At 35.4% G+C, this 576,716-nt stretch overlaps 1 long non-coding RNA gene and 1 pseudogene across 2 annotated transcripts; one reads left to right on the top strand and one right to left on the bottom strand.

Moving 5' to 3' along the window:
* The first annotated feature begins 50,922 nt into the window (after positions 1–50,922).
* Positions 50,923–58,215, top strand: LOC309636684 (protein kish-A pseudogene; annotated as a pseudogene). Its single transcript has one exon. The product of its transcript is annotated as a protein kish-A pseudogene (transcript).
* A 256,834-nt stretch (positions 58,216–315,049) lies between these two features.
* Positions 315,050–556,947, bottom strand: LOC309636733. The gene is made up of 2 exons (XR_014250187.1): positions 556,557–556,947; positions 315,050–315,246 (listed from the first exon to the last, which is right to left on the bottom strand). It is a non-coding gene; the product is annotated as an uncharacterized lncRNA (long non-coding RNA).
* Positions 556,948–576,716: the final 19,769 nt, after the last annotated feature.

The raw sequence follows: 576,716 nt of genomic DNA, 5'->3' as shown, positions 1-576,716 counted from the left end.
CTGGTTTGCACAAAATAGGACATCCTCTCCACTTGATTATTAAAATATGTTTTTGCTGAGGTAACACTTTTCTGAATAGTCACATGGGACACAAACATCTTCATATTTTTTGCCCATTCAGAGAGGTCTATCTACATACATCTTCCCCAGACTTCCATATCACCAATTTTCTAATCATATTCCTTCCAAGTCCCTGACCATTGAGCAAAATCATAGATCATAGCCTATAAATCGATATACACTCATGCATCTGGCCACTTCTTTCAAGCAAAATGAACAACTAGTTACATTGCTCAAGACTCTACCAACTGGGAGGAATTCCTTCTACCACTGTCCTTCAGGGATGTTCCAGAAAGGGACTGTAGTGCTACAGTTGTCCATTTATGGGTGGTGCTTATGTGTCATAAAGAACCATCTGCAAGGTCTGTAATCCAGGCCAAAAGTTTCTCTTCCTTAGTAACCTGCTCATAGGGAATCCCCATAGGTACAGGCTGGAATAGAGAAAATAATGTAGCAGTAATGAGGACCATGGACATTTGGGCCACTTCCGTATGTAGCTTATTTGTGCCTTCAGGGCCTGCTTGAGTTTGATCTTGCATATACCACTTCCATTTGATGATGTATTACTTCTCAACACACACAAATGTATGATTTGATGGGTCATATGACACCCAGTTCATAATAGGTGTCCCAGATTGCATGGTAATTTGGTGGCCCATGGTTGAGGATGCAGTCTCTACTAAGGCCCAAGAGCAAGGCAAAAGGTGTTTCTTAAAGAGACTAGTTATTCACAGAGGATGCCAGGGCTTGGCTCAAAATTCTTAAGAGTTTGTGTTGTAATTTATCTATAGGGGACTGCCAAAGGCCACAAACAATCTGCATCTGACGCCAACACTTCAAACATCATTGGATCTACTGGATCGTTATAGACCAAGTGACAGAGCACCTGGCATGGCGGCCTAGATCTGTTTCAGAGAATTTTCCTGCTGACCTGACTCAAAACCAGCATCTTTTCAGTTCACTAGGTAAGTGGGCCAGAGTAACATACTCAAGTAAGGAATATTCTACCTCTAAAATGCAAATTGGCTAACTAGGCATTGTGCTTCTCTTTTGGTTGCAGGAGGGGCCAGGTGCAACCATGTATCCTCTAATGTCTTTTAATATCCTTAAATATCTCAACTTGTCTCACACCACTGGACCCTATGACACAAATGTCTTACCAATAAATTAGAGTAGTTGCTACTTGTTGCTCACTAGGTCCAATCAGCATAATGTTATCAATGTAATGCACCAGTGCAATATCTTATGAAAGGAAAAGGCAGTCAAGATCCCTGCAAAATTATGACATGGGGTTGGAGCATTGATATAGCCCTGAGGTAGGACCATTAAGGTAAATTTCTGTCCTTGCCAGCTGAAAGTGCACTGCTTATGATAGCCTTTACTAATAGATATCAAGAAAAAAATCAATTTCTAGATCACTAGCTACCCATGAGGTAGCAGGAGATGTGTTAATTTGTTCAAGCAGTAAAATTACATCAGGAACAGGAGCTGCAACTAGAGTCACCATCTGGTTAAGTTTATGCTAATCTATCATCTTTCTTCAAGATCTATCTGCTTTCAGCACAGGTCAAATAGGTGAGTTGAATGGGGATGTGGTGGCAATCACCACCCCTGGATCCTTGATGGTGACACTAATCTCTGCAATCCTTCCAGGAATGTGATATTTTATTTGATTTTTTATTTTCCTAGTTAGAGACAGTTCTAGTGGCTTCCACTTTCCCTTTCCCACCATAATGGACCTCAATCCACAAGTCAAGGAACAAATGTTTGCATTTTGCCAGTTGCTGAGTGTGCCTATTTCAATTAACGCATTCTGGAACTGGGAATATAACAACAGGATGGCTTTGGGTAGTCACTTGGACCTACTGTGAGTTGTACTTGAACTTATAGTTCATAAGTCCCAACTCTGATTGATAGACTACAATGGTGCTTTGGGTCTCCTCAAACAGGGGTAAATGGGCAGCTTCTACCAGCAAAAAAGATTGAATAGAAATTAGGAGTTCAATATTTCCTGCTAATCAGAATCTGCCCATATGACCCCATTCCAATTTTCAATATCTCACTTCTTACAAATCATTTACCTCATTTAATAGCATACATGCTGTAAGATGGGAATTCAACTTGCATTGTAATTCAGACATTCATGGAATAACCGCCTGAGTTTGTTTTTCAGAAATCTCAGCTCCATGGCTATGAGAAATGAAGGTTTCTTTCAGGTTAGACATAGAAATTTTCAGGTCATTTTTGTGGAGCTAGAGCTGGTAATTTGAAGCTCTGAGTTCATCCTTTTTTTTTTTTTCCACTTACTTTTTCTGGCACTACTAGGATCAGCCAGTCAACCTCATTTTACTAGCTAATTTGACAAAAATGTTCTAAGTTATCAAATACAGGGTTACCCAGAAACTTACATTTTATAAGTATTTGATTAGGAGTATCCAATGGTGAGATTTTCATACTTGTGCCACATTGTCCACGATATATCAATGCCCTCTTTTACCATTGGAAATAGACTGATTAGTTTCTTTAAATATAATTATATTAGAGAACCAATTCCAGAAACCCCAGAACCAATTCAAAAAACATCGTTATGATTCTGTTCCTCTAGAATTACTCTTAGTACCAAGGTCTGTATTACACTCTAATCCAAAGGAAGAGATTGGATAAAGCAACAAATAAACATACATAAAACCATAATGCTACTATATATGCTATGATGAAACACATGCTTTAGATTCAAAGACACAAATAAGTTAAATATGAAAGATGTATCATGTAAACAGCAAGAAAAATGAGCTGTAGTTGATCCACAGATATCAGACAAAATAGACTTTGAGAAAAAATTTGTTACTTAGACAAAGACAATCAGTGGTTTTAATAAGGATTAAAGGGTAAATCTATAATGAAGACAAAACAGTGAAAAATATACATTCGCCAAACAACAGAGTCCCATAATATGAGAAACGAAGTGGCAGAATTGAGGAGATAAATAAAAAATTAAACATTAATAATCATAATACCACACTTTCAATAATAAAAACAACAAAACAGCAGATTAACAAGGAAGGGGGAGACATGAACAATGCTATAATCGTATAGATTATATTAAGACAAAAAAGACTCAATAAAATTGGAAGGATTAAAATTATACCAAGTATGTTCTCTGAAGATAGTATAATTTATTTAGATATCAATAAAGGAAGGAGATTTAGGAAATCCAAAAATATATGGAAATTATACAACATACTTATAAAGAACCAAGAAGTAAAAGAAGAAATCAAAATGACAGTTAGAAAATTATTTGAGATTAATAAAAACAAAACCAAAACATACCAAAACTCATGAATGCAGTGAAAGTAGTGTTCAGAATGAAATTGATAGCTTTACATGCCTATGTTAAAAAAGAAGATCTTATATCAATATCCTAAACTTCTCCATTAAGAACTAGATAAAAGAGTAAATTAAACCAAGTAGAAGAAAGAGAATAACAAATATTAGAGAACAAATATCTAATGAAGAGAATAGAAAGCAATTGAAAAATTAAATAAAACCAAAATTTGATTCATTGGAAAAATGAACAAAATTGGCAAAACTTTAGCTAGACCAACTAAGCACAAAAGAGAGGACTCAATTTTCTCAAATCAGAAACATGAGATGATATCACTACCAACCTTATTGGAATAAAATCATTGTCATCATCACCATCATCTTTTACATATTCTTCCAGAAAGTAGAGATAGGGAGGACATTTCCCAAATAATTATAGGAAGTATGCATTCTCCGATGCCAAAACAAAGATATCACAAGAAAAGAAAATTATGTATAAATATCTCTTATGAATATAGATGTGAAAATTCCCAACTAAATACTAGAAAATCAAATCCAATAACATGTAAAAGGAATAATATGTTGTGACCAATCAAATCCAATAACATGTAAAAGGAATAATAATAAGTGGGAATGATCCCTAGAAGGGAAGATTGAAATATCAATTAATGCATTATACTATATCAATAGAATAAAAGACAAAAACGTGATCATCTAAATAGATATAAAAAAGGCATTTGACAAAATTCAATACCCTTTTATGATAAAAATATGCACCAAACTGGAAATAGATGGGAGCTTTCACAACCTAATAAAGAGCTTCTACATAAAAACCAACAGCCATCATCACACTTAGTGATGGAAGACTGAATACTTTCTCCCTCATGTAAGGAACAAGACAAAGATGTCTTTGTACTACAGTTTCTAGACAGGATGATTAGGTATTAAAAAGAAATAAAACTCATGAGAATTGGAAAAAAATGAAACTATCTCCATATGTACATGATATAACCCTTTATATAGAAAATCCTAAGGAATACACACACACACACAAAAAAACTATTAGACTGATAAACATGCAATGAACTTGCAGGATAAAAGATCAGTATATACACTTAAATATATTGCTATACAATATTAATGAGTAGTCTTTTCCTGAGGTCTGGAGGAGGGGTGTGCAAACTACAGGCCCTATGGACTAAATCTAATCAGCTCCTTGTATTTGTGAATAAAGTTTTATTGGAACAGAGTCATGCCCATTAATTTATCAATACATATCGTCTATGGCTTTTTTTCCTGCCACAGTAACAGAGTTGAGTAATTGTGACAGAGATTTTATGGTCTTCAAAGCCTAAAAACTGTGACTATATAAACTTCTACAGTAATTGCTTGCTAACCCTTGCTGGGTCTAGAGTCCAGTCTATTTTTCCCTCAACAGATGACTGATTTGAAACAGTCAGCTCTCATTACTTGTCATGTGACATTAGGTTATTGTACAAAAATATTAAATTCTCATCCAAGTTTGGGACTTAATGACTGTTTTTTTTAAAGCAAATCTAAATTATTACTGCAACAGTTCTCATAAAGCACTTATTAATTCCATTTTAATTCATTTAATTCATTGAATGGCTTGTATATGGCATCAAATATATTATTATTATTGATGTTAAAGGATTTACATTTCAATGGAAGAGACAGAAGAGTAAAACAGTAATATGTGTCATAGTAAATATATTCATAAGGAGGGTATGGGATTGCAGGGGAAGAATATATAAATTGAGTCCAGAGCATGGGTCAGGAGTAAAGGAGACCTGTTAGAGATATAAGAATGAACTAAAACTTGAAAGAAGAATAGAAATTATAACAAAATAAATGTTTATGCCAGATTGCAAGTGAGGCTGTACTGAAGGCAGAGAATGATTGTGATAGAGAGACAAATTAGGAGACTATAGCCAGAGTTCAACTTCTAAGGAATAATGGAGATAATGGGAGTGTTGGGTTAGGTGAAAAAAAATATAAAGAGATAAAATGGATAAGACCTGGTGATGATTATAAACTGGACATGGAGTGGGGAGGAGATCATGATAACTCAAGCTCTGGTTTTGACAGTCTGGTAAGTGGAAGATGATTAAGTTCACATAGATTGCATAGATGCGAAGTGAAAAACAAGCTTGCAGGAACTGGGGAGATGTTGGTCAAAGGGTGCAAACTTGCAGTTAGAAGACAAATTTTCTAATGCTAATGCACAGAATTGTGATTATAGTTAACAATATTGTATTTTTTAAAAAAGACAAAAACGAGTGTGTAGAAAAAGAGCTCATTTTCTCACCCTTATTACAGGAATGCAGAAAAAGTTGAGTACACTTCTAAGTGAAATTGATGTTTTATGCTTTGATTCACTCATTTGTTCAAAACATACAATGTACCATACACTACCAGATCTTGGAGCAGATAAATAGAATGGAAACAGGAAGACTGTTTTGGCAAAGAGAAACCAAGCAAGTAATTACAATAAATTGTGATAAATCTTTCATTGTTATGTAAAAAATCAACAACACTGTCCTTATTGGTAACATCCAGAGTGCATAGTGTCCTCCTCCTACTCAGAACTTTTATTTGTCAAGTTTTGCAGAATCTTTGATTCCCAGACAGAGCAGAAAACCATCAATTTCTTGTCACTTAACAAGAGGAGAATTCAAAGTGTCTGCCGGTAAGAACAATAGTTATTGTTTTAACAGAGAAGTTTCCATAGCTTCCAAGCCCACCCAAAACTATGCCTGGAAACCAAGAGCTCTGGAGAAATCACAGAAAAATTGTTTATCTTAAGATGCTTTGAGGCATAAACCAAATATGTTCATTCTCAAACTGCCAGTAAGACGGCGCTGAAAACCTTGATTTCAAAATTTAGTAAACACTTTAACAAGAACTCATGGATTCTTTGTGCTTGCTTGTAGTAACCATTATGGTTGGACGCACTATTTCTATAAATACTCTCTCATATTACAACTTCAATATCTATCAAGGGCTGTAAATAACGACTTTAAGTGGGCAATGACAATGGCCTCTCCAGTTTACTGAGGATAAAACATGAAGTATCATTTACTGCATTAAAATATATATGGGCTTATAGACAAAGGCCAACGGATGTGTTAGAAGGAAACAGGTGTTATAGAACTTTCATTCTCTACCTTTTAAATGCAGACTATTTAAAAGACTTCTGTGAACTGAAATTGGTAAGATATCTGATACAAATGGGTCTCAAGAGCGATCTTGAGCTATCATTTCCAAAGAATGACAAGCTTTTACAATTGCTTTTTTCTTTTTTAATAGATCTTTATTGGAGTATAACTACTTCACAGTACTGTGTTAGCCTCTGTCACACAACAAAGTGAATCAGCCGCATGCACACATACATCCCCATATCCCCTCCCTCTTGAGCTTCCCTCCCACCCTCCCTATCCCACCCCTCTAGGTGGTCGCAAAGAACCAAGCTGATCTCCCTGTGCTGTGCGGCTGCTTCCCATTAGCTAACTACTTCACATTTGGTAGTGTATATATGTCGATGCTACTCTCATTTTGCCCCAGCTTCTCCCTCCCCACCGTGTCCTCAAATCTATTCTTTATGTCTACATCTTTATTCCTGCTCTGCCACTAGGTTCATCGGTACCATTTTTTTTTTTTTTTTTTTAGTTTCCATATATATGTGTTAGCATACCAAGATCTTTTTTGACCCACCTCCTAGAGTAACGAAAATAAAAACAAAAATAAACAAATGGGACCTAATTAAACTTTAAAGCTTTTGCACAACAAAGGAAACCATAAACAAGATGAAAAGACAATTCTCGGAATGGGAGAAAATATTTGCAAATGAAACAACAGACAAAGGATTAATCTCCCAAAATATACAAACAGCTCATGGAGCTCAATATCATAAAAACAAACAATCCAATTAAAAAATGGGCAGAAGACCTAAATAGACATTTCACCAAAGAAGACATACAGATAACCAAGAGGCACGTGAAAAGATGCTCAACATCACTAATTATTAGAGAAATGCAAATCAAAGCTACAATGAGGTATCACCTCACACAGGTCAGAATGGCCATTATCAAAAAATCTAGAAACAATAAATGCTGGAAAGGGTGTGGTGAAACAGGAACCCTCTTGCACTGTTGGTGGGAATGTGAATTGATACAGTCACTATGGAGAATAGTATGGAGGTTCCTTAAAAAACTAAAAAAAGACCTACCATATGACCCAGCAATCCCACTACTGGGCATATACCCTGAGAAAACCATAAATCAAAAAGAGACATGTACCACAATGTTCATTGCAACATTATTTACAATAGCCAGGACATGGAAGCAACCTAAGTGTCCATCGACAGATGAATGGATAAAGAAGATGTGGCACATATATATAATGGAATATTACTCAGTCATAAAAATAAATGAAATTGAGTTATTTGTAGTGAGGTGGATGGACTTAGAGTCTGTCATACAGAGTGAAGTAAGCCAGAAAGAGAAATACAATTGCTTTTGATGAAGACAATACCCTCCCTTAATATGAATATTTTTTTGAAAAGTGTTTTCTATACCATTTTGACATTTCTCTGAAATAGGGAAGGGGGGACAGCAGCCGGCTGATGATTAAAATTTTAGACTGACGCCTCCTCTGGCAGTTAGTTATAGACTTCCTATCAAGCCTTTGATGTTGGGATAGAAAGAAATTAGAAAACCAGTAAACCTAAGGTTAGCCCAAGACAACATGAATTACAGGCTGTCTTAGTTAATGTGCACATCCTCATACACCTTGGAAGTCTAGTTAATAACCCTGGGTCAGGAAGAGAACTATCCTTGGCTCTATAGAGACCATTTATGTTCATTCCAACTTATTAATGTTGAAATAATGATCAGACAAAAATCTGCTACAGTGAATGGCCTCAAGAACTGTGTAGAAGACATAGGTATACTCTAGAGGGTGCCAACTGAGAAAGCAAAATTACATTTGTAACATAAATCTTAAATATAATGAAAAAAACTATCAAAGAAGTACTAAACACAGAACACATCTTGACATGAGCACACTGTCATGCAGCATGTATAATAAGATTATGTTCATATATAACATATGTTAAGCTATTTCCACAGTTACCAGCATAATTCAAATGAAAAATGTATAATACCTCATTAGCCATAGTCAAAAGAAATTCAGAATCCCTAAGAGACTCTACGATATTATTATACATTTTTATTAAAAGTCTTGCTTTAAATTTCAGAATGTATGGGTTTCTAAAATATAGAGAACATATCTTTAATAAAAACATTGGATATAATTAATGTCTTGTTGACTTAAAGGGGATATACCTTGAGATTATGGGGTGAATTGGTAGAAGGTGGGAAAGTTTCTGCATAACCCGAACGCCATGCCATCTGACTATGTACCTATTTAAAACTACCGGTAGGGCAGCCCAGCCTAGTTAAGCTCCCAAAAATTTAGGTAGTGAGGTCTGGGAAAACAGATCATATCATGACTTTATTACATAATTTTGTCTTTTTAAAGAACCTACTTGGTAGAATAGCATTCCCATGGACAGAAGTCCTTTTTCTTTCCTTGGTGAGCAGCAGTAGAAGAGGGAGAGGCTAACTGGAGAAATGTGGATCCCATCACCACTTGTAAGGAGAATGGAAATCTTGAGGCTTCTTATTTTTAGGAAATGTTTGCAGAGCTGATCATATCAACAAAATCTTTTAATTTCCTGGCACTATGCAAATATAATATCCCTTATTTAATTAGAGTCTTCTATAGAAAACACAGAGCCAAGTTAAAAATAGGAGAAAATAGAAATTAAGAGAGAGTCTTAACATTCCCAGTGAAATGTAAATAATGCTAATAATGTTACTAATAACAACACCAGGTTATTTTGTAGATTTTCTCTATACCTCTACGTTTGATGACTATTGTTAATGAATAGAATAAATATGACTATAATTCATATATATGTGATAAATAAGAGTTCAACCTCTGTATTAATATATTGCTGTTCTATATATATTATATGAAACATTGTTATTGAAGTAATTATTAATCATTTCTTCAATCAAAAATTTTAAGGCCTTACTATAATTCATGGCATATTCATGTGGCGTTGAGTTAAAGTCATTATTTAAATGCTTTTAGTTAAACACAAAAACCTGTATGCAAAAGTTAATATCAGCTTTATTTATAATTGTGCACACCTGAAAACAAGCCAATATCAATCAACTGCTGCACGGATAAACAAACTATGGTGTAACCATGCAATGGAAAACTACTCAGTAATAAAAATGAATAAGCTACTGAAACATGAAACAGTATGGACGAATGTTAAAAAGTTTTTGCTAAATGAAACATACCAGACATAATAGGCTACATATTGCATGATCCCATTTATTTGACATTCTGGAAAATGTAAAACTATGGGTGCAAATATCTATCAATACGTACTAGGTACTAGGAGTTAGAGGTGAAGATTGACTACAAAGGGGAACAGAGAAAATTGGGGTCTCTGTTACAGAACTACATAAATTTGTCAAAATTCATAGAACTATACATCTAAAAATGACTAAATGTTATTATATATAAAATATATCTAAGTAAAACTGGATTTACAAAAAGTGGTCTTTTAGAAGTTAAGACACATATCTGTTTACTTGCTTTAAATATGCAACAAACAGATTGAAGTTTCATGAATGCACTTGGCAATGATAATGATAATGACGTTAATGATGCTGATGCTGATATTAATGATGATTAACATCCTTAAAGGCACATTGGGAATAAAAAGGGGGAGGAGAGTCTCAATGACAAGTAGACCAAAGTTTATTTTTTCTTACCTGAATACATTGTCTTCTAATTTCAGGGGCTTTGATTTAGCTAAAATTCAGCCGTGATATAGGCTTGAGTACAATACATCTTTCTTTTGTATAGTTTCACAGAATTTACATTGGGACACTGGAGGAGGATAGATATGAATGGTTCCTTTCTCATTGACTGCTCTGATGCATTGACTCTTTTATCATGCCCACTTTCATTTTTGCTCCTAGCAATATCTACTTTCAGCTGGTTCAAAATAAGTAGTGGGAAATCAAAATGTCTTAATCAGCTATAAAGAAAAACAGATGAAGAAATTGATCAGTGTATAGTCATGGGTTTGAAAAAAGCATCCCAGATTTTTTTTTTTAACATTCAATTTTTTGTATACTTGGGCATTTAGATGTTCTTCTGGGAATTTTACAGGAGCATTCCTCCCTCAAATAGTTTGTCATCCTCCTGACTCAAATTGTGATGAGCTGGCATTTAAAAAATATTAGTGGTAATATTTACAACATAAATATTATTTATAAACATCTAATCCTTTTTTAAATGTGGTTTCAGAGCTAGATGTTTGTAAATGTTATTGTATTTACAGCATTTCTTTTTCCATTTGAAAGCTCCACTATTTTATTTATTAGGCTCATTAGATTATATTTACATACACTTTGGACTTCTAGCATTTAAATGCTGTAATACTATCTCTGTTTATGTGATGGCAAAGTAATTACATTTAAATAATTATCTGTGGTACCCTGACCATAAAATACACTTAATATTATTGTTTATCAAACTGAAATTATAAAAATGTAAAGTTCAGAGAAAGAGGATGAAGTCTCACAAAATAGAACAAGAGAGCAGATAGTTTTTGAAGGAAGTTACACCATCAGGAGAAAGCATTTAGATTTGAGAAGGGAGTAGGACAGTTAAATCTATGGGCTAAGGAAGATGGTTCTTTCCCACTTCTAGAATGAAAATTGTCTAAGATAGATATCTTAAAACCATATCTTAAAAATGCAAAAAAATAAACAAGGATTTACTGTACAGCACAGGAAACTATATTCAATATCTCGTAACAAACTATAATGGAAAAGAATCAAAAAAAGAATATAGATATATACATATGTATATGAATAACCAAATTACTTTGCTGTACACCTGAAACTAACACAGTATGGTAAGTCAACTATACTTCAGTTTTGAAAATGCAAAAAACAAGGCCTAGAGGAGTCAAGAAGTATGTCAAAGGTCTCAGAATGTACAGGTTTTTCACTAAAGAAGGGTGCCTTTTACATCTATTCATGAATAATATGCCTTCAAATGTTGTTCTCAATGAATTGACTAGAAACAATACAGAAGAAACTAAAACATCAAGAAGATAGATCTGCATCCAAATGCATAAACACTTACCTGCCCACTTTTACAAACATGAACAGAACACCTGCTATGTGCAAGATGCCCCATTCACCCTGTATTCTTAATTAGGTTAAAATCAATACCCTTTATAGCACAATACCATTTAAAATAAAATTTCTGCTGTTCACCAGAGATCCATTGAATAAGAAGTTCCCAGAGACTGAGTCAGTATATTTGAACATTTTACCAATCTCTCTACCAGTTCACCAAAATATAAAAATAAACACATAGACACTCACACATTTGACAATAGTTAACAAGCTGATGGTTGATCATCACTGACTTACACAGATTTATAGGTAAATACTAGTTTTGAAAAATTTGAGATATATGTGGTAAAAATGATTTTAAAAAAGTGCTCTAAGCAAGTGCTTCAGGCCATTTACCACGTACTTTTCATTAACTGACTAGTAATATGATTTATAGGTCACCTTCCTTTAGCCTTTCATTCCTTTTATTTAGCCACGATAGGCTCAGTCTTTTAAACCTTGCTTTTTTGATCTACACATCTGCTTATTTGATAGTAAGGTCAGACCACCTACTTCTCATAAAAGCCATCAAAAACCTTAGCAAATTGACTTAAGACAGATAAAAATCAGTGATCTGGGGATAAAAAACATTATTCTTTTATATAAAATACCAAAGTCGTAAGCCTTCAGCCTTTTTCCCTTCTGTTATTTAAAAGGACATGCTGATATATTCCAGCTGAAAACTTTTAAAAACTCTTCCTTTTCGTCTTATGCTCTGAGAACGATCTGCAAATTCCATACCACATTTATGTTGGCCTTGTAAATGCCAAAATATTTCTTAGAGATACAATCATTTGGCACTGAAGTTCTGCAGATAATTCCTTGGAAGAAACTTAAACAAGATATTTATCTGAACACATTTAAAATTACCTTTTTAGGAATTTTGTTCCACTCGGGGGGCAGAGTTCCACTTTGAGGGTTTTTTCTCTTTTTTAATGATGTGAGAATTTGAAAAAAGGAAAATAAATAGAAATTGATAGAATCTAAACTCTCATTCTAGAACATATATCTGTACAGATAACCAAGTACTAGAGAATGATACTATGTGGCCTGTTATCCCAAACAAAAAGCACTAAATCATTTAACTCATATGAGCCTTATATCAGGCAGATAGGCCATATAATTCTGATATTATAACAAATATAACAAATAACATAAAATTTCAGTGGCTTAAAAATAACAGGCATTAATGTTTCATACACACTAGCTGTCCAATGAAGGTCTGCAAGCAAGCTCTGCCTTCGTAGTCACTCAAGGATCCAGAGTGATGGGGCTCCCAGACTGATGACTGGAGCACAAAGTGGGGAATGTATACTGTGCAATGGCTCTTAAAACTCCTAGAAACATAGGACACACATCTCTTCTGCTCACATTTAATTGGCCAAAGTACACTGCATGATCATATCTAACTCTAAAGGGAGTGAAGAAGGGCCATCCTGCCATATGCTTGAAGAAGGTGAACAGGAAATATGTACTGAGCCATAAGACCATCACAGGCCCAGGACTATACCTTTCAAGAATTTGGAGAATGGCATCACATGATTACAGGATCTGATCGTGGCACAGAGACCTGTTAAGTGACACAACCGCCTAGGGAACTGCTGAATCACTGCAGAGAAGCACATGCAACTACCTAAGTCATCTGTGAAAGGGAGGCTAGGCAGAGAGATGACCCTACACGCAAAGCCGATAGATTAAGTATGAAGGGGCAGTTGGAGAAAGCTTCAAGACCGAGGATGAAAGGTGGGATTTGGAGCACTTTCTCTGCAAATTCATGGTCAAATACAGAGAATGTTTAGGGTGTTTTGGAGGATGAATAAATATATAAGGCCTCAGTACATTGAAACAAAGCAGACAATGACTAAATATGAATTCTCTATCCTTCTATCTTTTCTATGTAAGAATTCTTACTGATAAAAATACATATGGCCAAATATGAGCAAGTCACAGTTAGAAATGATCCTCAAAAAAAGTGGGTGTGAGAAGATTTTTATTTTCTTCCTTTTGTAATGGAGCAGGACCCTATGAGGTCTCCCCAACAGGCCTTTCCCCATGTCCTCTGCTTTAGCTCCTCTCTGCAGTACCTAGATAACAGTATTTGATACACATTTCCTGAGTTGTTTTATAGATGTGAAAACCCGCCTCCAAATGGAAGATGTTAACTACTTGATGACAGTTAAGCACATCGCCCCAGGCCTCCTGGAGCCTAAGGACTGATAATGTTAACCCCTGTGACACCGCCCTGTTCCCTCACCATCAGCCAATCAGAGAAATGTGCAAGAGCTGATCACTTACCCTGTGACACCCCTCCCTCACCTGGCTTTTAAAAGTGCTTTGCCGAAACCCTTCCGGGAGCTTGGGACTTTTTAGGGCATGAGCCACCCATCTCCTTGCATGGCCCTGCAATAAACCTTTCTCTGCTCCAAACCCCAACATTTCAATTCGGTTCATTTGGCCTCGTCGGACACACGAACTTGTGCTAACTTGCGCTAACACCTAGTCAGCAGGAAAGTGTATTTGATGCCCTATGACATCAAAGTTGATACGTAGGCAAATTGAATTAATTTAAATATCACAATTTTCACATTTTAGAGATGTTGGGTGGGGGGGGGGAAGCATTTTCCTTTCTCTTCTGTATTTAAAAACTAATTATTAAACTACAGACATTTTCTGACTCCACTCCAGGTTAAAGAAGCTGATTGACGGAACTCAAGGATTCTAGAGTACCAGAGGTTAAGCATGAAGGTCAGGAGCCTGTTTCAGACTGGAGGTTCACAGTCTGACTCAGGCTCTACTTACCAGGGCTCAGAGAAAATGAGAGATGCCCTAATGGGTTTACTGGCTCCTACTGAGATCAAAGGCAGTGGGTAACTTGGACAGATTTTCTTCTCTGTCTTTCCCAGTCCTCTTGCTCTTCAGGTGATTCATCTGAACTCATAATCAAGGATTCTTGGGGCCTGAGTGAACTTTGTCGCAGCTCTGAAGGGGAGAAAAAATCCTCTACTTAAAGGGAAAATAGTTATTCTCAAAACGACATTCAATATTCATATTCTATTAGCAACCTTGCCCAGGTTCTATGTATTCTATAATCTAGTAATGTATCTACTTGACATGTATAAAAGACATCTATGCTGTATCATCCTCTTTCCTCTGAGAAACATTTATAAAACTGCAAAAATGCCTTCCCCCATCATGTCTAAGAGAATGCTAGAAGTTGCAGGTAGAAGTAAATTATTGTATTATCTAGTCATTCTCTTGGTGAAAAAAAAAAAAAAAATTCAGCCCCTTTTTAAAAAATCTCAACTCCCTCTAGTACAGCACTGGCTTCATTTGAATGAGATTGGGATTCTGCCACTACTACTTATTGCTATATTCCAAAGTCTTCCCTTTGCTCAGGGTTTTCTTCTCTGAATTGAAGTCAGCACTTCAAGACCTACAGAAAGTAAATGCATCTGCTCTCCAAGGTTTTCTCACTTTGCAGGCAGAAGTTATATGGGTTATTTAATTCCCATTTCTATGCCTACAAAAATACACTACCATCTTCTACTTGCTCCACAGTGGGAATATATCTGATTTATCTTTTGCTTTTTACAGTAAACAGGAAGGCTTCAAGCCAAGTCTTTCATTCTGGAAACTGATTATCTTTTATTGGAGGAGAATTCTTTTTGTTAATGCTATTCTAAAACTCCCACTCCTTGAATACTGGCTTAACTGCTGACCAGGTTGAGTAATAATATAAAGTGGTCACCATAGTGGTTAGTGCCTTAATGAAAAAGAATCAGTGGGTTGCATTTCAGATCAGCAAATCAGGTCAGAAAAAAAGTAACCTTTCCTTTCTGTAGGCTTCTGTCATTTTAGTTTGGGTCCTGTCTAAAATCTTTGCAACAGTCTGAAAGATTATACTGTCAAGCATGGAAGAATCTATCCATAGCTTTCTCCTATAAGACTCACTTATAGACTCATAGAATCCCAGTGAAGCAAGAGGGCTCAACAATTTATTATGTCTACTATTATTGCTTCCAACAAAATATGTATTGAAACCTAGATGGTTAACTTTTTTCCCTAAGATATTATGGTGTGGTTTGTTTCAGATGGCTAGCTCTTTTTGCTTGGTGCTAATGAATCAAGTGTTACAAGTTTAAATCTCATGTGAGTCAGTTAAGTTTGCTTGCCCCTAGAGTTCCAGACAGTGTGCATTAAATAGGAATGTAAATAACCCACCACTTGTGGACAAATAACCAAAAGTACATGCTTTTCTCATGGAAGGTTAATAACTTTATTTATATGCACAAATGGAATCATTAAAACATGTTGAAATTGTTTATAAATAGATGGTCTCAACCCTTCTGACAGCCTGTACATAGTTCAACCCTCTTAAAGCAAGGCATTTTATTTTCTATAATCTTAGAGCTGGAACTCATTTTAAGAGGTCTTTGGATCTGGCTCCCTGCTTTCCAACAGGTGAATTTGGATTCTATTTCTTGTTTAGCTCATGTTCCTTTTGAAGATGGAGAACAGCTAGTAGACATTTTCTTAGTAATTCCCTTTAATATTTCCAAAGACAATAATATGCAATTTTTAGAATTCCAACCACATATTGTTTAGTGTGCAATTTTTAGAATTCCAACCACATATTGTTTAGTGTGTTTTGTTTATCTTTATTTTTTGCCCTGATTTTATAGAAATTCATTAAAATAGACATTAAATTTTTCTCCCTGAACTTGGTCTATAATGACCCCATGGAGGTGCATGAAGCCAACTCTGGAGAAAGTGACTCTTCAAAACATGCTCATTATTGAAGTAATATTCTTACAAAGAACGATGCTCCAGGGCATTCAATCGCTTATATCCCATTATATGCTTTTTTGAGGATTAAGAATAGCATCCTTAATAATCTCAACATTTCTTAATGGACCTCGAATCATTTGATAATACAATTGTCATGTATCTGCTGCAAAGACTTCTCCACCAAGAATCATCATTGCCCCAGTATAATGGGAATAATTTGCCAAATTGGAAACAATAGAATGTGGTGGCACACACCCCTTTGAAAACTGAGATTGTACATGGCACAGCTGTACTCAATTTAAAGGCTCTCATAGCTTAAAACAATTTGCCTTAACATTTTATTTCTTGAGTCTCAGCTGAGCATTATTTACAGAATAATCAACTCAAACTGAAAAAAAAAAAAGTCCTAATCTGCAACATGGATAATTTTGAGAAGTGGCATTACAGCAATATTAAAAAGAAACCTAAACAGCCTGAAAATAAAACATCAGTAGGAAACATTTTAAATGAGATGACATAAAAAGTAAAGAATGGTCCATCTGAGTGCTAGAAAACACTGAGCAAATCTTACTTAAAAGCAAGAAGTGACCATTGTTATAGGCCAAAACTATGTGAAAATGAACTTTCGGCAGGGAAATAGGAGAGAGATAAAAACAATGGAAGAAACATCGTTCACACAAGAGCAAAGCCCAAAATCCTGTGGTTCTTTCTTTTACTTCCAGAGTTAGAGAGCATCCACTTCAGAGTTGTTCCAGTAAGGGTGACAAATTCTCCTGCAGCTACTTTGAAAGATAGATTTGCTAAATTCGCCTTGGTTCACGGGCAGAAATGGATCATATATACCTCACAAGATAATGTGGGCTTCATTGAAATGCATTTGTTTTCAGCCAGGTAGTGGAGCAACATGTGTCTATCTATTCCTCTGTTTGCATAATGGATGCAAATTCAGCCAGAGCCATACATTTTATTACTTTTGTTGAGAGTTTGGTGATAAATGTTTAGATGTTTTAAAAAACAAACATTCTAAGACTGTTCCCATTACTGACATCAGTGATTCCTTAACACTTCTTCTAATGATATCTAATTAAAATTAGGTCATCTGACAAGTTAGAAAATACTAACTAAATGAAATTGAATCTGTGAAATCATCTTCTTTGCAGATAAATCATGGACCAAGATGTCCACTAGGTAAATGGGAGCAGTTAGGGAGAGACACTATCTTTGCCTTCTTTTTTTCTTTTTTAACTTTTTCAGTAAATCTTTTTGTGCTTCCTTTGTAGAAGAAGTAGCATTTCTTCATGTTCTCAGCACTTTCATGGATTTGAATTGCTCAAGTCATTTACCTAAAAAATACATTTATTTTAATAAAATTTGCAAAACTAGTATAACGAGTTCCCCTTTGTCAAATTTTTATTTACTCTTAGGTTGAATTAAATGTTATCTTTTAAATAAAACTTTCACTGACAATTAATGACTCCAGATAGAGTCCTTTGGACTCTCAATAATTTCATAATCATTTTAAACCATAGCAGTGATCATATTGCATCATAATTATTTACAGAGTCCATGAGATATTTGAGGACAAGATAGAATTATTTAGTTATCAGTATAATCCTGGCTTTTACCACAACGCATACATGGGCACTCAATAAATGCATGTTGTCGTGGATTGAATAAATGAATGAAAATTTTACCTCAGTATTGCTGAGCTAGCCCACCAATTATTTCTAGATCCTGAATATGAAACTTCTAACATTAACCACTGTCATATGAACAAGACAGATATATTTGCTTTGCTCTCTAGCCTTTTATTTTGAACTATATGCCTTGACCTATTGCCTTAAAGATGCACATCAGAAACAAGGAGTATAGATATCTACTCCTTGTTTACATGTGCATATGTGTGTATGTGCACACATATATGCGTGTGTATGTATATATACACACGCATATATGTACATTAGGTATAGTGAGGCTGTGCAAATCAATGCTGATACTACATTTACAGCAGATTACTCCAAATATATGTCATTTATGACTTTTAAGAGAGAAGCTGTAGGTTAAGCCTATCTATGTAAGTATCTTCATCTGTAAAATGGGAATAATAATATTACCTCACAGGGTTATTGTTCTATATAACTTTGGCTTTGAGCTCTACATTTTAGATAGCACTAGACTTCATAAATACACATAAATAACATTACTAAAAAACACATAGGTGTCTCAGGAATTCAGGATCTTGTGCTCAGTTCTGGCACAACATATCTCATAAGCCAAAATATCTATTCTCATACTCAACAGCATCTAGACTTCAGGAAAACATTTTTACCAAACCCTTACTCTGTATCTTTGAAAGGAAAGGCAAATATGTACAAATAGTTTGAAAACATATGATAACATTACTGCTGATATGAAGAAAGTCTGCTGAGTGAAGGGAGGATTTGAGCAATGGAAGTTTTTAGATAAAATAAAAAAAATAAGCAACTTGATAAAGATTTTCAGAAAGCAATAATGAAGTAGATTCTTACATATTTATGTGATAATTGTGTGAAATTGTATTGAGTGCAAGAAAATGATTTTTGAGGTAGACATATCTTTTGAATTACATATGTTTTGTTACACATTAAAATCAGGCTTCTGTCTTCCTGTCTAGTTTCTTCTTCAGCAATTCTTGTCAACAGAACACCAGACATATATTGAAACTATTAATTTCAATCATGTTCACCATTTGATGAGATGTAATATATAAAAATCATAGCATTACTTTAAAAATTACAATATTAAGGCATACATTTCAAGGTACAGAATAGAATATATTTTATTTAATAAGTTGTTGGCTTGATTTATAACTTTTAAATATTTTAACACAGGTTGTGTTGCCTCCATTTATATTATTGCACCAGGATCTATAAATATCAGTCATGGGTCTACCCCTAATAACAGTTGCAATAGGCTGTTACTTAACATTAATTCATTTCATGCCTAACTGATATCATTTAAGATACACAGCACATCGTCCACTTTTTTTGTGTAATGCATCAAGTCCACTTAAGGCCAATAGTTCTTCTGAAAGTCTGAAAGCCAGCACATAACAACAGTAGTATGATGCCATGCCCAAGACCAAAGGAACGGGCTGCTTGTCATGACTTTGTTACAGATAGAGAGCAGTGTTTAGAGCAGCATTTATTGTTGTGCCAAATGTATGAGTTGAATTTGACTCATTTTCTCATGACGTAGGACACTGATAGAAAATAGCTCAGATATTATAGGGGGTGACCAAGAAAGAGGTTAACTAGCTTGCTCCTAACCCAAGACTCATTATTTCTCACATGGACTATAAAGTCATCTTTGTAAATTTCCTCCCTGTCTTTAGTCTTGTTCTCCACAAATCTAACCTTAATGTGATAGAGTCCTTAGACAGAGTAAGTTAGGGGGAACACATTAGAAACTGTGTCAGAGAAGCTGTTTCTGAGGAAGTGACATCATTTTGCTGAACTTGGCATGATCAGAAGATTCCTAGCAGAAGGAACAGCAATAACATGTGCTAGCAGTTAGGAAAGGGCTTGACCATATTCAGAGACCATGAAAATGACCATGTTGAACAAGGTGGAAGAGTGGAACAGAGTATTTTCAAATGATAGATAGAGACCACATCACTAGTGTCTCTTTCTAGGTCATGATACACGATGCATGATCTACACCATTCTGATTTCCTATGTAAAACCTTTCAAATCCTCCCCATCACATAAATAATAAAATCCAATCCCTTTAGCATTGTTTACAAAGTCCTCCATAATCATGCTTCTGTCTTCCTATCTAGTTTCTTCTTCAGTAATTCCCTGTCTTTTCTGTAACATTCCTCAAACATAGATCTGGTTGTGATTCTTTGGATACAACATGCTTTTCTTATACATACCTATATTCCATGGCTTCTGTATTCTCTTCTTCAATGGGAAATATTACTCTGCTTATATCTTCGAAAGCTAAATTATACATATATAAATAAATGCACACATGGACTTAGTGAATGAATGTCATTTCATTTGATTCTCAAAAACAATTCAATAACTGAGGAAATAGAAACCTATAGGCAAAAGTAATTTGCCTACAGGTGGATCCCACAACTAAGGTGTAGTTGAGCTAAGACTTAAATTCAAGGTCTTTAAGGAAAAATCCACTCCTCTTTCTACTACATGAAATAGTTTCCCTCCTATTTCTCATGATAAATGAATAAAATCCTTGCTAAGCATATTATGCTCTATAAATTAATCAGATTGACTAACTGAAGAACCAGGGATCACATTTCTTAATTCTGGAAAAAACTCCAAACTTGCAGCTTCAATATTCTGCAGGTTCAAAAGCATTAATTTGCTCAGACTACTGTGATTTTTGAGATCCAATTGAGTTCTAATGCTTAATTTGCAATGCTAATTTAACTTTTTCAAAATCTGATAGTTATAGATTCTAAAATAGGTCAAAAATTACAAGAAATTCATACTGTGAGCTAATAACCCTAGAGCAAAGTTCCCATTAGAACATAGTGATTGCAGTTAGGAATTTTTCTCAAAGGGTATAAAACTTCTGGTTTTATATCACTTTCAACAGACTAAGTAGCAACTAGGCAGATAATTAGAGCTTATTCTTTGCATTTAAATTGAGTCCCAAAAGTTTAGGTGTTGTATTATTTTATAAGCCAAAAGTTATAATGATGTCTTATACTTTAAAGGAGTTTCAAAGTTTAGAAAGTACTTTCTTTTGTATTATTTTATCTTCATGACAATCCTGTGTACTTGGCGGGGGGGATATTATTATCACCCACCATTCTACACGTGCTAAAACAAACTCAGAAGGGCTACATATCACTCAGTGCCACTCAGCAGATGACCTTACTTGGCCCCATTTTGGAATCTGAAATCTATTTAAGTTTGTAGCCTGTTGTGTATAGAGAGGGAATATTTTCAATGACAAACTCTAATAGTACAGAATTTGAGAGTAGTTGCATTATTCAATGAAAAGAGAAAAGAAACATTTATTGCTCTGTAATTCCAGTTTTCAAACTTCTTTCAACCGTGAGATAGTCATAAGACCATAATAAGACAAGATAACAAAGGCTTCTTTAGAATATAGAAGTTGAATACAAAGGCTTCTTTAGAATATAGAAGTTGAAAATAACTCAAAAAAACATTGTATAACTTATTTTGGCAATATAAAAATAGAGTGAAACTTTATCTCAATCAAAATTCTTTTTCTTTTCTTTTTTTTTTTTTTGAGAAATAATAATCAGTGGTGAAGACCTCTACTTAATTCTCTAGCTTGCCAATTTTGGTATCTTCTCACAGACTACAGGTATTTCCTTAAAACAAAAGAAAATGTTTATTTCTTACTCTGTTCAAGAAATATGTTCAATACTGTAGGTATAAAAACATGAATAGGATACCATCTGACTCCCCATAAGAACTTGAAAACTATCACAGGACCCGTGTATACACAAATGATGCAATATCTTTTCTATAAGTGGCAATGTACCTAGAAAAAATCAAAATTTCTCTAGATTTTAGGTTTTTAATGAGAACAGATCATACACAGTTGAAGTGGAGTTCTGAGACCCTTGGAAAAGCAGACATCTCCCTGTACAACTGAAGACAGATTGCCCTCAGGAAGAAGAGATGACCCTTAAGCATGAACTTGTATCCTCAACTGGATGATTCCATGAAGCTGGCCTAAGGAGAAAGAAAACAACAAAGATTTCAAGTAGATGGAGCCTACTTCTGTCAACTGAGTGGGGTGGGGGTGGGGTGAATTAAGGAGTAGATCCTTTGGAGGAAAGCAAAAGAACAACTGTAAATACAGCCTAAGAAACCCCAGTCAAGGGAATAAAAAGACAATAAAGTGTACTTGGCACTTCAATGTCAGTAACTCAGGTAGAAAAAGGAGGTGAAAAGAGCTCACAAAAGTCTTCAGAACTTGAGGTTGTGATGTATGAAGACAAAGACTATGTACTTCACTGCTATTGCCAGGGGGTGAGGGCAGGGAGTGTTGCAGGTGGGGATGTTGGTGACCACTTTAGAAGAAAATCTTCTAAAAGTATTTTATATGCCAGAACTGGTTGAAAGCTAAAGGAAAGAAGAGTTTTTATTGTGCTTGTCATCGAGTGAGATCATACAAGGGCTCAGGGATCCTCAAACCCTGGTACTGGTCCGTGGCCTGTCAGGAACCAGGCCGCACAGCAGGAGGTGAGTAGCAGGTGAGTGAGTGAAGCTTTGTCTGCCACTCCCCATCGCTCCCCATCATTTGCATTACCATCTGAACGATGCCCACCCCCCACACCTCATCAGAGGAAAATTGTCTTCTACAAAACTGGCCCTTGGTGCCAAAAAGGTTGGGGACCACTGCAAGGGCTAACAGAAGGTAAAAGCAAATAAGAGATCTGTGCAAAACTGTGTTCCCTCTCTCACCTATTGATCAGGTGAGTAAAGTGAATGAGGCAATTGACTATGCATTTCAATATGTGTGTGTGATGCAGCTAGTGAATTGGGATAAGAAAGCCTTATTGTCTTCAGGCCCCTGACATCCTCAAGTGTCCCTGAACTATAGGATCTTGTGATCAGTGACATACAGTGGGATCTAGATTCTCTACTAAGTAGAAGAAGAGGCTCAGATCTAGACTGAAATGGCAGATCTTCCAATAGCTCTACTTTTTTAGAAAGTGCTTAAAGGAAAGACGTGCCAGGCTTTCATTGACCATCAATGTTTGCCCTGTTAGCAGACAAGGCCTCTCTGGAAAAATGTCACTCATCTTATGCTTCATCTTTTATGGAGCATTTACTATGTAAAAGTCAGTATACTTAACACTATATATATCTTCCCATTTAAACTCTAGTTATGATACCAACTCTGTAAGGTATTATATGATCTCTATTTTGAGGTCCAAACATTTAAAAGCAAGTTGATATAGCTAATTATTAGTCACAGTAAAATTCAAGGTCTATTCTTTCTGGTCCCAAAGTTTATACTCTTGGTTACTACTCTAGGCTGACTTCATGAAGTCCACATAAATACACTGCATGTTTCCCTTGTGCTGAATCACAGGCAAATCATTTAACATTTGTATATTTCTTATACACGTCCCCTACCAACCTTCCGTAACCTAGATCCCAGAGAGTGAAAGGGAGGAAGGTAGATAAGCAGAGACCAGAGCACCAAGCTGAGAGATAAAGAGAGAAGGTGGCAGGGGACAGTGGGGAGATGGATTCACAGATAAAGTTGCTATGATGTCAATGCTATAGTGGTGGTCAACTGGGCAGATTGTCTAACCCAGTACTCTCAAGGAAAGACTGGGATTCTTTCCACCATTATTTCAGATTTTTTCTGTCTTTATTTGGTGTCTTCTCTGAATTATATCCTGAGCCCCCAGAGGCATTTTGCTATGATGGAAAAGAAAAAAAAGAGAGAGAAAGAAGAGGTGGGGGGAAAGAGGAAGAGAAGGAAGAAAACAGGGATAATATATCTTCTAAATTAATTAATATTATGACAAATATACAGGTTAATGGTTTTGATACAATCACTAGGAATACCATACCATTTATTATACATCTGTAATCCAATCTTTACTGTTAGATTTAAACCAAGGAAGCAGCAAATTCTGATAGAAATCATCCCAACTGACTCTCCCTATATCCAATAAGAAAAAGAAGCTTAAAGCAAATACGAGTATTTATTTCTCTGCTTTGCCTAACTTGCTTAAGCTTTTACAGAAAGATTTTAAATGTTCCACTTCATGGATATGATTGAAATAACAGGAAGCCTACAAAGATATATTGAACTGAGACTAATACCTTTTCCAATGTCTTGGAAAGATATAGAACAAAAGTAGAACTTGCAAGTTCCCTTTGTGGTAGATAATTTTTCCTTGCTGAGTTTATCTGAAACAAAAAATCTATATCGTTCTTTGGACTGTTCCATTCACTGATTTTTGGCAACCACTTAGAAAACCAGATTTTATAGCCACATAGTACAAAGAAGAGTAAAATTTGATAATTACTTAGCAAATTTGACCAATATGGGTATGTTTATACAAAGCTAAACTCTGTGCTGGGAAGGAAAGGTCTCAAACCACAAAAAGCAGCAGAGTGAAGTCATTACAGTGAATAGAGAACTGATTTTATAGTCACAGATTCTAGATCAATTCCCCTTTATGACTGGTTATGTAACATAGAGTGAGTTGCTCGATTGTCCTAAGTTTCAGCCTTCTCAAATGTACAGTGGAAATAAAACTAACATGTACAGATACCATGAATATTAAAATTACATGTACATGTCTAAAATAGCTGTTATTCAATCAACGGTAGCTTGTTTTAACATTGCTATTATTATGATGTCAAGCATTCATATGTAGATTTGTCAATTAATCAAATGCACCCTTCAAAAACTGAACTGAGAATTATGTGAAGATATTGCATTATGTAGAATGTCATAGGATTTTTCTATTTTTATATAGTTAAGCTAAATATATAATAATGACAGACTTGTTAAACTCTGGGGAGTCAATTTAAAATGAGTTTCAGATACATATCTATTCAAATTTATGAAGGGCTATATAAGAATCTGTTCATAGTGGTTATTACATGAGAGAAAAATAAAGATAGTGTCAAGTTGGGCACTTTTACTTTTCATCTTAGAACTTTAGTGTCATTTGAAATTTTCACGTTGAACACTGCATAAATGTACCTGCATGTGTGTTTGTGTGTGTGTGTACAGTGTATATAACTTAACAAACATTAGCACTGTTAATTCCTGGGTGAGTGGTACTACAAATGTTTACATATATTTTTTACCTGTATTTTCTGTAAAGCCTGATATTTAGGAGTAGAAATTGTGGAATTAGACACATCTGGATTTGAACTGTTTTGCTCCCGTCTTAGCTCCATGATCTTGGGCTCACTGTAAACTTTTCTGATTCTCAGTTTTTTGTCTCCAAAATGGTTAGTAATAATTTCCATCTAATGGAAAGATAGTGCAAATCAAATGAGGTGATATTAAGAGACACCAAGCACTATTTGTTGCTGGTGCATAATTAATGTTGAATAAAGAGTGGGCATTATTATTTCCATAATGGTCATGTATTAGTTTTATGAGATGAACAAAAAATATAAACACTTTATTTTGAAAGATAAATTATTACACAATATTTAAGAAAGCCAATAGAAACCGTCACCATTCCTTTCATTTATATGTACTCAGAATGATACTCTACCAATTGGCTCACCCACCTTGCAGGAAAGAATTATTTTTCTGAAACTTGACAGCACCTTATCTGAGATGCTCTCATTCGATATTGGGTTTTAGTTATTTTTGTACATTTATTTTACTTTCCCCCTTCACCGCCCCCCATCCAGTTCCTGGAAAGCTACCAGAGGATATGGTGAAGGACAAGTTATTGATTTCTTTTGATCCATGAAGAGACTGAGCTTCGGAGAACTATATTTATGCACTCAGGATTGTCTAGCCATTATGTGTCAAAATCTGGACTAAATTGCAGGTTTCCTGAAGCTAAATTAATTAGGTCTTAACTACTTCAGAATGTCTCTATAAAACAAGTTCTCCTTCTTGTTCTGATGTCTCATAATGAACTTTATAACTCCCTTTTGGCTTTTACCTTGCATTTCAGATACCTTGGTAGAAGTCTTATAGAATTTCATTACTTTTATTTAGAGTGGTTATTTAACCAATTTTCTGGGTCCTCTAGTAAAGTATTTATATTCAGGTTATAAATAGAGTAAGGGTAGCCAGCAGAGTAGACAAGAGAGGTAATAAAAGGGATAGCATTGCTTTACCCAATTGGCAGTTGGTCATTCATTCATTATAAGAACCACAAGACTGTTAGAAAATTTGAGGATGAGAGCCCTTAGAGATAATTTAATCCAAGTTTTTACTTTTGAGTCAACAGAAATTCAAAATGGTAAATGACATGAAAAATTCACATAATAATGACATGAAAAAGTCACATAATAATTAGAAAAGTTTCAGCAAGAATGAATCCATTGAGCTAGAATATGGGCCTATAGGTTTTGGTGTTTTTTTTGTTTTTAATTATAAGCATAGGTCATAGAAGATACAGTTAACAATAGGGAACCAATCATGAAAATATAGGCCTGGTCAATATTTTAAACTATTATCCCTGCATGCTTGTTTCAGATTGAAAATACAAAAGCTAAATAATTGAAACACACTTAAAAGACATTATTAAGACTTAGGATAAAATACCTGTCCTTATAAAAGGATAACATAGCAGAGTGAAAAAACTACTGATCTGACTCTGCACTTACAAACTCTGAATTCAACCAGTCAATTAAAATTTCCTTAGCCTCAGTTTCCTTTTCTTTAATATGCAGCTGATAATGAAAATGACATTGAGAATTATGGGAGACAATTTATCATTATAAAATAGTAAACAGATGGAGTCATATCAATTCATACTCATATGTATCAAGGAGATAATATGAAATATTAAGAAGTGGATGCCATTTCATACCAGGAACCCAGGAAGTCTCACTGAATAGGTGACTTTTGAATTGAGATCTGAAGGAAATACAGGAAAAAATTTGAGGCTGCAGGTTACACAGCTAGACTTAGAAGAGGCTTTATTTGGCTGTAATACCTACTAGACTAAACTACCTAGATATTGTAAAGAATCAGATGCATTCCATGTATTTTCTTAAACATCCAAATGGCAATTCTTTATTTAAATTTTAGTTTCAAAGTTATTTCTTTCTGGATAGGCAATGAAAAATAGTAAGCTGTTGCTATATCAAAATACCTATACTATCTGAATTGTGTAAGACCATAATTTAATTATGAACATATTAAATATTAAGATCCTTCCATGATCAAAAAAAACAGAGTTAAACTTAATAGGTGTCATTGAAATGAAGAAAGAATATTCACCCTTTCTTCAAAAATTCTAGTACCTTAGTATTATTCTTTTTTTTTTTTTTAAACATCTTTCTTGAAGTATAATTGCCTTACAATGGTGTGTTAGCTTCTGCTTTATAACAAAGTGAATCAGTTATACACATACAATATGTTCCCATATCTCTTCCCTCTTGCATCTCCCTGCCTCCCACCCTCCCCATCCCACCCCTCTAGGTGGTCACAAAGCACCGAGCTGATCTCCCTGTGCTATGTGGCTGCTTCCCACTAGTTATCTATTTTACATTTGGTAGTGTATATATGTCCATGACACTCTCTTACCCTGTCACATCTCACCCCACCCCCTCCCCATATCCTCAAGTCCATTCTCTAGTAGGTCTGTGTCTTTATTCCCGTCTTGCCACTAGGTTCTTCATGGCTTTTTTTTTTTTTTCCTTAGATTCCGTATATATGTGTTAGCATACTGTATTTGTTTTTCTCTTTCTGACTTACTTCACTCTGTATGACAGACTCTAACTCCATCCACCTCATTACAAATACCTCCATTTCATTTCTTTTTATGGCTGAGTAATATTCCATTGTATATATGTGCCACATCTTCTTTATCCATTCATCTGTCGATGGACATTTAGGTTGCTTCCATGTCCTGGCTATTGTAAATAGAGCTGCAATGAACATTTTGGTACATGACTCTTTTTGACCTATGGTTTTCTCAGGGTATATGCCCAGTATTGGGATTGCTGGGTCGTATGGTAGTTCTATTTGTAGTTTTTTAAGGAACCTCCATACTGTTCTCCATAGTGGCTGTATCAATTTACATTCCCACCAACAGTGCAAGAGTGTTCCCTTTCCTCCACACCCTCTCCAGCATTTATTGTTTCTAGATTTTTTGATGATGGCCATTCTGACCGGTGTGAGATGATATCTCATTGTAGTTTTGATTTGCATTTCTCTAATGATTAATGATGTTGAGCATTCTTTCATGTGTCTGTAGGCCATCTGTATATCTTCTTTGGAGAAATGTCTATTTAGGTCTTCTGCCCATTTTTGGATTGGGTTGTTCGTTTTTTTGTTATTGAGCTGCATGAGCTGCTTGTAAATCTTGGAGATTAATCCTTTGTCAGTTGCTTCATTTGCAAACATTTTCTCCCATTCTGATGGTTGTCTTTTGGTCTTGTTTATGGTTTCCTTTGCTGTGCAAAAGCTTTTAAGTTTCATTAGGTCCCATTTGTTTATTTGTGTTCTTATTTCCATTTCTCTGGGAGCTGGGTCAAAAAGAATCTTGCTGTGATGTATGTCATAGAGTGTTCTGCCTATGTTTTCCGCTAAGAGTTTGATAGTGTCTGCCCTTACACTTAGGTCTTTAATCCATTTTGAGTTTATTTTTGTGCATGGTGTCAGGGAGTGTTCTAATTTCATACTTTTACATGTACCTGTCCAATTTTCCCAGCACCACTTATTGAAGAGGCTGTCTTTTCTCCACTGTATATGCTTGCCTCCTTTATCAAAGATAAGGTGACCATATGTGTGTGGGTTTATCTCTGGGCTTTCTATCCTGTTCCATTGATCTATATTTCTGTTTTTGTGCCAGTACCAAACTGTCTTGATTACTGAAGCTTTGTAATATAGTCTGAAGTCAGGGAGCCTGATTCCCCCAGCTCCATTTTTCGTTCTCAAGATTGCTTTGGCTATTCGGGGTCTTTTGTGTTTCCATACAAATTGTGAAATTTTTTGTTCTAGTTCTGTGAAAAATGCCAGTGGTAGTTTGATAGGGATTGCATTGAATCTGTAGATTGCTTTGGGTAGTAGAGTCATTTTCACAATGTTGATTCTTCCAATCCAGGAACATGGTACATCTCTCCATCTATTTGTATCATCTTTAATTTCTTTCATCAGTGTCTTATAATTTTCTGCATACAGGTCTTTTGTCTCCTTAGGTAGGTTTATTCCTAGATATTTTATTCTTTTTGTTGCAATGGTAAACGGGAGTGTTTTCTTAATTTCACTTTCAGATTTTTCATCATTAGTGTATAGGAATGCAGGAGATTTCTGTGCATTAATTTTGTATCCTGCTACTTTACCAAATTCATTGATTAACTCTAGGAGTTTTCTGGTAGCATCTTTAGGATTCACTATGTATAGTATCATGTCATCTGCAAATAGTGACAGCTTTACTTCTTCTTTTCCGATTTGGATTCCTTTTATTTCTTTGTCTTCTCTGATTGCTGTGGCTAACACTTCCAAAACTATGTTGAATAATAGTGGTGAGAGTGGGCAACCTTGTCTTGTTCCTGATCTTAGTGGAAATGGTTTCAGTTTTTCACCATTGAGGACAATGTTGGCTGTGGGTTTGTCATATATGGCCTTTATTATGTTGAGGAAAGTTCCCTCTATGCCTACTTTCTCCAGGGCTTTTATCATAAATGGGTGTTGAATTTTGTCGAAAGCTTTCTCTGCATCTATTGAGATGATCATATGGTTTTTCTCCTTCAATTTGTTAATATGGTGTATCACATTGATTGATTTGCGTATATGGAAGAATCCTTGCATTCCTGGGATAAACCCCACTTGATCTTGGTGTATGATCCTTTTAATGTGCTGTTGGATTCTGTTTGCTAGTATTTTGTTGAGGATTTTTGCATCTATGTTCATCAGTGATATTGGCTTGTAGTTTTCTTTCTTTGTGACATCTTAGTCTGGTTTTGGTATCAGGGTGATGGTGGCCTCGTAGAATGAGTTTGGGTGTGTTCCTCCCTCTGCAATATTTTGGAAGAGTTTGAGAAGGATAGGTGTTAGCTCTTCTCTAAATGTTTGATAGAATTCACCTGTGAAGCCATCTGGTCCTGGGCTTTTGTTTGTTGGAAGATTTTTAATCACAGTTTCAATTTCAGTGCTTGTGATTGTCTGTTCATATTTTCTATTTCTTCCTGGTTCAGTCTCGGCAGTTTGTGCATTTCTAAGAATCTGTCCATTTCTTCCAGGTTGTCCATTTTATTGGCATAGAGTTGCTTGTAGTAATCTCTCATGATCTTTTGTATTTCAGCAGTGTCAGTGGTTACTTCTCCTTTTTCATTTCTAATTCTATTGATTTGAGTCTTCTCCCTTTTTCTCTTGATGAGTCTGGCTAATGGTTTATCAATTTTGTTTATCTTCTCAAAGAACCAGCTTTTAGTTTCATTGATTTTTGCTATTGTTTCCTTCATTTCTTTTTCATTTATTTCTGACCTGATCTTTATAATTTCTTTCCTTCTGCTGGCTTTGGGGTTTTTTTGTTCTTCTTTCTCTAATTGCTTTAGGTGCAAGGTTAGGTTGTTTATTCGAGATGTTTCCTGTTTCTTGAGGTAGGCTTGTATTGCTATAAACTTCCCTTTTAGCACTGCTTTTGCTGCGTCCCATAGGTTTTGGGTCGTCGTATCTCCATTGTCATTTGTTTCTAGGTATTTTTTGATTTCCCCTTTGATTTCTTCAGTGATCACTTCGTTATTAAGCAGTGTATTGTGTAGCCTCCATGTGTTTGTATTTTTTACAGATATTTTCCTGTAATTGATATCTAGTCTCATAGCGTTGTGGTCGGAAAAGATACTTGATATGATTTCAATTTTCTTAAATTTACCAAGGCTTGATTTGTGACCCAAGATATGATCTATCCTGGAGAATGTTCCATGAGCACTTGAGAAAAATGTGTATTCTGTTGTTTTTGGGTGGAATGTCCTATAAATATCAATTAAGTCCATCTTGTTTAATGTATCATTTAAAGCTTGTGTTTCCTTATTTATTTTCATTTTGGATGATCTGTCCATTGGTGAAAGTGGGGTGTTAAAGTCCCCTACTATGATTGTGTTGCTGTCGATTTCCCCTTTTATGGCTGTTAGTATTTGCCTTATGTATTGAGGTGCTCCTATGTTGGGTGCATAAATATTTACAATTGTTATACCTTCCTCTTGGATCGACCCCTTGATCATTATATAGTGTCCTTCTTTGTCTCTTGTAATAGTCTTTATTTTAAAGTCTATTTTGTCTGATATGAGAATTGCTACTCCAGCTTTCTTTTGATTTCCATTTGCATGGAATATCTTATTCCATCCCCTCACTTTCAGTCTATATGTGTCTCTAGGTCTGAAGTGGGTCTCTTGTAGACAGCATATATATGGGTCTTGTTTTTGTATCCATTCAGCCAGCCTGTGTCTTTTGGTGGGAGCATTTAATCCATTTACATTCAAGGTAATTATCGATATGTATGTTCCTATTCCCATTTTCTTAAATGTTTTGGGTTTGTTATTGTAGGTGTTTTCCTTCTCTTGTGTTTCTTGCCTAGAGAAGTTCCCTTAGCATTTGTTGTAAAGCTGGTTTGGTGGTGCTGAACTCTCTCAGCTTTTGCTTGTCTGTAAAGGTTTTAATTTCTCCATCACATCTGAATGAGATCCTTGCTGGGTAGAGTAATCTTGGTTGTAGCTTTTTCTCCTTCATCACTTTAAGTATATACTGCCAGTCCCTTCTGGCTTGCAGAGTTTCTGCTGAAAGATCAGATGTTAACCTTATGGGGATTCCCTTGTGTGTTATTTGCTGTTTTTCCCTTGCTGCCTTTAATATGTTTTCCTTATATTTAATTTTTGACAGTTTGATTAATATGTGTCTTGGCGTGTTTCTCCTTGGGTTTATCCTGTATGGGACTCTCTGTGCTTCCAGGACTTGATTAACTATTTCCTTTCCCATATTAGGGAAGTTTTCAACTATAATCTCTTCAAATATTTTCTCAGTCCCTTTCTTTTTCTCTTCGTCCTCTGGGACCCCTATAATTCGAATGTTGGTGCATTTAATGTTGTCCCAGAGGTCTCTGAGACTGTCCTCAGTTCTTTTCATTCTTTTTTCTTTATCCTGCTCTGCAGTAGTTATTTCCACCATTTTATCTTCCAGGTCACTTATCCTTTCTTCTGCCTTAGTTATTCTGCTATTGATCCCATCTAGAGTATTTTTAATTTCATTTATTGTGTTTTTCATCATTGCTTGGTTCCTCTTTAGTTCTTCTATGTCCTTGTTAAATGTTTCTTGCATTTTGTCTATTCTATTTCCAAGATTTTGGATCATCCTTACTATCATTATTCTGAATTCTTTTTCAGGTAGACTACCTATTTCCTCTTCATTTGTTAAATCTGGTGTGTTTTGACCCTGCTCCTTCATCTGCTGTGTGTTTTTCTGTCATCTCATTTTGCTTATCTTACTGTGTTTGGGGTCTCCTTTTCACAGGCTGCAGGTTCGTAGTTCCTGTTGTTTTTGGTATCTGTCCCCAGTGGCTAAGGTTGGTTCAGTGGGTTGTGTAGGCTTCCTGGTGGAGGGAACTAGTGCCTGAGTTCTGGTGGGTGAGGCTGGATCTTGTCTTTCTGGTGGGCACATCCACGTCTGGTGGTGTATTTTGGGGTGTCTGTGGCCTTATTATGATTTTAGGCAGCCTCTCTGCTAATGGATGGGGCTGTGTTCCTGTCTTGCTAGTTGTTTGGCATAGGGTGTCCAGCACTGTAGCTTGCTGGTCGTTGAGTGAAGCTGGGTCTTGATGTTGAGATGGAGATCTCTGAGAGATTTTCACCGTTTGGTATTACGTGGAGCTGGGACGTCTCTTGTGGACCAGTGTCCTGAAGTTGGCTCTCCCACCTCAGAGGCACAGCCCTGATGCCTGGCTGGAGCACCAAGAGCCTTTCGTCCACACAGCTCAGAGTAAAAGGGAGAAAAAATAGAAAGAAAGAAAGAAAGAGGCTATAATATAGTGAAGTAAAATAAAGCTATTATAAAGCAGAGCTATACAGGCAAAATTTCACCCAGAAGCATATACATATACACTCACAAAAAAAAGGAAAAGGGAAAAATTAATATATCCTGCTCCGAAAGTCCACCTCCTGAATTTGGGATGATTCGTTGTCTATTCAGGTATTCAACAGATGCAGGCACATCAAGTTGTTCGTGGAGTTTTAATCCGCTGCTTCTGAGGCTGCTGGGAGAGATTTCCCTTTCTCTTCTCTGTTCGCACAGCTCCTGGGGATCAGCTTTGGATTTGGACCCGCCTCTGCGTGTAGGTCACCTGAGGGCGTCTGTTCCCCGCCCAGACAGGACGAGGTTAAAGGAGCAGCTGCTTCTCGGGGGCTCTGGCTCACCCAGGCCGCGGGGCGGGAGCGGTATGGAGGAGGCGGGGCGCGCCTGCAGCGTCAGAGGCCGGCGTGACGTAGCACCAGCCTGAGGTGCACAGTGCGTTCTCCCGGGGAAGTTGTCCCCGGATCACGGGAGCCTGGCGGTGGCGGGCTGTACCGGCTCCCGGGAGGGGCGGTGTGAAGAGTGACCTGTGCTCACACACAGGCTTTTTGGAGGCGGCAGCAGCAGCCCCAGCGTCTCACGCCCGTCTCTGGGGTCCGTGCTGATCGCTGCAGCTCGCGCCCGTCTGTGGAGCTTGTTTAGGCGGCGCTCTGAATCCCCTCTCCCTGCGTGCCGTGAAACAAAGAGGCAAGAAAAAGTCTCTTGCCTCTTCGGCAGCTGCAGACTTTTTCCTGGACTCCCTACCAGCCAGCTGTGGTGCGCCAATCCCTTCAGGCTGTGTTCACGCAGCCAACCCCAGTGCTCTCCCTGCGATCCGACCGAAGCTGAGCCTCAGCTCCCAGCCCCGCCCGCCCCGGCGGGTGAGCAGACAAGCCTCTCGGGCTGGTGAGTGTTGCTCGTTGCCGAGCCTCTGTGCGGGAGTCTCTCCGTTTTTCCCTCCACACCCCTGTGGCTGCGCTCTCTTCCGTGGCTCCGAAGCTTCCCCCCTCTGCCACCCGCAGTCTCTGCCCGCGAAGGGGCTTCCTAGTGCGTGGAAATCTTTCCTCCTTCACAGCTCCCTCCCACTGGTGCAGGTGCCGTCCCTATTCTTTTGTCTCTGTTATTTCTTTTTTCTTTTGCCCTACCCAAGTACGTGGGGAGTTTCTTGCCTGTTTAGAGGTCAGACGTTTTCTGTCAGCGCTCAGTGGGTGTTCTGTAGGAGCAGTTCCACGTGTAGATGTATTTCTACTGTATCTGTGGGAAGGAAGGTGATCTCCACGTCTTACTCTTCCGCCATCTTCTCTCCTCTCACAGTATTATTCTTTTTAGAAAAAAAAAATTATTGATAATGATTCTAAGTAGAAGACAGTCTTCATGCCTCACCCACATATACCCCCTGAGATTTATTTTTCTTGCTTCAAAAGTTCCAATGATCCTCTATTGCCTCTAAAATAAAGTTGAACTTACTTTCAATGGCATAAACACCTAACCAAAATAAACCAAACATTATCACCAACTATGTAAGTTTCCCCAAACTACTTTCCAATAATCATACATATTATCTAAGGAAAAATCTTGGAAATACACATCTCAGACCTTTTACAAATGTAATTACCTTTCTTCCCATTACAACCATAAATTTTTATTTTTCACATGTAATTGAATCTGAAGTTTGTGAAACTTCAGTTTTACTCACTCTTTCATGAAGCTAGGTAAATATTTCCTAGAGAAGTCTCTCCGTGTCTGAACTTACACTTTATGTTTAGCTATATGTGGCTGTATAAACATGTTTAAATTAAATTATAAATTCATCCCTATAGTAACACTCGTCACATTTTATTTCCTCAGTGGGCGCATGTGGATAATTGCTACAATATTGGACATCCAGGTCAAGACGTTGGTAGTTAGGAGAGTGAAATCTTGGCTTTTAGAGGTCAATGGAATAGAAGATTTGAATTTTAGAAAATAATGGTGTCAAGTGGGAACAATAGCCTCTTTCTCATAATTGAGTGGCTGTCCTTTAAAAGAAAGATCTAACTTGGTCTCCATATCCCCAAAGTTCAAAGTAAGGGAATAAATGAAAATTATTAAGAAAATGGATTTGAGCTTCATATGAAAAACAATTTGCTCTCAAACCATAAAAGGTGGAAGATTTCTTCAGGAGCATAAAATGGATGGGTATGTAGTAGAAATGCTTACAGGAGATTTCAGCCCAAGAAGAATGGTTGGGTTATGTGACTCTAAGGGCTCATCCTGCTATTAATGTTGTTAATATCACAAATTGTCAGTGAAAGGCAGAGTGTTTGCTTAAATTCCCCAGAGAAAGAAATTATCTGTGAACTAAGCCCCAGCTCAGTACTAATGAACTAGAATTTATGGGAGAAATATCTGATAATCTCTGTATTTAATGCACACTCAAGAGTTCTAATATCCAGAAGGAGACTGGGAAACTTTGAGGTAAATGATACCAAAACGATAAGTATCCAGTTCTATCAATGAAGCAGACCAAAGGGGACAGCGCTATTTGGAAAAGGTTTTGTGTAATAGGAATACCTACAGCTGCATTTGGAAAAATAAGCAAAAGTTGAAAAGATGGAAAAGAGGGGAAATGCATTTCAGGAGTCTTGAGCTCAGGAATGACTATGGCAAATTCAGGGACCAGTGAAAGACAGCATTGCCATTTTTTTTTTTAACATCTTTATTGGAGTATAATTGCTTTACAATGGTGTGTTAGTTTCTGCTGTAAAACAAAGTGAATCAGCTATACATATACATACATCCTCATATCTCCTCCCTCCTGCATCTCCCTCCCACCCTCTCTATCCCACCCCTCGCATTGCCATCTTTGATTGCCATTTTTGACACCTTGATTTTAACCCAGTAACACCTGTTTCAGACTTTTAACTTCTAGAGCTATAATAGAATAAATTTGTGTAGATTTAAGCCACCACATTGGTGACAATTTGTTATAGCAATAGTAGGAAATCAATGCAGTAGTAGTAGTAAGAGGCAAGTAAATAAACCCATAAGAAAAGAGAGGTGTAAAAAAGCCACATAGTGCAATAAATTAAAATACATAGAATTCTTAGTAAGCAGTTATAAATTTTGAGTCATAGTAGTTTAGGTTTCAGAGAATAGGTGATGATTTATCTGGCTCCTGAAGAATGTCTCTGAGTTTGTAGATTAAACAGCAGAAAAGTCATCTTAGGTAAAAGAAAGAGCATCTGAAAATTGGCAATGGTGTAAGAGAAAACCATAGTGTCAAAAAAAGAAGAAAAGGGGCTTCCCTGGTGGTGCAGTGGTTGAGAATCTGCCTGCCAATGCAGCAGTCACGGGTTCGAGCACTGGTCTGGGAAGATCCCACATGCCGCGGAGCAACTAGGCCCGTGAGCCACAATTACTGAGCCTGCGTGTCTGGAGCCTGTGCTCCACAACAAGAGAGGCCGCAATAGTGAGAGGCCCGCGCACCGCAATGAAGAGTGGCCCCCGCTTGCCACAACTAGAGAAAGCCCTCGCACAGAAACGAAGACCCAACACAGCCATAAATAAATAAATAAATAAATAGGTAAAAAAAAAAATGCAGAATCTCAGGCCCAGTCCCAAACCAACTGATTCAGATTCTTCTTTAAAAAAAAAAAAGAAGAAGAAGAAGAAAATTTAGCGTAAAATTCACAGTAAGATAAGGTCGGGTATGGTGAGTAAAGAGAAGGAATATCACATTCCTCAACTGCAGGGGGAGCACTTACCTGTAGCCTAAGTGAATGTCTGTACACTGCACAACCTACAGAGACCACAAGGTGTGTGTGGCCCACTAGTGGGGCACTGAGGATGCTGTGGTAAACAGGATAGTGAAGATTTGTGCCAGGCTGAGAAAGGCACGGAATGCTATTATAAATAATGTGGATCTATCCCATACTCAGTAGGGTTCTTACTACAAGTTAATTTTTGGAAAAGAAGTGTCATTAACAGATCTAAATTTAGAAAGATAACACAGATAGTAGTACGAGGTGTATACTGGAAAGTTCTGAGTAAAAGTCCAAGCTATAATTTTATATGATAATACACATCCAAACCAACCTAATTAAATAATTTCGGTGCACATGGGGAGTACCATTGAGAGTTTTCAAGCCCCAATCCATGTTTTTTGAGCTTAGTTACTGGGTGGTATAAACCTCTTCAGGTCCTAGTTACCTGAAACATTAAGGTGGTAAATGTGACCATTTTCATATCTGAAAACACTTCTTTGGGTGTGATTTTTGTTGTTTCAGATATGTTTTGATTCATATTGGAATAATGCATCATCAAAATGAAACCAACAACTGTTTTGCTATGATTTTTATTGATATTTTGTACTCAGAGTATAGGTCATATCAAACTGTCAAATGCTTCACTGATTCTTTATTCTTTCCTTTAATTTACAGTTTAAATTTTTGACCTGCATTGGAATAGCTGCTAGTTACCTGCTGGGAGGTGGCATGATTCATGGATTAAGTACCACCTGATGTCTCAGGGCTTCAAAGATTTGCTTTGGCCCAGATCACTTAATTCTTCATCTTTTTCTCTTGATGTTAAAAATAAAAACAGAAGTACTAACCTTTGTACCCTTACAGAAATATTCAACACTCTGACAAATATGTAGTGAAAGAAAGAGGAATGTTCCAGCTTAATTGGATTTAATGTCATTTTACGTTATGTAACCATGAGAATTTTAAAGAAGGAAAGTATTAATTTTTAACTGGAAAAGCTAAAGAACAAAAAGGAAAAACATAGAGGACAATGTAGTTTATAATTTGATATTTACCTCCATGCAGTGGCAGTTTCCTATAATATAAAAAAAGAAATAAAGATGATGCCAAAATATATATTAAAATCCCCATGTTCTGCAAGAGCCTGAAAATACTTTTCCATTCTATTTAATATTCATCTGACACTTACTATAATATAGTGTACAATCATAACATAACTAACTCTTCAAAAATAAGTATATTGGTTGAGCTTCAAGATGGCGGAAGAGTAAGACATGGAGATCACCTTCCTCCCCACAAATACATTGGAAATACATCTACATGTGGAACAACTCCTACAGAACGCCTACTGAACGCTGGCAGAAGACCTCAGACCTCCCAAAAGGCAAGAAACTCCCCATGTACATGGGTAGGGCAAAATAAAAAACAGAGACAAAAGAATAGGGATGGGACATGAACAAGTGGGAGGGAGCTGTGAAGGAGAAAAAGTTTCCACACACTAGGAAGCCCTTTCTCGGGCAGAGACTGCGGGTGGCAGAGGGGGTAAGCTTCAGAGCCACAGAGGAGAGCGCAGCAACAGGGGTGCAGCGAGCAAAGTGGAGAGATTCCCGCACAGAGGATCGGTGCCAACCAGCCCTCACCAGCCCGAGAGGCTTGTCTGCTCACCCGCCGGGGCGGGCAGGGGCTGGGAGCTGAGACTCGGGCTTCGGAGGTTGGATCCCAGGGAGAGGACTGGGGTTGGCTGCGTGAACAAAGCCTGAAGGGGGCTAGTGCACCACGGCTAGCCAGGAGGGAGTCCGGGAAAAGGTCTGGAACTGCCGAAGAGGCAAGAGACTTTTTCTTGCCTCTTTGTTTCCTGATGCGCGAGGAGAAGAGATTAAGAACGCAGCTTAAAGGAGCTCCAGAGACGGGTGCAAGCCGCAGCTATCAGCGCGGACCTCAGAGACGGGCATGGGGTGCTAAACCTGCTGCTGCAGCCACCAAGAAGCCTGTGTGCAAGCACAGGTCACTCTCCACATCTCCCCTCCCGGGGACCTGTGCGGCCTGCCACTGCCAGGGTCCCGTGATCCAGGGACAACTTTCCCGGGAGAACACACGGCGCACCTCAAGCCAGTGAAACGTCACACTGGCCTCTGCAGCTGCAGGCTCACCCCGTATCCGTACCCCTCCCTCCCCTGGCCTGAGTGAGCCAGACTCCCCCGAATCAGCTGCTCCTTTAACCCTATCCTGTCTGAGCAAAGAACAGATGTCCTCAGGTGACCTACATGCAGAGGTGGGGCCAAATCCAAAAGTGAATCCCAGGAGCTGTGCAAACAAAGAGAAAGGGAAATCTCTCCCAGCAGCCTCAGCAGCAGCGGATTAAATCTCCACACTCAACTTGATGTACCCTGCACCTGTGGAATACCTGAGTACACAACGAATCATCCCAAATTGAGGAGGTGGACTTTGGGAGCAATGATATATATATATATATATATTTTTTTTCCCTTTTTCTCTTTTTGTGAGTGTGTATGCATATGCTTCTCTGTGTGATTTTGTCTGTATAGCTTTGCTTTTACCATATGTCTTAGGGTTCTATCTATATTTGTTTTTAAAATTTTTTTCATATAGTTTTCAGCGCTTCTTATCATTGGTGAATTTGTTTTTTGGTTTGGTTGTTCTCTACTTTCTTTCTTTTTTCTTAAATTACTTTAAAATTCTTTTTTTAATAATTATTTTTTGTTTTTTATTTTAATAACATTTTTATTTATTTTATTTTATCTTATTTTAATTATATTTTTCTTTCTTTCTTTTTATCTTTTCTCCTTTTCATTCTGAGCCGTGTGGATGACAGTCTCTTGGTGCTCCAGCCAAGCATCAGGGCTGTGCCACTGAGGTGGGAGAGCCAAGTTCAGCACATTGGTCCACCAGAGACCTCCCAGATCCACATAATATCAAGCAGTGAAAATCTCCCAGAGATCTCCATCTCAGCGCCAAGACCCAGAGCCACTCAACGACCAGCAAGTTACAGTGCTTGACACCCTATGCCAAACAACTAGCAAGACAAGAACACAAACCCACCCATTAGCAGAGAGGCTACATAAAATCATAATAAGGTCACAGACACCCCAAAACACACCACCAGACCTGGACCTGCTCACCAGAAAGACAAGATACAGCCTCATCCACCAGAACACAGGCACTAGTCCCCTCCACCAGGAAGCGTACACAACCCACTGAACCAACCATAACCACTGGGAGCAGACACCAAAAACAATGGGAATTATGAACATGCAGCCTGTGAAAAGGAGAACACAAACACAGTAATTAAGCAAAATGAGAAGACAAAGAAACACACAGCAGATGAAGGAGCAAGGCAAAAACCCACCAGACCTAACAAATGAAGAGGAAATAGGCAGTCTACTTGAAAAAGAATTCAGAATAATGACAGTAAAGATGATCCAAAATCTTGGAAATAGATTGGAGAAAATACAGGAGACGTTTAACAAGGACCTAGAAGAACTAAAGAGCAAATAAACAATCATGAACAACACAATAAATGAATTAAAAATTCTCTAGAAGGGATCAATAGCAGAATAACTGAGGCAGAAGGACAGATAAGTGACCTGGAAGATAAAATAGTGGAAATAACTACTGCAGAGCAGAATAAAGAAAAAAGAATGAAAAGAATTGAGGACAGTCTCAGAGACCTCTGGGACAACATTAAATGCACCAACATTCGAATTATAGGGGTCCCAGAGGACGAAGAGAAAAAGAAAGGGACTGAGAAAATATTTGAAGAGATTATAGTTGAAAACTTCCCTAATATGAGAAAGGAAATAGTTAATCAAGTCCAGGAAGCACAGAGAGTCCCATACAGGATAAATCCAAGGAGAAACACGCCAAGACACATATTAATCAAACTATCAAAAATTGAATACAAAGAAAAAATTTTAAAAGCAGAAAGGAAAAAACAACAAATAACATACAAGGGAATCCCCATAAGGTTAACAGCTGATTTTTCAGCAGAAACTCTGCAAGCCAGAAGGGAGTGGCAGGACATATTTAAAGTGATGAAGGAGAAAAACCTACAACAAGATTACTCTACCCAGCAAGGATCTCAATCAGATTTGATAGAGAAATTAAAATATTTACAGACAAGCAAAAGCTAAGAGAATTCAACACCACCAAACCAGCTTACAACAAATGCTAAAGGAACTTTCCTAGGCAGGAAACACAAGAGAAGGAAAAGACCTACAATAATAAACACAAAACAATTAAGAAAATGGTAATAGGAACATATATATCGATAATTACCTTAAACGTAAATGGATTAAATGCTCCCACCAAAAGACATAGACTGGCTGAATGGATACAAAAACAAGACCCATATATATGCTGTCTACAAGAGACCCAATTCAAACCTAGGAACACATACAGACTGAAAGAGAAGAGATGGAAAATGATATTCCATGCAAAAGGAAATCAGAAGAAAGCTGGTGTAGCAATTCTCATACCAGACAAAATAGACTATAAAACAAAGACTATTACAAGAGACAAAGAAGGACACTACTTTCCAAGGACACACACTGTCGAATCTGAATGTGGTCCTTGTTGGGTAATCTTGGTTGTAGATTTTTTCTCTTTCATCACTTTAAATATGTCCTGCCACTCCCTTCTGGCTTGCAGAATTTCTGCTGATATCTCAGCTGTTATCCTTATGCAGATTCCCTTGTATGTTTTTTGTTGTTTTTCCCTTGCTGCTTTTAATATTTTTTTCTTTGTATTCAATTTTTGATAGTTTGATTAATATGTGTCTTGGCATGTTTCTCCTTGGATTTATCCTGTATAGGACTCTCTGCAGTTCCTAGACTTGATTAACTATTTCCTTTCTCATCTTAAGGAAGTTTTCAACTATAATCTCTTCAAATATTTTCTCAGTCCCTTTCTTTTTCTCTTCGTCCTCTGGGACCCCTATAATTCGAATGTTGGTGAATTTAATGTTGTCCCAGAGGTCTCTTAGACTGTCCTCAATTCTTTTCATTCTTTTTTCTTTATTCTGCTCTGCAGTAGTTGTAGCCACTCTTTTATCTTCCAGGTCACTTATTCGTTTTTCTGCCTCAGTTATTCTGCTGTTGGCTCCTTCTAGTGTGTTTTTAATTTCATTTATTGTGTTGTTCAACATTGTTTGTTTGCTCTTTAGTTCTTCTAGGTCCTTGTTAAATGTTTCTTGTATTTTCTCCATTCTATTCCCACTATTTTGCATCATCTTTACTATCATTACTCTGAATTCTTTTTCAGGTAGACTGCCTATTTCCTCTGCATTTGTTTGGTCTGGTGGGTTTTTGCCTTGCTCCTTCATCTGCTGTGTGTTTTTTTGTCTTCTCATTTTGCTTAACTTACTGTGTTTGGGGTCTTCTTTTCGCAGGCTGCATGTTCTTAGTTCCCGTTGTTTTTGGTGTCTGCCCTCCGTGGCTAAGATTATGCAGTGGGTTATGCAGGCTTCCTGGTGGAGGGGACTAGTGCCTGTGTTCTGGTGGATGAGGCTGGTTGTCTTTCTGGTGGGCTAGTCCATGTCCAGTGGTGTGTTTTGGGGTGTCTGTGACCTTATTGTGATTTTACGCAGCCTCTCTATTAATGGGTGTGGTTGTGTTCCTGTCTTGCTAGTTATTTGGCAAAGGGTGTCCAGCACTGTAGCTTGCTGGTCGTTGAGTGGAGCTGGGTCTTGGTGTTGAGATGGAGATCTCTGGGAGATTTTCATCATTTGATATTATGTGGAGCTGGGAAGTCTCCTGTGGACCAATGTCCTGAACTCGGCTCTCTCATCTCAGAGGCACAGGCCTGACACCTGGCCATAGCACCGAGACCCTGTCATCCACATGGCTCAGAATAAATGTTAGAAAAAAGAAAGAAAGAAAGAAAGAAAAAATAAAAGAAAACAGAAAAGTTATTAAAATAAACAATAATTATTAAAAATTAAAAAAATATTTTTACGTAATAAAAAAAAGAAAGAAAGAGAGAGCAACCAACCAAACAAACAAAAAAACAAATCCACCAATGATAAGAAGTGCTAAAAACTATACTAAGAAAAAAACCCAAAATAACTGGCAGACAGAACCCTAGGACATATGGTAAAAGCAAAGTTATATAGACATAATCACACACAGAAGCATACACATACACACTCACAAAAAGAGAAAAAGGAAAAATATATATATATCGTTGCTACCAAAGTCCCCTGCCTCAATTTGGGATGATTCGTTGTCTATTCAGGTATTCCACAGATGCAGGTACATCAAGTTGATTTTGGAGATTTAATCTGCTGCTTCTGAGGCTGCTGGGAGAGATTTCCCTTTCTCTTCTTTGTTCATACAGCTCCTGGAGTTCAGCTTTGGTTTTGGCCCCGCCTCTGCGTGAAGGTCGCCTGAGGGCATCTGTTCTTCGCTCAGACAGGACGGGGTTAAAGCAGCAGCTGATTAGGGGGCTCTGGCTCACTCAGGCCCATGGGAGGGAGAGGTGCGGAATGGGCGGCGAGCCTGTGGCATCAGAGGCTGGCATGACATTGCACCAGCCTGAGGCGCGCCGTGCATTCTCCTGGGGAGGTGGTCCCTCTATCACAGGACCCTGGCAGTGACTGGCTGCACAGGCTCCCAGAGGAGGTGTGGATAGTGACCTGTGCTTGCACACAGGCTTCTTGGTGGCTATAGCAGCAGCCTTAGCGTCTCATGCCCGTCTCTGGGGTCCAAGCAGATAGCCATGGCTCGTGCCCGTCCTTTGAGCTCGTTTAGGCAGCGCTCTTAATCCCCTCTTCTTGCACATCACGGAACAAAGAGACAAGAAAAAGTCTCTTGGCTCTTCGGCAGTTCCAGACCTGTTCCCGGACACACTCCCCACTAGCTGTGGTGCACTAGCCCGCTTCAGGCTGTGCTCACACAGCCAAACCCAGTCCTCTCCCTGCGGTCTGAACTCTGGAGCCAGAGCCTCAGCTCTCAGCCTCCACCCGCCCCAGCAGATGAGCAGACAATCCTCTCGGGCTGGTGAGTGCTGGTCGGCACCGATCCTCCATGCGGGAATGTCTCTGCTTTGCCCTCCGCACCCCTGTTGCTGTGCTTTCCTCCGGGGCTCCGAAGCTTCCCCCCTCCGCCACCCACAGTCTCTGCCCGTGAATGCGCTTCCTAGTGTGTGGAAACCTTTCCTCCTTCACAGCTCCCTCCCACTGGCGCAGGTCCTGTCCCTACTCTTTTGTCTCTGTTTTTTCTTTTTTCTTTTGCCCTACCCAGGTATTTGGAGAGTTTCTTGCCTTTTGGGAGGTCTGAGGTCTTCTGCCAGCGTTCAGTAAGTGTTCTGTAGGAGTTGTTCTACATGTAGATGTATTTCTGATATATTTGTGGGGAGGAAAGTGATCTCCACTTCTTACTCTTCCGCCATCTTGAAGCTTCTCTCCTTAATTGGCCAATTTTTAACCAAGATTTTTTGTTTGCTTACTTATTCATTAGTTGATTGATTTCAAGTGTTTTTATTTATTTGAATTTATACTTTTACTGAATCATTGGTCCATAGATTTATACTTTTTGGAAATTTAAGTTGTTTTATAACAAGATTATATTTTATAAAAGTTTCAAGAAGAATTAATAAACTCTTATCACCATATATAGCTCAGTTGATACTCTCAACTGTAACCTAACATATAAGTTTAGCTACCACCATAGTTTAGAAAAGTTATCAAAAAAAAGCTTCAAACTTATATATTTTATAAGTTTGTGTGTTAGATCTATGGCCCCATGTAAATATAAAAATGCTATGTAGACAAATATATAAATTGCATAAGTTTCTATGTGGTATATACACACATCTTTTATATACATATAGATGTATATGTATATGTCTTCTGTTGTCCTGTAGAGTCTTCTACAAAAACTGTGGTTTTATTTCCCTTTTTGTTTGCTGTAATCTTTCTTTTATGTATATACATATTATGTTATGTGATACATACAATTTCACTAAAACTACATCTTATTTTTTTATGTTGGTCCCCATTATCTAATGTTCTTTATATTTCTATACATCTTTTTTGCCTTAAAATAAAGCTCAAATTTGAATGAATATTATACAGGAAGATTTTTAGAGATGGTTTTTATGCAGTTTGTGTTGCGTGACACCATTTTTGAGTGTCACACTTGCTCCCTACCCCACAGATATCGCCTCAAGAGACAATTAAGACCATATTGCTTTTTGATGTACTTTAGTGTACCTTGTTTCTTTGGAATATGTAACAATAATGATATAGGTTATAAGATGAGGACACAGGATTCAGCTTGTTCCCTTCAAAGTCATCTCTCCCAAGAGAGTGTGAATTTTAAGAGAGCAAGAACCTCATCTGCTTTGTCCATAAGGCAGATCTTGTCTCTAGCTCTGTGCCTGACACATAATAGATACTTAATAAATATTAAATGAATAAAGTGAGGCCAAATTGTTTTTGAAAGCTAGATAACTCAGCTTTTAATCCTTCAGTGGGTCATTGTGATGATCAGGATGGTATTTAACTCCTTAGTTTAGCATCTAGAGTGTTCATACTTCCTACTCATTTTAGGATGAAGCCCAAATCATTTTCATTATATAGACTTTAAGGTCTTTGCATAGTCTGACCCTTACATGCTACTTCATGTCATATGTTTCTACTTTCCTCCTTGATCCCTAGGCATTAATTACCTACCAACCTCCAGTTCCTTAAATATTTCATTCTTCCTCCAAACATAGAACCTTTGCAAATACTTTGTCTTCTGCAATCAAACACCCTGCCTCCATTCCCTCTACTCTCTTAATTTCTCTTAATCTTTTCTATGTCAGCTGAAATTTAACTTCCTCAGAGACTCGTTTCCTGATAATCCATGTTAGGTTTTGTTTCCCTGTTATACTATTAGTCCATCGACACACTGATTATAGTTTGCAAATGTGTGTTTGAATTGATATTCGAATAATGTCTAGAACATAAACCTCCTTTAGACAGAGTCTGTGTCCAAATATTTACTCATATTGTATCCCAGGAATAGAGCACAATGACTCATTGATGGTTAATACATATTTGTTAAATAAATAGGTGAATAAGTGGGTGCTTGCTTAATTATCTGCTTCCATCTGTAGTTTTTCCCACATATATCGTTTCTTTATCCATAACAAATTGGGTTCACCAAGCAGGTCATTTTATTTCACACCTGGGCTTAGAATGGTATTTACTATTCTAATATAATGGTCTCTGCCATCTCAAGCCCACACACCTTTCATTTCAGTTATATTTTTGTGAGTATTATATAATTTAGACATCAGAACATTGTTTCTTGACTAAAAAGGCAGAATTTACTTAAGGCAGAATTTGTAGCATTCCCAAAATGTGAATCTTCAAGGATTAGCTCTTAGGGTTTTCCTTACTATTTCACAAAACTCTAGATTCTCTGTTGAAGATAGATTTCATAATTATTTATCTTGTGAATTTGAAGGTTTTGTCAGTCAATCAATGTAATAACTCCATTTTTGTCCCTCGGGTCAATTATCTCCACATTGATCACAGTGATTCATGTAAACATGTTATTTTTCTCTTTCTGATTATTTCCCATTATACAAAACAAATTCCAAACCTCTTGGTACAGCATTTTGGCGCTACATTGTATAGCCTTTGAAAAATATGCAAGTCTTATTGCTTGCTAATTTATCACTTACAACATTTATCAAATGCGTTTATATAGCAAATATTGGAGAAACTGCTATGGCTCAGAAAGTGTTCTAACAGTCTAGGTAGAGCAGTGAATAAAATAGACAAAAAACTCTATGCTTATGCAACTTACATACTAGTTGGGAGTGAGGGGCAAAAAAGGAGGGAAATATATAACATGCTAGAAGATAGCAAGTAATTTATTTATTTATTTATTTATTTATTTATTTAAAACTTCTATGGCACATCGTGCACATTCCAGACACTTTTAACATTTAATTCTTATAAACACTTATCACATTTAATTCTCTAGACAACTTTATGGTTAAACATTTTTTTTTAATCAATTTTTTTTTTTAATTACACTATACTAGGTGTGCTTTATTTATTTATTTATGGCTGTGTTGGATCTTCGTTTCTGTGCGAGGGCTTTCTCTAGTTGTGGCAAGCGGGGGCCACTGTTCATCACGGTGCGTGGGCCTCTCACTATCGCGGCCTCTTTTGTTGCGGAGCACAGGCTCCAGACGCGCAGGCTCAGTAATTGTGGCTCACGGGCCCATTTGCTCCGTGGCATGTGGGATCCTCCCAGACCAGGGCTCGAACCCGTGTTCCCTGCATTGGCAGGCAGACTCTCAACCACTGCGCCACCAGGGAAGCCCGATAGCAAGTAATTTAGAAAAAAATAAAATAAAACAAGGGAGAGAGAGAGAATAAGTACCAGAAGTACCAGCAAGTTTGCTGTGGTCAAGAAAGAGCTCTCTGAAACAATGGAACAAAGACCTGAATGAAGTAAGATCTCCAGTTTTTCAGCTGACTAACTTATAATGATCCTTTAAGAATCAGCTCTTTTATCTTTGGCTAGAGTAAGACACAAATGAATGACACACACCTTGTTCCTTTCATGACAACTTTGGGTTTGGTTTCCCATCTATGTGTTTCTATAGCATTCTGTGTTTATAACTCTCATATCACACACTTGGTAAAATAAAAATATTTCTGTATATGTCTGACAGCCTTCATCTACTAAAATGTTAATCTCTCAAGGAAAGAGACCATTAAAAATTTAACTTTATATACGGCGCTTAGCAAAGATGCTCAGTAAATATTTATTGAATTGATTTGAAAATCAACTGGACTGAGATTTTTATAAACTAATCCATAATTATATTATTATAGTGAAATCAGTCTTCTCTTGGCCTTAGTTTCTCATTTGAAAAATGAGAGATATTGTAAGTCTTATGGACGTTCAGAAGGAAAAAGTGGTAAAATTCTGCCATTAAATAAAATGATGCTATTATCTAGGATGACCCCCAAATTGCCTTTATGAAAAGTAAAACCTCTCAGAGGAAATCACTAGATAGTTTCTTCATATTATGTTTTCTTTTTTATTGAATACGAAATTGGTTGTATTTCCAGTTCGGTGAGCCCAGCAGCAGTACAAAATGAGTCAGCTAGCTTGAATTTTACTCACCAAACCTAAAGATGTTGATGGTTTATTTATTTATTAAAAATTCATACCCTTGGAGTCCTGCTTTCGGTACAGCTGACTAGTTCCTATCAGACCTATCCCTTTACCAGATAACAACTATAAAATCTGGCAGGGAATAGGCAACCACCTAAATTCTGTGAAGTGTGAACAAAAGCGAGCTGATCAATAAGGGAGTTGACACATAGAAAAAGGGAATAGGAAGGGTGAAATATCAGTTCCTATGTCTTTTAGCCTGAGGGTAACCTGCAATCAAAGCTACTCTGGCCATGAAACTTCAATCCCAAAAGTTCAGGGCAACAAATGTTGCAGAAAAGAGAGAGGAGAATCCCCAGAAAGGAAGTACCCAGAAAGGATAGCACCAAATTCTTTGTATAAACTTTTTGAGTCTCTGCCCCCTGTGCTAGTCCTATGAGCAGTCTTCAGCTAAAGACAAAATTACCGAAGCAGGTAAAAGCAAATAAGTCCACTCCCGGATATGTCATAATCAAGCTGGTGAAAACAAAGCTGAAAGGAAAACCTTGAAATAGGCCATATAAGGATGAGATAGTTCCACATAGGGGGAATAATTTTTGAATGAATGCAGACTTTATCAAAAATATATAGTCCAGAAAGCATTGGAAAACATCATTAAAGTCTTGGAAGGGATTTATTATCAAACCATAGTTTCAGACAAAGCAAATATATCCATTGACACTGAAAATGGAATAGATTAATTTTTATATAAAATGCAATGGAGAATTCATTTCCATTGGATCACCACTATAGGAAATTCTGAAGGAAGTTCTTCAGGCTGGAAATGAGGAGAATCAAAAATGGTAAATGTTTAGTAATTATTTTTTCTTTCTTATTTCTTTAAACTACATAGGATTGTTTGAAACAAAAAGGATTGTGTTTTCTTTTCTTGTTTAGAATGTATGTTAGTATAATAGAATCTAGTATTGTAAAAAGAATGAGAACAGTTGATGAAGGTCTATGTTAATTAAAGGTTAACACATATTTAATTAATACAATATTAACTACAAAGTGACTATGAAAAGTTAGGGATGAAAGAGATCACCTCAGATCTGACAGACACTGAGAGAATAAAACAATGATACTGTGGATAATTTTATGCCAATAAATTTGACAATTAAGATAAAATGCATAGGTGATATAAACATTTATGGTAGCATAAGATGTCCCTCACAACAAAAATTTGACATCCATCCATGGACAAAAGTGTTTTTTGAGGAAGCTGTGGGTACAACATCATACACCAAGGGGCCAGGAAGGAATCTGGGCCACCCATGCATTGGGAAACTGGCAGCCAGACTTTGGTCCTGGATGTGGACCCTGCAGTGGTTCATGAACCAGCTCCAGCTTCTCTTGAACACAGCACAGGAGCCCCTGGAAAACAGTGACACAGACAATTGCCCACAGATGAGAGCCTTTGTAGAAGTCCAGGTTTCTAGAGGAAAAGTTCCAGCAGACCATTTGAGGAAAACAAAAAATGAGTTTGGATGCTTTGGAGATAGTAAGAGGAACCGTTTAACTTTACATGCCTCACACCTCCTCCAAGAGGACACAGCTTAGGGTCAAGAGAGGTATTCCTCATCCTGTGACTTCTTCCTCAGAACAAAGAGAAAATGTGTGAGTGGGTTGGCTTCCCCATCTATACAAGGTGCTGCCAAAGGGGCTCATTTTTCTCACCCCAATCCAGAATATCGAATCATGAGCTACATGACACAAGGGCAGGTGTATGCCTAGAAGATCTGAGAAGGCCTCGGAATCCTTACCAGTGCTATAGGAAGTATTTCTCTCCTGAGGTCAGTCAGTAAAGACTGGAGGAGGCGGCTGATATTTCAAATATAATCAGCAATGCAACACTTCAAAAACATGAAATAAAATCAAGGAAATATGACACCAAAGAATCAAAATTTACCAATAACTAACTTCATAGAGTTAGAGATGTGCATTTTACCAGATAAACAATTCAAAATAACTATTTGAAGAAAACTCAATGAACTACAACACACACACACACACACACACACACACACACACACACACAGAGAAAGATAATTCAGTGAGATCAGAAAAACTACACATGATCAATATAAGTTTACCAGAAGTATAGAAATCATTTAAAAACTCAAATGGATATTCTGGAGCTGAAGAAACAATGAATGAAATGAAAACTGCCATAGAGATCATCAACAGCAGACTTGATCAAGCAGAAGACAGAATCAGTGAGACTGAAGGTAGGAACGTGAAATTACTCTCCTTGGAGTGGACAAAGAAAAAACAAGAAAAAAGAGTGAGGAAAGCTTACATGATCCATAAGATAACATCAAAAGAACCAATTTGTAAATTATTAGAGTTTCAGAAGGAGAAGAGAAGAAAAAAAGGGAGAAGGGAGCAGAGAATTTATTTAAAGAAATAATGACTGAGAAGTTCCCAAATTTGGGGAGAGATTTAGATAATAAATTTCATGAAGCTCACAGATCACCAAAGAAAGTCAATTTAAAGATATCCTTTTCGGGCTTCCCTGGTGGCGCAGTGGTTGAGAATCTGCCTGTCAATGCAGGGGACACGGGTTCGAGCCCTGGTCTGGGAAGATCCCACATGCCACGGAGCAACTAGGCCCGTGAGCCACAATTACTGAGCCTGCGCGTCTGGAGCCTGCGCTCCACAACAAGAGAGGCCGCAATAATGAGAGGCCCACGCACCGCGATGAAGAGTGGTCCCCACTTGCCGCAACTAGAGAAAGCCCTCGCACAGAAACGAAGACCCAACACAGCCATAAATAAAAAAATAAATAAATAAATAATTTAAAAAAAAAAAGATATCCTTTTCAAGATATATCATAATAAAACTGTAAACGTTGTGGAGGTGATATAAGACAACTAACTACCATGCACTTTTGGCAAAGCATAACATGGAGCAACCACTTTGGCTAAGGGCTGTTTTGTTGTTGCTTTCTTTGTTTTTTTCTTAAATAAACTTGAACATACATCTACCAGATGACTCAGGAAACCTATATATTTGTCCAGGAGTATTGAAAAATATGTTTACAAAAATATTTGTACAAGAATTTTCATAAAAAGCTTTACTCATAAAAGCCAAAACTAGAACCAGCCCAAGTATCTATTAATAGGAAAATGACTTAAACTGTCGTATATTTGTGTACTGGAAATCTAATCAGCAATAAAAAGGTACAAACCACTGATACATGCGGAAATAAGAATAAATCTCAAGTATTCAGCTGTCTTTAAGTTACCTTATCAAAATAGGCATACTCTACTATTCCATTTTTATGAAATTTTAGCAAAGGAAAGCTAAATTTTGGTGGGGAAAAATCAGAAATCTGATTATCTCCAGCTCTGCAGAGGAGAGGGGAAGGGAGCTCTGATTTACTTTGAAGTATTTGTCTATTTCCATGGTATAAATACTACCACCATGCCCAATTTCACTTTTAACCTTCATACTCCCTGTGTTCTAATTGAATCAGGTAATTTGCTTAGGCTCTCCCTAACCTTGAGTCTTTTGGCCGTTTCATTTTCCTTACCTGTTCACAAACCATCTCTGCTAGTCAATGTTTATTGATCATCTACCATGTACTACTTTCAATGTCAGTCAACTGGAATGTCTCCCTCTGAGAAAAGTCACAAAAGGTAATGCTTCATTAATGTTTTTATCAAGTTGGATAAAGTAACCAGGTTCTTCTATGTCCTACCTTGCACCTTCATGTACCACTATTCTTAGGCAATTTTGTATTAGTTATAGGTCAAGCTTTTTCTTTCCAAAACATCCACAATCCCCTGAAAGTTGGTTCTATGATTCTGAGGTAAAAACAACCTATTCTTTTTTTCTTATTTGAGTCAACCACAGAAGGCACTCAAAACATGTTAGTTGATTTGAATTAGTTTAAATTAAAAAATACATATGGAACATATGTTGTGTGCAGGGTTAGATACAAGGTCTGCAAGGAAGTTTGCACTATGTCGGCACTGAAGCTTATAATGAAGTACAGGGGAAAGGGAATTCTAAAAATAATTTAAAATATAAGGTAGCATATGCTTTGCTCCAAATGAATGGTATAAACCATAAGTACTAAAGACTTATGATGGCCAGGATTTGAAACATCTGTGATTGATTTTTTTTTTACAACTTTGACCTAACTCAACTGGACTGAAAAAAATGTTTTTTTCTAATTCAGAACAGCTGTCTATAGTTAAGTCACATAGTAAGAATGCCCTGGACTCAGTGATGAAACCATATTAAAATAACACTTGCAGACCGCGGAAGGAGCAGACCGCGGAAGGAGCGAGAAAGGCAAGCCGGACCTGCATGCCTCTTCCGCCCCTGCACGCCTCTTTCGCCCTGGGCCCAGAAGGGAGATGTGGCCGGGGCTTCGCCAGTCTCACTAGGTCTGCCATTTTCAATTTTCAGAGTCTGTTGACTGTAATCTTGTTGCTTCTATGTACCTGTGCTTATATCCTGTCCTTGGCACTCAGCCTCCTGGACAGAAACAAAACTGGGCTGTTGGGTATATTTTGGAAGTGTGTCAGAACTGGTGAACGGAACAGTCCTTATGTTGCAATATGCTGTATTGTGGTGGCCTTCAGCATCCTCTTCATACAGTAGCTTGGAAAAATGCCAGAATTCAGTTGCCATCAGATTTAAATATGAAAAAAATAAAGGACTTATCTGCAGAAAATAATGGAAGGAATGGTTAACCCTTTTATCTCTGAACATTGAATGAGATAAATTTTCAGCTGCTGTTCTCTATTTTAGTTATTGGACCAATGTTCTATATAAATAATTAGGATGTAACCATTTAATACTCAGAGTTTAAATATGTCTGTAACAATCAACCTCAGTACTGTCACTACAATATTACATTCTGCATATGTCATTCTGTTGTGTCAGATACCAGTTTTTAGTGAGGTATCTTTAAGGCACATAGGAGAAAACAAAATTGGTAAATTATTTAAGTTCCTTTCACTGTGATTTGGAAACGATAAATCTTTATAGAATGAGACTTTTTTTGGACTAGCTTTTTTATTGAAAAAGAAAAAAAGTTCAATTCGTGTTGGTAAGGGTTGCATTCATATTTAATAATGCTTGCTTTTCCTCTGGCCACATCATTTTGAGCATTAACCAGAGTACCTCTACTCTTAGCAAACTGTAGTTTACTACAGGTGTTTAAACTATTTAAAACAAGACTATGCAGTTCTTAAGGAGGAAGATAAATGAGAAGTGACTTAAGAGTGCTATTGAGAAAATGTTCCTATTTAACATAAAAGAATTCAGAATAAAAATAAACAAATAAAAATAAAATAACACTTGCAAGAATTGTTTTTCATCATTTTTCACAATAAGAAGCAGTTTATGCAGAAGTGTGTGGAAGAAGAGAGATACGAGGGAGGAAAAAGAGAAAACAAGGAAGAGAGTGATGAAGAGGGAACATTGACATGAAATCTAACATCCTTTAGAAGCTTGATAGGATTATAATTCTGTGATAGAATAGTAACCTAGTGCTTTGGAATACTGTCTCAATTCAAAGACAATAAGAAAAATTTCCTGTTGCTGAAAGTATATGAAAAACCAAAAATAAAACAAAGTGAAAAACACTCATCCTAGATTTGACCCCAGAAATGTAGGGAAATATTTTGCTACAAGTTTCTATGGGTAATTTTATAATCATTTAAATATTTCAACATTTGAAAATTAGAAAACCAGGAGATTTTAGAATATGATGCTTTTTCTAGTGAATGATTATAGTAACACTAGATATACAATTTATTCATGGAAAAAAGGATTCAAAAAATTTTTTAAATTCTGAAGTTATAAGAGGGAAGCGATTCTCATATTTTTCACAAGTACTATTTTGTGTAAAAACAGTCAGATCAAAGTTATAAAGCCAGAGATCCAATCTTTCTGGCCCTCAAATTTTAAAAAATCAAGTTTATATATTGATGACTTTTAGTTTTTGTATATATATATATATATATATATATATATGTCCTATAAGAAACAGCAGGATGTGGATGGCAGTGTTGGCCTTGGCAGCATGTAGATCTTGTTCAAAATAATCCTCTATCACCTCTTAGCTTCTTTTCACCTTCATTTCCTTATCTATAAATTCTTTTACTATGGGTTAAATATACACATGTCAAATGTCATGTGTATTTAATAACAGCAATTATGAATAACAAGGTGTCAATGCCTTTTCATTTTGGCATGAAGTCACAACCCAATCTCCTCTTCCAAGCTTTCATTTAACTTCCATATTAACTAAATTTTAAGTTAATTTATATTGAGAATATATGATCTGAAGACCAATAGAATACACCTCTAAATAATGGACACAAAATAGAATGATTCCTTTATATATCTTCTTATGATGACTATAGTATTGCTTTGTAATGATTTGGTTATCTAAAAATTAACTCTTATCCTAGTTAACTAAAGAATATATATATATATATATATATATATATATATATATATATGAAAACATATTTATGACAACATATAGATATATACATATATATCTGATGACATGCAATATTATCCCAGCTTTGCCAAAGTACCAGAGGAATATTGTTCTTTAAGAAATAAGAAGATTTCCATTTGTCTTTTTTCAGTTCTCCCTGATTGAAAATTACCTCCTCACCAATCTACAACACTAACTGCATTAAGACTTGCAAATTAAAATTTTGTTTATTTTGTCCTCACCATATCTGAATAACTTTTACAGACAAATTTATTTTAAACTATGAATTGCATTCTTTTAATATCATACATTTTTACCATTAGCAGGTATATATGGATATCTGTAAAATACAGAAGTATGTTAGCTAATTGAAGGACAGTCTAGCATATTTTTTTAGTATTATCAAGCACTATCAAAAAAATTTTATTAAGCTTTGGCACTGGTTACTTTTAAACAGGTTACTGAAATACTGAGCTATTGGAAAAATGGACTGCAATTATTCTCCCCACTTTTAGTACCCTCTACCTTGAAGAAATTATTTCACAAATATCCAAAAACACTTTGATAGTTAGTTAGAAAAGCAAATGTGTATATGGAAAAGAAAGAGGTAGTAAGTTATAAATATACTAAAAATTGCATTTCCCAACAATTAGAAACTAAAGCCTATAAATAAATAACCAAATAAAGAAACAGAAAGTTTAACCACATCAGCTGACTTTTGCTCAATATCTCAAGTACTGAAAATAAATCTTTATCTGATAAATTTTCCACTGAGCTATTGCATAGCATCTTAGAGAATTAACTTCTCAGAAAAAAAGTGAGCTATCCATTTCGAAACCAAGTTTAGTTTGGTCTAGGTATTTTTGCTTTTGGTTTTAATACTTAGAAAAGTACAAGATTAGTATAATTGTGATCAAACTATTTTTATTCCAAAGAACTTCACAAAAGCTGTGAAATCTTAAGTTTAACCTTCAGGTTGACTGATTATGTAAAGTCAGGAGTCCCCATGAAGAAAATCATGGAGAGCTCCTGACCTTTCCTGTATATCTGACAACTCAGGAACACTTGATTCTCCAAAATACATTAGAAAAGAATGAATATAAAGGTTTCACACTCCTAAAGGTAAGATTGCTAATTAAGTTCTCAATTTGAGATAAGGAGATTACTTCCTACTGGGATGATAAGGTCATTTCCTACTGAGTGAAATCTCCTGTAGAATAAACAGGTGAATATAACTGATTCCAAGGTATTTTGGTAACATGATATTTCTATAAAAAAAGATTTTATCAACCCTATTTAATTGCTATTTCAACTCTTTTTTTGTTCAAGAATCTTAAAAATCACCATCTAAATTTTTTAAAAAGTCAAAATGCTTAGTTTTCTCAGGATGTTGGATTTGTCATGATAAAGCACACACGTGTTTTGCATTAGAACCCTGTCACTGCGTTACAGCTGGGGTAGATTTTGTGTAGACAAAGTTAAGGATTACTGGTTCACCTTAAGCTGTATTAAGTTTCCTCTTTTTCTCTAGACAAGGTTTCTCTTCCAAGATAGGATTTAGAGAAGGTAGGATTATGGTTTTCTAGGCTCTGGGATTAGCAGCTAACACAAGAAGAAACAGATGATTTTGCACAAAGTATAAAATGCAGTATTCCTGGGGATGAATATACTTGTGGAGAATTACATGAATATTTGGTGCTGACTTGTTGAGCTCTTAGAAAGCTGAATTTATGGTCTTAGCACAAGAGTCTTGTGCTAAGAGTCTTGTGTCTATACTCTGTCTTAATGCATTCCAAATAAGAAAATAAATATTGGGGGAGGAAGCATTTTAGGAGCTGATTACGATGTAACATGTATATGATGTACAATGTGGTAAAAAACACATTGAGTACAAAAAGGTGAAGAAAGGCAGAGCAAACACTTTTCCCCTTGTGACTCATCTATAATCAATGATCAGGTATATGCCAATTTCTTGACAAAATTATAAAGCAAAAATTAACCCTCTATGTTTCAAATATTTATTAGGTCCAGGATAAATAAGCTTGGTATAGCATTTACTCTAAAAGTTCTTTTCTGCATGAATTTGCGGATGTGATTTTCATTCCAAACCTTTGATCTATCATGTGTACTCTAGGAATAATGACTACCTGATAGGGCTGTTGTAAGAGTTAAATTAAAAACTATAAATAAAAAAGTTAGCCTACGCCAGTCTATAGTAGGCTGCAAATAAATTCTGCCCCTGCCTCCATTATCTTGATTATGTCTGTGAACACAAATGCATATAGAATGATTCTCCTCATGTATAGAGATGTTAGAATTTGGGGGAGGGTGGAATTGGTTAATAGGTGTTTTTAAATATTACATAAACTTTATAAATTTAGAAAATGTTAAAAAGAGAAAAATACCTAAAGTTAAGTTGAACTCCTTCTTAGCTGCTGTGAAAATACACAGAAAATACAACAATTCTGAAGAAGGCTAGGTGCCCACTCTCCTCAACTCTTGCAGGCTATATAAGATTGGAAAGGAAAATCATATTATATGTTTCTTAAAAAAAAGAGCACAGGGACTTCTGGTTCCACCTCAACATGTAAAGAGCTTGGATGTTGTCACTCCCATTTTTATGACAAGAAAAAGCTGGAGACAATGAAAGTCAACAGATTTTGCTGGAGTCATCAGATAACTTAAGTAATACTATAAAGCACCACTCAAAACTCTGGAGACACAGGCTAATAGAGTCACAACTGAGCTCTGCTTATTTGGAAGAGAAGCTGTGGAAGCCAGGAACTGGTAGTAACACTTAAAAGGTAATTTGGATGGGTTGCTGGGGGCTCATTGTAGACTAGGTTAAGGATGAGAAACTCCTGGGGGTTGCAATCTTAGGGGGTGCCCACATTTTCATGGGCTTTATCTCAAAAACACCCACCAGGTTCTCACGGTCAAAAGTCTAGAAAGATCCACTCCTGATTCTAGCAAGGGGAGGAAAAAAGTAACCATTTTGAAATATGCCCTGAGTGTTGGTTATTACAAAGGCCTACTCTCAGTGGAAGACTTTATGACAGCCTTTTCCCACCTGGGGAAAGTGCATTTCTTCAACTTTTTTTTTTTTTTGCATCTTTATACAGAGTGTTATTAGAAGGGCTCTTGCCATGTAGCTTCCTCTTCTGGGCAACAGAAGTCAAAGCCCCGTCTGTTTCTTGACGAATGTTGTCAGTTTCAATGTCAATATTAGTAGTAGGGATACTGGTTACACTTCCTATGTCATGGCTGTCGCCTTCTGAGTGCATGTCTTGTTTTTTATTCGTTTTCAGCATGTTGAGGTTCAGTTTGTGTGTGTTTCATTTTCATTTTTTTCCCCACAGCCACCATATTCTCAGAACTGTGCCATGTCATAAAACATGGGGACTATGGGTCTTCGGTTAAGAATAGTGGGCAATGGGGATTGAGGGACGAGGAAGCTGGGATACTCACTGAGCACCACAGGATATGGAAAATATCCTCTATCTCAATCAATAGAATCCTCTATTGATTCTTCTATATCTTTCCTGCTGCAACTAAGGGGAAGATGGTGAGCTAAAAAAACAAACAAAACACCTGTGGATTTCACAGCTCAGGATATGGGTTCATTAAATGACTAAGATTTAATCATTAAATTACAGAATGCTTTTCCTCCCCTACAACTTACCAACACACCAATAGGACTCCAGTATATCAGTATATTACAACTGAAATATCTGAAAGACAGACTCTATCTGAGGAGGATTTCTTAGAGAAGCCCAAAGGCAACAAGAGAGAACAAAACAGAACACTAGAGGAATTGTAAGCCTCTGGAAATTAGCCATGGCAAACATTAAACACAAACCAACTCCTTACTGGATTAAAAGATATTTATAATAAAGGCCTTTTTACCTCAGTTCCTATTATCTAATATAGCATATCCACCTTTCAATGAGAAGTCAGTTACAGAAAGCTAGGTGGAAATCCCAAAATATTAGAGATTAAATAATACACTTGTAAGTAACACATTGTCCAATATAAAAGTCTCAAGAAAAAATATAAATGATTTGAAACTGAATGAAAATGAATATATAATTTTCAATGTTTGTGAGCTATAGTGAAATAAGAGCTTAGAGGGCCATTTTCTACTAGTTAATGCATGTAATAGAAAAGGGGAAAGATCTAAAAGTCAATAATTTAAGTTTTAATATTAGAAAACTAGAAGAGCAAATTAAATCCAAAGTAAGCAGAGGCAAAGCAATAATAAAAATTCAGGAAAAAATCAATGGAATTGAAAAGTAGGAATTCTATGGACAAAAACAAAACAAAACAGAAAACTGGTTCTTTGAAAAAAATAATAAATTGATAAAACTCTATAGTCAATCTAACCAAGAAAAAAGAGAGGTATCACAAATTACCAATATCATACATGAAAAAAGGGGGTAATCAAGGCCTCAAAACCATGACCAAAAATCTCTGTGTAATCTCTTAAGCCCAACCGTAGGCACTTATGAAAAGGCTTAGCTGGCAGGTCTCATGGTGGAAACGTGCCCTTACCACACAGAATTGGTGTACTGCCAGTGCATTGCAGTCTTAGAAGGGAATTGCAGTCTCAGAAGGGAATTGTAGTCAAGGACTCAGACTGCCCTGGCTGTCGTGCTCTAATGTGTATTTGTGTCCTAGTTCAAGTGCTTCAATTCAGAGGTCACATTTACAAAGGCCTTCAGGTGAGGACTTTCTCAGGTATGTCTACTGAAATGCACTCCCCCCACCCGGCTGCCATTATGGGGAACTAGACTTGAAGACATTCTTCCTTCTTCACTCTGACTCAGTATTCAGTACCTTTTTCATTCTAAGCCTCCCCCCTGCCCCTCTCTCCCAGTCCCCTTGGCCCATAAAACTACAGGAGACTTTTTTAGGTGCTCCATTGACATCGAGGCAATTCCCACATGTGCATTGATCCACCTGATCCTTACCTAGCACCATTCCAAGGGGAAAATTGGAAGGGGGAATAGGGAAGAGTTGGTGCTTTCTTGGGTTTGACCTCTTTTTAAAAAAAAAAAAATATTGTAGTATAGTTGGTTTGCAATTTTGAGTTAGTTTCAGGTGTCCAGCAAAGTGATTCAGTTATACATACACATATATCCACTCTTTTTAAGATTATTTTCTCATATAGGCCATTACAGAGTATTGAGTAGAGTTCCCTGTTGTATACAGTTGGTCCTTATTAGTTATCTATTTTATAATAGTAGTGTATACATGTCAATCCCAATCTTCCAATTTATCCCTCCCCCCTTTACCCCTGGTAACCATAAGATTGTTTTCTATATCTGTAACTCTATTTCTGTTTTGTAGATAAGTTCATTTGTACCCCTTTTTAAGATTCCACATATAAGGGATATCATACAATAACCTCTTGCCTAAACTATCACAGTCAGTGACTAAAGGCTTGACTTTTACTTTCTTTTTTGGCTTGTTGTCTTAACTGAGCACTCTGACCCTTGACAGATCAGCTTTTCCGAGCCCAGCTCAGTTCCTGACAGTCACAGCTAGTGAAAACATGAACATTAAAAGGGTAATAAAGGCATGCTATGAAGCACTCTATGTCCACAAATTTGATAACTTAGGTGAAATGGACCAATTCCTAGAGGACAAAATCTACTAAAACTCACCAAGGAGAAATAATCTGAATAGGCGTAATTTTTTTAAAGATATTGACTAATTAGTAACCTTCCATAAAAGAAAATACTGGTGGTTTCACTGGTGAATTCCACCACACATTTAAGTAAGATATGATACCAATTCTCCTCAATCTTTTCCAGAAAATATAGGCACAGGAGACATTTCCTACTTCATTTTCTGAAGCAAGGTTTACCCAAATATTAAAGCCAGATAAACGCATTGTATATGGAAAATCTACAGACTAAAACCATTAAAGACATTACAAGAAAAGAAAGCTATAAACCAATAAATCTTATGAATGCAGACTCAAAAATCCTCTGCAAAATATTAGCAAATAGAAGTCAGCAGTGTACACTTGAGATGATGTGATGAGGATAGCGCTTTACATCTGTGGTCTTCCTCTTCAAAAGTCACAACAGCAGTATGATGAGAAAAACATCCGCTAAATCCTGACTTAGTGATCTGCTACCAACTATATGACCACTATTCCTCAAAACCATCAGAGTTACCAAAACCAAAGCAAATCTGAGTAACTGTCACATCCAAAAGAAACCTAAAGTTTCAAGGCTTCTTACGGTCTACCTTCTTAAGTCCCAAAATTTCACTTCCACCACATTTTACTGGTCAAGCCACTCATTAAGGCCAGTCCAGATTCAAAAGGAAAGCCATTAAAAACTTTTGCTCTGTGAAAGACCCTTTTAAGAATTTGAAGTGACAAGTTACTTACTGGGGGAAAATATTTACAAACTACATAACTGACAACAGACTAGTATCTAGATACATAAAGAACTCTCACAACTCATTAGTTAAAAAAAATTCAATTAGAAAACAATTAAGAGGCATAAATCTTTTTGTGGTTACCAGAGGTGGGGTGGGGGAGGGGGAATTGAATGAAGGCATTCAAAGGGTGCTACAAACTTCCAGGTATAAGATAAATAAGAACTAAAGATATAATGTACAACATAAAAATATAATTAACACTGCTGGATGTTTTATATGAAAGGTGTTGAGTAAATCCTGAGTTCTCATTACAAGGAAAAATATTTCTTTTCTATTTCTTTAATTTTGTATCTATATGAGGATGGATGTTCACTAAACTTATTGTGATAATCATGTCATGATGTATGTAAGTGAAAACATTATGCTGTATACCAAACTTGTACAGTGCTGTCAATTATATCTCAATAAAATTGCAAGAAAACAAAAAGAAAACATAAATCAAAGAAGCTACACAGATGACAAGTAAGCATATAAAAAGACATTCAACATTATTAGCCATTAGGGAAACACAAATTAAAACCATAATGAGATATCACTACAACACCTACTAGAATGACTAGATCAAAAAATGGTGACACCACCCACATGATGACAAGGATGCAGAGGAATCGGATCATTCATACATCACTGGTGGGAATGTAAAATGGAACAGTCACTCTGGAAACATTTTGGCAGTTTCTTTAAAAACTAAACATCCAAGTACCAAATGATCCGAAATTGCACCCCTTGGCATTTATCACAGAGAAGTGAAAAGTTAGGTTCACACAAAATCTGCACATGAATATTTGCAGAGCTTCATTCATAATAGCCAAAACCTGGAAACCACATAGACATCCTGCAACAGGTGAATGGTTAAATAAATTGTGGTGCATATGTATGATGGAATACTACTTAGTAATAAAAAGAAAAAGAAACAAATTATTAAGACCTGTAACAACTTGGATGAATCTCTAGAGAATTACACTGAATAAATAAAAGCCAATCCATAAATCTTACATCCCGTTTCTATGAAATTCTTGAGATGACAAGTAGGCATGGTTGTAAAATGGAAACATGAGAGATCCCTATAGGGATGCCAATATTCTGTATTTTTACTGTGTCAGTGTCAGTGCCCTGGATGTGCTATTTTAGTATAGTTTTGCAGGTTGTTGCCACTGGGTGAAACTGGGTAAAGAGTGTATGGGCTCTCTCTGTATTTTTTCTTTTTTCCCTAGCTTTGCTGAGATATAATTAACAAATAAAAACTGTACATTCTAAAGTGTACAATGTAATGATTTGATATACCTATATATTGTGAAATGATTACCACAAAGTTAAATAACACATCTGTCACCTCATATAGCTACTGTGTGTGTGTGTTTGTATGTGTGTGTGTTTGTGGTGAGAACACTTAAGATCTACTCTCAGTAAATTTCAAGTACACAATACAGTATTATTTATAGTTATTATGCTGCACATTAGATCCCCAGAACTTATACATCTTATAGCTGCCTATAAATTTACAATGATCTGGATTCAACACGGTTTCTAAACTAAAGGTTATTAGCAACCAATAGAACTTATTACTTATTTCCTGAATCCCATAGCCTTATTGTTCCTTCTCCTCACTTTCAGTGATAGACCACTCAAGACCCTTCTTTCTCTACAAGCATGTAGATGGCACTGATGGTTTATTGGTGGTTGTAGGTGCCTCTCTGCCTTCCAGAGCAGGTTGATGAAGAATGTTCTGAAACACATTTTTCCAATATCTGATGGGTAAAATGAATGCTGAAATACCTGACACAATTTCCATTCCACCCTGTACTTCTCCAAAGACAGCTGACCGGGAACCAAGAATTGCTTCCTGATCCAAGGGCAGCTATTCTTTTGCATGGCCTACAGTCCAGGATGAGAATTTTGCATGGAAAAAAATAATCTGGTAAATCTAATTCTGATTCTAAACACTCTGCATTGGGAAACATACAGAAAATGATGTATTTAACAATTGGTACTGAAAATATAAGGTCATGATTCAGAGAAATGTCCCTTGTGTAGCACATTTCAAATACTTATTAGTGCTTCAATAACAGAATACAACTCATTTAACATGATACTTTAGTCTCTGCCAAGACTCCTCCCTTGTCTCCCTCCACTCTTTTCTATGTCACCGGCCATCTTTAATTTCTTTGAATATGCCCAATTAATTCCTGTTTCTGGAACTTTGCAAATTCTGCCACTTTAATGGTTTCCTTGGTGGACCAAGACCTCTTGAGTATCACTTCATACTACTCTGGGCGACGTCTCTCATTCCAGCCCTAGATTCGAGGAATAGATGCACGAAGACTTAACACCCTTCAAGATGATAGTGATGCAACTCAACTTGCATCATTCACTTTCTGCCCTGGGCTTTTCCAATATGGTGGTGTGGGAAACAGGCAGGTGGGAACCTGCTTGGCATACACACAAGTACAACTAGGAAGTGATGGTAGTTAAAAATATCTGAGTAAACCCTTGGCAAATGGGGAAAGGAAGCTGATGAATCAATGGGTCTTCCTATGATATCTGAGATGGAATATTATAAAAGGTATCCTATACACTTCTCAGAAGTTTCTAGCAAAATTGAGCCTAAATGTTCATGGCAGAGACCAATTTCTCCTTCTTTTATGATTCTCCCTGGTCTTTCAAAACTCTTGATCCTTGCAATAATCTCCCACAATCTCCAGTTTTGAGAAGAACCCAAATTAATGCAATTAAGTAACTCTTACTGTTGCTTTCAATCTCAGCTTAAAGGTAAATTTCATCAGAGAAACCATTCTGACCTCTTCCTCAAAATTCAAACCAAAATTTTCCATAGGAGTCTTTCACAGTATACCCTTTACTTTACAGCTGAGGCATTTATCTAAAATTTTAATGGCACTTTATTTTTAAAATATTTGTTGGATTATGATATCCATGAGGGCAAAAAACATGCCCATTTGTCTATTGTATCCCCAACCTTACGTTATCTTACATGCATATAGGACTCAATACATATACACAATGAATAAATAAGCTATATACAAGCAGAAAATATGACAGAATGGAAATTATAGCAGAAGCTATTTATACCTGAAAAATTCAAAAATAATCTACAATGTTCTCAAAATAAAAAGTTTAATTGAAAAAAAGTAAATTTTATAAAAGGTTAAAAAGCACAGGACATATTTTATAAAGCAATACAAAACAATTATGTTCAAGAATTTTATTTTAGAAATATTGAAAGTGGCAAGGAAGTATAAAATATCTGAAACAAGAAACCTAAATTGTGAAAGATGATTCATACCCATATTCCTTTGTGTGTGAACATGAATGAATAGTTACAGCTAAATGAGAAATCCAAAGTAGGAGGACATTTACTGTGTTAACTTTATTAACACAAGATAGAGCCAAGTCCTAAGATGCCTAAACACAAATATGAAATAACAATAAATAAAGAAATACTAAGGAAAGTCTTGAAATTAATGAGGGAATAAAGAAATCAATAAAGGAGAAAATATACAGTGATGCATGTCAATTATTTCTCGGACAGTTGGAAAAAAGAGTATGAAAGATTTAAAAACAAATTAAATGAGAAAATAGGTACTGGTAAACTGCAGTATTGTATTAGAAATAAAAAAGTGGTGAGGTATTTATTTATATAGAGTGTAGATTAAAACAAAAAAGATAAGAAAAATTGGAGCATGTTCCCAAGTAAATTAATGTTCAGTGTTCCCAAAGGATTGTGTTTATATGTAACCTAAAAGCAAATATCACAGAAATTTTAAAAAATCCAATATGGATGAAAAATGATTTGTAAAAAGTAATCAAGTATATGAGCAGCTCAGATATGAAGTATAAAATATTGGTAATGCAGAATTGCAAGAAAGAGACAAAGGGCACAGTGGTGAGAGCAGAGTGCAAGGGAAAGCCAAAGTGAGAAATGAATGAAAAATATCGCAGGAGGTCAAAATATTATAGAAAATGTGTTTCAAGCATAAAAAGGACCAGAGGTCACTCTGAAGAAGCCTACAGAGTAAAAATGATAAGAATAAATTATCGACCAATGAAATAGATATTGCTAAAATGTTAAATTAATTCCTTGCTTCCTTGTCTCAGTTTTCACAGAGAAAATAAGGGACAAATGCTAAGAACAGACATTAATTTCCCTTGGGAGTGAAAAGAAATATTACAGGAAATTGTGATCATGCCAGAACAGGTAATCAAAAGTAATGGTTGAAACCACACACATAAATAATATAAAAAAATTCAATAGTCAATAGCCAGATATGTCTCACTCTTTTTATTGGGGAAATCCTGAAGAAAAAAGTAACAAAAAAAGCAAGAGGAAAAATGAAGGATAGAGTTCCTCTGCAGTCAGCCTTTTTCTAAAACCTAGTATTTAAGGGATACAACCTACCTATTTTTTTTTAATAGGAAAGATAAGAGATCAGTATAAGAAGCTACTTTCTCTTCTGAAACCCTCAATTCTACTCACATATCAAATCAGTCACAAGCAGTTATGTAACTATTTATTACGCTACTTACAAATACATACCCCTGAATTTGGCATTATGCATTCGGGGAAGGTTGCAGGGGTTGTCGGGGGTGGTGGGGAGACGTGGCCAAGTATTTAATTCTAAACAAGTAAATATACGTTTATTACATGGTAAATGAAATAAATAGGATCTTTCTTTCAAAAGTATAAAATAGCAAAGTAAGAAAAGATTAAAATTGTTTATTTACTGCCTTTAAATACAGTTGTACAAAACGAGGACATATGCATGACTTCACTTAAGGCAGAAGTCTTATACCCAGAAGTAATTTTGAAGCCAAGAGAAGACGGATGTGATGGTAGAGTATGAGGATAAAATGTAACCTGGATGCTGGGATTTGTAATGAGAGATGAACATTTCTCTCCATATCAAAACACAGAAATAAGTAATATTTGTATTCAATTATATAAGAAATTTATCTCTGTACCCCACGGATATCTGGGTTCAAGATCGATTCAAGATAATTTTATATTTTAATTCATTCATTAACTCACTCACTACCTCACTCAACGAATAAATATATGGCCCACTGTGTATAATCAACTTGCCAGTCTAGTGGACACAAAGACAAATAAGTAACAATCTCTATCTTTAAAAAGTTTATGCTTTTGGAGGGATTCATACTTGAAAGAAATATGGAACAATTGGTTATAGGTGGTATGATAGAGTCCTTTATGGGATGTGTGAGATACAAATGGGACATTTCCAATTTTCTTTAGAGCAAGGAGAGCATTGGGAAAGAGGTTATAAGGTGGTATCAACTAATTTAAATTTATAAGAAGAAAAAGAGCTCTGTAGTTGGGGATAGAGCTGGTGGTGATTTGTAAAGAATATTCCAAGCAGTGTGAGAATTATGGATAAAGCATATGGAGGTACGAATCAGCATGGTGCCTTCCAAGAACTGAAAGTATGTCAAATTAAGTAGAAGAAGCAGAGAAGATGTGACAAGGGGACTGAGAAGTGAATGACAGGGATAATCCTAGAGGGAGTCTTTTTTTCTCCTCACTTTCACTTATCTATTGCTTTGTAATTTGATGCTAAAAATAAAAATAATGAATATTTTGTAATTATTTGTCCTTCATGAAAAATATACCATGCTATATTTATCCCAGAGGGCACTCTGTGGTAAAAGCAAGAATTTCTGATATGATTCCTGTTTTACTAAAACCGATTATTGTTTAGTAATATAGCAATAATCCAGTCTGTAATTTTTCAATAAGTAGTCATATTAGTTAATGTAACCACCTTAAAGATACACTGTTTTTGAGATGAATAGAAAGGTAATAATTATTTTCTTTCTTAAACATCTTTTTCAGAGAAAAGACTAAATAATGCATTCAGGGTCAATACTGAAGAAGAATTTTAGAAATAAAGGAGCTAACACTTAGGACATCTAGGATACAGTAAGTGTTTAGCAAAGTACATCATACTTTTCAACATTATATTCGGTATCTGAATATTTATGATTATGCAAAAATAGTTAGGCAACCCAAAAGGATATCCAGAACACCTGGAAATTAATACATTGGAATGAAACTAAAACATCAAAGAAAAAAAGAAAGAACAAATGAAAGAAAGAGAGAGAGAAAGAGGAAAAGAAAAAGAAAGAGGTTTTTTAGTTGCTAATGTTCACACTTTCATTATTAAAGGCCCTAAATATTCAAGAAACTTTTGAATGAAATGTCCAAGAAGCTGTTGAATGAAATGACAAGTTCATGTAAGCCTTTAAAAAAATCAGCAAATTGATAAATGTAGCTACACTGAAAAGAAAAGGGAGGAGATATAAATAATGAATATCAGGAAAGAGACAGTGTATTACATCACTAAAGATTCTATTGACCTTAAAGTGTAATAAAGAAATGTTATGAACAATTTTATGCCCATAAATTCATCAACTGGGATGAAATGGACAAATCCCTTAAAAGACACAAAATTCCAAAGCTCATTTAAGAAGACATTTATAACTTGGACAGTTATACATCTACTAAAGTAATGGACTCCTTAGTGAACTTTCTCCAACAAAGAAACTTAGTAGCTCAAGCGGTGTGCTTCTGCCAAATTCTACCGAATACTTAAGGACCAGATACCACTAACTACATGCAAAACTTCTTAGGAGACACCATAGGAGAGAACACTCTCTAACTTATCTTACAAGGCTACCATTATCCTGATACAGAAGATACTACAGAACAAACCTGTTACAAGAAAAAGAGATATAGACCAATATCATTCACTGATATGGACACAAAAATCCCCATTAAAGTATTTGCAAATCCAATCCAGTAATAAATTAAAAGGATAATACACTACATCCAAGAGGGGATAGGGGTAGTTATCCAAGCAATGCAGGGCTGGTTAAACATTTTATTTCTTTATTTATTATTTAACATTTTTATTGGAGTATAATTGCTTTACAATGGTGTGTTAGTTTCTGCTGTATAACAAAGTGAATCAGCTATACATATACATATATCTCCATATCTCTTCCCTCTTGCGTCTCCCTCCCTCCCACCCTCCCTATCCCACCCCTTTAGATGGTCACAAAGCAAAGAGCTGATCTCCCTGTGCTATGCAGCTGCTTCCCACTAGCTATCGATTTTACATTTGGTAGTGTATATATATATCCAACCAGTCAGTGTAACTTACCATATCAACAGACTAAAGAGGAAAAAGCACATGACCATCTAAAATACATAGAAAAAGGATTTGACAAAATATAACATCCATTCATGATGAAAACTCAGAGCAAACTAAGAATAGAGGGGAACTTCCTAATCCTAATAAAGAATGTCTACCCCAAAATTACATTGTTAGTATTATATTTGATGGTTTAAAAACTGCTAGCTTTCCTTTTAAAATTGGGAATAAGGAAAAGTTGTGCACTCTAACAGTTCTGTCTAATATCATAGTAGATGTCCTAGCCCGTTCAAAAAGACAATAAAAATGAATAGATTTATATAGACTGGAGTGGAAGTAATTATATGACTTCATTGTCTACATAGATTTTCCCAAAGAGTCTATAAAAATGAAAGTTAATAGAACTAAAAAGTGAATTTAGCGAGAATGCAGGATACAATATCAACATACAAAAATCAATCATATTTTATATGTACTCTATGGGCAATTGGAAATCATTTTTCAAAGTAAAATTTGAAATAGCACCAAAACCATGGGATGCATATACATCCTCAAAAATATATGCAAGTTTGTATGCAGTAAATAAATAAATAAAATAAATAAATAAATAAATAAAATATTATTGAGAGAAAAACTTAAGAGAAGGTATACAAATGCAGATTCAATACTCCAGTAATCAAGGTCTATACATTCAGCAAAATTCCAACCCAAATTCCAGCAGGGTTTTTGGTAGACATGGAAAAGCTACTTTTAAAAGCTATGTAGGATTCAAAGGAATAAGAATAGCCAAAGCATTTTGGAATAAGAACAAAGTTGCAAGATTTTTATTACCTGATTTGAACACTTATTATAAAGCTATAGCAATCAAGAAACTGTTGTGTCAGTGAAAGAATAGGCCCATAGATCAATAAAACAGAATAGACAGCCCAGAAATAGACTCCCCCACAAAATATCATCAAATAATTTTCAGTAAAATTGTCAAGGTAATTAATGAAAAATGGTAGTCTTTTCAACAAATGATAATGGAAAAAAATGAAAAACCATATGCAAAAAATATATATTAATGCTTACCTTGTGCCATATACAAAAATTAACTAAAAGTGAATTGAAATTATATGCAAGTATCCAGAAAAAAATATAGAAGGAAATATGTCCTTTGGTAAGGCAAATATTTTTTAATAGGACATGATAAAGTACAAATCATAAAAGAAAAACTATAGTGTACTTCATCAAAATTAAAAAATTCTCCTTGTGCAAATACACTATTAAGAAAATTAAAACACAACTATATACTGGGAGAAGATATTTGCAAAACACATATCTAATAAAGAAATCATTTAGAACACGTAAAGCCTTTCAAAACTCAATAATAAGGAAACAAACTACTAACAAAAAAATGGGCAAAGATCTGAGGAGATATTTTTCTAGAGATTTATGGATGACAAACATATAAAATGACACTCCACATCATCAGTCATTAGGGAAATGCAAATGAAAATCACAATGAGTATTGCACAGCTATAATGTGAGATATAACTAAACACCTGTCAATGTCAAGAGCTGGTGAGAATATAGAGCAATTGAATCTCTCATATATTGCTAGCGATAATGCAAAATGATACAGCTACTTTGGAAATTATGTAGGCAATTTCTTATAAAGTTACCATATGATCCAGAAATACCACTTCTAGATGTTTATTCAAGATAAGTGAAAACATAGGTCCACACAAAATCCTGTCCACAAACATTTATAGCAGATTATATTATAGAAATTAAATTCATAATCTCCAAAAACTCAAAAAGATTAAAATGTCTACAATTGGTGAGTAGATAGAATATGGTGCATTATACAATGAAATTCTACTCAGCGATACAGCAACACGGATGAATCACAAAGATGCTAAAGGAAAGAAATCATATTATAATGGCTACATTCTTGATTGTTCCATTTATATGGTATTCAGAAAAAGGCAAAATTAAGCGACAAAAACCAGATCAGTGGTTGCCAAGGCTGCTGCTGGGGAGAAAGGAATGATTATGATTATAAAGAGACATGAAGGAGCTTTCACAGCGATAGAAATGTTCTTTGCCTTAATTGTAGTAGTGTTCATTTGACTGTGTGTTAGAGTATGTAGAACTGTACATCTAAAAAGAAGGGAGAAATATATGGTTTTAAAATTATAACAACCAGATTTTGTTAAAAAGATAAATGCTCAGTAAATATTGTAGAAGAGAGATTACTGGCAATACTGGGGCCTGAGAGCAGACTAGTTAGCCTGTTTTTAAATACCAGCCAAGCTATTTGTTTTATAGTAGTTAATTATGAGGCTGCAAAGTTCCAACTGTTATTTTTGAAACTACTTTCTAAATGGGGCTTATAATTCTGTAAAACTATAAAATCAAGTCAAAAGTTACAAGACCAAAATCTGAAGCAATGTGTCAGTTCCCAGCTTCAGGAAAATGATGGTCACAACAATTCCTTTCACTTTTACTAGAACACTTTGTTATAGTCTTGGGAACATTCACCTCCCGTAGCAAACACTTCAGGCTCCAGCCTGTCAGCAGTTATGTGTAAGTGCCTCACTGCTTTTCACCAGTGTATTGAACAAAGTGTGGTTGTGAAAAGTTGTATACGACTATAAAATTTTGAATTGAAGAATCTATAAAGTCAAAATGATAAAAAAAAAAAAACCCAATCATCTATGGATCTCAACATTGCCTTCCAATAGAGACACTCCCCATAGCAATGGTAGAGTGATTAATCAAAGATAGTCATGCAATAGCAAATGCCATAGGACAAGAAGCAACTTGTTTATGGATATCTTGAATGTCACATAATGAAATATTAGCTTTAGGTTAATTGATTAGATTTCAAATGCAAAACACCATGGGAAAGATAAATAATTAGTTTAAATTCACACTTACATGTAAGTTACTTGTCATATATTTTTTCCTGAGAACATGCTTTAAGATAGAATGACTGTAAAGCACAAATCTATTGGGAGTTGCTAAGGAATCTGGTCATGATGAAGGTATCAGTCTCAGCTACTAGGATCTTAAACTTTTCTAATGATACCCTACTCATTTTAATATTGTGCCTAGAAAATCCTCTTAAAAAATAACATACAATTATGAATTGATACCTTAGTAAATGACAGGAAAAATATACACATTAAAAATTATCAGGGCTTCCCTGGTGGCGCAGTGGTTGGGAATCTGCCTGCCAATGCAGGGGACACGGGTTCCAGCCCTGGTCTGGGAGGATCCCACATGCCACGGAGCAACTAAGCCCGTGAGCCACAACTACTGAGCCTGCGCGTCTGGAGCCTGTGCTCTGCAATGGGAGAGGCCGTGACAGTGAGAGGCCCGCGCACCGCGATGAAGAGTGGCCCCCGCTCGCCACAACTGGAGAAAGCCTTCACACAGAAACGAAGACCCAACACAGCCAAAAATAAATAAATTAATTAATTAATTTAAAAAAAATTATCAGACTTAATTGGACTTCTTGACTTTACTCTCCCCCTCCATTAGATCTTATTCATTCCCTCTCCAGTTAGCGCTATTAAATCCAGATTGAATTATGATGCTTCATACATAATCCCCTACAGATCTATAGCAAACTCTGTAACAGAATGCAAAATTCTTCATAAATAGATATCAACTTAATTTCCCAGATGTGTTTCACACTTTTAGCCCCTTCCACTTTGCTTTCCATCCCTCAACCACCCAGATTGGTCCATATCTCGTTGCCATGTTTCATTGCATACCTGGGCATTATTTACTTGCTTATGCATCCATAAGACAGCACGCACAGAGTCTTCTTCTGGAATGCATATCTCCCTTTTTTTCGGAAGTGAAACCAATGCCTACGTAAGCCACCGTTCAAAAGTTGCCTTCTGGGTGAAAACTTTTATACACCATTTGGGCTTAAATTTCTGCTTTTGCTACCTTAATTCTTTGTTCATAATTCTGTTGTAATTCCTGTGACATTTTCATGCAGTTAATGATTTATGTTTCCTCCTCCTCGTTCACCAACAACACTTATATTTGCTCAGCTAAGGGGAGAATCTATGCCACATGAATCTTTTAAATTTACTATCTAACATTGTGCAAGGAACATGGTAGATGCTAAATACATTATTATTACATAAATGAAACTGAACAAACCATGTGTTGTGAGCACTTAGAGTAAATCTATTTTCTTTTTTTTTTTAAACATCTTTATTGGAGTATAATTGCTTTACAATGATGTGTTAGTTTCTGCTGTATAACAGAGTGAATCAGCTATATGTATACATATGTCCCCATATCCCCTCCCGCTTGTGCCTCCCTCCCACTCTCCTTATCCCACCCCTATAGGTGGACACAAATCATCGAGCTGATCTCCCTGTGCTATGTGGCTTCTCCCACTAGCTATTTTACATTTGGTAGTGTATATATGTCAGTGCCACGCTCTCACTTCATCCCAGCTTACACTTCCCCCTTTCCATGTCCTAAAGTCCATTCTCTACATCTGTGTCTTTATTCCTGTCTTACCCCAAGGTCCTTCAGAACCTTTTTTTTTTTTTTTTTTAGATTCCATATATATGTGTTAGCATACAGAATTTATTTTTCTCTTTCCGACTTACTTCACTCTGTATGACAAACTCAAGGTCCATCCGCCTCACTACAAATAACTCAATTTCGTTTCTTTTTATGGCTGAGTAATTCCATTGTGCCACATCTTCTTTATCCATTCATCTGTCGATGGACACTTAGGTTGCATCCATGTCCTGGCTATTGTAAATAGTGCTGCAGTGAACACTGTGGTACATGTCTCTTTTTGATTTATGGTTTTCTCAGGGTATATGCCCAGTAGTGGGATTCCTGGGTCATATGATAGTTCTATTTTTAGTTTTTTAAGGAACCTCCATACTGTTCTGCAGAGTGGCTATATCAAATTACATTCCCACCTACAGTGCAAGAGGGTTCCCTTTTCTCCACACCCTCTCCAGCATTTATTGTTTGTAGATTTTTTAATGATGACCATTCTGACCGGCGTGAGGTGATACCTCATTGTAGTTTTGATTTGCATTTCTCTAATGATTAGTGGTATTGAGCATCCTTTCATGTGCTTGTTGGCAATCTGTATATCTTATTTGGAGAAATGTCTATTTAGGTCTTCTGCCCATTTCTGATTAGGCTGTTTGTTTTTTTGACATTGAGCTGCATGAACTGCTTGTATATTTTGGAGATTAATCTTTGTCAGTTGCTTCATTTGCAAATATATTCTGAAGGTTGTCTTTTCATCTTATTTATGGTTTCCTTTGCTGTGCAAAAGCTTTTAAGTTTCATTAGGTCCCATTTGTTTATTTTTGTTTTTATTTCCATTTCTCTAGGAGGTGCGTCAAAGACGTTCTTGTTGTGATTTATGTCATAGAGTGTTCTCCCTATGTTTTCCTCTAAGAGTTTGATAGTGTCTGGCCTTACATTTAGGTCTTTAATCCATTTTGAGTTTACTTTTGTTTATGGTGTTAGGAAGTGTTCTAATTTCATTATTTTACATGTAGCTGTCAAGTTTTCCCAGCACCACTTATTGAAGAGGCTGTCTTTCCTCCATTGTGTATTCTTGCCTCCTTTATCAAAGATAAGGTGACCATATGTGTGTGTGTTTATCTCTGGGCTTTCTATCCTGTTCCATTGACCTACATTTCTGTTTTCATGCCAGTACCACACTGCCTTGATTACTGTAGCTTCGTAGCATAGTCTGAAGTTAGGGAGGCTAATTCCTCCAGCTCCATTTTTATTTCTCAAGATTTCTTTGGCTATTCGGGGTCTTTTTGTTTCCATACAAATTGTGAAATTTTTTGTTCTAGTTCTGTGAAAAATGCCGTTGGTACTTTGGTAGGGATTGCACTGAATCTGTAGATTGCTTTGGGTAGTATAGCCGTTTTCGCAATGTTGACTCTTCCAACCCAAGAACATGGTATATCTCTCTATCTGTTTGTACCATCTTTAATTTCTTTCAACAGTGTCTTATAGTTTTCTGCATGCACGTCTTTTGTCTCCTGAGGTAGGTTTATTCGTAGATATTTTACTGTTTTTGTTGCAGTCGTAAATGTGATTGTTTCCTTAATTTCTCTTTCAGATTTTTCATCATTAGTGCATAGGAATGCAAGAGATTTCTGTGCATTAATTTTGTATCCTGAAATTTACCAACTTCATTGATTAACTCTAGTAGTTTTCTGGTAGTATCTTTAGGATTCTCTATGTGTAGTATCATATCATCTGAAAACAATGACAGCTTTATTTCTTCTTTTTGTGATTTGTATTGCTTTTATCTCTTTTTCTTCTCTGATTGTTGTGGCTAAAACTTCCAAAGCTATTTTGAATAATAGAGGTGAGAGTGGGCATCCTTGTCTTGTTCCTGATTTTAGTGGAAATGGTTTCAGTTTTTCACCATTGAGGATGATGTTGGCTGTGTGTTTGTCATATATGGCCTTTATTATGTTGAGGTAAGTTCTCTCTATGCCTAATTTCTGGAGAGTTTTTATTATAAATAGGTGTTGAACTTTGTCGAAAGTTTTTTCTGTATCTATTGAGACGATCATATGATTTTTATGATTCAGTTTGTTAAGATGGTGTATCACATTGATTGATTTGCATATACTGAAGAATCCTTGCATTCTTGTGATAAACACCACTTGATCATGTTGTATGATCCTTGTAATGTGCTGTTGGATTCTGTTTGTTAGTATTTTGTTCGGGATTTTTGCATCTATGTTCATCAGCAATATTGGCCTGTAGTTTTCATTTTTTGTGACATCTTGTCTGATTTTGGTATCAGCGTGATGGGGGCCTTGTAGTATGAGTTTGGGAGTGTTCCTCCCTCTGCTATATTTTGGAAGAGTTTGAGAAGGGTAGGTGTTAGCTCTTCTCTAAATGTTTGATAGATTTTGCCTGTGAATTCATCTGGTCCTGGGCTTTTGTTTGTTGGAAGATTTTTAATTACAGTTTCAATTTCAGTGCATGTGATTGGTCTGTTTATATTTTCTATTTCTTCTTTGTTCAGTCTCGGAAGGTTGTGCTTTTCTAACAATTTTTCCATTTCTCCTAGGTTATCTATTTTGTTCACATGTACATGCTTGTAGTAATCTCTCATGATTCTTTGTATTTCTGCAGTGTCAGTTGTTACTTTACCTTTTTGATTCCTAATTCTGTTGATTTGAGTCTTCTCCTTTTTTTTCTTGGGGAGTCTGGCTAGTGTTTATCAATCTTGTTTATCTTCTCAAAGAAACAGCTTTTAGTTTTACTGATCTCTGCTCTTGTTTCCTTGATTTCTTTTTCATTTATTTCTGATCTGATCTTTATGATTTCTTTCCTTCTGCTAACTTTGGGGTTTTTTTGTTCTTCTTTCTCTAATTACGTTAGGTGTAAGGTTAGGTTGTTTATTTGAGATGTTTCTTGTCCCTTGTTTCTTGAGGATTGTATTGCTACAAATTTCCCTCTTAGAACTGCTTTTGCTGCATCCCATAGGTTTGGGTCATCATGTTTTCATTGTCATTTGTTTCTAGGTATTTTTGATTTCCTCTTTGATTTCTTCAGTGATCTCTTATTTATTTGGTAGTGTATTGTTTAACCTACGTGTGTTTGTATTTTTTACAGTTTTTTTCCTGTAATAGATATCTCATAGCATTTTGGTCAGAAGAGATACTTGATAGGATTTCAAGTTTCTTAAATTTACCAGTGCTTGATTTGTGATCCAAGATATGATCTATCCTGGAGAATGTTCCCTGAGCATTTGAGAAGAAAGTGTGTTCTCTTGTTTTTGGATGGAATGTACTATGAATATCAATGAAGTCCATCTTGCTTAATGTGTCAGTTAAACCTTGTGTTCTTTTATTTATTTTCATTTTGGATGATTTGTCCATTGGTGAAAGTGGGGTATTAAAGTCCCCTACTATGATTGTGTTACTGTCAATTTCCCCTTTTATGGCTGTTAGCATTTGCCTTGTGTATTGAAGTGCTCCTATGTTTGGTGCATAAATATTTACAATTGTTATATCTTCTTCTTGGATTGATCCCTTAAACAGTATGCAGTATCCTTGTTTGTGTCTTGTAATAGTTTTTATTTTAAAGTCTCTTTTGTCTAATATTAAAATTGCTATTCCAGCTCTTTTGATTTCCATTTGCATGGAATATCATTTTCCATCCCTTATTTTGAGTCTGTACGTGTCCCTAGGTCTGAAGTGATTCTGTTATAGACAGCATATAAGCAGGGCTCATTTTTTATCCATTCAGCCAGTCTATGTCTTTTGGTTGGAGCATTTAATCCATTTACATTTAAGTTAATTACCAATATATTTATTCCTATTACCATTTTCTTAATTGTTTTGGGTTTGTTTTTGTAAGTCTTTTCCTACTAGCATTTGTTGTAAATCTGGTTAGGTGGTGCTAAATTCTCTTAACTTTTGCTTTTCTGTAAAGGTTTTAATTTCTCCTTTGAATCTGAACGAGATCCTTGCCGGGGAGAGTAATGTTGGTTGTAGGTTTTTGCCTTTCATCACTTTAGATATGTCCTGCCATTCCCTTCTGGCTTGCAGAGTTTCTGCTAAAAGATCAGCTGTTAACCTTATGGGGATTTCCTTGTATGATATTTGTTGTTTTTCCCTGGTTGCTTTTAATATGTTTTCTTTGCATTTAGTTTTTGATAGTTTGATTAATATGTGTCTTGGCATGTTTCTCCTTGGATTTATCCTGTATGGAACTCTGTGTTTCCTGGACTTTACTGAATATTTCCGTTCCAATGTTAGGTAAATTTTCAACTATAATCTCTCCAAATATTTTATCAGACCCTTTATTTTTGTCTTCTTCTTCTGGGACCCCTATAATTTGAATGTTGGTGTGTTTAATTTTGTCCCAGAAGTTTCTGAGACTGTCCTCAATTGTTTTAATTCTTTCCTCTTTATTTTGTTCTCTGGTAGTTATTTCCACTATTTTATCTTCTAGGTCACTTATCTGTTCTTCTGCCTCAGTTATTCTGCTATTGATTCCTTCTAGAGAATTTTAAATTTAATTTATTGTGTTTTTTGTCATTGTTTGTTTGCTCCTTAGTTCTTCTAGGTCCTTGTTAAAAGTTTCTCATATTTCCTCCATTCTATTTCCAGGATTTTGGATCAGCTTTACTATCATTACTCTGTATGGTTTTTCAGGTAAACTGCCTATTTCCTCTTCATTTGTTTTGTCTGGTGGGTTTTTAGCTTGCTCCTTCATCTGCTGTCTGTTTCTCTGTCTCCTCATTTTGCTTCATTTACTTTGTTTGGCGTTTCCTTTTTGAAGGCTGCAGGTTCCTAGTTCCCGTTGTTTTTGTTGTCTGCCCCAGTAGGTGAGGTTGTTTCAGTGGGTTGTGTAGGCTTTCTGGTGGATGGTACTGGTGCCTGTGTTCTGGTGGGTGGGGCTGGATATTGTCTTTCTGGTGGGCAGGGCTGCATCCAGTGGTGTGTTTAGGTGTGTCTGTGAACTTATTATGATTTTAGGCACTTTCTCTGCTAATGGGTGGGGTTGTGTTCCTGTCTTGCTAGTTATTTGTCATGGGGCGTCCAGCACTGGAGCATGCTGACAGTTAGGTGGAGCTGGGTCTTAGTGTTGAGATGGAGATCTATCTGAGAGGTCTTGCCCATTGATATTACATGGGGCTGGGAGGTTTGTGTTGGTCCAATGTCCTGAACTCGGCTCTACCACCTCAGAGGCTCAGGCCTGACACCTGGCCAGAGCACAAAGACCCTGTCAGCCATATGGCTCAGAAGAAAAGGGAGAAAAAAGAAAGAAAAATAAATAAATAAAAAATACAATAAGTGAAATAAAATAAAATAATTAAAATTAAAAAATTTTTAATTATTAAAATAAAAAAGTAATAAAAAAAGGAGAGCAACAAAACCAATAAACATATCAACCAATGATAACAAGTACTAAAACCTATACTAAGGTGAACATAAATATCAGAAATAATTTAGTTGCAGACAGCAAACCCCAAGTCTACAGTTGTTCCCAAAATCCACCACCTCAATTTTGGGATGATTCATTGTCTATTCAGGTATTCCACAGATGCAGGATACCCCAAGTTGACTGTGGGGATTTAATCTGCTGCTCCTGAGGCTGCATGGAGAAATTTCCCTTTCTCTTCTTTGTTTGCACAGCTTCTGGGGTCAGCTTCGGTTTTGGCTCTACCTCTGTGTGTAGGTAGCCCTCAGGCATCTGTTCCCTCCCAGACATTACAGGGTTAAAGCAGCCGCTGATTAGGGGACTCTGGCCCACTCATGCTGCAGCGAGGGAAGGGTATGGTAGTTACAATTGGAATGCAGAGTGAGCCTGCGGCAGCAGAGTCTGGCATGACATTGCAACAACCTGAGGTGCGCCGTGTTTTCTCCCAGGGAAGTTGTCCCTGGATCACGTGACCCTGGCAGTGGAGTGCTGCACAGGCCCCCTAGGTGCTGGTGGTGGTGGGGGGTGTGTATGGTGACCTGTGCTTGCACACAGGTTTCTTGGTGCTTGCAACGGCAGCGTTAGTGTTACTTGCCCATCTCTGGTGTCCGAGCTGATAGCCACAGCTCGCTCCCAACTCTGGAGCTCACTTAGGTGGTGCTCTGCCTTCTGTGGGCAGACAGGGAAAGATTCCCCTCTCCTCACACACCCTGAAACAATGGTCTCTTGCCTCTTAGGCAGTTCCGGACGTTTTCCTGGAATCTCTCCCAGCTAGCTGTGGCGCACTAGCCCCCTTCAGGCTGTGTTCATCCAACCAACACCAGTCCTCTCCCTGGGATCTGAACTCCGAAGCCCAAGCCTCAGTTCCCAACCCCCACCTACCCAGGTGGGTGAACAGACAAGCTTCTCAGGCTGGTGAATGCTGGCCAGCACTGATCTTCTGTGCGGGAATCTCTCTGCTTTGCTCTCTGCACCCCTGTTGCTGTGCTCTCCTCTGTGGCTCTGAAGCTTCTCCCACCCACCCCCTGTCTCCACCAGTGAAGGAGCTTCCTAGTGTGTGGAAACTTTCCTCCTTCACAGCTCCCTCCCAGAGGTGCAGGGCCAACCTTATTCTTTTGTCTCTGTTGTTTCTTTTTTCTTTTGCCCTATCCAGGTACTTGGGGAGTTTTTTGCCTTTTGGGAAGTCTGAGGTCTTCTGCCAGCGTTCAGTAGGTGTTCTGTAGGAGTTGTTCCACATGTAGATGTATTTCTGATGTATTTGTGGGGAGGAAGGTGATCTCCATGTCTTACTCCTCTGCCATCTTGAATGTCTACCTGAATCTATTTTGAAATGGCAAGTAAGACTACATTTGGGGTCATTAGTCACTACTATGTACTATTAACTGGAAGCTCCTCTGTACAAAAGATGTGACAGTTATAACTTATCTAGCATTAACTGTTCATTAGATAACAGCATTAGATCAGCTGTTCAGTTTGTATGTAACACTAAAACCAAGAAGAATAACTTTATCATCAATTTTTAGTTCTAGACTTCATGCTTCCTGAGAGCAGACACCAAAACCTATTCATATTTGTATTCTCATCACTTAGTGGTTCTTGCTGATAATAGACACAATTAAATGTTTTCATATTTTAAGTTAAACTAAATGTAAATTGAACCCTTATTTTTAAGTAATAGTTTCTAAAGCTGAGTCAGTGTAGACTTGAATGAATTCAAAGCCCATATTCTTACATGCTTTTCTAGTCCTAAGAGTATTCATATAATTGTTGATTTAATTTTTCTTAAAAAAAAGACAAAGCAAAGTGATAATATACTATAATATGTATAGATCATTCATATGCATTATGTATTAATTGACCAGAAAACAAGAAAATATTCTACTGGCAATTATAGCTTCTAATCTTGCATTACAAGGAAAATTATGACAATGAATAAACCCAGATAAAGTGAAGACAGCACAAATGATAGATAATTTGATATAAACTTTCTGAAATTATTCAACCAATAAAACTGACAAACTTTAGCAAGATAAACATTTAAATTATACTAGAAGTTGTCAGAGTATAATTTTTAAAACTAAAATCACCATTCTCATACAAATATAAATATGTACTTGTCAAAAACGTTATTTGATTTCATTAATTAATGAGGCAACAAGCAAGTTACCACTGGAACATAGGAGAATACGAAGGACAGGAACATGTATAGGAATTCAGGAATACTAAAAATAATTTACTTACTAGATTCAAAATTGGTTGTTATCCGCAGGGCAATAATTAAATACATGGGACAGTATTTGATTATTGTCCATGGGACAGTTTGTATTTCTATGAATGAACATCATTTTTTGTATTATCAGTTTTCTGTAACTTTCAATGTTGTAATGTAGCACAAAGTCAATGATAAGTGGAGATAATCTGAAAGAATATGCTAGACAGAACACAGAGGAATCTTTTTTGTCACTTAAAAATCATTCACATATTTCCTTAATAAAAAGATCTATAAAGCCATTGTAAGTAATCCTACATTTTTTATCACACACATTTGTTTTATGATTAAATAATGTATGTAAATTCCTGAAAGACCACATATTACATGGCCAAATACACATTGATGTAGATTTCAGGGACACTCAATTTAAGAAGGTTTCAGAACATTCAGTTTAAGACAAATTTTTGAGAGCTTTAGAAAATGTTCCAAATTCTATGCGTTAATTGTGTTTTAAAAAATTGGAATATTTTACATTCGATGTGAAAACATTATGTGTAGAATTCTTGACAATTTGAAATCAATTTTTAAGAATTTTAAATTAGAAAACATATCTTTACTGTTACTCAGGAAAAAAGCAATTATTACTTTCATGGGATCCTACAATCTAATATTTGAGAAGTTCTTGTAAGTGCAGTTAACGTTTTTTGCAACATATGTTGACAGGTGGCCTCCCTGTATGTGCTTAGAAATGTTTTCCTTGCCGTGTTTAAAAATAGAGTTCGAAAGGAAGTGGTTCAAGATAATTAATTTGTTATGAAAAAAGTTTCATATCTTAAATATGAACAGTTAACATATTTCCATCAATCTCAAGAGGAAAAAATCATGCCTGCCATAAAAGGAAAATGTAAGATTTGCCAAGAAGAATTGAAGAGTACTGATGTAATAGTTTGGGAAAAAGGGCCACTGAGTTGGAGAGCATGATTAAAAGAACCGTGGTGCTTGTATGGAAACCAGCCCAGCAGCCCAGCAGCTGCACATCTTGGACAATCTGTTGCTGATTATTAGTGATGGGAAGCCAGGTATAATCATTGGTGCACATTGTTATGAATGCATGTATCAAAATTCCAACAGCTTTTGTATAATTTGACACAAAGTAGGCTATGGCTTTCTGAAACCACTCTTGATACTCATTAGAATTCAAAGAATTATGTAGCAATAAATTAAGGCTACATTTATACACATTATCTCTTGTTAAAAGACACAGCCATATAATGCCCAGGGAGGACTTTTGAAAAGATTTTCCAACATTTAGGAATTGGCTATTATTATACTATATATAGAATAGAGTATCTTATTAAGCTGGAATAAAAACTGATAAAATGTATGGGTAGAGTTAGAAAAAATTGATACACAGGGATGGAGATGGAAGGCTAAGGAATCTCTTGAAATCAGTTAAGGAGGAGGATTTCAACACTAATACCTGAGGTTCACACATATAACAACATATTGGATAGTCGTAACCCTTACAAAAGTCAGATTGTATGGATGGCTGACAATGCTTAGAGTAATGAAAGAAAGAAACAGAGAAAAAGCATATTTTTGGGGGGGAGGGAACAACAGAGTGGATGGCCTTAGAATCCAGCCAAACACACCATTTGTTATAGTACATACAGGTACTCTGTATACACTGTAGGAAAGAGAAAAAGCACACGATATAAATTAAGAAGCACCTCACTACATTTTGTATCAGGATCACACTGAACAATTCTGCCATAGGACTCCTGATACCAATGTGTACACAGAGAGAAAAAAGAATACTGTCACAAATTATGACTGGCCAAAGTCGAGGCTGTGGGAAAGTCTAACTATACTTGAGCAAGCATCAGGTCTGGGAAACATCTTTCCCAAAATTGGAGGTGGCCGTGTAAGAGTTGCAGCACACTTGCCAGTAAGGAGGGAGTAGTAAAAAGAACAAAGTTCTATCTTGGAAGTATCCTGAGGTAGCAGTACTGACTAGAGTTGGAGCAGAAGTAATGGAACTCATCTTAGAGGAAAGAGCTTTTACTCTTTTGTGTTCCAAGCAACCAAAACTGTGAGTTAATGGCTATTCAGCCCCAATCTCCTCTTGGAAATAAAACAGTAGGTATACCTTTATTATCAGAAGTAAATCAGAAGAGATTTCTATTGATGTGGAAACCAAATTTCATAAGTCTGTAGGAGAACAATGACCAGAAACAAATTGAAAACTAGGTTAAAACACCCCTTGGAGATTCCAGAAGTACATGGAGGAAGGTAAATCTTCAAGAAACAAGATTTCTTAAATGAGTGGCAAGAGCATGAAACTACTAAGATTTATAAAGTTTAATATATATTTTTAAAATTCCCTCCATACAAAATATCTTGTTTGCTTACATGGGAAAGTTTTTCTAATTTTTGCCATGAAATTGAGGAAAGACTCAATAAAATTTATATTGCCTTTTCTCAATGCTTAAAAAACGATGTTATTTTCGAGGGAGAGAGTGAGGATGTTGAAACTGCAGGAACCACTGTGTGGCTGACAGGGTCTTGGTGCTCTGGTCGGGGGTCAGGCCTGTGTCTCACAGATGGGAGAGCCGAGTTCAGGACATTGGACCACCAGGGACCTCCCGACTCCACCTAATATTAAATGGCAAAATCTCTTCCAGAGACCTCCATCTCAATGCTAAGACCCAGCTCCACTCAACGACCAGCAAGCTACAGTGCTGGACACCCTATGCCAAACAACTAGCAAGACAGGAACACAAACCCACCCATCAGCATAGAGGCTGCCTACAATCATAATAAGGTCACAGACACCCCCAAACACACCAACAGACATGGTCCTGCCCACAAGAAAGACAAGATCCAGCCTCATCCACCAGAACACGGCACCAGTACCCTCAACCAGGAAACCTACACAATCCACTGAACCAACCTTACCCACTGGGGGCAGACACCAAAAACAACGGGAGTATGAACCTGCAGTCTGCAAAAAGGAGACCACAAACACAGTAAGTGAAGCAAAATGATAACACAGAGAAACACACAGCAGATGAAGGAGCAAAGTAAAAACCCATCAGACCAAAAAAATGAGGAGGAAATAGGCAGTCTACCCGAAAAAGAATTTAGAGTAATGATAGTAAAGATGATGTAAAGTCTTGGAAATAGAATGCAGAAAATACAAGAAATGCTTAACAAGGACCTAGAAGAACTAAAGAGCAAACGAACAATTATGACCAACAAAATAAACAAAATTAAAAATTCTCTAGAAGAAATCAATAGCAGAATAACTGAGGCAGAAGAACAGATAAGTGACCTGGAAGATAAAAGAGTGGAAATAACTACTGTAGAGCAGAATAAAGAAAAAGAATGAAAAGAATTGAGGACAGTCTCAGAGACCTCTGGGACAATATTAAACACACCAACATTCGAATTATAGGGGTCCCAGAAGAAGAAGAGAAAAAGAAAGGGACTGAGAAAATATTTGAAGAGATTAGAGTTGAAAAATTCCCTAATATGGGAAAGGAAAAAGTCAGTCAAGTCCAGGAAGCCCAAAGAGTTCCATACAGGATAAATCCAAGGAAAAACATGCCAAGACACATATTAATCAAACTATCAAAAATTAAATACAAAGAAAAAATATTAAAAGCAGTAAGGGAAAAACAACAAATAACATACAAGGGAATCCCTATAAGGTTAACAGCTGATTTTTCAGCAGAAACTCTGCAAGCCAGAAGGGAATGGCAGGACATATCTAAAGTGATGAAAGGGAAAAACCTACAGACAAGATTACTCTACCCAGCAGGCTTTCATTCAGATTCAACAGCAAAATTAAAATCTTTACAAACAAGCAGAAGCTAAGATGATTCAGCACCACAAAACCGAAACCACCTTTACAACAAATGCTAAAGGAACTTCTCTAGGCAGGAGACACAAGAGAAGGAAAAGACCTACAATAACAAACCCAAAACAATTAAGAAAATGGTAATAGGAACATACATATCAATAATTACCTTACATGTAAATGGATTAAATGCTTCAACCCAAAGACATAGACTGGCTGAATGGACATTAAAACAAGACCCTTATATATACTGCCTACAAGAGACCCACTTCAGACCTAGGGACACATACAGACTGAAAGTGAGGGGATGGAAAAAGATATTCCATGCAAATGGAAATCAAAAGACAGCTGGCACCGCAATTCTCATATCAGACACAATAGACTTTAAAATAAAGACTATTACAAGAGAAAAAAAAGGACACTACATCATGATCAAGGGATCAATCCAAAAAGAAGATAAAACAATTGTAAATATTTATGCACTTAACATAGGAGTACCACAATACATAAGGCAAATGCAAACAGCCATAAAAGGGGAAATCAACAGTAACATGATCATATTAGCAGACCTTAACACCCCATTTTCACCAATGGAAATACCATCCAAAATGAAAATAAATAAGGAAACACAAGCTTTAAATGATACATTAAACAAGATGGACTTAACTGATATTTATAGGACATTCCATTCAAAAACAACACAATGCACATTCTTTTCAAGTGCTCATGGAATATTCTCCAGGATAGATCATATCTTGGGTCACAAATCAAGCCTCAGTAAATTTAAGAAAATTGAACTTGTATCAAGTATCTTTTCTGAAAACAATACTATGAGACTAGAAATCAATTACAGGAAAAAAAAAAACTGTGAGAAATACAAACACACGGAGGCTAAAAAATACACTACTAAATAACCAAGAGATTACTGAAGAAATCAAAGGGGAAATCAAAAAATACCTAGAAACAAATGACAATGAAATCACGATGACCCAAAACCCATGGGATGCAGCAAAAGCAGTTCTAAGAGGGAAATTTATAGCAATACAATCCTACCTCAAGAGACAAAAAACATTTCAAATAAACCACCTAAACTTACACCTCAAGCAATTAGAGAAAGAAGGACAAAAAAACCCCAAAGTTAGCAGAAGGAAAGAAATCATAAAGATCGGATCAGAAATAACTGAAAAAGAAATGAAGGAGACAATAGCAAAGATCAGTAAAACTAAAAGCTACGTCTTTGAGAAGATAAACAAATTGATAAACCATTAGCCAGACACATCAAGGGAAAAAGGGAGAAGATTCAAATCAATAGAATTAGAACTGAAAAAGGGGAAGTAACAACTGACACTGCAGAAATACAAAGGATCATGAGAGATTACTACAAGCAACTATATGCCAATAAATTGGACAACCTGGAAGAAATGGACAAATTCTTAGAAAAGCAAAACCTTCTGAGACTGACCCAGGAAGATAGAAAGTATAAACAGACCAATCACAAGCACTGAAATTAAGTCTGTGATTTAAAATCTTCCAACAAACAAATGCCAAGGACCAGATGGCTTCACAGGCAAGTTCTATCAAACATTTAGAGAAGAGCTAACACCTATCATTCTCAAACTCTTCCAAAATATAGCAGAGGGAGGAATACTCCCACACTCATTCTATGCAGCCACCATCATCCTGATACCAAAACCAGACAAAGATGTCACAAGAAAGAAAGCTACAGGCCAATATCACTGATGAACATAGATGCCAAAATTCTCAACAAAATACTAGCAAACAGAATCCAACAGCACATTAAAAGGATCATACACCATGATCAAGTGGGGTTTATCCCACAAATGCAAGGAGTCTTCAATATATGCAAATCAATCAACATGATACACCATATTAACAAATTGAAGGAGAAAAGCCATATGATCATCTCAACGGATGCAGAAAAAGCTTTCAACAAAGTTCAACACCCATTTATGATAAAAAACCTCCAGAAAGTAGGCATAGAGGGAAGTTATCTCAACATAATAAAGGCCATATATGAAAAACCCACAGCCAACATCATTCTCAATGTGAAACACTGAAACCATTTCCACTAAGATCCAGAGCAAGACAAGGTTGTTCACTCTCACCACTATTATTCAACATAGTTTTGGAAGTTTTAGCCACAGCAATCAGAGAAGAAAAAGAAATAAAAGGAATCCAAATTGGAAAAGAAGAAGTAAAGCTGTCAGTATTTGCAGATGATATGATACTATACATAGAGAATCCTAAAGATGCTATTAGAAAACTACTGGAGCCAATCAATGAATTTGCTAAAGTAGCAGGATACAAAATTAATGCACAGAAATCTCTTGCATTCCTATATAATAATGATGAAAAATCTGAAAGAGAAATTAAGGAAACACTCCCATATACCATTGCAACAAAAAGAATAAAATAACTAGGAATAAACCTATCTAAAGAGACAAAAGTCCTGTATGCAGAAAACTATAAGACATTGATGAAAGAAATTAAAGATGAAACAAACAGATGGAGAGATATACCATGTTCTTGGAGTGGAAGAATCCACATTGTGAAAATGACTCTACTACTAAACACAATCTACATATTCAATGCAATACGTATCAATTTACCAATGGCGTTTTTCAGAGAACTAGAACAAAATATTTCACAATTTGTATGGAAACACAAAAGTCCCCGAACAGCAAAAGCAACATGGTGAAAGGAAAATGGAGCTGGAGGAACCAGCCTCCTTGACTTCAGACTACACTACAAAGCTACAGTAATCAAGACAGTATGGTACTGGCACAAAAACAGAAATATAGATCCATGGAACAGGATAGGAAGCCCAGAGATAAACCCAAGCAAATATGGTCACCTTATCTTTGATAAAGGAGGCAAGAATATGCAATGGAGAAAAGACAGCCCCTTCAGTAAGTGGTGTTGGGAAAACTGGACAGCTACATGTAAAAGTATGAAATTAGAACACTCCCTAACACCATACACAAAAATAAACTCAAAATCAGTTAAAGACCTAAATGTAAGGCCAGATACTATCAAACCCTTAGAGGAAAACATAGGCAGAACACTCTATGGCATAAATCACAGCAAAATCCTTTTTCCCCACCTCCTAGAGAAATGGAAGGAAAAACAAAAATAAACAAGTGGGACCTAATGAAACTTAAAAGCTTTTGCACAGCGAAGGAAAACATAAACAAGACCAAAAGACCACCCTCAGAATGGGAGAAAATAATAGCAAATGAAGCAACTGACAAAGGATTAATCTCCAAAACATACAAGCAACTCATGCAGCTCAATATCAAAAAACAAACAACCCAATCCAAAAATGGGCAGAAGACCTAAATAGACATTTCTCGAAAGAAGTTATGCAGATTGCCAACAAACACATGAAAGGATGCTCAACATCACTAATCATTAGAGAAATGGAAATCAAAACTACAATGAGATATCACCTCACACCAGTCAGAATGGCCATCATCAAATAATCTACAAGCAATAAATGTTGGATAGGGTGTGGAGAAAAGGGAACCCTCTTGCACTGTTGGTGGGAATGTAATTTGATACAGCCACTAAGGAAAACAGTACAGAGTTTCCTTAAAATCTAAAAGTAGAACTACCATATCACCCAGCATCCCACTACTGGGCATATACCCTGAGAAAACCATAATTCAAACAAGGCGTGCACCACAATGTTCATTACAGCTCTATTTACAATAGACAGGACATGGAAGCAACCTAAGTGTCCATCAACAGTTTAATGGATAAAGAAGATGTGGCACATATATACAATGGAATATTACTCAGCCATAAAAAGAAACAAAATTAAGTTATTTGTAGTGAGGTGCATGGACCTAGATTCTGTCATACAGAGTGAAGTAAATCAGAAAGAGAAAAACAAATACGGTATGTTCGCACATATATATGGAATCTTAAAAAAAAAAAAAATAGTTCTGAAGAACCAAGGGGCAGGACAGGAATAAAGACGCAGACATAGAGAATGAACTTGAAGACATGGGGAGTGGGAAGGGTAAGCTGGGACTAAGTGAGAGAGTGGCATGGACATATATACACTACCAAATGTAAAATCAGTACCTAGTGGGAATCAGCCACGTAGCACAGGGAGATCCGCTCAGTGCTTTGTGACCACCTAGAGGGGTTGCATAGGGAAGGTGGGAAGGAGATGCAAGAGCAAGGAAATATGGGGATATATGTATATGTATAGCTGGTTCACTTTGTTATAAAGCAGAAACTAACACACCACTGTAATGCAATTATACTCCAATAAAGATGTTAAAAAAAAAAAGGAAAGATACAAGCACCCCATTGTTCATTGCAGCACTATTTACAATAGCCAAGACGTGGAAACAACCTAAATGTCCATCGACAGAGGAATGGATAAAGAAGATGTGGTACATATATACAATGGAATATTACTCAGCCGTACAAGAATGAAATAATGTCTTTTACAGAAACATGGATGCAACTAGAGATTATCATACTAAGTGAAGTAAGTCAGAAAGAGAAAGACAAATACCAAATGTTATCACTTACATGTGAAATCTAAAATATGACACAAATGAACTTATCTACAAAACAATAACAGACTCACAGACATAGAGATCAGACTTGTGATTGCCAAGGAGGTGGGGGTTGGGGGAGAGATCGATTGGGAGTTTGGGATTAGCAGATGCAAACTATTATATATAGAATGGATAAACAACAAGGTCCTACTGTGAAGTACAGGGAACTATATTCAATATCCTGTGATAAACCATAATGTAAAATAATATGAAAAAGAATGTATATATATATATATATATATATATATATATATATATATATATATATAACTGAATCACTTTGCTGTACAGTCGAAATTAACACAAGATTATAAATCAACTATACTTCAATAAAATAAATTTTAAAAAATGTTTAATATAGATTTGTCTTGACTTATAGTCTCCTGAAAAATGTGAGATTCAGAGTATGTCTTAGTCACCTACTTTTGAACATTTCAAAGAAAAACTATAGCTAAAATTCCAATCCAGCAATTATTTTTGCCAAAATCTAAACCTCTCAAGACTAAGCTGTCCATTCCTTGAATGGACAAATAAATGACTTACATTAGATAATGTAAGTGCACTCAGCTGCTCAATCAATAATAAATCCAAAGTGCCCACTGAATGCAATGCTACAGTAAAAGAGAATATTTAAATATTAGAACACTTATTTAGCATAACATATGGGGAAGGAAGTCACAGTATTTTATCAAAGGATGGGGCATTAATTGATAGTGGTTTGCCATCTTGCTGTAAGAAAATAGCAACTTGGAAAATATTTGGAAAAAAAAAAAACTTTTACAGGCACTGGGCAACAATCATCACAGAACTTTTATTCCTGAGAGAAGAGAAAAAAATGGAATGAACACTACAAATGCTTTGTTTTAGGCCATGATTCACTTTCTTGAGTGTGTTACAAGGAGGAGAAACACAAGAAGAGTACAGGGATCTTCCTGACTGCAGACACAAATTGCAGTTGGGGGAAGTTGACAATGCTGGAATTTAGAGGACAAAATATTGGAATGGAGAGACTACAGAGACAGATCATGGGCAATCTGCATAAAGGATGAGTCAGTCACATACTAAATTGTGCTGGTTTAGGGTAAAACACCAAGACACTGTAAAAAGAACTACTATTGAAATATTGCTGAGCAATTCAAAGAGCTCACAAAGGTTTGAAAATTGCTCAAGTCTAACCAGTTTAAATGGAGAAACATTGCACATCCCAAAAATCCAGTAGCGGTTTTATAGTGGTATGAACTTAGTGACAGGGCTCAATTTGATAAAATAAAGGCTATTGGAGAGCTGACCTAACAAACTAAAAAATGAGCCACAAAAACATTCAAGCTAATCTGCAAGTAATAAACTGCCCCAATAAAATTCAATACTCTTCAAATGAAGGCAGCAAAATTCAGACTTTTAAAAATATAACTTTGACAATGTCTAAAATTCATAAATTTTACTATGTATAGGGGAAAAAAAGCAATAAAATGTGAGCTATAAATGGAAGGAATTCACATCAAAAGAAGGATATCCAGAAATGTCAGAGCTATTGGATTTAGAGGCAGAATCTTAAAAAAAAGGAAAAAGAAAAAACCTATGATAAAAGTGATAATGGATTTAAAGTAAAATACAAACCTAATGAGGAAATTGAAGATATAGAAAGGAAATAAATGAAACTCCAAGAACTGAAAAATTAAATATCCAAAGTGAAAAAAATACACTGGGAATGGCTTGTTAGAAAAGTGGATACTGAAGAAGTGAATACCAATGACCTCCAAGATATAGCAACAACTAAGCATATATAAACAAGCAACAGCAACAACAAAAATAAAACTCTAAACAGAGGAAGGAAGAGGAAGGGCAGAAGAAAACAGAATAAATGAACAGAGCTTCGTTTACAAGTAGTACAATATCAAGTGGTATAACATATGTGTAGTTAGATTTCCAGAAAGGAAGAAACTGAAAAATATTTAAAGAAATAATCACTATTTTGTTCTCAAATTTGTTTAAAAAATTATAAACTCACAGAACCAGAAAGCTCCGCAAATTCCAGCAATGGTAAAGAGAAAGAAAACCATATGGAGCAAAATATGGTTTATAATCAAGTAGATAAAATTTATTAAAGAGAGAAAATCATTAAAGAAGTTAGAGAAAAACAAGACATTACATCTTTACATACAGGAATACAAAGTTAAGAATTATCTCACATGTCTTGACAAAAACTATGTAAACCGTAAGATCGTGAAATGGCATCTCACAATAGTATGGGGATTAGTTCCGCTAAGTGGATCAGGAAAGACAGTGGACTTATCCTAGAAGACCTGTACATATTGTTATGGAGAAAACATGTCACTTTCTACAAATAAAATGACAAATATACACAGACATGTACACCTGTATAGACAGGAGGGGAGTGTATATCATGGAAATAAAAATAAAATTTCCCATGCTTAATCCTGACTACAGCAAAATAAAGTCAAGGTGTGTCAAAGTACATGACTTTCTCAAAGGAAGGGTGCCTCTGAGTCTTCTTTCAGTTCTTATTATTCAATTTTGTACCTTAAGAAGATACAAAAGAAATTAGAGCTGGAAAAAGGTACAGTATTACATGTTCATTCCATGGAGTTTATCATTCAAGGAGGTAGGCCTTTCTACTAGGAAACCAACGTGTCTGTTTTTGAAGAAAATATCAAACGTTGCCTAAATATGCATCAGACCTCAGGCTAGGTGCACAGGATAAAGGGATAAAGGCACATCCCTCCTTCTTTTTGCCATACTTAAACTGTTGGATTCCTAGAAGGCAAATTTAATAATTCAATAATCATTTTAAGCACCTACTATATTCCAGGCAGCGTTGTAGGCATTTGAACAGGGCTATCACGAACAGTTATGCAGGCCATACCCTGCACAAGGGCAGTTCATCAAGATGGCAAATTGTAGCTGAAATCCCTGGTGTGAGTTTCATCAACTGGGAAAAAGAGGCGTATTCTTTTATTATTCTTACATCCTCAGTGTATCTATTTCAAATTTACTTTTGTCTTGGGAGTGTCACTTTTTGAAATTCACATAAAGACATCAAATATGCCAGTAATGACCTTGTTCATTATGGGCCAATTGGTGTTTGAATCCATTGTAAATATTGTTTTGACACTAAGTAGATGATTCTCTCTTTTAGTTTTGTTTACAAAGCCTGGAAACCTAGCAGTGCATATATTTTCAAAGAGGGTTTGTAACAGAGAGCTCATCTAACAGCATTAATTTGATTAACACAGAATTGTTCAAGAGAAGTTTATTTTTCCCCACTCTACATCCCAGAGCAATAATCAGTTAAGAAACCCCCCAAAGGGTATTTACAAATTTCAAAATTTAAAGACTTTTAAAAACTCAGGTCTATATGCAGCAATAGGCGGAATTTTATAAGAATTCCTAAGCCTCACTATGCAAAGGGAATGCTACATAGAATCCTATATGGAAAAAAATATATACATGTATACATTGCAATTTGGTAATTAGTGAGGACTTAATGCTGCCTGAGGTATTATAAGAAGGAAATACCTGTAAGAATAATAAAAGAACATGCCTCTTCTTTCCAGTTGACAAAACTCACACCAGGGATTTCAGCTACAATTTGCCATCTTGATGAACTGCCCTTGTGCAGGGCATGGCCTGCATAACTGTTCGTGATGGCCCTGTTCAAATGCCTACCACGCTGCCTGGAATATAGTAGGTGCTTAAAATGATTATTGAGTTATTAAATTTGCCTTCTAAGAATCCAACAGTTTAAGTACGGCAAAAAGAAGGACCATCTCTGTCCTACTATGTTCAAGGGAATTGCATTAGAACTACCATCCAGAGATCAGGGGGCTGCAGCTGCTTTCGCCGTGTGCTTCATGGTTGCCTTTTAGACCCATAAAGCTAGGAATGAAAACATGGAACATTAAGTCTAGGTGCCTCAATTGTCTCTAGACTACTTCATAAACCTTCTTATTGGCAGAGATAGCTACTGGAAACCGGCTTCCACCTTGCCTCCCTGTTGCCTTCCAGATTTCATGTCAGTGCCTCCAATTGGTGGATCTGATTCACATCCAGAAACAAAGTCATAAAACAGTCTGGGAAACAGTGTTTTGTTTTGTTTTTTAATCTTTCCAATTACAAAGGAGGTGCAATGCTGATGGTAAGAGCCAATCTACAGTAGTCTACCACATTTAGTATCCTGTATCAGGTTAGTTGAGGAGCAGTGTATAAAACAAACAAGGCTGCAAAAGAGGTTCTGATATATGTCTAATCAATGTTGCTAAATGAGTAGTTTTGACTTAGCTTGTGTCTCCTTCTATATTCATTCTCATATTCTTTTTATGAAACACAATTTGGATATAGGCTGTAATCAGCTGACTGCTTCTTGATCAGGACTGTCATTACTAACCACATTCTTCATTTGTCTATAGTATTATTTTGTCTAGCCCCAAATTTACTTTTATATTTATTAATAGATTTCTGCAGTAGGCTTTTGTTACCTTCAATCTGTTCCACATGAGACTGTCTATTCTTTGGACAGAGGCAACACTGTGATCCTAACCACCTATGAAGTCTTCCTTTTCATGAGCTTCTACAGTAAGATTACATGTTCTGCTTTTGGTGACTGGGCGTGGAGAAGAACAAGAATGGGCCTCCTAGAAAGGTTTGCCTCGAAAAACTCCCTAAGGATACCCAAATGGAGGCTTACCTTATTTAATTTTGATCCAACTTACCACAAAATTCTTACTTTGCAGGTTTAATCTCCTAGAAATATAAAACACATACATTTAAAAATATTTCCTGTTAAAATATAACCCATATTTTCTCACTGAATCCTTTGAAAAAGGAGTATTCTGATGAAACAGAGTATTACTAGATTAAACAGACCTAATATCCATAATGATGGAATTCTGAGAGAACCTGCTAAGAAGTACATTGCTAGATGGAAGAATGAAAAGCACTGGATTCAGAGGTGAGTCGGGTCTAGGGCTTACCTGGAGGATGGCTTTCCTTTTGTTCTCATCAGAGGTTAATAACTTCAAGGGCTCTCTGTTCAGGCAAATAATTATACATCTCTCTGGGTGAGGCTCCGTAATAATTTTATGCATTCATTCCATCGGAGCACTACTTCTGCATTGTTTAGGGCAACCCTTCAAGTAGCAATATAAAGATTAAAAATGAAATGAAAGAACTCAGAATTTGAGAAATATATTTAGTGGGTAGTACTGTCCAACATTTTAAATATTTCTGAATACCCACAATACAGGAAACTATACTGTTAATCTCCTTCCCCTTATAAAACCTATTCTTTTCAATTTAGTTTTCTATAAGACAATTGCTATTTCATATTTAGTTCTAAGAGTTTATGCTGATAGGGAAGAATAAAGAGACAGGAATTTTATTCCATGAACTGATTTCAAAGGCAGCCTAATTTTTTCCTGCATAATTTTAAAAGTTGGGACTATTCCTCAGCTAGCCAATGTGAGCGGGGTATGTGACTTGCAATTTTTATCCTTTTCTCTCTTTTTTTTTTCCCTTCCAGTATATCATCAAAGTTGTTTGTTGCCATTTTCCAACATCTAGACATCATGGTTCTGTGGAAATAGCTTTCAGAAACAACAGAATTTTTTTTTCAATCAAACTACCTATGTTAAATTATATTTCTCACCCATTTCCACAGCTACAATGCTGAATCAGGTGGGGAGGTAGTTTCTGTATTATGAAAAATGTTCCTCTCATTTCATCACTGTCACTCAGAAAAATCCTGTGGATACAAGATAGCTTCATAAAGAGAACTATACTCTTAGTCTGAAAAGTTCTCCAACAATTCAATGAAGTTAAAAAATATTGTTCTTTAGAATATAAGCTACATTGATGAGCTGAAAAGTGTTCAGTAAGCTAGACTATCAGGAATTTTTCTAGAAATAATTATTTACAAAGAAAATTAGGGCTACTTGTGTTTTGTTTACAATTGCAATGGAAGTGAGAAATTGTCATGTAGAACCTGCTCTTGGGTTTGCCTTATATGTTTAGATCCTCAAAATCTTAAGTAGTCCCAGGGAAATTACTTGTTTTAGATAAATTATTCAAATTTCCAATTGTCTTAATTATGCCATTTATTGCAAAGGAAAAGAAAAGAAAAAGAAGAAAAAAAAATCTGCTAGAGAGTTGAATCCAGAATCATGCATTGCACAACCTTTTATTCTCTTTTAATCTAGAACCTTCTTTAGCATTTCCTTGTCTTTCATGACTTTGACATATGTTTTTGAAAAAAACATTTTTGTACCATTTTATATTTGCAAAAGTTACAAAGATAGGATAGAGATTTCTCATATAAGCTGTACTCAATTTTCTTTGCTCAGATCTTACATAAGTATGACACATTTGTCACAGCTAGTAAACCAATATTAATACATTATGATTACCTAGAAGTCCGTACTTTATTAAGGTATCCTTAATTTTTATTTAATGTCCTTTTTTCCATCCCAGGACACCTTACAAGATAAAATGTTACATTTAGTCATAGTGTCTCCTTAAACTTCTCTAAATTATGACAGTTTTTCAGACTTACCGTATTTGTAATGATCTTGATAGCTTTGAAGATAATGGTCAGGTATTTTGCAGAGTCCTTCATTTTGAGTTTATCTTATTTTTTCTGATTACATTGGGGTTGTTTTATTTTATTTTATTTTTTGAGAAAGAACATGAGGTAAAGTACCATTACTACATAATATCAAGGGTACATATTACCAACCTGAATTATCAGTGCTAATGTTAACCTTGATCACGTGGCTGAGATAGTGTTTGCCAGATCTCTCCACTATAAAAGTGTAAAACTGTAAAGTTATTTCCAACACACACACACACACACACACACACACACTTCCCATGTGATACTTTTTGGAAAGAAGTCACTATGCACTGCCCAAACTTAAGGAGTAGAAAGTTATATTCCACCTCCTTGAGGAAACAGTATTTACATACATTATTTGGAGTTCTGCTATGGGGAGATTTGTCTATCCCTCCCCATTATTCATTTATATATTTATCTATTCAATAATTTATTTTTATCAGTATGACCTTATGAATATGTATTTTTACTTTAGGTTATTATCCACTGCTACATTATTCTTTCTGTTGCTCAAATGTTTCCACCTTTGGCTATTGGGAGCTTTTGCTTGGCTCTTGTGTTCCTCTGATATACCTTTATCATTATGAATTTGGGGTTTTTTAGCACTTCCTTGCTTTCTGGCAGTAAAAGAAACTCCAGACTTATCTTGAACATTTCCTGGTCCATCACTAGAATCAACCATTTCTCCAAGGAGCCCTGTTTTTGCTGCTGTTGTTGTTTTTTGTTTGTGTGTTTTTATTGAAAGTGGTGAACCTTGATACTTTTGAAGAGTTAGGCTACTTGTTTGGTAGAATAACGCTTAATTTGGTGATTATGCATTTTTGGCCAGAGCACCAACCACCGAAGTGATGTTGTGTTCTTCTCAAGGCATCATATCAGAAGGCACATGATGTGGTCTGTTCTATTACTGTTCATGTTAACTCTGATCACTTGGTTAAGTTAGCCTGTGCCAGATTTCTCCATTAAGAGTCATTACTGGGGGAGACAGTTTGAGATCATGTAAATATTCTATCTCTCATCAAACTTTTATCCCCTAATTTTAATATTTACTGATGATCCTTGCCCGAATGTATTATTACTATGTAAGCTGACTAATTGTGATTTTATAATTCCATTATTACTTCTACATTTATTAGTTGGCTAGTTGACATTTGAGTATTTTAAAAAGTTATCCCCATTTATTAATCTATTTGCATATATCAGCATAGACTCATGACCTTTTGTTCTATTCAATGGGTTATAATCATTGGCATCATTATATATGTGTGTTAAAACTGTCTTAGCTAATGAAAGTCCCTTCAATCTAGCATCTCTGTCCTTTTGACATTTCCTCCACATTCTTTGAGCATGATATTTTCCTTATGGCACAACAAGAAGTTCCAGCTTCATCTTGTATTTTTCTACTTTACCCCTGGAATCATCCTTTCTTCAAGGAGCCCTGGTTACTTTTAGTGGAGAATGGTGTAGAGAAAACAAGATCTGGGCAGCAGGTGTGTTCATTGTTGCTACGATGTCTTGTTTCTAGGCTCCTTCAAAAGATGTAGAATATACAATCTATCTATATAGAATTGCCTTTCTTTGTACAGTCAGATGCCAATTAGCCAATAATAAACATAGAACAAATGATAGGATTAGAAAATCACCATTTTTTCAACCGCATAGTAATAATTGATTCAAGCAAGGAACAACAGTGGAAGTTAAAATTAGGGGATAACATTTTGATGGCAAAAAGGATACATACATGTATATACACACATATGTACTATGTAAGATACTGTATGCTCTGAATATGTGTATTTATATTTTAAATACCCACCTATTTATACTGAAAATCATGAAATCATATTAATTGTTTCAGCTTCATTTCGGTATCACAGGATTTATTGTAACTTTTGTCTCCACATTTGTTCCTTTTTTCTCCAACTAGAAACATGATTCCTTTATCCACAGTATATTTGTTTAGTTACTCAGTCCTAGAATATACAGAGAGTGTTTCAGAAAATTTAACCCATTGAGAAATTTAAAACATTAGGAAAAACAAACTTGTTAACTAAGTTCCCCACAGCTACCATGCATGTAACAGGAAGTTTCGTAGCTAAATACTGTGTTTGAATGCTACATAGTTTTTTATTTATTTTTTTAATTTCCTTCAGTGTAGTTACATTATTCATGTGAAATATAGTTAGGATCATTCATTTCTGTTTATATTCCAAGTTTAAATGTTTCCTTGTTAATTTTAATGTTTGTTTTATGTCCAGATCTTTTTGAAAATCATGCTTATACTTATCATGTAATTTGAGTTTTGAATGCTATTTTTAATCTAGCTTATAATTGCTATCATAGAGTCAAAAACTTTAAAATTGACTACAATTAGCTGATTGTGCCAAATCTCAGGGAAAAAAGGAAGAAATGAGTAATAGTTATAGCAAACACCTCAATAGCAAGTTCAAGTTGAATTAGAAATGAGATGTGTCCTACATATTTACTTGCTACAATGACTAAGATTTTTCTTGTTTCATGGAGAAATGTTTAAAGAAAGAATTGGAATTTCAGCTCTTAATTTAGATTTCCTCTAAGTTGCATATTTTAAAAATTGTTAGAATATAAAAATGCTAATTTTATATCTGGAAAATGCAGAGTAATACTTTGCTTTGCATAATTTCAAGTTTCAGGTGTAAGGTTTTGTAGAGATTCAATAGAAAAAATTATTACTGCCTTCTTAAAATTTAAAATTATCTTCCATTCAAGAAAAGAAATATTTTATTGACCAAAATAATTAAAGCTTATGCTCATTAATATATTTCCTTCCCAAATCCAGAATCCTGGATTCAGAATTACATACACTATTTTCCCCCTCAAGCTTTAATTTTAAAAGAAAAATAATCTGTCCTATCTTTCCACTGAGAAAATAATATGAAGCCTTGACATAAATTGAAGACTGTAGGATTGAAGTTAGATATAGTAGAAAATTTAATCAACTCCTAGAGAAAACTTCAATATCATCCAGTCAATTGTTTTCATTTTAGAGATAAGGAAAACAAGGCTTGGAGAGTTTACATGGCTTAAAATACTAGATACATAAGAATAAATCTATTGCTTAAACACCATTATACCAACTTCCTATGTAGTGCTTGGGCCACTGCTCTGTGCATTTATTGACATATTTTTAAACATTTAAAGGAAGCACTGGAGGAGTTTAAGGAGTCCACTTATCTTGAAGTCACCACAATGAAACAACACACACACACAGAAACGTTTTTAACAGGATTCACTTTAAAGACAGAAGAATGAGATGGGATACCTCAAGAGGGCAAAGATATATTTCATATTACCTTTTTATTTCTCCTTAGGATTGAACATAATGTAAAGTATAAACTAGAGTCTTACTACCTTTTTATGAGGGGATGATTACAACAAAGTATTAAAATAGGTTACATTTACTTATATATAATTAATGGACCAACACTTGTTTTTACAAAATGTGAGCAGAGATTGGGGAACGAAATGGCTTTCCTTTATCTTTCAAATTCTTATAAATTTTATTTGCTTTTATTCATGGTAACAGAACAAAAAGAACTATGGCCAATCAATACCACTGACTTTATGTACTTTTGGAAACCTACTATGTTCCTGAGCATTACAGACATGTTTCTCCTCTGGGAAGTTGTGGGGGGTACGTGTCACTCAGCATCCCATTGCTTTCACCTCTACCATGATAATGAGCACCACACCCATCAGGAAATGTGCCAATTCTTGTAGCCTTGGCATGATGAAAGACCTGGTATTTGTTTAGACAAGTAAACATTGGGTTTACTTGTCTAAACCTAAGACTGAAGAGAGCAAGGGCTTGCTGCTTTCAACTCTGTATCTCAACACTCAGCTGTACAGGCAGACCAACAGTCAAAGAGTGCCCAAGAACATTTATGAAGTGAATAAATACAGAAAGGCTTTAGACAAAAGCAGTAACGCAGCTTCACTTTTATTTAGCAAGTTTGAAATTAATGCCTCTTTTGTTCTATACTCTTAGTGGTTCTTGAAAGCATTTTTACTTGTATCATAGTCTTTTTAAAAAATTGCTTTTTCTGAAGTATAGTTGATTTAAAATATTGTGTTGAGAAGAGAACTTCAAGATGGTGGAAGAATAAGACGTGGAGATCACCTTCCTCCCAACAAATACATTAGAAATACATCTGCATGTGAAACAACTCCTACAGAACACCTACCAAACGCTGACAGAAGACCTCAGACTTCCCAAAAGGCAAGAAACGCCTCACATACCTGGGTAGAGCAAAAGAAAAAAGAAAAAACAGACACAAAAGAATAAGGACAGGACCTGCACCTTGGGGAGGGAGCTGTGAAGGAGGAAAAGTTTCCACACACTAGGAAGCCCCTTCACTGGCGGAGATGGGGGGTTGCGAGGGGAAGCTTCAGAGCCATGGAGGAGAGCGCAGCAGTAAGGTTGAAGAGAACAAAGTGGAGAGATTCCCGTACAGAGGATTGGGTGCCAACCGGCACGCACCAGTCCAAAAGGCTTGTCTGCTCAGCCACCAGGGCGGGCAGGGTCTGGTAGCTGAGGCTCTGGCTTTGGAGTTCAGACTGAGAGAGAGGACTGGGGTTAGGGAGTCCGGGAAAAAGTCTGGAGCTGCCTAAGAGGCAAGAGACCATTGTTTCAGGGTGTGTGAGGAGAGGGGATTCAGAGCACCATCTAAACAAGCTCCACAGCCGGGTGCGAGCCACGGCTATCAGCACGGACAACAGAGACAGGCATGAAATGCTAAGGCTACTGCTGCAGCCACCAAGAAGCCTGTGTGCAAGCACAGGTCACTAGCCACACCTACCCTCCCAGGAGACTGTGAAGCCCGCCACTGCCAGTGTCCTGTGATCCAAGGACAACTTCCCCGGGAGAACACACGGTATACCTCAGGCTGTTGCAACATCATGCTGGCCTCTGCCGCCGCAGGCTCACTCCGCATTCCATACCCCTGCCTCCCCCCGGCCTGAGTGAGCCAGAGCCCTCTAATCAGCTGCTACTTTAACCCCATCCTGTCTGAGTGAAGAAAAACGTCCTCTGGTGACCTACAGACAGAGGCAGGGCCAAATCCAAAGCTGAACCCCAAGATCTGTATGAACAAAAAAGAGAAAGGGAAATCTCCCCCAGCAGCCTCAGGAGCAGAGGATTAAAACTCCACAATCAACTTGATGTACCTGCATCTGTAGAATACCTGAATAGACAACGAATCACCTCAAAATTGAGGCGGTGGACGTTGAGAGCAACAATATATATTTTTATTTCCTTTTTCTCTTTTTGTGAGCATGTATGTGTATGCTTCTTTGTGTGACTTTGTCTGTTTAGCTTTGCTTTTACCATTTGTCCTAGGGTTCTGTCTGTCTGGTTTTTTTCGCTTTTTTTTTTTTTTTGTATAGTTTTTAGTGCTTGTTATAATTGGTGGATTTGGTTTTGGCTTTGGTTTCTCTCTTCTTACTTTCTTTTCCTTTTCTTTTTTTATTACTTTTAAACTTTTTTATTTTTAATAATTACTTTTTATTTTAATAACTTTATTTTTTCTTTCTTTCTTTCTTTCATTTTCTCTCCCTTTCCTTCTGAGCCATGTAGCTGACAGGGTCTTCGGTGCTCCTGCCAGGTATCAGGCCTGTGTCTCTGAAGTGGGAGAGCTGAGTTCAGGGCATTGGTCCACCAGAGACCTCGCAGCTCCATGTAATAACAAGCAGCAAAAGCTCTCCCAGAGATCTCCCTCTCAACACTAAGACCCAGCTCCACTCAACGACCAGCAAGCTACAGTATTGGACACCCTATATCAAATAACTAGCAAGACAGGAGCACAACCCCATTCATTAGCAGAGAGGCTGCCTAAAATCATAATAAGGTCACAGACACCCCAAAACACACCACCAGACATGGACAAGCCCAACAGAAAGACAAGACCCAGCCTCATCCACCAGAAAACAGGCAACAGTACCCTCAACAAGGAAGCCTACATAACCCACTGAAACAAACTTAGATACTGGGGGCACATACCAAAAACAGCAGGAGCTACGAACCTGCAGCCTGCGAAAAGGAGATCCCAAACATAGTAAGTTAAGCAAAATGAGAAGACAGAGAAACAAACAGCAGATGGAGGAAGAACATAAAAACTGGTAAAAAGCCACCAGACCAAACAAATGAAGAGGAAATAGGCAGTCTACCTGAAAAACAATACAGAGTAATAACAGTAAGGATAATCCAAAATCTTGGAAATAGACTTGAGAAAATACAAGAAACGTTTAACAAGGACCTAAAAGAACTAAAGAGCAAACGAACAATCATGAACAACATAATAAATGAAATTAAAACTTCTCTAGAAGGAAACAATAGCAGAATAACTGAGGCAGAAGAACGGGTAAGTGACCTGGAAGATAAAATAGTGGAAATAACTACCAGAGAGCAAAATAAAGAGAAAGAATAAAAAGAATTGAGCACAGTCTCAGAGACATCTGGGACAACTTTAAATGCACCAACAGTCGAATTATAGGGGTCCCAGAAGAAGAAGAGAAAAAGAAGGGGACTGAAAAAATATTTGAAGAGATTATAGTTGAAAACTTCCCTAATATGGGAAAGGAAATGGTCAAACAAGTCCAGTAAGCACAGAGAGTCCCATACAGGATAATTCCAAGGAGAAACACACCAAGACATATATTAATAAAACTATTAAAAATTGAATACAAAGAAAAATTATTAAGAGCAGCAAGGGAAAAGCAACAAATAACATACAAGGGAATCCTAATAAGGTTAACAGCTGATCTTTCAGCAGAAACTCTGCAAGCCTGAGGGAATGGCAGGATATATTTAAAGTGATGAAAGGGAAAAACCTACAACCAAGATTACCGTAGCCAGCAAGGATCTCATTCAGATTCAAAGGAGAAATTAAAATCTTTACAGACAAGCAAAAGCTAAGAGAATTCAGCACCAAGAAACCAGCTTTACAACAATTGCTAAAGGAACTTCTCTAGGCAGGAAACACAAGAGAAGGAAAAGACCCACAACAACAAACTCCAAACAATTAAGAACATGGTAATAAGAACATACATATCAATAATTACCTGAAATGTAAATGGATTAAATGCTCCAACCTAAAGGCATAGACTGACTGAATGGATATAAAAACAAGACCCTTATCTATGCTGTCTACAAGAGACCAACTTCAGACCTAGGGACACATACAGACTGAACGTGAGGGCAAGGAAAAAGATATTCCATGCAAATGGAAATCAAAAGAAAGCTGGAGTAGCAATTCTCATACCAGACAAAATAGACTATAAAACAAAGACTATTACAAGAGACAAATAAGAACACTACCTATTGATCAAGGGATAAATCCAAGAAGAAGATATAAGAATTTGTAAATATTTACGCACCCAACATAGGAGCACCTCAATACATAAGGCTAACACTAACAGCCATAAAAGGGGAAATCAACAGTAACACAATCATAGTAGGGGACTTTAACACCCCACTTTCACCAATGGACAGATCATCCAAAATGAAAATAAATAAGGAAACACAAGCTTTAAATGATACATTAAACAAGATGGACTTAATTGATATTTATAGGACATTCCATCCACAAACAACAGAATACACATTCTTCTCAAGTGTTCATGGAACATTCTCCAGGATAGATCATATCTTGGGTCACAAATCAATCCTTGGAAAGTTGAAGAAAATTGAAATCATATCAAGTATCTTTTCTGACCACAATGATATGAGACTAAATATCAATTACAGGAAAAAATCTGTAAAAAATAGAAACACATGGAGGATAAACAATACACTATTTAAAAACCAAGAGATCACTGAAGAAATCAAAGAGGAAATCAAAAAAAACCTAGAAACAAATGACAATGAAAACACGATGACCCAAAACGTATGGGATGCAGCAGAAGCAGTTCTAAGAGGGAAGTTTATAGCAATACAATCCTACCTTAAGAAACAAGAAACATCTCAAATAAACAACCTAACCTTACACCTAAAGAAATTAGAGAAAGAAGAAGAAAAAAACCCCAAAGTTAGCAGAAGGAAAGAAATCATAAAGTTCAGATCAGAAATAAATGAAAAAGAAATGAAGGAAACCATAGCCAAGATCAATAAATCTAAAAGCTGGTTCTTTGAGAAGATAAACAAAATTGATAAACCATTAGCCAGACTCATCAAGAAAAAAAGGGAGAAGACTCAAATCAATAAAATTAGAGGGATTCCCTGGTGGTGCAGTGGTTGTGAATCTGCCTGCTAATGCAGGGGACATGGGTTCGAGCCCTGGTTTGGGAAGATCCCACATGCCGCGGAGCAACTGGGCCCGTGAGCCACAATTACTGAGCCTGCGCGTCTGGAGCCTGTGCTCCAAAACAAGACAGGCTGCGATAATGAGAGGCCCGTGCACTGCGATGAAGTGTGGCCCCCACTTGCCGCAACTAGAGAAAGCCCTCGCACAGAAACGAAGACCCAACACAGCCATAAATAAATAAATAAATAAATAAATAAATAGAAATGAAAAGGGAGAAGTACCAACTGACACTGCAGAAATACAAAGGATCATGAGAGATTACTACAATAATGACAATAAAATGGACAACGTGGAAGAAATGGACAAATTCGTAGAAATGCACGATGTTCTGAGACTGAACCAGAAAGAAATAGAAAATATGAACATACCAATCACAAACACTGAAATTGAAACCGTGGTTAAAAATCTTCCAACAAACAAAACCCCAGGACCAGATGGCTTCACAGGTGAATTCTATCAAACATTTAGAGAAGAGCTAACACCTATCCTTCTCAAACTCTTCCAAAATATAGCACAGGGGGAACACTCCCAAACTCATTCTACAAGGCCACCATCACCCTGATACCAAACCAGACAAGGATGTCACAAAGAAAGAAAACTGCAGGCCAGTATCACTGATGAACATAGATGCAAAAATCCTCAACAAAATACTAGCAAACAGGATCCAACAGCACATTAAAAGGATAATACACCATGATCAAGTGGGATTTATCCCAGGGATGCAAGGATTCTTCAATATACACAAATCAAACAATGTGATACACCATATTAACAAATTGAAGGAGAAAAACCATATGATAATCTCAATAGATGCAGAGAAAGCTTTTGACAAAATTCAACACCATTTTATGATAAAAACCCTCCATAAAGTAGGCATAGAGGGAACCTTCCTCAACATAATAAAGGCCATATATGGCAAACCCACAGCTAACATCATCCTCAATGGTGAAAAACTGAAACCATTTCCACTAATATCAGGAACAAGACAAGGTTGCCCACTCTCACCACTATTATTCAACATAGTTTTGGAAGTTTTAGCCACAGCAGAGAAGAAAAAGAAATAAAAAGAATCCAAATCAGAAAAGAAGAAGTAAAGCTGTCACTGTTTGCAAATGACATGATACTATACATAGAGAATCCTAAAGATGCTACCAGAAAACTACTAGAGCTAATCAATGAATTTTGGTAAAGTAGAATGATACAAAAATAATGCACAGAAATCACTTGCATTCCTATACACTAAGGATGAAAAATCTGAAAGTGAAATTAAGAAAACACTCCTATTTACCATTGCAACAAAAAGAATAAAATATGTAGGAATAAACCTACCTAAGGAGACAAAAGACCTGTATGCAGAAAATTATAAGACACTGATGAAAGAAATTAAAGATGATACAAACAGATGGAGAGATATACCATGTCCTTCAATTGGAAGATCAACATTGTGAAAATAACTAAACTACCCAAAGCAATCTACAGTTTCAATGCAATCCCTATCAAACTACCACTGGGATTCTCCACAGAACTAGAACAAAAAATATCACAATCTGTATGGAAACACAAAAGACCCCGAATAGCCAAAGCAATCTGAGAAAGAAAAAAGGAGCTAGAGGAATCAGGCTCCCTGACTTCAGACTATACTACAAAGCTATAGTAATCAAGAGAGTATGGTACTGCCACAAAAACAGAAATATAGATCAATGGAACAGGATAGATAGCCCAGAGATAAACCCATGCACATATGGTCACCTAATTTTTGATAAACAATGCAAGAATGTACAATGGAGAAAAGACAGCCTCTGCAATAAGTGCTGCTGGGAAAACTGGACAGCTACATGTAACAGAATGAAATTAGAACACTCCCTAACACCATACACAAAAATAAACTCAAAATGGATTAAAGACCTAAATGTTAGGCCAGACACTATCAAACTTTAAAAGGAAAACATAGGCAGAACACTCTATGACATAAATCACAGCAAGATCCTTTTTGACCCACCTCCTAGAGAAATGGAAAGAAAAACCAAAATAAATAAATGGGACCTAATGAAACTTAAAAGCTTTCACACAGCAAAGGAAACCATAAACAAGACTAAAAGAGAACCCTTAGAATGTGAAAAAATATTTGCAAATGAAGCAACTGACAAAGGATTAATCTCTGAAATTTACAAGCAGCTCATGCAGCTCAATATCAAAAAAAACAAACAACCCAATCCAAAAATGGGCAGAAGACCTAGACATTTCTCCAAAGAAGATATACAGATTGCCAACAAACACATGAAAGAATGCTCAACATCACTAATCATTAGCGAAATGCAAATGAAAACTACAATGAGTTATCACCTCACACCAGTCAGAATGGCCATATCATCAAAAAATCTACAAACAATAAATGCTGGAGAGGGTGTGGAGAAAACGGAACCCTCTTGCACTGTCGTTGGGAATGTAAATTGATACAGCCACTATGGAGAACAGTCTGGAGGTTCCTTAAAAAACTAAAAATAGAAGTACCATATGACCCAGCAATCCCAGTACTAGGCATACACCGTGAGAAAACCATAATTCAAAATAGTCATGTACCACAATATTCATTGCAGCTCTATTTACAATAGCCAGGACATGGAAATAACCTAAGTGTCCATCGCCAGATGAATGGATAAAGAAGATGTGGTACATATATACAGTGGAATACAGCCATAAAAAGAAATGAAATTGAGTTATTTGTATTGAGGCGGATGGACCTAGAATCTGTCATATGGAGTGAAGTAAGTCAGAAAGAGTAAAATAAATTTCGTATGCTAACACATATATATGGAATCTGAAAAAAAAAAATGGTTGTGAAGAACCTAGGGGCAAGACAGGAATAAAGATGCAGACGTAAAGAATGGGCTTGAGGACACAGGGAGGGGGAAGGGCAAGCTGGGACGAAGTGAGAGAGTGGCATGGACATATATAGACTACCAAATGTAAAATAGATAGCTAGTGAGAAGCAGCCGCATAGCACAGGGAGATCAGCTCGATGCTTTGTGACCACCTAGAGGGGTGGGATAGGGAGGGTGGGAGGGAGATGCAAAAGGGAGGAGATATGGGTATATATGTATATTTATAGCTGATTCACTTTGTTATAAAGCAGAAACTAACACACCATTGTAAAACAATTTTACTTCAATAAAGATGTTAAAAATAAAAAATAAAATAATAAAAACATCATCACCAAAGAAATAATTTAAAAAATAAAATATTGTGTTAATTTGTGTTGTACAGCAAAGTGATTCAGTTGTGTGTGTGTGTATATATGTATATATATATATATATATATATATATATATATATATATAATTTTTCTTGTTCTTTTCCTTTATGTTTTTTCACAGGATATTAAATATAGTTCCCTGTGCTATACAGTAGGACTTTCTTTATCCATTCTATATATATTTGCATCTGCTTATCCCAAATTCCCAATCTATCCCTCCCCCAACCCCCACCCTCTTGGCAAACACAAGTCTGTTTTCTATGTCTGTTTTTTAGATAAGTTCATTTGTGTCATATTTTAGATTCCACATACAAATATCATATGTTATTTGTCTTTCTCTTTCTGACTTACTTCACTTAGTATGATAATCTCTAGGTCCACCCATGTTGCTGCAAATGGCATTTTTAAATTCTTTTTTGTAGTTGTTAGTATTGCATTGTATATATGCCACATCTTTTTTTTTTTTTTTTTTTTTTAAACTTTGGTATTTCGCCCAATAGTCCTCTGTTCGCACATTCATCACTGAATGGACTTCTAGACTGAATTCTTTTTTTTTTTTTTTAGTTTTTAAATTATCTATTTATTTATTTATGGCTGTGTTGGGTCTTCGTTTCTGTGTGAGGACTTTCTCTAGTTGTGGCAAGTGGGGGCCACTCTTCATCGCGGTGCGCGGGCCTCTCATTATCGCGGCCTCTTTTGTTGCGGAGCACAGGCTCCAGACGCGCAGGCTCAGTAATTGTGGCTCACAGGCCTAGTTGCTCCGCGGCATGTGGGATCCTCCCAGACCAGGCCTCGAACCCGTGTCCCCTGCATTGGCAGGCAGATTCTCAACCACTGCGCCACCAGGGAAGCCCCTGCCACATCTTTTTTATCCATTCATCTGTCGATGAACATTTGGTTTGTTCCCATGTCTTGGCTATGGTGCATAGTGCTGCTATGAACATAGGGGTGAATGTATCTTTTTGAGTTATAGTTTTGTCTGGATATATGCCAGAAATGGGATTGCTGGATCATACGACAACTCTTTTAGTTTTTTGAGAAGGTTCCATACTGTTTTCCATAGTGGCTGTGCCTCTCAGAATCTTAATATGATCATTTTCCTTATCATACCCCTACTCACTTCAGAATTCTGATTCTCTAGTTTTCCTTTAAAAACTAACTTGATCCTTAACAGATAATTCATTATTGCCTAATCTTCCCATGCCTCCATTTCATCATCTGTAAAATAGTGTTGCTGTAAAAATAAATTAAAATATATACATAGGTAACTTTTTCAGCCTAGCATCCACAATATTGTCAGAGCTTATTAAATTGTGTCTTTCTTCTATCTCCCTACCTATCCTGTGGACATTTATATAGAGAGCACACTGCTTTAATGTTCAGTCCTAAATATTCAGTTGTGAGGAAGGGAAGGCTCCTGAGATCTTCTAGATAGAATGTATTGACAAGTGTGTAAAATATCAAACCAAGGAGGAAATAAGGTCAATACTACATTCATCTTTACAAAAGAAGGAGAAAATGATAACTTTGGAAATTACAGACTTACCAACTTAGCTTTGCTCTGAGAAACTATAGCAAACTGCACAATTTGTAGGAAATGTAACAGGACCTCTGAGAGAATACTAGGATGTTGTTAGTTTAAATGAAGATTCAAAAGTAAGATCCATGAAGAAATTCCAGTTATTATTTTAATGATCCTGGGAGTTTATGTTGCTTGGTCCATTGTAACAGCTTAATAAATATTATAAAGAAAGGAGAGAGGGAACGAGAATAATAGGTGGAAGGATGTCAACAAGGGAGAGAAAAAAGGCCAGTAGGCAGGAAGGAAGAATGGAGATTCTATGACATGGCTTAGCAAGCTTTTAACTATAAGAAATAATGGTTATTTAAGTCACAGTCAAAGCCAGGGGAATGCAACAAGGGAAGAAGCAGCAATTTATTGAATATTTCTTATCAACCACTACTCCAAGTATGAACTCACTCAATGTTACCCATTTAGGCTTCGTGCCATATCAATAGAACATCACTGCTGCAACCAAAGACATTTGAGGAGAAATTTAAATCTTTATGGCAGTTTCTGAAGAAAAAAAATATAATATTTTTACCATTACACTGCAGAACTCAGAAATACATACTCCTTCTCTTGTCTTCGATGTAGCTTGCAAACACAACAGCTAATCAAAAACACTCACCCTAAATCCCAGATCCCTTCAACTTGCTCACAAACTCAGTCCACATAGACAGTTTCTTTTTCTTCTCGATCAGTCTTTATTATACAAGCCAACTTGGCTTCCTTGTGGGATTATTTCATTAAAGCCTGGATTTCCCCCATCTGTCAGCTCAACAACAGGAATCCCTTCAAAATACATAAAAAATCCATTTATCTAATTTATGTGTTAACTTGTTTCTTTTGTATCTCCTGGATATGATGAATACCCCAATAGAGTATTCATCTTTTCCCTGCTTTATCTCCAAAGTATAGCACATTGTCTACTGTGATTCAAAAGATATTTGTCAAATGAAAAACTCAGTTATCCTCTCTACCTTATTTCTTTGGTTTCTACAGCAGGAAAGAAGGAAATGAGGATTCTGGGACACACCTAGAAATGAAAATTCTTTTTCTTGGAAGAGGTTCTATGACAGAAAGAAGTAAAGGCAAGGCCCCAAGAAAACTGTAAACATCTCTTTTATCAAAGAAATATATAAATAGGTATTGATTAAATTAATGTTTTCTAATTAGTGATTAGCACTGTCTATATCTCAGCACCCTTGGGAGGTTATAATAGTTTATGAGAGTCAAGATATGCACATGTCACATTTTCTTATAAACATGAAAAAATTATAAATGAAAGAGCAATTTGAGTTACTAGATTTCACAAGACAGTTTGTGTCAATGACAAATGAGCTATACACTCACCAAAGGCTAGGGATGCTCACAGGTGGAGATTATTATAGGCTAGAGCAGTCAGCGAAGCCAAATGGGGCAAGTGATTATTATCACTATTTCATGCCAAACTCTACTCTGATGATGTTACTGAAAATATTTTATATCTGTAGCATGTTATTTAAAGCACTCTCTCCTATCACCATTGTTCTCTATATCATATGCGAACCGATACTTGTATTTAAAGCTAATGACTGATAATAATAATAATGAAACATATGCAAGCTCAATTCATTTATTCATCATTTAACAATTGGGAAGTTACAATATACAAGCCACTGTTCAAATACTTATTTCAAAGCAACAATGAAAATAGAAATAGCCCCTATCCTCATGAAGATCACGTTCCATTGGGTGAGATATTTCACGCAAAAAAGTAAAAAAAAAAAAAAAAAACACACACACACATGAGATCATGACTTCTTACACTGTTTTATGTAGGAAATAAACTGGTTAACAAGAAACAGAGTACTTTGGCATAGTTACTTTAGCAACACTAATGTGTGATACCACTCTTAAAAGAATTACATTGGTTGATATCTGAAAATGAGGATGGATTAGCCTTAGGAGCTGCTATGGGAGGAAATTTCTTAGTAAAAGAAGGACAGATACAAACTCCTGGATATAGAAAAAGGCTTAGTTTCCTAAGCGAAGGAAAAGAAGCTGACATGGTCAGAGAGAAATGATCCAGTTTTAAAATGTTATAAGTCCAGAGAAGTAAAGAGAAACTGGATCACAATGGGGCTTTGTAAGTCATGGGGAAAATATTAGTTTTTATTCAAAGAACAAGGTAATGCAGTTGTAGAATTTTGTGTCTAAATGAAACAGAAGTAGCATAGTATGATTAGTGCTTTTGAAGATCATCCGGGCTGCTGGAGAATAGACTCTAGTAAGGACAGAAGGGAAACAGGGAACATAGTTAGGAGATAACTGATTGTAAGAGACCAGACAGGAGATGATAGTTACCTGGGCTAAGGTGGGACATTGGAGAGAAAGCACTAGTGATGGCTTACAACTCTCAGGGCTCACCTATGGTCAACTTGACCCAATAAGTTTGGTTGCTACACAATGAGATGGGGGAGAGTGTATCAAGAGGAAAAACCACCATGTCCGCTATAGCATAAATAAAAATATTTTCACACGAAGGAAAGGAAAAAGTGTAAGTTACTCCAAAACACAAAACAATGATTATTAGTGGAAGGTAGAGGGATTTTGAATCAATATTAGTAAATAGGAATTTATTATGAATTCTGAACATTCAACCACATAATGGCCTGCTTTATAAAGTAGGAACACCTATCAGTATCTTATCAGATACTAGTGTTCAATGAAGCACAGTTATAGAGAGTAACAATAATTCTGAGGTACACTAAACAATTGGGTTTGATTTCCTTTCCAAATCTAAGATGCTGTAAAGACAATGTGGAATGTCAATAGTTTTCCACCACAAATGCAGTCATTCTGCATGTCTGTGAAACCAGGCAGTAAAGAAACTTTAGACATTTAATTAATAGTTGTCTAGATATTTCTTTTACATACCAGACAATATAGTCTTTGTTAATAATTTATTGAATATGGAGTATGATTTTCACTTATTTTCTTCTCATCAGTTAAGTCTATCAGTTAAGTCTACCATGTACTTGGTATTGGGGAAATTTCTGCTATTGAGTCTTAAGGAGTTAGTTGTTGCCACAAATTCTGTACAGGAAGTACATTTGTAAGTTTCTTTCAGATTACGTCTCACCTGAATATACAAAATCTCTTTGCCAATAGTCAAGATTGATGATCTAGGTTAGAAGACACTGAATTCATACCATTCCTCCCACTCTACTCTGTTTAATGACCTTAGACTACATAATCCCTGTCCTGTCTTTCAAGTTCATGTCAATGATTACAGAGAGTGTAGAGGAAATATCAGAAATCCAGTACTACAAAATCACCTCATGATTCTTGTCTCCCCGCAAGTGAGCCATTATAGTCATTTTAAAATAAAAGAACATTTCATTGTTTTATCACGAGGCCATGTACTTACCATACATCCGTGACATTCTGCCGATGTTCTAGAGTAATTAAACCAGAGATGTGAAGCTAAGCCTCATCACAAATTATAATTAACATGTACTCAGTGCATTAAAGATTCCATTCATTTTTTCAGGTGTTCAGACATCAAACCTGTAAAGCAATAAGGGTCTATTTTGCAATTTTTGAGGACACAAAAAATAATGAATTTTCCGTGGGCCAAAGAAGAGTTCCATTTCCCCCAAAAGAAACTCTTGTGCTCCCAAAAGGTGATTGCTGCCTGAATCTAATACAAACTATAAATACAATATTAGGTATGGAATATGAATATTTATCAATGAGAAAAAATCAAAACAATTTTTAAAATTAAAAGATTGACAAATACCACAGTGATCACAAAATATAGAATGGTACCATGATATTTTCAGTAATCACTGCTTGACACACTTCTCTAATACTTTTTTTCTGATTTTTTTTTCTGCTTATTATTTGATCACTTGTCCATATGGCAAAGATTTCAAAGTTTCTCAGGAGTCAATTGAAAGATCATTCACTCTTTCCTTTAGCATTTTGGCCACAGTGACTTACTGATATTTAGATGTTTATTTGCCAAGGCAGAAAGGAAATACTTTGTCTCTTAGCATCTCAGAAGTCTAGTAGGAGGTAGGCATCATGAAGTTGGCAAAAAGGGGAATAAGAATGGACATGTCACATGGTTTAAATTTACAAAAAAAAAAAAAACTGTACACACAAACACACAGTGGACAAAATCACATACATTATGACAACTTAGCCTCACAGGCTGGAAGGAATTACTATTTTCTTTATTTCATAAATCAGGAAACTGCAGCTTAGAAATGTCAATTTGCCAAAATTCTCAAGACTACTACGTGGTGAATTTTGTCTATGTTTCCTGACTAAAATTCTCATGCTCATCCACTATACCATTCTGTTGCTTCTTGATGTGAGATAATTAAAAGGAAGGGGAGGGACATTTATTTGGAAAGGAATGGAATGAAGCACCCCATTTTTCATATTCAAATATTTATCTTTCTTTAGCTCTCACAGCTTATACTTTTGTGCAGCAATGAGGGTAAGACATTCCCTTCATGACATTACTGGGCCATGCATGTCCTCTTCTGTAGGCAAGAACTGATAATTCCTGTACTATTTTGGCTACTGTTAGTCCTTTTTCTCATATTCCGTCATTTGGATTTTTCCTGCAGTGACTTTTATCTTTGACAGAAAGAACAAGCATATATTCTGCATTCTCAAAAGACCCAGAGCCACATTCCTGGGGAATTTGGAGTTTCCCAAAAGGATCACTTTGATAGAAATGTAGCCCATTTAAAATACCTCTTTCATGTTTACTAATTGGCCACAGCCAGGGCTGTGCTAAATAACAACCACATTGCTTGAATACAAAAAAAAAAAAAAAAGAAATCCATTTTCTCTTGTCCCTATGCACATGAGTTAAATGTCTAATAAACCCACAGAGGAGGAAAATAATTTTTCAAAGAAGTAAACTCTAAAACTGTTTGTGTACTTTTAGATAATTATAAATATATCATTTCTCAAATCATTGTCTTTACCTAATCCTGTTTTCTTAAAATACTTCTGGGGTTTGTGAAGAAAAACTTTGAAGTCTCCTTTACAAAATGCTTACATGTTCTATTTTATTATGTTTTAACCTTTCTCATTTTCTGATATACTCTTGCATTCATAATCGGTATTTTCTACAGCAATATCATTTAAAGCAGAAATTCTCTCTAGGGAATTATCTTCACTGACTACGGAAGAGTCTCAACTATTATGTAAATTAGTTTTCTATCAGTATTGAATAGCCCTAAAAAATCTGAATGTTTTAGAACTACTGAAATTTTGAGAATTATGTAAGTAAGGGGAAAATGGTTTAAGGAAAAGCATAGTTGTTATTTAAATCAATATAGTGTACCACGAGTGCAAGTTCAAAAAATTAAAACTTGGCAAAAAAAATGATAAAAAATATCACATGGGCAGATGGAAGAAAAGGTTACTTGCCATTAAATATTTTATTCTATTGGCAATAAATGGCCATGGAACCTTGCTGAGTAAAGGGGTTACCCTGTCAAAACTGTTATGTAGGAATTCAGTTGGAAGGACGTTGTAGCAAGATAAGAACTGGGAGGGAATTTGGGAAACCAGCATGAAGCTTACATGTGATACGATGAAGACAAAAAACTTAACCAGATGAAATGAAACATGTATCTGCTCTCAGTTTCCTCAGGTTCTTAAATCAATAAATTTATGTCTTTCACTAACATTTGGGTAATATTATACCATTGTTTCTTCAATTATTTTTTAAACCCCATTCTGTCTCTTCTCATATTCTGAGGTACAAATTACACATATATGAGACCTTTGATTTGATATTGTCACATAGGTTTTGAGTCTAGGTTTCTTTATTTTTGATCTGTCTTGAAGCACATTGATTCATTCCTCTGCCATATTTATTATGTTGTTAGTCCCACCCATTAAAAATTTTATTGTAGATACTGTTTAGTTGCAGAATTTTAATTTTGTTATTTTTAATAATTACTATTTATCTATTGAAGTTTCTTATTTTCTCATACACTGAAAGCACATTTTGCTTTATAACAATGATGATGGTTATTTTGGTTGCTTAAAAATACTTGCAGCTAATTCCAACATCTGGGTCATCTCAGGTCACAGTTTCCTTATTCTTCATATTGAGTAATTTGGATTGAGTATTTTGGCTGCTTAAAAATACTCGCAGCTAATTCCAACATCTGGGTCACCTCAGGTCACATTTTCCTTATTCTTCATATTGAGTAATTTGGATTGAGTATTTTGGCTGCTTAAAAATACTTGCAGCTAATTCCGACATCTGGGTCACCTCAGGTCACATTTTCCTTATTCTTCATATTGAGTAACTGTATTCTTCATATTGAGTAATTTGGATTGTACATTGTGTATGTCACATAATGAAAATTCTAGATTCTTTTATATTCTACCAGAGTCTGATTTTTTTGTCATTTGTTTGGCATGAAATCAAGTTGTTTGAACTCAAATTATAAGCTCTTACTTGGATAGCTGCTCAAATCTCAGTTCATTTCTTTTACTCTCATCTGGGCTGCAGTTTGTCTATCTCATGCATACATAATTTATGGCAATCCTAAAATGTGGAAAGCCTATGTAAACCTTAGGATAAGAGATAGAGTGATGCTCCCTTCTCTCTCACTTTCTAGCTTGGGTATTCCAAGTTCTGAAGACTTCAGTTTTTCCATCAGGAATTTAAGAGTCCCATACAGTTCTGACTATGGTTTGCCAAAAAAAAAAACAAATTCAAGAAACATTGCTTGCCTCATTTCTCTTCTAAGTCAACTCCTCTTTGAATAAGCCTGCTTTTATTCACACTTCATACCTTCAGAAAAAAAAAAAAAAAAAATATATATATATATATATATGTATATGTATTTACATTTCTTCAGCAAAAGAGCGGAATTGTTATAATTTTATTTGGTCTTCTTGATGATCTATAGTGATTTTATTAGCTATGTGGAGATGTTAGGATTTAGGTGACTACCATTACCTCAGGCTCTTGGAATTCTGAAGACAGATGCTTGTTTTCCCACCAATAACACTAGATTGCAGCCAAACATGTCTGTGTGTTTGCTGCTTGGCTACCAAAATCATGCTGACATTTTGTACTCTCTATGTTGCATAAGCAATCTGAAATAATCCTGATTCCCTTAATTCAGAAGAAAAATATAACGTAAATAACATGGCTTTTATTAACACACCTGGTTTGGAAAACTGACACTAGTGCTGACTGGCTATACTTTCCCAGTCACATGAACTTTCTAAGCTTTATTCCTCACAATTATGAAGTAGGAGCAGTCATACTTTTCTCATAAAAATATATAATGCCTGTACAATAGTATTGGATATATGAACTACCTTCTCCTTAATTATATATATATAATGAAACTGAATTTCAAGGTCACCCATTAGGCTGAAAGCTAATTCCTAATCCCATATGATCCTTTTCAGAGTTTCGAGCTCTGTTTTAAAATATTTAGATTTTTTTCAATTCTGGAAAGAACCAACACTTTTAATTTTAACAGTATTTGACATACTATTATGATTTGTAAGTTAAAAAATTCTGTGATTCTCAATGACAACATTAGTAAAGGTCAAATCATGTCTCAGTGTTGTGGGAATAGTAATTAAATTTAATGCCTATAAAGTGTCTGGTATATTACTGGTATATAACAATGTTAGCTTACTTTCTTGAATTTTGTATAAGTCCTTATAAACACTTGCAAAGTATTTTTCATTGCCCTGCACTTCACTGGATATTTATTTTAACTGTGTTGTCATTAATATCATGTGATTCTCCAACCAGCGTTGTATATACTACACTATATTCTATTTGTCTGTAAGGCCCAAATATTTCCCAATTTTGTGAGCGACTGGGTTCTGCAGCAAATAGGTGAGCAACGCCCTGGGATTTTTTCTCGTACAGATATTCTCTTCTCGCTCTGCCAGATAAAGCGTGTAACAGTGCTATAACAACATACTCAAATTTGACCTGACCCTGCTTAAAACCAGCATATACAAATATGTCCTCCCTCTGGCAGAGTAGTGTCTATTAAAAGCAGAGACAAGAATGGCTGAGGCATATCTCTTTCTGTGTTCTGTAAACAGGAGACAGGTATAGCTTTCGAAAGATTTAAATGTATCCCCAGGGGCAATCTTCTTCGAGGTAAAAGTTGTGTTTTCTTAACTTCCTTAAAAGTTTTCTCATTTGCCCTGCCATCTAAGGAACAATTTACATTGAGGTCAGGTTGATGCTGTGAGACAGGTCACAGAGTGATCTGAGATTTTCATTTCGAGGTGCTCCTCGGATTTAAACTCTAAGCGTTACAGTCAGAGCTTCGGATATAATCTACTGTGTTTTCATTTGAGAGTACTTTTTAAAAAAATACAAAGACCTTATATTTCTTTTCCTTATTTTAAAAGAAGACAATTTCAAATGTAGATATTAGCTTTCTTCTATAAGCAGAAAACCTTCACATTTAAACTACCAGTTTGAAAATAACAGTCTTCTGTATTTTACTGAATTCAAATATTCAGTGTAAGAATATTTAATCCCCAAACATAGCTGGGCCACTTTTAAGCACTGTTATAACATAACTTTGAATATGCCAAAGATAAAACCAATCAAGCTGAATAATGATGGTAGTGGTGATGATGTTGGTAGAGAAGACACATGATGACTTAATCCAGCGCCTACTGAGAGCATATGGAGAGATACTGAGAAATTCAGGCTTTTCCTTAAGAAACAAATTTAAAATATACATACAAATGGCTGTGAGGTATATAAAACACAATCATTTAATTACATAATACAGAAAAGTCTGAAGTTGAAACAGAAATTTTCAGAAGGTAGACAGCATGCAAAGAAATGGAGAAAGCAGGATTGTATAATTAGATATCTTTGTGTTCAGAAGCAACCCTAACTATGTGTAGCTCTTTGCAAATTTAAGTAAGGAGATGATTTCTCTGAGGATAATGTGACTCAAGAAAAAGAGGAGGAAAAAGAAAAGGAGGAGGAGGGGGAGGAGAAGGAGAAGGAGAAGAAGAAGGAGGAGGGGAGGGAGAGAGGGAACAGGAGAAGAGGAAGGAGAAGGGGAAGAAGAAGGAGAAAAAAAACAGTCCTTAACTTGAATGGTTGTTTTGAAATATCTTTTACATGAAGGTTCATGGCATAATATCTAGTACATAGAGATTAAGCAATATTTGCCACTGTGTGTGGGTTAAGGAAACTGTACAGAGAAGATGGCATATGAACTAAACTTTGTACCGTGAATAGGATTTTGTCAGGAGGATTGAAATGGAAGAAGTCTTATTCAGGCTTCAGAGGCGATATTAGGCCTCCAGGGTGACCTTGCCTGGACTACGTGCCTGCTTGTGAGCTGCCGCCAGCAAGTCTGGCGGCACTTAAGATGAAGAAGGGAGTGGATCGTGGAATTTCTTGAGCCTCGGGGGACCTGGTCAGTTCCCGGGTGTCTAAAATTTCTTACGATACACAAATTGCGATAAACAGCATTGTTGAAGAAACCCAGAGCTGCATATTTGCATGCAAATTGATGATATCAGTTAGCGACCTGCTATTATAAGTGGGATTCCCCTAAACTGCAATTTGAAGTCTCACCCGCGGAGTGGATGCACTGCCTGGGACCTTTCCCAATTGGGACTCCAGATGGCTGTTTTCAGGAATTCCCAGGGCTGTTTGAGTCTGGATGTAGGTGTTGATCCAATTTGGTGATGTACATGCTTTTACTTTTCTTTCCCTTTTCATTTCTATTTCTTTCTTTTTAATTATTTTCTATTAAAGTTAAGTTTAAATTGTCTATTTGTGTGACGAGTGGTGTCTTTTTGTTAACTAATCCTTCGAACCTAAAATGAAAGTAAAACTTTCTGCAAAACAGATTTATACATGTAAAAATAGAAGAAGGTGCTATAAGTAGACAGAAACAAGATAGTCAATGTTATAAAAAGGGTAAAGAAGTGAGCAATTTTATTGTACCATTTCATGAAAAGATTGGTGATGTGTTAAATCTGCAAAGGCATATTGAGGCATAAGGGTTTATAACTTGACAATGAGGCTAAGGGTTATAAAACATGTTTTATATTAAAAAAGTGGTGATACAAAAATCTTCAACAAAATATTAGTAAATGAAATTCAACAATACCTTAAAAAAATCATATACCATGATCAAGTGAGACTTAGTTCAGGGGTTCAGGGATGGTTCAATATCCACATATCAATCAACATGATCCATCACATTAACAAAATATATAATAAATTACATGATAATTTCAGATGCAGAAAAAGCATTTGACAAAACCCAATATCCATTTATGAGAAAAGCGTTCAACAAAGTGTGTATAGAGGGAATATATGTCAACATAATAAAGGTTGTATATGACAAACCCACAGCTAACATCATTCTCAATGGAAAAAAGCTGAAAGATTTTCCTCTAAGATCAGGAACAAGACAAGGATGCTCACCCTTGCCACTTTTATTCAAAATAGTATTGGAAGTCCTAGCCATGGCAATCAGACATGAGAAAGAAATAAAAGGCATCAAAATTGGAAAGTAAGAAGAAAACTGTCACTATTTGCAGACATCATACTATATACAGCAAACTGTAAAAACTCCACCAAAAGTGATTAGAACTGATAAATGAATTCAGTAAAGCTTCAGGATACAAAATTAATATACAGAAACCTGTTGCATTTCTATATACTAATAGCAAACTATCAGTTAGAGAAATTAAGAAAACAGTCCCATTTAACATTGCATCAAAATGAATAAAATGATAAATTTAACCAAAGAGGTAAAAAGACCTGTACTGTGAAAGTTATAAGATACTGATGAAAAAAATTAAAGACAACACAAATAAATGGAAAGATATACTATGCACATAGATTGGAAGAATTAATATTGTTAAATTTTCCATACTACCCAAAACAATCTACATATTCAATTCCATCCCTATCAAAATAGCTATGGCATTTTTTTCCCACAAAACTAAAGTGTATAATCCTAAAATTTATATGGAACCACAAAAGACCTTGGATATCTGAAGCAACCTTGAGAAAGAAGAACAAAGCTAGAGGTATCATGCTTCTGGAAATCAAGCTACATTACAAATCTATAGTAATCAAAACTGTATGGTACTAGCACAAAAACAGGCTCATAGATCAATGGAACGGAATAGAGAGCCCAGAATAAAACACAGGCTTATATGGTCAATGTATCTATGACAAAGGACACAATGGGGAGAAGACATTCTCTTCAATAAATGGTGTTAAGAAAACTGGACAGCTACATGCAAAAGAATGAAACTAGATCACTTTCTTCCACCACACACAAAAATACAGAAAAACACATCTCCAACATCTACCATCTACCCCAATTTATCAAGTAGGCTATGAGCCACACCCATCTGCATCTAGTGTTTATAACTTTCCATCTGATTTCAGAGAATCTTCCTTCCACCACCTCACAATAACTCACTGTGACAATTCTAATGTCTCAAGTATTTTTCAAGTTAAAGTACCATATTTATTGTTGTATATATTTTTAAGCACTTAACATACGTAAAATTTTGCTATTGTTTTTCCCCTATATTTTTATATATCACTGATGATGTTTTACAGTGTTTTTCTCCTAAACCCATTTTCCTCACAGCCCTTTGGTTTTACTGAGTGATTTTGCACAGAAGAGAGATTTTTAGAAATAAATATGTTGTTTTATAGCTTAAAAGCCTTTATAAGAAAGATTTTATTTTCACCAAATTTTTCTGTATATTTAATGCAATTCTAATTAAAATATCAGTAGGGTTTGTGTGCACATGATTGTGTGTGTGTGTGCATGTGTGTGTGTGTGTAAATGGGCAAGCTGTTATAAATTTATATAAAAATGCAAAGTTTCAATGCCATGTTGAAAAAGAAAAAGTGGGAAGGCCACTGTGCCTGGTATCAAGAATTCTTATAAACCCAAAGAAATTATTTTCTAGAGATAGACAAAAAGGCCAATATATCAGAATACAGGATCAAAAAATTAACCCACACATATATCAATATTTGACATAGGAGAGATATGCTTTTTTTAGATGAATGGGAAAGAATAGGATTTTCAATAAGTGATGATAGAAAATTAAATATCCATTTGGGATAAAATAAAATTTAACCTTTACCTTACACTATATAGAAAAGTGATTCCTTGATGATGAAAGATTGAAATGTTAAGGACAAATACATGAAGTTTTTAGGATAACTTAGTAAAATATCATTATATTGTCAGATATGGAATATATTCTTAAAAAATATGGAAAGTACTAACCGTATTTATGCAGTGCATTCAACTACACTTACATTAAGAACTTTTGCTCATTAAAAAAACTATACATAGAGTAAGAAAAGAGCATATAGTAAGAGGTATGATTTGGAATGCCTATAATTGACAAAAAAATTAGTCACCAGAAGAACTTTTACAAATCAATAATTTAGAGACAAACAACCCATTAGAAAAATGTGAGAAACCTTTAAACAGATATTTCACCCAAAGTTATATTCATAACTGATATTAATAAGAACTCAAGTTTTTCAGTAATCAAGGAAAGACCAACTGAAACAACAATGAAATATCATTCCATCACTAATTTATTGGAAAAATTAAGAATCTGATCAGTTCCAATTATTGGAGAGGTTTATAATTTTATTTATTTATTTATTTATTTATTTGGCAGCACAGCACTACATGTGGGATCTTGGTTCCCTGACCTGGGATTGAATCTGTGCCCCCTGCATTGGAAGTGCAGAGTTTTAACCACTGGACCTCCAGGGAAGTCCCTGGAGAGGTTTTTAAGTGATGGGACCTCTCATACATGACTGTTTGGAAATTAACTTGTTACAACCACTTTTATGTACAATTTTTCATTACCTAGAAAATTTGAAGTTATTTACACTTTCAACACAACATTTCAATTAACAACAATATAGCCAGAGACTAGTAATAAAGGGGGGCTATGTACAATAATTAAAAAATATATTATTATAAAGTTAATATATCTGTAATTATGATGTTAGTACGTGGATAGCCACATCTATGCAACTGAATGGGAAGTCCTGAGATAGGCTAAAGTATATTACCAAATTAGTGTATGACAAAGATAATAAAACAGATAATTTGGTAAGACCCGTATTCTTTAATAAAATGTTTGTACAACTTGGAAACTGTCTGAAAAATGTGAAAATAGAGTAATTAATTTTAAAATACATACATTCATAATGGAACATATATTGAAACTTAGCAGGTAATCTATAACAGTATTAGAAAATAATGCTATAGAGTAACTGAATGATCTCAAGTTGAGGATGGTCTGTTTAATGTGACATGACATGTGTTCTCAAAACAGCACATTGGAAGATTTGTAATTTGAGTTCATAATAATGAAAAAAGACATGATAAAAGGCAACTTTAAAAATCCAAACACAAACAAACACGGGAAAAAACTGCAATTCCTTACATAGAAAAGCAGATATATGTACCCATATGTGAGCAAATATCCATTAAAATATTCATAAAAAATGAAATAACAAAAAGACAGGAAAAATATATAAAGATAATTAACAAAAAAATAAATTTAAAGGGCCCTTAAACAATTGGAAAGATGATCAACCTTTCTCATAATAAAAGAAATCTAAATTTTAAACAATGACAAACTTTTTCTTAACTTATCTAATTTATTAAACAGTTCTTGAAACATTGTGAGGGTCATGTTAGGAAAAAGGTACTCTCATGAATTTCTCATGGGAATATAAACTGGTACAAAACCTATAAAGGGAGATTTGACAACATTTATAAGTTACAAATGCATTCACTCTTTGAATTACCAATTCCAGTTATAGATATTTGTCCTTTAGTGGTAATCACATGTGTGAAATGACAATAGAATATTGTTGTAAAATAAAAAATTGGGAAACAATGAAAGTGTCCATCAATAGGAAGCTGCTTAAATAATTTATGGTATAGTCATAATGTACAGTTGTACAGCTGTAAAAACAAATGTATACGCCCATATGGGACAACCTTCAAATTGTATTTTAAGTGAATTTTAAGTGAATAAACAAAAGTGAGGAACGGTGAATTTAACACCCAGTAGTTTTTTTTTTTTAATAAAAATGAGATGTGTGTGTGTGTGTGTGTGTGTGTGTGTGTGTGTGTATCAAGAGAGAGAAGGAGAGATAATATGTGAGAAATTATTCTCTGAGTGGCTGATCCCTGCAGTGAGGAGAATTTTCACAATGTATTTTCTCATGCTTTCTGAATTCTTTAAACAAGTGAGTGTTTTGTTTATTAAATAACTAAATGATGTGTTTATCAAATGCATAAAGAAAATGTAAAAGAAGAAAGAAGAAGGAATGAAAGAGAGAAGTAACCTAGGGAGGGTGCTATTCATAACCTGTAAAGTTCACTGGGGGAGATCTAAAACTAGATCCCCTACAGAGAGAGCAAGGAGAGACAGAAGAAAGAGGCAGATCACTACAGACTGGTAGGTGGCCAATTTAATAAGCAAGGGAACTTACATGAAGCTTGTCTTGGGTGGCCTTAAGATGAGTAGATATCTGTACAAGCTCCCCAGAATCTTATATAGAGGCATTAACAAAGTTCAGTCACATATTCAGTCTTGATGGTTTCAACAACACATTGCTCTCTTAAGACTGTGTCCTTAAGTAGTTCCTAGTTCGAGAACAGTGGGCAGGAGTACATTTCAAAGACAGGGAGTGGGTGAAGAGTCTCTGATTGCCTGGGTCCAGCTGTGGTCATGTCTTTTAGATAAACTCTTTCAAGAGAGGGAAGAAAGGAGGGAGGAAGAAAGTCATGCATTTATAACATCAATCCTGTATTAGACAACGCCATGGCTGAAGCTAAATATTTACTCAGATTAACATAATATGACTTCGACTATCAATTTGGATATATATAAATGATAGAAGGTTTAAAGAATTTCATCTTGCATTTGTAAAGCCAAACCCCAGTCATTGTTTTGTAAACAGCTTTTTGGTTTACAAAACACTTGCATATTTGCTTATCTTTTCAAGTAGTTACTGTTTTCTTCTACTTTTAACATGATTAATTAGAACCTCAAAACTTTCAAGTGACACACTATGAAGCACAGAATTTAGTTATTAAATCAGTCTTCTGAGTTTACATCACATGCTGATTACAAATTACCCTATTATCCTAAATATAAAAACCCATGTCTTCTTTTTTTTTTTTTAACATCTTTATTGGAGAATAATTGCTTTACAATGTTCTGTTAGCTGCTACTGTATAAAAACACGAATCAGCTATATGTATAGATATATCCCCATATCCCCTCCCTCTTGCATTTCCCTCCTAAACTCCCTATCCCACCCCTCTAGGTGGTCACAAAGCACCAAGCTGATCACCCTGTGTGATGCAGGTGCTTCCCACTAGCTATTTTACATTTGGTAGTGTATATATGTCAATGCTACTGTCTCACTTCGTCTCACCTTACCCTGCCCTTCCCGGTATCTTCAACTTCATACTCTACGTCTGCATCTTTATTCCTGTCCTGCCCCTAGGTTCTTCAGAACCATTTTCTTTTTATTTTTTTTTTGGATTCCATATATATGTGTTAGCATATGGTATTTGTTTTTCTCTTTCTGACTTACTTCACTCGGTAAGACAGACTCTAAGTCCACCCACCTCACTACAAATAACTCAATTTCTTTTCTTTGTATGACTGAGTAATATTCCATTGTATATATGTGTCACATCTTCTTTAGGCATTAATCTGTCAATGGACACTTAGGTTACATCCATGTCCTGGCTATTGTAAATAGTGCTGCAATGAATATTGTGGTACGTGACACTTTTTGAATGATGGTTTTCTCAGGGTATATGCTCAGCAGTGGAATTGCTGGGTCATATGGTATTCTAATTTTAGTTTTTTAAGGAACTTTCATACTGTTCTCCCTAGTGGCTTTATAAGTTTACATTCCCACCAACAGTGCAAGAGTGTTCCCTTTACTCCACACCCTCTCCAGCATTTATTGTTTGTAGATTTTTCGATGATGGCCATTCTGACCAGCATGAGATGATACCTCATTGTAGTTTTGTTTTGCATTTCTCTAATGATTAGTGATGTTGAGCATTCTTTCATGTGCTTGTTGGCAATCTGTATATCTTCTTTGGAGAAATGTCTATTTAGAACTTCTGCCCAATTTTGGATTGGGGTGTTTGTTTTTTTGGTATTGAGCTGCATGAGCTGCTTGTAAATTTCAGAGATTAATCCTTTGTCAGTTGCTTTGTTTGCAAATATTTTCTCGCATTCTGAAGGTTGTCTTTTCATCTTGTTTATGGTTTCCTTCGCTGTGAAAAAGTTTTAAGTTTCATTAGGTCCCATTTGTTTATTTTTGTTTATTTCCATTACTCTAGGAGGTGGGTCAAAATGGATCTTGCTGTGATTTATGTCATAAAGTTTTCTGCCTATGTTTTCCTCTAAGAGTTTTATAGTATCTGGCCTTACATTTAGGTCTTTAATCCATTTTGAGTTTATTTTTGTGTATGGTATTAGGGAGTGTTCTAAATTCATTCTTTTACATGTAGCTGTCCAGTTTTCCCAGCATCACTTATTGAAGAGGCTGTCTTTTCTCCATTGTATATTCTTGCATCCTTTATCAAAAATAAGGTGACCATATGTGCCTGGGTTTATCTCTGGGCTTTCTATCCTGTTCCATTGACCTATATTTCTGTTTTTGTGAAAGTATCATACTGTCTTGATTACTGTAGCTCTCTAGCATAGTCTGATGTCTTGGAGCATGGTTCCTCCAGCTCCGTTTTTCTTTCTCAATATTGCTTTGCCTTTCGGGGTCTTTTGTATTTCCATACAAATTGTGGATTTTTTTGTTCTGGTTCTGTGAAAAATGTCATTGGTAGTTTGATAGGGATTGCATTGAATCTGTAGATTGCTTTGGGTATTATAGTCACTTTCACAATGTTGATTCTTCCAACCCAAGAACATCGTATATCTCTCTGTCTGTTTGTGTCATCTTTAATTTTTTTCATCAGTGTCTTATAGTTTTCTGCATACAGGTCTTTTCTCTTCTTAGGTAAGTTTATTCCTAAGTATTTTATTCTTTTTGTTGCAATGGTAAATGGGAATGTTTCCTTAATTTCTCTTTCAGATTTTTCATCATTTGTTTATAAGAATGCAAAAGATTGCTCTTTATTAATTTTGTATCCTGCTACTTTACCAACTTCATCCCTTGCTGCTTTTAATATTTTTTCTTTGTATTTAATTTTTGATAGGTTGTTTAATATATGTCTTGGTGTGTTTCTCCTTGGATTTATCCTTATGGGACTCTCTGCACTTCCTGGAATTGACTGACTATTTCCCTTCCCGTCTTAGTGAATTTTTCAACTATAATCTCTTCAAATATTTTCTCATTCTTCTTCTTTTTCTCTTCTTCTTCTGGGACCCCTGTATTTCGAATGTTGGTGTGTTTACTGGTGTCCCAGAGGTCTCTGAGACTGTCCTCAATTCTTTTCATTCTTTCTTTTATTCTCCTTTGTGATAGTTTTTTCCACTATTTTATCTTCCAGGTCACTTATCCGTTCTTCTGCCTCAGTTATTCTGCTATTGATTCCTTCTAGAGAATTTTTAATTTCATTTATTGTGTATTTCATCATTGTTTGTTTGCTCTTTAGTTCTTCTAGGTCCTTTTTAAATGTTCCTTGTATTTTCTTAAGTCTATTTCCAAGATTTTGGATCATCTTTACTATCATTACTCTGAATTCTTTTTCAGGTAGACTGCCTATTTCCTCTTCATTTGTTTGTTCTGGTGGGTTTTTACCTTGCTCCTTCATCTGCTACATAGTTCTCTGTCTTCTCATTTGCTTAACTTACTGTGTTTTGGGTGTCCTTTTCTCATGCTGCATGTTCGTATTTCCTGTTGTTTTTGGTGTTTGCCCCCAGTGGCTAAGGTTAGTTCAGTGGGTTGTGTAGGCTTCCTGGTGAAGGGGACTTGTGCCTGTGTTCTGCTGGATGAGGCTGGATCTTGTCTTTCTGGTGGGCAGGACCATGTCTGGAGGTATGTTTTGAGGTGCCTGTGAACTTATTATGGTTTTAGGCAGCCTGTCTGCTAATGCATAGGTTTGTGTTCCTGTCTCGCTAGTTGTTTGGCATGGCGTGCCCTGCACTGTGTCTTGCTGGTCGTTGAGCGGAGCTGGGTCTTAGCTTTGAAACGGAGATCTCTGGGAAAGCTCTCACTGATTGATATTATGTAGGGTTGGGAGGTCTCTGGTGGTCCAGTGTCCTGAACTCTGCTTTCCCACCTCAGAGGCTCAGCCCTGACACCTGGCCCAAGAACCAAGACCCTGTCAGACACGCGGCTTGCTGTGTAGGAACTTAAACGTGGCTCACCAACGTTGCAGATCCTGAATTGCAACTCAGCTGATCCTGAATAAATCCATCTTTGCTGGAGAAATATCTGTTAGTCTATCTTAGGTCAACACAAGTTGGTGGCTGTAATCCAGGGAAGATGGAAAGGAATTGGTCTTTGATAAGAGGGGCACTATTTTCTCACCCAGGGGTCTTACCAGTGATAGCCACAGCCTATGCTTCCCCTGGTGCATTCAAGGGTCTTCCCTTTCAAGCTACTGTGGTCTTGCTCAGTTGCATGCTTAGGTGTCATAGTCAACCCTTGCCTTCTTTATCTCTCCCCAAACTCCCAAGCTGTAATAATTTGAAGCAAATGTTAGGTTCTATCACTGAGTTAGGGAGTGAATAGGGAAAGAATACATGAAGGAAAGGACAAGTGTTAATTCAGGGGATTCCAAGAGTGAAAAATTTTAAATCGCAAATTGTTAAATGTAGGAATAAATTTAACTTAAAAGTAAGTCTTTGGGGAGTGGTGCAACCTTTCTAGAGGTCAACTAAGCCACTTCAAGTCTTAAAATATATGAACACATGCATCCAACCATTTTACTTTTAGAGATTTTTTCCAAGAAAATAATGGAACAAATGCACAAAAATGCATGTACGATTATATTTAATACACATATGTTACCAAATAAACTGCAAGATTATTTTAATTGAACAGGTTTAAAATAGATTCACTACCAAAATAAAATGTGTAAAGGGAAAAAATAGTTTTTTCCTTCTTTCTTCTAAGCTAAACTTCCTTTCACATTCATTAAAATACCCATCAAGGTCTCCACCAAGTATATCTCTGGTTGGACTTCTTCAAAATGGGAGAGAGCTCCACATAAGTGGTCACTTAGTCTTTTAGTCTCTCAAAGTTTAATACATTTGAACATCAGTGTTTATTCAGAGCCGGGTGCAAAGCTCCCTTGGTAGCCCAAAGATTTAATTAGAATCAGTCACTGTATTTGAAAGCATCATGACTTTCTTTTTTGAGCCTTTTTGAGATCTAAGTGTCCCTGGCCCTGCTTTCAAGCTCAGTGCCTAAAGACCTCACTATCAATTAAAGGATTCTCACTCCAAACCCACTAGAGCCCTATATTGTGTTCCTGAAACATACATCTAAGTAGATTCCTAAGACTTACAGATTTAGTGTTCTAAAATAGCCACTCTTTCTAGCAGAATCCTTTCCCCTCTGTCTCCACAGTAAATTGGAAAAAAAATCCTCCTGATACTCAGAGTTATCAGAAACCTTAAAAAGAAAACCAACATTTTGGTGCAATATAGAATGTCCTGTAATTGTGATTCAAGCCTCTATGCTTCTAAGATCTTTGTCATTATGCTCTGTGTTTCTTATATTCCCTCTCTATCCTCTGTTCATAAATACAATTTTTCTAAAGTAAAATTTCATATATTGTTTGGTGTCAGTACCCAGCAATGAAGACTACTGTTGGAGAGTAAATATAGAAGCAGTTATAATGTTTATTCCTAAAGCAAGAACAAAACAAGAACAAAATGTCAAATTCATGGTTGCAGGTTACATACATTTACATATTTTTAAATGCCCCATAAAATATGTATTAAGATAAAGCTAACTAATAATTTTTGTTCTCGTTTTTATTGTTATATGGTAGTCCAATTGGGGGTTCTTTCATGCCTATGTCACATGGGACTTTCAGATATAATAACAAACTCAACAGATTGTTAATTGAGGACTCAACTCAATAACTACAAGGAGCAATAACATGTGCAGAAAATTTTTAAAAAGCAGTTTCTGTTCTTGGGAATTGTGAGATGACTGAGCTCATTTGCTTCCATCTTTAGCATGTCTTACCTTGACAAATTACACTGGGACCAACAGGCACTATGTGATCAATGGGATCGAAATGAGTGACATTCAATCACATCTTGCATTATTATATGCACATTTTAATAAGATGAATGATGGCCTTGCAGCACAAGCAAGACACAAGAAATCATTTTTTCCCCACAAATCATCAATTTCTTGAAAAGACGGGGCATACTAAGGAGCTGAAGTACCAACTCTTTGCTCTACTTTGCCTACATAGAAGAGCCATTTCACCTAGCCTGTGACACAAAGGGGTGCCTTTAATCTTACCAACATTAAGTCCCACTGACAGAAGAAGGCAAACTAATGGAGAAGAAAGCCCTTTTTCTCATAAATTTTTCAGTAACCTGAACCAAAGTGAGAATATCATTGATATTTTTAATATTTATATAATTATTGGGTAGTTTTGAGTCCAAAAACCTATGGAACAGTTTCTCAATTGTAGATAGATCTATATCTATGTCTATATCTATATCTATATCTATGTCTATATTTATACCTCTATATATAGATATTGAGAGAGAGAGGAGAGAGAGAGAAGGAAAGAGTTTTCACCATGTTTTACTTGGAAATAAAGAAATTTATGTCACGTTTTTAATGTTATATTTCTCTCATAATTAGTTAATATTTGACCTAAAAGACTTACTCAGAATTTAAACAATTACATAAGAATTTCAACTTCTAAACATTGCTTTAATTTTCTTTCCTCAGAGCAGATACACATCAATAACCAAAATGCCCTTGTTTCTTTTCTTCATTCCTCAGAGTCACACAATGTGTCAATCATATAATGTTGTTTTCAGTTTGCTAAATTTTATAATGAAAGGAATTCATTTTTCCTGTGTAAAGAGTATTACAATGGAGTAACTGGGATTAAATATTTTATGACTTTCATCAGCTTGTGGTGACAAAATTTCTCATTCCATATTTTTAGTTACTTAAAACCCTTAGTATTAAAGCCATATATTTTACCTGTAAGGAATCAGTCTCTTTCCCCAGTTGCTCTGTTGGGATTTTGAAACCAAGTCTAACAAATAAAAGCATGAAATAAAATTCTATTAATTAGAGAGAAATCAGTATGAAAAGACTGGAATTTATAAATGGGCAAGATGTGTGATCAAATTTATAGACAATGAAAATTGGCTGCAGATCTTGAGGAAACTAGTCCAGAGCTTAGTGTTCATGCCATTTTTGTTTTTATTTTTATATTTTCAAGTCCATTTCTCAAATTCTTATTTTGAAAGGCAAGGTCCTCTCACATGAATTAAACTTCAGGACTTTTGCATTTTACAATTTCATAAGTTTTTTTAATTTTTTATCTACAGAAAGATTACACTGGACACTATCATCACCTGGTGATTTGATGCTATTTATGCTTCTTACACAGATTAATTTAGTTACAGCCACCATTTGCTTCTGAAAGCAGGAGCTTCTAGTTTAGCCTGTCATTGAACTAATCCATTAAGATTTGAAAATGAGTATGCTTTTGGAAGGATACTAGTGCCACTAAGAATAGCCAAAAAGAAAATAGTTTATGTAAAATATCAGGATTAAAAAATAGTTAAATATAATTAGCACAATTTTAAACAAGATTAGTGTCAATTCACAACCCAGGATTAGGAAAAAACTACTTTGACTAAGAAAGCCTTAATCTGAGCCCAGCCCTAAAGAGATGAAGCTAAATGGATATAGTTTCTAAATTTGTCAAGTTTCTATCAATGCATATATAAATGAAAATTGAAAACTTGAGTCGAGTCCCCAAACTTTATATTATCAACTCTAAAGCCAGCATAAAATATAACAGAAGAAATATAGTATTTAGTTAAAAATTTGGGCTCTAGAGGTGAGTCCTTGAGGTTTATATCCTGGTTATACTACTTACTAAATATACATGAACTGGAGAACATAATCTAAATTCATTTTGGCCAGGTTTCCTCATTTTTTAAAATGGATTGTATCAATCGGGTTCTTAGTTGCACACAGCACAGCTCACTCTAGCTAACTAAAGCAGGAAGGTATTTATTAAAGCAGCGTTTAGAAACCTTTTTCTCCTTGAGCCTAAGAGTAAATATTTTAGACTTGTGAGCCAGATAGTCTCTATTAAAAACACTCAAGACTGACATTTTAACAAAAATAGCCATAGACAATATATAAATAAATAGGTGTGCCTATGTTCCAATAAATCTTTATTTACAAAAACAGGCATTGCCAACATCTGTCTTCAGAAGACACTGTACAACTCACAGAATCTTGAAGATTTCAGAGGTATAGATGCAGAACCAGAGGCATGACGCCAGTTTTAGTGGCAAAAACCACTGAATCACACTTTTCACAGGCACGGCCGCTGCTCACAGAAACCACAGCTTGCAGCATCGGACACGGATCACAGACAGGACAATATTACTAGAACCCCATCACTATTATGTGATCTAGTTATTGTGCTCTACCTCTTTGCCAGAAAAAATAGATTCAACTGAACACTTCCTTATTTATATTATTCTCTTCTGTGAGTGCATCTAATGGAGGAAAGTGGGTCATATGATGTAAAGGAGGCTGGGAAAGTAAATTTTTGGCTTCTACCTTGGGAAATCATAACTCACAATGGAGAAATTACCAAAATTCAGGAATGGTGCTTCAAATATACTATGGCCACAAAATGGTAAAGATCTATTATATAGATAGGTATGGAAAGAATATATATCACATAGTATTGTTGTGATAATTAAACATAATATAGAAATATTTCAAAACAATATATGGCATTCTTTGATTTCAAACTGAAGAATTCCTGTAGTATTTCTTGTAAGACAGGTCTAGTGGTAATGAACTCCCTAAGCTTCTGTTTGTCTGGGGAAGTTTTTATCTCTTCTTCATTTTTGAAGGAAAGTTTTTCCAAGCATAGTATTCTTCATTAGGCATTTTTTGGTTTTTTGTTTGTTTGTTTTTGCAGCAATTTGAATGTATCACCGTACTTTTTTCTTGGCTGCAAGGTTTCTGCTGAAAAGTCCACTAATAGTCTTATGGGGGTTCCTTTGTATGTGACAATTTATTTTTCCCTTGCTACTTTCAAAATTCTATCTTTGTCTTTGACTTTTAGGGAAGAGAAATGAGAGTTGCCATCAGCTTAAGTAGACTGTTATAAATATAAGATATTTTATGAAATTCCCAAGGTAACCACACACACATAAAATACCTATAGATGGTACACAAAAGAAACAAGGGAACCAATACAAAAAGCTCAACAAAACACAAAGGAAGACATTAAGAGAGGAAAAGACAAACACAAGAACTATAAGACTAACAGAGAACAATTAACAAAATGACAATAACAAACCATTCCCTATCAATAGTTACTTTACTTTAAATGTGAATGGTTTGAACTCCCCAATCAAAAGACATAGAGTGGCTGAGTGAATTTAAAAAAATAAACACAATGATATACTTTCTGTAAAATGTCACTTTAGGTTTAAGCATACACATAGGCTGAAAGAAAAGGGCTGTTAAATATTCCATGTAAATAACCAAGAGAAAGGAGGAGTCGTTATACTTATATCAGGAAAAATAAACTTTAAATCAAAAACTTTCACAAGAGATAAAGAAGGACATTATATAATGATAAAAAGGTCAACCCACCTGGAAGATATAATAATTATAAATATATACGCAGCCAACATTAGACACCTAAATATATAAAGCAAACATTATAAGAACTGAAGGGAGAACAATAATGGTAGGGTACTTCAATAACCAACTTTAAATAGTGGGAAGGACATCTGGACAGAAATTCAATAAGTTAACAGAGAACTTGAACAGCATTATATACAAATGGACATAAAGAACATATACAGAACATTTCTCCCAACAGCAGCATATACATTTTTCTCAAGTGCACACAGATCTTTCCCCAGACTAGATCATATGTTACATCACAAAACAAGTTGTAACAAAATCAAGAAGATGAAATCATACCAAGTAACTTTTCCAACCACAATGGAATGAAACCAGAACTTGATAGAAGAAGGAAAAGTGGAAAACTCACAAACATGTGGAAATCAAACAATACACACTTGAACAACTGTTGAGTCAAAGAAGAAATAAAAAAGGAAATTAGAAAATACATTGAGACAAATGAAAATGAGAACACAACATACTAAAACTTATGGAGTGTAATAAAAGTAGTACTAAGAGAGAAGTTCATAGCAATAAATCCTTACATTATAAAAGAAAAGCTCAAATAAGCGGCCTATGTTTACATCTCCAGGAGCTAAAAAGAGATGAACAAACTAAGCATAAAAATAAAACAACAAAGATTAAAATAGAAATATATGTAATAGAAAATAGAGAACAATAGAAAATATAACTGAGTCATTTTTTTGAAAATATTAACAAAATTGACAAATCATCAGTTAAACTAAGAAAAAAATAGAGAAGACTCAAATAAAATTATATACTAAAGAAGAGACATTACACTGATGCCACAGAAATAAAAAGGATTACAAGAGGCTACGATGAACAATTGTATACCAGCACACTGCATAATCTAGAAGAAATAGATAAATTCATAGAAGCATACAACCTAACAAGACTAAATTATGGAGAAATAGAAAGACTGAACAGACCTATAACTTCTATGGAGATTGAATCCTTAATAAAAAATTTCCCAACCAAGAAAACCTCAGGACGAGATGACTTCACTTGTGAATTCTACCAAATATTTAAAGAAGAATTAACACCAATCCTTCCTGAACACTTGCAAAAAATTGAAAAGAAAGAAACAGTTCCAAACTATTTTTATGAGGCCAGTATTATTATCCTGATACTAAAGCAAAGATATCACAAGAAGAGAAAGAGACAAGCCAATAGCCTGATGAATATATATATATATATATATATATATATATATATATACACACACTATATATATATATATATATATATATATATATATATATATATATATACACACACATATGCAAAAATCCTCAACAAACTAGCAAACTGAATCCAACAGAATATAAAAAGGATCATACATCATGACTAAATGGGATTTATGCCTGAAATGCAAGGCTGGTCTAACATATGAAAATTAACTAATATGATACAACACATTAACAGAATAAAGGATAAAAAGCATATAAGCATCTCAATAGATGAAGAAAAAGCATTTTAAATAATTCAACATCCTTTCATGATAAAACTCTCAACAAACTAAGAAGTGAAAGAATGTACCTGAACACAATAAAGGTCATGTATAAAAAGGCCACAGCAAATGTTATACTTAATTGTGAAAAAATTAAAATTTTCCCTCTAAGATCAGGAACAAGGAGGCTCACTCTTGCTGATTCTATTCAACAGATTATTGAAAGTCCTAGCAAGAAAAATTAGGCAAGAAAAAGAAATAAAATTTATCCACGTCAAAAAGAGAAAAGTAAATTTGTTCTTGTTTGCAGACAATAGGATTTAATGCATAGAGAACAGTAAAGACACCATTAAAAAAAAAAGGAATAAAAACGCTGTTAGAACTAATAGATGAGTTCAGTAAAGGTGCAGAATACAAAATTAAATACAAAAGTTAGTTTTGTTTATATACACCTTGAACTATTTGAAAAGGAAATTGGGAAAACAAATTCTATTTACAATAGCACCAAAAATAATAAAATATTCTGAAATAAATTTAGCTAAGGAAGTGGAAGACTGTATGCTGAAAATTATAAAACATTGATGAAGACTGGACACTATAAAACTCTTAGAGGAAGACATAGGAAGAACATGCTTTGACATAAATCACAGCAAGATCTTTTTTGACCCACCTCCTAGAGTAATGGAAATAAGAACAAAAATAAACAAATGAGACCTAATTAAACTTAAAAGCTTTTGCACAACAAAGGAAACCATAAACAAGATGAAAAGACAACCTTCAGAATGAGAGAAAATATTTGCAAATGAAGCAACAGACAAGGGATTAATCTCCAAAGTATAAACAGCTCATGTAGGTCAATATCAAAAAAACAAAAAACCCAATCAAAAAATGAGTGGAAAACCTAAATAGACATTTCTCCAAAGAAGACATACAGATGGCCAAGAGTCATATGTAAAGATGCTCAACATCACTAATTATTAGAGAAATGCAGTCAAAACTACAGTGAGGTCTCACCTCACACCAGTTAGAATGGGCATCATCAGAAAATCTACAAATAATAAATGCTGGAGAGGGTGTGGAAAAAAGGGAACCCTCTTGCCCTGTTGGTGAGAATGTAAATTGATACAGCCACTATGGAGAACAGTATGGAGGTTCCTTAAAAAATTAAAAATAGAATTACGATATGACCCAGAAATCCCACTACTGGGCATATACCCTGAGAAAACCATAATTCAAAAGGACATATGCATCCCAATGTTCATTGCAACACTATTTACAATAGCCAGGTCATGGAAGCAACCTAAGTGTCCATCAACAGATGAATGGGTAAAGAAAATGTGGTATATATATACATTGGAATATTATTCAGCCATAAAAAGAACAAAATTTGGTCATTTGTAGAGAGATGGATATACCTAGAGACTGTCATACAGAGTGAAGTAAGCCAGGAAGAGAAAAACAAATATTGTATATTAACTCATGTATGTGGAATCCAGAAAAATGGTACAGATGAGCAGCTTTGCAAGGCAGAAATAGAGACACAGATGTAGAGAACAAACATATGGACACCAAAGGGGGAAGGGGGAGGGTGGGATGAATTGGGAGATTGGGATTGACATATATACATTAATATGTATAAAATAGATAATAATGAGAACCTGCTGTACAGCATAGGGAACTCCACTTCACTGTACAGTAGAAACTAACACAATATTGAAAACAACTATACCCGCCCCCCAGTAATAAAGATAAATTGATGAAAGAAATTAAAGATACAAACAAATGGAAAGACATACTGTGTTCATGGATAGAAAATTTAATATTGTCAAATTGTCCATACTACCCAATGTGATCTACAGATTCAATGCAATCCCTAACCAAATCCTTATAGCATTTTTTACAGAAATAGAAAAAATAACATGCAATTTATGTGGAGCCACAAAAGACCAGGAAGAGACAAATCAATCCTGAGAAAGAACAAAGCTGGAAGCATCACACTTCCTGATTTCAAAATATATTACAAAGTTTCAGTAATCAAAGCAGTGTAGCACTATATAAAGGTAGACATATAGGCCAATGGTACAGATTAGAGGGTCCAAAAATAAAAACCATACATATGTGGTCAGCTAATCTTTGACAAGGGCACCAAGAATACACGATGGAGAAAGGATTGTTTCTTCAATACATGGTCCTGGGAAAATTGGATATCCATGTGCAAGAAAATGAAACTGGACCCCCTATCTTACAACACTTACAAAAATTAGCTTGAAATGGATTAACAATTTAAATGTAAGACCTGAAACCATAAGAAGGCATAAGGAAAAATTTCCTTGACATAGTTCTCAACAGTTATTTTTTGGATGTGACACCAAAAACACAGGCAACAAAAGCAAAAATAGACAAGTGAGACTACATTGCTCTACTACATTATACCTGTAGTCAACAACTTAAAAAACAATAATTAAAAGAGTACATCTCATGTTGTGCTGTTACTATAATAAAATAATATTTGAAAAATAAAACAAGGCCTGGCACTTGGTGCTCACTAATTGTTAGATATTAACACCTAGAATTTAAAAAATGTTAAGGTTCAATTTTTTCTTTTAAATATTAGCAAAACACAACCAACATTTCATAGCATCATTTTTTGTAAAAGTGAAATAAAGTCAATCAGATCTTCAATATGAATGCAGGCTGGACCAAGTATAATGCGTTCTGAGAAAATGACTGCTCTCCACATCTCCTTCCCCCAACTCATGTACAGTTTTCTCTAGTCCACATATCTGCAGTAAAGATAGATGAAAAGATTAGACATTTGAAAATTTAAAGACATTTAAAGACAATTGAAAACCATGTGAAAAATCTTTATTTATTGTTAAATACTTTGCTTTCCTGTCTTGCCCTACTCCACAACTCAGTTACAGACGATGTACACTCAGAACATTCTTTCATCAAATCAAAAGGAATCAACAAACAAATAATAGAAGTTTTGTTGGGAGAGCTAATGCTCTGTGTATTTCAACCTGTATCTTGGTATTAAATTTTCTGTATCTCTTTTTCCCTGGCTTACGTTGCACAACTTTTTTTTTTTTTTCATCTTTATTGGAGTATAATTGCTTTACAATGGTGTGTTAGTTTCTGCTGTATAACAAAGTAAATCAGCTATATATAAATATATATCCCCATATCTCTTCCCTCTTGCATCTCCCTCCCACCCTCCCTATTGCACCCCTCTAGGTGGTCACAAAACACCAAGCTGATCTCCCTGTGCTATGTGGCTGCTTCCCACTAGCTATCTAATTCACATTTGGTAGTGTATATATGTCCATGCCACTCTCTCACTTCGTCCCAGCTTACCCTTCCCCTTCCCCGTGTCCTCAAGTCCATTCTCTACATTTGCGTCTTTATTCCTGTCCTGCCCCTAGGTTCTTTAGAACCACTTTTTTTTTTTTTTTTTTTTTTCAGATTCCATATACATGTGTTAACATATGGTATTTGTTTTTCTCTTCACCACCTTTTTTTGATTTGGAATGTGTTACTAGGTTTGATCAGTTTTCTTACTCTACTTTATTTCTGTGATCAAAATCCTCCAAAGAATTTTCGCCTCACTCAAAGTAAAATACAGTGCCCTGGAAATGATCAATAGGGTTTTACATGGTTATCTGGCCAGGTTGCCTCTCAGGTTTCATCTCCTACAACTCCAGCTGGATCACTCCACTGTAGCCGCATGGGTCTCCTCACCCTTCCTCCAGCCTCCAAGACACCTCTACCTCAGGCCACTTTACACTTTCACCTTTTTTTTTTTTTTTAATTATTCATTTATTTATGGCTGTGTTGGGTCTTCGTTTCTGTGCGAGGGCTTTCTCTAGTTATGGCGAGCGGGGGCCACTCTTCATCACGGTGCGCGGGCCTCTCATTGTCGCGGCCTCTCTTGTTGCGGAGCACAGGCTCCAGATGCGCAAGCTCAGTAATTGTGGCTCACGGGCCCAGTTGCTCCACGGCATGTGGGATCTTCCCAGACCAGGGCTCAAACCCGTGTACCCTGCACTGGCAGGCAGATTCTCAACCACTGCGCCACCAGGGAAGCCCCACACTTTCACCTTCTTTTTCTGAGATGCTCTTTGCATATGGCTCCATCATTTCCTCACAGATTTATTTAAATGTCACTTCCTTATACTTCTCATACTCTAATCCCCTTTCCTTTTTTAAAAAAAAAAATTAATTCTTAAACTCTAATCATCACTTTAATTTCTCTACCCTCTCCCTAAATAAAATGAAAGCTCTACAAAGCTAGAGGGTTTTGCTTAGTTCATTTTCTCTTGCATACCCTAGAAATGTGTCTGGCAATAGTAGAGTCTCAAAAACTATTTTTGTAGGTATCAAAAATATTCATCATATGCACAGGCCACGATGTTAAAATGTGGTAGCAATTCATTTTGCGTCTATCAGTAGAAATTTAGCAAAATCATGATATTTTTACTTCCTTAACCTTATTTTCAAGTCCACTTAAATTAATAAGCAATCTATTGAAGTAAGCAAGAGATGGCCTCCTTCGTATAAAAATCTTTGCACATTACACACAGGTAAAATTAAGTTCCTTAGAATGTCAGTCCAAGATTGTTTTCCAAAATGCCATTTAGTTCCATCCACTTGCACATTTGTCAAAAAACACTTGAGAGCAATATTCAAAAATATATTAAAGACTCCCCCTGATTACCCTTCTTGTATTTCTCACATATGAACACACAGACAGGAAGAAAACATTTTCCTTTCAATCACGGAAAACAGTACAATATTCTCTGAATATGTTCATTTGTTTCGACCTCCTTTGAAGAGAACATATCACTTTCAACGTCATAGAAAAGATTCTTTAGGGAAGGACAGGCTGGAGGAGGGGGCAGGAAGGATGCAACTGAGTTTGTCTGCCGAGAGGAAAAAGAAAACAGAAAGAGTAATGAGAGTAAAAGGGTGCTTGCTGATCACAGCTTTCAACAGCTTCATTTCAAAACCTTTAGGGGAAGACTGATGATCGGATTTCCAAACACTTAGGGGGAACCAACAGAACTACCTCTTGAGTAGAAACATCATGTTATTTTTATTGATTATTTATTTTTTGCTCTTTATTTTTGTGAAAACCATTTTCTCCCAACTGTAAATTTCAATGTGAAAGTCTTGGAAATTTCTGTCACAACACTTCTTTTGATATAAATGACACAACCAGGGTATGACCCAGTAATTTCTATCACATATTAGCCTCTGTGATTCCAAATGATTTGATTTTCCCTAAGCAGTAAATTTAAACGTTTTTAAAATTTAAATGCTGTTTGAAAGAAATAAAGTAACTTCAAATCTATTTTCACTTTTCCTAAAACAAGTTCAGACGAATTTCTGTACCCCAAAATGACAGACAGGCAATGTGAATTTCTCACTGTATGTTCAGAAGTAATTGCAACAAAGACTATATGGAGCCCAAAGTGGCAATTAAGATATGCAAAAGAGAGTCATACCTTGATTTTCATTTCCTGGTAAATTAAAGGGCCTGCCCATGCAGGCACACAGCATTGTATTATCACTGCAAGCACTCACAATCTTATCTCATTTAGTTTGTCTACTGCTCTGTTTACATTCTTATTCCTTTGGGCATCACAATCATGAGCTCTGATTTCTCTGAAACTCTGACGATAGATCTTAAAATTCTATTCCTTAATTTCCTCCTCTGACACCCTCTTCAAAACCCATGAACACTTTATCTAGAAAAGCTTTTATATGCGCATTCATCTTCAACTCCATCTTTCAAAATTGTTAAAAATTTTTGCTGACTAATTCTCTCCCTACTACAATATATTTACCTCTCTTCCACAAGTATTACTTTATAAACACTGTTTAAAATGAAAATACATGTTTGTTTATTTATTTATTTATTTATTTTTGGCTGTGTTGGGTCTTTGTTTCTGTGTGAGGGCTTCCTCTAGTTGTGGCAAGCGGGGGCCACTCTTCATCGTGGTGCGTGGGCCTCTCACTATCGCGGCCTCTCCTGTTGCAGAGCACAGGCTCCAGACGCGCAGGCTCAGTAGTTGTGGCTCACGGGCCTAGTTGCTCCGCGGCATGCGGGATTCTCCCAGACCAGGGCTTGAACCCATGTCCCCTGCATTGGCAGGCAGATTCTCAACCACTGCGCCACCAGGGAAGCCCCAAAATACATGTTTTTATGTAAGTACTTTTATTTCAAAATTAGAGGAATCAAAAGGACACTGAACACAAAACTAGAAAACCTGGGTTTGAAGCCCAATTTTCCATCTACTGAGAGATTGGACTTAATTTTCAAAACTCTCTGAATTTCATCCTACCCATCTGAAACCTGGAAATGATAATAACTGTCCTCCCTGTGTGATTAGAATTCAATCAGCACCAAATGAGAAGTATGCAATAGTGGTAGTACATGTGGACAAGAGTGGGAAAGAATCCCCTCTTATGTCATTATATGAAATGAAGCTATTGAAATGATGGATTATTTTCATGTATATTTGTAAATTTTAAAATTAAAATTACATACACACACACACACACATTTCTCTATCCATCATCTATCTGTATTTTTTAAGAGAGAATAATTGTCAAGTATTTTCCCAGACGCGCTTAATCAACACATCTTCATTTGCCAAGTCTTATTTCCAAAATTTTGGGATTGATTAGTCAATACATGATGGCATGGAAGCCAAAGCAGTCACTCTAGTGGATGTTTTAGAAATCTACTGTGCCTCAAAGTAAGACCTTGAAACCCTGGGCTGAGGGGCATCTGGGATATGACCTATAGAATTCTCTCAAGCCATACATGTCCAGTTTCTCCTGTGTAAGTTAAATCTAATAAGAAATCTGGCAGCTGTATTTCCAACCTGCAAAAAATGTTTCAAAATGAGATCTATGACATAGTGCTTTACTGGTTATGACAAGTAACACATTTACTGCTCTAACTGAAATGGCAACTGAGAATACACAATGATTAAAAATATATAGGCCAGCCTTATGGAAAAGATAACTACGCTTAATAATTTGGGCAGAAAAAAACCCTAATATTGAGAAGATTAGGGTATATGTGTGTTTGTTTTTGTTTTTTGGCTGTGCCACGTGGCTTCTGGAATCTTAATTCCCCAACCAGGGATCAAACCCTGGCCCTTGGCAGTGAAAGCACCGAGTTCTAACCACTGGACCATCAGGAAATTCCTAATATATATGTGCATTTTAATGTTTGTACTTTGTCTCTGCAGAGTACTGAGGCACTGACTCTGATCAGCTTACTAATATGAAATGCATTTTCTCCAGCCCCTGTGATAGTGTTATTTCTGCAGCTTTTGGTCTTTTCTAAAGTCTGTACTGACACTACATGACTGTATCCAAATGTTTTCGTCACTATGAGAACATTGGGTTTTATGCATAGAGATATAACAAGGTTTTCCATGGGAGGGGGAAGTGAGGAAATAGAGCTGTATATTAAGAGTTAAACTGTAAAATCCAATGCTGAATAGCTCACAGCAGATGTGCAAGATGACTTTCAAGGGACAGAATATTTCCCAGGCATAAAAAGATTCACTAACACATCTAACACAAATTTAAAGAAAAAAATGCATAATAAAAAGATTATTGGAAACAGAATAAAAAGGGAGGCATGGTCCATGCCTGCATACAATTTGTGTCTAGGAGAGAAGCCACCTTAGTTAAAGGTCTTTAACTCTAATGATCCCACCACTCCATCCATCCCCATTGTGAGATTGCACAGGGTCATATTTAATACAGGCTAGGCATTGTCCTAAATATTTCACATACTGCATCATACATGAGATAAGTTACTATTATCACTCTCATTTTACTAATGAGCATACTAAGATTTAGAGAAGTTAAATAATTTGTCTAGGACTTCACAGCTAGTAATTGCTCAAGCTGAGATTTGATGGCTGATTTAGAGAGCCTTTGCAGTATACTATATTATTTAAATTTTGTCCAGTGCCACTTAATTTTCATTCAGTCTTCTTGCTCTCCTTCCATGTTCATAAAATGATTTTGTGGATAATTCTTGGCCTTTTAACATCTTTATTCTAGACATAAGTATTCCAGGTTTTGTTTTGGTTTTGTATCTAGTATAAATTAAGAGTGGCATTCTCATTTGATATATCAATCACATAGGCATGGTTACTAGGTGGCTTCTAGGGACAGATGGGTTTGTTCTCAGTAGGGTTCTAAAAACCAGACAACCAGATGAAACTAGGTTTTTAGGCCTGCATATTTACCAAATATGATCTAATCATTTAATTGGGTCAAGTGGTTTTTCAAGAGAGGAAAACTAAGTATAAAATTAAACTAAGAAATGAGTTAATTGCTCAGATTTGAGTCAGAAAGAAAGGATAAAGAGAAATATAGAGGGCTAACTCAACACAGCATGTAAGAAAAACTTATCTGGAGACTGAAGACTAACCAGTATAGGTCTTTCGTGTGACATACTCATTTTGAATTTTTGTTTTGTTCATGCTATCTATCTCTGTAATATAAAGGACAACGTTTTGGTTGGTTCTCATTGAAATCCTATTAATTGACTTTACCCCTAAAATATAACAGCATGCTAGTAAGAGATAGGAAACTAGTAACTATTAAAGCCTTAAAGGTAACCCTGCAGACTCACAGCAGAACCAAATTGATTAGGAAGCATAATTTTCATTCCTGTTACTATGTCCTGGGATGTTTGGTGTGAGAGACAAGAAAAAGCCTCTGAGGAAAGAGATGGAAGAGTCTTTCTATGTCTCTCAGCCAAGAAATAGATCCATTTTTCTGCTTTAGGCCATGAATGTATATATATCAACTCTCACTAGAACAGCAAGCCAGTTTAGGCTCTAACCAGTATATTCACAAGAATTCTCAAGCATTTTCCTTTCAGTTCTTGAATCTTACATTTTAGTAGATTAGCAATTAGAAACAAAAGGAAAAGCACTGTGAACAACAAAAATAAACTCTACGAGTAATATAAACTTGGAAAACAGCATCTTAACACTTTTGGGATTGAACGCTGGACAGTTACAGGGAGATGGTGAGCTAGAAATGGTTAGAATTGGTTTGATATCAGGAAGGAAAATAGAAAGGGGGCATTTACTCTCCACTGGATGGAAATAAGATCACTGGGTAATGCTCTCACAATTAACAGAAAAATATGCTCTTCTTACATTATCATGATAGACTACATTATTCATTATGGTAATCAGGTTATTATGATGGGTTTGGGGAATAATGGACTAAGAGGGGAACTCTTTTATACTACTGTGAAGTGTGTTGGTGTTTGAGGGGGGGCAGGGAGGAATCTATATATTAAACAAGAGCTGATTTGTGTGACCTGCTGGGGATATCACATCACCTACACAAATGGCATACAGTCAATAGAGCACCACAACATTAAACACTGTATAACAATGAACCGTGGCATCAAAAGATATTTTAAGTTCCAATTCTGCTACTAATATGACATATGGCTTTGCATAAGTAACTACATCATATTTTTTCCATGTGGAAAATATTACACTTCATAACAATGCATAAGTGTAGAAGAAACAAATGTCTCTTTCAGAAGCCATTATGGTAGGTACTGCAGGGAACTCCAAAGAAAAAACACCCACAAAACGAAGGAACAAAAATGATCTTAATTCTACAACTTTACAATTATGAAAACTCTGCTGGTAGAAGATGTTTTTAGAGGGATATATGTGTGTGTTCATGTGTATATGTAGATGTATATATACATGCAGGGGGCCCTAAAGCAGTGCATTTAGAATGGATAATGTGAAAGATAAAGGACAAAAATTTTAGAAATCACTTGAGAAGATTTTATCTGTGTATTTACTCATTTTAGAAGAGGTTCAGTAATGTATATTTGTTTCTATTGTTATTATTATATAGTAGTAGCATTAGTATTTTCAAGAAAGTAGAGTGAGCAAGCAGTTTAGAATGCAGCTGTATTCAGTTTAAAAGGTAGAACACTTCTGGTTTTTACATATAACAGATGACCTAAAGCTTCATTTTTAATAGTGTGTTCACACCTGTCTTTTCCGCATGCATAGGTTAGGCCCTACTGTAAGTGCAGTACCAAACTGCAAGGCATATAACAGAAATTTTCAAAATGTAATAGGTACTGTGATATAGTTTCCACTTGCAAATAGGCTCTTTTGAAAAGTAACCAAGGCATGAACAACCCTGTTGTCTTAAGGTGTAATCCACATGAGTTAAAAGAAGGATGAATAGAGCCCACTGCTTTATTACATTCCGCTAGATACCTTTAAACATGATGAAAGGCTTTTACACACCATGAGTTCAAGCCTCAGTCAGTTTTCTGTTGAAAGAGTAATTTATTTTTGATTATTCACTTACTAAAACAAATGCATTTGAAACACAGAGGAGACATGGATCAGCTCTCTGCAGTATCAGTGGAATGGATATTTACCAGACATTCTGATCTTAAAAAAAATCCATATTTCTTTGTTCTGAGCATGATAAGGGAAAGTTGATGCCAATTTTTCCAGCTGAAATCAGCAAGTAGCAGCTTAGATGAGAAACTAGCAAGTTACTTTTCAAATTTAAAAGTAAGCCAACAGCGCAGAGCCCTATAACCCAGACAGTTGTTTATCTTTAGACACATTTTACACTTATCCTGGTATATGATTTCTGTCAGACTCTAAGCCTAATGGTCAGGTACATCACATATCTGAAAATGCATGTGGAAAACGGTTTTTAAAATGATTACCATGTCTTTTAATAGGATTAAAGCTGCAGAGAAGCAAGCCAAGTAAATGGAAGCTTCCAGCCTGGGCAAGTAGGTCTTACTCAATGGGATCAGTAGAGAAATTTATAATGCTACTGAGATTAATTTGGAGAAGTGTCCTGCTTCTCCCCCTTTACTTCCAGTATTTACATTATAAGATAGTTCTTCTTTATTAAGGAGACAACTTCTTACAGAAAAGACCTACAAAGGTGAATCTTGCCATACAGTCCTACTTTATCTTACTGTTTGATTTTAGTCTTGTTTCTCAATGCTCTACATCTCAGAATTTTCATATTAAGAACTCTGTCTCAGGTTGGTTGTGAGAATTAGCTGATAGAATGTAGATGAATCACCTGGGACAATATGGCACCAAATAGGTGCTCATTCAATGTTGGCTTCTGCCGTCCACTTGCACCTCTATACTTTGAAATTTCCGGAAGGCACCACAATCTTTCTACTGTGGTCTTCCTAGGGGGAGAAGCATATAGTTTCTTGCCTTATATATTCATCACCATTTATGGATTTATTATTTTCTGTTCGATCCATGCAAGCAGGTGCCGATAAAACACTTTTTGAGAAAGCATATGGAATATATATAAATATAACACTTGGATCCAGTTCTGAGGTTTTGTTCCTGCAGGGTTTCAGAAGGTAAGTGAAAAACATACTCTCTTGAGTCAAACAGAGTCTTTGAGAAGAAGAGAATCTGTAAGAACATTCTAGGAGAAAACTTGAGCTACAGCATCTGAACCCAAATAGAGAAAAACAGGGGGAAATACAACTCTCCTACTTAAAGATGTTTGAAATCTATTCCTTGTGTTTAAAGAATTCACAGTTGGAAACAGACTAGAATAGTGATTGCCGGGGCTTGGGGGTGAGGGAAATGGAAAGATGTTGGTCAAAGGTACAAACTTCCCTATCTTAAGATAAATAAGTTCTGAAGATCTAATATACAGCATGGTGACTATAGTTAGCAATATTGTATTATATACTTGAAAGTAGTCTAAGAGAATACATCTTAAATATTCTCATCACACCCATACCAAAAATGGTAATTATGTGATGGGATGGAGGTGTTAGCTAACTTTATAATATATATTCAATACATACATATATCAAATCATCACCTTGCACGCTTTGAACTTACACAATGTTATATGTCAACTATATCTCCACAAAGCCATTAAAAATAATTCAGAATTCATAGTTGGATTAGTCCTTGTGAAATTATCCAAATTAAAAATACTTAATTTGTCAATGAGATGTCCAGGCATTTTGTGAGATGCAAAACTTACTAAAACTCTTTATAATATATCTGCCTGCAATATTGCTTTACCAAATACTGTGGATGCTTGTAAATTCCTGGATGGTTGGGTAAAATACCTGGACACAATGTGTGAGGATTGGGAAAAGAAGAGACAATCTTGATACCTAACATATGGAATTAATGAGTCCAACTGGAATTCCTTATAATGCCACCATGTCCATCTTAATTTTTATAGTCCCTGTATAAGTAGATTTTATTATTACCTCTTTTAAGGGATGAGGCTCTTGAGGCTCTGATAATTTAAGTATTTCTTTCCAGTTTTAATGAGAAATAATTGACATACTGTATAAGTTTATAAGTTTAAGACATAAGTTTGAAGTATACAGCATGATGGTTTGAGTTACATATATTGTTAAATAATTACCATAATAGGTTTAGTTAACATCCATCATCTCATATAGTTACAATAAAGAGAAAAGAAAAATATTCTCCTTGTGATGAAAACTCTTAGTATCTACTCTCTTAATTTTCCTATGCATCATGCAGCAGTGTTATCTATAGTCATCATGCTATACGTTACATTACATCCCTAGTACTTATTTACCTTATAACTGGAAGCTTGTGCCTTTTGGCCACCTTCCTCTGAATTTCACTATTTTTAATCAGGTCACATGCATAGGTGGAAGAAGCTTGGCATCAAAATAATTTTCCATTATTTAGTGTTCTTTGAACTTAATCCATAAACAAAAAGTTAAATATTTTTAAAAGTTAACTTTATCTCTCAGTGTCTTCTGTGATAACTCCATTATCAACTGCATGTTCACAAGGAATCTTATAATTCCTCACGCATGAGAGAAAGAGACTAAAGCTATCCTCTGAGGTCTAACCATAGTTTGACTATGGAAGATCTGGGCTGTACTTTTATACCATGCATAGAAGAAAAGGTGAGAAAGGATAAATGTATCCTGCTGTTGAAAGCTAGACTCAGGAGACTTTGCATTCCTTTTACCAACTGTTATAGCCAAACACACATTTTCTTATATTTTATTCCTATACATGATTCTTTTTTCTGTTTTTATTGTCTTCCATTTTCTATTAAAGGAACTTCTATTCATTCTTATTTAGTAGTGACTAAAATGACATCATCTGGATGGAGTCTTCCCTGTTTCTACCAGACTGTTATTAGGAAAAAAAGTCCTGCTTTGTTACACTAATATTTTACAATATTTTTATTATAGTACTTTGTATGTTGTAATCTAGTTGCTAGTGTGTTTTATATCTGCTTTTCTACTTTAGTCAATCAACTTGACAAATAATTCTGCAACACATAATACAATTTATAATTTTATTAATATGGCAAAACGATCATAATATATTATGTAAAACATACATAATTTAGATAGGGAACAGTCTAAAAAGTACCACAAAACTATTTATAATTGTAACCACTGAGTAACTGAGTAGTAGGATTTGGGGTGGTATTTTTCGTTTTGCTTATCTGTTTTCCTAATTTTTCAACACTGGTTATATTACTTGCATCTTGAAAGTGAGAGAAATTACTCTTTACCAATTATATAAAAGATGAACAACCATATAATTTATGATGACCAGCTGTTCTCCATCTCTATGGAAGACTGAATTGAAAGAAAGCAAGGAGGAAAGAAAGCAAATAAGAAAGTAAGAAAGAAAGAAAGGAAGGAAACTCAGAAGGAATTTAAATAATATATAAGGAAGACTTTTCTGACAGTGAAAACTGTTAAGTACTCTACGAGATTACTAATGGAATGAAGAAATATTTATTAAGGCCTTATAAAACTGGCCTGGAGTAATTTTCAAATTGGCATGTGTGCAGACAGGGCGATGCTTAGGTTGGCTTTTAAAGGTCCTTTGCAGTGCTTTGCTTTTATAGTATGATGGATTTTGTAGGAATAACACCTATTTCTCATGTGACACTAAGTGACTCATTCAAGACTTTCCAGAAGCCAAAAAGCCCTATCTCCAGTTCTCTACTGACATGTAGTTTTTATTTTCTAAATCTCCAAGTGGAAAACAGATTTCTTAAATATAGGCACTGGGATTTTAGCAATCCCTTAAAGCTCTTATGTTTTGAATTCCCAACTCAGATCAAATTCATTTTATGCTCTTCTAAATACATATCATCTCTGAGAAGCAATTTTTCCTCTTTAAAATCTAACCTTTCCTCTTCCTGTGTTCCATTTTGATTTCCCCTACTGGCAAGTTCAGTTTTAGCGATGATCTTTTAGCCCCTGGTTTCTCATTAACTTAGATGATGACAGTGAATATGCTGTCACTTATGGCAGAGAAAATTGAGAAGATGAGTAATTAGATGGTCTGGAAAATTTCCTATCTCAAATTTACTTCACTCTATCCATATTGTTTGTTATTCTTCCTTTGATTAAGTATTATCCAAGATTGAATTGTTCATACTATTCTCCCCAATTTAATTAACGTTGCCTTGATTGATTAACGTACAATTTCATTTTTTCCATCATATAATTTCCCATCTAAGAAAACACATGTCAAAAGCCTTAAGAGGCCTTATTCTTCCATGGCTCAATCATAACATTTTTTTGTTAACTACTTTTGTTTTTTCAGAATCACTTGAATGTAAAATACATGGAAGAAAACAATTTTTAAAATAGGGTAAACATGACATCTGTTTAGAAAAAAAATGTTTTGAATCTCTTCTCTAAGTTTAACCAAATTTAGAGTAGGTACATCACTATCTTTATTCCCTTGGTATTTTCTATCATTAAAAAAACAAACAAACAAAAAAATGCTTTGCCTTTTTTCAAGGTGAGATAGAAAAAGACACAGAGGGATTATTTTCTTGAAAGTTAATCCAGAAATCACAGTTTTAATGGAATTTACTCATTCATTCATCACAGTCTTTATGATTTTAAGAACTAATGTATCTGGCGTTAGATACATCATCATACTTTTATCATATCTAATTATTTTCCAAATTCACAGGCTTATGCAGGAAATCACTTGACCAAACTAGCAGTCATCAGAGCACTGGCATTTCTTGAATAAAAAGTATAGAAAACGTGCCAGGCACTGTGCTAGGCAATAAAGATACAGCAGTGAAAAATACAATCAAGGAGGTATGAATGAGGTATACCAAAGAAGGAATAAGAAACCGTAATAGAATGTGATAAAACTGGGGTACAATAAGACTCTGTGGAACATCTAAGAGAGAGGGAAAATGTATATTTGGGGAATGTCCTTAGAGGAAATAAAAGTATACTGAGACCTGGAAAATGAGCAACAGCAAATAATGCAAAAAAAAGGCAAAGGGGTGGGGGCAGGAGAGTGAAACTCCACAGACAGTGCAAAAGTGTGTGAAGGAAGACTGCAGGTGGTTGTGTGTGAGTGTGTGATGTTGATCGCTGGACCAACATCATTGGCATCACCTGGAAATAACGTGTTAGATATGCACATTCTCCAGCCCCATCTCAGATCAAATGAATCAGAAACCCTCGAATGGAGCCTGGCAATCTGTGTTTTAACAAGCACTCCCTGTGACTGTTACGCCAGCTGAAGTGTGAGAAGCACTATGTACAAGGAACTCAAATTAAATTAGCAAGATTGTACAGAATGCTCAAAAGTAGCTAAAGATTAGCCTTGCAAAATGAGAGATAAGAACCGGAAAGTATAAAATGGATAACTAGTAAGAATCTGATATATAAAAAAAAATAAATTTAAAAAAATTAAAAAAAAAAAAAGAACCTGAAAAATCATGACCTTATCTCATGAAGACAATGGTGACCACAGAAAATATATAAGGAGGAGAGTGACAGCCATGCAGTCACATCACTTCCTTTGAGGAGCTTTCCCTGACGTACCTTATCTAAAGCAGCCCATTGGCCACTGTTTGTTCACACCACAAGTTTATTCGTGTCATAGCACTCATACCTTCCTTATACTTTCTCATTTGTCTATTTTTGTTTGTTTAGGTCTGTCTTCTTTCACTGAAATGTAAGGTTCTTGGGGGCAAAGCCATTGCCTGTCTTGTTCTATATTGAATTTCCAAAGCTTAGAACATTGCTTAGTATATAGTAAACATTCATTAAATGTTTGTTGAATGAATAAATCAATGTATAAGTTACTAGGGATGAAGAGGTGAGAAAGAAAGACCCAGGTCCTGATCTCATGGAGCTTACTTTCTGGTTTACAGTATTATATTTGCATTTAGATAGCATTTAGATTGCTGTAGGGTGACTGGGAGAAAAGCTGAAGACAGGAAAACTAATTTGGATGCTGTTGCTGCCATCAGTGTCAGAGGTAACAGTGACCTCTAATAGAGAAATGCCATTGGGGATGGAAAGGAATAGATAAACTTAAAATACAGTTAGGAGATAGAATCAGGAGTCTTCTGTGATTGATAAAATATAAGAGAAAGGAGTCAAGGTATGGAGGATTGGATTCTGGCTTAAGCCACTGAAAGACAGAAACTGTTTTGTGGAGAGATGGAACAGAGGGGAAGAGGCAAGCAGGTTACAAATATTATAGGGGGCACACTTATATTAAATATTTATTGCAAATCTAGGTGGGTGTATTTCCATTTGGTAATAAAATACAGCACAAAATTAAGAGCTTGTTGGTGAAGTTGCATGTAATAATCAACACAAATTCCTTAACAGACAAATAGATAAACTGAACACTGAAAACATTAAATTCAGGTTACTCAGTGACTTCATTCACTAACAAAAAGACATTGGGTTCCCAAGAATCTTGTAGTTGTGTCTCTTTTACATAGGAAACTATGGGATAACTAGGAAATTTTTGTCACTATATTTAAGAATAATTGCCTCCATGTACATGAGAGGTATGTGAAGAAGAATTGGGAGATTTTGCCAAGTACCCTATTGTCTAAGTTTAGATATTACTAAACTATATTCCTCGGCTTGAATATCCTGCCTCAAAACCCGTAACAAATGGGTTTTTGTTACAGTGAGAGCCTTAAAAAGCAGAAAGTCAAGGCAGAGGAAACAGATTGATACTATTATGATTGTGGTTTTACAATCCCTTATTTTCACATAATAGTTTACAATTTTGAAAACATTTTCACATTAGTCTGACTTTTTTTAAGGCTTCCAGTACCTCTGGAGGTCATTAGGATTTATCTCCATCTGAACAGATGAGGGATATGAGATTCTTTGAGATTTTATGGTCTTCCTGAATTCACATCTTTAGAAAGTGAAAGAGACAACGCTTACCCAATGTTTCTGCCAACAAGGTCAGAATTCATTTCAAGGCAAAGTTAAACCGAAAAAAGTAACATTAAATGTAACAATATGCGTATATACAAAGATGTGCATTCCCAGTGAAACTAGATGGTTATCTGAAATCATACACTGAAAGAGTTGTGCTGCAAGGTAGCTGTGGTTGAAAGGTTTCACAGAAGTGCTTCTAAGAAGGACACTACTGAGACAGTACTCAGAGTGGAAGAATTTTTCTTTGCCAGCTACTGAGCGATAGTGGGACACCATTATCCTACCAGAGTAGCCAGTAGAAGCTGCTAACTTGAAAATCTGAAGCAAAGTTAATGCCAGTAGAAAATGCCATTTCTGAAAGCTGACAGGGACAGGTCAGTTGCTGGAAATGATTATTAAAGGAGTCATTACAAGCTGGAGAGGCTGAGGAAAACTGTTGGAAAACCCCATCTATGGCAGTAGGCACCAATGAGAACAGATAAGAGTTGCAGGCAAATTTTCTTTTTCTTTTTCTTTCTTTTCTAATTTTCTTCCATCCCTGCCTTATTCACCATGCCAGTAAAGTGTCAGTTTTAAACAGAAAAGAATCATCCTCTCTGTTTCTCAGGGTGAGAGTGGAGTTCATCGGTCTATTGTTAAGTCTATCATGAAGAAGTGTGTAACAATTACCCACAGTGTTATGAGGGATGTTCAAGGACCTTTATTTTCAGCAGAGGGACCCTGGAAATTCAGAACCCAGGGCATCAGGAAACAGAGCCTTACAGCACATAGGCCCTCAAAATATATTTTGCAAGCCCGAAGACCTTAAATTCTGTTTCCTTAAGTAATAAATGAAGGGATACTTTAGACCGGGTTTATTTTCAAATATTTTGAAAAGCATTAAAGTTTCTCTAAGTGCCCCAGGAGTCAACTTCCAGGTATGTATTGAGGCCAGTGCACACAGGTCCAAGCCTGCCCCTTCCTCTTAGCTCAGCTCTTCTGTATCCATATGCGGATTCTGCATATGAATTTGAAGTGTATTTCCTGTGGCTATTATAAAATTTGAAAATATCTAGACTAGGTCACCTCTAACTCGAAAATCTGCCTTCACTAGCACAAACGTTATTCTGCTCTCTGGCTCTGTGTCCAAAATGTTCCAATTTCAGAATTCTGGTACATTCTTCTGTATTTTATCCCTTCCTCTCTTCACAACTCCCCCACTCTTTCCTTCTCTCTTTTCCCAGCCCCCAGACTTTCCCAGAGCCTGTAAATTCTATCATGATTTCTTGATTTTGCATTTGCTTGGCATTTGTCTGCCGTTCCAAAATCGACCTCAGGTTTGTAGGGAAGGCTCCAGCTGGAAAAATAAGCTTCCTGCTCTTGTCCGTCCTGTTTCTAATCTGCTGCTGTTGTAAGAAAGTCCCTTCAGGGATTTCTTTACTTCCTATTGCTTTGCCTTTTTTGCTATAAACCTCACAAATATTAATCTCTCCTGGTCCCCCTTTTCCCTTAATGCCTAACTTTTTTTTTTTTTTTTTTTTTTTTAGTCTAAAATGCCTGCCAGTACTTTTCACACTTCATCATGTCTCCAAGAATACTGGCCCTAGGTCAAAGCCAGAGGCTGCAACTTGACAAACTATGTTGCAAGGTGGTTTTTCCTCCACACTGTCTGCAGCTGTCATTTTCTCTCAAGTCCCCAAACTGCAAACTAGCCAGAGTCTGCATGGGATCATGGGATTTTGTAATTCTGATTTATTAGACAAAGAAAAAGAAAGTTTTAGCTTTTTTCCCCCTCCATATCTAGGAAAATAATTAACCTATAAATCTATATTCTTTACTGGTTTCCTTTGATGGGATTCTGATTCACAGAATCAGAAATCACAATAGAGAAGAGAAATTGAAAAATCTCTATCCTGGAGGAAAATGATTTACAAATAATACTTTGGCTATAAGAATTGTATATTGTCCTTTAAAAGAAAACTTACCTGCTCTACCAATATTGTTTGATATTTAAATTTCCCTTTGGGTGAGTGTGGTAACTGTAGTGGCTCAGGACAGAGAGAAGTATGGCCTCTCTTTATTTCAAGAAAAAGCAATCTAAATTCCCTTTAGCTTATTTTCAGTTAAAAAGACATTAAAAGCACAATTTTCTATATTCTAGACACTGTGTTCTCATAGCATACAATTTGGAATCAATGTTGAGACCACTGATATTTAGGGATTGGGTTTTTTTTTTTTACAAATGTATGTGGAATAAACTTTAGACATTGCTGGATTTAGACTATAATTGGCATTCTACTTCCTTTATGAGTAAAGATAGAAATGCTGTTTCGTTTAAAGTCTGAAACAGTCAATCCATTTAGGATTTAGAATAACCACTTAGGTTATACTAAATGTTATTCTAAGTGTTTCGTTTTTCTGGAATTTTGCCATAATCAGTCATTCTAAAAACAAGTTTGCCATAAGTTTTGACAAGGGGACTTGAGTTTTACATATTCTTATCTCAGAAATGCTGAAAGTTTAAAAATATTTGTTTAGTTACTACTATATGCTAAGACATGTACTAGGTACCTGGAATGCAATAGAAAACAATATAGACATCATTGTATACTCATAAATTACTAAGATAATAAATGAATAATTACAAAAAAGTGCTCTAAGTTAAATTTTTGGGATTTTATAGAGTATGGAAAAGTAAATACTTCTATATTTTGAAAGACGATCTAGACCATATCTAAAAGTGAAAATATATCTAAGTCTTCAAATTCAAAAAGACTATATATAACGTCTAGTCCTAAAGACATGTATAAAACATGAACAATTAATACTTTCTAACCTATTATTTTTGCTTTCATGTGGCCAGCTTTTAGGATAAAACAATTAATGAAAGTGAGGTAAGAGATAGATGGCACCAGGCTGAACAGCTGCATCCAGTCTCCTGCTGACACTTCAAGATAAGATACAAGCAGGGACATCAGGTACTGATTGGGTGGAAGACAAATTGACCACAATTTCCTCATTCTTGTGATCAAGGGGATTTCCCAGCCCAGCACATGCACAGAGAAGGTCCTTATTCTAGGGAGAGGCCAACAAAGGGAGGAAACACAAGTCAATAATATGTCCTGCCAACCTCCCAGAAGCCTTCATGCTGGAATCCATCTTGGATGAGAGATGTGTACGCACACCAGGAAGGACCCTGAGTCAAGCCAAATATGGGCGCAAGCAAGCTGATTGGCCAGAGACAACCTGGAAGACTGCCTCCACTTAAGCAATCCAAGCCACCCCTACTGGGTGCAGCTCACTCCAAGTTCACACATGTGCTCTTCTACACGTACTTTGTTTCTAATAAACCCTTTATCTGTTTCACAATCTTAGTCTCTTTGCTGAATTCTTTCTTCAAAGAAGATAAGGACCGAGGTCCTGCTTCCAGCTGCTGCATCCCCGAATTCAGAAGACTCCTGTAAAATAAAAATCAGTCAAAAATTTCATACTGCTCCCCATTTCAACTGATACATAGAGGAAATATGTATAACCTTCAGTGAAAACCATATAGTCAGAGGAAATTTACATGAAAATTGTGTGCACAGAAATGGATGGTTAGACAGATAGATAGATAAATAGATAGATAGATAAAATGCTAATGGACCGAAGAAAATGCACTCAATGTGATTTGTGTACTGAAAGTACATTCTGTAGCTGTATAGATGGACTTAAGACTCCAAAACTAAAGTTTGAGTCCTTGGCTCTGTCTTATAAGGTGAGTGATGATAAACCTATCAACATCTCTTGGTTTAAACTTTCTCATCAGCATAGTGGAGATAATACTGATATCTACCTCAGAATGTTGCTCTAAAGATTAAATGTGAATGTATATATGAGAGGGATGTTTAAACTATAAACTGCAATAAAATTATTGTTGATGCTTTTATCTTCATCATATAATCAGATTGCCACAGAATCCCATGATCTTAAAATTATCCAACTGGCAGTGAGACTATTACAAGACCACAGCAAATGGACAAGGACCCTTATGTTACTACCCTTCGTCTCTCATAACTCTCATCAGGCTAATTGATTATCATCTCCATCAACCACTACTTTCTGAGAGTAGGTGACATAACTCTCCAGCCCACTGTAGGAATTTGGAATCTCATAACCAAGCTCAGGCTTGGAAAAAAACTGTAATCATTTCATAAATGTATAATGAATCCATGAATCATGTATCTCTATGTCCATCCACTACTCTGAGGAACATTGATTAGACAGACAATTGGTTCTTATTGTTAGACTCTTTTTTTTTTTTTTAAATTTTTATTTATTTATTTATGGCTGTGTCAGGTCTTCGTTTCTGTGCGAGGGCTTTCTCTAGTTGCGGCAAGTGGGGGGCACTCTTCATCGCGGTGCGTGGGCCTCTCATTATCGCGGCCTCTCTTGTTGCGGAGCACGGACTCCAGACGCGCAGGCTCAGTAGTTGTGGCTCACGGGCCCAGTTGCTCCGCGGCATGTGGGATCTTCCCAGACCAGGGCTCGAACCGGTGTCCCCTGCATTGGCAGGCAGATTCTCAACCACTGCGCCACCAGGGAAGCCCTAGACTCTTTTTAAGGAGGGGGAGGAGAAAGTTGTATTATAAAACTGTCCAAAGTGTTCTAAATATAAAGCAGAGTGGTTTGGAAATTGAAAGAAAGGCTGAAACACTATCAAGTTAACCCGCTGTGTCTAAGCTTGTCTAGGACACTGCTGAGATCACACCTGGTTGTAAGATCTAAGTAAGAAAAATTAAAAAAAAAAAAAAAACAACCAAAAGACAGCCTCTGGTTTCATAAGTCTGAAAACAGGAGAGATATCTGCAGGCAGATATATATACATGTATAATTTTTACAACATCATATTTGGAAAGACTGGATTTCACTGTATATCTAACCCAATACTTTACTTTCCTGAGCTTCTTAGTCGTGATAAACATTGGATGCTTACCAAGCTTTGTTACCATTCTACAAATTTGGAAGTTCACTTGATCCGTATCATATAACAATATTTAATATTTCATATACCTAAAATACTGACATGAACGTAAGATTTTCAGACTTGTAAAAAGTACAACAGTTCAGACACTGAGCTATCAGATAGTATGCTTAGGGTTGACATCAGAACCATCTTCCAGGAAGGTGATGAAGCCTCATATGGGCAGTATAATCTTGTGACACAAATTGAGATTTGTTGACATATGCTTCGTAATGTCTTTTCTTTTCTGTCACAATTCTCAGGTTAACTCCGTACCAGATAACGGGGCACAGAATAAAATATAAGTGTTTCCTTAAAACATTTTCTCTTACATAGTAGAAGTTAGGTCTGTGGCTTATAATGCTGTCATTAGAGAAGAAATAACTATTGAGCAGGAAATGCCAGCATGTACATGCACTACAATGTACACGCACAGATACACATGTAGATTGGTGACGAGAACAGTTTAATTGATATGGCAATAAAGAGTACACTATGAAAGATTAACAAAGAAAATTAAAGTAAAAGAGACACATGAAAAGGAAAATATACTGCTGTATCCACTGAGGATTTCAAGTCAGAAAAAAAAAAAGCAAATCACAGAATTTTGAAAGGATGAAACTTCAGAATGTGTGAAAATCAACTTTATAAGATGACTTTAATATCTAAAGCTAATTCATCAATTAGGTGTTAAGCTTTATAAAAGAAGAAATCAAACATCTCTCATTCAAAAAAATAATATTTTCTTCTACAGGGATAGATTACCTTATTCAACTGTATATTTCATTGAACACTTATTTTGTCTTAGTATGGTTCTAAAGGATACAACAATAAATAAAGCTAAAGTTCTAAAATGGGAAATAAAGCCCTAAACAAGTGAGCCATGGAATTAATTTTTTTAAAATTTCAAATAAACATAAAATCTTTGAAATAAAATGGGGTGCTGTTATGGAGTAACTGGGTTGGAAGTTGGAAACTTATTACAAGGGGAACAGAGAAGGTCCCTGAGGAAGTGACATTTGACTTGAGATCTGAATGACCAGAAGGAAGCAGCAATGAAAATGTCTGAGAGAAGGGCCAAGGTAAAAGCAAGACCAAAGACCCTGAAGCAAAATAAGTTGACATGCTTGAGGAAGACCAAAAGGACCAATGTTGATGAAGTACAGAGAACAGATAAATGGCCCCTTGTGACATTAAAGAAGTTAGGAGAGACTAGATCTCATAGGAGCTGAGTAGACCCTGGTAGAGGGTTTAGTTTAGTTTTGTTTTTTTTTTCTAATCCACCATAAACACATTAGAGAGTTTTAGGCCAATGCCATGTCCTAATAGATACCTTAAATAAGATCATTTTAGCTACTGGAATGTACAATGGAGAAGAGGGAGGGGTGTTAGGAGGCCTGTTGGTGAAGAGAATAATTAGTCATCTGGATCAGAGACACTAATGATATGAACAAGGGTAGTAAGATACAAATGGAGGGAAGTGAGTAAATGAAAAACATATTTGACAGGCCAGCTGCTGAAGGGAAGGGGCTTGAAGAAAAGAGAAACTAAGGATCATTTCCTGGTTTGGGCTGAGCACATGAGTGGATGTTTGTGGGATTTGCTGACATGAGGACTATGTGGAGGAAAAGAGGGGCTGTAAAGAGTTCTGTTTGAGATATGTTAACTAAAAGACTATCTGCTTCAAAATAGATCATATGAAAAAAGTGTAAGAAAAACAAATCTTAAAGGAGATATTTATGAGGTAAGAACAGGGACTCATTCATCAAATCTTTTTTGAAAAAAATGTGATAATTCTCTATATAACATTCATTTTAAGAAGATTTCTGTTTAGATACAGATATACAACTAAAATCTACATGAATGGGGAAAATTATCTCAAATGTAGCTTTCTTAAAAATGTAATGAGTTATTTCTAAGTCATCTTCTACTACTATACCTTCTACTTCTATGACAACCAGGCAATTTAAAATAATATATTAGCAGAATCAAGTGCAATCCTTTACTTTTTTGAGAATGGCAACAGGCATATTTTTAGAGCTTAGTAGCTATTTGGTATGCAAAGAATTTCTCATCAATGGCAATCTAAGTATATATTTTAGATTTAAGAATAATAGAAAGATTTCCTAAAATACAAACTGTTCTGGGCATAAAATTTTCATATTTAATATATTGAGCAAAGTTTTATGAAGAGCAGCTCATAAATATTTTTAGATGACTTCTCTATATTTGCACTGAGTGCTTTTTATGATATTTTCACATTCAATGATTCAACTTCAATAACACACTTGATGTTAAATGGTTGCATGAAAATGATGCATTTTAACATAACCTCATTCTACACACTTGAATTTGTCAAGTGTATTTTCCTTTATTAAAGTATTTTTCTTTCTGATTATATCCTCATGGGAAAATGTTAAAGAAATGCCTTTCTATCAATTGGATAATTTTGTATTTTTGAATCTGAAATCACAGGATTGTTTTTAACTCTTCTTTCCTTCTGGAAATACATATGCCTAAATCTCACTCAGCCCACAATGACACATAGTTTCACCTGCATACAAAAGTCCCTGAAAGAAATCAGGAGTGAAGGTGATAGTTTGATTCCTCCACTGATTTTAGTACATTTCATTAAGTGTAATAGAAATCCCATGTTCCAGCGGTTGCACAAATTCACATTATAAAGGAAATACAAAGTAGCTTTTTTTGTATAAGAGAATCCACCTGGCTTAATGATCTTTACAAAATGGTGCCATATGTGAGTACACGTGACTCACACTGCATGACTTGACTTTCCAATGCATTTTTCCTGGAAAGAAATTAGGACCCTGAATAAGCAGTTGTATTGGAAAGTTATATAAAACGATATTTAATGAATTTAAACGTTAGAGTTATTTTCAATGCTATTTTATTTTGAGTTTATCTTGGGAATGTAAATAATGATGTGAATGAACCAGAACTCTCTACATTTGAAAGAGTGTGTCCTTACTTGATGAGTGGCAAATAGTTTTTCAAGATCCAGAAAATAATAAATTTTATTATAACCTCTGCAAAGTTAACTAATTCGTTTTCTCTCATGGAGATTTTATATTTAGCTAACATTTTTTTCCCTGACACATAGACAATATACTGTATGCATATGTGTGTATTACTATATAGTAGTTGTTGATATGTCGTTAATAATAAAAACATCAGACATACTGCAAGTTAGAAAGTAAGAAAAGTTTCAAAAAGCAATCAATGTTACTATTTTAACTTAATCCTTTCCGGTTGTTTCCTTAATACAAGAGGCCTAAATCTGCTCTTGTTTAACTCACCTCTTACCAAATTCACATTTTTACAGCACACAACTACCACACAATGAGTGATCAGAATTTATGTGTTCATTAAATTTCAAGTATAATTGAAAGCAATTATTAGCAAGCAGATAAAAATTAACTTGCTATGCTGATTTTAGAAATATTTTCTCATTATTAAGTTAAATCACCTCATACGTTGAACATTTTAAAAAATAAGCAAAGTAAGACAATATGGAAAATTTAAGTAAAATTAACACACAGAAATAATCACTGTTAACAATTTAATAGTTAAATCTAATTTTAATCAAAATTAGATCAAACTATAAATTCTGCTTTGTAACATACCGTATTTGTAATAGTTATTGTAAACAATTGTCCGTGTTATTAAACATTAACCTATAATAAATTGATTGACTATATTCTATCCCATTTTATGCAAGAGTAAACCTTTAAATAATACTCTAATGTTAGATATGTAGACTGTTTCTATTTTTCAGTCTTTAGGCTTTGCTGCAATGAATAGCCTTATATCTACATCCCCGCCCACATTCATGATTTTTTCTCATGATTAATCTTAAAATGTGTCCATGGGTTGTCAAATACTTAAGACTTTTGAAACATATTATCAAATTGCCCTTTGGAAAGTTTGTACCAATTTACAGTCCTGCCAGCATTATGTGAAAGCACCTATTTTTATGGTATTGCATTTAATAAATTAAAAACAATCGAACAAACTAGAAAATAGACTAAAGTTCAGTCAAAATGTATCAAGTTCTCTTCTGTCAAATTGACGTGTATTTGTAACTTCAAAGAAACGCAGCTCATCATTTTCTCTTGTGTTTATGAAATTAAACTGTGACCTTTGAATAATGAACATATATGCAAGTAAAATTCTACTTATTTATTTGAATTTGGTTGCCTATAGAATATAGTTTTGTGGTGGATTCCATGCTTTCAGTTTTCTATTGCAGCAGGAGGTATCAGCTATTATCCTTAGCTTGGGGAAATCAATTTCTACTCTCTAGGGAATAATGCTTTATAATACTGTACATTTGTGGTCATTCATGTTTTGTTAGATTATTCTGATTCTGTTTCTTAAAGATCCACAGTAGGAAAGCTTGCCAAGTTTAGCAATATACTGGCTTTCAGCCTGAAGTATAATGTAACATTAATATAAACTCAACTACTTCTGATTTAACAATTTTAAGATAATGTCTGTCTTTATGTCCATTTGCTGAGAAAGCTTAGAATTTAGCAATTAGAGAACCAAAGAGTTTCTTCTTCCATAGATGTTGTGGCTAGAATAACTTACATTCAACAAAACATGGAGTTGGAAATAATTCTCTGGGTCATCTACTCCAGTTTCTGGACCAATAAAGGCATTTTGTTTTTAAAGTGAAACAACCCATTTTACTCTTAGGTAGCACAGTTAGACACTTCTTCCTCACATTGTACCTAAATTTGCTTCCTTTTTGCAATCCAACCATTAGATCATTTTATTTTCTCTTTCACATCACAGGATTCAAGATATTTGAAAATGCCTGTTATATCCTCTTCGGTCTTTCTTTTAAGACATATTATCTTCATTTCTTTGTATTCCTTCTCACATGACATGTTTCCTCAGTTCTTTTACTAGATAACCTTCCTGTGCAAACATCGTATTAGCTCACTGAGGCCTCATCAATAGAGGTATAGTGATGAGATAATAAGAGATCTGGACGCATTGTGTTTATGTTGAGTGGACGCTGTCTGGGGTGCTGTCGTCAAGCCTGAACACAGCATTTCAAACTAGACTGTATCTAGCAGAGCATTACCTGCAATAATCTTTTATAATTGGCAATGAAGATAATATATTCCTTTCCATCACTTTCCCATAACAAAACTTCAGTGAGGATAGGGCAATTGCATCTTTCTCTTTTTACTGTTGTAATCTCAACACCCTTAACAGTGCCTGTTATATATTAATTAGCTAACAAACATATTTTGAATTAACTAATTAATCAGTCAATGATGGACAGTTTGAACAGATTTTTTTAAAGATAAACCTTTAAGATAAGAAGATTTTACATTTTTCTGGACTAAAGGTGAAGAAGAATTCAACTACGCTCTTGACTATAGGAAAACAAAGGAAGGGCAGATTTTAGAAATAACTAAGAATAACAAGACTGATAGATATAGTGAGGCAGTGGCATGTAGAAAGAGTCCTATATTGAATGAGAGGATTCTACAGCATGAAGTAAAATCCTATGTGTGGTAAAGTGGTGATATGTTGAAAAGAAGGTAATATGTCTAATTGTGTATGTACATATTCAGTATTAAAATGTATATAGTTATCTAAGGAGAGTCAAACAAATATTTAGATTTATAAATTTGAAACTCAGAAAGAAGTCATAGCTAAATAGTATTTGGAATTTTTCACTTATAGATATCATTAAAATCATAAAAGTGATTAAGATTTTCCAGTAAGGAAATGTGAGCCAAAAGATCATAGAGTAAGGAGAAGTATCCCTGTGCACTTAGGAAGAGATGGAAGGAGAAGAACTTAAAAAAGAAATGTGAGAAATTATGATTAGCAAAATATTGCTCAGCAAAATATTGCTCTTAAGGTCAAGGGAGACAAGTATTTAACTGTTAACTGTTAAATATTTAGTAGTTAACTGTTAAATAAAAGCCATATGGCTGAAAAGTTATCTATAGAATACCCACTTTACTGATATGATAAAATAGAAAAACAAAACAACCACATATTTTGTCTCAACCTTTCCTGGGTTTAGAATCAATCCTGATTTCTGGCGACAATTTTCTTTTTCTTTTTTTTTTTCGATGGAGACAGATTGGAGGCTGGGGGACAGACACACAGGCATAGTGGAAGGGTAGAGAGGGGCCTTTTAATACTTGTTTTATCCCATAACCCTTACATGACCTTCAAGTTGTAGGTAATCTAATCATGATAGATATATTATAGGAATATTTTATTATATAAAACAGTATCATAGTAATCCTGATGACTGTATATAGAGATGTAATTCTTGCACCTTTCCAATCTTGTAATTTTATGTAAATCTTATGGTCGTTAAAGAGTAGCCTTTGCCATTTGCTTTGCTTCCTTGTCACCTCTGACTTGGACCAGCTGTTTAAACCCTGGCATTTTCTGTTTGGTGACTTGTTTATTTGAGGGCTCGGAGTCAGTAGTTTCTCTCTAGCTTTGGCCTTATTGAAGGAAACCTTTCAGATCCACCAATGAAATTAACATCTCTACCCAAAGATTTTTAGATCAAGTGAAAACAAAACAAACAAAATAAAACAAACTTTGCCACTCTAACTGAAAATAGAGGAAACAAATGCTTTCTCTACTCTTTCTTCTTAATATCCAAATCTTATCATATAGCTTTTGAGACAGGACACATGAGAAAAATCTGAAGCACTTAATATATTTTTAGTGTGAACGCTTTAAATAGACACGTGTGTTAAGGGGCAAGTAGGGAACATTTTCTTTAGAATTCAAATGCCAGGGACCAATTTCAGGTTTCATGATAACCCCAGAAATGCTCTGATTGACATTAATTACTGGTACGGGGCAGCAGGTGAGTGGTAGCAGCTGGGTTAAAGCTTTGACTGAGCTGCAGAGTCCAATCTATTATCCAGTGATAACAGATAAACCCTTTCAAAGAACAAATTGACCCTTGCCCTGATGCTATCTCATGGCCTGATTCATTCCTTGAAGATTCCTGTTGCTGGAGTCATTATGAGTGACATATTACAGTCCAGGTCAAGAGGCTTTTGTCAAATAATTCTCTTGGAAATGACTTAGGAGTTCTAATATTCCCAAGTCACATGTAAGCAGTTCATTTAGTATTATATCAGATCTTTCAGTTCCCTTTCCTTGGCCGATGATTATCATTATGTTTAACTTTAATGGATATTTTAAATAATAATGATATCTAGTGTTCTTTTAAAAAGTCTTCCAGAGAGTTCCTTTCTCCGCCACTTTTGTCTCACTCTAACACATTATGGATTATTACCTGGATTTCTCGTCTCTCTGCTGCCATGGCTGGAGCACAGGTCTGGATTATTACCTGGAATACTCTACACTGACATTGTTCCAGCACAAACATGGATTATTACCACTGCTTCCTTCAGATCTCCTCTCCAGTCTATCCTACCTGTCATTTCTGTCTACCCACCTTAAGGTACAGATTCCATGGTAGCACTCCCTTAATAAGAATTCCCAGTGTCACATAGTCCTTAGCATTGTGATTCATACACAGTAGATATTCAAATACTTTTAGGTTCATTTACTAATGATTAATTAATGATTTAAATACATGGAAAGATTTAAATATATTGCAATATTAAATTAGTCCAAGTCTTTTTCAGCTGATTTCAGGATATTACAGATTCAATTTAACCATTTCAAGAAGTATTAAATATTATCTAATTTCCTGACACAGTGCAAACTTTTTCACCACCTCACTGCCAAATGATTGACCAGTTTCAGGGAAAATACATAGAACAGAAAGAGTCTAAACTTCTACCCACATACTCTTTCCCTAAAACTAGACAATGTGCATTTTTTATGTTTTCTGTTGCTCAGCACCGTATTAAATGTTTTCCTCAGAATTTGAAAATCTAGCCAAATGCCTATTACAAAGAGCCAAATAGCTAAGGTCCATCAAAGGAAAATTAGCTTTTGCAAACCTCATAGTATAAAAAAATTAAAATCATGCATTGCTTCCTGCTTTGTAGAAAACTAAAGAGGAGTTTCTCATCCACAGGAAAAATTAATATTGTGATAGAGACACAGAAGAGGAACTTATTGACAGACATATAAATATGAAAAAGTAGATGTGAGTTTGATAAATAATTTTATTTCTGCTCTATAAAGCTATCAAATAAATATATACTTATATTAATATTTGAAAACTATCAAGATATTCACTACTTCTCTACATTCCTTGAATATCTTTGAGTTCTTGCTACAACACAGTGTTACCCTAATTTATGCTCTGTGAGCTATAAATGGGGAAGAGAGAGAACTGAGCAGTGCCTAGATGCCTGGCTGTGTGCTTTACATGATTCTATATTTTAATTCTTATGAAACTCTATCGATATGGGCTACTATTATTATCACCTTCTTGTTACATATAAGGAAACAGCCTTTAGCTTGGTAGATTACTATTGGCTACACAGCTAATAAGTGACGAAGCTAAGAAGTAGACCTGTGAAATTGTAATTGGGGGTCTAGGGTCTGTGCTTCATTAATTAATTACTCAGCTATACTACTTATTTATCCTAAGGAATCAAGCCTGATTGGCTAAATTAATCTAACAGTGAAGGAGGTCACAGGTGCTGCTTTGAGTAATAATATTAATTTGGTTTGGACATTTTGACTTCAAGATTTCAATGTGTATCAAACTAGGTTTGCCAATTCAATAAATAAAAATACAGAAGTCCAGTTTAATTTGAATTTCAGATAAATATTGACTATTTTAGGATGACTATGTCCCATGCAATATTTGGTACATATTCATATTTAAAAAATATTAACAAGGTGCCCTATATTTTACTTAGAAATTCTACATCAAAATGAATATGTCTCATAAGTAGTTGGACATGAGCTCCAATGACTTGGGAAGAATTAGGATTAGAAATATAAAGTTGGGAGTCATCAATAGTTTTAAATTTTACTTGTGTATAGAGCTCCTGCTGCTGCCAGGACCTGTGTTAGATGCTGTAGAAAGGTGAGAGTTGAAATACATGAATAGATAAAATCCATTTATCAAAACATACAATCAAAGCAAGAAAGCAGTCAGAGAAACACTGATTTTTGAAAAACATTTTTATGGGATGAGACATGGCCACAGAGTCAGATGAAGAAGGAAAGATGTAAGGCTCAAAGGATAACTGAGTTGATGTAAAATCCAGGGAGCATATCGGTAAAAGCCAAATGCCTCAAAATATTAATGAGGATGAGGCCCAAGAGAAGGTCATTACATTTGGAGTTTATCTATCATGATAGACTGCTGCCTGAAGACAGTAACTCACTGTACAACTGTGACCAAATTATTCCAAGAACATTAAGCACATTTCTTTTATGTCCTGTATCTGACTATAGGCGGACACCTACAGAAAGTCAAGGACACAGATCAAGAGATTTAGAAACAATTATCTTACCAGAAAATATTTAAAGTAAGATTTTTTTCTTTGTTTTTTAATACAAAAAGACAAACATTATGAAAAACTAGTAAAAGTTAAAGAATGCATATTGACTATGAAGCGAAGAAACCTAACATTTATCTGTACTGGTGTTCTATTGCTACATTGCAAATTTTCACAAATAAAACCACTCCCTTTTATCATCTCATAGTTTCTATAGGTCACAAGTCCTATATGGCTCAGCTGAGTTCTCTGCCCAGAGTCTCACACTGAAGGACTCTCACACCTGGGCTCTTTTACAGAAGATCTGGAGAAAAAATCCAATTCTGAGCCCACTCAGATTGTGGCTTAATTCAATTCCTTGTGTTTATAGACTGTAGTCCTCATTTCCTGGCTATTGGCCAGAAGCTGTTCTCATTCCCTAAAGAACACTAGCTAGTCCTTGCCAAGGATCTTTTCAGAAAATTGTAGCTGATAATGTTGAATTGTCAGTTGAATCCCCTTCATGCTTCAACTCCCTTTGATTTTTCTCTTCTGCTACCAGCTAAAGAAAACTCTAAGGTCAAGTGACTTGGGACTTTATTTACATCTGCAAAGTCCTTCACAACAGTACCTAGATCAACATTTTTTGACTAACCAGGACATGGGATCTGGGGGACTGCAGGGTTCTTCAGAATTTGCTTATCACATTATCCATCAAGTTAAATTATCCAGAATTAAAAGATGACCTGCAACTGAAAGTGAAGGGCTGTTAAGCACTGTGTTAGGCACCTGAAAATTGTTATTTTCTGTAATTCTTACAATATCTCTAAGGGATAATTATCATTATTTTCAGATAAAGAAAATCTGGCTCAAAATGATTACATAATTTATCCACATCATACAGCTTTTCAGGTCACTCTGTCCGCCCAAATCTTTGACAGTTCCATAAGACTACACATTCACAAAAATTCCAGTAGTTTTGAAATCACTTTCAAATTTCTAATTCTGAACCATGAGTAATAATGATATGAGAGGTAAACTATAGTCAAACTCAATTTCAACATTCTTTTCTTCTTTACACAGGAGTAACACCAGATAATAATAATAATACTGGGTACCTATTGTGGTAATTTTGACTTTAACATCTCTATCTACAAGTCGAATATTAATTCCATGAAGACAGGGTATTTGTCTAATAAAACAGCCAGGTTAGACTCAATTGGAAGCTTCAAGGTGGGTTTTGGTAATATTTGTTGGGAAAACGGAGAGGCTTTACCCTCTCTTTAGAAAAGTCATGGTGTTGTCATGAGAAACTTAAAAAAAACCCCAGAAACTGTATATTAATGGATCAGGTATATTATTAAGATATTCCAATATTCTTGTATCCTGAGAATTTCACCTTATATGCAGTAGTGGCTGATATGGCTCAGCAAGTAATATCTGGTTACAACCTACTCAAGACATCCTTCAACCACAAAGAATGGAACAAGATTATGTAAAGTGTCCACTTATACATAGTCTATAATTTAAATTAGAGAAGTCAGGGAATGGTTGAAAAAGTAATCATTACTGTTTGGAGTTATAAATTTTATAGGATTGATTTTCACGTAAGTTCAGATATTTATAAATATGCTTTATTTTCAAGAGATGGCTTTACCATTTTAATAAAATCCACAAAAACTATTATCTGTAATATAGATGAGCTAGTTGTTAACTAAACTATTACAAAGTCATTATTTGCCTCAAGAATAGAGTAAAAAAGAAAGACACATTAAGAATCCCAACCTCCATTCTATGTTGACAAATGTAAAATAGTAATCATTGTTATCATTAATATAATAGCTAACGATTACTGGTTGCGTAGGATGTACCAGACTCAAGACTGAAAATTGTGTGTGTGTGTATCCTATAAACCTCATGTCTACTGTAAGAGATCCGTGTGGTTAACATTCCCATTTTACAGCTGATAGAAATGAAGCTAAGAACATTTAAGTAACTTGCTCAAGTGACATAGCTAGTAAATAGTGGAATTAATTTCAAACCCACATTTGATTTCTGTTAAGAAACGTTTAGTATTCCATCCTTTGCATAGCAGATGGTGCCCTTTCACAATTATTGTTTTTAGCAATATTTACAGCTCAGAGAAGAGAGTTTGAAGAAACATACATATAATGTACTCAAATTATTTAGAGATGGGTATATTTCTGCATTTCTCTATTTTGTTTACTGCTCATATAAGACATTATGTACTGATTTTAAAGTATTGAAAGTAAGTCTGCTGCATAATATTAGTCTACTAGTAGCATAAATAAGGAAAGTTGTTCAGTGAATTAGTATAAATAAATCAGAGATGTGTAAACAGTAGGCAATATTCTTCATAGACTATTATATGTAACATTAATAATAGAATACTTATTGTTTACAAAGATGAATATACTTATTCACTATTTAACTTGCCTCAGCAAACATTTATTGAACTCTTTCATGTGTTAGGCTATGTCAAGATATTCTAACATCAGTGGAACTAAATATCTCTTAGGAGGTCAGAAATGTCCATAAATTACTTTGAATACTGGGCAAAAGTAAAACAGATCACTGAAGAAGGAGCAATGATTTCCAATTGAGTTTATTGGGGAAGGCATAACAAAGATGATGGTATATCAGCTGGATCTTGAAGGATTTCAACAGTTGATAAAGAACATTCCAGGCAGAGGGAAAAGTCCACACAAAGACACGGAAGTAAGTTAATTTCAGGATGTTCATAGAATAATAAATGGTTTAGTTTCCTTTTTTTTTTGTATGAAAGTCTGAGACAGATGATAAAGCTAAAAGAATCAGATGGGACAAAACTGAAGATAGCCTCAAATATTAGAATTTGACCTTTTTGTATGTTCATCTATATAATGGGAATAAAATAAACCTTTCTCCAGTAGGAAAATTAGGTGATCAGATGAATGTTTCACAAAGTTAAATTCAGACATTATGTGGAAAACAGATTGAAGAAAAATTGAATATAAGAAGATTAGGCAGGAGGGGTTGAAAAGTATCTTTTATTATTCATGTGATCCACACAGCTATTAGTTTTCCACTTACAGATGAGGAGATAGAGGCTCAGACAATTTAAGGTACATAACCAAAATTGGGTGAGATCAAACCCGTTAGAACCCATATTTCCTGACTTCTAGTTCTGCTTTCTAATTACACTGATATTACTTTCTCCTCAAATACTCATTTTGAGCAATTTCAAACAGTTGTTTGGTGTCTGGACAACTTAACAGCTGTGTTAGAATTATGGATATGAGGTGGTTATGCTATTACTTTAAGGATCCAAAGATGCTCAGATTCTGTCCTGCCACATACAACTTCTCCACATGAGTTTCCTCAAATAGGGAGTTATTGGCAAGGATGTATGGTCAAATGAGAATAAAATTATTGCTTTATTTTTATTTGTTATTGTTTATTATTGTTGTTATTTTATTATTTCCTTTTCTTCTTCATCTCCGAAATATAGTGGTTTCCAGATTTGTTCAGGTAGCAGAGTACCTAGAGGAATAATGTACCACTAATAGAATATTATGACACATATTAAACTTAAACCTATCTTAACTCTCAAATAAGAGAGTACATTGTTGGGCTTAATCTAATACATTCATAAGCCAGATTCTAGTGTAGATAAACAGTAGCATGTGCCAAATTTTTAACAAAAATGTATTACTGGGAACACAGTGTCACTGAACTTTTTAAAACTTAATATTTGGTAAATATGGGACATGACCATTAATTATTGGATTGGTGTAACAAAACTACTTAGTTCTCTCCTGAAAACCAGTGTCCCACCAGAACATACTGTGAGAGACTTTGTTGTAATACTCTATAGGAGAAAGGAAGAAGTGTGTTACCTAGAATTACCGTCTGAATTTTTTCATAGGTCATGACTTTATCATTTTAATTTCTGAGTTTATGCCATAAACAGTAATCTCCTAAAGATCATTCGTGTGTCACCGTGTTAGTTTAGAAAATAGAAGCATATAACACTTGACTAGATAGTGGCAAAGAGAAACTGACCTGTGAAATCTCATCCTAGAGCTATTGCCCTCAATCAAAAATAGCTTAGGCTAAGTGATTCTTAAATGCACTGAAACTTGTTGGGCATTTCCCTTTACATTGCAAAATCTCTCACCCCACTTGAGTTGCATTCAAGCAGAGTCAAAGGAAAAATTGACGTTTTCAACTCAAAATCATTGAAATCAGTTGAGAAATGCATCTACTGGTCTATCTTACCTTGCCATTGCATTGTCACTAACCAGTCTTATGTACCTCACAATCATAGGAATGATTTTGTGACTATTTCACACTGGGATGTTTTCTGAAATTTCAGGCTCCACTTCAACATTTCTTATGATGAACATTTACCAATATCCCCAAACCAGGAAACATTGCTTTACTAGGACCGAATCAAAGAGTTTCTAGATCTAGAAATTACCTGATAAAGATACTTAGAATTGGAAATTTAAACACAATAGTTCCCCTATTTCCATTATAAAAATGTTATACCCAAACTAAGAGTTCTTATATTTTCCTTAAGAAACAGTGACCTCTTCGTTTCACTTACAAAATACCTGCCTACTTCAGAAGCATGATAGGAATATAGCCTAAAATAGAGGATTTGGAGATGCAACTGCTTCATTTACAGGTGAGAAAACTACAACTCACAAAGTCAAAAAATATATCCATGGCTATAGAATTACTTTGTGTTAGAAGAGGATAAAATCAAATTCATTTTTTCTAAGTTGACTTTAATTTTCAGGCAGAGCTAAAAAAGGTCAGTGATTCTCAAAGTGTGGTCTCTGGGCCAGCGGCATCAGTATCACCTGGGAAATTGTTGGAAATGTAAATATTAGGCCCACATCAGAAACTCTTTCTTTAAAGCACTCCAAGTGATCCCAGTAGAGACTAATGTTTCCGAACTACTGAAATAAAGTACATGTATTGATAGATTCTGTGAAAATGTTGAACAAAATATATAATACAAGCCAAAAGAAAAATATTGATTTAATAGTTTATATTGAGTATAATAAAATAATACTATTTTATTATTATAAATAATATCTTTTATGAGGGGAAAAACATAGCATGGTTAGGTAGCTTACCCAAGATCATCTAAAAATAATTTAAGGGACTGGATCATATGTTACTTGATTATCTGCACTTAATAAATATGTTTCCATCCTTCTCTCCACAGACAATGATAATAGGAATGACATAGTGAGTGGATTCTTATTTAGAATGTAAAATCAACAGGAGTAAGTGACTGATGGGATGAGATGAGTGAGGGAGAGGATGCAAGTAACCAGGAAGAATGAATAGTTTGGGGATGAAGATGAAAGAGCTTTTAGTTTTATGGGCTTTGTTATTTAGAGATGGATTTCAGTTTAAGATTCGCTTTACAGATATTGGGGGAAAGTTCCAGTAGTCCATCAGAAATATTAGTCTACCTTCCATTGTCCTAATTTAAGCTCTCTTTGCCTCTCATCTGGATTGGTTTACCAGTCTGCAAGCAGATGTTCCTGCCTCTAATTTTTATGCCATCTGATACTGCCTGTGTATGCTTTCAGATTAATTTTTCTGAAGCACAAACCTGACAACATCATCATTCCCTGCTTAAAATCCTTCCATCGTATCCTAACATTTACTCACCCTCAACTGGCAAATTGTCCAGGCCCACTTCCAAAACCCTCTATGGTTCTGGCCTTTCTATCTCCTAGCCATATCTATTGCAACATTATCGTGTGGTTATCAACTCTAAGAAAATAATTATAACTTGAATATATTTTTCTGTTATACAAAATCTGCAGAAATGACAAACACTGGCAGCAGTAATGGCTCTTGAAAAGCAGAAGCCCTAAGGCAGTATTGACTAGGAGAGAAAGTGACGATGAACCTTTGGCTGGGATAGCTGTTCACACCAAGTCCGTCTGCGTTTTAGGTGTCAGTTCGCTGATCTTCAGTGGTGCTGTATAAACCCAGCTGGCTGGTGACCCTTCTCATCCCACTCCTGCCCCTTCTCATTCCACTCCTGCATGGAAGCAGTCTGTCTCAGTTTTTGGTGGGCTCACAACACTTGTTTCAGTTGGAAAATTGACATGAAAAGGTTGCCCATGTCCTCAACCATTTGTTTTAGAAGGTACAGACCAAGCAGAGCTTATATGAGGAATCATGCCCAGGAAATGATTTCTAGAAAATAATATTTTGATCAAATGCATATAAACAAATGATATGCAGAGAAAGTTGGCACATATCTGGATCACATAAGGCTGTAGCAGTTGCAGAGGAAGTTAAATGAAAGAAAAATAGTCAATTGTTCATGTTAGTGTTGAATGAAATTAACAGTATTAGAATTAAAGCTTCTCTATTCATATTATGTGCAGGTTGGCTGAGCAGTAGCTGGTTAATCGTCCTTACCAATGAATCAACTAATTGAGGATATTCATTCATTCATTTTTAACAAAAACTTATAGAGTATCTCCCATATGTCAGAGGCAATGCTAGGCACTAAGATAGAGGTCATTAAGACCTAGCTCTCTCTCTCAAGACTCTGAAATTCTAGGAAGAAAAAAAAATAAGTAGATTACAATTCAATGTGATATGTGTGAAAGTAGAGAACTGTATAGAATACTGTGAGAACACAGAACAGAAGAGATGTTAACTGCATGGGAAGTCAGAAAAGGGTTCACAGAGCAGGCAGCATTTTATTTCAGCCCTATATAACTTGGCATAGTGAAAGATAATGGGAGGGAGAGTTGAAGAGGAGAAGGGCAGGAATAGAATAAAGATGTGCCAGTTCTAGAGAATACCATGAACAACGCACTAGGGTGACAACATGCATCATTTTCCTAGGGACAGAAATTATTTTCAGATTCAAATAGAGCTTGCTGCCTCTCAGTTGAAATTGAAATTCTGGGTGACTTATTTGTTTTGTCTTTTTAATTTTTTAAATATTATTATGAAATATCTGCATGGTATGAAAAACCTTCCAAATCAGGCTCCAATCTGTCTGCCCTATATCTCTCCTTATATATTTTGCAAATGCTGGGACACAAAAACATACCATGTTTCCCAAGCAGAAAGGACCGTCTCTCCCCTTTCTGAGCTCAAGGGGGCTCTTTCGCACCTGGATGCCATTGCTCTAGTATTGTTCTGGCTTTCCTTCCTTACTCCACTGGTAAATTCTTGTCACTCAAGTAATGTGTCTCTTGGGGTCAATCCATTCCTGCCACTAGGAAAAGTAGCTTCCTCCTTTGAGCACACATTTATTGTAAAATGAGTTAGGTGTGTTATTTGTTGCTTTCATATTTGTGAGCTTCTTTGGATTTGTGAGTTTCTGAATTGACATGACAACTAGAGAAGACTCATGAAGAATCCTTTGCTGCACCAAAACAAAAGACACATTTTGAACTGGCTGACTCATGTGTAGATTCAAATACTATGGAATTTTTTTAAATACCAGAGATATTAAAATACAAGCACACATAGATTCATGTAATATGTAAAGCCTCAAACCAAATCAAGTATATATATTTAATGATAAAGGATACATTTAATTTTTATTTAATTTTTTGAATAGGTAATAATAAGTTTATAAGATTCAAAAATTATATTAAGTAATACATAGGGAAGAACCTTACTCCCTCTCCTGTTTTTTTTCCACTCAATTTCCCCCTTGCTCCCTATGGGTAAACACATTTTTTTTTTTTTCTTTGTATATGTATTCTTCCAATGTTCCTTATTCCAATGTAGACAAATACTAGTACCTACATATATATTTTATATTTCCCCCTTTCTTAAACCAAGAGTAGTGTAAGATATAAAGTGCTTTGAAATTCCTTTTTTTAAATTAGTAATATATACTGGATTTTTTTCTATATTGGTTACCTTATATGGCAAAAGGTAAAATTCTCCTTCTCTTTTGAGTTGTTTCAGAGTTTCTGTCATAAAAAATTATTGAATTTCTTCAATTTTTTTTCCTGAATCAATTGAGTTTTTCATGGTGTTTTTCCTTCATTGTATTATTGTGCCATTTTACATTCATTTTTTTATGGTGATCCACCCTTGAATTCCTAGAATAAATCTCAAGTGGACATGGTAAAAAATCTTTCTAATATTCTGCTAGATTAAATTTGCTAATTTCTGTTTGTTATTTTTGTATCTATAGTCATATGGGCTACTGGAATATGATTTTATTTTCTTGTGATGTCATTATCTGGCTTTGATATCAGAGTAATGCTAGCTTCATAGAATGAGATAGGAAATGTTTCCTCCTCCTAAATTATTTTTGAAAAGTCTGAGAAGGGTTGATATTAATTCTTCTTTGAATGTTAAGTGGAATTCACTAGTGAAGTAATCCATTCCAAGCCTTTTCTTTGTTGGGAGATTCTTGACTATTCATTGAATCTTTATTTGTTGTAGGTCATTTGAAATTTTCTATTTCTTCTTGAGTTCATTTATGTGATTTGTGTGTTTTGAGGAATCTGTCTTCTAGGTTTTAACTAATTTATTGGCATATAATTGCTCATAGTAGTCCCTTATAATCCTTTTATAATTATTTTATATTTATATTTATATTTAATCCTTTATATCCCTCATAGTAGTCCCTTATAATCCCTTATAATTATTTTATATTTATATTTAATCCTTTTATATTTATATTACTACTGTAAGGTCAGTAATAATATCTCCAGTTTAAGTTTTAATTTTATTTATTTTCACCTTACCTTTCTTTCCTTGTCAATGTTGTTGATCTTTTAAATGAACCAGCTTTTGGTGCAATTGATTTTCTCTATTGTTTTTTTATTCTCTACTTTGTTTATATCTGCTCTAATCTTTATCAGTTCCTTCCTCTACTTGGTCTTGGTTTATTTTGCTCTTATTTTTCTAGTTCCTTATGATGTAAGTTTAGGTTATTGATTTGAGATGTTATTTTTTAGTGTAAGCATTTACAGCTATAAATTTCCCTTTAAGTACTGCTATTACTACATCCATAAATTCTGATATATTGTATTTTCATTTTTATTTTTCTCTGAGTAGTTTCTGACTTTTCTTGTGATTTCTTCTTTGATGCACTGATTGTTTAGGAGTCCATTATTATAAAGCAGAAACTAACACACCATTGTAAAGCAATTATACTCCAATAAAGATGTTAAAAAAAAAAAGAGTGCATTGTTTAATAGCCACATATTTTGAATCTTCCAGGTTTCCATCTGTTACTGATTTCTAATTTCATTCTGTTGTGGTTGGAAAAGATACTTTATATGACACTAATTTAAAAAAAATCTATTGAGACTTATTTTGTGGTCTAAATATGATCTATCCTGGAGAATGTCCCATGTAAACTTGAGAATAATGTATATTCTGTTGTTGTGGGGTGGGATGTTCTGCACGTTTGTTAGGTTTGGTCCATTTATTGTGTTGGTCAAGTCATCCATTCTCTCATTTATCTTCTGTCTGGTTGATCTATCTATTATTGAATGTGGGGTATTGAAATCTCCAACAATTATTGTAGAACTGATTATCCCTTCAATTCTGTCAATTTTGGCTTCATATATTTTGAGTGTCTGTTATTAGGTATGTAAGTGTATATAATTTTAATATTTTATTATTTTATTGACTCTTTCATGACATATAATTCCTTCCTATGATGGTTAGTTCTATATGTCAACTTGGAGGTTGTTTTAGATGAGATTAATATTTAAATCAGTGGATTTTTAGTAGAACAGATTGTCCTCCATAATATGGGTGGACCTCATCCAATCAGTAGAAGGACTGAATCAAACAAAAAGGCCATCTACCCCAAGCAAGAGGACTGCCTTAAAACTTTATCTGCACCATCAATTCTCCTATGGCTCCAGCCTGCCAGCCCACACTGCAGATTGTGGACTTCCATAGTCATGTGAACCAGTTCTGCATAATAAATATTTATGTAATCTCTGCTCCCATAGAGCTCCGCTCACTTTCTGTTATTGGTGTCACAGATAACAACTTTAACATTGTGCACCCAATAACATAGATTATTTTTTTAGTGCATTTGTCCTTTAAATAATATAGAAAATTAAAGCATTATAAATTAAAATTACAATAATACTAGCTTCTATAATTGCCCATGTATTTATCTTTACCTGAGATATTTATTTCTTCATATTGCTTTGACTGACTCTCTAGTTTCCTTTCATTTCAATCTGAAGGATTCCACACTACAGGTCTAATGGTGGAGAGACCCCTCACCTCTCATTTATCCTAGAATGTCTTAATTTCTCCTGCATTTTTAAAGGACACTTATCAGATATAGAATTCTTCTTTGACAGTTGTTTTCTTTCAGCACTTTGAATATAGCAACCCACTGTCTTCTGTCTTCTCCAAGATTTCTGATGAGAAATAGGCCTGTAATCTTATTGAAGATCCCTCATATGTGATAAGTTGATTTTCTCTTGCTAATTTCAAAATTCTCTCTCTGTCTTTAGCTGTCTATAGTTTGAGAATGGTACGTCTTGGTGCAGTCTTTTTGAGTTTATCATTTTTGGAGTTTTTGAGATTATGGAATTCACAGATTTATGACTTTCGTCAACTTTGGAAAGGTTTTAGACAGTATTTCTTCAAATATTCTTTCTGCCACTGTCTCTAGAATGCATTTGTGGGTCTGATTGATGGTTTCCCAGAGGAACCTTAACCTTTGTTCACTTTTCTTCTTATTCTTCAAAATAAAAAATATTGTCTTACCTTGAGGTTCACAGATTCTTCATTCTGCTTTTTAAAGTCTTCTTTTGAACCTCTGTAGTGTATTTTTCATTTCAATTATTGTACTTTCAACTCAAGAATTTCTTTTCATTAAAAAAATTCTATGTCATCCTAATATTTTCATTTTATTCACACATTATTTCCTTATCTCTTTCCATGTCTTCCTTTAGGTCTTGAGTACCTTTCAGATAATTGTTTTAAAGTCTTTGTATAGTAAGTCTGATAACTCTGCTTCCTCAAGCATATTTTATGTAGATTTATTTTATTCCTTTGAATGAGGCATACTTTCTTGTTTCTTTAAATGCCTTTTTGTTGTTGAAAACTGGACATTTGAATCTTATAAAATGGTAACTCTGGAAATCAGATTCTTGCCTTTCCCCTAGGCTTGTTATTTGTTTTTGTTGTTGTTGTTATGTGTCTCTATGTCAGGAATCAGTCTCAGATTAAGATTTCAAGTCTTTCCTGAGTCTATGTCTTTCCCTGGATATGTATAGTGTCTTTCCCAATTCCACTGTATACATAATTGTTTTTGACTGTCCAAAAAATTAAGTGAGGTTCCTTTAAATCTTGTGGAAGCTACTTCAGCCAATGGGGTTTGAAACCATGGTAGGCAGGCTGCTTGCTAACATCTTAGCAATCAGAAGCATCCATAATCAGAACACAGAACCCTGGTATCTGGAGGACAAAGTCCTTATTGCTCACCCTGGCTCCAGGAAACCATGCCAAAAATGTGATTGCCATCACCGCAGCTGCCTGTCACAGGGCTGAGGGATGGAGAATGAGTAGTCACCTTCACACTAAGGGATGAAATGCAATGAAATGAATAGCAATTTACCAGCTAAACTTTCCTCTGAACGCTGCTATTGTTAAAATAAGCCACAGAGTTTCAAAATAGTCACTTCAGACAATTGCTGCTGGCACAATTGTTGTCTAGTTGGAGAGAAATATTCTTGGTGCTTCCTACTCCACCTTTTCCCCAAACTTCATTTTCTATATGTCTTTTTAACATGTTTTATGATATATGCTCTTTTCTTTTTTCATTTTAGTTAAATATTAAATTAAATTAAATTAATTAAATTTAATTAAATATTCCTGTGGAGGATCTGAGGCCAGACTACTTTTTATTCTTACATTAATTGTGTGCATGTGTGTGTGTGTATGTGTGTGTATGTGTGCTTGTGCCCAATAGAATCATTAATTTTTAAAGTTAACTTTATTGGGAGATTCTAAGGTTGTTATTCATGGAGTAATTCTTCCTGTAAAATAGAATTCCCTTTCAGTTATTTGTCTTCTTTTCTTATGATTTTTAAAATAATTATATCTTCATAGTTTGTTCTTTCTTTTGTTGTCTTTTTGGTGTACTCCAATCTTGTATATATTTGTATATATTTGTATATATTTGATCTCCAATGCCTATTTTTTTCTATCATTTCTCTCAATCTTGTTTTAATCTTGCTTTTTATAATTCTATTTCCCTTTATCTCATATGCAATTTCTATCTTCCTTATAAAGCTTTATGCAGTGTCTATTTTTCCTTGACTTATTTATATTTAACTTTTATTTTTAAAAGGGTTCTTTTTTCCTTTTATATCCTATGTTAAGTCTTATCAGCTCCTGGTTTACTTTTCTTACAGTCAAGTCATCACCTCCAGGATGTCTGACCATCTCTTCACTTGTTATTATATTTACTTTTGCATTCTTCTTTTATAGCTGCAATTGGTTTACATTTATTAACACTGAGTTATATTTTTCTCTTCTTTATAGTAACTTTTTTGGTGGCTATAAAGCAAAGGAAAAATATAAATATATATTTATATGTATGGGGGGGGTTGTATTATATCACATATTTTTTCTCTTCTCAGGATTTCACCTTTGATGCTATAGTCACAAACTAATTATTTAAAATATGATTCTTCCAGGTAGCTAGGACTCCTTTTCCTCTCAGAAAGTTACCTAGCTTAAGAGGACCTAAATTAGCCCAGAGGTCTTCCTCTGATGACCCCCCCAGAGTATACATTTCCTATTTCCCAAGATGTCTATGGCTTTCTGAAGGGGTGTTTCTGTCTCTGTTTGGGTACATTTCAACTTTCCACAGCTTATTTTTTTTTCTTAACTTCTCTCCTCACACCTTCACAACTGCAGCCAGTTTATCCATGGTCCTACTTAACAGCAGTTTCTTCTTTCTTGTGGCACCCTAGGTCTCTTTTATTCCTCCTTCCCCATCTGGCAACAAGATTCACTGACTTCTCTGTGCTGCAGAGCAATTACTCTGTGTTCCAAATTAGCTTCTCTATTCATCTAGGTGCTCAAAACCCTCAAATTTCTGCCACTCATAGAACCCTCTCACATTACAAGGTGTTTGGTGACCATCTGGTATTATTTCAGTATACCTTCTTGAATTCCCAGTACCCCTAGTTCCAAGCAGTTAACAAGGTGTTGAATTGGACATGACATTACTCTCCACAAGAGGAGAGCTTTTGGTAGATATTAACAATTTTATATTTTCTCCATGTCATTGTATTTTTTATCACAATTCAATAAAACAAAGGCATAATTAGAATGGAAAAATTAATAGATTTGATAACAAAGATATTTTTAACTTTATAGTTTGTCAACAGACTTAAGGAAATGGATCTAAACAGATATTTAAGCATGGAACATTTTTTTAAGCACAGAACTTTTAACAAAATATTATTTATAGTAGTAAAAAAACTGAAAACAACCTGAAAATTATGGAAGACTATTTTACGACATAAGAAAGAGCTTATGATATATTGTAATGGAAAACAAAACCATGTGTACAACACTCTCACAATTTTATTAAATGTATACATACCTCCAGTAATACATTAAAAAAACAGTGAAAATGGTTTGAGATTTCACATGATTTTTATTTTTTCTCTATATTTTGTAAAATTTTTATAACAGAGTATTGCATTTAAAACTGTGAAAAATAATATTAAATAGAAAAATCCTGAAATTACTTAGAGACTAAATTTTAAAAATACTTTTATCATATGCAGTACAAAACATGATTGATATCTTGGGTGGAGTAAGAAAACAAAAGTTATTTAGAGTCACTTTTTAATTTATTATTTCATTCAAAAGCATAAATGGCTAGAGGGAAAGTACTGATTTTCATATTCTGTGTATGGCTTGTGCATAGTGAACATAAGCATTTGTAGAATGTAGAAATAATTAAAGGGATGTGGAAATGGTTATATAAAACATGCCTCACTTTTATACCTGAGGTCGAAATACGGTTTCCTTCCTGTTCTTGATACATGTATATTTCCTTTCATTTATGTAGTATCTAAGGATGGAAGCTCATTGGAAGTTATTACTCAAAGTCATATGCACCCTTAGGTGTTGTAAAGAGAGTCAGAGCAGGCACCAGATTGCAGATGCAAAGTAAAGCTATATAAAAGAACAAAACGTGCGATGATGGTGTGCTGTGTAAAAGACTGAAGGTAAAATTCCATCTGGAGAATGGCAACCTGAAGATGATACAGAAAGGGCAAGCTCATGAGTTCAGCTGACTGTAAAATGTAAGACTTTAAAAGGGAAGGTTACACAAGAGCTTAACCAATTTAACTTCAGAATCAAATAAAATGAGGGTGAAGTGTTACATTTTCTAAAGGGCTTATGAATATAATTTTTCTCTTTATTTATGTGAGAATATTTCAAACTCCAATCAGCAGTTTCAGCATCTCTGCAAGACACCATTGTACTTAGGAGCAGTGCCGAAGATGCCTGCTGGAAAAACAAATTATAATCAGTGCAAGCTCAGCAGAGCAGGAAGCAATAGACGAAACAGTATTTTCCTCAAAAACATCTTTAGATGATTTTTGAAGGAATCAAGATTTCAGTAGAAATTTTTCATCATAGACAGTTAGCAAGCTTTTAATGGCAGTTGAGATATTCAGCAATGATCTTAAACATGCTGTGAAGATAAACTCCTCGTCCCATCAAAAGTACAAGCCTCCTCGTGCTATAACTTATGATGATATTATACTACAGGTCATCTTCTGTGTACAGAGTTCAGTAGCTTGAATATGAGTGCTATTGTGCTCATGAAAAAATGTAATGGCTATTATAAAGGAATATGGCTTAAACAATGCTCTGAATGTTCCTTGTAGTGTATTCTGGTCAATTTCCTGCTGGTTTCCAGTTTCAGAACAATTTCCTGGAGGCTTCAAATTTTTAGCACTTTCCAGATACCATTTCTTTGGGCAAGGAGAGAAATGGAGGAGAAAAATGGTACTTATTACTAGAGCAATCATGAATGCTCAGCTACAATTGAAAAGTTTAGCATGAAACAGAACTCTATGACTGCATCAAAGTATGGTAAGATTTATGTGTTGTAAAGGCTCTTGGCTAAGTACTGGATGCAGTATCATGACATATTTTACTGTCTTGTAAATTACATGATTTACAACATAAGCTTTCCGTCAGCACAATTTTTATTTATTGACTAGAGTGTCAGAAATGTCACAGGAGGCAAAAGTCATCCACAACGAATAATGATTACATTTTTCTAAAATGATACAAACATCAGCTCTTGGTTGAACAGTTATGCTATGATGCTTCTTAGAGCAGTTTCTGTCTTCACTTTTTAAATAGATAAATAAGGTCAATTTCATTCTTTCTTCCCTCTGCTGAGGCAGCTAGGATAATTGCTTTTTTCACTCATTCTACTTCCTAGGTGTTCACAAGAGGTTTCTATCTACTTTCAATGCACAGTGGATTAGGTTACTTTACACCCTTAATATATTGTAACTGTTTCTTACCAGCTAGAGAGAAGCTGCTGTGCTGGGCTCTTACCTTCATAACTCTAAGAAAAGGCAACATTTCATAAAGTAAGGGACACTGGGCTAGTGAAAAGGCAACCAGGGTTTTCTAGCCACTATTGCCAGTGATATTGTGCTTCTAATAAAACAACAACAGCAAACAAACAAAAAACAGTATGGAGAAATAGACCAGGAATAGAAATGTTAAAGATCCGATACAGTTATTAGAACACAGCAGGCAGGGCTCCGACAGGTCTGACGCCCAGCATCCTGAAAACTGTGCTCATTGCCCCACTTTTGGATCTGGGTGATTTGTATTAATTATCAGTCTTTTATGCTTCAGAAAGTAAACATTCTGAAAACAAGAAGATCACCTGCTTCATTAAAATACACCACGACTTCAAATGTTCTCCATTTTTTTCAAAAGGTCTAATGAATTGCAATGTACCTCAGTATTTAAAACAAGTAGCATATTTAAGGCTTGATGATAATATATATCAAAATATTGTCACTGACAGGAATCCTTAGGGAAATGGGTTTATCTTTGTGTGAAGAGATTCTGACTCTTCTTGAAACTCACCTGATTGCTGTTGCTTCCACCTTAGTAGCCTGTAATAGCAATCTGTGTAGTGTTTGCTAAAATAAATAAGTAAATCCGTTCATCAACTTGTGCCAGGGAAAACACATGGAAACCCAAACATTCAATTTTCAAGAAGTTTGTGACTTGCACATCCCATTCCATGACCCAATCTACTTTATTTCATACACTTAGAGCAAAACTTTTTAAAAAGTCGTCTTTCTTCATTCTTTCCAATTCTTTCCTCTTATTCTATCTTAAATCCATTTAAATAAATCTTTAGTTCCCAATCCTCCATCAAAGCTGCTCTTATCAAGCTCCATAGTTTTCAGTCTAATGGCTAGTTTTCTGTGCTCATCTTATTTAGATTGACCCATAAGAAACATGATATTTGGCCATCTTGGACCCACAACAATAGTGACTTTGTATACTTTAATCTCTCTGAACCTAACAGGAACATTTTATGTGGTTGTACTACCCACTTTCTTGAAATGTTTTCTTGACTTGGCTTCAAACCACCACATCCTCCTGGTTTTTCTCCTACCTCACTGCCCTCCATCTCAGTCTTCTCCCCAGCTCCTCCCGGTCTCTCCAACCTGCAATCATTGTGTCCCAAGACTCAGACCTTAAATGGGATCTATTCTCTATTTGCATATGTTCCCTTGGTGATCTCATCTGGTCTTGTGAGTTTAAATATCACCTCTTTGCTGGTGATGATTCCCATCCCAGCTCTCTCCCCGTAGTTGATATTTGTACAACTATCCAAGTTGAATCTACTTGGATTTTAATTGGTATGCCAAACTAACATGTCCAAGACTATTTTTTCGGTTGAAGTATAGTTGATTTACAATGTTGTGTTGGTTTCAGTTGTACAGCAAAGTGATTCGGTTATACATACATATATACCTATTTTTTTCAGATTCTTTGCCCTTACAGAGTATTACAAAATATTGTGGATAGTTCCCTGTGCTATACAGTAGGTCCTTGCTCTTCTATTTTATATATAGTAATGTGGCTCTGTTAATCCCAAATTCCAAATTTATCCCTCCCCCCTTTCCCCTTTGGTAACCATAAGTTTGTTTTCTATGTCTGTGAGTCTATTTCTGTTTTGTATATGAGTTCATTTGTATCATTTTCTTTTAGATTCCACATATGAGCGATATTATATGATATTTGTCTTCGTCTGGCTTACTTCACTTAGTATGATAATCTCTAGGTCCATCCATATTACTGCAAGTGGCATTATTTCATCTTTTTTTATGGCTGAGTAATATTCCATTGTATATATGTACCACTTCTTCTTTATCCATTTATCTGTTGATGGACTTTTAGGTTGCTTCCATGTCTTAGCTATTGTAAACAGTGTTGCAGTGAACATTGGGGTACATGTATATTTTCCAATTATGGTTTTCTCTGGGTATATGCCCAGGAGTGGAATTGCTGGATCATAAGGTAGCTCTATTTTTAGTTTTTTAAGGAACCTCCATACCTCTCTACATAGTGGCTGTACCAATTTACATTCCCACGAACGGTATAGGAGGGTTACCTTTTCTCCACACCCTCTCAAGCATTTATTATTTGTAGATTTTTTGATGATGGCCATTCTGACCAATGTGAGGTGATACCTCATTGTAGTTTCGATTGCATTTCTCTAATAATTAGCAATGTTGAGCATCTTTTCATGTGCCTTCTGGCCATCTGTAAGTTTTATTTGGAGAAATGTCTATTTAGACATTCTGCCCATCTAAAACTATTTTTTTTTTTGATTGGACCCCTACCCAAGCTGCTAAACCTACTTCTTCTACCTGTTTTCCACCTTATCATCTTTCTAGTGTTCACAAATCAGCTTTCTGGTTTCTCAAGTCAAATTCTTCAAATCACCCTCTACCTCCATTACTCCTCACTTTCTCTTACACTTTAGATTCAGTTCATCAAAAAATACCATTAACTGTATTTTCAGAATATACCCAGAATATGATTACTTTTTATCAACTTTCCTGCTTCTACTCTGATCCTACTCACTATTATCTCTCTCCTATATTATTTAATCATCTAGATTGGCTTCCCTTTTCCCACCAGTTCTGCTTTTAGTTTTCTTCAACACCGCAGTCAGGGTGATTCTGTATCAGTATAAATCAGATCATCTCGGTTTAGAGCCCTTCAGGGGCTTCTGTCCCATTCATTTATATTGTAAAGTCTTTATATTATAAAGCCTTATATTGCTGAAGGCCTACCTGATAAGTCCCTTTAGCCTTCTGATCTCAGCTCCTAATCCACAAAGCAACAGCCACACAATAGTTATGAATATTTGATTACCTAGGGTCACATCCCCCAATTAAGCAACTGATTCCCAAATTGGCTATATAGCAGAGTCATCCAGAGAGCATTTACAATATGCTGATGTTAATCCAACATATAATGTCCAAATTAACCTCAGGACCTTTACACTTATGGTCTTTCCCAGAAGCCACATAACTTGCTCCCTTACCTCCTTGATCAAGTATCACCTTCACACTGAGGTCCCCTTTTTTTAAAATTCACCCTCCTACACACATACATACCCCATTGTCATTTCATGCTTTGTATGTCTCCATAGTCCTTATCACAATACAATATATCAAATATTCTGCTTTTATTTTTGTTTCTATCCCACTATAATAGATGGTGTCAGGGCCTTGCCCATACTTTCTCAGCATTCCCCATTCCTTCCATGCCTACATCATCCTACTGCAAGCCCCTGCAGCTCCCTTCTTGAAGATTTCCTTTCAACCCCACATGGCCAGCAGTTGTGGGAGTTGGTAAAGTTGGAGAATAAATACTCCAGCACCTGAGGGTGGGATAACACTGATTAATATTATATACTATCTTCCAGAGTTCCCTTGTGGAATCTAACCTCAGTTTCCCTCAGGGATAACCTATACCCACACTGGGCTTCCATACATCCCCTGCCTCACTCACCCATTCTCTTACAGGTACCTTCTGAAATGATCTCCAAACAAACTATTTTATTCAAAGAGTCTGGTTCTGGGGAGATCCACCCTAGGATATATCCCAAGAGCCCATCTTCCTTTAAGGGAGAAGGATTTTTGGTCTGTTTTACTTTACTGATTTATCTCCAATGACTAGAGCAGAGCCTGGATCACAGTAGAAACTTCATAAGTATTTGTTGGATCAGTGAATCCCTATTATAAAACATCACTTGACTCTACTTTGAGCACAGTCAGGGCATGTTATTGCAATAAACTAATTTACAAATAATCTGCTCATACCAAAAAGCATTTCCTACAAGTCTCAACTGCCAGTGATTCTCGTATGTTAAGTTTTGAAAAATGTGGAGATTTTGTAGAATTGGTAGATTGGGGCAAAAAGAAAAAATTATATTAAAAAAGAGAAATTTATATTGTAAAGAAATTTATATTACAATAATGATTTTCAATCTTGATTGCACAGTAGAATCACCTTGTTGCAACTTACTAATTTCTGATTTCAGGACTTCAGTCTTCCTGAATCTAGATTCTGTTGATCTGGAGTAGAGTGTATAAATATATTTTTAATGTTCTCTTAATGATCCTGATGCATAACTAAGTTTGGGAACCAGTTGCTTACCTAGAAGATGCAACTCTAAGTAATCAAGTACTTAAACAATATGATACTTCAGAAGAGAAATATAAATGCCTTAAATATTTTCAATTGTATTTAAACAAGCATCAAAAACATTATTTTAAAAAATACTAACACTTAAAACATCTATGGAAGTAATGTTTTCATTATATGAAATATTGATTATCTTTCTATAAAGTTGCAATTACTTTTCCTTTGGTCTAGAAAGGAGAATGTGGAACTAATAAATACATGTATGAAGGAAAACTGTTAACTTTCATATAAGTTAAGGCATTGAACACCCATACAAATACAGTAAAAAGAATACCACTGTAATTTTTTGAAGAGTCCAAGGGCTGTGTTTTTCTTCAAACTTACGTATCATAGAGACCAGAGTTTCCAGTATCTCTCTGCTAAATATAAATGAAAGGAAAAAATCAAGTACACATTTTATATATTACATATGAATCGCCTGGTTGGCTCATGTTTCATCACTAGTAATTACTATCTTAAGGATTAATATCCTCTTGCTGGTCTGGATAAGAAAAAAAAAGTTAAAGATATAACTTTATATTCTCCTGATATTTCCAGTGTAATTATCCACACTCAAAACAAAGGGAAGTGGATTAGAGAACCATCTGTCCTTACAAGTAAATTAATTGCTCTTACAGAAGCAATAAAGTCTTTACTCCTTTGAGTCACCTCCTTGTCACATTGAAAAAACAAAATCAAGTAAAAGCCATGCCCAGTCAGTCCAGTAGTGACCCTTGGGGAAGACTGTGTTTTGAATCCTAATTGTACAAAAAAAATCATCAATAAACTGATCCAGGGAGTTTCTCTAATGAGGCAAACAGGTCATTTTCTAGTATCAAATGGCATTTGTTTCCTAGGAGAAGAAGAAGAAATATTTCAGGTCTTCCTAAGAGTCTTTTTCTTATCCAACAGAGTCTGAGTCTGTACAAAAAGAAACAAGATTACGTGAGTTAAAGAAGGAAATTTTTGTTTCTCCATCTCTCTCTCTCTCTCCCCTCCTTAGCAGGAAAACCAGTGGGGCTTACTACAGGGAGAACTAAAGAGTTGTAGGAAACTGAGACTCCATCCTTATGCACACAGACTTTCTCATTCCCAGTCCCAGAACAGAAGCAGCAGATTTAAAAGTACCAGCCTGTCAAGAACACGACAGACACCGCCAGCCTGCAGCACGGTCCGGCTCCAGACCCGACCCCCACCAAGACGGTGGCCACCAGCAAGTCCCTGGAGAAGCCACTGCTTGAACTGGGCTTTGGCTCCAGCCCCTTTGACTCAAAGCCCCTCCCCTTGCCAAGGTGACAACCACCAGTGCCCCCGAGGGAGGATGCAGCTTGCACATGGATCCAGTTCTGACCCTTCCGAGTCCAGCCCTCACCCCTGCCAAGGTGGTGACCGCCACTGAACTCTGGGAGAGTCTGCAGTTCACACCCAGCTCCTGCTCTAGCCCCTCTTGCTCTCTATCCCAGTCCCCACCAAGGCACCAGATGCTGCTGTGCCTGGGAAGAGGCCCAAGCTCACATCGGGCTATATTATAGCCACTTTGGCTGCATTCCTGACCCTGCCAAGGCAGCAACCCCCAGTACATCCTGGGAGAAGCCGTGGCCTATGCTGGATTCGGCGCTCACTCCACCCCTGGCTCAAGCCAATCCCTGCCAAGGTAATGACCCTGCACACACTGGACAATGCTAGCTTCAGATCCAGCTCTCTCACCAAAGCCACTAGACACACACAGACTGCAGAAGAATACTCCTCCAGAAGAATACATCTTCAAGACTGGGGTAAGTAACTGTTTCACCTAATTTCAAAGAGAAAAACAGAAAAAGTCAAACAAAATGAGAAGACAGGAATATGTTCCAAATGAAAGAGCAAGATAAAACCACAGAAAAAACCCAAATGAAACAGTGATAAGTAATTTACCTGTTAAGAGTTCAAAACAACAGTCATAAGAAGTCTCACTGAACTTGGGGAAAAGCATAGAGGAACAGAGTGAGACCTTCAACAAATAATTAAAAAATATAAAAAAGAAACAATCAAAGCTGAACAATACAATAACTGGAATCAAAAATACACTAGAAGGAATCAAGTATTTAGTGATTCAGAAGAATGCATAAATGACCTGAAAGACAGAATAGTGGATATCACTGAACCAGAACAGCAAAAGAAAAAAATTACAAAATACAAATAGTTTAAGAGGTCTCTGAGACAACATCAAGCATACTACACATTTTAATTATAGGGGTCCCAGAAGGAGAAGAGAGAGAGAAATTGGCAGAAAACTTATTTGATGAAATAATGGCTGAAAACTTCCTTAACATGAAGAAGGAAAAGGATATCCAGGTCCAGAAAGCACAGAGTCCTAAAAAGAAGAACTCGGAAAGATCCACAACAATTCTTACCATAATTACAATGGCAAAAGTTAAACATGAGGAGACAATTTTAAGGCAGCAAGAGAAAAACAAAGAGTCCCATACAAGAGAATCCCCATATGGCTCTCAGCTGATTTTTCAGCAGAAACTCTGCAGGCCAGAAGGGAGAGGCATGATATATTTAAATTGATGAAAGGGATAAACCTACAACAAAAAATACTCTGCCCAGCAAGGTTATCCCTCAGAATTGAAGGAGAGAGAAATATTTCCCCAGGCAAGCAAAAACTGAAAGAATTCATCATCACTAAACTGGTCTTATAAGAAATTTTATAGGGTCTTCTTTAAGTGAAAAATAAAAGGTCATAACAAGAAATAAGAAAATATATGGGGCTTCCCTGGTGGCGCAGTGGTTGAGAATCTGCCTGCTAATGCAGGGGACATGGGTTCGAGCCCTGGTCTGGGAAGATCCCACGTGCCGTGGAGCAACTGGGCCCGTGAGCCACAACTACTGAGCCTGCGCGTCTGGAGCCTGTGCCCCGCAACGGGAGGGGCCGCGATAGTGAAAGGCCCACGCACCGCAATGAAGAGCGGCCCCCACACCACGATGAAGAGTGGCCCCCGCTTGCCGCAACTAGAGAAAGCCCTCGCACGAAACAAAGACCCAACACCACAGTCAAAAATAATATAAATAAATAGATAAAGTAGCTATAAAAAAAATTATTAAAAAAATTAAAATATATGAAGGAAAACAATCTCACTGGTAAAGGCAAATATATAGTTAAGGCAGTGGATCAACTAATTTAATAAGCTAGTATGATATCAAAATGAAAAAGTCATAATATCAACGGTAACTACATTGGTAACTACATTAACAGTTAAAGGATACACCTAAAGATGTAAAATATGACATCAAAAACATAAAACATGAGGAGGGAGTAAAAAATGTAGAGCTTCATGAACATGCATATATATATATATATATATATATATATATATATATGTATATCCATAATACCCTCCTGGTTCATCCATGTTGTCACAGATGGCAAGATTTCATTCTTTTTTATGGCTGAGTAATATTCCATGTTCAATTACTTCTACAGGGTCTATATCTAAAATTAGAAATATCATATCTAAAAAGCATGCTGCATTAGTTTTTTAGGCAAGGCTGCCACAACAAAATACTACAGACTAGGTAGATTAAACAACAAAAAAATTACTATTTTCTCACAGTTCTGGAGGCTGGATATCTGAGATCAAGGTGTCAGGAGATCTGATATCTTTCAAGGCCTCTCTTTGTGGCTGGCAGATGGTTGCCTCTTGCTGTGTCCTCACATGGCCCTTCCTCTGTGTGCTTACCTCCCTGGGGTCAAGTTGTGTGTCCAAATTTCCTCTTCATATAAAGACTCCAGTTAGATTTTTTAAGGCCCACCCATATGATCTGATTTAACTTTAATCACCTCTTTAAACATCCTCTCTCAAAATAGGGTCACATTTTAAGGTACTAAGGGTTCGGATTTCAATACATGAATTTTCAGGAAACACAATTCAGCCCCTAACATATGCTATTTAAAAAAATTTACAACATAATTCCAAACTGTATAGTCAACAAATTAGAGCCAATTAATACTCTCACTGGCAGTGTACAGTTCCCATTTCCTCACATTTTTACCTGTATTGTCAGTCATTCAATTTTCTGATTCTTTCTCATGTGGATCCTTAGCTAGAAACAACCAAGGAATGGCCTTTGTCTCCATTTATTTATTTTTTTCTTTTGTTTTACACATTTTTGCTATCATGTTTCTTGAATCCAGTTATAATCTATGATAGGATATTATGTCTTTTTTTCAGGCCTTACCACTCTTTCTTAAAAAAGTGTATATATTAGCAACTGTTCAAAGTCCATTTTAAGTTTAATGTATATCACCTATACAACCGAGGAATTTTTGTTTGCTTTACAATATCCTGCAAGATGCTGGCTTCTATTTATTTACTGCCAGGAAAGGACTGTCATGCCAGTTATAATACATTTCTGCTCTGTTCTTTTTATTTATATTCACTCAGCTACCTGTATATTCTGCTTGTGTTTCAAATTTTATCATCCTTTCATTTCTGTGTGATGCATAATATTCAGATTGCTTCCCAGCTAAATATATACCTATTGTGAAGGCGCATGCCTACTTTTAGACTTTTTGTGTAAGACTATAAAGTATTCTATCTGATTGCAGTTTTAAATTATTTTATTATTTTCATTATGATGGTCACAAATATTGCATACCTCCATGTGATCTGAAAATAATATCTTTGGTTTTCTCTTCTCAAAGCTAAACTTTTTCTAGGCTCTGCAGGAAAAGATTTTTAGACCTCTCAATATCTTTACTTTTCTCCCTAAGGTCTCATATTTATACAATTATCAATGTATTTTTGAAGACAAGTTCCTTGGTTTCATGCCTACTGACCGTATTTATGTCAACATCTTATCATCTGTTATTTGAACACTTGTAAAATTTTCCTATCAGAATTCCCAACAAGTTGCTCATCTCTAATTTCCTCCATCATCTTCAGTGCTGACAAAATTATCTTTAAAGGAAAGGTGTGGCCACTTTATGTTCATGCATTAAAATTTCTTTGACTCCACACTTGAATGAATTCCAATATAAGATATTCCCATCTGGCACCAAATTTTCTCTCCATATCTAACTTCAAACATCCCTCTCTCCTTATCTCAAGTCACATGGGAAACGTTTCCCATGGCTTCCATAACACACATAACTTTTGAAATGATACACTTACTAAAAAAAACCCACTTACAGAAATTATTCTTCTGAGAAACCAATATCCATTCTTCAAGACCCAAATCAAATATCACCTTACTATGTAAACTCAAGGAAAATTAAATCCTGCCTTCTCTGTGCTTTCACAGTGTTTTATTCCTCTGTAATATTTATTACATCATATCTAAATTGTATGTTTATTTATCTTGTGTCTGTAATTTATCATATGTTTTTCCAAGGCAATGACCATGATGTATTATCAATGCTGTTCACAGTAAGTATTCAGTGAGTGTTGAATGAATGGATAATGTGGTCAAACTACTATAAAATATAACCAAATTTTTTTTCTATTATATAATGGAGTCTTAGAGGGTACTTATCTTTTCATTTATATCCTATTGTAGCTTTCCTCTAATTCTGAATTGATAAGGCTGCCTCTTAATTATCTATAGATCTCTATGAGTATATTCTCTTTGCCAGTAATTATACAAAAACATTAAAAAAATTAGAAAAACACTTTCCATTCCTTTATGCTTGGTTTAGTGAAAAGGGCATTAATGCTGGAAGATTTTTAGGAAGCAGCTTCTTGAGTCTGACAGATTATTTTTCCTAATGAACCAACTATTTCTATAGATAGTCACATTATGGTATTTAAGGGAAACACATGGCGTATAAAGTTCAAAAAACATCGATGTCTATCAGATAGCATCCAAAAATTAAAATACATTTTTAAAACCTACTTATATCTTAGGAAAAAGAAATATAGTCTGTAATTCAATTGTGAAGAATTGGATCAAACATGAAATAAAATTTTAATAAGTAAGTTTGGGAAAGTATGTCAATTCACAAAGGTATAGCAACTCACTGAGTCTATGAATGATGCAAAATGGAGATTTATCATTAGCTATAAAGCAAATACTTTAGTGATACCATGAATGCATAGCTTTAGTTTTCATCCTGCTAAGAAATGACCATATGAATTCAGAAATTTATTGCTCCTATTAAGGAATGTATAACTCTTACTTCTGAGCACTTTTTTCTTTCTGCTGGCAAAGTGCTACTTATTAGCCACAAAGTTACAATTTTGCAAACCTGGAATTTGATTAGATCTATTTGACAGATAATTCACTGGGAGGAAACTATAGTATAAGGCTAACCATTTGTGAAAGCACAAAGTTACGGAAATTGCATACATCTTAGTAGAAGCTAAGTGAACTCATGAAAAGAAGCATAAACATTTATGACTCATTTTAAGGCAGTAGTTTCCAGACATTTTTTTTTTTTTAATTATCTATCTATTTATTTATGGCTGTGTTGGGTCTTCGTTTCTGTGCGAGGGCTTTCTCTAGCTGCGGCAAGCGGGGGCCACTCTTCATCGCGGTGCGCGGGCCTCTCACTATCGCGGCCTCTCTTGTTGCGGAGCACAGGCTCCAGACGCGCAGGCTCAGCAATTGTGGCTCACGGGCCCAGCCGCTCCGCGGCACGTGGGGTCTTCACAGACCAGGGCTCGAACCCGTGTCCCCTGCATTGGCAGGCAGACTCTCAACCACTGCGCCACCAGGGAAGCCCTCCAGACATTTTTGATCCATGAACTGCTTAAAGATATTTCTTTTTTCTGGATTAATCAAAAGATAGATACAAGACTCTGACAAATTCAGATACAAATAATCACCTCCTATTATGGAGAATATGACTTTATGTCTGTTGGCTGAGTTGACTTGATAACACTTTATCCATGAATGAGATAGACTTACCTGTAGGGGCAGCGTAAATCAGAGGCTTCCCCCTTGGAGAAACCATACCTTCAAAATCACAGCACAAAAGAATTGTGTCCATTTTTTTTTTCCTTTTAATGTTCCTGGGATCTGTAGGTGTGTTTCTTGAGGGTGAGTGATTCTCCAAACATAGAAAAAGACGCATGCCCTGTTTCTCCCCCCAAGCTTCAAAAGCAATTGCTCCTCCTCTCCTGGGTAGAGAATCAGAGAGATCAGCAGTGGTGTGTTAGGGAAGCTCCTTCCACATGGTAGCCAGAAAAGAGGAAGACAGGTGTTCTACAGTAATCCTTACTTTTTCGGTTCCTATATAAAGATATTGAAAACAATAGTCTGCTATTGATAACACTTTATGATCACTGGGGGAGGGGGCCTGGTATCCGGTTCCTGAATTGCCCTCTCAGTCTTCCCCAGATTCTGCAGACCTATCCTTTATTACACATTGTCATGTACCCCGTGCTGGCCTCTCCTGCTCACATCTGAGTCCCCGCCACCATCCCTGTTCACCTTGAGTCACCTGGATTTTCCCATGACTACACATCCTAAATCTAATCCAGTACTTCTCAAACTCTGTGTGATGAACGGTAAGGATTTTTTTTTAATTACAATTTATAGCTGATGTTTAATTTTGTGAAATGCAATGGAAATGAATTACTAGAAAAATGACCAGATGTTGGATGCCATGTCAATTTCAAATTAATAGTTTCTAAATATTTACCTTAATTTCTCTCTTTTAGTAGTTATGCCCCAGTGCTGATTCTCAAACTTTGAATCAGCCTTGAATACCTGGAATAAATCCCACTTGGTAGTAATACATAATTCTTTTTATACATTTTTGGACTCAATTTGCTAATAATTTTTGAGGATTTTTGCATCTATGTTCATTAGAGATATTCATATGTTGTTTTCCTTTCTTCTAATGTTTTTATCTGGTTTTGGTATTAGGGTAATGCTGATCTCATAGAATTAATTAGAGGATATTCCTTAGACTTTTATTTTCCGAAAGAAGTTATAGAGAATTGGTATAACTGCTTCCTTAAATGTCTGGTAGAATTTATTAGTGAACCATCTGGCCTGGTGCTTTCTTTTTTGAAAGCTAGTAATTGTAGATTCAAATTCTTTACTAGATATAAACCTGTTAAGATTGTCTACTTCTTGTGTGAGTTTTGCCAGATTACGTCTTTCAATGAATCGTTCCATTTCATCCAGGTATCAAATTTGTAGCCATAGAGGTGTTCATAGTATTCTTTTAGCCATAGAGTTGTTCATAGTTTTCTTTAATTACTCTTCTAATGTCTCTGGGATCTGTAATGATGTTCCTTCTTTCATTTCTGATATTAGTTATTTGTGTCATTTTAAAACTTTTTAGTTAGCCTGGTTAGAGGCTTATAGATTTTATTGATCTTTTCAAAGAACCAGCTTTTGAGATCATTGACTTTCTCTATTGATTTTATGTTTTGATTTCATTGATTTTTACCCTAATCCATATTATTTCTCTTCTTTGGCTTACTTTTTGGATTTAATTTACTCTTCTTTTCCTAGTTTCCTAAGGTGGAAACTTAGATTTTTGATTTTAGATCTTTCTTCTTTCCGGTATATTTATTAAATGTATTCAATAAATTTTCCTCTAAGCACTGCTTTTGATGCATCCCACAGATTTTGACAAATTGTGTTTTCAGTTTCATTGAATTCACATACTTTTAAATTTCTATTGAGATTTCTCTTATGAACTATGTGTTACTTAGAAGTGTGTTGTTTAATCACCATGTATTTTGGGATTTTCCACCAGGTATTTTGGTTTTTAGTTTAATTCCATTGTAATCTGAGAGCAGATACTATATGATTTCTATTATTTTAACTTTATTTAGGTGTGTTTCATGGCCCAGAATGTGATCATATTAGGGAATATTTCATATAAAATGGATCAAAATGTGTATTCTGCAGCTGTTAGATGAAGCAATCTATACATGTTCATTATATCCAGTGGATTGATAGTACTGTTAAGCTTAACTATGTCCTTACTGATTTTCTGCCTTCTAGACTCATCCATTTCTGATAAAGGGGTATTGAAGTCTCCAGTTACAATGATGGATTCATCTATTTCCTCTTGCAGTTCTATCAGTTTTTACCTCATGTATTTTGATATTCTGTTGTTAGGCAAACACACATTAAGGATTGTTAGGTAAATACTCATTAAGATTTGTTATGTTTTCTTGGAGACTTGATCCCTTTATCATTATGCAATGACCACATAAGTTGTGATTCTGTGTATTTGCCTGTGGGTCTCTACTATTTTGTGGGCAGTGGTTTTCCTTGTGACTGTAAGACCTTCACTTATGGATAAGAAGAGTTGTTGATTTTTTTTAGTTTGTTCAGCTTTTTACTTGTTGCTAGGGCAGAGTGGTGACTTCCAAACTTTTACATGCCATAACCAGAAACAAAAAGGCATTTTTTAATTAAAAAAATACTAGAGAAAGATGGTTACACAGAGGTTGAAGAGTCAAACAATAAATGAAACACTGAGGTAACAAATAATGATTGCAGGAAGCAGCTACTAAGCCTAGACAGGAAGATACAAAGAGAAGAGTTTAGGTGGGGTTATCACAACCTAGGAATTTAGAGGATAGATTCTGTACATCTGGATTCAAATCTCTATAGCTGGTACCCCTGACAAAACTCAATAAATCTGACTCTGAAATTGCCCAAAGAAGCAATGATGGGTCCCATGTGCCAGGGAAAGAGCTATTGCCAGGGTGATATTAAAATAAATGGTTTAAAAAAAAAAAAGTGTGTCCCTTCTCTCCTCCACCTGCCTACTAGTCTCCCCTGGTGCCCCCCACCACATCCCTTTGATATGACCTAACATGAAGCACCTGGTAAAGCATAAATCTTGTTTACAAATCTGAGGCCCAGAATTGCAAAGGGTACAAGAATGGACCTGAAGCTGAGAGAACATTGAAACATAGGATCCAGCTCTATTTTTTCCAGAGGTCTATCCAGTGGTCCAGTGCAATTTATTTAAAAGTCTATCCCCCTTTACACTTTTTTTGAGATTCACATTTATCATATACTAAAGTTTCACTGAGTATTTGATTCTGTTTCTGGACTTTATACTGTTCCACTAGGTGTTTTGACTTGTTTTCTTTTTTGTTTGTTTGTTTTTTAAAGTATCAGCACCACGCTGCCTTAATTATTGAGGATTTATAGAGACCTTTTTTTTTTTTAATACAGGTGTTCTCAAGGATTCTGTCCTTATTAGTATGCTCTCATTTTATACTTTCCCTTGATGATTAAATACATACTCATTATTTCAGCTACTACTTGTGAACTGGTAACTGGCAAAAATATATCACTAAAATAGGTAACCCTCCAAAGTTTCACATATAAACTTCCTAGTAAACATCTCACCCTGAATGTCTCACAAAGTCCCTCAATCTTTAGAAGGTCCAAGTTAAACCTAAATAAATCATTATCCTCTTTATCTCAACAAGTTTGAACTTTATACATATTCTTCCTCTTGATTCATTATCTTGGTGAAAGATAAAACTGTATCTAGTGGATTAAACTAGAAACTAGAAATCATCTACTCTCCTCCTCCTCTATTATCGCAAGTTCTGATCTAATCATGTTCCACAGCCTGTAGATCTATCTCTTAAATATCAAGTCCCCTCATTTCCCTCCATGTTTATCATGTTCTCCCAAGAGCACTGTAATAACTTTCCATGGGCCTTCATACCTCTAGTGTTGCCTATTGAACATCTTTATTCCATAAAGCTCCCAGACTGATCATTCTAACTTCAAAATCTGATCATGTTTCCTTTACTTCAAATCTATCAGTAACCTACCACTACGTTTAGGTTAAGATCTTATCTCCTTGGTGTAATTTATAGTCTCATTTTCTGGCCTGTGCACATATTTCCAGTCTAATTACTCACTATTTACCCCACATGTCTGTAATTTTCCTAAGCTGATTTTCTTCTTCCTTGTGTTTTTTTCCTCTGCTTATGGCATTACTTTTGTAATCAGGATCACACAGGTTAATACAAACTTGTCTTCAAGACCAGGTAGAGTTCACACTGTCAGCAAATTTTTTATTTTTATTTTTTGGTAATAAAATACATGTAACATATACTATTTTAACCATTTCTAAGTGTACAGTTCAGTGGCATTAAGTACATCTACATGATCCATCTCCAGTACATTTTTATCTTCCCAAACTGAAACTCTGTACCCAGTAAACAATAACTCCCCATTCTCTGGACCCAGCTCCTGGCAAACACCATTCTACTTTCTGTCTCTGTGAATTTGACCACCTTAGGTACCTCATGTAGGAACATACATTATTTGTCCTTTTCAGACTGACTTATTTCACTTAGCGTAATGTCCTTAAGGTTCATCCATGTTGCAGCATGTCAGAATTCTCTTTATAAGGCTAAGTAATATTCTGTTGTAAGTGTATATCACACTCTGTTTACCCATGCATCTGTTGATGGGCATGTGGTTTATTTCCAACTGTTGTTTATTGCAAATAATGCTGCTATAAACATAGGTGTACAAATACCTGTTTGAGTCTCTGCTTTAACTTTTTGGATACATAACCAGAGTAGAATTTCTAGATCATATTGTAAATATCATATGGTATTTTTAATTTTTTGAGGAACCCCTATACTGTTTTCCATAGCTGCACCATAATACATTCCAACCAGCAATGCACAAAAGTCCCAATTTATCCACGTCCTTGTTAACACTTTGTTATTTTCTGTTTGTTTGGTTTTTTTTTAATACTAGCCATCCTAATGGGTGTGAAGTGGTATTTCATTGTGGTTTTTGACTTGCATTTCCCTAAGGATATTGTGCATCTTTTCATGTGCTTACTGACCGTTTGTATATCTTCCTCAGAGAAATGTTTATTCAAGTGCTTTGCTCAATTTAAATCTGCTTGGTTTCTTTTGTAGAGTTGTAGGAGTTATCTATATATTCTGGATATTAACCCCTTAATCAGATATGATTTGCAAATATTTCCACTCATTCTGTGGGGTGCTTTTCACTCTGTTGATAATATCTTCTGATGCACAAAAGTTTTAAATTTTGATATAGTCCAATTTATCTATATTTTTTCTTTGGTTTCTGTGCTTTTGGTGTCATAGCCAAGAAATTCATGCAGGGGAAGACCTTCAGTAATCAGCAGGGCATGTTCTGAGACTTGACATCAGCCCAGGGTAAATGCTAAAATTTTCTCAGGCCTTTTCTGAACATGTGTTCTTCCTGGGCCTTAATATGTGCTTTTCACCAGTTCCCTGGTATACACAGTTGCATTTAAGTGTCTTAAGTTCCCTAGAATTCTCACTCCTGCTTCTTCTTGGGGCTTTAGCTGTTCTATTGTATTTCCCAATCAATAGTCTCTTGCCCCAGGCATCTGTGGGTCTTTAGCCCTCTTGAGAGATTTTCATAAGCCATGCCAGCTTCTGGAGTCTTTTCCCAGCCAGACATCTGATCTGTGCCACATTTGATCCTGAGCTACATGACACAGAGACCAATCAGGAAGTCCCCAAACAGGTTAGAACACTGCAAATTAGGCTCATTTTGCTCTCTCAAGGTTTCAAAAGGTAACCTGGTTGGGCTGCTACTTCCTTCAAACTACCCTGTGCTCTGCAGGAGGGAGTGGAGCAAGGGTGAGCAAAAATGCCACAGAATATTCCACCACTGTGAATGTGACTCTTTCTTGAGTGCTCAGTTGGCTACTGAAGATTCCTGACTGATTTCCAGAGCTCTACAAAGTCACATTAACCAGTCTCTAGTTGTTTATTGGATATTTCCATGGGGGAAAAAGAGCCTGGAGCTTCCTAGTCTGCCATCTTGCTCCAGATTCTCCCATCAGTGTTTTTAATATCTGCATCTACAATGTCCAGGACCATAGGGACCAAAGAATAGTCAGATAAAGGGTAAGAAAGGTGGGAATGTGTAGTACCAGGACTAGAGCAACTGGTCCATTGGTTATTTGCTTCTCAGTAGATTGTCATATTGCCCGTTTCAAAATGAAGTCTTGTTTAATATCATTTATCATGCTTTTACCAAGAATACAACTCATATGGTGACAAATGATTGCTATTGACAACATCTTCCATAAACTGTCCAAAGCCTGGAGTGTGAGGGATGAGATTTCTTCTATTTAGAGTATTTTAACAGATATAGTCTTGGTCATCTAACAGAATATTCAAGTTTCATGGCCCAATAGAGAGGTGTGTAGGTATTTTCAGTCCACTGTCCCCCTTACTCCAAATAATACTAATATTGGCAGCTGCCTATTTCACTTATGGATTAATGTGTTTATGGAAAGGGGAGATAGCTAGATACAAAGATTCATTTAAATTATAAATGCAGATAAAATTACAGGTAAGGATGCTTCTTCTCTCCCTGCCCTCCCAGAATCAGAGAACATGATGCCATGTGTATAATCAGTGACATCTTTTACTGCTTATAACAGAAAGCTGTGGTAATAATGGCAGATGTCCCTTAACTTGCTGCGGCTAACTTGGGAAAATCAATCTGAAAATAGGAAGATACGACTCTGCATTGAAAGGATGTTGTTCAAGGACCAGTACTTCTTGCAAGAGGTACAATCTTCATATTCCTCCACAAGGCTCACAGTTCAGTAATGATTTTTATCTTGGGCTGAGTGTATCCAAGAGGAACAATTAGAAAACTAATTGGATCAATGTAAGTAGTCAACACCATATAATTCAACCACAGAAAAAAAGAAATATAGAATTCCTAAGCCAATTGCTCCTCAAATGCATTATTTTCCTTCTTCATTGTCTACATTATGAGTTGATGATGAGTAATAATTTATCATATATGTGTATATATGCACACATATGTGTATCATGTAGTATGATATTATATTTTATACAGGTATGTGTGTATATATATATATTATAATATATATTTTATATGCATATGTATATGATATACAAAATGAATATGAGAATATCAAAATATTAACAATCAATTCAGTAGGCATACACCAGTTAGAATGGACACTGACCATTGCATTCAAGAAGGATTATGGAGGATCCCTGCAGACTAATTGTTATTCCTTAAAATGATGGATTTTTCTTGGAAAGGTTGAGGAGGGAGTAGGAAGACACATCCGTGACTTGGGTCAGTAGGATGGAAACATTTCAGTACTTCAGAAACAAGCACTGCCAAACTGAATCTTGGCTGAATGTTTAGAGCTATATTACAAATTGTTCCTGTTGACACTATCATATATAAGGCTAAAAACATTCCGTATATAAATAGAGTGTTATACTGTAGAGTTTATAACAACTTGTTCACTTGACAAATAGACCTTACGAGCCCCATGTTAAAGATAGAGAAAGGTGAAACTATTTGCTCGAGGTAACAAGTTTTTAACACTTTATATTTTAATACGTGACTGCAGTTATAGGCAGCAGCCTTCCTGTATATATATATATATGTATTGTGGGGAAGTCTGTTAATCATTCCTTGGTTAAGTCAGTCAAACCTCAGAAATGACCTAATCTAGCAAAATTATCACTGGACTTGGAATCAGGAAAATCTGGACTCTAGCCTTCACCTGTGTCACATATTATCTGCTTTACTGAGATTATATCTTTTGACTTCTTTGAAACTCAACTTCAGCATTTACCAGGGTTATTGTATTCAATTTTGTCACACTGGGTTCCTTATTATTTGTGAAGGAATTCCAAGACAGTCAGAATGCAAAGTTTTATCTCCTAAAGAAGTCAACTTAGAAGGATAACACATTTTCCCAACCCCTGGAAGTTAAAGTACAGGACCAAGGGGATGTTTCCACCAAGACTGTAAAACTTGAGAGCTTGACCCAAAGGTATAGGGTTCTATATGAGGGAGGGGGTATGGGGATATATGTATACATATAGCTGATTCACTTTGTTGTATGAGCAGAAACTAACACAACACTGTAAAGCATTTATACTCCAATAAAGATGTGGAAAAAAAGAAAGATTATTTTTAATGACATCAATGGCACTATTATCTTTTTTAAATTTTTATTGGCGTATATTTGCCTTACAATGTTGAGTTAGTTTCTACTGTACAGCAAAGTGAATCAGCTGTATGTATACATATGTCTCCTCTTTTTGGATTTCCTTCCCATTTAGGTCACCACAGAGCATTGAGTAGAGTTCCCTGTACTATACAGGAGGTTCTCATTAGTTATCTATTTTATACATAGTATCAATAGTGTATATATGTCAATGTCGATCTCCCAATTCATCCCACCCTTTCTCCCTTGGTATCCACACATTTGTTCTCTATGTCTGTGTCTCTATTTCTGCTTTGTAAATAAGATCGTTTATACCAATTTTTTCAGATTCCACATATATATGTTACTATATGATATTTGTTTTTCTCTTTCTGACTTACTTCACTCTGTATGACAGTCTATAAGTCCATCTATGTCTCTACAAATGACCCAATTTTGTTCCTTTTTATGGCTGAGTAATATCCCATTGTATATATGTACTATAATTCAAAAAGACACATGCACCACCAATTTTAACTCAAAATTACCTTTAAGATATCAGAAGACATTTACATATTTGCAATTTTTGTCTGTTACCTGTATATGCAAAATCTTTCGTCAAAGCTTCAAGATTGGAATTGTTCTATGCCTTTGTATCACAGACCTACAGAGATTTGAAGTGAGTTTGGGAATAAACTCAGGTCTCTGAATTCCCTATTCCATGCTCCATCTGCATAGCTGTTGCTAAGGTAATGACAATAAATCCTTAATTTAAAGCGAGTTTGTTCACTGAATTTAAAGTGAGTTCATTGCAGCACTATTTACAATAGCCAGGACATGAAAACAACCTAAATGTCCATCAACAGAGGAATGGATAAAGAAGATGTGGTACATATATACAATGGAATGGCACAATTAATAATTCAGTGACATCGTGGTCTGTGCTCAGATTCAGCAGATTCTGGTGCCATTGCACCAAATGCCTAGGGTTGAAAGCTGTAGACAGTGTGACGATAGCATCCTGGTGTGATTGGTCACGTGGCAAGACTGGGCCCACCTAGTTTCTGCCTGAACCAATTCTCCATCCTTCTAATTAATTCCATGTGCTACTTGATACCATTTCACACAACTGTTTTCTGTTAAGTTAAAGAGACATCTCTGTATTATGAGCTACCAGAATGATGACTAATAAAATTTGTGTCAGTACTAGGAGTCATTAGAGGTGCCAAATTTCAGGAAAATAGTTAAATCTGGAATTGGTTATCTTGTCCAGTTAGGGTGAAAGCAGTGAAAATTCAACTAGCTCTTAATGAATAAGCACTTAGTATGCAAGGAAGTTAATAAAATGATCAGTTGTGGACAGCAGAATGAAGTATCCAATGAAGTTAAAGCTTTAGAGAATAGTCCTTAAAGGGCATAAGGAAAATAGAGACTGTGATGGTGGCGAGTGGGTCTACTTCTAGTGGTATTTAGACAGCTTAGAAGGAATAACAAACTTATATCTTTAAATGCACAGCACATGAAAAATGGAAGCTTATGGACTTTTGATCATTGTACTGACACATCACATATCTTATAGCGACATGATTAAGACAGCTAAATAACAAATGCAAAGTTTGACCTTGCATGGGGAGAACTTAAGTTTCAGCTAAACTCACAAGGTATTTATGAGGGGAAAATAAAACATCTTCCTTAAGAAGATGAAAAGAACGAAAAAACTAGAGAAATTTAGAAGCTTTTAAATATTTCCAAAGCCTTTAGTACGCCATCACCTGAACCTTTGATGCCAGCTGAAGCATTCTTCCTTTTGTCTGATAAAGGTTGTTTTGGCTATTTTAAAGACTCTGTGATCCTCTTTCTGAGAGATTTATTATGTAAAGGGAGACAAATTTTTTTAAGCTCATCTCTATCTCTCTTCATTGACCACAGACATGTACCTAGAGTGGAATTCTAGTAAGTCTTAGAAATCAATTATAAAATAAAATGTGGGAAAGAAGATTTACTGGACACCATAAAATTAAGACTTTCTTTATTTATACCTTTTAAAATCTGGAGATTCTATATGGGAACTGACTGTCTTTATTTTAGAATAACAAGGAAATAATATAAATGTAGATTGTGCTGAAATTAATGATATGTATGCATCTAAACTTTTTCAGGTGTTGGTATCAGAGTTTGAGAGACTGGATGACTTTCAATTATTTATTCCTTGTTTGGTTTCCTGAAGCCTGCTCAAAGTTAGTCCATGCTGAATAAATGTCAATCCAGAAGTCTCTTCATAAAATTTATAGTAAGGAACTAATTCAACATATATTTACTAAGTGCCTTCTGTGTGCAGCACTCTTCTAGGTGCTGGCAAAACTGCAGTGAACAAAACAATTGTCTCTGCCCTCATGGAGCTTAGAATTCTTTGGGTAGGGACAAACAATAAATAGACTCAAAATAAAAACTTTGAGTAATGATAAGTTCCACAGAGAAAAGTAAAAACTGGTAAGGAGATTAGAGAGTTCAGGTGGAAGGATTAACTTTATCCCATTCTACCTTTGAAAGAGTAATGTGGAAGTTCCTAAAGTTCCCCCTCCCTATTGAAATAATTAAAAAAAAATGAAATTTGATATTATTATATTATTGAAATTACAAAAGCAATGCCATATCTTTGAGGGGATCACATAAATTATTGTCACCAAAAGTATCTGAAAGATTCAGGAATATGGATATTTGTAATACTTGATTATGATCAGGGCAAGAGCTCAGTGAGGCATGGAGGATGGTAGGTAGTGATTTAAACTTAATCAAATGGTATTTACAATTATGGCTGCTATTCCAGATAGGACCTCTTTTCTAAAAAAAAAAAAGATGATACAATCTCTGACACATGTTACACCACTCTTTTGGGAAGGCATTTTTTTCTCTGCAATAACAAAGAATATTTTAATAGTTTCAGTTGACAAAACACACCGTCCTTTTTTGATTCTTTGCCACAATTTTATTGACAGAGATATTAACTACTTCACCATCCAGAGAGCATCACTGTCTAGAATGACATTGATTTATCACACATTCTAGAAAGCAGAAAGTCGAATGCTAAAAGTTTGAGTAAAACTGATATACCTGGAGGGTAAGAATGAGCTATATATGTACTATATATAAGGAGTGGTCAGAGTGTGTTTTCTGGGTGTATGATGGCATGTTGTACAATGAAGTAGAAGCTATTGGTGGTCCAATCAGATCCCCTTTACCATCCAGGTGTCCTCATCCTTAGCTGCTGCATGGGTTGGCTGCTAATAGTTTGCAGGTGTACCCTACTCTTGAGAATTCGCCCTCATCATTTGGAAGTCTCCTTAACATAGACTATGATTGAGGCAGTTGAAAATTGCCCCTGAGGTTATGCCAACCCTGGGGGTGGCCTCCAGCCAATGATTGATTGATATGGAGGTACAAAAGACCAGTTCCATTGCCTCAATGTGACACAACTCTCCATTGTCATTTATGCTCCAGTCTGAAGCTAAACCTGAAGTGAAGCTACTCCTTTGTTGATTCTGCTTTCCACATTCCCTCAATAAATCACTAATACAAGAATCCCTACCTCAGGCTCACTTACTGGGAACCAGGCCTAAGATAGTCATGTGGGGATATAGCCTACAAAGCAAATAACAATTTCCAATCTTCAGCTGAAATTCATGTTGACAGTACCCTATTTACTAATCTGTGACTGCTGAGAAATATGCTTTAGAAAAAGTTTCTTCAAAATAGCTTAAAAGAAAAATGTTTTTAGTTAAATCTTTTAAAACCTATATAATAGCAATAAATGATTAAAAACACTTTTACATATATTACTTTATTTGACCCTTACAATATCCCTGAAAGACTAAGACAACAAATATTATTAACACAATTTATGGATGACAAAATTAAGAAATTAATGTTTTAAAAGTCTAGGTGTCTTGCCTAAGACTACATGTAAGGTCAGTGTCAGAATTATGGGTAAATTATAGGTTTTCACTTCCTAAGCAAAGTATTCTTCATTCTATATCTGGCTTCCAGGTTATCATTTACTGTATAAAATCTAATTAAGCAGAACATGTTGGTAAACACACATTCACACACACATGTACCTCGCTACAGTAGATCTGCTTATTCACAAATACAGCCAACTAGGTGGATGTCTTGACTATGTAGCTGATAACGCAACAACTGTGTATACATTTATAAGACCACCAACACAATTCATTTTCTGAATGAATAACTGAAAACATTTTCATGTCTCTGAAGTTATCAGCCATCCTTAAAATGTATGTCTACCTTGAAAAGTTTATCTTGCCAAAGCTTCTCTGTTAGGAGTGAAAGTACACGCCTTCCAATCTTCATGTTGTTACTTTAATAAAAATGCTGATAAATTCAAGTTTTCACAGATGGTTATGTAACTACCTAAGATAAAAAGGAGTGACCTGTTAATTCCTCCACTGATTCATCCTATATTTCCAGGTTTTTCAAACTTAACTCCTAAATTTTGAATCGATGGAAATAAGAATGCTTCTTCCAGCAGATACGATTCTAAAGTGCAAAGAAGGAAAGGCATATATAATTGTTCGGGGCTTTCAATGTTCAATAAACTGTTTAAGAAATTTCACTTATGATAAAAATGTGTTTTTCTCTCAGTTAGTGGTTTTCCTTTTTATAAGTGTAAACCAAGTCATTGCGGCAAAATATTTTCTGAAGAAAATAATGCATCTACTCAACTTTCTATGGCCCTATTATCCTTATAGAATATGGATGATATAGAGTTTTCTGCATTTCATCTTTTGGGGCTTACATGAAATTGGCAAACACATGAAAGAATCAGATGCAAGGGTGCCGAGGACTTTTTGCTGGACAGCATGGTTCCTGTATAGCAGATGCCATGTATCCCCTTCTGCCTGGCCCATCACTTACAAGTTGAATGATGCTTTCCATAGGGCAGCATCAAACAGTTATTAAAGTGGTTGTCAACTTTACCCAGCTACACTTGCCTTAGAAGGGTGATAGGCCACATCAGGCAAATAGAAGTTCAGCATTTATTTATAAAGATCTGGGCTGACATCAATACTTTCAATCACTTGTGTGAGTTAAACTTTTGCCTCAGGTGACTGAATGTTGAGTCTATTCTAACATAAATAAGATATAAATCTCAGCGTTCTCTTCAAAAATGTTGAGATCCAGACTACAGGGCCAATAATATCCAAAGCTATACCTGGTGAAGGAAAGCTATTTCACTAAACTGTTTCTAGATTTCAAGTTGTCAAAGAATCCTATTATTTAACAACAAAAGAGAGAATATGAATTCAAGGGAGAGATTTTAGATTTGTGCATGGTTAGAAAAGCATCTAAAACTGCCATATGTATCTCATCTGTTTGTTTGTTATTAATTGTTTATTTGTTTGGGGAGGTTGAATGAAAGGCATCAATCATAAATCAAAGTAATTAGTAATTGTAATATTATTTCCACTACATAGTGCATATTTTAAAGGCAGAAATCAAGCATTATTTGTGGATAAAATACTGATATTTTAGTAACCAATCAGGAATGCAGATCAAATTTTTCTGAAGAGGTCAGGCATGTCCTGGGTACCTCACCTGAAAATATAGTTTTGCCCCATGGCAGCTACCCCTGTTCAAAAAGGAGGATAAAATGAGACTCTCAAATTTAACCCAGGCATCCATACTGGCTCTTCTGGGCTAATCACTGTCCCCATTGTCCTCCTTACCTAAAATGTCACTAACTCTGGGTGGGACCACGATAATGGGAAGTGATCAAAAGTTCAGGTCACTAGCTGCAGAGAGGCTCTTGAAGTGGGAATAAAGAGCCAGGTGACCAGGACTCCGGAGAAAAGATTATGAAAATATTATCTGACCTCAGGGCAAACCCTTCCTCCTCTTAAAAGAAAGAAGTGGCCTGGGAGACACAAGTGAATAGGCAGTTCTTACAGGGCTAGAAGTACCCCCTCTGTTCTCAGTCAAACTAGCCTGGCCAAACAGGACATAACTGCCCCACCAACAATCTCCCTGTGCTTAACACAAGGATATAGTCAAGACAGCTGCCAAGGCCATGTGGGTTGGTGATTTCTCAACAAAATCTTTGGAGACCTAGGAGTTTCCTTCCATTTTTCCACCCTGTATTTCATTCCCATAAAACCAACCTGAAACTGAGAGAAAGAGAAAATAAAACTCACCTATACCTGGAATTTCTGTTGAATCCCAGTTTGTCAATATATTTGCATTCTAAAGTTCTAACACAGGAAGGCCCGTTGTTTTAAGATGGAGTCAAAGAAAAATGTCTCAAGTTAGCTTGTACCTCAATTTACTAGATTAGTTTAAAATTAGAAATAGCTTTTTCAGCAGCTGAACATTTTGTCCAAAATATGTCCATGTCTCAACTCTAAAATAATTATACTTTGTTAAGGACATAATGACGAGATTACATTTTCAATTCTGTATGACTAAATTTTCTTTGTGTGTTTAGTGTGTGATTTTTTTTTTTAAATAGCTTTTTGTTAGGTTTGTCTAATCTAATTTATTTTAGAATATAACATGTTTATATTATTACAAATTGAGTTTTTATGTGATTTTTGTTTATAAGCTTTATATTTAAAATTCACTAGTCTTTCAGGTTCACCGATTTTAGTAAACTGTGAATACTATTTTAAGTGAAATAATGAGTTATGTGGGAATTTCAGAAATATAGCAAATAAATGCTAAAATATTGATATCATCCTGTGCTACAGTATTACAATCTCTTCCTTTGTTTTTTTAAAAGTCTAAGATGGTGTGGTGGGGAGTTAAGAATGACTTTAGGAATAGATCTAGTTTTGTATCTCAGTGCTTACAAGCAACATAACACTAGAAAAATCAACTGACCTCTTTAAGCTTCAGTTTTTCCATCTGTAAATGAGTATGATAGAACCCATCTTCATCCATCTGTAAGGTTAAAGCAAGACACAGTATTTGAAAACTTTGGCAGAGTGCATAAACAATGTCCAATAAAAAGTAGCTATTTTTATTAAATTGAATAGCATTTGAGGACTCAGAAATCAAACCTAAGAAGGAAAGAAATAACAATTACTGAAAGCATACTAATAGAGACACTTCACGTGTTACTTAACTTAATCCCCACAGCAAATCCATGAAATAGATAGAATTACTAACACTTTTATAAATGAGAAAACCAAGGTCAAACAGATTAAATAATTCATCCATTGAGTGTGTTTGATTTAAAAACACATTCTTTTTCCACAATTATACCATGCTGAGCTGCACCTATACACCATCCAGCTTTGTGCAGAGCACTTAAAAAGACTGAAATGTTTAATTTTTAAGTCATGTGTCGAATTGTCCATTGTGGAGAACATCTGGATTGTATTCGCTGCCCAGTATTCATTCCCCTTGCTAATAACAACCTTTATTTCCTTTTGAGAAAGTCCTCTGTCTCATTAGTGATAGGAGAAATATAATTTCAGAATCAACTCCTTGATATGGAAGAAAAGGAGACAAATCCTCCACTCCGAGACCCTCTAACCAGTGGACAGGCACATGGTCTAAACTCTGACAATTCTGGGACTTTGAATCTTTAGCTGAGGTGCGTGTCCAGGTTAAAAGTTGCTTAATCATCTCAGAAGCAATGGCTATGAAACAGCTATTGTTCTCCCTGCTTCCTAATTTTTGTCCCTCCAGAGTTCTTCCGCATCCCCAGCCTCCTGTTGATTCTGTGTTCATACTCTCACAACCTACAGGTTCTCTTAGCCCGTCTCTTTATCTTGTTTGTGGTCAAGATTCGTAACTAATGTACCTGTACTTCTAACACTTTTCTGTTTCTATTTCTACTTCTATACCTAGAGTATCAGTACAATACCATGTTTAAGAGCAAAAAATTTGGAGCCAACCTCCATGGGTTTAAATGTCACCTCTGCTGATTACTAATTTCTTCATTTGTATACACCTCAGAGGCCTGTTGGGAGAATTAAAGCAGTTATTATTTGTAAGGCTCTTAGAGCAGCGTCTGGAACATAGTACACTTTATGTCTGTGTTTGATATTATAATTCACTTGCGTTCCTCTTGTGGGGAAAAAACCCTTTAACAGTAAAATTTTGAATCCTAAGAAGCACTTTTATTATTCTTCTGTCTTCCATTTGTCTATTCCAAAAATTCGGACACTTCGCAGTAGGAGAAAAGACAAGTGAAGGATAAGCCCCTATCTTGCTGAATGATTTATAGAAGGGCAGTGTACCAGTCTCACAAATGTGGCATTACTTCTTGGCAGTGACCCATCTGACCCAGTCCCACCTGCCACTTACATAGCTGGAATAACATGAATCTGTACCTCTCCCCACCCCATTAGAGCAACAGGCACTTTGTAGGATCTATTAATATTTGGTAACAGTTGTAGGAGCCCTTGCTATCATGAACAAACAGGTCTGAGGTCTGTAATTCCTGCTTTGTTGAGCTTCCAAAAATCATCTCCATCACAGGCAGGTTGTACTATGTAGGAACATTCAGTGGATTTCACAGCTGTGAACAAATTAAGTGTGTACCCTGCTCAGTGCCCTGTCCGGAAAAAGAACAGTCTGACCTTACCATGACCTTGTTGGATTTTAAGGTTCCCAGACAGAGAGTTAGTCAGTACTGTATTTGTGACTTCAGCATTGGGCCTGATACGCTTTGTCCCGTGGGATGAGCATTGTGTTTGGGTCAGCAGGTAGCTGTAGCATTAGCTCCAAGACCTGCAGAGCATGAATCCTATTTTTTTCCTTTTTCATTCCTTTATATCTCAGCTTCTACCCACCACCTGCTCATTGTAAACAGTGATTTCCTTTTTATTCATTCTTCTACTTACCCATGTGTACAGCTTTAATTGGTTTTCCTTTGGATCAGACTTCCCCTTCTCCACTATGTTGCTGGTTTATTGTTTATTGCCACAAATATATAACATGTAATATCAGGAAGGTAGCATGTTCTATTCTTGCTTTTCCAATCATCAAGGTATTTTTTGTAAAGCTCTTCTTTAAAACTTCCGAAACCTATCTCTAGGGTTCTAAGCTATATACTAAATGTCTGTGAACAGACAGACAGGAAAGGGAGATAGAACTGAGAGAGATACATTTCTCGATTCAACCCAGTTAAGCTGAGTCATCAGTGATAGCACCCAATAAAGTGTATGGCACACAAAAGCATTTAAATAAATATTTGTTGAAAGAAACAGTGACTAAAGCTTGTTCCTTCCTCTCAGAAAAACATTGGAGTGTGGGCTATCCAAAGAAGTTGCTAAACCATTCTTATATTTGTTCTCCTAAATTGCATATTTAAAATATTATGTTATCATTGCCAATAAAAATAGACAGAAGATGAGATGCTAATTGCATGAAAATAACTATTGAGTTTGAACAAAGCAAATGGTAGATGTTTACAATATTTGTGAACAACAATCTCTGCCTTCATGCTAGAATAACATTTAAAAGGAGAGGGAAATTGCAAGGTGAAGTATCATTTGGCTGCAAGGAAGTCATTTATCATTTTAGTTAAGAACTTAGACTGTCAAACTCGATAAATGAAATAGCCCATTGATACAACTCCAAATGCTGATGCCTAGCTTCAGTATATAAAGCCTAATTAGCTGTACTCAAATAAATTATTTCTATGTAAGTTGTTTGTGTTTTATAGAATGCACAATGGAATTTTTGAAGCCTTTCAAGATTGTTTCAGATTACTCATGGGCTTCTTGCTGCAACCCAAATTTCCAAAAGAAAATCATTACACATTGAGGACTTCAAAAAAATGAACTTTGCCCTGTGGAAGACGGTGCTAGGTATTCCATGAATTTTGCAGAGATATTGCATCTAAAAGCTTTTCCGGAGATAACAAAGAAGGTATACCTTGGGATGCAACATTTATTCCTTTTCAAGCAATGACCTTTACAGTGCATTTTAAGCATGACCATTGCCTTTTAAAACTGCTCAGTGTTGCATACAGATCCTTTTCTCTGCACTGTATTCTGAACAAGGAGATGGCAGGAATATTCAGTGTTAACTCATAAACATGGACCATAAGGTTTAAATCGTAATGGAATAAATTAGTGGTGATTATTGATATTCTTCTTATTTTAGAAAAGACTTATTTTTGTATGAATTTGGTGGGTCTCGCTAGTGCAAATCCAAGTGTCATACACAAGACTGGTTTATCTTTCAATAACCTTGTTTATATTTTAAATAGTTCCCTTTTTATAAATGGGTTTCCATTCACAAACCCCAGAGAAACTGCTCTGAAATCCAAGTAGGTGACCCAAAGGGGAAAAAAAAAACTGTGAAAAGAGAATAATAGAAAAATCTATTCAGTTTATTCTCATTCACTGTATAACATGAGTTGAATTTCATATCTTTAAGGCAATTCATTTAAGGCATGTGTACACTCAGGATAAAAAGTTCTGGGCTTCGGTTGGATCGCAGGGAGAGTACTGGGGCTGGCAGCGTGAACACAGCCTGAAGGGATTAGCGCACAACAGCTGGCTGGGAGGGAGACCGGGAAAAAGTCTGCAGCTGCCGAAGAGGCAAGAGACTTTTTCTTGCCTCTTTGTTTCGCGGCGCGCAAGGAGAGGGGATTCAGAGCGCCGCCTAAACGAACTCCAGAGAAGGGCGCGAGCCGCGGCGATCACCGCAGACCCCACAGCAACAGGGGCGCAGAGGGAAAAAACGGAGAGACTCCCGCACAGAGGCTCGGCGCCGAGCAGCACTCACCAGCCCGAGAGGCTTGTCTGCTCCCCCGCCGGGGTGGGCGGGGCTGGGAGCTGAGGCTCGGGTTTCGGTTTCGGTTGGATCGCAGGGAGAGGACTGGGGCTGGCGGCGTGAACACAGCCTGAAGGGGTTAGCGCACCACAGCTGGCTGGTAGGGAGTCCGGGAAAAAGTCTGCAGCTGCCGAAGAGGCAAGAGACTTTTTCTTGCCTCTTTGTTTCGTGGCGCGCAAGGAGAGGGGATTCAGAGCGCCACCTAAACGAACTCCAGAGAAAGGCGCGAGCCGCGGCGATCACCGCAGACCCCACAGCAACAGGGGCGCAGAGGGAAAAATCGGAGAGACTCCCGCACAGAGGCTCGGCGCGGAGCAGCACTCACCAGCCCGAGAGGCTTGTCTGCTCGGCGGGCGGGGCTGGGAGCTGAGGCTCGGGTTTCGGTTTCGGTTGGATCGCAGGGAGAGGACTGGGGCTGGCGGCGTGAACACAGTCTGAAGGGGTTAGCGCACCACAGCTGGCTGGTAGGGAGTCCGGGAAAAAGTCTGCAGCTGCCGAAGAGGCAAGAGACTTTTTCTTGCCTCTTTGTTTCGTGGCGCGCAAGGAGAGGGGATTCAGAGCGCCACCTAAACGAACTCCAGAGAAAGGCGCGAGCCACGGCGATCAGCACGGACCCCAGAGACGGGCGTGAGACGCTGGGGCTGCTGCTGCTGCCTCCAAAAAGCCTGTGTGTGAGCACAGGTCACTCTCCACATCGCCCCTCCCGGGAGCCTGTGCAGCCCGCCACTGCCAGGGTCCCGTGATCCGGGGACAAGTTCCCCGGGAGAACGCACTGCCCGCCTCAGGCTGGTGCAACGTCACGCCGGCCTCGGCCGCCGCAGGCTCACCCCGCCTCCTCTGTACACCTCCCTCCCCGCGGCCTGAGTGAGCCAGAGCCCCCGAAGCAGCTGCTCCTTTAACCCCGTCCTGTCTGTGCGGGGAATAGACGCCCTCAGGCGACCTACACGCAGAGGCGGGTCCAAATCCAAAGCTGAACCCCAGGAGCTGTGCGAACAGGGAAAATAAGGGGAAATCTCTCCCAGCAGCCTTAGAAGCAGCGGATTAAAACTCCACAAACAACTTGATGTGCCTGCATCTGTTGAATACCTGAATAGACAACGAATCATCCCAAATTCAGGAGGTGGACTTTGGGAGCAGGATATATTAATTTTTCCCCTTTTCCTTTTATTTGTGAGTGTATATGTATATGCTTCTGGGTGCGATTTTGTCTGTATAGCTTTGCTTTACAATAGCTTTATTTTACTTCACTATATTATAGCCTCTTTCTTTCTTTCTTTCTTTCTTTCTATTTTTTCTCCCTTTTACTCTGAGACGTGTGGACGAAAGGCTCTTGGTGCTCCAGCCAGGCATCAGGGCCGTGCCTCTGAGGTGGGAGAGCCAACTTCAGGACACTGGTCCACAAGAGACCTCCCAGCTTCACGTAATACCAAACGGCAAAAATCTCTCAGAGATCTCCATCTCAACATCAAGACCCAGCTTCACTCAACGACCAGCAAGCTACAGTGCTGGACACCCTATGCCAAACAACTAGCAAGACAGGAACACAGCCCCATCCATTAGCAGAGAGGCTGCCTAAAATCATAATAAGGCCACAGACACCCCAAAATACACCACCAGACGTGGACGTGCCCACCAGAAAGACAAGATCCAACCTCATCCACCAGAGCTCAGGCACTAGTTCCCTCCACCAGGAAGCCTACACAACCCACTGAACCAACCTTAGCCACTGGGGACAGATACCAAAAACAACAGGAACTACGAACCTGTAGCCTGTGAAAAGGAGACCCCAAACACAGTAAGATAAGCAAAATGAGACGACAGAAAAACACACAGCAGATGAAGGAGCAGGGTCAGAACATACCAGACTTAACAAATGAAGAGGAAATAGGTAGTCTACCTGAAAAAGAATTCAGAATAATGATAGTAAGGATGATCCAAAATCTTGGAAATAGAATAGACAAAATGCAAGAAACATTTAACAAGGACGTAGAAGAACTAAAGAGGAACCAAGCAATGATGAAAACCACAATAAATGAAATTAAAAATACTCTAGATGGGATCAATAGCAGAATAACTGAGGCAGAAGAAAGGATAAGTGACCTGGAAGATAAAATGGTGGAAATAACTACTGCAGAGCAGGATAAAGAAAAAAGAATGAAAAGAACTGAGGACAGTCTCAGAGACCTCTGGGACAACATTAAACGCGCCAACATTCGAATTATAGGGGTCCCAGAAGAAGAAGAGAAAAAGAAAGGGACTGAGAAGATATTTGAAGAGATTATAGTTGAAAACTTCCCTAATATGGGAAAGGAAATAGTTAATCAAGTCCTGGAAGCACAGAGAGTCCCATACAGGATAAACCCAAGGAGAAACACACCAAGACACATATTAATCAAACTATCAAAAATTAAATATAAGGAAAACATATTAAAGGCAGCAAGGGAAAAAAAACAAATAACACACAAGGGAATCCCCATAAGGTTAACATCTGATCTTTCAGCAGAAACTCTGCAAGCCAGAAGGGAGTGGCAGGATATACTTAAAGTGATGAAGGAGAAAAACCTGCAACCAAGATTACACTACCCAGCAAGGATCTCATTCAGATTCGATGGAGAAATTAAAACCTTTACAGACAAGCAAAAGCTGAGAGAGTTCAGCACCACCAAACCAGCTTTACAACAAATGCTAAAGGAACTTCTCTAGGCAAGAAACACAAGAGAAGGAAAACACCTACAATAACAAACCCAAAACATTTAAGAAAATGGGAATAGGAACATACATATAGATAATTACCTCGAATGTAAATGGATTAAATGCTCCCACCAAAAGACACAGGCTGGCTGAATGGATACAAAAACAAGACCCATATATATGCTGTCTACAAGAGACCCACTTCAGACCTAGAGACACATATAGACTGAAAGTGAGGGGATGGAAAAAGATATTCCATGCAAATGGAAATCAAAAGAAAGCTGGAGTAGCAATTCTCATATCAGACAAAATAGACTTTAAAATAAAGACTATTACAAGAGACAAAGAAGGACACTATATAATGATCAAGGGATCGATACAAGAGGAAGGTATAACAATTGTAAATATTTATGCACCCAACATAGGAGCACCTCAATACATAAGGCAAATACTAACAGCCATAAAAGGGGAAATCGACAGCAACACAATCATAGTAGGGGACTTTAACACCCCACTCTCACCAATGGACAGATCATCCAAAATGAAAATAAATAAGGAAACACAAGCTTTAAATGATACATTAAACAAGATGGACTTAATTGATATTTATAGGACATTCCATCCAAAAACAACAGAATACACATTTTTCTCAAGTGCTCATGGAACATTCTCCAGGATAGATCATATCTTGGGTCACAAATCAAGCCTTGGTAAATTTAAGAAAATTGAAATCGTATCAAGTATCTTTTCCGACCACAACGCTATGAGACTAGATATCAATTACAGGAAAATATCTGTAAAAAATACAAACACATGGAGGCTACACAATACACTGCTTAATAACGAAGTGATCACTGAAGAAATCAAAGGGGAAATCAAAAAATACCTAGAAACAAATGACAATGGAGATACGACGACCCAAAACCTATGGGACGCAGCAAAAGCAGTGCTAAGAGGGAAGTTTATAGCAATACAAGCCTACCTCAAGAAACAGGAAACATCTCGAATAAACAACCTAACCTTGCACCTAAAGCAATTAGAGAAAGAAGAACAAAAAAACCCCAAAGCCAGCAGAAGGAAAGAAATTATAAAGATCAGGTCAGAAATAAATGAAAAAGAAATGAAGGAAACAATAGCAAAAATCAATGAAACTAAAAGCTGGTTCTTTGAGAAGATAAACAAAATTGATAAACCATTAGCCAGACTCATCAAGAGAAAAAGGGAGAAGACTCAGATCAATAGAATTAGAAATGAAAAAGGAGAAGTAACCACTGACACTGCAGAAATACAAAAGATCATGAGAGATTACTACAAGCAACTCTATGCCAATAAAATGGACAACCTGGAAGAAATGGACAGATTCTTAGAAATGCACAAACTGCCGAGACTGAACCAGGAAGAAATAGAAAATATGAACAGACCAATCACAAGCACTGAAATTGAAACTGTGATTAAAAACCTTCCAACAAACAAAAGCCCAGGACCAGATGGCTTCACAGGTGAATTCTATCAAACATTTAGAGAAGAGCTAACACCTATCCTTTTCAAACTCTTCCAAAATATTGCAGAGGGAGGAACACTCCCAAACTCATTCTACGAGGCCACCATCACCCTGATACCAAAACCAGACAAAGATGTCACAAAGAAAGAAAACTACAGGCCAATATCACTGATGAACATAGATGCAAAAATCCTCAACAAAATACTAGCAAACAGAATCCAACAGCACATTAAAAGGATCATACACCATGATCAAGTGGGGTTTATCCCAGGAATGCAAGGATTCTTCAATATACGCAAATCAATCAATGTGATACATCATATTAACAAACTGAAGGAGAAAAACCATATGATCATCTCAATAGATGCAGAGAAAGCTTTCGACAAAATTCAACACCCATTTATGATAAAAGCCCTGCAGAAAGTAGGCATAGAGGGAACTTTCCTCAACATAATAAAGGCCATATATGACAAACCCACAGCCAACATTGTCCTCAATGGTGAAAAACTGAAACCATTTCCACTAAGATCAGGAACAAGACAAGGTTGCCCACTCTCACCACTATTATTCAACATAGTTTTGGAAGTGTTAGCCACTAGGTATACTGATTTCCTGTCAAATAAATAGAGTGTTTAAGAAAAGTTTCCTATTTTGTTGAATTCAATATACTTTTTAAACTATAAAAGGAAAATACTGCTTCATTTGTTTTGTTGTCTAGCATGCTTCAATGATCAATTCAGTCTCTACTCTCTTCCATGTTCCCACAACAGTAACCACAGCACACACCTGAAATTAGATGTGGCATGTAGAGCTAAAGCTTGCATGGATTCAGATCATTTGTCTTCATAAGACATTATTACAGTAAAAGTGGAGGAAATTGAGAGAGGGGTGCAGCTGCTGGAGAATGTAGAGAGAGGGAGGGGAATGAAAAGCCCAGAGAAAAGGAGATAAAAGTATTTGAACTGTGAAATGGCCAGAGCATAATTAGTGCCAGGAGTTTTAAAAAGATAACAGCAATAACTGTATCTACCTTCTTTGCCTTTTTATCAATAATTATGATCTATGAAAATCTATGCAAATTATTAAATTATACATATACATTTATATATTTATGTATATATGCATGTGTGTGTATATATATATTTTTTAATCGTAAATTTAAAAAGTTTTTTCTACCCACTCCTCTTTCTTACTTTATCATGAGAAAAACAGTAGGCATGATAGGGTATAGACCCTACTTTAGTGAAAACATACCCCCCAAAAACACATCCCAGGGAAAGAACTCTAAGTCAACAGAAATATAAAGCATGTAATCAGAGCACTGAGAGGCTTAGGGTTCACTTATTCAGTCAATATTTCAGATAGTCCTGGGTATGGGTCTGGTCTCTCTCTCAAACCACATTGTTCCAGATCATGTCAGGGGATAACTATTGATATTTCTAGATTTTGTCTTTACCCCAATTGTCACAATGAAAACCCATAACTTCCCTTTTCTCTTCTATCACTGATTAGGAAGTAGGAGTAAGACAAAGAAGAAGAGTTTTTCTTTTTTGTTTTTACTTTTTAGAATAACAATATATATATATTTTAATGCCATATCATTTATTACAACCTAAAATGCATGCTGGAAGAAAACGAATAGCTATGACCCACCTACAATTTGCTTAGAAGCTATTTAAAAAAACGTTTTATATTGGAGTATAGTTGACTAACAATGTTGTGTTAGTTTCAGGAGTACAGCAAATTATTCATTTACACATATACATGTATCTATTCTTTTACAAATTATTTTCCCATTTAGGTTATTACAGAATATTGAGCAGAGTTCTCTGTGCTATATAGTAGGTCCTTGTTGGTTATCTATTTTAAATATAGGATACAGTATATGTCAATCCCAAATTCCCAATCTATCCCTCCCCCCTACCCTTCCCCCCTGGTAATCATAAGTTTGTTCTCTGTCTGTTTCATAAATAAGTTCATTTTTACCATTTTTATAGATTCCACATATAAGCAGTATCATATGATGTTTGTCTTTCTCTGTCTAACTTACTTCTCTTAGTATGATAATCTCCAGGTCCATCCATGTTGCTGCAAATGGCATTATTTCATTCTTTTTAATGGCTGAGTAACATTCTGTTGTATATATATACCACATCTTCTTTATCCCTTCAACTATTGATAGACATTTAGGTTGCATCCATGTGTTAGCTATTGTAAATGGTGCTGCTATGAACATTCGGGTCTATGTATCTTTATGAATTATGGTTTTATCTGGATATATGCCCAGGAGTGGGATTGCTGGATCATATGGTAGCTCTATCTTTAGTTTTTTAAGGAACAGTTTTCATACTGTTCTCCATAGTGTCTGTATCAATTTACATTCCCACCAACAGTGTAAGAGGGTGCCCTTTTCTCCACACCCTCTCCAGCATTTATTGTTTGTAGACTTCTTGCTGATGGCCATTCTGACTGGTGTGAGGTGATATCTCATTGTAGTTTTGATTTGCATTTCTCTAATAATTAGCGATGTTGAGCATCTTTTCATGTACCTCTTGGCATCTGTAGGTCTTCTTTGGAGAAATGCTTAGAAGCTATTTTTAACCATTGTCTTCAGAGTCAGAAAAAGATGGTGAATGGCATCTGAAGAATCAGTGTGGTAGTGCTTTGCAGTACTTACAGAGGAATGGACATATGGGTGTGGAGGATGAATCGAAGTTCATGATAACACCTCAATCACATTTTTACAGAAGCATTGAAAAAGGAAACAGGCATACTGCAAAATATATTCACTATAAGCATATGTGAGAGACTAGACAACAGGGAATGAGAATGTTTGCTTTCATGACTGACAAATCAGAAACAAGGACTAAGGAATTTCTGATTCTGGCTTGACAGCATGTGGAATTCCACCGACCCACTCTCAGCTATACTGGTGAAAACTTTAAAAAACCAACTTATTTTAAGTTTTTGGAAAGGCATTATGGTTTTATAGCAAGTGAGGAAATATTTATTCAAGATGTTCTACTAAAACCTGGTAAGAACTACCAGAATCTATTGCATTTGAACCAAGACCCATACCCTTCCTTCCCCTTTCCAGCTAGCAAGACATAAATTCCACTTGGACTGGTAAAGCCAAGATCACAGGGTTGGATTCCTCTTCCCCAGGATCCTGTTCAGAAGGCTATCTTTCCAGGAGGGGCAGGATTTAAGCTTTTCTCAACCTGCTTGCAGCTATCTCTTACTGAGGCTATTTTCTGTCTGAGAATAGTTGAGAGGTAGAGACCACCTTCTTCCACTCAGTCCCATTTTTTTTTTAATAGATCTTTATTGGAGTGTAATTGCTTCACAATACTGTGTTTGTTTCTGTTGTAAAACAAAATGAAATCAGCCATATGCATACATATATCCCCATATCCCTTCCCTCTTGAGCCTCCCTCCCACCCTCCTTATCCCACAACTCTCTAAGTCATCGCAAAGCATCAAGCTGATCTCCCTGTGCTATGCTGCTGCTTCCGACTAGTTAACTATTTTACGTTTGGCAGTGTATATATGTTGATGTTACTCTCACTTCGCCCCAGCTTCCCCTTCCTACCCCCGTGTCCTCAACTCTATTCTCTATGCCTACGTCTTTATTCCTGTGCTGCCTCTAGGTTCATCAGTACCATTTTTTTTTTTTTTTTAGATTCCATATATATATGTTAGCATATAGTATTTGTTTTTCTCTTTCTGACTTACTTCACTCTGTATGACAGACTCTAGGTCTATCCACCTCACTACAAGTAACTCAATTTCAGTTCTTTTTATGGCTGAGTAATATTCCATTGTATATATGTGCCACATCTTCTTTACCCATTCATCTGTTGATGGACATTTAGGTTTGTTCCATGTCCTGGCTGTTGTAAATAGTGCTGCAATGAACAGTGTGGTACATGTCTCTTTTTGAATTATGGTTTTCTCAGGATATATGCCCAGTAGTGGGATTGCTGGGTCATATGGTAGTTCTACTTTTAGTTTTTTAAGGAACCTCCATACTGTTCTCCATAGTGGCTGTATCAATTTACATTCCCACCAACAGTGCAAGAGGGTTCCTTTTTCACCACACCCTTTCCAGTATTTATTGTTTCTAGATTTTTGATAGTGGCCATTCTGACCAGTGTGAGGTGATACCTGATTGTAGTTTTGATTTCCATTTCTCTAATAATTAGTGATGTTGAGCATCTTTTCATGTGCCTCTTGGCCATCTGTACGTCTTCTTTGGTGAAATATCTATTTAGGTTTTCTGCCCATTTTTTAACTGAATTATTTGGTTTTTTTTGATATTGAGCTCCATGAGCTGTTTGTATATTTTGGAGATTAATCCTTTGTCTGTTGTTTCATTTGCAAATATTTTCACCCATTCTGATGGTTGTCTTTTTGTCTTGTTTATGGTTTCCTTTGCTGTGAAAAAGCTTTTAGGTTTCATTAGGTCCCATTTGTTTATTTTTGTTTTTATTTCCATTACTCTAGGAGGCGGGTCAAAAAACATCTTGCTGTGGTTTATGTCAAAGAGTGTTTTTCCTGTTTTCCTCTAAGAGTTTTATAGTGTCTGGTCTTACATTTAGGTCCTTAATCCATTTGGAGTTTATTTTTGTGTATGTTTGTGTATGTTGTGTTTGTTTGGTAGTGTTCTAATTTCATTCTTTTACATGTAGGTGTACAGTTTTCCCAGCATCACTTATTGAAGAGGCTGTCTTTTTCCATTGTATGTTTTTGCCTCCTTTGTCATAAATTAGGTGACCATATGTACGTGGGTTTATCTCTGGACTTTCTATCCTGTACCATTGATCTATATTTCTGTTTTTGTGCCAGTATCATATTTTCTTGATTACTGTAGATTTGTAGTATAGTTTGAAGTCAGGGAGCCTGATTCCTCTAGCTCCGTTTTTCTTTCTCAAGATTACCGGTTTGCAGGGCAGATATTGAGACACAGATGTAGAGAACAAACTTATGGACACCAAGGGGGGAAAGCGGCGGCGGGTAGGGGTGGTGGTGTGATGAATTGGGAGATTGGGATTGACATGTATACACTGATGTGTATAAAATGGATGACTAATAAGAACCTGCTGTATAAAAAAATAAATTAAATAAAATTCAAAAAAATAAAAGATTGCTTTCGCAATTCAGGGTCTTTTGTGTTTCCATATGAATTGTAAAATATTTTGTTCCAATTGTATGAAGAATGCCATTGGTCGTTTGATAGGGATTGCATTGAATCTGTAGATTGCTTTGGGTCATATAGTCATTTTCACAATATTGATTCTTCCAATACAAAAACATGGTATATTTCTCCATGTGTTTATGTCATTTTTGATTTTTTCATCAGTGTATTATAGTTTTCTGAGTGCAAGTCTTTTGCCTCCTTAGGTAGGTTTATTCCTAGGTATTTTATTCTTTTTGTTGCAATGGTAAATGGGATTTTTTCCTTAATTTCTGATTTTTTGTTTTTAGTGTATAGGAATGTCAGAGATTTCTGTGAATTAATTTTGTATCCTGCAACCTTACCAAATTCATTGATTAGTTCTAGTAGTTTTCTGGTGGCATCTTTAGGATTTTCTATGTAGAGTATCATGTCATCTGCAAACAGTGACAGTTTACTTCTTCTTTTCCAGTTTGTGTTCCTTTTATTTCTTTTTCCTCTCTGATTGTAATGGCTAGGACTTCCAAAACTATGTTGTATAAGAGTGGTGAGAGAGGGCAACCTTGTCTTGTTCCTGATCTTAGTGGAAATACTTTTAGTTTTTCACCATTGAGTATGATGTTTGCTATGGGTTTGTCATAAATAACCTTTATTATGTTGACGTAGGTTCCCTCTATGCCCATTTTCTAGAGAGTTTTTATCATAAATGGGTGTTGAATTTTGTCAAAAGCTTTTTCTGCATCTATTGAGATGATCATATGGTTTTTATTCTTCAATTTGTTATTATGGTGTATCACATTGATTGATTTGCATATACCGAAGAATCCTCGTATCCCTGGGATAAATCCCACTTGATCTTGGTGTATGATCCTTTTAATATGTTGTTGGATTCTGTTTGTTAGTATTTTGTTCAGGATTTTTGCATCTATGGTCAGAGTAATATTGGTCTATAATTTTCTCTTTTTGTGACATCTTTTTCTGGTTTTGGTATCAGGGTGATGGTGGCTTCATAGAATGAATTTGGGTTGTTCCTCCCTCTGCAATTTTTTGGAAGAGTTTGAGAAGGATGGGTGTTAATTCTCCTCTACATGTTTGATATAATTTGCCCGTGAAGCCATCTGGTCCTGGACTTTTGTTTGTTGGAAGATTTTAATTTCAGTTTCAATTTAATTACTTGTGATAGGTCTATTTATATTTTCTAATTCTTCCTGGTTCAGTCTTGGAAAATTGTACCTTTCCAAGAATTTGTCCATTTCATCGTGGTTGTCCATTTTATTGGTATGTAGTTGTTAGTAGTAGTCTCTTATAATCCTTTATATTTCTGCAGTGTCAGTTGTGATTTCTCCTTTTTCGTTTCTAATTTTATTGATTTTGTTCCTCTCCCTTTTTTTCTTGATGAGTCTGGCTAAGGATTTATCAGTTTTGTTTATCTTCTCAAAGAACCAGCTTTTAGTTTTATTGATCTTTGCTACTATTTCTTCATTTCTATTTCATTTATTTCTGCTTTGATCTTTATGATTTCTTTCCTTCTACTGGCTTTGGGTTTTCTTCGTTTTTCTTTCTCTAGTTGCTTTAGGTGTAGGGTTAAATTGTTTATTTGAGTTTTTCTTCTTTCTTGAGGTGAGATTGAATTGCTATAAGCTTCGCTCTTAGAATTGCTTTTGTTGTGTCTCATAGGTCTTGGGTCATTGTGTTTTCATTGTCATTTGTTTTTATGTATTTTTTTATTTCTTCTTTGATATCTTCAGTTACTTCTTGGTTATTTAGTGGGGCACTGTTTAGCCTCCATGTATTTCTGGTTTTTACAGTTTTTTTCCTGTAATTTGGATGCTCTGCTCTGACAATGCTGAGACTACTGGGACCCCAATCATCTACACCCCATCTCATGTGGTGGGCATTTGAAAACCAAGAGAGGCAAGCTACGGAGATCTGGAGATGCTGCCTCAACACCCATCAGGCACATAGTTTCTAAAGAGGGGATGCCCCTGAGAGACAAACATGTCATTGTCCCTTTGCCCAACTCTAGAACCATAACTGTAGAACAGTGAGCTCCAAATCCCTACCCAAAGGAATTGACTTTTTTACTATAAAATGTAGAGAAGTTCAAGCCTAAGGACACTCTCTAAAACAGTGGAAGTTGTGACCAAAACAGCTGGGAGAAAATTGCTAGATTCATTGGAATGGAGGCTAAACTATTTACACACCAGTTGGTTTTTCAGAGAGAAATGGGGAGAAAGAGTTTGGGAGAACCCTTGTGGGGTCAGAAAATCTCCAACATCGACCTCAGGAACTATTCTTTAAAGGAAATGAACTTTGCTCTGATTACTCTGTGAAACAATTTGTGCCCCAGGAAAATACTGAAAACAATAGAGAAATCACCTAGCAATTAGTGGAGCTTAAGATTTGGGTTTAGTTAGGGGAACTCAAAGGAAGTCTTATCAAAACCACTTTAATTCAAGGGTAACTTTGGAAATACCCAAGGCTATGCCCTCTGAGAAGCAATCAGAGGCTTAACAATATTGAATCTTCTCAATATCACATTATAGTTCTCCATTTATTTAGGACTTCTTCAGTTTCTCTCAACACTTGACTTTTATTTTTAAAACTTCAGTATGACTACTATGAGGAAGACTGTGAGCATTAGATAATAATACTAATAATGTGCATTTGCTCTGTGCTGACTCTTTAGCACATAGTAAAGTGCTATTAGGTAACTAATATTTGTTGGCTGATCTGATTTCTAACAGATAGTGAATGTTTACTGTATGCTACAAATTAGGTGTTGTATATTTGCCACATTTAATCCTCAGAAATATAATATTATGTAGGTAATCATACTATTATCTGCATAAATAATATAATACATTAGATAACATGAAATAGATCTCATTCTCTTTCTTCCTTTCCATAAAAATGAACAAAATACACCTCTTTTTAAATGAGCTTTCAGAAATACCAGATTTGACAGGTAATGTACTCATTGAGTGTGGAGAAAGGAAGAATGAGGGGCAGGAATGGGTGGTGATTCCTGTTTATACTCAGCAGCTTTTCTGAAGAAAACTATCAATACTTTGCATATTTGCTTGACACTAAAAATTGAAAGTAAAATTATAAAGACTATATGTCAAATTTTATTTTTACATACAGTTTATGGTTATCATTCTTTTATAGTCTGGAATACTTATGTTGAAATAGCAAAATCTGATAGAAGAGTTTTTAAAGTTCAACAACTTGTAGCTCCATTTGCCAGGAATAAAATATTTAAGGTAAAATTGATTAGTATACTTGCATTTCTAGCTTAAATAAACTCTATTTTTAAATGTAATGTACTAAGAATGCTAATGGTATCAACAAAATAAATTGTTCATAATTCATGTTAATATTCTTAAGCTAATATACAGACTTAAGTTGATATGATAAACCCTTTAAAACAATTATAAAAATCTTCTCTGTAATTTCCACTTTTTGAAAAACATCCCCATTCCATATCACATTTTTCATGGCTGAAAAATGCACTTTTTTCTTCTCTTTTTTACTCTTTCCATCCTTGTATTTATTGAGATAAGTAATTTAGCATGTGTGAAACATGAAATAAAATGGAGTCATTTATGTCAAGGAGTTTTAAAATGAAACCAGGAGGCCACTAAAAAGGTGGACCTTAGGCACATCCTCACCAGGTGGAGCCATGAACTTTTGAAATGGGCCAAACCACAAATATTCCAAGGACTCTTCAAGAACACTGTTGTCAAGGTAATAGACTTTTACCTCCCTCTAGTGATAGCCTTAGCAATCAATCATGTTTAGCCAAGACTAGCTTCTACTTCCAACTCCAATTAAATTTTTTGTAATATAAATCTCCCTTCTTTGCCTTTAAAAGCCGCTAAATTTTATTCCCTAAGTGGAACACTCTTTAGGTTACTACCTGAATCTGTGTGCCCCAAATTACAATTATTCTATTACAAATAAACACTTTATTTTTGAGTATTGTCTCCTAGGTTTGTCTAGGTGACATATTTGGTGTCAGAAGTGGGACCTGAGGCAATCTCACCACTGCAGGACTGATGTTTCCTGGAGTTGTGTATGAGCCTTTTGTGCTCACTGCATCCCTGAATGGTATCTCCTCTGACCATGAGTCCTCTCAGGCACCAATCTCCTTCCTTTTGTTTGAGGGAGCCACCTTTCTTTGGGATCTGAGGACAGTTGCCCTGGGATGACTGTCTGGCTATGCTGGCTCATGACCATTGCTGCTGGAGGGCTTCCCCTCAGTAGGAGTTTCCCTGGCTGGTGAGTACTACCTTTTGTTTGCATTACCACTGGAGGGGTTTCCCTGCTTGATAAGTACTCTACCTGTGTGTGCATTTTTCCACATTATTGGACTCCCTTTTCCTAAGTCTCTTCTAGAGATTCCTACCTCAGGGATTCTAGCTAGTTTTATGTTTAAGAACTATGGTCCTTTCTTTTGTAAAGTTTTGTCCTAGTGGACCAACAATACCAGAGCCCATTTAAGACCAGACAAATTGAATGAGATCTTTAATTTCTAAAGAGTCAATAGTGCTACCTTCTGGCACACCTGTAAATATCTTCAAAAATGTTAAAATCTTACTAAGCATGCTTTGTGTTCTGAGAGCTTGACTTGGTAACCATCAGGTTGGGAGCCCCAAAATATAGCTGGACAGAAATGTGTGTTGAACTTCATTTGCATCTAGTGTCCTACCAAACTGCTGCCAATCCTCCAGGAATTACAACCTAGAGTTACAGTAGTACTTATGAGGAATGTTCCAATCAGATTAAAATCATTTAAGAATTTCACTTAAAGGCAAAGTCTTCAAAATTCCAAAAATAGCTTTATTGAAGGTTTCACTGCAAAAAACTAATAAAAAATTAAAGATAAGAGGTGCCTAAACAAACAACAAAAAAGGAGTACATGATTGTAAACAAAAGTCACTAAGTTAATGGCCTTATATCCCCATATCTACTTTTGAAGGAGGGCCACAGTATGGGCCTCTCCCAGAGTTGAGAAGACTCTAAGGGATTTTCTGGTAAACTGCTATGTTATTCCCTTAAACACCCAAGGGGGAACTAAAATAAAATTAATTAAAGAAAAAAAAACCTTGCCAATTTCTAGGAAATATTGAAGTTACACTCCCTACTTTAAACCTGACTCAGAACCTGCAGAAGGCATCCTGGTAAAAACTAACAGATGGCATCCTGGAAAAAAACTAAAAGAAGCCCACTGAGGGTGGGAATTTTTATCAGAATCAGCATCCCCTGCATTGCTGTCTGCAGTGCCCAGTTGAGAAAGGAAAATAACATATCACATTGTATCTTCCTTTCCCAATCCAGACTTATTGGTTATTGATACTTTTTCTCCTAAGGATTTCTCCCAAAGAATCTATTGCCTTCTTGCTTGTCTCATTTTACATCCTAAGAACCTGGCTTTACTTTCTGACTGCCTGAGACATGAAAGTTGTCAATTCTGTCATTTGGCTATCTTTGGGAGTGACTCTAAATTTTGTAAAGATAATATCTTTTGGACTGTTTTGAGGTGTTCAGTACTTCCCCAATATTTATTGTTTGGCCCAGCTGAAAATTGACAAGATATTTAAAAGAAATTTTAAAGTAACTCTGTAGTCAAACATTGATCAAATTGGAAGCTAATATTCAGAGCTCAGTAAGAATTTTTTTTTAGGCCTTCTCCTCCAAGCTAAATTTACCCAGAGGGGGAAAGTGTCCAACATAGGTGGGCGGATGTATCAGTCCTTTAGAATACAGACTATAACCCAGTTCTTTGAGGAACTGAGAGCAACAATCCTTATTTCAAAAATTCTTTCAAAACTAGAAATAAATCTCAAGAGGCAGTTCATAGTTCCCAGAACATCCCCTATTTATCTTAAAAGACTTGTAACTCACATTTTTTTCCTGTGCCTTTTAGATATAAAAGTTTTACAGCATCTCCTCTGGGAACTCTCATCTTCACCATCTCCAATTCCTAAGATTAAAAAGGGGGGCGGGATGTGTAAGGCCTTTTTAAAAATATAAACTGCTGTAGAAACACCTTTGCCCCAAAATCTAGTAGTTCAAGGAAACTTTTAAAACAAAAACTATAAGATCTCTCTTTTACATCTATCTGTATGTCTGTATGTATCTATATATGGTGTCAGTATGTGTATGTTGTATATATGTGATAGATCGATAGATAGATAGATAGAAACTAACCCAATGTTTTTCAAGCCCACATGATCTAGTATTATTCTTTAATAAATAAAAGCAAGATTATTGGCTTTATTTAAAAAGACATGCCTTTAGATTTATCAACATTAAGTATAATACATTTATTCTGCCTAAGTTAACAAAAAGTTAAATAAGTTCATGTTATCTCTGTTACAAAATTTGTCAGGAAAAAAAAGCTTAAGGTGATAATAATGGCTAACTGCTTTAATGCCTCATGAAATTTTCATGAGAAATCTAAGTATGAACAGATGAATTTAATATTTGTAAGTATGATTAAAAGTTTTTAGCTGAACATTTTAACAATAATTGTGTATCATAGCATATGTGCTTAAAAATAACTTTCAAAATTCTTTTTTGGTTATTAGAAACCTTAAAGTTTTACAAAGTTGAGTTAAATGATGAATTAAGTTAAATTCAGTAAATATCTATATCACTTCCAAATGAGATAAAATACTGAGCATTAATTGCTAAACAAGTCCAAGCTTACCTACTTTTGACCTCTAATTACAAACTAAAGATGTTTGGGTCTTTTAGTAAACATGTTTTATGCCACATTAAAAGATTGTACTATGAAAAAGTGTATGCTTCAAGAAATGATGAAATATATTTATAAACTTACCATTCAAAAAATAATGCTGGTATACAGAGAGTTCACAATTGCTTACTTCATAGTTTTCACTAGAAATTAAAATTTCTGAGGATTAAGGATTCTAATCAACATATATGATTAAAACTGCTAAAATAATAAGATAAACAATTCTGTATGTAAGTAAAATAAGATGTATTTTGGGGTAAGAAAAAGTATGAGGTATAGAGATACATTTTACTGAGGGGAAAGAAAATAATAAAGTGGGTTATTTCTAAATTGGATAGAGGACAAGGAACAAACTAAAATGGACATTGAAAGTTGTAGAAGGTTTGTGGAAAAGGAACCTTGAGAAAAGAGTTTATCATTGGTCAAGATTGAAATAGATTGAAATAAGTAAATTAGTTTCAATACCAAAAGTAAGCTGGTATAAATTTAGAATTTGGTTTTTCTCTCTGTTTAAAGGACAAACCTTAAACATAAAACATTGAGAGAAGAGGAAACGGCAGAGAAAGAAAGAGAGAATTTTGAATAGTCAAGTTGGCTAAAATTAAATTAACTATAAGCAATTTTAATTTAAGATTTACTACCAATGGTGCCCTTATGTAAAACTAAAACTTAGTTCTCTTCCAACTGCTAAAAGGACAAAGTTCATGAGACTATTGTTCTGCTCTTGATAAAGAGATTATAAAAGATTTTTTTTTAACCTTTGAGTAGTTTGCCTATAAAGTAGGGATATTATGTTTTACAAAAATATATAATCTTCTGTCTTCATCAAGTCTTTGATTACTTAAGTAAATTGAGTCTTTTTAATATTAAAAGAGCTAAGAGGTTTTACAACTATTTAACTTTCTGTATTTGCCTGTGAAGTTTTTAATTCCTACCATGGTTAAATGGACAACTAAATATTGTTTCTTAGTGACCTATGATCCTATTTGACCAAGTGTTTTAAAATCTTTTGATATTTCTGACAAAATTCCCAAAAATCAATTTCTAAATAAAATCTTTTAATCTGAAAGTGACTTTGGGATTTTTTTTTCCAGAGGGCCCCTAGAAAAATCTCAAAAGATTTGTTCTCTCTCTTTGTAGAAAAGAAATGTTAAATCAATTAGGCTTATATGGCATGTTAAATTACACAGGAAGCATTGTCAAATAAGTGATGACAAACTTTATGTTAAATGGCATGGGTGAATGTTATTAATATGTGTTCTAAATATTATATGAATTTCCTAGAAATCTGAGATGTCCTGGTAAAATGTTATCAGTTATATTTCTAGTTATTATCTAAAAATGTATCTTACAAACATAACCAAATTTCTTTGTTAATTGCATTATAAGACTCAGATATTTAGCTATGACATTTTAAATCTTTGTCATTTTTAGACAGTTATTGTTATACTCTAATGCCTTTGTGAAAATGCTTCATCTTCAAAAAGATTCATAGAAAGGACTTTTTGACAAATATAGGTTTCTGATAACTTTCAGATCACACCACTGAACTGTGTAAGAAATTACAGAATTCTAATGGAAAAACTGATGGTTTCATAAAACTGCTAACAAAGATTAAAATCAATAAGAATTAATTACATAGGACTGAATGAACTGATGAATATAATTATAACTTTTATGACTTTTTGTCTGAAATATTACTGTAAGTCCCCTGCATACGAACCTTCAAGTTGTGAACTTTCAAAGATGTAGACATGTTCCATCAACGGCAGGCATGACTGAAATTGCAACTTGCCCTCCATCTACTATTGCTGATGATCCTTCAGTTCTACCATCTCCCACCTCTTCTCCCTCCTCCAGTCAGTGACTCTTCTTACCTGTTCACTTGATGCCAGCCCTTCTATGCCAGCTCTTGTACTGTACTACTGTACCTTTCAAGGTACTGTACTGTAAGATGAAAAATGTTTTCTTTATTTTTGTGTTTGTTTGTTTTTTATGTATTATTTGTGTGAAAAGTATTATAAACCTATTACAGTACAGTACCATGTAGCCAGTTGTGTTAGTTGGGTACCTAGACTAACTATGTTGGACTTACAAACAAATTGGACTTACGAACATGCTCTAGGAATGGAACTCATTCGTATGTAGGAGACTTACTGTACTAGGTTTGTAATCTTTGTTTTCCAGATATAAGGAGACCTTTCCTCTTATGCTAAGTATGACTAAAGCAATTTGGTAAATTATACCTTTGTAAGCAGAATTGAAACATTTAAGTTTTTATCTCTACCTGACTCCTCCAGAATTCAGAAACTTAGTGAGTGTTCTTATTGTCATTGAAATATAGTTATTTGCATAAGTTCAATAAGAATGTGTTTTCTTATAATAGGACACAATTTGAAATATTGGTTGTATTAGCAAGGATTTGACTGGAATGCCATATTTGAGAGAGACATGCATATAATCAGATATAATCAGACAGCTTTAAGTAATTAAGATTGACTTTATAGAACCAATAAGACCCCTTGGAAAAACAGCCTGGTACTTCCCAGAAGTCTTACAAGTATCATTTCCTGGCAGGTGCAAGAACCTCAAGATATTTGGGGGGAACTTGAGAAAACAGAAATTCACCCAAATCTATAGGTATGGCAGGTGAGTCTGATGGCAAGTCCTTGGATTGGCTTCCTGACATTGAGAGGCATTTAAAAGTCCAATCTGAAATTTCTTATGAAAAGTTCCATCAAAACAGATTTAAAAGAGCCTATATGAAAAAAAAAAAAGAGCCTATATGATCATTCACTTTTCTTGTTACACTTATTTAAATAATCAGAACAAGTCTGTTGAACCTAGAATTATTTTGCTAACAATTTAGTCTTAATTTGCCTATCATTGATAAAAATGGGGATAATTTTAGAGAGAAAGTTATGTTTAAGTAATACACCTTTGTGGATATTAGATTTTCGTGCTGTTCATTTTCTTTGAGGTTTTGTTATATACATGTAAACTGGACTGGTTCCTGAGTTCTTCTAGTTTCCTCAAATAACTGATTATGACTCTCCAAACTAACATTTCTAATTTTCTCCCTTCCTTTTGATTTGGAATCATTGAGAACTTAAAAATGCTTTTTTTATGTCATAGAATGTTTTGTTATGCTCTCTTCTAGGAGTTTTATGGTGCCACGTTTTATGTTTAAGTCTTTAAGCCATTTTGAGTTTATTTTTGTGCATGGTGTGAGGGTGTGTTCTAACTTCATTGATTTACATGCAGATGTCCAACTTTCCCAGCACCACTTGCTGAAGAGACTGTCTTTTTCCCATTTTATATTCTTGCCTCTTTTATCAAAGATTAATTGTCCCTAAGCGTGTGTATTTATTTCTGGGCTCTCTATCTGTTCCATTGATCTGTATGTCTGTTTTTATACCAATAGCACACTGTTTTGATTACTGTAGCTTTGTAGTATTGTCTGAAGCCTGGAAGAGTTATACCTTCTGCTTTGTTTTTGTTCCTCAGGATTGCTTTGGCAATTCTGAGTCTTTTATGGTTCCATATAAATTTTTGGATTATTTGTTCCAATTCTGTGAAAAATGTCATGGGTAATTTGATAGACATTGCATTAAATCTATAGATTGCTTTGGGTAGTATTGCCTTTTTAATAATATTAATTCTTCCAATCAAAAAGCATGGGATATCTTTGATTTCCTTTATTAATATTTTATAGTTCTCAGTGTATAAGTATTTTACCTCCTTTGTGAGGTTTATTCTGACTTTTTTTTTTTGTTTTTTTTTTTGGTGCAATTTTCAAAGGAGTTGTTTTTTACATTCCCTTTCTGATATTTCATTGTTAGTGTAAAGAAATGCAACTGATTTCTGAATGTTAATCTTGTATCCTGCTATTTTGCTGAATTCATTTATTAGATCTAGTAGTTTTTGTATGGAGTCCTTAGGGTTTTCTATATATAGTATTATGTCATCTGCATATGATGACAATTTTACCTCTTCCCTTCCAATTTGCATACTTTTTATTTCTTTTTCTTGTCTGATTGTTGTAGGACTTTCAATACTATGTTGAATAGAAGTGGTGAGAGTGCACATCTTTGTCTTTTTCCATATTTTAGTGGGAAGGCTTTTAGCTTATCACTGTTGAGTATTATATTGGCTATGGGTTTGTCATAAATAGCTTCTATTATGTTGAGATATGTTCCCTGTATACCCACTTTGCTTAGAGTTTTTATCATGAATGGATGTTGAATTTTGTCAAATGCTTTTTCTGCATCTATTGAGATGATCATGTGTTTTTTGAGTTTTCTTTTGTTAATGTGGTATATTACATTGATTGATTTGCATATGTTGAACCATCCTTGTGAGCTTGGGATTAATCCCATTTGGTTGTGATGTATGATCTTTTTTGTGTGTTGTTGGATCGGTTTGCTAATATTCTGTTGAGAATTTTTGCATCTATATTCATCAAAGATATTGGCCTGTAATTTTCTTTTCTGGTGGTATCTTTGTCTGGTTTTAGTATCAGGGTAATGGTAGCTTCATAGAATGTCTTTGGGAGTGTCCCCTCCTCTTCAATCTTTTGGAAGAGTTTGAGCAGAATAGGTATAAGTTATTCTTTGTGTCTTTGGTAGAATTTGCCTGTGAAGCCATCTGGTCCTGGACTTTTGTTTGCAGGGAGTTTTTGGGTTTTTTTTCATTACAGATTCTACTTTACTTCTAATCATCTGTCTGTTCAAATTATCTATTTCTTCCTGATTCAGTTTTGTTGGGCTGTTGTTTTCTTAGGTCAGTCTCCCAAGGCAATAGAAATAAAAACAAAAATAAACAAATGGGACCTAATCAAACTTACAAGCTTTTGCACAGCAAAGAAAATCATAAGAAAACAAAACAAAATGGAATGGGAGAAAATATTTACAAATGATGTGACCGACAAAGGTCTAATCTCCAAAATATAAAAACAGCTCATACAACTCAACAACAAACAAACAAACAACCCAATAGAAAAATGTGCAGACCTTAATAGGCATTTCTCCAGAGAAGACATACCGATGGCCAGTAGGCACATGAAAGGGTGCTCAACATCACTAATTATTAGAGAAATGCAAATCAAAATTACAATGAGGTACCACCTCACACTGATCAGAATGGCCATCATTAAAATGCCTACAAATAACAAATGCCAGATAGGATGTGGAGAAAGGGAACCCTCCTACACTGTTGGTGGGACTGTAAGTTGGTGCAGCCACTATGGAAAACAGTATGGAGGTTCCTCAGAAAACTAAAGTTAGAATTAACATATGCTACAGCAATCCCCACTCCTGGGCATATACCCAGACAAAAACTATAATTCAAAAAGATACATGCACCCTTATGTTCATAGCAGCAGGATTCACAATAGCCAAAACATGGAAACAACTAAATGTCCATCAACAGATGAATGGATAAAGAAGAAGTGGTACAAGTATACAATGGAATACTACTCAGCCATAAGAAAGAACAAAAATTGACATTTGCAGCAACATGAATGCAACTAGAGATTATCATACTAAGTGAAGTAAGTCAGAAAGAGAAAGACAAATACCATATGATATCATTTATATGTGGAATTAAAATATGGCACAAATGAACCTATCTAACAAAGCAGAAACAGACTCACAGACATAGAGATTAGACTTGTGGTTGCCAAATGGGAAGGGGGGAGGAGAGGGATGGACTGAGAATTTGGTGTTGTTAGATGCAAATTATTACATTTAGAATGGACAAACAACAAGGTCCTACTGTATAACACAGGGAACTCTATCCAATCTGCTTGGATAAACTATAATGGAAAATAATACTTAAAAAATAGAATGTATATATGTGTAAAACTGAGTCACTTTGCTATACAGCAGACTGGCACAACATTGTAAATCTACTTCAATAAAAAATATATTGTTCTATGAAAAACAACTGCCTTTTTCCCCAAACTTCTGCAAACTGAAATTAGACAACTTAATATAAACTTTAGAAAAGTTGTCACAATAGCTCATGTTTGCACAATCTTTGTGCCTGTTGCTGTATGGACCATTCAGAAAGTTTACCAATACACCTGATGAGATCATCTGGGGCATTAAAACTGCAAACCAGGAAAATTTGTCAGATTGCCACTGTCTGCCCTTACTCCATCTGAAGATGCTTCAAGCCTGACATTTAGAAATCTCAACAGGCAGGCTTGAGAACTCAGACACTGGGTTTATAATTTGCTCCAACCATTAACTTTTGTTTTTCCTTTGCTTCCCTCAGTGTTTGACAAACTGATAGGTAACCATAGTTATATTATACTATATAATATGTCACTTGTTAAAAAATATCCAGTCTTGGAACTGCAAAGATTCAGTCTTTAACTGCATGATCATGTCTTTGGCTTTCTTAGAATAGGATTAGTCTGTAATAGACAAAAAAAAAATCATCTTTGGATTCCTAGAAGTCACTTGTCCAGTTCTGCCCATGATAAACTGCAAAGTGAAAGAGAATTGCTTATTTATATAAAACAATAATTAATGCCCTAATAGAGCTTCCAAAGGCGCTCTATGTTCCCCACTCTGTGCACCTTCATTTCCTGATCTGTAAAATGGGCATAACAGTAGAGTCTATCTCATAAGGTTGTTAATAGGGTCAAATGTTAATATAAAATAAACACTTAGTAATATATAAGGAATATAATAATTGACATGCATGTGTCAATGAGTACATGAGTACTTATGTCAAAGTTTTAAAATAGAGCTAAGAGGCCATTAAGGAGGTGGACCTTACCCACGTCCTCACCAGGTAGAATCATGAACTTTTTTTTTTTTAACATCTTTATTGGAGTATAATTGCTTTACAATGGTGTGTTAGTTTCTGCTTTATAACCTGAGAAAACCATAATTCAAAAAGAGTCATGTACCACAACGTTCATTGCAGCACTATTTACAATAGCCAGGACATGGAAGCAACCTAAGAGTCCATCAACAGATGAATGGATAAAGAAGATGTGGCACATACATGCAATGGAATATTACTCAGCCATAAAAAGAAACGAAATTGAGTTATTTGTAGTGAGGTGGATGGATCTAAAGTCTGTCATACAGAGTGAAGTAAGTCAGAAAGAACCATGAACTTTTGAAATGGGCCAAACCACAAATATTCCGAGGCCTCTGCAAGAACACCTGCAATTTGTCAAGCTAATGAACTTTAACTCCCTCTAGTGATAGCCTTAGCAATCAATCATGTTTCGCCAAGAGGAGCTTCTGCTTCCAACTCCAGTTAAAATGCTTTGTGATTCAAACCTCCCTTATTACCTTTAAAAGCCCCTGACTTTTACTCCTTAGTGGGACATGGTTTGGGTGGATATCTGAACCTGTATGCCCTGAACTGCAATTATTTGACCCAAATAAATGCTTTTTGAGTCTTGCCTTCTAGGTTTCTCTATGTTGACATAGAGAAACCTAGAGTTTAATGACAATACAGAGTTGTGGAAAGGACACAGATTTCTAAACCAGACTATCTAGTTTTAAATCCCAGCTATGGGCATTTCTAGCAATTTGGAGTTTGTGGTGTACTTGAACACTAATACTAACTTGTAGTTTGTTGTGAAAAGAAAAGATACAAAGTGACTTCATTCAGTGAGTGTTCAGTAAAATGTAGGTGCCATTATTGTTAGAATAATTCCAAAATACACTCTATTGCTTATTTTATGTTTCCAGAAATAAAGCTTTTTGTTACAGACAGTATATTTAAGGGCACTTAAGGATAAAATAGCATGAACTATTATCATTATTACAATTATGAAACATTATTAAAAGAGTCCTCAGATATCACTTTTCTAATGTTTCCTATATGCCAACTTACTTTATACTTTTCCAAACCATGCTTCTCCATCCCTTTCAGTCAATTATTCCACCAACTTTCTAACTTACACTCCCCTTTTGTCATTCAAACTGTTTTTTTTTTTAAATTTGTTTATTTTAGTCTTGGCTGCATTGGGTCTTCATTGCTGCACGCAGGCTTTCTCTAGTTGTGGCGAGCTGGGGCTACTCTTCATTTCAGTGCGGGTGCTTCTCATTGCGGTGGCTTCTCTTGTTGCCGAGCACAGGCTCTAGGCACGTGGGCTTCAGTAGGTGCAGCGCGTGGGCTCTAGAGCGCAGGCTCAGTAGTTGCGGCGCACGGGCTTAGCTGCTCCGCAGCATGTGGGATCTTCCCAGACCAGGGATCTAACCTGTGTCCCCTGCATTGGCAAGCGGATTCTTAACCATTGCACCACCAGGGAAGTCCCTCAAACTATTCTTAAAAGTTGACAACTTTCACAAGATATTTTTAGAAGAAAAGGAATCTACTAGTAATATATTTCTCGCCTCCTTTGTAAAGAAATATCATCTACGATGCAGACTTGGTAATTTTATTTTTCCATGCAATTTGATTTGATCGTTTAGGACATTTAAATGTGTGATTTGATGAAGTAATTCTTCCTAGAGCTAAAAGCCCACTCTCCTCTCAATTTTTGAGATTATAAATTTAAATGAGGTGATGTAGTTTTCTGGTATCAACTTCATTTGTAATCAATTTCATAATGGAGATCATTATTTTGTGCTTGCTCTGGGGGAAAAACTCAATTGTTTTTATCAAAGAATTCACTTTGCCATAGTAAAAAATTAAAACACTTGATGGTTACATGTCACTATTTGACAACACAGAAGGGATTAGGAAAGAATGAATTGGTGTTTCCAAAAATCCCTTTTACCAATTTTCACCATATTACTTTCTATTCATACCTTTCTGTCTGATTCTTTGAAATGATGACACTATTATATTCCATTGTACCCACAATCAGAAATTCACCAATATGTCCTGCTACCTATTCACTATTTTTATATTATTCTGTTATGTAATGATTAGGGTTTATTTCCTGAAGCACTTCTAAGCTAACAGTCCTTTTTTATGATTTTAGAATATAACAACATATTTCTATCAAAACATATGTATGTAACAAATGTTAAGCCACAGCATGATAAGGACATCAGAATATTCCATCCAAAGCCAGGTACACTAAGTATTACTTGATATAAAATGGGCTATTTTACTATATTTTGTTATAAAACAAAAACGTAACAATTATTAAGTATACTATGGGATATCTATAAAAATCATAATTAAGTTAGCATCTCAAAATTTTGAAATGTATTTTAAAATATTTTTATCCTTTTTCTTTTCCTTTGAAGCTACACATCAAAACATTTAAAGATCATACAATGAAAATGCATCATAAATGGACATGGATCTAAAACCCAGTCTATACATCAGATAACTGAGCAGGTACAGCTGGACCAGCACAAAAGGATGTGACATACCTCAGTGGAAGGTTTGGCAATGTACAGAGGAGTGTTGCCCAAAGGTAATAAGGAAATAAGACAGGGTAAATAAGAGATGTTCTTATTTGATTCAAGCATCTTCTTCCGTCAGCAATTCATTTGAAGGTCTAGGCTCCTTTAATAAAACTTTGTCAGTGTTAAAGATTTGGCTTTCTTGACCAGGTATCTGATGGGATTTACCATGGGGGTCCTAAGGCCTGGATAAGATTTTTTAAAATTGTTGGTCCCATATCAAGATTATTTGTAGTAGGTTATAATCTCTTTAATGACTGGGAATTGCTGCTTTACTGGTTGTATAATCTCCAGTTATACATTTCAAACAAACAACTTTTCAGTGCCTTCAGAGGTCTTGACCCTAAATTGAACATTAAACTTTTTTCTTCATGAAAAGATATGTAGGGCAACATTAACAAGTGTCATTGTTCTAACACATTTATTTAATTGAAATCATTGTGTTAGTGCACTGCTCTGTAAAATCTGTTAAGCTCTTCCCAAGACATATACTGAACAAAGTAAGAGTGTTAAAATTTCCTTCGTAAAATATGTAGGGTCCTTTTAAGATAATTTAAGATAATTTGTCAGAGCTCAGATCTGACAAACTTTATAGCTTTCAAATGATTTACGATAAAAAATAATAGCTGAGTGAATTTAATGCAATCTTTCAGTCTAAGATATAACATCACAGATTATTGTGAGAGCATGTTTTTGTATGCATGTGTGTGAATTTTCATGATTGAATATTCTATTTAATTTACTATAGTATGAATTTGATTATAGGGCAACTAGTTAGGTAAGTTATCTAATGTACTTGATAATCTGTTGAATGTAAATAATTCTGTTTGTAATTTTGTGTAGTTAATCATTATTTTCAAGTTATTTTAATATTGCAAGTTTGGAAAGCTGTAGTAAACTTAGAAATGCATAAAACACTAATGGTACTCATGGAAATTAACACACTTTTTTCTACTCATTTATGAGCGAAAATTGATTTTCATTAAAGGAAATCCTACCCAAAATAAATGGTAAAATTGTACAATAGGAATATAATCAGCATCCTGATATAAGATTATCATTGCTGGCTATCTGGCTGACCTTAGAATACAGCTTACAATTTTTATTTTTCTCTCTGAAAAGATCTGTCAGAAGGGCAGAAAAGATGTGTCAGAAAGATCTGTCAGAAGGACAGAAAAGATGTGTCAGAAGTAAGAGGCACACAATCAAATTACCCAAGGTAGTGATGGTTGATTATAAGGATAGACATGAAATAAAGAAACAAAAGAAATCATGTCAGCAGCCACACAGCTAGGTCTTAAGTAGAATAGTAGGATGAATCCCTGCCTTTCAATATACGATAGGAAAGACCAGTAATCCTGTGGTAGTGTTATCTTGTCTGTCACCCGTAAAAATAGACATCTGTTTTTCCTTATTCTCAAGGCTGTCATTCTAAGGACTGATGTTCTCAGTACTCTGTTACTCTAATTTTCTTTTTTTCTTTTCTATATCTTCTTCTACAATGACTACCATTCTTTCAAAATGATCTCTATATCTCTATCTGTCTGTCTGAAATTTGGACTCCTATCCAAGTAAGAAAGATATTAGTTCAATCAATCATCATTCAGTATAGAACCCAGTATAGAAGTAATATACAGCATTTACACTCGGGGTCATCTCAAAAATTAGAAACTTTCAATTTTTTTCTAACCTCTAGGGGCATGCCTTTTGTTAGAGTGTGAACCATTGGTCAATAAGCTGAGGCTCTTGAAACATAATCACATGATCCAAAATGAAACCAATTTTTTTTGGTGTCAATATCTGCAATCACTTTCTTTAGAAGGAAATTAGAAGTCCAGGAGACACTTAAGAGCTTCTTCAACTTTTCTCTGTATACCAACAACACTCACCTATACTTGTTCCTTTCCACACTTATTATACATTGTTCCCTGTATACTCATAGAACAAAAATACTGGGTCTATATACCAAGCATTGAACTAAGTATTGGAGATATAGCACTAAAGAGGAATAGCCCATTCCTTACTCTCACAAAGTGTACACTCTAGTGGGAAGGGCTGATATACAACTAACAACACAGTTGATTATTTACTTAAAATTATTCTACATGTTATGTTATATATACATTATGTTAGGAGAGTGCACAAAAGGAAGAAGCAAGTCTTTTATGTGGAAGAGGTGTTTTAATGTGAGTTCTGAAGCATTAGTAGGGGTGAAGGAGTGAAATTTTCAAGTGGCGTCAGATAGGAGCAAAGACCCTAAACAAGAAAGGACAGTTGATACATCAAAATCATTGAGAAACAAAGTAAAGATAATGATGAGAAAGGCAGAGTGCACAGGTGAGGCATGCTTGTGTGTTTGGAAGTGTGTACAAGATGCTGATATGAAAGAAACTAAGTAGACAGAAGACAGAGCACACTGAACACACCATTTAGATGATGTGAATGATTCTGTTTTTAACCACCAATAAAGCCTAAAGATAATTTCAAATAAGGAGAAGATATGAACAGATTTATACTTAAAAAAATCAAAATAAGAAAAATTGGTATTGATGAAATGCTATTATCTAATCAACAACTCATATTCAAATAGTCCCAATAATATTTTTTAGAGATTTTTTTTCCCAAATCCATGATCCAATCAAGGATCACACATTGCATTTAGTTGCAATATATTTTTATTCCCCCTCAATTTGGAACAATTTCTTATCATTTCTTTGGTTATTTTTGCTTTTGTTTTCTGACTTTCATATTTTTGAAAAAGACTAGTTATGCTGTAGAATGTCCCTCAATTTGGTTTTGTCTGATGTTTGCTCATGCTCAGATTCAGTTAGTACATTTTTGTCAGAAATGCCACAGTCATGCTGTTTATTTCTCAATGTACCATGTCAGAAGATGCATGGTATTGGTTTCTCTTAATATTGATGATGGTAACTTTATTTGGTTAAAGAAATTAGGAGAAGAGAACAAATAATTATATAAGTAAAAGTAAGGGAAAATTGTATATAGACTTTGATATTTGCAACATATTTATCATTTTTAATCCTTTCTGTAGATCCATCTTTCCATTCTGAGGAACTTCCTTATGCTTTTCCTATAGTACAGATTTCCTGGGGACTGATTACCTTAGTTTTCCTTTTCCTGAAATTGTCTCTATTTTCCTGAAATTGCCTATATTTATGGAGGATGGTATCACTGGATATAAAATTCTGGTTTGATAGGATATTTTTGTTTTTTTGTTTTGTTTATTTTTTCTTTTCACATTTTAAAGATGCTCTTACATTATACTCTGGCCTCCATTGTCCCTGATAAGAAGTCAGATTTTAGTTGTATCATCTTTTTTTCTCCTGTATGTGCTATATAATTGCTTTTCTCTGGCTATTTTCCAGATATTTTTCTTTATCTTTGATTTTTATGAGTTTGACTATGATAGACATAAGTGTGTTTTTTGTTGGATTTATCTTGCTCGAGATTTACTGAGACTCTTGAACATTTAAGTGTGTGTGTGTGTGTGTGTGAATCAAATTTGGGAAAATATTTTCCATTATTTATTCAGATATTCTGACCTAATTCTTCTCTTTCCTCCAATCACATCCACATAATACTGCTGGTTATTTTCTTCTAGTCCTTGAGACTGTTTAATTTTTTGAATAAATTAATCTGTTTTTCATATTGAATGATTGAAACAAAGACCCCTAGTCCTTCTTTAATACTTAAAGAAAATGACACATTACCTGAGATGTATAATGATATATTGTCTGTAACATATAACATTATATTCGATACCACCCTAAAAGAGATAAAATACATCACTACCCATTCAACCTTAATATACTATTGATGGTAAGACACATCCCAACTTTAGAGATATTAAGATCTGAGAAAAAAGTCTCTCTGGAACTGAGGAAATCCTGTATTTTATAAAAATTATTTAAAAAGTAGTATAATGGATAAATTACTTTATTCTTCTTCCCTGCAGAACCCTAGTTTTGTTCCAGAAACTTTAATTATGTAGCCTTGTGACTCAGGGGAAGCTGATTTTGATTACCCTGAAGTTAACCATGGTAATTTCATCTCCCTTTTCAGTGACTGACTGAGGGACCCAGGTTTAATCCAGTTAATAAAAGACGTTTCTCTAGGGGCTGCTACTGATTTGGAAGCTGCCTTTTGCTAAGCTGAACCAATCAAACTCAAGGAAAGACTAGTGTTTGATAGGAGAAGGAATTTTCACATCAGCTGGATATGCTCAAGAAATTATGTTGCTGTTACCAGCCATTTTGCAAATCAGAAGGGAAGCCAGTCTGAGGACCTAATCAACACAGAGAGATGGACAGAGAAATGGAGTCTGTATCTTGACTAAACCAATGCCTGGAGACCACTATACATTTAGGTTACTTACCAATACGTTTCCTTATTTTTTAGGTCAGTTTGATTTAGAGTTTTGATTATTTATATCTGAAAGCACTCCAGCCAATACACTCTCTGAGCTAAAACCCAGCATCTCTAGGCTGGAGGTTCATTTACTTCTGACATTTTAAATTGATAACTATCCTCTCACTTTGTCTTCTCAGAAATTGGATCTATCCTTTGCTTTCCTGATAACCACACCCTGACCTTACCCCAAATTTGCTGTTGCCACTATCTCTCATTCCTCCAGCTAATTTTCCATGACTCTGGCTGACCTACCTATCTTTTTCTTTACCTTTGCCCACTGTTGACAGTATACAACTCCTCTTCCCGGGACATGGCCTAGATAGGATTGTTCAACTGAAGTTATTTTCTATATGCTGGCAATAAATCATACTAATGATAAAGAGCTCAAATCTGGGTGAAGCATAGCAGTGTATTCTCATAGTTGCTTTTCTGTTTTCAGGGAATCCAGCAATTAAATGTATCCTTTGTTAGAATTGTCCCTTTGATGTTATCCTTTTAGGAGTTTCAGAAAACACTTAACAGTATTAAAATTTCTTGATCTAAACTTTATCCTATCTTTTCAGTCCACAATTGCATTCATGACTAAGTGACATTTCTGTTTCACTTTTCTGTTTAATTCTACATTGTCGTGCCATTTCAACTCTTTATGATCATATTTTTTTTAAGAATGAACATGTATTCTTACAGTCTATAGTTTTAGGATGAGACAAACATATTTTTAAAAAATATCTTTTCCATTGTTTTCTAATAACATATTTATTAGATAAATATCTATCATATTCATTTTTTTACTCATACCATGTGTAAAGAAATAGCCATTTTACTTAAGCAGAGAAGGGAAGATATCTGACAACTTAAATTTGCACCTACCGCTTGATTTGGCCTTAATTAATTTTCAGAGAGGATCAAAGCAGAGAGAAAATAAGGGATATGCCTAAAATGTTATGGAGAGCAAGATGAAGATTATAATATAAATGTAAAAGGTAAAAATCTCAGTCCGTGATCTCAGGTGTAAACGAAATCTATTTTCCAATAATTTATTTTAAATTTTATTTTAACTTAATTCTTTTTTCCAGTAAGGTCTGCACCCTCTTTTCTATCTGCCAAATAGAGTGTTTGGGGTAATAGAGGGAGATGGAGTTTTTGGAGGGGCTCTGGTCCTCATTTGCATCCAATCTACCCTGAAGACATTAAAATTTTTCAGGTCCATCTTATCTCCTGTTTCTAACACTCGTGGACCACTGCTGTATCCCCCTACATTATGCATGCCTTCCTCTTGGAACGTGTGCATGTGTGTATATGTCTGTATGTGTGTTATTGGATGTGTTTGAAGGCAGTTTTGGGTGACAGGTGGGGGAGGAAAGAGGGAGAAAAGTCAATGTGCTGCTTTCCTGAATGTTCTGTAGGCAAGAGAATTGTGACATTGTACCAGTTCCTCTCTAACTAGACACACAGGTCAATCTTAATGGCAGAGCCGAACGCAATAAACCTCACTGCCTTTTTAATTTCTTTGTCTTGAACAAGAACCATGTCTTCTGGTGTCTTCACATTCATAATCTATATTCTCAAAATATCCTTTTTATGACATAAATGTATATCCCAATTTCTTCAAGGCATTCCAAAGCACAGGCTTTTGAAACTTATAATTTTTATTACCTCAAAGCAGTCCTTGACATAAATTTCAAATGGCTACCTTAATTTAAAGAAAAAGTATTCTAAGTATTCTCTTTTTCTGACGTGCTATCCCTTTCCTGGAACAATAAACATAAAAATGCCTTAGCTGTTACCTGTATGGTAGGAGGGGGTCACTGATGAACAGAAGTTACAAGAAAAACACACATTGATTATTGTAGCACAATATTACTTCATTATACCAATACTGATCTCTTGCTGCTCTCCCCACTCTCAGTATTTCTGCCTGCAATAACATTCTTGCACCCATATATTTAAACAGAAACACCTATGATTGCCATATTTATCTTCCTAAAATACGACTCTGGTCTAGTTATGCAACTGATCTTTTGTTCCCCATTTTCTAGAAAATAAAGTTCAATAAATAAATATTGTCTATAAGTAAATATTTATACCCCCAACATCCTATTTGCTCTTTTTCTCCATCTATCTAAAAGTCCCTAATCTTGAAAATACCTCAAATTCTTTTCTTCCCTGATGGCTTTTTGAATCACATCAGCTAACAACAATTTCTTCTTACTGGAAACAACAGTAATGATTGCCTACATCACAACTATATCTCTTAGGTATAGTCTGTCTTGACTATTTCTATTTTTAATGTTCTTATAGATTATGAAAATAATTCTCTAAAGCACATGTCCCAAGTCTGCTCTTATCTTACTGTCTATAGCATGCTTTGCACTGAGTAACCACTTGAATAACTGTGATTTGATAGATTTGTCTAAAACCTAAGCAAATTTATTACAATAAAACCAGAGAAAACTTTTCCACTTTTGTTCCCTAATTATTCTGGCCATTCAGTCTTTTAAAATACATAATTCCACTTCCAATCTGAGATAAATATTTGAAAACAGAACAAAGAATTTATAACCATTCACATCACTGTTTCATTTGTTACTCCAATCAACAAAAAACATCACAAAATAAACATAGAAAAAAAAATACCCTAACCATCAAAAACTTCTGCAGAAAACAACCAATAAATTGTTATTAGTCATCTAGAACTAAGTATGAGTCATCTAGAACTGATCACTTCTGGTCTTAGAAAGGAAACTTTTAAAAGTGTTTTTCAATGTCCCTTAAATGGAAATATGAAAAAAGTTCATTTGAGTTTATTTTTTGTCTCCTGTTGCATAACTGAAGAATGCAATGATGAATATTGAAGCAAGAGATGTGCCCGTAACTCTGTTAAATTAGTAGAAAAAAAAATCTGCTGAGGTTGAGATATTTACTTTCTCTTTGGTGATTCTATTTATTCCTCAGTCCTCATATGATGGTACTATAACGATAATAATAACAGCAACGACAACCAATTTTAGAACAGCTATTCCAAGTTTAAAATATGTTGTGCTAGAAGATCTTCATGGTTATTAATAAAATATTAATTGAATTTCATGTAATAATTCATCATTCATACATTTTGTTACATATATATGTAACAATTTTTGTTCTTTTTGGACCTAATATTATGGAGTCCAAAGTTCAAACTCGGGAAGGAATCACATATATTAATAACTGTGGAAGGTATAAGATTCTTTTTTTTTTTAACATCTTTATTGGAGTATAATTGCTTTACAATGTTGTGTTTGTTTCTGCTGTATAACAAACTGAATCAGCTATATGTATACATATATCCCCATATCCCCTCCCTCTTGCATCTCCCTCCCACCCTCCATATCCCACCACTCTAGGTGGTCACAAAGCAACGAGCTGATCTCCCCGTGGGATGCAGCTGGGGAAGGTACAAGATTCTGATTTAAAAATTTTCCTGTGACAGACTCAAAAACTAAACAATTCTCATAAACACTGTATTAAATTCAAAATTAGTCACAAGTATGCAATAGCATAAGATTTGGAAATACTAAGACTAATTTCAAATATGTTAATTAGTGTACATTAATATACTCAAGCTATGTCAACTATTTTAGGTTTGCAAATATGGACTTCATATTATTGCTGAATGTTTTATGATTACTGGATAGAATATTTAAGTTGAAATCACACCCAGCTAACCACTGGAGTGACATATCTATGTATCACATAACCAATATACAAGGATGATATTGATAGAATTCAATTTGAATACATGAATTTGGAGGATACTTAAGAATATTCAAAACTGAGACAGCCAGCCAACCAGCCAGCCAAATAGGGAAGAGAAATCTGATTTTATATACAACAAAAAGTCACTAAAGATGATGGATGTGTTTATGGAAATATGGACAAACTAGAAGCCATCCTCTTTTAGACACACTTCATTTCCAATTCAAAAGTATATACACACAGAAATGTATACGTGTGTGTGTGTGTGTGTGTGTTTAGTGTATAAAATTGTTGCTTGATTCCTCTCTGAGAACCATAAAACAGAATGGTTTCCTAAGGCAATTAACTGGGACAATAAAATAAACATACAACAGAGGCTACACAAATGTAGATATACAAATCAATTACATTCCTCTATATATATTCATCCATTGATCCTCAGGAAAATATATATGTATTTTTTTAAATGGTAACCTGTTTAATTGAAATTGAGTGGTAGAAGTTACTATGACATGGATGGGAACAATCATATCTGTTTAAGAATTAATCTGGAGAGTTTGATTTCCATTTGCATGGAATATCTTTTTCCATCCCTTCAGAGGGAACCTACCTCAACATAATAAAGGCCATACATGGCAAACCCACAGCAAGCATCATACTCAATGGTGGAAAACTGAAAGCATTTCCACTAGGATCAGAAAAAAGACAAGGATGTCCACCCTCACCACTATTATTCAACATATTTTGGAAGTCCTAGCCACAGCAATCAGAGAAGAAAAAGAAATAAAAGGAATACAAATTGGAACAGAAGAAGTAAAGCTGTCACTATTTGCCAACAACATGATACTCTACATAGAAAATGCTAAAGATGTCACCAGAAAACTACTAGAACTAATCAATGAATTTGGTCAGGTTGCAGGATACAAAATTAATGCACAGAAATCTCTGGCATTCCTATACACTAACAATGAAAAATCAGAAAGAGAAATTAAGGAAACACTCCCATTTACCATTGCAACAAAAAAGAATAAAATACCTAGGAATAAACCTGCCTAAGGAGATGAAAGACTTGTACTCATAAAACACTGATGAGAGAAATCAAAGATGACATAAACAGATGGAGAAATATATGTATCTCTTTAACATAAATCATAGCAAGATCCATTTTGACCCACCGCCTAGAGTAATGGAAATAAAAACAAAATAAACAAATGGGACCTAATGAAACTTAAAAGCTTTTTCACAGCAAAGGAAACCATAAACAAGACAAAAAGACAACCTTCATAATGGGAGAAAATATTTGCAAATGAAGCAACTGACAAAAGATTAATCTTCAAAATATACAAACAGCTCATGGAACTCAATGTCAAAAAAACAAACAATCCATTTTAAAAATGGGCGTAAGACCTAAATAGACATTTCCCCAAGGAAGACATACAGATGGCCAAGAGGCAAATGAAAAGTTGCTCAACACCACTAATTATTAGAGAAATGCAAATCAAAACAATGAGGTATCACCTCACACTGGTCAGAATGGCCATTATCAGAAAAGCCAGAAACAATAAATGCTGGAAAGTGTGTGGTGCAAAGGGAACCCTCCTACACTGTTGGTGGGAATGTAAATTAATACAACCACTATGGAGAACAGTATGGAGGTTCCTTAAAAAACTAAAAATAGAACTACCATATGACCCAGCAATCCCACTACTGAGCATATACCCTGAGAAAACCATAATTCAAAAAGAGACATGCACCACAATGTTCATTGCAGCATTATTTACAATAGCCAGGACATGGAAGCAACCTAAGTGTCCATTGACAGATGAATGGATAAAGAAGATGTGGCACATATATACAATGGAATATTACTCAGCCATAAGAAGAAACGAAATTGAGTTATTTGTAGTGAGGTGGGTGGACCTAGAGTCTGTCATACAGAGTGAAGTAAGTCAGAAAGAGAAAAACAAATATTGTATGCTAACGTATATATATGAAATCTAAAAAATCTAAAAAAAATAAACTGGTACTGATGAACCTAGTTGCAGGGCAGGTATAAAGAGGTAGACATAGAGAATGGACTTGATGACATGGGGTGAGAGGGCAAAGCTGGGGCATCAACATATATACACTACCGAATGTAAAATAGTTGGCTGGTGGGAAGCAGCAACATAGCACAGGGAGATCGGCTTGGTGCTTTGCGATGACCTAGAGAGGTGGGATAGGGAGGGTGGGAGGGAGGCTCAAGAAAGGGGGGATATGGAGACATGTGTATGCATATGGCTGATTCACTTTGTTGTGCAACAGAAACTAACAGTATCGTGAAGCAATTATACTCCAATAAAGTTCTATTTAAAATAAGGATTAATCTGTATAAAACACTCTACATAAAGTCTTAAACAGTGGAAGGGTATGAAGAATTGAAAAAAGTTAATTTACCTGAGGCATTCAAATTGGATATAAGACAGTGTGTTTTAGATGACTTCTGAATTTTACTACATGCAAGTTTCTAAAAATACACCCCATTCTGGACTGCAATAAAGTTATACGCATTGGATGAAGGAAAGATTTCTGAAGAGGCTCTTTACTAATCATTCTTACTCCAGATCCAATTAATGTTACATTTTCATTTGAAGGCAATGAGGAACAAGACCTCTCCTTCAAATATTTATCTTATTACACAGGATAATTTTTCTCCTTTTTATTAGCTCTTGGCAAGTAGTTTGGTTGTTAATTAACTCATTGCTTGCATGCACATTTTAATATTTAGAATGAATGGTATGTGATTTGCAATCCATTCATGTAAAAGTGCTTTCATTCATTGCCTCACCAGATTATCAGAATAATGCTGTGAGATAGTCAGGGCTGGCATTACAATCTTCGTCTTACTGATAAAAGGCAATGAGGGGCAGACAGCTGACTTGATTTCCCAAAGATCACATGGTGAATCAGTGATGTGACTAAGAGAACTTGGGACCCCTAAGGGTACTCTTTCAAAGTAATATCTAAGTCTAGGCTATGAATATGAAGATGAATTTAAATTGTTCCCTCTGGGCCTCATTCTCTACTCTGGAGTATTTGAGTCTCAGATAATCTGTTAAACTCTTCTGGAAATGATTATATATGGCACCAGGAGGCTATAAAATATAGTGTTATATCTCTTTGCTACCATATCCATATACCACAATTATCATTATTTACTTACTATTTTCTTTCTTCATTAAAAAAAATACTTTAGTCTCCCCTACCCAATATGCAAGGTATCAACAATTTTATATACATAAATATATGTTTGTCAGTATAGGAGTGTTAGGGGAACTAAAACAAGAAATCTGACTCAATTACTTATTACTTCTGTGTTTCTGGAAAATAATTTAACCTAAGTCTTAGTTTTCATATGTTATTTTAAAATAATAAAATCTCCCTTGTGTAGATTGTTTAGATTATAAATAATATATGTCAGGTGCCTGGAACATAAAAGCTGCTCAGTAAATTGTCTTAATTTATGTAAGTCTTTGGTTCTTCTTAAAATGATATGTTGGTTTTATTAAGCTTCTTTCTTCTAGCCATTGTTATTACCATGCTTATAATAAATACTTATTCATTTCCTACACTTTAAAAGCTTCCCAACCTGGCCCTTTTTTCAAGTCTTCTTCCCCTCAATGTATCCTGTAAAGTGTCTTTTAAAATTCTATCATGTTAGATGTGTTCCAATTTTTTTCCCTCTACCTTAGAGTAAATATAAATTCCTTATTTTCTGGTACCCAAGATATTTCATAATATGACCTTCATGTAAATGCCAGGCTTATCAGTACCTTCACCCCTGAACATCTTCCTCTTCAATGAAGTGAACCTTTTCACATTTCTATTTTTCTAATTTCTTTTTCAAGTAATTCTCTAGGTTTAAAGTAAGTTCTAATCTATAGGAGAGTAATAGCCTCTTCAACAGTCTTTCTCTTCAGAAATGACTTGAACTTTCTTGGACCTTTAATCTTGCACAAAATTTGAGACTCAGATCATCAAGTTCCAAAAATAACACTGTTGGAATTTTCATTGGAATGGCATTTATAGATTGATTTGGGGATGAATAATTTCTCTATAATAATAATTCTGATTATCCATGATGGTATATGTCCCTATTTATTTAACTTTTTAAAAAAATATACCTTAACATAATGAAATTTTTTTTCTTATAAAGGCCTTAAATATGCTTTATTAAATATTTTTAGATGTTCTGTTACTGTTGTATATAACATCTTTTTAATATCTATTTGCTATTGGTGTACAGAAATTTATTTTTGTATTTTAATCATATATCCAGCCAGCTTCTAAATACTTTCATTATATTCAAAAATATATCTGTAGATTATTTTGACTTTTCTAATTAAATGATTATAACATCTGCATGTATCATTAGATTGTATTGCCTTCTTCCAATTCTTATTCTTTCAATCATAGTTTCAGGCCCCCCAACACAGTATTGGACAGAATGTTGATAGCATTTGTCTTAGCCAGGGTTAACCCAGGAAAACAAGTCATTTATTTGTGGAGAAAATCCCAGGGAAGAGGAACAGGAGAATTATGAGAGTAAAATGTATAAAGAAGGAAAGCCTGTACAAGGGTGAGTAATTGATTGATCACCTCTGTGACAAATGAGGCTTGATTATCATCAGGATTATATGAGATACTGTGAAGATTGCACCTCACAATAGTTCACTTGAGAGAAGAGAGGGGCATTTACGGTCTGGCTCCTGTCCCACATTGGCCAAGAATTATCCATGAATTAGTAATCTCTCATTTTCCCAGGCTGCGTATACATAGATGCCAGTTAAATTTCCACAGTTCTCTCAAGTCATGGTGCTAGGAAAATCCCAAGGCAGAAAGTGAAAAATGTGTGGGGTAACTGAAGCAATGTATTGTCAGTTTATACCATGTGAAGCTGATTGCTATAATGACTAGAGTAAAAGGTAAGCCAAGAGGATGTGAGGCATGGCATAAGTATCTAATACAATGGACATCTTTGTCTTAATGGAAGCAATCTCAATGTTTCTTCTCATTGAGGATGATGTTTGCTTAAGTTTTCTTATACCTTTTATCATACTAAAAAGTCCCCTTATATTCTTAATTTCTTAAAAATCTTCATAATAAATGGGTATTATATTTAAAAATAAATTTTCTGTATATGTAGGGATGATCATATGATTTTTCCTTTTAAATCATTTAATTTGCTGGATTAAATTTATGGATTGTCTAATACTAAATTACCCTTGCATACCTGGGATAAAACCAAGATGACTATAGTGTATTATGTTTTGTTTGGGGGGTTATTTCTTAATATTTTCTTTAGAATTTTTTTTCAATCTATACTCGTGAGTGAAATAGACTTATAATTGTCCTTTTCTGTATAGTTTTGCCTAGTTTTTATATAAGGTTGATAATTGCCTCACAGATGCCATTGAAGGGTATTCTCCACTTGCCATTTTCTTGGAAGAGATTGAACAAACTTGGCTCAATGTTTTTGAAAATGTGCAGCAAGTCATCTCAAACTTTCTGAGCCTAGTGTTTTGCTTGTGGGAATATTTTAAACTAGTGTTTTCATTACTTTCATGCTTATAGAATTACTTATGCTATTTTTTTTCTTCTTGAGACAATTCTAGGAAGACATACTTTCCTAAGAATTTTAATTCAATCAAAACTTTTCAAAATGATTGGCAAAACTGTTGGCATATTTTATTACTCTAACGAAGCATCTTTTATTACTAGCCTTATTTATTTACGTCTTTTTGTTTTCCTCTTGGTCTATCTTGCTAAACTATTTCTCCCGTTTAAATTTTTTTCCAAAGATCTAATTTGACTTTGCTGATCTCAGTGGTAACTTGGTTAAATTTTGGTGAATTTTGCTCTACTTTTACTATCATTTTCTAATTTGTTTAAGCTTAATCTATTTTTCCTCTTCTAATTTATTATGATATGCCCTTAGCTCATAAATTTGGAAGTCTTCTTATTTTCTAGTAAAATAGTTAGAGTATATATTTCCCTTAAAGTGTTTGTTTTGTTGCATCCTACAAGTTTTGATATATAGAGTTTTCATTATAATTTAATTACTGGTATTATTATAATTTCTTGTCGATATCATGAGCTGTTTAGCAATATGTTTTCACAATTTCTAAATATGTGGGATTTTTCAATTTATATTTTGTCATTAACTCCAAACTTAATTACACTATGATCAAAGATTATCATCTTTATGATACCTGTCTTTGAAATTTTGAGACTTTCTCTGTGACTTGTAAAAAGTTTGCACGTGTGCTTGAAAAATGCCTCTCATTGATTATTATATGTAGAACTCTGTGTCCATTAGGGCAAACTTGTTGATTATGTTGTGGAGATCTATATAACTCCTGTTTATTTAGATTCCTTAACCATCAATAAATGAGAGCTATGTGTTGAAACTACAACGAAAATTGTAGATTTGTCAATTTCTCCATGTATTTTCACCAATTTATGTTTCATTTATTTTGAGGTTATTTTATTATATGTATACATGCTTATAATAGCTATATATTCTTGGATAATTGAAATTGCATCATTAGATAGTGAAACTCTCTGCCTCCATAATTTTGTGTCTTAAAGTATATTTTATCTAATAGTAATATAACTACTTCGTTGTGTTCATATTTGTGTGAAATGTCTTTAATTCTGCTTTTTCCTTCAATTTTTGCTTATCCTTATGTTCTAGGTGATTCTTGTAATTAGCACATAGCAAGGTTTTGGTTGTTCTCCACAATCTTTCAGAATTTGTCTTTGAATCAATTAAAAATTTCCATATATATCTATTACAATTACTGATTTATCTAGACCTGTAACTATCATCTTATTTTTGCATTATGTCCCATTTTTGCAACATTGATTTTTTTACTTTTTTAATTGAAGTATAGTTAGTTTACAATGTTGTGTTAGTTTTAGGTGTACAGCAAAGCGATTCAGTTATATATATATATTCTTCTTCAGATTCTTTTCCCTATGGATTATTATAAGATATTGAGTATAGTTCCCTGTGCTATACAGTAGGTCCCTGTTGTATATCTATTTTATATATAGTACTGTGTACATATTAATCCCAAACTCCTAATCTATTCCTCCCCCTCAAATAATCCCCTTTGGTAACCATAAATTTGTTTTCTATGTCTGTGAGTCTATTCCTGTTTTGTAAATAAGATCTTTTGTATCATTTTTTTTAGATACCACATATAAGTGATATCATATGATATTTGTCTTTCTCTGTCTGACTTTCTTCACTTAGTATGATACTCTCTAGGTCCATCTATACAACACTGATATTTAATACTTTCTTTTCTAATTGACAACTATATCTCTCTTTTAATAAAATTAGAAATCAGCATATTTTCACACTTCTTGGTCTCCTTTCCCCATTTCTCCTTCTGATTTAAATACTGCATTTAAGACTTAATGAGTCTCTCAGCTATATTTTTTTGATACTTTGTATAGCTAATATGTTTCTTTTTATTATGCTCTCACATTGGAATGACAATCTAAACTTGTTGTTTCTTCTAAGAGACTTGTTATTTTGCCCTCTGAGTTCATTTTCCTCATAAGTATCAGCTACTTTTTCAGGCAATGAGATTTAAGGAAGGCTAGAACCCAGTATTTGTCAGTTTGATAAATCTAGAGGTGTGGCATAGAAAAAAACAAGCGTAGAGGCACTTATGAAAACCAGATTCAATCACTCCCCATCTCATAAGAGAAACCCTCATATCAGGTATTTACTCTCCACAGCCCAGGAAGAAGAAATATTCACTTTTAAACCCTGTGGTTTTGAAAAGAGAAGGCTAGGGAAGCAGTTGATTGATGTCAGTTATTCTCAGCTCCTCAAAGCACAGGTCTTCTCCTATAGTTACCACAATTATTCCTAATATATCTGGGCCCCCATGTGGGTTCAAGCATTCATTGTTCCTAGGCAATGGTCAAGAAGAAGCAAGAGCAAAATTCCAATAATCCCTACTCTATTTTGACCTCAGCAGTGCTTGACTGCCTCCTGTTCCCAGTCAATACCCTCCACACACCAGTTTAAAACCTCCAGTCTCCCCAGGGGGTTGTCACACTTTTCTCCATCTTCCCTGCTCAGATTCCTCTGAAGCCCAACTTGCGGAAAGAAGCCAGTAGTCATGCCAGTTGAATCTCCTAGTCAGAACTTGAACTCATATTCACTCTTCATTGAGATTTGTGGCGATATATTTTCTTCTATCTGGCAGGAGGATGTTTAAATTTCCTGTTCCCCTATCATCCAAAACTAGTGACTCTGATGGCCAGTTAGATCTAAGACCACTGAGAGCAGATACATATATATGAAATCCAATTAATCTCAGTCATGGCTATCACCAGGCAATGCCTTGATGGATCTATCAACTCTCTTTCTACTAATTTGTGACTTAGTGTATGCAATCTCCTAAATGTCCGGACTACAGTCTTTATAGTTATGAATAATTGTATCCCCAATTAAATTGATGGGATTATATATATTTATTTACATAATTATATGTATAATACACATATAATTATATATTTACACCTATACCTACATACACACACACACACACACACACACACACACACACACACACACACATTCTCTCTTCTACTAGAATATAACCTTCAAGCAGCCACGGGTTTTTATTTGTTTTGTTCTTTGCTGGACAGTGCCATACCCAAAGGGAAGAGGGGAAGTGGAAGGAGTGGACAATCTCCATGGGGACAATTACTTTATCACTATTATTATTTAAAATTTCCAGCACATCATGATGATAAAAAGCAAATTTTAGTTGAATTTATTGTTTTAAAATTCTCTACTGACAATGCATCCCTTACTGCTTGTACTCACCTCTTACCACTAGATCCTGACACATCACAGGTGTCCTATAAATGTTAATTGATTGAATGAATAAATGAGTCTAAGGTGTTCCGTGAATACCTGATGAAAGGATGGGAGGATGGATAGGTAGAAGAGAGAGTAAATGAATAAGTGTATTCTTGTCTGCAGAAGTAAATGAGTGAACTCCTTCAATATATTTTGACATTGTTTTAGACTTAGGGATTCTGATGTCTGATCCCATGTGCAGGGCAAAGACTTGCTCTAATAAGAGAAAAAAAATTCTCTAAGTATGTTATTCCATAGGAAACTGTCCCTTCCAACCTAGAAGTAAGATCAAAACATTAGTACAAAGTGAATGCAGGCAAAGGACACAGAAAGAAAAAAAAAATTAATATCCATTATAAAAAAAATGTAGTAAGAAGTAATAGAAAAAGCAAACCCTATGTCTGAATACACATAGGAATAAAATCACATTTTTTTTTCCTTCAACAGAAAGAAAGCACATAAAAGAGAGTAAAAGGTAAGGGCTAACGTTATAAATAGCGGTAAAAATAAGAAAATGAAAGCAAGGGAAATGGAATACCATGGTGAAGGAGAGGAAGAAATAGAATCCTCAAGGAAAGAATAAAGCAAGCTAGCAAAGAAGCAGAATGTAAGCCTCTGATTGTATTTCATTTATAACTGTTCTTACATTTTATTATATTTCTCTGGCAGGAGTCCCACATCTCTTTATGTCTGAAGGAAAGGGATGGCAGAAAAATGTTGCTCTGGGGACTGGAGATTTATTGCCTTATGCACTTAGCGTTAGGCTGATTTTTTTTCTTTAAATTACATGCCACTGTCATGTTCAAAATAAAAGCTTAAGATGGACTGCATGCTATGTATCACCATAAAGACTGTTTTATTGAGTGAAAAACTAATGCAAACTTGGTTTTATTTTAAACAAATCAGAAACTACTGAGGTGATACCAACTTCTATGCTCTTTTTATTTTATCTTAACCGTGCCTCCATTGAATGATATGGAATAGGTGATTTCTTCAGTAAGTGAAACATCCTATGGGAAATATGCAAATATAGCTGTGAAAAGCCTGGGTTTTGAATCCAAACAGACTTGAATTTATAGCTCAGTGACCTTGGACAAGTTATTTAAATTATCTAGCCTTCAGTTTTCTTAGGTGCAAAAAGACATAGTACTAAGAGCCTTTACCTCATTATGGTTGTTATGAGGATTACATACTATAATGTAAAGTTCTTAGCACAGTAACTGGCAAGCATTCAAAGTAATGAGTACTATTATTATTATTATTATAAATTTCTTTACCATTCTAAGATCTTCTTCAAGAAAAATTAATTGAATCATAATTTTTAAAAAATTTACATTCAGAGTTAAACCAGTCAAAGAAAGGGAAAATACAATCAGCCACTTCCTCTATTTTTATAGCTAATTGAATGAAAAGGTATATTGATTATACTTATTTTATTGCCTATATATATTTTTTATTGGCATATATTTGGCATATAACATTATATTAGTTCCAGATATATTGCAAAGTGATTCAATATCTGTATATATTGCAAAAGGACCACCAGAGGAAGTATAGTTAACAGTCATCATCATACATGGTTATAAATTTTTTGTCTATATTCTTGTCTATATTCTTGATGCTCTGGCATTTGGAACCTTGATCCTGGAGAGATTGCCCCTCCCAGGTCTAATTAAATCCTAAAGCTAACAAACGACTCCCCTGGGAGTGTGTCTTTGATATACAAACTAGCCAACCAAGAGCCCGTATCTCCAACCATCTTCTTTATTAAACTCACACACCAGGCTAATATTTCTCCTGTCCTAAATCTCCCCCAGGACCATGTATAAGACACCTAGCGACCACCTCTTAGGACAGAGCCAGACAAAATTATTCTAACTGTTTAATCTTAAAACCTTTCTCAACATTCCTACCCTGTTTCACCCATATCGTCCTATGAAAACTCCAGTGAAGGCTCTGGGCCATGGTTTCCCCTCTCTCCCCTCTGCCTCCTGACCAATCCTGGTCTTTCCCCATGTGGCCCTGGGTGGCATGTTGTGCCTCCTATTTCTAGGAATCTGTAAATACAAACTTCTTTCTTCAATTATTTCCACATCTGCATGTTTTCCTATATATGATTAAAACAAATCCCAGGTACGTTTTAACACAGAAGGAAAGATAAACTTAGCACTGTCTCATTCAGGTAAGGATTCTGCCACCATTGCTCTCAAATCTCCCTTATTTTGAAATCCATCCCATCTTTCCATCTTTTTCTTTTTTTTGCCAAGCCACATGACATGCAAGATCCTAGTTCCCCTATCAGGGTTCCCCTACCGTGCCCCCTGCAGTAGAAGCACGGAGTCTTAGTCACTGGACCAACAGGGAAGTCCCATCCCATCTTTTTTATAGCACCTTCTGTCCATCCTGAGACAGATCCAGTAGCTACTTACCTTGAGAGCCCTGTCTTAGCTTCTTCAATAATCTCTGTGCCCTGGTTCAGAGACATCTTTCACACAGATCCTATGCCATTTTCCTCAGCAAGTTCCTCTCCTACTTAATATTCCTTTAAGTCTGCTGACAATTTTTTTTTAAGTTTTCATTTTTAGAAACTTCACCTCTAAGCCACTCTCTGAAAGAGCTTCAACCCAAAACATGACACACAGTCTTAATCAGATCTCAAGCTCTGGGACCTGAAAATTCTCTACTCTGATAACAACCTCTATGCTACATCTTCTTTAATTTTTTTCACTTCTAATTGGAACTTCTTACACTTTGAATGACTTGTCCCTTGATTTCTCACTTTCCTTGTAGTAAATACCATGTCTCTATTTTGACTACGTATTTCCCCTTATCCACCTGAACATCATGATCAGCCATGTTATTGATCCAAGCACCTCAGAATCCCAGAATTTTCTATCCTAGAATTTTTCTATCAGTCTTGATGCATTACAAGCTTCACTACCTGCCACTTAATCTTTACTTCTGAGCTGCTACACATTTATAGAGTATATTGACCTAATTTGGGCCAAATCAAATAAAAGCAGCCAGCTTAACTGAGCTCCCCTATAACTTAGTAATTATTTAATCATTTCTTATTGGCTCTCTTATTTATTCTGCACAGTAACTGGCTCATAACTGTTCCATAATTTTCAATTCTCCAATCTAATTTGCAGATCCTTTATCTTCAGCAGCTATTCTTTTCTCATCTATTAAGAATGGTGTTCTAAGGTTACTGTCTTCAATTAAAAACATATATATATATATATATTCTCTCCTTTATCTTCCACTGTCTCAAAACCCATATTCTACTTTAATCTGTTTCTCTCACCCTCTATGAGACCTGTGTATCAGCTAAGACTCTTTCAGCGACAAGTGATAAAAACCCAATTTAAAATTTAGGGAAAAATAAGAATGCATAGATTCATTTAAATAAAAATCCGACAGGTGTAACGGGTTTTAGGAACAGTCAGACACAGGGATTAAATGTTGCTGTGAGGACTTTGTTTCTCCTCCATTTTCTTCCTGTGAATTCTGCTGCATTGACTTCATTTTCAGTCCCCAGATAGAGGACCCAAGAGACCAAGATCATTGCAAACTGTCACCAGATCTAGGGAAAGAATAAGAGTCCACATCTCTTTTTTGTTTATAGCTCAAACAAAATCCCAAGAACTGGGTCTCAGTGTCTCTGATATGATAGATTTTGGATCACGTACCACTCCTAAGTCAATCTCTCTCACCAGTTGGAGAAGTGCTTGGATGATCAGATGGGGATCCTATTCACCTGGAATTAGGGAATGCAAGGAATGAAGGGGATATGAAGTCAGCTCCACCATAATCATAAAGACCAATAACAGAAGGGTAGACTTTCAAGCTGAAATTGGGAAAGAAGTGGGTCAAACAACACTATATGGCCAAAAGACAAAAATTAACCAAGATACTTGACTCTGTCAATTTCTTCCCCTCTCTGCATGTTCTGTGACCTCTCTCCTTTATACAGGACCTCATTATAGGGAAAAAGTAATTAGACTCTGCCTCTCTTTGATCTCCCTTTGTAGTATAATCCTTTCTTTTACCTGACAGCTTTTTGCAAATGTTGTCAATGTCAGTGTCTCCATTTTTGTATCACTGGTGTGTCTCTAAACCATTACATTCTGGTTTCTCTGTTCTTCAATGTAAACTGATATTATCAAGTTTTATTAATAAATTCATTCTTGCCATTTCAAGAGGACAATTTTTGAAATAATGCTTTCCATTTTGGCTTTATGATCACACCTGCCTCTTGAAATTCTGGCTTTCCTTAGCCACCGAGACATTGAAATGCCTCACATCCCTAACAGCTATTTGATAACTTTTCCTCTCTTATTAGCATCTTTTTCACTTTTCAAAACTTTAAATGTAGGAAATTATATAGGGGAGGCTTTTTTCTCTTTTCCTATATTTAGTCTCTTCATTTATTCTCTACAGATTCAAATATCATTCTTCTGTTATAAATCAACACCCACATTACCTATCTTGTCCCTTTGTGTTCTCCATCTAGCCCTCCAAATTTATAAATGCCTTTTGACATCTACCTCCTTAATGTCTCTGCCATGTCAAACTCAACTCGTGCTCAAACCAAATATATCAGATTATCCCCAAAGACAATTTTATTTTCTCTATTGTTATCAGTGACGCTACTGTCATCTTGGTTATATAGGTTACAAATTCTTTAATCAAATAACTCAAGATGCAACATATTTTCTAAAATAACAAGCACTCAAAAATGTTTGCTAAATTGAATTCTTGATAGTACACTTTTAATGCTCCATCAATTATTTTGTCAAGTTTTATACATTCTGTGGCTGAAATATTTATCTTTATCACTACTGCTCCATTCCATAGATACTTCCATATTTCCAGACTTCCTCATACTTCAGTTCAATAACTTATTACATAGTCTCTGGCCTCATTTTTTTCACCATTTCCAAACTTTATGCTACAGCTAGATTAATCTTTAAAGAAATTAGGTTATAATTATGAAACACCCTCTATCCAACAAAACTTGTACAATTAAAAACCTTCAATTCCATCACTTATCACATAAAATTCAATCAAAATATCCTAATATTTAAGTCCCTATATGATAATTACTGCTATTATCCTAATATACTTGGACTACTTATTATTTCTCAGATCCTATGTTCCCTAAATATTTGGTCATCCTTTGTTTTCTTTTCTTAGTTAGATAGCCATGAGTGAAAACTTCATTCTCAGATGGAGAATTTTGTTCATACCTCTGAGAGATAAAATATTGCCTGCCATATCACTAAACAACAGATGTCACAGTCATCAGCGATTGCAGCCCTCCAAAGGTGATCTGGTGAGCCCTGAGGGAACTCAGGAAAGAAACAAAGAATACCTGCCATCTAGCAGCCATCAGACTGCAGCCACTCCCTAAGGTGAGCCCTGAGGAAACTCAGGATGTGACAACACAGATACTGGCCCCAGATAGCTGAGCTGCATATCAAAGGAATGATTTCAGTGAGCCCAGACTCTTGCATCTTCCCATACACAGAAAAGTGATAAATTCCTTAACTTGAGATATCCAGTTTTCTCTTATTAACAGTAATCTTTTTTTCCTTCTACCTGCCCTTTGTTGCAAAATTCCTATATATCCTACCTCTCCCCTCACCTCCTGGGAGCCATTTTCTCAAGGTTACTTGAGATGTTGCTTCCGGGGCTTGAAGTACTTAGTGTGTCCACCCAATAAAACATAACTCTCAACTTTTAGGCTGTGCATTTATTTTTTAGTCGACACCTCTATTAGAGTACTTACCTTATTCTACATTTTGTTTTAGACATTTTTGTACATGTGTTATCTGCTCTCCTTGAATCCCATCTTTTTGAGGGCAGAGGCCATTTCTGATTTATCATCCTATCTCCCATAATACCTTTCTTAAGGCTTCAAAAAAAATGAGTTTATAAATATGTATGGAATAAATTTTATGCTTATAATTTCAAATATTCCCATTTTGCAGTATCATTGTTTTGCTTTAAAAAGTTGTTTATGTTTTACTAAAAAACACTATTATTAAATAATGATGACTGCCTAATATTTTGTTTCATTTTTATCATTAATTAATCTAGCCATTTTCCAATTCTCCCCAGGGAAATTTTGGGGAAAGAAAATGACGTCCTTTCACTACAGTGTCACATAGGATTTGTCTATTTCTCTCTAGAGAAATTTATTTTTTCTTCAATACAGCAATTAAGGAGAGAAGCACACATATTCCTGATGCTTAGGTGAAGCACCTAGTCTCCAGATCTCAGGCTAGCAGTTTGATCACAGAACTCAGAAGTCTCCAGCCATACAATATGGTAAATAAGTGTTTGTGGGATCCTGAAGAACAAAGCTCAAATGGTAAAAGTCAGTTACCTCAAGACAAGTTGGGCTGCTTTCTATTCTGTTTGTTCAGCCAAGAAGCATTTGCTTCTTAAGTGAAACATCAAGTAACCACATCCTGAGGAAGGTTCCATAGAGGTATTCTTTATGAAAGACTTTACACAGGACCTGATAGCATCCCAAAGCTGTGCCAACCCAGGAGTTACTCACAGGCTATTTTTCTCACAGGCATTTTGTTTGGTGCAGTAGTTAAAAAGAAGACAGTGTGTGAAATCCTGAGGGTGTAATCATGAGGCATGATGGGGTTTCAGGGTTGAGACTGTGAATGAGAGGAAGTGAAAAACAGAAAGAACTATATAAATAAAAATGCTTTGGCTTTAATGGGAGTTTCCATTTATCAGGCCAATATAGACTTTCTCTAGGGATATCCCAGAGATCCTTAAAGGGAAATTGAGGGCGTGGCAGCAGGAAGTCCTGGGCAAAGAAACACTTATGTAATTCTGGGAATACATTGGGAGTAGAATCCCTGTCAAGACCTTCCCTTTGTCTTTCTCTTTCCCTGACAGGAAAGTGACAAACATCTCTTGAAAATCAGGTTCTCAGGATGGCAATAAAGATACCAAGAGTTAAGGACACAGGTAATATTCCATACACATACCTGAATAGAAAAGTAAATCAAGGGACTAAAAATAGTCCCAAAATTTCTTAAAGCAACACTTTCATTATTTTAGCTAATTGAGGGGATGGTGGTGAATGGGTTGGGTTGCATTGCAGGTTTTGCAAACAGGTGTTGACATAATCATCCATTCGTAGTCTTCCAAAAAGCATGGTTTTTTTTGGTTGCCCGTGGGAAAGATGAGGAAGTTTAATGGAAACACTGAGACCGTTTTCTATACTGTTTTCATCTGCCTTTAATTTTTTGTGGTCAGACACCGAATGCCCGATTTTTCTGAGGCTCCGAGGTGGAAGGAGGTGTGATGAGAATAGCCTTTTAATTAATAATAATAATAATTAATAATAATAATTATTATTAATAATCTTTTAATTAAACAAGTTGACAAGACAAGGAATGTATATTGCACGTGGAAAATACCACACCCTCAGAACTCTCATGCTGTCCACTACAGTTACATTTCTAATATTAAATTTGCAATGGCTATAATTTTCTTCCACTGTAGGTTTTTTTTTTGAAGGTGTATAGTTAAGTTATAGAAAAGGTTTAAATAATAAAGCATATGACTATATATCTACACCCCTACTTTAGAAATAAAACATCATACTTGAAACCCGTGTTCACCTTCAAAACAGTCTCCATGATACATTCTCCTCTTCTCCAACAGAGGTAACAATGTAACAATATCTTGTGTCATGTTTACTATTTCCTTATTTTTATTTATAGTTTTGTGTGTTTGTGTGTGTCTGTGTGTATGTTTGTGTATATTGCATATAAGGGATGGGTCTCTATGTATCTACAAATGTGTATGTAGATACATATACTTGGGTAAGATTTTGAACTTTATATAAAAATAATTATACAGTACTGATTCTTCTGTGAAATGATTTTTCACACTCAAAAGTTTTAGAGAAATTCAAAAATGTTGAAGTGTAAATCCATAATTTGTTCATTTTCTCTGCTGTATAATATTTCATATGTGAATGTCCCACTATTTATCATTTTCTCCCTTGAGCATTTGCTTTGATTCTGGTATTTTTTTTTAATGAAAAAAAGATACTGTTGAATACACTTTTACATGAATCTTTTCTGAACATGTTCAAGAAGCTCTTCCTAGGACTGGATCATCATTGTGTACATAGTCAACAATACATGGAAGCTACATTTGTAGAGTGGCCTTGGCTTTTTATGGCTCTTTCGCCTTCTATACATATTTTGGAATTAATGCGTCATTATCCAGGAAAAAAATATCTATTGAGATCAGATTGAAAGTTAATCAATTTTAGAAGAATTTACATCTTTAAAATATTAAGTCCTCCTATCCAAGAACAACATAATCTCTCTGTTGAGACTTTCCTTAATGCATTTGAAAACTTTCATAAACTTTTCCATGAGTTTTGAATACCTTATATTACATTGATTCTTTTGTACACAATTTTGTTCCTATTATAAATGGTATCTTTTTGCAATGTATTGGTTACTTGTTCCTATAATGTAGAAATGCAAAATTCATTTGTGTATTAAGTTCATATGTAGCATCTTTACTAAACTTATTAATTCAAATAAATTTCCAGTATGTACTTTTAGTTATTACTTGTAGATAATTTTTTCTTTCCAAATCATTTTATCCTTTGATACTTTTCTTGCTGTAGTTTACTGCCAGAGATGTACAGGGATTGTTTCCTTTTTAATTTGAAGTGATTTCATGCATTTAGAAAGTTTTTCTTGCCTTCTTTTGGACAGATTGAGTTTTTGAGTTTGTTTATCAGTGCGCATCTTTTACCCTTGATTCTTCCTCACCACACAAATGTACATTTTCCAAATATAGATGTTAGAATTGACATTTCTATACTTTGAATGATTTCCCTAGAAATTATATAATGCATATTTAACATCTATAATTATTTATTGTATTTATTTTCTTCCCAAATAAGATAAGAAACTGAGACAAGTTTATTCTCTTAAACTTTGTGATTTCTTTGTTCAGTATTTCTTCTCGAACCTTTTTTTAGTAACCCAAAGATGCATTCTTGATTTTTTTTTTTTTAGTTCAGTTTCTAATTCAGAAATTTTTAATCTATGTCTAATTGTCCTTTGAACCCTTCCATGGAACTTTTTATTTTAATTAGAATATATATCATTGAAATATTCTATTTAGTTCTTTTCAAATTATTCTAGTGATATACTTTGTATATGTCATAATTTTATTTCATGTTTTATTCTTCTAAACATGTATTTGGATTTTATATTTTTATGATGTTTTCTATTTTTATACAGTAATTCTTATGTCAATGTATGTATAGATCCTAACTTTATGTTTTCTAATGTCTTCTGATTCCACTTGTTTTGTCATATGTTTGAGGTATTTTTTATTTTGAGATCATATTCATTGAAACTTTGTGTGATTTCTTTGAGGTCTTTGTTGTTTGGTAATGGCCCAGAGAAGATTTACCTTAGTTTCTAAGATATACCTTGGGCCCTATCATCAAGGACTACTTTAAATTAAATTCTCACTCTTTTTTCCCCTGGTCATGTAGGTAGTTTGAATCCATGTTTCAAACCTTGGTTAGTCTTCCTTTTTATGTTGGAGACAGATATATTTCCTCACTATTTCCCATTTCTTGCTATTTGTTTTTCTTGTCCAAAATTTTACTTGAAGTTGTTTTTTTCAAGGTCTTGATTTTATGCAATACTCTCCAAGTTACATCTTATATAGTGAATCCTGTATTTTTAAAACTGAAGTCTGAGAACAGTGAAGACTGTCAGATCCCTTTAGGCAGCCATCTGCTTTGAGGCTTGCTTACTTGGATTTATGCTTTTTTTATATTTTTGACTCCCAGTGATTTCCTTTATTGTCTTATCCCATCTTCCATGCACTACAGTTATTCGTCTTAAATTCTATTTTATATGTGTTTTATAGTAGCAGAATCTTATCAATATCTTGCCTAGTATATTACTGTAAATAAGAGTAGATTTTCTTTAAATTTTTAAAACCAAGGTTTTCTTATTGAGTATGTTTATATAGTTTATCTTTGGAAACACATATATAACATACATGTATTCATATATATTATAAAAACTATATAGTAAATTAATCCAAAATTATTGTTTGATATTTTGTTGAAATATTTTTGTAAAGTTTGCTCATATTCCCCTGGTTTATGAACTTTAATAAAAACAAACAAAGTGACAAAAATAGCAAACTTTGAAAGATTATCAGTTTATGATTCATTTCTTTTTAATTTTTTTTTCCTTAATGGAAACACGATTTGTAAACTACTGCATTCATTGAAAATGTGATAGAAAGTGACTGGCAGAGCTAATGTAGGATGATAGTGAGAAGAGGTTATTCTAAGGAGAGGATATTTGAGCAGAGATCTGGATGTCAAGGAGTTAGTGAGGTGGGAATCTAAAGGAAGTATACAGCAGGTCGTCTTAGTACGTTCAGGCTGCTATCACAGAATACCATAGACTGGGTAGCTTATAAACAACAGAAATTTGTTTCTCACAGCTCCAGAGACTGGGAAGGCCAAGATCAAGGCAGCAGCAGATTTGATGTTTGGTGAGAGCCTGCTTCCTGGTTTAGCCATCTTCTCACTGTGTCCATGTATGGTGCAAGGGGGCAAGGAAGCTTTCTGGGGTCTCTCTTATAAGGGCACTTATCCCATTCATGAGGGCTCACCCTCATGACCTAATTACCTCCCAAAGACCCCACCTCCAAATGCCATTACATCAGGTGTTAGGATTTAATGTGAATTTGGGGGAAACACAAACATTTAGTCCATAGCACAGGTAGAGAGAGAAGCAAAGGCCTTCAGGTGAGAAGAGGTCAGGATGTTAGAAAAATAGGTCTGTTTTCTTAGTGTAGTTGTTAAGAGAAAGAGTGGGATGATAAAATGAAAGTTTCTCCTAAGTCAGCAAGAGCCAGATCATAGAGGGCACTGATATAAATAGAAGTGCATTACATTTTATCCTAATGGCTGAAGGAAATTACTGTTGGTTTTAAACTCTCATAAAGTTGTACTTCTTTATTCTTCCCCTACTTGTATGGTTGGTTTAAATTTTTTGTCCTTGTGAAATTTATGCCATGCTACTTTAAAATCAATGCTGGATAGACCTTAGGCAGGAATCACCTCAGTCCTAAACAGGCCTTTTATACTTGGAAGGGCCATGCCGCCTGTGCTCCTACTTTCCAAAATATATGCTCTCTCTTGGGATGTACACTAGGCTAGACAAAAGCATAGTCAGACTGGCATGCAACACCTGTGCAGGCAGCAGTTACAAGAAGTTTCCACTGCAGTGGAGTTTAACATCATACGGGTAATAATGTCAACTCATAGAAGTTGGCAAAACTCACAAAAAGAATATAATACAATTATGTCCAATACCCATTATGAACTGTGAATAGACCAGTGATGAGAGCTTTCAAGGAAAGATGGACTTGGTTTAAAAGCATGTAGGCTGACATGATATTGTTGTTCTAGTATAAAGCTAAAAAACACAGATCTATTTATTGTATGGATATTGAGGTATTCATGATTATTATAGCACCACATAGCCTATCCTTGGCCTTAAATTTCTACTTCTTGTGCATGCATTCTGTTTCTCAAGTTTCAATGATAGAATTTTTTTCTGTTCAAGAACTCCAGTCTTTTATTTTGGTTTCTGTACAGACCTCCAGAAATAGTGACTCTTTTACTTTTCTTCTGAGTCCTCTCTTGCATTTTTTATATGCCAGATGAAAATATTGATGAAATTGAGAATGATGTTACTCAGAAAATTTGATAACTTGGACAGATCTTCAATTTGGAGCATTGGGGCAGCAAATTATATAACAATACTCCCACAGGAACAGCTGATGTCTACTGATTTGGTTTAACAGAATAGTTTTCTGATAAAGTATAATTTATGAAAAAAAATCCATCTTTTATATAGATATGGTTAAGTGCTTGTTAGTTGTCAAAATAAAAACATATTATCAAAAGAAAGATAATTTAAGCAATAATTCCAAATATAATAACTAGGTTTTTCTAGCAGTTTTAGGATTTTAAAATTTGTTTTGTTATTTTATATTTTCATATTCTTTGTCATCTTATTTAGTTGGTAACAGATGTGTGTGAGAAGACAGACATCAGACTGCACATGTGGGGGGATAGAATCTCAGGGGATTCATTAAGCCTAAGATTTCTTCGTGTCCTAATAGAATAATTTTGAAACCAAAATTATGAATATTTTGAACAAAGTCACTATCTTAGCTAGTACCCTGAAGGGTTGCATCGGGGAGGAATATGATACCCAAGGGGTGGTATCAGAAGTTCAAGGGAGGCATGTGTAGTTGTCAGAAGTATGTCCCAAATTGTTATTGTTTCAATTTGGTTTCAGGTACAATCAATTTAAGTAGTATTAAAAGAGGGTCAAAATTTCATGTGCACCAAACTGCAACTTTTATGCTAATCAAAAGAAGCATGGGTAAAAATAAAAACAATAATTAGGGTCTTCCCTTGAATAACCTTAATTATTATAGTTACCTGTACCACATTTGAGTCATACATAGTTCCTTGCAAAATTTTGTGTTTTCTAGAAAGATAGACCTAGAGAACAGATGTATAATGCAGTGTGAAAATGTCCTGTGAGGTACAGGCTTCTACATAAATCTGAAACAATTCCATTACAAACTTTCTCTCTTTTTCTCAGTCTACTATTTCTTCCAGGGACAACTTTACTTGAATAACATATGACATCACAGAAGTGGAGATTTGCCATTGATCTATTTATTTTGATTAATGTAGATACAAGTCAGGTAATCCAAACACTAGAGAAAACCCCTTGCTTTGTAAGTTATGTGCGTGCACATAATGCTTTCCATTTGCACAGCAAGTAATAAACTCTGGCTAAATAAACTCAGGGAGGGTATACAGAATGGCAGGTCATACCTTCAGATAACATGGGATTACTAACCCAGTAAAATAAAGGAAAATAGAGTGTACAATTATAGAATCAAAGTTTTAGTTGGAAGGGTACTTAGAGGAGACCTCTTATTTTACATATATTAACATTTTCATAATTGTTTCCTTTACTGAACTAGGTCCACATTCCAGCAATAAGAAAAATATTTACTGAACCATGAAACAACATATTTAAACTCTGAAAACATTATGCTAGTTGAAATAAACTAGTCACAAGAAGACCATGTATTATATTATTCCATTTATATGAAATGTCAAGAGTGCATAAATCTATAAAGACAGAAAGTAGATTAGTGATTGCCTATGGCTAGGTATTGGGGCAAATGGGTAGTGATTGTCAATGGGTATGGGGTTTCTTTTGGGGGTGATAAAAATATTCAAGTCATATTTGAAGATTGTGCAACTGTATGAACATACTATAAACAGTTGAATTGTACACTTGAAATGGGTGAATTTTATTGTGTGTGAATTATATTTCAATCAGTTAGAAGAGAATGAAATATTAACAACATTTAAATTAGCAACTTCTTTGTAAAAGAAAACTTTATAGGCAGCAAAAGGGGAAGTCATACAGTTGAATAAGATATTTATAACATATGTAAGCAGAAAAGATTACTGTACAGAATATGCAAAAATATCCTAAAATTAAGTAAGAATAAAACATAGTATAAAAAAAAAAAACAGGCAAGACAGGCACTTGACAAAACATCAAATCCAAACAGAATAAACACTAAGAATTACTTAACCTTAATAATAATTATAGAAATGCAAACTAAAACCAATTGAAATAAATTTTACTGTTAACTTGGCAAAAATATTAGTCTTACCATAACACCTTTTGGCAAAAAGGTAAAACAGTAGATGTTCTTACATACTTCTGGGGAAAATGTAGTGTCAATCTGTTTCAGTTTTTGTGAAGAGGCAATAATCATGAGATAATTTAAGAGAATAGCTATCTCCACTTTATGGACAGATATATATCTCAAATTTATATGAGGATTAAATGAGTATATATTTGTAAAGCACATAAAACACCATCTGATATTCATTAAGCATGTAATAAATATTAGCTGTTATTGTTTGATGCTCAAATGTGGTTTTCATTGTGGCTTATTAGGGGTCCCAGAATATGTAGCACCATATTCCTTCCTTGTGTTCTGAATATATATACTTTTTTTTTTAATTTTTAAATTTTATTTTATTTATTTTTTATATGGGAGGTTCTTATTAGTTATCTATTTTATACATATTAGTGTATATATGTCAATCCCAATCTCCCAATTCATCCCACCACCACCACCTCCCTGTCACTTTCCCCCCTTGGTGTCCATTCGCTTCTTCTCTACATCTGTGTCTCTATTTCTGCCTTGCAAACTGGTTCATCTATACAATTCTTCTAGATTCCACATATATGTGTTAATATACGATAATTGTTTTTTTCTTTCTGACTTACTTCACTCTGTATGACAGTCTCCGGATCCATCCACGTCTCTACAAATGACCCAATTTCATTCCTTTTTATGGCTGAGTAATATTCCATTGTATATATGTGCCACATCTTCTTTATCCATTCATCTGTCGATGGGCATTTAGGTTGCTCTCATGACCTGACTATTGTAAATAGTGCTGCAATGAACATTGGGGTGCATGTGCCTTTTTGAATTATGGTTTTCTCTGGGTATATGCCCAGTAGTGGGATTGCTGGGTCATATGGTAGTTCTGTTTTTAGTTTTTTAAGGAACCTCCATACTGTTCTCCATAGTGGCTGTATCAATTTACTTTCCCACCAACAGTGCAAGAGGGTTCCCTTTTCTCCACACCTTCTCCAGCATTTGTTGTTTGTAGATTTGCTGATGATGTCCATTCTAACCAGTGTGAGATAATACCTCATTGTAATTTTGAGTTGCATTTCTCTAATAATTAGTGATATTGAGCATCTTTTCATGTGCTTCATGCCCATCTGTATGTCTTCTTTGGAGAAATGTCTATTTAGGTCTTCTGCCTATTTTTGGATTGGGTTGTTTGTTTTTTTAATATTGAGCTGCATGAGCTGTTTATATAGTTTGGAGATCAATCCTTTGTCCATTGATTCATTTGCAAATATTTTCTCCCATTCTGAGGGTTGTCTTTTCGTTTTGTTTATGGTTTCCTTTGCTGCTCAAAAACTTTTAAGTTTCATTAGGTCCCACCCATTTGTTTATTTTTGTTTTTATTTCCATTGCTCTAGGAGGTGGGTCAAAAAAGATCTTGCTATGATTTATGTCAAAGAGTGTTCTTCCTATGTTTTTCTCTAAGACTTTTATAGTGTCCAGCCTTACATTTAGGTCTTTAATCCATTTTGAGTTTATTTTTGTATATGGTGTTAGGGAGTGTTCTAATTTCATTCTTTTACATGTAACTGTCCAGTTTTCCCAACACCACTTATTGAAGAGACTGTCTGAATATATATATATATTTAATTAAGTAAATACTGAGGCATAAAAAGCATTTTAACTACTGGTATAGATCAGATTAAAGGATATAGTTTATGTCCTTGTGAAAATAGACCTGCTAGCAATGAACTCCAGAAAGAAGATAAGTTTTTCTCCCTCCCAGTTTTGGCACTGCCAAACTAGGGTAAGTTTTCATATAGAAGATATTCAACAAAAAGGAACAAAAGAAAATGCAAGCTTCCTGCAGAGTTCACTTGAAAGCAGAAAGTGGCAGAACCTAAGCAGAATCTGTTGTTATTCTTCCCAAATTTTCTAGTCATTTGGGTCACACCTAAGATGCACAACAAAATGATTGAGAGGGACCAGGAGCAGGCTGAGGTTCTTATGAAACAAGAGCTTTTTCCTATAAACCTAATTGCTACATTTGTCATTATATTGTTGGCATTGTTAGATGTAGGCATTTACCAGGTTTTCTACCTGATGATGGAGCATAAGAGACTCCTAGTTACCATTCTTTTTTTTTAACTAAAGGAAGAAAAATGAGAAATCTTATCTTGCTACTTCAGGACTCATGGGTTGACATATGTTGATCATACACATGGTATCACAACATATTCTTGGCCTGTATCTAGTAGGATATTCAGGACAGAGTAGGCATTCAAGCTGTCAGCAATATTTGAACAGGTACCATTTTGGATCTCTTTAATGTAACAGCTGCTGTGCTATATAGTAAAGCACAGTGGCTTCCTGGTAAATCCCCTTAATTCAATAAGTGATTGTTGGATAAATGACACAATCTAAACTTTAAAAAAAATGTTTAAAAAGAGAGACTCATGAGATGAAGAACAGGATGGGGGAAGATTATCTCTACAGTTATTTCTAGCTCTGATTTTTTTGAATGCACTAAACCTTTTCTTCTCAAGGGTCTTACCGATAGGGACAAGATAGATATTATTTATCAAATTTCCTATTTCATTTTCTCTTTAATATGTGAATGATGTATTGATAGGAGAAAAATGTAGCATAATTCTTCCCAGCAACTCGTAAGGGAATAAATAAAATTGTGACATCATTAATAATTATACTTTTTTCTTATTTTCATTTTCAGTGCCCTATCCCACTGTCCTCATGTTTCACAGAGTATTCTGAGACGATTCTCATTCCGAGAAGAAGTTAATGTTCCACTCCAAATCCTCCTGTCCCTTAAACTACCATCCCAATATTCTGCTCTTGATAGGGAGCTTGACCAACTGTATAATTCAATTGAAAGTTTATAACAACAGACTTAAGACAAATACTCTGCCCAGTCCAGATAATGCTTGCCCTTTAATTAGTGTCTTTGATGTTTTAGGAAACTAGAATTTAAAGATGCCAGTCAGAAGGAATAAAAGGAGACAGTTAGGTCAAGGAGTTTTCCTGGTGTTTCTCAAATCACATCCTTTAGGTCCCTTCTTAGTTTATCTGTAATGAAAGTTGAACCTTAAAGGTAGCAGTCCTTCTTGAAAACAATTGTAGGCAGATAAGAAGGAGAAATAAAGGGATTCATGAATCATTTATCACTAATTCATCTGTTAATATTTCTAAGAATTTAATAGTGAAAATAATAATCTCATAAATATTTACAAAATTCATTGAGATTCAAAGGAATCTCATAGATATTAATTTGCATCGTGTTAAAAGCATGTGCACACATTCTAAAAGCCACGTACCACAAAATAGCCGATGGATGTCCTTAGAAGAGAAAATCCTAAGTAACTAAATCCATGAGTGTAAGTATATTATATTTTGAGGTGCGTTTATTTGCTTTTCATGAATTTTTCTTGTCCTTGTCAGTAAGATCCTTGAGAAGAAAAGAAATGCATGGCTCAGTACATGTAGAATGAATTAATGAACTTATAATGGACAAATGAACCTAAAATAGAGAAGCTGTAGATAACCTCCAGTAACCAAAATTTTGATGGGCATAACTAGCTAAAATTCTTGCAACATATCTTTTTTTGAGTGCCTCATGTTACTTTGTATTGAACTTTGTTTAGAGAAGAATGTGCCACAACCTCTATCCTTAGGAAGCTCACTTTCTAACAGGTCACTAACTCTTTTGAGACCACAGCTGCTCACAACCTCCTTAAACTTCCTTTCACTATTTTTGAGTAGTTCTGAAAAACTCTCTTGCTAGTTGCTGTGGACCTGACCATCTGCAAGCAAGCAGGGGCAAGTCTAAACAGAAGGAGTATGGGAGAGGGTTTTTACCTGTTAAGCAACCAGAGACATCAGTGTCAAGGGAGAGGAATTTCTCACTGCAGGTTGCGGGAAATTGACTCTTGAGTGTTGTCTTGGTTTTCCTTACAGAGTAGGAAGGAGCTAGTGAATTAGTGGATAGAAGAGTAGAAAGTAATGTGTGGTTTGTTGAGTGAGAGTTGGGGGATGGGGATATTTGGTTTGCATTTCTTCTAAGCCTAAGCATATGACAGGAACACCAAACACCCACATGCTTGGGCTATTTTTAACCAACTACAAATAACATGCCAACAGTATAATGTCTTTTTAAAAAGAATGTTCTGCTCCTTCCCAGATGGTTTCATAGAAATATAGATGTTATGCAATTATCACTATGGCAACCCCATATCTAGCAGCAAGAAATAAGCATGTCATGTATTCCTAAGCTTCACTTGTCTTTTTTGAGTAACAGAATACTGATCAATGTATCTCTCTTTTGGAGCACCCCCAGAATCCTTTAATTCCTGTTTATATTACTTCATCTCTGCCCCACACCCCCATCATACACTCACACACACACACACACACACACACACACACACACACACACAGGAAAAAGTTAAAGACATAGTGAGGATTTCATGATGAGGGAATGTCATAAAAACAGATTCGATTCTCAAATAAATGAATTATCTATTCTGGAATCTCCCCCAATTTTGCAAAGAGCAGTCAAGAAATGATTTTCAGAACTGCTCAAGCAGTGTGCAATTCCAATATTCAACAGATATGAGTTTCAGGAACATAGCTGCTTATACATCAAGGAAATACCATTACCCCTATTTTCATTGTAGCAGTCCAGTATGCTACCAATACAAGATTAACTGAGAGCAGCTGCAAATGGAAAGAAACTTCTATCTATATTCACAGGGGTGTCTTGTCAGCTGAGTCCAGCACTCATGTGAAATGCTTAAGGAAAACTGTGAACCTTGCATTTTCTCTTTTGTAGATGCAATAGTTCCAGTACATCTTTTCTATTGTTATAAAGAAGATATAAACATTCAGGTAGGATTTTTCAACTTGGATCAGATAATCCTTTCAAGTTTATCTACATTCACGGACTTCTCTATTCTTCATCAATGAGCCCAGGCACCAACTTCCCTTCTCTTACAACTCAGCTTCTGTGTTCATCATCTATTGCTGTATAACAATTATTCTTAAACATAACAGCCTAAAACAACTTATATTCATTATCTCACGTTTTCTCTGGGTCCGGTAACTGGCTTGACATCATGCACCTGATACAAGCTCTTTCACAAGGCTGTACGTAAGCTGTCATCCAGGGCTGAAGTCATCTCATGGCTCAGCTGGGAAAAGTATCTGTTTCCAAGCTCACTCCTATGGTTGCTGGTGTTCTTCAGATCTTCAGTGGTTGTTGGAGAGAGAATTCTGTCCCTTTTCACATGGATCTTTCCATGTGATTATTCACAGTATAGCAGCTTGTTTCCCCAAAATGAGGGGGGCAAGAGAGATTGAGAAATTGAGAGATTGAGAGATGAAAGAGAGAGAAAGGGAGAACAATGAAGAGATAAAAGAGTGAAGCCAGAGTCTTTTAGTAACTCAATCTCAGAAGTGACATTCCATAAGTTTTTGCCATGCTCTGTTTGTTAGAAGAAAGACACCAGCTCATACTCCATGCCCAGCCCCCACCCCAGGGGAGAGAGTTACACAAGGCTGTGGAAACCAGGAGGCAGGAATTACTGAGAACCATTTTAGAGGCTGCCTACCACAGATTAATTCCAAAATTGCAAATATGAAAGGATATTCTATTTTAAATTTGTGTCTATCAAAAAAAATTAAGTGAGAGTTTACTAAGGAAATTACATAATATATGCTGATGTTTAAATATAAATGGTTTAGAAGTTATCTGTTGTTCATTTTAATCTTGCTGTCACCATCTTCATTACAATCAGTGATGTTAACTAAAATCTGATGCTTGCATATGGTGATTCTTATGTGCAGAGAAAATTAATTATGTCTCAAAATCTGATGTGTGGGTAATAGAAGGATGTCAAGTCAAAATTGTTTTAGACTCTAAAAATCTCTAATCTCCCAATAAAAAATATGATTTTATTCTCTAGAAGAGTAAGCAGCTACAGAAAAGATGAGCATGAAGTTGTAAGGGAGAAAGCATAAATGTGCCCACTTAACCAAATGAATCCAAGCAACATAGTTCATCAATAAGACTACTAATGGTACAGATTAATCATTTTCTTTTATAGTATCCCTAAAGCTTGTGAGTTTCTCTTTTAATCTCCATTCTAGTTTTTACAGGGAATCATAACCTACATGGCCTTTAGGTTTGACATCTATAGCAGATATTAATTGGAGCCACCAGAAAGTATATATGAAAGACTGAATTCATTTAAAAATTCATGTTTAATCTGCAGTTCTCCTCAACTCTACTGGGCTGGAGAGAAATTACATATTAGTCATCTGGGGGTCAACCTCCCCCTTTCCAGAATTATGAAAAGGTCCAAATGGTTTTACATAGTCCAAAATATTTAGGGAATCCCCTCTAGCCTGGATCCATGCTGGTGACATTTGTGTGTTCATTTTTCCCAAGCTGTGTCATACCTTGAAAATTAACTGTATCTGTGAAAACCTAAATCTGGATCTTGGAGACTTTGGCCAAGGCAGGAAATCCCATTGAACAGGGTCAGTGTCCCTAGGCAAACCACTCAGCAACTTCCTTCTGAGAAGCTCACGTTTTTGAGAATCAACAGGTTTCAGTCTCAGGACACTGTCATCTTGGGACACTTACTATTTCTCATTTTCCAAGCCTGGAGGCAATGTTCACCTCCCTGACTCTCCCCCATCCCCTGCTCCTCTACCAACACAATTCTGCTCTTTTTCTCATAAGTACTTCTTTACTCTGGAGCAAAGCAAGTATCAGCTCTTTAAAATACTGGCTTTATTTAAGCCATAGCTGATTTCAACTGGGAAGGACAGGAAGTTAAAAATGAGCATCATTATTTTTTTCTATAGCAATATAAACAAAACATAAATTAATGTGTTAACACATTTTGCTATCACATATCAAATAAGATATTCCATTTTGTTATAGTGACTGGACATTTACCATCAAGTGTGACATTTTTCAGTAAGTTATGCAAGATTCAGGTTAATCTCTACCTCAGATAGTCATACCACCATCTGCTGGGGTAACAGGAAGCCTGGTTTGTCCCTGAATCTAAGGCACATAACAGTCTTCTTTAAACCCTCCTAAGTGATCCATAATCCTGCAAGTCTGGCTGGCTCCCAAAGAGACCAAATCACTGACCATTGGGAAAGAAAGAAATAGAATTGTAAGAAGGACTCTTACATTGTGGTTGGCACTTGCTCAAAATTGAAGGCATCCCTGGCATTTTTCTTTTTCATATTATAGTTAAAAATGAACCCATAAATATGCCTTATGCAGTAGTTCAGTCGGAGATGTATGTTGACATTAGTTAACCTTATAAGCACTCCTTCATGGCCCAACTAGAAAATCAATTATATTTGTTCCTGTAAAAGTTTATTAAATAAGAAACTTGTTAATTCCAATCTAAGCACAGTTATTCATGCCTTTTTATATTTGCTAGGTAGCTCATGTCACAATGTATTATACTTACTGGTTAGTCCCCAAATAATAATTTTTCTCTTATTATTGTGCATTCTGCAAGGCTGCAAGGGCAGCAAACATATTTTGAGCATCATAGAAATACCAGTGCCTAGTTTCTAACAGCTATTCAATAGATACCCCTTAATAAATGATTGGGGGTGGGGAGGAATGTGAGATCTAAAGAGTGGGGGAAGACACAGTGTAGCAAGTCTGTTCTTTCCAGGCTTCTACATATTAGAACAAGGCAAGGAAAATGAAGCTGCAAATCAGGACATTTATTCCCTACCCCTCCCAATTTTTAATTATATGAAATATACTATATTTGTGATAAATTTAGCCTGTGCAAAGTAGATTTATGAGTTTTGGAATTATTATGATTCAGGCTCTATATCCTGCCATTTACTAAATGTTTGACTTTGGGCAAGTTACTTAACCATATTAAGTCTCATTTTTCTTGTTTCTAAAATGTGAATTATAATAGTAACTAGATCACAGGACTGTCCTGAGAATTAAAAGGACAATATTTTTTAACAGCACTCAGCATAGTGCCCAATACAGGGTGAGCCTTTATATATGATATAATAGTAGCTATATAAATATTTCTATTTCTCTTTGCAGCCATGGACATGGGCTGTTTATATTGCCTTTTTCTCCTGAGAAACAGTAAAGCTCTAATGAGAGATGTAAGTAGCACCCAGTAGGGGAAAAACATGCAAAAAGTGGTACACATATTACAGTAGTTCTGCTCTTGAATTTCTGAAAGTCATGAGGAGCTATTAGCATTAAGGATACCCCATATGGGATAAAGAGGCCCTGCCCAGTGGCCTGACTCTTTAGGGAATACGTTGCAATGCTATCTTCCAAGAACAATGACTCAAATTCAAGGTTTGTTATAGTAACACATCTCCTAGCCCAATCAAGTAGCATGATAAAAATTAAAACAACAGTCATTCTCTGAGGACCTTCTAGGTTCCAGGCTCACCTCGGCAACATAAGTTTATTATTTACAAATTTTCATCCAGAAAACTGATACTAAGCAGGTTTTGTAAGGTCCTCAAAGTCACCCAGATAATCAGTAACAAAGTGAGGATGAAAAACAGGCATTTCTGATTCCAAAGTCCATACCCTCAATTGTCCAGCCACTTAACCTCTGAATATTAAAAGGAGGAAATGACATTTCCATTTACCTGAAATAAAGTTTGTTTCCCTCATTTCCATATATTTAAACGTCTCTGTAGTTTTTGCTTCATATTTATGTATGTAAAGTTAATTGCTGAAGAGAATTTAGCTTAGTCAAATGGAACATCCTCCAAGATCAGATTTAACTCCCCATATGCAAAGCTGGTGTCACCTTCCAGAAGCCTGATTCTCCAGCTGATTCAAATTGCTTCCCATTCTGCAAAATTATCATGCTTTGATTTTATCTTAGCACATGTGTTTCCTTTTGCTAGAATCTCCTATCCACCTTGTGGAAATGTCAGTTTCTTTTCTTTACTAAGACTCTGGATGAGCATCTCTATAAAGCTTTCTAAGAACTCTTCACTCCAAGCCATGTGGCTCGTTTGCATCTTCACCCCACTTTATACATATCTCATCTATACTATTTTCCAATGTTTTAAAGTAATATTTTTACCTGTTCTTCTCCTACTTTGCCACACTAAACTTTGATCTTTTTAAGAGAAAGTTTGGTTTATCCTAGATCTTCTCAATGCTCTTTACATACAACATATGCTCCATAAATATAACTGAATAAAGATTGGTTCAAGAGAGTGGAGTAGAAGGACCTGAGCTCACTCCCTCTTGTGAGAGCACTGGAATCACAACTAACTGCTGATCAATCATCAAAAGGAAGACACTGGAACTCACAAGAAAAGATACCCCACATCCAAACACAAAGGAGAATCCGCAATGAGATGGCTGGAGGGGCGCAATCACAATAAAATCAAATCCCATAACTGGTGGTTGGGTGACTCAAAAAGTGGAGAACAGTTATACCACAGAAGTCCACCCACTGGAGTGCAGGTTCTGAGCCCCACGTCAGGCTTCCCAACCTGGGGGTCTGGCAATGGGAGGAGGAATTTCCAGAGAATCAGACTTTGAAGGCTAGTGGGAATTGATTGTAGGACTTCAACAGGACGGAGGGAAACAGAGACTCTACTCTTGGAGGGCACACACAAAATAGTGTGTGCGTCAGGACCCAGGGGGAAGGAGCAGTGACCCCATAGAAGACTGAACCAGACCTACCTGCTAGTGCTGGAGGGTCTCCTGCAGTGGCAGGGGGCGGCTGTGGCTCACCATGGGGACAAGGACACTGAGAGCAGAAGTTCTGGGAAGCACTCCTTGGCATGAGCCCTCCCAGAGTCCACCATTAGCCCCACCAAAAGGCCTGTAACTTCCAGTTACAGGTTAACCTCCATTTATCCTCAGGCCAAACAACTAACAGGGAGGGAACTCACACCCACCCATCAGCAGACAAGTGGATTAAAGTTTTACTGAGCTCTGCCCACCAGAGCAACACCCAGCTCTACCCACCACCAGTCCCTCCCATCAGGAAACCTGCACAAACCTCTTAGATAGCCTCATCCACCAGAGGGCAGACAGCAGAAGCAAGAACTACAATCCTGCAGCCTGTGGAATGAAAACCACATTCACAGAAAGAGAGACAAAATGAAAAGGCAGAGGGCTATGTAACAGATGAAGAAACAAGATAAATCCCCAGAAAAACAACTAAATGAAGTAGAGATAGGCAACTTTCCAGAAAAAGAATTCAGAAGAATGACAGTGAAGATGATCCAGAACCTTGGGAAAAGAATGGAGGCAAAGGTCGAGAAGGTGCAAGAAATGTTTAACAAAGACCTAGAAGAATTAACGAACAAACTCCTAAAAGAACTAAACAACAAACAAACAGAGATGAACAATACAATAACTGAAATGAAAAATACACTAGAAGGAATCAAGAACAGAATAACTGAGGCAGAAGATCGGATAAGTGACCAGGAAGACAGAATGGTGGAATTCACTGCTGTGGAAGAGAATAAAGAATAAAAAATGGTCTAAGACTTCTGGGACAACATTAAACACACCAATATTCACATTATAGGGGTCCCAGAAGGAGAAGAGAGAGAGAAAGGACCCAAGAAAATATTTGAAGAGCTTACAGTTGAAAATTTCCCTAACCGGGGAAAGGAAATAGCCACCCAAGTCCAGGAAGTGCAGAGAATCCCAAGCAGGATAAACCCAAAGAGAAACACACCAAGACACCTAGTAATCAAATTGACAAAAATTAAAGACAAACAAAAATTATTAAAAGCAACAAGGGAAAAAGGACAAATAACATACAAGGGAACTCCCATAATGTTAACAGCTGATTTCTTAGCAGAAACTCTACCAGTCAGAAGGAAGAGGCATGATATATTTAAAGTGATAAAAGGGAAGAAACTACAACCAAGATTACTCTACCCAGCAAGGATCTTATTCAGATTCAACAGAGAAATCAAAAGCTTTACAGACAATCAAAAGCTAAGAGAATTCAGCATCACCAAACCAGCTCTACAACAAATGCTACACGAACTTCTCTAAGTGGGAAACACAAGAGAAGAAAAGGACCTTAAAAACAAACCCAGAACAATTAAGAAAATGATAATAAGAACATACATATCGATAATTACCTAAATGTGAATGTATTAAATGCTCCAACCAAAAGACACAGGCTCGCTGAATGGATACAAAAACAAGACCCATATATATGCTGTCTACAAGAGACCCACTTCAGACCTATGGACACGTACAGACTGAGAGTGAGGGGATGGAAAAAGATATTCTATGCAAATGGAAATCAAAAGAAAGCTGGAGTAGCAATTCTCATATCAGACAAAATAGACTTTAAAATAAACACTATTACAAGAGACAAAGAAGGACACTACCTAATGATCAAGGGATCAGTGCAAGAAGATATAACAATTGTAAATATTTATGTACCCAACATAGGAGCACCTCAATACATAAGGCAAATGCTAACAGCCATAAAAGGGGAAATCAACAGTAACACAATCATAGTAGGGGACTTTAACACCCCACTTTCACCAATGGACAGATCATCATCCAAAATGAAAATAAATAAGGAAACACAAGCTTTAAATGATACATTAAACAAGATGGAGTTAGTTGATATTTATAGGACATTCCATCCAAACACAACAGAATACACATTCTTCTCAAGTGCTCATGGAACATTCTCCAGGATACATCACATTTTAGGTCACAAATCAAACCTCAGTAAATTTAAGAAAATTGAAATCATATCCAGTATATTTTCCAACAACAGCACTATGAGATTAGAAATCAGTTATAGGGGAAAAAACATAAAAAGCACAAACAATGGAGGCTAAACAATACATTACTAAATAGGCAAGTGATCACTGAAGAAATCAAAGAGGAAATCAAAAAATACCTACAGACAAATGACAATGAAAACACGATGATCCAAAACCTATAGAATGCAGGGAAAGCATTTATAAGAGGGAAGATTATAGCAAGACAATCCTACCTCAAGAAATAACAAACATCTTAAATAAACAATCTAAACTTACACTTAAAAGAATTAGAGAAAGGAGAACAAACAAAACCCAAAGTTAGCAGAAGGAAGAAATCATAAAGATCAGAGCAGAAATAAATGAAACAGAAACAAAGAAAACAATAGCAAAAATCACTAAAACTAAAAGCTGGTTCTTTGAGAAGATAAACTAAATTGATAAAACTTTAGACAGACTCATCAAGAAAAAGAGGGAGAGGACTCAAATCAATAAAATTAGAAATGAAAAAGGAGAAGTTAAAACAGACACTGCAGAAATACAAAGCATCCTAAGAGACTACTACAAGCAACTCTATGCCAATAAAATGGACAATCTGGAAGAAATGGACAAATTCTTAGAAATGCACAACGTGCAGAGACTGAACCAGGAAGAAATAGAAAATATGAAGAGACCAATCACAAGTAATGAAATTGAAACTGTGATTAAAAATCTTCCAACAAACAAAAGTTCAGGACCAGATGGCTTCACAGGTGAATTCTATCAAACATTTAGAGAAGAGATAACACCCATCCTTCTCAAACTCTTCCAAAATATTGCGGAGGAAGGAACTCTCCCAAAATCATTCTATGAGGCCACCATCACCCTGATACCAAAACCAGACAAAGATACTACAAAAAAAGAAAATTACAGACCAATATCACTCATGAATATAGATGCAGAAATCCTCAACAAAATACTAGTAAACAGAATCCAACAACACATTAAAAGGATGATACACCCTGATCAAGTGGGATTTATCCCAGGGATGCAAGGATTCTTCAATATACACAAATCATTCAGTGTGATACACCATATTAACAAATTGAAAAATAAAAACCATATGATCATCTCAATAGATGCTGAAAAAGTTTTTGACAAATTTCGACACCCATTTATGATAAAAACTCTGCAGAAAGTGGGCATAGAGGGAAACTACCTCAACATAATAAAGGCCATATATGACAAACCCACAGTAAACATCATTCTCAATGGTGAAAAACTGAAACCATTTCCTCTAAGATCAGGAAAAAGAGAAGGATGTCCACTCTCACCACTATTATTCAACATAGTTTAGGAAATCCTAGCCACAGCAATCAGAGAAGAAAAAGAAATAAATGGAATAAAAATTGGAAAAGAAGAAGAAAAACTGTCACTGTTTGCAGATGACATGATGCTATACATAGAGAATCCTAAAGATGCCACCAGAAAATTATTAGAGCTAATCAATGAATTTGGTAAAGTTGCAGGATACAAAATTAATTAACAGAAATCTCTTGCATTTCTATACTCTAACAACGAAAGATCAGAAAGAGAAATTAAGGAAACAAACCGATTCACCATTGCAACAAAAAGAATAAAATTCCTAGGAACAAACCTACCTAAGGAGGTAAAAGGCCTCAGAAAACTATAAGACACTGATGAAAGAAATCAAAGGTGACACAAACAGATGGAGAGATATACCATGTTCTTTGATTGGAAGAATCAATATTGTGAAAATGACTATACTACCTAAAGCAATTTACAGATTCAATGCAATCCCTATCAAATTACCAATGGCATTTTTTTAGAAAACTAGAACAAAAAATCTGAAAATTTGTAAGGAAACAAAAAAGACCCCAAATAGCCAAAGCAATCTTGAGGGAAAAAAGCGGAGCTGGAGGAAACAGACTCCCTGACTTCAGCCTATACTAAAAAGCTACAATAATCCAGCCAATATGGTACTGGCACAAAAACAGAAACATAGATCAATGGAACAGGATAGAAAGCCCAGAGATCAACCCACGCACATATGGTCACCTTATCTTTGATAAAGGAGGCAAAAATATACAATGGAGAAAAGATAGCCTCTTCAATAAGTGGTGCTGGGAAAACTGGATAGCTACATGTAAAAGAATGAAATTAGAACACTCCCTAACACCATACACAAAAATAAACTCAAAATGGATTAAAGACCTAAATGTAAGACGGGACACTATAAAACTCTTAGAGGAAGACATAGGAAGAACACTCTTTGACATAAATCACCGCAAGACTTTTTTTGACCCACCTCCTAGAGTAATGGAAATAAAAAAAAAATAAACAAATGGGACCTAATGAAACTTAAAGGCTTTTGCACAGTAAAGGAAACTATAAACAAGATGAAAAGACAACCCACAGAATGGGAGAAAACATTTGCAAATGAATAAATGGACAAAGGAATAATCTCCAAACTATATAAACAGCTCATGCAGTTCAATATTAAAAAAACAAGCAACCCAATAAAAAAATGGACAGAATCCCTAAATAGACATTTCTCCAAAGAAGAAGACATACAGACGGCCAAGAGGCCCATGAAAAGTTGCTCAACATCACTAATTATTAGAGAAATGCAAATGAAAACTACAATGAGGTATCACCTCACACTGGTTAGAATGGCCATCATCAGAAAATCTACAAACAACAAATGCTGGAGAGGGTGTGGAGAAAAGGGAACCCTCTTGCACTGTTGGTGGGAATGTAAATTGATACAGCCACTAGGGAGAACAGTATGGAGGTTCCTTAAAAAACTAAAAATAGAATTACCATATGACCCAGCAATCCCACTACTGGGCATATACCCAGAGAAAACCATAATTCAGAAAGACACATGCTCCCCAGTGTTCATTGCAACACTATTTACAATAGCCAGGTCATGGAAGCAACCTAAGTGCCCATTGACAGATGAATGGATAAAGAAGATGTAGTACATATATACAATGGAATATTACTCAGCCATAAAAAGGAATGAAATTGGGTCATTTGCAGAGATGTGGGTGGACCTAGAGACTGTCAAACAGAGTGAAGTTAAGTCAGAAAGATAAAAACAATGACTGTATATTAATGCATATATGTGGAGTCTAGAAAAATGGTACAGATGAACCGGTTTGAAAGGCGGAAATAGAGACACAGATGTGGAGAACAAATGTATGGACACCAATGGAGGAAAGCACAGGATGGGGTGGTGGTGGTGGTATGAGTTGGGAGATTGGGATTGACATATATACACTAATATGTATAAAATAGATAACTAATAAGAGCCTGCTGTATAGAAAATTAAATTATATTTTAAAATATTACTGAATAAATTATCATCTTCACTAATACACGTATTCTCATATTTCTCTACTCTTACAAATGCTTTCTCCAAAGTTTAATAAAATGATCTGTACTACATTTCTACATTCTGTGCCATTCTCTACTACATGACATAATTCTGTAACATTATCTAATACTAACCAAGTCTAAAACCTCAGGTTCGCTAACATAAATCAACATTTCACTTGTAAGATTCACCGAAGTATAAACTGCTGTTAAAAGGAGTCCCCTTGTAATAAGTGCTCCCTTATTTTTAATAACCAATCACCAGGGATGTTATCATACCAGCTTTAGTTTTTCATAAGCTTCCTGATAGTATTGATCCAAGTATGACCAGATGGCTTCTTACAAATAAACTCCAGGTGGAATGATATTAGTTGATTTTTAATCATTCCTCTTCTAAATATGTTTTGTTTTTCTTTCACAGAGAAACAGAATTGAATCAATCCTAGACTGTTTGGAGCCAGTAGAACTTACAGAAACAATGGCTATTGGGGAATGGATTTTTTAATATACATTTATGTATTAAATATATATTTAATCATATATAATATGATTTAGTTGACAATAATTATTAAAAATCAACCTAATATCATGAAGACAGTATATTGTTATTCCCAATAATCAAGCCTGGCTCTACAGAGTTGTTCCAAGAACATGATTATTCTTGGTGATACTGTTATGTGAAGAGCTATCCTAATCACATAGCCTGAAAGATTATTAAACATATACTTGGTCAAACACTTAAGAACATTCATTCACTTAACTATTTCTTCCTTCTTTTCTTCATTCAATAAATCCAGGAGATAGTCTCATCACTGGGGATACAAAGACACACAATACGCAAGTCCGAACCTTCAATGTCATGGCAGTGTGCTGGGAGATGTGTGCACATATATGAACAGCTACAGTGATGTATGAACATGTTTATGCAGTCCTCTGCAGGCAGAGCCATGCCTGCCCAGAGAGGGAGTGTTTCCCAAATAGTTTCAGGGCAGAGGTGGCATATGAGCAAAGAAGATAATTAAAATGTGATTCCCTTCTAATTTCTAAAACTGCAGTGCTTTATAATTGCTGAATCTATAAACGAGGTAAACACATGGTATCAGAGCTAGGAGCTCTTCCATAGAAACAGGGATTCAGAGAAGAAAGGAGGCGTCTCCTCTATGTTGTCCGGGAGGAGTGACAATCAGCCAGGCAAGTAAGGTGGGAAATAGCATTCTAAGCCAAACCATAAATCACCTGGGAGATAAAAGTGGGGCATTTGGGAAATTTCTAGCCTTTAGACTAGAGTGATGCTTGTAGACTGGTTCTTTCTGCTATGTGCCACCTAACCCTCTCTCTGCTGCATTCAGCAAATTGACGTTGTTGCTGAGGGCTGCAGCTAGGTGCAAGTGTAGAAACAGCAGAAAATTGGGAGTTAGCTTTGCTATTTATAATTCGGTTGACTTTTGGCAGATGGCATTTTCCCTGTTTCTCCAGCTACAAGATGGGAATAAAGATAATCAGCATTCCTTTCATATGTCCTTTTAACGTGGTTAAATCTATTTTTAAAAGTATAACTTATGTGAAAGGGCTATGCAAATTACCATTCAAATGTTAAATAACATTTTCTGGATTAAAAAATAAAATGAAGAATTACAGCTAGTAAAAATGTCAAAAAAAAAGGAAGGGGAAGAGCGATGAGTGAAGAAAATGTGTAAATGATAACGTGGGACACTCTAATATTTGCAAGGCTGCTATGTAGATGTTTTCACCTTTCTAAGATGAGTACTCATAATGTTGCAGAGATTGACTGGGGCCCCGTATCTTCAATTTACTATAACAGAATAAGTCTAAGTAAGGAATTTACCCTGAAATTCAGTTTTTCTTTAAATTAATTCTATTTCTTTCCCCTTAGTTGGTATCAGGGCTTTTTACTGTCACAGTAGCCTTGTCAGACAATAACAAAAACTAAGTTATTCATGCATCATTTAGCTCTTGTTGAAAAGAAGCCTAGATGCTTTTGAATGATGCATTCTTACTTTTATATTCAATGACATTTGTTTACCTTGATTCAAAAATGGCAAACTCAGGAAAAAAAATTCTATAATTACTTTTTCCAATAAAGGGAATGTTAAGTTTGAACAATACCACAAACCAAACAAAGCATAGTCGGTTACCAGAGATATCTTTTCCTTCCTGTTACAAAATGAACCAATCAATCAATCAATGAGAGAGAGCGAGAGAGAGAAAAGAGAGAATGAAGGATAGTCCATGTCTTCCAATAAATTTAGAGAGAGGGAAAAAATATCAGTAGGAGTTGAAAGAACTCAGCAATATCAAAAGTTGTGTGTATTTCCCATAGGAATTTGGTCTATAAATAACTGTGCTGGCAACACTATTTTAAAATCAGCTGCAGAGCTGCAGAAGGTGTTTTTAAGGGATTGGGGAAATTAAAGAAAATTCATATTTGTAAAATTTGAGCCTGGTGACCTGAAATGTTCCATTAAATTAATCAAAGATTCAAGAAGATGCTGTCTTCTGGTCAAGTCTGTGCATTCCCAGTCCCAGTCTTAGCATTAATTCTTTTCTGTGTATTCACTTAGGCTTGCAGGGCCCATGGGATGAGCAAGTTGCTTTTATTAAATGTTGTATTTCTACCCTATCCTCACTGCAAGAAATTTGAAAGACACTGCAATGATTTCACTATTTTATATAATCTCCCATTGTAAATTCTCCCTGAAATTTTGTCCATACAGAAAAATCTTTGAGCCAGAAAAGAAGGTTAAAAAAGATTAATCTCAAAAATATACAAATTAATCACATGCAGCTCAAAATCAAAAAAACAAACAACCCAATCAAAAAATGCGTGGAAGACCTAAATAGACATTTCTCCAAAGAAGATGTACAGGTGGCCCAGAGGCCCATGAAAAGATGCTCAACATCACTAATTATTAGGGAAATGTAAATCAAAGCTACAATGAGGTAACACCTCACATCAGTCAGAATGGCCATCATCAAAAAATCTATAAACAATAAAAGCTGGAGAGGGTGTGGAGAAAAGGGAACCCTCTTGCACTGTTGGTGGGAATGTAAATTGATACAGCCACTCTGAAGAACAGTATGGAGGTTCCTTTAAAAACTAAAAATAGAACTACCATATGACCCAGCGATCCCACTACTGGGCATATACCCAGAGAAAACCATAATTCAAAATTACACATGCACCCCAATGTTCCTTACAGCACTATTTACAATAGCCAGGACATGGAAGCAACCTAAATGTCCATCAACAGAAGAATGGATAAAGAAGATGTGGTACAAATATACAATGGACTATTACTCAACCATAAAAAGGAATGAAATTGGGTCATTTGCAGAGATGTGGGTGGACCTAGAGACTGTCATACAGAGTGAAGTAAGTCAGAAAGAGAAAAACAAATATCATATATTAACACATATATGTGGAATCTAAAAAAATGATATAGATGATCTTATTTGCAAAGGAGAAATAGAGACACAAAAGTAGAGAACAGACGTATGGATACCAAGGGGGTAGGGAGGGATGGGATGAATTGGGAGATTGGCATTGACATATATACACTATTGATACTATGTATAAAATAGATAACTAATGAGAACCTACTGTATAACACAGGGAACTCTACTCAATGCTCTGTGGTGACCTAAATGGGAAGGAAATCCAAAAAAGAGGGGATATATGTACACGTATAGCTGATTCATTTTGCTGTACAGTGGAAACTAACACAACATTTTAAAGCAACTACACTACAATAAAAATTTAAAAAAAAAGAAACTAGGAAAGTATTAAAGCAACCCTTCCTTAAATGTAATTAAGAATCTGAAAATGTGTATTTGATGCTCAGCGTTGTATTTATCTTTTATAAGTAAAAGTATTAAATGCTGTTTATTTGCATAGTAATAGCCACTAAAATTTAATGATCCACTATTATGTGCTAGGTAGTGTACTACGCTTTAAATCAAGTATCTCATGTAATTTTCTCAGGGGTCCTGTGAAATACAGCATTATTATCCCCATTATCTGAGTGAAAAACAGGAGACTTTGAAGGATTAGGTAACTTGAGCATCACGGCACAGCTAGAAAGTGATGGACAGTTTAGAACTCAGAGAGTCTGACTTCAAAGCCAGTGTTAAACCATATCGTTTGCTGCCTCCATCAACCTTGTTACTGCACCTGGCCACCGGTCCAGTCCATCCTATTGGCTGAGGTCAATGAAAGTATTCTAAGGAGATGCACAAACACCTAGATCCAACGAGCACTATGCCAGTACCAATCATTGTCCTTTCTCTTTAAGTCCAGAATATGTTTAGTTCTAAGTTTCTTGTAGGACTAATTCACAAATGCACTGCAAAAGAATTGTCTCCAAACCTTCCATGAAAGACATGCACAGATCCACAGGATTCTCCTTTCTTATACCAGGAATTCATAGATGATCTAAAACAATTGTGCCTACATCTCCTGCTCCACAATCCAGAAAAGGTTTTATTACCTGAAATACGTTGATCTGATGTTTTTTTCCATACTCCTGATTTTTGTAAGCTGCCGAGATCTCAGTTGCAGCTCCCAAGGAACTCCCTGCTAATAAAAACACATTACAAATAAATAAGCAAGATAAGAACTTGGGTCTTATTATACATTTCTTTCCTAACCTGACCTTGAAAAATCACTCACTTACTTGGCCTAAGAAATCTTAGCTTTTGTTTGAATAATGGCAAATTAGGAAATTCCATTTCTCAGAAATCCACAGTCTCTGACTATCTCCATTAATAGCTACCATATATTAAGTTCTTACAAACTGAGGAAAATGTGATACTCTACCTATATATGTTTTTAAACTTATTTATTTTTATTTTTGGCTGTGTTGGGTCTTTGTTGCTGCGCACGGGCTTTCTCTAGTTGCAGTGAGTGGGGGCTATTCTTCGTTGCGGTGCGCAGGCTTCTCATTGTGGTGGCTTCTCTTGTTGCGGAGCACTGGCTCTAGGCGTGGGCTTCAGTAGTTGTGGCACGTGGGCTCAGTAGTTGTGGCTTGCGACCTCTAGAGTGTAGGCTCAGTAGTTGTGGCGAATGGGCTTAGTTGCTCCGTGGCATGTGGGATCTTCCTGAACCAGGTCTTGAACCCCTGTCCCCTGCAGTGGCAGGCAGATTCTTAACCACTGCGCCACCAGGGAAGCCCTCTACCTATATTATCTCATTTATTTCTCAAGAAAACTCTAGGAGCGTGATGATCCCCATTTCACAGAAGAAAAATCCACTGCAAATGAGACTCCATGTCTCACTTATGGTGAAATAGCTGAGACTTGGTTCTTTTAATCATGGTCCTCTCACTGTAAAAACACATTTCAACCACTATTTTTGCACTCTCTCTCTACTTATGCCACTTGACTCTTTCAATATTTTTATTAAGAAAACATAAATGTATACTTATAATTCCCTTATAAAACACTTTAGTGCTTGTTGCAGAGGGTTGTTTTTTTTTGATTTAGCTTTTTAATATAATGATCAGAGAACTGAGCTTATTAACATTCATTTGGATGAAATTGGCTGGAAATTAACTAGAATTAAAATTATTAAATTTGAAGTTTAAAGTAGTGTGTCCTTTCCTCATTTCATTTTGAATTCTGCAGACTTGATACAGCTTCACATAAATTAAGGAAAATCCTAGAGTCCCACCCACAGAGCTGACAGAGGCAAGACAGAGGAATGGCCCCCGTCCCTTTGCATTATCACAATTACCTTTGACAATGTTGCTTTTAGGCATGTTGACAAAGCCCAGACATTGTTAGTGGCTCTCTCCTTCCAGAAGTGCAGACTGCAGAGGTTTACTGAGAATAGACATTTTCTTTTACAGAAGGAGAGGGACATTGCACACTCTTTAAAACTATTAATAGACACCTAACCCACTAACATAAATGTCTTGCCAAAGAGGACTCATTAATCCCACTTTTGAAAAATGTTTAAGAGAATTGAAAGCAAGCAATTCTGTGTATATACAATACCTAATGTTCCTATAAAGCAGGCAGGAGTTAGTAAGTTGATCATTGAGAATTCTGTTTATATTTCTATTAGAAAGGGAAATGATTTCCAAGATTAAAAACCATGTTTCTCATAAAAAGTACTCTTTTGTTTAAATACTGAGTGAAGACCCCTTCTCCCAGAGCTATTTTTGGAAGTCTGATATTTCTTGAGGATTCCACGTCCATCTTTCCCACTCTCTAAAATATGAAGATATTTCAATGTCTCCTGCAAATCAACATGTCCAAAGCTCAATATCAGAATTTGTCCCAAACCAGCAATTTTTCTCATGTTCTATATTCATCATATACAGTCACCATTCTTCAGAAGTACTACAAGCTATTTTAATTGTCCCTAAATATTCCTTTTTGTCTTCAATCAGTTCTTACATTCAAAGTATACTTGTTGATTTCCTAAGATGTGCGCCATGCTGTTATATGGCCATGTGGGGGCTACAGCAGTTTAAAAAGAAAAAAAGAAAAACAAACTCCCAAATTGCTTACATCATTGAAGATATTGTAGTAGAGTGAGTGACACAATTAAGAAATAAAATATGGAGACTATCAGCTGATGATAAAAAGCCATGGAGAAAAACAAGACAGGAAAGGGGGATACATGTGCTAAGGAGAGTTTACAGACCTGGATGAGACATGGCATGGATGTCAAGGGCTCCTGGTGGTAGCTGCCAAGATAAGCTAAAAGATGAAAAAAGTTTGCTCTGTTGGTTTCAACATGAAAGAAAGTAGTGAGCATGTATATTGGGGAGGAGAGAGGAGTAGTGGTTTTGAGCTGTGCACATTCTCCAGCTTCCTCTCCAAACTTGCCAAAGGTGACTTATGAAGCCAGTGATGTGAATCCCTATCTGACTTATCCAGAGCAAGTGGAGGCCAAGGATTCCTTCATGACATCAACAGCCAGAGGTGTGGAGGTCAGGGGAGGGGGGTGCAGGGCACATCTGGTCATATTTCATACTCACCAAACTCCTTTGATTGTGTGTCTCTTACCACAACTATTTTACAATCCCAAATTCCAGATTCAGAAAACTGCTTTTTAGTTGTTCTTCCATCCTTCAATCTAGGATGGGGGTAAAAACTCAATCCTAAAACATCTGACTGCATTGAAACTGTCACTTTGTACATAACCCATTAGAGTGTAAAATCCTCAGTGCAAAAAAGGTGTGTTATTCAACTTTTTATCCTGTATGCCTTGACTTAGAGTAAAAGTGAGCAATTATTTGTTTGTTTTACCTGAAGGGATAGACTATAGCACTGCCCTCAGAATTTTCAACAGTTAGTTTTTGCCTATAGAGACTACAAACCTTAACCAATCCTCCCAAATTATAAACCAACTATGTTTCTGGCCTGACCTGACTCCTATTATATTACTCCACACAAACCATATTCAAACCATATTGAACTGACTTCTTTTCCCCAAACACAAATCAGATATATTTTCAGCTCTATTTTGCTCAAGTTCTTCTCTGAGCCTGGCATACTATCTCTCTCACTTCCAATATGTCATTCTTATTTACTATTCTAAGCCAACACCAGTGTTTTTTTTTCCTATAGAGTTTTTCTTAATATCTATTGCATTCACCTATGTTATTAACTGTTTCCTCCTTTGGGCTCTCACAGACTGATGTCAGAGAACTGAATCCATCACACTGTGATTATAATTAGTTGTTTACACAATTGTCACACCAAGAGAAACACTTTATCTATCAGCATTTTTTTTTTCTTTCTTGCTTCTCCTAGGTCTCAGGGGAATCAAGTCCATTTTAAGATGGACATGACTGATGAAATTACAGAAAAGAAGAAAGAGAGGGAAAAATAAAAGATTTAGGATTTGTTGGTTTGGGCTGCCTTACAACTAAACAAGATGTCTATTGAATTTTCCCCTTTCAACACTTTGAAGGTCTTGGAGGAAGGAAGGTATTGTTGGAGAAGATTTTTGAATAAAGTTTGATTCCACACTGAGGCATATAAAGAGAGTTATTTCTTCCTTCCTTTGTTACTTAATTACATTTTAAAAAATCAGTGTTTTTCCCACAAAAGAGAACAAGAGAAAACTCTTCTCCAACAAGGAGAAAAGAGTCAAGGGCATGTGTGGGTTACAAAGAGAATGTGAACAAAAGTGAATATTTTGATAGGTAATAATTTTAAGATTGATTTCACTGGGAGACATATACGTACTGAGTTAAAAATTAAATAGTTACTTTTGGAATCCTCATTAATAAACATTACATTTTGTAATCCACTTACATATAGTCTCAAGTAAGTTAATGAAAAATCTAATAAACGAGAGATATCGAAGAGAAGAGGTTCCAGAAAGTCTGTTATTTTCATAAAAAGAGCATTGTACTGTCATATGCACATAGAGAAATACATTTCAAAATAGAACAGTTATGTAATCTGACATCAGTACCCATGGCAACCTGTAAGGAACACTGCCAGTTTCTTGGATGAGGGCAGAATCTATAGTGACATGCCTAAAATATTCTAGTTAGGTCTCTCAACAAAGTGAAACCAGTTAAATGTTTTACGAAACCTTTGTTGTCGTTGTCATTGTTCTCAGTGTTTTGCAGGTGATCCAAGAAGAAGTTTTAACATGTACGTGGCAAATTATTTGGCAAATCTGTGCTAGCAGACCTTAACAACCCCCTGTTCTGGTCAGCCATACCTCAAATTTTAGATTTCCGCTACTGTTTCTTCCACAGTTCTGTTCTTCCTTCTTCCATTTCTACATTCTTTAGTCCATCCTAATGACTTACTACCCATCAGAATTAAAAGCCAGTCAACACTTTTTGAATACTTACTACATGCTCATATCTATTATATTAAGTCCTTTGAGGCCATCAATACCATGCCTGCCATATTATCTGTTGGAAATCGTTTTTATGGGCTAATTTAAAACAGAGGCTCTGGTTCAATTCTACTTGTCCACTCTTAAAGTTTCAAATTAAACATTTTTTATGATGAGAATTTAATGATCAGTACAAAATTACTTCTAGGCTATTACGTACTTTCTATTAGCAATGGTAAACACATACCTAAAGAGGGTAGGTACGTAACATAAATGTGTTAAGGAGACTATATTTAAGAGAATAAGAAATAGCAGGGACTACAGTAAACTGACAGTGTGTACATCACATACAGGCTTTGAAATTCAAATTTTATACTATTTTTAAACCACTGTATAGGTTACGATGAAGGCTGTTTCCCAATTTTTAAAATGAGAGTCTGTTTATTATTATGATCATAATGCAGAATGAGGTTTTTAGGTAAATATTTTATGTTAGGAAAATTTTAGATTTACAGAGTGGCTTCAAGGGTAGTACTGAGAGTAGTGTAAACTGAATCTAGTTTACACTACTGTTAACATCTTACAGTAGTGTGGTACATTTGTCAAAACTAAAGAACTGATATTTTACTCATTATTAACTAAAGTGCACACTTTATTCATGTTTTCTCAGTTTTGACTGTGATTTTCCTGTTTTAAGATCCTATAAATATATCACTTTTAATCATCATGCCTCATCTTAGACCCCTCTAGATTAAAATCATTTCTCAATTTTCCTTATTTTTGATGATGTTACAGTTTTAAGAAGTACAGATCAGGTATTTTATAAAACGTTATTTATTTTGAGTCTGTCTGATGTATTTTTCTTATGGTGAGCTGCGGATTAGGGGTTTGGGGGAGGAAGGACACAGATGCAAAGTATTATTCTCATCACAACATGTAGAGGGTACATACTATCAATATCACTGATTATTGCTGATAATCTAGGTCTCATGACTGAGGAAGTGTTTGTGAGATTTCTCCACTGTAAAGTAACTCCTTTTCCGCCTTTTCGTATTGCCCTTTGGAAGAGTTACTTTCAAGGCGTTCACTCCTTAAGGAGCCCATCTTTAGGGAAAATGAATTAGACTCCATCTCCTTGAGAAGAGAGTCTCTACCTAACTCATCTGGAATTCTTCTGTATGGGATATTTGTCTATTCTCCCTCATTTATTCATTTATTTAAACATTTGTTTATGTTAATACAAACTCATGGGTATTTATTTTATATGTTGGGTTATAATCCAATGTAGTTTTATTTATTACCTCCCTCAAATTGTCCCAGCTTTGGTCATTGGAAGCTCTTTCAGCTATCTTTTGTGTCCCTTTGACACAAGCCCATCATTTTTTGTTTGTTTGTTTCTTTGATTTTGTTTAGCACTTCCTTACTTTCTGGTATTATAAATGTTTGAGGCCAATCTTGCATATTCCCTACGCCAGACATAGAATCAGCCATTTCTCTGAAGAGCTCAGGTTTCTTTTGTTGTGGAATGGTACTAGAAACCAAGATCGGGGCACTGGATTTGTTCACTGCTACTGGAATGTCATTGCTTCAAGGCATCTCAGCAGACAGAGCTAACAAATATATGGGTCTCTAATTACCTGTGTATAATACATCTATAATTACTGATATTTCATCATCTGAATCTATAGTAAGCGAACCATGAGTAAATATTGATGTCTCTAACTCTAATCTAATACCTCATGATTCATTCTTGCCTTCCCCCCTTGCTTATCTGTAACTCCAAACTCTAACAGTAGGAATCTTGTCTCCCACCACCCAAGATACATCAGCTTACTTGTTCAATCCCAGTATCCATGTATAGTGGTTTCAAAAATTTTAACCTATAATCCCATGGGAAACAACTTTACCAATGCAAGTACAGTGCTTATATATAATTCCCTTTGTCTTTAGTTTTACAGTTTCCACTAATTTCCAAGGGTACTGAGGTCAGTACCTTTTTACATTTCCTGCTTCTGTGAGGTTATGTCATGAATTTTTAATAAGGTTGGATTATTTTATCAGAGTCTGCATCCCAGCCTGGATTCCCGGATCTCCTCATTTATTTTTAAAATTTGCAAACATTAAGGTTCCACTCTTTGTACTGTAAGGTACTATGGGTTTTGACATAGTGTCACGTATCCACTACTACAGTATCATACAGACTAATTTCACTACCCTAAAATTACTCTGTGCTTCATCCATTCAACACTTCCCATATCTAAACCTTTGCAAGCATCAAACTGTTTTCTACCTCTATAATTTTGCCTTTTACATAATGTCATGTAGATGGAATCATACAGCGTGTAGCCTTTTTATACTGGTTTCTTTCATTTAGCTATAAACATTTAAGATCTTTGAAGTTCTCATCACAAGAATGAAGAATGGAACTATGGGAGGTAATGGATGTTAAATAAATTACTGTGGTAATCATTTTGCCATATATACATATATCAAGTCATTATATTGTACACTTTAAACTAATATGATCTTATATGTCAATTGCATCTCAAAAAACTGGGAAAAGTGAAGTGGGTCTCTTGTAGACAGCAAAAAAAAATTCATCTACATTGTTGCATGCATGAATAGTTCATTTTTCTTTAAATCACTCAATAACATTTCTTTTTTATGGATTTCTCAAAGTTAGTTTATCCATTTACATTTTGAAGGATATCTTGATTGCTTCAAGTTTTTGGTGATTATGATCAATCTGTTATAAATATTTGTATACATGTTTCTATGTGGACACAAGTTTTTTAATCGGCTGAGTAAATGCCCAGGAACAAGATGCTGTATGATGAGTATGGTTAAAAATTTGCTTAGTGTTTTCAGAAAGTGCCAAACTGTCTTCCAAAGTGGCTGTACCACTTTGCATTCCTACCAGGAATGAATGAGAATTCCTGATGCTTCTTATCCTTGCCAGCAATCAATATTGTCTGTTTTTTGGATTTTAGACATTCTAATAGATGTGTAGTGATATCATATTTTTTTGTGTACAATTACCTAGTAACAAGTGATGTTAAGCAAATTTCCATATGTTTATTTTCCATATGTATATGTTCTTTGCTGAGGTGTCTATTCAAGTTTCTGCTACACTGTTGAGTTTTAAAATTTTATTTTGTATTCTGGACATAAGTCCCTTATGAAACGTGATTTGCAAGTATTTTTTTTTACCAGTCTATGACTTGTTCTTTTCATTCCCTGAACAGCTTTTGCAAAGAAAATATGTTTAATGTTAAAGTTCAATTTACATTTTTTCTTTTATGATTTAAATTTTTTATTTTCATGAATTGTTCTATCTAAAAACTTACATAAAATTTGATTATTTTTTTCCTGACATTATATAGTTTCGTGTTTTAAATTTAGGTGTATTTGTATAATACATTTTGAGTTGACTTTTGTGAAAGGTGCAATGTCTGTGTTTAAAACCACTTTTTTACATACAGATATCATCCAATTGCACTACCATTTATTGGAAAAAGATGATCCTTTTCCCCTGGAATTGCCTTTGTGCCTTTATCAAAAATCATTTGGTTATATTTTTCTAGTTCATTTTTGGCATCTTAATTTTAATCCATTGGTTGATGTGTCTGTTCTTAAGGCAATACTACACTGTCTTGATTATGGTCACGTTGAAAGAGGGTAAAGTGAATCCTCCACATGCATTAGCTATTCTAAACCTTTTGACTTTCTGGATGAGTTTTAGAATCAGTTTGTTGACATATGCAAAAAAAATTGCTGGGGACTTGATTAAAATTGTGTTGAATCTACAGATACAGTTGGGAAGAATTGGTATCTTAAAAATATTGAGGCTTCTAATATATGAACATGGAATATCTCTCCACTTGTTTAGATCATCTGTGATTTCTGTTTTCTGAGTTTTATAGTTTCTACACACAGATTCTACATATATTTTGTAATATTTATACTGAGCTATTGAACTTTTTGGTGCTACAGTAAATAACTCTATTTTTTATTTCCAGTTCCAATTGTTTATTGCTGGTATATAGGAAAGCAATTGACTTTTGTATATCAACCTTGAAACCTGCAAAGTTGTTATACTAACTTATTATTTCCAGGATCTGTGTGTGTGTGTATGTGTGTGTGTGTGTGTGTGTGCATAGATTTATTGGGGTTTCTATAGAGAAAATCATCCATCATGTCATCTGAAAATAAAAACATTTTTAATTCTTCTTTTCCAATTTGTATATCTCTTCTTTTTCTTTTTCTTGTTGTATTGAATTAAGTAAGATTTTCAGGATAATATTGAACAGGAGTAATGAGAGAGGATATTCTTGCCTCATTTGCCATCTTAAAAAATTCAATTTTTCACTATTAAGTATGATGTATATGATGTTAGAGTTTTTCACATATATCCTTTATTAGGTTAATGAAATTCCATTCTATTCCTAATTGGGGGGAGGTTTATGTTTGCTGGTTTTGGAACCAGCCTTACATTCTTGGAAAGAACCACACTTGTTTGTGGTATATAATTCTTTTTCTATACTGCTGGATTCAATTGACTAATATTTTGTTAAAGATATTTACGTCTATGTTCATGAAAGATATTGGATTGTAGTTTTCTTCTCTTATATGCTTCTATATAGTTTTATTATTAAGGCAATGCTGGCCTCATAAAATCACATGCAATATGTCCCCCACTTCTATTTTATGGAAGAGATTGTTTAACATATGACATTGGCACTCTCTCTATTTTAAATGCATGGTTGAATTTAACAGCAAAACCATCTGGGATTTGTGTTTTCTTTTGGGAATGATTTTTAGCCATTAATTAAATGTCTTTACTAGATATGGAGATATTTGGTTCATCTATTTGAGAGTTTTGGTAGTTTGTTTCTTTCAAGGAATTGATTCATTTCATCTAAATTATCAAAATTGTGGGCGTAGAGTTGTTTGTAGTGTTAATTTCTTACCCTTTGAATGTCTATGGGATTAGTAATTATCCTCTTTTATTCTTGGTATTGGTGATTTGTGTCTTTTTCTTTTCTTCTAACCTGAGAAAAAGTTATCAATATAGTGATTTTTTTCAAAGAACCAGCTCTTACTTTCATTGTGTGTTGGGAGGGTGGGTAGGGGACGCTGCAAGGTTGAGATTTATCTTGTTTGGTCTTCTCTGAGTTTCCTAGATCTTCTGTCCTGTTCTCTTTCCCTCCTTTCTGGTGCTCCCGTTATGTGTGTTACACCTTTGGTTACTGTCCCCCAGTTCTGGAATCTTCTGATTTGCTTGTTGTTATTGCTTTTGTTGTTTCATCTGATTTCTCTTTGGATTTTAGTTTGGGAAATTCCTATTGACCTATCTTCCTATTGACCTACCTATCGTCACTAATTCTTCTTCAGATGTGTTGAGTCTATTGATGAGCCTGATGAATGCATTCTTTAATTGTTACTTTTTATCCCCCTAGCATTTTCTTTTGATTCTCTCTCATTGTTTCCATGTCTCTGCTGACAGTAGACACCTCGTCTTGTATATTGTATTTTTTTCCCATTAGGACCCCTAATATATTGATCATAATTATATTAAATTCCTTTTTTGATAATTCCTATATTTGTGTCATATCTGAGTCTGGTTGTGATACTTCACTTTTTGGACTGTTTTATTTATTTCTATTTGGCATGCCTTGTGATTTTTTGTTTAAATCTGGACCTGTTGTATTGGATAATATGTTCTGAGGCCTTTAGTGTTTATCTGGCTAGGGGTTAGGCTGTTTAATGTTTTTGCATCTATAACTACCAGAGGCTTCACATCTCTCTACTGTCCTTGTTTTTGCCTTCTCGCGATGCAATTTGCCCTGTAACTTCAGTTCTATGATAGGTCCAAGAAAAGTCATTGATTTTCAGTTTAGTCAGGTTTTTCTTGTTGTGAGAGTGAAAGTGATGACTGCCTTTTTACATGCTGGACCTGAAATGGGAAGTCCTAGGTTACCAATTTTTAATTGAAATAATTTTACTATCTGAACCCTTCTATAAGATAACGTTATCATATCTGTTCCTTCTATAAAATAGCGAAGGAGTGGGAGTACTGGAAAAATCTAACAATCTCATGACAATAAAATACAAACTATAGAGAGTCTAACTTCAGCTGTCTAACCACCAAGGTTGAGGAAACAGAATTTGAAAATATATTTATACCTTACTAATGTAGTAAAGTCTCAAAATTCAATTGTACTACAACTGGGATATACAGAAAACAAACAAACAAGATGCATAATTCTATCTGTAATTAATCTCTTATTCCTTAACATGCCACTGACTAGTTACTTGGAAAATCAATAATTTCATTTAGACCCATTTGGTAAACTCCATCTGAGGAAGTAAACAGCCCTTCTGGGTAACATTATCACATGGTTAAAAAATTGTCAGTATTTCTCTGGGCCCCTGATGTTTTCCACAAGATGACAGACAGCTTCTTAACGGAAGAGATGTGGTTTAGGACAGTTTAAGGCTTATTTTTTATTGAGAGAGATAAGATCTTCAGATTCTTTTGCTGACATTGTAACATTTGGTAACACTGTATTTCTTATGTGGTTTTACCAAGAGCTTGGTGGTCTGGGGCTTCCCTGGTGGCACAGTGATTGAGAATCTGCCTGCCAACGCAGGGCACACAGGTTCGAGCCCTGGTCTGGGAAGATCCCACATGCCGCGGAGCAGCTAGGCCCGTGAGCCACAACTACTGAGCCTGCACGTCTGGAGCCTGTGCTCCGCAACAAGAGAGGCCGCGATAGTGAGAGGCCCACGCACCGCGATGAAGAGTGGCCCCCGCTTGCCGCAACTCGAGAAAGCCCTCGCACAGAAACGAAGACCCAACATAGCCATAAATAAATAAAATAAAAATAAAAAATTAAAAAAAAAAGAAATTGGTGGTCTGAGGAGGACAGAGACTGTGTATTTTAAAAGTTTAAAGAGAAAACATGTATTTAACTTTCAAACGATCACACTCATTACACTAACAACCCTCTGAGATAGGTTTGGCCTCCACAGATTAAGAAACTGAGACTCGTAAAGAGTGTGTTTTCCCTATTCATTCAAGGAACAAGGTGTGATGGCAATTTTGGTATCTAGGGCTGAATGCAGAGCCTGAGTTATTTCTTTCTTGATGATTCAGATTTTATCACCTGCAAGGTTCTCCTCATCCCTAAATTCAGAGAAGAGGAGAGTCCCATGCACCTTCATAGCACACATTCAACATTCATGCAACAAAATTTATTAGTCATATACTATGTACCAAGCCCAGCACTAGCCACCAGAAGTGCCACTGTGAGAAAGGCAGGCAGAAGTAGTTTGTGAACTTAGGAAACTGATAGTCTTCCAGAAGATTCAAGAATGTGAACACAAAATTAAATGCATCTTTATGAGTTTTCCAATGGAGAAATAGCAGTGTATTCTTTGTATTTTGTTTTTACTTTCTTTCCAAAGCTTTTATTTTCTCCCTACAATATACCTCAGGCATTTTGGTAATTGTCTTATCTATGTGCAGGTCTTTTTTTCTCTGCTCTTTCTCTGCTCCTTCAGGCTTCAAAGGCCTTAGTAAGACCTTTCACTAAATAGAGAGCCATGGAGTTGAAATAACATTGGATTGAGAGTCAAGAAATCTTAGGTTTGACTCTCAACTCATTTGCTTTATTAGTTGAATAACCTCAGGCAAGTCACTTGACCACTCTTAAGACTTAGTTTTGTTCATCTATAAGCTGAAGGTGATAATAACCACTTTACAGAATTGTTATTCTAATTAAATAAGTTAATAACACTTTTAATTATGCAGAAAACTACAGACATATAAGATTGTAAAGAATTATGCTGCAAGTGTTTAACATTCAAGAGAGTTCAATTATATACTGGGAAGCACTGAAAAACAGACCGTAGTTGAATATTACAAACCTTTTTTTACAAAATATCTTATTAAAGCCTTTAAAAAATAAATAGTAAAGATTTTCTTATAAATGCAAGCCAACCTAGCTTGTGCACAAATAAAGATTTTGCCATTCTAGTCATGACTGTATATACAAAAGAAGTCCTTAAAGCATCACTTCCTTCAGAGTGAAATGTGGTCTGTTTATGGTTGTTTTCTATAGATTTTATCTTTCAACATATTAAATATTGTCAGAGAAAATATGACAGAAATATTCCTAGTACATCAGTTCATAGATTATCAAAGAAGGTTTCCTTGAAGAAATGGCTCCTCTGACAGGGTCCTGCCACAGAATCTCATATGACAAGATTTAAGAGGCAGTTGCCTACAGTTCTTTTGTAGCAATAATGAGACCTAGAAAGTTGTGCTCCGACATGATTAATGTTGCTTAATGTTTCTTCTCTCTGTATAGCATGTGCTTCCTCTCCTCAAACCCCAGGCTACTTTGGAAAGCATCATTATCCTTGTGCAGATGAGTTTGGGATCAACTAGCATAGTTCTGTTCATAAACATCTAGAAGAACTAGAGGCAAGGAATGTTCAAGGGCAGAGACAAGAGAGGGAAGGTTGGGGATGACACACACAGTTAACTCCTAAACTAGTAACCAATCCTCTCCTTGCAGTGACTTACGTAATTCAAAGTCAATTCAGAATTCAACACTCAACTCACTTTCTGGATGCCATAAATTTGATCTAAGAAAAATTTATAAGATGGCTAGTGCCCCAGATATTGGAATTAAATGAGTTGTTGAGGCTTATAGAAAGAAAACAAGGTTTTAAAGACCAAATAACATATACAACTTTTTTTAAGACAGTGGTGATGGTAAAGGGGAACTATAAATATGATCAGACCAGAAGCAGAATATCATAGGGAAAGAGCTTATACAGTTTTAGAAGATCATGAAACCAGATAATATGTCATAACATAGCGTCACAAGCTTAGTTTATTGAACTTGGGAGAATATTTTTATTCATAGTTACCCTGACATGGAATGCAGAAAGCCAAAATCAAACAAGCTGTCTTCAGGTATATCCTCAAAGAACCTAAAACAGGTCAGATGAATACCTAGAATTTTAGTTAGAAATTACCCAAGGAATGTGTTGGACACTTCAAATTTCTCCATGAATCTCAAGAAAAGTCATTTGTAAGGTCAAATGGAAGAGTAAACAACAAAGTCATGAGCATATGTCACTCTCACTAGCAGGTCTGGTAACTCCCACATGGTTGATACTGGAGTAGGGGTGGCAAAAAGCTGTTGTGTTATAAATTTAAGGAGTTGCATGGGTCACACTACTGGTTCCAAAAAATAGCTGGAGAAATCCAGAGATCAATAATGAAATTTCCATTGTAATAACAAGAGCCATGGTGATCGAACTCAAACAAGAATCCTGCTGTTAAATAAGCATTTGTTCTTTTCACATAAACATGAAATATATCCTAAATTACTTATGAGATGCAGTCATGAATTCAAGCACAGCATTTTTCCCTGGCACCATTGCTGCACATTGCCAAAAGGCTGGTTAGGGATAGTGCCCAATCTGTGACTGTGTCAGGTACCCATCCAAGGATTGCACTTTGTTTCCATGGCCTTGGTCAAGCACTGAGCTAACCTACCATATAATCCCCAATAAAATATGAGCCAATATCATATAGCTGTCTGGCCAGAAATGTCTAAAGAATTTTTGAGTCTCTATTTCTGGAAAAATGGACTGAGTTTACTGAGTTAAAACTTGAGAAAAGTGAAAAGACTTGCATTTGGGTCTAACCACCAATTATGTAAATACAAGGTGGGAAGTTCAGAGTTAAGCACAAAAAATAGAAAGCAGAACCAGGGTATTTAGTCAGTATAAGTTCCTAATCAATCAACCATGTGATATGGTTGCCCAGATTTGAACAAAGGAGCAAGCCACTTGGACAGTTGTTGGAAGCATCTATCTATAAAACACTTCGTGTTGTTTTTCAGAAGAGGAAACAGAGGCATGCAATTTAAATAACATGTCCAAAATCTATTCCTATAGCTGAAAATGGAGCCAGATCTGACCCCAAATGTTGTATGTTCTTTCCTTTTCCTGAAGTCACACTAATGAGGGAATTCAAAGCCATAATACATAAGAAATAATATGATTGGAAGAACTTTAGATGTTTCCCCTAAGGATTAGAATGCATGGAAAATACAAGACATGGTGAAGACAAGGAAAAATCATGATTCTATGATTTAAATATCTGATGATCCATTAATAACACAAAAGATAATAATGGAGGAGCAAATGGATGAAATGTAAGGATGGCAAGGTATCTATTGAGCTAGAAAAATCAAAAGAAATGAATGAGTTACTAACATGGTTATGAGTTTCCTGACAAGAAATGTGCTCAGGTAGAGGCTATTTGTCAACAGAATTATTATGGAAGGGATGTAAATATTGTGAAATGGTCATGCTAGATGATATTAAACTCTGTCCCTCAAAGTTTTTGATTCTATGATACTCTGGAAGCACACAGATAATATAGGAAAATCTCCAGACTATCCTGTGAGGACTTTTGTCCTGACTCCTTTCCTTGATCCAAGTTAACCGAAGAATGGCTACCAAAAGATAGATGAAAAAAGAAAGAAGGAAAGAATCCCTCTTGGCTTCGGCGGTGCAGCTTCGGTTTCCATGTTACATAACACCATTGCCCATGATGCTTGGTTTCCCAAGAGATGCTCAGTGATATGATTTAGGCAAGTGCATCATGTTACTCACCTCAATACCTGCTTGATTTCTTGCTTCCCCTGAGGACCATATAACAGCTTATCGTTGGTCTAATAATACTCTGCTCTGAGGTTTCCTACCTCTGCTTCCTTCCATTACTGATTGGCTGCATTACCCTGATCAAGTTACAACTGTCTCATGGGTGTGCTGAGCAGTGCTAGCAGTCTTTCATTCTAATTTACTGTAGGAATAAAAAGTAACTCAAGAATGACGTATAGAGTGGTGACAATGCACAGGAGACTTGGTGAACTCTAGAGTGTGCTGCTTGCAGCAGAAGAGATATCCAGGTTAGTTGAATTTACATTCACCTCAGAAAATAAAAATGCAAATATTCATTTTATCACATATATATTAGGTAACTTGGATATGCATTGCAGAGAGCTAAGTTATTATAAGGACTCAGTATGGGGTCTTTCAAGGTTTTTGATCATGGGAGCATCTCACGTGGATACAGAATCACTAATAGGGTCCTGGAATTGTGATAAGGGGTATTTTCCAGAGTAAGAAAAGATAAAGGCATAATAGTTCTAAACCAAACACTATCATATGTTACTTGCCTGTATATTATTACTGATAATCCTCATGATGACCATAGAAGGTATGTAAAATTATCCGCATTGTGGGGAAAATTTCATCAGTGATAGATAATGATCTGTCCCAGTTCAGCTCTTATTGTGTTATTTTGAGCATATGATTTAACTCCATTTGAGATGCAATTGTTAATATATAAAGCATGTATGCTAGTAATGCATACATTTTATTGCATATGTATATATAGTATACAGTATATACATACAATCATAAAATCTGTAAAAAAAGTAAACATACTACTATGATAATGATAGCAAAGCATTGTAGCACAACAAAACACCATGATAACATAAGCTGAGAAAAGGCAAACTTGGATAAAATGTGATTAACAATTGCCCATCTTCTTTCCATCAGCCAACCCATGTTCTCAAATGGCGGCAGGATAAAGTTCTTGTAATTGATGGGAATGGGGTTACAGTGAAGGAATTAGAAGGGAGGGAATAGTAAAAAGAAGGATGAAGAAGGAAAAGTCAGGCTGAGAAATAATATGAGACCCCTTCTCAGGAAGAGAGTCAAATTGTCCCTGTGTCATCAGCAATCTCTTGGCTTAGTCTCCCCCAGTAGAGCTGGGGAAACAAGTGTCAACTAATCATGAAGTTCCTGGAAGTCCCAGATAGCTGAAGGACTCAGAATGATTCCCATAATTATTTAATCTACAGCATAAAAACACCACCAGAGTACACTAAACAGCAGCTGTAACTGAGGCATATTTGGATCACTGCAGCTAACCTGGAACTCCCATTATCAGCTGTGCAAGTTTATTCAAGTTATTTTGTTAACCTCTTACTAGTCAATCCTTCATTTTACCTGAATGAGATTTTTTTTGGCCAAATCTATCAAATTAATACAGTGTTTCCCTTTAATAATAACTAACACTGAGATCTTCTTCTGTGCCTATCACTGCCTCTTAATCATCATTCTTGCATTCTCTCATTTAATAATACTAATCCTGTGACATTTGTTCCCTTATTATGCACCACTTATAGATGAGGGAATGGAGGCATAGAGATGCTAAACTAAAGTCAATCCACAACGTTACACAGTGTTGCAGTTATCTATTGATGTGTAACAAACCACCCTAAGAATTAATAGCTTAAAAACATCAGCCTTTTTATTTGCTCACAATTACTGGTCAGAGTCTTGGCTGGACGTAGGGGGACAACACCACAGTCTGGGGCCTCAGGTGGGGAGCTTAAATGATTAGGGCTGGATGGGATGCCTGGGATGAACCGTATGTCTGGTGTCTGAATTCAGGCTGTTATCTGGGTTCCCTGGTATTTCTCTATGAGGCTAGTGTGAGCTTCTCTGCACGGTGACCTCATGGTTGAAGGAGAGATTGTACCAAATGACAAGTCCACTGTGAAAATGCTTATTAAGCCTCTGCTTGCATCATGTTTGCTAATATCTCATTGGGCACAAGTCATATGCAAAAGTATGGTCACCATGAGAGAAGACTTTGTTTACAAAGTCTAGTAGCCAAGAAAAATAATATAGGTATTTTAGGGGGCTATGAGACCCATGGGGGGAGCAATTATACCAGACTTGTGTGTCTGTGTGTGTGAAGGGGAGAGGGTTTGTCACATAAGACTAGAGGGGAAAAAATCATAGAGTTTCAAAGAGAAATCATCTATCTAGCGCAGCCTTTCATTTTGCACAAAAATATATTAGGGCCACAATAGGAAAGGAGCTAAAGGCACAGATCTAATTATTGACAAAGACTAGCCTCAGAATGCACATCACACCAAAATCCAAAGGAGAAGCTCTAAAAGAGAGTTTGCAGCAGGAGATAATATTGGAGAACACAAGAAGAATGCAGGGGCTGAATGAGACTCATGAAGAATGAGAAGAGACAAAGAGTAAAGTCTAAAAATCCAGTCCTAAGAAGTTTAAGTAGTCCACTTGAGACTCCATTAGACCTGCAGTGTCCTTTCCTGTCCTGGGGAAGCTGAAAAACCATAGTCCCTCTTCCACAGCAGTGGCCTGTGTGATTATTTGGAGTACTGTCTACAGATCTACATTTGAGTATCTGTCTTGGAGCAAAAGCTCCTGAGAGTAAAAGGCAGCTCATCTTAAATACAGAGTAAAGTAAAATGCACTATGCAACAAAAGCTTTAGTATTATAAAAATGATGGAACACATATGGTCCCTTAAATTCACGTGGGACCAATATGTCTAGAGAATATGCTATGTAGAAAATTATTAACTATTTTACATAGAACTTTTACAGCTTAATCAACATAAAAGAAAACTATAGGGTAGGTGTGCTTTTAATCCCTACCCCCCCCCTTTTTTTCACAAAGGAAACTAAGAGTGAAAAGGCTAAACGATGTGCCCAGCTAAGTGTAAGTAAGTGTCCCAGCTAAGATTTAAAATTTGACCATTATCCTCGTGCTCCTCTTCCTTTGATGCAATGAAACCATAATCACATGGAAAGATAGGATAGCATGTTTAAAACACACTGGGATTTGAATGCCAGGTCAGACATTTATCTTTAACATGGTCTTGTAGAAATAATATCACCTCTCTGAATGTGAGTACTTTTAGTTGCAAAATGAGAGGCTAGACATGAATATTTCTAACGTGCACTCCATCCCCAAAATGTTTCTAGCATTCATTGACAATTGAAAACGCAGTTATTCAATGCAACGCCATCTGGTGTTCATTGCTGAGATTACCTGATGGTTCTTGCTAAACAAAAATAAAATAATCAGTTAAAAGAAGCACAGATACAAACTACTAGATATAAAATAAATAAACAACCAGACTTATTGTATAGCACAGGGAATTATATTCATTATCCTGTAATAAGCCATAATGGAAAAGAAAAAAACACACTAAAATACACAAATAATAAATATGCACTATTTACCCAAAATCTACTCCACTGTGGATTTCATTTACTTCCTTGTATAATGTTTCTAAAGTTGGTGTTACAATATCAAGAGCATTACGCTAACAGAATGGCTGTGCAAAGTTGCATGCAGGGATAGACACTACCCTTACATACAAATGGGGTCGATTATACCTGCACATTCATATTCCCAATAAAAGCAGTAATAGGTCCCATCACATTTCTATGTAATTAGTGTTAAATACATTTTAATCCCATGTAGCTACATGTATTTGAACAATAACCAGAACTATTGTATTTGAACTGTGTAATTATACACTGGATCACTCAGTGGCAGAAAATGTATAATTATGAAGTTCTCCACAATATCAGAAAAAAACAACCATGCCTATGCAGTGGTGGAGGCAATCACAATAGGATTATGCTGCCTGTGATTCCACATCCCTTAGTTCAGTGCCTACTTAACTTTCTATACAGTGTAATTAGGCATGGGGTGGGGTTGGAAGACAAACTGTATCTAATATGTTAACAATGCCTCTTATTCACAGAAAGCTAAAGAGTATTCCACCAAGTTCATGCCAACAGTTTCCTTTGCACAAAATATAAGTGATTTGCCACTCCACACAGAGTAACACTATTATATGTCATGCCTCTTAATATGAGATTCTAAAAATATTTTCCCAAGCCACACAAAATGCATCCTTGGTGTTGGTTTTATATAGGTTTTCTATATTCATGAAACATAATGACACAGGGGAGTTAAAGTGGATAAAGTATGCTCATGAAGTAAGAAGGAATGCAAACTTAGTACAAGCTAAATGCTGAATTTCTTGTTTGCTGTCTCAAGAAATGGGAAGCTCTACAATGACTTTCAAAAGGACGTGACTAAAGAATTTGGTTTATTTTCTGTGACTCTGTGGCACTTAAATATAAATTCTTCATTTAAATGTGTTTTAAAATTAAATATCTACAGAATTTGAGAGAACAGTTTTTATAGCAGCTCACATAAAATCTTAGTGGAGTATAAGCTTCACGTGAACCAATGAGAAGATATATTTAAGGAAAGCGTCTTGGGCAACATTAGAGAATATAATGTCCAAATCTCAGGAAGCAGCAGTCCCACAATGCTTTGGTTGGGAGAGTGACTGTCTTATCAAAGGTGGAGAAATGAGATAAGTAAATAGCAGCTGGAAGAACGTACGTTTAGCCTGGGCATAGACGGAATTCATACAAAAAAACGCAGATTTTGGAGTCATTAAAAGTACTACATGAAGACAAAAGGTGATGAAATAGAGAAGATTCAGAACGCAGAAACTGAGATAAGGTAACAAAGGAATGACTTTTCTGAGAAAGTAAGAGTTGAGCTGAAATCTAAATCATGAAAAGGAGGCAGCTTTGCTGGAACCTCATGGAAAACATTTCAGGTAGGGGCAAATGCAAGTGCAATGTCCTTGAGGCCAAATAGTGAAAGAAAAACAAAGAACTTGAAGCAAAAAGAGCAAGAAGGTGCCACTTTCCTACTGGATGTGTAAACCAGGTAAGCATCCTGGGTTCAAAAGAGGCTAGCGTTGTTTGGGAGTTAAACTGGGTAAAGGTGAATGGATCGGAACATTACAACTATAGCATCAAATCTTATGTGAAAATAGGTCACATAATGGAGTCCAATTTATTCTCCTCCGTTTCAAAGAAGCGATTAATTACTCTAATTTAAAATATCTTAAGGCTACAGAGAAATTCACTTTACCTTTGTAACCTCGAGTTTTGGAGGTATTCCCTTTGCCATTTATTTTATTTCTATACAATTAAATGAGCATTAATGAGATGATGAAAAACATTTTCAGAGTGTTAAAAGTTATCTGTGAATTAATACACATGATTACTGAGATTTCATATTTAATCAAAATGCTTTTGAATATTAAGATGTCCAAGAGAGTTGTTTTTTTCTTTCTATTTAAGTCAGCAAGTTAGGAGATTCTACCATTTCTTCCTGCAGAAGTTACAGTCTTTCTTAGGGAGACCATGTTGTGCAATGCAATGAGAATTCGCTTGCTAATACTAGCCCTGACTGCCACTTGCAAGGCATAAGAACTTCGGAAAGTCATTGAATCTCTTTAGCTTGTTGAATCATGATGTAAAATGAGACTGCACTATATGGCATCTGTTTCTCTGAACATCCTTACTCCTTTAGTAGAATTGTATTATTACAATGGAATAGACCATATAGTTTTTAATCCTACTTCCTGCATCTTCCATATCTAATCATCACAGCTCTTTAGGCTTCAAACAATCTCAGGAATCCTTATTGCTTTTCTTTTCTTTCTCAAATGAGTGGACAATATCTTCCTTCTTCTCTCTTTTGCCCCGTTTTCCATTCTCACTAATTAGTGGACTTCTAAGTCAAATTAGTTATGATCATTTAGACATTGATTTTTAACTAAAAAATTATCATTGCATAATAATCGTTACTATTTTATTAGGAAAATTCTGTTATTTAATTACAAGATACAATTATGTATAGAGTATATTTTTAAAAAGCAAATTTAAAAATTCTCATCTATTTCTGTGGACTGTATTACATAGAAACAAACACTAGTGTGAATAGTTTTGCTCATTCTGAATTCTGGTATTGGTGGCAAGAGTAGTTATTTTTCTCAAACTTAGGTCATGCTGTAGAGTCTAAACATAACATTCTGCAAATAGCATTTAGATTTATTATGCATTCTGATTTAATGATTCAGAAAAGAAAAGAGACTCAAGCCCTTTTGTGGTTAGCAACAGATTCACGGGTTGAAGAGCAAAATAGGGCTTCCTTTCATTAGACAGGTAGAGAAAATCTATTCACGACCACTTCCCATATATGATGTGGGGAACACATAGTTCAATCCATATTGGAGTATCTTTGTTCCCTTTGGTCAGAAAATTTTGAAAAGGCTTCTCTTAACTGTGGTAAAGTATATACAACATAAAACTTACCACTTTAACCATTTTAAGTGTACAGTGCAGTGGCACCATGTACATTCGCATTATTATGCAACCATCCTCACCATCTCCAGAACTTTTTCATATTGCAATGCTGAAACTATGTACCTATTAAACAATAACTCCCCAGGCCAGAAACTTTTAACTTTCACCCTCATAGTGACAGACAGAAAAGACATATAAGAGTCAACCATGGGAGGACTTACTCCCTTCTGAGGTTAAATAGGAGATCTCATCCAGGAGGGAATACAGGATGCGGGATCAGCAGAAAAGCAGACCCTCCTTTTTTTTTTTTAAATTAGCTTATTTTATTTATTTATTTTTGGCTGCTTTGGGTCTTCATTGCTGCACGCGAGCTTTCTCTATTTGTGGCGAGTGGAGGCTACTCTTCGTTGCAGGGTGTGGGCTTCTCATTGCAGTGGCTTCTCTTGTTGCAGAGCATGGGTTCTAGGTACACGAGCTTCAGTAGTTGTGGCACATGGGCTCAGTAGTTGTGGCTCGCAAGCTCTAGAATACAGGCTCAGTAGCTGTGGAGCACAGGCTTAGTTACTCCGCGGCATGTGGGATCTTCCTTGACCAAGGATCAAACCCATGTCCTCTGCATTGGCAGGTGGATTCTTAACCACTGCACAACCAGGGAAGTCCAAGCAGACTCTCCTTTGATCTTTATGGTTTATAGGTAAGAATCAAGATTAACTTATTCCCTGCCTTCCTTTTTGGGCACAATTGCACAGAGAAACAGGAGGAGCAGACTATAAAAGCATACGGATTGTGTGTGTCATTTTCTGGATATAAGTGACCCAATGTTCTTTTTTACATATGCACACTGGTCTGCTGATGACCAGGTAACAAAACCCAGTGCAAAGAGGTGCATCTCTCCTCCAGGAAGTCGTTTATCCTTACATGGGGTACCTACATTTAACCTCATCTTGTAGTGGAAAACCACAACCTTCTCTGAAGTTGTTCTCCTCTTAAAATAAATCAAAAATGAAAGGGAGCAAAACAAACCAGAAGAAAATGAAGGGAAAGAGAAGATAATATTTATTATATGGCATTATGTTAGAATAAGTGTGCTATCTCCTTTATCTTTACAGTTTTGTGAACTCTGTGTTTTTATTCCAACTTTATAGGTAGTAAGGTGAAAATTTATGGAGCTTCAATTTACCTAAAGCTACACGTCTATTACAGTCGGGGTTCAAAGGGCCCCATAGCCCTTTCCATTTGCTCTGAGGTCTGGAGAAAGGTGTCTGGAGGCGCAGTCTTCTAGCACTTTCCCACACTTATGAGAGGATCATGTCACTGCTGTATACATGGCATCAACTCATCATGAAGTACATGCTGTTCACTGACAAAATTAGAGATGAAACTAGATAGCTTTTTCAAATGTGCTTTAAGCGCATGACTCTACAAAATTCATGATAATTACCATGTCACTAATGTAAGCATTTCCTACTTTTAGAAGCATAAAATGTAGACAACTGAGTTGGCGTTCTCAATATATTTCATGAAAGTTTTACTATTGAAAACTCAACTCATGGAAACATGAATATTCCAAGTTGAGACAAAAATAAATCATCATTGAATGGTTTTCGTGCTATGCAATACCTTAGTGCCTGATCTTTTTACTCTTCAGTGTACTAGAAAATCCAACTCTCTTGTCAACACCCTGGGGAAAGAATGATATGTCTCAGGAGCTATATGGATATGTGTGTTTGTGGTAGAGGATGGAGGTAAGAACTGAAACAGACTTGGAGAGAAGCCTGTCTTCCCAGAAAGAATTAAGAATCATTTGATTCTTGACCATGAAATTTCCCTCCAGACAAGGAGAACATTTAAACTGAAATCATACATGGTTGCAAAAAACTTGCCTGGATAACAGCCAATAATTTTGGGGTGAGACACATCTCTGAGACATTAAGTCAGACCAAATGTATTCTTTTCATGAAAGAAGAACAGGAAGGAAAGAAAATCAGATGGTCTGGTTTCAATACTTGGTAAGATGTTCTTCAGGATTTTTTGGAGGGGAGAGGTGTTATCAGGGAACTTAGATTTAAGATAAAGATCTATTACTGACAGGGAATTTAAATGTAAATCCCTCTCTAATAAAAAGACGCAGCATATGTTATAGTAGGGCAAATGTTGAGCTAAGCATAAATAATGCCTGAGTTTTTATTACAACTATAGTGTTTTTTTAAGAACAACCATTTAGTACATTGGACACATACTGGTACATTTTGTAAATTGGACATATACTGGTAGAGGCTATTAGCTAAAAGCCCTAGATTTATCCATTATAATGCTTTTTAAGCAAACTTGCTGAATGTTCATTATTTTTATCTAAGTTGAATGGAAGTGGGTATGAGATGGTTTAAATAAACTCTTGAGTTATTGGTCAAAGGATGCCTAGAAAATTCTGAAATGAGATGCCTGAAGTCGAGAGAAAGAAGAAGGTTACTTTAGTTTAATCATGTTGTATCTGAGGACTATTAGATATATCCAATTTATGGTAAAACCTTTTAATAAGCAAATTTCTATTTCAGAATTTATAATAATAATAAAACATCTGAGCTACTCTAATTTTCTAAACAATAAATTCTTGAATGGAAGATTCGTGTTCTATGACTGTTGCAAGAATCACAAGACCAGAAAGAGTCTGGGAAATGTTTAAAATCAAATTCATACCTAATGTTTCAAACTTATTCTGCAAATTACGGTCATGGGTTATGAATACTGGAAAAGGTAGGATGACTGAGTAGACTTTTATACAGAAACTACTAGTTGAGCAAAGTTGAGTAACTTATTTACCCTCTCTGATTCTTATATTTCACATCTGTAAAGTAAGATGTGTGGGTAATGATTAATGATATCTGCCCATTCCTTTGCACAGAGCTATTGTAAGAATTAAGTGAAGTAAAATCAAATGCACAAAAAGTTTCTATAAGCTATATGACACTATTAATTATGTAGCATCATGACACTGGTAATAACTGTGTAGCATTAGTAGATACTGCTAGGTGTTACTGTTGTAATGATTACAACTATTTCTACTAAAAGAACTACTGCTACTTCCATTACTTATGCCACTACTGAGGCCATTTTAAAATAAATGTGCTATTAACCTCTATCAGGAGATGGTCAGTTGTCCATTTGATTGTCTCTCACTCCAGATTCCATTACAAAATAATAGGATATAAAGGGAATAAAATGGTATACATCAATAGAAATGGGACATAATGTGATGACGGATTGCAAGAAAAAATATTGAAAGATGGAAAGCAGGTCAAAGAGTAGTCACTGGTTTACAATGAGGAAGAAGATACAACACAGTTTCAAAAGAAAGGGTTTTGAACTGATTTTCTCTGAAGAACTCCAGAAAATTATAAGACCCAGGAAAGGTGGGAATGACAAACAGAGTGGGAATGAAAACAGAGAGATCACTTGAAAATTATTGAAATGAATACTTGACTCACCCCTTTCACCACCCAGTGCAAAGAATATCAGCAGTCAATGGAATACTACTCAGCCATAAAAAAGAATGAAATCTTGTCATTTGCAACAACATGGATGGAACTGGAGGGTATTATGCTAAGTGAAATAAATCAGAAAGACAAATACCATATGATTTCACTCATATGTGAAATCTCAAAAAAAAAAAACAAACAAATGAACAAATATTAAAAAAAAAAAAAAAAAAAGAAACAGAGTTGTGGATACAGAGAACAAACAGGTGGTTGCCAGAGGGGAAGTGGTTGGGAGGATGAGTAAAAAAATAAAACATACCAACAGTCAGATGTGTATTTTACAAGCAGGATTTTTATGCTTTCTTCTGGAGAAATTCATCTAGAGGCACAGGATTCAAAATCAGCAGATATGGGAAAAAGTGCAGGTGATGCACAGAGTTTAAAGCAAGGAAGGAAAATAAACATTTGCACATTGAGCCTCCTGCTGGGAGCCTGAGCATCAACAGTGGCTGCCAAATCCTTCCCTAGGAGGTCTGCTGGAAGCATCATCTCTAGGTAAACTGAAGATCTGCAGAGAAATAACATGTACATATTCCTGTTTTCAAAGAGAGTAACCCAGCAAAAGAGCCAGCTGTCCACCCAATTACTGGATCTAGCCCCCTATATTTTGGCCACCAGTATGCAAAGGGCTTTCAAACTGATATTTTAATGACTCCTTCTTATATAAGAAGAGAGAGTTAAAGATACCTGACAGTTGAAGAAAGATCTCAAAATGAAAGGCAGAGAAAAAATGTAGAAAAATCATAATTCAGTCTTGAGAAAAGAGAGAACTCTTTTAAATAATCAAACAAAAGAATTTTTAAATAATTACTTGCTCCACAAAGAAGAGTTAATGCATGCAATTTTTTAAAATGCTATGAAAGTAAAAGTCAGCAAAGAAGGAAGAACTCTTGGAAATCAAAATATTGCCAAAAAAAAATAGTTTGAGGGGCTTCCCTGGTGGCGCAGTGGTTGAGAGTCTGCCTGCTGGTGCGGGGGACACGGGTTCGAGCCCTGGTCTGGGAGGATCCCGCATGCCGTGGAGCAACTGGACCCGTGACCCACAACTACTGAGCCTGCATGTCTGGAGCCTGTGCTCTGCAACAAAAGAGGCTGTGATAGTGAGGGACCCGTGCACCACGATGAGGGGTGGCCCCCACTTGCCGCAACTAGAGAAAGCCCTCTCACAGAAACAAAGACCCAACACAGCCAAAAATAAATAAATTAATTAAAAAAAATAGTTTGACTAAATGTTATAAATATCTTTTAGAAAGTAGAAAAAAAGGATATGAAGTTAGAATATATGAAATAAAATGTACTTAAAGAATCAAATCTGAGAATTATGTCTGACTAAAAAAGAAAAAAATCCCAGGAAGAAAACATGAATAAAATAAATGAAAGGGCATTGCCCAAGAAAACTTCTGGAACTGAAGTACACAAGACTACAGACTGCTTGAAAAATGGAAAAGTCTACCCCAAGGTCAATTATCATGAAATTTCTAAATATCAGTGATATTTGGAAGATCTTAACATCTTCTAAAGAGAGGGGGAAAACACCATATACATAAGGTAAGGATTACAACTATTTCAAATTTCTCAGTAGCAACTATAGATTCTAGGAGAGAATTGTCTTCAAAATTCTGAAGGCAAATATTCTTCAACCTTGAATATTATGCTAAGCCAAAATATCCACTCAGGAGATATGAAGGTAGACTATCATTCCATTTTTGTTTTTCATGAAAGGATTCAGAGATATACCTTTTGCACTTTTTTTGAGGAAAGAATAATGTGCTTCAGAAAGTGAAGGATTAAACCACAAAAGTGGGTCAACTTAGGAAAAAAGAAAAGGATTATGGAAAAGTGGTCTTCATTAAAAATAAGGATTTAATAGAATAATATAGCATTTGAAACAAAATAAGGCTATATGAATAGTAAATTATGCAAGTGGAAATAAAAACAAATTATAACCTCCAAGAACACAAAAGAGCAATATGAAAAGGGGAATATCATCATAATACTACTTGACTCTGTCTAGCATTACATGGCTATGATGATATAAAAACTAATTCAACCATAGTGATATAAGTATAGGAAGACTTCTGAGGTGTTTTAGAGTTTCAGATCTCTACCATGAGAAGGTACTTTTGTTTAAGTTATGGTGATAAATATTCCTGGTTTGTCAGGTACTGAAAAGTTTCCAGGCTTGGGATTTTCGGTATTAAAACCTGAACAGTCCCTGGGGGGAAGGTTATTATGAGAGGTGGTAAGAAAAAGAATCCTTTTAATATTAATATTATTGTTATTACCACCATCAATATTATTACGAGTAGTAGTAGTAGTAGTAGCAGTATTACAAAACTTTTGATAATAATTTTTAATTCTGTTACCAAAAGTTGGGGTCCAGGTGCTCACTGCTCGAAAGCCAGTACTCTAGAGACAAGGCTGGTAGAAAGGAAAGTTTGTTTTATTCCAGAGGCTGGCAACTGGGGGAGAGGGTGGACTAATGTCCAAATGCCAACTCTCCCCTGACAGTCAGTGGGCAAGAACTTTTAAAGGGGAGTTTCAGAGGTGTATAAGTGGGCACAGTCAGCTCTGACAGTCATCTTGAAATTGGTCATGCAGTGCTCTGATCAGTGTCATCTTGATTGTTTTGAGTACAGTTAATCTTTAGTTCTAGTGTCGGTGTGTTCCCATTTCTTTGAGGTCAGTTCTTGGAATTGTCACAGCTTATGTAATGGCTACAGCCTGGTCATCATGTAGTTAACTTCTTCCACCTGGTGGTTTCAGTACCTATAAAACAGCTCAAAGGATCTGCCTCAATATATTATCTATATAGAGGGACCTTCAAGATGGTGGAAGATCAGCTTCCTCTCCACAAATACATCAGAAATACAGCTACATGTGGAACAACTCCTACAGAACACCTACTGAACGTTGGCAGATGACCTCAGACTTCCCAAAAGGCTAGAAAATCCCACGTACCTGGGTAGGGCAAAAGAAAAAAGAAAAAACGGGGACAAAAGAATAGGGATGGGACCTGCACCTCTGGGAGGGAGCTGTGAAGGAGGAAAAGTTTCCACAAACTAGGAAATCAAAAAAATTCCTAGAAACAAATGACAATGAAAACACCATGACGCAAAACCTAAGGGATGTAGCAAAAGCCGTTCTAAGAGGGAAGTTTATAGCAATACAATCCTACCTCAAGAAACAAAAAACATCTCAAATCAACAACCTAATCTTACACCTCAAGCAATTAGAGAAAGAAGAAGAAAAAAAACCCAAAGTTAGCAGAAGGAAAGAAATCATAAAGATCAGATCAGAAATAAATGAAAAAAGAAATGAAGGAAACAATAGCAAAGATCAATAAAACAAAAAGCTGGTTCTTTCAGAAGATGAATAAACTTGATAAACCATTAGCCAGACTCATCAAGAAAAAAAGGGAAAGGACTCAAATCAATAGAATTAGAAATGAAAAAGGAGAAGTAACAACTGACACTGCAGAAATACAAAGGATCATGAGAGATTACTACAAGCAACTGTATGCCAATAAAATGGACAACCTGGAAGAAATGGACACATTCTTAGAAAAGCACAACCTTCCGAGACTGAACCAGGAAGAATTAGAAAATATAAACAGCTATCACAAGCACTGAAATTGAAACTGTAATTAAAAATCTTCCAACAAACAAAAGCACAGGACCACTTGGCTTCACAGGTGAATTCTATCAAACATTTAGAGAAGAGCCAACACCTATCCTCCTCAAACTATTCCAAAATACAGCAGAGGGAGGAACACTCCCAAACTCATTCTATGAGGCCACCATCACCCTGATACCAAACCAGACAAGGATGTCACAAAGAAAGAAAACTACAGGCTAATATCACTGATGAACAAATATGCAAAAATCCTCAACAAAGTACTAGTAAACAGAATCCAACAGCACATTAAAAGGATCATACACCATGATCAAGGGGGGTTTATCCCAGGAATGCAAGGATTCTTCAATATACACAAATCAATCCATGTGATACACCATATTAACAAGTTGAAGGAGAAAAACCATATGATCATCTCAATAGATGCAGAAAAAGCTTTTGACAAAATTCAACACCCATTTATGATAAAAACCCTCCAGAAAGTAGGCTTAGAGGGAACTTACCTCAACATAATAAAGGCCATATATGACAAACCCACAGGCAACATCATCCTCAATGGTGAAAAATTGAAACCATTTCCTCTAAGGTCAGGAACAAGACAAGGTTGCCCACTCTCACCACAATTATTCAACATAGTTTTGGAAGTTTTAGCCACAGCAATCAGAGAAGAACAAGAAATAAAAGGAATCCAAATCAGAAAAGAAGAAGTAACGTTGTCACTGTTTGCAGATGACATGATACTATACATAGAGAATCCTAAAGATGCTGCCAGAAAACTACTAGAGCTAATCAATGAATTTAGTAAAGTAGCAGGATACAAAATTAATTCACAGAAACCTCTGGCATTCCTATACACTAATGATGAAAAATCTGAATGGGAAATTAAGAAAACACTCCCATTTACCTTTTCAACAAAAAGAACAATATACCTAGGAATAAACCTACCTAAGGAGACAAAAGACCTGCCTGCAGAAAATTATAAGACACTGATGAAAGAAATTAAAGATAATACAAACAGATGGAGAGAAATACCATGGTCTTGGATTGGAAGAATCAAATTTGTAAAAATGACTCTACTACCCAAAGCAATCTACAGATTCAATGCAATCCCTATCAAACTACCAATGTTATTTTTCACAGTTCTAGAGCAAAACATTTCACAATTTGTAGGGAAACACAAAAGACCCCGAATAGCCAAAGCAATCTTGAGGAAGAAAAATGGAGCTGGAGGAATCAGGTTCCTGGACTTCAGACTATACTACAATGCTTCAGTAATCAAGACAGTACGGTACTGGCACAAAAACAGAAATATAGATCAACGGAACAGGATAGAAAACCCAGAGATAAACCCACTCACATATGGTCACCTTATGTTTTTTTGTTTGTTTGTTTCCTTTTCCCTGCATAGGAGATATTGGTTTTTTCTTTTTCTTTTTAATTTAATTTTATTTATTTTTTTTATACAGCAGGTTCTTATTAGTTATCCATTTTATACATATTACTGTACAGATGTCAATCTCAGTCTCCCAATTCATCTCACCACCACCCCTCCTGCCACTTTCCCCCCATGGTGTCCATACGTTTATTGTCTACATCTGTGTCTCAATTTCTGCCCTGAAAAGCGGTTCATCTGTACCATTTTTCTAGGTTCCACCTATATGCATTAATATACCCTATTTGTTCTTCTCTTTCTCACTTACTTCGCTCTGTATGACAGCCTCTAGATTCATCCACGTCTCTACTAATGACCCAATTTCGTTCATTTTTATGGCTGATTAATATTCCATTGTATATATTTAACACATCTTCTTTATCCATTCATCTCTTGATGGGCATTTAGGTTGCTTCCATGACCTGCCTATTGTACATAGTGCTGCAATGAACATTGGGGTGCATGCATCTTTTAGAATTATGGTTTTCTCTGGGTATATGTCCAGTAGTGGGATTGCTGGGTCATATGGTAATTCTATTTTTAGTTTTTTAAGGAACCTCCATACTGTTCTCCATAGTGGCTCTATCAATTTACATTCCCACCAACAGTGCAAGAGGGTTCCCTTTTCTCTACAGCTTCTCCATATTTGTTGTTTGTACATTTTCTGATGATGCCTATTCTAATGGGTGTGAGTTGATAGGTCATTATAGTTTTGATTTGCATTTCTCTAATAATTAGTGATGTTGAGCATCTTTTCATGTGCTTCTTGGCCATCTCTATGTCTTCTTTGGAGAAATGTCTACTTAGGTTTTCTGCCCATTTTTGGATTCGGGTGTTTGTTTTTTTGATATTGAGCTGCATGAGCTGTTTATATATTTTAGAGATTAATCCTTTGTCTGCTGATTCATTTGCGAATATTTTCTCCCATTCTGAGGGTTGTCTTTTTGTCTTGTTTGTAGTTTCCTTTGCTTTGCAAAAGGTTTTAAGTTTCATTAGGTACCATTCGTTTATTTTTGTTTTTATTTCTATTACTCTAGGAGGTAGATCAAAAAATATCTTGCTGTGATTTATGTCAGAGAGTGTTCTTCTTAAGTTTTCCTCTAAGAGTTTTATAGTGTCCGGTCTTACATTTAGGTCTCTAATCCATTTTGAATTTATTTTTGTGTATGGTGTTAGGGACTGTTCTAATTTCACTCTTTTACATGTAGCTGTCCAGTTTTCCCAGCACCACTTATTGAAGAGACTGTCTTTTCTCCATTGTATATCCTTGCCTACTTTGTCATAGATTAGTTGACCATAGGAGCGTGGGTTTATCTCTGGCCTTTCTAGGATCTCTGGCCATCTCTTATGATGCTTTGTATTTCTGCCGTGTCTGTTGTAACTTCTCCTTTTTCCTTTCTAATTTTATTGATTTGAGTCCTCTCCCTCTTTTTCTTGATCAGTCTGGCTAATGGTTTATCAATTCTGTTTATCTTCTCAAAGAACCAGCTTTTAGTTTTATTGATCTTTGCTATTGCTTTCATTGTTTCTATTTCATTTGTTTCTGCTCTGATCTTTATGATTTCTTTCCTTCTACTAACTTTGGGTTTGTTTGTTCTTCTTTCTCTAGTTCCTTTAGGTGTATGATTAGATTGTTTATGTGAGATTTTTCTTGTTTCTTGAGGTAGGCTTGTATTGCTATAAACTTCTCTCAGAATTGCTTTTGCTGCATCCCATAGGTTTTGGATCATCGTGTTTTCATTGCCATTTGTCTCTAGGTATTTTTTGATTTCCTCTTTGATTTATTCAGTGATATTGTGGTTATTTAGTAGCGTATTGTTTAGCCTCCATTTTTTTGTGTGTTTTTTACATTTTTCTCCCTGTAATTGTTTTCTAATCTCATGTCATGTGGTCAGAAAAGATGCCTGATATGATTTCAATTTTCTTAAATTTACTGAGGGTTGATTTGTGACCCAAGATGTCATCTATCCTGGAGAATGTTCCGTGTGCACTTGAGAAGTGTAATCTGCTGTTTTTGGATGGAATGTCCTATAAATATCAGTTAAATCTATCTGGTCTATTGTGTCATTTAAAGCTTGTGTTTCCTTAGTAATTTTCTGTTTGGATGATCTGTCCATTGGTGTAAGTGAGGTGTTAAAATCCCCCTCCATTATTGTGTTACTGTCGATTTCCTCTTTTATAGCTGTTAGCAGTTGCCTTATGTATTGAGGTGCTCCTATGTTGGGAGCATATATATTTATAATTTTTATATCTTCTTCTTGGATTGATCCCTTGATCATTATGTAGTGTCCTTCCTTGTCTCTTGTAACATTCTTTATTTTAAAGTCTATTTTACCTGATATGAGTATTGCTACTCCAGCTTTCTTTTGATTTCCATTTGCATGGAATATCTTTTTCCATCCCCTCACTTTCAGTCTGTATGTGCCCCTAGGTCTGAAGTGGGTCTGTTGTAGACAACAAATATATGGGTCTTGTTTTTCTATCCATTCAGCGAGCCTGTGTCTTTTGGGTGGAGCATTTAATCTATTCACATTTATGGTAATTATTGATATGTATGTTCCTATTACCATTTTCTTAATTGTTTTGGGTTTGTTTTTGTAGGTCCTTTTCTTCTCTTGTGTTTCCCACTTAGAGAAGTTTGTTTAGCATTTGTTGTAGAGCTGGTTTGGTGATGCTGAATTCTCTTAGCTTTTGCTTGTCTGTAATGCTTTTGATTTCTCCATCGAATCTGAATGAGATCCTTGCCGGGTAGAGTAATCTTGGTTGTAGGTTCTTCACTTTCATTACTTTAAATATATCATGCCACTCATCTCTGTTTGTTTGTTCTTTAATTCTTCTAGGTCTTTGTTAAACATTTCTTGCATCTTCTCAATCTTTGCCTCCATTGTTTTTCCGAGTTCCTGGATCATCTTCACTATCATTATTCTGAATTCTTTTTCTGGAATGTTGCCTATCTCCACTTTGTTCGGTTTTTTTTCTGTGGTTTTATCTTGTTCCTTCACCTGGTACATAGCCCTCTGCCTTTTCATCTTGTCTATCTTTCTGTGAATGTGGTTTTTGTTCTGCAGGCTGCAAGATTGTAGTTCTTCCTGCTTCTGCAGTCTGGTCTTTGGTGAATGAAGCTATCTAAGAGGCTTGAGCAAGTTTCCTAATGGGAGGGACTGGTCACCTTATGTTTGATAAAGGAGGCAAGAATATACAATGGAGGCAAGACAGCCTCTTCAATAAGTGGTGCTGGGACAACTGGACAGCTACATGTAAAAGAATGAAATTAGAACACTTTCTAACATGGTACACAAATATAAACTACAAATAGATTAAAGACCTAAAGGTAAGGCTAGACACTATCAAACTCTTAGAGGAAAGCATAGGCAGAACACTATGACATAAATCACAGCAAGATCCTTTTTGACCCACTTCCTAGACAAATGGATAAAAACCCAAAAATATACAAATGGGACCTAATGAAACTAAAAGCTTTTGCACAGCAAAGGAAGCCATAAACAAGATGAAAAGACAACCCTCGGAATGGGAGAAAATATTTGCAAATGAAACAACTGACAAAGGATTAATCTCCATAATTTACAAGCAGCTCATGCAGCTCAATATCAAAAAAAAAAAAAAACAACCCAATCCAAAAATGGGCAGAAGACCTAAATAGACATTTCTCCAAAGAAGATATACAGATCACCATCAAACACATGAAAGAATGCTCAACATCATTAATCATTAGAGAAATGCAAATCAAAACTACAATGAGGTATCAACTCACACTGGTCAGAATTGCCATCATCAAAAATCAACAGACAGTAAATGCTGGAGAGGGTGTGGAGAAAAGGGAACCCTCTTGCACTGTTGGTGGGAATGTAAATTGATACAGCCACTATGGAGAACAGTATGGAGGTTCCTTAAAAATCTAAAAATAGAACTACCATACGACCCAGCAATCTCACTACTGGGCATATACCCTGAGAAAACTGTAAGGCAAAAAGAGTCATGTACCACAATGTTCATTGCAGCTCTATTTACAATAGCCAGGACATGGAAGCAACCTAAGTGTCCATCAGCAGATGTATGGGTAAAGAAGATGTGGCACATATATACAATGGTATGTTACTCAGCCATAAAAAGAAATGAAATTGAGTTCCTTGTAGTGAGGTGGATGGACCTTGAGTCTCTAATACAAAGTGAAGTAATTTAGAAAGAGAAAAACAAATACCGTATGCTAACACATATATATGGAATCTAAAAAAAAAAAAAAAAAAAAAAAAGATTCTGAAAAACCTAGAGGGGCAGGACAGGAATAAAGACACAGACGTAGAGAATGGACTTGAGGACACGGGGAGGTGGAAGGGTAAGCTGGGATGAAGTGAGAGAATGGCATGGACGTGTATACACTACCAAATGTAAAATAGACAGCTAGCGAGAAGCAGCCACATCACACAGGGAGATCACCTCGGTGCTTTGTGTCCACCTAGAGGGTGGGATTAGGAGGCTGAGAGGGAGATGCAAGAGGGAGGATATATGGGGATATATGTATATGTATAGCTGATTCACTTTGTTATATAGCAGAAACTAACACACCATTGTAAAGCAATTATACTCCAATAAAGATGTTGAAAAATATATCATGTATAGAACTTGAGGAGGAACTAAAGTTCCTTGAGTTTGTTTAGTGACAAAACTATTTTTATTTTGTCCTGTTTGATGGCTTTTTCCTTGTTTCCTCATTTTTTCATTTCTCTGATTAAATTTATTCTTTGACTAAAGTTTTTCCACAGATGAAAAGCAGGAGGAGGACATGGCAGGGAAGAATAATAGGGTCCTGCTTCATTTCAACTCTACTGCATGTATCATTTAGAAAATAAATAATTTAAGAAATTTGTTATCACATTTTTCTTTGCTGTTATTGTTGTGTGTCATTCTATGCCATTTCAAAACAGTTGATTGAAATGTGACTATCAAGCTAAAATACTATTTGCCAGTATGAAGCCAAAAACAAGTTTTCCTTGACTTCATATTAAACAATTAAATTTTGTCAAAATAATATGTAAACTCATCCACAACACCCAGTATTTTAAAAATTGGTTATCTCACATGACAAAATGACAGTACAATATATTTGTACAATTTGACATAGACCCTGAAAATCTTCCCCATATCATTCTGAATGGATGTATCATAAAATTCTTATAAAATCAGAATTGTTTTTGTCTAAAAGACAGAAAATTGAATGATAGAAGCCTTTTGCTAACAATACACATAGCATCCCTATAGAACACATTACCAAAATATAGCTGCAACCAAGAGATATAAGAGATAGACTCCCTTTAACAATCCAGCATTACTATAATTCAGCCAAGGCCTTTAGAGGTCAAATGGAATCTCCTAACTAAGCATTATAGAACATGGAAATTACTGTTACTCTCTTATAAGATGTCTTTATCAAGTTATATTGTGATCTTTAAATCCCTCCTTTAGTGTTTGTTTCGAGTCACACAATCTACCTAGAGTCAAATTACAAGCTTGTACTTTTAAGACAGCAGAGGCTGTTAACCACTTCATTTCACTAGAGAGCAGGGGCAAACATCACTAAAATGAACCAATACAAAGGTCTAATGAGATACTGACGTTTAAAGAGGAAAGATTTGTTTCATACGACCAAGATCCATGCTGCATGGACCCTATGCAGATAGAGGGTTGCAACCAAGCAAAATGTGAGGGTTAGATGCTGGGTCCTTGATACCACTGAATCAGCAGGACAGAATGGTTTGCTTGCGAGTTTAAATTGTGCATGTTTTGGCACATTTCCAGTGCCACTTACAAAATAAATGATTCCCTTGCCATCATTGAACATTCAAGGCACGTTCATCATTAATTCCTAGGTCAACCAAAATGAAGAGAGTAAACGGCATTGAGAAGTCGTTTGACTTCTACCTTGTGATGGTAATACAATGCTTTGGACAAGTATTCTTTTAAACTTCCTTCCACCCAGTTTTAACCAGACATCCATGCTCTTTCTTTAGTTCAGTGTCTTTCTTAAGGTGTGCTTTTCCATTTGAACCCTGAACCAGAACACGCATATCATATCTATTTTCTCACACTTCCAGGAGAAGGCAAGTTTTATATGTATCTTAGGCTAATTGTCCCTTCAAATCCTGAACAGCTCAATGTCTTCTATTCTCAGATTTTAATTTACACACTTCAGTATTTTTGTTATGACTAAATCTAAACAAACCCAGGAAATGCTCAGTAACAAAGTTGGGTTACACACAGCTGAATCTTTTGAGAACTCAAGTCATGAAATGTAAACTATGATTCTGATTTCCAGTGATGATTTATATGCAAAATAGTAAGAGTTTCAGTGTTAGAGTTTTGATATCATAAAAGAAAAACAAAAATATACACCAAGTTATAAAACAACAGAGGTTGTTCAGAAAATTAAAATGCATGCTTTTGGGGGGAGAATATTTGACCACTTAAATCCCCTACAAAGATTAAAACCTTTTGTCTACTTTCCTAAAGTAGATTTGAGAAGACTCTCGACATTTCTATAGTTTGTTCATGTGAGTTGAATACAAAAATGAAAAAGATTGGAATGGCAGAAACCATTTTTGGAATCCCATATGGTTTAAAAATCTACTTATTATTATGGTGATTAATGAAAACCAGGAGTCTAAGTTATTTGTAAAAGCACTCCCCCTTTTCAGTTTTGTAAACTATGTGCACATAAAACTAAATATTAACTGAAAAATCGAATCAATTATCAAGATATTTTAAAATATTTAGTAACAAAAATATCCAGACATTAAGCTGACCATTTATTGACATTTTCGAACACATGTTTTGAATGAGAGTCACAAAAGTTATCTTAAATTTTTTTTTTCTTTTAAGATGAAAGCCAAAATGGGAGTGTGCCTACTTACTGATTTTTTTTTAATAAGAAAATGATCTCAACATAATCATTACTCTCGAAACAGCACAGCATTTTGTTACTGCTTTGCTAGTAATTCATCACATTATTTAAAAAACAAAAACAAAAAAACTTGTTTACCAAGAGTTCAGAACATCTCCATGGAAAGCAAAGCATTCACACATCCAATTGACTGTCTCCATAGTGCATTACCCAGATATCTGTAAATGATATCTCACTATCTAAGGACATCTGTGAATATGCTTTGGCCTCAACAGCAAAGCAATGCAATGCCAAAACAATCAATGTTGATTTATACAATCTTTATGTCCTTGGCTGAAGGGCAGAATAATTTTGGTAATACATAGGCAAAAAATAAAAGGCTATTTAACCAACCTAGTCAGTCAGGCTATTTTATTTTACAAAAACTTTGACAAAAGATATTTATAGTGACAGCCAGTTACAATGTATACAACTAAAAAACTTGCAAAAAATAATAATAATCAGTGAATAGGTTTAGTAATCAGAAATCAGAGAAAATCCTTCTTAGTTATTCTTTATTATGGCATAAAAATGAAGAAAATGTTATTGAAGAATAACTGTAGCTGACAGAAAATTATCCTAACAACTTAGTCTATATTGCCTATATTGAGTGAAGTAGGATGATCCCATAATATTCCTATCTTTCAACAGCATTAAATGGAGATTATATACACATATGTATGATTTTTAGACATATATATATATAATTTTTCTTAATGGATTTCATAGCATGTAGAAATATATATATTTCAATGATATATTCTGCAGTAGTAAGAAATTCTGTTTTGCCTCTCAGTTCAATATTACAAAAGAGAATTTGTTTTGTCAGTAGTTTAGGATGGACTGATATTTGGTCTCCCAGTATCCCTATTACACAGGTGGTGATCTTTCATCTTCTTATGATATACCCAAGACAGTTGAATAGGACTTTTCCCTCCTTTTGTCTGACTTATTACATATTTGCAGTAGTTCGCTGGCTCTTCCACAATCAAGCTTACGGGAACAGCTAAACTCAGATTTACCCATTTATGATCCTGTTTTGCGGTCTAGTCAGTAGTAAACGTGACCATAACCAAATGCTTGTTGACAAATGGATGAATTACCACAGTACCTACTCAGATAAGTCAAAGTAGAGCAACTATTTTCTTGCTGAATGATGGACCTCAAAGTGAAATGGTAAAATTGGACCTGAGTAAATTTTATTTGGATTTATCTATTTAGGGATTTGAAACTGAATAGCAACTAAACAGCAGATAGACAATCTCTGATCATCCAACTGTTCTGTTTTATTTAAAAAGTTTGACGTTGGGATCATGGGCTGGTAAGCAGCAGTGACACAGAGACATTTAATCATTTAGCAAAGACTTATAGGACACTTATTCTCTGTTTTAAATGCTGGAACTATGAAAGTGAACAGGAAAGACATGAACTCTCGTCTAATGAGGAAAAGAGAAAAACAGTTTAAAAAAATATACTTTTAAAAGAAGAAGAAATTGTGGAATTTGATGAAATAGAAAATAAATGTGGGTTGAGATAGGTATTTACAAGAGAAGAGCAAGAGAGAGTGTGTGTGTTGCTTAGAGAAAGCCTTTAAGATAAAGAGAAAGTCTCTTTATGCTGAGCTATAAAAATTGAGAAGACAATTCTTTGAGGAGCAGGGAACAAGCATTCCAGACAGAGAAATTAGTATGAGCCTAACGATAGGAAAGTCACAGAATGGAACATTACACTGACTACAGCTGCACACATAAATGTCTATTTATTTTAACATTTTATCTCAAATTATTTTCCCCTTTCTTTTAAACTGTGTTCTAACTTACTACTTTGGAACTCAAAGAGAAGGTTAGTTTATTCATTATGGAAGGGAATTCTTGGAGATGGGTTGTAAATGAATATGTTGGCATAGGAAAAGGGTTCATATTTTTTTCTAAGCAGCCATTGCTTAGATGCTCATGACTCAGATAATCATGCCATGCTTTCATTTTTAATCTTCACTGGAAGGAAATTCGTCCTTGTGATTAACTTAAATTCTCATGCTATGCATTTTTTCTGCTCTATTTGTCATCCCTTGTATAAAGAGAAAATTAAAGTTGAGCATTTCTCAGTGAATTGTCATAAAAAAATAAGTATATGTTTTCCTTTTCCTCTATGCTTTTCTTCCTGTATCAGACAGGGTTAAACCAGAGAAGCAGAACCATTAAAAGATATTCTCAGAGGTTTATTACAAGGAGTGTATGTATGTGATTGTGAGGATGGTTAGGAAAGTCCAGATACATAGGGCAGGCTGGCTGTCAAGAAGGGCAGGCTGGTACACTGGAGCATGAATGGAAGCTGCTGTCCACAGGCAAAATTTATTCTTTTCAGGGAAAGCTCAGCTCTGCACTTACAGTCTTTCAACTGATTGAATAAGGTGCACCCATACCATCTAGAATCATTTCCTTTATTTCAAGTAAACTGATTATGAACTTAACAAATGTATTCATAAAACTCATAGATTTGTGTTTGATTGAATAGCTGGGAACTGTAGAATCACCAAGTGGACACATAAAATTGACCACCCTGCTACCCTTATTTTTCCTCTCTTCCCTTAGTAAAATATTGGGTCCAGGGTGCATTGGTTGGATGTGAATATGATGGGGGTCCACATAGAAAGGTAGAGTTAAAGACCTACAGTAGTCTAGCTTGAGGTATCAGAACCCAGTTAGAGAAAGAAAGCAATGTATGCAAGGGGATGGCAGTAGCAGTGATTCAGAGGAAGAGACATTTGTGCAAGAGGGTGACCCAGCATGGGAGAGGAAGCTGTGTGGGATAAACAGGGACTCCACAAGGTAGAGGTAAATACAGTGATGATCTGGTATGAGATGTCAAAGCCTCAGAGGAAAGATGAGTATGTCCACATGGGGGAGAGTGGGAGTGGTGGCCATACCGGTGTTTTATTTTTGTGTATATATGCACATGTTCCCAGAGCAGAATTATCTCAGTACCAATAAGCACACCTAGAGCCCGGATCTTGGCTTCAAGTATCATTCTCCACCCACAGAAACCATGGCTTCCTGGGGAAATAGCTGACTCTGGGACTGGGGAAGGATAAGTCCAAGATAAACCTGGAATATCTCATTGTTCCAAAAAGTAAGGAAGTGCTCAAAGAATGAAAGGGGCATGCATTGTAAAGCAACTATACTCCAGTAAAAATTAACTAAAAAAAAGAAAAAAAGGAAAGGGACATGCTAAAAGAATACAAAAGCCACCTTCTCCAGGGCCCTCGCTGGGTAAATTTGAGAAAATCCAGGCACCAAAATAAATAACAATAGTGATGGATTATTATTTATAGAATAAAATGAGCCTCTACTTATGTAAATAAATGAATTTTAAGTTGATAAGGAATAGGATATTTCCATAGCCTCAAAATATCTCCAACAAAATACTTATTAATTACAAAGGAAAGAAAAAAAATGAGTAAATTTACACTAGAGAATCTCAGCAGATACTATCTTAATGAAGTGATCAAAGTCAACATCACTGGTAATAGGAGGAATTAAAATCACACATCACCTGAGATAATGCAATAAAAACAGCATCACTTCTTTCATATTTCTCTGTATTTAATTATGAGAACACATCAGACAAACACAAATTGAAAGACATTCCACAGGCTAGTTGATCTTCCAATTTATCAAGATGATGAAAGTCAAGGAAAGATGGAGGAACTATTCTAGATTAAAGAACCCTAAAGAGACAGATGCATATTCATCTAACTCTTCCAGGAACTTTGAGAAGAATACAGGGAGAATATTTTTATTCTGATTAGATAAGGAGAGACTTGGTGATCCTAGAAATAAAAGGACTTGTGTGTGCTTCTAGTTATGGAGGAATTGGTCAATTACACATATATTCAGTTCTTTGAAAAAGTAGGGAACCAGTGATTACTATTTTTAAGTTTTATTTTCGGTGTATCCTGTGAACCAGTGCTTTTCATACATTACTGGGCATACAAACTACCCAAAGGTCTCAGTGAAACAATTCTGATTCTGTAGATTTAAGGTGCATCCTGGGGCTTTGAATTTTAAAAAGCTTCCAGGTAATGCTAATGCTTCTGAACCATGAAGCATGCTTTGAATCACAAGGTTCTTCACTAGCATAAGGCATGGTTAGGGTAGGATCATAATATAAATGGTACTAGTCTTGTATGACTATTATAATTTGTTTAAATATATCACAAATGGAAGTAAGGGTTTATTTTTATGGGTTTAATTCCTCAAGAAAATTATATGTTCATGCTACTCAAGTTTTATGCAGACACTCAAAGTTGTTATGATAGGTACATGCATGAATTTAAATGCAAGTAAAATGAATCTTTCTCTTTTAATGGCTGATCAAAGATCTGAATCCACTTTTCCTTTCTCAGAAAATTTAATCTTGTGATCTCCAATTGGCTAGATGCATTATGGTTTATGCTTTGCCTGCCCCTGAAACAACAAAAGTAGGCCTCTGCCATCAAGGGCTATTAGATTACATGGACAATTAATGTGATTTCCTGTGCCAGCTCTTGTGGAGTTTAGCCAAAAGGCTAAATAAAGTGACACAGACTAAACATTTAATGTAAAATGGAAACGACGTGGAGAAAAAGTCCTAGGAAATTTGTTATCTGGAAAAGAACTGTACTGCATTCAAGGAAGAACTTTTCCCTACAATCTTTGCAACTAACAATTATAAGCAACTGGCAACAGAAGTGCCTTCTAAGAGGCCAAAGTGCTTTGATCTAAAGAAATAAATCTTTGAATTTGAGCCAGTGAGTACATTAGAATCTTATTCTCCAGGGATATTGTTTTACTTGCCATGCACCTGTTTTCCCAGAATCTTCCATATGAAGTAAATTCCCTAACCTTATTATAAGCCTATCTCTGCCACAGATATTTCACAATTTTATTGGGTATCCAAGTTATTAAATCAAATTAAGTCACTAAAGATTATTTATAAGAAACATACACACACACACACACACACACACACACACACACACCCCTAAATGGGGATAAACATAAAGCAACATAAAAAGTTTCTAGGCAAGATGAAGGAAAATACAATTATCAAATCTAAGATATTTAACAAATCCAGGGTTTCCACCAAGCCAGACATAGGTCTTAGACAAACCATTTGGAAAAACATCTCATCGACCCCCTAATATTTTAGCCAAAAACGTTTTATTAAAAAGTATATTATTTACAAGGAGAATAAAACAGGTGAGAAAACATCTAGAAATAAAGAAGTAAAAAGAATATGGCAATAAGTCTATGCAATTAACAAGGATAAGAGCAATTTGATTGAGCAAGACATAGCCAGAGGTAGGACAGAGTAATAACACATTTCCTATAAAAAAAAAATCTAATACTTAGTGTTTTCTTTAATTTTTTCTCCACTCTTTAACTTTACTATTATTCTAGTTTTGCATTAATAAGACCCTGTTTGTTAGAAATAAATCTATTTATTCTAAATAATTCAATAGAATATAGGAAAAAGGACAATTTTGAGAATATGAAATTCTTGGTGTATCTAATTCAATTTGCCTCTAAAGACTACAAAGATTAGTGTCTAAGAATCTCACTCATGCATGTGACAGAGAATCATTCCTTTTGTCTGAGTGTCAAAATCTATAACATAGAATAGTGAGGATGTAGCAAGATACTATTTATCCAGACAAGAGGTTAAAGGGTCATAGAGTCCCATACCCTCAAGTATTTCTTCCTTTCCCCACTAAGGTCTTCTGGCAGGAGCTTCCGACTCTGTGCAGATCCAAGAGTTCTGAATCAGGAATTAAGAGGTATCAAGTCCTGGAGTACTCAGACTGGTACATGATGAAATCAGTGGAGCTTTACAGGCAAGCATTTATTTATTTATTTATTTATAATATTTCTTTTTTTCAACTTTTAATTTTATATTGGAGTATAGCCAATTAACAATTTGTGACAGTTTCAGGTGCACAGCAAAGGGACTCAGCCATACCTATACATGTATCCATTCTCCCCCAAACTCCCCTCCCATTCAGGCTGCCGCATAACATTGAGGATAGTTCCCTGTGCTATACAGTAGGTCCTTGTTGGTTATACATTTTAAATATAGTAGTGTGTACATGTTGATCCCAAACTCCATAAGTATCCCTTCCCCCCGTGCTTTCCCCCGGTAACCATACGTGCATTCTCTAAGTCTGTGAGTCTGTTTCTGTTTTGTAAATAAGTTCATTTGTATCATTTCTTTTTAGATTCTGCATATAAGGGATATAATACAATATTTCTCTTTCCCTGTCTGACTTACTTCACTCAGTATGACAATCTCTAGGTCCATCCATGTTGCTGTAAATGGCATTATTTCATTCTTTTTAAAGGCTGAGTAATATTCCATTGTGTATATGTGCCACATCTTCTTGATCCATTCCTCTGTCGATGGACATTGAGGTTGCTTCCATGTCCTGGTTATTGTAAACAGTGCTGCAATGAACATTGGGATGCATATATCTTTTCGGACCATGTTTTTCTCCAGATATATGCCCAGGAGTGGGAATGCAGGGTCATATGGTAGCTCTATTTTTAGTTTTTTAAGGGTACTCCATACTGTTCTCCACAGTGGCTGTAAAAATTTACATTCCCACCAACAGTGTAGGAGAGTTCCTTTCTCTCCACATCCTCACCAGCACTGATTGTTTGTGGATTTTTAACTGATAGCCATTTTGACTGGTGTGAGGTGATATCTTGTTGTAGTTTTGATTTGCATTTCTCTAATAATTAGCTATGTTGAACATCTTTTCATGTGGCTCTTGGCCATCTGTATGTCTTCTTTGGAGAAATGTCTATTTAGGTCTTCTGCCCATTTTTTCATCGGGTTGTTTGTTTTGATGATATTAAGCTTCATGAGCTCTTTGTAAATTTTGGAGACTAATCCCTTGTCAGTCACATCATTTGCAAATATTTTCTCCCAATCTGTGGGTTGTCTTTTTGTTTTGTTTATGGTTCCCTTTGGTTTACGGTTTCCTTTGCTGTGCAAAGGTTTGAGTTTAATTAGGTCTCATTTGTTTATTTTTGTTTTTATTTCCATTACTCTTTGAGATAGATCAAAAAAGATATTGCTGCGATTTATGTCAGAGAGTGTTCTGCCTATGTTTTCCTCTAGGAGTTTTATAGTGTCTGGTTTCACATTTAGGTCTTTAATCCATTTTGAGCTTACTTTTGTGTATGGTGTTAGGGAGTGTTCTACTTTCATTCTTTTACATGTAGCCATCCAGTTTTCTCAGTACCATTTGTTGAAGAGACTGTCTTTCCACCATTGTATAGTCTTGCCTCCTTTGTCATAGTTTAATTGACCGTACGTGCGTGGGTTTATTTCTGGGCTTTCTATCTTGTTCCATTGATCTATATTTCTACTTTTGTGCCATTACCATACTGTTTTGATGACTAGAGCTTTGTAGCATAGTCTGAAGTCAGAGACCCTGATTTCTCCAGCTCCATTTTCCTTTCTCAAGATTGCTTTGGCTAGTTGGGTCTTTTTTGTCTCCATACAAATTTAAAGATTTTTTGTTCTAGTCCTGTGAAGAATGCCATTGGTAAGTTGATAGGGATTGCAATGAATCTGTAGATTGCCTTGAGTAGTATAGTCATTTTGACAATATTGATTCTTCCAATCTACGAACATCGTATATCTTTCCACCTGTTAGTGTCTTCTTCGATTTCTTTCATCAACATCTTACAGCTTTGGGAGTGCAGGTCTTTTGTCTCCTTAGGTAGGTTTATTCCTAGGTATTTTATTCTGTTTGATGCAATGGTAAATGGGATTGTTTCTTGAATTTCTCCTTCTGATCTTTCCTTGTTAGTGTATAGAAATGCAACAGATTTCCGTGTATTAATTTTGTAACCTGCAACTTTACCAAATTCATTGACGAGCTCTAGTAATTTTCTGGTAGCATATTTAGGATCTTCTATGTATAGTATCATGTCATCTGCAAACAGTGATGGTTTAACTTCTTTTCCAATTTGTATTCCTTTTATTTCTTTTTCTTCTCTGATTGCCATAGCTAAGACTTCCAAAACTATGCTGAATAAAAGCAGCGAGAGTGGACATCCTCGTCTTCTTCCTGATCTTAGAGGAAATGTTTTCAGCTTTTCACTATTGAGTATGATGTTAGCTGTAGGTTTGTCGTATATGGCCTTTATTATGCTGAGGTATGCTCCCTCAATGCCCACTTTCTGGCAAGTATTTATCATAAATAGGTGCTGATTTTTGTCAAAACATTTTTCTGAATCGAGATGATCATATGGTTTTTATTCTTCAGTTTTTGATGTGATGTATCACACTGATTGATTTGTGGATATTGAAAAAATTCTTGCATCCCTGGGATAAATCCCACTTGATCATGGTGTATCATCCTTTCAATGTATTGTTGGATTCAGATTGCTAGGGTTTTGATGAGGATTTTTGTGTCAGTGTTCATCAGTGATATTGGCCTCTAATTTTCTTTTTTTTTTTTTGATATCTTTGTATGGTTTTAGTATCAGGGTGATGGTGACCTCATAGAAAGAGTTTGGGAGTTTTTCTTCCTCTGCAATTTTTTGGAGTAGTTTCAAAAGGATAAGTATTATCTCTTCTCTAAATATTTGATAGAAATCACCTGTATAGCCAACAGGTCCTGGACTTTTGTTTGTTGGGAGTTTTAAAATCACAGTTTCAATTTCAGTGCTTGTGATTGGTCGGTTCATATTTTCTATTTCTTCCTGGTTCAGTCTTGGGAAACTGTACCTTTCTAAGAATTTGTCCTTTTCTTCCAGGTTGTCCATTGTATTGGCATACAGTTGCTTGTAGTTGTCCCTTATGATCCATTGTATTTCTGCAGTGTCAGTTGTAACTTCTCCTTTTTCATTTCTAATTTTATTGATTTGAGTCCTCTCCCTTTTTTTCTTCATGAGTCTGCCTAAATGTTTATCAATTTTGTTTATCTTTTCAAAGAGCCAACTTTTGTTTTCATTGATATTGGCTATTGTTTTCTTTGTCTTTATTTCATGTATTTCTGCTCTGATCTTTATGATTTCTTTCCTTCTACTAACTTTAGGTTTTGCTTGTTCTTCTTTCTCTAGTTGCTTTAGGTGTAAGTTTAGGTTGTTTACTTGAGATTTTTCTTGTTTCCTCAGATAAAATTTTATTGCTATAAACTTCCCCTTAGAACTGTTTTTGTTGCATCCCATAGGTTTTGGATAGTTGTGCTTTCATTTTCATTTGTCTCTAGGTATTTTTTGATTTCCTCTTTGATTTCTTCAGTGATCCACTGGTTGTTTAGTAGCATATTGTTTAGCCTCCATGTATTTGTGTTTTTTTGTAGTTTTTTTTCTTGTAGTTTATTTCTAATCTCATAGCACTGTGATCAGAAAAGATGTTTGATGTGATTTCAATTTTCTTAAATTTACCAAGGCTCACCTTGTGGCCCAGCATATGGTGAATCCTGGAGAATGTTCTGTGTGCACTTGAGAAGAATGTGTATTCTGCTGCTTTTGGATGGAATGCTCTATTAATATCAATTAAGCCCATCCTATCTGGTCTAAGGTGTCATTTAAGTCCTATGTTTCCTTATTGATTTTCTGTCTGGATGATCTGTCCATTGATGAAAAGTGGGGTGTTAAAGTCCCACACTACTACTGGGTTACTGTTGATTTCTTCCTTTATGGCTGTTAGTATTTGCCTTATATATTCAGGTGCTCCTATGTTGGGTGTATATATATTTACAATTGTTATATCTTCTTCTTGGATTGATCCCTTGATCATTATGTAGTGTCCTTCTTTGTCTCTTATAACAGTCTTTATTTTAAAGTCTATTTTGTCTGATATGAGTATTGCTACTCCAGCTTTCTTTTGATTTCCATTTGCATGGAATTCCTTCTTCCAACCTCTCACTTTCAGTCTATATGTGTCCCTAGGTGTGAGGTGGGTCTCTTATGACAGCATATATACGGGTCTTGTTTTTGTATCCACTCAGTGAGTCTATGTCTTTTGATTGGTGCATTTAATCCATTTACATTTAAGGTAGTAATCAATATGTGTATTTCTATTGCCATTTTCTTAATTGTTTGGGGTTTATTTTTGTAGGTCTTTTTTCTTCCCTTCCTCTTTTGTTCTCTTCTCTCGTGGTTTTATGACCATCTTTAGTGTTGTGTTTGGGTTCCGTTTTCTTTTGTTTGTGTGTATCTATTGTAGTTTTGGGGTTTGCTGTTCCCATGAGGGTTTGATATAGCAGTCTATATCTGTATAAGGTTGTTTTAAGTTGCTGGTCTCTTTCCCACCTAAAGAAGTTCCTTTAGCATTTGTTGTAAAGCTGGTTTGGTGGTGCCAATTCTCTTAGCTTTTGCTTGTCTGTAAAGCTTTTGATTTCTCCATCAAATCTGAATGAGAGCCTTGCTGGGTAGAATATTCTTGGTTGTAGGTTCTTCCCTTTCATCACTTTAAATATATCATGCCACTCCCTTATGGCTTGCAGAATTTCTGTTGAGAAACCAGCTGATAACCTGATGGGAGTTCCCTTGTATGTTTTTTGTCATTTTTCCCTTGTTGCTTTGAATTTTTTTTCTTCATCTTTAATTTTTTCTGTTTGATTACTATTTGTTTTAGTGTGTTCCTCCTTAGGGTTATCCTGCCTGGGACTCTCTGTGCTTCCTGCACTTGGTTGACTGTTTCCTTTCCCATGTTAGGGAAGTTTTCAGCTATTATCTCTTCAAATATTTTCTCAGGTCCTTTCTCTCTCTCTTCTCCTTCTGGGACACCTATAATGTGAATCTTTGTGCATTTAATGTTGTCTCAGATGTCTCTTAGGCTGTCTTCATTTCTTTTCATTCTTTTTTCCTTTATTCTGTTCTGTGGCAGTGATTTCCACCATTCTGTCTTCCAGGTCACTTATCTGTTCTTCTGCCTCAGTCATTCTGCTCTTTATTCCTTGTAGTGTATTTTTCATTTCAGTTATTGTATTGTTCATTTCTGTTTGTTTGTTCTTTAACCCTTCCAGGTCTTTTAAAAATATTTCTTACATCTTCTCACTGTTTGCCTCCATTCTTTTTCTGAGGTCCTGGATCATCTTCACTATCGTTATTCTGAATTCTTTTTCTGGAAGGTTGCCTATCTCTATTTCATTTTGCTGTTTTTCTGGGGTTTTATCTTGTTCCTTCATCTGCGACATAATGCTTTGCCTTTGCATTTTGTCTAACTTTCTGTGATTGTGGTTTTCGTTCTTCAGGCTGCAGGATTGTAGTTCTTCTTGCTTCTGCTGTTTGCCCTCTGGTGGATGAGGCTATGTAAGTGGCTTGTGCAAACTTCCTGATTGGGGTCACTGGTCGTGGGTAGAAATGGGTCTTGCTCTGGTGGGCAGAGACATGCTCAGTAAAACTTTAATCTGCTTGTCTGCTGATGGGTGGGGCTGTATTCCCTCCCTGTTAGTTGTTTGGCCTGAGGGAACCCAGCACTGAAGCCTACAGGCTGTAAGATGGGGCCAATGGTGGTCTTCAGGAGGGCTCATACCAATGGGCAGTTCCCAGAACTGCTGCTGCCAGTGCCCCTGTCCTCGTGGTGAGCCACAACCATCCCCCACCTCTGCAGGAGATGCTCCAATGCTAGCAGGTGTGTTTGGTTCAGTCTCCTATGGGGTCACTGCTCCTTTCCCCTGGGTCCTGGTGCACACAAGACTCTGTGTGTGCCCTCCAGGAGTGGAGTCTCTGTTTCCCCCAGTCCTGTGGAAATCTTGCAGTCAAATCCCGCTGGCCTTCAAAGCCAGATTCTCTGAGGATTTCCAGTCCTGTTGCTGGACCACTAGTCTGGGAAGCCTGACTTGGGGCTCGAAAACTTCACTTCAGTGGGAGAACATCTGTCGTTTAATCATTATCCAGTTTGGGGGTCGCCTACCCAGCAGGTATGGGATTTGATTTTATCGTGATTGTGCCCCTCCTACCATCTCATTGCAGCTTCTCCTTTGTCTTTGGATGTAGGGTATATCCTCCTTGGTGGGTTCCAGTGTCTTCCTGTCATTGGCTGTTCAGCACTTAGTTGTGATTTTGGTACTCTCGCAAGAGGAGGTGAGCACACGTCCTTCTACTCTGCCATCTTGAACCAATCCCTTAAGTAATATTTCTTCACTGGTAAGGTTTTAATTTGGGAAATCTCAGACTATTTATCTTACAATTAGTTCATGGGTATCTGGCCCTCCTAACATGCTTGTGATCTCAGTGAATGATACCACCATCTTCTCTGGTCCCCCAATCATAAAACTGGGGTTATCACCCTCTCCTTTCTTCACGTCTTCTAACCAGTCATGTAATCCCATCAGCAATCATTTTTCTATCCCAAGGGTGTGCTCTTAAATATTTTACCAGTGAAAAAAATGTGTATATATGTATGAGAAGTTTATTATAAATGTTACTGATATAGATGATGTATCATACACAATTTATAAATAATCATAAAATATACAATACTCTATTTAAATTCCATATAGCCAGTCAGGTCTCACAGATGCTTTAGGTGATTTTTGCTCAAGTTTTGTGTACAGAGCCAATCTATGGCTGCAACTGAAGAAAATGGATGACCAACTGTTGTTCCTACAGAGATGTTGCTTCATATTTTTATTTGTATTAATGATTAAGATGAAAGTGAAGCAACTAAGATGGATGTGGTAACTAAACTCAGTAAATACTGCGAGTGATGGCTTTGCTGAATTAGATAATAGTTTTTGAATACTGGCAGAATATTTACTTAATTTTTTGCACTATTTAAAATGTAATGTTACAGATATGACATACTGTTATGTTTAACCTGAATTGTTCTCTTTTCTCACCACTTTCTTCAGTCTAGAAAATAACCTCATAGTTATTTTCATAGCACTTTCAGATTTCTGTGGTGTAAATACTCCCACCATGCCTGGTTCTAAACTAACAATGTGATATTGCTGAATGCAACATTAGAAAGATGTGAACAGTGGCATAAAATTACATAGCATTTCTGCAGTATGGATACAGTAGATGTAAGTAAACTAGAGAACATAAAAAATAATAAAATGTAATAAAATAGGAAGGAAATGATGAGTTTCCAGTATTTTTTACCTTTGTTTTTAATATAGTATACTTTTATAATTTGTTTTTTTTTTAAAGTCATGCTTAACAACCATTTTGAACAATTCTTGAAAATTTAACAATAGGTTCTCATGAGCCAGTGGGAGTTGGGTCCAGCACACTGGTGTATTACCTACCATCCAGCATACCCTAAATACCCCTACACTACCTAGTCGACACCTAACACTTGTTTTCATGGGCTGTTATGGCAACGTAGGAACTGACTTTATTGTGCCCTATTCTTGACTCCCTTTGAAGCTGGAGGGAGCTTACACAAGTCTTTAAATGACACTTTCCTGCTTAAATTGTTTTAGTAGTTCACTTGTATTTTGAAGATGAAATCAAATACTTTTTTATTAGGTACACCTTCAAGTTCTGAAAAGTATATATTTCTCAATTTCACCTCCAAAACACTACCAAATGAACTGCAATGCTCTAGGCGAAAACAAACAGACAAAACACACACACACACACACTGTTTCCTGGACACTTTACCCTTCCTCACAAATGCCTACATTTGATTTCATTACCTTTTTTCTGCCTCCAACTTTATTCCCCTGAATTGTGTTAAAATACTTAAACAAACCCTTGTCATTGAAACCTCACTTGACCTACCTTGACTGAGCCAGGTAGACATTTTCTGTGTTATATCCATCAACAGCCCATTCATATCTGCCGTCGAAATTTTAATAGTTGATTTACTTGACTACATCCTTAAATAGTTTGAGAGTTACTTGTGTAGAAGCAAATTGACATTAGTTTCCTTCAATGTGCAGGACACTGCTCTAAGCACTTTCCATATTTATCATTTGCCTAAAGGGACAATTAATATTTTACACATTAGGAAACAGAAGCTCATAGAACACATATACACTGCCCAAGGTCACAAGACTCCCAAATGGTGGGGCTCAGAATAAAAGGCAGGGGAGCATAAAGATGGAGTTGCTTTCTGCAACATACCTTGCTTCCTTATTCATCTCCAGATTCCAGGAGTCTAGGACAGTATCTGGCAAAAAGTGGTGCTCGGTAACAGTGGAGAATTTCACGAAGGAATCCAGTGATTCTCAAGTGTGTTCCTTATGGAACAGTGTTACTAGAAGAGCTGATTAAAGTGCAGATTCATACGTCTCACTCCAGACCTGCAGAATAAGATTCTTTATGCACACAAAATATTAAGGAATTTTGAATTAATTGTGTGTGTGTGTGTGTGTGATTAACTTTAGAAATTATTTCATATTCTTTCATACTCATTCACTGTAGCCTGATATACAGTGGCACAGAATTACACAATGTTTCTGCCGTACAGATACAATGGACAGAAACAGTCTCAAGAGCAGCCTCCACTTTCCCTCTCTGTGAAGAGTCAGAGAATCATAGGATTTCTAACACAAAATCTGACTGGTTTTGTTAGCAGACCCCCCCACTGGGCATAATACTGGGAACCAGATGTCCTCTTTACAGAGGAATGACCTATGATGGAGCCAGCTGTAACTGACTGTGCTTATCACTTCCCAACTCCACGTTCATTGACTTCACATTGTTAGCCTGAAATTGGTTTTGGCGGGATTATTTACACCATGGAAATCAGCAAAGGCTACAGATTAGGCCTTTCTCCCCTTCCCCCAAGATCCACTTTCTATGTATTTACCAGCATGCTTCTGAATCACCAACCTAGGACCTGTGGTCACTGTGGAACAATTTTTTTTGAAAGGTTGGTGATAGTGTTTCTCTTAGATTTCCTCTGCATTATGTCCTCTGGATCAATTAGCAGAAAACTCTTATTTCAAAAATACTACCATATACAATTTTCCTAGTTCAGTCAGCATTCATTTCTTTGTGTTATGTGTTTTCGCTTCACATTCTTAAACTTTCAGCAGCAGTTTAGTGCTGTTTTTGATTCATGGTGGCTGGTTATATTACCTTCCCATTTAAAATCATGGGTGAAATCAGTGTCATTTTTTTCTCTCTGAAGTTGACCTTGCTAATATCATTCCATAATCTGAAAATCATTTTCTATCTTATTATTGACTGATTTTAAGACTTCACTAAACAGCTAATCCATGTGGTACTATGTTTTGCCAATTCATTTTAGTAAAATTTAAAAGTAAGATTATAGGAGGAGGCAGACAACATTATCTTCACACAGTATTTGCTGTTTTCCCTCCATTATCAAATTTTGTTTTAACTTCATGCCAAGTAGAAGTTATACTGGAGTAGATAGATTGTTTTAAAGCCATAAAAAGTATTTTCCTCCTTTGGACAATTAAAATTTTTAGCTCATTAAAATTGGAATTGTGAATTTTAATTATTTAGCCTGGAAAAGAGAAGGCTAATTTTGCAAAGTAAACTGGACATAAATTCAACCAATAGAAGTTTAAAAAAAAGATATTTCAGGAAATATTATTGCCAAATAGTACCACTGGTTACCAAGAGTGGTTTAAATTTCCTTTCTTTGTGTGATTCTTGAATAGTTTGGATTCTTTGATTGCATATAGCAGATGCTAACTTGAGACAACTTTATTTAAAAGAGAAAAAATTATTATAGGGATATGTCATAGCAGCTAAGTCAAGGAATAAAAAACGAAATGCAGCCAACCTACATTAAATGGATTGAACACAGGAAATGGAATGCTAAATGAAAATCTGGAAGAATTCTTTTTCTACTTCTCATTTCTCTTCTTTCTCTCTGATACTCTATTGTCTCTCTGTATACTAGCTTTTCTGCTCCTCAGACCACAGTTTAAGTGATTACTTCTTCACAGCTCCTGATAAATCTCCTCTGCTCAAGACACAAGCCCAGAATGAGACTGAAAAAATTTTAGTTCCAATTCGAAATTTTCTGGAAAAGGACCCTGACCCTGTTTATACCTAGTATCTTAGTATCTTACTACATAATACAAGCATAACTGTTGGGGACTATATTTGTTTTCTGTACTGTGTAACAAATCACTACAAATTTAGAGATTTAAAATAATACATACTTATTATCTAACAGTTTCTGTGGCTTGGGATTCCAAGCACATCTTAACTGGGTCCTCACAAGTCTGTAATCAAGGTGTTGTCTGGGCTGCATTCTTTTCTCTCTCTCTGTGTTTTTATTGAAGTATAGTTGATTTGCAATTTTGTGCTAGTTTCAGGTGTACAGCAAAGTGATTCAGTTATATATATATTCTTATTTAGATTCTTCTCCCTTATAGGTTATTATAAAATATTGAGTACAGTTCCTTGTGCTATACAGTAGGTCCTTGTTGGTTATCTATTTTATATGTAATAGTGTGTGTCTGTTAATCCCAGTTGAAGACACAACTAGGAAATATCTACTTCCAAACTCACTATTTGTTTCCTTGAATGACTGTATGACTGAGGTCCAGGTTCTTACTGGCAATTGACTGAAGCTTCCCTCCGGTCCTAGAGGCCACTTGCAGTTCCCTGCTATGTGGCACTCTCCATAGAAAGTTCATAATGTGGATGCTTGCTTCTTCAAGACGGAGAACCTGTCTCTCTCACTAAGATACAGTCTATAAGAGAAGATAAACAGAAAGTGGCACCTCATTACTTTTGCCATTTAACAAAACCTAACCAAGGGAAGGTTTTGCCATCACTCTTTATCATGTTCTATTAGTTAGAAGCAAGGTACTTGTTCTACCATCACTTAAAAAATTTAAAAATGGTCTTACACATTGAAGGTTACCTTAGTGTATGTCCATCACAAGGACCCACTTCTATGTCCTATAGATATGGGAGGGAAGGGAAATAATTCTCAGAGGAATTATTACAAACTAGATGAGCTGGCATATGTAATAAAAGATAACCATAACATCTGCTAAGACCAAGTGACATTGAGATGACTTGGTGCTATTCTGTCAGGAGTTAGTAACAGCAGGCGTCTGTCACTAGCTTCTGACCTTAATAAGAACATCTCTAATGTTTCTTCTTTAAACAATGTTTTAGGTTTGGGTAGGTGTTCTTTACCATGTTGCCACAGCATCCTTTTATTTCTAATTAACAAAGATCTTTTAATTCTGAATGGATTTTAAATACCAAATGTCTTTTAGGCATCATTGAGAGTTGTCGTTTTTCTACTTTGATTATTAATGCAATGAGTTATAAGGATGTATTTCCTCATTTGAACCATCTTTACATTTGTGGAATAAATCCTGCTTAGAGTTGAGATACTTGTAAATATTCCATGAGAGGAAGTTGATTTGAGATTTTAATTATCTACACTTACAGAGGTCTCCAATATTAGTTTTTTGAATGTAATTTCTATCAGCTTTTGGTGTCAAGATGATATTAGTATTGTAGTAACTTTTCCATTTTTGTATGCTCTGGAATGGTTAAAAGAACAAGGAAAGCGTTTCTTGAAGTTATGGTTGAAATTGCCCCAAACTTGCATTAATTCAAAAATTTTAATGAAGATAGGGAATCATTTCTAAGACAGGGTTAAATTACTTTCATGGTTATTGGCCAATTAAAGTTCTGTCTTTCATAGGTCAATTTTTTTTTACATCAATTTATGGCATATGTTTGGATTGCCATAACTTGTGATAAACTCTCACCCACCAATTGACCATGTACCTCACCCACTGGAAACACCTTGCCTTAGTCTTTGACCTTTGTATCAGGTTGGGAAACTTTCTCTAATTTTTCTGAAAGAGATGGATAGTAAATATTTTATGCTATGTGGACCAATAATAAAATTTAAAAATATGTATAGGTAGATATACAACCAAGAGAATATAGCCATTTAAAAATACAAAAACCAGTCTTTGCCTCTGGGTCTTTAAAAAAGGAAATAGAATATGGTCTGGATTTTGCTAGCAGGTCATACCATTTATCTTAATTTATTGAAAATTTAGTACGGGTAAGCAAGTAGAATAGAGCAAAAGAAGTAATATAAAGAGGTTTAGTATTCCTTGAACGACTATAAAGAGTTCAGTTTTTGTTGTTGTTGTTTTGTTTGTTTTTGAGAGGAGATTGGAAGCTTCAAGAAAAGTTTTTACCCCTGGTTCTTTATAATTTTTTAGACATACATGCATAAATAGATGTTTACATAAACACACACATATAGGCATTACATATATGTTTTAGTATCACTGTTATTTTTCTGTTTCTTTATTGTGTTTCTTCCCTCTTTCATTTCTCCCACTTCTCCAAAACCATGAAAACATAATTTATACTTTCATATTTTCCTCTGAGATTATACTGTCATACAAAATTTACACACTTATTAGAAAAATACACATTTATATCCATAAGTATACCTATCATTGTTTGTGTTTTATGAATATAAAATAATTTAAGCACACTCCATTCTGCTTTTTTAAAAGTATTAAGAATACCTCATGTAAATTCCTGAAAGTGAACTTGGGAAATTTCTAATTCATTGTTTCTAAAGATTGTGTGTTCAGAAATCATTGTGTGTTTAGAAATTCTTTAGAGTGTTCCATAATTTAGTCAGAAATTAACCACTTGAGAGGCACTCATTATGCCTTCAGCATTGTTTTGTTTAGAATTTGTTTTCCTTGATATTTCGTGATGTACATACTTGTGTTTATATCCTTACCAATATTTATTCTATGCGATTGATTCCAATGAAAATTTATAGTTAAAAGATATATTTATTTATAATTTTATCAGATGTTCCCAGTTTACTTTCTAATAAATTGAAGTAATTCACATTTCTGCAAAAAAATATGAGTAACTTTTGTCCACATTCTGCTAGTAGAAGATATTGAACCTGCTAGTAGTAGGTTTTTAATTTTTTTTCTTTTTAAAATTTTTTTTCAGTGCAGATAATATAATGCATTGTTTTATTATAAGTTTATGAGATTGTTTAAATATTTGAAATAAAGTTTTTCGAAAAGCAGTTAGAATTATAATATAAAAAGTCTTGAAAATCAACAAGAAGATAATTAAGACTCAATTTTGAGGAGGCAATTCACAGAGAGCAAATCAAAATCTCAACAATCCAACAGAAAATATACAACTCAAAAGGAAAATAAAAATTAAAATTGTAATGGGCAATATGTCCTGTGATCTATTTCCGAATTCCCTCTCCTATTTCTACTGATTTGATTAAAGCAACACAACTGTTCTTCAAATTTTTCTTTACTATTTTCAACAATAATTCTTCCACATAAAAGTTAATGCTCTGATTTTAAATAGCTGCAGGAAATTTATATCCTATTTCTATAAATTCTTTTTCAGCATTGATTCATATGACCAAATTATTTTCTCCTTTCATTGGTTATTATAATGAATAAGGTTGATAGGTTTCCTGATATTGAATCATGTTTCTGGTACTAAACCCTGGTACTGAATCCAGATATTCTAATCTTGGAAATTTTCCATTTGTTTCTATGGCCTGAAAAGTTTTAAAAATATGAATACCATCTGCTATTTAAAGGAGAACGCTAACTTTTTAGTAAACCCTTCTGATCCTATTGGCTTTTTACAATAGATTTATAATCACTTTGCAATCTCTTCTATTATAATGATTCTATTGTAGATTTCTAATTCTTTTGTGTGGATTTTTGTAATTTATATTCTGCTTGGAAATTATTCACTTCTAAGTTTTGAAATAAAACGTCTTAGAGTTGTAAGGTTATTCTCTTATAAATTTTTAACCCTCTCTTTTATCTGTAGTTGTGTCCTTTTCTCCATCTTTTCTATTTTTACTGTCTGTTTTTAAAACTCAGATTAATGCTCACATATTTACTTGTAATATCTTTTGTTAATCTTGACAAAATACTATGAAAGTTATTGTCATCTCTGGTTTACAGATGAGACATGAATTTCTCCTAATCAAAATGACAGATATTTTCAATTATAAAATCCAGTTTTTATACTGGAAAAGTGGTAGTATTTCATAATGCTGGTAGGCTTGTATGTTAAGATAGTATTTTGGCTACCAACTAAATAACAGCTGAGAAAAATTGTGTCAATGCCTTTGTTTTTTAACATAGCTATTATACTTCTAAATTTTTATGTAAGGATATAATTAAGATTATGCAGAAAGATTTCACTAACTTGGAATGCTTACTGTCAAATAATTTAAGATATTAAAAACTTTGAGACAAAATAAATGACCATGAGAAAACTTTGGATAAATAAACAATGGCACAGTACTACAATGAAATGATGAAACACATTAGCTATGCAATCATTTAAAAGCTTTTCTAGCATTACTGATATGGAAAAATATTCACAGAATAATACTATGATGACAAAATTTAAATCTGATATGATCCAATTTTTAAAAATCTACAAATGGATGCATGTAAAAACTATCTGATATGTTCATTAAGAGGTTTAACACTGGTGTAATTATTACTGTTGCTTATTTTTTATTTGCTTATTTTTTCTATAACCATTATATGCTCATGTAAGAGAATATCAAAACCCATTTATTTAAATATTTAAACTAATATAATGGTTTTGATCCCATGATAAGTAACAACATCTTTGAATTCTCAAACTTTCTGACATATTGAATCAGTTCAGTGAGACAGAAGAACTTATACAGTATTTATGCTATCACCTTATTTATATACTTATTGACTCTATCAAAAGTGACACATTTGCTTGAATGAAAAGACCCAGAACAAATATCACCAGCAGAGGGTTCTATTTCTAAATCTCCCAGCTAAAATTGTTCCCTTCATATTCTGCCCTTTATCTCTATCTCTCTTCAAGGCATTTATTACTTTATAATTTTAATACAGATACTTGTAGAGCCACCACTATTGGACTGTAATCTCCATAGAGCATGAAAACATGTTTGGGTCACATTTGTATCTTCAATTGTACATATCACAGTAATTTAAATAGCCTAAGTAATGGATTTTGTGATGGAATAAATGAATGAATGAATGAATGAGAGTTAGGAGACTGCTACTGTGTTTGAGGACTCACGAAGAAAGAGGTGTGTCATAGCTTGGGATCCCTAGAAACAAAGCTTCAGGCAAGGGTAAGATACCAATGTTTTTTACAGGATGTATAATTTCAGGGTAACCAAAGGAAAAGAAAACTGAGCCATCAGAAGCAACACAAGGTAATGAATGACTTATTGTGTTGGCCATTCCTTCTTGACAAGCCACAAAAAAACCCAAGTACATTCACTCGACCAGTCAGTCATAGAGGAACCTCTCTTCAGAACTGTATATAAGAAGGAAAAAGGGAGAGAAAGAGAATCCATCTGCCTGCTCTTTCTCTTGTTTGCCATTACTTAAAGTTTGCCCTACAAGGAGTTAACCAGATCAGATCCCACACCTCCTCACACTCGTTTCCAAGTTATATAACCTTTTTGCAATATCTCAGGAAGTCAGATCCATGTCTTATGTTACCTTGAGATTTCTGAAAGTGCTGGAAAGAGCTAGAAGTTCCAGCTGTGAGGCTGGTAAGCCTCAGAATACACACCTCACGGTCCTCCATGGCATCAGTAAGCCTGAACAGAAGTTGAGGGGGATAAGTGGCCACGGGTGTGGAAGAAGATTTGACTGAGAGAATTTAAAGAGGTGCAGAAGATGTATTCAATACAAGGCAATATCCAAAAACACTGAAATACAAATTAATTATTAATTGTTGTCAAGGTCACAAAGAAGTGCTGTTGTTAGTACTTGGGTTCTATTGTGAGACATTCTGCAAAACATAGGAAAAAATTAAACTACTGCCCTATGAAAGTAAAATAAAACAATGCATTATTTATCTGTGCAAAGATATGCAAACAATTAATATTAATTTTATTTAATGCTTAGTATGGTCTAGCCATGGTTTTTTTTTTTTAATTATCACTTGGTATACACAAAATTCTTAAAGATATGATTATAGCTTTATATCATTATAATTCCAAATTTAAAGATTAGAAAACTGAAGCTTGGAAACTTTAATTTGCCCCAAATCACATAGCTAGTATGTTGTAGAGGTGATTTTAAAACCCAGGAAATCTGATTCCAGAGATGGTTCACTTAATGTACCACCCCCAGAACTGCAACAAGACAAATTACTAAAAGGTGAATACTGTGTGTTCCCTGAACCTATCAGAAGGCTTACCAAGAAGAGTTAACCATCCATGGCAACTAAAGGCAACAGAATTAGAGTGAAAAAGCACTGTCTGTAGATATTGTCTGAGTTTGAGACTATATCTAAATTTGATGGCAAATATATGAGGGAGAGGGAGACTACAGAGCCTTAACCTGAAGACCAGAGAAATGTATTATAAACTAATGCAATTCCATTCTTGCTTTGTAAACCAGTCTCTGGGAGCTTATGTAATGTATCAGTCCCTATGAGATAGAGCTACTTCACATATTCTGGAAATCAAGTTTCAGAGTTTGCAAGATGGGCCCAAAATCTTGACAATAGGGAATTCACCAAAGAATGAGGCCTGGAAGTGTGGTTTTTTCCTCCTGAAATTACGGTTTTTTGTTTGCTTGTTTGTTTTTTTGTTTTTATTTAATACCTCTTACATTTGGACATTCATCTTATGCTTTTTACATTGTGGTTGCTGTCTTGCCAAAATAAGAGTTACTGTGTCTCAAATTTGATTTTTTTCAAAATGTCTTATTTAATAAGAAGCAAAGCTAAAAGCGTAGTTCTGTCTATGCTTATATTTTGGTGTGAGATTGGCGTATTTCTACTTCACATTGAATATAGCCAGATACCGAAGTAATCTTTGATTATGGTTATTGGATACAGGTGACTAGGGCCTGAACCCACCCATCTAGGTCTTTAGATTTGAATATATGTATAAGCGTAATAGCTTCCTTCCTTGCCCAATGAGCAGGTGATCAAAACTCATTTGATATGGGTCTGGCTACATCTGAGTAACCATTTCTTTCAAGGTTACAAACTTATGGCATTCATCCCTTTCTATAAAAAAGTTCATCCTGAGAATCAAGAATCCATAGGGTTAATTTTGTCACCTGGAACACGCTTACATCATCCACCCCTCTGACTCTTAGTTTTTTTGTCATCCATCTCACAGATTTAAAGGAGACTTTAATAATAATGTTAAAATTTTTTACATTGAAATTATATAAAACATTTGATATAATAAAACCTTATTAGCTAGCTATTTTAAGGAATTGAAATCTACTGGAGATATAAAAATTGGTCTCTAGAGACCTTTTGATAGATATTAGTGACGGTGGACCAGAAGTTATACCAGAAGAGAACGCATTTTGTCACACCAAAGAAAAAAATTTTGTAAATTCACAACTCACCCAGGTTTCAAAGTCTTTGTTGTAAGGCCGATTTGCTTTCATTAACTGAAATTCTACAGTAGATACTGGTGACCTAAGAAAAGTTGCTTAGTTAGGTGTCAAACTAATGAGGTTCTATTACAGAGGTTTGTTTTGTTTGGTTTTGTTTTTTCATTTAAATCTGAAGGAAAGCAAGTTTAGGTCTTTTAAACACTAAAGAGAAAAATTTGACTTATACTAGTGTTTAGTTTGGTGCCAAACTTCCAATGAAATAAATATTTGTATATCCTGAATTTTATTCACAGAGATTATCCTAATAGACTGACCCTTCACTTTAGTACATTCAACTGTCTTAAATTTTCCTAGTTCAAACTGCCCTGTTCCTTGACTAAAATGATGTTAATTTTTCTTTCTTTTAAGTGAGAGGGAAAGAGAAATTAAGGCAAAACTCTCTGCTGGAATGCTAAAAGATTGCGCTTTTTAATTGTAAAATTTGTAGTTATTATACTTAGATTTATTCCATAGTTAGAGTAACATTTCTCAGCTCTGCTTCAAGTTTGTAAACAATGCAAACCCTCTACCAGACCGCAGAAGTGAGTGAAGGATAAAGCACAGAGAGGCAGGGACAGAAAAGAATCTACTTGAAAATGGTCTTGTTGAGAAAGGAAGAGTGAGGGAGTGGTCACTCTTGAGACCTGTTCTTTAAACCCACAAGACTAGGCTGAAATCTCTTGGAGTTGTAAGATTTGCTTTGTGATTGACGTCAGAAAGTGATAGCAATTTGCTATACAACCTAATTAAATTTTAAAATTTTCTATGCTTTCCATGTACTATTAAATACTGAAGAGCAACAGAATTGGGAGTTTTTCTCTCGTCAACAAGGTTTCCAAAAGGGCGGATTTTTCTCATTACTGAAGCTTACTGATTTACAAGTATCTCTTAATTGACTTTAGATAACCACATTGAATATTTAATATTATACTATCATTAGCACACTTAGTATTCGTCTAAATCATACAATTGTGTCAATTAAGTTGGCCGCCTTTTAAAAACTTACCTCATTGATCTTTAATTACACTTATAAGAATTACACTGGGAGCAGCTGCAAGATGGCGGAAGAGTAAGACGCGGAGATCAACTTCCTCCCCACAGATACATCAGAAATACATCTACACGTGGAACTGCTCCTACAGAACACCTACTGAACGCTGGCAGAAGACGTCAGACCTCCCAAAAGGCAAGAAACTCCCCACGTATGGGTAGGGCAAAAGAAAAAAGAAATAACAGAGACAAAAGAATAGGGACGGGACCTGCACCAGTGGGAGGGAGCCGTGAAGGAGGAAAGATTTCCACACACTAGGAAGCCCCTTCGTGGATGGAGACTGCGGGTGGCAGAGGGGGGAAGCTTCGGAGCCACGGAGGAGAGCGCAGCCACAGGGGTGCGGAGGGCAAAGCGGAGAGATTCCCGCACAGAGGCTCGGCGCCGAGCAGCACTCACCAGCCTGGGAGGCTTGTCTGCTCACCTGCTGGGGCGGGCGGGCTGGGAGCTGAGGCTCGGCTTTGGTTGGATCGCAGGGAGGGGACTGGGGTTGGCGGCGTGAACACAGCCTAAAGGGGGCTAGTGCGCCACAGCTGGCTGGGAGGGAGTCTGGGAAAAGGTCTGGAGCTGCCGAACAGGCAAGAGACTTTTTCTTGCCTCTTTGTTTCCTGGTGCGTGAGGAGAGGGGTTTAAGAGCGCCGCTTAAAGGAGCTCCAGAGACGGGCGCGAGCCGCAGCTCTCAGCACGGACCCCAGAGACGGGCATGAGACACTAAGGCTGCTGCTGCCGCCACCAAAAAACCTGTGTGTGGTCACAGGTCACTATCTACACCTCCCCTCCCGGGAGCCGGTGCAGCCTGCCACTGCCAGGGTCCCGTGATCCAGGGACAACTTACCCGGGAAAATGCACGGCGCACCTCAGGCTGGTGCAGCGTCTCGCCGGCCTCTGCCGCTGCAGGCTCGCCCCGCATCCGTACCCCTCCCTCCCCCCCCCTGAGTGAGCCAGAGCCCCCGAAGCAGCTGCTCCTTTAACCCCATCCTGTCTGGGCGGGGAACAGACGCCCTCAGGCAACCTACACGCAGAGGCGGGTCCAAATGCAAAGCTGAACCCCGGGAGCTGTGCGAACAAAGAAGAGAAAGGGAAATATCTCCCAGCAGCCTCAGAAGCAGCAGATTAAAGCTCCACAATCAACTTGATGAACACTGCATCTGTGAAATACCTGAATAGACAATGAACCATCCCAAATTGAGGAGGTGGACTTTGGGAGCAAAAGATATATTATTTTTTCCCCTTTTTCTCTTTTTGTGAGTGTGTATGTGTATGCTTCTGTGTGTGATTTTGTCTGTATAGCTTTGCTTTCACCATTTGTCCTAGGGTTCTGTCTGTCCATTTTTTGTTTTTGTTTTTGTTTTACTTTTTAAAATTTTTTTCTTAATAATTATTTTTTATTCTAATAACTTTATTTTATTTTATTTTATCCTCTTTCTTTCTATTATTTCTCCCTTTTATTCTGAGCTGTGTGGATGAAAGGCTCTTGGTGCTCCAGCCAGGCGTCAGTGCTGTGCCTCTGAGGTGGGAGAGCCAACTTCAGGACACTGGTCCTCAAGAGAGCTCTCAGCTCCACGTAATATCAAATGGTGAAAATCTCCCAGAGATCTCCATCTCAATGCCAAGACCGAGCTTCACTCAAGGACCAGCAAGATACAGTGCTGGACACTCTATGCCAAACAACTAGCAAGACAGGAACACAGCCCCATCCATTAGCAGAGAGGCTGCCTAAAATCATAATAAGGCCACAGACACCCCAAAACACTCCACCAGACGTGGACCTGCCCACCAGAAAGACAAGATCCAGCCTCATCCACCAGAACGCAGGCACTAGTCCCCTCCACCAGGAAGCCTACACAACCCAGTGAACCAACCTTAGCCACTGGGGACAGACACCAAAAACAACAGGAAATACGAACCTGCAGCGTGAGAAAAGGAGACCCAAAACACAGTAAGTTAAGCAAAATGAGATGACAGAAAAACACACAGCAGATGAAGAAGCAAGGCAAAAACCCACCAGACCTAATAAATGAAGAGGAAATAGGCAATCTACCTGAAAAAGAATTCAGAGGCCAAGTAAAAACTGACACTGCAGAAATACAAAGGATCATGAGAGATTACTACAAGCAACTATATGCCAATAAAATGGACAACCCGGAAGAAATGGACAAATTCTTAGAAATGCACAACTTGCCGAGACTGAACCAGGAAGAAATAGAAAATATGAATAGACCAATCACAAGCACTGAAATTGAAATTGTGATTAAAAATCTTCCAACAAACAAAAGCTCAGGACCAGATGGCTTCACAGGCGAATTCTGTCAAACATTTACAGAAGAGGTAACACCTATCCTTCTCAAATTCTTCCAAAATATAGCAGATGGAGGAACACTCTCAAACTCATTCTACGAGGCCACCATCACCCTGATACCAAAACCAGACAAAGATGTCACAAAGAAAGAAAACTACAGGCCAATGTCACTGATGAACATAGATGCAAAAATCCTCAACAAAATACTAGCAAACAGAATCCAACAGCACATTAAAAGGATCATACACCATAATCAAGTGGGGTTTATTCCAGGAATGCAAGGATACTTCAGTATACGCAAATCAATCCATGTGATACACCATATTAACAAATTAAAGGAGAAAAACCATATGATCATCTCAATTGATGCAGAGAAAGCTTTCGACAAAATTCAACACCCATATATGATAAAAACCCTGCAGAAAGTAGGCACAGAGGGAACTTTCCTCAACATAATCAAGGCCATATATGACAAACCCACGGCCAACATCGTCCTCAATGGTGAAAAGCTGAAACCATTTCCACTAAGATCAGGAACAAGACAAGGTTGCCCACTCTCACCACTATTATTCAACATAGTTTTGGAAGTTTTAGCTACAGCAATCAGAGAAGAAAAAGAAATAATAGGAATCCAAATTGGAAAAGCAGAAGTAAAGCTGTCAGTCTTTGCAAATGACATGATACTATACATAGAGAATCCTAAAGATGCTACCAGATAACTACTAGAGCTAATCAATGAATTTGGTAAAGTATCAGGATACAAAATTAATGTACAGAAATCTCTTGCATTCCTATACACTAATGATGAAAAATCTGAAAGTGAAATTAAGAAAACACTCCCATTTACCATTGCAACAAAAAGAGTAAAATATCTAGGAATAAACCTACCTAAGGAGACAAAAGACCTGTATGCAGAAAACTACAAGACACTGATGAAAGAAATTAAAGATGATACAAATAGATGGAGAGATATACCATGTTCTTGAATTGGAAGAATCAATATTGTGAAAATGTCTATACTACCCAATGCAATCTACAGATTCAATGCAATCCCTATCAAACTACCACTGCCATTTTTCACAGAACTAGAACAAAAAATTTCACAATTTGTATGGAAACACAAAAGATCCCGAATAGCCAAAGCAATCTTGAGAAACAAAAACGCAGGTGGAGGAATCAGGCTCCCTGACTTCAGACTATACTACAAAGCTACAGTAATCAAGACTGTATGGTACTGGCACAAAAACAGAAATATAGATCAATGGAACAGGATAGAAAGCCCAGAGATAAACCCACGCACATATGGTCACCTTATCTTTGATAAAAGAGGCAGGAATGTACAGTGTAGAAAAGACAAACTCTTCAATAAGTGGTGCTGGGAAAACTGGACAGGTACATGTAAAAGTATGAAATTAGAACACTCCCTAACACCATACACAAAAATAAACTCAAAATGGATTAAAGACCTAAATGTAAGGCCAGACACTAAAACTCTTAGAGGAAGACATAGGCAGAACACTGTATGACATAAATCACAGCAAGATCCTTTTTGACCCAGCTCCTAGAGAAATGGAAATAAAAACACAAATAAACAAATGGGACCTAATGAAACTTAAAAGCTTTTGCACAACAAAGGAAACCATAAACAAGACCAAAAGACAACCCTCAGAATGGGAGAAAATATTTGCAAATGAAGCAACTGACAAAGGATTAATCTCCAAAATTTACAAGCAGCTCATGCAGCTCAATATCATAAAAACAAACAACCCAATCCAAAAATGGGCAGAAGACCTAAATAGACATTTCTCCAAAGAAGATATACAGATTGCCAACAAACACATGAAAGAATGCTCAACATCACTAATCATTAGAGAAATGCAAATCAAAACTACAATGAGATATCATCTCACACCGGTCAGAATGACCATCATCAAAAAATCTAGAAACAATAAATGCTGGAGAGGGTGTGGAGAAAAGGGAATACTCTTGCACTGTTGGTGGGAATGTAAATTGATACAGCCACTATGGAGAACAGTATGGAGGTTCCTTAAAAACTAAAAATAGAACTACCATACGACCCAGCAATCCCACTACTGGGCATATACCCTGAGAGAACCAGAATTCAAAAAGAGTCATGTATCAAAATGTTCATTGCAGCTCTATTTACAATAGCCAGGACATGGAAGCAACCTAAGTGTCCATCATCGGAAGAATGGATAAAGAAGTTGTGGCACATATATACAATGGAATATTACTCAGCCATAAAAAGAAATAAAATTGAGTTATTTGTAGTGAGGTGGATGGACCTAGAGTCTGTCATATAGAGTGAAGTAAGTCAGAAAGAGAAAAATAAATACTATATGCTAACACATATATATGGAATCTAAGAAAAAATAAAAGGTCTTGAAGAGCCTAGGGGCAAGACGGGAGTAAAGACACAGACCTACTAGAGAATGGACTTGAGAATTTGGGGAGGGGGAAGGGTAAGCTGTGACAAAGTGAGAGAGTGGCATGGACATATATACACTACCAAACATAAAATAGATAGCTAGTGGGAAGCAGCCGCATAGCACAGGGAGATCAGCTCTGTGGTTTGTGACCACCTAGAGGGGTGGGATAGGGAGGGTGGGAGGGAGACTCAAGAGGGAGGAGATATGGGGATATATGTATATGTATAGCTAATTCACTTTGTTATAAAGCAGAAACTAACACACCATTGTAAAGCAATTATACTCCAATAAAGATGTTAAAAAAAAAATTACACTGAATAGGAAAGTTGCTAAGTGACACAATTCCATTTTGTTGCCCCCAAATTTGTGATCACGTCATATAAATAGCAAAATAGGGCTGAAATTTTCAGTGAGATATTCTTTCTTTATATACTGTACAAAGTTTATATTTTTCTTCATAATTCTTTTTTTAATTTATTTATCCCCCAAAATTTAATGAGTACATACTCTGTTTCAGACACTATACTACTAGATACTTGGTATAAAATGATGAATAAGGTGAATAATTTTCCTACCTTTATGGAGTTTACATCATTAAAAATAAATAAGAGATAGATAAGAAGTAAAAATAAATAATTCAGATTGATACTAGGGGAATTAAGCAAAAACATTTTTCTGATAGATATAATAAATACTGAAGGGATTCAGAACGAGCCTCCCCAAAATGTGCCACTTAGGCATGCAGACTATCTTGAACTGAAGACAGTCGAAACCCAGTGGACTCAAGAAACACTTTTACCTCTCCCTTAACTACCTTAAAGAACTTAGAGGTCCTGGCCCAGAAAGAGAGCTATTACCCAGAGATAACTTTTTATCTGAATGACCTATCTTTATGGCAGGACACACATCTAATGACCAAACATCTGCTCTTCTTATCATCCTGTGAATCACCCTCCTCCCCATTGAAGCCCAGGCTTCTATTCCATTCCTTAACTCCATACGGCATATAAGATTGAGTGGATAAAAAATAGTAGGTAACAGAATTTATAAATTGGAAGACAACTCAAAGAAAATTTCCAGAGAGTAAAAATAATGTAAAATACAGAAAATAGCATCAGAGATATATGGACAATATATAAAGGTCAAACAGAAGTTTAATTAGGGCCACAGATAGAAAGAGGAGAGATGATAGGGTAAAGGAATATTTTAAATGATGAAAGCTGAGAATTTTCCCAAACAGATGAAAACTATCACCCATAAATTCAAGAAGCTCTGCAAACCCTATATATATATATATATATATATATATATATATATATATATATATATATACTTGTTCACATCAGAGTTAAACTGCTATAAAACAAAGGCAAAGAGAAAATTTTAAAAGCAACCAGAATTATATGCACTTTTCTTTACACATGTTATATTTCAATTAAAAGATTTAAAAATTGCAGAGAAAAAAAGATTTAATTTCAAAGTAGCAAAAAGACATCAGTTGTCTGCTCAACAGAAACAATTAGCAATCAAGATATATAATGATAGCTTCAAAGTTCTGAGAAAAAATAACTGTCCATCTTGAATGTTACACCCATTAAAAGTATTCTGCAGAGATAAAAGTAGAATTAAGAGGTTTTCTGACAAAAAGAGAGAATTGGTGACCAGTAAACTGGTACCAAAAGACACAGTAAAGAAAAATTTTAGGTAGGTAGAAAGAAAAGGATCACAAAGGAAAACATTGAATGAAAGGAAGGCATGAAGTACAAAGAAAAGAGTAAACATCTGGGGAAATATAATGAATACTCAAATCAATTTTGAAACAAAAATCAAAAGCAAAGGGTGAAGGTATCATGGATATTTGCATATGTCCAAACTCATCAAATTGTACATGTTACATACGTGCAATTCTTTGTATATCAATTATACCTTAATAAAACTATTTTAAAAATAAAATAAAATTTGACCACACAAAACAATAATTGTAATGCATTGTGGGCTGAAAATATATAAAATTTTAAAAGGCATGACAACACTAACACCCAGGGTGGGATAGAGGTAAATGCAGTAAGAGTGTCGTAGGGATCTTGTATTATTGGGGAAGTTGTAAAGTAATAATTTGTGTTGGACTGTAATAAATCAAAGATAGATGTTTAATCTCAAATGTAACCATTAAAAATTATAAAAATACATATGCAACAAATTAGTGTATGAGAAAAAATGTGAAATGAAAATATTTGATTAATCCAAGGGAAGCTACAAAAGTAGAGAAAAAAAATCATGAAACACTTGGCTTGATTGAATACAAATAACAAAATGATAAATATAAACCCAACTACATCAATGGTTATATTAAATACAAATAGAATAAATGCTCCAAGTTAAAAGCTAATATTGCCAGACTGGATAAACAAATAAACAAAAGCAAAACAAAAATTAAAAAAAAGTTATGCTTAAAAGAGATATATCTTAAACATACATAGAGAAGTAACCAAGACAAATATGGGACAGATATGCTAATATCAGACAAAATAGAGTAATGCAAAGAAAATTGCTAGAGATAAACAGTGACATTACATAATCATAAAAGAGTTGATCCAACAGAAATATCATAATTCTATATCTGTATGTACACAATCACATAGATTCAATACACAAAAAACAAATATTGACTGTTAAAATGAGAAACAAATCTACAATCATGATGGAAGTGTTAAAAACTTTTCTTTTGTAACTAATAGAATAAGCAGACAAAAAAAAGTAGCAAGGATAGAGTATGTAAGAAACACAATAAAATGGTGATTATGGATATGTAATTTAGACATGCAGAAAACTGAATCTAACAATGACAGAATAAACTAAAAATAATTTTTTTTCCAGTACCTACTTCAAGATATCTAAAACCAAGGGAGAAGGCATTAGAAACATTTTTGACTTACAGTGAAATTTTATCCAAGGACATACTTAAACATAAGTTCCGTTAAATGCACTAAAAAAAACCCTATAATTTGTAACCTCTCTTATCACAAGGAATATTTCCATTTGCATTTGAACAGTTAACTTTAAAAGGTGAATCTTTGCCCCCAAAGTCTAGCTTCTGAGATAACAAACACTATGTTCTTTTTTGGCTCCATTACTGCAGTTTGAGATAGGTATGACAACAGTTCTAATAAAGAGAGAATTCAGCTCATATGTCACCCTTGTTCTTTGTTGTGAATAGTTTAATAAAATTTAAATTACAAGCAAATTCCAAGTTTGTGTAGCATTTGGTTAAAATCCTGAGCTTTGGAGTCTAACAGACCTGGATTTAAATACAATCTTGATATTTGATAACTGTGATGTTGGACAGATTAGCTAACTTCACCATAGAATGGAAAGAATAATGCCTATTTCATAGGGTTGTGATGAAAATTAAACAAGCTAATATATATAAAAAGCTTATCAGAGTGATGGCATATTATAAATCCCGACAAAGTTGTGCCTATTATTCTCCTTTTCATCAGCTCAGGACATCACTAAATTCATCATCTTATAGTCCCGTATCAATATATTACTCCTCCTCAGGTAGTGCAGCAGGGGGCAGGGATGTAGGGAAGAGGTGGAGGAAAGGAACAAAGGACACTGTACATTATTTTGAAAAATAAAGCAAAGAAAATGATTCCCCAGCAATTGAGAAATGAAGTGTTAAAAAATTATAATCATGCTTAATTCCAGGAGCTCCACTTATAAAAGCAGAATACTTTACACAGTCATAGAATGTGTTGAAACTTAATTCATACTCACTGTCCAGACTGAACATGGGATATGAATGTTAATCTTTCTAAAATGTACTATGTCTTACTTGGCCAGCTTTTTCGTGGAATAGTGTATTTGATGAACACTGGCAACACTTGGCCAGCAGGCCCTCCTTTATCCATGCTGTCGTTATTGACCTATCTCCATTCTAATTAACAGGTCATTTTTAATCTTCTGATAAGTCAATAACTTCAATCAGATTCAGATGAGATCTTATGGATATTGGAGCTATTGTGTACCATCAAGGAACAAATGTTCAGGCCTACCTCATTTTACTGCACTTTGCTTTATTGACACGTGGAGATATTGTGTTTTTTACAAAACAAGATTTGGGACAGCGCTGAGTCAAGCAAATGTATTGGTGCCATTTTTCCAATAGTATTTGCTCACTTTGTGTCTCTGTGTCACATTTTGGTTAATCTTGCAATGTTTCAAGCTTGTTCATCATTATCACCATTGGTGTGGTGATTTTGTGATTAGTGACCTTTGATGTTACTATTGTAATTGTTTTGGGGTGCCCCTAACTGTGCCCATGTAAGAGCACAAAATTGACTGATAAATGTTGTGTGTGTTCTACTTGCTCCACTGACTGTTGTTCTCCATCTCTCTTTCTCTCCTCTGGTCTCCCTATTCCCTGAGACACAACAATATTGAAATTAGGCCAATTAATAACCCTACAGTGGCCTCTAAGTGTTCAAGTGGAAGGAAGAGTTGCATTTATCTCACTTTAAATCAAAAGCTGGAAATGATTAAGCTTAGTGAGAAAGGCATGTCAAAAGTCGAGATAGGCCAAAAGCTAGGTTTCTTGCACAAAACAGTTAGCCAAGCTGTGATTTCAAAAGAAAAGTTTCTGAAGGAAATTAAAAGTGTTACTAGAGTGAACACAGGAAAGGTAAGAAAGTGAAACAGCCTTATTGCTGATATGGAGAAAGTTTTAGTAGTCTGGACAGGGGATCAAACCACCCACAACATTCCCTTAAACTAAAGCCTAGTCCAGAGCAAGGCCCTAACTCTCTTCAATTCTCTGAAGGCTGAGAGAGGTGAGGAAGCTGCAGAAGAAAAGTCTGAAGCTAGTAGTGGTTGGTTCTTAAGATTTAATGAAAAAAAAATCTGCATGACATAAAAGGGCAAGGTGAAGCAGCAAGTGCTAATATAGAAGCTGCAGCAAGTTATCCAGAAGATCTAGCTAAGATAATGAAATAAGGAGGCTACATTAAACAACAGATTTGGAATGTAGACAAAATCACCTTATACCGGAAGAAGATGCCATCTAGGGCTTTCATAGCTAGAGAGGAGAAGTCAATGCCTGGCTTCAAAGTTTCAAAGGAAAGCCTAACTTTCTTGTTAGGAGTTAATGCAGCTGGTGACTTAAAGTTGGAGCCAATGCTCATTTATCATTCTGAAAATCCTGGGGTCCTTAAGAATTATGCTAAATCTATTTTGCCTATGCTCTATAAATTGAACAACAAAGCTTGCATGACAGCTAATCTGTTTACAACATGGTTTACTGATTATTCTAAGCCCACTATGGAGACCTACTGCTCAGAAAAAAAAAAAAAAAATTCCTTTCAAAATATTACTGCTCATTGACAATGCACTTGGTCACTAAACATCTCTGATAGAGATATATAATGAGATTAATATTGTTTTCATCCCCGATAATACAACATCCATTCTGCAGCCCAGGGATCAAGGAGTAATTTTGATTTTCAAGTCTTATAATTTAGGAAATACATTTTGTAAAGTCATAGCTGCCATAGATGGTGATTCCTCTGATGGATCTGGGCAAAGTAAATTGGGAAACTTCTGAAAAAGATTCACCATTCTAAATGCCAGTAAGAGCATTTATTCATTCATAGAAAGAGGTCAAAATAGCCACATAAAAAGGAGTTTGGAAGAAGTTGATTCTAACCCTTATTGATTATTTTGAAGGGTTCAAGGCTTCGCTGTAACTGCAGAAATGGTGGAAAGAGTAAGAGAATTAGAAGTGGAGCCTGAAGATGTGACTGAATTTCTTCAATCTCATGATAAAACTTGAGCAATGAAGAGTTGCTTTTTACGGATGAGTAAAGAAAGTGTTTTCTTGAGATGGAAACTACTTATAGTGAAGATGCTGGGAAGATTGTTCTTGACAAGAAAACATTTAAAATATTACATAAACAGTTTATAGCGCAGTGACAAGGTTTGAGAGGGTTGGCTCCAATTTTACAAGAAGTTCTATGTGGGTACAATGCTATCAAACAGCATTGCACGCTTCAGAGAAATCATTCATAAAAGGGAGAGTCAATCCATAACAGCAACCTTAACTTAACTATTGTCTGATTTTAAGAAATTACCACCGTCACTCCAACCTTCAGCACCACCACACTGAATCGGTAGCCATCAACATCAAGGCAAAATCTGTCACCAAAAAGATTACAACTCACTGAAGTCTCAGATAATGGTTAGCATTTTTAGCAACAAAGTATTTTTAAATTAATGTATGTACATTATTGTTTATAGACATAATGCTACTTAATAACATAATGCACACTTAATAGACTACAGAATAGTGTAAACATAACTCTCATATGCACTGGAAAACCAAAAAATTTGAGTGACTTGCTTTATTCCAGTATGCACTTTATTGCAGTGGTATGGAATTGAACCACCAATATCTCTGCGGTATGCCTAAATATATCTAATCTTATTGATAATACATTAAATTAATTTTCTAAATCCCAGAAAGAAACATTTTTTACCTTTATTTCCAACTTCTCTGAGGTGGAACACCTCATAACATCATGCACACATTCTTTTTTTTTTTTTGGAAAACAGTATATTTGTTTCATTTATTTTTTTTAATACATCTTTATTGGAGTATAATTGCTTCACAATGCTGTGTTAGTTTCTGTTGTGCAACAAAGTGAATCAGCCATATGCATACATATATCCCCATATCCCCTCCCTCTTGAGCCTCCCTCTAACCCTCCCTATCCCACCCCTCTAGGTGGTCACAAAGCACCAAGCTGATCTCCCTCTGCTATGTGGCTGCTTCCCACTAGCTATCTATTTTACGTTTGGTAGTGTATATATGTCCATGCCACTCTCTCACTTTGTCACCTCTTACCCTTCCCCCTCCCCATATCCTCAAGTCCATTCTCTAGTAGGTCTGTGTCTTTATTCCCGGCTTACCACTAGGTTCTTCATGACTTTTTTTTTTTTCCTTAGATTCCATATATATGTGTTAGCATACTGTGTTTGTTTTTCTCTTTCTGACTTACTTCACTCTGTATGACAGACTCTAACTCCATGCACCTCACTACAAATAACTCAATTTCGTTTCTTTTTATGGCTGAGTAATATTCCATTGTATATATGTGCCCCATCTTCTTTATCCATTCATATGTTGATGGACACTTAGGTTGCTTCCATGTCCTGGCTATTGTAAATAGAGCTGCAATGAACATTTTGGTACATGACTCTTTTTGAATTCTGGTTTTCTCAGGGTATATGCCCAGTAGTGGGATTGCTGGGTCGTATGGTAGTTCTATTTTTAGTTTTTTAAGGAACCTCCATACTGTTCTCCATAGTGGCTGTATCATCAGTTTACATTCCCACCAGCAGTGCAAGAGTGTTCCCTTTTCTCCACACCCTCTCCAGCATTTATTGTTTCTAGATTTTTTGATGATGGCCATTCTGACTGGTGTGAGATGATATCTCATTGTAGTTTTGATGCACACATTCTTGAAATCTCAATCCGGTTTGTAGAAATGGACCATCAATCAAAACATTTGAGAATTAAACACACACACACACATGCATGCACACACGCATACACACACAGCAAAATGCAGTTCCTGATTTTACATGTATTTCAAGTGTAAGAAAGTTAAAGAACAGCTTATCTTGTTCATTACAGAATATTAATAGTGTGAAATATACATAGATTCCTTTTTCTCCTAAAGTATTCTTGTTGTATCTCCATGTGTATATTACCTTCTGGAATAACACAAAATAATGGACTGAATAATTCTAACCAAGTCCTCTAGTTAACACTCAGTAGAATCATTTGGTTACGTGTCTCTACCACTTGACCATGAGTCAGTTGAGGTTAGTGGTCAAGTCTTACGCAAATATTTGTACCTCTAGCCTAAGACAGTGATGAATGAGTAAATTAATGCTGGGAAAGCATTTTAAATGGAAAGTTTTTTTGAAACAGAATATGTTATTATATTCCCACCTTTATTCTTTTTTTAACCTTTACGTAATATGTACTATTTTATAGCACCATCCAAAGGAAAAAAAAATTCAACATCTCACATCCCTTTTTTCCCCACTTCTCACTCCCACACTATCTTTGCACAGTTGAAGAAGCAATTAAAAAACAGACCATTAAAAATTCAATGGTGTTGGAGGAGGGTGAGTGTGATTCTGAAACTTTATCAACCAGCTAACTTCACTTCCTATCATGGGGCAAGTGGACACTTGCTTTCTAATTCTTCCCCAAGCATGAGAGAGAGACAGAGAGGGAGAGAATCACTAGCAATACTGCATACTCCTAATAATAAGCTATAAATCAGGTCACTTTTCCTTACAGAATAGCAACAGCATTTTACAGTCAGCTTTTCAAGGTCTTCAATGAGAAGATAATTTTCCATATAGGAAATATAGGATACATGCAGATAATTTAAACTATGCCATTCAATATTCCCTGCATTGTGACTGCAATAAAACAGGAGGAATGCTGCAAATTTAATTTGACACATATTCTTTTCCCAATAAATATACTAGTAAAATGCAAGTGAAGGTAATGATACCTACCTCAAAATATTTTTAAGAACAAATGAAAGAGTAATGCCAAAGATGCTTTGTAAATTGTAAAGTGTCAGAGAAAAATTATCAGCAGTCATTATTAGTAGTACTTTAATTCTGTATAAGTGAAGTATCCTATCATTTATGTGATATAGTTTAAAGGCACCGTGAAGGCATCATGTTAAGACAAAGTGCCCTGATAGCCTCTGAATACAATTAATGTGCTATTTACTTGTTAGAAATAAACAGATGAATACCATTTGGAAGAAGATGAATTTCTTATTCACTCACAAGCTAGTATGAATTAATTAAATAGGATTATTTTCATCTCAAAAACTAGTTAAAAATAACCTATTGAAGTATAGGAGGAATGGAGGAGAGGCAAAGTTATGGCAAGGAACAGAGTGAGAGAAGCAGAGTTTGTTAATGTAACACAGGAGAATGCTGTGTAAATACAGAGTAGAGAAAGCAGCAGCAACAGGAAGTAATGTAAGAAAAAAAAATCAAAAAGTGTAACTGGCCATCTGTCAAAGAAAGAGACAACTAATCTAAGGAGAAAAAGCTACCACTACTTTGACAAGGAAGAACTTATTATATTTAGTTTGGCCCAAGTAAGAGAGACCAAAGCTATCACCTCCAAGACTCCACTACCACCACCCCAAACTTTGATGCAGTGGATAGATAATCAAGATTATTTTCTGATGATACTGTATAAGTGAAGGCTAGAGAAAGATATGGAAAAGAATACTGCAAACAACAAAGGAATGTGTTGTTTCAGCTGACAATACAGCTTTTTGTGTCAACTGTGAAAAGAGGAAGTCACAAGAAGAGGTTGCAAGTATGTTTTTTAACAGATTAGGTGTTAGGATCACTTTCTGCCTTGCTTTTCAGATGACACCTTGAGTGTGATATGAGATTTTGGCACCACGCCTAAAGAGAGACACCAGCAAATAGGAATTCATTCATAACAGAGCATTTGTTATAGTGAACTAAAAAAACATGTTAAGCAAGAAACAGTTAAAGGAGCTTATATGTAAGGGAGCCTTATATATTATGGGAAATTAAGACATAGGAAGAAAAGATACAGGGATGGCTGTGGATAAAAGAGGTATTCAATGAAGCAGATATGAGGGGCTATATCCCAACCCAGCGCCCTGTTCATACAGCAGGGGTGTGACTCTGGGAAATGTGGGCATCTGTACACACCCTAAATTGTAGATCAGTGGCACAGAAGGTCTGCCAATGAAAAGAGGCAAACTTAAGAACAATAATTGCAAACAAATTATATCAGGTCAATGAAAGAAATAGCTCTCTCAGACAAGACTTCTGGAATAGTGATGTGAGGAGTCCATCAGACACACTCTCCCCAGCCAAACAATCATGATTGGAGCAAATAAAAAAAACAAAAACAAAAACAAAAAACAACCTTTAAGCGTCTAGAAATTGTCCTAAGGGTGCACAGAAAATGGAAAAACATTTATGGAGAAAATCTACAAAATCTTGCTAAGAACAGCAAGTGTGTGACATTTCAGCTACTATCCATTCACTCCACACACCCTAGCCTAGCGTGACAGAAGTTCCCCTCTGGTCAAGTGTGCGAAGAATGGGCTACCTTGTCCCCCAGCTCCTAGTTTAGTGCTCCAGTTTCTTGCTGGAAGAAACAGACAGTCAGCGTTTCTCACTCTCCTCACCCCTCCCATCAGTTCCCTGTTGCAGAAGTTCTAGTCTATTCTAGGCAGTGCAGCCCAGGGTTTTGGAGCTTATTTGATCACAGTGAACTCCCCCTTATAAGGAGGAAGAGCTACCTGAAGTGAGGGAGGCCAATAATACTGGGTCCATAAATGTATATTTGCTTTCCATTCATCTCTCAGTTTCCTTAAAAGACACAAATTATATAAAATAATAATTATAACTGATCATTGTTGGATTTGTAACATATATTGATGGCATGTGTATATCAATAATAGTTTCAAAAAAGGGAGAGAGAAAATAGAGTTATATGGAACTAAAGTTCTATAAGCAGCAATCATAAGAGAGCTGGAGTGGCTGTACTCATATCTGACTAAACAGAGTTTAAAAGAAATGTTCCAAGAGTTAAAATAAGACATTCTAGTATGAAAAAGAGTTAATCCATCAGAAAATATAATGATTATAAATATATATGCACCTAATAATAGAGTCCCAAAATACATGAAGTAAAGCTGACAGAATTGAAGGGAAACATAGACAAATCATCAATAAGAGTTGGAGATCTTAATAGCCCCCACTTCCAATAATAGAACAGCTAGGTAGAAGGTGGATAGGAAAATGAAGATTTGAAAAACACAAAAAACCAACTAGACCTAAGAGGCATCTATAGAACTCTCTACCTAACAACAGAAAAACATGTATTCTCCTCAAGCAAACATATAACATTCTCAAGAATAGACCAGATACTAATGCAAGGCCATAAAACAAGCCTCAATAAATTTAAAATGATTGAAATCATACGAAGTATGCTTGTTCACCAGAATAGAATGAAATTAGAAATCCATAACAGAAGGAAATTTTGAAAATTAAAAAATATACGAAAATAAAACAATAAATTTTAAATAACCAATAGGCCCAAGAACTCACAAGGGAAATTAGAAAATGATTTGAGATAAATAATAATAATAATAATAATAAATATATATCAGCAGTGCTTAGAAGAAAATGTATAGCCATAAATACTATAATAATATTTTTTTAAATCTCAGATCAGTATCTTAACTATACTACCTAAAGATATTGGAAAAAAGAAAGCAAACTAAACTGAAATTAGGTAAAAGAAAATTAATAATAGACATTAGAGTGAAAATAAGTGAAGTAGAGTAATGAAAAAAAGTAGAGAAAATTAATGAAACAAAATTGTTTTTTTAAAAAAAAAAGATGAATTATATTGACAAACACCATGTAACATCAAACTTAATTGTGAAAGACTGAATGCTTTTACCCTCAGATCTGGAACAAGGCAACAATGTCTGCTCTTGCCATTTCTAGTCAATGTTGTATTGGAAGTTCTAGCCTGCAAAAGTAGACAAGAAACATAAATGGCATTCAGACCTGAAAAAGAGAAGTAAAGTTATCTCTACTTGCAGATGAAATGATTTTGTATGTAGAACACTTTTAAGAATCCATGGGAGCAGTGTGACTTACGTAACTAAAAAACAAGTTCAGCAAGTTTACAGGATGAAAAAACATTTTAGAAAATTTAGGTGTATATCTAGTCACTCACAATGAAGAATCTGACATGAAATTAAGAAAGTGATTCCACTGATAATGGCTCAAAAAGAATAAAATATTTAGGAATCAATTTAACAAAAGAAATGTAAGATTTTCACACTGAAAACTTGAAAATATTGTTAAAAGAAATTATAGAATACCTAAATAAATGTAATCACATTCAATGTCCATGGCTCAGAATACTTGATATTGTTAAATAAAAATTGTTAAAATAACAATATTCCCAATATTGAGAACTATTCTGCATGTTAGAAGTCGAAGGCACAGTAATATACATTTTCTAGACAAAAGAGCATACATCAAAATGACATATTGTTGTTTTACATAAAGTTCACCAAGGATACATAATCCAGGTAAGCACGTACAAAATAAAGTGAGTAGCAAGTCACCATGACCCTCTACAGAGTTGGAAAAAATGCTATTCTTTTAAGAAGTTATATTGCTAGAGTCAGAAAAAATAGATCATTAAGGTTGAGCAGGCACTCCCATCTTTGAAGAGGTCTGGTTAATGTGTAATGCAGATGTACACTGCACATTAGGGAGGGAGAGAGGAGGCCCAAACGGACAGAGAGAGAGAGGATTTTATGTTTACATTTTCTTGTCTTCCCTTAAAATATAAATTTTATTTTATCATCCCATACACAAAACCTAACTCAGAAAGGATCATTGATCTAAATACAGGTGATAAAAAAATAAAACTCTTAGAAGAAAACATACGAGTGAATCTTCATGACCTCAGATTAGGCAAAGCCTTCAGAAAATCTACACCAAAAGCACAAATGACAAAATTTAAAAATAGATAAATAGGACTTTATAAAAATTAAAAAAAATTTTGTTTTGAAAATGATACCATGAAGAAAGTTAAAATCAACACACATATTAGGGGAAAAAATATTTTCATGACATTATATAAGACTTGTGTCCAGAATATGTAAGGAACCCCTACATAGATAAAGAAGCTCAGCATCATTAGTCATTAGGTAAAAGCAATTTCAAAACACAGTGAGATAATATTTCATACCCACTAGGATCACAAAAAAACAAGACAGACACTAACATATTGGCAAAGATAAAGGAGAAATTGGAATCCTTATACACTGCTGGCAAAATATAAAATATTATAATAGAGCAGCCTTGAAAAACAATTTGACCATTTCTCAAAATGTTAAACATAGAGTTACCATATGAACCAGCAATTCCACTCCTAGGTGTTTATCCAAGATAAATGTAAATGTACGTGCACACAAAAACGCCTACATGAATGTGTGTAGCAGCATTAGTCTTAATAGCCAAAATGTAGAATAATTCAATGTCCATCAACTGATGAATGGACAAAATGTGGTATAATCATACCATGATTATGATGAATAATAGACAATTATTCAGCAATAAAAATAAATGAAGTACTGGTACATGCTACAGCATGACTACACCTTGAAAACATTATGATAAGTGAAAGAAGTCAGTTTCAAAGGATCACATATTGTATGAATCCATTTACAAAAAATGTCCCAAATGCAAATCTTTGGACAGAATGTAGAATATTGTTTGTCTTGAGCTTGGAGGGGAGATGGAGTTTGACTGCTAATGGGTACAGGGTTTCTTTTGGGGGTGACAAAAATGTTCTAAAAATAGAATGTTAAAGTCACACAACTCTGAATGTTCTAAAAAAAACATTTCGTTGTACACTTTAGGTGAATGGAATGACATGTTCATTATATCTCATTAAAGCTGCCTTTTTAAAAAAACTCACAATGAATTTGATCATAATATATTAAACAAATGAAAATCTAAAATAAGTTCACATCCTGAGATTATTTTTATTGATCTATGATCATCAGAATGAAATCTTTCATACTTCACATCTGTTCTTAGAGTATTATAAATTCCAATTATTCCTCTTAAAAGGGTTATATTCCTTAATTCGTTCTTCAATGTTTAAAGTAATCTCTAAATTAAAAATTGCTAAAAATATTTTAGGATTTCTTGATTCAACTCAGAAATTAGAATACAATAGGCAGGTAAATTTGTGTATTTTCTGTATGCATTTCTATCATTAGATATCTAATTGTAATATTATTTTAACTAATAAAGTTTAGCTACAGAAGGATAGTCTGATAAGACTGCTTAAATTGGGGGTTGATAATTTAAACTACTGTTCTCTCCAAATCACTTTAAGTGTACTAAGTTTTTCAAAGTTGTAGAACCAGGGAGGGTATTTACCATAGAGAATAATTTTCTATACTCTGAAAACTGAAGTGTGAGGCACTGTTCTGAATGATATGCATTCTTTGTCCAATGGTCAAAATTGATCTAATCACTGTAGAACAACTGGTCATTCAAGGAAGATTTATATTATTATTCAAAATCATAGATGATGTTATCATCTAAACAGTATTTAATATTTCATCTAAAGCAATGTTCTGCAAATTCATTTAAAATTTTGATTTCAGGGAAACAGTGTTCTATTCATATTAATGTGTATATATCCTCTAATTAGACAATTAGAATTATGTATTAAGTGATTTCTAATATACCTTTGAAGAAAGCATACTATAAAGTATAAATCATTTAATATTTTTACCTTTGTATAATCATCTTCACATCTGTGATTAGAGAAAATTAGTGAATTTGCTAGAAATTCACTATTATTTCATATTTTTGATCTAGCTTCTAAACTTCCAGAAGATAAGAATGATGCATTTCTTATTATCTGTTTATCCTGAGCCTACCACTGTGCCAGCTAAATAAATATATATATTTTTTAAATTACAAAGAACTTTAAACAAAGAGAGTTAACCAAAATAGAATGCCCTGTTTTGGGTAGCAATGACCTCCTGAATATTAGGAGGTTGAAGGATGGTTGGCCAGGATTTTGCATGTACTCAAGTATATTGTAAGGGAGCAATCAATCACTTAAGGGTAGTTCAGGCTACATTAAATCCATGGTCCTTTCCAGCGCTATGATTCTGTGCATATGGAGATATTACACACTTATGCAGAGACATGTTTGTGTATTTAAAAAATTTTTTCCAACGTTCTTCCCAGTGAAACTATGCACCATTTCATCAGTCAGTATCTTACCTAGAAGCTTGTAATTCAATTGAATGCACATGAAAATACCACTGCTTTTATAAAGAGCACTATCTGGTAAAGAAACAAGAATGAATCAATTCTTTAATTCAAAGTTTTAAACATGGGTTGGAGAGAGATATTTGGATAGACTGAATTTCCCTAATGCAGTTTTAATAGCTGTGTTTACAACCGTATTTCACCATACAATGTCTAAGTCTAAATGTAACATGTAATTAATTTCATGAAAAGCATGTTTGTTTTTAATTGAAATAATTTGTACTCTCTGTAATTTTGCCAGGAAACTCAACATGCATATACTTAAACATGTCAGAGGTGAATAGCTACACATTATGTATTCGTGAGTATTGCGTTCCTGTGCTGGCAACACTAGTATTGTACATAATGTGCCCTGCAACCCAGAAAGACATTTACATTGTAATGACTTACCTATAGGTTATCAAGAACTTAGTACAGAAAATCTTATGCCAATCAGTGTGAGGGAATAGGGGAACAGTTATTTTTCATAGAATCTTTGCTAGGAAAATGAGTTCTTTTTCACCAATTTTGGAAACTATATATACTCACTATGTTTGAATTGAAAGTAAAGCTCATCACATTTATATGAATAATATATGCTTATAATATATTATTATATATAATGCTTATAGAGTCATTTGCTGTCATTCACAAATGAATGTCAAATATATTATCTTATTTGAAATTCACAACGAATTTCTGAGCATGATTGGACAACTATTATTATACCTATTTGAGAGATCGGAATGCTGTGGCTTAGGAAGTTGTGTTTTCCTTAAAGTCACACTGCTAATTATTAACAAAGCTAGTACAAGAACCCAGATTTTCTGCATCATCTAGCATGGTGTTTGGTAAAGAATAGGTCCTTACTGAATATGTGCTGAGTACATTCATGTTTGAAAATTTGGCCTTAGTATAGAAGGCTCTGTCTACTGCATTGTGTTACAATGGCTTTGTATGGAATTCTTTTCAATGGTGTCCTATGAAAGACTTCATTTAGAAGAGCTGATGACTTCAGGTTTTGCTAACCAGGTAACTAAGGTATCTGACTATGAATTTAAATAAGTGGGAGTTTCAAATATGTTGTTTTTAAACAGGTAGATCATCTTTGTTAGGTGAGGATGGGGAGGCTTCAGCAACAAGAAGTTTGCGGTGTTTCATTAAAAATATGAAACACCAATAATCATATTTTGCTAAATTGTACCACTCTGTCTTCTTCTGTCCATAGCATAGACATTATGAGAAAGTCAGGGAAAGGTTAACAGATGTTACTGTGAAAAAGTAAGGGAAAGAAGGATTACCACTTCTCAAGTCTTGTTAGTGCAAAACCACAATGGCTCACTTTGATATTTTTCAGAAAATGGTCATTTGGGTCATCTATGTGCTGGCATATTAACTTAATTTCTGCCAAATGAGAGAGTCCATGCAGAAGTCATGATTTATTTTGGGTGGACACAAGTCAAAATCTCTTTGCTAAAGAGATGCTGTATGCAATTCTGACGTGTGCAGTCTGATGAGGTGAGAATAGAGGTCAGCTGACCTGAAGACTGGAAGATCCTTCTTTCAAGGCCAAGCAGGGCTGCCTCAGAAAGGTGCCGTTGAAGTGGCAGCCATCCAGGCTCTTTGTCGGGGACATGCTGACGATTTGAGCCGGCCTTGATCCCTGTCTTGCATTTTTCTCTTTTGAGTTATTCCTGACCTGAATCTCATCATAATTTTTTCCTTCCCAGTGATAGCATCAGCTTAGTGTCAGAATGACAGAACTTAAGGCCCAGTTTGAGTCACAGATTCCAGCACTGGTGGGAATGACAAGGAACTGGATACATCAGCTAATGGGTTTCCAAGAATAGCTGGAAGGAGACACAAACCAAGAGACAGCGAGAGACTGTAGTGCCAGGGAATTAAGGGTCAGCAACTGAGAATCAGTATAAGTTCTTGTATTGAAGACCTCTGAGAAATTATCCCTGCAGCTCTGCTTTGAGACAAAGGCTCCTTTCTTATCATCCAAGAGTATCCTGTGTTTAATTCTCTGTTGACAGCACCTTGTAGAGATTAAGAGGGGCAGGTTGTAGAATCAGGCAGACCTGGATTTCATTCCAGCTTCACCACTAACCTTGATACTTTGGACAAACTTTAAATCTTCTAAGCCTCATTTTCCTGCCTTTGTAAATTAGAAATAGTAGTACTTTACTCACAGAATTGTTGAATGAATTAATACAATACATATATAGTGTTTATCTAGCATATATATATACTAATTTTGTATATACATGTGTATTTCTAGATAGTGATATAATATACATATAGGAAATGTATCATAAAGATTAAGTGCACACTATACAATAGACATTATTATTATTATAGAAATTGGAAAACCGTCTCTAAATCAGTTTCCTCCCCCCATCCCCACCAGGGCACAGAGCTAGAGTTTCCCTCTTGTTATAGATATAATGGTCCAGGAAGATGTCCACATCCTAATCCTCAGAACCTGTGTATACGTTACCTTACATGGTAAAGGGCACTTTGCAGATATGATAGTTAAGGATCTCAAGCTTGAGAGATTATTCTGGAAGATTTAGTTGGGCCCAATGTATTCACAATGGCCCTTATAAAGGGAGGCAGGAGACTAAAAAATCAATAGGAGAATAAATAACAATGGAAGCAAGAGGTTGGCATGATGTGAGGAAGAGACCACAAGCCAAGGAACACACGCTACCACTAGAGGCTAAGAAAGACAAGGAAATTGTTTCTTCCCTCAGAGTCTTGATTTTGCCCAGTGAAACTGATTTCAGACTTCTGACATCAAGAACTGTAAGAGAATACATTTATATTCTGTTAGAACACTACATTTCTGTTAATTCTTTACAGCAGCAATAGGAAACTAACAAATCTAGATAACTTATAGATGGGTATGGACACATGAGCAAGACACAACCAGGAAATGTTGATGAAATCAATGTATCTGACAACAGACCTAGCCTATAAAAAGGTCACATAATTATTCACCCTCTTTTGCTCTCTATCCACCAATTGGGAGCCAAGAATTTAGAGGTAGACTCTACCTTGGGGCTGCAAGATGAGAGAAGCCTTAGTCCTTAAATCAACCTGTGGAAGACCATCTGCTAATATCTCACTTTACTGAAATGATTTTTTTGAGTATCTTTACCATGAGACAAAATGTATCGAAAAAGGAGGGTGTATCTTATTCCTGTAGCCCTACTGGTTAACATTATGCATAGGTGCATAGGAAGCAGATACATTTAATCAAAATCAGCAATATTGATTTAAACTGAACTGAGGAAGTCAGAAATGTAAGATAACAAGAGCAGCCTGGGAAGCAGAGGGCAGAGTAGATATGATTTTTCAAGGGCAAAGTTGAGAATAAAGTCAGGGTCAGGGGTTAACTCATAATGGATATGGGCCAGTGGCCTGTGGCCCATGGGCTCATTTAAATGTAGAGAGCCAGATCAGTCATCCACTACACAAATGATGACCATAGTAAAGTGGGATGAAAGGGAAGACATGAATCTGGGACCTCTATTCAAAGTTAGTAAAGGAAATTGCTAGTTTGAATATATCATTATTATCAATCTGTTGATCAGAAATCACTTAGCCGTCCCTGTTATTCATCTTTTCACACATGCTATTTCAGTGTTAGAATAAACAAGATCGTGAGATACTTTCTGCCCTGGTTCGCATGGGAAAGCAATATAAAAAGGTTCACACTGGAATGAAACTGATTTTTTTTTTTTTACTCCAATCAAATAAACCAAGACAATCATCCACTTAAAGAATTTTTTTGCTCCAAGTAGTGTCTGTGATTCATAGAGAACATTTACTTTTCCTGTTTTCAATCTACCTAAGGTCTGCATTATTTGAAGAGCAATCCAAAAAAATTTTTTAAACTAAATGCTTCTCTGATTTGGCACAAAGTTTTGCTTTTATCAGACAGTTCTCAGGCCTTATAATAGGCAATACCATTGTCATTGCAGTCCCAAGATATATCTCTTTCTCAGTGATGCATAAAAGGATTTTCCTCTCTTCAGATGATAATTAAATTAAAAGCAAAGTTGGGAAGAAGGCTTTGAACTGCTCTGGTGAGAAAGGTTACTGACTGATCAGCATCTGTTAGCACAGCTGTGTAGAGAAGAGACTTTCCAGCCTGATCGCCACAAGTGCGTTCTTCATATCAAGTGAGAAGGCAGTTGGTTTTTCTTCCTTTAAACACTTTGCTAGCGATGCTCAGGAAACAGCAAACATACAGGCATTTGGAGGGATTTGTAGAGACTTAGGTGAAACATCAAATTAAATTGTCAAGAAAACCCACAAGAGGAAAATGCCATAAAACCCAAGATGAGGAAGTGAGCTGTGGTGGTGGAGCTGACTTACATCCTTTCTGTTAAAAGTGTCATGTGTCACTTTGCTCATCTCCTTGATCTTTGTACCACCAGAGGGGAGGGAGTTGCATGCAGTGTTTATGTTTAATATTATTCCTATAAGTTGCATAGTCATATCATTGTTTTTTATTCAGTGATCTGATGTCTTTTAATCTAAAACAAATATCCAAGTGGTAATGACCAAGACATTTTAGCATTGCCTAAAGAAAAGGAAAATGTATGTACCAGAGGCAGCAAGACATGGAATGATGGTAACAGTCAGTTTCAAAGACATAACAATCTAAGTTTAACTAGTGGCAAGAAATTTTGCCTTGGTACTTCTCATCCATGGCTGGGGAATTGGAAGACAGATTTTACTAAAGTTTCTTTAGAGGATGAGAATTTGCCCATTGTGCAATTTCATGTTCAAACTTGCTTCCAATCACGTCCATTAAATTCTAATAGAAAAAAAGAATGGACTGAACCTACTGCAGACTGGAAATTGATTTTTAAAAATAATTTTCAAGTATGGCATATCACATTGTCATTTGTTTCCTTTAATAAATGCAAATGACTCATCAACCCCACTGTAGAAAAAATAAAAATGAGGATTTTGTTTATCATAGAGTTTACTATACACTGCAGAAGTTTGATGGCTAGTAAAAATCACAATATTATCATTCACTGAGTAATGTCTACATGCCCATGACTGAATCTGTTTATATTCCTGGAAAAAGAAAAGGCAGTGGTTTGTGGATACCTCAGCAAATATAGGAGCTTTTAGTTGCTTTTCTAAGCACTTTACATACATTGTCTCATTTCATCCATACAACAGTCCTTAGAGGCAATTAATATCATTATTCTATGTGATCTTTAAAGATTAAGTAAAGTATGAACTTCATGAATCTAACAATTTAATAGAAAAAAAAAAACCAAAAACGCCTTCTTTATTGTCTCCTAGTCTTCTCTGACAGATTTTTCTAACTTCAAATTAGGAGAAAAGACAACAGACTCAGCACTTTTCTTCCAGAGCTTCTTATGCCAAGCAGTCCAGGACTTCAGAAGTAAATTAATAAAAAGTTAACTTTCATCAATCACAAAAGGTGAACCTATTGCCTCCATCTCCGGCTATTTACAGTTTTGTTACTAGGAGAGGATTACTCAAGTGATACTTAAATGAAGAATTAAACTAAAAGCTTCTCTTGATTAAAAATAATCTTATAATATCTGTTATTGTTGATTTTTCATGAAAGGGTCCTTACAATATACTGAGAAGTTTTTTTTGTTTTTCCAGACACAAGTGTAAAAGAAGAATCACATGAAGTGATATACTTATGGATTTACTTTTATTAATAAAAGAAGATCCCGTGTAATTGGAACCCTCCAGGAAAAATCCACAGCTTACCTTATTCTTCCAATAATGTATTTGGAGTAAGCAGAATACCATTAATTGGGTCTGTCTTTTCTAGTTATTGGCAGCCTCTAGAAGAACAGCCCAACACTTTCACTCCTTCAACTCACAAACATCATGAGAATAAATCAGAATCAAGGGTAAGTTATGAGACTTCCTGAGAAGCAGAGGCCTGACCTGTACTGGATGAATTCCAGGATTTATATTGGGCATAGTCTTATTTGGTGATAAAGATCACAGGGCACAGGTTATTGTCTTTTTACCTTGGAGTTACTCCAGAAGTCAAAGCCACACATCTTCCAACTTTATTTTTTAGAGCAGTTTTAGGTTTACAACAAAATTCACGGAGATTTCCCATATGTCCCCTGCCCTCACACAGGCATCGCCTTCCCCACATCAACATCACTCACCAAGACGGTACATTTTTTTAATCAAAGATGACCTTACACTGACACATTATAATCTTCCAAAGTCTGTAGTTTACCTTAGGTTTTACTCTTGGTGTTGTATAGTCTACGAGTTTAGACAAATGGATAATGACATGTATCCACCATTATAATATCATGCACGGTATTTTCACTGGCATAAAAATGTCTGTGCTCTGCCTATTCATCTCTCAGTTTTGACACCAAAATACAATGTAATAATAGCTTCACTTTACACTTGGTCGTTGTTCTGTTCTGTTTCTAAATCCTAAAACAATCGATGATTTTAAGATACACCTTCAATTCAAAAACAAATTTTCAGGATCAACAAAATACTACACTAAATGCATACAGTAAATTTTGTTATTTCTTGTGGTTTGTCTGCTTTGTAAATTAATCAAACAATAATGAGATATAGCTAGGTGCCATTCCTTCTCTCTCTCTCTCTCTTTAATCAAGAATAGCTTTGTGCAGATTTGATGTTTGAAGAAAAGTCACTAGAGGGGCTATGCTTAGTTAAGGTTATGTAAGGTGAATAGACACACAATCCAAGGAAAAGCTAGAGTGGAACTCTGAAGTTTAATGAAAGCTGCCCTGACCCCCAACCCAAGGGCCCTTAGCTCTCAACACTGCAGAGAAGCACTGACATACTTAATGCCTCATCTCCCATAATGTAGCCATGGAGGTCTGCTAGAGAAGAGCTAGTGACCCAGACAAAGATGTCTTCTGCAAAGGTCAAAGGAGAATGCATTAGGAGAGAAGAGCAGTACAGGCATGAAAAGTTCCTCATTTTTTTCAGGGGAGCACTAGCACATAGCACAGATGTGACTGTGCACATGAATCTAAACCATTCAAATAAATGCAAGCCCAGAGCTTGGCAAGCTGCCCTCTGGTACCAGGAAGGCTTCAAGTCAGCTGTGGACAGGACTGTGATGGTCTCTGCTGGAGTGAACTTCAAAAATGACTCTGGCCACTATAACCAAAGCACCTGGATTAAAGTCTGCCACGATATTCCAATGACCATTCTCTATCTTGTAATCCTTTCTACTCTATTTGTCAAGGAACAGGACCCTTGGACTGATTAAGCCCCAGAAGTCCAGGAGGGGACGGATGTGGTGAGGCAAGGCATAAAACCTTTCACAATAAAAGCCCACTAATAAAGACAAATAAATATGCAGGAAATGAATTGAAAAATTAATTAGAAGATATGATTTCGCTGGTGTATGTTTGCCTCACAAAATTTATGCATACAAAATAAGTATTTTCAATATAAAATCCTTGTGTAACAATTGGAAGATACATTAAACAATAATTATGCAGAAAAAATTAAGTTAAAATTAATCTAGATGTGGTTCTACCAATATAAATAATACTGAAAAACTCACAATCAGATAATCACATAACTAAATTCATACATCTATAAATAGTGACAGCCAGAGCCACTGTGAATTACACCCAAATCTCAGCCTGGTGATCATAGCATTTCTTTATATATCAAAAATAATTAATAATAGTAAGTTAAAAATAGTTTTAAGAATGCTACATTTTTTTGTGTATGTCCAAAAATTTTAATGTGTATATAAGTATAAAATATAATGAAATGCATTTTCTTCAATAATCTCACATGAGGGGTACTGTGCCTGAGTCAGCATGTGGGTATTCAAAAACCCCCAGGTACTCCATTCTATTAGCTAAATTCACTGCATTCCATGTAGTCTCAAAAAGTACTGCTTGCCATTGAGATCCATCTTAACAGTTTAGCTAGTTCAAATTTTAGTAGTAACAACAACAATTTATGCAAAACTGATGCTAGACATAATTAGTTGCCTTATATTTTAACTCTAATCCTTATAGCAACCCTGAAAGGGAGGAAATATCAACATCATTTTTAGAAAATATAGTGTATTCATTCATTTACTAATTTATGGATCCTGTAAATATTTACTACTTTGTTATTTGCAGACATTTCTCTGGATACTGAGAATTCAACATCAAACAAAAGAATTAAAGTACCTAGTCTCATAAGCAAATAAATATACAAAACAGAGACAGGTAGTTATAATCAAATTAATAACTACCACCAGAGTTACAGGATAGAAAGTCAGGATGGGGATAAGTTTTATTTTAATATTATGCTCATAGGAGGGCTCTCTGAGCCCTTCGTCATACCACAGATCTAAAATAAACATCTTGAGGAAAGAAATTCCAGGTAGAAGGAACAGCAAGGGCAAATGCTCTGAGATAGGAGTGAATTCAGTGAGTTCAAGAAAAACCCTCCAAAAAGTAGTCATAGAGGGAACTTACCTCAACATAATAAAGGCCATATATGACAAACCCATAGCCAACATCGTCCTCAATGGTGAAAAACTGAAATCATTTCCACTAAGATCAGGAACAAGACAAGGTTGCCCACTCTCACCACTATTATTCAACATAGTTTTGGAAGTTTTAGCCACAGCAATCAGAGAAGAAAAAGAAATAAAAGGAATCCAAATCAGAAAAGAAGAAGTAAAGCTGTCACTGTTTGCAGATGACATGATACCATACATAGAGAATCCTAAAGATGCCACCAGAAAATTACTAGAGCTAATCAATGAATTTGGTAAAGTAGCAGGATACAAAATTAATGCACAGAAATCTCTTGCATTCCTATACACTAATGATGAAAAATCTGAAAGTGAAATTAAGAAAACACTCCCATTTACCACTGCAACAAAAATAATAAAATACCTAGGAATAAACCTACCTAAGGAGATGAAAGACCTGTATGCAGAAAATTATGACCCTGATGAAAGAAATTAAAGATGATACAAACAGATGGAGAGATATACCATGTTCTTGGATTGGAAGAATCAACATTGTGAAAATGACCCTACTACCCAAAGCAATCTACAGATTCAATGCAATCCCTATCAAACTACCACTGGCATTTTTCACAGAACTAGAACAAAAAATCTCACAATTTGTATGGAAACACAAAAGACCCCGAATAACCAAAGCAATCTTGAGAAAGAAAAACGGAGCTAGAGGAATCAGGCTCCCTGACTTCAGACTATACTACAAAGCTACAGTAATCAAGACTGTATGGTACTGGCACAAAAACAGAATTATAGATCAATGGAACAGGATAGAAAGCCCAGAGATAAACCCACACACATATGGTCACCTTATCTTTGATAAAGGAGGCAAGTATATACAGTGGAGAAAAGACAGCCTCTTCAATAAGTGGTGCTGGGAAAACTGGACAGCTATATGTAAAAGAATGAAATTAGAACACTCCCTAACACCATACACAAAAATAAATTCAAAATGGATTAAAGACCTAAATGTAAGGCCAGACACTATCAGACTCTTAGAGGAAAACATAGGCAGAACACTGTATGACATAAATCACAGCAAGATCCTTTTTGACCCACCTCCTAGAGAAATAAAAACAAAAATAAACAAATGGGACACAATGAAACTTCAAATCTTTTGCACAGCAAAGGAAACCATAAACAAGATGAAAAGACAACCATCAGAATGGGAGAAAATATTTGCAAATGAAGCAACTGACAAAGGATTAATCTCCAAAATTTACAAGCAGCTCATGCAGCTCAATATCATAAAAACAAAAAACCCAATCCAAAAATGAGCAGAAGACCTAAATAGACATTTCTCCAAAGAAGATATACAGATTGCCAACAAACACATGAAAGAATGCTCAACATCATTAATCATTAGAGAAATGCAAATCAAAACTACAATGAGATATCATCTCACACCAGTCAGAATGGCCATCATCAAAAAATCTGCAAACAATAAATTCTGGAGAGGGTGTGAAGAAAAGGGAACCCTCTTGCACTGTTGGTGGGAATGTAAATTGATACAGCCACTATGGAGAACAGTATGGAGGTTCCTTAAAAATCTAAAAATAGAACTACCATAAGACCCAGCAATCCCACTTCTGGGCATATACCCTGAGAAAACTATAATTCAAAAAGATTTATGTACCACAATGTTCATTGCAGCTCTATTTACAATAGCCAGGACATGGAAGCAACCTAAGTGTCCATCAACAGATGAATGGATAAAGAAGATATGGCACATATATACAATGGAATATTACTCAGCCATAAAAAGGAACGAAACTGAGTTATTTGTAGTGAGGTGGATGGACCTAGAGTCTGTCATACAGAATGAAGTAAGTCAGAAACAGAAAAACAAATACCATATGCTAACACATATATATGGAATCTAAGAAAAAAAAAAAAAGGTCATGAAGAAGCTAAGGGCAAGACAGGAATAAAGATGTAGACGTAAAGAATGGGCTTGAGGACATGGGGAGGGGGAAGGGTAAGCTGGGACAAAGTGAGAGAGTGGCATGGACATATATAGACTACCAAATGTAAAATAGATAGCTAGTGGGAAGCAGCCGCATAGCACAGGGAGATCAGCTTGGTGCTTTGTGACCACCTAGAAGGGTGGGATAGGGAGGGTGGAAGGGAGGGAGACACAAGAGGGCAGACATATGGGAATTTATGTTTATGTATAGCTGATTCACTTTGTTATAAAGCAGAAACTAACACACCATTGTAAAGCAATTATACTCCAATAAAGATGTTAAAAAATATATATATATATATATATATGCTGACTTTCCACAATAAGTAAGTAAGTAAGTAAACAAATAAATAAATAAATAAAACGTCAAAAATGCTAGGTTGTTTGGAACATAGTGGTCATGGCAAAAAGGAGAAAGAGGAGAAGAAAGAATGCTAGGACAGGGCCAGATAAGATAGGGTCTTAAAAGCAATCATAACGAATATATAATTTTAATGTGAGCCAAGGAAGGCTTTCAGCTAAGGCATTATATAATCTATTTTGATTTTGAGGTTCACTCTGGCTATAGAGTGATAATGGAGATAAATTTTGTGTAGAATAAACTGTAAAGAATACATAAGTTAAAGCAGGGAGACCAAATCGGAGGCTATGGCCCAGTGAAGAAAGATGATGCCTTTGACCAGCGTTTTTGGTCCTGGAGCTGATGAGAAAAGGTAAAGTTCAGAATACATTTTGAACATGAATTTGTGGAACTGAGCTAAGGAAGTCAACCATGAGTGCTAATTTGGGGTCCTGAACAAGTGTGTGAATTATGATAATATTCATGAATATGCAAAAAACATAGCAAAAGGGAAGAAGGGAAATGAGAGTACCAATGATCAGAAAATTAAGCAACTTGCCGAAGATGACTAGATGACTACTGGAGTTTAAATTTGGACCCAGCTTGATCTGATCTTGTTCCAAAGCCTACCCTCTTTGCATTCACTATACTATAGAAAGTCCTGAAGGCATAAAAACTGCCCATGTGTTTCCTCTACAAAATAAGTGAAAATTCACTGCTGAGCTTAGTGGATTTCCAGGCTTTTGGTAAATCCACTGCACTATTTTTCAATATTATGAGAGTTCTTGGGAGAAAGCAGAAAGGAGATGTTGACCCTCTTGAGCAATTGACGACAGACACAGATTAGATAGAATTGCACTTAATTGCTAGGAAGATATTGACACTGATAAACATTGATGCTATTTATAGTTTAGATGCTGCAGGGAGCCTGGGAAATAATGTGCAAAAAACATTTTCACTTATCTTGCTTTCTTTGGATATATTCTCAAAATATACTTGCGATAGTTCCTTGAGGCTATTATAACAAACATTTTCACACCCAGAAGCAGTAGGGGAAGTAGCAAAAGAATAAACTAACGCAATCAAAGCAACAGCTAAAAAATTGTGGTAGCTACAACCTGTGACTTAACTGTGTTACATAGGCTCCTGCTCTAAGGAGCTCATGCAAGCAGAGGAGCTCCAAAATGCAGGTAAAGAGGAAACATTTCCCCTGCTGCTCCTGAGGATGTTACTGTTAACAGAATAGACCTGGGTCAGTTCAAAACCTCCTGGAATTTATTCAGCATTCTTGGCATGAAGGCAATACTGACGGAACAGAAGTTACCTACTGGTATGGCAGCCTTTATCCATTATCCATGAAAGGTACCGTCAGATGCCCTGAGGCTTTGGAGAGAAGTAAAACCATATGTTCACCGCTTGCTAGGGTGACTGTAAAAAGCCATAGCCCTTGAGCCATACTGATGATGTTAGTTGGATAAAATGATGGCACCATAAGGTCTTTCTTTGTGAATTTTAATAAGTTAAATGTTCAGAAACATAAGGTTACGCACCCCCAAAGACTCCGGCCTCACTAATCTATTTGTTTCCCAGCATCGCTGTCAAGTGGGAGAGGATGCACTTCTTGAACGCTAAGGTAACAGATGATTTTCATGGTCTTTATCCTGACATTTATTTGCTGGTAATAAGGCAGTGTTTGGGCTAGGTGATGCTCCAGCTTCTCAGCAGATGGTAGAAATTTACAGAAGAATAAGCAGGGCTTTTTCAGCGGCTGGGTTTTAAAGTAAAAGACTGTGTCTGTACAGGATTTTGGAGGTGGTCGGATCTATGTTCAAATCCGAGTTGTTCCTCTTACTAGGGGCAAGACCGTGGGCAAGTTGTCTAACCTCTCTGTATTTCTGTTTTATCATCAGAAGCATGGGACTAATAATACCTACATCTTATGGTTATAAGGATTAAATAATGATGTCATGAGGCACACATAGCACAGTGCTGAAAGTATAATAAGTACAAGGTAACTCTTCCCAGTCTGTCGCCTCTGTGACACTTTTTTGACTGTACAGACTTAAACTTCTGTTAACAATAGAAAGTAAATAAAAGCTGTGATGTATTTGTAAACCATTAAAACTTTAACTACATATTTTAAACAGTTTTTCTGACCCCATTTTGTTAAACTGTGCAAACATAATTTAAATCTCCTACAAATACTAGTCATCGACTTATAGGGACCTGGAAAAACACCTCAGTGGACCGTTTGATCTGGCATGGAGCAAAATTTCTGGGACTCTGCCCTGACCTTCAGTCTAAAAGGCAACATAAAGGATTATAAATAGCTGCTCCAGCTCTGGCTTCAGCTGCCAGTGGCCAAAAAGGAAAGGGAATGTCAGGGGAAACTCCTGGGAGCACAGATGCAGTGGGGGCAGGTCGTGGTGGAGCGATGCACTGAAATAGTCCATTACAATATTCACTGAAACAATCCAATGCCTGTTCATGCAAGCATCACTTATTGATCACTTGGTATGTATCAGGCACTGTAGAGAATGCTCACCAGGAAAGGCAGCACAGCTTAATGTAAAGACTGTAGGCGCCAGAGTCAGACACATCAGGACACATCGGCACTCTGTTCACAGGCATTTCGTTGGTGTGCACGGGGAAAGCTAAAAACTGAACTCGCCCCAACTCTATTAATTATGGATTGCTTATCTTATATACATCACTCGTTCCTTTTTGTTTCTGGAAAGCATAGAGGTCCTGTACTCCTAAAAGCAGTGACAGAATCTCCTGCTTTGAGACTTTCTTACCTCTGGTGACACAGCAAGGGAGGATCCAACTTTTAACTCTGTAAACTATATGCGTGGAAGCAAAAACACACACCTATTCCTATGCCTTCCATTGCCAAGTAAAAAATATGAACCCTTATCATGGTATATAGAACTTGTCACCATTTGACTCCCATTAACCTGTGAAGTATTTTCTGTCGAATACCGCTTCCCATCCTGAATATAACACCCTTAATACACAAAAATGTATGAAAACCTTTAGACAGTGGTGTGTAGTAGGTGAGAAGTAAATATCAGGTTCTTTTTCTTCTTTGTAGATGCCCTCCCTGAGCTGAGCATGGGCTGGAATGATGAGCAGAACCTACTTTGGTTGTAGATAGCCAAAAAAAAAAAAGCACAGAGTCATGTTTTATATTCACTGCAAAGTCTTTGTGCCCTGCACTGTAGAGAGGAATTTCCCACATAATCTACCCCACTCCCTCCCTAATTATGAAAACCCAGACCTTTACAGAAAGGAGCTTTATATCAAACTTTTTTCAATCTCTTGGCTACATGACTAAGACCTGCTCACCCTCCTTCTCAATGAGTTGCTTGAAAGGTCTTGGCAAAATCACACAGCCTCCTCAGCTAAGTGGAACCAGCTCCTGAAAGAGTACTCCTTATAAATTGTCTTGTCCATATGTTTCTGGAGGATGTGCCATCTGGGATTAGAGTGCTCATATTTTATGAAGCAGGAAAGCAAAAAATATGTTCACAATTTAACAGTTCCATTTGATGGGAAACTGGAATTGAATGTATTTATAACAAACTTATATCATCTCAATATGTGAACCCACTGTGCACCAGAAATCCTATTAGACACTCTTTGGAGTTGAAATGAATGAAGAGACATTGTGCTTGCCTTTAAAGAAGCAGAAAGTCCAAAGAGAGACAGAGAGTGAACTTGCCTCTGGTCAACCTGTCAGTAATATACAAACAAAGTTATAAAAAAATATCCTAAAAGCAGATTTCATCATCCATGCCAGATCCAGGAGATTGGTCGCAGCTGTTGGCATCCTTATATTGGGAAAGAATCTGAGGTTCAAAGAAATGGGGTGTCATTATGATACCTGCCATGAGCAGGCAAGAGTGGTGGCCCATGTGTCATGCCTTGTCTTCTTTGTCATAGCTGAAAGAAGCAATGACCATGCTTGACAGTTATTTGTAAGTGATGCTAACTTCACCCAGCTGCATTCATTTAACAGCATTTATTAAGAACCAACAAATGTTAAGTGATACATAGAGTAAAAAACGACCATAACCCAGTGCTTGCCCTCAATGTGCTTATCAGGTCCCCCTCCTCTAGCCCTCTTTGGCATCTTTACATGTACCTGTTGTGTGATTTCTCACATTATGTAATTTCCTAATTAGTTGGCCATATTACTTCAGTGTGTCCAAGCTACAGACCTCAGCCCATTATCATATCATTAAGCTGAGTTCTGTGGGTCATGACAAGGATTCTTCTGGCTATTATTAACAACAGAATAGAAAGTGGAATGGATGGAAAATATCAGAGTGCTTTACCCAGAAATGTATTATATTAATGTCTGTATGTACCTACACAAAAATATGTATGCATATGCTGGATTTAATTGTATTTTTAGAGTGGATTATAGTTTAGAAAATTTAAATGCCATTTCCTATTTATCTAAAAGTATTCAGGGACTTCCTGGTGGTGCAGTGGTTAAGAATCTGCCTGCCAATGCAGGACACAACGATTTGATCCCTGGTCTGGGAAGATCCCACAAGCTACGGAGCAAGTAAGCCCATGTGCCACAACTACTGAGCCTGCGCTCTAGAGCCCATGAGCCACAACCACTGAAGCCCGCACGCCTAGAGCCCATGCTCCACAAAGAGAGAAGCCACTGCAATGAGAAGCCTGTGAACCACAATGAAGAGTAGCCCCTGCTCACCACAACTAGAGGAAGCCTGCGTGCAGCAAAGAAGACCCAACTCAGAGAGGTCAGACAGCAGAAGCAAGAAGAACTACAATCCTGCAGCCTGTGGAACAAAAACCACATTCACAGAAAGATAGACAAGATGAAGAGGCAGAGGGCTATGTACCAGATGAAGGAACAAGATAAAACCCCAGAAAAACAACTAAATGAAGTGGAGATGGGCAAGCTTCCAGAAAAAGAATTCAGAATAATGATAATTAAGATGATCCAGGACCTCAGAAAAAGAATGGAGGCAAAGATCGAGAAGATGCAAGAAATATTTAACAAAGACCTAGAAGAATTAAAGAACAACAAAAAAGAGATGAACAATACAATAAGTGAAATGAAAAATACACTAGAAATAATCAATAGCAGAATAACTGAGGCAGAAGAACAGTTAAGTGACCTGGAAGACAGAATGGTGGAATTCACTGCTGCAGAACAGAATAAAGAAAAAAGAAGGAAAAGAAATGCAGTCAGCCTAAGAGACCTCTGGGACAACATTAAATACAACAACATTCACATTATAGGGGTCCCAGAAGGAGAAGAGAGAGAGAAAGGACCCGAGAAAATATTTGAAGAGATTATAGTCGAGAACTTCCTTAACATGGGAAAGGAAATAGCCACCCAAGCCCAGGAAGCACAGAGAGTCCCACACAATATAAACCAAAGGAGAAACACTCTGAGACACATAGTAATCGAAATGGCAAAAATTAAAGACAAAGAAAAATTATTGAAAGCAGCAAGGGAAAAACGACAAAAAACATACAAGGGAACTCCCATAACATTAACAGCTGATTTCTCAGTAGAAACTCTACAAGCCAGAAGGGAGTGGCATGATATATTTAAAGTAATGAAAGTGAAGAACCTACAACCAATATTACTCTACCTGGCAAGGATCTCATTCAGATTCGATGGAGAAATCAAAAGCTTTACAGACAAGCAAAAGCTAAGAGAATTCAGCACCACCAAACCAGCTCTACAACAAATGCTAAAGGAACTTCTCTAAGTGGAAAACAGAAGAGAAGAAAAGGACCTACAAAAACAAACCCAAAACAATTAAGAAAATGGTAATAGGAACATACATATCAATAATTACCGTAAATGTGAATGGATTAAATGATCCAACCAAAAGACACAGGCTGTCTGAATGGATAGAAAAACAAGACCCATATATTTGCTGTCCACAACAGACCCACTTCAGACCTAGGGCCACATACAGACTGAAAGTGGGGGGATGGAAAAAGATATTCCATGCAAATGGAAATCAAAAGAAAGCTGGAGTAGCAATACTCATATCAGATAAAATAGACCTTAAAATAAAGAATATTACAAAAGACAAGGAAGTCACTACATAACGATCGAGGATTCAATCCAAGAAGAAGATATAATAATTATAAATATATATGCACCCAACACAGGAACACCTCAATACATAAGGCAACTGCTAACAGCTATAAAAGAGGAAATCGACATAACACAATAATAGTGGGGGACTTTGAACAGATCATCCAAACAGAAAATTAATAAGGAAACACAGCTTTAAATGACACAATAGACCAGATAGATTTAATTGATATTTACAGCACCTTCCATCCAAAAACAGCAGATTACATTTTCTTCTCAAGTGCACATGGAACATTCTCCAGGATAGATCACATCTTGGGTCACAAATCAAGCCTCAGTAAATTTAAGAAAATTGAAATCATAGCAAGCATCTTTTCTGACCACAACTCTATGAGATTAGAAATCAATTACAGGGAAAAAAATGTAAAAAGCACAAACACATGGAGGCTAAACAATACGTTACTAAATAACCAAGAGATCACTGAAGTAATCAAAGAGGAAATAAAAAAATACTTAGAGACAAATGGCAAGGAAAACACGATGATCCAAGACCTATGGGATGCAGCAAAAGCAGTACTAAGAGGGAAGTTTAGAGCAATACAAGCCTACCTCAAGAAACAAGAAAAATCTCAAATAAACAATCTAACCTTACACCTAAAGGAACTAGAGAAAGAAGAACAAACAAAACCCAAAGTTAGCAGAAGGAAAGAAATCATAAAGGTCAGAGCAGAAATAAATGAAATAGAAACAAACAAAAACAATAGAAAAGATCAATAAAACTAAAAGCTGGTTCTTTGAGAAGATAAACAAAATTGATAAACCATTAGCCAGACTGATCAAGAAAAAGAGGGAGAGGACTCAGATCATTAAAATTAGAAATGAAAAAGAAGTTACAACAGACACCGCAGAAATACAAAGCATCCTAAGAGACTACTACAAGCAAATCTATGCCAATAAAATGAACAACCTGGAAGAAATGGACAAATTCTTAGAAAAATATAACCTTCCAAGACTGAACCAGGAAGAAACAGAAAATATGAACAGACCAATCAGAAGTAATGAAATTGAAACTGTGATTAAAAATTTTCCAGCAAACAAAAGTCCAGGACCAGATGGCTTCACAAGTGAATTCTTTCAAACATTTAGAGAAGAGCTAACACCCATCCTTCTCAAACTCTTCCAAAATATTGCAGAGGAAGGAACACTCCCAAACTCATTCTATGTGGCCATTATCACCCTGATACAAAAACCAGACAAAAATACTACAAATAAAAGAAAATTACAGACCAATATCACTCATGAATATAGATGCAAAAATCCTCAACAAAATACTAGCAGATAGAATCCAACAACACATTAAAAGGATCATACACCATGATCAAGTGGGATTTATCCCAGGGATGCAAGGATTCTTCAATATACACAAATCAATCAAAGGGATACACCATATTAACAAATTGAAGAAGAAAAACCATATAATCATCTCAATAGATGCTGAAAAAACTTTTGACAATATTCAACACCCATTTATGATAAAAACTCTCCAGAAAGTGGGCATGGAGGGAACTACCTCAACATAATAAAGGCCATATATGACAAACCCACAGCAAACATCATTCTCAATGGTGAAAAACTGAAATCATTTCCTCTAAGATCAGGAGCAAGACAAGGATGTCCACTCTCACCACTATTATTCAACATAGTTTTGGAAGTCCTAGCCATGGCAGAGAAGAAAAAGAAATAAAAGGAATCCAAATTGGAAAAGAAGAAGTAAAATTGTAACTGTTTGCAGATGACATGATACTATACATAGAGAATCCTAAAGATGCCACCAGAAAACTACTAGAGCTAATCAATGAATCTGGTAAAGTTGCAGGATACAAAATTAATGCACAGAAATCTCTTGCATTCCTATACACTAATGATGAAAATTCTGAAAGAGAAATTACAGAAACACTCCCATTTACCATTGCAACAAAAAGAATAAGATACCTAGGAATAAACCTACCTAGGGAGACAAAAGACCTGTATGCAGAAAACTATAAGACACTGATGAAATAAATTAAAGATGATACCAACAGATTGAGAGATATACCATGTTCTTGCAGTGGAAGAATCAATATTGTGAAAATGACTATACTACCCAAAGCAATCTATAGATTCAATGCAATCCCTATCAAATTACCAATGGTATTTTTCAGAGAACTAGAACAAAAAATCTTAAAATTTGTATGGAGACACAAAAGACCCCGAATAGCAAAAGCAGTCTTGAGGGAAAAAAACGGAGCTGGAACAATCAGACTCCCTGACTTCAGACTATACTACAAAGCTACATTAATCAAGACAATATGGTACTGGCACAAAAACATAAGTATAGATCAATGGAACAGGATAGAAAGCCCAGAGGTAAACCCAAGCACCTATGGTCAACTAGTCTATGACAAAGGAGGCAAGGATATACAATGGAGAAAATACAGTCTCTTCAATAAGTGGTGCTGGGAAAACTGGACAGCTGCATGTAAAAGAATGAAATTAGAACACTCCCTAACACCATACACAAAAATAAACTCAAAATGGATTAAAGACCTCAATGTAAGACTGGACACTATAAATCTCTTAGAGGAAAACATAGGAAGAGCACTGTTTAACATAAATCACAGCAAGATCTTTTTTGATCCACCTCCTAGAGTAATGGAAATAAAAACAAAAAATAAATAAAAATAAAAAAGAAGACCCAATGCAGCCAAACATAAATAAATAAAATAAATTAAAAAATAAAAATAAAAAAATAAAAGTATTCAAAAGAAGTGTATACAAAGTGCATTTCAAAATGGAAGGAATGTGGATTAAAGAAATAATAACACTAAACAAGTTATAGTATTTAAGATGTGATGTTCTTTTATCTGATCCTAGAATCCATAGTCTCCATTAAAGAAAGAGAGAGTGACTTCAGCTCTTCTGTGAGGACAGATCTGCCTGCATTTCCTCACTACTAACTCCCACTCTATCCTGTGTATCACTCAGGATATCACTCATCATAGTGTGCCCAGTTAATCAGTTTACTTATGTGCCTTCTCAGTAGACTGAGGGCACCTTGAGGATAGGGAACTTTTTATCCATTTCTGAATCCCCAGGATTTAGCTCAGAGACAGGTACTTTGTAGATACTCACTAAACATATACTGAAACACACAGACCTATGGGAGACTCCACAGGAAAAGGGATTTTGCCCTTCTGTCAGGCCAAAAGTGACACAGACAAACTATAAGATGATAGACTGATTGACTGGCTTAGACCAGAATGATTAAGTGAACAACGGATCTACTAGCAGATTAGTAGATGTCGGCATGGAACACTTTATGAAAATATTAAATGCTTTTTGAGAGATAAATTAGACTTGCTGCAGATGTCTGGGCATAATTTTGAAGTGATCTTCTATACTATGCCTAAGATAGTTTGTATTTATTGATGAATGTTGAATATCTTATTAAGAGAGAAATTCAAAACTTAACCTAAAAAATGTATTACAGGAATGTAAAAGTGAGGAGTTGGGGTGAAAATTAAATGGAGAGAAATAATCTCCCTTAAAGTACTTCGGAGAAAGTATTGGCATGATATAATGATGGACTACTCAAGAAACTTCACGTGTATATCCTTATAATAGAAGTTTTACAGGTATCTCCAAAAATGAGTCATCTTCTCAGGAGTGTGGTGACAGTGATATTACAGTCAGGGTTAGATTTATTGTGGTCAAACTGCCATTGGCTTTCTCTGATTATATAAGAATTACAGCCAACTTGGGCAGATGAAATTAAGATTCTGGAGACTGTGAACTCTGAATCTGACTGAAATCACCATACACATCTTAGGACAGGATCTCATTTCAGCTAAATTCAAGTTCTAAGTCCAAGGCAGGTGAAAATCATAAGAAGTAAGACTCTGGAATACAATCCCGAGTAAAGTTCAAGGAATCAGTTCCCAGACTTCACCTAACACAGGGTGAAGTTTTATCAATCCAAAAATAAACTTACTATTTGCTTTCTATTTTTGATAACTAAATTTTCCTGCAAATTATATTAAAATGTGAGTGTTGTGTTACTGCTCTGTACCAGCATGTACTGTAATTTTATTATAAACTGTAGGTGAGGACGTGCAGGCAGCCTAGCTGGCATTATAGAAACATTTATTTATACACTATCTACCATATGTCAGCCAAGATGCTTCATTTTTGTATGTGTTATTTTATTCAAACAAATATGCACCTTACAGATGGATTACAGAGAGATGAAGAAACTTGCCTAAGGTCACAAACATAGAAATCAGCAAAGCCAGCACTGGAAGTCAGATCTCTTAAAATCCGAAGTACAACCATGTTCCTTCCACTACACCTCACTGCTCCTCTAAAACACACCTTTCGACAGGCTACCATATGCCAGAGATGTTCTCATGTTATTTTATTGATACAACCAACTTCCATCAGTTTCTTATTAGTAACTCATTTTTGTAGATGGAAAAAGAGAAATGCAGAGAGAAGAAATGCCTCTTCTAAAATTATATCACTGTTAAAAAGTAAAATAGATTTAGATACAGATCTGTCTGACTCCAAGAAGTGGAGTTTTAGACTGCCTTTAGCACTATGCTGAACAAATTCACTAATACAGGAAGAACAATTTACTTAAAGCCTCATTCTTATTAAACCTGAGGCTATAGGACTTGGGCAAGTCCTTTGCCCTCTTTGAGTCTGTATTTCCCCCCATCCCCTACTATCTAATTAGGCTGTTGTTATGACCATGTTAAAGAAAATATAAATCATTGGCTTAGAAAATCGTGTATTAGACTGTATAAAGAGTTACTCCACTTTATCCTAACATTTAATGGTTCAAGACATAATTATTTTATTATCACTGAAGGCTTAATCTGTTTAGCATTACTTTGATATGAGATTTTGATAAAATGTATTAAATTATTCTCTGTTTATGTTAATCTCCTTTATAAAATCCCTTTGTTCAAGTTTTACTAATTCTTAGTATTTAGAAGGGAACTCAGTCTATAGAATCTCACAATTTTTCTTTAAGAAATAGAATTTTCTTAGTATGCCAAATAATTGAAAACAAGTTGTTGATAAATTGAAGTCCAGCTTGGACTATTTTGATCAATTAGATATATTTATTGGTATTATTCTTATCTGGAAATAAGTAACTTATATGATCTTATTTTTAAAACATCATAAAATTATACATAAGATTTATTTTATTTTTGTTCCATATAAAACACTGAAATATATCTGTCTGGGAAAAATACTCCTGTGTTTCTCCTTTACTCACACACACAAAATGCTTCTGATGCCAGATATGTGGGACTTTCTTCCCCCCACACCAAACAATTCTTTGCAACACCAGCTGTGTATCTTACAATTCAATTCAATTCTAACACTAATCAGAGTCAGTGCAGACCCCACAGGTTAAGGGTTCAGTCCCATAATACTGCCCCCCCCACTTCAGATAACAACTGAAATGAATAGGTCCCCAGGTTATCCACAACTTCTGTTTGACTCAGCTACAAAGAGGAGTTTCCCACGACCCCCTCCTTGGATTCTATCATTTGCTAGATATAGCTCACAGAATTCAGGCAAGCACGTACTTACATTTACCAGTTTATTATATAATAAAGGATAGAATAAAGCATACAGATAGACAGCCAGATGAGGAGATACATAGGGAGAGATATGGAAGGGTCCTGAGCACATGAACTCCTGTCCCTGTGGAGTTGGGGGTGCACCTCTCTCCTGGCACATAGATATGCTCACCACCCAGGAAGCTCTCTGAATCCATACCTTAGTAATTTTTATGGCGGCAGCATCACATAGGCATGATTGGTCATTAACTCAATCTCCAGTCCCTCTTCCCTTCCCAGAGGATGGAAAAATGTGGCTGAAAGTTCCAAGCTTCTAATCATGGCTTGGTCTTTCTGGTGACCAACTCCCATCCTGAAGCTATGCAGGAGCCCACCCAGAGTCACTTCATTAGAATAATAGACACTTCCATCACCCGGGAAATTCAAAGGGATTTAGGAACTCTGTGTCCAGAAACAATAACAAAGGCCAAATATTGAAATAATAGATGCTCTTAGGGCTCTTAACACTTAGGAAATTACTAGAGGTTTAGGAGATCTGTACCAGGAACTGGGAGCAGGTCTATATTTATATACATTTTTTTCTATTATTTCACAATGTTTGTTCTTTATATATGGTACAAAGCTAGGCTTCAAAACAATTCAGGCCAATAATTGCAAATTATATATCAGTGGCCCCTGAATTAATGAGGTTTAGGTGTCTCTATTTGACAAATAAAATGGTTGAGGTAATATTACAAAGAAGTAATAATCATTGGATTATTACTTCTTTTATACCTAATAATTGCAATACATTTCTTACAAGATTTTTATGATTGTATAACACAGTTGCAAGTATGTAATTTAAAAAAAGGAATGCTCTTTTTTTTTTTTTTTAAATCCTTCAAATAGGCCCAAAGAAAACTGCTGAGTGGGCAGTAAGTAGTAAACCCACTTTTCTGACTGTTGGGTTGGAAGCTGGGGCCATGGAACTTCATTAAGGGAGCTGCCATGTCTCCCCACTCACAGTTGTTGCAAATATTCTCCTTCTGCCATGGGGCAGCCTCTCTCAGAAGACAGTGCGGTACCTTGTGAGATGGAATAAAACAAGGCTTGCAGTGTTTTCCCAATTCTCAATATAGATAATTTTCAAAAAATGTTTTTCAGGAGGCCACAGCTAGAGTTAACTTCTCCTGAACTCCACCCAAACTAGCTTCAAATATATATATTCATAAGGTAACATTTCTTTCTCTATCATATTAAAAAAAAATACACAATTGTCATGAACAAACCAAAATTGTTTCCTTTCCCAGCTCCCAAAATACTAACACTGAACCTCGTAACCTCTCTCCTATTACTGGGTGAGCTTTTCTATTTATGCAGAGGTATATGGAAAACCAAGTCTCCTAATAGTTCAAAGAGACATTTTACTAATAAAAATAAAGGGTCTAAAGTAGTTTTCTCTACCTGTGTAGACAATTTTATAGTAGACATCTTTTAAAATAAATATAATCCACTTATTAGAAAATTTACTTTTCACAAAGAATTTTCACAATCATCTCATTTGCTCTTCCCAAGAATCCTGTAAGAAAACAAGGCATGGATTATTACATTCATTTTACAGATAAGGAAACAGAGGTACAACAGAATAAAATGAGTCAAGGTCTCAGAATCAGGAGGTGGTGAAGCCAGAACAATAACAGTACAAAACTGCCTTTAAGGTTCTAGATTCAGATTAGTGTCCACCTATGTTAAAAAAACAAGCAAAGAAAGAAAAGCTCTCATACTTCTGGAATTGAGTGCTGTGGAAACAAGAAGAAAAAGAAAGAGGAAACAGAAAAATGCCTATGAGAGGAGGCAGTATTATCCTAGTCTAGGGAAATGTCAGGCCTTCATTCAGCTCTCTTGAGTGTCTGTTTGGATAGGTAAGCCTATCCGACAGCCTGGTTCCTAGGACAAAGAGAATATTGCTGCAGGATCCAACCATGGTAGCAGGGATATGAGACTCCTGTACAACAGGGAGATATGGGTTAAGACATTAAGGGCTGTGTGAAGGACGAGTCTGACGTCTATACTTATGATATATTCTAAGCCATGTGATCTCCCCCAAATCCTGCATTAATGAATGTAAATGAAGAGAATTGAGGAGAAATGGGCTGACACACTTATTCAGGGCTGCCTAAACTATTGGTGATAAGACTGAAATAACATTTTTCTTAAATTTGGAGGCTGGGATTGACCCTTTATAATAATATATGGGAAGCCATAAAACGTCTCCTTAGAAAAATGTACAAATGCATTTTAACAAACACTATTTCCTAGATTTCTGGTATGTTTATAGATTTCCTTATGTCAACTTAAAAATCTCCATGAAATCTGTAAACCTGAAACTAAGAACAACTGACCTACAATCTGATAATCAATGAATTTAAGTGAGGACTTCAGCACTAGAAGACAGACATTTAGGCAGTCTGATGTTAAAAACAATCAGCCAATTATTTTGATTTAATTAAAAATCAGTTCATTCTATAAGGGAAAAGAAATCTACTGGTCATCAGGCAAAAACAAAACAAGAACAAAAGACAATCAAGCATGTATTTAAATTTGTTCATGTTTCTAACAGTAGTTTAATTCCTTTCTTTCTTTCTTTCTCTCTTTCTTTCTTTTTCTTTCTTATCCCGCGTGGCTTGACAGATCTCAGTTCCCAGACCAGGGATCGAATCCAGGCTCCTTGCAGTAGAAGCATGGAGTCTTAATCACTGGACCACCAAGGAATTCCCTAGTTTAATCCCTTGTTCTCATAGTTGGTCAGTTGCTCAGAAATGAAAAGAATACACACATATTTAACCCATTTTCTTCGCATATCACCAGTATACTCTGCACATTGTACTATCTAAGACTGAATCAAAGACAGGACAGAGTACAGGAATACAAGGGATTCTGTGATGTCAAATGGTTCACAAGCAGGTCACCCAGGTTAAAGGTCCATCAGATTCCTCTCTTTGCCCTCACAACTGAAATTTTCCCCGTATTCAACCTCTCTGCATCTAGAGCAGTAGCAGCTGCTTCAGGGTGTACCAATAAGTGTAAACCAACCACATCTTGGCTCCAAGATCCCCCAAAGGTGGGCACTCTTAGGATCCTTCCTATGTCGATTGCTTCGACATGGCTGCAGGATATAACAGAATATGTCTTTGAAATTTGCATTTCTCTAATTAGTGAATTTGCACATTTGCTACCTCCACAGCAACCAGCTGCCACTTGTGTCTCCTGCATGTATGACACCTCAAAACACCACAGAGACTTCTCTCTGAATCCTCAATTAAAGTGCAAGATGGCAGCTTTGTTAGCCAGTCAGAAAAATATATACCTCTACTTGTTTTGTTTTCCCTTACATAAACTTAGAATTGACCAATTTCCAAAGTGTGAAAGAAGAAAATATTAGAACTACTATTTCCTGATTCCTCCAGCCCAGGATGGGTGGAAGGACAGAGTCCAAAGTGCTCTGCTTATGATATATTCAATTAAAGGGAGTAATGAATGTAACCAAGAATAGCTTAAAATGAATTGTCAATAGAGACAATGTAGGTATTGCTGAAAACTGTGATAAATACAAAGCATATGTTTTGCCTAAAGCAGTATTATTTTGGCTCACTCTGATTTCTCCCCAAAAGGCAAGGAAATGTGATTATTCCACAAAAAAGTGAAAACTATCAAGAGATAGCACCTACGTAGACCGTGACAAAGTGGTGAGTGATGATATATTCCTCATCCTTAATTCTCTTGGACTACAGCAAGACATTCAAATAAAGATCTGAGGTTCCTCTAAATAGTGCATGTTCTGCTAGATTCCATTTTACTCAGCTGAGTATTTGCCATTGGATACAAATGAGCAATCATTGGGGAAAAAGTCCAATGGCTATGAAATTTAATCCAAATAAAGGAAACTATCATATGAAAACATCACCTCCTTTTCCCCCACTATGAACAACCAGTGACCCCGTGAATATTAACAGTGGCAAAGACTTAAGACATTATTTTGTACCTTATCTATTATAGTTCTCACATTATGGAGACAGAGTTTGAAAGACGTGAAGTGACTTGGAAAAAAACACACACTGTATAGGAAACAAACCTGACTTAAGCATCACCTAGCCTTCACTAAGCAAGTGTGAAATGTTTCTCACATATCAAGTATTATGCTAGATGCTGATGATGTAGAAAAAATATATAGAATTTCTCCTTAAAGAGTCAGTCTAAAGGAGGAGCTAAACTTGTTAAAAAATCAACAAAAGCCTATGAGAGTCAAACTGTTCATTTCCAATTTCTGATCCATTAAACAGATCAGAAAATTGAGGTTTTGAGATGTCACACAGCTAGTGAGTGGAACACTCAAATCTGGCTGACTTCAGACTCCATGTTCCTAACCTGTTCTTTATAAGTGTAAGAGTTTTCTGATAAACATGTTTGAGTGTATTTGTGTGTGTGTGTGTGTGTGTGTGTGTGAGGTGGGCAGTGGTGGGAGGAGATTACATGAAGTATGTGTATTTTCATTGTTTTTCTAATCCCACTCCAGTGAGCTGTCCAACAACCTCTATGAGAAAATAAATACCAGCGTTTGCCCACAAACACTGACCTTTGACCAGAAACATTTTGCAGAGGCACAAATAAAATTGTATTAGTCAATGCTCATTACCTTGAGCAGGATTGTATGTGCGTGTGTGTGACAAGTTTCTACTGATCCTACCTAGGCTACAAAGAGGCAGAGAACCCATCTGTCAAGAGCTTTCTAAAAACCTGCTCTGCTTCATCTCACCTAGCTCCTCACCCTCAGAACTAGAAACTTGACAGGAAAAAACAAGCAGCCGTTACCTGCAGGGCCTGTCTTGTTAATGATGTTGGCTCTGTTCCATTCTGGGATGGTCAGAGCTATGCTGCAGTTTCAACTGATGTTGTAGAATGAATGCTGTTAGTGAGTAGAGAGATGTCATCTCTATGATCTCAGCAAGGTGGATAGACGGTAACAGTCTAAACAGAGGATGGGATCCATGACTGAATGGATGTTTACTAAGGATAGTATTCGTCCCTATAGAATAGTCAAATTTATATTTTGTAGTCAGAAGAATAGGAGGAGACTCCAAGTTCAGCCAGAAGCTGAATTACATAGAAGAAGTAGTCAGACTGATGTGTTAACTGTCTATGATATTTTTCTCAGTAGTAAACCAGACATCTTTTAGGAATGTTCCTTAGACAGAAGATCCACCAGTGTAATTTCACTTAATAGCAACAACTACAATAATAATGATAAATAAGTTTTTTTTTAAATTTATAAACACTAAATTACAAAACTTATCCATTTCAAACTTCACAGTGTGTGGTTTCCCTTATGCCCATTTCGTAGATTGAAAAAGGCACCAAAACAATTATTAGCTCAGTGACTCAGAGCTAATTAGTGACAGACTGAATCAACTTTAGGTCATTCTGGCTCCAAAGCCATGTTTTTCTGTTATGCATTAGTTTTCCAGGTTGCCAGAACAAAGTATCACAAACAGTGTGGTTTAAAATAACAAAAATTTATTCTTTCACCGTTATAGAGGCTAAAAGTCAAGAAGTTGGCAGGGTTATGTTCTCTTTTATTTGTTCAGCAGTCTTCCTACTTCTTTTTCTAATCAATTCATCTATTTTTCTTAATATGTGCTATATCTCTCAAATTGACCTAATTTGCAAATTTCCCTTACTATTTACACCATTCTAAGAGAGAGTCAAACTGCTAATTAAGTTGGATCTAATACAAATCTCATGACACCCACCCAGACACCCTAACAAGGTGGGCTTAGGGTGTCTGGGTATATATTTATCAATTCTTTTTGTTGTTAGTCTTTGATCAATTTGCTCTCTGGCATCTCTCTATGAACATGGTTTGATTTTTAGAGAATAGGAGTGCATAAAATGTCTCTATTGAGTCATACATAAAAAGATAAATAGGCATCTTTTGAACATTTTAAAATTAATTCCTGCCCTGTCTCTGGTCCACACAAATTATATTAGGTTTATTGCATTTACTGGATAATTTGGATTTTAATATCAATACTTTAGAACTATGGGGTTAGATGGGAACTTAAGGTTATGTCTATATGTGACATCAAGACACAGTAATTTCAAATTGGTCCTTGTTAGGGAATGACACTTATACTAATCCTTTATTCCCCATTTTTTTTTTTTTCTTAAAGGGGAAAGAATGACTTATGTATGCCTTGAAGGGAACAACATCAGGAAGACCTCCATCCCACCCTCCACCCCCTTCTCTGACTTATTTCAACTGGTTAAATCAGTAGCTGGTGAGAGTGGTGAAGGGTTTGATTAATTAACACTCTAAACCCTAACATACGGTGTCAAGGGATAGAAAATTTGGATAAATAGAAACCAACACTAAACAGGGTACAAGATATCAGCCTTCTAACCTAAAGTGCAGGTTTCCTAATAAAGGAGCGTTGGAGAACACTAGTCCCTTCCTCACTGAACTGAATGACTCCAAAGCAGGGCAGCTATAGAAGTGCAGCTTCCCCACTGCTGTCTGTGTCTAGTGCAAGGTAGACAGGGCATATGGATGGCCATCTATGGTAAACAAGAATAGTGAAAATGAACTCAATTGATCTGATTACAAATAGGTCCAAGACAGAAAGAGCAAGATCCAAAAAGCCAGGTTATACTTTATCTCTGTTCTAATTTTATCAACAAGAAATATCATTCTTCCTTGGTAAAGAGGAGGAAATCAATGCGGGTAGAGAGACTGAGAGGTATCTTCCAATACCTTTTCCTTCTCAGGGATGAAACAGGAACTCCTTACCTCCACCTGCTTCTTTGAAATAAAGTAGGTTAATCAGGACGCGCTTTCCCTTCCTCAACAGCTGAACAAACTATTCGACAGGTACTGACCAAGTGTTTGGTCAATGGTATCTACCCCATTCTAGTGCCTATAAGTCCAAGCAGCAGTTGACACCAGTAAACTAAGGAATTTTTCATGGTGCTTGCCTCTCTCTCTCTCTCTCTCATCCTTCAAAACCTTTCTGTGCTCCAGTAATTTTATCGGATATCAGGATACTATTTCTCTTGATCTCGCTGTACTTTCTATCTCACTTTATTTTTAGTTTCTCTCCTTGACACTCTCTCAGCTTCACACCTTTTATCTAGAGGACACATCTCAGTTAATCCTCACCCTAGTCCTGTGGGACTTCTTCAGCCCAAATCCATGGTCTGAGATCCAGTTTATTCAAGAAAGGAGAATGAGAAAATGTGTTTCATCTAGATGCAGATCCAAATTAACCTAATGTTTATTGAGATCTATCTATCTATCTGTATATCACAGACACTACATTATCCCGACCTTACTTTGTTCAACAACCCTGTGAAAGGAAACTTTTACCTCAACAGCAGATTATAATAAGTAATAATTATTGAATGTTTCTCATATATCAATCATATTCTAATTGTTTTACTTTTTATCACATTAATCCTTACAATAAATCTATGAGTTCAGTGCTATTCTAATCATTATTTTAGTGATGGGGAAACTGAGGAACAAAAGGTTGAGAACTCTCTCAATATTATAAGCTAGAAAGTGACAGAACTGGGGTTTGAATCCAGGAAAGTTTATCCAGATGGGGAGGTTAAGGTTACGACAATGGTATTACTTGACCAACTTCACAATTAACAAAGCCTGGTACCAGAATTCAAGCCCAAGACTGTTTTTCATCAAGATCTCTTTTCTAATATACCTTAGTGTATGATAAATCAGGAATAAGGAAAGAAAATTGGATCATATGCTTTCACTTAGCAATATAAATACCTGAATAATAGATTTAAAACAGCCTTGACTGAATATAAAGAATTCGAGATTGTATTCATCATTCACTCATTTATTCGATAGAGAGCCCAGTCTATTGTTAAATCACAATGGCCTCATCAGTGGCTCCTGCAAACGCCCAGCAATTTTAAGTTTTCAGTACACCAAGGCACTTGGTATTCACATCTTAAAAGTTTTCTACTAAATTATAAAGTCTTGATTTAGATGGTGGAGGCACAACACTGGGAGATTTTCAACATATAAAGTTACTAGAAGGAAAAACCAGAAGGTCTACTATTCAGTTCAATTCACTGGCTGACATAGACACCACAGAGGCCCACTGCTTGCCTGATAAAGGCTGTGAACTGTGAAATTAACCCCTTGATTTCCTGGGGTATTTAAAGGAGATTTCCCTCCAGCCCCTCAACAAACATAAATGCTCAGGTTTTCCTGCTGCAGCTAGGAAAAAATCATCCTACCACTAGTAAGGGAATAGCAGTCAGAGAGTTCTTTAATCTTATAGCTCATGGTGCTTTGTTCCTCCCAAATACTCACCCACTCACTGCTTCCAGAGTAGAGCCAGAGAGGAAAAAATGGAGCAGATTTATTGTGTGGGAAACATGGAAGACTGAAAAACAATGCAAATTGCCAGTGATGGAGAATTAAAGATGTGGTACAGACGTTATATTTTACACAGGGCTCAGAAAATCATATGAACAAGATGAGTTGGGGAAATGAAACTTATAGATGGAACTTGAGGCAAGCCTCAAAATTTGAGTAGGATATGAAAGAGCAAAGACTGAGACAAGGGTGTCTTAGGTGGCTGGAAAATCCAGAGGACATGAATTGTCAACTCATTTTCAACCAAGGAATGGCAAATGACCACTACCTGGAAGACTCAACATGAAAGTAAAACCATAGTTACCTCCCTCTCACCTTAGTCTGAAACTAGTCCATGATGACCATTAACATGATGCTCCATTGACTTTCATAAAATTCCGCTACTTCCTCTAATAATAATTTCTTCCTAGCCTCTACACACTCTTATTAAAAAGTCTGCTTGTTCCCCCTTCTCAGAAGTCAGTTCTCATTACATCTGCATAGCAGTGGTAGGATATATGATATCATACCTCTGGCATCAGCTGATTGGAAAAAGGTTGGTGCCAAGTTAGGCCAACCTTCCTCTTTCTCATGGACACTTTAGGACTTTTTAACTGGGATTCCATGTAATGCTGGGTTAGGTATTACTATAGATCCACCAAAGGAGAGAAAGTAACTCTCCAGAAACAAGGAGAAAAATGAAGCAGGCATGCAAAGAGAAAGAGAGATGAGAAACCATGAAACCTCAGAAACACAGAGAAGGTAGCCCTTCTCATATCTGATTCCAGGAATATAGGAGGCCCTTTATTCTCTTGCAATCTGTGATATATCCCATGTATGCATCACCTTTTGTTCCCCCAGTTTAGTGATTATTCCACCACACCAAAGCCTGTAACTGACACTTATCACCTTCTCAGTATCTTTTAACCCTCTCAATTTCCTCTCATTTCTCCCTTAGCCCTGCTTAAATTGTAAGGTCAATCATTTAAAAATGAATTCCTTGTTTATTTTCTCATCTCCTTACCTCTAACTTTGAAATACTCCTTTTGTTGAAACTTACACCTTAGTTAAATCCAATTTTCCAGCTATTCGATGTCTGATACCATGCAGCTAAAAGTAGCTAAAAAAACCTCACAGTCACATTATCTGAATCTATTTTAATATAGTGACCTCTGATTTCAAGTGAGCCTTTAATACCGCCCAAAAATCTTACTACCTTTCCCTGGAGTATTACTTTCGCAACTTTAATATGATGATTTCATACTTTCTATCTCCTCAAACCTCCAGTCCTTATTCTCCTAGCCTCCATCCTCTCTCTAAGATAACATTTCTTCTACAACCTGAAAAAGCAAGAACAATTACAAAAGCACTTCCAGAAACTCCCACCTCCATATCTCACCCCGTGCACATGTTCTTTCTTCCTATCAACATAGATGATGTGTCTGTAATCCTCACATAAAGAGTAGATTTCTTTTGTGTAATATATCCCATATACTCCCCTACTCAGTATCCCAACTTTAATGTCATAAAAAGCAGTTTCCTTTTACATTTCTCTTTGTCTTATAGTCCAGATCCACTAGATCAGCAACATCTGTCAGTTTACAAATCAAAATGTAAACAGAACGCCAGAACTCACCATTTCCCCTTCTCTGAACTGCCATCATCTCTTGCCTGGAATACTGCAATAGCTTTCTAACTTGTCTCTTTGCTTGTACCTTTACCCTCTGAAGTTTATTCTCAGCCAACCTCAAGAATGATCATTTTAAAATTTAAGTCAGATTATGATAATATTTGCCTTAAGTTCCTGCATTAGTTCTCCACTATGCAAGTAGTAAAAGTTAGTGTCTTTCTATTGACTATAAGGTCTTATGTGACACTTTTTGGCCTCATTTTTTACCATTCTCCTCCTCAACTTCCTAGATACCAACCACTCTAGTCCTCTTGTATTTCTGAAACATATCAGGCATGCATCTGTCTCAAGCTCCCAGAATTTGCTTTAATCTCTGCCTGGGAATTGCCTTCTCCTAGATATACACCTGGATCACCCTTTCACCTCCTACAGGTGTTTGGTCAAACGTCTTTTCTCAGAGACAACTTCCAGCAAGTGCTTCCTGTCAAAATACTTCCTGAATTTGCAGTAGGTTGACCAACCATCCTCATTTGCTTCAGACTATCCTGAGTTCAGCATTCAAAGTCTTACATCTCAGTAACTCCCTCAGTTCCGGGCAAACCAGGATAGCTGACCACCTTAATAGCAATCACTCTCATTCATCCATCACCTATACTTCCCTTGTTCTATTTTCCTCCATAGTACATTTTACCACCTATGTACCAAATAATTTATTTGTTATGTTTATATGCCTCCTCCTCTCATTTTTTTTTCTACTGTAAACTCCAGAAGGGTAAGGATTTTAGTATGTTTTGTTTCCTTTTGTATTTCTTACTACTTAGAATAGTGCTTATAGGAGGCAATCCTTAAATAATTGTTGAACGAATAAACCAATAATTTAATAAAAGAACAAATAGTTCTCACAATTCCCTGTGTTTGGTTAAGTTAGATTAATTGGGTTTCTCTTCCTTGCAACCCAATGAACTGTAAGACTCTACCAACTTCCTCTTTGGGGACAGACTAAATTGGTTCTTACATCTGTGCTATTGATGCCAAATTCCTCTGACCAGATTTCTGAATCAGCTTTGATTCAGTTCTCTATAAGGAGAGTTACCATCACACAACAAAGATCACATGGCAAGGGGTACATGAGCTTTACTGAAACACATGGAAAAAAAGGTGAGCAGGGTGGTGGGGTTCTGGTCCAAGGTGGTGACATAGGAGACTGTTGAAATTACCTCCACCTATGGATACACTGAATCTACAGCTCTACATGGGAACTTACAACTCCTAGCTTCACCCTGAGGAGTGAAGGGTTTGGACCCAATATCTAGCACCCCAACTTTTAAGTCTTCCACAGAGTTATGGGCCTCCAAAATACCCAGCTCTGAAAGCAAGAGGGACTTGCTTCCAAAAGACCCACCAGACTACAGCAAACAAGCAGTTCTGAATGGGATCGCAAGGTTTGGCCATGACTATCCCCTGTGGACAGAGAATGTTGCCTGCCATTTCAGTAAACAAAGGATGTATTCACCAGAAATCTATCAGCTACTGCAGCCACCCCCAGACAGTGTACCCTGAGGGGAATTCATGATGGAGAAAAACAGGATACTTTTCCTAGATATTTAAGATGCATGCCAAAGGAATAATTTCAATAATCCCAGACTCCTGCATCTTCTTATGCATAGAAAAGCACTAAAATCATTAACTTGTCTGTTTTTTTGTGATTAGCAGTATCTTTTGATGTTCAACTACATGGGGTATTTTTGTTTGTTCATTTGTTTTGTTTTGTTTTTGCAAAACTCCTGTATATCCTGGCTCTTTCCTTACCTCTTTTGAACAGTTCCTCAGAGCTATCAGAGAGGCTGTATCCCAGCCTGTAGTCCTCAGTAAGACCACCGAATAAATCATAATTCTCAACTTTTAGGTTGTGCAGATTTTTTTCAGTCGACATCCCCAAGGGTCTAAGCAGAGGCAGCAGACAGAAATGCCCAGCTCCCAGTCTTTCCCTGAAAGAGGTACTTTTGCATATCTTGAGCCTCTGCTTGAGGGTCATGCTTCTAACTGAAGACACATCTAGGAACATACTGTAATCTTTTCCAGAGACTTAGAAGGCCTGCAGGTGCCATCTCTGCATTTTTATCTGGCCAGCTCCAGGGTGCATATATCTGATACCCAGGGTGCATATATCTGATACGCTGGCTGTTGCAGCTGCCACCCAGGGGACACACCCTTGATCACCTGCTGCTGGTGGCTAGTGGGGCTTCAGTTCTAGGTCCCACACGATTATAGCAAACAAATGAATACTTCTCAACTAGCTCTCCTTCCAGTTCTCAGTGCAGAGGGAGCAGAAAGAAATGCCTATCTCCCAGTCTTTCCCTTAAAAAGGCCTATTTGCATACGTTAACAGGGGCTGTCTGAGGGTTGGCTTCTAATTAAACACACATCTCAGGACAGACTTCAGTCTATCCTGGACACCAGGGAGGCTGGCAGTCACCATCTCCAAATTTCCCTCTTGCCCATTCTAGGTCACCAGTGTCTACCTGGAACAAGTTTATACACACATCTGGTGCCCCTGTTTTTTCAGCTGCTGGCCAGAAGATGCACCACTTGATCACCTGACTCTGTTGGCCAGGGAGCTTACATTCATGGGTCCCACAGGATTGTAGCAAAAAATGAAACAGTTATGTGACTATTCCCCCAGGGCTCAGCACAGAGGGAGAAGATGGAAACACCCAGATCCTAGTATTTCCCTGAAAGAGGTCTGCTTTAAAAGCTCCTCTCTGAAGAGCCAGCTTCCAATCAACCAGCATCTAGGTGCTGACTGAGATCTTCCTTTTGGGACCCTGAGAGGTCTTGTCTCACCCTCAACTACTAGGAACCACTAAGAACAAAAAAGGTTGTCATGGAATCACAAAGGTTTAACAGACAACCAAGAGATAAGGCCAGGCTGGATGACCTTAATGAAATGGTGGTGAGTGATTTACCTGATTAAGAGTTCAAAATAATGGTCATAAAGATGCTTACTGCAGTTAGGAGAACAATGTAGGAACAAAGTGAGAATTTCAACAAAAAGTGATCCAGCAATTTCACTTCTGGGAATACACCTGAAGGAAATGAAGTTACTATCTTGAATAGATATCTGCACTCTTACGTTCACTCCAGCATTGTTTACAATGACCAAGACATGAAAACCATGTAAGTATCCACTGATGGATCAATTGATAAAAAATTCTCTCTCTCCATATATATACTTCTGCTATTAAAAAAAAAAAAGAAATCCTGACAAATGCAACAACATGGATGGGCTTTGAGTGTGTTATGCTAAGTGAAATAAATCAGACAGTGAAAGACAAATACTATAAAATCTTACTTATACATGGAATCTTAAAAAAAAACAAAAAACTCATAGATATAGAGAACAGATTGGTGATTGCCAAAAGTGGGGGCGGGGAGTAGGCAAAATGGTTGAAAGTGATCAAAGGCTACAAACTTCCAGCTATGAGTTAAATAAGTCCTGGAGCTATAATGTAGAGCATGGTGACTATAGTTGACAATGCTCTAGATTACATTTGAAAGTTGCTAACAGGGTAGATCTTAAAAGTTCTCATCATAAGAAAAAAAAGTTGTAAGTATGTGTGGTGATGAATAAACTTATTGTGGTTGTCATTTTACAACATGTACATAATCGATGTAGCTGGGAGATACTGTGGGTTCCATTCCAGACAACCATAATGAAGCAAATATTGTAATAAAGCAAATTACACAAGTCTTTTGGTTTCTCAGTGCATATAAAAGTTATATTTACACTATACTGTAGTCTATTAGGTGCACAATAGCATAAGGTCTAAATAAACAATGTGCATACTTTAATTTAAAAAATACTTTAATGCTAAGAAATGCTAACCGTCATCCGAGCCTTCAACAAGTCATAGTAGTAATGTCCATGTCAATGATCACTGATCACTGCTCACCCTAAGAAATATAATAATATTGAAAAAGTTTGAAATGTTGTGAGGATTACCAACATGTGACACAGAGACACTAAGTGAGCAAATGCTGTTGGAAAAATGATGCCAATAGACTTGCTCGATGCAGGGTTGCCACAAATCTTCAGTTTGTAAAAAACATAACATCTGAACATCGAAATAGGGAAAAGCATAATAAAATGAGGTATGCCTATATACCAAATCATTATGTTGTATACCTAAAACTAATATAATGTTATATGTCAATTATATTTCAATAAAATTGGAGGATAAAAAGTGGGGACTGAATTGTGTCCTCTCCAAATTCCTATACTGAAGCCTTAACTGCCAGTATCTCAAAATGCAACCATATTTAGAAATAGTGCCTATAACGAAGTAATTAATGTAAAATGAGGTCTCATGGGTGGGCCCTAATCCAATATGACTGGTGTCTTTTAGGAGGAAATTAGGACACAGACACTCACAGAGGGAAGACCATGTGTAGACATTAGAAGAAAATGGATCTAAAAGCAGAGAGAGGACTTAGTAGAACCCAACCTGGTCAACACATGGATCTTGAACTTCTAGCCTCCAGAAATGTGAGAAAATAAATTTCTGTTGTTCAAGCTGCCCACTCCCTGGTACTTTGTTATGGCAACCCTAGCAAGCTAATACAGGGACTTAATTAGGAACAGTGGCCTGGAAGAGATTTAGATATACAGGTTCTAATAATAGAAAAATCAAAGGCTAAATCCTAAATCCTATTAGTGACATTTCCCACTTTGATACACAGAAGCCCCCCAAAACGGTCTGTCTGAATATAAATGTTCAAAGCATAGTTTGCCTAGTAGGACAAGAGATTTGACATCTGAAGAATTGGTTCAAGTCCTGTTTCCGTTTTCTCACTTCATGATTTTTAAGAGTCAATAATCTATTCTGAGCATCATTTCTTTTTCACCGATTAAATGTTAATAGTGAGATAACAGTACCAATTTTCAGGATTGTTGAGAATATCAGATATGATGCTCAAAAGTAAAGGACTTAATATTAGCATTGTAATTAATAATGACTACAATAATAATATTATATGTTTGTGTTCATTAATATTATTCATGAATTTATGAATATTATTTTTATTATTAATTTCAGTATCATTTAAAGTAAATTTCTATGGCAATGTTTGATTAATAACAGCACTGATGTTTTAATGAACAGTTTGTTTTGTTTGGATGCATCTAAATTAGTTGTATTCAGATATTATCTCCAGCTCCTTATGCATTAATAATAGGAGAATGATTTAAATGTTTTATTTATACACCTAGTAAATTAACTGACCTGTAAGTCTGCAGCAATCTGAATTTTGAGAATACAAACTCAATATCAGAGAGTTCTAATAGGCCTATCTAGCCAGTTTCGTTATAACTCGATGAAGGTCAATCAATTTGATGACTGTAGGTTTAAACTTCTTTAATGGACTTAAACATACATTCTACCTTCCCCCCAAGTTTTTATATGGCTGTCGAGGTGCTATGGTACTTACTCTACAGATATAAAAACAGAAGACTCAAGAACAGAAAGGTTTAGTCATTTGTGTACCATAGTCCCACTGTTAGAATCGAAATCCCAGTTTTGTTCCCTTGCCAATAAAATAATTCTAAAAACTGTCTGCTTTCTTTTAAACTGTCTCTATATTTTTCTACTGACATTTTATTACATCATTTCTTTTTCTGTTTATCTCATCTTTCTTATATTACCCTACTAGATTCTAATATCTGCTCCTATTTCTAAACTCATACTAAGAGGATAAGAAGGAAAGGACTTTAATAAAACACAAGGAAACAGAAGTGCAGAGTGTGCAGGGAAGATAAATTGATAACCTAGAATGTGCCAGATACTTAGTTACGCTCTTTACATGCACTTTGACATCCGTACTTCCAAAGAACCACTGGATACATGTCTCTTTCCTCTACTTGCCCCACTCCCCACTCCCAGAAAGTAAGTTTCACAGAAGTTAAAAAGTAGTAAGAGTTAGAACAGGGATTTCAATCAGGTCAAGGTGATTCCCGAGTCTATATTCTCTCTACACATGAAGCTGTCCCTCAAGTAAAATGTTACTGTGTTGCATCTACCCTAGTTTCTTGCATGCTCCCTTTGGTAGCATGGACCCCATAGGAACACCTTACTAAGATTTTAAGTCTTTCCAACTCACTGTTCTCTCAGAAGAGATTAGTTTTTCTGGGCTCCTTGGTGCTCCCTTCTTTCTAATCTCCCCTGCTGAGGTCTCTGAAGTTAGTCTCACACATCTGTGTTTCCACTAGTGAACTTCTTATCTCTTTTGATCTGTAGCATCAGATCCTCAGGGCAAGCTTTGAGGATCCAATCAACTATTCCCCACACACTATAAAATAATCATTTATACCAGTTTCTTTCTTCTCTTCTTATCTTTAACCAACTCATTACTTTTAATTAAAAAAAAAAAAAAAAAAAAACTCAGCATCTTGAGTTACCTAATCATCTCAGTTATCTCTACATTCCAGTAGTTAATCCTTGAAGTAAAACCATCAATATTCACTTGAGCCCACATAAATCGCTAGTTTGCAAACTATGAGGAAATATGAGTCTCTATTTTTAACTTTTTTTTCCTTTTTGGCCATGGGTTTCCATCATTGCCAAGCTATTTTAAGTTGCTTTATATAATACCTTTACCCTAAATACAACCTATTATCTTCTTCTTCACTCATCATACCCAACAGAGGTTTGTTGTTTCTTTTTCTTTTTTAAACTGCAAAAGAGGGAAAAATACAACTGTCTAAACAACAATGACGTTTTGATTCTAGAGAGATATTCACTTAGTGCATTCCAGTTTCAAAGGTATGTTAAACAGCCTCTTGGCCTAAAGGAACTCAATGTCTGGTCTGGAAGACTAGTCACTACAGCAGAATATGGGGAGAAAAGAAAATAAGTATCACAGGTAATTTGCCATAGGAGCACATCGAGGAAATGAATAACTCAGCACGATCATTTCTAAGAGACTTCATAGAAATGATGCTTTAGTATCATCATGAAAGATAAATAAGAAGCAGAAAGGGAGTCAGAAAGTAAGTCGTAAAAAGCTGACAAATTCATCTGGCCTATGACACAAGAGCTCTGTTGGGTGAGGAAAAGGACTAGGTTTGGGTTCAGTAAACCTGAGATAGAATCTCAGCTCCATTAATTGCTGAGAGACCTGTGAGAACTTTGACAAATTACTTACTCTCTAAGGCATGATTTCCTCATTTTAAAAAGAGTAATAATCATTTCTACTTCATTGAGTTAATTTGAGGATTAATCAGGAAATATCTACTAAATTCTCAATGTATAGTGATATTCATTCAAAGTCAGAGTCTTTTCCTGGCAACAAATGCAGTGAACAACTTCTCTGAAATAAAAGGAAAGACACCAGAAGTAAGAAATCATTCACTCTGAGTCTTCAATGGACTCGTACTGCAGCGTGATGGGCAGAGCAAGAATTTGGTAGTGACTATAAGACTGGAAATCTGGGCTCTCATTTGTTTGCTGAGTGATTCTGGGCAAGTTATTCATCCTCTCTAAATCCTCAGTTTCTCATCTATAAAGAGGCAACCCCAATACAATTGTCATCAGTATTATTATTATTATGAGAGAATGCATGTATGTAAAAGTCAAATGCAAAGAAATCCTTTCTATCTGCAAATATTCTCTGGCTATCTTTTCACCGCTTCACTTCATTTTCCCTATTGTGTGGTTGCAGGAATCAAACCTTCTTTAGTTCTTCGCCCAGCCTTCCTTAATACATTTAGATACACTCCAAGTAAAGGCTTGTTTGGCCCACCACCTTCGAGCTTCACCCGCTTACTATTTATCCACCTGTCCATTTGAACAATCGATTTAGCACATATGCTACAATTAGACTGAGATATAATCAGCAGGGTAAGGACTCTGTACACATTTGTTGGGTTCTATAAATCAATATGCTAGTTCAGCATCCCAGATAAAAAGACTATACATGGTTTTTTCAGGACAAAATAAAAATATGGTCAGATGTGGTTTTATTTGAATTTGCTCCCAGACTTCATCAATTGTTGCTTGGTCAAATTTGCTCAAAGCCTGCCTGACTGTAAAAATAATACTCCACTAATTAATTATTTAAACAATTGCAAGTCTTCCCTTATGCCAAATTTTCCAATTATAGTATGGGAATAATGATACCATGAGGTCTTCAAGGCAGGAGCTATGTCATATATTTATGCTACCAAAATTAGCAGATAGATGAACATAGGTGTCACATAAAGAGGTAAAATAACATCTGTTGAATTAATTATATACATCTTGAGATTGCCCTGAGGAATGACTCATAAAAATAATATTATCTAACATTAGTTAAAAGTATACAAAATGCTAGATATTATGTTAAGTACTTTACATATATTATCTCCAATCATTAATTTTTTGAGGTAGGTACTATTATTTTCATCATTTTATAGATGAAAAAACAGTTTTATAGTCTAGTGGCTTGTCCAAGATCACATAGCAAGTGCCAGAGTCAAGACCCAAACCAAAAATCTGACAGGAAAGAAACAAATTTTCATCACAATGCTAGATGGGAAATGAAATAATAGAATTAAATTATTAATGCCCAAATTTAGAGCTCCATCCCATTAAGAGCTCCTCCCTTGAATTTCAGATTCACATAATTAACCATACATCATTTCCACTTGCATATCTAAAAAGCATCTCAAAGTAGTATGTCTCAAAATCAACATTTGCTATTCCACACATCCATACCAACTCTCCCTTTGGTGTATGGCATTCCACTCCCACCATGTTCAGGCACAAAATGTGCATTTGTTATTTTCCTCTCTCAGTCCATAACCAAGTTATCGGTATCCCCAAATGGCTGCATCTTCAAAATTTTTCCTAATTTGACTACTTCTCATCACCTCCACCACTGCTACCATACGCCAAGCTATTTTTCACATGACCTACTGCGATAGTCTTCTAACTGCCCTTGACCCCTTCTGCCCTTGACCCCTACGTAGCTTACAATATATTATCCTATCAAATTAGAAACTGATCCTATCAAATTAGAAACTAACACCACCACTAAATCCATACCAATGGAATAACATGAAGCAGTAAAAGCGAGTAAAAATAATTTCATATACATTGAAATGAAGTAATCTCTAAGATATACTGTTAAGTGAGAAAGGCAAATTACAGAATATAATATAGTATTAAAAAAAGATGCCATGAATATGTATATGTGTTTCCTTATATCGGCAAAAGTAAACCCTGAGAGTATAAACAAGCAAAGAAAATGTTATCCAAAGGAATAAGAGGGATCAGCAATGGAAAAATGCCATTGGTAATTTGATAGGGATGGCATTGAATCTGTGGATTGCTGTGGGTACTATAGTCATTTTCACAATATTGATTCTTCCAATCCAAGAACATGGTATATTTCTCCATCTGTTTTTATCATATTTAATTTCTTTCATCAGTGCCTTATAGTTTTCTGCAAACAGGTCTTTTGTCTCCCTAGGTAGGTTTATTCCTAGATATTTTATTCTTTTTGTTGCAATGGTAAATGGGAGTGTTTCTTTAATTTCACTTTCAGAATTTTCATCATTAGTGTATAGGAATGCAAGAGACTTCTGTGCATTAATTTTATATCCTGCTACTTTGCCAAATTCATTGATTAGCTCCTGTAGTTTTCTGGTAGCATCTTTAAGATTTTCTATGTATAGTATCATGTCATCTGCAAACAGTGACAGCTTTACTTCCTCTTTCCGATTTGGATTCCTTTTATTTCTTTTTCTTTTTCTTTTTCTTTACTGATTGCTGTGGCTAAAACTTCCAAAACTATGTTGAATAATAGTGGTGAGAGTGGGCATGCTTCTCTTGCTCCTGATTTTAGCGGAAATGGTTTCTGTTTTTCACCATTGAGAATAATGTTGGCTGTGGGTTTGTCATATATGGCCTTTATTATGCTGAGGTAAGTTCCCTCTATGCCTACTTTCTGGACTGTTTTTATCATAAATCGGTGTTGAATTTTGTCAAAAGCTTTTTCTGCATCTATTGATATGATCATATGTTTTTTATTTTTCAGGTTGTTAATGTAGTGTATCACATTGATTTGCATATATTGAAGAATACTTGCATTCCTGGGATAAACCCCACTTGATCATGTTGTATGATCCTTTTAATGTGCTGTTGGATTCTATTTGCTACTATTTTGTTGAGGATTGTTGCATCTATGTTCATCTGTGATATTGTACTGTAGTTATCTTTTTTTGTTTCATTTTTGTCTGGTTTTGGTGTCAGGGTGCCAGTAGAATGAGTTTGGGAGTGTTTCTCCCTCAGCTATATTTTGGAACAGCTTGAGAAGGATAGGTGTTAGCTCTTCTCTAAATGTTTGTTAGAATTCGCCTATGAAACCATCTGGTCCTGGGCTTTTGTTTGATGGAAGATTTTTAATCACAGTTTCAATGTCAGTGCCTATGATTGGTCTGTTTATATTTTCTATTTCTTCCTGGTTCAGTCTCAGAAGGTTGTGCTTTTCTAAGAATTTGTCCATTTCTTCCAGGTTGTCCATTTTATTGGCATATAGTTGCTTGTAGTAATCTCACATGATCCTTTGTATTTCTGCAGTGTCAGTTGTTACTTCTCCTTTTTCATTTCAAATTCTGTTGATTTGAATCTTCTCCCTTTTTTTCTTGATGAGCCTGGCTAATGGTTTATCAATTTTTTTTATCTTCTCAAAGAACCAGCTTTTAGTTTTATTGATCTTTTCTATCATTACCTTCATTTCTTTTTCGTTTATTTCTGATCTGAACTTTATGATTTCTTTTCTTCTGATAACTTTGGGGTTTTTTTTTGCTCTTCTTTCTCTAATTGCTTTAGGTGAAAGTTTAGGTTGTTGATTTGAAACTTTTCTTGTTTCTTGAGGTAGGATTGCACTGCTATAAACTTCCCTCTTAGAACTGATTTTGTTGCATCCCACTGGTTGTTGGTCACCGTGCTTTCATTGTCATTTGTTTCTAGGTTTTTTTTTTGTTTCATCTTGAATTCTTCAATGATCCCTTGGTTATTTAGTAGCATACTGTTTGGACTCCATGTGTTTCTATTTTTTACAGTTTTTTTTTCCTGTAACTGATATATGGTCTCCTAGCGTTGTGGTTGGAAATGATACTTGATATGATTTCAATTTTCTTAAATTTGCCAAGGCTTGATTTGTGATTCAAGATATGATCTATCCTGGAGAATGTTCCATGAGCACTTCAGAAGAAACAACATTCTGTTGTTTTTGGATGGAATGTCCTATAAATATCAATTAAGTCCATCTTGTTTAATGTGTCATTTAAACTTGTGTTTCCTTATTTATTTTCATTTTGGGTGATCTGTCCATTGGTGAAAGTGGAGTGTTAAAGTCTCCTACTATGATTGTGTTACTGTCAATTTCCCCTTTTATGGCTTTTAGCATTTGCCTTATGTATTGAGGTACTCCTATTTTGCGTGCATAAATATTTGCAATTGTTATATCTTCTTAGATTGATCCCTTGATCATTATGTAGAGTCCTTCTTTGTCTCTTGTAATAGTCTTTATTTTAAAGTCTATTTTGTCTGATGTGAGAATTGCTACTCCAGCTTTCTTTTGATTTCCATTTGCATGGAATATCTTTTTCCATCCCCTCACTTTCAGTCTGTATGTGTCCCTAGTTCTGAAGTGGGTTTCTTGTAAATGGCATGTATCTACAGGTCTTGTTTTTGTATCCATTCAGCCAGTCTATGTCTTTTGGTTGGAGCATTTAATCCATTTACATATAAGGTAATTATCGGTATGTATGTACTTATTACAATTTTCTTAATTGTTTTGGGTTTGTTATTGTCAGTCTTTTCCTTCTCTTGTGTTTCCTGCCTAGAGAAGTTCCTTAAGGATTTGTTGTAAAGCCGGTTTTGTGGTGCAGAATTCTCTTAGCTTTTGCTTGTCTGTAAAGGTTTTAACTTCTCTGTTGAATCTGAATGAGACCCTTGCTGAGTAGAGTAATCTTGGTTGTAGGTGTTTCCCTTTCATCACTTTAAATATGTCCCGCCACTGGCTTTTGCCTTGCCGAGTTTCTGCTGAAAGATCAGCTGTTAATCTTATGGGGATTCCCTTGCATGTTATTTGTTGCTTTTCCCTTGCTGCTTTTAATATTTTTTCTCTGTATTTAATTTTTGATAGTTTTCTTAATATGTGTCTTGGCATGTTTCATCTTGGAGTTTTTCTGTATGGGACTCTGAGCTTTCTGGATTTGATTGACTATTTCCTTTCCCATTTTAGGGAATTTTTCCAGTATAATGTCTTCAAATATTTTCTTGGACCCTTTCTTTTTCTCTTCTTCTGGGACCCCTTTAATTCGACTGTTGGTGCATTTAATGTTGTCCCAGACGTCTCTGAGACTGTCCTCAATTATTTTCATTCTTTTTTCTTTATTCTGCTATGTGGTAGTTATTTCCACTATTTTATCTTCCAGGTCACTTATCCGTTCTTCTGCCTCAGTTATTCTGCTACTGATTCCTTCTAGAGAATTTATAATTTCATTTATTGTGTTGTTCATCATTGTTTGTTTGCTCTTTAGTTCTTCTAGCTCTTTGTTAAATGTTTCTTGTATTTTCTCCATTCTTTTTCTAAGATTTTGGATCATCTTTACTATCATTACTCTGAATTCTTTTTCAGGTGGACTGCTTATTTCCTCTTCATTTGTTTGGTCTGGTGGCTTTCTACCTTGCTCCTTCATCTGCTGCATATTTTCCTGTCTTCTCATTTTGCTTAATTTACTGTGTTTGGGGTCTCCTTTTCACAGGCTTCAGGTTCATTGTTCCCATTGTTTTTGGTGTCTGCCCCCAGTGGGTGAGGTTTTTTCAGTGGGTTGTGTAGGCTTCCTGGTGGAGGGTACTGGTGACTGTGTTCTGGTGGGTGGGTCCTGTTCTTGTCTTTCTGGTGGGCAGTGCTGCATCCAGTGGTGTGTCTTGGTGTGTCTGTGAACTTAGTATGATTTTAGGCACCCTTTCTGCTAATGGGTGGGGTTGTGTTCCTGTCTTACTAGTTGTTTTGCATGGGGCATCCAGCACTGGAGCTTGCTGGCCATTGGGTAGAGCTGGGTCCTAGCACTGAGATGGAGGTCTCTGGGAGAGCTCTCACCATTGATATTACTTGGGATGGAGAGGTCCCTGGTGGTCCAATGTCCTGAACTTGGCTCTCCCACCTCAGAGGCTCAGACCTGACACCTGGCTGGAGCACCAAGACCCTGTCAGCCACACGGCTCAGAAGAAAAGGCAGGAAAAAAAAAAGAACAAAAATTTAAAAAGCAATAAAATAAAATAATTACAATTTTAAAAAATTAAAAAGCAATTTAAAAAAAAAAAGAAGAGAGTAACAAAACCAATAAACAAATCCACCAATGATAACAAGTGCTAATAACTATACTAAGATAAACATAAAAATCAGAAACAAGTCCGTTGCTGACAGCAAACCTCAAGTCTACAGTTGCTTCCAAAGTCTACCACCTCAATTTTGGGTTGATTCATTGTCTATTAAGATATTCCACAGATGCAGCATATCTCAAGTTAATTGTGCAGATTTAATCTGCTGCTCCTGAGGCTGCTGGGAGAAATTTCCCTTTGTCTTCTTTGTTCGTACAGCTCCTGGGGTTCAGCTTTGTTTTAGGCCTCACCTCTTGTGTAGGTTGTCCTCAGGCTTCTGTTCCCACCCAGACAAGATGGAGTTAAAGCAGCGGCTGATTAGGGGGCTCTTGTTCACTCATGCCAGAGGGAGGGAGGGATATGTTATTTATATTTGGAATGCAGGGCGAGCCTGCAGCAGCAGATGCTGGCGTGACATTGCAACTGCCTGAGGCATGCCGTGTGTCCTCCCAGGGAAGTTGTCCCTGGATCACGGGACCCTGGCAGTGGCGGTCTGCACAGGTTCGTGGGGGAGTGTGGATAGTGACCTGTGCTTGCACATAGGATTCTTGGTGGCTGCAGCAGCAGCATTAGCATTTCATGCCTGTCTCTGGTGTCCGAGCTTATAGCCGCTGTTCGTGCCAGTCTCTGGAGCTCATTTAGGAGGTGCTCTGCCTTCTGTGGGCTGACAGGGAAGGAATCCCCTCTCCTTGCACACCCTGGAACAATGGTCCCTTGCTTCTTAGGCGGGTGCAGAGTTTTTTCCCAGACTCCCTCCTGACTAGCTGTGGCACACTGGCCCCCTTCAGGCTGTGTTCATGCAGTCAACTCCAATTCTCTCCCTGGGATCTGACCTTTGAATCCCAAGCCTCAGCTCCCAGCCCCCGCCCGCCCCGGTGGGTGAGCAGACAAGCCTCTCAGGCTGGTGAGTGCTGGTCAGCACTGATCCTCTGTGCGGGAATCTCTCCACTTTGCCCTCCGCACCCCTGTTGCTGCGCTCTCCTCCGTGGCTCCGAAGCTTCCCTCCCACCCACCCACCGTCTCCGCCAGTGAAGGAGCTTTCTAGTGTGTGGAAACTTTCCTCCTTCACAGCTCCCTCCCAGAGGTTCAGGTCCCATCCCTATTCTTTTGTCTTTGTTTTTTTTCTTTTTTTCTTTTGCCCTACCCAGGTACATGGGGATTTTCTTGCCTTTTGGGTAGTCTGAAGTCTTCTGCCAGCATTCAGTAGGTGTTCTGTAGGAGTTGCTCCACATGTAGATGTAGTTCTAATGTATTTGTGGGGAGGAATGTGATCTCCCCGTCTTACTCCTCCACCATCTTGAAGGTCCAAACATCTTTTAAATGAAGACAGTATCAAACATTTTGAGCCCTTCACTCAGTGCATCTTCCCAAATGTACACCATTTGGAAGACTGCTGCCATCTATGTCAGTGCAGGTGTGAAATTGGACTCATAGCTGTATATATTGTACTCTCCAAGGAATGAAAACATATTGGAATTAAAATTGTGTGTGGCATTTAGAAGTTGTATCTGAAATACCCTAATAACTCTTAAAATGAATAGACTAGAAAGTTTTTGTAGCAATGAAACACAAAGATGAGCTCCCCGCTCTCAAGACCAACTGCTTTTAAGGTCTGATATTCCATATAATATTATGATTGCTTTGCATTTCTCCTCACTTGCCACATGCCCTATAAATCAATAGAAGAGATTTGCTATAACAGGGGTTAAGGAACTGGCTCTTACTGATTGAATTACTCTAAGAGAATCTACCCCCTTAAGCTATTATAAAACCAAGTTAATAACATTGACTAAATGACAACTGAATATGAGGCAACTTTGTGATTCATGTTATTATAGCCCACTTTTTTTTTGGGAAAAAATGCTTTTCAGCTCTTCTTTTGTATTCTCTGAGAAGATAATACATTTTCTCAAATTAAAATGAATGTAAGATGTAGCTGTGACATTTCTCTCTCATTTTTTTAAAATTAAATTGTCACACTGCTAAAGTTCTAATTCCCTTTAATTAAGTAACCATTAAAAGGGTTCAAGTTGAGCATCAAAAAAATGCTAACAGATATGAAACAGATTCATTAATCTGGAGATCAGTGCTAATGGTCATGTCGTTACTGTCATTTGTATTCATTTGCCATTTAAAATTAGAGGAATGTCCACTAAAGTTAAATTCTGACCCCACTTTACAGGCAACTGTGTAAGTGACAGTTGGAACTGCAGACTGCCAATTTTTCTTCTCTTTGACATCACTTAGCATATGGTACCCAAAGATTTTTATGGATTTTGTTTTCAACATCAAAAGTAGTAGTAAAGCTATAAAAATATTTATTTGCCCACTATTAAGTCTGTAATGGAGCCAAACAGCTTACCTGCTATAATTACCTAAAATCTGTTGGCAAGCAACCTGTGACCTAGCACGGCCCATGCTTCAAGCCTTTCAAGGCAACCTCATTCTTAGTGAATACAACCAAAGTGGATTTATAGAAGGGGTCAGCATCCCCAGCAAGACTGAACTCTTACCTCTGGCAACACTTAAGGCATGGAGAAGGGAAAGACATCCAGAGTCCCATCAAAGTCCTGATTTCTGCTCTTCTATAAACGTTTAGCTGGAGACAGACAGGCAAATTATTTAATTTGGATCACAGAGCAGGATTAGAAATACAGATATTCAAATTTACTTTTATTGATTGTTGGTAGGTCAGGAGGTTTGAAATGGATTTACATGATGTCTGCCTAGATGGTCAATTGAGTTCATAATCATGAATTGATGCAGGGCTCCCACTTGCACTGAATTATGGGGATTTCCTTTCTCAGGTTCCAAATATGTACTTTTTACATGAAATCTAATGTACTTTATAAGAGTTAGACTTTAGAGTCAGAACTGGGTTTGAATCCTACTTCCACCATTTTCTAGTGGTAGGTTTTGGACCTTAACTTCGCCAAGCTGACATTTCCTCATTTACAAAATCAGCATGGTAAAAGCAGAGATAACTCTATAAGGTGTTGTAAAAATTAAGTAAAAATTGCCTATGAAATAGTTAAGCACATTGTTTGGTACATAATTATTCAATAAAACTAGCTTTTAAAAAATCATCCCATACTCATCTAATAAAAGAGAAGAAAATCTGCCTATCCATCAAAAAGCTGTGCCATGCCTCTTCCTCCACAATGTCTTCACTGACTATCTCAGGAATAAAGTAATCTCTCTTTTATCTGCAGGTATCTCTCAGTGTATATCTCTTTCCTTTTTTCGGCTAATACCTCAGTTTTGTTTACCTCCCATAAACCTCAAGGACACATACCTCACTCACAGCTCCAGAACTGGTCTGTCTGGTTTAAGGGTAGCATGACATGAAGCAATACAGTGTGTAGATTGAGTGCAGATTCAATGGCTTGACTTGGCTGACTCACATGCTCACTTCCTGACTTTGAGAAAAGTACTTAATCTCTCTCTTCCTTAGTTTCTACAACTTTAAAGTGGTGAATCATAATAATATGAATACCCATATCACAGAGCTTTTATGAACATGAAATGCAGGTGAAGCACATAGAACATTGTCTGCACCTAGTAAATGCTCGATCAGTGTTGTTATTATTATTAAGGGCAACCCGTTCCTCCTACTTATACATGATTCAGAAGTGGGCACATGACCCACTTGTGGACAGTGAGACAAGAAGGAACATCTGGGAAGCCTGTAGCATAAGCTTCTTTGCTAATAAGACAGATTCACATGAAGAAAGAATCTCTTTTTTCCACTGTATATTGTTGGGTCTGACTATGACCCTTGGTGCCGTCTTGCTCTTAGCCTGAGATCAAAGACAACACTGAGAATGACTGGGCAGAGATGAAGACAAACAGTGTCTTTCATCACATAAATAAGCTGCTTGCTATAACTGTCCTGGATCTAATCCTACCAAAGATAGGGCATCTCCTTATACTTTAAGTCTGTTTCAGCAAGAGTGTCTATCCTAATTTAAATATCGGCAATGTGGACTTATTACATGCTGTCTTGTATTTTGTTATTTGTGGATGATTTCTACTTCTTCCATCCTCCCTCCCACCACCACCAGCTTGTAAAATCTTTGAGAAAAGGAAGAACGGATTGATAAAATATGCATAGGCTTTAAAGTTGGATAGGTTTGGGTAAACATCCTGTCTCTATAACTTCTATGCTATAAAATCTTGAAAAATTTTCTTGAGCTTTCTGATCCCCAGTTTCTTCACTTCTACACTGAGGAAAATAATATCCACTTTGCAAGGTTTTCTGATAATTAGATGATATCTATGCAAAACATCTACCAGTGTTTAACCCTGAATTGGCACTCAGTAAATGTCACTTCTATTTTGCCTTGCCCCTTATAATTTGCATCACTTTCTGCTTTACTTCTGGTAGATGATCAACAAATATTCCTTGAAACCACAATTTCTGTTTCTAATTTTGGCATTAGGACTGCAATAACTGCATGGTGAACTTAAAAGCATCTTTCTGCAAGATGTGTGAAGCTGGATATCACCTGCATCAGTACAGACCAGAGTGAGGATGCAATTCCAGACCTTTCATAATGTCAAGCTTCCTCCTGTCCAAGTTTCTTAATCCTCCCTTGCAATCAAGGCCCAGTTCCAATATTTACTCCTTGGTGAAACTTTTCCTGGCTCCTAAATCCACAATCATCACCCCTGTCTTGGAATTCTGCAGTAAGTACATTCTCATTTACAATCTAGCAGCATGTTTATTAGCCATCTCTTAACATGAGTAACTTATATTCACAACAATAAAAATTTGAAAGCACGTTTTCACTTTGCTTTCAATCTCCTGATTGTACTTAAACCAAGTGATAGTTATTTACTTATTCAGAAATAATAACTGCCATAGGTATAGAACTTTACTATTCATAAGGAACGACTGTGTCTATTAATCTGTATTGTACACTGAATTCCCCCTGTTGGAAAGTAGGCTGGTAGGGTTATCACTATTTAGTAAATGAGGACACAGACTCATAGGGAATAAGCAATCTGTCCATGGTTATATATCTAACTAGAATCCCAGTTGTTCTCCTGGGAAATGGGCATAGACTTGTCTTCAGATATACTACATTCCCATGTACTCTTCATTCACACTCAAAGAAAATGACAGAATGCAAATTAAATCCAAGATAGATCACATCTTGGGTGACAAATCAAGCCTCAGTAAATTTAAGAAAATTGAAATCATAGCAAGCGTCTTTTCTGACCACAAGACTATGAGATAAGGAATCAATTAAAGGGAAAAAAATGTAAAAAAGAAAAACACATGGAGGCAAAACAATACGTTACTAAATACCCAAGAGATCACTGAAGAAATCAAAGAGGAAATCAAAATATACCTAGAGACAAATGACAACGAAAACACGATGATCCAAAACCTATGGGATGTAGCAAAAGCAATTCTAAGAGGGAAGTTTAGAGCAATACAAGCCTACCTCAAGAAACAAGAAAAATCTCAAATAAACAAACTAACCATACACCTAAAGGAACTAGAGAAAGAAGAACAAACAAAACCCAAAGTTAGCAGAAGGAAAGATATCATAAAGATCAGAGCAGAAATAAATGAAATAGAAACAAACAAAAAAACAATAGCAAAGATCAATAAAACTAAAAGCTGGTTCTTTGAGAAGATAAACAAAATTGAAAAACCATTAGCCAGACTGATCAAGAAAAAGAGGGAGAGGACTCAAATCAATAAAATTAGAAATGAAAAAGGAGAAGTTACAAAAGGCACCATGAAAATACAAAGCATCCTAAGAGACTAGTACAAGCAACTCTAGGCCAATAAAATGAACAACCTGGCAGAAATGGACAAATTCTTAGAAAGGTATAACCTTCCAAGACTGAACTAGGAAGAAATAGAAAATATGAACAGACCAATCACAGGTAATGAAATTGAAACTGTGATTAAAAATTTTCCACCAAACAAAAGTACAGGACAAGATGGCTTCACAGGTGAATTCTATCAAACATTTAGAGAAGAGCTAACACTCATCCTTCTCAAACTGTTCCAAAAAACTGCAGAAGAAGGAACACTCCCAAACTCATTCTATGAGGCCACCATCACCCTGATAACAAAACCAGACAAAGATAATACAAAAAAGAAAATTACAGACCAATATCACTGATGAATATAGATGCAAAAATCCTCAAAAAATACTAGCAAACAGAATCCAACAACACATTAAAAGGATCATACACCATGATCAAGTGGGATTTATCCCAGGGATGCAAGGATTCTTCAATATACACAAATCAATCAATGGGATACACCATATTAACAAATTGAAGAATAAAAACCATAAGATCATCTCAATAGATGCAAAAAAAGCTTTTGACAAAATTCAACACCGATTTATGATAAAAACTCTCCAGAAAGTGGGCATAGAGAGAACCTACCTCAAAATAATAAAGGCCATATATGGCAAACCCACAGCAAACATCATTCTCAATGGTGAAAAACTGAAATCATTTCCTCTAAGATGAGGAACAAGACAAGGATGTCCACTCTCACCACTATTATTCAACATAGTTTTGGAAGTCCTAGCCATGGCAGAGAAGAAAAAGAAATAAAAGGAATCCAAATTGGAAAAGAAGAAGTAAAACTGTCATTGTTTGCAGATGACATGATACTATACATAGAGAATCCTAAAGATGCCACCAGAAAACTACTGGAGCCAATCAATGAATTTGGTAAAGTTTCTGGATGCAAAATTAATGCACAGAAATCTCTTGCATTTCTATACACTAATGATGAAAAATCTGAAAGAGAAATTAAGGAAACACTCCCATTTACCACTGCAACCAAAAGAATATAATACCTAGAAATAAACCTACCTAGGGAGACAAAAGACCTGTATGCAGAAAGCTATAAGACGCTGATGAAAGAAATTAAATATGATACAAACAAATGGAGAAATATACCATGTTCTTGGATTGGAAGAATCAATATTGTGAAAATGACCATAGTACCCACAGCAATCCACAGATTCAATGCAATTCCTATCAAATTTCCAATGGCATTTTTTACAGAACTAGAACAAAAATTTTTATGGAGACACAAAAGACCCCGAATAGCCAAAGCAGTCTTGAGGGAAAAAAGCAGAGCTGGAGGAATCAGACTCCCTGACTTCAGACTATACTACAAAGCTACAGTAATCAAGACAGTATGGTACTCTAACAAAAACAGAAATATAGATCAATGGAAAAGGATAGAAAGTCCAGAGATAAACCCAGGCACCTGTGGTCAACTAATCTATGACAAAGGAGGCAAGGATATACAATGGAGAAAAGACAGTCTCTTTAATAAGTGGTGCTGGGAAAACTGGGCAGCTACATGTAAAAGAATGAAATTAGAACACTCCCTAACACCATACACAAAAATAAACTCAAAATGGATAAGAGACCTAAATCTAAGACTGGACACTATAAACTCTTAGAGGAAAACATAGGAAGAACACTCTTTGACATAAATCACACCAAGATCTTTTTTGATCCACCTCCTAGAGTAATGGAAATAAAAACAAAAATAAACAAATGGGAACTAATGAAACTTAAAAGTTTTTGCAAAACAAAGGAAACTACAAACAAGACAAAAAGACAACCCTCAGGATGGGAGAAAATATTTGCAAATGAATCAATGGACAAAGAATTAATCTCCAAAATATATAAGCAGCTCATGCAGCTCAATATTAAAACAACAAACAACCCAATCCAAACATGGGCAGAAGACCTAAATAGACATTTCTCCAAAGAAGACATACAGATGGCAAGAATCACATGTAAAGCTGCTCAACATCACTAATCATTAGAGAAATGTAAATAAAAACTACAATGAGGTATCACCTCACACCTGTTCGAATGAGCATCATCAGAAAATCTACAAACAACAAATGCTGGAGAGGGTGTGGAGAAAAGGGAACCCTCTTGCACTGTTGGTGGGAATGTAAATTGACACAGCCACTATGGAGAACAATATGGAGGTTCCTTAAAAAACTAAAAATAGAATTACCATATGACCCAGCAATCCCACAACTGGGCATATACCCAGAGAAAACCATAATTCAAAATGACACATGCACCCCAATGTTCTTTGCAGCACTATTTACAATAGCCAGGTCATGGAAGCAACCTAAATGCCCATCGACAGATGAATGGATAAAGAAGATGTGGTACATATTTACAAAGGAATATTACTCAGCCATAAAAAAAGAACGAAATTGGGTCATTTGTAGAGATGTGGATGGATCTAGAGACTGTCTTACAGAGTAAAGTAAGTCAGAAAGAGAAAAACAATTATCATATATTAATGTGTATATGTGGAACCTAGAAAAATGGTACAGATGAACTGGTTTGCAGGGCAGAAATTGAGACACAGTTGTAGAGATCAAACGTATGGACACCAAGATGGGAAAGCGGCGGGGGGTGGTGGTTGTGGTAGTGTGATGAATTGGGAGATTGGGATTGACATATATACAGTAATATATATAAATGGATAACTAATAAGAACCTGCTGTATAAAATAGTAATAAAAAAAGAATGCAAGTTAAAGAGAATGGTGTTGAATCTATTTTAATTAAGTAAATAAATTACAAACTTCAGTACTGTACTATGCACAATACATTATTTATGATTTACCTTGCAAATAATTGCAATGTACCAATGCCACACCATTCCTGTTTTGAAAACCTTGGCTTTAGAGTATAAGTACAGGCAGGACACAAGTGTTTCTGTCTGCTGAATGAGGAGGAGGAATTAATTCTCGGCATCTAGAAGGCTATGCTTTTCCACTCTTAGCATTCCTTCCATTTAAGTGATTTTTTGAAAGTCAATTTTCCAGTGGTAAGAATGCTGTGGATGTTATATTATAGGGGATAAAGTGATAATCAATTTTAACCAGCATTTGATGATCAAAACCCTTCTTGATGTAATAAGGGTAAACCTTTGCTGCAGCTCAAACAGAGGATTCTGCTCACCTTATTATTCATGGGCACAGGCTGATAGAAGACCCATTACTACACAGGCTTTCGTAATTGCTGCAGCAGGGGAAGAGGACATGACAGATTGTACTCTGGCTCTTCATGCATCTGCATAAGCGATGGCCACAGTCCTGCTCACATTGCATAGGTCAAAGGCCTCACCTAAGGTTCAGGGAAGCACAATCTTACATAGGACTGGAAGGAAACTAGTGTTTGTGAATAGCCCTAATGAACATCACAAAGACATGCCCAGTTTCAACACTATTCTAAGCTGTGCAGAAGTCAAGAAGGCCAGCATCCAAGGTTATAATGATAACCCTGTTTATAATAATAAATATTTGATGCACACACACACACACACACACACTTATATATACAAAAATATAACATATTATATTTATGTTATAGATATATAGTATCTTCTAGATACTCAAACACACACAGGTTACTAAAACACACTCAGGTAGGCGTGCACACACACACACACACACACACAGAGAAACAGTATTTATCTGCTCTTTAGCTTTTTATAAATGGTACCCTTCTCTGCCTCACTCATTTTACATCACTTCTACTTCACTCAATATTGGTAACTACAGCAACTTTCTTTTAGTCCCTTCCGTATATCCAACTACTTTCTATTTTAAAGCTTGTATGTATGATGTTGCCTCACCTATAATGCTCTCTGCACATACATTTACCGGATTCCTGTCCATCCTTCAAGACAAACTTTAAGTTGATACCGTTAGCTTCCAAAACTAGATTATGTTGATTGGTTTAATCTTTTTATAGAAACATTTTTATGTTGCTTATCACAGCCATAATTATTTATATTCTTAAGCTCTCAGGATAGACATAACAGGATTGCATTCCCCTGTTCTTTTTTTGTTCTCCAAACATTTGGCAAAAGATTCAGCATATCACAGCAACTACCAACTCCCCTGTCTCTTTCTCGGCTGGGTGCTGAATTGTTGGGTTCACTTTAAAATCTAATCTCAGGATTTATATTGTCCCTGACCTCTTCATACACCTTTCATTCTGCTGATCTCACAAAATCCAGCTTGGTATGGGTTGCTTGGCTTCTTGATTTTCTTCTCTAGAAAATGTTCTGGTTATATTGCAACTCCCAAAACAGAGTACAGAGAGCTGGAATCTGTGTTTCCCTCTAAATTCTAAATTTATTATGCAAATTTGTATGCTAAACAAATTCAAAAGTAGCAATGCAGCAAGACTTTATTAGATGGCACAGGACAGACAGTTCTACTTCTTCCCAACTTCCTCTGAAAAAGGCAAACAAATGAGAACTGTATTAATACGCTATGTTCCTGGCATTGATTTTCCCATCTAATCTACTTCTGTCTTCCTTTTCACTTTGCTATTTTACTTAACATCACTAAAATAGTTTCCCCTGGGTTGAATTTGTTAACCCAATCACAAACAAGGAATAGCAGGAATTTGCCTGTGCATACAAATTAGGTAATGCAAACCTTATATTGTCCTCAAGTCCAAAATCTTACCTATTAGGTAAGATCGCAAGTCCCCAATTATAATGACTGCTTACATTTGGCCACATGAAATTTGTCAGAGAGTGTAGCTAATTACTTAGTTCCTCTCTAAAGACCTCATTCCTTTCTCTGTTACTAGCTTGGTTTTCTCCTCTGGTCCTCTGGACTGTGCCATGTCTCCAGAGATGAAATCTTAAGCCTGAATTTAAATTTATTCAATGAATATGAGAAAAAATGTATTATACAGAAAACACACATCCAATCTACTTTGGAGAGAGAACTGTCTGGAGGCCAGGACCTCTCCTTGGAGAGGTCATGCCAGCCTTTGACTCTGTGGCTTCCTTGTACGTGAGCCTTGTGACTGCTAACCAACTATGTTCTCATGTACCTTTTTCCTTGAGATAATTTAATACCCCCAGTATGATAATAGCCAAGGGTTACTCTGGCTTTGCATATAACATTCTTTAAAGTGATTTGTATATAATAATTTATATTTGTTCTTATAGTTTACTTTCTTGGAACTATATTAGTTTTTCCACTTTTTAGGTTCTCATGGGGATAGAGATGAGGGTTGAAGTGAAGGCTGATGGGGATAAAATTGAAAGCCTCTGAATACTTGATTTTATTTTTCCTTAATATTGTTAGAACCTTCAGTCTTGATGAATAAAATGGACATTATGATACCCACTTTGCAGATTGCTGTAAGAATTAATGAGGTAATTTTATAAAGCACCTGGAATAATATTTAGTACAAAGTAGTATTCAATAAAGGTGAATGTTATTATGCTGAAGCAAATTTTACCTATTATGAGCAACATGAAAACTATATACTGATACTAAGGTAGCAGGTACAAATTTTAAAGTCATGTACTTAAGCAAACAGTGGTAAAATTTCCTTTTATTTTTAATACTTAAATCATTTATTCTATAAATATATTTTGAGTGCCCTCTCTGTGCCATGAACTATATTCTATGTTGGAGATACAACAATGAATAAAACAGATGAATATTCTTGCTCTCAAAGCAAGGAGACAGGTAATAAGCAACATTTTTCCATATACATATCTTCACATAGAGGCATGTATATATCTAATATACATATCTAATATTTATGTTATTGATTTTCTACTCCCTTGAGTCAGATTTACATGGCTTCCTGTCATGATTTGATGAAATAGCCCTTCCAAATACTGGAACAGATAGAGTAGAACTTAGAACATGTTAGTGAATAGACTGTTTTGATAACTTACATGGCAATAAAAATCAATTTTTAGTTAATCTGAATAAACCTTCAAAAGCTAAAGAGAAAAAATAGGATAGAAAAGGAATATATGAAATTGTTGTATGTGGAAATGTAATTAAATTAGTTGTCTAAAGAAATACACTTGATTCTTGTCTCCTATCAGAAATTTAGGTTAGGAGTCTTTAATCTGAGGTTCATGAACCTTTTAGAGAGTACATCAATAATTTTCAATAGTTTTGAGACTCCTCCAAAATTAGATGCAGGATTTTGTTTTTTGTGTCTCATGCCCCTCCCCTGGTACTCCTTACACTGCCCTGGGGAGAGGTTCCACAGTTTTCCTGAGATATTCAAAAGGCTTGTGGTGGGAACATTTAAAATCTAGTCTCTTAGCAGCTTTCAAGTATATAATACAGCATCGTTGACTATAATCATGCACACTTCTGTGATGATTGTATCATAATATATACATGTATCAAATCAATACACTGTACACCTTAAACTTACATGATTTTATATATCAATTATATCTCTTTAAAAAAAGAAAAAGACTCATTAAGAAGTATTCATTTAGTCAGTAGTTATAGATGCAGGTCTCCCTCAGAGTGTGAGTTATGAGGTTAATTCTTAGTTTAGTGGGCTGTATCTGATCATATAATAGACATCTTGCCCTGGACCCTAATCTTTGCCTTCCTCCAGAAGGGTTTACACCAACCAGGCATCAACTTACTTACCTGTAAGAAGGGCTTACTAAATACAGAGTTCTTGGGACACAAGAGACTTTAGTTTTGTCCTAGAAGGGACAGTGACACTCAAAAATAATTAGAATACAATGTATTTGGTGTTAGAGTAATACAATAAACAAGTTATAGGCTGTTTCTTTATTCCATTCAGATATGTTAACAAATTTTTTCACAAGTTCTTAGGTGTACAATATGTATAAGTATTATTTAGCCTCTCTATAAAATCAAGGAGCCCAGATCAGTCTTGGACACAATCAAAACTTATATTTACTGTTAAAAAAGTTTACCCTACTGTTAAAAAAGTTTCTTTAGATATATTGCTTTATTCGGGATGAGGAAACCAAGATGCAGAAAAGCTTGCTGAAACTCATATAATCAAGAAAATGTTGTAACCAGTGAAGTTTCCACAAAATGCACTGTCCAAATCAAGAATTTAAGAAATAAAAAACACCTCTGAGATTATGTAGTTAATTCTGTTTATTAATAAAAAAGGCTATTTAATTGCACTTTGTTGTTTCAGCATTTCCTCCTTTGCATAGGAACTTTAAATGGTTAAACGCCTAATGAATTCTGCTGCTAGAATGATGTGATCAAAACAGTTTTCATATCTATTTACCAAATGCTCTGAAGTGAAAAGTACTATATTATTATTATTCAGGGTAGTTCCTCTTTTCATAAAGTCTTGTTCTCAAATGACTGTTATACATCTCCAGGGTATTCTTATTCTGAAATCTCAGACATCCAAGGCACTGATTTCTTTTCTTTGATAATTTTCTGAATATTTTCTTTCATCCAGCTTGGTCTGTTTTTATTCCTGATGCAGTCACTATGAAGAGAGTCTTTAAACATATAATAATTTTTCTTTGAATAGCCTATGCCATCATCCATTCTAGTATCTCATCCTACTTAATTGCACTTAAGAAAATTTGACGGTCTTTCAAGCTTAATATTTTAATCAAAATTCACAGCTTTATTCATTGCAGTCTTTCTTTCATTTTTTGAGGGAAGGGGGAGTGGTGGAGGGAAGGCCAGGGGTAAGATACCTGTGCCTTCTTCTAAGAGAATCTACCCAATCTTATTTATTGCTCATTTTGAATCCTGCTGAATTTTACAGGAACAACAGGTTACATTAGGAGTGTATATGTGAACCTCAGGCAAAACTCAGAAAAGCCAAAGTGAAAAGAAGAGTGAAGATTCTCTTACATGCCTTTACCAAGTTAATATTTTTTCTCTTTCCATTTCTCTGTAATTTCAAGAGCAGCATTTGGTTTTTTTAAGAGAAGATCCTGGTTCCCTTTGAATTTAATATTGGACTGTCGTGTTCAGAAAGACACTTAGAAACAAAGATTGATAACTCAAAAAATAATCCATCTAATCTAGTAATAATATTAGATAATTTTAGTGTAATGATAATTATATTGACAATAATAGTCATAGCATGCTATATGCCAACCACTGTGCTGTCTGGTATGAAAACTATCTATTTAATCTTTGCAACAATAATATGAGACAGAGAATATTAATAAATGCTATAACACTTAAACTTCTGAAATTTCAGGTTTTCTCATATACATAACCAAATCTGATCACAACTGATGCATTTTGCATTAATCCAGGTAGAGCTGAAAATACCTATACACAAGTTCCAGTCATTGGACATTGTAGTATACACACTAAATATTCCCCATCAGTTTGTTTCCATCACCATGAAATGTCTGATATCGACCCTTTAAAATTTCCAACTATCTTTCGTTCTTAATTTAAAAATCAGAAAAATAATTTTTGTTGGTACAGATTCTTTTTGTGATATATTGTTAGAGGAAATTCACACTGGATGTACGAAGCATATTAACATAAATATCCCTGAGGAATTGGAATCGTAGGGAGTTTATTTATTTGTATCTGTATTTTCTAATTTTTATATAATAAACATATATTACTGGTGTAAATTTAGGGTAGTTTAAAATATTGATTTATTTTAAAGAAAAGTCTTGTAAGCAAGCAGAATCTAAGATACAAAGAGTTAGTACAATGCAGTAGTTATAAGTTCTGAAGCCAGACTGTCTGAATTTGAATTCCAGCTTTGCTTTGTGACTTGGGCTAGTCGTTTTACCTTTCTGTTTCTCGGTTGCGTCTTCACTGGGGTTAATGAAACTACTTACCGTAGGATTAAATGAACTTTAAATGAGTTCATTAAGGGTGCATAGTATGTAATACCTCACAATTGTATTATAAAATCAACTACCATTATAAGATAAAAATAGTGACTGTGGTGTAAATAACACTATAAATTGAATTCCTACTTCTTACTTCTTTCCCATCTACCTCAAAGTAGCATCCGTGAAAGATTGTCAAAATATCTGAGATGTCCATTATTGCTGCATTATATTGGTATTAGGTGCTAAATCTTGAAGAGGCTCAGATGTAAGTATTTCTAAGAAGAAAATATTTCAAATTTCCAATTGTTTTATACAGTTAAAATATACCTGGGCTTATAAATAGAAGCTATAGACTTCAGTCCCTTGTCTGTCTCTGTTTAGTTATGAAATGGAAAACAAGTCACTTTATCTCATGATGCTTCAGTATTTTTATCACTCAGGAAAATAATTCCTAAGTCATAGGGTTATTTTAATATCACTATGTAAGTTTTTACAAGAGAAACCGTGGAAATTTTAGAAACTATGATAAAAATATCTTCATGATTTCAGGATAGGAAAATATTTCTCTGAAAAAGACAAAAGTCACAAACCATAATAGAAAAAAGATTGGTATATCTGGCCATGTGAAAATGAAATATTCTACCTGACAAAAGACATTAGAAGCGAAATAAAAAACTAAGCTGCAGGTATGAGAAATCACATAGCCAACAAATATTTAAATACAACCTACATGAAGATTTCCTTTAAATAAATAATAAATAGATAAGTAGCTCAGTTTTTTAAAATAGACAAAAGTTTTGAATAAACATTCTGATAGGAGCCCAACTAGTTAATAAAATGCAAATATTATTAGCACTCATAAGAATAATGCAAATTTAAACATTAATAGAAAATAGTCTCATTTCCAATGAATTTTTAAAAATGAATTTAAGAAATCTGATAACACTAGATCTGAGTGAGGATATGGGGAAAAGGGATACTATTTATTGTTGTAGGAGTATCAATTGCTATAACTTGTAGAGCAAATTAGCAACATATGAAGAGTTGAAAATCCCCATAAACCTTCCACCTAGCTCTTCTACTTTGATAAAAACTGTGCATTAAGGGCATACATCCAAGGACACTCACTACATGCCTCTATAAGAAGCAAACAAACAAACAAACAAAAAGCCTACCTGCCCCTCAATAGAATTCATAAATATTCTATGTCTCATTCATATAATGGAATAATATATTAATTAAAACAAATTAACTATACTACAGATACCAAATTGGATAAATCCATAATATTAAAGGGGAAAAATAGCAAATTGCCAACAAATAAGTAAAATAGTGCCTTCTATGTAAAAACTGAACATAAAAACAATATTCTATCCTCCGTATAGACACACATTAAAAGTAGAGGTATAAAAACAGACCTAAGAATGATACACATCAACTTTATGATTGTAGATACTTCTGTAAATAGCTATGCCTAATTATTCCTGGCTTGCTGAGAGATTTTTTGGTTTTGTTTGCTTTATCATGTATGGATATTACATTATATCAAATGCTTTTTTGGCAATAATCATGAAGATGATACAGTATTTTTTCCTCTCCATCTAAAACTGTGCTTAATCATCTGAAGATTAAATGTCCCTCACATTCTTATGTTAAACTCCACTTGCTACTGATGTTTATTTGTATGTGTGTTTGAGTGATTGAACTATTAGCTTGTTTCTTCTGTTAGAGTCTACTGGCTTATATTTGCTAATATATTAATAGATATTTTTATACCAATATTAATAAGCCAGACTGATTTTTCTTTTTCAAATTGCTCTTTTGCAGCTGTGGTAACATATTTGAAACAGTTTATGTAAAATGAATATTATTTGTTCTTTGAATTTTTGATAGCCCTGGCCTATGAAACTCTAGTTAAAAAGAAAATGAATTTAAAAATTATAGTATACTCATACAATAAAATACTACTCAGAATAAAAAGAAATGAATAATGGATACAAGAAATAACATGGATGAATCTCAAATATATTTATAATAAGTGAAAGAATTCTTACACAACAGAATACATACAATGAGATTCCATTTATATAAAATATTCTATGGTGAGAAAAAATCAAGAAAGTTGTTTCCCCTGGGGAAGTGGCGGGGGGATTTATTGGGAATGATCATGAAAGAACTTTCTGAAATAGTGGTAACGTGTTAGTACTCTGTATCCTAATAAGTGCTAGATTTCACAGTTCTACACAATTGCCAAAACTCAGTTTAAATTTTATGCATTCCATTGTATGTAAATTTTACATAAAAAGAAAAATGCTGGAAAAAATGAATTCTAATTAATGATGTGTATCCTGAAATATTTAGGGTGAAGTATACTGATGTCTGCAATTATGCATCAAAAATAAGATGGAATGATGGATAGATGGAAGAATGGATAAATGGATGGATATGTAAAAAAACAAATATTGTAAATGTTAATGGCAGAATCCAGGTGGTGAAAATATGAATGTTTCCTGTTCATTTTTTCTATATGTTCAAAACCTTTCATAATAAAAATATATATTAGGGAAAAAAACTCTAAATAGTTTAAAATTCGCCACTAAATAGAGCTTCAGTGGTAGTTTACCACTCTGGTTTCAGCTATCTTTTTCTGTGTTGGTCCCTAAAATTCCCTTTTCTTATTCCAAGAACAACTATATATTTCAAAAGTTCTTTTGAGCTTCTCAAACATGAAAAAATATCTATAGTTTGAGGAATTTTCAGAGTATATAATCTTTCATATTTCTATAGAAGGGACAGTCTTTTAAAATATATTTTTTTGCAATCTCCATTTGCTAAATTGATCATATGATACTGTATTCTTGAAAGTTAATACATCCATTCTCACCCTTTTTAAAATTATGGACTCATCTTTGTAGCCCTCCCTCCTTTCCCTTCCATGGACAAATTCTCTAGCAGGCTGAACTTTCAGTGTTTGTGTTCTTTTTAATGTTTGCTTCTTTCAGACATCATAAGGATATCTCTGGTGTTTATGTTAATATTTATGTTAATCTGGGTCATTTGGATAGTGTAAAACCCATGTGAAATACCTGCTTTTAGTTTTGATTTCTCTGGGGGGATTAATTTTTGTCACACAAAAACAGCACTTTCTGAGATGCAGCCCTTCATGGGTACTAGATTTCTGCAAGTGTTTCAATATTATCTCACCAACTTGGAGACCCAATCCTTGTCCCTGTCTTTTCAATTCAAACTCTTATGTTACTGGCAATTATTACCTTCCAAACGGCAACCACAGTATCAGTTCTTGTGCTGACCATTCTGTGATTCAGTTCTCAGTGCATCACGGGCATTTATATGACTTCCGTCTTTTACGTTTAAAGTTTAAAACGTAGTTTTTAGGAAGTTAGGCATCTCTAAATGCTTTTCACCTTACCTTAATCTGTCAATTTTTCAGAGCTGCAAGCCCCAGTCACCCTTTAACTGGTTCCAATGTGGCCATTATCCCAATCACTCCCTAGAAAATGCTTTTTATTAAGGGTACCATATTGATGGATGTAATGGTCATTTTCTGCATACTTCTTACTTGACCCGCTGAGTAGCTTTCAACGGAGCTGACCACACCATCTTTCTTGAAACACTTTCATTTCCAGGCCTTTGTGATAGCCCTTCTCTTTGTTTTTCTTTCACTTCATTCTGACTGTTCTTTCTAAATATTCTTTGCTGACTCTTTTTCTCTGCTCCACCTCTGAATGCTGAATGGTTTATGACTCAATCTGGGATATTTTATTTTTGTCTATACTCTCACTAGGTTTTACATATGTTAGCTTGCACATTTTATATATAGCCTTGATCACTCCTCTTAGACCCAAATGATATGCAGCCATATAATTTACATTCAAATTTACTATAATTATGACTTCAACCTTAAGATACCCAAAGCCTATCATTTTACATTCTCACTAAAACTTTTGGTGGCCGTGTGTTCTCAGTATATCACAACCCTTTAAAAGTCCCTCTTACTTCTTGGTTTTCTTATACTTTACACGTTCTATCCATCCATTGCCATCTCCTTTTTTGCTTACCTCCAAAATATTGTATATCCGTAATCTCACACTTCTCATATTCACAGACGCTATAGGGGTCTAAGTATCAACACCTTTTATCTGAATTACTATAACGGCTTCCTAACTGCTTTATGGCCGTTTAGCTTTCCTCCAATCAACTACACAAAAGAGCAAGAATGAATATTTAAATCAGAAAATCAGATTATACCGTTCCAGTGTTGTTATGCCCTTCAATCATCATTTATTGAATTCAGGAGAAAATCCATGGCCCACTCTATCCTCTGATTCCATGTCATGCTATACCTCCTCCCTCTTCATTTATCATGCTCCAGCCACACTGGTCTAATGTCACAGGAATATACCTAGCTTCTTTCTGCTTTCTAGTTTTCACAGTTGATATTCCATTTGTCTGACGTGTTCTTCTCTGTTTCCGTAAGTGGTTGGCTTTTTCTCATGATTTAGGTTTTAGTTCAACTGTAGCATATATGTTTCTATCTAAATTACAGCTCTACTAACTACTTGGCTTCTAAGGAAGGTTACCCACCGCCCCCCTCCTCCCCACTCCTGAGGGATCAGTTCTGCATAATAATGGATTTGGGGAGGATCAACATTTTATCAGGTCATAAAATATATAGCTGCATTTTTTTAAAAGAGTTTTCTCACCTTAGACTTGCATAATTAAGAAAATCCATTCTTCTGGTCCTTCCTTAAATGGAAAATAGCTACCCAAAGATGACTTGTCTTGTGTCACCTCCACCACAACACACACACACACTAGGAGCATTTAGTATTTGGGGTGGGACAATCCTTCCTTGTATGGGACTGTCACACACATGGCAGCATCTCTGGCCTCCTGTCACTAGTACCAGTAGCACCCCCTTGTCATTGTGATAAACCAAAAAGACCCATACACATTTTCAACTATCCCCTAGAGAGATGGTACTGCACCTGGTTGAGAACCCAAACAAACAAACAAAAAAACAAAAAACAGCTAATAGATTCTATTGAAAAAAAATGAGTTTCATCTTTACAAGTACCCTATCATGGTTGATAATATTATACATGTAAGAAGATATGGAGGCTCAGAAAAAGAAAACAGTTTGCCTAATAAGTAAATGGTGAGTGAAATATCAAATGAGGATTTGCAGAACTCCAAAGTACACCCAACATTAGACTACCTCTGCCCACAACACAGAGCAAAGTAGTGGTAAGTGCCTTGGGTGTTACAATGAGTGAGATAACATCTGATTCTAGGGTTCAAGCAAGGCTTCGTAGACAAGAGAGAATTTAACCTGATACTTGAAAAATAGCTAACAGTTTAGCTTATAGAATGGTATCCTTCAAGCAGAGGGACTATCTTTAGCAAAAAAGAAATACGGGAAAGCGCATAGCAGGTTATGAGAACAATAAAAAATCCAATTTGACTATTGCGTGCAGGGGAGCACCGGAAGCTTTTTGGAAACACAGGTTAGGGCCATATTATGGAAAACTTTAAGGAATTTGTACTTGATTCACTAGGCAATAGGGAACCTTCGAATGTTCTTGAGAATCAATAGGCTAACTGAATGGAAGAGGAGAGTCAGAAGAGAAAAGAATTATTTAACTCTTGACCACTAACCACTTTTAGTCCCCTAAGTACAGGCCAGCTTTCTTACTGCTATAAATGAGGTGGATAAGATATCAGGCTTTAGATTCAGGGAGTGTATGTTTGAAATCATGTTTACTCAGTTGCATAATTCTAAGCAATTTATTTTATTTGTTATTTTATTTTTTTCTCAATCTTGATTTCTTTACCTGTAAAGTGGAATTCATAAGAATTTTGTATACTGTTGCAGCATAGATATCACCCAGTAAACTACAGCTATTGCTATAAATATTATTGTTAGGTTATTTGTTTCCTGGAGAGCAAGCTGTCTTAGATGGCAGAATTCATTAATGCTTTTAGGTCTGTGGTACACGTGAGGCTCTGCATATGAATTCTGTGATGCCATCTCAGAGAACAATTAGATGCTGCCAATAATTGAGACCTAACACTGTGTGTGTGTGTGTGTGTGAACATGAGTTGGAGTGCCAGCTATGAGTTCACTGTGGTACAATCTGGCTTTCTGATGCTCTTCAATGATGTTTGAATTGAAATAGACCAACAAAAACTTGAGAGTCTCCTTTTCAACCGTGAAAAAATCCCAGTAGAACATTCTCTATATATTGCTTCCCTAAACCTTCTTGATAACCATGGGGATAGCTAGTGAAATAGAATTCACTGTTTGGATTTTCTTCATAGCCCTGCTTATAAGGCCCATATTTCATGCTAAGACATTTTAAGACAGAAGAAGAGGAGCAGAAGGTTAATCAATTACATAGTAAGCTCAGGCTAAATATTTGTGAAAACTTTCTTTACCAATCAACTTTAGGGACTAAACTCTCTAGATTATACTCATTATCCAAATTCCACTTTAGTTTTGCTGGATAATCCTGGGCTAGGTTCTCCCTGGAATATATAATAAGGGAAGGATAATTAATAATTATTAAGTATCAATTATATCCCATGCATTTTGCTTAAACATCTTCGTGTTCCCCATTTAATACTCAAATATTCCAGAAAAGCCCAATGTGATTAATCAACTTATAATATTTGTAGTGAGAATAATAAAAGTGATGTTGACTTTGGAGTAAGATTAATAATGATGGTGACTTCATTTGTGGCTCATTCTGTGCTAAGTGCTTCATGAGGTTATGAGACTATTGATCTTTACAGCTGTAGTTCAAACACACGTCTGTTCAACTTCACTAGACCACACTGACTCTCAATTCTTCCTCAAGTGGAATTTCACTTATTCCTGATTTTAAAATCAAGAGATAAAATCAAATATCCCAGTGGGTATTTGAAAACTATGTAAGAAAATAAATGTGAACAAAGTAACATCTATACCTGACCTATACTGGAAAGTCAATAAATGATTTCTTTCTTATTTTTTTGCAAACTGTCATCTCTATAAATGGAAGATACTGATAATTAATCCCATTTCTCAAAAACCATCACTACCTATTAATAATCAAGAGCTAAACCACTATTTATTGAGCATCTACTATGTACCAAGCACTTGGACCGTGTTGTCTAAATCCTGCAAGATGAATGTTATTACTTTTGTTCAGATGAAGAAACTGAGTCTTGGGAGAAAACGCCATTCCTTACATAGCATAACTTGGGCTTGTCACTGGGTTTTTTTCTAGCTGCAAAGTTGAACTCTATTTTATTTGCTGCCTCACCATATTTGTTTGACTTCCCTCCTTTTACAGCCAGGACCTAACCTGACAAGTCTATTCAAGGATTCTTTGTACTATGCCAGGCTAGGCTTGGTACAGTTTGCTTTTCACTGTTTTAAGAGATGCTTTCCAACCTTACAACTGAGATTATTGAGTTCTCAATGAAGAACTGAATGAGATCCAAAAATCAGAGCAGGAAATATTTCCTTCTTGTTATACCAGTGAGCTACATGTAAAGTGGTAGCAGTTGGTGGAGGGAAATATCTTGAGAAAGCAGGGTAATTCTTCAAGGATTCTGACACAGCTATTTAATAGTTAAATAGTTAAAACAAATAGACAAGTAATTAAGAACGTTTTTCGAAGTATTTCTTTTGAAAAATAACTGACTGACTCATACATTATTCCCATAACTTTCCAATGCTGTCTATTCTTATATCCTGGATGGCCCATTGGATAATTAGATTAGCACTCCGTCCTAAGTGCACCCATAATAACTTATACTTCTCTCATTGTAGCGCTTATCACACTATTTATTGGAACTGCCTCCCGATTTGTCTGAATGAACCTCCATAATTTAAGCTCTGCAAAAACAATGTCCATATCTGTTTTATTTATATTATATTCCTAGGAACTCATGTTTTCTAACTCTTTTCTGATTTTGAAATAGAAAACAATAATCTCACCAATCTCTAAAACCCCCAAATGGTGTTGGCATAGAGTGTTTCCTGATTCAAACCTACTAAATCCAGGTCACTAGTGTTTGTGTATCTCACATGCTGAACTCCTTCCATCTGATGAATTATGGTTACAGCTAGGGTGATATCAAGGAGAGCATTCTATATCTCAATAGCCACATGTATTTTGTGGCTCTTCTATCTGTTCTACCCTTTACACCTGTTGGGTGAAATTTTAATCATCCTAATGCATTAGACTTCAGAGAAGTCCAGCCAGTTGTAATCCAGGAGGTTTGAATTTTACACTAAGAAAACTTCATATCCCTTCAGATTTTCTACTAATACTACAGCCAATGATTCTTTTTTGCTGCCATGCTGCATCAGGGACAGTCTTTAAAAGAAAGGAAACAGTAGAGTCAAGATATGGAGAGAAAGGGAGAGAAAGCTAGTAACTTTCTTGAACCTATAGAATAGCCGTGTCTGAATCCAGACAGCAACATGAACAGCTTTTTGAACTAGCTAAAAAACACCTTTTTTTTTCTGCTTAAATTAGTTTAATTAGATTTCCATCAAAAAGTATAAATCTCCTGCCTCTTTTCTTCTGACCATACCTACATTAAAATGTTGATTAACTATTCAGCTTTATCTATCTTCCATGAATTTAGGTAAATACAGGATCCTGTCAAAGATAAAATGCATTTGTTAAACTCATCCCAGGACTTGGGGCCAAGGAGGGTAAAGAGATCAGCAACAATAACCTCTAGCCTCAAAGAGCTTCAAAATGGAGAAGAAAACCATTCTTACAGATATAAACTAACCAGAGAAACACATGAGAAGTTTATGGGAATAAACTATAGATTCTACTGAATCTATTAACAGGAAGAGGGTCCATCACTCAACGTTCGGGAAGAATGATGAGCTTCATATCTTGTAAATATGTCACTACCACTTCCTTATCATATGATAATCATCTATAACTGATGCAGCGTTTTTTCCCAATAAATATTTAAAAGACCTCAAGAAAAAGATGACATCTAGTAAGAAAGAGAAAAACAAATATTGTATATTAACGCATATATGTAGAATCTAGAAAAATGATATAGATGATCCTATTTGCAAAGCAGAAATAGAGACACAGACGTAGAGAACAAATGTATGGATACCAAGGGGAAAGGGGTAGGTGGGAGGAATTGGGAGATTGGGATTGACACATATACACTATTGATACTATGTATAAAATGGATAGCTAATGAGGGCATACTGTATAGCAGGGGTCCCTGACCCCTGGGTAACAGACTGGTACCAGTGCCTGGCCTGTTAAGAAACAGGATTCACAGCAGGATGTGAGTGGTGGTGACTGAGCGAAGCTTCATCTGCCACTCCCCATCACTCACATTACACCTGAACTACACCCCGTGGAAAAATTTTCTTGCACGACACTGGTCCCTGGTGCCAGAAAGGTTGGGGACCACTGCTGTATAGCACAGGGAACTCTGCTTAGTGCACTGTGGTGACCTGAATGGGAGGGAAGTCCAAAAGGGAGGGGATATATGTATATGTATGGCTGATACAATTTGCTGTGCAGTAGAAACTAACACAACGTTGCAAAGCAACTATACTCCAATAAACACTCCCTAAAACCATACAAAAAATAAACTCAACATGGATTAAAGACCTAAATGTAAGGCCAGACACTATAAACCTCTTAGAGGAAAACATAGGCAGTACACTCTATGACATAAATCACAGCAAGATCCTTTTTGACTCACCTCCTAGAAAAATGGAAATAAAAACAAAAATAAACAAATAGGACCTAATGAAACTTAAAAGCTTTTGCACAGCAAAGGAAACCATAAACAAGACGAAAAGACAACCCGCTGAATGGGAGAAAATATTTGCAAATGAAGCAACTGACAAAGGATTAATCTCCAAAATATACAAGCAGCTCATGCAGCTCAATATCAAAAAAACAAACAGCCCAATTCAAAAATGGTCAGAAGACCTAAATAGACATTTCTCCAAAGAAGATATACAGATTGCCAACAAACACATGAAAGGATGCTCAACATCACTAATCATTAGAGAAATGTAAATCAAAACTACAATGAGGTAACACCTCACACCAGTCAGAATGGCCATCATCAAAAAATCTACAAACAATAAATGCTGGAGAGGGTGTGGAGAAAAGGGAACCCTCCTGCACTGTTGGTGGGAATGTAAATTGATGCAGCCACTATGGAGAACAGTATGGAGGTTCCTTAAGAAACTAAAAATAGAACTACCATACGACCCAGCAATCCCATTACTGGGCATATACCCTGAGAAAACCATAATTCAAAAAGAGTCATGTACCAAAATGTTCACTGCAGCTCTATTTACAATAGCCAGGACATGGAAGCAACCTAAGTGTCCATTGACAGATGAATGGATAAAGAAGATGTGGTACCTATATACAATGGTATATTGCTCAGCCATAAAAAGAAATTAAATTGAGTTACTTGTAATGAGGTGGATGGACCTAGAGTCTGTCATACAGAGTGAAGTAAGTCAGAAAGAGAAAAACAAATACCGTATGCTAACACATATATATGTAATCTAAAAAGAAAAAAAAAAAAGGTTCTGAAGAACCTAGGGGCAGGACAGGAATAAAGACGCAGACATAGAGAATGGATTTGAGGACATGGGAGGGGGAAGGGTAAGCTGGAACGAAGTAAGAGAGTGGCATGGACATATATACACTACCAAATGTAAAATAAATAGCTAGTGGGAAGCAGCTGCGTAGCACAGGGAGATCAGCTCGGTCCTTTGTGACCACCTAGAGGGGTGGGATAGGGAGGGTGAGAGGGAGATGCAAGAGGGAGGGGATATGGGGATATATGTATACATATAGCTGATTCACTTTGTTATACAGCAGAAACTAACACAACATTGTAAAGCAATTATACTCCAATAAAGATGTTAAAAAAATTAATTAAAAAAAGTAAGTGTATTTTAGTGCATGATTAGAAAATAGGTTTTCTCCTTAGCACCAACTATGAGCAGTTGATACATTTTTCCCGATGTAGTGAGTTGAAAGGGCTTTTGAGGACACAGCCAGTATGAGTGATAAAGATTATCAAGATTGATGATAATGTCTGGAAATGGGTAACAATGTTTAGGATACTATTTATTATTCTTGCCTTAGTGCGAATGTATTTGTCAACTTCTTTCCTGAGAGCAAGTTTTGATTAATGAAGTGGGAAAGAGGGTAAGAGGCCACTCAGGACAAGAGAGGCCTAATAGGGGAAAACACAGTAGAAAAACTTTAAGTGTATAAGTGAAGAACAACTTTGTTTCATAATTCCTTAGGCAAAATACTCATTTTCATTTCAGAATTCAGAAAAGGTAAAACATTCTTTAGAAGGAAAAACAGTGAAAGAAGTTATATTTATATTTCCAAGTATAAGGGAAGGCATATGACCAACTTTGCCACATCATGTTTCCTCCCCATTCCCCATCTCTCCCATCCTAATTTATGCCTCCATCCTCTCTTTCAATTTCTGATGAACCTTCTGAAGAAAGCTTGCTCCTGCTCAGAAGAAATTCCTCCAGCCAATCTGTCTTCCAAAGCAGAAAACCAGGAATTAGCAAGCTTTAGACTTCAGACATAAGGATAAAGTAAAATGGACCAGGACACACGATTGAATATAGTTATTTTATTGTAGTGCTACATTTCTTTTCTTTGCCAATAATTCCGACTTTTATAATACCAGTCATGTTGCTTTCATCTTTCAAACACAATTCCTTGTTGAGAGAGTCATAAAAGTTACAAAAGGAAATATCTGAGGAGTTAATCAGAGCAATTTTTGTAATTAATTTTGTAAAGGTAAAATGATTACTCCCAATCAACTTTTCAAGTCAACAGTTAATCACTTTATAATCTGGTGCATCCTTGTCTGCTACAGAGGTGAGGTAAAAAATTAATACAGAACAACAATTATACACCTATATAGGAATTATATGAATATACTGTTCTTATGACAGACAGGTTCTTTATATTTTCCAAAAAATAGCTGTAGCAAATAAGTGCAATGAAAAAATTAGGCCATATACATCTTTCTAAAATCCTCTTTTGTGGCACTCTGCCAAAAAAATCACATAAGTCGCAAGAAGTTCTGAATTATCTTGGCAATATGTATTTTGTATATACCTTTTCAGCCAAGGCCAAGCCAAAGTATCCCATCAAGACATTCTTCTCCAGCCCTTCCTGCTTAAAAATAGAAATATTAAGAAAGATAACAACACAAGTAATGATAGTAAGAGATGAAGAACTATGTCCAGCATCAAATTAAATAATTTTATTTGCCCATAATTAATTTCAAATCAACATAAATATAAAAATTAGGAGTATATAATTTGTTCTGGATAAAATATTTACTGCTTATTCAACTTGCTGTGATTCTTTTCAGCTCCTTGTTATGTAAGTGTTTATTTATTAATATAGCATCCTCTTGATCTTCTGTATGGACCACCCCGGTGAAGCCAGTTTTGATTGCCTAAAATATATATGTAATTAATTTGCACATTCATTAAATACAAATTATTGATTTCCTACTCTTATGACAGGTATCTTCTAGGTTCAGGAAATATGGCACTGAATATAAGAAAGCCTTATTCTGCAGGAGCATGCTTTCAAGTGAGAGATAATAGCAATAAGATGATATAAAATTGTGATGAGTGCTATTAAGAAAAGCATTTTTAAAACTGATAATATTGATCTGATTTTAGGGGGCACAGTGGGATCAGGGAAGATCTGTTTCAGGAGGTTAGAGCTGAATGAGTTAAGAGGTAATCCGTGAGAAGATCCAAAGTAAGACTATTCCAGGCAATGGTACAGCAATTACAAATATACTGTGCTTGTCCTATTCAAGGAAGAAAAATGAAGGCTAGGGTTAGTGGCATGCAGTAGGTTAGAGTTATACAAGGCAGACCTACACAGTTATGTGGGGCTAGGAAGATTATGAAAAGGTGTTTTGATATTCTTCTGCACATGGTCGGAAGACATTAACATTTCAAATATATACCACTTTGACTGCTTGGTGGGCGAGTTAAGAGGCTATTGCTATATTAAGAGCAATAAACAGCAGTGTACCTGAAACTAACACAACATTGTAAATCAACTATACTTCAATAAAAAAGTGTCTATTAAAATATAAAAAATAAGCAGCAATAATCATTAAGACCTGATAGTCTCTGGATCAGAGATGTAGCTGCGAAAGTCATGAGAAACAGTCAAATTTGAAATATACACAATCTATATTGTTAAGCGGAAAAATGTAACTGGAATATCATATCTGTAACATGCTAACTTTAATATGAAGAAGAAGGTTAAATAAGAAAATACACATGTATCTGCTTATTAATGCAAAAAGGATAAAACGGCAGAAGTAAATCCAACCTTATCAAAGTGAATGGATTAAACAATCCAACCAAAGGAGACTGTCAGATTAGATACAAACAAACAAATAAGTAAACAACAATATCCAACTCTGTGCTCTCTATAGGAGACAAGTTGTATATTCAAAAATACAAAAGACTGAAAGTAAAAAATGGGATAAAGGTACTCTAAGCAAACAGCAGCCATAAGAAATAAGATTGGCAGTACTCATATCAGAAAAAAAATAGACTTTACAACAAAAGAAAGATGTTACTAGAAATAAAGATGGGCATTTTATAATGATAAAAAGATGAACCCATAAATGTTATAATAATTATAAACATATATGTACCTAATAACAGAGCACCAGAATGCATGAAGTAAAAACCAAACGGAGAAAAGAAACAGAAAATTCACAATAATAAAGATTTTAATATCACACTTTCAATAACAGGTAAAACAACTAAGCAGAACATCAGCAATACTCTAGAGGACTTGATAACAGTATAAACCAGGTAGATCTAACAGACATCTGCAGAACACTCCCCCCAAACAGTAAAATACATATTCTTCTCAGTAGATGTGTGATTAAAGAAATAAAAAAACCAGGGACCTAAAATTTGTATAAATAATAATACATTTACTGAAACTGGAAATACTGGAGGTGAGGAATGTTTGGAGGAAAAAAACAAATATTGGAATCTTCAGCAAGAAGGTGATACTTAAAACGACTGGACTAAGTGAGACCATTTAAGGAGAGTTTATAGAGACTGATGAAAAGTGGTTAAGAACTAAGTCTTAGGGAATAATGGCATTAAAAAGGTTAGAAAAAGGAGGAAGAACAATGGCTCCTACTGAGAGAGATTGGATGGTTAAGAGAAGAAAATTCAGGAGAGGATAATATCCTATAAGCCAAGAAAAAACATTTTCTCCCAGACAAGGGACTGATACAAAATGTTACTCATTACTGAGAAATTTAGTAAAATGAGGACTGAGATTAACCACTGGATATAGCAATATTGCATTCCTTGAAGACCTTGACAAATGAGGTTTCAGGGAAGCAGTGGGGTTAAAAGACTAACTGGTGTGGGTCCAAGCGAAAAGGCATGGAAACTGAAGAAGGAGAAACAGGAAAGAGAGAGAATTTTTGGAGGAGATTTCACTGAAAGAGAACTAGAAATGAAGCATAGTTACAGGGGAGGAGGTGTTAAGGAAACATTTTTTTTTCTTGCTTTGTTTTTACCGTGGGTGTTATTTAAACTAATTTTTATGGTGATGGCAATGACTGAGGAAAGCAGAACGTTAATCATGCCGGACAGAAGAAGATAACTGAAATAAAGTCCTGCTCAAGGCAAGAAGGACTAAATTCAGTGCAGAAGGGGAAGGTTTGAACTGTCAGAGAAGAGTTCATCTCTTCTAATAGGAAGGAAAGCAGAGTTTTTGGAAACAGTTGTAATATTTGATGGTGAGAAGATGAGGAGATTATCTTCTCACTGCTTGTATTTTTCTTCCTGAAATAAAAAATTAGATCCCCAGCTGAGAATTAAGAAATCAAAAAAAAAAAAAAATGAATGAAGTTGGAGAAGATGGAAGAAAGTGTAAAATAGCTTTCTCAGAAAGAACATAATAAAGTGGTTAGTGAAATGCGATAGTATTAAATAGTGCCATGGCCGTCCTTCACTTTTATGGTCATAAATGTAAAGTGGTAAAGTCCGTAGGTATCCATATTCAGCTTCTTTGTACTGATGTGTAATATAATTGGGTTGAACCAAGTTGGCATTTTACAAAGGAAGAACCAAAGAAGGAGAGAAGTGAGTTGAGGATTATACTAGGGAGTAAATATAGTAATAGACAAACGGAGTTTGAGCTACATAAAATGAGAAGAACATGAGGAAGTAGACAGTAAAAACCTAAAAGGGACTAATTGATTGGAAGTCAAGTTGTGAGTCAAATAATTATTAGAATTGGAGAACTGTAAAGATAAGAGGTAAAGATCAGAGAATGGGAGACTAGAATATCAAGATTTGGGGGCAATGGTACAGATATTTTTAATGATAAGAAGCAGGGACCAACCAGAGAGTGGAGGCTATGTAGAATGAACAAAGAGATTAGAAACTGGATGTCTAGGAGCTGAGAATCTAGAGTGTTGGATTAATGGATGTTGATATCACAATGGATATAGTGCTAAAGAGAAAACATCAAGTAAAGTATTGAAATTTTCATGAATAAGGAAGTAATTATGAGAATCATAGGTAACTAAAATATTTGATAGCATGGACTTCAAAGGAGCTAGTATTTTATGTATGTATGTGTGTATATATGTATGTATATATCTCTTATTTGTTTGTTTGTTTTATAGAGAAGGTCAATTGAAACAGCAAGGAAAAGCAATGTGAATACCCACCTTACCTCCAGGCCCTGTGCTGACATGGGACCTAAGGAGAATAAAAGAAAAAAAAAACACCTCTCCCTTAAAAGAACTCCAGGGAAAACAATGTTTTCTGGGGATGGCCAAGTTAGAATAAGAAGACGAAAGGAAGATATATGCTATCCTTAATCTCTGTGCTTTAGCTGAATTCTTAAAACTGAGATTTTTCAAGTTTTGGAAATCTGCCTATTTTCCAAATTGGAAATCAATGGACGTAGAAAGAGGACATTCTAACCAGTGCATTTTTGTTATGGAATATCCTTTTTCTTCTAACCAGGCAGAATGCAGAGGGTGACCCTACCTCAGCCCATTTGTCTTGCTCTGTGATGGAGAGTTCCCTCTCTAAAATTTAATTTGTGGGAGTTGCTTATAAATGTATCCTGGGAACAATTTTGATTAAATCCAAATAAATGATAAATAGCATGCTTAAGTCCATTTATATTTATTTCTCCTTTGTTAACTGTGTTGGCAACACCTCAAAATTTAGTGCTATCTGCAAATTTCATTAGCAGGCAATTTATTCCCCCCTGGAGATGATTAATAAAGATGGAAAATAAAACCTGACCTCGTGCCAAAGCTCCTGCAGCCCCCCTTCTAGCCACTTCCTCACAACTGGACGTGCTCCCATTTATCACCACCTCCCTTTGCACTGGCTCAGCCAACATGCCAAATGATGTGACAGTGCTCACATCCAAGCCAACTTGAAACAGGTTGGAATACTAACTTTTCTGGGACACTCCATTAAAGCCTTCCACTCTTGCCCCAATAAAACACAGATCGTATTTCACAATGCTACTATCTTTGTCCTTCCACAAACACACACAATTTTTGGCATCATTAATTTTTTACAAGTCCATATAACCATATTACTTAGTCTATTTGTTCTCTGGGTGTTTATAGATTCCTTTTCAATATCTGGGACTTAAATTAAAAAGAAAGACATTACACATATCATATCACACTGATTACTGTCTTCTGTTTGAAGTTTTGTACCGTCTGTTTCTCCTCAATTGCTTGGCATTTATTCCAGTTCTTAATGATGTTTCAAATATTCTTCTAAGTAGTTTAACAAATGTTGGCCCATTTTTCCTACCCCTAAGTGATTGTGAGTTAGACAATTCTGATATTAATATTATCTGAGTTCAAGTTTAAACATAGCCATAGGATCAATTGGTTTTTGGTTGTTTTCTCTCCCCCTACCCCTGGTTAATATCTTTTGTTGAGAAATTCTTGCATAATTAATAGAATCACTTATGAAATTAGTCTGATTTGGTCATTAAGGCTTAGAATACTAGATTAATCTTTACTTTTCAAGTTTGTTATTTTTTTAAATTAAATAGCATAGTCTGTATTCTTTTTACACAAGTCAAAAGTTAATTTGAGCTATTACACTGCAAACCTGATTCAAAAATCAGTTCACCATAAAAAACACTTTAACTTCAATAGCTGGGATTTTTATGTTTTGGCTCATTTTTTCTTTCTTTGTTTTGCTTATTTCAACATAAGAGTAAAATTTCACTATTACATATGTTCAAAAAAATTCTGTCTGAGACCCAAACTGGTCTTAAAAAATGTTTGAAAACCTTATTAATTTTATGTAAACACTAAAACAAACCAATTCCTTCAATTCCTATTTTTTATTTTTAAAAATAATAATTCCTTCAGAATTATTTTATAAAACTTTCTAAAATATCTGCTTAAAGGAAAACATAGTAATTGGTAAATAGCTTTTACAAACTCTTATTGTTAGCATATATTTAATAATCTTGATAAAGACTGAAAGAAATTGAACATTGCACCATCTCTGAAAACCAACTGTGAACTTTTAAATAAATTAAAGAATATCAGAGTGAATACTTTATATTCACCAGCAGCACTAGAGAACATCTTATTACACTATTAATGTATATATACTGAACATCCACAGCTTTTCTGATGTAACTGGTTGTTCTAAGTCCTTGAGACTTTTTGAAGAAGTGTCATTATAGTTAACAGATTAGTAATTGAAATATTCATTATGTATCACATATTTTTATATATGTGTTTTAATATTTCCATTTCAATTTTATCATAGACTGAACTGCTAGTATAATGATGGAAAAAATGGTATTTATCTGATTTTCATCATTCATTTCCCAAGAGTTACAAAATTACAAGGGGAAACGAAAACCACCATGACATGAAAAAATTTACTAAATAATTGATTATTTATAAAATTAGCTTGCAATAAATATACTTTCATACTTGAAAGAACACTGATGGTTGAGCTGCTATGATAGTTTCTATCTTTTTGTTTTTTTAGGCTATGGTGTCTTGTTTAGGTCTCATCAAAGTACATATAACATTTCCATGATCAGGTTTATCTTAAAGACCTGCAATGAGAAATGAAAAAAGCAAAGAAAAATGACAGAAAATAGGAATATTTCGAGATGAAAGGTCAGGCAGAGGTTATTGTAGGCGAATCACAGTAACTGAGACTGGAAAGAAAGCTTGGAAACCAAGTGTGAAGAGTGTTGAGTAGCATGCAAAGAAATTGAACTTCTTGTGATAGGAAATTTGAAGCTGTTAAAGGATTTAACCAAAATTGTACAAATAAACTTGAGCTACAGAACAATTAGTCTGCCACAGAATGGAGGCTGGTTGAGAAAAGGAAGAGATATAAGGCAGGGAACTAGTTTTATAAATACTGCAAAAGGCCAGTCCAGAGTAATTAATATACTAAACAAATATTCACTGAACATCTACTATCTGTCAGGCACTCTTCAAGGCAATCAGAATAGAGATGTAAACAAAACAGAACAAAATACCTGACCTCATGGAGCTTACATTCCAGCAGCAAGAGCCAGATAATAAACAAAACAGTAATAAATAAGTAAATAATTGTGTGAGAAGACATCAAGTGATTTGGGAGCAAATAAAGAGGGAAAGGAACTCAGGAGCATGAGATGGGAAATGAGGGGGGAGTTATAATTTTAAATAAGTTACAATAGGCTTCACTGAGAAGGGACATTTGGGGAAAACTTGATTGAGTAGATATTTGATAGCTGGGAGAAACATGTTTCAGGCAGAAGCAAGTGCCAGGGGAAAGGCCTTAATGCAGAAGTGTATCAGAATATTCAAGGGAGAATCAGGAAGCCGGTGCAGCTGGAGTAAGTTGAGAAGAGTAGAAAGGGAGACATGGGAGGATAACTGAGAACACTGAATAGGGTTTCGTGGGATGCTCTAAAGATTGCCTTTGCTCTGAGGGAAGTGGGAAGCTACTAGAAGGTTTGAAAGAGTGACATGATCTTATGGTTTAAGTAAATAAATAAATAAATATTTTAAATAAATAGTTATGTTTTAAAGAAATAACTATAACTGATCTGTTGAAAATAGACTGTCAGACAGGAGCAGGGCACAAATAGAAGCCAGGAGACTCAATGAAATAATAGAAGGTTAAAATAGAGGTGACTTGAACCAGAGTTTTAACAGTGGATGAGATGAGAAGTGGTAACAAGGACCTCAATTGAGATGGCATTAATAGGAAGGAAAGGGTTTGAAATAAATGAAGATGGATATGGCTTATTAACTGTAAATATGGGATGCAGATGAGGGAATATTTAATCAATACTCTCAGTTTTTTACTTAGGATGACTGAGAGCACTGCATTGACCTTAATAGAAACATGTAAGTCAGAAGAGGGGGCTAGCCTGAAGAAAGAACAGCTGGTTTTAATCATACTAAATAGGAGAACTTAGTGAACTCTAACAGAGCACAGAACTCAGAAAAGATGTTGGAACAAAAAGCTACATATACACATAAAATTATGGACAGATACAGGTGTTGTGGACCTGAAATTTACCAATTTGGGAGGAGGACACCTTTAAGAAAAATAAAGGAACATTGCAAATACAAAATTCTGTTTGGGAGTTTGGAAATGACTCATGAAAGTGAGAGGCACAGAAGCTTAAACATCACTATGAATCCATCTCTGGTGATACCACAGAATGGCTGAAATCTCCAAAGGAGTGCATTAGAATTGAACATTACTTTTGGGAACAATCAAAGGAGACACTCTTGAAAAGAAGAGAAGGTGGAAGAAGAATCAAGGTAAAGCACCATCACTGAAGTCCAGGTTTTGATTTTAGGAACTAAAATGGTGACTGGGATGGCCAAACATCTATAATTGTCTATTTGACAAACACCATGCTAAATGCTGGGAGCCCGTCACCATGGGATATGATGATTAGGGTCTATTTCAAGAGGCTCTAGTGAAAGCCAGATTGGAGAGGGTAGCAAATGATCCAGAAGACAAAAATGAGAGAGCACTCATTTAAGAAACATATCCACATGATTACCTGATTTTCTTATTTCTCATAAGTATAGCTTATCATAAGAAAATCACTGCTTTAATGGCTATGAAAATATACTGACTCTGTAAATACATTAAATTTCTTACCCCTGAGAGGCAACTTAGCATATCTGAGACCAAGGACTCTCTAATTCCCTCAGAGACTTTTGTGCTTAACTGATCTATGTGTCTTTGAATAATTCATTTGAATTTACTCATAGAGTTCACCTCCTTTTTTTTTTTTTTCCCCGGGCCAGCATGTTCCCTGCTCCCTGAGAGCTCAAGAAAGTTAAAAAAAATCTTCCATTGTTTCTTATTTACACAATTAAACAATTTTCATTGAAGGTAAGTTTTATTAATTTTCAAAACTCTAATTTTCTAAACTGTTAGGAAAAGTCAAATATGTTAAAATTACACTTTATTTTCATTGCTTTTCTTATATTTTAGTGATTTGATAACTTTATTGTCACTTTTGTCTGTTTTGTGCGAGGTAGGGCAATTTAATCAATATTTTACCATTTATGAATTAATCAAAATATTACTGAGTAATAAGGAATAAAGGCAAAAGTGTTTTTCTTCTAGATACAATATGGATTTTAAAAATTGTTTATCACACACACACACACACACACACACACACACATTCTCTCTAAATCTATGAGAACTGTGTTTTTGTTTTACCTGAATTTCTCTAAGGAAAAAAAAGCCTCAAACTGACTAAACAAGAAAACTCCTTTTTAAAAAGCATTTCACTTTCCCCAATGGCTTATAAAATCTCTATGTAATCTTAACGTCTCTATTTTCACCCTTAATCCCAAAGTTCAGAAATAAATCAACCAGCTACTCTTACATAATCATTGTCAAAGTTTACAAAGATTTTTCTTGAAACTAATATTTTGAGTCTTAAGGCACCCTCATTTTCTTGAAGCTGGGTACTATGTCAGATCATATCTTTGGTATCACCAATAGCAACTACCTTTTTTTTTCCTTTTCTCTCTCACAAAACAGAAAAAATTCTATTTTTTATTATTTTAAAAAAAATTTTTGTATTGAAGTATAGTTGATTTAGAGTGTTGTGTTAGTTTCTGGTGAGCAAATTGACTCAGATACACATATATTACTTTTCATATTCTTTTCCATTATGGTTTATTATAGGACACTAAATAAAGTTCCCTATGCTATAGAGTAGAACCTTGTTGTTTATCTATTTTATTTATTTTTTTATCTTTTTTTTTTGGCCCCACCACTTGGCATGCAGGATCTTAGTTCCATGACCAGGGATCGCACCCATGCCCCCTGCAGTAGTAGCACAGAGTCTTAACAACTGGACCACCAGGGAGGTCGCTGTTTATCTATTTTATACATAGTAGCTTATATCTGCTAATACCAAACTCCTAACTTATTCCTCCCCTACCGCCTTTCCCCTTTGGTAACCATAAATGTGTTTTCTATGTCTGTGAGTCTGTTTCTGTTTTGTAAATAAGTTCATTTGTATCACATTTTAGATTCCATGTATAAGTGGTATCATATGTCTTTCTCTTTCGTACTTACTTCACTTAGTATGATAATCTCTAGGTTCATCCATGTTGCTGCAAATGGCATTATTTCATTCTTTTTTATGACTAATATCTCATTTTATATATGTATGTATATATATATAGGTATATATATGTGTGTGTATATATATATGTGTATATATAGGTATATATATATGTGTGTGTGTATATATATATATATATATATATATATATTACATCTTCTTTATCCATTCATCTGTCAATGGACATTTAGGTTGCTTCCATGTTTTGGCTATTGTCAATAATACTGCTATGAACATTGAGGTGACACTCAGATATAGAAAACAAACTTGTGAGAGAGAAAGAAATAAGATCATGTCATTGGGGGATGCCTGAGTTTGAATATGGACCCTTGACTCCTTACATGGGTGACTTCAGTCATGGCATCTTATCTTTCATAATCCTATTTATACAATATTTAAAATAAGAATAACTATGCCTGCTTCAGAGAGGTTTGAGTTCATATATGCCCAGCTTTGGCGTATGAGTAGATTTGTTAGGACTTTTTGAAACCAGTAGGAATTAAATACTGAGGGAAAATTAGAATTTGTCTTTTAAATTTCTTAAAATTTTAGACAAAAGCAATATAAGCTATTTTGTACTTTTCCTCATATTTTTTCCTCTAGGTTGACTTGCTATTTAAGTGTCTTCAGGACTTAAGAGAAAGATATAGATATCTTTACTGTGTGATCTGTAGGAAGAAATTGTCTTGAACATCTAGTTTATCACTTTTGTACCATCGTCTCCCCACTCAGAGGTCCTACTTTCATCATGAACCAAGTAATCTTCTTGATTAACCCTGATTAAAAACTTGATCTAATTATTAAACTAAATGTAAAAGACCAATATCTTTAAGTGATATCTCTTAACAGGTCACCAAGATGTAAGCTAAATAATAAAATTCAAAATATTGGATTTCAAAAATGTAACACTTTGGGAGGAAACCCATAAGCAGATTTTTTTCTACTTTTGTGACAGAGTGGTAAAGTTAACTAACTTTTAATTTTCTTTTTTTTTTTTTTTTGCTTGTTTTGTGATAAGTTAAGAGACTAGTGTGTATTCATTAATTTATTTGTTCATTATTTGCTTAGCAAATATTTATTAATACAAGCTACTGCTCTTCTCTTTGGGGATATAACAGTTACCAAAAAAATTTCATCTGTCTTGGACTTAAATCATTAACAAAGAATAGGCATACACAAATAATTAATTGCATGCTTTATTTAACTTTAATAATATTCACTAAAGGCATTATTTACCCCCACTGTCAAGTGAAAAACTGAGAGATTAAATAATTTAATGATGAGTATGAGTTACAGTGTTTCAAACTAAACTTAGATGTATATGATTACAAAGACCATGATATTTTAGCCACACCTTTCCACGTGGATATTATCATGATTGTCACTTGCTTCCCATGTCTTCAGCATGTCCCTTGAGGATCTTTTTTATCTGTATTTAACATGCTTACTTAAATCTCTCATGTAATGACAAAAATGCTCCTTTGACCCCATGTCACCTCTACCCACTATTCCATTTCTCTCTTTTCACAGCCAAGTTTGTTGAAAGAGTTGTTTATTCTCACAGTCTCTACTTCCTTGTCTGATATTTATTCATGTACTGTATTACAGTCTGTTTTTTACTTCCCTCACTCAAATAAAACACTCTATTAGTTGATTCCATGATCACTTGTCAGTCCTTATTTACATGCCGGGGACAAAAAAATTTTCTTATCAATCAATTAAATTATGTAATTACAATACAATTAGAATAAACAGTTTAGGGAGTAAATACAATCAACTCCTGGTAGGCATGCAAATCAACATTCAATATGCCATGGCCATAAATCACAATATTCCCTAGGTGGTGAAATTTTGATAACAGAATAAGTCAGTTTAGAGTATCTTACTTGTAAGTATTCCTATTTTTTCTTTCACAATTTTTCAGAAGTTAATGCTTGGGCTACTAGCTCACTGAACTAGGTATGAGAAATTCATAGAAGCTCAGATAGGCTAAAGCTATTTATATGAGTGGGCAAGAGAAACAGGTGAAAGTTTTTAGAGGAAAGAAAGGAAAGATGGATTAGGGGCAAAGAAATAGGTCAAGAGGACTTTTAGGAAGTTTAGATGCATGACATAGTTTATATATGCCCAACTCAGTGGCCATAGAAGATATAAAGATGTCAACATTTTCAAGATGTTTTAGAATGACACTGGGCTGCTTTTGTTATCATTTTACATGTTAAGGTGCCTCAGTTAAATTCAGGATGTATTTAATTATCGGATAAATTTGACTATACTGACTGTAAACTGGTATAAAACAGGTTATATTTTCTTTCACATTCAAGCCATTAAAAATGCTATTTGACCTGCCTGGACCACTATTCTCCCTCCTCCATCAAAATGGTTATTTCTCAATTTTTCCTCAGGCCCTAACTTAATCTTTGAAAGCCCTCCCTAGCACCACCTACCCTCATAGTGCGTGCGCATGCACACCCACATACACACACACACACACACACACACACACACACACACACACACCCCAAATCTGGGTTAGGTATCTTCCCTTGTACTCAGAATACCCTATACTCACTGTCTCCTCACTTCAGACCATTTATCACACTGCATTGTAATGCCTGGAAATCTATCTATGATACCTCAATTTCTCCCTCCTCTCAAGAATTCAAGATCTCCAAGGACAAAGATCATCTTTTCTCTTTCATTATTTTCACCGGAACCAAGCATAAACACACATGAGCATTTAGTAAATATTTGCTGAATGAATCAATAACTGAATGACTGAATGAACTAAACCGCATTTCCATGCCCACCCCAAGATGCCCTGGAGAACTGTTCACAGTTGAAGGGGTAGCATGTATCAAACTTACCCAAGAACATTTTCTCAATACAAAAGCTTGAGTATACTCCTTCTCCACCACAGTCTCTGCCCTCTAGAGTATAATTAATTTCCTGGGAGTTAAAGGGCATGAAAATTTTGAAAAAAGATGCTCAAAAAAGCAACCTAATCCACCTTCCATTGAACATCTGTGCTGTAGAAGGAAAACAGGGAATGTATGGTGATTGCAAAGATAGCATTGATGGACAGCCAGGTACAAATGAGCCATGTCGCTACTCTCTGACTCTTGGCATGAGCAAATCCAAATGGATTCCCCAAATCAAATCACATTTTACTAGACATGGCCCTTTGTTGTAGATGAATTCTGTAATTTTAGGTTACAGCGGGCAGTTACACACACTGGTTTTATTTGGTAAAGGTTTTCTTTACTTGACATTTTACTGCCTACAGAATTCCTGTCAAAAATGCTCATGCTACAACTATGATGTGCATTTACATGGTGGCTGACTGTTGTCTTTTTGCATTTGAGAAATTTGAGATAATTGAGGTAATTAAATACCTCACTTCTCTGAATTCTGAGTAATTAATGAAGTGTGTAGGAATTAGCAGCTGGAGGTAACACACTGATGTTTTCCTCAATCATTGTCCACAGTAAGTGTTTAAAATAAGCAAGTCATTCATTATTTACTCTACTTAACAGTTTTAATTTTTAAAAATGCAAGAGAAATAGGAAATTAAGATGGCCTAGTGGTGAGTTTCTTGTTTATATTTGGTTTTTCTTTTCGAATCTCTAGTTCAATAACAGTAAGCGTTATTGCAAGTTCCACATTGTTCCACAAGTTATGAGGAGTTTCACACTGGTGGGTACCTTAATAGGTGTCATCACCAGAGTGTGCTGTATTGACAGAATGTGTACCATGTGAGAGAAGGTTTGCCTTGAACTTGCAATCAGAAACTAAACTTTCTGTATCGAAGTTGCCAGCGGTCAAAATTCTGTGTATATGCTGGAAATAGAGGCAAAATCAAGTCAGAAAGCAAAAACACTATCCTAAAACAGATGTTTATGAATTTTTTTACCCTACAGGACCCCTGAATTTCCAGTGTGTCCAAAGTGCTTGATATTATAAAAGAATATATACCCATATCCTGCCTCTGTGTCTGCACAATTCCTATGTATTCCAAGTCTCACTCCTCATCAAGATTCCATACCTAGAATCCTAAATGAACCAATTTTCCCAGTCCTTTGCCAAAGAGTCTCTAACCATGAGATAATTGTTGCACAACTTCTTTCAGTGGTAATTTTAACCTTTTCTTCTTGTGGTGGGTTAACCATTGATCTCTATCCAAGGAGATATTTCTCATGAATATTCTCAAAGAAAATTTCACACTAGTGCACAGTTTTAAGGAAAACCATGAACTAGGCAATTTTCTACCATCCTCAGCAAACCAGTTTGAGCCTAGAAGAGTCACACTATCCTCTTAATCATAACACTGTCCAAAATGTATTCTAACTCTTGTGAATTTTGAGTGCTCAAAGATATTTCTATGGGAAAGAACATTAAGGTTTGAAATCTCTCTTTCTTCCAAATGACAGTTGCCTAATTTACCTTCTTATACATGAGTGAAACAATATAGCAAAAAAAATAAAAGTTGAATTGAAGAGCACAGTGACCCAAAGATACCAGAAGTTCAATAAAACTAGGAAAGTGTTCTAATTGACACAAGGTGCCTAAACATTTATGTTAATATTAACCTTTTAGAATAAAACCTCAACTCTGCAAATGTCACTGCTTTCTAAGGTTCAGAGAAGTTCAATACAAAAAAAGTAGATTCTCTTTAGAAATAAAAGGAATTATAAATTAACTTAGATTGAAGAACCTCTTCCCTGCCTTGAAAATTGTTGAAGCTCCTCCCTTCAAGGAACTGGAGTTGGCTTCCTGTCCTTCACTTGATGTGATGTTAATTATATACCTGTCAGCCTACCTACTCTATTTAGAAGGCAAGTTGCACATTTTCCAACAACCCACCACTTAGTTCTCTTCCAATTTTTAAATAGTGCTGACTGGTACTTTTTAATTAAGATTTGACAGTTGAAATTTGCATTCCAAAAGCTCATTGAATTCTATGGAATTAGATTGCCTATTTTGCTCTACACACACACACACACACACCAATATTCCTAGGCCGCTTTATTAAATGCACAAATAGGCTATCCTCTGCCTGGGTCTTCAATTACATAAGTTCTGCAGACTACAGGAAATTTGGCCTTTAAACCATTGTAAATTGGCATTTGCAATTTTATATTTTGTTACTGCAGTGTAATTTGGCATCCTAGGGAATTTGTGTAACTGTTAAAATACTTGTTCTTGTCATATTCATTATTAATTTATATTAGCTACAAGCAAAGGAATTTGTTGCAGCTTACTGGATTTTATTCCTCATAACTCTGTGGCTAATGCTGAGATTTTGATATGTACATATTAAGTGATACAGACTGCATAAATAGAGAGCTAAATTTTTGGTTCACAGCAGAAAAATCTAGATTCATGGAAAATTATGTTAATGCTGGTTGTTATTATTTGCAATAACCAAAACTTACTTTATTAACATAAACGAACTGATTTTCTACATATTTTAACAGCAAGTAAAATAACCATCAATTTTCAAATATTGTACTTACCAGCTATGCTGATAGTAGAAATGACTTTTCAGTCGATAGAATTTTAAAATATTTTCTGTTATAGATCAAATAATATCATATTACATATCATAAACAGTGTGCTGCTACAAATGATAGAATAAAACATATTTTTTAGAAGCAAATTTGTGTTATTTACCCAGAAAACGAGTTAGTCCTAAATTGTATATAAATATATAATTCTACTTACACCTTAGAGAATGTGTGTAAAAAGCATTAAATAATTAGTCAAAACAACTGATATTTCAAAGTTATTGTGGATTGGATAGATCTCAAATCACCAAAACGTCCTTTGGTCCCAACTTACTAGAAGCCAGTAACAGAAGCAAGGGTGGAATTGGATAGAGAAGGAGTTTTTGTTTCGTTAAATATCCATCTACTCCATTAAACCACATCAAGTAAAATTATACAATATAGGTTAAAGTATTGCTCCTATTATGTGAACTTAATATCAAGACAAGTTCCTTAGGTGCCTCTTTCCAACATAATAATCAAACCTAAGTATACTCAACATTGAAATCTTTAAGAGGGTATTGAATGATGAAACTCTCCAGAGAATTTTGAAAGAATTCAGTGTATACACAACATAATGTTCAAAATATCCAAAATACATTACAAAAATTTTGACACACAAAGAACTAGAACATCTGATGCATTCTCAAGAAAAAAGTCAATCAACAGACTCTAACCTTGAGATAATGCAAATGGAGAATTATCAGTCTTATGGGGTTGCCATAACAAAATACTACAGCTCAGGTGGTTTAAACAACCTAAGTTTATAGTCTACAAGTCTAAGTTTTCATCTAGGTTGGTTGCTAGGCCTCTCTTCCTGGCTTGTAGACAGCCACCTTTCCACTCTGTCCTCACATGGCCTTTCTTCTTTTTTCATGAAGGGAGATAGAGATCTCTGGTGTTTCTTCCTCTTATTATCAGGACACCTGTCCTATCAGATAAGGTCCCCACACTTATGACCTCATTTAACTTTAATTATCTTCCTAAAAGCCTTATCTCCAAATAAAGTCACATTGGGATTAAGGCTTCAACTTATGAATTTTGGGAGAACACAATTCAGTCCTCAACAATTAGACAAAAATTTTAAAGCTTTTATAAAAGCTATGCTTCATGAAGTAAAGGTAAACATTTTGACATAATTGGAAAAATAGAAGCATGTAACAGATAAATAAAAATTATTTTAAACAGAATCAAATGGACTTTGGGAACTGAAAAGCACAATTTCTAAAATCAAAACAATAAAAATAACAGAAAAGATTTAAGTAACAAAATGCGAATGGCAGAAGAAATAGTCTTTGACATTGAAGGTTAGTCAATAGAAATTATCCAATATGAAGAATAGAGAAAAAAAGATTGAAAAGTAAATAAACCTAAGAAAGGATGACATTTGTGTCATGAATGTCTCAGAATAAAAAGAGAAACAAATTGGTGTACAAAGAAATATTTGAAGAAACAATGTTTGAAAAGCATCTCAAACTTGGTGAAAAATTGAAATTTAAAGATTCAAGAAGTTTGACACACACAAAATAGGATAAAATCAAAGTAAAATTTGCTCAGACACTCTAAATTCAAATGCCAAAAAACAAAAAGAGAAAGAAAAAATATTGAAAGCACTCATAATAAAGTGACATTACATACAGGGGGAAAATTTGAACACTATGGATCTTTCACCAAGAACCTAGAAGTGGAATATTATCTTTATAAGTGTTGAAAAACAGACTTCTCAACCCAGAACTCTATACCCATAGAAAATATTGGGTTGGCCAAAAAGTGCCTTTGTCTTTTAAGTAAAAATAAAAGACATATTTTTCATTTTCACCAAGAACTTTATTGAACAACATATTTACCCTTTTGTCCCACTACCTTCTGCCATGTTTCAATCAACTTCATAATTCCTTCTCCCCAAAAACTTTTTATCTTTTTGAGCAAAAATCTATTCTAGGTGTCTTTTACAGTCTTCCAGGGAACTAAAAGTTTTTCCATTAAGAGGATTTTGTAAAGACCAAAATAAATGGAAATCTGAAGGTGCAATGTCTAGTGAATACAGCAGATGAATTAGAACTTCCCAGCCAAGCTGTAACAGTTTTTGCCTGGTCATCAAAGAAACATGTGGTCTTGCGTTATCCTGATGGAAGATTATGCGTTTTCTGTTGACTAATTCTGGACACTTTTCATTGAGTGCTGCTTTCAATTGGTCTAATTGGTAGCAGTACTTGTTGGAATTAATTGTTTGGTTTTCCAGAAGGAGCTCATAATAGAGAACTCCCAATCGCACTGTATACACATCACCTTCTTTGGATGAAGACCGGCCTTTGGTGTGGTTGGTGGTGGTTCATTTCACTTGCCCCATGATCTCTTCCATTCCACATTATTGGACAGTATACTCTTTTCATCGTCCATCACAGTTTGTTTTAAAAATGGAATGTTTTTGTTACGTTTAAGTAGAGAACCACATGCGGAAATATGGTCAAGGTTTCTTCCACTTAACTTTATGGAATCCAAACATTAAAGTGATTAACATAAACAAGGTGGTGCAAATGATTTTCAGTACTTGATTTGAATATTTTGAGTATGTCAGCTATCTCCTAGGTGGTATAATGTTGATTGTCCTCAATTAATGTGTCGATTTGATTACTATCAACTTAATTGGTCTACCCGACTGTGGAGCATCGTCCAGCGAGGAATCTCCAGCATGAAACATGGCAAACCACTTTTGACACATTCGATCAGTCACAGCACCTTCTCCATACACTGAACAAATCTTTTTTTTTTTTTTTTTTTGCATTTCAGTTGTGTTTTTACCTTTCTTGAAATAATAAAGCATAATATGCCAAAATGTTGCTTTTTTTCTTCCACCTTCAGTATTAAAATGGCTACACAAAACTTCATCAATTTTGATAAGTTTTTGTTTTTTAAATGCATGCTGATATGACAGCTGTCACAATACAATCTAACAAAATTGTTTTGAATTAAGTTAAAGACAACTAAACACTACTAGAGCTATCTTACAGAAAAAAATGAATGAAACTTTTGGCCAACCCAATATCTTTTGGAAATGAAAGAAAAAACAAAGACATCCTTAGATAAAAGAAAATTAGGACAATTATTAGCCAGCTGGCTAGCTCTAAAAGAAATACTAAAGGAAGCTCTTCAGACTGAAGCTAGATGGTACAGGAGGGGAACTTTGAATACTGAGAAGGAGAGAAGAGCAATAGAAATGCTACATATATGAAAAAAATATAAAAGTTTACTTTTTTCTTAAGTCTGTTAAAATATATACGAGCTCAGAACGTATAAATTATAACCCTTTCTGGTAACATTTCCAAGGTATGCAGATGGAATACCTATGATAAAACATAAAGGGGAGGGGTTATATAGACCTAAGGATTAAAATACATCTACATTTTATTGATAAAATTGATGAAATTTTAAATCTAAATAGACTGTAGACATTTAATATGTATACTGTAGCTCCTTAATGACAGGAAAAAAAGAAATAGATGTAGCCCAAAAACAATAGATAAATTAAAATGTAATACTAGAGTACTCAAATTATCAAAAAGAAATGAGGAAAGGGAAAATAGAACAACTAAAATCAGAGAAAAGAGGAAAAAAAGTTAAAATTTTAAACCACATCAATAATTAAATTAAATGTAAACATTCTAGACATAATTAAAATAGAGATTTTCAGGCTAGATTAAAAACTATATATGTGTAAATACATATATATATATATATATATATATATATATACTTTAAATAGATTAAAATTTAAGTAGCAAAGTGAACATATCATGAAAACAATAATCAAAGAAAGTTGGAGTGGCTAAATTAATATCATATAAAGTAAACCTAAGAACAAGGAAATAACCGGGTACATTGCATAATGATAAAAGGTTCCATACAATAAGAAGACATAGCAATCCTAAAGGTATGTGACCTAACAACAGAGCTTCAAAATATATGAAGCCAAAAGAACTCAAAGGAGAAATAGAAAAATCCACAAATATAGTTGAAATTTTAACACTCCTCTCTCAGTAATAGATAGAATAAGTAGACAGGACATCAGCAAGAATGAGAACACATGAACAGCCTTATCAACCATCTTGACCTCATTAATATTTCTAGAAAAACCCATCTACAGAATAAATTTTATTTTCAAGTGCACTTGGAATATTTACCAAAATGGACAATATTCTGGGCTATATTACAAACCTGAACAAATTCAAAAGAATTGACTTTTTGCAAAATACTTTTTCTGACCATAAGGTTCCTTAACTAGAAATTGATAGCAGAAAAATACCTGAAAATTTCTCAAGTATTTGGAAATTTAAAAACACTCATGAGTAACACATCTGTTGAATAGGAAATCTCAAAGAAAATTAGAAAATATTTTGAACTGAACGCAAATGAAAATACAACATATTAAAATTTGTTGGATGCAGCCAAAGCAGTGTTTAAAGTGATATTTATAGCATTGAGCACTTAGAAAAGAAGAAAGATTTTAAATCAATAATCTAAGCTTACAAAAGTAGGAGAAGAGCAAGCTAATACCTATCCTTTCAGATTATTACAAAAAATAAAAGTAAAAAATTGAAGAAGAGGGACTACTCCCTAATTCATTCTATGAGGCCACCATTACCCTGATACCAATAGCAGAAACACACACACACACACACACACACACACACACACACAAATAAAATTACAGACCAATATCTCTGGTGCATATAGATGCAAAAATCCTGAACAAAATATCAGCACACTAAATTCAACAGTTTTCAAAAGGGTCATACACCACGATCAAGTGGGATTTACTCCAGGGATTCAAGGATGGTTCAATATCTGCAACTCAATCAATGTGATATCCCATATTAACAAAAAGAAGGATAAAAATCACATGATCATCTCAATAGATGCAGAAAAAGCATCTGACAAAATTCAACATCCATTCATGATAAAAACTGTCATCAAAGTTGGTATAAAGGAAATATATTGCAACATAAATAAGGCCATTTGTGACAAATACACAGCTAACATCATACTCAACAGTGAAAGGTGAAAAAGAATAAAATATCTAGGAATAAACTTAACCAAGGAGGTGAAAAACTTATACTCTGAAAACTATAAAAAACTGATAAAGGAAACTGAAAATGATACAAAGAAACAGAAAGATGTTCCATGTTTATGAATTAGAAGAATTAATATTGTTGAAATGTCCATACTACCCAAAGTAATCTATAGATTGAATGCAATCCTTATCAAAATATTCATGACATTTTACACAGAACTAGAACAAATATCCTTAAATTTATAAAGAACCACAAAAGACCCTGAACTGACAAAACAGTATGGAAAAAAAAAAAGAATGAAGCTGGAGGTATCACACTCCCTGCCTTCAGACTATACTACAAAGCTACAGTAATCAAAACAGCATGATACTGTCACAAAAACAGACACATAGATGAATGAAACAGAATAGAGATCCCAGAAATGAACCCCACACTTATAGTCAATTAGTCTATGACAAAAGAGGCAAGTATATAACAATGGAGAAAAGACAATCTTTTCAATAAGTGGTGTTGGAAAAAATGGATGAAATTAGAACATTTTCTCACACCACATACAAAAATAAACTTAAAATGGATTAAAGACCTAAATGTAAGAACTAAAACCATAAAATTTCTAGAAGAGAACATAGGCAAAACACTCTCTGACATAAATCTTAGTAATATTATTTTGGATCTTTCTCCTAAGGCAAAAGAAACAAAAGCAAAAATAAACATTTAAATCTAATTAAACTTAAAAGCTTTTGCAGAGCAAGGGAAACCATCAACAAGACAAAAAGACAATCTACTGAATGGAAGAAAAAATTTGCAAATGATATGACTGATAAGGGATTAATATCCAAAATATACAAATGGCTCATTCAACCCAATATTATTAAAACAAACAACCCAATTAAAAAATGGGCAGGGACTTCCCCGGTGGTGCAGTGGTTAAGAATCTGCCTGTCAATGCAGGGCACACAGTTTCAAGCCCTGGTCCGAGAAGATCCCACATGCCATGGAGCAACTAAGCTGTGTGCCACAACTACTGAAGCCCGCGAGCCTAGAGCCCATGCTCCGCAACAAGAGAAGCCACTGCAATAAGAAGCCTGTGCACCTCAATGAAGAGTAGCCCCCACTCACCACAACTAGAGAAAGCCCATGCGCAGCAACAAAGACCCAATGCAGCCAAAAATAAATAAATATATAACTAAATAATTTTTTTTTTAAATGGGCAGAAGACATGAATACACATTTTCCCAAAAAAGATATACAGATGGACAACAGGAACATGAGAAGATGCTCAACATTGCTAATAATCAGAGAAATGCAAATCAAAACCACAATGAGATATCACCTCACACCTGTCAGAACGGCTATCATCAAAATGTCTGCAAAGAACAAGTGTTGGTGAGAATGTGGAGAAAAGGGAACCTGAGTAGACCGTCAGTGGGAATGTAAATTGGTGCAGCCACTATAGAAAATGGTATGGGGGTTCATCAGAAAACTAAAAATAGAGCTACCATATAATCCAGCAATTCCACTCCTGGGAATATATCCAAAGGAAATGAAAACACTAATTTGAAAAGATACATGCACACCAATGTTCATAGCAGGATTAATTACAATAGCCAAGATATGATAGCAACCTAAGGGTCCTTAAACAAATAAACACATAAAGAAATGTGGTGTATATATATATATATATATATATATATATATATATACAATGTAATATTACTCAGCCATCAAAAGAATGAAATTCTGCCATTTGCAACAACCTGGCTGGACATTGAGGGTATTATGCTTAGTGAAATAAGTCAGACAGAGAAAGACAAATACTGTATGGTATCACGTATGTGGAATATAAAAAATAAAACAATTGAATGAATATTACAAAACAGAAATAGACACGGATTTAGAGAAATAGTGATTACCAGTGGGGAGAAAAGGAGGGGCAAGATACGTGTAGGAGATTGAGATACAAATTACTATGTCTAAAATAAATAAGCAATAAAGATATGTTGTACAGCACAGGAAAATATATCCATTATTTTGTAATATCTTAAAATAAGGTATAATCCGTAAAAACATTGAATCACTATGGCATACACCGGAAACTAATTTAATACTGTAAATCAACTACATGTCAATTAAAAAAAGAAATCAGCAGAAGGCAAATTAAATGCAAAGCAAGCAGAAGGAAGGAAATAAAGACTAGAAAGTAATTAAAGTAATATGATTAAAAACTGAAAAACAGTAAAAAAGTCAATAAAACCAAGCAGTTTTTGAAAAGTTTGATAAAATTCATAAACCTCTAGTCAGGCTGACAAAGAAAAAAAAAGAAAAATGATGCAAATTATCAATTTTAGGAATGAAAGAGGGGAAGTCAATACAGACCCTAAAGATATTACAAAGGTGATAAGGGAATACTAAGAATATTGTATGAACATAAATACACGTACATAAACTTAGTTAATTTCTTGAAGGATACAAGCTAAAAAAAAAACTCAATGAAAGATTGATAATTTAGATAATATCATATTCATTAAATAAATTGAATTCATACTTTAAAATATTTCAATAAAGAAATCTCCAGACCCAGATGATTTTACCCATAAATTCTGCCAAACATTTAAAAAAGAAATATTACCAATTATGCCAAAACTCTTCCAGCAAACAGAAAGGAATCAAATATTTCCCAACTTATTTTTATGAGGCCAGCATTTTCCTGATACCAGAATCAGACAATGACATTACAAGGAAAGAACACTACGTACAGACTCAAATTCCTCATGAATATAAAGGCAAATTTTTTCAACTTATTATTAGCAAACCAATCCAGGAAATATAAGTTTAATATAATGAACAAACAGTGTTTTTCTAAGAAAGCAAGACTGTTTCAAAATTCAAAAATCAACATATTCATTGTATGAATAGATTAATATATAAATATATATGTATATATCATATATATGATCATCTCATTGTGCATAAATATCACTTAATAAAATTCAACATTCATTCATGATAAAATACTCAGTAAAATAAGAAGAGAAGATATTTCCTTAATCTTATAAAACACATCCACAGTATCTTATTGCTAACATGATATTTGATGGTTAAATTCTGAGTCCTAAAATGAGGAACAAGGCAAGGATATCCTTTTTTATTACCTCTGTTCAACATCTTACTAGAAGTCTTAACCAGTGGATTACAACAAGAAAAATAATTAAATGCATACAGGTTAGAAAAGGAAGAATGAAACCATCATTATTCATACGTCACATGATTATCTACACAGACAATCCCTTGGAACCTACAATAACAACAAAAAAGCTCATGGAATTACTACATCTAGGTTGCAAGTTTCAAGGTCTATATAGATGAATCGTTTTTCTACATACTAGCAATAATAATTGAAGATTGAAATTAAGGAAAGCATATCATTTAAAATAGCATTAAAGTTGTGAAATACTTAGATATAAATCTAACAAACTATGTGCAAGATATGAATACTGGCAATTACAAAGCAAGGATAAAAAAATTCAAAGACTTAAATAAATTAAGAGAATGATAATGTTCCTGGTTTGGAAGATACAATATTTTTAAGATGTTAATCTCCTGTATTAGTCAAGATTCTCCAGGGAAACAGAACCAAGAACCAATAAGATGTGTGTGTGTGTGTGTGTGTGTGTGTGTGTGTGTCATGTGTGTATATATAGTTATTTTAAAGAATTGACTTATGCAATTATTGAGGCTGACAAGTCCAAAATCTGCAGGCTGAAAATCCAGGGAATATCCAATGTTGCAGTTCCAGTCTAAAGACTGTCTATTGACAGAATTCTTTCTCACTTCAGGGAGCTTACTCTTTTGCTCTATTCAGACTTACAACTGATTAGATGAATCCCACACACAATTTAAATGTTGATCTGACCCAAAAATACTCTCACAGAAATATCCAGAATAATGTTTGATAAAATATCTGGGCACCGTAGCCTAGCCAAGGTGACATATATATTTAAGTATCAAATCACCCAAATTGGTCTATAGATTCATTACAATTCCAATCATTATCCAGGAAGCATTTCTTTTTAAGTCATAACATGATTATAAAATATATATGGAAAATCAAAGATCCTTGATTACTTAAAAGAAACTTTAAGTAATTATTTTGGGGGACTTAACTACTTTACTTAGATGTTTAATATAAATCTATAAAGTAATTAAACCACTGTAATATTTGTAGAAGGCTAGATATATACTTAAATGGACCAGAATAGAGTAAGGCCATAGATCCACAGATATATAGTTAATTGATTTTTAATAAAGGAGTAAAGACAATTCAATAGAGAAAGAATAATCTCTTCAACAAATTGCTCTGGGGCAATTTGACAGCTATATGCAAAAGAAAAAAAAAAAAGAAGAAAGAAGGATGAAGGAATGAAGAAAAAGTCAATCCATACTGCTCACGTTACACAAAATTAACTCAAAATCAATTATAGATCTAAGCATAAAACCTAAAAATCTCAAATGTCTGGAATAAAATATTTGTGATTTTGGATTAGGCAAATGCTTCTTGGATATTACACCATAATCATAATCCATAAAAGAAAAAAGTGTATAAACTGGACCTCATCAAAATTAAAAAGTACTCTGTGAGAACATAGTTACAGGAATGAAAAGGGAAGGCTACAAAGTATAAGTAAATATTTGCAAAGCACATATCTGAAAAAGGACTTTTATCCATAATATACAAAAACACTTGAAAGTCAATAATAAGAGAATTTAAAAAATTAAAAAACAGCAAAATATTTGAACAGACACTTCATCAAATAAAATATATAGATGGCACATCAGCACATGCAAAGATGCTCAACATCACTGGGCATTAAGGAAAAGCAAATTGCATCCATAAAAATATGCTACTACAACTTATTAGAATGGATAAAATTAAAGAAAAAAAAAAACTTGACAGTACAAAATGCTAGGGAAGAATCTCTCATCATATTGGTGCAAATACAAAATGCTCCAGACATTTTGGAAAACAATTTAGCATTTGGCATTGCCTTATAATGCTAAACCTCTACTTATTATATGATCCAGCAATTCCACTCTACATATTTACCTAAGAGAAATGACTTGTACATGATTGTTTATCATGGGTTCATTCATAATCCCTCAAACTAGAAACAACCCAAATATCCTTCAGCTATGAATGGATAAACAAAATGTAGTAGTCATACACATTCAGTAACAAAAAAGAAATTACTGAAACGTTCAACAATATCTATGCATTGTTGCAAGTAAAGGAAGCCAGACTCAAAAGGCTACATACTGCACGATTCCACTTATATAACATCTGTAAAAGGCAAATCTGTAGTAACAGAAAATAGATCTGTGATTTAGGGAATGGGTTTACTCAAAGGGACATCACAAGGGTTTGTGGAAATAGTTACATCATTGGAAGAATTTGTCAAAAACATAAAACTCCACACACAAAAATATAAATTTTATTCTTTTAAAATAAAATAATTAATTAAATATATATTACAATAAAAATAGATCAGTGACGGAATCTCTCGTACAGAAATTTCATTTTAATTTGTCTGAGTGTGTATTCCAGTCATTAGTAGTTTTCATTTTTTTGTTTGGTTTTTTAACTCTCTTCTCTTCTGGTTTTCACAAGTATGCAATGGGGAGTCAATATCATTTAATTCTCTATCATTGATGCTGAATTGGAATCCCCAAATCCCAATCTAAGAGTTAAAGAGCATAAATATAACAGGTTTAGGAAGGCAACTCCTGTGGGATACTAGAAATACCCCTGAACTGCAAGTCAGAAGACCTGTGTTTGTGATTCTGGCTCTGTCACCTACTTGCTGTCTTTTCTTGGGCAGGTAACATGGCAGATTGGTAGTGTACTTGCTGTTTATTACATGAGGTTTGACCTCGTGAGCTCTACACTTTCTTCTACTCTGACATCCTAGGATACAGGAGCCCATGATTCCAGCCCTAGTTTGGTCCTTAATTTGGTGTATTGTTTTCAAAACTGTCGCTTTAATTCTTCTGAGCCTCATATTCCTCACCTGTTAAGTTGGAAAAGAGCAATGTGATTAAAAAAAAAAAAAGACAGCATAAGAGAGTAGAGGGAAAACCTATACACTCCCTCTCTCTCTGATCTTACCACCCAGTAAAACATAAACTTCTATTCTCTTGAAAATCATCAGTAGAAGCCATTAACTACTCTCTCTACACATTTTACTGGCTTCTCCCCACAGGAGTAGGAATAATCTGTCTAGTTGCTAAAATGTCAAGGGACTGACAGCCATCCATATTTTTTCTGTTGTAGGGAGGGTAATATGCTAAACGTCATTTGCAAAGGGGAACCTTCCTCTTCTGGTCTCACTGCTCTCACTAGATGTGCCTCAGATCACAATCTTCTCAGCTGGCTATTGACCCAACTCTCCCCACAGGCAGGTCCCAAGTACTAGGCTGGGAGCGGAGGTTAGGGAATATGAATACCATTTCGGTCACAAAGAGTAGTGAAGAAATGAATGCTTTATAAATGGATTTTTGAGGACAACGTCGGGGGGAGCTCTGAATTGTAACATTTTCTGATTTCTCCAGGGCAAGTAGTCCCACTGTGGCCTTTTTCAAGCTATGAAAATGATGTCACTGAATGTGGAGTCAGGAAGAGATGCATACTTGGCTCTTGCAAACCAGTATAGTGGCTTTAGCATAGCACTAGCTGTAGATTTGAGTTACATAATTCAATCAAATTTTACAAGCAATAAAGCTGATACTTGGAAACAAATTACACATACGATTTTTCTCCAATCAGGTTCACAAAAATACAAACGCTTGACGATATACTCTAGTGGTAAGTCTATGCTCCTAATTGTTGCTAGGAGTGCAAAATTGTATTAACCAATATTGATGGGATTTTAACAATATCCATGAAGAATACATAGGTATTTATCCTTCAGTAACCAAGCTCCCTTACATTGGATGGAGGTTTGTTAGCGAACAAGATAGTCACACAGCTCAAAGTATCACAGTTCACTTTTTAAACTGTCAGTGGAAAAAGTTACCTTGGAAATGAAAAAAAAAATGTATATATATATATTAATCAGACACCACTTTAAGTGATCAAATTAATATTGTCAGTAATAGGAGAAATTGAAATCATATGTCTTCTGATATGCACTGAAAAGAATACAACATCTATCTATATAAAATTCCTGTTAAAGGGAGATTAATGTTTTCGACTATATCTAAATTTTTAAAGTCATTAAGGACCTTATTTGGACATTTGGTACGACTTTTTGAGTTAGCTTTGTGAATGTAATATTTGTATTGTCACGTAAGAGAATATTCTTGTTCTTAGGAGATACACACTAAAATAGAGGTGGGAGTCATGATGTCTGCACCTTGCTCTTAAGTGATTCAGAAAAAACAGTATGAACATGTATAGATGAGAGTAATAAAATGAATGAGAGAGATAAAGCAAATACAGCAATTTATTAAGAATTAGTGAACTAAAGTAAAGGACAAACATACTAGTATTCATAGGACTATTCTTTTAATTGTTTGTAATTTTGACAGTTTTCAATATAAATATTTCCAAAATAAAAGTTGAGAAATAAAGGATACTTGAACATGAGGTCAAATATATATACATACATACATACAGGTATATTTGTTATAGTGTTGATGCAACAAAATATTACAAGCAAACTCAGTTTCAATATTAGCAAAGTGATTGAATAAATTATGATTTCTATATGATGGACACAACAGTTAAAGTGATGATACAGATTTTTAAATTTACTGTAATGGCCTTTGGGTGTTGAGATTTCAATTTGAATGTTTTTTTTTTTTTTCTTTATCACTTTTTATCTGAAATGTTTGTTTTGTTGCAAAATTAAAACATTGAAATCTGTAATTTCAGCAGACCTGAAAAATTATTTTAAAACACAAAAATAGGTTCTTAATATCTGTTAGATATATGAAAATATATTTCCTGATGGGGATTCCAGATCTCTTGAAGAAATATCCTATAACTTCTACAATGTGAATACTTCTCAGTGTGAATTTTTCTAGGAGTCTATTTATTGGAGAAAGTTTCCTCTTATAGATACAATATTAACATGTTTGATATGTAAGTATTTTCCTAATTTTTATTACCTGCTCCATACTTATTGTGTTCACCTATAACCAAGTTTTTTAAGAAACATTTTCTGAAAACGTGGTGGTATTTTACTAGTGCAAAGAGGATCCATGTCTTTTGTTAAAATAAAATTATTTTTAATAAATGCCTAAGTTTTTAATCAGAATATTTCTTATTTTTTCTTTTTCCATCTATATAAAAATTACACTTTTTTCTCTACAATATTTTTGTACATTGAATCTGAAATGTCATAAAGAGCCACATATAAACGCAACAATTCAAACAGTGCCTTATCAAGAGAAAAAACACTGATGAATATTAATTGCATAAAACTTACATTGACTAACGTTCCTCAGCAATTCATTCAAACCCACTACATGGATATTTTCTCATTATTCTTATCCTTAATAAGAGAATTGCCTATCACATTTTTTAATTGCAAAATACTATGAATTTGTTTTATTGCATATTATTTTACACAAAACATTAAACTGTCATTCACTGGCCTATAGAGGATCAAGTTTCTTTCTAAAAGTTTTCTCTCTTGCTTTTTTTTTTTTAATGTAAGGATTCTGTGACACCAGACACTTCAAAAACCCCAACCATAAACTATCTTTGGTAGATCCAAATGTATACTTCGGAGGTGAGAATATGCCCTGACCTCTTGCTGTCTTTTGTGATAAATTGAGGACTTTGTGTACCATACTGTTAACTTGAGCACAACTCTGTTTTCAGACTTTCTAAATCCCTGGATTATTTGTAAAGCATCAGAATGTTTGAAACTCAAAATTTTTGAAATGGTAGAAGGGATATAGGGATAAGTTCTATATACCTTTAGTGCTTCATACAATAATCTCCCTTATGCTCTTTGGGCCCACTAGAAATAGAGTCATCATCATAATACAGCCTCTGAGATCAGGAGGCACAGTGTGAGAAAGAAGGCCATGAAAGCAGAGCTCGTGGGGCTCTCAATGACAGCTCTTATATAACTCTGTTTCACAGTCCCAAGCTGTAGGCATTGCAACAGCTGTTTTGCTTCCCTTGCTGGAAGCACTGAGCTCCAGCCTGACTCCCAGCGGCATCTTTTTAGAGCACAATATGCATGTCTGTGCTTGCTAGTCTGAGCAGACAGGATCATTAAACTCTACTGGGAGCCACATGGTTTCTAGTAGACAAGAATTTCTCCATGGCATATGGAGGGTGAAACATCAGAACAAGAATTTGCAAGGTTGAGCCAATCTTCATTGTACTATTCAAGGCACTTTTAACGGTCAATTTCTTCTAAGATTCATCAGGGCATAGGGCAAAGAACTTTGGGTTTAGATTCAAAACATCAAGGGTCAAAAGGACTCAGACCCCAGTGGTTCTAGGAAAAATATTTAACATTTTGAAAAAATAATTTTAATCCTTAACTGACAGGTCTGTTGTGAAAATTATAAAAGGTAAAAAGAAGTTGGCAAAAACAAACAATCCGATTAAAAAATGGGCCAAAACTTTGACGCCTCAACAAAGAAGATCTAGAGATGGCAGATGAGCATATGAAAAGCTATTCCACAGGGAAATAAAAAGCAAAACAACAATGAGATACTCCTACCCACCTATTAGAACGGCCAAATTCCAGAACACTGACAAAACCAAATGCAGGCAAGGATGTAGAGCAGCAAGAACTCTCGCTTGTTGCTAGTGGGAAAGTAAAATGGTATGGTACAGTTCTTCTGGAAAACAGTTTGGCAGCTTCTTAAAAGCTAAACATCTATACCATGAGGTCCAGCAATCCCTCTCCTTGGTATTTACCCAAAGAAATTGGAAACATGTCCACACAAAAAACATGCCACACATGTTTATACATAATTGCCAAAACTCAGAAGCAACCAAGATGTCCTTCAGTAGGTGAATGAATAAATAAACTGTGGTACACCCAGGCAATGGTATATCATCCAGCACTAAAAAGAAATAAGCTATTAAGCCATGAAAAGACATGGAGGAAACTTAAATACACATCATTAAGTGAAAGAAGCCAATCTTAAAAGGTTATATTCTGTATGATTCCAACTGTATGACATTCTGGAAAAGGTAAATCTATGGAGACAGTAAAATGATCAGTGGTTGCCAGGGTTTAAGGGGGTGGGGAAAGATGAATAGATGGATCACAAAGGATTTTTAGAACAGTATAATATCATACTCTGTATGATATTATAATGATGGTCATATATCTGAAATAAAAATGAGAATGATTAAAACAGCTCTGTTCATTGGCACTTCATGTCTTCCTGATCCTATACTAGATTCAAGTACATTTTCTCATCATCATAACTCTAAAGGATAGGAATTGTCAAGCACCTTCAATGGAAGAAGAAACTGAAGTGGAGAAAATAACTTAATAAAACAACAGAATAATAAGTTCTGTTGTAGCACCATTTTTTCAAATTTTCTTCTCAATATTGATAGTTATTTCTGCAATATGTTATCATAGCCTCTTATTTTCATTAATTCTATGTTTAAAATAAATATATATTTTTTAATAAATTTATTTATGTATTTATTTATTTTTTGCTGCATTGGGTCTTCGTTGGTGTGCGCAGGCTTTCTGTAGTTGCGGTGAGTGGGGGCTACTCTTTGTTGCAGTGCACGGGCTTCTCTTTGTGATGGCTTCTCCTGTTGCGGAGCACGGGCTCTAGGCATGTGGGCTTCAGTAGTTGTGACACGTGGGCTTAGTTGCTCTGAGGCATGTGGGATCTTCCCAGACCAGGGCTCAAACCAGGGTTCCCTGCATTGGCAGGTGGATTCCTAACCACTGTGCCACCAGGGAATCCTAAAATATATTTTTAATTGTGGTTAAAAAATGTATGTTAAAATTTACCACCTTTAAGTGTACAATTCAGTAGTGTGATGTATATTCACATTTTTGTACAATCAATCTCTAGAATTTATTTATCTTGGAAAGCTGAGACTCCTTACTCGTTTAAACAACAACTTTCCAATTCCCCCCTCTCTCCAGTCCCTAGCAACCACTTTTTTGCTTTCTGTATCTATGAATTTGACTACTCCAGGTACCTCAAATAAATAGAATCATACAGTATTTGGCTTTTTGTGACTGGCTGATTTCACTTAGCATAATCTCTTCAAGTTTAATCCATGTTGTAGCATGTATCAGAACTTTCTTCCTTTTGAAAGATAAATAGTATACCTTCGTATGTATATACAGCATTTGTTTATCTCTTCATTGATAGATATGCGGTTATAACATGGGTGTGTTATTTTCATTCATTGTCTGAAGAATGAAAACTGCTTTCCCAAATATTTGTTTGCTGTGATGGCAAAATACAATGCAGAAGGCTACAAATAAGAAAAGAGTTTATTTGGGGTCTTAAGAATTGCAGTTCAGAAAACACAGATTCAGGTAGAACTGAAAGAGTGTTCCAGGGAAGAGAAAGGGTTGGGAGTTATACAGACAAAAAGCCATGAGTTTGTTAAAAGTTGCCTGGGGAAAAATGTGATTGACTCTGAGAGTAGTCAGGAAATATTTGTCCTTAAGGAATCACGAGTTATTTTAGGGTAAGTGTCTGTTACGTAGATAGGCTGTTACTAGTTATTTTAGGGTAAGGTCCAATAAGTATCTTGTGTTTCTGACAGATGTTCTGGATGACCTCATTAGAACAATAAGTGGTCAAAAGATCCGATTCCATCCAGGCTGAGACATGCATAAGTCACACTTTCTTAATGGTGTCCTAGCTCCATTTTAGAGAGCATTCTTAGCAATATTAACTCCATTTTGATTTTGATTTTTGTTTCACTGGTAAAATGCTATAAAATATGCTCTCACATGCTCTAAATATATATATATATATATATATATATATATAGCAACAACTTTTTAATTTAATCTCATTTTTCTCCTGTTTGCTTATCTTTGAATAAGGACAGATCTACCTGACTTGCTATGTGACTGGACTCTCATCGGGTCCCTTCCTGAACAGCCTATAACACTTTCTTTAAAGAGTAAGCTGTAGCATCAGCTGATACAGGTTTGTAATACCAGTTCAGTTCCTCAATAATTTGAAGTTGCTGAGAGGAAAACACAGACGTTTGTTGTCGTCAACTTTTCCCCTTTGTTTATTTAAACAGCTGAAGGAGAAACTTGCTTTCCCTATCTTTTTGCCTCTCTTCAGGCATATGATATGGTTATGCCTAGTGTTCTTCCTAGAATTTATTTGTCCACATTTGAGGGATTGATCAAATTGTACATATATTGTGCAGTTTTAGAAGATGTTCCTTCTATTGAGGTTAAATAAAAATCACTTCTTATTTACATGATAATTAATCATGCCCACCCGAACAGCACAGTTTAGTCATTCCAAATTCCATGTTTGAAAAAAATTACATAAATATGAATGCTAGTTTTACCTGTTTAGGGTGATAATGAAGTTCCATGGTATGAGAAAATTTTATGATGGGTAAGCTAGAACACCCAAGCAACTAAAGCCTTGTCCTAAATAGTTGAATATCTTGGAAACTGGTAAGAACTGCTTTACAGCTTTCAGGTGCAGATTTTTAATGATGTCTTATTTTCTGTCAAATTAAATTAAAATAGTCTAGAGAGCTCACTTGCCAAATTGAGAGAAGATGCATAGCCACATGGTGTCACTATAGAATGCTGGTCCTCCACCACCTGACCTGCTGGTTGATAAAAGTTGCAGCCAAGTCTTTCTGGCCTGGATCCCAGGATATACTGGCATGTCCATCACAGGCAGTTATTATATGGGGACTCTGCTCCCTGAGTGTCTGCTCACCCACCTGTCCCTGCTGCATTTTACAGTAACTAAGTTCAGTGTACACTTGTTAAACACAAAGCCATTCTCCTCATAGGTACTGGGTTAGATTAGATTGAGCACTTGCCCTTGAAGAACCTACATGATTCTCCACATCTCCAGGCTCTAAAAACTCAACCAGGATAGAGTTGACTGCTTTCCTTTTCAGACCCAGAAAATTAATAGGGGTGTTTCCATTTGCATCCTACCAATAGAGTGTTCCACACCCTGCTCCAAGGGAGTCTTAGAAGATTGTTTTCCAAGTTAATTAATCTCTTCCCAGTAACTCTTAATCAAAAAAAATTAATGTCCTTTGCAGAAGAGGATTGGATTGCCTCTAACAGAGTCATTCCTTGGAGGAAAAAAGACTCTATTTTTCTTTTGTTTTGCTTTTAGGGGTGATGTTGGTGGTGGAAGGATTGAGGGGATAATTTACATGCCTTAACAGTGATTTTAGCCAGATTGACTCCCTGTCACTTTTCCAGGTATAGCAGAGGGAAAAAAAATGTTGTGTGAAATGATACTCTAATGCATACATACCTGTTCATTTAAGATGATCATCCTTATATGTAAATGAAGTACCAGACATGTTATTTGAGGGACATGGCAAAATTTTCCTTTCTAAATTTATCTCACTGATTAACTTCCTATAGAATATTTGTGATTCTTTTACATTATTTAAAGCACAGTATCTCTTTAAAGAGATCTTCTTTAAAATAAAGGCACCCTGGGCAAACAATAGTGATACCAGTACTAGTAGAACAAAAATATGATATTTTTTTCCTTTTAGGACAATAGAGATAAATTGTCTCCAATGGAACCATGCCCTAGAATCAAGGAAGTGTTGTTTAATATGCTGGAAGATATAGGGGTTACCTTCCTTTCCTCCACAAGGGGGCCAAGATATATTACTTTGATGCAGAATATAATATGTGCACATAATAAATGGAATTAGACACTTTTCATGCATAATTTCATTTAAACATCTTAATAGTCTTATGGGGAAGATATTGGTATACAAATTCACGATAGGAAGGAGTCACAAAGACATTAAGTAACTTGTCATGGTTCACCCAACTTGTAATTGATGCAGACTGTGTTCAAACACTGGTCAAACTGATGAACAGTCTCAAGTCCTTCATCATATGCTATACACTTTACCATGAGAAATTTATTTCCTTTAAAAATAATAACTAATATTCTAATTCCTTTATGTTTTATAAACTGTTTTCTTACAAATCATTAAATTTTCACAACAATCTGTTGAAGTATCTAGGGCTATTACAATCTCCATTTTACAGGTGAAGAAAAAGAAATTTGAGATTAATTAATTAATTGACAGAGATCCCTCAGATAGTAAAGAGTAGAAGACCAAGATCTAGCTGCTTCCAAAGCCTCTGTATCAGCACATTTGGACAGACCTATTCTCACATGAGACTTCTTGAAAAAGAGGTAGCAGTGCCAGAGAATAGGGTACCTTAGACTAAGGTAACAAGAAGAAATCAAAGGGTAATTGCAGAAAATAAAATAACTGGGAAATCATTTAACTCCACAGTTTATCTGGTCAATTGTCTAGTGCAACTTATATTTAAAACTAGACACATTACATGACTACACCATCAAAGCAACTAAAAGAAATATTTGGGGACATAGAACAATCATAGTAAGTCTGCCAAATAAGAAAGGATAAGACAAAACATGAAACTGTTTCTTCAGACCTGTTTAGACTTGTAAAAACATAAAAGAACCATAAATATAAAATATACCCTAGTTTTTTTCACAACTTCAATCACATTTCTGAGCCAGCACCATCATTCATCAATATTTTAGAACAGAGATATTGGGACAACATGGTTTTATCACTGACTCAGTTTTGTACACTAACTAGTCTTCTATAGAACTATTTTGATTTTATTTTTTGATCTTGTGTAGCTAATTTCTTGTGTGACCCTGTCATACTTCAAAGCAATGACAATCCATTCAACTACAACTACGCAGGAGCTGTTTCCTAGTCCTGTACTGTGATTTGTAAAGAATACATATTTGAGACTGTTGTGGTTCTATTTTACCTTATGGTTGTTGTTTCATCTATATTTTTATTTTTATATTTTTTCTATCATAGCTCTTAGTTACCTAGTTTAATTTTATTTTTTGTTTTGTTATTGTTCTTTTTTTTTTTTTTTCTTCCTGCCTTGCATGGCTTGCAAGATCTTGGTTCAAGAGCTGGGGGTTGTGCCAGAGCTCTGGCAGTGGAAGCGCCAAGTCTGAACCACTTTACTAACAGAGAACCTCAGAGCCCAAGGAATATTCATCAGAGGGAGGACTCCCAGAGGTCCTCATCTAAGCACTAAGACTCAGCTGTAACCAACAGCCTAAAAACTTCAGTTTTGGAAACCTCAGGCCAAACAACCAGTAAGACAGGAACACAATCCCACTCATAAAAAAAAGGGGAAAAAAGTTAGACGGGGAAAAAAATGATACAGCAAAAAAATATGTCACAGATAAAGGAGTAAGATAAAAATCTACAAGACCAAATAAATAGGAAGAGTAAATAAGCAATCTACCTGAAAAAGAATTCAGAGAAATGATAGTAAAGATGATGCAGAATCTTGGAAATATAATGGAGGCATGGATTGAGGAAACACAAGAAATGTTTAACAAAGATCGAGAAGTACTAAGAAACAAACAAACAGAGAAGAGCAACACAATAACTGAAATGCAAAATACACTAAAGGAATCAATAACAGAATAACTGAGGCAGAAGAACCAATAAGTGAGCTGGAAGACAAAATGTTGGAAATATCTGCCAAGGAGCAGAAAGAAGAGAAAAGAATGAAAAGAATTGAAGACAATCTCAGAGACCTCTGGGACAACACTAATGCACCAACATTCGAATTATATGGGTCCCAAAAGAAGAAGAGAAAAAGAAAGGGTCTCAGAAAATATTTGAAGAGATCATACTGGAAAACTTCCCTACATGGGAAAGGAAATAGTCACCCAAGTCCAGGAAGCACAGAGGGTCCCATACAGGATAAACCCAAGGAGAAACAAACCAAGACAAAATATTAATCAAACTAGCAAGTATTAAATTCAAAAAAAAATATTAAAAGCAGAAAGGGAAAAACAAAAAATAACATACAAAGGAATTCCCATAAGGTTATCAGCTGATTTTTCAGCAGAAACTCTGCAGGCCAGAAAGGAGTGGCAGGATATACTTAAAGTGATGAAACAGAAAAACGTACCACCAAGATTACTCTATCCAGCAAGGATCTCATTCAGATTCGACAAAGAAATCAAAAGCTTTTCACACAAGCAAAAGATAATAGAATTCAGTACCAACAAACCAGCTTTACAACAAATGCTAAAGAAATTTCTCTAGGCGGAAAACATAAAAGAAAAAAAAGACCCATAAAAATAAACCCAAAACAATTAAGAAAATGGTAATAAGAACATACATATCGATAATAATCTTGAATGTAAATAGATTAAATGTCCCAAACCAAAAGACACAGACTGGCTGAATAGATACAAAAACAAGACCCATATATGTGCTGTCTACAAGACACCCACATCAGACCTAGGGACACATACAGACTGAAAGTTAGAGGATGGAAAAAGATATTCTATGCAAATGGAATTCAAAAGAAAGATGGAGTAGCAATTCTCATTCAGACAAAATAGACTTTAAAATAAAGACTATTACAAGAGACAAAGAAGGACACTACATAATGATCAAGGGATCGATCCAAGAGGAAGATATAACAATTGTAAATATTTATGCACCAAACATAGGAGCACCTCAATACATAAGGCAAATACTAACAGCCATAAAAGGGGAAATCGACAGTAATACAATCATAATAGGGGACTTTAATACTCCACTTTCACCAATGGACAGATCATCCTAAATGAAAATAAATAAAGAAACAAAAGCTTTAAGCGATACATTAAACATGATGGACTTAATTGATATTTATAGGACATTCCATCCAAAAACAACAGAATACAATTTCTTCTCAAGTGCTCATGGAACATTCTCCAGGATAGATCATATCTTGGGTCACAAATCAAGCCTTAGTAAATTTAAGAAAACTGAAATTGTATCAAGTATCTTTTCTGACCACAAGGCTATGAGACTAGATATCAATTACAGGAAAAAAATTACAAACACATGGAGGTTAAACAATACACTACTTAATAACCAAGAGATCACTGAAGAAATCAAAAAATACCTAGAAACAAATGACAATGAAAACACAACGATCCAAAACCTATGGGATGCACCAAAAGCAGTTCTAAGAGGGAAGTTTATAGCAATACAAGCCTACCTTAAGAAACAAGAAAAATCTCAAATAAACAACCTAACCTTACACCTAAAGCAATTAGAGAAAGAAGAAGAAAAAATCCCCAAAGTTAACAGAAGGAAAGAAATCATAAAGATCAGATCAGAAATAAATGAAAAAGAAATGAAGGAAATGATAGCAAAGATCAATAAAATTAAAAGCTGGTTCTTTGAGAAGATAAACAAAATTGATAAACCACTAGGCAGACTTATCAAGAAACAAAGGGAGAAGACTCAAATCAAAAGAATTAGAAATGAAAAAGGAGAAGTAACAACTGACACTGCAGAAATACAAAGGTTCATGAGAGATTAATACATGCAACTATATGCCAATAAAATGGACACCCTGGAAGAAATGGACAAATTCTTAGAAATGCAGAACCTTCCGAGACTGAAAGAGGAAGAAATAGAAAATATGAACAGACCATTCATAAGCACTGAAATTGAAACTGTGATTAAAAATCTTCCAACAAACAAAAGTCCAGGACCAGATGGCTTTACAGACAAATTCTATCAAACATTTAGAGAAGAGCTAACACCTATCCTTCTCAAACTCTTCCAAAATATAACAGAGGGAGGAACACTACCAAACTCATTCTACGAGCCCACCGTTACCCTGATACCAAAACCAGACAAAGATGTCACAAAGAAAGAAAACTACAGGCCAATATCACTGATGAACACTGATGCCAAAATCCTCAAAAAAATACTAGCAAACAGAATCCAACAGCACATTAAAAGAATCATACACCATGATCAAGTGGGGTTTATCCCAGGAATGCAAGGATTCTGCAATATGCAAATCAATCAATGTGATACACCATATTAAAAAATTGAAGGATAAAAACCATATGATCATCTCAATAGATGCAGAAAAAGCTTTTGACAAAATTCAACACCCATTTACGATAAAAACCCTCCAGAAAGTAGGCATAGAGGGAACTTACCTCAACATAATAAAGGCCATATATGACAAACCCACAGCCAACATCGTCCTCAATGGTGAAAAACTGAAACCGTTTCCACTAAGATAAGGAACAAGACAAGGTTGCCCACTCTCACCACTATTATTCAACATAGTTTTGGAAGTTTTAGCCACAGCAATCAGAGAAGAAAAATAAATAAAAGGAATCCATATTGGAAAAGAAGAAGTAAAGCTCTCACTGTTTGCAGATGACATGACACTATACATAGAGAATCCTAAAGATGCTACCAGAAAACTACTAGAGCTAATCAATGATTTTGGTAAAGTAACAGGATGCAAAATTAATGCACAGAAATCTTTTGCATTCCTATACACTAATGATGAAAAATCTGAAAGTGAAATTAAGAAAACACTCCCATTTACCACTGCACCAGAAATAATAAAATACCTAGGAATAAACCTACCTAAGGAGACAAAAGACCTGTATGCAGAAAATTATAAGACAGTGATGAAAGAAATTAAAGATGATACAAATAGATGGAGAGATATACCATGTTCTTGGATTGGAAGAATCAACATTGTGAAAATGACTCTACTACCCAAAGCAATCTACAGATTTAATGCAATCCCTATCAAACTACCACTGGCATTTTTCACAGAACTAGAACAAAAAATTGTGACAATTTGTATGGAAACACAAAAGACCCTGAATAGCCAAAGCAATCTTGAGAAAGAAAAACGGAGGTGGAGGAATCAGGCTCCCTGGCTTCAGACTATACTACAAAGCTACAGTAATCAAGAGAGTATGGTACTGGCACAAAAACAGAAATATAGATCAATGGAACAGGATAGAAAGCCCAGAGATAAACCCACACACATATGGTCACCTTTTCTTTGATAAAGGAGGCAAGATTATACAGTGCAGAAAAGACAGCCTCTTCAATAAGTGGTGCTGGGAAAACAGGACAACTACATGTAAAAGAATGAAATTAGAACACTCCCTAACGCCATATACAAAAATAAACTCAAAATGGATTAAAGACCTAAATGTAAGGCCAGACACAATCAAACTCTTAGAGGAAAACATAGGCAGAACACTCTATGACATAAATCACAGCAAGATCCTTTTTGACCCACCTCCTAGAGTAATGGAAATAAAATCAAAAATAAGCAAATGGGACCTAATTAAACTTCAAAGCTTTTGTACAGCAAAGGAAACTATAAACAAGATGAAATGACAACCCTCAGAATGGGGAAAAAATATTTTCAAATGAAACAACAGACAAAGGATTAATGTCCAAAATATACAAACAGCTCATGGAGCTCAATTTCAGAAAAACAAACAATTCAATTAAAAAATGGGCAGAAGCCCTAAATAGACATTTCACCAAAGAAGACATACAGATGGCCAAGAGACATATGAAAAGATGTTCAACATCACTAATTATTAGAGAAATGCCAATCAAAACTACAATGAGGTATCACCTCACACCGGTCAGAATGGCCATTATCAAAAAAGCTAGAAACAATAAATGCTGGAAAGGATGTGTTGAAAAGGAACCTTCCGGCACTGTTGGTGGGAATGTAAACTGATACAGCCACTATGGAGAACAGTATGGAGGTTCCTTAAAAAACTATAAATAGAACTACCATAAGACCCAGGAATCCCACTACTGGGCATATACCCTGAGAAAACCATAATTCAAAAAGAGACATGTACCACAATATTCATTGCATCACTATTTACAATAGCCAGGACATGGAAGCAACCTAAATGTCCATCAACAGAGGAATAGATAAAGAAGATGTGGCACATATATACAGTGGAATATTACTCAGCCATAAAAAGCAACAAAATTGAGTTATTTGTAGTGAGGTGTTTGGACCCAGCGTCTGTCATTCAGAGTGAAGTAAGTCAGAAAGAGAAAAACAAATACCATATGCTAACACATATATACTGAATCTAAAAAAAAAGAAAAAAATGGTACTGATGAACCTAGTGGCAGGGCAGGAATAAAGACGTAGACATAGAGAATGGACTTGAGGATCTGGGGTGGATGCAGGTTGGGGGAAGCTGGGGCAAAGTGAGAGTAGCATTGACTTGTATATACTACTGAATGTAAAATATTTAGCTAGTGGGAAGCAGTATCATAGCAGAGGAAGATCAGCTCTGTGCTTTGCGATGACCTAGAGACGTGGGTTATGGAGGGTAGGAGTGAGGCTCAAGAGGGGCGGGATATGGGGATATATGTATGCATATGGCTGATTCACTTTGTTGTACAACAGAAACTAACACAGTATTGTGAAGCAATTATACTCCAATAAAGATCTATTTAAAAAAAGAATACATATTTGGTAATTCAGGTAACCAAATTATATTTGTCATATATTTGATCTTCATCCTAGGTTCCTGGCTCAAAGCTCGCAAAACCCTTGGAATTTCCTGAGTAATAAGAGCATTAAAAACATATTTTGTTATAATATTTGTTCTCTTGTCTTCAGTTCCTGAAAATCCTTCAGAGCCATAAAGGTAAATTTTGTGTTTTGTTATTCATAAAAGCCCCTTTTTACCACAATTGTGTTTATGTTAATGAGGTAACTTTGGGAAAGCACCTAAAGAGGTGTACTGGTTGCCAGGGAACCAACCAGGAATAGAGGATTGAAACTTTCAGTTCCATCCCCTGGTTTGCAGGAGGGGAGAAAAGCTAGAGGTAGAATCAATCACCAGTGGTTGATGATTTAATCAATCATGCCTATATAATGAAGCCTCCATAACAACCCCAAAGGAGGGGGTGCAAAGAGCTTCCAGGCTGGGGAACCAGAACACTTCCATGTGTCACCATGTGGGTCCCAACTTCCATGAGGACAGAAACTCCTTTAATTTTAACCTCACCCTATGTAATTCTTCATCTGGATGTTGATTCCTATCCTTTAACATCCTTTGTAATAAACTGGTAATCTTGTCTGTGAACAGGTTTCCTGAGTTTTGTGAACCACTCTAGGAAATTAATCAAACCCAAAGAGGGGGTTCATGGGAACCTCTGATGTATAGCCAGTCAATCAGAAGCACAGGTAACAACCTGGAATTGCAACTGGGTCCGAAGTGGAGGGCCGTCTTGGGCTGGGCCCTTTGCTTGTGGAATCTGATGTTATTTCTGGGTAGACAGAGTCAGAGTACAGCTGAATTCTTGGATACCCAACTGGTTGTAATTGGTGACCATAATCCAAAGGCCTAGTTTAGAGAGGACAGTAGCTTGCTTTTCTTGAAGTCATATAATGTGCTTCATCAACTTCGAGAAGGGTAGGCACTTTAATGCTCCCACTCAGCCTTCTGAGCAAATTAAGGGAAGAAATGAAGCATATGCTTTTTTCTATGGTTGAGAAATAGCTGGACAAATGGGACAACATGGATATGAGACCCAGAAATATCCAGTTTACTTTTACTGGGACTTAGTATACATTTAACAAGCTGTATCACCTTTCCAGCCCTCCACTAATTTCTTATATACAAAGAGAAACAAAAATTAGCACGCGTGCTTTGACAAATACAACTGTATTTAAAGAAAGTACAGAAAAAAATCAGAAAAAAAAATATATACACACATATATATTTATATATACATATATAACTCAATCACTTTGCTGTATACCTGAAACTAACACAACATTGTTAATCAGCCATACTTCAATATAAAATTAAAAGTTAAAAAAAAAGAAGAGAAAATACAAAATGGAGATGGTCCTTGATCCTTCAGGATATATTATCCCACTCAGTGAATCCAGTCCATACATTTATGAAGTGTCTGAGTTTCCTTTTTAATTCATAATTTTCCTCAATGAAAGAATCAGAAAGAAGTTGGTGTTAGCAGTGCAGCTTACAAAACTCCAGTCTTTAAGACTACTGGTTTCCTTCTCTACCACTCAAACAATCAGCCCCCTGTGAAATAAAATTCATATTTTATGCCAAGAAAAATTTAAACATAAAAAATTTTCTCTGCCTTTTGACCTTCTCTTGCCCCTCTACTGTGCATTGTGTACCTGTATTATGCATCAACCAGACCTCCCCATTGGCAGAAATATCTGCTCAACCATAAAGAGCAACATTCTCCTAGTATCAACAAGACAACTCCTTAAAAGGTAACATTCCTTCTTCATCTTGTAAGGGGTCACGATGACCCACCACTTTGTACTTGCAGATCTGGATTGTGTAAACTGTTAATAATAATACGTCATTTAATGTACAGCCCTCTGTACATTAGAATGGGCATTAGAATTGCCATTAGAAAGGGCAAAACAGTTCTTGGAGCTTTCTGAGATGCTGTTCCCGGATTATACTCCTCAATTTGGCTCGAATAAAATTTTCCACTTCTTTTTTAGATCGACTGATTAATTTTTCACTGACATCCCCATAAAACCACTCTTGACTTCAACATTGCCAAGTCCAATTAACACTGTTCTGTTCCTGTCTTGTAATCTTAGCACCATGCCATTATCCTGGTTTTCCTCCATTTCTTCTAATGGTTCATTCTCAATTGCCTTTACCAACTCTTCTCAACTCGAATAATAAATACTAGAATTACTCAGGTGTATTCATGGCCTCAAATTTTCATGTTGTCACCCACATTAGCCCCTGAGAGCCAAAGGATATTTGTCCTGATTTATCTCTGTTTGTTTCAAAAGCACTGGTGTTGATGGAGATATTTGCAGCTGTGCTTTAAGAGATTTGCCATGGTCAATGGCCCTGAAATGACTCTGAGTTGACCACAGGAACGTGCCTGCACAGATGAGAACTAGAGGTGTCTGAAAGTTACCTTTGCTTCATTAACATGCCAAGATCTTGAATTTGTACTCTGCTGGGCACAATTTCTGCCATGTGCAAAGGCCTGGAAGATTGTATATGCCTTATCTGCCCCAGGCTGCCCCTGGAAATCTCCACCTCTTTCCTAGAGCCCTGGTGACAGGTCTGCCTCCTACCCCTTAAAACTCCCTTACTTCCCTTCCTTTGAGTAGAAGGTGTTTTCAGAGCACAAGCTCTCCCTTCTTCACTCCTTGATCAATGAATAAAGTTCATGTTCTACTCTACCGAACCTGGTTTCTTTGATTGGCATTTGTGACTCTGGGTAAAGGACCCATTGAGAGGTCATGGACTCATCAGGGATAAGTAACAACCTACAACTCTGTCTCTCCTCCATACATCTAAATCCATCATTTGTGTGATTCACAGCCCTTTCAAACAAAATTCTTGATCTACCAAAACCTCTCCTTTCTGTTTTCCTCCTATTTTGATTATCTCAGTAAGTGGCAAGTTAATCTATCCATTGCTGAATTGTGAAATCTGGGTGTTATTCCTAACATACTTCCCTCTTTGTATCCCACATACATTCCATTGCATGTCTCTTCAATTCTACATGTAAAATATTTCTTGAATCTAACTGGTTGTCTTCACCTCCATTGCACCTACACTGTTTATACTTCTAATCTAGATGATTGGAAAAGCCTCCTATTTGGACATATTGCTTAAATTCCCTTTCCATTTATCAGCCTGAGTTATTTTTACAAATTACCATTCATATCACTCTTTCCTCCCACATTACAACTCCCTTGTGCCGTCAATCTTCTCTTCCCATTCTTTCCCTAGATAACTCCAAATCACCTTTCATCTCTCAAATCAAATGTTATTTCTTTAGAAAGACCTTTGCTGGCCTCACAATGTAAATTAAATTTTTCTCATTATAATATTTCACAGAACCTTTGTGACCCATAAATATAATATAAAATGATGTTGCATGGTACTTATCATGAAATTTTAGCTGAAGACTGAATCTGAGCATAGGTAACTGTATCCTCCCATTCTAATAGGAGTTGCAGGACTTATTAAAAGATATTAATATTAATTCTTCAACCATCAACCTTTATCACCAAACCCTCAGGGTAAAAAGAAGAGAAAGAAAAGAAATAAAGGGGAAAAAAAGATTTTAAGGCTCACTGAGCAGAGATTTCCTTCCTCTTTGTAAAGGAGTGGAGTTTGTTCCATAATTCCAAGTCAAATGAGGAGTAAAAACACCATGTGATGACTTCCAAGATTAATGAGATTAGGTACTCTGAAGACACCAAGTACTGCAACACAACTGCATCATGAATAAAATACATTTTAAAATGGCTCTTCTGTTAGAAATGACATATATCTAATGGTAAACAAATGAAACAAACAGAAAATAATGTGAGCTAAGATCAGAGTTATAGGTGGTGTTTAGAAAGCCATAGTGAAAATATGTGTTTCCATAAGAATGCTGGGTCCTAGACAATAAGGACAGTAAGACCTGTGGCCTCTGAAAGCCAAAGGAGGTAAACCTGACACGTTTGACATGAGCGGAGCTCAAGAGGTCATGTATTGGTTGTATCTTCCTGGAAGAAGCAAACAAAATCTTCTTTGGGGAAAAGTATCTCCATAACAGAGGACCCCAGATGCTCAATTACAATAATCTTAGTCACTGAAGATATTAATCTTCCCCTTCAAATTCTCTCTTCCACAGCTCAGACTTGGGAGAATCCAGAAGCAGAAGAGGAAATTGAAAAAAATGTATGAGTGAATAAAAAGGGAGAGATATTTTATTGCATATAAGATTAGATATGAGAGCTTGAAGTGGATTTGAGATTTTGACAGGACTAGATTTTCTGATGTCTGAAATGAGACTATTCTAGCTTAAAAAGACCTGAAATTTAAGGATCTTCCTGAGATGTTCTTATCAATGACTGAGGAAGTGTGATTCATCAGAATATGTTTAATGCCAGTAGTGGGAAAAAAAAAATAAAGCTGTACTTTAATTGTGTCCAGCTAAGATCTTTCCATTCAATAAATCGTTGCATATATTTCTAAGTATTTTTCTTTAATATCCATCTCTTTTGTTAGATTACAAATTCCTGTAAGGGCAAGAGCCATGTCTGACACCTTCATCAACAAATGTTGCATTGGTAACCATTTCTTGAATAATGCTTTCAACTCAGATTTCAAAACCTAGGTAAATGTCTCAGGAAAACCATCATTAAAAAAAAAAAAAACCTGACCCCAAGTTAAGTTCTTATAGAAGTGCCTTTCACATTTCTATTTCTCCAAACAGTTAAAGAAGAATGGGCATGACAAAACAGTGATATAACTTAAAGACAAGGTAATTCAGACCCAGCTTTGTTTCCTCCTTCATCTATTAAATGTAAAGCCATAATTCTGGCTTGCTCACAGAAGTTAAGTCATTTGATCTAGGTTTCAGCTTTAGTTATATATTGCTGCATGTTAAACTAGCTCCAAACATTGTGGCTTAAAATAACAATTATTTATTTATTTATTTAATAGATCTTTATTGGAGTATCGTTGCTTCACAATACTGTGTTAGTTTCCATTGTACACCAAAGTGAATCAGCCATATGCATACATATGTCCCCACATCCCCTCCCTCTTGAGCCTCCCCCCCACCCTCCCCATCCCACCCCTCTAGGTGGTCACAAAGCACCAAGCTGATCTCCCTGTGCTATGCGGCTGCTTCCCACTAGCTAGCTATTTTACATTCTGCGGTATATATATGTCGATGCTACTCTAACTTCGCCCCAGCTTCCCCCTCCTACCCTGTGTCCTCAAGTCCAGTATGGAGGTTCCTTAAAAAACTAAAAATAGAATTACCATATTACCCAACAATTATTTACTAATGCTCATGCTTCTGTGCTTTGGGAAAGGCTCACCTGGATAGTTTCTTCTGCTGTTCTCCTTTGGGGTCTCATGTTTGTAGTCAGATAGCGGCTGGGGTTGGGGATCCACAAGGTTTCCCCATATGTCTAGATCTGGGCTTCTTTACAGGGAAGGTGTATTTCAGAGGGGACAAGCCCCAGTGTTCAAGTGTTTATGAAAACCCTTCTCGTGTCACACTTGTTAATATTCCACTGGCCAAGGCAAGTCACATGAACAAGCCCAGAGGTAATGTAATTAGGGACTACACAAGGATGTGAATATCAGAATAGCATGTTCATTGGGGATCTCCAATGAGACATTATACCACAGTCACACAAAGAGCTCGGGTTGCACTCAGATTTGTCTGATTCCAGGGTTATCGCATCACCACAGTACAATGACTTCTCAGTCATTATGTAGTGCTTTTCTCATTGTAACTTGAAAATCTAGTAATATAAGGGAGAAGAGAAGGATAAGAAAAAATTCCCTAACTACCACTATTTCTTTGTCTCCTACAGTTCTGTTTTCTTAACTAGTGCTTGAATATACTATTCATACCAGAGGTAGCCAGAGCAGCCTTGAGTCATCTTTCTTTAAAATTCTAGTGACTGTGCTCTCTTTTCCTGTATTTTTCTTGACTCTATTTCTGTTACCTAAAATCTGTTGATAGAACAGATGAGGAGTGAGATTTTCCCTGGTGTAGGCCCCTTCTTATTCATCTCCCCTAAGTTACAGAAACTTGTGTACACACGCACACACACACACACACACACACTCTATAGTGTTTGGTACCCAAAGAACCATTTTATTAGATATTTTATACATTTTTGACTACATGATTGTAATATATCCTCTCTATAGAGGGCTTAGAAATGTTAAACCTAATGCTTATAATACTACTGCAAAATGTTACTTCTAAGACTAGCCTTAGTTAAAGTAGCCTTATTGAAATGACTTAAATGTACTATGTTTAATATTCTTGTAAGTGATAGCAAATTTTCCCAAAAAGTAGTAGGACATCTTAAAGCCAAAGGCACTATCTACACATGAAATAATGAAGAAAGGAAATGGTGTGGGATGAATTTCAGTAAAAGCTAGCCAATGACATGATCTGTTCTGGCAAACCCAAAGTTTAGAAAATGAGTACATGAGGCAGAATTCTGGCAAGATTAGGTAGTATTTGACATTTTTTTTTCAAGTGTGAAAGATATTAATGGAAGTAAGATATGGACCAACTTCTAAACTTGTGATAAAACTTTGAACTTTAGGAATGTGTCATATTAGAAATACTAAAAACTTTGCTCTAATTTTTATGCACTTAGCCTTAGTACCCCTTGAAATTACAGAAATATAAAGAGTTTTACCTATTCATTTTCATTTCTCTAACACTCATATTCCCACTGTGTCACTAATTATAATAATTACATAGATTCATATTTTAACCCATGACCTTTGCATATCAAGATCATGCAATATGCTTCACGGGATAATAATCACATGATATTGAAATCTGATACTACACATTTAAGTTGTATGATAGGTGGTTGTTTCTAATAAAGAAATTAACATTATAGCTTCTCCCTCACTACATAACATTGAGTTAACAAACCAGTTCACTTAGTCTCCCATGTTGCAGATATAAAATTTATATTTGTAAACAGAGTATCTGCTAGGCAAGGTTAATGTATTAGTTTCTCTCTATCCCCAGCTCTGAGAATGCTCCTGACACTTGTTAGGAAGTTAGCAAACAAAACTAGGTGATCTATTTTTTTGTTGTCATTGAGCTTGTTTAATATCCCTGAAAATAATCAGTTCAATGCTAGGGAATAGACAAAGTATCTACACACTCCATAGATGGTCCGGCTACATTTTATATGACACAGAGAATTCCAATAATTAATCAGGAAATGAGCCACATGGCCTTTCTTGATTATACACAACTTGGTTTTGGAAAAGCCAAAAAGAAAACAAGCTATTGTTTATCCTTGAAGCCATTTTGTGTTATCAGTTGGCTCATTTGGCATGAGATAGTATTGATTACAAATAGCACTGCCTAAATTGTAATTGTGCTTGTTGGTTTTGTGATCTTCCTTCTACTAGTAACACCTAGCAAACAGATATGCTACAAGCTTAAATTCCCAAGAAACTGAGAAACTAGTTAAAGGCAGAAGGCTATGAATCCTTGTCTTAGAGACAACTGAATCTCTCTGGTTAAGAGACTAAAAAAACTTCACCAACCACTTTGAAAGAAATTACGTACATTAGTGACAGACAAAATGGTTAAAACAAAAGGCCAGTTAACCTATCTATCAGGAATTACTTATGTCCATGGGCAATCTATTAAATTAAAATATCCGCTATCTGGAACATACAACGTTAGGAAACTAAGTTTTCCTGGACCTATTTAAGTGTCTGTCAATTTATTAAAAACATTTAAAGATTTTTGCTTTTGATCCTTTGCCTCCAGATGCTAAAATGATATTTTGACCTTGAGACACATTTTCCTCTACTTTAGATTTTTCTCCCAAGGTAATTAGTGATGGGTGGATTGGTTTTACACAAATATGTCTAGTCAGTGTTTCCTTCAACTTTAAACCTGGTTATTTAAAAAAGCATTTCCCGAATGAAAAAAAATCCTTTAGAAAGTCCTTGAAAAAAATACTTTTAAAAAATCCCTAACACCTTAAATCTCTCATGACAAATTAGATTTTAACATAGTTTTAAAGATATATTTCACTTTCTTACAAACTTCTTTTTGATTTCTCACTTAGATAAAGTCTTGGGATTTTTTAAATTTTACGTTCTACGTTTATTCTGTTCGATCATCACTAAAGAATGTTAGATAATATTTTATCACATTTCATTCAAAGCATGTCAACATGGCATTGGTATATTTTGACTTCTGGATTAAAAATTGATGATAAGTAAATTTCTGCTCTTCTACAAACATATGCATGAGCTCAGGGCAGAACCCTTTTCTTTCACCTTGTCCCCTGACCACATTCCCATTCTCTTCCCTATTTCATTCCATCTGGAGGTGAAATCTCTAGTTTTCCTCATACCCCAACATGTATTCCTTTATCATACTGTGTCCCTCCTTTGTGGATTTAGCATACCAATTTAAAGGGTGTGTTTGCTGGTTGACTATAGCGGCCACAAGAGCAGCGAAAGTTCCATACTTGTCAATTGCCTGGGGGAACAGATTTTTTTAAATGTGTTTATTGCCTGTGACCAACACTGGGAAGGATGGGATAACATAACAAAATTTATCTTCAAGACACTTCTTTTATGCTTTCTATTGCACCTCTCTTCAGACAACCTGGAATGCAAATTAATGAGGTAGATGTGACATCATCCTGCTGTTTCTCTTGCCACCTGAGAATCCAGCTCCCCAGTAGGAAAATGGTTGATTACGGAATTTGGCCACCTGACAGATTAAGATTAATTACACAAAATGCAAAGTGTTTGTTACCAGGCAAACAGGCTTCCTCAGGCAACAATTTATTTTATATTAAGCTAGGGAAAACCTTGTTGTTTAGGTTTTTTTTTTTCAGTAGACAGTGAACAAAGGGATAATAATTTACTAAATCAAGGGGGAAAGTTCCTTGAAAATACTTTCTTAATAGTCTGTTTTCTATAAAATAGTCTTTCTCTAATTAACATGCTGTTGTTTTTAAGCTCTATGACTATTATTTATTTTTTAATAATGGGTGACATTTCCCATCTCAATAGTAATATGATTACAATGCTTTGAGGAAACCTCTCTGTGCTTCATCATTATTGCTATTTTTAAAATCTCAGTCTTGAAAGGATAGTGGTTTAAATAACTTTACCATTTATTTGGGAATAATGAATATAATAAGATGGGTCATTCTCTGAACAAGCAAACATGATTATCTTCATATGCATTTTCAAGCTTCTTTTCAAGTGAAAGAATTGCTCTCTGATCAGATTAATTATTATGTTTCAGTTTAGGAGTATACTGTCCACTTTTTATTCAGATAAGTACTGAGCTGTTGAACTCATATGTAGAAAATAACTAAGTTTCTGATTTGCCATCTTAATATACTGGAGAATGTGCCAGAGTAAATATTAGGAAGAACTTCAGCTTTCCAATCTCTTGCTACTTTGCTCCACTTATGAAAAAAGTCTCCAGACATAGCCAGTGGATTTATGACTCAGTCATTTGCTATCTGAGCTCCCCAAAGACCTGCAGGCTATTTGTTTGCCCATTGGAAGGAACTTCAGTTTTCCATCATTTCACTTACAAAAAAAAGCAAATACATCTACGTCAAAATAACTGACCAGTGCTCTTAAAGATTGTAAAGATCATGAAAGATATGGAAAGTCTAAAACTATACAGATTAGAGGTGATTAAATGCAAGATGTGTTTCTGGGACCAAAAAAAATCCTCAGTAGAGATTTTTGCTTAAAAAAAAAAAAAACTAGTGAAATTAGAGTAAATTATGTAGTTAATAAGCATTATACAGATGGCAATTACTAACTTTTATAATTGTAAGGTGGCTATGTAAAATCTTCACATCAGGAAAAGCTGGGTGGGGGAATACAAAAACTCTGTATGATTTTGTCACTTTTGTATAAATCTAAAATTCATTCAAAGTGGAAGGTTAAAAATAATTTTTTAAAAAATGGGTATGATCTCCTTTCTTTAAATGGGCATTTCCCAATACTGTAATGACATATCAGAATTTGTTTAAAGTCAGTCTATATTATTTTTTAAAATGCCAAAATCCCAATACAAAATTCTATTTTATTCTTCATGCAAATGCTTTATTTACCAGAATGCGTAATTTAGAGGAGATCTTATTCAACAATGCAACATAAAATGATTAGTGATTTTATTTTTTGTTTTAATTTTAGACATTATTGAAAATCCAGTTCCAAATATGTTGAAAAACATGGAATTGTCATTCTTAAAGTTTCTTCATTCAATACAGAATATACTAGAATCTAAGGAACAAACAGTAACAAAGATTCCCAAGCCTCTGACTGCCTCCGCAAACTTATCTCAGTAAGACAGGGGAGACTGTGTAGTAATTGGACAGTTAGTTGAGCAACACTTCATCAAGGAAGAAAGCTGGAGGGGATATCCTGCCGACAGTGAGTCTCGCTGGGGATGGGCTGTAAGAATTTTTGTTCCTCAAGACGTAGCAGTAAGATCTTCTCCAAAGAAGACATACAGATGACCAAAAAGCACATGAAAAGATGTTTAACATCACTAATTATCAGAGAAATGCAAATCAAAACTTCAATGAGGTATCACCTCACACCAGTCAGAAAGGCCATCATCAAATGGTCCACAAAAAGTAAATGCTGGAGAAGGTCTAGAAAAAAGGGAACACTCCTACATTGTTGGTGAGCATGTAAATTGATACATCCACTATGGAGAACAGTACGGAGGTTCCTTAAAAAACTAAAAATAGAACTACCATATGATCCAGCAATCCCACTCCTGAACATGTATCTGGGGAAAACCATAATTTGAAAAGATACATGCACCCCAATGTTCATTGCAGCACTATTTACAATAGCCAAGACATGGAAGTAACCTTAATATCCATCAACAGAGGAATGGATGAAGAAGATGTGGTACATATATACAATGGGATATTACTCAACAATAAAAAAGAATGAAATAATGCCATTGCAGTAACATGGATGGACTTAGATATTATCATACTAAGTGAAGTAAGTCAGACAGAGAAAGACAAATACCATATGATATCACTCACATATGGAATCTAATTTTTTAAAAAATGATACAAATGAACTTATTTACAAAACAGAAACAGACTTGCAGATATCAAAAACAAACTTGTGGTTATCAAAGGGGAAACATGGGGTGGGGGATAAATCAGGAATTTGCGATGAACATATACACACTACTATATATAAGATAGATAACCTACAAGGACATACTACATAGCACAGGGAATTCCCCTGAATATACTGTGATAACCTGTAAGAGAAAAGAATCTAAAAAAGAGTGAATATATGTATATGTATAACTGAATCACTTTGCTGTACACCTGAAACTAACACAACATTGTAAATCAACTATACTCCAATAAAATTAAAAAAAAAGATGTAGCATTATGGAAATTACTTAATTAATCCTCCAGACTTGAGGATCAGCACAGATCTGACATCTTGCATTTGAGAACCACTAAGACCTTACAGAAGTAAGATCCTCTGCAGGTATTATCAACTTTTTCTGTTAAAAAAAAAAGTAAATGTTTTAGGCTTACAGGCTATAGGGTCTCTTTCACAGCTACTCATGTCTGCCATTGTCTACTGAAAGCAGTCATAGACAATAAGAAAACAAATAAGCATGCTTGTGTTCCAATAACAGTGTATTTACAAAAGCATGTGATGGGCTGATTTCTGGCCCATTGGTTATAGTTAGTGGACCTCTGCCCTATTTCTTAGTCTCTTTTATAAAAAGAATGACTTACCACCTAAAAGTTCTAAGCTATAAAATCAACAAACTTTTTGGAGATGCTTAGCCATGAAAGTGGCCTAGAGAATCCTCTGAGACATGCTTAGACCAAAGGTCATGGAAACTTTATTTGAGCACTTGTTTGTACATCCTCCATTATAATGTACCTTTGTTACATCATAAACAAGGTTATAGAGTAGTTTTGTGTACAAGCAAAATCATTGACTTTTGAAACAGGCCAAGTTGGACTCTAGTTTTGAATATCACTGCTAGTTGGACAATTTTTTAAAATTCTTGACCTTTAGTTCCTTCATCTATAAAACAAAAATAAAATACATTCCTTAAAAGGTAAGGAATGTTGACAATGTGTAAGTAGATTGTACATGAAATAGGGTCCTCCATTTTCCTGTAATTAATGTGAGATAACTTTCAAGGAAGATTATTCCAACATTTCAAAGGTCATAAAATAACTGAAATCTTGAATTTAATCTCTCAGAGAGAATTTCAGGCAATTGCAGTACATAATATCCAGCTACTCTTCCTAACAGTCTCTGTTTTCTTTTCCACAAATTCTTTACATCCCTCAATAGCTGAAGAACCTCCCTCATAATAAATCTCCAATCTTCTCAGGCAATTCTTCCTTTTTATCCCTTCTTTGCCAACTGTTTATTAAGGATGTTGATCTGACATCTCTGGCTTTTCTTTATTTCTCTCTGATCTACACATTTCCTTCCACTATGATCGACAATTTACTTATTTTTCTATGTTAATAAATTAATGTTATTTGCTCTAACATTAATTTATTAATGTTATTTATTAATTTTATACAGAGTTTTTCTCTGAATAAAAGCTCTATGAGGGCAGAAATGTTTTCTCTTTTGTTCACTTGATATGTTTCACATACCCAGAACAGTGTCTAACTCAGAACAGGTACCTCATAAATATTGTTGAACAAATGAATGAATGAATTCTTCCAATTTTATATTACAGAGGTCTTAGGAACCAGTCTAGCAAAGACAAAATTCTTCTTGTGTTAGAAGGAAAATAGGAAAGAAGAGAAATTGTGATGGAAAATTCAAATTTATTTTGAGGCCAGGGGCTACTGAAACAACTTACACGTTAGGATATGCTGACCTCAGTTTTAACATATATTGCTTGACAACAATAAGCCTCATAACAAGTAGGAGTTTTTCTACATAGCCTGTATAATAATATTTTATTATACAGATTTATGACATCTTAAAATCTTTTCACAAAAAAAATCTTACTACCTAAAATAAATAAAAAACAAGACTGACTTTATGAAACAATAGATTTTAAGACATTGAATATAAGGTAATAAAGGACAGTGATCTCTAAAAGACAGGACATGCAAAGGTAAGTCCTAGGATTGCCTTGACTTACTGCCTAGAGACAGTTTCCAAGTAATAGCATGGAGAAGGAGAGCTCAGTTGGAGCCATGAGTCAGGAAACCTGCTGGAACCCAGCAGTCAGTCTCCCTGAGTTTAGGATACTGAGCTAGGAGTCCAAGGAGAACAAACAGGCAAGAGTTAAAGGGCAGAGTAACAGGGGAGAGACAAGAGTACAGAGTGAGAGCTCTGGAGATCTGCAGAACCTTCCTCTGAAGACTAATCAGTGCATTCGTGTGAGGAATCTACCCAAGAAAGAGTCACTTGGAAAGATTAGAGGAAACCATTTCCAGCACTCACATATGACTGGTAATAGTGCCTGATCACACCAGTAGTGGAAAATCATATAATTCATGAGACATTGGGTTTAGTACTCAGAAAGGTTTTGCCTCAGTAGCGGCACAAAATTAGCCCTAACTAAATGTTCCCCTGGTTCTCCCTAGAATACTAAAAAGCAAGACCAAAGAAGATCAAACTGTCTCTAAGTAACTAAACTCTATCCCAAAGAACATTTTCAAGAATATTTAGAGGAATACAAAGATATACAGCACCCCGAAATTTAAAATTTACAATATTTAGCAAATAAAAATTACGAGGTATGCAGAGATGCATGAAAATACAACACATAAATAAGAGAAAAATCAATCAAAACCTATACACAAATGACACAGATGCTATGACAGGTAGAAAAAGGCATTAAAATAGTTATTATAACTCTATTCCATTTGCTCAAGAAGCTAGATGAAAGGTTGAGACATGGAAGATACTAAAATAAGATCCAAATAGAACTTCAAGAAAATACAAACTAAAATGTCTGAGATGAAAAATGCACTAAATGGGATTAATAACAGATTAGATGTTACAAGTGTTAGTGAATGAAAAGACATGGCAATGAAAAATTAAAAGAAACACAGAGATTTAAAAAAAATAGAATTAAAAGAAATGAATAGAACATCAGTTAGCTGTGAGACAACTTTAAGCATCTTATTATATGTATAATTAGAGTCTCTGAAAGGCAAGAAAAAAGGGGATAGAATAATATGAAAAGAAATAATAGCTGGAAACTTTTAAAATCTGATGAAAATTATAAATCCATAGATATAAGAAGTTCAACCAACCCAAAGTAAAGGAAAATATGAAGAAAATTACACAAAAGCCAAATTACTTAAAACCAGAGAAGATACTAAAAGAAAACTTAAAATTAAGAATTTTTCATATATACAAAAGCTGAAAAAATTTATCACTGGCAGAATTACAGTATAATCAGTATTAAAGGGAGCCCCTCAAACAGAAGGAAAATCATACCAGGTAGCAATCTGGATCTGCAAAAAGAGAACCAAGAGTGGCAGATATGGTAACTACTGGGTAAATATAAAATACTTTTCCCTTCTAATTTTAATCTCTTCAACCAAAACTTCACAAATGCTCTGTTTATTTGGATTCTGCTTCCGAACATTTTTTTTGTTCTTTTTTATCTATCTTTAAAACTATGAGTCAGAAAATAACTCAATAGTAAGATTGTTCTAACTGGTATAACTAAGAAGTGCCTGGAAAAATGCTTTGTGGATGCAACATGAATGCAATTTATTAGCTTGAATACAAATGAGACATGGCCCTCTGCATCCCTAAGGTCACCTTGATCGTTACCCAGACTTACTGTCTTCTTTCCAATAAATACAATTACTCCATGTTTACCTTATTAGATTACTTTAGGTTCATGAATTTCTTCAGAGAGTAGCTTTATCTCTACTTGTTTTATTACTACTGGTGCTGATTATACATTCTAAATTAGAGAAAAGGTGAAACTAATCAACATTCTCCTCACCTTCCTCATTCTGATGATAACTCAGGTGGTCATACCGAACTAGACAACAACATTGACATCTGAAGTTTTTCCTCTGGGCCCCATTCCCACACTCAGTCTCTCCACTTTTCATTATCTTTCTATTTACATCGTAAAGACACTTTCATATCTCTCTGACAGGTTCCACTGAAAGTCAGTTTACATTTTATTTTTAGCATTTTTTTCAATCAATCAGAAAAAAACAAAACACAGTATGGAAATGACACAAAAGCGTAGATGAGAGCTGATTTCTAATAAGGCAACAAGACATTAAGGTCATGGAAATATTTAGACTTCCAGTCTCTGAATAACACATAGTATCTTTTTCAAATTGCCTAAGGCATTGAAACTCCGGGGACTGTACAATCTGCAGCAATCAGCAAAAAATCATTAAAGCATTATCCAAGACCCATACGAAGCATTCTTCCAGAGGTACTTTTACAAATACATTTACATAATTTGCTAATTATCATTCATTTAACAAAGCATTTTGAGCACCAACTCCGTGTTGGTCTTTGTTTTCAGCATTATAGATTCAAGCATAAAAGATATGATTTTGCTCTAAAGGAGCTCACAGTCTTGGGGGAAACACACAAGTTGGACAATTAAAACAAATTTGTAAGTTATATAAATGGTATCAATTCATGCAATCACTGATTTGACAAACATCTATTATGGTGTCATGTGTTTAATTGTACCCCACCAAATTTCGTATGTTGAAATCCTAAATCCCCAGTATTTCAGAATGTGACCTTATTTGGAGAGAAGGTCTTTATGGAGATAATTAAGTGAAAGTGAGGTCATAAGGGTTGACCCTAATCCAACATGACTGATGTCTTTTTGAAAAGGAGATATTTGGTCACAGAGATATGTACAGAGGACAATGATGTGAAGATACAGGAAGAACACCATGTGAAAATGAAGATGGCCATTTACAAGCCAACTTCCCTCAAAATCCTCAGAAAGAACCAAATCTGCCAGGTCCTTGATCTCAGATTTCTAGCCTCCAAAACTGAGACAATACATTTTTGTTGTTTAAGCCAGCCAGTTTGTGGTACTTTGTTATGGCAGCCCTGGCAAATTAACACATATGGGTTAGGTACTTTACTATGTGCTATGAATACCTGAAATGGTGATGTGAGAAGACAACTTGCCTTTAGGAACTTTAGACCTAAGGATAAATCAGTTAATCTGTATTATGATTAAGTAATCATAATACAGAATAATACCTGCTGTAATAAATCAGCAGAGAGTGCTACTGGAGCACAGGGTAAACTAAATCAGGCTAACGTCTAGAGTGAGATATCAAAAATCAGTTGTAGTCAACTTAGAAAAGGACAGGAAAATGATATCACATGTTTAAAGGTAGCGGGGACTGTCTTCATATTAATACAAAAGGCATGAACTCCCATTTGGTGGTTGGGTCTGTACATCTTCTCTTCCTTGTTGTATTTTTTGTCTAAATTTTAAGCTTAGAAATGTATGATAAAAGTCTTTGCAGAACCTGTGGCAATTGAGTTATGTGTGTATATTTGTGCAGTATCAATCTATCAGATTATATTATTGATCTACATTATGGTCTACGATTTCTACTCAAAACTCAGTTGCAACCAATTCTACAATATTACCTCCCGATAACTTCTTAAAGAACTCCATTTCTATAGAGCCACTCTATTTTTCCTACACCTTATCATTCCTGTATTTTTGTTTATGGTATCATGCCTAAAGTGCTTTTTCTCCTCTCTATTATTCAAATTGAGCTCAGCTCCTTCAGTTTAATCTTGTTTCTGACCTCTCCAAAAACATCTATCTACAATGATCATTCCCTCCAGTGGATCCCTGAAGAACTTAAAATAACACAGAACTTACAATGAATCCATACAGTTTACTTGGTATTTAGTACTATTACCTCAGATATAGGGCAGTAGATATAGAAGTAGACATATAGATACACATATAGACATAGAAGTAGAGGTATAGATACATATACATCTGTTGATATATCACCTTGTATTTCTAACTAGATTGCAAATTCCTTGAAATTATATCTGCTTATTCTTCACAACTTTTATATACTTAGGCCATCTTTCTTTGATGATGATGATTTTCTATGGTCTAATGGTCAACAAAAATTATATATATATAACTTTTACATATGTACCACAAGTTTATATTTTTAATTTAAAATTAAATTAAATTAATTTTATTTAAATTAATTAATATTTTGTTTGTCACCCGCATTTTTTACCAAAAGTAGTGCAAATCTACTTGCTGATAATATTTAAAGCTGTTTAATTTATCTCTTAATGACTTATGAAAATTCTGGATTATTTAAATGATAAGTGGTTCTTCATAGGCAAAAGTAATCTGCCCATCCCAGAAAAAAAAAAAACAGGAAAATAATATGTAATATCATTAGCCAAGTTCAATCTGCATGAACTATTGTAACTAGGAAGAACACCTCTTGTATTCTATAGAGAACAGTCTTCTAAAAAAGAACTTCATAGGATTTAGTTTATGAGATGTATCAAGTTTTATGACATAAGATATTATGCTTAAAGACACATAAAATAATTTTAATATCAGTGTATCAGTCTCCAAAAGAGATCTTTCCATAGTTATGTATCAGGAGACCGCTCCTGAAAATATTTTGGTTTTTCATTATTTTTATTGTTTACTGTAAAGTCAGTGTCAAGTTACTTGAAAAGAATCAAAAACTAATAAATGTAATTTTCATACCATAAAGTATATTTGGTGTCTATAATAGGGAAAAATATCCAAATCAGACTCTGTATAATAGAGACCGAAGTTAATTTTTGACCTAACTGTAACTGAATTAGAAAATCACTAAAAATGATGAGACTAACAGAGGAAATTTCAGTTTAGTATTTATATATGTATATTATGACAAGAATTTCCTATTTTTACTTGGCTCTTTTCAATATGATGGATCACATAGAATGTGGCTCATTCTTTCAGATACTTTCTTTGACTTTATTTGAGTAGAACAAACAGAATTGTGGGATAAGGAAATGGACAGACTTCTGCCAGTCTAAATAAACTAGCCAGGACTAGCACTAGGCATTGCTAGTAGTAGATATTGTATCATTGTCTCTTTAATTGAAACTTTTCTACTTAATTTTCTTAGGCAGTTTTTTCTGGATATTTAAGACTGTTGCCATCTGAAAGATGCAAACCTCTCTAATAAGGGCCTGCTGAGAAGAACCTGAACAGTCTATGTTCATGCTAGGCAAGTGCAAGACAAATTTTGCTTCATCCGAGGAACAGGAATACACACCTCTTGGATAATGAGAACCAAGTAAATTTCTATGTGACTTCCGGACTTCTCAGGTGGCTCAATAAAGCTTTATCAAGTGCACTCTTATGTGAGCCACTGCGTTAGATTCTAGGGATACTGAAGGTCAATGAGCATCCTCCTGGACTCGTAGAGTTAATTATCGTGTAAGGAAACAAACAAGCTAACATAAGACTGTAAGAGTGTGTTTTAACATCAATAGTGCTTCACTTCATCTGCTTTTGAGCTCTTCCTTGTGGAAGTGAGTATGAGAAGGACAAAATAAAGCTGAGCCTGAGAGAATGAGAAAAAAATTTCAGCAGGAACTATACAGAAACTGAGCAATATGTTTAAAGAGTTTTGACTATTAGATTATCCAAAATATTCTCCAGAGAGCTCTGCTCATTTAGAGGGCTGAGAGTGGAAATGCCTAATTTCCAAGAAGCTGAACAGAGGGAGATATAATTAACTTTTCCCTTCCCCTTTCTCTCTTATTTTTGATGTGCTCATTTTCACTCATGATTAATCCTACTACTATAATTCATTTCATTGAATTCATATGGTCCCTTTATCATTTTACGGAATAAAACTGGACCATGTGCTTAAATAGCATTGCTACCTATGCCATCAAAAAGATTTTGACTTAAATTTTAGAACAATTATTGCATTTCCTCCCATTGGTGAACCCAAGTTGATTTCATATGAAATGCTTCACGTTACACCACCAATCAATGGCAGGCTTTTATTAAAAAAATAGAAGTCTATTCTTTCATTTGCGTATTTCCAAAGAATCAAGCTCATCCAGGGCAGCCTGCACGGTGACTGTCCAGAGCGACAGCCACACACACCTGAGACCCATTCTGTAGGTGACCTTTTAATTTTTTTTGACAGTTCCTTTGCTGTTGCAGAAGCATTTTAGTTTGATGTAGTCCCACTTATTTATTTTTTGCTTTGTTTCCTTTGCTTTCGGTGTCAAATCCAAAAAATCTTTGCCGATTCAAATGTCAAAAATCTTACCCCCTATGTTTTCTTCTGGGAGTTTTATGGTTTCCATTCTTACATCCAAGTCTTTAATATATTTTAAGTTGACTTTTTTGTGTTGTGTAAGATAGGGACCCAGTTTTGTTCTTTTCCTTATTGCTTTTAAAAATGCTTAAATCTATAATATATTTATAATATATTGAAAAGCATAATATCAGATTTTAATTAGATATAATGTTTTTCATAATGATAGCCATATTTTCCTTATATGATTTATATGATTTACTAAATACTTGTTTGTCAAAAACAAACTGACATAATGATTACAAGTTTAGTACCTGTGGGTTAGAGAAACATGTCTGCTTTGAATTTCTGTTTTACTCCTTGCTAGCTATGCAAACTTGGGTGAATCACTTAAATTCTTTAAGTTTCATGTATAAATGGAGAAAATAATAGTACTGGCTTAATAGGATTGTTAAGAGAATTAGAGGAGATGGCGCTTACAATGTGCTTAGGACAGTGCGTGTCTGTAAGAGTTCAGTACGTGTTAGTGGTTATCCCTGCCTCAGCACCATCAGATATGACCTCAACAAAGTGCAATAAAGTATTAGCTTTTAAAGGTGGTTTTTCAATTGTATTTCCATCATATTTCATATGTTTTAACACAACATGGATTATTCTGTATGACTTATTTTTGAATTTACTGTTGTTTCTTTACAATATGGATTTTTTTATATCATTTTTTAATTGAAATATAGTTGATTTACAATGTTGTGCCAATCTCTACTATACAGCAAAGTGGCTCAGTCATACACATTCTTTTTTTATATTCTTTTCCATTATGGTTTATTACAGGATATTGAATATATTTCCCTGTGATAGTAGGACCTTACTGTTTATCCATTCTAAACATAATAGTTTACATCTACCAACCCCAAACTCCCAGTTCATACCTCTCCCTCCCCTCCCTACCCCTTGGGAGAGAACAAGTCTGTTTTCTATGTCTATGCAAATGTAAGTTGATACAGTCACTATGGAAAACAGTATGGATGTTCCTCAGAAAACTAAAAATAGACTTACCACATGATCCAGCAATCCCACTCCTAGGAATAAACCCGGACAAAACTATAATTCAAAAAGATACATGCACCCCTATGTTCATAGCAGCACTGTTTACAATAGCCAAAACCTGAAAACAACCTAAATGTCCATTGACAGATGAATGGATAAAGAAGATGTGGCACATATATACAATGGAATATTACTCAGCCATAAAAAGAAACGAAATTGAGTTATTTGTAGTGAGGTGGATGGACTTATAGACTGTCATACAGAGTGAAGTAAGTCAGAAAAAGAAAAACAAATACTGTATGCTAACATATATACATGGAATCTAAAAAAAAAAAATGGTTCTGAAGAATCTAAGGGCAGGACAGGAATAAAGATGCAGATGTAGAGAATGGACTTGAAGACATGGGGAGGGGAAGGGTAAGCTGGGACGAAGTGAGAGAGTGGCATGGACATATATACGCTACCAAATGTAAAATAGCTAGCTAGTGGGAAGCAGCCACATAGCATAGGGAGATCAGCTGGGTGCTTTGTGACCACATAGAGGGGTGGGATAAGGAGGGTGGGAGGGAGATGCAAGAGAGAGGAGCTATGAGGATATATGTATATGTATAGTTGATTCACTTTGTTATACAGCAGAAAGTAGCACACCATTTTAAAGCAATTATACTCCAATAAAGATGTTAAAAATAAATAAATAATAAAAATTTAAAAAAAGATGTGGTACATATATACAAAGGAATACTACTCAGCCAGAAGAAAGAACAAAATAATGCCATTTGCAACACCACGGATGCAACTAGAGGTTATCATACTAAGTGAAGTAAGTCAGAAAGAGAAAGACAAATACCACATGATATCACTTATATGTGAAATCCAAAAAATGGCATAAATGAACCTATCTACAAAACAGATAACAGAAACAGACTCATAAACATATATCATTATTTCATAAAAATCATTTTCATACCTATGTAATGATTGATCACCTATATGCCCAATAAATTGGGTAAGCATTACTTAATTTTTGAACATTTAAGTTGTCCAGTTGTTCACTATTATGAATAAATCTTCAGTGATACTTCTGGCATACACATCCTTGTCTATATCTCATATTACTCCCCTTTGGATAAATTGCTAAAAGGAGCATTATTGAGTTTGATCTCCTTATACTTACTGTGTTGCTTTTCATAAAAGTTGATCTAATTTATGATACAAACAGCAGTTCCTGTCTCACTACTACCTTGCCAACATTAAGTGTATTTTTAAAACCTTTGCCAGCTTGATGATATAAAAATGGTATCTCATTGATGTTTCAATTTGAATTTGATTCCTAGTGAGTATCAACATTAGATACGCTTATTAGCCATTTGAGTTTTCTCTTGCAGAGTTCCTATAGGCAAATAAGACCTTCTTGTTTATTTATCTATGTAAGGTCTTATGTTTTCCTTATTCTTTTATAATAATTCTTTAAATTTAAAACATTTTCTGGAGTTTACTTTTAATTAATTTTATGCTGTTTCTTAACATACAGATATTTCACCCATCTCAAAATATTTTGAGGGTTTTCCATCAATTGATTTATGATTTTAATGTCCTGTTACATCCACAAGTCTTTCAACTGTGCCTTCAACTGGTTGCTACATTTAAATTTCTACATTTACAGTTATCTTAATAGGGCAATTTTTTGTATATTGTTTAATATGAAGATCTAACAAATTTTCCCTTTAGACAACAAATTGTTCCTCTCATTATTGACTGAATGCTTCTTTTACTACCTTCTTTTTTTATGATGATACTACTTTCATAATGTAGAAATTTATTTTTATAACTATTTTCTCTTAATAATAATATCACATACATTAATCATAAAAATATTGGCAAATACCATTAGGAACAAAATCAAATTACCAGTAACTTTACAAAACCCAGAGATAGTCTCTCTAAAAATGCTAGTACATATTTTTCTAAAGATATAGATTAATCATAGACCAATTTAGTTTAGAAATACAATATAATACTGTACACTTTTAAGCCTTTATTCTTTATTGAACAAATATTGATTTTCCTCCTAATCTGTTTCAGGCATTGAGGTGTTAGGAATACAGTGGTAGAGTTGACAGAGACTGCAGTCATACAGCTTTTCAGTAAAAGTTAATAGTAAAAAATAAAATAAAATCACATGAGCAGTGCATTGTTCCATTTATAAGTGTGACAAGAGAGCAAAGGAGAATGCTTCAAAAGAATGTAACAGAAGAACCTTAGATTGTCTAAGTATTCTGGAAAGATGCCTCCTTGTTTTAAACTCTCAAGGGTGACCAAAATTGAATAAACCTTTCTATACTGTGGTGGTCTCTCTAAAACTATCAAGGAAAAGAAAAACTCAATTTGAACTTTTGTCAGAACTCTTGCAGGGAATGTTGATCCACAGATCGAGATCCAGGATGCCAATTCTAGTTATTAGATTTATTTGAGGATATACCCGAAAAAAACTGATTTCTAGATTACTACACTTGCTAAACTATTGGAAAGATATATTTTTAGTACTTAGTTTAAAATGTGGAGAAAGAATAGTTGCTTTACAAAACCATTTTAAGAAAGGTTTCCTCAAAAATAGTTTTATGACCTCTAGAAGCATTCAAAGCAGAATTTGATATACAAAAATGTAATTTATTTGCAGTTCCTGAAAACCATAATTCTAAGGTAAAATTAGATTAAATCTATTTCAAACAGTTGTAAAAATGTCCTTTTCATTGGTTTTTATCTCATTCCACTGTATTTGGCATTCTAAATTGTGTTCATGTTTTCATGAACACCGGTACCTGCAGAGTAACCTGCAGAGCCAGAACGCTGATGTCTCAATAAAGGTGTCCTCCAGCGATATGTGGCCAAAATTTATGTGGTAGGAGAAAAGGCAGTAGCCTTGAAATTAAGTGATCCAGGTTTGAGCCTCTGCCTTGATACTTATTAGTCAAGTGACCTTAAGGAAGTCATTTTACTTTTCCGAATGGATTTCTTCTTCTGTAAATTAAAGTACTGGCCTAATTCACAGCACCATTGTGAATCTTACATGACATTTGTGAAAGCAATTTGAAAAGCAATGAGCCCTCTGTCCTTTTATGTTCTTCATGGTTTATGGATAGCTTTAATAGCCATATATAGCAAAATTATCTGTTTTGCAAATTATTTAGGAATCTGATCATTGGGAGTGTTATCTTCAGTGAGTTGGATAGCTATAAAGTGCGAATTCAAGGCTTATCTTTACGCCCTATAAATAAAATCCAAGTCACCCTTTGGTAAATTTTAACTGTTATTGGCAACTATGTATACAACCTTAGCTCTGCTTCAGTAGAAAGAGACTGTGAAGGCAATCGAACACAATAGTTATGTCCCCCATGGTTCACAATTATGGAAACACCTGGGCCAAATAAAAGAGAGATTTCTGTTGATTCACTATGATAATTCATGAGACTCAAGGGCCCTCCACACATTTCAGTCCTTGCCAGAAAGTAGGATAATGGTTTTCAAATGCCTGCAGAGTGAAGCGAGAAGGAACTCACTCAAAAAATACCTCTTAAAATGACTGTTTCAAAAGAAGCACTGCTTGTAATGAACACCTGTGCCACTTGACTTTAAAACAATTTTATGTGTTCTATTAAAACACTTGCTTTAAAAGTTTCAGTGTGGAGCTATGAGCATGCTGAGAAACTGAGAGCAGCTTCTGCTACATTGATATGTTTTTCTATGATTCCAGGAAATTGTTTTCCATATAAGAAAAAATATTTTTCCTTATTAAACATCACAATGAAAGGCCATGCTCAGTTTCCTACATTGTTGTTATTTAAAATAATCTGACCACACAAGCAGATAATGAAAGTCTTACAGGTTTATCTAAATCCCAAATATGTTAAACCCCACAAATAATGTGTCATAAAGTTTTGCTTATGTATATTAGATTTCTGGACCATGAGCATTCTAATCTTCAAATAGTACCTTGCAAGATTTAGACATTTCAAGATTTAGAAAAAAGTCAATATTAGTTACTTCTATTTTAGACATTCTTCAAATTAGTTAGAGGACCAAACTCTCAAAAACATTCTTTAAGTCCAATTCATTTCTAATTCTGCTTAGAATGTTAATCACAAACATTTTTTTTTTTGAGTTATTACTATGCACCTCTGTTCTGAGTGCTTTAATTTAGTGTCTTTTCAATCATTATTACATCCAGGTACAATCAGGATATTCATTTTACAGATGAAGCATTAAAGTTTATAAAAGTTAAATAATTACTCAGGTTGTAAAAATAGGATCCATACACAGGTCTGACTCACAATCTAAGGTATTCTGTCTAGAAGTGAGGCTCAAGGAGAGAAATGAGAAATAGAAATACAACTTACTAATGATATAGAAGAAGAGAACCTCTAATGGTTTCTGGGATTAACTATATTTCAGATCAGTCATTTTACTAGTAAGTAATTAGAGTTGCTCAAAAGGCCGAAGAGTTGTTATTACTAGCTATCATGCTTAGAAGATATACAATAGTAATATTTGCAGATAAAGAAATTAAATTAATATGAGATTCTCAGGCCCAATACAATTATTAGTAGAAAGCATTCATTCTTGATTAAAATCTATAAAATAGTTTATCCTGAACTATATCCTGGGGTTTTATTTTAGTGAATGGTACCTCTCATGAAAGCTGGTGTCAGACTCCAACACTGTTTTGCCATTAGGGTTTTAATTGTCATGGAAGTCACCCAGTAGAGCTTTTATTTTGCTCCATGAAGGAAGAAGTAGAAGTAGCAAGATCCTTTTCCATCCACCGCCTAGAGAAATGGAAATAAAAGCAAAAATAAACAAATGGGACCTAATGAAACTTAAAAGCTTTTGCACAGCAAAGGAAACCGTAAACAAGATGAAAAGACAACCCTCAGAATGGGAGAAAATATTTGCAAATGAAGCAACTCACAAAGGATTAATCTCCAAAATTTACAGGCAGCTCATGCAGCTCAATATCAAAAAAAGAAACAACCCAATCCAAAAATGGGCAGAAGACCTAAATAGACATTTCTCCAAAGAAGATATTCAGATTGCCAACTAACACATGAAGTAATGCTCAACATCATTAATCATTATAGAAATGCAAATCAAAACTACAATGAGATATCATCTCACACTGGTCAGAATGGCCATCATCAAAAATCCACAAACAATAAATGCTGGAGTGGGTGTGGAGAAAAGGGAACCCTCCTGCACTCTTGGTGGGAATATAAATTGATACAGCCACTATGGAGAACAGTATGGAGGTTCCTTAAAAAACTAAAAATAGAACTACCATACGACCCAGCAATCCCACTACTGGGCATATACCCTGAGAAAACCATAATTCAAAAAGAGTCATGTACCACAATGTTCATTGCAGCTCTATTTACAATAGCGAGGACATGGAAGCAACCTAAGTGTCCATCGACAGATGAATGGATAAAGAAGACGTGGAACATATATTCAATGGAATATTACTCAGCCATAAAAAGAAACAAAATTGAGTTATTTGTAGTGAGGTGCATGGACCTAGAGTCTGTCATACAGAGTGAAGTAAGTCAGAAAGAGAAAAACAAAAACTGTATGCTCACCCATACATATGGAATCTAAAAAAAAAAAATGGTCATGAAGAACCTAGGGGCAAGACGGGAATAAAGATGCAGACCTACTAGAGAATGGACTTGAGGATATGGGGAGGGGGAAGGGTAAGCTGGGACAAAGTGAGAGAGTGGCATGGACATATATACATTACCAAACATAAAATAGATAGCTAGTGGGAAGCAGCCGCATAGCACAGGGAGATCAGCTCGGTGCTTTGTGACCACCTAGAGGGGTGGGATAGGGAGGGTGGGAGGGAGGGAGATGCAAGAGGGAAGAGATATGGGGACATATGTATATGTATAACGGATTCATTTTGTTATAAAGCAGAAACTAACACACTATTGTAAAGCAATTATACTCCAATAAAGATGTTAAAAAAAAAAAAGCAGCTGCCAAATTGTTTCTCAGGTTATTGTGCTATTTTTATTTCAACCAGCAATATCTGAGCACTTTAAATTTGTGCCAACACTTGGTATTGTCAATGTTTTGTTTATTTTTGTCTTTCTAGTGGGTAAAGATTTTCCATATACTCTGGACACAAATCCTTTGTCTGATAGATACATTTATTATTCATATTTTCTCCCAGTCTATGGCTTCTCTTTTTATTGGGTTGGTCAAAAAGTTCGTTCTGATTTTTAACATCTTATGGGAAAACTGGAATGAAGCTTTTGGACAACCTAGTATGTTCTTAACACTGTTTTGAAGAACATAAGTGTTTAATTAAAATGAAGTCCAATTTACTGTTTTTTACTTATGTGATTAGTGCTTTTTTGTGCCTATATAACAAATTTTGATTGCCATAAGATTCTTAAGAACTTTCTAGGTGAATAATCATGTCTTCAGCAACAACATTACTTCTTTCTACTGTAAATGGTATATCTTCCTTTTTCTTGCCTTTTGCACTGGCTAGGACATTCAGTGTAATTTTGAATAGAAATGTTGATAGCAGACACTCTTGTTTTGTTCCTGAAGTTATTGGGGCACCATTTGGCTTTCACTGTAAAAAAAGATGTTAAATGTAGCTTCTTCATAGATGTTCATTATCAGGTCTTGGAAATGTATTATTATTCCTGCTTTGCTGAGAACAATATAAAGTTCAGAAAAATATTTTATTAATACATAATTGTCTGTGTAATCTCTTTTTTTATCCTAAAATTGATAACTTATGTTTTTCTCTTTTTTCCTTGTTAGTTTTCCAAGGCTAATCAATTCTATTTAAACTCTCAAGTACCAACTTTTGCTTTCCTATATCCTTCTTTTTTTTTTTTTTTTTTTTTTTTAAGTTCATTGATTTTATGCTCTGATCATGGTAAAATATTTTCTCTTACTTGCTCTAGTTTAAGTTGTTTTTCTTTTCCTGGCTTTTAAGGTAGAAAATTAAATCACTAAATTTAGCTTTTTTTCTACTATAGGAATTAACACTACAGATTTCTTTGTATACACTGTATTAGCTGCATCCCACCAATTTTGATATGTCTTATTATCAGGAAAAATATTTTCTAATTTCCCATGTAGTTTGTTTTTGATCCATAGGTCATTTAGAAATCTGTTACCTAATGTCCAAATACTTTGTGCATTTCTAAGTATTTTATTCTTATTAATTTCCAGTTTCATTCTGTTGTCAGAGAATTGACTCTAGAATTTTAATTGTTTAAAAATAATTATGAAAAATTATGGCTTAATCTACATTACACAAATATAATATGCATTTTGAAATTGTTGGATGTAAAGTTGTATAAACATCAAGTATACAAAGCTGGTCGATTGTGTTGTTCAGATCTATATCTTTACTGTTTCTTTTTCTGCTTGATCTATCAATGAGTAAGAAAATGTTATTAAAATCCTCAAATATAACTTATCCTCTGTCAATTCTATTAGTTTTTGATTTGTGAATTTTGAAGTTCTATTATTATGTGTATAAATATTTGTGCTTTTTATATCTTCCTGATTCACTGTACCTTGTGCCATAATGAACAGTCCCCTTTTACTTCTTATAATATTTTTTACTGAGATCTTCTTTTTCTGATATAAATATAATCATGCCAGGTTTGTTTGTTTTTTGCATGTATTTGCACATATTTTTCCATCCCTTAAGTTCCAGGTTATGTGTATCATTAAATTTAAAGTGCTTCCTATTATAGCATATATAGTGGCCTTTATTTTTATCTGACAATATGTGGTCTTTAATTAGGAATGTTTTATAGTGACTGTAATGATTGGTTTGGTTGGATTTAAATCTACCAGATTATTAGTTGTTTTCTATTTTGTTGTTTAAAAGTTATTTTTAGCAGTTCCTGTAGGGTCTAGAGGGTTCAGCCTAAACCTAATTAACATTTATTTGAAATCAGTATTTCACCACTTCACTTTTCTCACCTCCTGTCTCACCCTTTACTCTTTGTACTTTCTTTCTACTTCCTACCTCTCAATTCATACCTGATATTTTAGAGTTCTCAATTCCAACTTCCCACTTCACAAGTATAATAAACTTACAAGAGTAAACTCTATTTAACCATCATTACCTTTTGTTCTATTATTGTCTTATTTTAACTTCTGCATATGTTAAAGCAGCATTTTACAATATTATTGTTTTTGTTTTAAACAATGTGTTATCTTTCCAGGAAAATTATTAGAAGAAAAGCATAATATTTTATGTTTACCCACCTAATTAATATTTCTGATGCCCCTCTCTCCTTAGTGTATATCCAAGTTTTCGTCTAATAAAATTTCCCTTTTTCATGAAAAATAGATTTTAACATTCTTGTAGTTTAGGAATGCTGGTGAAGAATTCGTTGGATAGGTATATCTTTATGTTAATAGATTATTATTTCTTTCAACACTACAACTGTTCTTCTGCCTTTGGGTTCCCAATATTTCTGATAAGAAGTCAGCCATATTTGTTTATTATTGTTTTCTGTATTTAATGTGCATGTAATGTATATAAGGATTTTCTTTTTATTTTGATCTTTAGTAGTGTAATTTTGATGTGCAAGTGTGTGATTTTCTTTTTATGTATCTGGATTAGGTTTTGTTCAGAGCCTTGGAATATGTATGTCAAAAATCTTTATTAAACTTGAAAAAATTGGGGACATTATTGCTCAAAATTTGATTCTCTCCACTTAACACTTTCTTCTCTTTTTTAAACTTCTTTTATACATAGGTTATAACATTTGACATTGCTCCACAGGTCCCTGAAACTCCAATTGTTAGATAATTTCTATTGATCTACCATAAAATTTACTGATCCATTTTTTCCTGCCATTTTTAGCCTGCTGTTAATCTTGTCTATTTTTTAGAAATATAACTATCTGTAATTTTTAGTTCTAGAATATCCATTTAATTTTTTTAATAGTTCTCTCTACTCAAGATTCCTAACTGTTCACTTATTTAGATCAAATCTCTATTCATTTTTTTTAAAACATATATTCATTTGTCTCTTTGCACATCATTCTATCAGCTGCTTTAAAGTCTATATTTAAGTAATCTAATCTCTTTTGGTGGATTTGCATCCTCTCAGGATAAATATCTATGAATTTTTTTCTTTTTCTTACAATGAGTTCTATTTTCCTTTTTATTTACATGACTAGTAATTTTTTATTGTGTTCTGGACATTTTTGGTAGGACATTTTAAAGACTTTGAGTTCTGTAAATTCCCCCTGAAGGGTATATATTTTTGTTCTAGTAAATAGTATAATTATTGGCTCTCTATCTTGAATTTCGGCTTGGTTTCATGGCCTGTTAGGGTGAATTTGTTGAAAGACCAAAGAGTTTCTCAAGTTTCTCTAAATTTGGGTGATTTAACCAACAAAATTTGCCTCCCTTTTTATCTCTTAGGGTTTATTTTGAGGCATTGTTAGGATAAGCATAGAATAAGCCCTTCTTTAAGACATAGTCTTTACTTCTATGGCATGGTCTTTCTGATTTCTCAGCCAGGTGCCATGTGTGATAAAAAAGTCTCTTTAGCCTGGCTGAGCCAGGAAAACAATGTCTCCAACTTTCTTTGACATGAATATTTCTGTTTCTTTTTCAACCCTGCATAATCCACTCTCTGGTAAACCTAATACAGTCTCTACCTAGGCATATGTAACCCAGCTGTCTGCCAAGAAATTGGGGAAAATCCCCAAGCCCCTCTGCCCTACAGATTCCAGCTATTTCAGCTACAACAAACTCTGATCCCTGCCACCTCAGCCCAATGGGATCACCATGCTTTGCTTGGATTTCAGATCACTGTTCCATAGTTGGAATAGTTTTGTACAAAATCAGAGAGTCAGCATAATTTGAGATCATACCTTACAAGTTTCCTTTTCTAAGGAATTGAGGTTTTATGCTGCCTGTTGTCCTACGCCTGAAAATAGTTGTCTCCTGTATTTTGGCAAGTCTTATTGTTTCTTATAGCAGGGGACCTAGTCTGGTACCATTTACTTAGTCAGAACTGAAATGGAAATTCAGCATAGGATTTTAAAAAAATTAACCTGCAAATATTTTCAAATTGGGAGTTTTAAAATAAAAATCTGGATTTCTGCCTTCTTTTTAAAACTCTAGGGGAAAAAAAAATGTTTATAGCAATCACTAGCTAGGCAAAAGTATCAGTGTCCTCTCTTTAGGAAGACATGATCCCTGCAGCTTATTACAACTCCAAATACTACCTATGTTCTCCTGTATAGAGATTGAGTGTGAGTTCTACCCATTTGGGGTTTGTATTATTGTTTTATTTTCATCTGGCTCATTTCACTCTTTTTCTCTACCTAATTTGCAAACCTTGTCACAAAGCAAGTGGTGTCTTTTGGTAATCTAGTTTTTATTACTCCTATATCAATATGTTTTTCTATTACATTATATTCTCTTTCTTCATCTGAGTTTTACTCTACGTGACGCCAGACAGAACCCCATGATGCTTGCCATGAGAAAGAAAGGTATTGTTCCTAAGCAAAAGTTAAGAGTATAATTTGCCAAGCTAATTGTTTTTAGTTATACTTAAATGTACTTCTTTTTAAACATTTTGGGCTTTGGACATATCACCATGCTATATAAAATTCTGTTACTTTCCTAATCCCTAGGTTAAAATAATTGGTAGATGTAAGTTAAACAAAGTAAAGAAAACTAATATTTAATTTTAATATTGCAATAGAGTTTGGAAGATATTTACTTGATTTTCTAGCTGAAAACAGTACAAATACGCCTTAGTATGTTGTTTCGCTACTGTGATAAGATCTAAATTAAAACAAGTATTTAACAGTCTCACACTGAATTTATACAATTTTAAGAATTTTGAAGAACTTATAAGGTTTGACATGCCTCTTCTTTCACTCCTGATGTCAACCTCAAATTTTTCCACATAACAAGAGGAAGATATTCCCACATATAAAATGTAATCACTAACTAAGTCAAATATATATAGGGAGAATTTTGGTTTGCAGTTACCATGAGGTTTTCTTATAGCAGTCTATATATACACATGATAGTTTTAAGTTGCCAATCTCTTAATGTCACATGCATTTTAAAAACCCTGCATTTTTACTCTCCTCCCCTCATGATTACTGCTTTTGATTTTACTTCTAATTGTTTTCTGTATCCCTTAACTGCTTATTGTGGATATAGATGATTTTACTACTTTTGTCTTTTAACCTCCCTACTAGCTTTGTGTGTGGATAATTTCCTACCTTTATTGTATGTTTGCCTTTATCTGTGAGCTTTTACGTTTCTTAACTCTCTTGTTTCTAGTTGTGGCCTTTTCTTTTTCGCCTGGAGAAGTTTCTTTAACATTTGTTGTAAAGCTGGTTTGGTGGTACTGAGCTCTTTTAGCTTTTGCTTGTCTGTTAAGCTTTTGATCTCTCCATCAAATCTAAATGAGAGGCTTGGCTGGGTGGAGTATTCTTGGTTGTAAGTTTTTCCCTTTCATCACTTTAAATATATCGTGCCACTCCCTTCTGTTTTAAACTGTATGTTGTCTTTCCTGGAAAATTATAAGAAGAAAAACATAATCTTTTATGTTTACCCACTTAATATTTCTGGTCCTTTCTCAATGAATTCAGTGAATCTAAATTTATATGTGATATATATATATTTATATATATAATACTACATATTATATATAGTGTGAATCTAAATATATATGTATAATATATATATGTTCATATATGTATATATTTGAATTTGTCAGTGTGTATCTATGTGAATAATGTATGATATATAACTATATAGATACAGTAAATAATATAAAATACCTAACTATATAAAATAATATAAAATTAAAAGATCAGTGCAGCCAAGGCAAATAGCTTGACTGCAACCTCATGCAAGACCTTGACCAGGAATCACCCAGTTAAGCTGCTTCCAGATTCCTAACCTACAGAAACTGTGAGATTATAAATATTTATTGTTTTAAGCCATGAAGTCTGTTGTAATTTGTTATACATGACTAGATAACTAGAATTTCCTCTACCTAATTAAGGGCATCTATGAAAAGCATACAAGTAATAGCATACTTACAGGTGAAATATTGAATGCCTTCCCCCTACACATGAGGAACAAAGCAAGTGTGACTGCTGTCACTTTCTATTCAACTTAGTTTACAAGTAAGGCAATAAGGCACAAAAAAGAAATTAAAGCGGACTGATTGTAAAGGAAGAAGTCAATCTCTATCTGCAGTTTTTATTTTCTATGTAGAAAATGCTATGAAATTCATAAATAAGCCAGGAGACTTAATAAGTGAGTTTATCAAGATTGCAAGATATGAGATCAATCTATAAAAGTAAACTGTATTTCTATTACTAGCAAGAACAATCAAAAGCTGACACTTAAAAATATCATTTACAAGAGCATCATCAATATCCAATATTTAGGGATAAATGTGACACAAGGTGTGTATACTAATACACTGTAAACTACAAAACATTGCTGAGAGAAATTGAAATATATATAAGTAAGTGGAGAGAGCTATAGAATTCATGGATTGAAAGACTTACTATTGTTAAGATATTAAGATGTTAATTCTTCCCAAATTTATCTATAAAGGTGATGGTTTCCCAGTCAAATTTGCAACAGAATTTTTTTGTAGACACTGAAAAGCTGATTCCAAAATTCATATGGAAATGGAAAGGACCAAAACAATTTTGTAAAAGATAAATAACTCTGGGAGATTTCACAACCCAACTACAAGACTTATCAAGAGATACAAAATTCCAATCAGTGTGGTATTGGCATGTAGATAAAAATAGATCAATGAAACAGAATAGAAGTGTGCACACGCATACACACACACACACTTAATTGCAAAGGTGCAAAACTAATTCAGTGGAAAATAGTCATTTAAACAAATGGTGTCAGCATTATTGGATATCAATGTACAAAAAAGGAATTTAAATTCATACCTCACATGGTATGCAAAATTAGCTCAAAATGAAAGTGGATTAAAGACCTATATGGAAATCTTAAAGCTAAAAATCTTCTGAAGTAAAACACAAGAGAAAAACTTTGTGATCATGAGTTAGGCAATGATTTCTTAGGTAAGACATTAAAAGCATGATCCATATAAGAAAAAAAATTATAAATCAAACTTCATCAAAATCAGGAAATTCTGTTCTTCAGCAGACACTATTAAGAGAATAAAAAGACAAACTACAAACAGAGAAACAAATATTGCAAACTTCATATTTGATAAAATTCCTATATCATGAATATTTATAGAACCATTGAAACTTATGAATAAGGAAATAAACATCCCTATAAAATTTGGGTAGAAGATTTGAAGAGACACTTTACTAAAGAAGATATACAAATGGCCCATATACACATGAAAATATCCTCAACATTTTTAATCATTAGGGAAATTAATATTAAAACACAAGAAGGGAATACTACAAACTTATCAGAATACCTAAAGTTAAAAAGACTGGCTGGACCAAGTGTTGGAGATAGAGTGGACTTCAAAGTTTCAAACACTATGGGCTGAAATAAAAATGATACAAATACTTTGGAAAACAGCAGTTTCTTAAAAATCAAAACTTACACATACCATAGGATACACATACTGTCACTTACCAATGCCACTTCTGGATACGTATACAGTAAAAAAGAAAATTACAAAGGGCACAAATAGTAATGTTCATAGCAGCAAGATTCAAAGGAGCCAAGAAATAGAAACAACTCAAATGTCCAACAGGATAATGGATATGAAAATTTTGTTTATTAATGTAATCAAATAAAATACATCCATGAGAATTAACAAATATAACACATAGATGAATCTTTCAACCATAATATTGAGCAAAATAAAACAGACAAAAATGCACTTATTGTATAATTCCATTTATATAAAGCTCAAAAATAGATATAACTGATCTATGGAGTTAAAAATCCAGATATAGTTGCTCTTGATGACATGGGGGAAGATAGTGGCTGAGAGGTGGCATGAGGGAGGATTCTCTGGTCCAGGTAATAATCTGTTTCTTCATCTGGAGGTGCAGATCTTATACATTTTAAAACAACATAACTTTATTGAAGTATAACTGTCATATGATAAATGCAAATATTTAAATTGTAAAATTGGATACATTCTGACACATGTATAAACCAATGAAACCATCACCACAATCAACTTAGGGAACATACTCCTTCCTCATGTTCTTCCCTTCTACTCACCAGATCAGATCTACTGATCCAGTTTCTGTCACTGAAGAAATTAATTTGCATTTTCTAGAGTTTTATATAAATATAATTTTTTGGTATTCTGTCTTTTTTTGTCTGGCTTCTTATACTGAGTATAATTATTTTAAACTTCATCCATATTGTTGCACACATGAATAACTCATCATTTTTATTTATGAATAGTATTCTATTCATAAATTCTATTGTATGAATATATCACAATTTGTTTATACTGTCACCTGTTGATGGACTTCTAAATAGTTCCCAGTTGGCTACTACAAATAAAGCTCCTGTGAACATTTGTGTACACATCTTTTCATGGATGCATATTTTCTTTTCTTTTGGGTAATTCATGTTTTGAAAATCCAATGTGCAGTGCACTTATAATTTGTGCTACCCTATGTATGGTATATTTTAATTATATGTGTACATTATAAAAAGACTTCATAGAAAGAAATCAGAATATTTAGTGCAGGACAGTAATGAAGACATAGTCTAAGAAAATTTCTAGAATTAGAAAGAAAATAAAAACAAAACAAATCTGAGTATAGAAATGGAAGCTATTCCATTTCGATGGAAGTATTCTATACAAAATGAAAAAAAAAATGCTCTCGTTTTTAAAAGTTGTAGCAAAATATTTGAATTCCTCTGGTAAAGAATATTCTACTGTTGTTATTCAAAACACACGCACACACACACACATACACATACACACACTGGCACATAAAACATGCTGGAGAGGCCACAATTAATTGTTACACTAGATAACTCCTGCTGAGCCCAATCTTCCGGTCATCACTGCCAAGGTGCCTGACATGTGAATAAAACCATATGGATCCTCCAGACCAGCCCATCTGCCAGTAGAATTACCCCAAGTCACCTCTGCAATGTTATGTGCAATGAAAGTTTTCCACATTGACCTTTGCCAAATTCCTAACCTATAGCATCCTGAGATAGAAAAAAATGAGTACTACTTTATGATACTAAGTTTTTTTTTTTTTAAACATCTTTATTGAAGTATAATTACCTTACAATGGTGTCCCAGTTTCTGCTTTATAACAAAGTGAATCAGTTATACATATACATATGTTCCCATATCTCTTCCCTCTTGCATCTCCCTCCCTCCCACCCTCCCCATCTCACCCCTCTAGGTGGTCACAAAGCACCGAGCTGATCTCCCTGTGTTATGTGGCTGCTTCCCACTAGCTACCTATTTTACATTTGGTAGTGTATATATGTCCATGACACTCTCTCACCCTGTCACATCTCACCCCATCCCCTCCCCATATCCTCAAGTCCATTCTCTAGTAGGTCTGTGTCTTTATTCCCGTCTTGCCACTAGGTTCTTCATGGCCTTTTTTTTTTTTTTTCCTTAGATTCCATATATATGTGTTAGCATACTGTATTTGTTTTTCTCTTTCTGACTTACTTCACTCTGTATGACAGACTCTAACTCCATCCACCTCATTACAAATACCTCCATTTCATTTCTTTTTATGGCTGAGTAATATTCCATTGTATATATGTGCCACATCTTCTTTATCCATTCATCTGTCGATGGACATTTAGGTTGCTTCCTAAGTTTTGATGTAGCCTATTTCAATAGGTAACTGGAACAAAAGGCTTGGATTGGATTTGTGTGATGAATAAGAGGAAGAGAAAAGAGAAGAGAGTAGAAAGAAGAGGAACAGAATACTCATTTTCAACCTTAGCAGGAGAATGTTGGGGTCACTCGATAGCTGTTGTTGTTTTTTAATGTGGATACTTGGGTGCCACCCTCAAGTTTCTGGTTTAATTAGTGTTTCTTATATTAGGCCTGGGCATTGGAACTTTTAAAAGTGTTTGAGGTGGTTCTACTAATCAGCCTAGATTTAGAAACACTAGAGTGCATTAATTCCTCATCTTTGAAGGAGAATAAAAATGTACATTTCATTATTTTATTTTGTTTTGATTCAACATCTTGGAAAAACTTAAAAGTAATTCCTGATACATTTAAAAATCACTGAACAAAACAAAGAAAACATACTTTTAATAGAAAATAAGTAGAAAAATACAAAAGGAAAAAGCATAAATAACTAAACTAAAATCAAATATATCAGTTGAAACAAAAAATATTCTTATAAAATGTTTCTGGGACCTCCCTGGCGGTCCAGTGGTTAAGACTCCATGCTCCCAATGCAGGGGGCATGAGTTTAATCCTTGGTCAGGGAAGTAAGACCCCACATGCCCCATGGCCTGGCCAAAAAAAAAAAAAAAAAAAAAAATGCTTCTGTTGAGCAACAAGGATTCTCATACTAAATGATTAAAAATGAAATACATCAAAGGAATACCCAGCCCATATTTTTTCAGAAAAATAGAAATAAACAGAAAAAAGGTCAACATTAATTTTTAACCAGCTAGAAAATTCACTAAATACCAAAAAGTTTATTTGTAATAAGTAAAAGTAAAAAATATAACAATGACTTATTGCTCCCCGTATAACAAAGATGAAAAAGACAGAGACTTTATACAAATCTTTGATTTTCTTTGCCCTAAGAAGTAGACAAAAATTAAATAAGAATGAAGAATTTGAATATTAAGGCTAATAAGTTTAAATTAATAGATAATTCATCAAACTTTACATCCAATTAAATTTAATTTTCCCTTATAAGCCTCAAGCCCTATACGTTGAAACTTTGCTTATATTCCACATCCTATCAACCAAGTACAGTGAGTTCTACAGTTTAAGCATTTCTCAGATATACCCGTTTCTCTCCATTTCACAGTAATGTGACGCCGTTGCCCACACCACAGTCAGCTCTTGAGTGAACCACTTACTGCCTTTATCTCCTCTCCAGGCCCGCCAACATTTTTGGCTTGCCCCTTGCCAAAATATTCTCCTATTGAAACCAAAGAGTTTTAAAAATGCAAATCCCATGCTTCCACTTCACTGCCATTCTCCTTTGATACAATAAAAGATAGGAAAATTTTATCCATGTACTTTTTCTTCAAGTGAAAAAAAAGTAGCTAGACAGATTTTCACCCAATTTTCAAAAAAAAAAAAAGAAATTGATGCTTGAAAAATAGGCTCCATGAGATATACAAAACTCACTGTTGGGAAGCCCCTGAGGGTACCTCAAAGAAATAAGCAGTCCTTCTCCACCGCAGCCTGGTGCTTTGATGTGCTGCTGAGCTGATGCTGCACGTTGGCTTGTGGATACACAGCTCTAGGGTCTGAAGCAGCAGGTTTATGATTATAGCCAGCCCTGTTGTGGGTCTGTAAAATAAACGTTAAAAGATTTGAATGGGTCTGAAAATAGCTTTTACTAAAAAAAGTAAATAAACACTGATGTTAGAGCTTGAGTGCTTATTCATATTACATATATATATATATATATATATATATATATATATATATATACATGTGTATACAATCACATGCAATAAATGCATTAAATGTTCCAAAAATCTGGGGTTGGAGGTTAATTATATGCAAATAGTTGTACATATGATTTATTAAATTACAACTGCATGGAAGGACCTTTATTTAAATTGTGATTCTCAGCTATCCTCTCTTCTAAAGAAAATGCAGCAGAAGAAAGCTTCACGTGACCATCACCATATTGTTGATGATGGGGCCAAAGGATTCTGGACTTTCACAGAAAGAAGATCTAATCACCCCTTCCCCCAGACTTATTATAACTGCTATAATACATTTCTACATCTGCAGTGATATGTCTCATGGTACCACTATAACAAAAAAGATACTTCAGAGTAAAATTATGAAAAAAAGCAAGACCCATTCTAATTCTTTCCCAGTGAAATTACACAGAAGTTTGGAAGTAGAAGGGGCATTCACAAAGTGTCTTTTCCCCCTTTCATGAAGTAAGTGAATCCCAAAGAAGTGCAATGGCTTGCCCAAGGTCACTCAGCTGTTCTGTAGCAGAGTCTCTTGATTCCATTATATCAAAATGAAAATCATGTGATATTACTTTTACAGGGCAAGAGTGTGGAAATAAGGCAACTACTTCTGGGGATATCTACACTCTTTAGTCCATACATTTAATCAATATGTATTTACTGAGCACCTACCAAGCAAGGTTCTGTGAAGGCTACAAGTTGAATGAGACCTGTTCTATGCCTTTAAGGAGATTATAATGTATTTGAAAGGATAAATCAAGTAAACAAACCATTTTAGCAAACTGGGAATTGAATAATAAACACACAGCTTATTACCACTATAAACTTGGATTCTTTTTTATTCAGTGGGGGTATGAGAATTTATTGAGATAAAATATATACAAGTGCCTGAAATAGTAGGTAATTATCAAATGTTTTCCTTTCAAGTTACTAATTGCTATAAAAATCATTAGAAGATGAAAAACAACAACAACAAAGTCTTGGTAAAAGACAGTACATCAAAGAAGGAGGTGCCTATACATTTTAAGTGAAATGCAGGGTTGATCTTATTCTCCAGATAATAGAGTAGTGTAACATATAAATCTAAGTGATCGGGTTTATTTCCCTGCCTTTGAGGCAGCAGTTTCCCTTCAGAATGGAGTCTCAAAGCCCCAGCCTTTGTTGTTTACTGATTCAGCTGATGGACAGGGCCTGAGCTTCCACGGTAATGCACTGATTGCTATTTGCTTCTAGAAATAAATGTGACTTAACTGGGCTTTATTTATTGATTAGTTGGAATGGGTCCAGACTGCCAATGAAGTCTGTAGGAGGAAACCAAGGAGGCCTGCTTTCGCAAAAGGGAGTTTTTTGAAATGCTCCTCTAGCTGTGTTGGTGCTGAAAAAATTGTCCAATGCCAGCCGTGTTTTGGGATGCCCTTTTCAGTTTTGTTTAAACCATTCTATAGGTTGTGACAAAAAGAGAGCAAATAATATTTGATGCCACACAAATGCATTTGGCAAAATATCCCACAACTTTGGAGGCAGGGGACGTGATGCCGCAGATGGTAAATTGCCTGACACGTATACAACATGACAAGGGTTCCAACCTCCAATGAATATACAGAATCATTTTCTCTTTAATGCAGGACTCCCACCCCAGAACTTCACTTTATATTATTATTTGCTGTAGGGCTACTGTCAGCTTCAGGCAGGACTGCTTTTGAGATTGCAATGAGCCACTTAACCATAGCTGCTTTCAAAAACCGAAAGATGAGGTAAAAGTGAGGAATGACTCCACCTGTTCAGAGGAAGAGTTGTGGATTAGCTCAAGAGAAAGGACAATCCAATGTCAGGAAACATTGTAGCTGTCTCTCCATATTGAATTCTCCTGAGCGGACAGAGGACAAAATAATAACAATAGTAAAACTGGTATCTACTACATACTGAGGGTTTCCTAAGTGTGAAAAGCTTTGTATCAATTATTTCTCATCTTTACTCAACTTTGTGAGACAAGTAGGATTATTCCTTTTTTATCCATGAGAAAACTGAGGCTCAGAGAAGTTAAATGGTTCATCTCCAGTGGTTGGTCCTGGAAATAAACACAACCTGTCTCATTCTGAAGCTAATGCTTCTTTCAAAATATCCTATTATCATAAACATTTCTCCTATCTTGATGCACACCAAATTCAGGGTCATGATTACCTCTGGCTAAGAAGACAGAAGGAGAGATGAAGCTTCAACTACAATCTATCTGTAATGTTTTATTTCTTAAAGTGTAATGATAGAAAACATATATGGCACAATGTTAGTATTTAAAATGGATATTTGTTGTATTGTTTTCTAGTTTCTTTGGGCTTGAAGTCTTTCACCTAACTAATCGTTTCCACTAATAAATGGCAAAGTTGTGGTTACTTCTTTGTTAATGGAATTATGTCAGGAATTCAAAACATTACTCAAAAAATGAAAATAGGATTGCTCTGATAAGAAAGTAAACCCCTTCTGTCCTCTTCCTACTGATAGAGATTCATGACTGTCATGAATACAGTCAACTCCCTTTACAAAGGATAAAGGTTTTCTTTGATAGCAGTTATTTAATGCTAGGCAATTCTCACCTTGTACAATAGTGAGGGACTGTAAAAATAACCATGCAAACTGAAACCATGTAAAACAGTCTTAATAACCAATGGGAGAATTATAGTTGTTCTCTGACCTTTAAATATTTTGTCAAAACATTTAAAACTCTCTTACTGTAGATTATAAATATATAGAAAATTTTAAAACAAAATTATGTTTTAATACACTATATTTTAAAATATTAAAAACATTGAGAATTAATGTTTTATTTCTTTGTAAAAAATATCAAAAGTAATTTAAGTACTGCTTACCTTCTTCTCATCAGATAACTTATGATTTGAGGTAAGCATCTCTTCTATGCCTTTGTAAATTGTCATAATTCCTTCTAAGTTTGAATTAACTCCCAACATTTCATCTTTTACATATCCAGTGCCATGAAAGATCTTGATTTCCTATAAGATGAAGATTTTTTGCCAGTGTGTCTTCTCTGGGATATTGCCATTCTTTTCATCACTATTATATTCCTTATTTCTATTGATAAGTTCCCCTTCACTAAGTTCCTCTCACTGCATATATAATGCTGTCAGTGTGAACATTCCTACAGTCAGCTATTTCTTCTATAACTTCATTGACATTAGATTTGAATTTCAATTTCAGCATCACTACTTTTTATTTCTTTGCTGCAATTTCATCTTTCTTGGCCAATTTTGTCTTTCAGTCATCCATTTTTGTAAAATTTCATGTGGATTTATTACTCGGAGATGAGAAGGCAGTACAACTACAGCTTTGCTACGCCTGAGAGAACTGGATAATAGATGTACTGTTACCAATCACTGACAGGCCTTTATAGGAGTGACATGATTGCTCACTGAATATGTGTGCATCTGTTATTTACATAGTGATTTGTGGACTGGGGAACTAGCAATTATGCAACTATTTAATGAAAATTGTTGAGTTTCACACATCTAGATTTCTACCAAATCTGAAATGTTGGAGGTTGAACCTAGAATCTGTGTTTTATCAACCTCACCCCACCCCCCATGGTTCTTTCGTATGCTAAAGTCTGAGAACCACTGCTTTAGGACAACTTTGGTTCTAACACTTCCCTACATATTGGTATCAACTGGAGTGCTTTAAATAATACCGATACCTGGGTTACACACTCAGATTTTAGTTTAATTTGCCAGATGCAGACTAGATGGAAGGTAGCACTTAAACGCATACAATAAGGTGAAAAAGCACTAGACTTCAATATTTGCTAAATTACATAATGATAAACACATCAGGGGAGCAAGATTATGGAAACTAGGAAAAGTTCTTCAGAGAAGCTGAGATTCAACATGACCTAAAAGGGTAAACTCTTTTAAGTGGAGAGTGATAGCTCTCTATGAGCAAAAGGAACATTGGCATTATGCTGATATGAAATGACTGTTGAAAAAAAGCTGCAAGGGTATAAAATATATGAACATAAGCCTCTTAGCTTATCAGCAATACAACAGTTGATTGAATTTATTCTCTATTGATAAAGAGGGATTTTTTTTTTTTTAATTTTACAAAGATGCTTATAAGGCAACAAACTAGAAAATGTAATAAAACCCTTTTTCTCCAACAGAGATATTGGACCATTTGGGGTTATTTCAGAGAAGTAAGCTTGATCTGATATTTTAAAATCTATCACTGTAATATACCATATTAACAGGATAAAGAAGAAAAATTACATGAACACAACAGTTGATGCAGAAAAGGAATTTGACAAAATTCAGTATCTCTTTGTAACATAAAAACTCTCAGAAAACTAGGCATATAAGGGCAATATCTTACAATAGATAAAAAGTGTCTTCAAAAATACTCAAGTTAACATCACACATATTTGTGAAAGACTGAATTCTCACCCCCTGACAACAGGAACAAGGCAAAGATATCCACTCTCACCACTGCCATTCAACACAGTAATGGAAGTACTAGCTAGCGTTATAAGGCAAGAAAAAGAAATAAAAGGCATACAGAGCAGAAAGGAAGAAGTAAAATAGTCCCTGTCTGCACATGATGTAAATATCTATATGGAAGACTCCAAGTAATCTAATAAAATCATAAAATGTTACTATAAGTTCTAGCCAGAGTCATAAGACAAATAAAGAGAAATGAAATGTATAATAATTGTAAATAAAGAGAAAAACTGATCCCTATTTGAATAAATATAATTTCTACAAAAAAAAGTAAAATAATTCTTAGTAAATTTGGAGCATTCACCAGTCTTTCTGGTAAAAGTTCAATCTTCAAATAATGATAGCATTCTTATTAGTCAAAAATAGCCAATGCAATAACAATAATAATTCCTATTTAATAAGCACCATCACTATGAGAGAGGCTTATGAAGAAATCTCTCAAAAGATATGAATATTTTATTCAAGAACATAAAATAAAAAGATGTGGACAAATGGAGATACATACTCTGTTCATAGACAAGAGTATTTGATGTCATAAAGATGTAAATGGCTCCACTGTAACCTATAAAATTAATACAAATATAATAAATACTTAAATAGGTTTTTCTACTTTTTGGTATGGTCCAAATCATAAATTCATACAGAAAGTGGAAAGAAATTAAAGTATAATTTGGAAGAAGAACCATGTAGTAGGATTAACCTTACTAAATATCATTTTATAATAATGAGCTTAGAAAGAGAGCAATACCTGTATATAAATTTGATTTAGGATTGTAGTAGTATTAAAAGTCGGTAGAAAATTGCAGATTACTCAATAATGTCAGTTATCCTTGTTGAAAAAATAACAATACATTTAAAATAAAGTATTTCATATGGGTTTAAATATTTATTTTAATATTTAAATGTTAATATTTAAAATTTTATCAAATAAAATATAACATTTTTATGGCCTTAAGATGGGAAAATATTTCTTAAAGAATTCATGAATAGCAGGCCATGTAAAGAAAAAATATTAATAAATGTGAGTACATTAAAATTTCTGTGAATGGAAGGAAACACTAAAAATTTTAAAAGTCAAGTGATAAAGGAAAATTATTAATAAAGGACAAGCATCAATAATTTATTTTAAAATACTTTACAAATCTTAATGAAAAGGATAGACAATGCAGTGGAAAATTGACAAGAACTACAAAAAGGCAATTTGTAGAAGAGGAAATCAGAATAACCAGTAAACCTATAAAAATATATTAATTCTACCGTTATCCAGTAAATGCAAATTGGACAAGGTGAAATATTTTTCAATATTCAGCATGTTGACAACTTGAGAAGTCTGAACTTTTCAATTAATAGTGAGGATATGAACGAGTCAGATATCATATACATTACTGGTGGGATTTTGTAATTTATATTAGTATAATTTCTTTTGAAAGCAGTTGGTCAGTGAAAGGTAAAATGGAAGAGCATGTATCCTTAGACCAACTGCTATACCTGTGGATTTATAGAGAAAACAGCACACATTTCTTTGGAGATATAAACAAGAATGTTCATGTAGTTAATAAGTTAAAAATGGAAATAATTAAATGTTCATTAAAAAGAGAATAAATAAATGGTGACATATTCACAAAATGGAGTAAAGTAGAGCTATTATGTTTCTGTACAGGTAATTCTCATAAAGATTTTTAAAATGAAAAACTTAGACACAGTTTTATAAATTTTGCAAACATTCATTTAAAAATAGATATGAATATGCAATATTGACTATCATATAGTATATTTTTATGAATATATAAACATGTAGAAAATATATGTGTCCATAAGCTTTGTCTCTTCCTTTTCATGGTGAAGAAAATAAATTTAAGATACTAAATTTCTGTGAGAAAATAAGGAATTATATAAAAGAAGATATCTTAGGGGTATCACTTTGATCTGTAGTTATTTGACTTCTTAACAAGTGAATATGAATATGAAGTAAATATGGTGAATGTCAGTGTTTGAGAAAATTGAATATAGAAGTATGCTTTTTACTCTCTATGTTGTATGTTCTATATATTTTATACTAAAAATCTATTAACAAAGAGTAAATTTAAATCTCTACCATGAACACATTTCCTTAAAATTTAAGTTTTGCCATTTACACCATTCCCTTTCTTCCTCATGTAAAAGTCCACCATCATTAGGAACTATGAGACTAATGCTGAAAAGCAAAATTTCCTTTTTTTCTAGAGGCAATTAAATTTAACACCTGGCCGCCTGTTAATCAAAGCATTGAGCTCACTTATTCTCCTGATAGATCTTTCTTCTTCTCTGGGTTTCTCATTTCACACAGCAGGGAATCAGGTTTGCTGAAATCCACAACTAATTTCCCAAGCATAACAGAACTACTTTATCAAAAATCACATATAACCACTTTTTCTAGCCCACGACAAAAAAATAAAAATTTTCACTCCAGCTTTACTGCAAAATACATATAATTCACCTACATATGAAAATTGTGATAATAACCTTTCTTAAACAAACTAAGCATTTATCTCAGCTCTAGGCTTAAAAATTTTAGCATTACACTGACCTCAACACAACCGATTTTTATATGAAAAATTTGGATTTCTAAATTCATAAAACTAGACTAGAAACACTGGTGTGATTCCTGATTTTTCTCTCTCCTTTACCCCTCTTTTCTTTTTGTCACAAAGCCCAATAATAAGAACTTTCTCCAACATGGATCACTGACTTTTTCAGGCTCAAGATAGAAGGGAACTGAGAAAACATTATAATACAGACATATTGGTTTGAAACCTCAGGAGCTCCCTGGATGAAATCTGAAACTGGCCCTGTACGTGGAGGGCAAGGAGAGACTGAAGAAAGAGGCAGACCACTCCAGATTAGCAGGTGGCAGGTTTAATAAGCAAGGGAATTATAGACATGGCTTGCCTTGGGCAGCCTCAAGATGAGTAGATCTCCACATCCACGCACCAGAATTTTAAAAGTTTATATATAAGCCTTAATATGAACAATCAGTCACATACACCGTCCAGATGGTCTCAACACCCCATTGCTTTTTCAAGGCTGCGTCCTTGAAAATGGCTCCACTTTGGTGGGCGAATGGTGGGCGAAAAGTATATTCCAAGAATGAAGAGATGAGGAGCCTCTGATCGCCCAAGTCCAGTTGCAGGTCAACCAGTGGTCATGGTCTCTCAATGATCTCCTCCAACAAGGCATCATGAAGATGAGCTAAGTCCCTGAGAAAACAAATGGATTGCTCCAGGACACATTTCCAGATCAGAACAGAGCCAGCCCCTGAACTTGAATACATCTGCTCTCAAGAATTACTCATTTCATCACATTCCATATGTTCATGTTTTTCCCATAGATGCAACCATCACCTTAAAATAAATTCTTTAACTTAAACTTCCAGATGGTCTTACCTACCTGCAGGCTATCATTCTCCTATACTTACTTGTTTTTCCTTTTTATTCTACTACTTCCTTACTATAGAATAGTTTCCTCTGTTAAATTCTCAAGGTCCTCGATAATCTTGACCCCAAACTTATTTTCCTCTATTCACTAGTCTCCTCCATCTTGTACTAAATGTTCTCTTTAGAAAGGATGATATCACGTGTGACTTAATATTATATTGAATGTCCTTTCTCCTAAACTCTGGAAGTCCTACTCATTATTATAGGCACACATTAATTCCTCTCCAGTCTGTGAAATCTCAGACTATACTCACCCATAATTCTGCTATCATTTAACTATTATACTTTATATCTATGCTGCAGAAATGAGCAATTTATTTACTGGTTATCTCAAATGCATTGTTGGTTTCGTCCCCAACTATTTTCTAAGCTCCTTTAAAACTAGTAATATATCTTATGATTGTTTTGTAATCGCTTCAGAGTTTAAGGTAATGATGGTCCATAAAATGTGCTCAAAAACTATTTGTCAACTAATTGATTCAACTTAATTTGGAAAGTCAAATTACAGAGGATGACTAGTAAATAAGGTGGACAGTAGATGCCTAAATTATTTGGATTAGCTGTCTGTAATATACCAGAGTATGAGAGTCAACTTGCTTGTCCCACATCACTCCAGAAAGGAGCGAGGCAAATGAGCACACATCTCCACTGAACGCAATTGGTAATACCTAAATTTAACCAAGGGTAGACAGCCCATTGGCGTAGTGGAGTCTTCTTGAGAAAATGAACTAGAAGACAGAGAGATTAGTCACACGGTAGTATGTTGTTCTATAGATAAAAATCTATATAGTGTTGAGGCCAGACTTTGCCGAGTTTGTGTCAAGACAAATCCTAGTCACCTTCAGGCTGTAGTTATGGGGAAAATAACACAAAGAGTAAGTAGAACAGCCAGTTTCCATTGGTTAGAATGCATCAGATAAGCTGATAGGAAAGGAAGAGTGGAAGGAAGGAATGAATGAAGGAAGGAAGGAAGGAAGGAAAGGGGGGAGGGAGAGAGGGAGGGAGGGAAAGGGAAGTTATTTCCTATTATGTTATAAAAGGAAGGGAGACCATGGTGCATTTGTGTGTGTGTGTGTGTGTGTGTGTGTGTGTGTGTGTGTGTGTAAGAGAGAGACAGAGAGAGATTAACTCCTAACAATCTAGATCCAGTCCCATGAGGCCCAGCTATATACTCCATTCCTTGTTATTAATGTCAATGAGACTGTTCATCATATTAATATAATAATCAAACCTTGCCCTCATCCATATTTGAGCAAATTTTATTGAGTTTATTTTCTTTGTAACTCAAATTCCTTCATCTATATGCCTCTCTGTGCAATGAAAGCTAAATCTGAGGTCTAAGATTATTGTCTTATTTTCCTAGCTACTTCTGATATTTAGGTAGATATCCAGTCCAATGACCCAAAATATTTATTGGATGTATATTTATTTCCAACTAGTTCACTACTCCATCTATCCTCTTTAATATACTTTATCTCTGTGTCGTTAATGTAGGGAAAATTAATAGAAAGCAAAGAAAATATTGTCATGCAGCTTGCTATCTGTTTAAATTTTGGAGGAAAATATTTATGTTATCCCAGACTATTTAACTATCACTCATTGAAATAATTTTATTAAAACAAGTGAGGAAAAGTATTTCCAATTCAGGTTCTTTGTCAAAGCATCCAAAATGGAAGGTTTAATTATCATGAACTCATGCATTTAGAAGCCTCATGCACTGCATTAGATATTAGTCATTCCTCATGATTTCTTTATGAAAACTGGGTCAGGAATGTAAGGACATCAGTTTCCAGAATGATGTTAACACACCTTGGCTCAAATTTATATGCCTGTGTCATTTGGAAAGAAAAATAAATTCACAGAATGGAAGCGTGTATGAGAGACACTTGCAGATAACAGATTAGATATGTCTGTGTGTGTGTGATAGATGTAGATATATTTGCATACATCTATGTGTGTATGTATGCATGTGTAATGTGTGAGTATACACATGCACACACACTTACACACAAATGCGCACAAAATCTCATTGGATTTTGTGTCTCCTTACTCCTATTATTTCAAAAAGGCCAGACTCCACTCACAACTAAGGACATATGCAGAACCTCAAAATATATCATTTTTATTGAAGTTTTTGGTGGAAGAAATAGAGTTATTAGACAGTCTCTCTTCTCCAAGCTCTGAGATACCAGGGGAAATCATCTAGCTGTTTTTCAGTTCATAGGGATATGTCAAGACAGTATCAATTCATTTTCTCTTGACAGCGTCTCTGTTCAGGATTTTAGCTTATGGGGAACCAGTCTTTACTTACCAATAAATTGATCATATATAAGAGAATTCTCTTCTGCCATGAACCAAAGCAGATTTCTTTGCTTTTCATCACCACCATCATCATCGCCATCACCATCATCATCCTTTCATCATAATCACATGTATGGATTTAGCTCTTTGTTCTTTATAAAGTGTTTTCACCTAATTTTTGGAAGTATCCATAACAATGGATTTACATCAAGCAAAAAAAGCTAAAGCATTTTTCTCACAACACCCTAGACCACTACTCAAATTTTGTTTATGGAATGACATACAATTGTACTTTGAATTATTCTGGGACTTTGAGATGTGTCGTATTTCTAAGAAATAGAATACACGCAAAGTAAGCATAAAATAAATATTGATAGTGAACAAATTTAAGCCTCAAAAAAGACATTTAAAACAGATCTTGCTTTCTTAATGCCCCTGCCATTGTGCATGCTATTCTCTGGTCCTTGTTAGTCTGGAACATTTGTTTAGTCACATCATCATTAATTCTATAATGCCTTCACTGAGTCTATTTCTAGACTCACCCCTCTTGTCCCCAGGCAATCAGAGCCTCCATTCAGTCTTCACAGTACATGATGAAGATGCGTTTCTATAGTAATATGATATTGTTTTCTATCAGTTTATTTACTTAACCCTCTCTCTAGTTAATCACTGGACTTCTTAAGGAAAGGTACAGTATCTTTTTAATTCCTGAATCTTCAGCATGAAACATAAAACATGGCACATGGTAAGTACCTATTAATGCTAATTGTCTTTCTTCTTAACTACTTTACAGTCGAATTCCTAAAGGACATAAAAATCGTTCTAAAAGCCATTCCACCCCCTGGAAACATCCAGGAAGCTCAACCAGAGGGAATGTTACATGGATGTAGCAGCAAGCTTGCGACATAACACTGCTCTCAGTTGGTAGATAGAATTCTGTCTACCTTAGCAGTGCTCCTCAAAACCCCTGTGATCAGATACCCTAACCAGGTAAATCTCACGAGATTAAAAACAGTGGGAAAGTAGAGACTTTGGATCCACATCTATGTCCTGAGTCTTCAGGGCTTTTGGATGTGTGCATTGAATACTTCAACTATTTGTTGAGGTATTCTTGTCTAGGTAGACCAGCTGAACCCAAGGACAGCCCGTTAAACCAGGATGTATAAGGCAAATGTAGCCCTGAACTGGGAGTCAGTAAACCTGGTAAGTAGTCCTAGCTCCACTATTACCTCACCTCATGACTCAACCTCCCTGCAGTATCATTTTTCCTTTGCAGAATTATAAAAGTTGTGTCCATTAAAAACTGAAGATCCTTCCAGCTCTAACATTCTTTAAGGGTCTATAAGAAGTTGATTAGACCAAAAGAGGTCCGAGGAAGTAGCTCATACTGGTATAGTAAATGGAGAAACAAGAGCCTACAGGTACATGCACGAGACCTCCGCAGTGTTAATCCTCCAATACTAGTACAAGAAAGTTTTACAGGAGTTACTTGGCTTTGAGGTTGAAGGTGTATTCACCCTACGCTTAATATTTGTTTTCACTATGATAAGCCCAGTCTTCCTGACCAAGATTTGGCCTCTTGCTTTTAGGTTTTAACTCTTCTTTACTCAGAAATGTAAGGTTGTTTGAGGTTGTTGCCTAAGTACAAACAGATAATATGAAAGTTACTATTTTATTTCTCACTTATACTGACTGTCAAAATTATGCAAATACAGACTAGGAGGAAATGTTTACCTTATCTTTTTCTTCATTGTTTATTTACTTATTTATGTATAAGTAATATATGCACATGGCACAAAACTCAAAACTAAGTGAATGTACTTCCCACCAAGTCTTTCAAATCCTTCCTCATATCCTCCTCCCCAATACAACACTGTTATCTTTTTTTATATGTATCAATCCAAAGATCCTCTGTATAACCCTACAGTGGGTTTTGTTTTTTCCCACAGTATAGCATACTATGCACACTGTTATGTATCTTGCATTGTTTTACTAAACAATATGTTTTGGAGACCAGTATATAGATAGACCCTTGTAACAGCTGCATGGTATTGCACTGAGCAGCATTATGGATGTAAAATTATGCTGTTCTAATCTTTGCAATTAAAAGCATGCACTGATGATTATTCTTCTTCATATATCAGTTCAGACATGAGCAAGTATACCTGTTGAATGTTACTAGACTAAGATTTGGTGAATGGAAGTATATGTGCCTTTTAAATTTTGATAGATTTAATGAAGCACCTCGCATAAAAGTCATGTTAATCTACACTTCAACAAGAAACATAGGAGCGTGACTGTTTCCCTTTCCCACACCAATGAAGTGTGTTAGCAAGCTTTTCAACCTACATGATTTAATTTGCAATGCTCTTACTATCTTTAAAGTTGAACATTTTTCACATGTTTAAGAAATCCATTTGTATTTCCATTTTTGTGAATTATTTGTATGCATCATTTGCTCATTTTTGAATTGGACGATTCATTTTTCTGTAGTGATAGGGAGAAGTTCTTTACAAATTTAAACTAAAGTAATGTGCTAAAACTGCAGTGATACATCTTCTATACTGTTTTTTTTGGATCTGTTAGTCCATGTGCCAGTAACACACTGTTTTAATTATTATGTTTTTATAATCTATTGAAATTTCTAGAAAGTTCAGTCTCTCTTATAAATCTTTATTTTTTATATAATCACCTGGCATATCCTTGCTTAATTATTTATTATTAATTATAGAACTAGCATATTTTGTTTCAAAATACATATTTTTGTTTGTATTGTTAATGGAATCATATTTTTTAAGAACGATAAGGAAAGCATGCTGTCTCAATTACGTGAGTCTTCTTATGCATAAATATGTAAGACTCTCCATTTTTTTAAGCCTCTTTTAATGTCACTGGGTAGAATCCATTTGAAGATATATTGCACATTACATTTCTTATTGAAAGCTTTTATTGGGGAAAAATGGTCTTATAACAAAAAATGTCAAAACATGTGTACTATTTTTCCATTTGCTATACTTGCTGAGCTAATATTGATACATTATTATTAACTAAAGTGCACACTTTATTCAGATTTTCTTAATTATAACCTGATATCCTCTTTCTCTTTCCAAATTCCATCCAGGATTTCATAATACACTTGGTTATTTGGTTTCCTCGGGCTCATGTTGGCTGTAGCAATTCTCAGTCTTCCCTTGTTTTTGGTGACCTTGTTAGTTTTCAGGTGTACTGGTCAGGGATTTTATAAGATACCCATCAATCAGAATGTGTCTGATTTTTTTCTCATAATAGAATGAGGTTATGGGTTTGGGGAGGAAGATCACAGAGGTAAAGTACCTTTTTCATCACATTAAATCAAGTGTAGATAATATCAACAGGAGTTATCATTCTTGGTATTGACTTAGATCACCTGGTTGAGGTAGCGTTTGTCAGATTTCTCCAATATCAAGTTATTCTTTCTTTAACCGCTTTCCATATTATACTCTGTGGAAGTCACTATGGGCCAGGTCACACTTAGGATATGAGGAAGTATGTTCCACCTCCGTGAAGTCAGAATAACAAAACAAAATTATTTGGAACCTTTTGCATGGGAGATTTGTCTCTTCCCCCTCATTTCTTTATTTATTAAATAATTTATTCATGTGAGTGTAGCTTCATTGATGTTTATTTTATACTTTGAGTTATAATACATTACTACCTTTTTTATTCTGCTGTGTAAATTGTTCAGAGCTCTTTCAGTTGGCTCCTGTGTCCCTTTGATATACCTCCATCATTGTTGTTGTTTTGTCCCCAGTACTTTCTTACTTTCATTCATGTCTTTTCATGGCTTGATAGCTCATTCAGGCTATACCATATCTCATATGGATATACCATAATTTATCAGTTCTCTTACTGAAGAACATCTTGGCTGTTTCCAGCTTTTGGTGATTATAACTAAAATTTCTATAAGCATTTACATGTAAGCTTAAATTTTCAAAGCAGGTGAATTAATTTCTTGGAACATGCCTCCTACAGCATAAAACTTTTAATTTTAATCTTCAATATTTATTATAAACATAATGAACGTTATAAAAATTGTAAAAATATAAAATTTTATAAAGAGGTAGAAATTTGCAATTCTACTTTCCGAAATCAGTATCCATAATGTCGTGATGAAACTGTTGTTATCAATTTGTTTGTGATTTTCAGACAAAGCTAGAATCCCTATAGCATATCATTCTGCAATTAGCTTTTTGGTTTTTTTTTCATTTATTAGTAGGCATATAGATTTCTCTCCAAACAATGCAATGAAATTGCAATTTCTCTCCAAGCAATGAAATTGCTTAATTTCATTCTATAGGCTGGAAAGTATTCAGTTAATAGTTGAATCACATATTGCGAAGTCCCTACCACGCAGAATCCTGTTTAGGTTTGGTCCCTTATATCTCCTATTTTAAACAATTCTGCAATTTAAAACATACAGCTCTACACTAATAGATTTTCATTTCTATATGTTATATTCTTCAAATTAGAATTTCTGAGTAATGAAATACATATTGACAAAATTGATATATGCTGTCCAATTAACTTCTCTCCCAAAATTATGTGAATCTACATTGAGAATTTTAAGTATAAAAAGTTATTATTTTAAAACCTTTATATTTTAAAGGATATGCTTGGTTTTGAAAAGCTAATAGTAATAACTATAGATAAATAGAGATTACATTTCACTTATTATATGTAGATCTTGAGATGGAGTTTTTGTTTAGAAAAGTGTTTATAAGTAAAAAAGAAATTTGTTTTCTGTAATCGTTTAACTCTTTAAAACTTGAAAAAATGTATCTGTTGTATTGGATGTGGTTACCCTTGGGAGAGATTGTCACTAGACGGGGGCTTGTAGGATGCTGTTAAAGTTGTTTCTTCATCTAGCTTCTGGTACCATGAATATGTTCATTTTGTGAAAATGTATGCAACTGTATTCACGACTTGTGAGTTTTTTCTCTATGTTACATACCAATAGTTAGCTTGATAAATAAAGTGAATTTTGAATAATGCTATCAAACTTGTCACAGAGAAACCAGAGAAAAGGGCAAAAATGATACTTCATGCAGATTTATAATATATAAAAAGCTGTTACATGTGCTTACTGTGGTAGATGCAAGTGGGAGTTTTTAGGCAAAATGAAACAGTATAGCTACAGCAATAGATTTCTGCAGGGTACTGTGACTTCCTTTCTAAGAACTTAAAAAATATGTATATAATGACACAACATCAGCACTCAGAGATGGCTTACACCTGGGCTAATTGAGAACAGTGCACCCAGACTATGTCGAACATGCTTAGTCCCTCCTAATTTTAACGCTAAGCAGAGCTGGGTCTAGGTGGTACTCGGATGAGATGCTTTAATTACAAGAATGAAGTAGCGGACTTTACAATATTCCATCAAGCATGAGACGTCCACTTTTGTGGCAGGGGGTTTCTTCCATACTCAGAAGGGAGACAAAGGTAGCTATCCTCTCTTAAATTGAGTCCTAAATCATAGAAGTAAAGATGTGACTGATACGACTGCAATTATAAAGATTAGTTTAATAAATGAAATGAATTAGGAAATCGAGCAGGACCATGTGTAGAGTGGTCTGTATCTCTCAGAATGTGGGTCCGTAGCCTCCTGGAAGAACTAGAAAAGTTTCTACATATTCGCTCTCATTGTCTAGTTTTCCAGGTCTTTGATAATTCAGCTTTAGTAACTAAGAGGCTACAACTCACAGACTTCATTTTAATTTTCTCTGTAAAGATGCTTTTTGTCTCTTGCTCCCTCCAATCACCCATAAATTAAGGGATCAGTACAAGAAAAGAAGAGAAATATTAATGAGGCATACTTCTCAAAGGCTAAGCAATGAAAAATTTGCTATGTGCCTGTGCTGTACTCAGAAACACATCATTTAATCCTCAAACTAAATAATTGAACATGTGAGTGAAGGGAGAATCAGAGTCTCTGTGACTTCACCAAAGTCACACAAACAAAAAATGAGAAACAGTGCTAAGATTTTTGTTCCCAGTTTTGTCAAAAAAGAAAGCCATTCCTATTTTCATCACTTCACACCCCCAGCCACAGGACTTTCCATCACTGTGTGATACTGACTCATGTTCCCAGGAAAAGAAAATTAAGTTAGAACTCATCTAAAACTGCCAAAAGGAGGGCAACAAATCACCCACTTAGTTAAAAGGTACATAAGCCTTTTAATCAAAAAGAAAGATATTTTTATGACAGAATATCAGTACTCACAAAATATGTGCCTGTCATTATCTGATTCAGAAATTCATTTGAACATGAGTTTCTATGTTGATGTGCAGGCAGCAGCAGACTTCTGATTAAATATATCTTACATAAGATCAACTTCTTTGTCTTTTATAATGATTTGTTTTAGAAGACACATATTTGAGCTTCACTCCTATGTAGTTTTGGAATAGAAACGAGTTCCCTTCTGCAAATCAGAATGAACAAAGCTCTATCAACACCTCAACTCTAGTCACTCCCAAGTCACAGAAAAGCTGCAGAAAAGCATTAGGTACCCAAGTCAAGCCTGAGTTCCCACCTCCGGCAAAGCTGTCACTTAAAGATCCTGAATGACTTAGCCTGCAGAATTTAGGTCAGTGATGCTATTCTGTAACTTTCTCCCATGGTTAGACTTACACAGTAGTTAAAACGGGTCTGGTGTTTTTTCACTTAGACTTAAAAAGACTAAGTATGTGGTATGAAATCAGGATCTGAGAAGAAAGTAATGCAAAATCATTTCTTTTAGGAAACATGCAGAGATTAATTAAATTAGTGTGGTTAAATGATATTCTCTCTGATTTGCTATTAAGGAAGCATGGGCATGTGTAGTGGAATAGTTAAACAAATATTCCAAACAAATATAAAACAGCAATAACTGCTATCTTTTATTAGGCACTGGCTCTGTGAAGAACATGGGTTCTGGGTCAGACAGATCTGGCTTCAAGATGAACTGTTCCTGCAGCTGTGTGACTACTGGCGATTTTCTGAATTACTCTGAGATTTAATGTACTTTTTCTTAACACGGGCATAGTAATGTTCTTCATGGATGGTTATTAGAAGATAAATGAGATAATGCATGCAGATAATGTATGTCTGATAGTATATGGTATGCAGTAGGTGCTCACTTTGTACTAATTACTGATCTCTTCTCTGGGCACATTGTTATTTTATAATGGTTATTTCTGTTCTTTTTGTTTTCCTACTGGACTCTAAGTTTTCAGAGGCAAAGACTAGGTGTTCTGAATTTTCTTCCTCACCAGCTTTTAAAGTGCATGGTATATATTTGTTGAAAGGAAAGGGAAGAAGCAAAGTCTTCTGTGAAATCAAAGCTGCTACTAAAGAACATTCCCCAAGGTGACAATGGGCCGTAATACTAAGCAATTGTCCTTAATGGACAAAATTTAAAGTTTCATCAAGTACACTAGAAGGCATGGATATGAAGAATACATCAATAATATCTTTTTTTTTTCAGATATGTTGTCAGGATAACATGAAATAATATTTGAAAAATGCTCATCTCAGTGTTTGGCACATCTTACTTTTAATAAATGGGTAAGTTTTGGTCCTTCTCCTGAGAAGTCTCCATGCCCATCTCCACATTGATGCCTTTACTTATGTATTTCTATGTGAAATAAACACCATTCCCTCTTTCTAAAGTAGACCTTATCCTACCTTATTGAAGAGGCTTTGTGATAAGCTGTCTATTTTTCTAAAACCCCAAATTATTTATCTCCAGTGTGTGGGCTGAGACATAACTGTGGCAAAAGGTTGATCCTGAATCCCTCTACCAGCCTGTTTGCTGTGTGACTGGATAAATTCTTCTGTTTCCCTGTGTCTCAATCAGGTTCCTTCTGCCTTTCAGTACACTCTAAAATTGTACAAGTCTTAGGGTGTTTGTGTTATTCATCATTGCTTCACACGTACTAACTTTGTTTCTTGATTATCTACTTCTCAAATGTCAGTTTCTGGGTTGTATTTACTCTAATGTGTCCTTCACAATGCCATGCTGATTGAAACTTAAAAAGTACTTGCTGATTGATTCAAGTGGAAAAAAGGAGCAGCAATAACCAAGTTTGTCTTTGCAGGGAATGCAATACCTCTATTGGTGACCTTGGCATTGGAGGTGTCATTGCCAACATCGTGAAAAAAAGAAAATGCAATGGGGATTGGAGAATCCCGAGAAACCTGGGTTTGGATGGCAAAGAGTAACCCTTTAGAATCCTCATTCTGGGGTTTCCAGGGAAAATAAGAAATATAAGGAGAAGTTTTCTGAAACCTCTGTAAGCTTAACTCCAAGGACAAGCTTTGCCTCTGCATTTCGGTAGCTTCATGAACTTGATGTCATATCACTTCCCAGAAACTTGGTTTCCACACACACAAAATGGCATAATTAATATGTGTTTTTGTTTGGCAAAGATCAAAAAGAAAATGTGCATAGAACATAATCCAAAACTATAAATCACGATATAAACTTAAGGTGCTTTATAATTCCAAAGCAGAAGTTTAGTATTTACATAGGATGTGGGCACTGACAATACCACTAGGTTAAAAGATTGAAAATTCAGTAATGATGTACATGTTAATGTTCCAAGATAAAAAATGAACTTTGCAGCCAAAGCACTTAATAAAACATGTATATTATATCATAAATATTTTAAGGGGAAAATAATTTACCATGCTATTTTAGGGAAAAACACTGTAATATGCTTACTAGTTTGAAGCTGATATTGTGAAATTGAAATTCAGGGTTAGCTAACGGTAATTATGGGGAAAATAACCAACTTAACGGTATTATACATTTCCATGCTTGAGAGACAGTCACAAGGACATTATTTATTTCTCTTCAAAATGAAGGTTTCTTGGGACCTGAATGAACATACTCATATATATGCACACACGCACACAGAAGACTAAAGCAAGCGACATCAGGAATTGTAGACATTGCAACTTTGCAGATAAGAATACAGGTCAAATTTCTCAAAAGCAACTTCTGTATTTCTTTGCATAATCAAAGTCCAGGATTTGAACAAAACTGTCATAATTAAAAAAGACCTGGGCATGAGGTGGGCTCTGCCTCAGAAATCTGCTGATGGGAGGGGGCAGGGACCAGGATTATGTGGAAATTTGAATGAAATATATCATCCATAAACTAACCTTGTTGATAAAGAGTAGTTGGGCATCACTTACTGGGTGAGAAGCCCAGATGGAGTACAAGTTTTTGTCATTCTTTATGAAGAGGAAGTGCAACTCAGTAAGCAGAATAAGTATCAGAATCTTCTAGCCCCAAATTCAAGCATAATGTTCTAGGTGGTCAGTCTATTTACAATTATTCCATTCAACAAATATTTATCAAGTGCTTACAGCAGATAAAATAGTGATGAAAAGGACATAGCTTTACTCTCATGGAGAGTATAGTCCAACAGGAGAAATGAACATTAATCACATAATCATACATATAAGTGTATAAATGCAAAATGGGATCATTATTATGAAAGGAAGTTAAACAACTCCATGACAGTATGTGTGTGTGGGTGTGTGGGTGTGTGTGGGTGTGTTTTGAGGAGGTAGTTTAGGAGAGAATTTTCTGAAGAAATTCTTAAACTAAAAGTTCCTCAATTAGTGAAGCTGAGGAAAGGACAGTGTTATTACAAACAACCTCAATTATTGGTGGTTGAACTTACATAAAATCATTATGGTAAATCCTGGTGGAGAAGCATTATTCCTGGGCATAGGTCCTCCAAACAGCAGCTGGGGTACCAAGGCTCCTTGTATCTAATGGTTCTACTACCCTCAATATGTAACATCCATGAAAGGGAAAGAAAGAGCATGGAAATGGCACACACACTTTAAGTTGCCTCAGCCCAGAGGGAAACATAACTACTACTCACATTCTGTTGGAAAGAACTAATTACATGATTTCACCCTAAGCGTGGAGAGATAGGGAAATGGGTTTTAACTATGTACCCAAGAAATAGAAAACTGATTCAATGAGCACCTTTCCAATTCTGGCCACATATCTGAAGGGTGAATGAGAGTTAATTCATTAATTGGTTTTTTGGGAAAGAGGAGTTGGAGGGAGCATTCCAAATACAAGACATAGCATATGCAAAGGTCCAAGCTCATTAAGGAATAGACAATGTTTAAAGAAAAAATGGTAGTTATTGTGGCTGAAACACCAAGGGTGTGAGTGGTAAGAGTTAAGGCTAGAGAGGGAAGTAGTGTCCAGTTCATTCAAGGCCTCTGTGATGTGATTTATAATAAGGAATTTATATTTAGTCTCAGTCCCTCTTTCTGGCACTGACCTCCTAAAACCCTTGGGATTTCCTAAGGGATGAGAGCTATAAAGGTGTCTTTTGTTATGTTAATTAGGTGACTTAGGGACAGCTCCTAAGGATAAGGGCAGGTTGCCAGAGGAGTCAACCATGTGATTAGAGGTTAGAACTTTTCAGTCCCAACCCCTGATTTCTGGGAAGGGCAGAGGGGCTGGAGGTTGAATCAATCCATAGTGGCCAATGATTTAATCAATCATGCCTATGTAATGAAGCCTCCATAAAACCCCAAAAGGACAAGGTTCAGAGAGTTTCTGAATTAAACATTTAGAGATTCTCGAGGATAATGGGTACCTGGAGAGAGCACGGAATCTCTGTGCCCTTTTCCCATATCTTGCTCTAAACATCTTCTCTGTCTGACTGTTGCTGAGTTATATCCTTTTATAATAAATCAGTAATGTAGTGAGTAAATGAGTTTCCTGAGTTCTTTGAGTCACTCTAGCAATTAATCAAACCTAAGGAAGGGGTTGTGGAAACCTCTGATTTATAGCCAGTCAGTCAGAAGTACAGGTAACAACCTGAACTTGCAACTACATCTGAAGGTCAATGAGGGGGCCATGAGAACCTCCAATCTGTAGCTGGTTGATCAGAAGTACAACCTTGGCTTATGATTGGCATCTGAATGGGGGTGTAGTTTTGTAGGACTGAACCTTTAACCTGTGGAATCTGAAGGTATCTCTGGGTAGATGGTGTCAGAATTGAGTTGAATCGTAGGACACACGGCTGATGTCCATAGAATTGCTTGTTGGTGTGGAAACCCCACACACACATTTGAGTTGGGTGCAGAAATTTTAGCTTCATGGGCCATTGAAAGGATTTTTTACATTATTCTAACTAACTGCAGTGGAAAGTCACTGAAAGGTTCTAAGTGAGGGAATGACAGATGCATTGACAGGCCTGTGCTCATTATTCTGGTTACATTATAGAAACAGATTGGAGGAGCACAATATTTGAAGTGGGAAATTCAACAAAGAGGTTATTGCTTTGGGCCAGGTGAGAGAGGGCTATAGCTTGAACTAGTGTAGTGGCAGTAGAGTTGGACAAGGGGGTATAGACGCAATAGAAATTGACAACTGGTCACTAGGAAATGGCTATTATCTCAAAGAAGAAGTTTCGGTTACCAAGTAGAGGAGCCTGCATTGGAGTAAATAAAGATCATGGTCCCAGGCAATCAAATTAAATTTCCAAGACTAACTTAGCCTCCCTAGCAGAAAAGTTAAGGTAAGGCAGAGAAACCAAAACAGAAGCCCATAGAGTGGGCCAACTTGATGAAAAAAGGAATAGGGGGGCTTCCCTGGTGGCACAGAGGTTGAGAATCTGCCTATCAATGCAGGGGACATGGGTTCGAGCCCTGGTCTGGGAAGATCCCACATGCTGCGGAGCAGCTAGGCCCGTGAGCCACAACTACTGAGCCTGGGCATCTGGAGCCTGTGCGTCACAACAAGAGAGGCTGCGACAGTGAAAGGCCCGCGCACCGCGATGAAGAGTGGCCCCCGCTTGCCACAACTAGAGAAAGCCCTCGCACAGAAACGAAGACCCAACACAGCCAAAAAAATTAATTAATTAAAAAAAAAAAGGAATAGGGCTGGAAAAACAATAAGGTCACATGAAGATTCAAGGGACATATCCAGCTCACATCATATCTAAATTTCTGGCGGGAAGACCTAATTGCAACTATTTCTAGATATTTGGATGGAGGCTGTCAGTAAACAATGTACGAGTTCTTCCAGGGTAGGGACCTTGTCTTTTTCATGCTTTTGTTTTCAAATGCTACTACGTTTCCTAACATAATATCCACTCATTATGAGTTTATTAAATGATATAGTCTATATTCCTATGCTTATTCAATAAAGAGCTATGCAAGAAGGACATTGGAGAATTCGTATGTGACTCAAATCATGTTTAAGTGTGTCTTAACCATATTACCTTCCGTAAGCTATGGTAAGGCTAGACTCAGATCAAGAGAAAAAAGATGGAAAGAGTTCATAATTTTGTTACTCACCCCTCCTTATGGAGAAACAGTACCAGATGCAGGCTACTCAGAGGAAGCAACAGGATGGCCACTAGGCAGAGGAAGAAAGTGAAACTGTGGGCAAACCCCTTTATTGTGCTTTCCACCAGCAAGAACAGGCAAGGCAAGGTAAGTGGGCTTACGATCAGCTGGCTGTGTTTGAAAGTGATGCCCCATGAAATTCAGGTTCACTATTACTGTTAGCACATGTGGGTGTGAGGTTATCTAAAGTCTCCAGATGTTTTTGGTTGGGCCAGGGTTAACACTCTAGTTCATATCCCCAGTCTAAGCCACAGCCCTCTTTTGCTTCAGATTACATCTGAAATTAAATTCAAACTCCTTAATATGGCATATAAAGCCCTACAGATTCTGGTCCTTGCCTAGTTCTCCTGCTGCACCTTCCTTAATAGTTCAGGATGTGCCAGCCTCTCTGGTATTTTTTTTCTGACCTTTAAACATTTTAATTTCTCTCCCCTTCCCTGGTTTTTGTATTTCCTGTGCTCTCTGACTGCAATGCTTTTATTTTCCGATGCATCCTATGGCTTGATATTTCCACTGTTTGGTCACAACTCATATGTAACTTCCCCACAGAGACTTCCTATAACTAACCTATCAATGGTAAGCCCAACTCCTACACCCATCATCAAGACAGTTCCTTTCTAGCTTAGTTTGAGTGCCCCCTAAGGAGAGCTTGAGACAATGATTTGCATGCAGGTAGTTTATTGGGGTTATATATTTTTTAAAAACAGGGCAAGGGAACAAAAATGGAAGATAGGGGAGAAAAAAAAAGCCAATAAAATGTATTTTATTGACCTGAGAGCATCTGGGGTGCATAGAACTCAATTCCTCTGGACCCCCCCTGAGAAATAATGTAGAACAGACTTAGAATTTTCTCTCAAAGGAAAGGAGTCTTTGACATTTGGCACACATTCCCATCCACCAATGCTTGCTTAAACTCTAAAGAACTGGGAAATGATCAACTGGCAGAAGCTATGAAGGATATTTAATGAACCTTCCTCCAATATTTATACTGCTTATCAATTGACCAGTTAAAGACAAAGGGAGGTGAGAGAACCAAGGACTAGGAGAAAGATTTTCTAAGAACTCAGGATGAAATAAAAGATAAAAAACTTAGCCAAAATGCATAATAGAACATGATCCTTTCAGAGGACCCATCAATGGTCAAAGTATAAAGAGGTTAGGAATACAACCTGGCTTTAAAGTAGAGCCTTGGTTATTAAAATTAGCTAAAGGAGTAAGTCAAACAATAAAGTCTAGACAGAAGACAAGGTTGGATTCCCTGAACCTGAGGAAGATAACTCTAGAAGACAGGGAAAATAAATACATAGAATATAAAGGCAGATAGAAAAAAATATATGGGAGACTAGTAGACAACATAAATCAGTTATTTTGATAATTCTTGTAGGGACTCAAGTGAAGGATAAATGTGGTTTCAGTGACTTTTCTGAGGATGGCATCTTAAACATATCACCAAAGGACAAAGACAAAGTATGCAAAGCATGGTTAATTCGCAAAAAACAGGGCAGTCGAGTAAATTTCCAGTCTGTCACAGATATTTACAGAACTCTGATTACTAACATCTTGTTTACTCAGAAATCCTACCACCAAAATTCAATGAGCATTATAACCACTATACACTGGGAAAAGTTTAGTCAGTTTGTAAACAATTATTTGTCAGTTCAGTATTTTCCAGAATGTCTGTTTATTTCTGGCAATTATTTCCGTATCTTCTGCCCACTTCAAAAAATGTATCATGGTTTTACATTAAATATAATTTACAACACAAATAATTGAAAAGGAAAATGCAAAATTAAACAATTTCAGAAGAGAAAAAATATTAGATCAGAAATTCTAGACCAAGGGAAGCTATTGAAAACTAGAGTTGGCTAAAATGGGAAGGCTAAGTAGGGGCTAAAATGCACCAAAGAAAAATGAAAAAGTCAAAACTAAGCTTGAAAATTTCTTTATTTCTAGATGACCAGAACCTGGATTTTTGGAAGATCAAACTAAAATATTTATTTTTCTCTTCCCTAGCCTCTCATTTCATTGACCATCTTAACTCAAAAAATTTTTTACATTTCTTTACAGCCATTTACTCACATCAATAATTATATAAAGTCCAAAAGCTCCTTTTCCCACATCCTTTCTTCAGTCATTCTTAGCACTTCCACTCACTCTGGAAGGAATGGAAGCACTTCCATTCCTTCCCCAATAAGATTCCACAATCCATTTTATAATCATTCCTTGAGGAAATAAAATGCTTATTCTATCCACACATATTCAACTATCATATCCGTGTGTGTGTGCATGTATGTTTGCCTAGGAATATAGAATTTGGGACACCTATGTTAATGTTGCCACTATGACCTTTGCATATAAACTGGCTATGCACCTCCTTATCTGAGCTCTGCTATTAATTCCTAGGTACCTTTCATAGTTGACTTTAATTGCTCCTTTGAATTAATCATTCTATTATCTCTTTTTTTTTTTTAGAACTAGATGTCCTTAGATCGCTTAGATATTCCCCCTCTTTTCCTTTTAGCAGAGAAATAATTTATAAAATTGGCAATTTGAACAAATTTCACCAGACTAACAACAGGGAGGGACAGTAGGGGAATGAATGAAAAAAGTATTTAAAATTGAGGAAGTAAGTAGGAAAATGCACGGAAGCCTGAGGTCTATGGCACACTGAGAAAATTATTGGTACAGTAATATAAATGGCCACATCAACTTCTTTATGTAGAGATCCACATTCTCTGGTTCTATTGAGAGTCTAGTATTAAGTCACAAAGATTCTTCTTATCTAATAAAATGGACATTAGAACTAACTGATCAGTATTATTATAAATAAACGTCAACTTTACTCAATACCAAGAGAGCAATTAATATATTTGCCAACCAAACAATGCATCCTATTAAATGACAAAAGTGTCTGCCTGATATACTCCCTTAATATATCTTTAATGATTTAAAGAAAAGAGAATCGAGGAAATAGAAGCAAGAAAGGAATGAATTGGAGAACAAAGGGAGTAATAAGAATTGTTATTGTAAACTCCTTAACTTTTATTCACCTTCCATGTTATTTAGGTCTTTTCAGATCAAATAATAAACTGGCCAAATCAAAGTTCTGTTTAACTAATATTTTCCCCAGTGGTTTTAATTTCAGGTAAAAAGCAAACATTTAATTGTTTGTTATATTGAATCATTGAGGTCTCAGTGAGTAAGCAAAGCTAATGCAGACATAGAAAAACATCATCCAAGGAGCTATGAATAGCTTGGCCCTTTGCCATCTCTCAGTATGTGAGTTTGAAATCTACAAACCAGAGATTAACTCATGGATCAATTATATTTTAAGTATTCTCTGCTAGTGCTACTCAAGAAAGGCCATAACTCCTTCAGTAATTACTTAAATATCATTTGCCAGAAAACTAAACCAACTTACTTATTTCATAAAAACACTTTTGATAAAGAGGAAACAGTAAACTACAAGCTGTTCATCTTCCTGATTAAATGATGATATATTCTTGCATTTTCTTCTCCAACGTGCATGCTTGGTAACACTTGGCAATGTCTCCATCACTGAGACATTTCTACCAGCTCTCTTCATTATTTCAGAAATCCCTTCTCCTAATCTATGTCACGGCGACAGCCCTCTTGTAGCATGTATCCGCCAGCTATCTGATCTTCTAGCTGACTCTTTGGCATAAGGCTACCTCCAGCTGCTATATTTTTTCATTGATCATTTGTTTAAACCACATGTTCTGATTTTTATTTGGGTGTCATTCTTTTAAAAATAAATCCTTATGTTTTAGATTTCAACTGTGAAAATTCATAATAAAAATAATTTGGAACAACAGAAAAGGAAAAGAGTTAACCTTCTCTACTGCTCCTCTTCTCAATATATCTAACACAGAAAGATATTGATGGTCTTTAAATAAATGTTCCTGAAGTTCAAAATCAACAGCAACAACAAGAAAACTTCACATGTTTTTAAAACCCTTTGACAATGAGTACACTTAAATGATATATTTTTAAAAGAGTGAAGTTTTTCTTGATATGAATAACCAAAATCTTAGTAAGTTGATTCAAGTTATTTTAGAGTTAGATTGGACTGTTTTTTTTAGATGGAATATAGAAGTGCACATACAGAATACACTAGAGTGCATTTAAACTGTGAATCACTTATATTAAGGCAACAAATCCTAACATTGTCTCCTGGCCCGAAGAAATGCATAATCTTCTCTCTTCTTTCTGTATATGTTGCTAGAGACATATTTTGTTAAACCAGCTTAGTGTTTTGTTTTGTAAATTATAAACAATTCTCTACCAAGAGATCTTGCATAAAAATCTGGATTTAAAATACCTTTTGGAAATCAGAAAATTTGATCAAATTGGTTCTGCATTCCTATGTGGCAATAATTACAGGCTCTGGGGGCAGCTATTCCCTTCAGAAAGATCAAGTACTGTCCAATTTTCAACCTGCCTGCATACCTGACACACTCTTGACTTGCCACCATAGGCATTTGCATTGTGACCCTATAATAAAGCTTTTAATCCACATAACGATATCTACTGCTTTCCTTTCTCTCTCAAGGTTGGCAGTGAGATGGTTTTGGGGAAAATCTGCCTGCCTTAGAACTGGCATGTGCAGATTAGGGAAAACTTCTCGATAGATCCCAGGGATAGAGTCATATAGCCTCCCTCCCTCTCTCTCTCTCTTTCTCTCTCTCCATACATATCACAGGATTTGCCTTTAGTTGTCTTTGGAATCAGAAATAGGTATACACTCAGGGGAAGACAAGTCAAGGCACAAACAGTCTCCAATCTGGTTCAATGTAATTCATACTAGGTTTGGAGAAAAATCTTCATTATAGGGAGTATACATTTTTCTGGCCTTGATCTCTCTCTCTCTTTCTCTTTCTCTCTCTCTCTCTCTCTGTATATATATGTATATGTTCCAGGATGGTATATGGATGTTTGCAGAATAAGATTCAGGTTCTATGTCCAAGCCACTAACATCATTCCAATGCAATTTCAAGCTAGTCAATTTATTAGATATATGCATGTATAATTATATGTGTGACTTATGGTGATAATTAAGAATTGTTCATTATTAATATCCACCCCTTCATCACAATTATAAATCTTTATAGTTGAGAATATTGAGGAAGAGAACTTGTTCTACCACCTTTTCAGAAAAGACTGTAAATTGGTATGCAAATACTTTAGTGCTAAATGGAATAGAACAGCATTTTCACCTGAGACAGTGAATAAGTGACCAAGATTTATACCTAAACAAAAAATGAAGGATACAAAATTCCCAGGGCAGAAAATTTGAGAGAGTGATGGTAGGAAAAAGTTAATTTCAAAAGGGAAAAAGAACTGTCATACTGTGTGCTAGAAACTTTACATAGGTAATTTCATTTAATCAGCACACCACATCTAAGAGGAAAATATGCTCATCATTGTAAAGATGCACAGAAAGATAAAGTGATTGATTCATGGTCACAGAGCCAGGAAGTAAAAAAATGGAATGCAAACATATAATTACCTGACTCTTATCTGGGTTCTTTTTCCATTATACTATTGTATGATGCAATAATTAGGTGGCATTATCAAGAGAGAGTTTTCCTATGCAATGAGTGATCTTATGAATTGCTACAGGTGAATGACTCCCTTTGTTTACCCAATTTTTCTCTAATTTATGTGACAATGGGCATTATTCTTAGTATTAAAAATTTTCGGAATCAGCTTGAGTAAATGCTCATATACTCAAATATCTTTCAATTTACAGATGAAGAAGTTGGTCCATTTCTGTTTACCTGACACTCAAAAAAGAAGACTAGTATACTATCTCTTTGGAGTAGAACAGAAATGGTAATTTAAGTTCTCAGGTTTGCTTTGAAAAAGTACTTTCCATTAAATTGTCATCTTCAAAATGATGAATATATTTTATATCATGATTAGAAACTGTACCAGAAAGACCAGACTAGATATACTTAGAATTAAAGATTGTCCAGAAAAATTTTTTACAAAGATTCAAAACTATTTTCTGTAACTTAATATATAAATATTGGAACAATTTATTTTTGCTTGTTTCATATTAGAACTCTTACCCAAAGGAGTAAGACTACCCCTTAGGAGGAAGTTATTTGAAATTCAAGAGCTTTTGTCTAGAGAGGAAAAAATATGTAATTTTGCTGGTGGTTAAAGATTATCCATTGAAAAATTTACTATTGACTTAAGTTGTAGGTGTAATTCACTAGAATAAAACAAAACACTTTTAAGGCAGGGAGAAAAATATATAATAATGGAATAAATGTATATGTAGGGAAAGGAGAGATGGTGAGGATTACTGAACGATCTATGGATATTGACTCCAGGTTCTAAAGAATAAAGGAAAAGATAAATCTAATTCATCAATGTACCTTAGTTGTTTTTTTTTTTTTGATTATAGAATTTATCCATGCCCTCCTTTAACTTGTGTGGCTCAGTTGTTCTCTAGACTCATTCTTTAAATGTATCCTTCCCTCTCTGTCAGGGAAAATCACCAAGGGGAATGGGAAAATGTGGCATAGCGTGTTCCAGTGTTGAATTACAGAAAGTAGGCTTTGTAATGTCACCTCAAATTGGGAAGAGGGTAAAAATTATGCTATTTTAGAGAGAATATGAATATCATAAGGAAAGCAAGAGGAAAGCAAATGGCCAGAATTAAATTCCACACTGTTAAATCTGCCGAATTTTTAAAAAGATACAGCACAATCAAGAAGACAGAAAAGAATGCTGCCACCCAGGCCTCTTCCTCCTTTCCTCCATTGTTAACATATGGATTTTCTCTCTTTATTCAAAGCAACAGTGAAAATATTTGGAGGAGAGAATGGCTATGCCATTAAAAAATTATACAAAACTTGGAAATAGGGCAAAGACATTATGATGTTCCCTACTGATGTCATACTGGATCACTATCTAAAAAATCTACCCAAAGGTGCACTGTAGATAAAGGTAACTTTACTTGATGTACTAGTTACTATTTATTAAAGCCCAGATTCTGTAGCATAAGATGCTAACTTTTATAAGACTGAGAAACTGCATATTGTTTATTTTTGTTAATCCTATACTCCTAATTTACCCCTCCCCCACCTCCTCTTTGGTAACTATAAGTTTGTTTTCTGTGCTTGTTTGTCTGTTTCTGTTCTGTAAATAAATTCATTTGTATTATTTTTTAGATTCCACATATAAATGATATCATATAATATTTGTCTTTCTCTGTCTGACTTATTTCTCTTAGTATGATATTCTCTAGGTCAATCCATGTTGCTGCAAATGACATTATTTCATTTTTTTATGGCTGAGTAATATTCTATTTTATATATATACCACATCTCCCTTATCCATTCATCTGTTGGGGCACTTAGGTTGCTTCCACATCTTGGCTATTGTAAATAGTGTTGCTATGTACATTGGGGTGCATATTTCTTTTTGAATTAGAGTTTTCATCTTTTCCAGATATATGCCCCAGAATGGACTGCTGATAACATATGGTAACTCTATCTTAGTTTTTAAGGAACCTCCATACTGTTTTGCATAATGGCTGCACCAATTTACATTTCCACAAACAGTATAGGAGGGTTTCCTTTTCTCTACACCCTGTCTAGCATTTATTATTTATAGACTTTTTGATGATAGCTGTTCTGACTGGTGTAAGGTGATAGCTCATTGTAGTTTTGATTTGCATTTATCTAGTAATTAGCAATGTTGAACATCTTTTCATGTCCCTGTTGGCCATCTGTAAGTCTTCTTTGGAGAAATGTCTATTTAGGTTTTCTGCCCATTTTTTGATTGGGTTGTTTGTTTTCTATATTGAGTTGTATGAGATGTTTGCATATTTTGGAAATTAACCCCTTGTCTGTCACATCTTTTGCAAATATTTTCTCCCAATCCATAGGTTGTTTTGCATATAATTTTTATCTGATACAGATATAAATGATTTATATCTGGTATAAAGAGAACCCCCAATTTTTAAAAATTTCCTTGGAAAATATTGACAACTCTTCGATCGAATGCTCTCACATTTTGCCCACTGGAAGTGTCTTCAACTTTCTCCAGTTACTGTCTTCTTCCGGACACTAAAAGACTACAAAACCTTATTTAAGCCAAAGCACTTTGAATTTTTTTTTCATTATTAAGAAATCCAGTCTTCAACTTGTAAAATCTGCATGTATTTCCTCCTTACACATGCTGGACTCTGTGCAAGATGATAGGACTACGGAGATGAGCTGACTTTCAAATTTCATGGATTTCTCAATCAAATTAAAATGATAGACAAAGAGATTCACAACTACAATATAAGAAAGACTATGCAGCAGGCACAGAAAAGGCATATAAGTGAGCATGGGAATCAAGGAAGCATTTCCAAAAGTGGTGATATTTTACTTGTCTATTGAAGACGGAGTAAGGATTAGCCAAGCAATGAGAATTTCAGGCTGTGGAAAGAGTGTGAAGGAAAGTATTGTACAAGAACTACTTACTTGTTCAGAGAACTGAAGGTGGAAAAAGATGTCCTGAAAATTTTTGGAGTAGCTGAGATCCGAAGGACAGTCGAGGACCAGTCCTAAAAGGCTTTATGTTATGGAAAAGAGTTTGAACTCTGAAGTTCATATAGGATATTATGCCACAGCATGCTGTCAACAGATCTTTACTTCAGAATGTTCACCCTGACTGCCCAGACACAAAAGTAATAGAGGGAAGCAAGACTGGAGGAAAGGAAACCAAATAGGAGATGACCATAGTAACTCAAGTTAAATAAAGAAGGCTGACCTGGAAGATTGTGGCCAGTTGCTTTAGAGATATTTACAAATTAAGAACAACAGTTCTCACTGACAAATAGATAGAGGAATGAAGGGAACTAGGATGTGATCCATAAGTGGCCAAATGTACCTTTGCAATCTAGAAAGCACACAAAGTAGAGAATGCTTGGTATATTAATTTTCTATTGCTGTGTAACAAGTTGGCACAATTTAGCTACTTAACACAACACAAATGCGTTAGCTCACAGTTTCCGTGGGTCGTAAGTCTGACCTGCTTTATCTGGGTCCCCTGTTCAGGATCTCAAAAGGCTGAAATTAAGGTACCTGCTAAATGTATCATCATCTTGAGGCTTGACTAGGAAAAAAAAAAATCCACTTACAAGCTTTCTTGCATTGAAGGCAGAATTCATTTTCTGGTGGCCATATGACTGAGGTCTCCATTTTCTTGCTAGCTGTCAGCTGGAGGATACTCTCAGCTCCTAGAGCAGTTTATTCCTCCAAAGCCAGCAGCACGGTGTTTGCTGCTGCTTTGAGTATCTCACTTCTTTTAATGTACTATTATCTCAGGCTCACCCAGAATAATCTCCTTTTAATTAACTCAACTGATTAGGGAACTTAATTATATCAGCAAAATCCCTTTTACCATACAAGGTAGCGTGATTACAGGATTGATAGTTCATAATATGCACATGCTCCTCTCACCAAGAAGGGGAATCATGCAGGGTATGACTGCAGAAGGCAACAGTCTTATAGGGTATCTTAGAATTCTGCCTATTACATTGAGGGGGAAGATTATGAATGGGAATCAGAGCCTTCCTTATCAGAAGATGTGATTGCTCAGGAAAGAAGAAAATGAAGAAAGAAGCATAGACAAGATTCAACATGGGGACAGAATAATTAGTGATTAGGCAGACAAACATAATTTATTTAATCCTAAAGTACTTACATCCAAAGGACACTCCTAAATTTTAAATCCTTTAAATTTAAGCTTTAAATTTTAAAGCTTTATTTTAAAAATGTAGGTAGCAAGGAAGATGTCTAACAAAGAAAATATAAAGAAATAAGTGATTTCCCATTTCAAATTGTATTTCCCCCATTCTTTTCACTGTTAAAGAGGCTCTTTGCTAACACCCCTATCATTGTTTCTTCATTCTGCTGGAGCTGCTCCAAGCTTCTCACTTTTAGCTGAAGTTGTGAGACCCTCATCGGTCATAACAGTACAACAAAAGCCTGGTGTCTGCTAAGTATAGAGAATTGTCTCACAGTTTCTACAATAATTCTCCTATTTATACAACCTAGAATCTCAACCTCATTTTAAACAACAGTACTGAACTGTATCTGTGACCCTGCCCCAACTGCTTTTCTAAACGTTTCCCCACTGTTATTTTTTATAATAATGTCTTTACTTCAATTAGCATTTCCAACAATGAAAACATTTACTGAAGCAGTGGCTCATTGAAGTTATACTTCACAGAGATCAATTCAGAATGGGATTTTTGGACTAAGTGGGATCTCAAAGAGGTCATATAGATCACCCTCCTGTATCCAAGCAACCCCCCAGAAGATAACCATCCTATTCCAGAAATCACTCCCCAAAAGGAAATTCTACAGCCATTCCTTCAGCAACTTATTTATGTGTCTAATTACCCTTACAGTCAGGGACTTCTTGTTCGAGTCTCTCTGGGTGTGTAGAACAGTTGGTAACCATACTCCTTATAATGGCTGTTCATAAATCTGCAAACTTTTCTTAAGTCATCTTCATTATCTCTATTCCAGACCAACTATATTCTATACTTAATAGTCAACTTCATACATCTTCAGCATTCAAGGACCAAGTTTTTGGCAAATTCATAAACGATGTCAAATCTCCTAACTTCCTGTACATTTAAAAGAAATACAAATTAAAGATGAATTAATATAGCATACAAACCAATTGTTTGCCTGCGTAGCTGTCTTTCTAGCAGCTCAAGTACTAAAGGTCATACTCACAAACCATGTAAAGAAAGCCATAACTATATGATTACTGTTCCCATTATCTCCTCATCCTGTCTGATAACTATATTCACTTCCTTTTTAGACTCCTTCTTCTGCAAGTGACCTGAGTTGCAGACAAATATGGTCAATGTGACACTGGTACTTAGTAATCCTCTCCTAATCTTTTTAGTCCTCTGATTGAATAAGCAATCTATATGGTGAAATACAGTGCCTTTGTTCCAACATTATCTCAAGCTGGTCTTGAATACATACATATATTTAAGAATTGCTATACTTTAATATAATTCTCTGTAAAATGTCAATTTCCATCATTTTTATTCTCTCTGTTTCTGTCAATATTGCAACATTTTCCCACACAATCGCCATTATAGCCTGTTATGCCTACTCTCCATAGAAGCTGTTAAATTGACAGCCACATCCGAGTCTGAACTTCTTAAATACTCTTTTTTGGCTTGGTGTCAACACTCTCCAATGTTTTTGTTTTTGTTTTTGTTTTTTTCTTTCCACTAATTCTGAACTAATTCACTGAGCAAGACAGTGAACTACTAAAATTCAATCTGGCATAGATCTTCGTATTTATATAATCAGAGACTGGCTATTCTCATCAATATTGAGGCAGGGAACCAAGCTTACTGAAAATAATAATTCTACGTTTTGGTACAGGCATTGAACTGAGTTCAGGATTCTAAGTTTCAAATCCTTCTTTGAAAACAGAAAGTTGCATATTTTGAAAAAGTCCGTTCATATAGGAGAAATATTATTTTAGTTGTCCTTTTCTCTTTTTTTGCATTAATTTGCATATCCCTGAATACTAGTGTTTGTAAAGTGAATATATATGTATAAATGTAAGGTAAATATATATGTATTTAATTTTACTCTCTATTTAATTTTACTCTCCTCTGAATTGTCTATTAAAATCTTAGTTCATTTTCTTGAGTAGTTGCTCATTTTACTAATTTGTTAGAGCCTTATGTGCCATCTATGTTGCAAATATATTTTCCAAACTCTTTCAGTTGTCTATCGATTTTCTTCATGGTATCTTTTGCCATACACACTTTTAATTTTGTACTACCCTATATAAGCACATTTTATTACAGATTTCGAATGTCTTATTTTGTCAAGAGGGTCACTTATGTTATTGGGTGGAGCATGTAATCTCTTAGATGTTTTTCTAACATAGTCATTACATACATGACTATGTTAGAAGGAAATATATAATCTACTTTAAATTTTGATTTATATCTGGAGTGAAATAGGGATATAATTTTATTTTTACAATGGATAATAATTTCTTAAATGAGCCATCATTTTCCCATTGAGTTGAATTATCTCAATCATATACTAAATACTCAAATATATCAGATTTATTTCCAGAGTCTCTATTATGTTGCATTTTTTTTTTGTATTTTGTAGTTGTCACTGTTGTTGCTCGCTGATTCTCATGCCAATATACTATTAATTTTACTATAGTACATTTATAAAATTTTCTGTGTTAGGCAAAGTAAATCCCCTCCTATTTTTCCTAACCCATTTTTCCTATCTGCTTTTTATAATTTTCTTTTTTGGGCATTTATTCTTCTACATGAATTTCAAAATCATTTTATCCATTTCAAAGACAATGTATCTCCCCCAGAAAATCTTCTATTTACTAATTAGCAGATAACTAAATTCATATATTAATTTTTGAGGGAATTGATATTTAATATTCCCATTCTGAAACATAAGGCATTGTTTTTCAATAAAATGACTTCATTTATTTCCTATATCTTTCTCATTTCATTTATTCGTAAATGTATATAGTCTTCATTACTATTATGAATAGATTTTTTCCATGTCCTTTTTCTTGCTTTTTACTTAACTGAAAAATACCTTTGAGCTTTATATATTCTTGTGCTCAGTCACATTGGAAATTCCTTTATTAGTTCAAATAGCTTTAAACTAGACTCTCTTGCATTTCCTAGGTATAAAATACACTAATAAAAACAGATCACTTTACTTTCTCTTGGTTTTTTCTTTTTTAAAATGGTGATAATGATAATAGTTATTTTATAAGTTCTCTATGAGGAATAAATGAATTAAAATACATAAAATATTTTGAACAGTACCCAGAATACTAGTCCTTAATAAAAGTTAACTATTTGTGGTAATACTAGGCATTCTTGTCTAGGTCTTAATTTTAGTTAAAATGACAAGTGTGTATCCATATACGAGGAAATTCCTAGTGCTATTTATATTTCTCCTTCTTGGCCAGATGCAAAAAGCCTGAACCCTTTGCTTTTAAGATTGTTCTGAATGTCAGTGTCCAAAAAAAATAATAATAATAATAAAGAAAAAGGAAAGCAGTTGTCCAGAGTCAACAAGTTATCATTTCAAATCACAATTTAATATCCATAAAATTCTGGGAAACTTATGTAAGCTCCAAACGTGAAGCTTTTATGGGGCTAATTGCACTTCCTAATCCTGGACTTATGAGGATTAAATGAGATAATGATCACAAAGTGCTAAGTACTATTCCTGGTAGAAAGCAGATGTTCAGTGCATGCTAATACTTCCTTTCTCCCTCTTTTTCACATTTCCACCATCTCAGGAAAGTCTTTTATACATGACCTTCAAATAGAAATACTGTATTGTCTTTTATTACCAGCACATAACTATCACTATTAGCCTTCATCTCACTGATTAAAAAAAACAACAGGGCGACCTTCAAGATGGCTGAAGAGTAGGAAGTGGAGATCACCTTCCTCTCCACAAATACATCAAAAATACATCTATATGTGGAACAACTCCTACAGAACACCTACTGAACACTGGCAGAAAACCTCGGATTTCCCAAAAGGCAAGAAAATCCCCACCTACCTGGGTAGGGCAAAAGAAAAAAGAAAAAACAGAGACAAAAGAATAGGGATGGGACCTGCACCTCTGGGAGGGAGCTGTGAAGGAGGAAAAGTGTCCACACACTAGGAAGCCCCTTCACTAGTGGAGACAGGGGGTGGGCAGGGGGGAAGCTTTGGAGCCACAGAGGAGAGTGCAGCAACAGGGGTGCAGGGGGCAAAGTGGAGAGATTCCTGCACAGAGGATCGGTGCCGACCAGCAGTCACCAACTCAAGAGGCTTGTCTGCTCACCTGCTGTGGTGGGTGGGGGCTGGGAGCTGAGGCTCGGGCTTTGGAGGTCAGATCCCAGGGAGAGGACTGGTGTTGGCTGCATGAACACAGCCTGAAGGGGGCTAGTGCACCACAGCTAGCTGAGAGGGAGTCCAGGAAAAAGTCTGGAACTGCCAAAGACACAAGAGACCATTGTTTCGGGGTGCACGAGGAGAGGGGATTCCTTCCCCGTGTGCCCACAGAAGGCAGAGTACTGCCTAAGTGAGCTCCAGAGACGGGTGTAAGCCAAGGCTATCAACACGGACCCCAGAGACGGGCATGAAACAGTAACGCTGGTGTCGCTGCCACCAAGAAGCCTGTGTGCAAGCACATGTCACTACCCACAGCCCCCACCCCCGGGAGCCTGTGCAGCCCGCCACTGCCAGGGTCCCGCGATCCAGGGACAACTCCCTGGGGAGAACACACACAGTGTGCATCAGGCTGTTGCAATGTCACACTGGCCTCTGCTGCTGTAGGCTCACCCCGCATTCCAATTATGACTACCATAACCCTCCCTCTCCCCAGCCTGAGTGAGCAAGAGAACCCTAATCAGGCCCCGCTTTAACGTCCTCCTGTCTGGGCAGGGAACAGACCCCTGAGGTCAACCTACATGAGAGGTGGGGCCAAAACCAAAGCTGAACCCCAAGAGCTGTGTGAACAAAGAAGAGAAAGAGAAATTTCTCCATGCAGCCTCAGAAGCAGTGGATTAAATCCCCACAATCAACTTGATGTACCCTGCACCTGTGGAATACCTGAATAGACAACAAATGTTCCCAAAATTGAGGCAGTGGACTTTGGGAAAAACTGTAGACTTGGGGTTTGCTCTCTGTGACTGATTTCTTTCTGATTTTTATGTTTATCTTAGTTTAGTTTTAGTGCTTGTTATCATTGGTTGATTTGTTTATTGGTTTGGTTGCTCTTTGCTCTTTGATTTATTTATTTATATTTATTATTATTCAGTGTCTTTCTTTTTTTTTCTTCCTTTTTTTTCTCCTTTTCTTCTGAGCCGTGTGGCTGACAGGGTCTTGGTGCTCTGACCAGGTGTCAGGCCTGAGCCTCCTAGGTGGGAGAGTTGAGTCGAGGACATTGGACCACCAGAGACCTCCTGGCCCCATGTAATATCAATTGGCGACAGTGCTCCCAGAGATCTCTGTCTCAGCACTAAGACCCAACTCCACCAAACGGCCAGCAAGCGCCAGTGATAGATGCCGCATGCCAAACAACTAGCAAGACAGGAACACAACCCCAGCCATTACCAGACAGGCTGCCTAAAATCATAATAAGTTCACAGACACCACAAACACACAAATGGACACGGACTTGCCCACAAGAAAACAAGGTCCAGTCCAAACCACCAGAACACAGGCACCAGTCCCCTCCACCAGGAAACCTACACAAGCCACTGAGCCAACCTCACCCACTGGGGGAAGACACCAAAAACAATGGGAACTACGAATCTGCAGCCTGTGAAAAGGAGACCCCAAACACAGTAAGTTAAACAAAATGAGAAGACAGAGAAATATGCAGCAGATGAAGGAGCAAAGTAAAAACCCACCAGACCAAACAAATGAAGAGGAAATAGGCAGTCTACCTGAAAAAGAATTCAGAGTAATGATAGTAAAGATGATCCAAAATCTTGGAAATAGAATGGACAAAATACAAGAAACGTTTAACAAGGACAAAGAATAACTGAAGAGTAAACAAACAATAATGAACAACACAATAAATGAAATTAAAATTCTCTAGAAGGAATCAATAGCAGAATAACTGAGGCAGAAGAACAGATAAGTGACCTGGAAGATTAAAGAGTGGAAATGACTACCACAGAGCAGAATAAAGAAAAAAGAATGAAAAGAATTGAGGACAGTCTCAGGGACCTCTGGGAAAACATTAAACCCACCAACATTCGAATTATAAAGTTCCAAGAAGAAAAAGAGAAAAAGAAAGGGTCTGAGAAAATATTTGAAGAGAGTATAGTTGAAAACCTCCCTAACATGGGAAAGGAAATAGTCAATCAGATCCAGGAAGTGCAGAGAATCCCATACAGGGTAAATCCAAGGAGAAACACGCCAAGACAAAATATTAAAAGTAGCAAAGGAAAAGCAACAAATAACATACAAGGGAATCCCCATAAGGTTAACACCTGATATTTCAGCAGACAATCTGCAAGCCAGAAGGGAGTGGCAGGACATATTTAAAGTGATGGAAGGGAAAAACCTACAACCAAGATTACTCTAACCAGCAAGGATCTCATTCAGATTCAATGGATAAATTAAAATCTTTAGAGACAAGCAAAAGTTAAAAGAATTCAGCACCACCAAACCAGCTTTACAACAAATGCTAAAGGAATTTCCCTAGGCAAGAAACACAAGAGACGAAAAACACCTACAAAAACAAACCCAAAACAATTAAGAAAATGGTATTAGGAAGATACATATTAATAATTACCTTAAATGTGAATGGATTAAATGATCCAACCAAAAACATAGACTGGCTGAATGGACACAAAAACAAGACCAATATATATGTTGTCTAAAAGAGACCCACTTCAGACCTAGGGACACATACAGACTGAAAGTGAGGGGGTGGAAAAAGATATTGCATGTAAATAGAAGTCAAAAGAAAGCTGGAGTAGCAATTCTCATATCAGACAAAATAGACTTTAAAATAAAGACTATTACAAGAGACAAAGAAGGACACTACATAATGATCAAGGGATCAATCCAAGAAGAGGATATAAAAATTGTAGATATTTACGCACCCAACATAGGAGCACCTTAATATATAAGTCCAATGCTAACAGCCATAAAAGGGGAAATAGACAGTAACAATAATAGTAGGGGACTTTAACACGCCACTTTCACCAATGGACAGATCATCCAAAATGAAAATTAATAAGGAAACACAAGCTTTAAAAGACACATTAAACAAGATGGACTTAATTGATATTTATAGGACATTCCATCCAAAAACAGCAGAATACACTTTCTTCTCAAGTGCTCATGGAACATTTTCCAAGATAGATCATATCTTGGTTCACAAATCAAGCCTTGGTAAATTTAAGAAAATTGAAATCATCTTTCAATGATGATTGAAAAAAGTATGATTTCCGACCACAGTGCTATGAAACTAGATATCAATTACACGAAAAAAACTGTAAAACATACAAACACGTGGAGGCTAAACAATACACTACTAAATAACAAAGAGATCACTGAAGAAATGAAAAAGAAAATCAAAACATACCTAGAAACAAATGCAACGAAAACACGACAACCCAAAACCTATGGGATGCAACAAAAGCAGTTCTAAGGGGGAAGTTTATAACAATACAATCCTACCTCAAGAAACAAGAAAAATCACAAATAAACAACCTAAACTTACACCTAAAGCAATTAGAGAAAAAAGAACAAAAAACCCCAAAGTTAGCAGAAGGAAAGAAATCATAAAGATCAGATCAGAAATAAATGAAAAAGAAATGAAGAAAAAAATAGCAAAATTAATAAAACTAAAAGCTGGTGCTTTGAGAAGATAAACAAAATTGATAAGCCATTAGTCAGACTCATCAAGAAAAAAAGGGAGAAGACTCAAATCAACAGAATTACAAATGAAAAAGAGAAGTAAAAACTGACACTACAGAAATACAAAGGATCATGAGAGACTACTACAAGCAATTTTATGCCAATAAAATGGACAACCTGGAAGAAATGGACAAATTCCTTGAAAAACACAATTTTCCAAGACTGAACCAGGAAGAAATAGAAAATATGAACAGACCAATCACAAGCACTGAATTTGAAACTGCGATTAAAAGTTTTCCAACAAACAAAAGCCCAGGACCAGATGGCTTCACAGGTGAATTCTATCAAACACTTAGAGAAGAGCTAACGCTTATCCTTCTCAAACTCTTCCAAAATATAACAGAGGGAGGAACACTCCCAAACTCATTCTTCGAGGCCATCATCACCCTGATACCAAACCAAACAAAGATTTCACAAAAAAAGAAAACTACAGGCCAATATCACTGATGAACATAAATGAAAAACTCCTCAACAAAATACATGCAACAGCACCATTAAAAGGATCATACACCATGATCAAGAGGGGTTTATCCCAGGAATGCAAGGATTCTTTAACATACTCAAATCAAACAGTGTGATGCACCATATTAACAAACTAAAGGATAAAAAATATATGATCACCTCAATAGATGCAGAAAAATCTTTTGACAAAATTCAACACCCATTTATAAAAAAAATAAACTTCAAATACTGGGCATAGAGGGAACCTACCTCAGCATAATAAAGGCCATATATGACAAACCCACAGCCAACATTGTTCTCAGTGGTGAAAGACTGAAACCATTTCCTCTAAGATCGAGAGCAAGGCAAGGTTGCCCACTCTAACCACTACTTTTCAAGAAAGTTTTGGAAGTTTTACCCACAACAATCAGAGAAGAAAAAGAAATAAAAGGAATCCAAATCAGAAAAGAAGAAGTAAAACTGTCACTGTTTGCAGATGACGTGATACTATACATAGAGAATCCTAAAGATGCTGCCAGAAAATTACTAGAGCTAATCAATGAATTTGGTAAAGTAGCAGGATACAAAATTAATGCACAGAAATCTCTTGCATTCCTATACACTAATGATGAAAAATCTGAAAGAGAAATTAAGGAAACACTCCCATTTACCATTGCAACGAAAAAAATAAAATACCTAGGAATAAACCTACCTAGGTAGACAAAAGACCTGTATGCAGAAAACTATAAGACACTGATGAAAGAAATTAAAGATGATACAAACAGATGGAGAGATATACTGTGTTCTTGTATTGGAAGAATCAACATTGTGAAAATGACTCTAGTACCCACAGTGATCTACTGATTCAATGCAATCCTTACCAAACTACCAATGGCATTTTTCACAGAACTAGAACAAAAAATGTCACAATTTGTATGGAAAAACAAAAGACCCCGAAAAACCAAAGCAGTCTTGAGAAAGAAAAATGGAGCTGGAAGAATCAGGTTCCCTGACTTCAGACTATACTACAAAGCTACAGAAATCAAGACAATATGGTACTGGCACAAAAACAGAAATATAGATCAATGGAACAGTATAGAAAGCCCAGAGATAAACCCACACACATGATCACCTTATCTTTGACAAAGGAAGCAAGAATATACAATAGAGAAAGGACAGCCTCTTCAATAAGTGGTGCTGTGAAAACTGGACAGCTACATGTAAAAGAATGAAATTAGAACACTCCCTAACACCATAAACAAAAATAAATTCAAAATGGATTAAAGACCTAAATGTAAGGCCAGACACTATAAAACTCTTAGAGGAAAACATAGGCAGAGCACTCTATAACATAAATCACAGCAAGATCCTTTTTGACCCACCTCCTAGAGAAATGGAAATAAAAACAAAACTAAACAAATGGGACCAAATGAAACTTAAAAGCTTTTGCACAGCAAAGGAAACCATAAATAAGATGAAAAGACAACCTGCAGAATGCGAGAATATATTTGCAAATGAAGCAACTGACAAAGTATTAATCTCCTAAATATACAAGCATCTCATGCAGCTCAATATCAAAAAATCTAACAACCCAATCCAAAAATGGGCAGAAGACTTAAATAGACACTTCTCCAGAGAAGATATACAGATTGCCAACACATGAAAGGATGCTCAACGTCACTAATCATTAGAGAAATGGAAATCAAAACCACAATGAGGTATCACCTCACACCGGTCAGAATGGCCATCATCAAAAAATCTACAAACAATAAATGCTGGAGAGTGTGTGGAGTAAAGGGAATCCTCTTGCACTGTTGGTGGGAATGTAAATTGATACAGCCACTATGGAGAACAGTATGGAGTTTCCTTAAAAAACTAAAAATAGAACTACCATATGATCCAGCAATCTCACTACTGGGCATATACCCTGAGAAAACCATAATTCAAAAAGAGACATGTACCACAATGTTCCTTGCAGCACTATTTACAATAGTCAGGACATGGAAACAACCTTAATGTCCATCGATAGATGAATGGATAATGAAGATGTGGCACATATATATGATGGAATATTAGGCATAAAAAGAAACGAAATTGAGTTATTTGTAGTGAGGTGGATGGACCTAGAGTCTGTCATACAGAGTGAAGTAAGTCAGGAAGAGAAAAACAAATACCATATGCTAACACATACATATGGAATGTAAAAAAAAAAAAAAAGGTTCTCATGAACCTAGGGGCAGGATAGGAATAAAGACGCAGCTATGGAGACTGGACTTGAGGACACGGGGAGGGGAAGGGTAAGCTGGGACAAAGTGAGAGAGTAGCATTGACATATATACACTACCAAACGTAAAATAGATAGCTAGTGGGAAGCAGCCACATAGCACAGGGAGATCAGTTCAGTGCTTTGTGACCACATAGAGAGGTGGGATAGGGAGGGTCGGAGGGAGGCGCTGGAGGGAGGGGATATGGGGATATATGTATACATATAGCTGATTCACTTTGTTATACAGCAGAAACTAACGCAACTTTGTAAAGCAATTATACTCCAATAAAGATGTTAAGAAAAAAACCCTTGTGTTTTATTATCTAAACGTATCCGTATATATAGTCCTGAAAATAGACAAATTGATCCATTATACTCTATGACTCAGTGCTTAACAAATGGCAGGCCACAGCAGTATAAACGAGGATTTGGCAGATCATTTAGAATGAAAAATATGCATTCAAAATATATTAGAATACAGCATTGATGGTGGTACCAATTGTTTAGTAATAGAACGATTCCAGCACTTAATAATTCAATTTTCCAAATTTCAATGTTTGCACATTTAGTATGAGTGCTTACATAATTTATTATTTAAAAATAATGTATATACAGGAAAAATTGTTCATTTATCACAAGTGCAAAGGCAACTCAAAACCAGAGTGCCACAGTTAGCATTTTTATATAAGCATCTCTATCCCATACAGTGAGAGTAGGATTATAATCACTATATTATCCTGTATCTGGGAACACCTATAAACTGCAAACTAATGAGGTAAGTAATTTTGGTTAATTAGAATCAATAGTATCATCCTTTAATTAAACAATATTGATTGCATTATACAGAGGGCAGCATTTTGAAGTAATTTGCTCTTATGCAATGTGTCTTTTCCTTGCAAAAGTATGTCAGGGGGCAAGTTTACTTTGACATGGGCTAAACCCTCTGCACCCTTGCCAATATAATAGCACTTTATATTTATGAAGTCAGAAATGGAGAGATTTCCAAATACTAATTATATCACTTTTGATACTCCAATATGTGTGGTTGAAGTTTCATTTGACCTGACACAGAAACCTCTTTATGGAAAGAGAAAGACATCATTGGCCAGTCATGAAAAGTTTATTTTATTCCGGTTATAACTAAAAAATATGATGATAACAATCAACTATTACTAATTTAATATTTTAACATAATTTGTCTTCAATTACTTAAAAATTTTATGGAAAATTATTTCCACCTGAATGTCCCACTATATTGTAACCTCTGCAAGAGCGGAACTGAGTCTATCTTGTTCACCATGATTTCCCTTTCTCTGAGCATATGCTTGATACAAAGTAGACATGCCACAAGTATTGATATTAGTGAGTTACCAAGTCATTTTCTTCAATGTTCCATCTGACGTATGTGGACAGCTATAGGAGCCAAGAACTGTGAGTCCAACTGAAATGTTTAATGTCATGTTGCCCATGCCCACGTTTTACTTGACTGCATGGAATTCTAAAGGATCACTTCTATCATTAAAGACCTACTCCATCATCACCATCAATCTACCAATCTACTTTTTCACCATTCTTACTTTCAGGAGATCTTTTCTTATAAGTTGTCTAATATCTTATGGTATGGTTTTAAGTCTATTTTCTTTCGTTCTGTCAGCAGTAGAAATGGAGAATAGCTGGGTATTAAACCTATATCTATTTGAAGAACATTAACATAAAAGGACCCTAGACAGAGGAAGAAGTTACTGAAATGCCTTAATATGTTACATTCCTGTGAAGTAAATGAGAAATTACAAGTGCATAAAAAGAGCAAAATAAATATGAGAACATTTTAAGAGCACACATTCTCTTCAGTTGGTGAAATGATTCCAGAACTTTCATCATTTTCCCACAGGCTTTATGTTGCAATTGTTTGAAATGAGTCTTCAATAAATGCAATTCAATTGATTGGAATTGAATGCCAATTTAATTGGCTCTGGGTTATATACAGTGAGAATATCCAAAAAAACAAAAGAGAGTAGCAAAATCTAGCAGTTACAGGGATGGGGATTTCAGCATCAAAGAGACCAAGACTTAAGTCCTAACAAGCTTTCCTACCTGCAAACCATATAACTTTGGGCAAAATATTTGAATGCACAAAGGCTCATGTATTTCATTTATAAAAAGAGAATGACAGTGTAAGCCTTATTGGTCAGTTGTAAGGATTAATTAGAATATTGTACTAAAAGTGCTTAGCCCGAAGCCTGGTGTGTTGTAAATCTTAGCTACCTTTTATTAGCCATGCTGCTTCATCTCGAAGAGCTTATTTGAGGGCAGACCCCTGATCTACTGCTTCTAAGATCATTGATGTTTCTACTGTATCTCTCTGTTATGCAGTCACTCATTCCATTCCATAAACCTACTCTATCAGCAATTCTCCTGGACTATAGCTTATCATATATTAGAAGGAAACATATGTGAATGCAATTTATGCAACTGTAAGCTAAAGTGAGTGGTTCATTACTAAAGTAAGTAACATACAGCAGGGCATCTGGCTGGTCGAGGCCTGGAGTTCTGGTATTATAGGTATGTGGATCGTTAATGGATGTAGCATAAGCAAAACTGCCTAGCTAAGTGATTTGGACCCTCAGCTGGCTTTAAAGAGCAAGTGGTACAGGTGGAAATAGCGTGAAATTTCCTTTACCCTTAAATTTGACAAATGAGGCAACAATGTTTATAAATAGTCCCTTAACGCTGAGGTAATTGGGTAAGAAAGCATGACAGGGTATGGAAAGTAGCTCCTTTCAATTTATTACTCAGGCACCCTGTTAAGGTCTTTTCCGAAATTGGGCCTATAGGTCAAGTTATTTAATTTGAGCTACTGAAACACGTTACCAAATTCCAAGATCTAATAGCCACAATAATCGCATCTGCTACTTAGGATGAGGTAGATTGTCTGGTTGCTTTCCTGATCTAGGCTACTGAATATATTGTTTAGTATCATCAGGAGCTGAGCAGAGAAATTCAATGATGCCAGAGGCATAGTTCATATTACCATGCCACAAACCAGATAAGGGATGCAGCAGGCCTTGACATGGTATTTGCAGCAGAAATCAGGGCTCCTTTGAGATAACTCATGTGAAATTGTGAATCAAAGAGAGACAGACTTGCCTTTTTATGGGGAAGAAGGAAAGACAAAGGAAAATCACCCTCCACTGCAATTCCAAGTTTACTTATGAAAACATGTTTTTCTTGCCCAAAAAGGAGAATCATATCTAACATTGCAATATTCAAAAGCCAAGTCACACCTCAGTCCAAGAAACTGAGGTTTCAGGATCCTAGATTTTATTTCTGAGCTCTTACAACTAGGTTAATTCTATTTCTGCTTTCAGGTGTCTATACTCATAATTGTTCTAGTGAGTCAAACTTTATGGTTGCAAAACAGGAAATTAAAATCTTAATGACAAAAGTATTTTGATTTAAATTGTTATGTGTTGATATATGGTTTGAAAATGTATTCTTCAGGAAGTTTTTAATAATTTGCAGCATCTGATTTTTATTGGGAGCCCTAGGACACACAAATCTCATAGAAAGTTTGAGCTCATGTAACATTGAGCTCACATAACAAATAGCAAACTCCACTTTTCCTGCAACCCGTAAAAGGAAACCAATATAAGCCCTCACAGACAGTAGCCTTCCCTACAGCCATCGGTAGTCCTGGCTTCAGATCTATCCATGGCAAGTTCTCACCATTACAGAGAACACAGCAGGAATAAAACATTTGTGTATAAAACTTTCATACCCTTTTCAACACTGATAGATTTATACCATTTTAGATGCCAAAAAAGAAAAATCTTTGAACTCTTGTTATTATAGAAGAAACCAAGGGAGCTGCTGGAAAATATTCAAAGTTAAATTGTTTTATGAATTATCAAGGATCACAAATCTCCCTACAAAACAGATCTATATAAAAATCAATGAGCAACCTAAGAACAATTAAAAGAAAATGTTATCGGTAGTAATCTCTACTTTGATGATGATATTCCACGTTGCATCTGGTTGAAGACCTGAAAACCTGGAGATCAGGTTTTTGCTTTCACTTTCAGGGAAAGTGAGATATTATTCAAGAAATGCTTCTTGACTACTGCTCTATGCAAGGCATCATTCAATGTCTGTGGGGATATGGAGGAGGCCTTCTAAGTATGAACTGCAGCAAATAAAATTGAGGCTGTTACAAATTGGAGGTCAATTTATTTAGAAAGTGTTTCTTTAATTGGGCTCATTCAGTATATTCACATAATGTGATCATCAGGTATATATCAAAGGCAATATTTTAGCAAGGTGAGTTGATAGAGGCCCTGGGAATGTTTCCATTTCATGAAACCAGGGACCTGCAAACAAATGCCTCCTTTTATTGGTAATTTCTTCATCAACGTTACCAAAAATATCTTAATATGTTATATTCCTTTGCAAGTAAATGGGAAATCATGGGTATATAAATAGGACAAAACTGTGAAAATATTTTAAGAGCAGGCTTTCTCTTCAGTAGGCTAAATTATCCCAAATCCATTATCATTTTCTCATAGGCTTCATTTTGCAATTGTGAGAAATGTATCTTCATAAATGCAATTCAATTGATAGTACCTGCATGTCAACTTTGAATTATTTCCAGATATGTACTGTGAGGAAATCCAAAGAAGTAGAAAAAAAGCAGCAAGGTCTAGCAGTTAGGGGCATAGGGGATTAGTTCCCCGTTTAGATGATGTCCGTTGCATCTTCATTAATAACCAAGTGGGTGCATCTTCGTTATGGTGCAGTTGTTAGAATGTAGGCACAAGTCCTATATTTTAATTTTTAGGAAATGATTGGGTCTTAGGAATACCCTTTAGAAAGATTAATGGCTTATATGAGCATGGGGAAGAGGGGAAGTCCATAATTGCTGACTGTTCCTCAAAAGAGTTATGACTACATTAAAAATTTTTTTCTATGGTCCCTGGGATATTTTGAAGTTATCAGGCATGCACTTTGGTTTTTATGTTGCTATTATGCTAGAAACCCTGAAAAGAACTTCTATCTTTGCCTTGAATGAACAAGGTGGCAGATCACACCACCAGGACCAAGACAAACCCCTTCTCCATGCACCTCACTTTACCAGAAACAATAACATCTATAACCCAAACTCTGGCTGGATTAGGGGCTCATCTTACTTCCCATCTGGACAGGACAGAGATATTTTAGTTTTACTTTTATCTACTCATGTGAGTAGAGAAGGGGACATCTCCTTCTAGATCTACTTCTAGAGCACCAGGCGATCACTTTGTTACTTGAATTAAATGGTCATCTGAATATTAATAGTAAACTGGATAGAAAATGAAAACAAATTAATGATTTCATAATCATTTTCATGTTTCATGGCTGTCACATGAAAAAAATTACCCTAAGTGTGCTTTTGTAAATGAGGTACATTGTTTTTTCTAACTCACTGAAACATCTGCAATGTCTTTATGGATCAAGGAAACAATGAAATAAGTACATTACATTTATGATTACATTATAGGTACTCCATTCAGAGAATTGGAAATATATGCATGCATGCATATATGGAGTTATATGAAGCATAACTATGCAATTATAACTTTTTTATCTGGGAATAAAATACACCATTTGTTTACTGGTAATCTCTGAGCTTCAATTCCTTTTCCTTTATAGTTCACTAGAGGATTCTTGGGAAAATGTTATTTACCTCTCTGATTTCAAACCACCTAGTCTCACATTGCAAATTGATCTTAATAGGAGATTAAGTTTTAATACCATTGACCATTTTTGAGCATCAAGAAATATTAGCAATAACATATGCTAAAAGCAATATGCAGATCATGCAGTTTTTAATGTTTTGTAAATTGTATGATAATATTAAGAACATATGTGAAAGAAGCTGGATGTTTAATGAGGATATCTCACTCATTATATTTGTCAAGATTATACTAAAATGTTCACATTGTTGTGTATTTTGTATTTCAAGCTACACTGTATTTCATGTTTCAAACTACACTGTAAGGCTATGCAAGGCTGGAATGACTTCCTCTGGATTTATGTTAAAGTCCCCATCACCTATATGTGTGTCACATATAGAGTGTGCTCTAAAATAGTTGTCTGATAAGTGATGTTTATAATACTATTGAGGGTTTGGAAGTTAGTTTTAAATGATAAGAACCTAGATGTCAACCTAATTAATATCAAAATAAATACTGTGAAGACAGATATGAACACTACACATAATGTATTCATTTAAGTTGTGAGTCAACACCCAAGTCTAATATTCTAAGCAAATAAGAACCGTTAACAGCTCTGTTTCTGTTACTTGCCTAGGTACCCTTTTTTCATTAAGAGCACATGCATTGATTAAATATGTTGGTGGCTAACAGCAAATTAAAATGTTTGGATTTCTACAAGTTTATCTGGATTTCATTTGGCACAAACCCAACCATGTAGCCTACTCATTTTTTTTCTTTTTCTTTTTGTCTGGAACATGTAGCTGAAGCACATGGTCCTTCCTAGTAAATGTATATTCAGAATCATGCTTAAACGATTAACTATCCTTTCTTGGAACAAACAACTGGAATTCAGTATTCATAGGCTAGATACGATTAGATGTACAATTATTGAGAGTCTATGATGGGCAAATCACTGTTACCAGAATTGTGAAGATTAAACAGTGAGTGAGAAAGACATGATTCCCAGTCTCTTGGAGTTTACCATCTAATAAATTAATCTCATACAAACACACACACACACACACACACACACACAGATACGCAAGGCACACACAGAGATATGCAAGGTGAATACATGTTATTCGATCATGAGTAAAACTTAAGGATTGGCCATTTTTGTAAGAGTGAGGAGGGGGAACTCATCAGTTTATATTTGACATCCAGTTGGTGAAATTTTTAGTGGTTTTATAGAACTGTTTAAAATGTGCTATTTACTGTAAAATGAAATCCCAATTACTCTTTCCTTCATTTTTGTCTTCTCTTGCTCTAGCTCTCACTGCTACTTTTTCTTTTTCAAACTCAACTGTCATTCACACAACAGGAAGCTAAGAAGAGACTCCCTGAGTATGAATATTAATACAGAAAGGCAGTACCACCAGTTAAGATGCCTCAGGGGAAACTGATTAAAAACTTGAATAAAACAATAGAGAGGCATGTGATATGGAAGTATTTTGTCTAACTCTTCACTTTCTGTTACTTTCTTTGTTTCTGAGTTGTCTTTTACTGAGTGTCCTGTTTTTCTTCTCATTGTGCTAACTTGGAGGAATTTTTTTGTGCAAGTTAAGCAACAGCTTTCCTGAAATGTGTGCAGCTTTTGTTAAATATTTTTAGAATACTTCTAAATTTCAGAAAATGTGTAGACTTTACAGTTTTAAGAAGGAGTTTACTAAATGAATTAACATGCATTCAGTTTCATAATTATTTTCATGGAAGTATTGCTTGTAAATTAGATGATTTTCCTTGCCTTCATTTTGTGATCAGTCTCTTGAAAACAAAAAGTTTTGTTTTGTTTTACCATTACTCTGTATCTTTCAATAAATACATTTCTCTGCCTCACTTTCCACTATCATAAGAAGTAATTGTGGAATTTTTAAAATTAGAGAAACTATAGAGATCATCCAATCCCAAAATTTACAGTGTTTGTACCAGCCAAAACAACTTTCATTATTTTCATTTATGGAAGTCACTTCTGAAAAAATCCTGCCTACCAATGGATTAAATGGATTAATAATTTCATATCTTCATTAAAGACATCTGAAATAAGTAAGTACAGTGTATGTAAACTGACTAATATCATGTCACACAGGAATAAATAAATTAAATGTTTTGACGTTAGCCTGTGTAACATCAAAAGTGTTGATATAATTTTTATTAGGTTTTTCCAAAACATTGCTAGTATTTCATATTCCTTCATTAATTCTTCCAAAGGGAAATCTTGGTACATAGGAAACTTCAGCTGTGGAAATTCTGATCCAGCTAGCTAGCTCATCTGTCTATAAATTAGGAGTTAAATATAATCTGGCAACTCAAATAAATGGCACACTGTGGAGAATTCTCTTGCAAGGCAAATTATTGTTATATTTTAAGATTGCTTAAGTATATAATACATTCAGAAAATTACACAAAACATAAATACATAAGTAAGTGAATTGAGACAGAATGAATAACTTTGTAACCACTAACTACTAAGAAACAATACTCCATTTCCAGTACTCCATTTGTGCCCCTTCCAATCACTCCCCCACCAAGAAGCAAAAGACATGCATATCATTAATGTTAGTAGATAATGCAAAACTCATTTCCCAAATCATTGTTCCCATTTAAACGCCCACAAACAGAATATGACAGTTATCTTTGCATCAAAATTTTTTTCATACCTGGTATTGTGGGTCTTTTCAATTTTAGTATAGGCTGAAAGCTCATTATGATTTAATTTTTATTTCTCTCATTACAAATAACGTTTGTAACTTTTAATATGTTCAATGGACCTTTTTTATGAAGTTCCAGTACTAAATATACACCCTGTAAAAATGTGTTTATCTATGCAAAAAGAGATATGTACAAGAAGGTTAATAGGGATATTAATAGTCCAATACTGGAAATTACCCAAACATCCATCAACATTAGAATGGTAATTACGGAGAATTCATACAACAAAACATTATAGAGAAATGAGATGAAGATAATTTAGCAAAAGAAGACAATCTCTTGCTTATTTTTGTGTTGTTAGCCCTTTCCCTTATTGATTTATATCTGTTTTTATGTATTCTGAATGTGAGCCCTTTGTCAGTTTACGTGTTGTAAATATCTTTTCCCATTGTCTGGCTTTGCTTTGCACTTATTAATGACAACTTTTGATGGACATAAACTCCTAATTTTAATGTAGTTCAATTGATCATTCTTTACTTTGTGGCTATGGCATCTTGAGTCTAATTTGAAAATATTTCCCCTATTCCCAGCTCTCCTATATTGTCTCAAAGCTTTATTATTTTGTCCCATTCTGCCAGTCTGTTTTCTTTACCTTCCTAAAGCAAAGTTACTGACAGCTCCCATTTTCAAGATCAAGGCCGTCACCCTGCTACTCTAATGCCAAGAAATGCAAGAGGTGCATTAAAAGCCTCTGCCTTACGGTTCAAATGATCTTGGAATTGTCACCTGCCAAGGCCAGAAACAAAGGCATCACTATAAATCTTTCTCTCACATTGCACCCTATTCCTTGGCAGCAGCATTGAACTGAGGCCATTTCTTCTTATACCTTTTCACATGCAATTTCTCTACTTAGAATTCTTTATTCTCTGTTATCCAACTGGAAATTCTGATAATTCTTATTGTTAGCTCCCTCCATTTCCCCAATTGAAAGGTCAGATTCCACCCTAAATTAATAGATCTCTGTTCAGTTAGCACTCAAATATTATAACCACATATATTGTATTTTACAGCCAGAGTGGTATTTTAAAATCATGTCGTTCCTCTGCCCGAAACCTCTCAATGATTTCCCATCACAATTAAGGTAAAATCTAAAATGCTTTGCACGGTTTACAATGCTCTTCATGATCTGGTCCATGACTACTTCACCAGCTTAAACTTTTCCTACTCTCCCTCTTTGTTATCCCCACTCTAGCTATACTGGGCGGCTTTCTGTTCTTGAAATACATCAAATGCACTTTCACTTCCTGGTTGCTGAACATGGACTTTCTTCTGTCTGTAATGCTTCCCCAATCCAACCTGACCCCATTTGCTTAATTACAAATCATTATGAAGTTAATTCCTTCTTGAGTCTTTCCCATGTGCATTCTGGCCTCCTCCTCCCAAGACTATAATAGATCCCTCTATCATACCTTCTCATAGTACCCTGCTCTTCCACTTTTTATTGCACTCTTTACTTTTGTCATTATTTACTAAATATCTGAGGTCTCTGATTCTCTGAGCCTCATAAAGTGTGATAGCAATATTATTAGTAATAAGGTAATGCCATGATTATAATGAAATAGTGCATATTAAAAACAATCTGTAATCTGCAAAAATGTTCAATGAATGCTATGAGAATATTCTTTACTGCTAACTGCATCAAGTTCTCAGGCATATCTTATGCTTTCGTTTTATCCCTTTCAGTACTTAACATAGTAGCTATTCAGTAAGAAATTGTTAATGAACTGGCTGATTTTCCAAATGGAAATATTAAAACAGTTAATTTCTAGAAAGTCTCAGAGTGGAATAAACATCCGCCATTCTATTCCATACTACCCATTAAAAGAAAGCAAGAAAGAAAAGAGGGAAGAAGAAGGAGTGAAGGGAGGGAGGGAGGGAGGAGGAAACACGACAACCACAGACTGCTAGCCTTCTTACTTGTTGCAGATGTCATAAGAACCAGGCAAAAACAGAAAATAGCTTTCTGAATAAGTATGTTCTCCATCTTCTAGATCACAACCATTAAAACAGATGGCCTGTGACCCATTTATAATCAAGAAATTAATTATTTGAGTGAGTCATTAGAGATACCTTGGTTCTCATGCAGTCTAGGAAGTAGAGTCTCCAGGCCAGAACTTACATAGGCAGAAATGTGGCTCATTTATCACTCTTGAAAGCAGACTCCGTCGCCAAGCTACTATCTTCCCCTTAAGTTTTATCTAAATATGAATCATAATAAACAACCTTCTTACTGCAATATGACACTCACAGAGCCATTTCTTGAATATGATCTCTGAGCATTATAATAACCAAGGAGGAGGTTAGGTGTTATTATCTCCATCTTACAGAGATACATAATCAAAAAGTTATCTAAGTAGCCAAGAACACATAGTAAGTGGCAAGACAATCTTAACTGACTTCAAATCTACTCTTTGCTGCACAAAACCACTATCATAATTTTGGGTTTCTACTGCTTTATCTATCCAGTGACTTGTCTCTAATATTACTTAATTATTTCTCCAAGAGCCTGAACACTAGTCCCTCTAATTTCAAAAGCTTAGAATTTACTACCAAATCTCAGAAAATAAGTTCAAAAGATAAATATTGTTCAAGTAGCAGAAGGAAGCAAAGACTGGTAATAATATAGATAATGCTTATTGAGTACCTAATTATTGTTCTACATAACTGAGATGTACGATCTCCTGGAGTCTTCTCAACCCTGTTATAGGTATTATTGCAAGCCCACTTTGTGGATGAGGAAACTCAGGCACAAAGAGTGAATAATTTCACCTGTCACACATAAATAAGTGATGGATCCAGAATACGAACCCAGGCCAAAGTACTGACCCCTCCTCCAGCAGGCTCTACCACACACCAAGTAGAACTCTGATCTGGCTACAGACACAGCCAGCATAGTCATATGAAGGATTAGTTTTCAAGAACCTTAGTAAGTTGCAACATTTCCAAAGCCTGCAGGACTTATGCCCCACAGAGTATCAGCATGAGGTCAGCCCTCTGTCACTTCAATTTTTTCAGACTTATTATCCATAGTTATTTTTTCTCCCAAGCTCACAATTTCTCTTGATGAGAAAAATAGACAAGAAAGTAAAATTGTGAAACCCAGACCAAAAGAAAAATTGTTTTGGAATAATTTTAAAGAGATATTTTTGTTTGGTTTACCTTAGCCTGGACAAAAGCACGTCAGGGCCAATAATACCAATATTCTAGGATTATAAGGATTTAGACTCAACCCTCAAGCAAAGTAGTCATGCAGGCAATAGCCATGTAGATAGCAGGCAGCAGAAACAACATAGAGGAACAGGAGAAGCATTGAATGCTGAGTAAAATGATACCATTTAAAGTCACCTCAGTATGTTATAGTTTTCTGCATACAGGTCTTTTGCCTCCTTAGGTAGGTTTATTCCTAGGTATTTTATTCTTTTTGTTGCAGTGGTAAATGGAATTGTTTCATTAATTTCTCCTTCTGATATTTAATTGTTAGTGTATAAGAATGCAAGAGATTTCTGTGTATTAATTTTGTATCCTGTGACTTTACTAAATTCATTGATTAGCTCTAGTAGTTTTCTGGTGGAATCTTTAGGATTTTCTATGTATAGTATCATGTGATCTGCAAACAGTGACAGTTTTACTTCTTCTTCGCCAATTTGGATTCCTTTTATTTCTTTTTCTTCTCTGAATGCCATGGCTAGGACTTCCAAAATTGTTCTGAATAAGAGTGGCGAGAGTGGACACCCTTGTTCCTGATTTTAGAGGAAATGCTTTCAGTTTTTCACCATTGAGAATAATGTTTGCTGTGGGTTTGTCATATACGGGCTTATTATGTTTAGGTAGGTTCCCTCTATGCACACTTTCTGGAGAGTTTTTATCATAAATGGGTGTTGAATTTTGTCAAAAGCTTTTTCTGCATCTATTGAGATGATCATATGGTTTTCTCCTTCAATTTGTTAATATGGTGTATCACGTTGATTGATTTGCATATATTGAAGAATCCTTGCAACCCTGGGATAAATCCCACTTGATCATGCTGTATGATCTTTTTAATGTGTTGTTGGATTTGGTTTGCTAGTATTTTGTTGAGGATATTTGCATCTATGTTCCTCAGTGATATTGGTCTATAATTTTCTTTTTTTGTGATATCTTTGTCTGGTTTTGGTATCAGGGTGATGGTGGCCTCGTAGAATGAGTTTGGGAGTGTTCCTCCCTCTGCTATATTTTGGAAGAGTTTGAGAAGGATAGGTGTTAGCACTTCTCTAAACGTTTGATAGAATTAGCCTGTGAAGGCATCTTGTCCTGGACTTTTGTTTGTAGGAAGATTTTTAATCACAGTTTCAATTTCAGTGCTTGTGATTGGTCTGTTCATCTTTTCTATTTCTTCCTGGTTCAGTCTTAGAAGGTTGTACTTGGGAGATTGGGATTGACATATATACACAATTGATACTATGTATAAAATAAATAACTAATGGCAACCTACTGTATAGCACAGGGAACTCTACTCAATGCTCTATGATGACCTAAATGAGAAGGAAATCCAAAAAAGAGGGGATATATGTATACATATAGCTGACTCACTTTGCTGTACAGTATAAACTAACACAATATTGTAAAGCAACTGTACTCCAATAAAAATTTTAAAAAAAATAAAGTCACCTCAATTTTCCACTGTGAAAAATGATGCTAAGGTCTACCCTATTTGCCTTACCCAGTTGTTGTAAGGACCAAGTTAATTAACACACTATATAAACGCAAAGTTGGGTAGTAGTATTTGAAGGGTCAAAACTAGGCAAATGAAAAACGAGACTCAGGTTCATTTGAAACAATTATGGATCAAATATATCATAATATATTCTAATTGTTAGTGCAAACTAAAATAACTGACTGACAGCTGGACTCAGTCTACATAGGCAAGTGTTCCACACAGCTGTTCTGAGTGGAAGGACCAGATGCACTTCTGCACCTCAATCTCTCTCTCTTTA

Source organism: Balaenoptera physalus (genome assembly GCF_965194825.1).
Source record: "Balaenoptera physalus genome assembly, chromosome: 10".
Classification (NCBI taxonomy): domain Eukaryota; kingdom Metazoa; phylum Chordata; class Mammalia; order Artiodactyla; family Balaenopteridae; genus Balaenoptera; species Balaenoptera physalus.
Note: the sequence above shows the minus strand (reverse complement) of the source record. Positions and strands in the feature narration are given on the sequence as shown.